Below are 522924 nucleotides of genomic sequence, written 5' to 3'. Positions count from 1 at the left end.
TGCTGGGCCTGCCGTCATGGGCGCCCTCCAGAGGAGCCTGGTTCCCTTCGGGCTGCTCACCCTTCAGGCCGCCCTCCTGCATGGCCCTGCCACCCTGGCCGCCCTCCTGCGTGGCCCTGCCACCCTGGCCGACCTCCGGAGAGGTCCGGCCAGCAGCCCACCTCCAGTCCTCCCACCTCCCTTCCCTTTTCGTTTGCGGACACTTTAGGACGTCTGGGATCCGTCCTTGAGGGGGGGGTACTGTCACAATCCGCATAGTCTCCTGTGTGACAGTTTTTGTGTTTCACATAGTTTGCCTTAGTTCCTGTTTGCATGCTTTTATTTTGTTGTATTTCCTGTGTTGGTCTGCCCTGTGCCCCGTCACTTTTACTTTCCCTTGTACGCGCACCTGTTTCGAATTTGAGTGTCTTATTTAGTTCAGCCGGGTGCGTTGCCTTTTGTTGGTTCATTGTATGTTTTTTGCTACGTGTTGGAAGACAGTGCTGATTTCGCCTGTTCAAAAAATAAAAGCAAAGCTTTTTCCTGCACCTTCCGCTTCATCTCCGCATCCTGGGGTCGCATCGCAACACCAGCAAGACGATATGTGACACATGATGTGCTATATATATCACTATATTGACACTTACTATGGTACCCATTATGGCATTGGATGCTCATATCACCGAGTACTTCGGTACAAGGTACATTATTTAAAAAAAAAAACTTAAATTATATTAGGAAAGCAGGAAGTGAACAAATGTAACAGTTAGTGATTGTAAAAGTACCAGATGGAGGGGTAGGATTTAATAAGCTTTGCTTCTTCCTACTCCTTTTGGACATGTGGAACTGGGAACTGATTATGGGATGCACTCAATTGTAATCTGATGCATGTTCAAATTAAATTAAACCATTACCATTACCATTGCCATTACCATTACCATTACCATTACCATTACCAATATTCTGCATCACCGCACCACAGCGTCCGCGCGGAGTCACACGGAGTCTGATGCTCACAGCAACAGCAGTGCAATTCCAACACCATATTCAGTGTATTTCTCCAACAAAAATAGGTAGAATTTGCTGCATTTAAGTATGCTCGGAAATCCCATGAAATTCACTGAAAACATCTGAATTCAAGTTAAATAATGTGATGTGTTTGATGCTACCCTGCATAGCTCAGAATAACACGGTAAATGTATGACTCAAATGTTCTGCTACTATTAAATGAACTCATTCATTCATTTTCTACTGCTTATCCTCACGAGGGTTACAGGGGTGCTGGAGCCTATCGTAGCTGTCTTTGGGCGAGAGGCGGGGTACACACTGGACTGGTGGCCAACCAATCACAGGGCACATATAGACAAACAACCATTCACACTCACATTCATACCTATGGACAATTTGGAGTGGCCAATTAACCTAACATGTTTTTGGAATGTGGGAGGAAAACAGAGTACCCGAAGAAAAAATGACTGAGTGTGAATGGTTGTTTGTCTATATGTGCCCTGTGATTGGCTGGCCACCAGTCCAGGGTGTACCCTGCCAGCTGGGATAGGCTCCAGCACCCCTGCGACCCTCGTGAGGATAAGCGGTAGAAAATGAATGAATGAACTTTTGTCGTTCTGCTAATTTGGAGCGACCAGAACAGAAGGGGATAGAAAAGAGGAAAGAAATAAAAAAAGAGGGGGGGGTGCATGGAGAGACAAGAGAGGGACAATACAAAGGGGCAGCGGAGAGGCAATCCCGACTAGAAACAGGGGGCCAGCAGGCTGAAGGAGAGCCAAGCCATGACACCGGCAAGAGACCACACCCCACAAAGGCAGAAGTGCACCGGGGGCCACACACCAGCAGGCTCGTAGACGCCCCCACCAGCTGGAAAGGAGTCCGCCCACGGTTGTTGTTTTTCCCCCCATGCTACCACACACCCCCAGGAAGCAAAGCCCTCACCGCCCCAGGCCACCCCACACCAGACATCCGACATAGGGATGTCCAGGGACAAAGGAGGCAAAACCCCCCCACCCCAATGGAGGCCCAGGCGGCAGAGATGGAACACCCTGTGCCCACCTCCACAGAGCTAACCCCCATTTACAGTCCACCTATTCCCCCAGGGGAAAGGGGGACCAAGGAATAAATTAAATAAATAATTAAAACAATAAATTAATTTTCAAACCCACACCCGAAAGCCGCATCGCGACATCCCGGGCAGGGCATCTGAGGGGCAATGGGGCAGTGGACCCAGGGGTCCCAGACCCACAATCCAGACCACTAGCCTCATAGAACGCGGGCTGCTAAGGAACAAGAAAACCCTCGGCCCCCACTCGGCCCCATCAGTGGGGCAGCCAAAACCTGCTGGGTAGAAAATCCCCTGAGCGGAAGTACCTCGGCCCCAAGCCGTGGGGAGGCCAAGCACCAGAGTTCAGAAGGCGAGACCAGTGGCAGACCATAGACTCCATCAGCCACCGGGAGCCCGACCACCCTCCTGCCCCCAGAACCAACGGCGCACCACGCACCCACCGGAGAAACACCCACGACAAGCCTGCAGACACACCAGGCAAAGGCAAAAAAGGAAAACACTGCGGTGGCAGGCACAGCCCCCCTACCCCTATCCTCTTCGCGCAGAAGTGCCCGTGAAAGCACTACAAACCGCACCCCTGGCTCAAGCCCCGGTATCAACTAGTCCCAGCGGTCCCCCGGGAAGGGCAGGCAAACCGAACAAAAAAAGCCCACACGCAGCCAGTGGGCAGGTCCACAACTGGTCCCGACCCCACAGGCGTAGGATAGGCAGGCGGTACCCTGGCCCAACCAAAGAGTGAAGTTGATGCCAATACGACAAATCTGAGAAGCCGTCTTAGCAAATCTACGCTTACTAACTTGTCTTTTGTGTGTGTTTTTGTGTAAAAAGTGGTTGTGTGCGGAGGACAGACAACAACCCTTCCAGACCTGACGACCCAGGCTTCAGGCTGGACTACGCCTGATCCGGCCTTTACTACCCAGGATCCAGACGCCACTACGCCCACGACAGGCTCACCTCCACCTTCTTCACCATCCACCAGCCTGCTTCCAAGCGACTCACCCACATCGGTTATCCAAACCACCGTAGGCGAAGACCCACCAGAAGGGCTTTCCCCGGGCGCCATAGCGGGTATTACCATTGGATCTATCGCTGGTGTGGCGGCCATCGGTAAGTGGGAACACGTCCTCCGTACGACCGATAGTTCAGTTGTACTGGCAAAGCTTCTAAGAAGTATTCTTGTTTCAGGTGGTGGTATTTTTGGTGTACTGCGGTACACGGGCAGGGTCTGAGTACAAAGGCTACCCTCATTTGGACGGCACGGCTGACAAGGAATACGTGTTTAGTATGACAACGCTACAACGGCCTATTAGCACTATCTGAGATATTGAGAATAAGGTCATAAATTTACGAGAATTAGGTCGGAAATTTACGAGAAGAGTCCTAGATTTTTAAGAGAAAAAAGACATTTACATTTACGAGAACAATTTATGAGAAAGAGGTTATGAATTTATGTGAAAGTCATACATTTTGATGAGAAAAAAAAAGAATTTACGAGAATAAAGTTGTTTTTCTCGTAAATTCATTTTTATTCTCCCGAGTTGTACGTGGCGCTAATAGAAAAAATAGAAAGCACTTTTTCATGGCTGTTATGTTTTTATTTGGCATGGAATATTTTGAATCTTTGAAAAGGGACTTATGGTCAAGGGCTGATGATGTATGATTCCAAAAATAATTTTCACAATGTTTTTAATTAATTTAATCAATAAGGGCTCTGAGCTTTTCCATGTGTTTCCTTGTGGTTCATGTTTTTTTTAAATAAATAATTGTTCTTTAAAAATATGTGTCATTTCTACCTAACAGGCAACATATTTACCTTCTGTTGTGCCAGAGGACCGTGTTGAACCAAAGGTGCTAGTTTTTATTGGCTCATTGCACATTCTAAAAATAGAATTTAACAAGAAAACTTAAAAAAAAACAACGACAACAGCAAAAATTCTATGAATTCTCCCCATGCTAGCTAGGTTAATTGGTGACTCCAAAGGGTAAGAATGTGAGTGTGAATGGTTGTTTGTCATTAGCCGAGCGATCTTTAAAATTGCTTGAGAAGAAGACAAACATTTCTCGTGTTTGTCTTTTAGCAACCTTTCTGTCTCCTAGTGAGCATCAGGTGAGGCGGTTGCCGGACAATTCACCTTTGGCTGTCTTAGCGGACTTTAGACCACATCAGGAGGCCACTTGTAGTCTTGTATGTTAGCGCAGGCCATTAGCCGCGTGTGTCAACACAGCTAACGCTTTAATGATTTATGTTTGGTTAGACTTGATTAAAAATATTATTTAGTGTTGTTCCCGCTTCCTCGGTTTTGTTTATTTAGGTACAGTTGCACATACAATCTAAAGAGAGTCAATACAAGATCCATTACAAAGATAATACCGGATTAATAATGCCCACATTTCATGTATTTTTAAACTGCCATCATTTTGCGTCAACTATAAAACACCGCCCTCTAGTGGCTGTCAATATGTTTACATGACAAATGGTGCATTCCCGGTCACTCGGATGTAGGAACATCGGACTGCGGCGCTTTTAGTGTCAGGACCTAAAATGAAACAAAAAAGCAACATTGTTGATGACGTCACAATGGGGTTCCATCTTCGCGCCAGTTAACAAGTAGAAAATGCTGACATCGGTGAGTGTCACGTCTTCAGTACGAGTGACGTGAAACTAATGTTAAGATAATCTCCTGATTGACGTTTATATTCAAGAGGCCGTCGCCATTACTAATTTGTGACGTCAGATTTTATTCCTTCTGATTTCCCAGTTGACTAGAAGGCAGCATTAATCCTCGCACAGGCTACAGGAAGTGGATCACCCGGTTTAGCCATTTAAATCCAATCTGGCCGTAATCTGCTCATTCAGGCTGTTCCTTTACACTTGATGACCCTCACCACGATGAAACTATGCTTTGAACATTTTTTTCATGTTAAGACAAAAACAGGAGTCTGCTGGATGACGCCCTCTTGTGACCGATATGGGTGTTGCAGATGTCATTCCATTTTTTTGACCTTGTGTCCCATGCAGGTGTTAAAGGGGATCTATGCTCATTTTTGCATTGAGTTGTGGACTCCTGTGGAGCAGTGGCACACGATAACCCATACAGAAAGCTTTCTAGATTTTCCAGAAACTGCACCTATTCCAGCTGTATTTCCTTGGCTTTCCAAAACGGTCTGTTATAATGTATTCCCCATGTGGCCTGCCTCCAGGCACGCCCACATCGCTGTGATTGGTCACACTCCAGAGTGTTCCCAAAGACCTCCGGACTACTGCCGAACCACACCTTCTAATTTAGTGTGTATCGGAGCTAATAACTGAATAATCCATTTTGAGAGCTACTTGAAAAGCGGGTAGGAGCTACTAGCTAGAGACCCCTAGCTTAGCGTGTATGAAGAATGGTAACGGAGGTCCACGTTTACCAAGTGCTTGACATCGGGAGCGGAATGTGCTCATTTGTGGCTCTCACTGTGGTGTGCTGGAGTCCCAAAGCTTTTAGAATGCCCCCAACACATTTTATAATTTTTTTGTACATTCATCAGGGAATACTTTATCGAAGTGTACATGTTTTTGTTGGACAACCCCCCCAAAATGTATAAATACATTATGTATTAATATTAATTATGACTAATCCCTTTGCGGTTTTGAAGCATCCCACCTTACCTGTTCAAATGAAACAAAAGCAAGGAAAGTTTGAACTGACTTTTAATCATAAACACACACACGCACACACGCGCGCGCGCACACACACACACTGTGTTGTCGCTGCTTTGGTGTTCCTGGCTCTGCTGCATGTGCCGTACAAAAATAAAGCCCATACTGGTGGTGCATCACAGTTGTTGTTCTTTTTTGCCCCTATTCTTTCCTATGCCTAACAGAATAAATTATAAATTGCAGTAGTCCTCAATAGTCCATGTTAGTCCAGTGCATACAAAAAACCCCGAAAGAGAAATCCTGGAAAAGACTAAGAAAAATATAAATTCAGGTCCGGGATGGGACAGCAGTAAAACAGTTCATACTGTCCTGACCCGGCCTTGTCCCACCCTCTCAAATAACAGCAGTCACAGTCTGCTCTCTCCACAAGGGGGAGCTATCACCCTGCAGGCGTTGCAACAGTGTCCTGTTGTCAGGGCGCCTAAAGGTGACACGTCTGACTTTTGCCGTGCGGCGAGGCGGCGAGCTCGTAGAAGAGGATGTAGGCGTTGCTGCTGCGAACCTGGCTGGAGGACATGGGGCTCACCCTGCACAACAACAACAACAACAAAGTCACAACCGTGACAAAAAACATGCAAATGTGTGCCGTCATCGCAAATACAAACTAATAGCATTCATCTTTATTGTAGTCGTGTATAACGAGGAACTAAAAGTCTAATTGATCAGTAGCAATATACTTTATATATTTGATTCATTGCATATTCTAATATAGAATTTTCATTCTATATTTATACTGTTTTTTTGTGTTTGGAGAAACACCCCTTAAAAAAAAGCATGCATCTTTAAAACATTTAAAACATTGTCTGAATGAAAAAAATGCCAAAAAGTGGATTTCTTTATTTTATTTTTTTATTACGTTGTTCACAAAATTTGGAAAACAAACAAAAATTACAGACTCTTAGGGTTTTTTGGGATTAAGTTGCTTCCAAGATTTGAAGATACCTGCTTAAAAAATGTTTAAATTAATTTAAAATGAAAAGCAACATGTAAAAAAATATTACTATTATTATTATTTTATTATTATAAATATTATTAAAAATATAATTATTGTGTGTGTGTGTTTTTTTTTTTTTACGTTTTTCTCAAACATGGCAGGTCCTGCTTATATTATGTTATATTATAAAAGAGTATGTTAATGAAAAATATGTGTCTACAAAACGTTTTTTGTTCTTTTTTCATTTTTTTTCCAATTTTTTATTTTGGATTAAGTTACTCTCTAGATTAGAAGATACCTGCTTAAATTTTTAAAAAGATGAAAAGCACGTATCTCCAGATGTTTGATTTTTTTGGTCTGAATGAAAAAAATGTGCAAAAAGAGCTTCCTTGTTTGTTGTTATGAGGTTGCTCACAAACTTGGGAGCAAAGTAACATGTCAATGATAAAGCATGAATCTCCCAAATATTGTTTTTATTTGACAAAAATACCAAAAAGGTATTTATTCCCTTTGGTTTTCTTTGGCTCAACTGCTCACAACATTTGCAGAAAAAGTCAAAATGTTTGACTTTATTATATTTATTATAAATATTATTATTATTATATTCATTCATTTTCTTATTTTATTTATTATATTTACTATACAGGAAAACATGTAAAAAATACTTTATTATTATTATTATTAATGAAATATAATTTCATTCACATTTATTATGATTATTTCTTATTTATTTATTATTATGATTAATATTTTCTCAAACATGGCAGGTCCTGCTGATATTATGTTATATTATAAAACAACAGTATGTTAATAATGAAAAGCATGCATCTACAAAATGACAAAAAGTGTTTTTTTTTTTCTTTTTCTTTTAACGAAAATAACAGACTCTTGGGGTTTTTTGGGATTAAGTTGCTCATAAAATTTGAAGACACCTGCCAAAATATTCCTGTGTTTTTCAACAATGTACAGTCAAATCTACCCAAACCAATGAAAGCCTTTTGAAGCCTGGGCCTACCTGCAGTCGTTGTAGCTGTACCACTCCCCCACCGTGGCGTTCTTACAGTAGGCCGTGTAATGACCCCCCAACGTGTTCCCCCAGTGGTTGGATACCGCATAGAGGTTATACACGGCCCGCTCTGTGGGGGGTGGAGGGACACACGCACACACACACACACATAGAGTGAGGCTTAGCCAAACTGCAGTAAAAGAAAAAGGCGACAACAACGGCGAATACGTACCGCCGCCCTCGGACGCAAACTCCCGCAGGTCGAGCTCCTTGAGGGGGAAGTTGACGTACGTGGACAGCTTGCTGGCTCGGACGTTGGAGTCAGAGAAACGCTTCAGGTCTGAGAGGGGTCAGGGGAGTCAAGGAGGACAGAAGAAGGAAGCGGGGGCCGTGAGGAGGCCATGTTTGTTATGATGTAGAATAATGCAGACGCTTCAGGCTCTGTTTAACTCGTCTTTCCTCCATGACAGCAGCCATTGAAGGTCATACAAAACAAAAAGGATACGAAGCACAAGAATCTGAGGGAACTTCTGAATGCTGAATCTTTTGGTGCATTTTCGCCTGGTTTTGCATCTGTTGCAAGTCTGCAGATGGAAGCACAAAGGAGGTGAAGCAACGTTTTGACGGCTGAAATGTTAGCGTCTTACCGGCCTCTCGTCTCCATCCAGCACATCCTCCTTGGCGAAGACCCTCAGGCAATCTCTGAGCGTCACCTCGCCAGACATCCTCTGTGGAAGAAACACACTCGTGTCAGACTGCACACACCGTACCACTGAGACTTTTTTTGGGGGGGTGATGGGGGCGGGCTCTGACCAGTGGGATGGGTATGGAGAGATCCCAGAAGGGCTCGAAGACCGTGGAGCGGAAGCCGCAGACGGTGCACGTCAGCGAGCTCTTCAGTTGCCCGACGAACAAATCTACCAGAGGAGGGACTGTTAATGATTCACGTCATGATTTGGGGATGCTAGCTGTGCCGCTGGACGCTAAACAGAGCGACGCTTACCGACGACTTTGCTGTCCTCCCGCTCCAAATACAAGCTCCATGTTCGTTTGGCTTTTTCATCCTCCCTGTGAAGGCAGCATTTGGACAAAGTCAATTCAAACAATCTGCTCATGTCTCGGAAAAACACAAACAGGATTCATTCTTGGGGAGTCCAGATGATGAGGACCAGTCAAATGGTGGCCGGATGGATGACGGAGTTATGTAACAGCATCAATGATAGAACCGACAATCCAAGCGATGCCGTCATTCCTATTTTTCCAAGGTTTTTGTGCAGTTTCCCAAAGAAAACCACGACTGGTTGGGAATCTTTATGTACCGTTTATGGTCTGAAGAGCCACTAATTACCATCACTTCCAATATTTCTAGCAAATAAGACAATAATTGCGATTGACCAATGATCAATTCAGTAACAGTTTATGGCAGGGTGGGCAAACTTTTTGACAATGGGGCCGCATTGATTTAACAAAATTGGGGCGGAGGGGGGTCGGACTATAAAATAAATAGATAGATAAATAGTAAATAGATAGATAGATAATTTATTCGTCTCCAACAGAAATTCACAGTAAAAATTCACAGTGTTTTACATTTAACAGTCCATTTTTACACGTACATTTTTACACATATTTTACAAAGTGTCATGCAATCTGCTACATGTGCACTTTGAGATCATTTATTTGGTGCGTTATAAATTTAATTACTTAATACTTAATTAACTATTATTTAAATTAATTTGAATAATAATAAATTATAAATATTATAATTATAAAATAAATTATAATATAATATAATATTTATATTATTTAGTATAATAATAATAATATTGAAAAAGGGACACAAGCACACAATAATAATAATAATTATTATTATATATCATTATATTATATAATAATAATAAATAATAAAAATTATTATTATTATTATTACTACTCTGTGATTGGCTGGCGACCAGTCCAGGGTGTACCTCACCTCTCGCCCGAAGACAGCTGGGATAGGCTCCAGCACCCCCCCGTCCCTCGTGAGGATAAGCGGTACAAAATGAATGAATGAATTATTACTACTATTATTATTGTGTGCTTGTGTCCCTTTTTTCAGGAGCACTTTGTAAACGACAGACCACATAAAATAACATAATTGAAAACAGCTACTTCAACCATCAAAAGGTTGGTTCAAATGAAATACTTCGGAAAGAAGGGGCGGGCCGTATGTGGCCCCCGGGCCGTAGTTTGCCCACACCTGGTTTATGGTCTCATGAATTACGCGTTGTCATAACATCCTTTCCTTGAAGCGGATAAGATAAGTTGGACGACCTCCTCGATGTCAGAACTGCCTTGTTTTTGTGCTTTAAAGAGATGAAGCTGATTAGTCAGGAGTTTGATCTCCGGTTTATGGACTGAAAGGTTACTAGTTGCCTTTCAGTCCCTCCACGGAACCAATGATTCGTGCAATCAGTTGGCCGACCCCGACGGCGACAGAACAGCCTTGTTTTTGTGTGCTTGAGAAAAAGCGTCACGGTTCATCCAGTTTTATCTCCCTTGTATGGCGCAAAGACCTGCTAAACGTCCTGTCAGCATATAAGATGGCAATTTAACCGTTGATTCGTGCAAGCGGTTGCATAACTTTGCACTGACAATACGAGCGGCACACAGAAAAAGTCTGCTTCATTGTTGCTACCTGAGACGATTCCTTCCAAATATGGCCGCCAAGGCTTTTTGCCGAGGTGGCAGGCAGCAAATCCCACTGAGGCGACATTTTATGGCCACCGGGTGACTTATTGGGAGCGGAGGTGACGACGGCGATGATGCGGTGACTTACGAGAGGTGGTCAAAGTCCTCGTTGGGCAGCCTTGTGGACGTCGTCACCCTGTTCACCTCATTGTGGAGGCCGTCCAGCAGGAAGCGCAGGAACTCCTGGGCGTCCTGCTGACTGCAAAAGGCACCGGTGTCAGAAACAACGGCATACATTCGGAGGACTTGAGTCAAAGACAAAAAGATGTTGTCATCTTACTTGCACCCTGCAAATTTGGGAGCGTACAGCTGGACCTGGTTCCTGAAATCGGAGGGAGTCACAGTCTCGTTGAAGGACGTCCACAAGCTCCGAGTCAGCTTGGCAAACTCTTTGGGAGAAACGGGGGGGGGGGGGGATCATTCCTTGACAAAGAACCTATTTGCCGTTGTAACTAACAAAAGATGGTCAACATGAACTCTTTTCTAGTTCCGTTTCTTCCCAAAGAGAAACAAAGCGGTGACCTACTGTACCTATGCGTCATAAAGTGACTCAACGTTATTATGCAACCAACCGTTTATATGCTAGCTCGACAAAATAGCGTGCCTGCGTGTATCTTATCTTTTCTGTACGAAAACAGGAGACTGCAGAGCCAATTGTCATTGATAAGTGAGGTCACCTGCGTAACAAATTTGTGGACTGTTTTCCGACAACTGCCTCTGTGTCAGTCATGGTTGTGGTCCTTGCGGGACGCCTTCAGCAGCGACACGCAGACAACATAAAATCATTTCCACTAAAATGACCTCCTACCGTCAATGAGAGCGGAATTGGTCCTGCCGTTGTTCAGGTCGGTTCGATGGACGTCCCTCAGGCAGTAGTCCCTCAACTCGGGGGTGTTACTCAAACACTGAAGGATAGAGTTCATGAAACACTGCACACACACACAAACACACACAGCAATACATTAGACAAGAGGTTTTTTTTTTGGGGGGGGGGGGGGGGGTGAGGTGCATGCTGGTACACTCACAGTGTTTCCCAGGTTCTTCAGTCCCACCAGGCCTTGCGGACTCTGCTTCTGCTTGGAGAAAGATAGCAGAGTCAATCTTGGCTCCTTGCTGGGAATGAATTTTCCACGCATTCCTTGCTGGTAGTAGAACATCGACGGTACGGATGCCTACCGAAACTCTTCGTACGCACACCGAAGGGATGAAAGTCGTGCAACCTCAGCAGACATGGAGAGTCTGACATGTTATTTCAACACCGCCACCCCCGCCATGCCAACAGTTCCAACACTGTAGAGTCATCTCTCGTTTATTACGCTTAATTGGCTCCGGACTCGACTGTCAATTTCTGCAAAGGAATATTTTTGTACTCTGAGCATAGAAAATATGGTTTTCACACCTACAGTCACATTTACACTCTTATTACCCAACATGGTCGACATAATAAGAGAAAATAAGACGAGTCAGACAGACAGGAAGTGACGTTGGCTTTTCAGAGTTGAGTTTCAGCTTGGGTGGGTTACAGCCGCAACACTAGCCTGTGTTTGTTTCAAGATCACTGTGCCTGTTGTGAAATCATTAAACCTGCAATAGACTTAGACTATTGTTCCAGACCGTTCCAGAGTCCGTGATGGAAGTCTTTTATGAAAATTGCTGTCCGAAAGCCTATTTGTTTATTCCTTATGTCTGTTATAAATAGAACATTTGTAACATTGCTTACGGTTTTGAGCAACCAGCGGTTGTTGTGTAAATTTGTGAATGTGATTTCCAAGTGTCCATGAACACAGCAGCACAGCCCGAGGAGGTACGTGATGCACCTAAATGCACCTCAAAGAGCTAGCTGAGCGTCGGTAGCCGCCTTTGATGGTTTGAGCCTGCCTCCCACGTGGAGTAGGAAGTGTCCAGCCTCTGCGTGAGTTGTGTGACTCAACAAGACCACACACACACACGCACGCACACATTACCCCCCTGGACACTTAGAACTCATTGGACAAACCCACGCTTCTCTGGACAAACATTTATTGTTAATTAGCCCATCCACCTGCACAATAAAGATGATTAAATTATTCTCTTTCCATGGTGTTCCAACTCTAAAGGAACCACAACCCCCCCCCCCCCCCCCCTCCGCTGACATAATCATGATATCAGACCGATATCAATATCCATCAATAATTGGCACCAATTAATATGTCAACCATACCTACTCCTAATCCTACAGTCATTGAAGCTTTTGTTTTCTTTTAAAAAAATACATGTATAATGCCGTTTTTTGTTGGCCTAAAATTCCAAATACTTCTGAAAATATAGTTTTAATTCAAAAATATTTTTCTAAATATTTATTGTTTACAGCATTATTCCCTTCAAAGTGTAACAGTAGGACAAAAGAACAGTACTCCTGAGAACTAGCATGCTGAAAACATTTTTGATGGCTAAACAGTTTGGATAGTTCAAAGCAGAGCAATGAAAAGCCCATTTGGGGAAAAGGACACTAATTACGCACACGGTCCAGACGGCAGTGATAAAGAGATGATATATTTGACTTTTAACACCATATTTTTATTTTAATATTTGGCATTTTTTAAATTTTGAATCAAAAGGGAGAAACAGCGTACTTTTTGCGTAGCCAGGCTTTTTAGGCGAGACTCCAGAGTGGTACGGGAATAAAACAGGCGTGTTGGTGCTGTTATTATGTTATATTTACCTAGATTGTTACGATTATTAGCATTTTGTTGTTCTTTTTTTTTTTTTTTTAACATAATCCCTGTATCAGTCCACCGGCGTGACAAAGTGGAATGTCGTCGGTCACATTGCTGGCAGCCATCGTTCCGCATGCTTGCATGAATAAACAAAGCGGAGCTCTTGCTGCTACCGTGACATCACCAGACCATGTGATGCAGGCGCAACGAGGGAACATCGTGCGTTCTTCGGTCGCAGATTCTTTTTTTGCAAAGGGACATTAGCATCCCATAGTTGCTATTTTGTTTTTTGCTTGTCTTGTTGTTAGTAGTGATAATGATACCATAGCGCAGCACTTTTATTATTGCTTGATAAGATTAGCTCGCACTGCGTATCAGTTTCAGTTGGTGTCACACAGAGATTCCGACTGTAAACGTGTTGTTTTTCAAAGCAGAGACTTTGTGCTGCTCAAACAAGATAACAGCACGCTACGTTGGAGTCATTCTGCACCAGATGGTCATTGGCTCCCTCTGCTCAGCAGGTGATACCCTTCCCTAAAATTGCCCATCCGAGAACACGGAGCAAGCGGTGCGTCCAGGTAACGGTGCTTCTCTGCTTGTTTAGCATGTCTACAACATGAGGTCAAGTGTCATCAAGCGGCTACGTAACTGCTGGAGGCCGTGTCAACATAGACTCTCGGCGAGGCCACTAAACACAGGTCCAAGGTCCAAACGACACAAATACTTCTACAAATGCTTAAAAAATACTTGCACTTGTGCGCAGAAAACACATCACCTTAAACAAACATCTGGCAACAATTTAGTAGCCAGATGTAGTCTCTTATCTTTGATGTGTTAGCATGTTAGCAGACACTTCCACCAGTAACACTGCTAGCTAACACTGGTATAAAATGGTATAAATAAATGTGTTTGCAATAAGGCTACTAATTTGCTTTTTGGTCACTTAGGAGTGACAATGTCAGCCATTGGGAATGCTATTCAATTCCAGACATTCCATTGTTTTTAATCGGATCATCAAATGTGACAAATGTAACCTCCATGTGCTAGCTTGCTGGTATAATATTTGTGTACTAGTTTATTTTAACCCTGGGGTTCTCAATAACACTTTAAAAAACCTGATGTATGTTCAAATAAAATTAAACAATTCCCATATAGCAACAGAGTGTAAGTACAGCTAAATAAAAGCTTTTCAACAACTGCATTAGTCATTCTCAGGGCTGACGTCATTCAGTTTGCTAATATTGGAATAGTATTGATGTACAATGAAGTTAAATTCAAATGTCACTTACAATACCACCTTGTGTCTCTAGGGGCGATAATGAGTTGATTTGAGCATCATACTGAAGCAGTTAAAAAAGGTACATTTAACAGAACTCCATAAAATTATATTTCATATCAATATTATCGGTCTGAGTAGATAAAAACAGGCGCTTTGGTGGGCACTCACCTTGGCCTGGTTGATGATCAGCCCCATGAATGTGGACACCAGCATTGACCGGGACAAGGACGGACCCTTGCGCCGCAAATCTGGCTTGGCTGCGGGAAGAGCGGTGGTCGGTTCCTCCGGTGCTGTCACCGTGTAAGAGTGTCGCAGGGACGGCATGGTGGACGACGTCGAGGAAGGATTTCTAGAGGGTCGTAACGTGTGACGAGGACAGACTAGCGGGGTCCGAAGCGTCTCGCAGGAGGTTGCATAATGATCTTAGCCGCACAGACGCATACGTTCAACACCTCTTTGATGCCCGTTCTGTTGGAGGACTAACGGCAAACTGCCGCTTCCTGACTTTTTACTGCGGACGTGAACGCCCCCTCCCTTTCCACCATTAATAAACCGGCCGCCGAGGCTGCCTTCAGGTGCAGTGGGAAACGTCGCAAAGCTATTCATTAGACTAATCCTACTAACTACTTATTTAAATTTATTTAAGATGCAGTATATGTGCTGATGCGTTTTAATGTATGTAAAAGCTAAAACCAAAGCGAAAACAGTTATTGTTTGGATTAAAAAGTGAAACGTTTTACCATGCATATTAGGGATCTGCTTATTGGATGGTTTAGATTTCCGGTATTTCGCTCACTTTGAAATTCTAACCCCGTTTTTTTATTCATTTGGACTAATTGTTTTGATCAGTTATTGACCTCAATGACAATAATTCCACTTTGCACCTCATATCTACAAAATATTCCATATATTGTGTGCTAATATGGATTTTAATGACAAAAAACGATATATACTGGATTTGAATTTGAAAAGATTTGATGGTGACATTGGGGGAAAAAAAAGCATCACTTTTTTTGTCATAGAAATATTTTGGTTTATTTGTATAAAAAACTTCATATACATAATTTATATATAGTGTAAAATGATATGATCAAATTCAATGTATTTTTTAATTGAATAATATATAATATATTATATATAATATATGGCTTGCTTTACAACGTACGATTAATGTTGATACCTGAGCACCGTTTATATGCACGTTGCATAAAAGCGTCTGAGACTTTGTGGAATCCATAAATATGTGTTGTAAAATTAATTACCCTGAACTCTTACATAATACTGGATGTGTGTTTGCTGCTGTTGTCTCCGCATGTTGCAATGTTTCACGTTTGTTTCCTTTAGCAGCCGACTCTGTGTAAATCGTTTAATTAGATGGGTTTTTTTTCGTTGGCTGAAAACGGCTGTTTTCACTTCAGTTAACTAAACAGATGGCCAAGGATGTGGACGTCCTCAGTGCGCAGATTAGTGCTGATGCACAGCAACCATAAGCAAAAAATATATCATAGTTGCAAGATAAGAAAAAAAAATCCCTTGCGTGTGTTCCACATAAAAAAGGTTTCATCAGCTTTCCTTAGCGACTTTGTGACCTTTGCATTTTTGCACTGACTTTTCCCCGCGTGTTAACATCCAGACCAGTGCCTTGCTCAAAGACTTCGTGAAGGGAAGTATTTCAAGCATCATATTGTTAAGCACTTTTGAAATAGAGTAAGCTTATTAGTAGCGTCCGACCAGAGGCAGTTTAAACAGCAGTTAGTTTCGCGGCCATTTTGGGTTTACATGGCCCTCAGCCTTGTCTCTCAGGCAAGCTCGTTGAATGTAGTTATTGAGCTCCTGCACACACTCACACTCATTCATTTGCTACCGCTTTTTCCTCACGAGGGTCGCGGGGGTGCTGGAGCCTATCCCAGCTGTCTTGGGGCGAGAGGCGGGGTACACCCTGGACTGGTGGCCAGCCAATCACAGGGCACATATAGACAAACAACCATTCACACTCACATTCATACCTATGGACAATTTGGAGTGGCCAATTAACCTAGCATGTTTTTGGAATGTGGGAGGAAACCGGAGTACCCGGAGAAAACCCACGCATGCACGGGGAGAACATGCAAACTCCACACAGAGATGGCCGAGGGTGGAATTGAACCCTGGTCTCCTAGCTGTGAGGTCTGCGCGCTAACCACTCGTCCGCCGTGCCGCCCACTCGCGACCAATTATTGTATAAGAATGTAATTGAAATGTATGAAGTTTCAATAAAAGACGCAATCTGGACGAAGACGTTGCTGCTCCGAGTGCAATCCAATAAACATCATGGCAGGACGGGGGATCAAACCCGCAACCTACCGGTTGGGAGATGACCACTCTACCAACTGAACCACACCACCAAGGGTATGTACGTCAATATAAAAATATACCATATTTTCCTGACTATAAGTCGCACTTTTTTTTATAGGTGGGCTGTTCCTGCGACTTATACTCTAGTGTGACTTATGTATGTTTTTTTCTACCTAATTAGGCATTTTTGGCCTTGTGCGACTTACTCTGGAGTGACTTATAGTCCAGAAAATACTATTTAAATAAAATAAAAATAAAATGATGACAAATAAAAGTAAATAAAAGTAGTAAATAAATAAAAATGAAAAAAGTGTTTATGTTACATAAACACTGGACACCTTTTGTGTTCATGTTTATTTTTGGTGTAGCTGAATAAGCATTGTGTTAGCATATCTTACACCTATTCAGCCTGTTCTCTATTCTTTTATTGTTAGAACTTGCCTTCCAAGAGGACGTAATGTTTGTTTTGGTCAAGTAGTTTGGAAAATAAATTACCCGCAAAAAATGCGACTTATACTCTAGTGTGACTTATGTATGTTTTTTTCTACCTAATTATGCATTTTTGTGCGACTTATACTCCGGAGCGACTTATAGTCCAGAAAATACTATTTAAATAAAATAAAAATAAAATTAAGACAAATAAAAGTAAATAAAATACAAGTAGTAAATAAATAAAGTAAATGAAAATAGTGATGACTACAATTATTTTTTAATACGCATGCACATGCACAATTTACACATGCACATTAATGCGATGCCCCATGTCTATCTAACAATAATACATAAAATATTGTATATTATGTTATTTTTATTTATTTATTATTATATTTATTTATTATATACACGCAAATATAAAAAGTCATAAAATAATGAAAATAACATTAAAGACAATTAGTCCGTTTACATTTTTATTCCCGACAAAGCTTCCGCACTATATCTGTCTATCACAATTATATAATGTAGTTGGTCCACTAAGTGACCAAAGTGATATGCTTCCTTAAACACACACACACACCCACACACGCACACATACCCACACACAGTTATGTAAGCCGCCTACATACGTAACCGGCTCAACAATGGCCGACAGAGGGCAGGAAAGGAGGGCAAATAGGGCCTGCTGTGTGTTCCGTCGGCATGCCTGCACGTCAGCTGGCGACATTGGAGCATGCTAACAGCCCGCATGAGCGACATGTGACGCGGCAGTACAGAGTGGCTTGGCGTGCGTTGAAGTGTGGTGTGCTTACGTAAGAGGCTGCTTGTTGACTGACACACACACACACACACAGGCGATACAAAAGAACAGTTGATGGTTTGCGGTTGGATGAGTTTGGTGCGGAGGAGCATGTGCGCGGCTGATGAGAACGTCTTGGTTTATTAAAACATGTTGAGAACACACACAAACACGCACACAACAAAAACCACGATGGGAAAACACACATGTCACATGACCTACAGAGCAATATTAGGGCGGAACAGACAATATACACAAAAGATAACAATGTCATGTTTGGACAACCAACAGTCTGTGAGAATAAAAGTTGTCATTTTTTTCCAAGATTACAGAAAAGTCCTTTTTTTATATTTAAAGAGGCAGTGTCACTGTTTTATAAAATAACCTGTAACATGAAGTTAGGTTATTTTCGTAATGTACAACATTTTTTTTTGGCAATATTATGACATTACTCCTATAAAATAATGCCTGTTTTTGTACAAATTTCATTTTTTTGCACACAATTACAAAATTATTATTGTAAAATGACACCCCCGACGATTACAAATGTATTGTCGTAAGACTACGATTTCATTGTACTATTAAGACATTACTCATAAAATGATGCTTTTGTTGTTGTAAAAATTAATACCTATTTTTTGTTAATATTATGACTTTACACCCACTAAATTGTTTTTTAACATAAAATTACAGCTTTGTTCTCGGAGAATGTCAATATTGAAAGTCAATATTTGGATGTACCCAATAACTTTGTCATAAGATGATATAATTATATGACTTTACACCCATAAAGTTACACTTTTGTTCTCCTAAAATGGCTTTTTTTTTTAGGTCAACGTTTTCTTCATCATATTACACCACATTATTGTAATACTATGTCATTAATTATAATTATGCTTTTTCTGGTTTATTGTTGTAGAATCAAGTCATAATATTCTGACTTTAGTTTGATAATATTTCACATTATTCTCTTAAAGCCATGACTTTGCTGTCATGGGTGGTTTTTGTTGTGTGTCGCTCGAATATTGCTTTGCATCACATGACCATACATTTGTACATAAACAAAAATCTTAAATTTATTGCAAAATAAACATTGTGAGAACTTGGTGAATGAATGATAATCATAACTCGACTCATCGGCTATTTCCTTTCTAGGTTTTTCCATGTAGGAAGCCTGTGACCTTTCAAAATAAAACCCTAGTGTGATGGAAGAAGAGCACTTCAAGGGGAACAGGGCGGAAGACGAATGCCAGATGTCATTGCATGGCGTGTTTTGGCAACACAAGGAGCGATGCGTGACGGAATCTGAATGGGACACGCGACTCAAGATGAACCTATACACAAATCACATGCGAGTGACTCACTGCTGCCTCCTGAGGTACGATGTGGTATTACAGGACCCTCACACACAGAAATATGCATTTCAAAGGGCATAAATTATGTTTTTACAGCATTTCATTTGAAAAGAGGACATTGTGTGAAAATATCAGGAACAAAGTGAAGGAATAAAACAATAATAATCATTTTGTGGTGAGTGCAGCATGTGCAGCTGTACCTAATGAAGTGTCCACTGATGCTACAGACAACTCTGGGCCCTTAAGGATGTATTTTCTATGGCGCCCTCTAGTGGCGGTAATGGAAATCACACTGCCAGCATGAATAACATCATGAATAAAAATGGCATCGTTATTTCGGGGTTGGACAAAAGCAAAGCGACTGACTTGGTGAGACAAATTGTCATTGTGCTTCTTCCAGTCGTTGGGTTGCGTTGCAATTGTGCGTCAGTGAAGAGGAAGCAGATGGGAGAGCACAGCGGCACTTGGCAAAAGGAGCACAGGAGCGAGTCCGCAGCTGCAGCTCGCCGCTGCATTAAAAACAAAAAGAAATTATGATGGGAAATACTTGGTAATTTTGATTTATTTCTAGCTCTTACTCCGACAGCTCCTCCTGTCCGGTTGCAGCGTCCCAGTCACACAGCTACACACTGGACCAGTTGCCTTACTGGTGCACATCTGCTCACAGCCGCCGTTGTCCTCCTCGCACCAGTCTGACTCTGGCGGGGGGGAAACAAATAGACGCAAATAGACGACACGGCCAAAAACATTCCTGCACATGCAGATGTTTACTTTGAATATTACAATTTTATTCTTGGTTTTTTGTCATAATATGACAACTTTTTTCTAGGAGCGTTATGACTTCTGTATGCTAATATTTTCACTGCCAATTACTTTTTTCGGTGGTGGGGGTTAGTTTGGTAATGTGTTCCCCCCAATAATATTTGAGCTTTTTCAATAATATTTTGTTCCCCTGGAATATTGAATTTTTTATTATTTTCATAATATTATGGCTTTGTTCTTGTAAAATTAAGAATTTTGTGTCTTTGATTTTTCCAACAAAATTTTGTAGTTTTTCTTGTAAAGTTAATATTTTTGTGGGCTAGTAATATTTAAACTATTTTGACATATTGACATTTGTTTGTAATTTTAAATTTTCTTTTAGTAAATTAATGACTTTTTTGTCTGGTGATATTTAGACTTTTCTTCCTCACAATATTACAACTTTGCCATAAAGTTATGACTTTTTTTTTCTTTTTCCCCTCATATCCATAATATTTAAGATTTTTTTTCAGGAAAGGTGTAATTTTTCCCTCCAAAATAATCAAATTAATTTTTCTCCTTTATTAAATTTAGGACTTTTTTAGTCTGCTAATATTTGGATTTGTCTTTCTCACAATATTCCGACTTTTTTTTCCCATAGTATTTCAGCTTTGCTTGTAATTTCTCAGAATAATTTTACTGTTTGCTGAAATAAATATGACTTCAAGCCTTGCAAAATAGCACTGTTTTCAAAAGAAATATTATAACTTTATAATTGTAAAATGAACACTTTTTTCTCCTAAAAATACAGCGAGACTTAGTGCACTATTGTTGTAAAATGAGCTTTTTGGGTTGTTTGTAGAAGGGTGGCTTGGGGTCATTTCTCTTGCTGAGTTTCCTCCTGGGGATTTTTCAGTGCGGTTTCATGCTTGAATATACATTCAAATGTATATGATGTATATGAATATAAATTCAAAAATATATGAAAACCAATAGCTGTGCGGCCATTACCGAGTCTCTCCCAATGTGCGTCAATGTAGTATGTTCCTACCTCGTCGTCGAATAGGGCCGACACTCAGTATGTGCTCTTTCAGCAGCCTGGCATCCTGGGAGTACATTCTCCTCTTTGGCGGACAGTTCTGGACATCAACACAAACTTGAGCACACTTGTCGGGACGACGCCTCGGAGGTGGGCGCGTGGCATCCTCACCACTTTGCACGCGGTCTTGTCGGCGTCGCAGAGCGAAACGTCGCAGTGGAGGTGCACCTCGTCGTAATCGCCGATGAACTTGAAGACGGTGACGTGGAAGCGGCAGGTGAGCGACACACCGTTCTCCGCCATGCCGATGGTGTTGTCCTTCACGTTGGGGCACCTTTTACCCAGAGAGGACGTTGAAGAGATTGAAGCTGTCAACACGTCAAAAGGTTTTACCCTCGCTCGATGATGACGTAGCGCAGTCGGTCGCTGCTGTTGCGAGAGGGCGTGGCCCAGCACGTGTTGACCACCAGGTGGAGCTGGTTTTCGTCGGCCCCGTCCACAAAGACGCCCACGTAGAGGATGTCCCGCGTGCTGAGCACCACCTCCCCCTCCGTGTAGGGATGGCGGTACGCTGAGTTCTTGTAGAGCGCCATCTTGGTGATGAAGTTCCCTCCTTGAGTTGGGAGGGTGAGGTTGATCACGCTGTCAGAAGGCGGGAAAAAGGTACAGGCATATAGGCATGTTTTTTAATAAGTGGGTCATACTATAAAAGTGAAAAAATGGCATACAGTGCTTTTTCTTAGAAAAAGAATATTCACATATAAATATAAATATAAATATAAATATAAATATAAATATAAATATAAATATAAATATAAATATAAATATAAATATAAATATAAATATAAATATAAATATAAATATAAATATTACTGTCATAAAATGAAAATATTTTTTTTCATAATATTATGAAAAAAACAACTTATAAAAACATGACTTTTTTCCTCCAAAAAATTAAAAGACAAGAGAGAAGAACTTCTACTTTATTCTTTATTTAAAAAATTATTGCGATATTAAAACGTTTCTTGTGATATTACAAATTATTTATCTTGATTGTGGTAAAATTGCCACTTTTTTAAACCACATTTTTACATCAATAAAGTTAGGAATTTTTGCAGAATATTACAACTTTGTCATAAAATTACACATTTTAGTTTTACTATTACTTCAATGATATTACAGCTTTCTTCTTGTAAAGTTATGACTTTTTTCTCAAAAAAGAAAATTTATTTAATTTTATAATTTTTTTTATTTTTTAATTTAATTTATAATATTAAGATTAAAAATTTAATTTTTTTACATTAGCACATTTTATTTGATATGACTTTTTAAACAAATTGTAAAATTACCAACTTTTTTCAACTACATTTTTTGTTGAATATTATATTATGCCTTTTATCTGGCAGAATTACAACTTTACTGTCATAAAATTACATTCAATCCTTCATTCATTCATTCATTTTCTACCGCTTTTCCTCACGAGGGTCGCGGGGGTGCTGGAGCCTATCCCAGCTGTCTTCAGGCGAGAGGCGGGGTCACCCTGAACTGGTGGCCAGCCAATCACAGGGCACATATAGACAAACAACCATTCACACTCACATTCATACCTATGGACAATTTGGAGTGGGCAATTAACCTAGCATGTTTTTGGAATGTGGGAGGAAACCGGAGTATCCGGAGAAAACCCACGCATGCACAGGGAGAACATGCAAACTCCACACAGAGATGGAGTTTGGAGATATATATATATATATATACGTATATTAGGGCTGTCAATCGATTCAAAATATTCTTTGTACATAGTTAACTCACAATTAATCACATTGAATCACAGATGAATAAAGTTAGTAAGTAGGGATGCAATGTTTGATGGAAAGAGATGTCAATGTTGGAAATATCAATCAAGTATGTGCATCCTCAAAAAAACTTGAGACAATATTAAATATTGCAATTTGACATGGAAAATAGTAACATTTTTGGAGGTAAGGTTCCTCCATGATTCCTGATGAGGTACTAAATACCAAGAGCTGACCTGAGGATGGGTTTGAGGACGGTCTCCAGCGAGATCCTCAGGTCCAGCTCGTAAGCGCAGGCAAACTCCACGTTGATGGTTTTGTCTCGCGTGATGACGTTCCCCGTGTTGTTCACGCTCTCGATCCACACCGTGTTTTTGTACATGATGTGTGTGCCGTTGGACTGTTGGAACAAACACACGTACAGGTGAGATGGTCTTGTAATGCCATAGGAAGTCGCTCGACGGACATCTTTGGAGTTCCTTGACCTGCACCAAGGAGCCGCAGTGTCCTTTCGTGTTGTTGATGTGGAAGGAGATGTAGTCCTCGCCCTCCATGGCGGCGCAGTGCTCGTCGTTGATCCTGACGTCTCCGCGTTCGAAGCCCAGCTGGAAGAGCTTGCACTTGGAGATGGACACTTCCATCCGGGCGTGCTTGCAGCTCACCTCCGCCTGTATGATGTCATCGTCGCCTGACAAAACACACACGCGCCACCTTTTGAAGTCATGGCGGCACAGACGCAGAGTGCACTACTTGGTTGCAACCAGCAGAGGCGCTGTTGTTCTTTCAGTCACAACCAGCTTGCTTAGCTCCAGCCACGTGGTGGCACGTCTCATCCGAGCAGCGTCATTTCGCTACACATTAAACACTGGTATCGAAATAGGAGTGCAGAACATGCGGTTGAAAAAATATATACATATATTTAAAACAAAATTATTTGTTATTTAAAACAAATGAATGAACAATAGCATGTAAAAAAACATATTAAAAACATAAATTGTAATAATAATAATAATAATATTATATATATAATATATAATATTATATATATAATATAATAATAATTATAAATATAATAATGTGCTGGAGCCTATCCCAGCTGTCTTCGGGCGCGAGGCGGGGTACACCCTGGACTGGTGGCCAGCCAATCACAGGGCACATATAGACAAACTAAATATAATAATAAATAATAAAATAATCATAATTATAATTTAATAATAGAAAATATATAAAACTCAAATAATATTTAAAAATAGCTAAAAAGGAAGGAACTTGACATATAGTACATACCATGAATAAAAAAATAATAAATTACAATTGTAATAATAAGTAATAATAAGTAATAATAAGTAATAATAAGTAATAATAAGTAATAATAAGTAATAATATAATATAATATAATATAATATAATATAATATAATATAATATAATATAATATAATATAATATAATATAATATAATATAATATTATATTATATTATATTATATTATATTATATGTATAATAATAACAATAATAATAAATTATAAATATAATAATAAATAATTCAATAATTATAATTGTAATTTAATAATAGAATATAAAACTCAAATAATATTTAAAAAATAGCTAAAAAGGAAGGAACTTGACATATAGTACATACCATGAATCAAAAATAATAATAAATTAAAATAAATAAAACTTTGAAAATGCCCATAGAATAAATATGAAAAAGTGTACTCGTAAGCGCTCACCTGCAGGGCTGGTGGGTAATTCAGGACATCCGCACAGGTCGCTTCCATTCTCCTGCTCGCAGGTGAAGTTAGTGCAGGTCTCTGTTGCACAGGGGTCGTAAATCCATTCTGCTAAAGACATCGGTGCACACACAACGTTAGCTGCCACACACACTCTGTTGTGTGATGCCGTTGCCTTCAGGCAGCCTTACAGCAGTTTTCCTGAGTGATCCACTGGGTGGTGAGGGTGCCCATGGAGCGGCAGGCCTCGGCGTAGGCGGCCAGCGAGCCGCACACCTGAGCCCCGCGCTGGTTGTAGCAGCCGTCCAGGTAGCAGGACTGGTAGAAAGGCCTGGGGTCCAGCAGGCCGTGGCACGGCTGGAAGAAGCCCTTCAGCTCGGTCAGCTTCAGGCAAGCGTCTTCACGCTGCAGCGTCCGCACGGCCGTGTTGGTGCACGACTGGGCCAGGGACGCGTATTGGCTCACATCGCACCTACGGGGACACGGGATTGTGTTTGGGGTTTTTTTAAGCACTTTTGCTTCCATGGATGTGGTCCTTGCAATCACCAGATAGCACTACATACATGGCATGAGCCATGGATGAATTCATACATTTTTAAAAATACAAAAATAATACTAAATAATAAAATGAGCCATAAATAAAACATTTTAAAACATTTTTAATAGAAAGGAGTAATATTAGGCAAATAAAATTAGGCAAATACATACGATTAAAAAAACATTTTTAAAATAATAAATTAATTATTTTTCGAGGACAAAAAGCAGTAAAATTTTGCTGTGTACCATGCTGTGTTTCTGCCAATCACCACCAGATAGCGCCATAGAAAGACATTCCAGCGTTCATTCTCCTCTATATGCAGCGTGGAAGTCTTTCAGACGACCATCATGCTCGGTTTAAGAATGTGTGTTAATGTCAGCTATACAAAATATTATTAAAAGCTATATCAAATATGAAACAACATATTGTCAATGTCATGCATGTCTGTAGAACACCACAATGTAGCCCACATGAACATGCTCCTCCCTTACCTGTTCTGCATGCCGTTGGTCTTCCAGCTCTGGGCCAGCTCCAGTGCGCTGACGGCCGCCTTGCCCGTGGAGGTGATGTAGTCGTCGGCGGGGACGCCGTTGAAGTTGCCACACAGGCCGCACAGCTTGTCCTGCATCCGCTGGCCCATGGTGATGCTGAGCGTGTTGAAGCGGTTGTAGCGTACGTGGATGTCCTGCGGTGAGTCGATGTCCACGAAGCCCTCGGATGTGGACAGTCGGGTCATTAGGCCGGTGACGAACGGCACGGATACCGGCGTGCCGTTCACCTGCGGGTGACAAGGACATACAGTATGATATTTAGGAAAAATCAATAAATTATGTCACCCTCGGTGGGATCTCTGTGTGGAGTTTGCATGTTCTCCCCGTGCATGTGTGGGTTTTCTCCGGGTACTCTGGTTTCCTCCCACATTCCAAAAACATGCTAGGTTAATTGGCCACTCCAAATTGTCCATAGGTATGAATGTGAGTGTGAATGGTTGTTTGTCTATATGTGCCCTGTGATTGGCTGGCCACCAGTCCAGGGTGTACCCCGCCTCGCGCCCAAAGACAGCTGGGATAGGCTCCAGCCCCCCCCCCAACGCTCGTGAGGATAAGTGGTAGAAAATGAATGAATGAATTATTACAAACATTATGCAAATATAAATTACAAAAATAAGATTTATAATGTGACTAAAATCTTAATTATTTGTGGAAAAAACAGTAATATTGCTAAAATGTGAAAAAAAATTGTTGTTTTGTTTAAGAAAAAGTAATAGTAGGCAAATAAATAATATGATGACGCATGACGGTATCATTATAGCCCGCTAGTAGTTATTTGAGATTAGGTGTTCCTTTGTTCAGATGGACCAGGTATTGCTATCTTTATCATTAAGACAACTACTACAGCCAGGAATAATAACCATAATAATTAGGGATGTCGATATTGGGAGGCATCCATGCTATCCTGCCGTACGTCTACAGAGTTTGGCAGGGAGAAGCCACCCACCTAGGTGGGGAGATCAGCCGAAGGAGGACGTCGCCCGTTGCAGGAGGAGCAGCTGCCATGGCCAGCCAATGTACTTTTACACTCCTGACGCTCTCACTCGTCCTCCTCGTCCTCCCCATCTCCGCAAATGCAATGCTAATGCTAATCGGTTCTCACACAGGGAAAATCCTGATACCAAAATCAACAGATATGTGATTTTTAGGCTGATATCTGTGGCCGATAGTATCATTATGTCTAATAATAATAGCAATAATAAGAATAAAACTTTAAAGCCGATAAATTAATGGAGGTATAGCGTCCATTAGTTGAGGAAATATGGTAATGGTGGTCATCGTCTCTACCTTGACAGTGTTTCCAGAAATGAGTATGTTCTCCTCGTTGATGTAGAGGTAGACGTGGGAGATAGTGGTGAGGTTGGGCGTGCTGCCTTTGTCGAAGTTGGCGATGAGCTGGAAGGAGAGGTCGGGCAGCTTGTGGCAGTTGGTGGACAGGACAAAGGAGCATGAGGCCGCCAGGCGCAGCGAGGCGCCATCAAACGTCTTGAACACGCCGCCGCCCGACGCCACGCACTGGGTGGAGCGCCGGGCGAAGCAGCCACGCACGCCATGGCGCAAGGCACACTCCTCGTCCGCCTTGCAGCGCCGCGGGTCGCACTGGATCAGGTTGCGACCGATGCAGCGACATCGCTTGGAGCAGTCGGTGTTCCAGAACAGCTGTTTGGGCTGAGATGAAAACACACCTATTAGCATTAGCATATCAATACACGTAAATAGCTTGTTTATGTTTATATTATAAATGTACAGTATGAGTTCTACTAGTAATGCACTTCATTCAACACTTGTTTAAGCTTGTTGTTTTAGTTCTCAAGTCCAGTAATTCACTCGCCACTAAGCCATCGGCGTCTAAAGTGCGGCCCACAGGGCATCGGCAGCCCAGAGCTCATTTTTTTTTAATTGGCCCGCTACTGTGTGCATTGTAGAAAAAAGTGTAGAATTAATTAAACATAAAAAAAACTAAAAATAGAGCAAAAAAGAACAATTTAAAAAGAAAAAGCTGGACTGTTAATACTAATGACTCAAAGCAACATACAGCTTTGTCTTTAAATATACCCATATATATTTACCCATATATATATATATATATATATATATACACACACACACGTATATAGGGATGTATATATATATATATATATATACGTATATAGGGATGTATATATATATATGTATATAAATGGATATATATTCATATATAAATATATATATATTCATTCATTCATTTTCTACCGCTTATCCTCATGAGGGTCGCGGGGGTGCTGGAGCCTATCCCAGCTGGTTTTGGGCGAGAGGCGGGGTACACCCTGGACTGGTGGCCAGCCAATCACAGGGCACATATAGACAAACAACCATTCACACTCACATTCATACCTATGGACAATTTGGAGGGGCCAATTAACCTAGCATGTTTTTGGAATGTGGGAACAGGGAGAACATGCAAACTCCACACAGAGATCCCACCGAGGGTGGGATTGAACTCGGGTCTCCTAGCTGTGAGGTCTGCGCGCTATCCACTGTGCGCTAACCACTAAACCAGCGTGCAGCCATGGGTATATATATGGGTATATATATATATATACGTATATATGTGTGTGTGTGAATATATATATACCCATATATACCCATATACAAATAAAATAAAAAAAATAAAAAATAAAAAAATAGAGAAAAAAAGAACAATTTGAAGAGAAAAAGCTGGACTGTTCATACTAATGACTCAAAACAACATGCAGCTTTGTCTTTAAATATACCCATATATATTTGAAATATATATATACATAAAAAAAATGCAAACGTAAAAATAACTTAAACATTTTTTGTATAACATTAAAGAAATAAAAACTGTTAATGTCACAAAAATGTCCCCAAAACTGCTGAATATATCAAATATTTGAATGCATTTTTTACCGCTTTGAGAATGTCACTAAAATTCGTGTGTGTGTGAGACTGACCTCATAGTACTTGCCGTCTGTGTAGCAGCCACAGTCTTGGGGCAGGATGCAGCTCTTGCCGTTGACCACATAGCCCTGGTCGCACTGGCAGCCTTCCACGCAATCGGGGAGGCTGCTGCTGCAGTCCCTCTGGCCACGGGTGGGGGCGCACTGGGGCGGGCAAGTCGGCATGCAGCTGGAATAGTGGCTGTTGGGAGGACACCTCTGGACTGGGGGCACAGAGACACTAAAAACTTTTTTCCATTTATTTTATTATTCCATTTATTTAAAATATTTTATTATTTATATTGATCCATATAAAATGTCAATGTCATATTTGAAATGTACTTAAACAATGGGAAATGTTATTTTAATAATAATAAAGTCACAATTCTGTATAAAAATAAGTCGTAAACCAAAAAGAATCACTGATAATCACGTTTAGGTCCCAACCTACCGCAGGGGGTGTCGCCCCGCCATCCAGTACCAGGCACGCCGTGGCTGTGACAGGTGCTGGCGTAGACCTGCAGCCAGTTACAAGCTGTCTCCAGAGCTCCCTCATCCAAGCAAGCGTCCTGCAGGCAGTTTTGGTAAAAGAACGCCGGCGTCACCTTGCTGTGGCAACGTGCAAACACGCCCTCCCGATCCGCGATCAGGCCGCACAGTGTCAGGACCTCAGGATCCATAAACACATAGAGTCCGTCTCCCAGGTGGAAGCGGATCCTTGCGCTGACGCCGTCATCGCTGTCCTCGTCGGTGTCCGTGCTGACAAGAGCTGCGTCACTTGTCATGCCTTCATCCCCCAGGCTGCAGCGTGGGCAGGAGTCCCCGCAGCCCACCTGGCAGAAAGCGTCCCTTTCGGCCCAGGCCACCCCCCAGTCGGTGTTGCTGAGTGTGGGCGGGGTTAAGGGCAGGCCCTGGCAGAGGCCGCAGGATGTGCCGTAGAGGTGACGAGGTAGAGTCAACAGCAGGAGAGTGTTCCAGTCGAAGGCCACCTTCAGGCCAAAGTCCGTCTCCAGGATGAGCAGCAGTCCTGAGGTGAAGATGCTGACCTTGCCTGGACCCAGTTTTAGGGGAACGGATAAACGCTCCTTATTCACCTAAATCAAAGTAAACATATCAATACATTGAAAGAAACTTTTAACTCAATGGATGCTACACCGGTTAATTGGCCACTCCAAATTGTCCATAGGTATGAATCTGAGTGTGAATGGTTGTTTGTCTATATGTGCCCTGTGATTGGCTGGCCACCAGTCCAGGGTGTACCCCGCCTCTCACCAGAAGACAGCTGGGATAGGCTCCAGCATACCTGCGACCCTCGTGAGGATAAGCGGTAGAAAATGGATGGATTAATTATCATATTGAATATTTTTAAAGCCCTTTTATTCAAACATAATGAATGAATTCATCATTGAGTGTTTAAGTTCCTATTCCCGCTAACTTGAAATCTGCCAAGCAGCAAAGTTGGGAAAAAAATCAGATCAACTCTGCTGCCATGAGGCTGGAATATGTAGAGAGGTGAGAAAGTGTTCCTCATTTCCTGATTTCCTATTTTTTACGTTTGTCGCCCTTAAATATTTCAGATCATCAAAGAAATTGAAATGTTAGTTACTGAAGGGAGAAAAAAATCCAAAGCTACATGTGTGTGAAAACCGTGTGTGAAAAAGTAATGGCCCACTAAAGCTAATAAGTGCTTGGGCCTCCCTTAGCAGCAACTGCAATCAAGCGTTTGTGATAACTTGCAATGAGTCTAATACAGCGCTGTGGAGGAAGGCCCACTCATCTTTGCAGAATTGTTGTCATTCAGACACATTGGAGGCTTTTCCAGCATGAAGCCTTTTTATGGGCATGCCACAGCATCTCAATAGGATTCAGGTCAGGACTGCTCCTCCGTGAATCACCACCTTATCGTGGTGGAGGGGTTTGAGTGCCCGAGTGATCCGAGGAGCTATGTTGTCCCTGGTAGGGTCTCCCAAGGCAAACAGGTCCGAGGTGACGGGACAGACCAAGAGTGATTCAGAAGACCCTTGTGACTAAAACAAATAGGAGGAACCGTACCTCGCCCGGATGTGGGATATCGGGGCCTCACCCTGGAGCCAGGCCTGGGGGAGGAGCTCGCAGGTGAGTGCCTGGTGGCCGGGCCCAGCCCGAAAAAGCCACACAGGATCTCCCCCTCGTAGACCCACCACCTACGGGGGCAAGCATTGTGTGTTGGGTGGCGGTCAAGGGCGGGTGCCTGGGTGACCTGGTCTTTGGCGGCCAAATCTGGCTTTTGGGACACCCCTTTACATTGAGAGGAGTCAGTTGAGTTGGCTCGGGCATCCCTGGTGAGGTGTTCCGGGCATGCCCAGCCGGGAAAAGGCCCCGGGGCAGACCTAGGACACGCTGGAGGGATTATGTCTCACAGCTGACTTGGGAACGCCTCCTGGTGGAGCTGGAGGTGGTGGCCGGGGACCGGGAAGTCTGGGCTTCCCTACTGAGACTGCTGACCCTGCGACCCGGACTCGAATAAAATGGATGGAAGAAAATGGATGGCTGGAAGGTCAGGACTTTGACTAGGCCACTCCAAAGTCTTCAGTTGGTTTTTCTTCAGCCATCCATAGGTGGACTTGCTGGTGTGTTTTGGATCATTGTCCTGCTGCAGAACCCAAGTTGGTTTCAGCTTGAGGTCACCAACAGATTCTCAGACAGACATTCTCCTTCAGGATTGTTTGGTGGACAGCAGAATTCATGCTTCCATTTATCACAGCAAGTCTTTCGGGTCCTTAAGCAGCAAAACAGCCCCAGACCATCACACTACCACCACCACATTTTACCGTTGCTATGATGTTCTTTTTCTGAAATGTGGTGTTACTTTTACGCCAGATGTAATGGGACACAAACCTTCGAAAAAGTTCAACTTTTGTCTGGTCAGACCACAGAGTATTTTCACAAAGGTCTTGGGGATTATCAAGACGTTTTCTGGCAAAATTGAAAAGTTTTAATATTGTTTTTGTTCAGCAGTGGTTTTGGTCTTGGAACTCTTCCATGCAGGCCGTTTTTGCCCAGTGTGTTTCTTATGGTGGGGTCATGAACACTGACCTTAACTGAGGCAAGTGAGGCCTGCAGTTCATTGGCTGTTGTTGCGGGGTCTTTTGTGACCTCTTGAATGAGTCGTCACTGCGCTCTTGGGGTCATTTTGTTTGTTCCATTTTTGTCAGGCAGGTCCCATTTGAGTGATTTCTTAATTGAGAACAGGTGTGGCAGTCGTCAGGTGTGGGTGGGGCTAGTTAAATTAAACACAGTTAAGTTATGTTTCAACGGAGGGGTCATCACTCAGGCTTGGATTTTTTCTTTCCTTTGATAATAAAAAGTTTAATTGAAAAAGTGCATTTTATGTTCAGTTTACTGCCTGTAAATGTGTTGATGATATGAAACAGGAAGAGGGCAAACACTACTATATCATACCACTATATATTTATGTTGTTAAAAATGGCACATTATAATGATGATAATGTTTAGATTGTTGTTTACTCACCATGGCGGTGTTCTTGTAGCTTTGAGTCACCTCAATCTTAAAGTCATAGACCTCCAGGATGAAGCCCCTCACCCAAACAACCAGTCCCGTGTCCCTCTCCTCATTAAGAGCTGCCAATTTAAATTGAGGCAAGCTTCCTGTCATGGCGGCGCGGTCGCTGCTTCCTCTCTCACAGTTGCTGGTGGCCATAATGAGACTACAAGAGCTCTGCAGCTCAAATGGAACGCCACCAAATAGCAGGAAGTGTCCATAACCAGCTGCTACACACAGGGCTTCGGTGCGAGGCCGACAGTAGTACAGGCCATCCTCCTCTTGGCAGTACTCCTCAGGGTGGCATGGTGCCGGCAGGCAGTACACGCTGTTGTCGGAACCGTTGCAATAACAGCGCTCCTGGCACTCCCAGTCAGTCCAAAAAGTGTGGTTGGTGGCCAGCTGGTGGCCGTGGCTGACACAGCCGCACTCGCTGCGGGGCACGCACTGGGCGTCCCGCAGGGCGAAGCCGTCCTCGCAACGGCAGCCCTCACGGCAAGGCAGACGGCAAGGCTCTTCGGGTTCATCCAAGCTGGAGCAGGTCTGCGGGCAGGCGCTGGTACACTCGTCAAAGTGGCTGTTGTCTGGACACGGGAGTGCTGGAAAAAAGGGATGGTTGTTGTGGGAAGGCTGAGGGACTAGCATGATGCATTAAACTTATGACGCAAAATTGACACATTTTAATGACCTATTAGTAATATGGGCTGCACGGTCAAGGTGGTTAGCACGCCACAAAACTTGGAGACCCAAGTTCGATTCCTCGGGCATCTCTCCCACATTCCAAAAAAAACATGCTAGGTTAATTAGCGATCCAAATTGTCCATAGGTATGAATGTGAGTGTGAATGGTTGTTTGTCTATATGTGCCCTGTGATTGGCTGGCCACCAGTCCAGGGTGTACCCCGCCTCTCACCTGAAAACAGCTGGGATAGGCTCCAGCACACCTGCAACCCTTGTGAGGATAAGCGGTAGAAAATTAATGAATGAATGTCAGTAATATGTGTAACTAGAGTCTGTTTATGAGCAAAAATGACGCTCACTTTTTCCTGGCAAAACATGCATGGGTGTCCAAAGTGTAGTTTTGGAACATGGCTCATTGTAGAAATTAAAAAAAAAAAAAACTGCAAAAGTGAAAAGCAAAAATGCATAATGTAACTAGAAAAGGTTAAAATGTTGACACTAATAACTAATAACACACAAAGATTTGTTTAAATGTAGACACATGTATATGAAGATGTTGTTTTTAATATATATGTATATACGTATATATATATATATATATATATATATATGTGTATGTATATTTTTTTGGACAGCCCTGCTGTATTGACAAAGTAGATAAGAAAAAAACAGTGAGCTGTATTATTATAATTTGGGATTATTATTATTACACAGTATATGATCAGAAGAGTGGTTTATTTGGCCTCAATGGCTACAATAATATAGTTGAATGTCAATTTGTGGGACAATATTTCAAAACACAACATTTCAAAACACCTGCACCTGCATTATTTGGTAACTCGGTTAAACAAAAAAAGTAAATTTGCCCAGTCATATTTTTCATTGTACTTCTCTCTAAATTGTTTCTTAAAGAGGAGAGAAGAGGTATTATGCTCATTTTTCGTCCTTTCGTATTGAGTTGTGGACTCCTATAGAGCAGCTACACACTATAACCAGCATACAAAGCTTTATGGTTCTTCCAGAATCTGCACCCAATCAGCTGTATTTCTTTGGATTTTCCTGTTCCGGTTCCTGTGAAAATTTTTGTTTTGATGTATTCCACCCATGGCCCACCTCCAGGCACACCCACTCCGCCGTGGTTGGTCACACTAGCGAGTGCTTAAAGGAGTTCCAGTTTGTGCCGCTTGCTGCGAACGGTATAGGAGTTGATAATAAACGGCAATGTATTTTTAAAATGTCGGCTTTTAACAAACATAAATATGTGTTGAATCCCAAATCCGATCCAGAAGTAGAGACTGGACAGTCGGAAGTTTCTCAATAAAAGAGGTTCCTTCAAGACGTCTCTCAATGGTAAGCAGCTTTAGCGTTTTAGCGTTTTTCTACAGCATCAGTAAACGAGTGCGGCCACTAATTGTGGGAAACAGCTATTAGCAACCCCACTAATCTGGTAACCAGGTAAGCTGACCAGGTAACATTGGAAAGACCTCGGCTAGTCCAGCTGCCTACTGGCCCATGTTCACAAAACAGACCGGTATGAAATGCCGTTGACAGATTAAAATCCATTTATTTCATCAGGAAATCCAACCACTTGGGCCTGATGGAGGCGTTATTAGGAAATGTGGCTTTGCTGGCAAGTAAACAGAGGAGCAGCGCTTGGGCAAGGGCGGAGGAAGTTGAGCTCGGGAGAGGGGCAGAAAGTTTCAATATTAGGAATAATATAATATTAAAGTTAATATTTATATTAAAGATTTTTTTTAATTAAAAATGTAAAACTTAAAATTAAAAATATTAAAGTCAATAATATAAAGTAATATTATATATATATATATATATAATATATCAGGAAGTCCACCCTTGTGTGACATCACAAAGGGGCAGTTTTACAACGCCTTTTGAAACTGAGTGTTTTGAACCATCCCAAACTTCTTCCAGGGCTCACTTCCAAATGTACAAACGTATTTATCTGAAACTTTTGGCATCTTTCAACACAAGAATAGAGCATTCTCACTACCTTCATAGGTCAGAATAGTGGAAAAAGTATAATAGGTCCCCTCTCGTCTCATCTTGTTTTCGTGGACACATTGTTTGTTTGTTTTCTTTCGGCTTTTTCCTGATGATGGAGTCGCATTGTGTCCCCTAATCGCTGTGTAAAAAGACAATATAGGACCTTACTAACCAACGTTTACTTACGGCAGTTGGTGGCTGTCCTCCAGGAAGCGACGAGGAGCTGAGCATCCTGGCAAGCAGTGGCATAGGCCTGCAGTGAAGAGCAGAGCGCAGAGCGGTTCCCGTCCTTCACGCACATGTTGTATAAGCAGTTCCGGAAAAACGGCGATGGGTTGACAGCCGCGTGACACGCCAGAAAAGAGCTGTTCCCCGGGTCATTAATGTTTCCACACATCCACGAGCTCTGGTAGAGGCGCAGGTCCGTGCACGTCCGGTACAGTTCGTCGCAGTCACCATTACATGTGATGTCATCGGCGATGGAGGAGCGCCAGCCTTCCACGAACTGCTCAGCAGACTCGGCCAAGCGTCCGTTTGGGAGGCGGAAGTCATCATTGGCGTCGCTGTTGAAGACGCCGCACAGGCCGCAAGTGATGTTGTAAAATATGGTGGAGAGGGAGATGTTGATGAATCCCTGCTCCGTATATAGGACGCGCAGGCGACCACGGGACTCCACCACTGTGGCGTTACCTGGCGCTCTGTAGACGGCTAAAGTCTCCAAAGGATGGACGTATGGAAGGGTGGTCAGATCACCATTGACCTTGGACACAAAGAAGGTTCATAGTGAGATACTCGTCAAGCGTAGAAGTACCTCAGCAGTACAATTCGGTTCAGTTCAGTACGTTGGTGTTTAGTTACATTTTGGTTATTATGCTTGGCTGAGGTAACAGTCCCTGTTGGATGGTACAACTAGCTTGTGGTAGGGTGGCGTGTCGCGTTTATTTCTGTTGCTGAATCCACCTCACCAACAACCAAGCTTCGATGGAAACTGATTTACAATGAACTGAACTGTGCCGTAACACCAGGTTAAGAAGTACTAACCTTGACCGCTTCCAAATCCATCCCTCCCACTTGAACCTCCAGGCTAGCAACTGAAACTACCACAGGTCTTTTCCAAGCAGGACCTTTGTTGACCAGCCGTCTGCCTATCTTCACCTCCACCATTGAGCCGTTAGCTGGCGCAGCACCGCACAGCCTCAGCAGGTAGTAGGAGCTGTCATCTGGGAACAGCAGGAAGGCGCCGTCAAAGGATGATGTCACAGCGTTCTGAGCCATTGAACACACCCCCTCCCTGCGAGGGTAGCAACCCAACTTGCCCACCTCCGCCCCACACACCTCGCCCTCCTTGCAAGAGTCGTTGAAGCAAGAGACTTCGCCTGCGTTGCCGCAGGTGCAACGGAGGCTGCATTCGGCCCCGGACCAAAAAGTGTCATTTAGAGGGTAATAGAGGCTGTTGTGCTCGCAGCCACAATCCTCGTGCTGCACACAATGGTTGCCGCTGAGGACGTAGCCCGGGTCGCACTGGCAACCCTCCGTGCAAGGGTGGGCGCAATACAAGGGGGCAGTGACGTCCGAGCAGGAGGCTGGACAGGCGTTGGTGCACACTTCGTAGTGGCTGAACGGTGGACATGTCAGAGCTGACCAAGAGAAAGGAAACTGGGTCATTTTAGAAAATAAAAAATGTCTGAGGAGAGTTAAAGTGAAACTCACTGCAGAAGGTGTGAGACCTCCACGGTCGGATGGTGACACCCAAGGCCTGACAAGCGAGAGCGTAAGCTTGTACAGCCTGGCACAGTGTGGTGATGTTGTCCTTGTTGCTGCACATGTCGTAAACACAACTAAACACAAAGGCCGTAGGGTCCACCACAGTTCTGCAGTCCCTGAAAGGTCCATCCGTTTTGTTGATCAGTCCACAGTAGTCGGCGCTAAAGTAGAACACTTCCGTTAGTGGGTCGCATACGGTGCAGTTGTCCACGCAACCGTCTGTACACCGCCAGTCGGCATCCTGTGCCCGCCAGCCTCCCCCAAGCTCCGCCACGCTTTCCGCAAGGGTGCCATCAGGAAGAACAGGATCATCTGCGGGGTCATCGTTGTAGTTGCCGCAAAGGCCGCATGTGTTGTTGAAGTAGGAGCTAGGTAGGGAGATGGAGGCGTAGTGCTGGCCGTCGTAGGTTATGAGGAGTCCGAAGTCTGTCTCTAGAGCAACTGCCATCCCGGACTGGTAGACTCTAATTGCGCCAAGCTGAAGCTGGACCGGTAAAGTCTTCACCAAACCATCCACCTACAGAGAAGACAAGAGTGAAGATTCACAGTCTTCTAGGTCTACTGGATTTTGCCTTGTAGTTGACTCCAAAAAGTTCAGTTGAGTCGGCTCATGAGGAACCAGGAGCTCACCTGAACAGTTCCCAGATTTCCTTTAGGCAATGTGACCCTGTGACTGTACACCTCCACGGTCACATCTCGAAGCCAGGACACATCAGCCACGCCACGGTCCTCGTTTTTGGCCTCGACACTAAAGAATGGTAGCCCTGGTACTTCCCAGCAAGGTCTAGCCAGCAGATAGGTGCAGGTGCCTTGAAAGTGGTAGAGCAGGCCGTCAAAGGTGTGGTAATGTGGGTCTCCGAACACCACGCAGGTGCTGGTGCGAGAAGGCTGGCAGTAGAAGGCCCCCTCCTGATGCTCGCAGGTCTCCAGCTGCCCACACGGAGATTCCTGGCAAAGAACCTCATTGTCGATGTCGAGACACCGACACCGTTGAGAACACCGGTCAGACAGCCAGAAGACCTCTCCTCGTCTGTAAAAACGACCTAAAAAGTTGTAGGAAAGAGATAATTTAAAAGAACACCTTTCCCCAGACTTAAACATTTGTTGAGTGGTAAGAGGTAATCCAGATCCAGCATTTGGTCTAGATCCAACGGTACCAAGGGCTAATTGTACATAAAAGGTGCACGGACCTCTTGAAATTGCTTCTTTGTATGAGTCCATCAACTATATTGGCTTTTAGGAGAATTTAACATACTCAAAAACTCTCCAAACATGCTCCAAAGTTGCTAACTTTTATGATTCATCATTATGTAGACGGACACCAACATTAAAATGAACATTCTCGACAGGAAGTTTCACACAAACAGGACAGGTAAAAAAGACTGAACTTACCATTGTAACTGCAGCCATTGGCAGGGTCGACAAACTCCAGATCAACACGGAAGAACCAGCGCCCGGGAATGTTCACATTAGTCGTCTGATCAACGTTCACTACTTCGTTGGACCGCGATCCCGGCAGGTTGAAGAAGTGTCCGATTTCTCCGCCGTTAAAACCTAACTGAAATATGGAACGTTGTGAAGCGAATTTCATTGTACAGTTGCGTATCGCCTCGGAATACAGCAGTACCTGAGCTGTGGTCCCCCCGAGTCCAGTCAGAGGGTCTCCGCCACTGGCTGTGCCTGTGCTCCAGGTGATTTCCTGGTAGTTGAACATGGCGAAGGACATGGCACCATCTGAGATTAGCACAGTTTGGAATGTGTTCACCTTTTAATTAAACAAGAGAATTGAAACAGTTTTACAAAAGAGCAAAAACAAGAAATAAAATGGTGTCCAATCACAAGATTTGCTCGCAGACGACTGCTCTACAAAATTACCGGGGTGGTCTGGCTGCCGCCATAGAAGGTCACTTGATACCACGTGACGATGAAGGCCCAGGTGGCTGTGAAGTTGGGCGCGCTTTTGAAATGCCTGCGGACGTCCTGTGTTGCCCTTTCCAGTATTTCTACTTGGGTAGACTCTCTGTAATAGACGTCACCGCGGATCCCATTGTGCACGTCCGCCCACAGGGGGGCGACGAACGATCTGCTGTCGCTCAGGGGGAACGCCTCAGGCGTGAACTGGCTGACCTGCTCATTGAAAGATATCACTCCGTTGTTGTTGACCTGGGAAGAGAAGTTGCATGAGTGTCAGATGTATTTTGTACAATCTTGTTCCGGCTGGGAAAGAAGGTGGCGTGGCGATAATGAAGAACAAACTTGACTGCTACTCGTTGAACACAGAGACCTTTATGAAACTATGCAGCAAGCCTAAAGCATCCTTTGAGAAGGTTAGGTCAGATCTGAAGCACTTCTGAGCTGAGTCTTAACAACAGTCAGACTTTTTTGCAAACTAACAATCAAGCTGGGTGTCCAAACTATACCCCAGGTGCCCGTATGTGGGTCCAAGGCAATTTCTTTATCGGCCATGGGCCAACGTTCCCTCCAAGCCCCCCCAACAAGTAGACCACATCTGGAAAGAATCCAATCAGTTTTCAATCAGGTTTTATTGCACCTGATTTAGTGTCATATCCAGGAAGTCTAATACACGACTGTTTACGGCAGGGGTGCTCACACTTTTTCAGCATGCGAGCTACTTTTAAAATGACAGAGTCAAAATGATCTACCCACTACAAAAATGCAAAACATCTATTTATTTTCAAATGTATTGAGTATTATTTCTATGTACAATGTATGTTGATGTACCTTACATAACCAAATGAGCCAATATTGCAAAACACACATAATTAACTATTAACATTTTTTGTAATTACCTGAGTTTACTTTGATGACTTGCACTGAATTGAATCAGCCAGGGATGCATAGTCCGGACAGTAGCTGCTGATAGCCAGGTTAGCCAGGCAAACGCACTTCGAAAAAGACATTGTGAAAAAAAAGTCCACCTCCCATTCCGTATGGAAGTGATATGTTTTTGCCTTTTAACTTGGTCCAGCTACTTCACTCATTTTAGTGACCATAAACTTTAGCGAGGGCTTAAAATCTGACGCAATTCGCCGACTAGCTTAGCACTTTGCATCGTTGTTTACGCATGAGCGGTGACCTAAAGGTCAAAATTCAGTTGTCATCTGATTGGTTGTCCTGTATGTCAATCAAGTAACGGGGATGGATGATAGGCTGACATCGTAAGTTCTGCTGCACTTAGAGGCGTTGTTTGATTTGATTGGTCAACCGAAGGGCAACATTCAGTTGTCATCTGAATGGCTGCCCTGTATATCAATCAAGTGACGGCATTGATGCTAGGATGATATTTTTTTAATGTCACGCCACGATCGACCAGCGATCGACCAGCGATCGACCAGCGATCGGCCAGCGATCGGCCAGCGATCGACCAGCGATCGACCAGCGATCGACCAGCGATCGACCAGCGATCGACCAGCGATCGACCAGCGATCGACCAGTACCACCTCCGCGATCGACCGGTAGATCGCGATCGACTTAATAAGCACCCCTGGTTTACGGCTAGGCTGCTTGTGGAACCCCCGTCAGTAGAGCACATTGCTGCATCTATACGATACACGTCAGATAATACATTAAAGTAGTGGATATTATTAGTTGGTCAGCATCCAGCAGTTTTATTTACTTCTGCATGCCCTTTAAAATGTTGCTACTCAGCTGCTTTTTTTCACTAAACCCCTCAACTCATCAGCGGCATTACAACATACAAATGACACTTTCTCCAAACCAGATAACTACAATTTGGACAAGGGAGTCAAAACTTAAAATTGAGGTGCACACAGTTTTTTTTGAGTGTCCAATCACCGCCACATCATAATGATAACAGTTGCGATGATTGGAGTCAGACACCACATGAGTTTTGGCTCCACAACTACTACTTAACAGAAGGCGTGCAAGGCCCTTCCAGCGCATGATGGCGGCGGACACGAAAAGTAGCAATTGTTATTGGATTTCCAATACTTGCAGTACTTGGTCGGTATTATCTGTGTTTTTGCTAACAGCACATCAAAAATGGCTTCCACTGCTAGTCATTTTACTGTACTAATAACACTTCATAGCAGAACCACTCAATAAAACCATGATATTTTTGGCAGGTTTTTGTGTCCCTATCTTTTTTCCCCCCAATATCCAGGATTAATCATCAATCAATCATCAATCAAGAAAACTCATTTAATCATCACTATTTCTCACTAGTGTAAAAATCATCTACGTACCAGTAACTATATCTCAATATAATAAAATAGAAGATCCTTGTAAAGATTTCTGCAGGTTGTGTCATATATACAGTATATAAATAGCAGTCGCTCTCCAGTTATTACTCGCTTAAAGTCAATGGCTAACTTCTTTTTTTTACCTCCACCAAGCGCAGTGGAAAGCGCAAGCAGGTTATGTTTGTTTGTTTCTGTTCAAAATAACTTTTTTGGTTTGATTTTGGGTAAGGGGATATGCAAGTGATACAATTTTGGGGGGTGATCCAAAATTCAGAATTTTCCCAATATTCACCATTTTCCCTAAAACGAATTACCTGCTACTACTACCACATTTTTCAACTATTCAGATCCAGTTCAGATTTAGTTCCAACTTCCAACTTCTCAACGCATTCGGCACACTTAGCCTTTCTGGTGCTATCATGCTAGGTGTTTTAGTTAGCATTGCTAGCAAGCTAACATTAGCATACTAGCATAACTACATTAATTTTTTGGCGTAATTAACACAAAAACAAACACACCTCTAGTCCATTCGTCATTGCAACACTTCCTCACTAGCCAAATCGCGAGATGCTTTCACTGACATCCCGAACATCCCATCCACCTGCGAGCTGCATCTCATTTTTTTCATTACATGAAAACTGGAAATTACAATATTTGTACAAATATTTGTACAAAAGACCGGTTTATTACTGTCCATTCTCTTTTGCTGCTTTAAGTGAATATGATTAAACGCAACTCCCATTTACGACACGAGATGGAAATCTGAAGGCACCAGGGCAGCCGAGCAGGTTTCAGAGTTGTTGCAACGAACAGTGTGGCTTATAAACGTGAGTAACCTGGTTATTTGTCATCCCTTCAATGCTAGACGCTGTTTGCACCGTCATATCGGACTGTGTTGGGATTCAGCCGCCAAGCTGGCCGCTAACTGCTGAACTAAGTTAGCCATTGCTGCTATGATATTGTTAGCATGCTATTTCAATGTGTTTAGTGTACTGCTTATAGCTGAGATGTTATGTTGCTGTGCATTTCTTTATGTTACTAACTGCTAGCGTTATAAGCAACGCAGTAGGGTAGATGAATATCATGAATGATTCACAATAACATATACTAGCTATTTGAGAAGTGTGTATCAAACTGGTAGCCCTTAGCATTCATCAGGACCCAAGAAGTAACTGTTTCAAAAAGGTTGGTGACCCCGGTCTAAAATAGCAAAGCAAATAAAACAATAAAAGTGGATATTCTTGTCACTCACTTTGTAACGCTTAACATTTTATTGCATTTAATGATTCACAGGGGTATGCTGGAACCTATCCTGGCTGACTTCAGGCGAGAATTAAAGAAAGCAGTGTTAGGTAAATTGATTTTCAGACTTGTGTGCCATCTCTTCATTTGATTTAAATTTTGCTGCTGTTAATACATACAAATATATATAATCCTGCCCTAGTATAATTTGTCTTTCTTTCAATAAAAATATGGGAATGTTTCAGACATAGTGAGACATGATTAATTTGAAAACCATGATGAATCTGATGAAAAATTTTAATCATTTGACAGCCCTATATGAGAGACTTATTTTGACTATCATGCTAGGTGGTAGAATGCATGTTAGCATGTTAGCATTATTAGCATTTTCATGAGTAGAGACGTACTGTATATAAACACTTGGAACACTTGGTATGTGGAATCAAACTATGGAATGGATTGAGTAAGGAAATCAAACAATGCACAACGATGAGCCAATTCAAGAAACAATACAAGCAGTTGATGTTTGCTAAATACAAGGATGAAGAGTCTTGAACCAGTCATGATGTGCTATATATATCACTATATTGACACTTACTATGGTACACATTATGGCATTGGATGCTCATATCACCGAGTACTTCGGTACGAGGTACATTATTAAACCTAAACCTTAAACTGTATTATGGAAAGCAGGAAGTGAACAAATGTAACAGTTACTGATTGTAAAAGTACCAGATGGAGGGGTAGTATTCAATAAGCTTTGCTTCTTCCTACTCCTTTTGGACATGTGGAACTGGGAACTGATTATGGGATGCACTCAATTGTAATCTGATGCATGTTCAAATGAAATAAAACCATTACCATAACCAAAAATGTTTTCATATATTACTGTACATTATACAGCTACAGTACGCTGATAGTTATTAAGTATTAAGTATTCTGATTGCCCACATGAACATAACCGTCTTGTGTTTGACCAAACAACTAGTTTATATATTAATTATATTAAGCTACGTTCACACTGACACCGAATCGATGGCGAATTAAATCGGCGAGCAAAGCGGCGGCAAAGCTTAATGAAAGCGTAATACAGACCGTAATACAGCGTAAGAAAGGTTTGAGCAATTCGGGACATTCGGCAAGAGCGTCAAAAATCTTTTAACTGTTTAAAAATTTGAGGCGATCTGTCACGAATTGCGTAAAGCGGGGAGAGCGTATTAAAGCTTATCAAAGCGTCACAAAGCTTATCAGAGTTTTGCTCAAAGCGTAGGAAAGCTTAACAGAGCTTGGTTCAAAGGATCAATGGATCTGCTGCGTCTTTATATATTGTAGCGTCGTTGCCGACGCTATGGAAATTACACGACTGCGATCGCTGACAAGCTTTTTATTGCACAACAATAATACTGGCTACTGTCGGCCGTAACCACGCCGTTGCAACCACCGCCAGCAACACGACAGTACTTCCTCCACCAGACACGCCCCCACCCCCTGGTGCATTCACAGTCACCCGGAACAGTCGGACACCCAAGAGCACAACGTCAACATGAATACGGGGTCGCTACAATATGCTCTGGATCAGAGGCGGGATGCAGTCGGGATCTCGAAATTTTCCATTGCGTAACAGAGCTTAAACATATCTGAGGAGATCGTGAGATTTTTTGAAAAATGACGCCGAATTCGTCGCCGATTCAAAGCGCGACATTCTGCGTCGGTGTGATACGTAGCTTTAGGAAAGCAGGAAGTGAACAAAAAAAAAGTACCAGATGGAGGGGGAGGATTTAATAAGCTTTGCTTCTTCCTACTCCTTTGGGACATGTGGAACTGGGAACTGATTATGGGATGCACTCAATTGTAATCTGATGCATGTTCAAATGAAATTAAACCATTACCATTACCACTTTTATTATGCCGCTATTATGCTAGGTTTTAGCATTGCTAGCATGTTAACATCAGTCATCTAAATATGTAGATAAAATAAATGTAGGTAAATCACAATGGAGGAACTTTGGTGCTTGTGAAAAATAAAAACATGTGACGGCTCAGTTCTTACGTAGATGGTGCGGTAGGGGATGCTGAAGAAGATGAACGGGATCAGCAAAGGAATTTCAGCAGAACTCCCATCGTCCATCTTGGGGGTCACCAGATCCATGTGGGCAGGACCATATGGATACAGGATGTCCTGAGCACTAACTAAAAAGAGAATTTTAAAATATATTTGAAAAACATAGCACGGTCATGTGAAAAAAAATGCTTTATTAAACCTCATAAGTCACATTGGCTTGACATGTCTTACAGAACCCAAGGAAGGGGAACCAATTTTTCACACCACTGTACATGTGTTGCTTTACTAAATATCAATGTGACAACACTCTCACTGTAAAACATTAGGACACCTCTGAATGTGCGTGCTGGTGTACCGAACATGATGACATGCGTGTGCATGTGCTGTAAAAGTGTCATACCTCCGGTGAGAGCAAAGATGCTGCCGATAAAGAGCAGAATGACTGGATAGACTGGCCTCACCATTCTAAATAAAAAACACAGGAAGAAAAGAATGATAAGGGAGATCACGTTGTGTTCTCGTTGTTTCTTTACCACAGCGTCTCCTACTACATGAAGGACGCTTTAAACTAATGTCATGCTCCTTCTTCTTTAAGATCAGGCTCCCAGGTCTCCCCCGAGGAGTCCTGAAAAGACCCCATTATGCGTGTCAAGACAATGTGTCAGGATCACATTAGCCTTTCCAGTCCCCGGTGAGGAGGCAGCAGTGGATTACAGCCTGTTCTCCGCTGACGACTGCGCTGCCACAAGGCCGCCTTAGACCACATAAGGGATGAAGGGGGCAATGAGGGGCACTAATGGCTTGGAGTGAGTGGCTTCGACTTGCCAAGGTCAGTGCCGTGGCAACAACTTGGCAAAGGCAAACACCCTTTTACACTAAACTAGTTGTTTGGTCAAACACAAGACGGTTATGTTCATGTGGGCAATCAGAATACTTAATACTTAATAACTATCAGCGTACTGTAGCTGTATAATGTACAGTAATATATGAAAACATTTTTGGTTATGGTAATGGTTTTATTTCATTTGAACATGCATCAGATTACAATTGAGTGCATCCCATAATCAGTTCCCAGTTCCACATGTCCAAAAGGAGTAGGAAGAAGCAAAGCTTATTGAATACTACCCCTCCATCTGGTACTTTTACAATCAGTAACTGTTACATTTGTTCACTTCCTGCTTTCCATAATACAGTTTAAGGTTTAGGTTTAATAATGTACCTCGTACCGAAGTACTCGGTGATATGAGCATCCAATGCCATAATGTGTACCATAGTAAGTGTCAATATAGTGATATACGTATATAGCACATCATGACTGGTTCAAGACTCTTCATCCTTGTATTTAGCAAACATCAACTGCTTGTATTGTTTCTTGAATTGGCTCATCGTTGTGCATTGTTTGATTTCCTTACTCAATCCATTCCATAGTTTGATTCCACATACTGAAATGCTATGGCTAGCATAACGTAGTCCTAGCATAGAAGTGTTTCAAATGTACTTCTTCCCTGAGATCATATTTCTCCTCTCTTGTAGAGAAGTATTGGATGACATTTTTAGCTCATTGGTTGTTTTTAGCCTTATGCATTATTTTAGCTGTTTGAAGATGAACTATATCAGCAAGTTGAAGTATTTGTGATTTTACAAATAAATATGTTCTCTGTAGGCGGCATTATGAATTATCCTTACTGACCTTTTTTGCCGTACATTTAGCGAGTGAAGATTTAGTTATTTTTATCATTAGAATATCTTGGTTAGTCCGCCTTATCCACCAAGGGTGATCAACTATGGAATATGTGGCCATGACAGGTCCAATGAATCCCAGAAAGCAACAAAGGTTAAATCTTGGGTGAAGGGAAAACAGAGTGGCACACATAAACTGTGCATGACCCCACCCGGTGACCCTACTTGAAGGAGTTCTCTTGCATTATGTGCAGTAACATCAGTTTCAACTCTGTGAAATTGTAATCTAGTCTAGTAATCTAATCTAGTCTACTTATAATAAAACTGATTTCTAGCTGCGATTAAACGCAATTAATTCTGAGTTAACTATGGACAATATGTGATTAATCACGATCGAATATTTTAATCAATTGACAGCCCTACATACATACATCTATATACATACATATATATACATACGTATATATATATATATATATATATATATATATATATATATATATATATTACCAGTGTAATACCTTTAGAATTTGATTAATACTGTATTTCTTTATATTGTTTTTTTTCAAATATCACAAGTATTTCAATAAAAAATACTGAAGTCTTAATGTCCTTTTGTGAAGGAGTGGTATTACAGGTCAGACTGTCAGACTAAACAAGCTGACAAAAAATGCTCAAAAAATCCTGCGCATTCACTGTGCAATAAACCATGAAATAAAAGGTGCAATAATCATAATTTTGCCGCTATATTTCTGGAATGATCTTTTCATATATTTCATGTAACTTCATGTTTGTTTGGGATTTGTCATGATATACGATCACATTTCTTTTTTCCCTTTACCTTATTGTGTTTTTATCTTAATGATGTACTCGTAGAAAACAAGTTTCCATCCATCCATCCATCCATCTATCCATCCCTTTTCTATGCCACTTACCCTCGCTCCAAACAATTAAGATTTAATAAAAGACGACATATACGACAGCACATTATTGATGATGTACCCACCTGCCTTCACCAGACGGACGTGTAGCACCTGGCAACCTCCACGTAGAACAGCCCCATCCAGGGTGGGGCCACCATCCACCAGGTGAGTCAGGTGAGCTGATCAAGACTCAAGCCGGGACCTGGATGTTCTTGACTGCTCTAATTCCAGCTCCAGTCACCAAAACCAAAACCAGTCCATCCAGCCGGGTCCTTCCAATGAGGTCTGTCTTGTTGGAAGTGCAAACTCTGGCAGGATTAGCTTCAACTTCATAGGAGATGGTAAAAGGGGTGTGGAGGGGAGGAAAAAGGGGGCTGGTGTGTTGTCGCTGAGGGGAGGGGCTGTGTTGGAATGTCAGGAAGCCAGGTACTGGCTCCATGGTCAGTGATGGACACAAGATTTCCAACAGGGAGATCGTGATGGAACAGGACTGGCAGTTGCAGAGATTTGCTAGTTTGATTCTCAGGCAATCCCAAAGTGCCTTTGGGCATGGCTCACTATGAGTATGCTTCATTCATTCATTCTTTTTCTATGCCGCTTGTCCTCGCCGGGGTTGCGGGGGTATGCTGGAGCCTATCCTAACCTTTCACACTCACTTTCATCCCGATGGACAATTTAGGAAGAGGATGTTTTATATATATATATGTATATATTATAAGTTATATTACAGCTATAAAGTCAAAATATTATGAGAATAAAGTCATGATTATGATCATCATAATTATTATTTATGAAGACAGTTAAACGGTTATAAATAAAAAACGACTATGATTTTACGAGAATTAAGTCAAAATATTAAGAGAAAGACATATTCTCGTAAAAATTATGGCTGTAATTCACAATAATAAAATCAAAATAGTATGAGAAAAAGTTGTATTCTAATGAGGAAAATGTCGCTTTTGATGAGGAAAAGTAATTTTAGTAGCATAAAGTTGAAACATAAATAAAAAAATAACATAATTTGAAAAAAGTCATAATGGGAAACAAATAACACAATGAATAAAGTTGTCGTTTTTGGAAAAAGTTTGGTTGGCGAAAATGTCAAAATATATATATTATCTATATTTCATGTTGAAATATTTGGGGCGGGGAAGCAAAAGTGGGGAATGAAGAGCAAAGAGTGAAGTTGATACTAATAATTTCATTTTTCACCGATATTGCAAAGCTGAGATGCAGTCTCTTATTGAAATAAACAAATATATAACGTCTTCACATGTCCCTTGACAAATACTGTATCAAAGTCGTATCCTTTCATTTTTCACGATGTGGCCCCTCGCCGGACACCCCTGACGTATGAATGGAGATATTTAAACGGTGGACATTCATTTCCCAGAAAAAAAGGCCTTCCTGCTAAATCATTAATATAATCGCACCCCCTGACTAAGTGTAGTTTGTGTACACCTGAGCGGAGGAAAAAAAGAATTGTACAGTTGTTCAGCATTTTGTCCTTCAAAGCTCCCCGAGGAGGTCGAGTTACAGAATTAACATGAGCGGACATTTGGACATTCTGTCTCTCCTGCTTTTTAATTAGGAGGAGCCTCATTTAGGAGTTACACAAGACACAGAGATGCTGGCCAGATAGGGGTGGGGGGGACTCTCAGGTGGATGCGCACTGATAGGGTCTGGGAAGGAAGGGGTGGGGGGTGCAGTGATTCGGGGCTTTGTTGCAGGAGGACAGAGAGAGTAACTGGAGAGCAGGTGGGGGGGGGGGGCGACAAGATGCGTGAAAGGCCAGGAGCCTCACTTCCATTAAGAAGAAGCACAAGGCTGAGGAGTCTCTAATACCCCCCCCCCACCCACACTTCCCCAACCCAGCTAAAGACTCAGCATCAATGGACACACCCTCTGAACCTGGCTGTGATGAAACCAAATCAGCCAAAAACAACAATAACACCCACCGGCTGGCTGAGGAGGGGTTTGTGTTTTGAGGAAATAAGATGGACAGGAAGGACATTGGATACTTTTTTTTACTTCTTGGGTAGTTCACAGCATCAGCGAGTGACTGCTTGCTATATTTCTTGCGGTCCAAGCAGAAGCTGTAGCAATTCTATATTTGATCAATTTTACTTAAAATTTGTCAGATCAACATCCGGAGATGCTCGGACTTGACTGCACTCTTAACTCATTCAATACCGGATTTTTTCACGTTCTTTAGTCATCAGCAGTAGGACATTTTAGGACAAATTTCAATTTTCAGAATATATCAGTCCCCGACTAGAAAAGGGTGAAAACCAGCTTTTTGTGAAAGCATAACTTTCACTTTGACACAAATATTATTTTTTTAATTATCTAAAAGGTTTTACTTATGTTCTAGATTATTAAAAAACGGAAAAAGTATATACCATGTCTACATGAGATAGTGGTGGGCAAAACCCGATCATTCCGGTTCATTCAGTAAAGAGATCCGTTCATTTCGGTCAATTGGAAGTGAGCCTGTGATCGCCCCCTGTGAATAGACCCGGTCAGCCGTTCACTCATGTTCACGTTCGTACCGACTCAACAGCGTGATGACTCGTGGTGTGTCGGTCATGAACGAACAGATCAAAAGAAGTTCTTTTTTTGAATGGAATAAACGAAGTCACCAACAGTGTCGGCCAATCTCTCGGTCTCAGTCTTTCAGTCAGCCAACCCCACCCACCCACAGAGTGAGGCGTGACGATAGGATGAGACAGGCAAGCCCGCAGATGGTCCCACCCTGCAAAAAGGAACGGTGAACCAACTCTCCAGCCAATCAAAAAAAAGCATTTGCTAACCCTAACCCGAACCTAACCCCTGATCCCCTAACCCCCTAACCCCTAACCTTACCCCTAACCCTACCCTAACCCGTAACCCCCCTAACCCCCAACCCCCTAACCCCTAAACCTAACCCCCTAACCCTAACCCCCCTAACCTTACCCTAACCCCTAACCCCCCTACCCTAACCCAAACCCCTAACCCCCCCAAACCTAACCCCTAACCCCCCAACCCCAACCCCTAACCCCCCTACCCTAACCCTAACCCCCCCAACCCTAACCCTAACCCCCCTAACCCAACCCTAACCCTAACCCTGCAAAAAGGAACAGTGAACCGATTCTCCAGCCAATCCAAAAAAAGCATTTGCCAACCCTAACCCTAGCCTAACCCCTAACCCCCCCCAACCCTAACCCCTAACCTTACCCCTAACCCTACCCTAACCCCAACCCCTAAACCCCCCAACCCCTAAACCCCTAACCCCTACCCTAACCTAACCCAAAACCCTAACCCAACCCTAACCCCCTAACCCTAACCCTAACCGTAACCCCTAACCTTAACCCGCCCTGCAAAAAGGAACGGTGAACCGACTCTCCAGCCAATCAAAAAAAGCATTTGCTAACCCTAACCTAACCCCTAACCCTCTAACCCTAACCCCCCTAACCCTAACCTTACCCCTAACCCTAACAATAATAATAATAATACATTTTATTTAAAAGCGCCTTTCAGGACACCCAAGGTCGCTGTACAGGAGATAAAAAACACTAATATAAAATACAAGATAAAAGACAACAAACAATAAATAAGAGCATACAATAAATCGGGAGAGGGGGGACCATGTGAAGCAGTTAAAGGGAATAGGCAAGTTTAAACAGATGAGTTTTGAGTTTGGATTGGAAGATGGGAAGGGTGGCAGAGTTACGGAGGTCTGGTGGCAAAGAGACGATTAATGGAGCGCAGATGGCAGTAAGCTGACTTGGTGACGTTATTGATGTGGGATTGAAAAGATAGTGTGCTGTCGAGGATGACACCCAGGTTCTTGACCTGAGGGGAGGGGGAGACTAAGGAGCTGTCGATGGAGAGAGGGAAGGAGTCAACTTTAGATAGGGTGGATTTGGTGCCAATGAGTAAGAATTCAGTTTTATTGCTATTAAGTTTCAGAAAGTTGGAGGTGAACCATGATTTGATTTCAGAGAGACAAGAGGTGAGGGAGGGGGGTGGGAGTGTAGAGGAAGGTTTGGAAGAGAGGTAGAGCTGGGTGTCATCCGCAAAGCAGTGGAAGTGAATGTTAAATTTACGGAAGATATGGCCGAGGGGGAGAAGGTAGGTTATGAAAAGAAGGGGCCCCAGAACAGAGCCCCGGGGCACACCTGTGGTGACTGGGGAGGGGTCGGAGGAGAAAGACTTAAGCTGTATGAACTGAGTGCGGTCTGTGAGATAGGAGTGGAACCAGTGGAGGGGGGTGTGGGTGATGCCAATTGCGGAGAGTCTACTGAGGAGGATGGGGTGTGAGATGGTGTCAAAGGAGGTCAAGGAGGATGAGAATAGAAAGTGAACCGGTGTCAGCTGCAGTGAGGAGATCGTTAGTGATTTTGATGAGTGCAGTTTCGGTGCTGTGACGGGCGACGGAAGCCGGACTGGAAGGGTTCATAGAGATTGTTAAGGGTGAGATGTGCGTGAAGTTGAGAGAAATTTTTTCAAGAATTTTGGAAATGAAAGGTAAGTTGGAGATAGGGCGGAGGTTATTGAAGTTGTTGGGATCTGAACCAGGTTTTCTCAGGATTGGGGTGACAGCAGCAGTTTTGAAGGCTGGGGGGACAGTACCGGTAGACAGTGAAGAGTGGATAATGGTAGAAATGAAAGGAAGCAGAGAGGAGAGGCAGGATTTGACAGGATTGTGGGGATGGGGTCCAGCTGGCATGTGGAGGGCTTGGATTTGTGGATGAGGTCAGATATTTCAGAGGCATTGGGGAGTTGAAAGGAGGAAAAAGGCTGACTGTAAAGAAAGGGTTCGGGTGTGGGGAGAGGAGGCGGTTGTGAGCAGAGGTGCTGATGAATAGAGTTGATTTTGTCATTGAAGAATACCATCAGTGAGTTACAGGTGTCAATTGAGTAAAAATGGGGGGGTAAGGAGTGGGGAGGCTGGAGGATCTTGTTAAGTAATGAGAAAAGTGGAAGCGTTAGCATTAGCCGTCCTAACCGGGCGAGCTAATGCACTGCTATCCGCTACCCTGTCGGAGTTTCTGGGAGGATGACGAGTGGTAGACCAGATGGATTTTATTGCTGTGGAGGAGTTGTCGTGATTGAAATTCCTGCGAGACCCACGATGGATGTATTTCCAACGAGGGAGGATAGCGATGTCCGGGTGGTGGTAAAGTACCGGCGGTGGCGGTGAGGGCACGGGCAGATGCCAGCGTATCCAGCGAAGCTCTGCAGCTGTGTACCGGATCGGTTCTGCCATTGGGTGGTGGCAGAACGAGAGGAAGACCAGAAAAGAGCAGACCAGGTGAGAAGCTTGTTGGTCCACAACGTGTCTGTGGCCAGGTGCTAACTTCCAACAGGTAGGCGAGAAGTTGGCAAGCAGGCACATAAAAACACAGGCGCAGTGGTTGGATTGGTAAACGTACGCAGGAAAACACTTCAGTGCTAACAAAATAGTCCATTCAGTCCATATTGATGCAATAAAAACCAAAAAAAACACTTGAAAGTTACGGGAGAGTAGCGGCAGCCAGTCGCGCCAGCGTTCACTCCACTAACCCTAACCTAACCCCTAACCTCTAACCCTAACCCCCTAACCCTAACCCCCCTAACCCTAACCCTAACCCTAAACTTAACCCCTAACCCCCTAACCCTAATCCCCCTAACCCAACCCTAGCCATGAACCGACTCTCCAGCCAAAAAAAAGTATTTGCTAACCCTAACCACCTAACCCCCTAACTCCGAACCCCTAACCCTACCCCCCTAACCCCTAACCCTAACCCCCCCAACCCTAACCCCTAACCCATCATCAGCAAAAAATGGCAGTACTTTTGAAAAATGGCTGGGATTTGTACGTTAACCAGAAAATGTATGCAAACTGGAGGAGGCGTTCAAAACTCTTGAGGTTTTTACTGAAACGGGACTGGCAGACATTTGTCTCTGTTAACTCGTTCACTTACCTTGGGGCTGCTAGCTAAATTAACTCATTCAGTCCCAGTCCTTTTTCAAAAGACCACTCGTTCACTACCGGACATTTTATATTATTTTTTTCAAGCTTTTTATTGTCATTTTTATTTAATATGAATTACTTATTTACACTTTTAAGTCATTTTTTCTTTGCTTTTTCATTAAAAATATTATTTTGATATAATATTTAGTATTTTTTAGAATTCATTTATTTTTATGATTTTTATTTAAGTCATTTTATGACTATTTTTGTACTTACCTTTTATTTAAGCCATTCTTATTACTTTTTGTGCTTTCAAGCATTTTACGTCATGTGCTTTTTAAATTTTATTTTATTACACTTATTTTTTTGTTGTATTTATTTATGCCTTTATATTTCGTATCTTTTGAAACATGAATCGACATACTTACATGTCCAAAGTGCATTTTAGAGAAGTTTACTACAGCATTTTGTCAAGGAAATGAGGAGAAAGATGACTAAAATATTCCTCAATTTTACTTCAAAATAATTCAAGACATTAATCGGACATTACCGTATTTTCTGGAAGGTCGCATTTTTTTCATGGTTGGGCTGGTCCTGTGACTTACACTCCGGAGCAACTTTTTTCCACACTTCACATCCACCAGAGGGTGCTCTAGGCTTGAGTGCCAGGATCTGCTACTCCTGTCCAACTCAACATTTACAATATATCATCATTGTAAAGACGAAGAGATAGATGGACCACAAACGCCCCCCAAATAAAATCATATTCTGCGGATTACAAGCTGAACGTAAACTAATTATGCTATGCGTTTCGGACATAGCTTGGGGATTGGGATACAGCAGACTGCACACTCTGGAACAACTTGTAGTCCGGACAATACGGTTCATTTAATTTTTGACTTTCTGTCTGCGACCCACCTCAAATGGATCGGCAACCCACTTTGGGGTTCGGCCCACAAGTTGAGAACTCAAGGCAACACTGAAATGTATTGTTTCTTTATATATTTATTTCCTATGAAAAATGAGGAATAAATGATCCTAAATGTGCAACAAGACAGAGTTAGACCAAAGAAGGTTAGGCTACCCTGCTATCTCCTAACCCTCGTTTAGAGACGGTATTGGGCAATCATTCCGGACTGGGTGATCCATTTCTCACTCAGCAAAGGCTACAGCTTGCCTCTCACGGTTTGTATAGACGACATCCATCCAAGCACCCATGGGGTCTTTTTTTTCAAACAAAACACGCTTACCTGGTTACCTGATGCAGTTGGTCAAGGTATACAACAGCATGGTGACTTCTGGAGAACCCATCAAGCCTGACCTTCACAAAGAACGGATCCCCACCAGTGTCACCCAATCCAAGCTGCACCATCCAGCTCTTATTCACCCCTGATCCCGGCCGTCGCCTCTTAACCTCCCACATTCACGACTGGTGAAACCTTCCAGAAACCCAAACCTTCTTAGACCGATGACTCCTTCATCTCCGTGCACAATAAGCTCTTCTTCTACCTCATAAGAGCATGAGCACAGTCTCTTGGAATATTGCATTGTTTGTGAAATGAAGGCACACCCAAATGCTGCATTTGGGAGATCACAAGGTCCAAAGTTGAACATAAAAACATGTCTAATGGCTGTGATAAGCTCATCATTTTTGGGGGCCACTTAAAGAGCTTTGGGCAGGCATTTTGCTGATGTGAATGTAAAGTATTACTCTTTTGAACGTTCTGAGAACCCAAAGTCTTTACTTAAGTGGCCCCACCACAGGACGAAGTGGGGTCACGGTTGATGCACTACACTGCACTGCTGCTGCTGATGATGTCATACAACTTGATATCCCAACTATGCCTTTAATTACTCCATCAGCCATATACCATTTATAATATCTGTGATTGAAACCTGTTGTTTGTTTAAAAGTTGTTTGGACTAAGACACCAGGGCAATAATATGATAATTTAATTCTTTAACACAATAAGCAAAAGCAAAAACATTATGCATACAGTACAGCTGTGAATATGGCATCGTTATGATGACCAGAATTTAAAAAAAAATCACCGCCAACAATATAAATCCAAAAGATATAAATTAATGCACCAGGCAAACCATGACGCTTCCTGATAGTGAGGATGCAACATGAACATTGTACTTAAAGCAATAGATTTCATTCAACAACATATCCTTCTCCCAAATGTACGTTTTATCATCATTTCAAAGTGTTAAGATGATATTTCCCCATCACTGGGGGAAAAAACCCAAATTATGTAAATTTTCTATAAATCATAGCACATCGTTTTGTGTGGAATCTTACCGAATTCTTATATAAGACACCAAATGTCCATAAAACATTCTTATGAATATGCACACCAACACCATATGGCAACATTACCGCCTTCCCATGTCAGCAATCACCAAATAACCAAATCACCAAAAAAAAAATTCCAGTTTTGAGGTAAACAAACCAAGGACACATTCCTCAGTGTGTCCTCAACCTCAACGGTAAACTGAACTCTTTCCTCGTGAGTAGCTTTTCCTGAACAAATACACCCAAAACACCAATCCCTGCTCCTTTCTGCAATCATAGCTCCTAGTAAAGGTTGAAAGGTCATACCTAAAAGACTTTAATCTGCATCGCTTGTGATAGTTGAAGCAGTGATGGCGGTTACGGAAGTACCCAGGATTAACACACGACAGGTAAAATGGACAATTGGATTTGGGCTCATCCATTTCTACTCATTTTCATTTGAGTAACTTCGTAAAGAAGTCACTCATCCTACCAGTCAGAAAAGGACTAACTGGAGGGTATCTTTGGAATAATCCACTTGACAGTGCCGGCTATGGTTGGGGCAGCCCATCGGCGAAAACCAAGGGGCATCAGTCGGAATGAGACACTAACAAGTAACAGAGGAAAATGGAAGTTGTTGACGATGGCAAGGTTTATCCATGAGAATCATGTCAGTGGGAAACCAGAGTGCTGCAGTAAAGTGGAGACTGTGGAGTCTGACAAAGCAGCGTCAAAAGAGTTGTGGCGTTGGTATGGTTGGAAACTTGGCCAACAAAGGTTTTGCGGAGTTGTGGAAAAGGGGCTAAATGAAGGTTTTTGACAAATCCAGCTCAAGAGAAGGGAGAAGACGAGTAATTCTACCTCCATGGTGGTGAATTTGTGAAAACCAAGGGGCATCAGTCAGAAGGAGGTGGCTGGTAAGGGCAAGGAGTGGAGACTTCAGTTATGGTAGGGCTGGACGATATGGACCAAAACATCCAAATATTCATTCATTTTCTACCGCTTATCCTCACGAGGGTCGCGGGGGGTGCTGGAGCCTATCCTAGCTGTCTTCGGGTGAGAGGCGGGGTACACCCTGGATCAATCACAGGGCACATATAGACAAACAACCATTCACACTCGCATTCATACCTATGGACAATTTGGAGTGGCCAATTAACCTAGCATGTTTTTGGAATGTGGGAGGAAACCGGAGTACCCGGAGAAAACCCACGCATGCACGGGGAGAACATGCAAACTGGGATTGGGACCTGGGATTGATCTAGGGTCTCCTAGCTGTGAGGTCTGCGCGCTAACCATTCGACCGTCGTGCAGCCCACATCCTGATATATTCATGCAAAATATGGATGTACGATATATATCCTCATATTGAGTCAAATATGCAGACAAAGTTGTTTCATCAAAATAAAACATATATGTATATATTTTGGAAAAATATATAGTCCAAAAATAAAATAGTCCAATCAGAACTTCACCAAAAAGTGAGTAAAAAAAAACGTAATTATGTTTGCAACTACAAATAAACTTTATTAATCACACATAGTTCTCCCAGCAAGAAAGTGGCCATGTCCGAATGAGGCTTGAGTGTAATTACTCATATTTAAAGGCAGCTTAAAAAACATTATGTTTTAGATCGTAAGTGTATTTTGTGGAAAAGGAAATAGACATTTTAATAATATCGACATATCGACGTTGGCTGCACGGCGGTCGTGTGGTTAGCGCGCAGACATCACAGCAAGGAGACCCGAGTTTGATTCCACCCTCGGCCATCTCTGTGTGGAGTTTGCATGTTCTCCCCGTGCATGCGTGGGTTTTCTCCGGGTACTCCGGTTTCCTCCCACATTCCAAAAACATGCTAGGTTAATTGGCCACTCCAAATTGTCCATAGGTATGAATGTGAGTGTGAATGGTTGTTTGTCTATATGTGCCCTGTGATTGGCTGGCCACCAGTCCAGGGTGTACCCCGCCTCTCGCCCAAAGACAGCTGGGATAGGCTCCAGCACCCCCGCGACCCTCGTGAGGATAAGCGATAGAAAATGAATGAACGAGATATCGGCCAGCCCTAAGTTATGGTTTTGGCATTTTTGCTATTTCTGGTTTTGCCAGGTTGCGTGGGCATTATTCTTTGGGATAATGCCACTTTTATACTGCATGGTACCAACCCAGCTCGACAAGTTTTCTGGGGGTCAACAGGCCAAAATCCTCAGTTGAAACCCCATGCACCAACAAGTGCAGAACGAAGGTGGCCGTTTTCATGAGTGGAAAACGAATGAATCCACTGTCCCCAGGATCTGGACAATGCAGATCAAAAAAAGTCTTGATGTTTTTTTCGAGCAATTGGGAACTCATTTCCTCCCTGTAAAGGAATCCTTGATTGGGGGGGCATGGCGGTGTGAGCCAGTGGGAGAGGTCAGGACCTTGCAACCTGTGAAAGAGCAGACACTTGAGGTGTCAGGTTTGTGAGGGCTGATGTAAGAAGCATTCAGATTCATTGGCAAGGGTGGGGTGTGGTGGGTGGTCCCTCCTTCTTGGTGAGCCAGGCTCGTAGATAGAGAGGAAGTGACCCGACACTGCAGCAGGTGTTGGGTTACCATACCGTCTGGATAGATGCAGGGAGGCGGGGAAAAAAAAAAAAAACCTTGGCATTCTGGCTCGGGACTTTTGACTTTTCAGTCAATCTCGATGTTGTTTTTGAACGTCAGCATAATGGAGGCCTTTCAATCCGAAGCTGCAAGCTTTCAAGACAAAAAGTTCATATTTTGCAGTCAACGGGCATCTGGAATTTCTGTCCTCAAACGCCAATCGTCATCAATCAGGGTTTGCATCAGTCCAGAATTACTCACAGACTTTACAGATCCTGCATGGCTTTTCATGGAATCTCTTTGCTGTCTGTGAACTGGATCCGCACAAATGTCCCCTTGTTGGATGAATAAGGATAAGGATGAATCTCTCAGACAGTCCAAGAACCCTCACTGACGGTAGCAGGGACTTCTGTCCTGACGTAAACCTGACCCAGAGTGACACTTATTGCATAATGTGACAAATTCAAGATAAAACCAGTCCAGTAAGTGTTCAGGAACTACCCCCAGATCAAAGATCCGAGGAGCTGCAGCGGCTTTTCACTTTGGGCACCACAAGTATCTCGTCCCCATCCCGGATGCTGTATGAATGGAGAGCCCGGCAGCCGCACTTCAGCTCCTCAGGCCCGAACATAGAGCACATTTCCCGGTTGATGTAGAAGAGACGGATGCTGTTGGCGGGCAGCTGCAGCAGCGCCCTCAGCTGCTTCTTCAGGTCGCCCACCGTCTGCTCCAGGCGGAGGCTCACCGCCTCCACCCTGTCACCCCAGCGCACGTCCACCATGGTGCAGCGGGGGCTCAGGTCCACGTCGGCCAACGGGGCCAGCTGACCGTATTTGGACACCAGCTCGTGGTACCTGGGGAGAGAGTGGCTGGAAATGAAATGAGATCATGGGAGCATCCATGAATAAGATGGGTTATCTTATTCCGCTTATCCGGAGTAAACTCAGTAGGAAATTTCAGACTTCCGGTCCTCCAGTTCCCAGGCCAGCTGTCATACATAATCCCTCTCGAGACATAATCCTTGTAGCGTGACCTTAGGTCTGCCCCCAGGCGTCCAGGCGGCATCCAGAATAAGATGCATGAGCCATCTCAACTGGTTCCTGTCAACGGGAAGAAGCTCTGCTCTGATCTCCTCATGGATGACCATGCCTTCACCCTCACTCTTAGCCAGCCACACTAGTGGCTGGATCCAGTAATGCGGAATGGTTTGCTACAAAACCTGTTTATGACCGCATATATGCTTTTTAACATTATTAGAGCCCTCTATACATGAAATAACACCCCTAAATCACCCCACTATTTGAGAAGCACTGATGTCAAATTACTGACACCTAGTAGAATACTACATATCACAGCTTGTTTTTCCAATGCTTTTTCTGAATGCGTTATGTTTGTATTTTACTTCATTTAGCCATAAATGCTTTATTTCAGCAAAAAATACACAGTATCTGCTTAAGTTTATGACTAATAGTTGGCAGTATCCAACCACTAAACAGGCAATGATTTATTATTATATTTTTTAAAAATGCACTAGAGCAGGGCTGCATGGTGGTCGGGCGGTTAGTGCGCAGACCTCACAGCTAGGAGACCAGGGTTCAATTCCACCCTTGGCCATCTCTGTGTGTAGTTTGCATGTTGTCGTTGTGCATGCGTGGGTTTTCTCCGGGTACTCCGGTTTCCTCCCACATTCCAAAAACATGCTAGGTTAATTGGCCACTCCAAATTGTCCATAGGTATGAATGTGAGTGTGAATGGTTGTTTGTCTATATGTGCCCTGTGATTGGCTGGCCACCAGTCCAGGGTGTACCCCGCCTCTCACCCAAAGACAGCTGGGATAGGCTCCAGCACCCCCGCGACCCTCGTGAGGATAAGCGGTAGAAAATGAATGAATGAATGCAATAGACCGACGGTGCAAAATTTGAAGCGCGATATGGCAAGGAAGGACTGTATAAGGCATTCAAAGACGTATTCAAAGATACAATATGAAGTATTCTACATTGGCCACTCACAGTGTCAGTCATGTTACATTGATGAGACAATAGCCAACACAGGACTTACTGTTCAAAACAATCACAGGGAACCCTCCCAACGCTTATTATGTCTTATTTCCTGTTATATCGACTATATTGGGTAATGGAGGAGTGTAAATGTGACTGTAGGGGTGTTATTTCATTTCTCACAGTCTCTATGTTAAAAAGTGTATTTAGTAAACAGGTTGAGTCTGGAAACAATTAACTGCAATACAAGAAAGATGATGTATCACTTCACAGTACTGACGACGGAGTACAACCATCAGTTTTTCTCTTTTATATTGAGATTCCACTATTTCATTCCATACTCCAATGGGGCATGACTACACAACCTTCAGTGCCTCAAATATTTATAGCTTTGGTCCTGTCCAAAAACAAATCATCACCTCACTTAAGGATTTATACCTTGACGACAAAGTCTGTGCATGCATTAAAAAAAAAAATCAACCTGCTACCTCGTGTATCACTTTTCCCAATCAGAGAATTCCCAGCACAAAGGAGTCATTGAGGTGGGAGAGAGTGGTGGCATTGTCCCCCAAAGGTTAGTGCCCCACCAGCCGCCCCCACAGTTTGGGGACTACACATTCTGCACAGGTTAAGTGGAATGCCGGCGTATGTGATCATGTGATCAGTGTCTGTGTCATAGTTCATATACACCATAAGGAAAGAATTGCTTTTAGTCAGTATAGTTACTCCAGACCCCATTCACTGTACAATATCTGATAAACCTCCATGTGCAATATTAAGGGCTCTAAATGCAATATACTAAGTTCTATGTGAAGTATTTCCATAATGCCTCATATTAACTCTCTAACAGGATCTCAGTGTATAGACTGGTCATATATCTCATCTTGTTTCATATTATCTACATACTGTATTGTATATAACTCTGGGAAAAACTGATGATTTTGTTAATACTTGGGTTGTTTATATTGTTTATTTTTCTATATTGTGTATTTTTGTACTGCTTAACTGACTCTGTACTCTTGCTGCTGTGCAATACAAATTTCCCCACTGAGGGACGAATAAAGGCATATCTTAATCTTAATCTTAATCTTAATGAAGTAATGGGACACCAACAGTGACAATATCGGTGGAACTCATGGTTACTTGTAGACAGGAAAAGCAAACATTACAAAATATATACATTACACTACTTAGTTTGATTTGATTTTAATTATTTTGTTAACTAATTCTGTAGAAGTTGTTGTCCGGTTTCTAGTCAAGCATATTTCTTGAATAAAAACACGATTATCACCGTTAATGCGCAATAGCATCGCCTTTTGCATTTTTAATTGTCTGAATTGTTTTTTTTTTAATTGTCAAAAATGCAACTGAAATGTTGCATTTTTTATTTTCTGAATTGATTTTTCTTTCTTTTTTCCCTTATTTTATATTGTTAATTTTACTACACAGTCATCCTTTGCCACTTTGTGTTTGAAATTTCATGGTTTCACTCTATCACAGTTTGTCAAAAATACACTAGTTCAGGGGTGGGCAAACTTTTTGACTGGCGGGCCGCATTGATTTAACAAAATTGGCGGGGGGGCCAGACTCGATATTTTACACAAAACAGTCCAGCTGGAATTATTGTATCTGTAAAAGTGTCATGCAATCTTCTTTATGGGCACTTTGAGATCATTTATTTCATCTAAAGTAAGTTATAAATTTATAATAATACATTGATTATTATTTGTTATTATTATTATTTGTTATTATTATTATATGCTTGTGTCCCTTTTTTCAGGAGCACTTTGTAAACAACAGACCACATCAAATAACGAAATTATTAAATCTGTAAAAGTGTCATGCAATCTGCTATATGTGCACTTTGAGATCATTTATTTGATGTAAAGTGTGTTATAAATTTATAATAAGAATATATTTTTTATTATGTTATATTATTATTATTTGTTATTAGTATTATTATTATTATTATTATGTGCCTGTGTCCCTTTTTTCAGGAGCACTTTGTAAATAACAGACCGCATCAAATAACGAAATTATTAAATCTGTGTTATGTAATCTGCTATGTGTGCACTTTAAGATAATTTATTTGATGTAAAGTACGTTATAAATTTATAATAATTAGAATAAATGTATTATTATTTGATATTATTTGTTATTATTATTTGATATTATTTTTATTATTTTAATTATTATTATTATGTAAAGTGTGTTATAAATTTATAAGAAGAAGAATAAATTTAGTATTATTTTATATTATTTGTTATTATTATTTTATATTATTATTATTTGTTATTATTATTATGTGCCTGTGTCCCTTTTTTCAGGAGCACTTTGTAAACAACAAACCGCATCAAATAACGAAATTATTGTATCTGTAAAAGTGTCATGCAACCTGCTATATGTGCACTTTAAGATCATTTATTTCATGTAAAGTATGTTATACATTTATAATAATTAGAATAAATGTATTATTATTTGATATTACTTGTTATTATTATTTTATATTAATTTATTATTATTATGATGTAAAGTGCGTTATAAATGTATAATAAGAAGAAGAAATTTAGTATTATTTTATATTATTTGTTATTATTATTTTATATTATTATTTGTTATTATTATTATTATTATTATGTGCCTGTGTCCCTTTTTTCAGGAGCACTTTGTAAACAACAGACCGCATGAAATAACAAAATTATTGTATCTGTAAAAGGGTTATGCAATCTGCTATATGTGCACTTTGATATCATTTATTTGATGTAAAGTGCGTTATAAATTTATAATAATAAGAATACATTTATTATTTAATATTATTATTATGTGCTTGTGTCCCTTTTTTCACTTTGTAAACAACAGACCGCATCAAATAACGAAATTGATAAAACCGCCAAACCATGAAAATGTCGGCTCACGCCATGATGCCAGCTTGTATGTTGACTTTAAATGAAATACTTTGGAAAGAACGGGCGGGCCGTATTCAAACACTTGGCGGGCCGGATGTGGCCCCCGGGCCGTAGTTTGCCCACCCCTGCACTAGTTAGTAAATTATGTTGTTTTGTGGTTTAATATGTTATTAAAACAAAATATGCATATTCTGCATAAATGTTGTGTACGTTTTGCCAAAGGCAAATGAACTAATTTGAGACATTGAAAAGCTGCATTCAAAGACATTGATGAAATGTAATAGTCACTGGTCACTAAGTATCAGTAATATTAATGTAATGTTGGGTAAGATTTGAACAATAATCCCGAATAAAAACACAGACTACTTTTGCGTCCATTAACCAACATAAACTGACCCCTCGACGTCACTTCCTGTCCACTTCCTGTTCCCTGTCCCCCAGGGAACACATTTATAGCAACAGACAGGCGCATGAATCTTATTTATGTCTTATTTTCTCTTATTATGTCTACTATATTGGGTAATAGGATTGTAAAGTTGACTATAGGGCTCTAATAATGTTAAAAAAAATACATTTAGAAGGTCGTAAACAGGCTCTAGTTGCCAAAATATTGAATTCATAAATATGATTGTAGAAATTCACTTATCACAGTGGAGTCTAGAACCAATTAACCGTGATAAACGAGGGATTATTGTATTTTATGTTCTTCTCACTGAAATTGTTCAAGTGCACCTAGCCTTTAGTGAGCGTATGATTCCGTACCTCTCCGGACGTTCCTGTTCCGGACAATCCTGATAGTATCTGATGAAGAACCTCTCGGCGTCTTCCCTCTCGCTATCGGACACCGCGCCTCCGTTGAGCACCAAGACATTTGGCAGCCTGCAAGTGGGAAAAAAGTAACAGAATCTCAACAATTTGAATTCATTATATTTTCCGGAGATAATAGTGAATCTGAGCAAAACTAAAGTCCTGTTTCTGAGTGTCCGCTGACCGTGTGTTTGGCCTTACTGTGCTAAAAGGAGGCTACGTCGCTCTTGTGTGGTGTAAGGCTGCAACAGTGGGAGCCCCTTCACTTTGAGTTCTTGCAGCTTGGGGAGGAAATTCAGCCTCTCGATGTCCTCCCACTTACTCAGCCCTGCTCAACAAAAACATCCTTTAGACAACATCTGATGATGGGATGCACCAAGGTGCTGCTCTCAGACCTGAGTTGTTGAGGTTGATGCTGCGCAGGTTGGGGAAGAGGCGCTGCAGTGCTTCCCGGGTGTCGCCCACACGCTCCACGCTGTTGTTGGCCAGCACCAGGGTGCTGAGGCTGGGGTACATCAGGCCAAACTTGCGCACCTCCGCCCAGTCACGCAGGTGGTTGTCGGTTATCTGCAGCAGCCGCAGGGACGGGCAGGCCGTGCGTGACTGGGACACAGCATCGTAGTCGTTCAGGCACAGGAAGAGCTCCACCAGCCTGGAGACGGTGATGGTCATGGTTTATTTGCGATGCTCCCCAAGGCCTGCCGTGATGCTCTTGAGCAAGGCACTCTCAAAACCCACAAACTGTTTACTTTGGGAAAGAGTCACTCCTTTTATACTTTGCACAATGACTACAGCTGTTTGTCGCGCTGCAACAATTAATTGATTATCCAATTAATCAACAACTATTTGCAACAGCAAAAATTGAACAAATCAGCAGTAATTTTACAAAATAAAGTTAAAATATTAAGATAAAAACGTTGTAATTTTACAAGAAAAATACAAAGTACTAAAAAATGATGGTGGTAAATGCAGTCGTTGTTTTAGTAGCATAAAGTTGAAACAGTTAAGAAAAAATGTTTTAAGAAATGTAATTTCCATAAAAGTTGTCATGTTATGACAAACAAAACTGTAGAATGAGGTTGTGGGAAAGGTTATAATATTACTAAAACAAAGTAAAAATATGATGGGAATTATAATTAAAGTCATCATTACAAGAAAAAACATAAAAAAAAAAGAAAAAAACAGCAGATATACAACACCAGCTGTAATTTTCTTAGAATACTGGAAAAATATTAATATTTAAAAAAAAATGGTATTCTAACAAGAAAAAAAAATCACACTTTTACGAGAATAAAGTGGTAATATTATCTGTGGACGTTCCAGACATTAGCCTGGTCATCCAACCAATTATCCGATTGACGTATGGTTTCCTGTGTGAAAGGTACATGCGAATTAATGCCGTTGCTGTGGTTACGGAGGCTCCACTTACTCCGGTGTGTTCCGGGTGAGCGTGTGCACGGTGTCCCAGCTGACGTGCGTGTTGATGAGGACGAGGCGACGCACCCGGGTGAAAACCTCGGCCATGCAGGGCTCCAGTTCCACGCCGCTCAGGGGGTTCATGCTCAGGTTGAGGAAGTCCAGGTGAGGGATGTTGGACACGATGGTGCAGATCTGGCAACCCATGTAATAATTACGTATGAGCAATAGTAAATGTTTCCAAATATGCCAATGCTTCTTCAGCGCTTACATGGCATTTTCAATGTAAATTAGCATCGAGTTGGCACAATTGTTGAAATGCATTTCATTTTTTTTATGTCGCAGAGACTCTACAAATAGAACACAATGTGGGTCAATGCTTGTCATTCAGCGGTGGTCTGAACCAATTCCGATACAGATTTATAGTACAATAATTAACGGAACACTCGGCTGTAAGCAGCTTGGATGAGAATCAGCATATCCAAATCCAAGTCCATGGTTCTCATCCGGGTCAAAATTGAGATTTTACCCCAAGTGGAGGAGTTTAAAGGAAAAGTGCACTTTTTTATTTTGCCCATCATTCACATGTGAGACAGGAACACATATTTCCCTCTGGTGTGTGTTCTAAAAAGAGAAGACGAACTAGCATGAGCAAGCTAACAGTGCACGTCAAGGGAGGTACCTATTTCGACTATGAAGCCCTCTAAAAATCCTTGGGATTTGACGCAGCCCGCTGGAGCTACTTCCATCAACAACATCAACATAGAAACAGCAATAACACTTACAATGGCTGCTCTCCTCTCACTGGGATGGCTGTGTCTTCCAGCACAAAACTGTCCATACGTGAAAAAAATGACGAGTATCCAGTCTTCTTCAGAAATTAAGTAGTATCCACTCTGGCCCGTTGCAGTGGCTTGAGACTAGTGAGTAGTCGTATTACTCTACCAGATAAAATATTGTTTTTTGTATTGGCTGCTACAATAACAATATCGCTGTAGCTTGGTTAATTGCCGTTTTTGCAGGGGTTTTTTAGGGCTCTATTGTCAAAGCTTTAGCTGTTAAAATGTTAGCTGGCTCATGCTAACTCGTTTTCTCTCGTTACAACATCCAGAAAAGAGAAACAAATACAATGCATCCGGAAAGTATTCACAGCGCTTCACTTTTTCCACATTTTGTCATGTTACAGCCTCATTCCAAATTGTATTAATTTAATCTCTTACCTCAAAATTCTACACAAAATATTCCATTATGACAATGTGAAAATTATTTTTTTTGACTTTTTTTTGAATTTATTAAAAATAGAAAACTAAGAAATCACATTTACATAAGTATTCACAGCCTTTGCCATGAAGCTCAAAATTGAGCTCAGGTGCATCTTTTTTCCACTGATCATCCTTGAGATCTTTCTACAGCTTAATTGGAGTCCACCTGCAGTAAATTCAGTTGATTGGACATGATTTGGAAATATAATAACTGTCTATATAAGGTCCCACAGTTGACTGTGCATGTCAGAGCACAAACACCAAGCATGAAGTCAAAAGAACTGTCTGTAGACCTGCGAGACAGGATTGTCTTGAGGCACAAATCTGGGGAAGGATACAGAAAAATGTCTGCTGCTTTGAAGGTCCCAATGAGCACAGTGGCCTCCATTATTCATAAATGGAAGACGTTTGGAACCACCAGGACTCTTCCTAGAGCTGGCCGGCCTTCTAAACTGAGCGATCGGGGAAGAAGGGCCTTAGTCAGGGAGGTGACCAAGGCCCCGATGGTCACTCTGTCAGAGCTCCAGCGTTCCTCTGTGGAGAGAGGAGAGCCTTCCAGAAGGACAACCATCTCTGCAGCAATCCACCAATCAGGCCTGTATGGTAGAGTGGCCAGACGAAAGCCACTCCTTAGTAAAAGGAACATGGCAGCCCGTCTGGAATTTGCCAAAAAGCACCTGAATGACTCTCAGACCATGAGAAACAAAATTCTCTGGTCTGATGAGACAAAGATTGAACTCTTTGGTGTGAATGCCAGGCGCCATGTTTGGAGGAAACCAGGCACTGCTCATCACCAGGCCAATACCATCCCTACAGTGAAGCATGGTGGTGGCAGCATCATGCTGTGGGGATGTTTTTCAGCAGCAGGAACTGGCAGACTAGTCAGGATAGAAGGAAAAATGAATGCAGCAATATATAGAGATATCCTGGATGAAAACCTGCTCCAGAGCGCTCTTGACCTCAGGCTGGGGCGAAGGTTCATTTTTCAGCAGCGACCGAAGCACACAGCCAAGATCTCAAAAGATTGGCTTCAGAACCACTCTGTGAAAGTCATGGAGTGGCCCAGAGTCCAGACTTGAATCCGAACGAACATCTCTGGAGAGATCTGAAAATGGCTGTGCACAGACGTCTCCCATCCAACCTGATGGAGCTTGAGACTTATTGCAAAGAAGAATGGGCAAAACTGCCTAAAGATGGGTGTGCTAAACTTGTGGGATCATATTCAAAAAGACTTGAGGCTGTAATTGCTGCCAAAGGTGGATCAACAAAGTATTAAGCAAAGGCTGTGAATACTTATGTAAATGTGATTTTTTTGTTTTCTATTTTTAATAAATTCAAAACATGTAAAAAAAAACCTTTTTTCACATTGTCATAATGGAGTATTTTGTGTAGAATTTTGAAGTAAGAGATTAATTTAATTCAGTTTGGAATGAGGCTGTAACATGACAAAATGTAGAAAAAGTGAAGCGCTGTGAATACTTTCCGGATGCACTGTATGTGTTCATTCATTTTCTACCGCTTATCCTCAAGAGGGTCGCAGGCGTGCTGGAGCCTATCCCAGCTGTCTTGGGGCAAGAGGCGGGGTACACGCTGGACTGGTGGCCAGCCAATCACAGGGCACATATAGACAAACAACCATTCACACTCACATTCATACCTATGGACAATTTGGAGTGGCCAATTAACCTAGCCGAAAGGCAAAGCTCCCAATGGATCAGTCGTCCTATGTTCCTACCCTCACCTGCGGTCATGAGCTTTGGGTAGTGACTGTAAGGACAATTGGTCGAAATGACTTTTAATTGTAGAGTGACTGGGCTCTCCGTTAGGGATAAGGTGAGAAAAACTGTCATGCGGGAAAAACTCAAGGTAGAATCGCTCCTCCTCCTCATTGAGAGGAGCTGGTTGAGGCGGCTCGGGCATCTGGTCAGGATGCCACCGGACTCCGCCCTGAGGAGGTGTTAGGGCACGCCTCAGACGAGGACCGAGGACATGAAGAGACTATCTCTATCAACTGGGATCGCCCCGGGATTCACTGGGGGAAGCTGGACAAACTCGTTGGAGAGAGGGATGTCTGGGATTCCCTGCCTCGGCTGTTGCCCCTGCGAACCAACCTCGGATAAGCCGAAGAAGATCGATGGATGAATGGAATTAACAACATTAAAAGCTTCCTTGGAAAACAAAAACTATGTTTAAATCTCAAGAAGAGGCATAATCTCTGTGATGGAGGTAAGAATAGCAATGTTTTCCAGGGGTCTGACCTCTGCCCAGTCGTGAAGCTCATTGTAGGACAGGTCCAGTTCGATGACATGAGCGCAGAAAGTTGCAATGTCAGACCTGTTGCCTGCTTTTTTGATGCCGCACTCATTCAAGACCAGCACACTGGGCAAAAACAGACGATCTGCGGCAGGAAAAAGAAGCGTTATGGATGTTGTGTTCCTGACAAATATTGCACCCTGGAAATCAGAGCTCACCTTTAACAGGAGACCCAGGGGGGGAGGGCAGAACCACGACACCAATGCCTTGGCCGTAGGGGAAGTTCTCAGTGTTGTACTTGTCACTGAGGACCTGCACAAACGTGCGAGGTTCCTCTTCATCGGAGGACTGATCCATTATCTCAGCCCTCTGCAGGCACAAAGAAAGGTACGATTAGTTTAGGGAGTTTGACTAAAACCTTTGGGAAAACACACAAAAAACACCTGGACATCAACTCTCCATGGTTTTCTTTGGCTTTTTTCAACACGTACTCCAAAAGGACCAGCCTCAAACAAGAACCCCAAGAAGAGAATACACATGAAGTTGGCAGGTTTATCACTTTTTCACATGATAGAAAACGGTCCGACTATATGTATTTCTTCGTCAAAACAAATGCTGTTATGTTTCCGACAAAAACACCACACGGTTGACGCTGTTACTAAAACCCGTAAGTCTGATTGACGTGGAACTTCTCACACAGCTGGATGCGCTGCTCTACAAACGCCCACTTGCTGAATCCCTGCCAAACTGGGTACACACCATCAGGGAATGGGCAAGCATAATTGGTTGATAAACGTGGCTGCCATTAAGCAAAAGGGCTTAGCGACTGATTGGCCATTCGTCAATGAGCGTTTGTCTAAGGATTTTACAAAGGTCAGATATTCACACTGTCATGATCTCTTGATGGCGAAGGCAAAATATGCAAAAGCGTAGCGTGCCATTGTTGCTGAGGTTGGACACACTCAGAGAGACATTTGATCTTCTTCAAAGACCCTAAGGGTTACGGAAAAAAAAACCACCCAAAAAATGTAATTGGCTACGAGTCGAAGGATCTGATTGGCCATCTGTCAAGACACGGGACCATCCTCTGCCGAAACGAAGGTCGTTACTGGTGCCGATGGCAGTCCAATAACCATTACACTACATCAGCGAGAGAAGGCTTTTCAGAAGAAAAAAATACTTTGAAGACCTCGTCTTCTTTAATGGAACAAAATTCCCTGTTGGGAATTTACAGGAGAGCACCAAAGTCGGGACATCGCAAGATGGAAGAAAGTTTATTCTCTCACTTTTATGGACCATCCTGCATGTTCTCCTGATATAAATCCAACTGAGAACTGGTAGTTTGGGAAGTTTACAATTTTTTATTTTTTATTTTTTAGCTCCGGTGATTTGAAATAAATCGCTTACTACCTTTTTGCCTTAATAACGGCTCTTTTTTTTTTTTTTTGTATTTTGAAGTTCTACTTAAGACCTCATTAAGATCCAACAGTGCTAAATGTACATTTTTGTGATTTTTCAACTGGTGTTAAAATTCTGATCAGGAGTGTATGTATTACACGTATGCTAGCACCCCGTGGGGTGTACAATAGTTAAGAATGTTCCAATGCTTTAATGGTGGTGGCATGTTCACTCTGGAACAGATGATTTCTATTTCCATTGTCTCCTGGGGGAAAGCCCGTCTTGAAATGCAAACAAAGGTAGACCAGGATCCCAGGACAGATCCGCAGAGGTTTTTTCCGCCACGTTCGTCACGTGAGCTCATATTCCTTCGGGGTGATGTGAGGGGGGGGAGGGGGGGGGGCTGCACGTGGAGTCGTCACACGTGCTAAAAATAACCCGGCGGCGTGATCACATCTGTGACAAGTCGCCAAAACGTGAGGCAAAGGCAGACGAGGCACTGATGCCGGCAGCTGCGTATTGAACCACCTGTCTGAGGTCCACTTTCAGACTTCCCCTCCAAAACAGGCCTTTTCCAACTCCGAGTGCATTAATCAGAGAGGAGTTGTCTGGCAAGGTACTATGGTACATAACATGACTTGTGGACTTCTATTGAATGCCGAAGTAGGAATGGGCAATATAAACCATATGTGATGGAAACAATACAAATTTGGCCTACGGTACAGATTTTAATCCAGTTGCAACAAGCACCCTAGCCGTGCATGTAACGTAGCGCTCTGTAGCTAGCGTTCGTAAAATTTGACAACTGTTCCTCTAACCTACTAATCCTCGGCCCCAGGGCGTCAAATAAACTGCATTTCTTACTGGAGGACAAGGAATAGCTCAGCATGCGATGCACAGAGGAGAGGAGCACGAGAGGAGACAGAGAAGCTATGCTAACCACTAAGCTAGTTTGAACGTCAAGTATCAAAACAACAGGAGAACAATTGGCATAATTTGAAAATGTTCACACTGCAGGGTATAATGCCCATTTTTTTACCACATCACATGCATTTCTCTGTGTTCAAAATAAAAAAAAATGTGAATTGATGCAGTGTGACCATAGCCTTTAACCTACGGTAAGTCAACGTGGAACAGTGTTCACCGTTCAGACTGTACATACGTATGTACATATAATAGATAATCCCTTGTCTATCACGGTTAATTAGTTCCAAACCTGATGGTGATAAGTGTATTTCCACATAAATAGGACTCCTTCTTTATAGATGGAACATTTGCTAAGTTAGAGCATAGAAAACGTGCTTCTAACTTCCTAAAATATGTTTTCTAACATTATTAGAGCCATCAAAACATAAAATAGCACCCCTATAGTCACCTTTACACTCCTATTACCCAATATAGTCAAGTAAATAAGCCATTTAAGACTCACGCTTGTTGTGAAATCATTCAAACCTCACAATGGAAGCCTGTTGTTTCAGCCATCAAGTCTGGTGCTTGTGTGTCTCACCCAAGATTACAGTAAGATTACTGACACCCAGTGACCAGTGTAGAGTACTGCATTTAATCTTTGAATGCCATATATTTGTATTTAAGTTCTTTCAGCTATTTCTACGCTTGAAAATGCTTAATTTATACAAAAAATACAAAACATTTCTTAAAAATGCACTTTCTCCTCACCCTCAAAACAGCTTCATTGATTAATATAATAATAATAATAATAATAATAATAATAATAATAATAATAATAATAATAATAATAATAATAATAATAATAATAATAATAATAATAATAATATAAAATACATATTTTATTGTTGTTGTTTTTTAATTGTAAGTTATATATATTGAAATTTGAAGTTTAGGCCATATTACCCTTCCTAATTAGGAAGTAATATTTACACATTAAAGCTAACTAATATTTTGAGGGGTCAAGTGGTTAGCGTGCAGACCTCACAGCTAGGAGACCAGGGTTCAATTCCACCCTCGGCCATCTCTGTGTGGAGTTTGCATGTTCTCCCTGTGCATGCGTGGGTTTTCTCCGGGTACTCCGGTTTCCTCCCACATTCCAAAAACATGCTAGGTTAATTGGCCACTCCAAATTGTCCATAGGTATGAATGTGAGTGTGAATGGTTGTTTGTCTATATGTGCCCTGTGATTGGCTGGCGACCAGTCCAGGGTGTACCCTGCCTCTCGCCCCAAGACAGCTGGGATAGGCTCCAGCACCCCCGCGACCCTCGTGAGGATAAGCTGTAGAAAATGAATGAATGAATGAATAATATTTTGAGGATGCATCTTTGTAATGACTTTTTTAAACTACCGAAACTGTTCCATAAAAGTATGTTAGTAACTGTGGTTGTAGTTTATAGTGGTACACTTGCATGATACTGAGAGTGGTTTGTAGTATCTTGACCCTCTAGTGCAGGGGTCGGGAACCTTTATGGCGAAGAGAGCCATGAAGGCCAAATATTTTAAAATGTGTATCTGTAAGAGCCATATACATTTTTTTAAACATTGAATGCAATAAAATGTGTGCATTTTTATGTAAGACCAACAGTTTTAGATAATGGGCTCTAATTACGTAGACCAGGCACACTACCCCACGCCAATGGGGTGTGGCCAGCACACTTTCGTGAGCAGCGCAGTGTCTAATAATAAATCAAATACTTGTTGCCATTAATACAACTTCTGCTGCTGCATAGTTTTGCACCGTACTCCGTAGATGTATTTCATTCTTTTGGCCATCTTCGTCAGAAGGCTTGGTTCTGCAGCTTTAGCTATTTGACTAAAGGAGGAAAGTTTACATTTACATGTTTTTTTGACATCTCAATGACCGAGGTAGACTACAGCATTACCCAGTAATAATCAAGTTTTGGTGTTTGACCTGGAAAATATCATCAGGAAAGATGGATATGGTTGGCCGTATTGCAGCAGAATATAGATGGACGAATTAAAATGCATAAGAAAGTTGTTGATTTTGAATATTATTTTTAACAGTCATTTCTGTGATGGTTTACTTTAAAATGTTAGCAAAAATACATTTTTATTGTGGTAAGAAATGCTTGAGAGCCAGATACAGTCAACATAGGTTCCCTACCTCTGCTCTAGTGTAGATATTCAATCTAAAGAGTGCATCATTATCTTTGTAAAGGTTACATTTTGCAGGTGTACCTAATATTGTAGCTGGTGAGGCTACCAAGCACAAGAAACCAACAGCTGATGGTCCAAATTTAAAACTTGCTACGGACCCAGCAGTAAAAATAGTCCATGAAGTAAAAATAAGAGGGTTGTCCTTTTTGGAGCTCCCAACAAACTAAATTCACTGAGCTCTCACAGTCCTCCTCTTCTCAGCACTATCAATTTCACACAAATCATCATCAACGAGGCCCATTGAGCTTCTGTCTGAAGCTAAAAGTTTCTCACAGATCACCCGATTGTCCCAGTCTTCTTACCTTTGATGTGGCGAGTGGAGCAAAGCTAAGCCGCTTTTCAACAGCAGCACATCCGATCACATTCTTCTTCCCCCCTCCTGAGAAAACACGTCAAAAGAGGGAAAAAAATAAACTCACAAAATGAGCAGAAAACGGCCAAAAATATCAAATTCCCTCAAAAGGTAGCCCCAACTCAAATAAAGGCCTTGCCTCGGTTAAATTCATAAATAGTGACTTGGAGGTGTGTAGTGCTCCGAAATGGACCCAAGAATGCCCCATGGTACTTAATATGGACGGTACACCAAAGAAATATTCACATTAGGACACAATAACGTAACCAAATCTCATCTTTATGCATTCCCACATAGTATCAACAATCCGGACCAGATATATGGGTGAAAGAAAATAGGATTAATACAGTACAGTTGTCTATCTCTGCAGCGTGGGAGAAAGTTAGATGATGCGTTCAAAGACCATCAAACAAAGTTGGATACATCACCACTTGCATAAAACATGCAAAAACTCAAATTTTCAAATTTAATATACCTTTACAAAGTTATGATGTAGATGTATTTTCTTACAAATTTTATTTATTTATTTATTTTATTTTTTTTCGCTCCTGTGTCCAGGTGGTTGTAGAACCCTGCCTTGCAGCAGGTATGGCGATATGATGTGCTCTCTAACACACCAGAAAATACTGTAAGAAATTAATCTTTCAATTAATGAGTTAACTATATGCAAATTGCAATTAAGTATTGCAATCGACCAACAGCCTTAATTTAAATACATGTAAATATTTATACATTTTTGTAAATTATGTACCTCACCGGCTGCACGGCGGAGAGTGGTTAGTGTGCAGGTCACAGGGTTTAATTCCACCCACGGCTATCTCTGTGTGGCATTTGCATGTTCTCCCCGAGTGGGTTTTCTCCTTCCAAAAACATGCTAGGTTATGAGCATAGGTTACTCCAAATTGTCCATAGGTATGAATGTGAGTGTGAATGGTTGTTTGTCTATATGTGCCCTGTGATTGGCTGGCCACCAGTCCAGGGTGTACCCCGCCTCTCGCCCGAAGACAGCTGGGATAGGCTCCAGCACCCCGTGACCCTCGTGAGGATAAGCGGTAGAAAATGAATGAATGAAAAACTTAAATTATATTAGGAAAGCAGGAAGTGAACAAACGTAAACAGTTACTGATTGTAAAAGTACCAGATGGAGGGGTAGGATTTAATAAGCTTTGCTTCTTCCTACTCCTTTTGGACATGTGGAACTGGGAACTGATTATGGGATGCACTCAATTGTAATCTGATGCATGTTCAAATGAAATTAAACCATTACCATTACCATAAATGTCCTTGAGTGATGCGATGTCAGCTACTTTCTGCAGTTGAGTAAATGAATGGCCAACGCCACAACACGAGGAAAGGTGATATTGTGCATGAATGGAAGACAGACACACACGAGAGCCGTTGTTAAAACCTGCATTGTGTTGCAGACAATAGAGCAAGGTAGAAGGCCCTTTTATGCCCGATGAACATATGTCACACATGTGATCTCCTTCTATACGCCCACCGAGCACTCACCCACATGTCCTCACCCACCTGCTTTTAAAAAAATCATAATAGTATTTTTAGTGCATTTTATTGTCATGCAAGGTTCGACTTCACAACTTTATCCCTACTGCCCCCAGTGGTCAGCCGAGGGAGCAGCACAATGCCGTGCATCGTTTAAAACAATATAACTAGTATTTATGCTGAATTAAAGTAACAATCCTGTAGTTTGACAGAAAAACACTCGAGCCGTCGAAAATACTTACAAATGATCAAGGTCACAGTAAAAAACAAACATATATTTGAGAAGAATTCGGGCACACCAGCACAGGAGAAGCACACTTAGGACTGAGCGATAAGACAACACCGAGGCCTGTGTAGTGTTTATAAATATGAATAATAGAGATAATAACAGCATGTAGTAAAATGCTTCAATTGTCAAGTGTTTCCTGGCCAGAAAAAGACATTGTTTGCAGGGTTTGGGGCTACCTTCAGGACACGAGCATTTCATCCAGCTTTACAGTCATAAAACACGGCGACATAACTTCATCCTTCTGCAATCGAGTCGCGCTAAGGTGCAATATTTTTTAAATGTCTACTTTTAAAATGACACGGTGTATTTTTGTCCTTCGGACAACACACTCACCGTCCCCACCGGAAGCTGCTGCTCGTATATTTGTGTTTGTTTATCTTCGAAGAAGTGTCAGTTTAAGGCCCGCCTACTGTACCGGAAATTACGTACTTGAAGTTAACATCTTGAGTCTTCTCGCTTTCGTCAAAATGTAGTTATTCGACATACAGTGACATACAGAAATGTATGTGTGATGATATAACAACAGGATAAAATCTCGTCAGATGTCCAACATTTGTGCATCATTACCATTATAACATTATAGCGATAGTGTGTTAATGGGGTGATAGTTTAAGCCCCGCCCACTAGACAGGACGTGACGTAATTTAAACATCTTCAGTCTACGCCTTGCTTTCTTCAAAACAAAACAAACGAGTTGTTCCTCCGCCTCCATAAACTGTACACTATATAATAATAGGATACAATTCAATACATATATTTAAATGTGTGCATTTTTATAACAAGATGTATGATAAGTAAACTACGCCTAATATACTGCATGCTACTGGATGTGAGGGTTATCCATGTTAGGTTATATATACAGTACGATACAGTATATTTCCACACAACTGGCACAAGAAATCCCCCTTAACCCTTGTACAGCATTGTGAAAAAGTGTTTGATTCTTCCTGATTCTTTATTTTTTGCAAGTTTGTCACACTTAAATGTTTCAGATCACTAAACAATTAAACAACTGCAATTATTGAAATATTATTATTGAAATATTAGTCAACAACAAGTGAACACAAAATGCGGTTCACACTTAACTGAGATTAGTTGGGATCTATCAGTGTGGAATGACGCCATTTCTAAAGCTTTGGGACTCCAGCAAACCACAGTGAGAGCCATTATTATTCATAAATGGCAAAAACATGGCACAGTGGTGACTTTTTCCACACCATTGTAACCATTGTAATGAGATAGATGAAATATTTGGAACATTTATTTTAAAAAAATCAAAAAAAGTGGGGAGAAAAGAGAGGAAAACCCAAAGTTGATACTAGTAATAGGCTTTTTCACCCATATCACAATGATGAGATGCTTTTTATTAGCATATAGTTACAAAATATCAAATTGGCTCTTTAATTTTTCAGCATTTTTTTGTTCTGGAAAAATTCTGGACACCCCCGGTGTACATCATGTTGCGTCTAGGAACACTCATATAACCAACCTGCACTGATTGTTTAATCCTCCCCAGATTATGTCACATTTTGGACTCATTAGTGACAATGTAGTCTATGCTGAGTTAAAAAAAAGTGATTACGGTGAAAAGGGCACAATGCTAATTGGGTTGATGAGAAGGTGATACTATAATGATATAATAACAATAAAAGGGGATGTGAAGGGCAGGAGAGGTGGGGTGTGTCTGAACGCCTAATCCAGAATTATCCTCTGACTCAGACCTGACTAGGGAAAGAATAATCTGGGAGGCAGAGAATAAACAGGCTGTGTCCGTATACAAACCGTTGGATTGTAACCTTACAATATTTGGAACCATGGCACTCATGAGGTCAGGCTGGCTTTGGAGGCAGAGTAAGTAGCACGCCATTGCAAAATAAAGCTTTTATTGATCACTTTTATGATCGGCTGTCGTGTCTGCTGACTAGCATCCGTGCTGAAGCGCTGGAAGTTAAACTGGTGTGACCTGTGGATAGACGGGAGTCTCTGCTTTTACAAGAGCGACAGCCGGCGAGAGTTGGAGCACCGCGTCAACCTCAAGTTCACGTGCATAGACGTGCGGAGCGGCCTGGAATGTCGAGGTACAGGTTGACGGGTTGTGTTGTGCAATTCGTTCTTATTGCTTCATTTGAAATCAGGGGTGGCACCAGTCACCTAACTCACGAGACGAGGCCATGCACGAGATTGAATCCGTGGGAACGAGATGAGATTTTAACATTAAATTAAAAAGAAATGCATGATGAAAAATAGGGCCGGACAAACAAACTTTTGGATTTTTTTTTGAGGTGTCAAAGATATTACTGACAACATTCTTTGAGAGCAAAATGCCGCCTACAGAGAACATACTAAGTCCATATTTCTAAAATCACAAATACTTCAACTTGCTGATATAGTTAATCTTCAAACAGCTAAAATAATGCATAAGGCTAAAAATAAGCAATTAGCTAAAAATGTCATCTAATACTTCTCTACAAGAGAGGAGAAATATGATCTCAGGGAAGAAGTACATTTGAAACACTTCTATGCTAGGACTACGTTATGCTAGCCATAGCATTTCAGTATGTGGAATCAAACTATGGAATGGATTGAGTAAGGAAATCAAACAATGCACAACGATGAGCCAATTCAAGAAACAATACAAGCAGTTGATGTTTGCTAAATACAAGGATGAAGAGTCTTGAACCAGTCATGATGTGCTATATATATCACTATATTGACACTTACTATGGTACCCATTATGGCATTGGATGCTCATATCACCTCCTACTTCGGTATGTGACAAAAAAACCCCATTAAAAATAAATAAATAAATAAAATGAAAATTAATAAAATACAGTAAAAAATAAAAAAACTTAAATTATATTTGTAGAGCAGGAAGTGAACAAATGTAGCAGTTACAAAAGTAACAGTGCAACGAACAGTTGCACGATATCAGGTTTCCTCGTGTTGCGGCGTTGGCCATTTATTTACTCAACTGCAGAAAGTAGCTGACATTTCTGTCACGCCCTGTGTGAGTTCCTGTGTGACAGTTTGTCTGAGTTTCCTGTCTGGGCTTTGGTTTACTTTTTGGGACACTCTTATTTTTTATTGGACTTCCTGTTTTTGCCCTGTCTTCCTTCGTTGTCCCAATCATCCACACCTGTCCCTAATTTGTGTCTATTTAGTTCAGGTGTGTGCATCTCTCTGGGTTGGATCATTGTCGTTTGTCCGTTTGCTACCTGAGTTGCTTTTTCTTCTGCTGCTGTTGCACAGAATAAATATTATTTACCTGCACTTGGTCCTGTTCTCTGCATCCTGGGGTCGAACCGTAAAGCTCTCAAGCCGAACCGTGACAATTTCATCATTCAAGGACATTTATGGTAATGGTAATGGTAATGGTTTAATTTCATTTGAACATGCATCAGATTACAATTGAGTGCATCCCATAATCAGTTCCCAGTTCCACATGTCCAAAAGGAGTAGGAAGAAGCAAAGCTTATTAAATCCTACCCCTCCATCTGGTACTTTTACAATCACTAACTGTTACATTTGTTCACTTCCTGCTTTCCTAATATAATTTAAGTTTTTGTTTTTGTTTTTAAATAATGTACCTTGTACCAAAGTACTCGGTGATATGAGCATCCAATGCCATAATGGGTACCATAGTAAGTGTCAATATAGTGATATATATAGCACATCATGACTGGTTCAAGACTCTTCATCCTTGTATTTAGCAAACATCAACTGCTTGTATTGTTTCTTGAATTGGCTCATCGTTGTGCATTGTTTGATTTCCTTACTCAATCCATTCCATAGTTTGATTCCACATACTGAAATGCTATAGCTAGCATAACGTAGTCCTAGCATAGAAGTGTTTCAAGTGTACTTCTTCCCTGAGATCATATTTCTCCTCTCTTGTAGAGAAGTATTGGATGACATTTTTAGGTAATTGCTTATTTTTAGCCTTATGCATTATTTTAGCTGTTTGAAGATGAACTATATCAGCAAGTTGAAGTATTTGTGATTTTAGAAATAAGGAGTTAGTATGTTCTCTGTAGGTGGCATTATGATTTATCCTTACTGACCTTTTTTGCAGTACATTTAGCGAGTGAAGATTCCTTTTATAGTTATTAGCCCATATTTCCACACAATAAATAAGATATGGTAGAACCAGAGAGCAATAAAGAGTGTGGAGTGATTTCTGATTGAGAACAAATTTTGCTTTGTTCAATATTGAAATTAAATATTGAGTTAAAAACCTTATTATACATACTGTACATTTAACAACAAATCTGTGTTTTTTAGTAATTAGTTTCAACATTTTAGCTTTTTGTAGTTTTTTTATCAAATTTTCACCTTTATTTTATTTTGCAATGAGCCACGCTCCACAGATGGCCCCTGTGCCACAGTTTGGACACCCATGTTTTTTCAGGAAGGGGAGTGCCTTCTTACTGATGTTACTCAGGAGCGTATCTGGACAATTTGGAGTCGCCAATCAAGCTAACGTGCATGTTTTTGGAATGTGGGAGGAAAACCGGAGTACCCGGAAAAAAACATATGAACGGGGAGAACATCCAATCTCCACACAAGGATGCTCGAAGCGGAGAATCGAACCCGGGTCTTCCTGATCTCCTGACTGTGTGGCCACCGCCCAGCATCTGACAAATCATGAAGTACAATGGCTCCAATGTGGAAGTACTACAGCTACTGCCTGGGCATACAGCTTTTCTCCTCACGTTTTAAATTTAGAGACCCTTAATTCAAATGATTTTTAATTGATTGTAGGCGTGGCTCCTCCTGAGACCAACCCCCAGGACAATGTCATTGTGGTCCAGTTCAAGGACGGCTCAACGATGAACCTGTGTGCCAACAACGAGGACGAGTCCATGTGGGTGTACTTACACAGACTACACTCAGTTCAATCATTTCTTCATCACTAGAATGCTTCATTCTAGACTTTCTTCAGCATGTCTCAAGGTTGCCTCAATAGTGTATTGCAAGCATGCCCAAAAATTAACTCAAGACAGTTTAAAATGGCTTTTTACTTTGAGATCACACTAATTCACTAGCATTCCCTGATGAAAATCTCTATAAGAGATATAGATTTAAAACCGAGAGAATACACTCTATTTACTTACTTTTCATCGTACACCAGGAAAATAAATGCAAGATGAAATATACGTGTTTTCAGACATATTTCCCAGCAGTCCTCAGCCTGTTAAGTCTTCTCATATTACAATATTTGCTGCAATAAGCACTATGAGGGATCAATCAACTGGAAGAAAATACCTACAACAACGCTGTCATCTAGTGGTCACAACCACATGCAGCATTTAGCAGTAAAATATGACAACAAAAACATATTTCAAAGATGAAATAACAGTTCATTCATTCATTTTCTACCGCTTATCCTCACAAGGGTTGCGGGGGTGCTGGAGCCTATCCCAGCTGTCTTCGGGCGAGAGGCGGGGTACACCCTGGACTGGTGGCCAGCCAATCACAGGGCACATATAGACAAACAACCATTCACACTCACATTCATACCTATGGACAATTTGGAGTGGCCAATTAACCTAGCATCCTTCCAAGTGGAAGAAAATGAATAAATGAATGAATTTGAATGCATAATTGTCAATATGCTTAAGCTGTGCAATGTTGACTGCTGATAACTAAACATATTAGTAGGGTATATTAGTATAATTACTGTTAACTTATGTATTTCCATGCATAGCTTTATTCTGCCCTCATTCTATTGGTGGTGATAGGATTGCTTTTGGAAGTAACAATATTTTCACACTCATAATACTCCATAATAATTACCTGCTCATCTTGTGTAAATTACGCCGTCTGGATTCTGGCTGGCTTCGCTTTTGTCAAGCGCACTGAGCACGAAGCCGAGAACTGATTGGGGGACTTTAGGTTTTGTTGAGTTGCATCTGGTCCAAGAAGCACTGCTATTCTTCAGCAGCGGCCACATACTGAAAAATGAAAGGATGCAACTTTGCATCTTTGATATTTTTGTAAAGCAACACAGCACTGTTAGTATGCTAAGAAGTTACATATATTTCTAGAAAGCTCAGCTTTGTCATAAAGGTGAAAAAGGCTATTATAAATATCAACTTTGTTCTTTTTTACTGGTCTTTTTAAAATTATTTTTGTAATTATTTTATTATTATTTAAATTTGTAAATTTATTCCCATAATATATATATTTTTTGTACTTTTAGAAGCATAAATTCAAAATATTAAAGACAAAATAAATGATTTTTTTAAAGTCATAGTATTATGAGAAACAAACAAAACTTAGTTGTCATTTTTGGAGGTTGGGGAAAAGTATAAAATATTACAGGAATAAAGTCATAACAGTCACACATATCTACGTGTTGCTTTACAAAACATCAAAGTGGCAAAGTTGCATGCTTTAATTTTCACTATGTGGCCACTATTGCAGCTAGAGCATCACTAAAAACTCCATTTTAGCAGTCCAACCTGAGATTTGCTTTTGTTCCTGTGCCTTTTCCCCAGAGCCTGGAAACTGACCATGCTAGAAACCAGGAGGAACCCGGTGAGCGGTCCACCTTCCCGTGATTGTTTGTTTTTAAATATGGCTTCTGGAGACTGTTGTCTTCCTCAGGTGTTCACGTATGACCCGTACAACGACTCCTATGAGGCCGTACCCCTCGGCCACTACCACACCTTCTACATGACGCCTGGAGCAGGACCAGGTATACTTCATAGTCAGCCATGTTTACCTTTAACGGGGCTTACGGTCGGCCATGTTGTTTCCTCCTATGGAAGGCACCCACCAGGTGATAGTTCACAGGGACCCCTTCGATGGCGTGTTTGACCACCTGGCGCTAGGATTACTGGCAGGTATGGCGGCAGGAGCGGCCATGCGATCCTTCCTCTGGGCGCCCATCTTCTTTTGCTGAGATGAACGAATGACGCAACCCTACAGAGCACCTTTAGCTTGTCTATTTGTACAAAACACCAGTGAAACAAGCGGACGTAGGTAGGCTCCTTTTGTTCGCCTTTTCTTCCCCGTGTGCAATCATTTTGCTTATTAAACAAAATGTAACTGCTGCTGTGTTAAGGCCATCCATGCATTTCCTATGCTGCTTATCCTCACACGGAAGAACCATGCACGAAAAACCAGTGCATGTTTTTGGAACACACAGAATCGAACCCGGGTCTTTCCGATCTCCCGTGTGGGCAACATGAAAACCACTGTCCACCGTGCGGCCTGTGTTAAGTCATATTGGCTTATTGGGGTGGTGTAGTGGTTGTCTCCCAACCTCAGGGTTGCTGGTTCGATCTCCACTGATGATAGAAAGGCATTACACAACAGTCCACTGACCATTTCCAGTACATTTTAAACATTTGGGCTAAAGTGTATCGTTTTATGGCTATGTCAAAAAAAGGCTGTTAAGAATGTGAATACAAACGTCTTAGGTCCCACTAAGTCAGGGGGGGTCCAAAGTGCGGCCCGGGGGCTATTTGCGCCACATTCTAATAAAATAATAAAACAATAAATCCAAAACAAGCAAAATTGGAAAAATCAGCAGTAATTCTACAACAATAAAGTGGAAATATGAAGAGAAAAAAGTTGCATTCTAAGGAACAAAAAAGTTACAATTTTACCAGAATACACTCTTAATTTATGAGGAAAAATAATATCATTTTAGTACCATAGAGTTGAAATATTAAAGAATTTTTTTTTTTTACAAAAATTATTTAAGAAGGAAGTTGAAATATTTGGAAAAAAACAGAAAAATGGGGGGGGGGCATTCTAACAAACCAAAAAGTTAAAATTTTACCAGAATGCACTTGTAATTTATGAGGAAAAATAAAAGGGTCATAAAACTGTCTTTTATGAAAATGTTCTTCACCAGTCCTAATCATGCCAGTGTGAATGCGAAGCGAACCGCACCAAAATGCGCATCATGCATCTTGTTATTTTTAGCCAGGACCAAATGTGAACACGGCCTTAAAGAACAACGAAGACTTGGAAGAATTCAGCTACACATTTTGTGTCCATGTTCGCTTTCTCGTCTCCGAATAGGAGCTATTTGGACACTTATGGTGAGATTCGGAAATGCCAAGTTTTCCTTGTGGAATTTCCCAACTGCTATTTGGCAAATAGAAGAACCCAAACTATTCTGAATTGGGCCGTCTTTAAAATTACATTTCCCAACGGTTACACAACCGTTACTCCTCTTTGCACGTCGCACTTCGCAGTCCCTTCGCTAACTTCCCGTCTGCTTGAAGCTTGCGGATCAGGTCACGCGGCCCCTTCCCCATCAGCGCCGACGGGTGGCGGTAGGAGCCCCCCAGGCGGTCCCACAGCGTGAAGTACTGGCCATAGTTGTAGTCGAAGAAGAGATGGTGGTCGGTGTGGTGCGCCGAGCCATTGATGACTCCCGTCATAGCACTCGGGACCCGGTAGTCGCCGTCGTGGATGGAGATGGTCCAAATGTTGACGAAGACGTACAGGACCAAGTAGAGCACCTTTTGGAGCGGGAAGAGGAAGGGGTAGATGTGGTACGGGAGCCCCTGCATGAAGCCGTCCACCGGGTGGAAGGCGTGACTGGCGAACGGCGTGGGGATCTTCCACACGTGGTGCGGTTTGTGGAAAAGCTGCATTTGGGGCAAGATGGCAAAGGGATTTCAGCAAACGTCCTCAACCGACGCACATTTAAACTAAGCCTTCTGCTTATCAGAAGTCGGGCTGTGGGGACGGGAGCCTTAGCAATGAAGCCCAGACTTCCGTCTCTGGCTACTTCATACATCTCTCAGTAGATCCAAGGTATTGCACGGCCAGCTAAGAGACATTGTGCTCTAATTTCGTGGCGCAGCGCAAGGTGGCGCACCCCATGCAGCCAATTTAGTACACTGAGCTGCACTGAGATGGGTGTGGCGGCGCACCTGTGGAAGTTGTCCACATTTTCAGCTTGTCGCAGTGACAATTTTGTGACAAAACATCGCGCCAGCCCAGACATGGTCTGTTCTTGGCGCAGGCGAAGCGCACCCTGCGCAGTGGTGAATTGGCTGACAGGTGCACAGTGCAGACACGCCACCAAAACCTCACAAGCGGGTTTTTTGGAGTGTCAGGCACATTTCAATGCAACCAGCAACCACTATTTCATGTAAGCGTCTGAACCAGCATAAAACACAAGACAGATCTACTCATCGTTCATCTTCTTGGCTGTGCTGGACGCCTGGTCTACCAAATTAGAGCCCTGGGTTTCTCCCGGGTAACAGTGCTGATCACCTTATCTCTAAGGGAGAGCCCAGGTACCCTGCGGAGAAAACTCTTTTCGGCTGTGATCTTATGATTTTGGTCACGACCCGAGGGTCATGACCAAAGGTGAAGGTCGGAACGTCGATGGGCCGGTCCATTGGGAGCTTTCCCTTTCGGCTCAGCTCTGGGCTAAAATAGCTTGAAGACTCGGGCTTACTTGGCAACATACGACTGTACTCACCTTGTAAATAAGTTTATGATGCAGGAAGCGGTGAATCCAATAAATGCACATGTCGGTGAAAAACAGGAAGGAGATCATACTCAGGAAAAGTCCGGTCCAACCTGCAAGCGTTCCAGATCGGTTAGCAAACAAGGAGCAAATCCAAGGATTTGAAAGCGAAAAGAACAGAAGCCACCACAAGCGAGCGATGTCGTACCCAAGGGTGAGTCGTGGACGTTGTCGTACAATTTGCTGTATCCTCGGACTTCGGCGAAGAACAGCGCAACGGTGGGAATGCTGATCCAGGGAAGCGAGGTCAGCGCATACTTGATCTCCCGCCAAACTTGATTCTGTGGGATGAAAGTGTTTGCTTTAAGGACAACAGGAAAAGTCTGTGGCGGGAATCGCACATGATGGTCAGTGTATGCGCTGCTACCACTACAGCAATTTCCCAGAATTTATAACTTTATTTTCTTTTGTTTGTTTCTCATAAATTATTACTTTACCTTTTCTTATACATTTAGACTCTATGCCACTAAAAGAACATTACACTTCTTCATATTTTACAATTGTATTCTCATAGAATTGCAACTTTTTTTTCTCCTTAGAATACGACTTTATTGTCATAAAATGCTTTTTTCATTTCTGCTGTTTTTTTTAAATACCATGTACCTTCTCCCTGTAAATTTTATTTTCATAAGTATGATTTCATTCCCCTATTTTGACTTCTCTGAGCAACTTTTCCACAACCTAAATTTCCTCAAAATTACAACTTTACTTCTTGCTTTAAAAAACGACTTTAAAAACATTTTTCCGTTAACTTTATGCTGCTAAAATGACATTATTTTTTTCTCTTAATGTTTTAATAATATACTCTCGCAAAATGTATACAAATTTTGCTATATTTCATTAAATTACATTTTTAGAATGTGCTGCATAAAAAACAACTTTAAAAACTTTTTCTGTTAATATTTCAACTTTATGCTGCTAAAATGACATTATTTTTTTCTCTTAATATTTTGACTATATTCTCGCAAAATGTATACAAATTTTGCTATATTTTATTAAATTACATTTTTAGAATGTGCTGCATAAAAAAAACACTTTGGACATCCTTGTCCTACTGTATCACAAACAGGAGTACTTTTACTTTTCTTGCCTATTAGTACTACATACAGTATGGCCAAGGGGCGGCCCAAGTATCCTGACGTGTAAACCGCAGGGTATTAAACAATTACCTCTAAGAAGTGGGGGTGTTTCATGAGGTCATGGTCAAAGATGAAGTAGTAGCTGATGGCTCCCAGACTCAGGTAGAGCGCCGTCGCTCCAAGGTTGGTCACCACTAGTAGGCTGAGGATCTGCCGCAGGGTACCGTCCTCTGCCCACGACGCTGGGTACACGTAAGGCGTGAACACGTAGTGGTCGGCGACGTTCAGGACAAGATCCATGGTGGCTGAAATGAAGATACCAAGGCACCAGGCAAAAGTGTAATAAGAAGTTAATTACTGTTGATTATTAAGTGGCAAAACAATACAACACTTAACTTACCTTTCATAAAAAGTCATTTTGTAAACATCCTGTACTAAAGTATTGGACACCATCAGTCTTGAGGTTTTGTATGATTTTACACTGATGGCTTATCAACCTGAAATGGAACGCGAGTCCCCTTCAAAATGGAAGTAACAAATATTTTTGCAACCGATTCCTTAAAAACAGTGCTCCTATCATATAGAGCTACTTTGTTATTTGGTAAAGCAACACATGTAGACATGTTAAAACGCTTATTATTTATATTAACCTCACTCTTTGCTCTTTTTTCCCTGTTTTGATCTTTTTCCTTTTTAATTGTACAAATATTTCCACTTTCTTCTGAAACAATGTTCATACATTTTTTTCTTCTTGAAATTATTATGACTTTATTCCCAGAATATTTTTACTTATCCCCCAAACTATTTGGTTTTGTTTCTGATAATATCACAACTTAAAAAAATCATATTTAATTTCCATGCCACTAAAATGACATATTTCTCTTCATAATATTACACATTAAATCTTTAAAAAAATTGCACCTTATTTTCTTATCAGAATACATTTTTTCCTTCCTATTTTGACTTTATTGACAGCTGTTTTTTTTTCATTTCTGCTGTTTTCCAACTAATTTAACTTTCTTCTTCTCAAAATTATAACTTCATTGCTATATTCTCACACTTAATTTATAACTTTTTCCAACTTTATTGTTTATGTTTTTTCATAGTACTCTGACTTTAAAAAAATCAAAATTAATTCATCTTTATGTTTTCTCCGGGTACTGCGGTTTCCTCCCACATTCCAAAAACATACTAGGTTGATTGGCGACTGCAAATTGTCCATAGGTATGAATGTGAGTGTGAATGGTTGTTTGTCTATATGTGCCCTGTGATTGGCTGGCCACCAGTCCAGGGTGTACCCCACCTCTGGCCCGAAGACAGCTGGGATAGGTTCCAGCACCCCCACAACCCTTGTGAGGAAAAAGCGGTAGAAAATGAATGAATGAATGAACGTTATCTAATTCTGACATGCAGATATTTCCAGTTCCAGTGTCAAAAATACGTTAACAGGGCAGGTTATAAACATTGTGGAACCTTCAGCAGTGCTTTTGATAAGATTTAGGTGAATGTAGTGTATCTACTTGAATTCTGACCCTGTGTATGCACTGAATTTTTGTATGTTCTATTGCCATTCCTGAGAAAATAGCAGTTCAAATAAAGGGTGGCAAATTATTAAGACAACCCACTCTGTGACCCCAACTCTTTTCCAGTTTACACATAACAAATTGGTGACTCATATGGTAGAAAAGACAAATTTTCTTCAAAATTGAAAGCTGAAACGGCCATGTTAGACATATTTATGTTAATTGAACTGACACTGCTTTGTTTTATATTGGAGTCTCTGAAGAGCTTTGTGGCGGAAGAGTGATGCCACATTCACATCTCCCGATGAAGACTTTTGTTCTCCTTCAAATTTGAACTACTGGCTTGTCAACAAACTGTGCCGTGACTGACAGCAGGCAGAGGCAACAAGCTCTCCCCGCCTCTCACCCAAAGACAGCCGGGATAGGCTCCAGCACGCCCCGCGACCCTCGTGAGGAAAAAGCGGTAGAAAATGAATGAATGAATGAATTCATCTTTATGCTAATCAAAAGGTGTTAATATAGAGATTCTTCGACCAGCTTTTTTTGCACTGTGCCCTTAAAATCAGCTGAGCGCCCCTGCCACATACAGGTAGGATCTTTAAGGACCTTAAAGAATCTTAAAGGATCTTGGCAATAGGTTCTTAAAAACAGCAGTGCCCTGAGAAAGATGTATTTTCTAACTTTGGACAGAACTTAAGTACTGTACAACAAAACCGAAATACCAACATTTAAAATGCCATGAATGACATCTCGCAGTCTTTATAGACATGTTAAAATATATTTGTTGTTGGCGTATGACCCAATTCTGCAACAACGCAAAGCTCACCTGATGTTGGTTACTGTGTTCCGGAACACAGCACAGTTAGGTACAGCGCTTAAACTAAAGGCCGACAGTAGCCAATCACTAAAGAGCTTCCAGTGAAGTCACATAACATTCATCCAATGAGCGCGCAGCTTCTGGTCACATCAGCTTTGCCGTCAGCCGCCATTGGCCAATAGGGCGATCTGCTCATAGCACAAGGCTCGGTTAAAGGTCCTAGCTGGAAGAGGAGCTCAAACGTCGTCATAATGTTGCTCCAAAACAACTATAACGTGCCTGTATTTGAAGTAGACCCATGCAGGTACAATAAGACCCCTTTTATGGACCACTACCAACCCCTCAGAGGCGGAAAAAACGCTCCATACTCTACAAACACGCACATTCAAACTTGGCTTGGTTTTAAAACCCAAATATGACAAATGTAAACATCTTTTCATGGAGATATCCATCCATTTGTATCACCCCCTTAATTCGGCGTTGTTTAATGCAACCTTATAGTTATTATTGCGCCTCGACATTTGTACAACAGCTCTCTCTGCAAAAGAGTAAATAAGGGTAGTCTAAAAACTAACTCTGAATATGCCAAACCTCCCTGAAATGAAATACTAAAATAGGGGAAAAATATCATCTTTTAGTGACAATTGTAACAGGCACACAAATGGATACATATTTGACCACAAGGTGTCGCCATTGGTCCTGGTAAAAACATTACCATGCGTTGGCTCCATGTTGCTGTGCGTCATTAAAAAAACAAAAACAGGTCACATGACCATGAGGTGAAGCCATTGTGCTTTGTGATGATGTCACCGCGATGACATCATCACAAAGCACCACCAGCCACATTGGACGGTGAGGTAGTACCATACCCCTTTTGTTGATGTCATCATGGCCAAACATGACTATGGGGTAGAGCTCGTTAGCTTTGGCAATATTATTATCACTAATCATCATCGTCACAAGACCCGCAACCCCCGGGACATACGAGCTAGCTCGCTAGCTGCCTCTGTGGCACAATGGAGAATAAAATGCATCACATGCAGGGAAATGACTCCCTAAATCAAAATGTTCAACTCCTACAGTTTCAAACTGAGAAGTTCAGACAACTGTGGACTAAAGGCAAACAGTGTTTTGAAGAGCTTAAGCATTACTACATTCAGCTCAATGAGGAGTGGCAAACCCAGTGGCTTCTACGGGAGGAAACCATAGGATCCTACCAGCGGCACCTCGAGGTGGACTACATCAAGCTGTTAGAGGAATACGCCAAACTGTACAACACACGGGAGGCAAATGAGAGGATTCTCCTGAAAACCAATGCTGCACTGCAAAAATGTAACTTGGAGCTCAAGCAATACCACATTCAGCTCAACGAAGTGTGGCACAGCCGGTGGATGAAGCGGGAGAAAAGCATCGCCTCCCAGCTGAGATTTCTTGAGGCGGACAACAGAACGCTTGTGATGGAAAACGCCGAGCGGTCTCACACAATGAAGGTCAATGACAAGATGTTTCTGAAGACCAAGACCGAACTCTACAAAACCAGTTTAGAGCTGGAGAAATTAAAAGCCGCCAAAGATTACCTCTCGCTAGAAATGATGGAAAAGGAGGAGAGATGGAAACGGGAGAGAGAGCAGCTCCTCAAAGAAAGACAGGACTTGCTGGAGGACGTGAAGCTGTGCGAGAACCTGATCCGGCGTGTGGTACGTGTACCTTTACGAGTTTTTTAAGTCTCACTATGCATGGGTACAGAGATGAAGTCGAAGTCGGATTCAGTTGGAGTTGAATTGATTGTTGATTCTGATTATGTTGATTATATGAAATCCCCTAGTTGATGCCAGTCCAGAGTACTCACAACCACTGTTACAGATGTCAATCATAAAATGAAATCCTGGGGATAAATGATGGACCCCCCGAGGGGTACTTGAGATGGAAATAATACTGTATATCCATATATCTTAGGGGTGTAACGATAAGGTTCGGTACATACCTCAGTTTTAAGGTTGCGGTTCTGTTCACTTTTGGTACAGTAAGAAGTTTTCATAATTAAAAACAATGAAACATAAAAACTGTTGGCAGGTAATTCCACAACAAAAACTATTCTCAAGTACATATAGTTGTCCCTAGTTTATTGCGATTAATTGGTTCCAGACCCGAATGCAATAACCACATTGTAGGATTCAATATTAATGAATAGAGGGGATAAACCTGTGTATGACTTGTTAAATATGGGTCCTAATATTATGAGCGTCCTGTAGATATGAATTAACACTCAAATAGTCTTTTACTTCCAAGCTTAAAGTGTTTCAAATAAAAGAGGAAGAAGAACAAAGAAGCCAAAAGCTTACCACTTCCACACGGAATGAGAGGAGAACCTCTCCTTTTGTTTGGATCAATGTCGATTCCAGCCATCCCATCCCATCCAATCCCATCCTCGGTTCATCTCTAGCAAACTTTTTTACACTTTTCAAATGCCTTGGCGATAGAACGAAGCTCTGAGGTGTCGTAACGTTTCAGGTGTGATGTGTTGAATGTCAGGTTTTCTTTTTCCTTACATTCCCTTACATTTCCTTTGCAGAACATTTGGCTAAATGTTTTTCTCTGAAACAGTAACAAATCCCACACAAATGACACCATGTTTGTTTACAAGTCAGCTCATGGGAACTTGCGACTGGCCGTTTGCAGCATGTCACAGAAAAGGAGTGCTTGATTTGCTCACCTTCGCCCACCTACAGCACAGTATGGGCGATCTTACCTCATTGGAGCGTTTAATATTTAACCATTATTGGAGTTCAGCCCAATAACTATCACACAGTTATAGTATAGTTCCAGCCTTTACCCCCATTCTCCATCTCAACTGAACATACTTCCTTACGTTTCACTCGGACCAAGTGACAAAAATAGGTGACAGAAGAGGCTTTTCAAGCTCAGGCTTCTTTTTGGCATTGTTGGTGTCCATGACACCCTGAGCGGACGGCTGGGCAGCACTGTGTTCCTGCCAACCTCTTCCTGTCATGTTTACCGTAATACATACGCCTTTGTATCAAGTCTCAAGTTCTGCTCTAAAAATTCAGGTTCCGAATACATCTACCGTTACCCCTCTAATATATATCAAATAAAGTTTATCGTCTATCTGATAAAGGATTTCTCAGGGGTACTTCAATAAAAAACCCACTGGCTGTATGATTGGCTGTGTCCTTTTTTTGTTGTTTAGGAGATTGCCGTCAAAATGATGGAGGACAGGAAGGTGCTGAAAAAGAGGAACAACAGAAGCAAAGCCAAGAAAAAAGAGTGTGTCGACCAGAAGGAGGAGGAGAAAGTGGAAGGAGGTGTCGAGGAGCTTGTGAGGAACACTGAGGAGAAAGAGGAAGGAGGTGTCGAGGAGCTTGTGAGGAACATTGAGGAGAAAGGGGAAGGTGTTGAGGAGAAAGAGGAAAACGTAGTCAAGGAGGTAGTGAGTGGCTCAGAGAGAGTGAAAGGGAGTGATGAGGGAAGAAGGAGAAAAGAGGAGAAAGAGAAAGATGATGGGATCTGTCCAGACATCAATGGCGAGTGGGAAGACTGTGACGATGACAAGTGGGAAGATTGTGATAAGGAGGAGCAAGGAGAAGAGGATGAAGAAGCGGGAGAAGGAAGGGGAGAGGATGACAAAGAGGAACAGGAAACGTGTGACCAAGAGGAAATGGATTTCCAAGATGAAGAGGAAGTTGACGAAGTGGAAGAAGGTGACCGAATCAAAGAAGAAGAGGATGTTGAGGACGAGGGAAAAGAAGATACCGGGAAAGGAGAAGAGAATTATTTGGAGGGAGGCCAAGAAGACGACAGCGACAAAGAGGAAGTGGATTTCCAAGAGGAAAAAGGTGACGAAGAGGAAAGCCGAGAAGAAGAGGAAGGAGTTGACACAGAAGAATCGGAAGAAGAGGACCAAGACAAAGTTGGAAAAGATGATGAGGAAGGTGATCATGATCAATGGGGAGATTATGAGCAAGTGGGAAGCCCAGAGGAAGGGGAGGAGGAATGCCAAGAAGAAGAGGAGGAAGGCGACCGAGACGAAGTGGATTACCAAGACGAAGATGAAGAGGATGAAGACGACCAAGATGAAGGAGCTGATTATGAGCAAGAGAGGGGCCAAGAAGGAGAGGAACATGACCAGGAATTTGAGGATTGGTGGCAGGACATTGTAAACAAAACACACAATGATGAACATGATCAGGAATTTGAGGACTGGTGGCAGGGCATCATGAGCAAAACAGAACAAGCAAGTGACCTGGAGGGGGAAGACTATGAGGAAGAGGAAGGCCGAGAGGAAGGGGAACAGGATGACCAAGAAGATGAGGAAGAAGGTGACCAAGAGAGAAAAGATTATGAGCAAGAGGAAAGCCAAGAGGAAGGGAAAGAGCACGGCCAAGAAGAAGAGGAAGAAAGTGACCAAGAGGGCGGAGATTATTTGTCAGTGGAAGGGGAAGAGGAAAAGGAGGATGGTGACCAAGAGGAGAAGAAAGAGGGTGACCAAAAAGGTCAAGAAGAAGAGGAATAATAATAAGATAAATAAATAAGAGGGTGATCAAGCGGGGGAAAAGGATGACCAAAAGGAAGTGGAAGAAGGTGACCAAGAGTAGGAGGATTATGAGAAAGAGGAAATTGATGAGGAACAGAAGAGGATGGCGAAGAGGAAGGCCAAATGGACCAAGACAACAGTGATGACAAAAGCGGGGAAGAGAATAATAAGGTGGAAGGGGAATAAAAGTGTGCCAAAGAGGAGGTAAAAGAGTGACAAGGAGGAGCGTTCCAATAAAGAAGGGGAGGAAGAGTGTGTCAAGATGGACAATGGCGTGGGGAAGATGGGCGTGTCCATCCATCCAGCTAACCATCCATCCAACCAACCAAACAACCAACCATCCATCTAACCAACCAACCAACCATCCATCCATCTAACCAACTATCCATTCATCCAACCATCCATCCATCCAACCATCTAACCAACCATCCATCCATCCAACTAACCAACCATCCATCCATCCATCCATCCATCCAACCATCTAACCAACCAACCAACCATCCACCCATCTAACCAACTATCCTTCCATCCAACCAACCATCCAGTCAACCATCCATCCAACCAACCAACCAACCATCCCTCCATCCATCCATCCAACAAACAACCAACCAACCATCTAACCAACCATCCATCCATCTAACCAACTATCCTTCCATGCAACCAACCATCCATCTATCCAACCAACCAACCGTCCGTCGATCCATCCATCCATCCATCCATTTTCTTTACCGCTTGTTCTGACAAGGTCGTACGTATGATGAAGCCTCTGTCAGATGACTTATGGCAAGAGGCGGAGTACACAGCGGACTGGTAACCAGCCAATCACAGAGCACATATAGACAAACAACCATTCACACTCACATACCGATGCACAACAAATAGTCTCCAATGAACCTGACAAGCATATTTTTGCAATACATGGAGCAAACCCACCCACACCCGTGTGGAAACATGCAAGTGCCCCACAGTGATGCTCAAACGGAGATACAGCTCCAGACTGTATGGCCGACATGCTTAACAGGAATAAAGTGAAGAAGGGAGAGAGACTACCAGGTTGGAGAAAGACTGACACAAGAAAACAAAGAGCGAGGCGGAAGAAGGGAGTGAGGTAGAAGAAGGGAGTGAGGCGGAAGAAGGGAGTGAGGCGGAAGAAGGCAGTGTCATGACTGTTGGGAAAGAAAGAGGAGGGGGGTGTCATAGTCCGGAAGGAGTGATGTGGTGGAGGTTGAGGATTACAGTGTGTCTAATGAAGACAGGAATATCACAGACATGAAAGAGGGAGGTGGAGGATGAAAGTGTCAACATAAAACAGGAGGGCGTTACAGAGGGGAAAGAGGTGAAGAAGACATTGTGGACGATGAGAGTGCCAAGAAGGAGGAGGGAGAGAATATTAGTGGAAAGGAGTTCCAAGGTGGAGGAGATTGGCAAAGTAGAGGAAGACGCAAAAGGGAGTGCCAAAGTAGATGAGAAGGAGTGTTAGTGAAAACAGTGAAGGAGACACAGGGAGGGAGCATGGTAAATGACAACAGAGTGTCATTGTCGATTAGCTTCACTTTATCTTCTTACTGAGTATATGTTTGGTTTCTTATATTCAGTTTCTTCAGCTTTGTGAGATGTTGTTTCACCATGACATATCTCCACAGGCGTCTGCCGTCAGCTGTACTTCCTGTGGCCATCCTGATAGACCTGACAGATTGACTCAGTTGGCCAACAACACATCAAGAATGTTCCCCCTATCTTAGATACCTCCTTCAGATACACATTTTGCCTGTCATTGTGTCACTCTCCTACCATTTACTCTGCAAAAAGTTGTGGGCTTCTTGAGTTTAGATCTGTAATCACTTTCCAATCTGCCTGGAGGAGAAAGAGAAATCTAATTTGACAATGAGGTAATGAACCCGTGAAACCATTATTTTCGATAACCCATTTCAAAGACTGGTTGAAGCACTGATGGAAATTCTATTAAACATAGCTGGCTGATTTCTCTATTTGGTGGCAGAAAGACACTTTCAAGCCTTGACAATTTACTGGGTTGCAAGTGATCATTATTCCGAGGAGCGTCAACACTCAAGCGTTACCTAATGATTGAAAGGCAACAAGCCCAGACTTTCTGCTAATGACCCCTCATAGACTAAAAACACAGCGATGGCCACTATCTCTGTCTCAATGGATTATTACCATGACTCCTATCACTGATGGTTTGAGTTTATGCACGGCAGTGGACTCGGGTCTGTGGGTGTCTGGGCCAAAAAGTTTCGTTATCTGTGCTTTACTTAACTTGGCTCCAAGAGCCAATCCCGTTCACTTTGTCACTTTTTAAATGGTATTTTTTTGGTATCTCCACATTCAAGATCCCATTCCTGTTGATAACCAAACTGGTTGGGCCTCAACTAAGAACCAATTTCATAAAGACTGGGAACCAGTTTCCTCTCACAGGCACACTGCAGGGGTTTGTGCTTGGCCCCAATCTTTACCTCTGCTTTCCCAGTATCATCATGGGCGCTCAGGTTTGCAGATGGTAATTCACATGCCACTTTCAGGTTTCTGGACTACAGACTATCATGGACCCGTAATAGATCAACCACACTGAAGAGCACTTAGCACTTTCCATAAAGGGTACCTTTTAACCATTGCATACTATGGCACTTGCATCAAAGTACCCAATTTCCATCGACCTACCAGCTATTCAATGGACCATTCATATTTGTATATTGCATAAATTTACTGAATTCAAATTTGTAATTGAGTCTTCGGAGTTGCAGTTGTATCACTGCAAACAAAAAGTGCACAAGCAAAAAGACCTCGTCACGTGGCCACAGAACCTGAAATTATCCACCTTGGCTTGAGGCTCCAAACACATGAATCTTCAAATTATGAAATGCTGAAATGTGACACCATGTGTGTGCTTCTCCATGTGATATTTATCAGCCTGCTGAATGCGTGTCGGCCATTATTTGTTCTGCGCCTCTTTGTGTATTCATGTCATGAATAATGCCTGCTGATGCTAATCAGATGGCGGACCCGAGAGCGGTCTCAAAAGCATCCTCCTGGAAAACCAATCATCCGCGTGGCCTTATAGCGACATTGCACTTGAGTGCACCGTCTCCCATTTTGCATAGCATTGGACTAACCACAGGCACTGATTAGCACCATCCTCCCCACTGATAAAAACAGTTGTGTCTTGATTTTAATGAACTGCTTCACATTAGTGAGGCCCTTCTTTCCTCCCTGTACACTTGCCTCCACTTGCCCTCTCGCAGTCTGGGGAAAAAACGGGGCTCTGGTTGGGGATTACATAAATAAATAAATAAATCGGTCAACACTTCAGTGTACTCACTATCAGTAAGCAGCCCGGCCAGGCGCACTCCAGAGCCAAGACAAAAATATTGACAAAATGTCTGCTGCTCATCTTATTATCTTGCCCAGGGTTGCTTTTGCCAAAATAGCCCATGCTGGAGGCAAGCGATGGTGGCAGCCTCTGTGAGTGCATTCTGCAGGGACATAGATGTTTGCAAAGCTCGCCACAAGTGAGCTCTGAGTGCCGCACCATCATTCCCCATCTGAATGCTTCTGGATGAAGCAGCAGAAGTTTGCTGATGAGTGATTTGCTTACCGCCAACCAGTTGCTCGGCACAGGGAGTGACCCCAAGTATTGCACAAAACGGGCAGAATGTTATAAGAGGAAATTGATGAACTGAAGAGGATGGTGAAGAGGAAGGCCAAAAGGACCGAGACAACAGTGATGACAAAAGCGGGGAAGAGAATAAGGTGGAAGGGGAATAAAAGTGTGCCAACCATCCATCCATCTAACTAACTATCCATCCATCCATCCATCCATCCATCCATCCAACCATCCATCAATCCAACCAACCATCTAACCAACCATCCATCCATCTAACCAACTATCCATCCATCCAACCATCCATATATCCAACCATCCATCCATCCAACCAACCATCTAACCAACCATCCATCCATCTAACCAACTATCCATCCATCCAACCATCCATCTATCCAACCATCCATCCATCCATCCAACCATCCATCCATCTATCCAACCATCCATCCATCCAACCAACCAACCATCTAACCAACCATCCATCCATCCATCCATCCAACCAACCATCCATCCAACCAACCAACCCTCTAACCAACCATCCATCCATCCATCTAACCAACTATCCATTCATCCAACCATCCATCCATCCATTCATCCATCCATCCATCCATCTAACCAACTATCCAACCATCCATCCAACCAACCAACCAACCAACCAACCAACCAACCTCCTCTTAAGAGAACAGACCAGAGAATTAGGCTTGATGCTGCAGATATTGCCATGTGAAGCGGGTCCTTGCTCTGTGCCGGCGTTGACAAATGTGAGCGTCAAAAATGACTAAATATACCAGATGACAACTACAGATAGCGAGCAAGTCGACTGCGTGAACACCGGGAAGTAGATGGCATAAATCAGCCCACATAAACGGGCAAGTGTCATATCATCCAACCTCCCCCCTCCAGGCTTGACTGATAAAATGCATTAATACATAATAATGATACATAAGAGGTGAGAAAAGTACATGCATCAACTTTGCAGCTGTCATTTAGAGAGAAGATGGCTTCCTACTAAAAAGGTGCAAAATGCTACTATGTTCAAAAAGAAGCCTGGACACCAGTCCCACAGTGGATAGGGAATTGGCGGCATGTGTAGTATGAGCAGTGGTGAATGTGTAGGGGCAGTGCCCCACTAAATGGTGCTGTTTTCCTATTCAAATCCATAGTGATTTGATAGTGACATGGATACGTTAATCTTCTACCGCTTATCCTCATGAGGGCTGTTGAGGAGGTGCTGGAGCCTATCCCAGCTGTCTTTGGGCGTTAGGCGGGGTACACCCTGGACTGGTGGCCAGACAATCACAGGGCACATATAGACAAACAACCATTCACACTCACATTCATACCTATGGACAATTTGGAGTGGCCAATTAACCTAGCATGTTTTTGGAATGTGGGAGGAAACCGGAGTACCCGGAGAAAACCCACGCATGCACGGGGAGAACATGCAAACTCCACACAGAGATGGCCGAGGGTGGAATTGAACCTTGGTCTCCTAGCTGTGAGGGCTGCGCGCTAACCACTAGACCGCCGTGCCACCCCCACATGATACATGTAATCACAAAATTAATTTATAAAAATAAACTGGTCTCATCATTTTGGTGCTGTTTTTGGAGAAATCCTATTCATTTTCATCTTTTGCACTGATTACAAAATCAACACATTTATATAAACCATATATAAATACAAATTTCTATCTGTTGTCTCTGGACAGGTTGATGTTAAGCACCTTAAGACACAGTTAAAACACATGAAGACACAATACACACAATAAAACACACAATAAGACATTACATGAGACCCTCCCAACTCAACACCCAACCCAAGACCAGAACTAGTTCAAATGATGAAAGTGCTGAAACGCTTAGTCCAGAATCAAATCAAATCGAGTACACGATCATGATCACACAACTTGCTGGACACAATCCACTTGATGTTTGAAGGCAGCTAAAGCAAAACTAGAGGAATCTCTTAACTTAACCGGCAGTGTTCCAACAGGTACTGCCTTTGAAGGAGAGGACATTTTGTCCAAAAGTACTTTTTCTCTGTGGTACGTGACAATCACCTCTGGATACGGCCCTTGTAGACCGGGATAGTCGGGTTTTGATCAAATCAAAAACAGGTCCTGAGGGAGTGGGGGAGGAGTCATTTCTAAATATCACAAGATTTTCAAAGCAAGTACTTTGTACTTTGATGGTTAAGTTCTGGGCTTTTTGTCTAATACTTCCAGGGCTCTTTTACCATGTGTACTGTATACTGACTGCATGTCTTTCAGTAGCCACGTAGACATGGACCCAACTATTCCAATGGCATTCGGTTTATTTGCTCTATTTCTGTTGTTTATTGGTGGTTGGCAAACAGCTTTCGTGTGCATTCCCGCCATCTGTGGAACACAATCTAAACACCTCTATACGCCATTCACAAGTCCACTTTTATTAAAAAAGAAAAATATGTATATATCTATATAAAACATGTCCTGAGTTTAATTATAAAATATTAGCAAGATTGAATTTGATTTTTTCCTGTTTTATCCCGGGGGCATTCTTTCAGCGCATGCTCAGATATGACGTAACACGCAGCTCCAGACGTTCTGCGGTTTTAAAAATGGAGGCCAGCAATCGGCACTGGACTGCTAAGCAAAGTTTGTTAAATTTCAAGACTGGACGAACTTAAAAGTGGCAATACAGAGTTATTCCAACAAGTGAAAGAAAAACTCGGGGAAGTCGGTATCACGTGATGTTGATGTTTACGCTTTACTGGCTACTTTACGTGGCTAATGTCTTTCAGTAACACCAACTAGTCATACAGTAACTTATTCATTCATTCATTCATTTTCTACCGCTTATCCTCACGAGGGTCACGGGGGTGCTGGAGCCTATCCCAGCTTTCTTTGGGCGAGAGGACTGGTGGCCAGCCAATCACAGGGCACATATAGACAAACAACCATTCACTCTCACATTCATACCATTGGACAATTTGGAGTGGCCAATTAACCTAGCATGTTTTTGGAATGTGGGAGGAAACCGGAGTACCCGGAGAAAACCCACGCATGCACGGGGAGAACATGCAAACTCCACACAGAGATGGCCGAGGGTGGGACACTTTCCGTGTCGCCGACAGTAACTTATATGTGAAAAGAATCATACTGTGAAAAAACATCATAGCAGCTTCATTAGGAGTCACTGATCTCCTTATTTGCTCAAAATGGTGTTATGTTTAACCGTCTCAGAAACCATTTTAACATGACCTTTGAATGAGAGTGTTGAATCCAATATTACATTTAAGTATTTAATCTCACTAACTATAGTATATATATTTTAGTTGTATGTATATTCTTTTCAAAAGAGGCAACTAATGGGTTAAAAAGAACATACATCCTGTTTTTTGTTTTTATCAGATTTAGTAAGAGGGAAGATTTTGCGAGCCAGTAGTGTGTATGTTCAAAAATGTCGGAGAGTACAATAGCTTATGGCTTTTTTGCCACTTGTCAGAATCAGTGCATCATCAGCATATAATTGGATGTCCACTTGCTTGCAGATTTCGGGAAGGTCATGGATAACGTCATTTTAGTGGCATAATGTTAAAAAAAAATCACAGCAATTCTTGTTATTATCCTTTGCCTGTTGGATAGCATACAATGTCATCTTTTTAATATGAGTATAGGAGTACTGTACTTTTTCTATATACAGTAGTCCCAGTTCAATTATCCCTCCCTCACTATATCACAGTGTTTCAGGAATTACTCTAATTAATTAATGGCAATGTCAATATTCGTGAAAAATACGCATATTTAAGCATAGTTGATATATTCTTGGCCTAAATAAAGCATCAAAATGTTATTTTATTCTTTCATATAAACTTGTTTATGTCTAATTTCTGTCATATTTCCCATTACAGTATACTTCAGTATACTATAAAAGCAATCTTCACTTGCTAAATGTACTGCAAAAAAGGGTAGTAAGGATAATTCATAATGCCGCCTACAGAGAACATACTAACTCTACTAACTAACTCTTATATTCTAAAATCACAAATACTTCAACTTGCTGATATAGTTCATCTTCAAACAGCTAAAATAATGCATAAGGCTAAAAATAAGCAATTAGCTAAAAATGTCATCCAATACTTCTCTACAAGAGAGGAGAAATATGATCTCAGGGAAGAAGTACATTTGAAACACTTCTATGCTAGGACTACGTTATGCTAGCCATAGCATTTCAGTATGTGGAATCAAACTATGGAATGGATTGAGTAAGGAAATCAAACAATGCACAACGATGAGCCAATTCAAGAAACAATACAAGCAGTTGATGTTTGCTAAATACAAGGATGAAGAGTCTTGAACCAGTCATGATGTGCTATATATATCACTATATTGACACTTACTATGGTACCCATTATGGCATTGGATGCTCATATCACCGAGTACTTTGGTACAAGGTACATTATTAAAAAAAAACTGTATTATGGAAAGCAGGAAGTGAACTGATTGTAAAAGTACCAGATGGAGGGGTAGGATTTAATAAGCTTTGCTTCTTCCTACTCCTTTTGGACATGTGGAACTGGGAACTGATTATGGGATGCACTCAATTGTAATCTGATGCATGTTCAAATGAAATTAAACCATTACCATTACCATTACAGTATAGTATTGTGTTTACTACATTTGCCAATATGAGGCTCTACAGGGCTCTAATAATGTTAAAACGTTTTAATTTTAAACAGGTCCCATAAGCTATATGCTGCGAGTGCAAATAGTTTTGGAACCTATTGACAGTGATAAAAGAGGGATTACTGTAATTGGTTGACACCCAATGAAAACAACATGAACAGAGATGACGTAACACTGGCCAGAGGTCAGGAACGCTACATGACTAACCGTGGAGTCGAGCCGGTGGCCAGTTGAGCTGAGAGCTGCGTTATTGCACTTCACGTCTTTTCAGCGACTGCCTGCGACCGCTCGTCGCCGCAGTACCCAGGCTGCACTCTTATCACAGCAGCACAGTCGGCAGCGGCAGCTCGCTGTAAAAACAACACAAAAAACTCAAGGCCTTTACAAAGCAAGCCCGTCAGGCAGGTCTCAAATGAGCTTACACATCTTCCCATTTTAGCAAAGAAAGCACCGCCGATGTAGCAACTGTCAACAATGGACAAAAGTATTGGGACAAGGGACCATTTTGGAAGAAAATACGGCATGCTATAACAGCGTGCGTGGTCTGAGGTTCCCAAGTAGGCTCACCATGGGCTGGAGATACTATTGACAACTTGTTACATATGGCATCACATAACGTGACCACTCTGAGGAAGATGGCAAGTGGGCAGTCGAAACATGTGTTTAACGTTTATTTAGCTATTAACGTCAGCTGTTATTGAATGTTCAGCATTTTGTGTGATTTTATTGGCCTGCAGCACATTATGAATAGATACTTTAACAAGAAACTGAAGAAAATTGATGATAGGAAAGACGAAGTAGTTAATAGTTAATAAAACAACAGCAAAAATTGAAAAATGTACGGTAATTTTAGAAAAATTAAGTAAAAATATAAAGAAAAAAGTGATAAGGAAAAAGGAGAAAAACTTGAACCAGTCATGATGTGCTATATATATCACTATATCGACACTTACTATGGTACCCATTATGGCATTGGATGCTCATATCACCTCCTACTTCAGTACGTGACAAAAATAAAATTAAAAAAACCAAAAAAATTTAAACAAACAAAAAAAATTACAAATAAACAAAACTTAAATGATATTAGGAAAGCAGGAAGTGAACAAATGTAACAGTCAGTGATTTTAAAAGTACCAGATGGAGGAGTAGGATTTAATAAGCTTTGCTTCTTCCTACTCCTTTTGGACATGTGGAACTGGGAACTGATTATGGGATGCACTCAATTGTAATCTGATGCATGTTCAAGTGAAATTAAACCATAATCATAACCAATTTTAAGGGAATTATGGCATATTATTAAGGGTAATAAAGTGGTTTTAGTGGCATGAAGTTGAAATATTTTATTATATTTGTAATATGAGAAACAAACAAAAAATTTGATTTTTGGAAAATTACGTTCTTAAATATATTACGTATGTATATTATCGGAATAAAGTCATAATTATGAGGAGAAAATTCACAACAGGAGAGTTGAAATGTTATATTATGTAATATGTAATATTCTTGTGTTATATGATGCTAAAGTTTCTGATAATGAGGTTTGTGCATTTGATCGTGAGCCCTGAAAGAATGGCTCAAAAGTCTCTCCCTCTGGGTCGGATTCGGGATCAAACACATATTAAAAACAGACATTTTAAAAAGGTAACTCACATTCATTATCAACTCCTGTATCGTTTATCAACTCCTACAAAGTCGTGTTCGCAGCTAGCGGCACAACCCCGGATGCCCTTTTAAGCACTTGGGAGTGTGACCAACCACAGCAGAGTGGGCGTGCCTGGAGGCGGGCCGTGGGTGGAATAATAACAAACGCTTTTCACAGGAAACATGAAATCCAAGAAAATACGACTGAATAGGTGCCAATTCTTGAAGAACTAGAAAACTTTCTGTGCTTGTTATTGTGTGTAGCTGCTCTACAGGAGTCTACAACTCAATACAAAGAACTGAAAAATGAGCATAATAGGTCCCCTTTAGAGTCAAAATACAGTGTTGCCTTGGTTAACATTATTAATCTGTCCCAGTAGGTCCAACTCACACCAAAACAGACTCTAACCAAAGCAAATTTTACTATAGAAAATAATGCAAATCCAATGAATCCGTTCCAGACGTCCAAACACAAACACATTTTATAGAGAATGCTTATAGTTTTGCATGACAATCCAGGTGTATGCTAAGAGTATGTGGATTATTCTGCAGGTACCATAAGAAAACTTAATGCATAAGAAAACTAGTTTAATCAGCCACAGTAAAATGACACACGACCTCAGTCTGTTTCCTGCACCTGCCAGAATGTCTATCCCTCCTCAGGTACCTACTTGTCGAAAACACATGCTTCCTAGTGATGGGCGTATCGATTTTTTGGTATCAATATTTCTGCAGGGCTTTCATGCAGAAAAAAAGGCTGCAATTTTTCATGATGGACACGCGGTACTGTACGGCACGCCAACCAACCAACCTGGCTGTCTGCCGCGCATCGCGTGGAGTCTTTTCTATTGAAAGTATGATTGCTTGGCAGAGAAATGTCATCATCATATTTGGTAGAAAATGAATGAATGGATGGTGTTTTTAAAAAATCCCAAACTTTATTATTTAATCTTTATACAACTAAAATGACAAGGCATGTAAATCTCTTTGTGTCACGATGTGGGCGTCAGGTGTGTGCTCTTTCTTTTGTGGCTTCATTGTCATTTGTTTGGTTGTTTGGTCAGTTGCCGCCTGTTTGCTTGCTGCATAGCATCATTAAAAGTATCATTAAAAGACACTTTTTTATTTGCATTTTGGTCCTGGGGTCTCAACGCAATGCTGACTTACCTGATCGTGACACTCGATTTTGTCTTTTGCGATACCTGGTGCATGTCTCCACAATCTAAATCCAAACATCTAAATATTTATGGCTGATTCTTATTCATACAGGAAACTGCAAACCGGATATCCGGTCACATTGTTTTATTGTTCACAACCCTAAAAATGATGTTATTTTTCCCAGTTTTTCCTCAGAAAATTATGACCTTTTCCTGTTTATATGTCACCTTTTTTTCCTCTTAATATTTCTACTGGGGCTACACGACGGACAAGTGGTTACTGCGCCCAGACCTCACAGCTAGGAGACCAAGGTTCAATTCCACACTCGGCCATCTCTGTGTGGAGTTTGCATGTTCTCCCCGTGCATGCGTGGGTTTTCTCCGGGTACTCCGGTTTCCTCCCACATTCCAAAAACATGCTAGGTTAATTGGCCACTCCAAATTGTCCATAGGTATGAATGTGAGTGTGAATGGTTGTTTGTCTATATGAGCCCTGTGATTGGCTGGCCACCAGTCCAGGGTGTACCCCACCTCTTGCCCAAAGACAGCTGGGATAGGCTCCAGCACCCCTCGCGACCCTCGTGAGGATAAGCGGTAGAAAATGAATGAATGAATATTTTAACTCAGCACAACCCATGGGCCGCAAATGGACCCCAGACTGCAGTTTGGACACTCCTGTTCCCGCATGTTATTTCAAAGCGGCCTTCAACAAAGTTTATGTTAAAGTTGTTATGTTTGTGAAGGACATGTTGTTACTGTAAACTGTTTATCTTTACTTTTGCATGATAACCTTGAAGTGAAAACATCCAAGCTGTTTTTTTAGTGAAAAAAAAGCGTGCCCTCACACAAGAACCTCAAACACAAGAACCTCTAAGAGCAGGTGCTGCAACACTGAAAGAAGAAAAAACAACCTTCCTGGACCCAAATGTGAGAGGTCATTCTTTAACCAAAGCTGTTGGAATATTTTTCCTCCTCGGTATTTCCTGCGTTGCTTTCAGCGGCATTGAAATGGAGGCCAGGAGAGGTCGCATCAGCATCCCAACAACGAGAGCGTGAGGTGCTGGGAGGTCAGTAGCACCCGGAGATGATTGAAAGGTGTATGTTATTCAGCGGTGACCGTGGGCGCTTTGCTGAGAACCCTCACAAAGAAGCTGTGAAGAATGCCGGGAGAAGGTGGCAATGCGGTTCAAGGGCTGTTCACGCAGCCGAGGCATCAAAACCCCAGGATGAAATGCAAATAAAAGCCCCATAATGTCCTCGGATACTTCCCCCCGTTTGTCTTCGATACTTCAGGTTTTTTTTGGCTGCTTATTGGATGAGATTTGACCTGCACTTTAAAGGAAGACCTTCCTTTTCGCATCAGTGCACCTGTCAGTCTGTGTTGCACTCCATCAGTCCAAATCTGGTGCTCAAGGACGCCATGATTTGGGTTGCTTTGCTCACACCGCGGGTTCTTCTTCTCTAAACAGCCACAAAAAGCCAAGGAAGAAGCGCGACACAAAAGTTAGTCATTCCAAGCTAACAAAACAAGAGTGTCTGTCCATCTGTCCTAATCTGGCGCTCAAGGACGCTGACATTTCCACTTGTTTTGCTCACAGCAAAAGCTCCTCTGAGGCTGCATGTTCTTCTCCAGGTCTTAAAGGAAAAGTGCACTTTTTGGAATTTTGCCCATCATCCACAATCTTTGTGTGAGACATGAACACACGCATCTTTGTCTTTTCTGTGCCTTCCAAATATAGAAAAACACCTTCTGAAAAAACCCTCATATTAACATAATGTGATTTTAATCAATGCATTTTAATCAAGCTACATTCTTATGGCGAAGAACTACTTTACTGGCGTAGGGACACCACCACGCCACACCGGCCAGCGACTAGCCCGTGAGTATATAGCTTCACCACAAACTCGCTCCCTGCATTCCCGACATGTCGGACCACGGCCAAAAAAATTGGCGCTGTCGCCACGGCTGTGTGTGCTGTGTTTTTGAGTTTGGAAAATGAAACACTCGTTCCTTTCTATGTTGGTATGTAAAATCCATGCGCCCAGGAACTCAAATCCTAACCAACTAAATCCTAAAAGGACCAAAATAGTGCAAAAAATTGAACGTGAACTCGTTGAGATAACAGCTCCACTTTGGGTCCAGCTATCACCTGACGACAGATACAATATTGCATAAGCTAAAAAGCACAAAACACTTATAAACTATATTAAATACTATATAAACTATATAAACTATATTCAATATTGTTGTAGTTTAAAAACAAAGTCAGTCTTTCATTCTCACTTTTCACCCCAAAAAAATGAACTGAACTGAACTTTGAACGAGTTAAAAATTGAAATGGTGAACTATTCATATTTGTTCTGTGGGAAATTACCTTTGAACTACTTCATGAGAACACTGGACTTAACATTTCATGTACTCAGCGTTCAGGACTCTTTTTCCTTGTACTTTGTAACCATGAACTGCTTGTACAGTTTCTTGGCATCTCTCACTGTGGTACATTGAGTTCTTTACTCAATCTGTTCCGTAGTTTGATTCCACATAATTCCACAATGATTCCAATAACAAAATAACATGCTAACACCTAGCATAATAGTGTTTACATATGTGTCTACCTATGAAAATAGCTAGAAATGCTGCTATGCTAATGTTATGATGCTAGAAATGTCAACATAATCAATTGTTTCTTATTTTTACCCGTGTCAGGCTTTTTAATGAAAATTTCATTTCATTTTATAGTAACTTTATCAATGTGAATCACTTTGAGCTTCACTTTTTGTATGACAGATGCTATATGTGTTATATGTGATCAAGTTCCAAGTGCAATATTCTTAATGCTTCATATTTCATATTTAATTCACTAGCAAGATCCCATAGTGTATATCCTGGTCAATAATCTCATTCATATTTCATATCATCTTGTAAACTGTATTGTATATAATCCTGGGTAAAACTGTTTATTACTTTAGGCTGTTTATATTGTTTATTTTTATATTGTCTCTGTTTTTTAGCGTTTAACTGGTTCTGTCCCCTTTGCTACTGTGCAATGTAAATTTCCCCACTGAGGGACGAATAAAGGTATTTCTAATCTAATCTAATCTAATCTAATCTAATCTAATCTAATCTAATCTAATCTAATCTAATCTAATCTAATCTAATCTAATCTAATCTAATCTAATCTAATCTAATCTAATCTAATACAAATAAAGATTATCATTATTATTAGAGCATGCTAACACCTAGCATAGTAGTGTAAATGTTAATATGTGTCTCAATATGAAAATGACTAAAATTCTACCATGCTAATGTTAGCCTGGTAACACCATATGTTGGTATGATGGTACTAAATGTTTCTATTTGTGTCTACCCATGAAAATAGCTGAAAATGCTTGTATGCTAACATTAGCATGCTAGCAATTAACATGCATTAACATGTTAGCATGCTAGAACCTAGCATGATAGGCCAAATGTCCCAAATGAGTTGGAAATTTTGACTTTTTAATGATCTGAATGGATTGAGAATTGTGGGAGTAGAAGTCGTTTTTAAAGAACTCTTTTGACCAAAGTTATTTTGCATTCCAAGAAATTTGAATGTCAAGAAAAGTGGGAATTCTCGGAACGGCTGAATCGTTGATAAATATGGCAGAAAAAAATATTGCAGATAATTATTCATTTATTTTCTACCGCTTTTCCTCATAAGGGTTGCGGGGGTGCTGGAGCCTATCTTCAGGCAAGAGGCGGCGTACACCCTGGACTGGTGGCCAGCCAATCACAGGGCACATATAGACAAACAACCATTCACACTCACATTCATACCTATGGACAATTTGGAGTGGCCAATTAACCTAGCATGTTTTTGGAATGTGGGAGGAAACCGGAGTACCCGGAGAAAACCCACGCATGCACGGGGAGAACATGCAAACTCCACACAGAGATGGCCGAGGGTGGGCTTGAACCCAGGCTCTTAGTTGTGAGGTCTGGGCGCTAACCACTCAACCGTCGTGTAGCCTAGCAGATAATTAGTTTTTGAGAAAAGGGTGAATTTTGGGAACATTTTGAATGCGTATCACCCCCAAAATGGATTCAGTTTTTCCATATCCCATTCCCGACAGTTCTTAAAAATTTCAAATCCATTCAGAACTTTATTTTGAACACAACCAGATAAACGCCGACTACGCTTGCACTTTGCGGAGGTAAATGTACATTTCTTACAAGTAATAGGCCTTATTCAACTATGAAAGAGCACTCATTTATTAATTAATGTCATTTGAGCTGCTTTTTTTTCATCTCCTTGCACCTCACATTGTGAAGCCTGCGCTACTAAAAGAGCTCAGCAACAAGTTGAAGACGATCAAATTTGGCAGACGTGGGTGACGGTAGTCTTCTTTGTTGAGACGACAGTACAGCAAGAATAAAAGTGTAGCATGAATTGGACACGCTGTGAAAATGTGAAGGGGATGAATGGACCTCGATCCCCCCCCTCCCCCCCATCTCTTTCCATTTGCTGCTGTTGTGGAGGATATGCTTCTCATTATTAATCAGCAAGACAAATGAATTCCCACCCGCATGAGTGCAAGGAGAAAAGAAAGAAAGGGGGCGGGGCCTATAAATCTAGTCGGATTTGATTAATTCACCTTGCGATGGAGGACATGGTTAATGGGCTCTATCAGTTGGATATTTGGGATTCTCCCCGCGTTGGCCCGCCAACTGTCAATAACGCAGCCGCTTCATTCGCAAAATGCTAATTAAAGGCCAGGGATATTTTTTACACGGAGTCATATCAATTAGTGATGCTCCACTCAAAAGTCCAGTGCCTAATTAGTGGCCGGGGGCGTATTTTGGCATCTGGGGGCCCAAGGCAAACCCAGTCATTGGGGCCCCTCACACCCATGTACTGCACTGTCAAAAGTGGTTTATTTATTTGTATAACATTTTTACAAAAGGTGAATTTAAGCCACCCTGTTTGTCATCATCTTCAGTTGCGAGTTACATACCCTAAATGCCACAATGATAACATTTCCTGTGAAGTGAACCGGCTTCTACTGTGATTGATTTAACATAGTTTAGCACTTTGAGATGAAAAGCATCTTTCTTAGCGTCATCCCGAAAAATCCTGCATTCTCCTGGCTGTCTGCCGTCGGTCGTTTTTAATAAAATCGCCTTTTCCCTCTTCTCCACTCCAGTGGGGTAACTCTGCATCGGATTTCTCCAAATTGCGCCAAGTTTGTTTTGCTCCAGTATTGAATAGTAACACGGAATAGTCCATTGCATGAGAAGGAAAGGGGGATCAGTTGAAACGATCAGCATTGACTGTGCATTTTGATGTAGTTTTAAGCATGTGAATGAAAACTAAAAGAGTAATATGTACTTTCAATCTCATAAGAGCCCCAGGCAATTGTTTACCTAATGGTAAGTCCGCCCCAGTTCAGTGGCACTAATAAACTGCATATTTGAAGATGCTTCGTGAGATGAAATATTAATTATATAACATAAATAATACATATCGTGCTAATATTCATATAGAAAATGTTTCTCGCCCTAATTATTTAAAACATGACCTTTTGTAGTACATTACCGTGCCATAAGAGGGCACTGTAGTATTTCCTTATTGGTCCGGAGGCCATCCACTGTCTGGAACTGACGTCTATTTTTGTTAACTTCCTTTGCCATCCATCCCCAAATGTTCTCACTTGGATTTAGATCAGGAGAACACACAGAACGGTCCAAAAGAGTGAGCTAATCCCTCTTGAAGAAGTTCTTCATCAGGCAGGCATTGTGAAGTGCAGCGTTGTCCCGTTGGAGAAGCCAGTCCTTACCACAGTCTTCAGTCATGAGCAATGATCCCTGCAACATCTCCACATGGGTCTACCGTTTGACGCCCCTGCACAACCTGAAGCGCCATGATGGCGCCCCTTCGCTGTGTGGAAAACATCTCAGTTGGGATCTCTTTGTCATACCGATAACGTGGGACACCATCAGGACAGTCAACGTTACGTTTACATGAAAGGGGACCTATCATGCTCACTTTCCGACCCTTTGTATTGAGTTGTGGTCTCCTATTGAGCAGCTAACACAATAACCCACACAGAAAACAGTAATTTTTAATTTATTCCACCCATGGCCCCCCTCCGGGCATGCCTGCTCCCAAAGTGCTTCCAAACTATGAACCATATAAGGAAGTCCGCCCCTCTGTGACATCACAGCCTTTTGATACTGAGCGTTTTGTGCCAACCTAAACTTCTTTCGGGGCTCACTTCCAAATGTGCAACTTTGAACTTTGAAACATGTTTTAACACAAGAATACAACATTCTAACTACATTTATTGGTCAAGTGGAAAAAGTATAATAGAAAGCTACTTACCATTGAGAAACATCTTGGAAGTAAGTTCTTTTCTTGAGAAACTTCGGACTGTCCAGTCTCTACTTCCGGATCGGATTCGGGATCCAACATATATGGCTGTATGTTAAGCTGTATGCTTTTGCTTCAGCCTACTCCTTTTGGGCTTGTGATCAGATAGTTGAATACAAATGTAAATAATGGAAAGTTATATTTTGATTGATGTAAAAAATGCACTGTAATGTTTCATATATTTGGCCCCCCCCCAAAAAAAACCTCCTATAAGTTGGGTTCGGCAGCTGTCCAGAAGTCCTCCTGAGCAATTGGGTGTGACCCACCACAGCGGCGTGGACGTGGGTGGAATAAATTGAAACAGACCGTTTTCGTGGGAGTACGAAATCCAAACAAATAAAGATGGAATAGGTGTATCTCCAAAGTATTTTGTTTTTTGAAACATGATTTTGTCTGTCCAAAATTCAAAGGTTGTGGGAACTGAACGGAAGAAGCAGGGAATAACCCAAAGAAAGTAACAACTTGCAAAGAAAAATGATGACGATGACTTTTGCAGAAATAAAGTAGTTTATTAGAATGTACCAGAATGAATAACAAAGGCTGCATCTACATAATGGCACCACATCAAATATGAATTTGTGCATCCAGCATGCTTTGGTGTGGTTCAACGAAAGGCCACTCATAAATCTTGGGTCGGCCGGATAGTTAGAGTTGTCCTTTTTAAATATGAATGACTTGTTAAAGGGGACCCATGAGGCCTTTTCCACTATTCTGACTTATAAATGTAGTTCAATGTTGTATTCACTTACTAAAACATGCCAAAGTTTCAGATAATGAGGTTTGTGCATTTGGAAGTGAGCCCTAAAAAGTTTGGGATGGCTTGAAACGCTCGGTTTCAAAAGGCGTGGTAAAACTGTCTTTTTGTGATGTCACAGAGGGACGGACTTCCTTATATGGGTGGGCTGTGGTGGAATAAATGAAAACAGACCGTTTTCATTTATTTTCATTTTCATTTTCATTTTCATTTTCATTTTCATTTTCATTTTCATTTTCATTTTCATTTTCATTTTCATTTTCATTTTCATTTTCATTTTCAAAGCACAAATCCAAGGAAATCCAGCCAGAATAGGTCCCCGTCAATGCAGCTTATGATCTCCGAATGTTATTATTATTATATATTATATACATATAATTTGGTGCTGCCTTGGCGGAGGTCTGCTATTGTGTACTAGTGTTATTTCAAAGCTGTTGTGATCGCAATCACTGCAACGCTAGAGCTATAGCGGTTTAAAAAATGGTACGTAAGTTTTTTTGACCATTATGTGAAATATTATTTATTAAGCGTGATGTTTTATTTGATTTCAAACTCCATGGCGAAAGTTGCTTGTGGCCTGCAGGGTCGTAGGATTTACAGGCACGCAGATTTATTTACGCCACGGGCTACAGATGGCTAAAACGCGGCCAAGCAGGCCTTGAATGTCACCCAGACAGACGCTGGATGATTGATGGCAGCCTCGCTGACCGCCGCCCTTTTGTTTTATTTACGCTCTTTGGGCTCTGCAGCTCATCTAAAATGTATTTCATCTAAAAATGCAAATGATCTTTCATTTCATATAAAATGGAATACACATTTCTCCAAATGTTTCAATCTCCAAGAAACATGCTTCTTCATATTTTTGTTTTCTTCTTTACCTCACATACATGTAAAAAAAATCTTTCTCCAAATGTTGTATATTTTGAAGCATGTATTGCCCAAATCTGAAAAAAAAGCAAAAAATTGCAAACATGGCTGCCGTGTGGAACTTACCTGCCAACAAATGCCATGAAAAACATCCTGCCGTGGGGGGGGGGGGGGGGGGGGGGGGTGCATGTTTTAAATCTGCACGCAGGCTGCACGGTGGTCGAGTGGTTAGCACGCAGACTCGAGTTCAATCCCACCCTCGGCCATCTCTGTGTGGAGTTTGTTCTCCCCGTGCATGCGTGGGTTTTCTCCGGGTACTCCGGTTTCCTCCCACATTCCAAAAACATGCTAGGTTAATTGGCCACTCCAAATTGTCCATAGGTATGAATGTGAGTGTGAATGGTTGTTTGTCTATATGTGCCCTGTGATTGGCTGGCCACCAGTCCAGGGTGTACCCCGCCTCTGGCCTGAAGACAGCTGGGATAGGCTCCAGCACCCCCAATTATTATTATTATTATTATTATTATTATTATTATTATATTATTATATTATTATTATTATTATTATTATTATTATTATTATTATTATTATTATTATTATTATTATTATTATTATCATCACTGAGACGGGGGATCTTGGAAATGTCCTGGAAAATGAAAATGAAAATGAAAATGAAAATGAAAATGAAAATGAAAATGAAAATGAAAATGAAAATGAAAATGAAAATGAAAATAAATGAAAACGGTCTGTTTTCATTTATTCCACCACAGCCCACCCATATAAGGAAGTCCATCCCTCTGTGACATCACAAAAAGACAGTTTTACCACGCCTTTTGAAACCGAGCGTTTCAAGCCATCCCAAACTTTTTAGGGCTCACTTCCAAATGCACAAACCTCATTATCTGAAACTTTGGCATGTTTTAGTAAGTGAATAATAATAATAATAATAATAATAATAATTATTATTATTATTATTATTATTATCATCACTGAGACGGGGGATCTTGGAAATGTCCTGACCTTTCCACCTTACACTGGCCAATATCACTCATCATAAAATACCGATCATGGACGATCGGTATCGGAATCGGCAGCAACAATGAGCACCCAGCATAGACAGTACAGCATACGTATGCTGCGTTATGAAATAATAAGATTGTGCTTAGAAGTGAATCGGTTGCAAGGTGAGCGCTTGCATGAAAACAATGAGAGTAAACAACACTGTGGCCATAAGTGCGTCACTTTTCCCTTCCAGAAGCAATTAACAAGTGCAGCCAATGGGATTTCCATCAGTGCTGTTTGAGGATATTGAGTAATGGGTCTTTAAGAGAGCAACCGGCTTGCACATTAAACATGCGCTCACAAGTTCATTTTCTATGACTGATAGCTCGCCCCCGGCTCTCACTTTCTAATCAATAGCAGTATCACCTTTACTTATTTAAGATGTTGGCTCATTACACTAGCAGCACTCGTGCTATAAGGAGAGCCCGAGGTGAAAATGTAATTAAAAAGATAATATCTTGCTCTGCGTCACACCACTGCAGCATACTGAACATCACTGAGACTGACGTCGGGGTGTTAAGTTACAGTGGCGGGACATGCGTTTACAGCAGGTAAAACTCCTCATCGCCACCCAATCAATAACTGGAATCTATTTATTCAAGTCGTTACTGAAATAGTCTCCTCTCACCAAGAAATTGCTCTTCACAAGGTAGAAGTTATTGATTTACACCAAACTTTCCTTCACAAACATACATTACGTAATACATATTCATCTCCAAATATTTAAGAAAAAAAGACAAACATTTATCTCAACAGAAAAAATATTTTGGCTTTTCTTCTTTATATCCCCCAAAATTTAAATTATATACAAATATTTCTAAAATATTGTTTAAAAAACACACCTAAATAACAAATACAATGTACTTACAAATGTATTCATGCATATTCAAATTGGTCATTTTTACTTTTACTTTCACTTTTTATCATCTGACGGAAAGGACGTGTACAGTGGTTTGAAAAAGTGTTTTCACACGTCCTGATTTATTTTGCATGTTTGTCACACTTAAATCTTTCCGATCATCAAACAAATGTAAATATTAGTTAATGACAACACAACAACAACAACACTGAGTTCAACTTCTGTAGGCAATCAAGAAATCACTTAAATAGGACCTAGAACAGTGGTGGACCTTCCCAGGAGCGGCCGGCCAACCAAAATGACCCCAAGAGCGCAGCAACGACTCATCCAAGAGGTCACAAAAGACCCCACAACAACATCCAAAGAACTGCAGGCCTCACTTGCTTCAGTTAAGGTCAGTGTTCATGACCCCACCATAAGAAAGACACTGGGCAAAAACGGCCTGCAAAAACAACATTAAGGCTGTCAGAAAACTTCTTGATAATCCCCAAAACCTAAAAAAACCAACAACACACACATTTAAAGATGCATGGTTTTGTCATGAAAATCCACTCCCAAAGTTGGAGATAAAGCTTGTGAATGGATGGAGACAACAAGCATGTACGTATATTATATTGTGGCGTTCAAGGGTCTTGCTTTGCAGAGAACAACTTTTTATTGAGAGTGAGACAGAGAAAAGCTTGCTTTTAACTGCTATGCATAGCAACTAAAGTCATGGTGTTACGACAGGCTATGCCAACAACATCACATAACAACACAAGCACAGACAAACAAAAGCACTCCCACTGGTTGGACAGAACAAGGATGCAGATAAGATATGCCTTTATTCCTCCCTCAGTGGGGAAATTTGCAATATAAAGATATGCAGCTCAAACTACAAACGGATGAACCATCCACATCGGCAGCACCGCAGAGCACGCTGGGAACAAGGAAGTGCCACCAGTGACGCCACACAGCAGGTTAGCTGTCCTCAGCAACCGCAGCGTCCAGGATGTAGTCCCACAGATGGCGGGGAAGTCGGCGGTGCCCTGCTGCCCTTGGCCTGCTCCTGTAGTCTGGCCTCTCCCTCTAGTGATGCCTGGGCCAGCACCAATCGAGCCATGGACGAGCCGGAGCACTTTCATCCTCATGTTGGAGAACATTGCGGGTGCCCGCCGGATCCTTCCAGCGACGGTAGAGAAGCTGGTCATGGCTGACGAGGGTGGGCCACTGCGAGTGAAGTGCCTTGGTCTCCTGGTTCAACATGGAAATGGTTGCCCATGCTGGTCTTTGACTGGCCTCCAGCCATCCTTGGACATTACTGAGGACACTGTCTTCTTTCTGAGCAAGCTAGAGTTGTGCCAGGTTGAATTCTGCCATGAACAATTTGCTGTCTTTGCTGGATCGGTGCCAACCCCCGCTGCACTGATGACGTGCCCCAAAAACAAGGTCTCCCGCTGGAACAAGTGGCGCTTTTTGGGGTTGAGACGAAGGCCGGCTCGGCGGACGGCATGGAACACTTCCTGCAGGTGGCCCAGCGCATTTTGGAAGCTTGCTGCATGAACCAAGAGGTCGTCCAAGTGGACGACGCAGCGGCTCCGCGGGATACCGTCCAGAACTCTCTCCATCAAACGTTCAAAGGTGGCTGGGGCGTTGCAAAGTCCGAATGGCATTACTCGAAACTGCCACAGTTTACTTAAAGGTGAGGAGAACAGGGAAAATGCGGTCTTTGGTCGCACCTCTGGGGCCAGCTCCATCTGCCAATACCCACTCCGCAGGTCGAGGGAGCTGAACCAGCAGGAGCCAGCAATGTAGTTGAGTGCGTCATCAATACGGGGTAGGGGGTAGGAGTCCTTGTGGGTGACTTGGTTGAGCCGACGGTAATCCACACAGAAGCGCCAAGTACCATCCTTTCTTCTTGACAAGGACCGGAGCTGCCCAGGGGCTGGACGACGGCTCTATCACTCCTGTTTCCAGCATCTCCTGGATTTGCCTCTCCGCCGTGGTGCGCTTGGCAAGGGGAAGTCGACGAGGGCGGAGGCGGATAGGGGCTGTGTTCCCGTTGTCGATCTCATGCTGGACCAGACTGGTGTGCGTGCAATCTCTGTCTTGGGCAGCGAAGATGTCAGCAAATAGCTCGAGTAGCTCCTGCAACTGGTGCCTTTGGTCTTGGTCCAGCCCTTCACAGCTCTGCCGGTACAGCTCCTCCATGGCTTGTTCGGTCTCTGTAAATGGTGGCTGGGAGTGAGGCCCGCATCTTGGTGGTGGCTCGCTCCTCTGACTGGGCGGTGGCTATGGTTCCTGTGGGGTGGTCTTCACTGCAACACACCCTTTTGTCAATGGGGGCAGGGGAGTGCGTCGTAGTCCCCTACCCCCAGCTTTTTGAAGGGCCACCACCACAGAGCCCAGGTGCAGCGTGGCTCTGGTTATGTCCACCACCGCTTCCCATTTGGACAGCAGATCCAGCCAGATGATGCAGGCGTCCTGAATCTCAGCCAACCAGAACTGGTGGTCCACCTGCTGTCCAGCCACGGTCACAGTGAGGGTCTTCCTACCCCGCGTCCTGGCCCGCTCTCCTGTAACGGTGGTGCTGTGGGGTGTGGTGCTTCTCCATCCTGAGGGTTGAGGGCTCGCAGTGCCAGGCAGGGTGCCAGGGGAAATAAGGGAGATAGTCGACCCCGTGTCCACTAAGGCTTTGCACTGGGTCCCATTGATGTCACAGTGCAGGTATAGGCCGTGTTCTTGCCCCAGGTGACCCAGTTGCAGTCGCAAGTCTGTGTGGGAGGAGTCGGTGGCAGTTCTCCCGCTGTGCCACCCCATTCTAGTTTGATGGATGGGGACCAGAACTTTTTGATGCCGGAGCTGGGCAGTAATGTGCGATGTGCCCCGGCTCCCCACAACGGTAGCATCCCTCGATGGCCCACCCGCTGGCCTCCCCACTGCGGCGCCGCCTCGGCTGATGTGGGGTGCAGTGGTGGCTTGACAGACTGCGTCTTCCTCGTTGTCATCCTTAAGGTCTGTGCGGCGGGCCCGCTGTGTCAGGCTGTGATCGGCTCCATTCCCACACAAGATGTGTTTGACTCAGCGCGCCCGACAAGGTCTTTGGGGCATGTAGCCAAACGGTTGAGCTGTTCTGGTTGAAGGCCCCGGATGAATGCTTGCAGGGACAGTTCTTCTGGTAGCTGTGGATCACCTCCTCACAGGACTCTTGGCGGCTGGGTTCTCTTGGCGCCCCCTCCATGCGCGCTCTCCTCAGTGCCCGTCGATCTTGGGGGCGGAGCTCGCTCATTCCATTTGGGCCGTCTTGCCTTCGTGGCCTTGTGTCTCCTTCTTTAACCTGCAGACTTGAGATTAATTCTTCAATCTCGCGGATTGTGGTTACCATCCTGCTATCCCATTTCTGACACCAATGTGGCACTCAAGGGTCTTGCTTTGCAGAGAACAACTTTTTATTGAGAGTGAGACAGAGAAAAGCTTGCTTTTAACTGCTATGCATAGCAACTAAAGCCATGGTGTTACGACAGGCTATGCCAACAACATCACATAACAACACAAGCACAGACAAACAAAAGCACTCCCACTGGTTGGACAGAACAAGGATGCAGATAAGATATGCCTTTATTCCTCCCTCAGTGGGGAAATTTGCAATATAAAGATATGCAGCTCAAATTACAAACGGATGAACCGTCTACATCGGCAGCACCGCAAAGCATGCTGGGAACAAGGAAGTGCCCCCAGTGACGCCACAATATTATCTTATATTATATTATGTTATATGTTAATATTTGGGAGTATATCAGTATTGGACAGAATAAAACAGCTTCTCAAACTCTTATCTTACAATCTGAGAAAATAATACTTTTGCAATGTATATAAGGGATGTCTGATAATTATAAATTATAAAAAATTGAAAAAAAATCGCGGGCTGCATGGTGGTCGAGGGGTTAGCGCGCAGACCTCACAGCTAGGAGACCAGGGTTCAATTCCACCCTCGGCCATCTCTGTGTGGAGTTTGCATGTTCTCCCCGTGCATGCGTGGGTTTTCTCCGGGTACTCCGGTTTCCTCCCACATTCCAAAAACATGCTAGGTTAATTGGCCACTCCAAATTGTTCATAGGTATGAATGTGAGTGTGAATGGTTGTTTGTCTATATGTGCCCTGTGATTGGCTGGCCACCAGTCTGGGGTAGAAAATGAATTAATATTTTATTTTATTTTATTTTATTTTATTTTATTTTATTTTATTTTATTTTATTTTATTTTATTTTATTTTATTTTATAAATTCATTGCATTGCATTGCATTATATTATATCCACTGGTCTACAACGTTTTGAAATAAAAAGTGGCTAAATTTGTATGAATGTATTCAAGATTATTTAATGATATTGCTTTGCATCACAATTGCATTTCTTTATACATTTTTGCTTAAAATAATATTTTAAAATTGGAAATATTTAAGTTCTTCACTTCTTTATCCGTGAAGAAACAAACAAGAAATGTCTTAAGACATCAGGTAGTGGAATATCTTAGCTAAAGTACAGTTTACAACAGTACAGTAGACAACCAAGTTCCCTGAAGGATCAATTCCCTTTCAGCAGCAGAGTCATCCCTGAACACATTCCAACAAGCATGGATGGATTCCACTTTCCCTGATATCATTTCTCCATAGCTGCATTGTCCTGGTGGAATCCTTCCCTGGAAAGAAATCTAGATGGGAATGCACAGTGATATATTGCAGCCAAGGGCTTTGTAGGACTTCATGAGGTTTGCCACCAGCTGCTTATAATGATCTGCCTTGTCATTTACAAGAAACTCTGATGCAGGTGTCAATTTGTACGAACCGTTCATGAAATTTCTCGACATGCATGCATTTTATCCACCACAAATAAAAACATTGATGTCAAAACTCTCAACATATTAAAATTAATGGAACCAAGAAAAATATCACTACTTTTGAACATTTTGCTCGTAGACCATTGTGATTGGATATTATTATTATTATTATTATTTTTATAATAATAATAATAATAATTATTATTATTATTACTATTATTCTCATATAATAATAATCCCATAATAATAATGACACATAATAATAATGACATTTAGTGCAGTATCCAATCACACTGTAATAATACTTTGTTATATTAATAATATATTATTTTATTAGTTCTATTAATAACATTATATTATTATTAATAATAATAATTATTGGGAATATTATAATTATTAATAAATATTATTATGGCAATATGGTAAATAACAATAACAACAACAATAATACTAATAATTATTATTATATTAATAATATTATATTATATTATTATTATAATAATATAATACGATAATAATAATAGTAATTGTTTTTATTATGATTATTGTGATTATTATTATTATTATTATTAACCAAGACAAAATAGTTGCTAGGGCAGACATACAGTATGACTGTGAAATCAGCAATAACAACACTTGTTTTTTTGGACATTGATATCAATACTTTTTTATTAAGACAAGAACTCTTTATTGTTTTTTTGTAAAAATGTCTATTTATGAACCAATACAAAATGTGTATGGGAATGTGGCGCTCCTCTCCTCCTTTAATACACGTGAACATTTCCCAGGAACAGCAAAAGACAAAATAACAGTTCTAAAAAAAGAAGATGAATAAAATCAAAATGAATGACTGGAGTGACACATTTGAAACTTTTTGGGAGCTTCCAAGGCGGCGGTGTGTGACAGTAGTAGTAGCAGTAGTAGTAGTAGTAGTAGTAGTAGGAGGAGGAGGAGCAGTAGTAGTAGCACGACAACTTTTCAGATCCTGGTACAATTGATGTCAACACAAAGCAGTACTTGTACATCGTATTACAGTGCACCAAATATTAGTTAATAAAATACAGAAAAGCATGTCCAACATACAGTAGATGCTCGATGTTTGCTGTTTGGGTGTAAAATGACAACGCTAGCCATTTGGATTGCTTTTACGTCACACATGAACCTCAGGGCGTTATCGTAGAAAAATGTAATACCATTTTTAAACCCACATTCATGGAATTTATGGAACGTTTTTCATGATTTAATCCTGAATAATTCTCACAGAGATACACCAAATGACCTGCTTTGTCATTTAATACTGTGAATGATAATAATTTGGAATATTTATTTCGGAAAAAGGTCTGGTTGGCTTCCACAATTGATCGTAAATTACTTTTTGTCGTACATTTCTTGAGGGAAAAACAAAAATGAATGCATGCAAATAACATCCTAATTCATCAGTATTGGGGGAATGGATGCTTTTGATTGATGGATTCCTTAATTCAAGATGTCAAGATGTCAGGGTTCTAATGGAAGCTGTCATGTGTGCTCACGCTCAAGGACAAATCGTGCATTGTGATTCCGATAAAGCAACATTACAAACTCAGCTCATAATATTATTTCTTCGATCAGACCAAAACCAAAAAAATCCACATCAAATCTGTACCCAAATCTGTAGACCTACCAAGCACGTAACAAACACAAAAACAGTGTCGTCATCAGTGTACAGTGTCAAAAGTGCACCACTCAACAAACTAGAAACTCCAGGGTGTCGTGGCGGCGTGACGATGGTATTAAAGCTGTCATACGTACTCAGGACGGTTTGCAAGCATGGCTGCGCTGTCTAGAATTCCCAAATTTCCCTAGAAATCCCGAACACGGCAGTGAAGTGCTAAGCGGCCAATGTGTCCACATGGGCAGCAAGACGTCGTAGTTTTTCCCGACGGTAAACGCAAATAGGAGTCATTATTTTGTATTGTGAGATTTAAAAAAAATTGTACAATTGTTTTTGAAAGACGTGACAAAAAAGTGCAAGTATGGTGCAAAGTTTTGGCCAGTTTTGAATCAAATGTCATCTTTTGCAAATTTTACTGCTTCAGTTTTCACATTCACATTGCATATTTTGTCGATATTGTTGACTTTTATTAGAGATTTGATTTGGTTTCCAATATGCACTCAAAAGCAAATAAATAAAAATTGTGATTTTGGTCCGGCCTGTTAACACATATCTGTAAATGTAGAATTTTTCCCAAATTTTGTTTTACAGACACAAATTGTATTATTTCTCTTCAAAGAAAACGTTTCAAAATTAAGATTTACAAGTTTAAGTACCAAATTAGAATTTCTCTCCCCAAAAACTAATTTGGTGTATATTTTCATGCAATTTTGTTTTTATTACAAATTTTGTGTTAGCACCACAATTTTCTTTGTTCTGTTTTTGGTCTTTTTATTGGGAAAAAATCAGAATATTTTGATGCAATTTTTGCATTTTACAAAATTATGTATTACTGCCACAATTTTTGTATTTTTCATCTGAAACACTTTTCTTTGTTTTCTTTTGTTGTGACTTTCACTCAATTATTTTTGGGGAGGTTTTTGTACCTTTTTAAAAAATCAGAAATATGACATTTATCCCCGAATTTTGGTCGTACTTTTGTCATTTTATCCAACAAAATAAATAAATACAAAGTGCCTATAATATTTACAAACATGTACCGCCAAAACTTTCCACATTTTTTTGTTTTGGACTTCTCGGGATTCTAAATTAGGTCAATATTTTTTTACACATTTCCTGGCTTTTCTTGAGCCAAACTTGCCACATTTTAACATTTGAGAATGTGATTGTGGTTTGCAATGTTTGGATTTTTTTTTCACCAAAAAATAATTATTTTATAAAAAAAAAAAAGCACAAAAAAGGAGAACATTTAGCGAGACGCTGTATGTGGAACAGCTGCAATACGTGAAAGTGCAGCTAAGAGGAAATTACGGTCGAATGTGATTTTGCTTCCGTTGATTAAACAACAACAACAATAAGGAGAGCTATTTTGATCTTAACGACTCGCTCGGGATGCTGCTTTCCCCGTGAACACATGTGACAAATCCTTAACAGGCTAGCGCCTTCATGCGTACTAAAGTTCGGTTAATAAATAGTTCATGACTTTTGGCGTTCTGCAGAAAAAAAAGAAGCAATTTTGCTTTGGCAGGAATACGTAAAGCAAGGAATGAAGCACTCATATTCATGCATGCAAAAATTGGAACCATTAAAAAAAAACTGCACTTTAAAAAAAAGTTCCAACCCTTTTCTATGTGAGACAACGTCCGGCTTCCCCAGATTCCTTTTTCTGTGTTCCACTGAACATAGCCGCCTCATGTTGGCATGGGAATTCCATTCCCGCAGTCCACCTATGAAGGACTCCATCCATAAACGGCCAACAAGGTTTTCCACTATGTAGTGTAGGAGCACACATTCATCAGAACGTTGAATACGCGTCATTTTAAGCCAATGATTGAATGTTATAATAAAAAACAAAGAATAAAGTCAAAATGTTATATGAATGAAGGCATCATTATGAGACTGGAAGAAATTAAAAAAACAGCTGTAATTTTATGAGAATAAACTCAAAATATGAAGAGGAAAAAATTCCTATTTTAGTGAGAAAAAAGTATAATAACATAAATATTATGAGGAAAATTTAGCAGCATAGAGTTAAAATTTTGAAAAACATCATAAAAAATATATAATATTATGACAATAAGCAAAAAATAAATGTCATTTTTTTAATTAGTGGTGGGGAAAAAGTGAGAATGGAATGGGAATAAAAATAGAATAATAATATTCCCATTATGAGTATAATATTCCATGTTATCATGAACGTGACAGCTTGTAAAACGTTGTTGGCGGATTATGGATTGTTTTTTTTTAAAAAGCTTTAAGGGCGGACGATGTGAATCGCCATCCCAGCATGAGGCGGCTATGGAGACCACGGAGAAAGTGGAAAGACGTGTGTGTTCTCGTCTCACATCAGGATCGCGGATGATGGGCACAATTCCAAAAAAAGTTCTGTTTTTGATGGGAGCAAAAGCGGACAATAATAATAATAAGAATTATAACAACCACAGTCATTGTATTTCTAGTCGTCTGTAAAAAATAGTTTGTAGTAAGGATTCGTGTATAGTACAGTGTTTTGTTATTTACTTTGTATGACTTGTGAGATGACAATAGGGCATTGATTTTTTTAAACAAAAAACGAACATTAACCCCCCCAGAATGCCGGCCCCGGACTCTGCAGAGTATAAATTGAGCATGGTGGTCGTCCTTTAAAGATAGGATGAATTTTAAAACCGATAGAAAGATAATTGACCGTGGTTTTTTGATGTCGCTCTAAAAGGGTGGTGCTGGGCGGGGAGAAAGGGGGCGGGGCATCTACGAGTCCATGACTTCTTCATTGTTATGTACACTAATGGTAAAGCATTCCATGCATTTGTCATCACAGTATACTGGAGTCTTGTTATGCAGGCGACACATTTAGGGAGGAATCCGAAGAGGGGGCTTTGTCATTGTGTCACTTCAAAGCCCTCGTGAGAGAAACACGACAACGGGAGGGGGCGGGGCGATGCAAATGAGCGTCTCACACACGACAACAACAAAAAACCCGAACAAGGCACAGAATTTTCTGCAAAAATGGTTGGACTCGACAACAGCGGGGCGGGGAAGGGGGGGGTGTGTTTAAGAGGGAGTATGGTGAAGAAGATCTCTACAGTGATTTCTGGCACCTGACCCCCCCCCTCTTGGTCTGCTTCCTAAAAACTCTTCCTTTTTGTTTTTTTTGTTTGAAACACACAAAAACATTCCACCTACATCTGCGGACTAGACTAGACAAAAGAAGCGTGTCTTTCTTCCCATCTCGGATCGCCTCTCAAAACCTTAACCCCCCACCCCCCCCCAGAAACAAGAGTGTCCCATAAAGAGGACACAAAAAGATGCGGGGTCCTGCTTTGATTAGATGTAGTACTCCTTCTTTTCGTCAGAGTTGGTGTGACCCCCCTCAGCGTTGATGATGGCTGTGTCTGCGTCGGCGGCGTCGTCCGCCCCTTTGGCTTCGTGCGTGAAGTAGGTACCTGAGGACGAGGGAGGACCATGAACCCGCTGCTCAGGTGACACACAAAAAGATGCCACGGTGCCCGAAAGCAGCTGATTATGTAAACATTGATTCATGCGGCCCGCTAACACTAACCTACGTCGTCGTATTTTCTGTTCGTGTGACCTTGTTGGACGCCACCTCAACGCTAATCGTGGAGATTGACTCTCGTTCCGTCTGGTCCTCCTTCCGATGAAGAGTGCTGTGGTTTAAGCTTCTGATGCCACTCTTTGTGACTGCTTAGGGTTGACTGGATACACTTTCATACTGTTGATGGTTCTATTCCCATCGTTACATGCACACTCTGCCCTCCACAGCCCCCCCGGGTTATCACTGGGTTGGAGCAACCTTTGAATGTTCTGGTTAATCAGGAATTAACTAGTTAACAAGCGAATTTCTGTGATGCAGGATTCCTTATTTGTAAATAAAATATTTTCATCGTTAGAGCATAAAAAAACTGTTTACGACCTTCTAAATACGTTTTTTTTTAAAATTGTATTAGAGTCCTCTTGGTATGAAATAACACCCCTATAGTCACCTTACACCCATTCAAGTAAGCATAATAAGAACTGAAATAGACTACATGGTGGTAGAGTGGTTAGCGTGCAGGCCACAAAGCTTGGAGAGCCACAAAGTTTGGAGACCCGGGTTTGATTCCTCGCTCGCACATCTGCATGTGCGTGGATTTTCTCCAGGTACTCTGATCTCATTCCACAAACATTCATGCTAGTTTAATTGGCGACTCCAAATTGTCCAAAGGTATGAATGTCACCAGTCTCTCGCCAGCTGGGATAGACTCCAGCATAACCGCAACCCGAATGAGGATACGCACCATAGAAATATAATATAGACTCACACACGTTAGCATTGGGAGAGATCCTTGTTGTTGCTTTTTTTCGATGACGGATCTGACCAACGGCTGCAACTGTACGTTATAACCCGGCACGTAGACCGACCGGTGACGACATGAGCGATTGAAGCGACCCGTCTAAGGTACCTTTGTGCCTTGCAAAGTAGCGTCCCAAGACAATGAGTAGACAGAGCATGGCGAAGACCACCACGGCTACGACCCCCCCGATCACCGCATGGTCCACTGTTCTAGGGGCTCCTTCCCCGGCTCGAGAATCTGCAAGAAAAAAAGATTTCATTGCATTCAGGCCATCTTTCATGCAGGAAGGACAGTTATGAAGATGAGACACGATGGAAAGCAGATTAGATTTGATGTAAGGCAGATTATGGAAGGCATCTGTCAAGAAAGGACAATAATGACCGTGCGCTAAAAGGGCTCTACCGCCATCCTACATCGCAGACGCGTACTCGACTTCATCAGCAAAGCTAATATACTCTTTATCAATGGAAATAATACAACCTCCGTATCCTCGCTCTTAATGGCAACTCATGGTAGAAACCAAATGTTCCAGATGAGTCATTTGGGCCTACTTGTTAATCACTGTGTGCTGTAGCGTTGCTGGAGAAACAAATCTGCTGATCTGATAATTACTTCCCATCTAATCCACATCCAACCCCATCTAATCATCCAGCATCGCCGTAGCCGCCTAGCGGAACCAACGAGCACTTTGGACACCCCCGCTTACAGATTTTTCCAGCGAGGGCCGCATCGTGAAAAATGAAAGGATGCAACTCTGCCGCTTTTAAAATTGCATGAATGTACATTTTGCACTGTTCCTTCTTTCATTAGCAACGTATACATGGACCCAAATATTCCGATTGCATTCGGTTTATTTGCTCACACAGAAAGAATCATTCCCAAAGAAAAGTGCCAATCCGAACATATAATCGCATTCCCAGGGGTGAAATATTCATTTCCCCAATCCAATGGAGGTATCTTGTACCCACTCAAACGGAAAGTTGTCAGGGTGCCTTCTTCTTCTTCTGTTGTTTATTGGCGGTTGGCAAGCAGCTTTGGTGTGCATTAGCGCCATCCGTGGAACAGAATCTAAACCCTTCTATACGCCATTCACAAGTCCACTTTTATTAAAAAGAAAATATATACGTATCTATATAAAACATGTCCCGAGTTTAATTAGAAAATATTAGCAAGATTGAATTTAATCTTTTCCTGTATAAATTTATCCCGGGTGCGTTCTTTCAGCGCATGCTCAGATATGACGTAACACGCAGATCCAGACATTCTTCGGTTTTAAAAATGGAGGCCAGCAATCGGCACTGGACTGCTGCGTTTCTTTTTGGTTCAAACTACATTTCAAGACTGGACAAACGTAAAACTGGCAATACGGAGTTATTCCGACACGTGGAAGAAAAACTGTTTATGTTTTACTGGGCATGCCCCGTTGACTATTCTGTTTGATTCTAGCGGCGCATGGAGACAAGAGATTGGAATATTCCTTTCCATGTATACCATTGTTTTCGGAAAGAGGAAAACTCCTCATGTAAACGTGGCTAGTGTCTTACTGTTCAAACCACAGCCTTGAAAGGACAAAATCTAAGCAAAAATTTGGATTCAATGTCATTTTCTGTCAGGTACGCACACTGTCAAGATCTTTTGATGGCAAAGCCAAAAGAGCTTTCTGTCTTTGCACACGATGGCATTGTTGAGGTGCATAAGCAACACCTCTTGCAGCGTCCCATTGCTGCTGAGGTTGGACGTGGGAAGACCATCCATTGAAACGTATTCAAACATGCCGAGGCTTATGGACCAAAAAGACCCAAAAAATGTCACTGGCCCTGAACCGGAGGATCCCATTGTTACTGTTGTTTAGCTTCTTCAGAACCTTGACGGTGGTCCATTTGGAATTTGCAGGAGAGCACCAAAAATGGGACATTTGATGGTGGAAGAAAGTTTTTTTTCTATGACATGACAAGGAGATCCACGGCACCATCATGATCCTTCAATGGAAGAAAGGACCTTCGGGTTGTGTAGGGGCATCAAACGTCTGCCTGAAGGCCCTCGTCTGTGTGCTGAATGCATCTCTTCATGAATCCTTTTCTAACATTCCACACTCCAAAATAAGCCATAGCAGTATTTGCTATGTATCAGTGGACCAATATCAGTATCAGCTGATATCCAAGGCTGCAATATCTTTGGATATTAACCCTTGGAGTTGCTGACAGACGCTGATCAAGGGTTGGATCCGGAGACTTTAGTGGGATATGGTGGCCCCGTCTTTTATTATTGGTCTTTTCCAAGAGTGGACCAGTAACCTGTTGCGTTCCTGGCACATTCTGTTTCTTTTATCTCGTACATTTAAACCATTTCTAAGGACTTGGGTAGAAATTCTAGTAAAAGCAAGAACGTGCGTTGGGCGTTCTCAGCAATCTGTTCACGTACGGAGTGGCACATCATACATTAGCTGTCGTAGCTGAAAAACACCCTCCATTCTCCAGCCTGGAGTGGGAGGTGGAGGGGAGTCCAGCGGGACACATTTTACTAATGAATCCCATAAGGGAAAACAGGAAAAAAAATGATAGCATTAGCCGTCACCCGCTTCGAAACCAGAAGAGCAGCCCTGCCTGTCAAAGTAGACGGAATGCTCCCCGTGAAAAATCCAAAAGCGTTCAATTAAAGTGAGAAGACATTCAATTGCTTTCAGGCAGATACACTTGAACATTGTTTCCTATTACGATGTTAATGTGGACTTTGGCCTAAAGGGAAATAGCTGGGACACAAGAAGTAGAAAAGGTCAGTTTATGTTCCAAATTTGCCATGTTTCTTACTCCAAGTTGCTTGTCTGCCGCTCCAAAAATGAAAAATTCCAAATGTAACCAGATTTTAAAGAAAGTTCAACATGTGATGACAAAAATCCCAGGCTAGCAGTGGTGTCATGGACGATGTGATGTGTGCTGATTGGCCACTCAGTCGTCATGCATGACATCAGGCAAACACGCTGCATACTGTATCTCGCAAGATCTTGGTCAAATCTCATGAGATGTCAGCTCAATGAGCATCTCAAGCTGGGGCGCGGTGTCCCACAGGGAAGAATGTCATGACTTCAATCACATAAATCCACAGATGACACAGATTTTAACCAAATTTGGCAAAAATCAGAGACCACACATTTCAGCCAAGTATTGCACCATACGTTGTGTTTTATGATGCAGGAGTATTGTGGTGAATGTAATGTATGTTTGGCTCTTTCTTATACAGCAATCCCTCACCACGATACATTTTTAATTATGTGGTTTATGAATTATGCATCGTTTTCAACAATCGTTTTTCAACAACTCACTAAATGTACTGCAAAAAAGGTAAGGATAATTCATAATGCCGCCTACAGAGAACATACTAACTGCTTATTTCTAAAATCACAAATACTTCAACTTGCTGATATAGTTCATCTTCAAACAGCTAAAATAATGCATAAGGCTAAAAATAAGCAATTAGCTAAAAATGTCATCCAATACTTCTCTACAAGAGAGGAGAAATATGATCTCAGGGAAGAAGTACATTTGAAACACTTCTATGCTAGGACTACGTTATGCTAGCCATAGCATTTCAGTATGTGGAATCAAACTATGGAATGGATTGAGTAAGGAAATCAAACAATGCACAACGATGAGCCAATTCAAGAAACAATACAAGCAGTTGATGTTTGCTAAATACAAGGATGAAGAGTCTTGAACCAGTCATGATGTGCTATATATATCACTATATTGACACTTACTATGGTACCCATTATGGCATTGGATGCTCATATCACCTCCTACTTTGGTACGAGGTACATTATTAAAAAAATAAAAATAAAATAAAAATTAATAAAAAAATAAAAATTTATTAAAAAAAAGTACTTAAATGATATTAGGAAAGCAGGAAGTGAACAAATGTAACAGTTAGTGATTGTAAAAGTACCAGATGGAGGGGTAGGATTTAATAAGCTTTGCTTCTTCCTACTCCTTTCGGACATGTGGAACTGGGAACTGATTATGGGATGCACTCAATTGTAATCTGATGCATGTTCAAATTAAACCATTACCATTACCATTACAATATAATCATAAATACTGTATTAGTATCACTCTTTTGCGGTTGGACACAACCCATTTATTAGACTAAAATACATATGTCAAACTCCGACAAACGCTGTGGAACTGGTTGAAAAATAGCATTCAGTTGGCCCGCCGTGAAGACCTTATGAAAGAAAGTGCTGACAGCGCTCTCCATTATGAAGCAATTCCTCCTGTAATAACATGTGACAACCATTCTTAATAAAAGTGCCAAATTCAGACCCAAAGTCCAAATATTTTAACTCTACATGACTACATAACCATTACACGCTGTCTGTACAAAATAACACAAGATGGTCAAAAGCCATCATTTTGACTATAGCAAAGCATGCTGGGAAATGCGTCATCTGCCAATCTTCCGGGTTACACATCTCATGGAATGCGATGTGTTTACCCGGACGTTGAGAGATTCAACAATCCCTTTATTGAAAGCAACAACTACACCAAAATAACCACAATATATCCACAGAAAGGAACGTCGAAATTTAAAGCAAGAACGAATGGACACAAAACCCACTCCGATGTAAAAATGAGGGTGGGAGGTCATGTTTTGGCCCCCTCTGCAATCAAGTTAGACACCGCGGTCTAAAATATGCATATGATGCTCAGTACACATATAAGGCGCATCGTCAATTTTTGAGGAAATGAAAGGCTTTTAAGTGCATATATGGTATTTAACATCTTAGCATATCCAAATGTGTTGCATCCTTTCATTTTTTACTAAGTGGCCCTTGCTGGGAAAATATTTGGACACCCGACTGACTTTTGTGAGTGAGTTTACCCTGAAATGGATTCATTCCCATTATGTCCTACTGGAACGGGAAATGAATCTAAATCCCACAGGTGGTCACGGGTGGATCAGTATTGTGCAGTTGTGAACATAAGCAGGTATTTTCAAGTTGAGTTTTCGGTCTGAGAAGAGAGACAATTCGGTGGGTAAAATGGAAAGTTTGCGTGAATGTCCTATCTGAATACTGCTGTTTAATAACTACCCGCCATGGCAGATGGAAAACATCTGCTGTCATTTCCTGAAAGCACTCACAGATATTTGCCACTGAAACCATAGAAAGCAATTTGCATGTCATATCAGCAACATCACTTTCCATGCAATTACTGCTGCCCAGTCAAATACAGTACATTTGTGTTATTTGCTTACAAACTGCTGGATTGATGCCATACGTTTAAGGAGATCATTTAGACATTGCTGTTCCCTAAATGTCTTTTTTTTCCCTGCTGCATGGTTCCCACTTGGCTTGCTACGATGCCACTGATGCATTTCCTGTGGCAAAACCTCAAGAGTCTCAAGGACAGTTTACAATTGAATTGAAACAGGAGTAGACACAAACAATTGCAATGCCAGCGCCAAAGAGAGACCGATTAGCGGCCATCGGAAGTTTAGTGAAGTCGAAGTGATGTGGGTGTTCCGAGTTCAGTTTTAGCTTGGTGGGGGTACTGTCGTAGCCCGTGTTAGGGATTATCGAGCCTGTGGTGAGATCATTCAAACCAGCAATAAAAGCCAGTTGTTCTCGTGATCAAGTCTGGTGCTTGTGTGTCTCACCCACCCAAGCCACCAGTGTCAATGACCTCGTGACCAGTGAACAACCCCTGGTGTAGATTCTCAGTCATCAAGATCACGGTTGAATGGAGGGAATTGGACTCTTGTTGCTGGTTGAAAATATTTCACTCTTCATTCCAAAGGCTTCTCTCCACTAACCGAGACATGCCCAGAAGTAAATACAGGAGACCTTCTTCTTGTCCGGTTCTTAGCATGCCCCATTCCATGCATCACTTGGTATTTACAGTTCATCTTGTTGTTTGCAGATATGCAAACCAACACATCACCATCTCAAACCTGACACACCGTGTAACCTCCTTCCATTTTAAAATGTGCCTGAAGGACCGGTGATTAAGCAGGAGTGGTCTTCAAATGAGGTGTCCACGGGGATAAACAAGACGCCAACACGAAGGTGCACTTTCTCATTTTCATAGCACGTGTTGACAGCGAGGACAGGCGCAGATCTCCTAATTGGATCTTCTAATCTGCTAATTAAGCATTAGTCATTTTGCCGGTGTGCCCGCGCTGCCGTTTCAGATAGAGGGGCAATCAGAGGGGGCGAGTGGGCGGGGTGTCATAAGAGCACATTGCCTTGTCAAGATCCACTTCCATGGCGACTCGCCGCCCGCTCTTGCCTTGAAGAGTAAATGTAATTAAAGTCCTCACCAACTTCTTCATTGAACCTATTTAAAACTGTCAGCTGGACCGCCTCTCCTTGTCAGGTAGTCGCGGCGTCACGTAAGACCCACTTGGGCGACCACAGCTTATGGAGACTTTTTCCAAGATGTCAGAAAGTGCTTTCATTTGAAAAAATAAAATAAAATAAGACAAGAGTGCTGTTAAAACACTGACAGGAGGGAATAGAGGTTAACTAAAGTAGAGAATCAGACTATTGGTGTAACATTTGGACTTTTAGTACATCCAATTTTCTCAATTTCTTATTCACTTGAACACCCGGCAAAAGTATTGGTACATACCCAGGTGTGGCCTATTACATTGCTTAAATACTCAATAAATAGCACTGAACGTCTACTCTCAGTTTCAGACTGGGCAGGACAGGTTTTGCTGCGGCAAGTGCATTTAGAGGTGAAAACAACATGAAAACCCAAGAGCTGTCTATGGGTGAAAAACAAGGAAAGATGCAAAATAAACCGAACCATCGCACAAGAAACCTGTCCTGAAGGAGAACGAAAACGAAACCACTGGTGTACGAAGTAATAGGTGTCCAACAGGCAGCACAAGGAGAACATCAGCGGTTGATGACAGAGACATTGCGAGAGATTTTTTTTGCAAACAAATTTGAATGCGGGGCTGCATGACGGACAAGTGGTTAGCGTGCAGACCCCACAGCTAGGAGACCCGGGTTCAATTCCACCCTCGGCCATCTCTGTGTGGAGTTTGCATGTTCTCCCCGTGCATGCGTGGGTTTTCTCTGGGTACTCCGGTTTCCTCCCACATTCCAAAAACATGCTAGGTTAATTGGCCACTCCAAATTGTCCATAGGTATGAATATGAGTGTGAATGGTTGTTTGTCTATATGTGCCCTGTGATTGGCTGGCAACCAGTCCAGGGTGTACCCCGCCTCTCGCCCGAAGACAGCTGGGATAGGCTCCGGCACCCCTGTGACCCTTGTGAGGAAAAAGCAGTAAAAAATGAAAGAATGAATGAATTTGAATGCAGTACACTTCTATACTACTAAGTATAATTGTCCCAATAAAAATAAATATCCATCCTTGAATTTTCTGTGTTTTTTTTCATTCAAGTAATGATGAAAACATGTTTTAAAAACAGATTTTCACATTTTTTACTTTTGCCAGAGTGGTTGTGCAAACCGTAGGAACAATAACGACGCAGTTGATGATGTGATCGTAAGAATAAGAAGAAATGATCTGACTGGCTGTAAACTTCAATCTTCGGCCTTACAAGGAGGCAAGCAAACATCCAAAGTCGTTCCAGGAATAAACCAACAACACACAAGCTCTCGAGGAGCCGTGTACCTTTTTCCCTAATGGAGCCGTTCATCACTTATCTAATCAGGGCCGGTTTTCATCCAAAATGTAATATAATTATGGGCTGTAAGCGTTCTCTGGATATTACTGCTGTATCTAGGCCAGGGCTAGCTGGATAAACACCTTCTAATAATGGCTTTTAGTGGTCTCAGGAGTGACTTATTCCAACACATGGAGGACTCTCAGTGGCTCCCGAGGCCAAATGAGTTTGCGGCTTGTTGCAGAGATGCACATCAGTCCTGTTAATGGGAAAGGGGGACGTTGTTTTCTCTCTTGGGCGTGATTACGAAGCAAATACCCCAACCCCCCCAAAATCAGTCTCCCACTTCTATCCCGCCGCTGCCGAGCTGCTTCCAGCTTTTGAACAGCGGCAGGAAAAACTCCCCAGAATAAGAAAATGTCTGGATGAAAGACTGTTTCATAAGGTAAATGTCATGACTCCAATGTACTCATCATGACAAGACAAGAGAGTAAATAAGGTGGTTATAAAGTGGGGAATCTCATGAAGGTCAAAGCGAAAGTAAGGCAGCAGAGGACGTCCTAAATGAAGTCCCGCCACTGTTCTCTGCATATTGATAGTAACGGCAGGAGGCCGCGTGTTTATTCTGGTGCCGCTGAAATGACGTTAGGGGCTTTGCGTGCCCATCCCCGGATGGAGTAAGTGTGCCAACCTAAATCAAACGAACTAATCCTGGGGAAAAGAAGGCCCCAAGACAAAGTCCACTATTTGAATGTGTGAGGTAAACAGCCCGTGGCAAAGAGTGTGCGGTCAACCGCTCCCCATCAGCTTTTCCACCTCCGTCACCTTATCTGCACGAACAGGTTAGCTCCAACCTTTAGCCATAATGAGTCAGTTGTGCTCAATTCATTAACACGGGCAAGTCATTTTGCAAGAAATAAGTGCAAATATTAAGAGAAAAAAGTTGTAATTAATGAGAAAGAGTTATAGTAAGTAAAGTTGAAATACTGATAAAAATATGATGAAAAACAAAGACGACAACAAATAAAGTCTTTTGGAAAACTAGGTTGCAGAAAATGTAAAATGCTATGAAAATGAAGTCCATATGTTATGGGAATAAAGTCATAATTAGGAGAAGAAAATTTACAAGACGATATTTGACAAAAAAAATAACAAATAAACGAATAAAGCTTTATATACTAAATAAATAAATATATATTAAATACATTTTTGGAAAATTAGGTCACGGAAAATAAGTAAAGTCACAATTATGAGGTAAAAAAGTCGTTGGAAAATAAAGAAAACAACAGAAAAAAACCACCTGGAATTTTATGATAATAAAGTCCGAATATTAAAAATATAAACAGGCAAATTCTGAAGAGAAAAAAAAGTTGCACTTTTACGAGAATAAACTTGTAATATTATGAGGCAAAAAAAAAAATTTTAGTAGTAGAAAATGTTTTTAAATATTATGTGAGCCAAGCAAAGCAATAACATTAGCAAGGATGCTAACCGCGTGGGATCAAGCTGTGGTTGTCAAGCTGTGGTTGTCAAGCTGTGGTCATCCAGCTACCCTGCCACAGTACACCAGACTCGGACTTTTCAACCAAAACCAAAAATGTTGAATAATGCAGTTGGCGAAAGGGTTGGCAGAGACGAGAGAACCATCAACATCGTTGAAGACGAGGGGCTTCGGGATCCCACATAGATAGCCACAGGTGAGCCATTATACGGCATCGAACACCTTGAAAGGGAACTGTCATCACAAGAATTTATGAACTGTATGGAAATGAAAAGGCAACGTGGTCGGAGCAGCTGGCCAAAGCTACGTTTGATGTACTGGCAGGAGGCCGCTGGACAGCAGTAAGCAACCATAACGACCTCCAGGTAACGGCACTTCTGATCAATAATAGCTAGCGGCTGCACTCATTTACACCAGGAGTAGGGAAATCGGAGGAAAGACATTCCGGGGAAGCATGTGATGTTCCTAAGGAGTGGATAATACACAAGGTTACCATTGCAGGGACTGATACAAATTGTAGTACTTTACAATAGAGGCTGCACGGTGGACGAGTGGTTGGCACGCATGCCTCACAGCTAGGACACCCGATTTTGATTCCATCCTCAGTCATCTCTGTGTGGAGTTTGCATGTCCCCCCCGCGACCCTCGTGAGGATAAGCGGTAGAAAATGAATGAATGTACTTCAATATATAGTCTACTTAATGAAGCCAAAGGTTCGGTAAATGTGTGATTAATTATGATTAATCACAGGGTAGACAAGTGATTAAACTGATTACTGATCACTTGACAGCACTATCATAAAGTCACAATGCTACGGGCTGAAAATTTATGAACATTTTTTTAGAAGAAATTTACGATGGCCAATCGACCCCCCCCCCCCCCCCATTCATCCAATCAGGGCAGCATATCACACACTATCTTCAACAACAACTATTTCTGTGAAATTTGCCCAACTTTTATCAATGCCTTTCTTCAGTTGTATGCAGATTTGTGTAAATTTGGGGTTCTTGTTTTACCTTCTTTAGATCTGTGGGGCAGCATATCATGCAGTGTCTTCAATAAATGCTAATTTATGTAGCACGTATGTGTGGTGCTTTATTGGAACTGCTTTCCTTCTCCCTGGCTTCAACCAAGCAGGAGGACACCGAAGTACGTCTGGTGTGACTTTTACCTTTCCCTTCCGGAGTTTCATCATGTGACCGCCAAGCTGTGATTTTTGTTGTCGCTGGGTTGAACCAGGAAGAGCAGCATACTCTACACTGTCTTCAACACAAATCTTCCTTATGCGACAGCGATGTCAAAGTACATCTATTCTAGCGTGTAGCCACGCTTCTCATAGTTTAATCACCTGATGGCGCCTCTAATTGTCTGCAGATTTTTGCAAATTTTGAGTCCAGTGACGCCCGCAGGCTGAGTTGATGATAAATGAGCTTCTTTATTTGCACATGGACACCAGCTCCAAGCAATTTCCACGGTAATACGGCTTACTAGAGCATCACACGCCACCTGAGATGAGGCGCGTCCGAAGAAATTAGGCTTGAGGAAGTCCATGCAAATAAGAAGACTTAAGACAGGAGATCTTCTCGTCGTTAATAAATAGTAAGAAAAGCTTCAAAAATGAAACAATTTTTGCCTTCTTTTTTCAGGTTAAAAAACATTATTATTTATTATATTATTTACAAAATGTAAAAAATATATATTTTAAATATAGACACACTCATAGGCCACACTTCTGCAATAAAATAACAGCCTACACAATATTGGTATGACAAATTGATGTAAAAATGAGCATTATCATCTTCCCAAAAAGGCTAATGTTCTTATAAAAATCTTGTATTGGATCTTACTGAACAGCTGCTGCGCTTATTTTACATGCTATCATACGCCGGAATGACTCGGCACGATCCTCCACAAGTGCTAATGCCCTAACAGTTGGCGAGTGGCTGCAGGTGTCTCGTTTCCAGCAGGTAGCAGAAGCGGCTGACAGATGGAGATGATTGACAGCCTGCGATTGATGGCAAATTGTCTCAAGAGCATCTGGTCCACAAACAGTTGTGCAACATGCGAGGAGAAAATAACATTTACTGGATGTATGCACGGCGCATGGGCGACACGGTATTAAATCCATATTGCGAAGGTTATTGCTGCTTCTTACGACAGCGATAAAAGTCAGAATATTGCTGCTGACGTGTGCGGTAATTTACTGCGTCATTTTCAGTTTTCGAATTACAGTAATCTTAGCGGTTCAATATTCGTGCGTCAGTTTTTCAAAAACATATGAATTAATAAATCATTCTGTTTTGTGGTTGAATACAAATTATTACTTGTCAAAAAGATACACATTTAAGCTAATGTTACCTATGTTTGCTTAAATTAAGCACTTACAAGCATAAAAATGGCCAAATGAAATAAAAAACAAATATAATACATTCAGATGATGCATTCAAATGTATTGCGAAGATATGTAGTATTCCACACTGGTCACTAGGTGGCAGTAATGTTACACCACGGAAGGAAGTCTCCCAATGCTAACGTGCAAGTCTATATTATGTTGACGAAACTGAGTAATAGGAGTGTAAATGTGATTATAGGGGTGTTATTTTATGTCTTGAGGGCTCTGATGTAAAAAAAAAACATATTTAGAAGGCAGGTTTGCTATGCTTCCACTATGGAAACTCAACTAGAAACAGGAGTTGCACAATTAGCAACAAACTTCACTTTCCTGCCCGGTCAATATCCAATGGCGTTATTATCGACATGAATGTGATATTAATATTGTAAATTTCATCATTCCTGTCAAACACGCAGCAACAGGAAATCCATAACACCACTTGTGGTTGTGTGGTGGTCATTATCCACTTGGTGTTCCTGTCATTTCATTTCTGTTGCGGTCCAAATGTTAAACTTTGGTGGTCCACCTGTCATAGTCCCACTGCGAGCATAGCGGCTATTATAGCGCACTCTCTGTTCTTTCACTCCTGTCTTGGATATCGGAGCGCCGCTCAATTATCCCACTCCTTTCTCCCGCTTGCTGACAGCCATGTTGGCAGGTGCAGCCCCCAACCCCCCCACCCCCGCCCCTCTTTTCCAGATGTGCTCACCTCACCACAAAGGAAATTAGTCCGTGCAGCTCGCTGTCAGCTAGCAGCAGCAGCTGACATCTTCCACTAACATGGCCTTTCATTAAGAGCCCAAAGATCGATGCCTCCAACTTCCAAGGTGAAGAGAACGCTTTGATGGCGAGCATCTGGATTGGCTCCAAGCAAGGCGTTAGAGCAGGGCTCGTCAACTCTGCCATATAGGATCGTTGACTAGCGTTTTGGCAACAGCTTCTCAAAAACAGCACAGTGTTGATTGGCGGTTTTTGGCAATAAGTTCCCAAAAACAGCAGAGTGCTCCTGTCATATCGGGGATCTTTGACTCAAATTTAAGTATATACTTAAAAACAGCAGAGCGCTTGTCATGAAGAGGATCTTTGACTAACATTTTTGGCAACAGGTTCTCAAAAATACAGGATCTTTGATTTGTGTTTTTGGCAGCAGGTTCTCAAAAACAGCATAGTCCTCCTACACGGTCCTAAAGAGGTACTTAAAAACACCACAGCACCACTGTGTCATCCAGAGGATCTTTGACTGGCGTTTTTTGGCAATAAGTTCCCAAAAACAGCAGAGAGCTCCTGTTGCTTTGAAGATCTTTGACTGACATGATTGCTGTAGAAACTTATAAACAGCAGGGCGCTTGTCATATACTGTAGAGGATCTTTGACTCACATTTTGATGAAAAAAACTGTTTATTATCAAGAGTTTTATGTTATTGCTGCTATGCCACACACGTTGTGCTAGAGACACTGTAGCCAGCTGGCAAGCCCGTGGGAGGTGGGGGTTGGGGGGCGCTGTGACACACAGTTTCATAAAGACGCTGCAGATGCAGGATGAAAAAAAATGAATACAGGAAATAATACACAGAGACAAAAAAGAGACAAAAAGAGAAAAGTAGAGATACCAACCATGAGCTGCAGGTTCAGTGCTGGGCGTAGTGTCTGAGCGAGCACACAGGGAGAGGACATGGCGGTAGTGGAGGAGGAGGAAGAGGAGAAGGGAGGTGGAGCAGGAGAAACGACATGCAAATAAAGGAGAAGGACGGGAAGGAGGGAAGGAGGGAAGGAGGGAAGGAGGGAAGGAGGGAAGGAGGGAAGGGCAAAGGGGAGAAAACAAATAACACCCATAAGCAAGCTTTCAAGAACATACGACAAAAGACAACAAGGCTAAAGGGAAATCAATGGCTGTGCAGAGATACGCGCACACACACACACACACACACACACACACGTATAATCCTGCATCTGGACTAGGCATTCCCATCAGAGGGCACAGTGAGCGACAATTACTTGAGGAAAACCTATTATCCAAGGCAGCTGTGGAGGGAAAAGGAATATTTGTCTTACCCTGCAAGTTTTTAAAGCAATTATGACGACTTTTAGCATTGGACAGATTGGTAAAATGACAGCAATCAAGTGTGGAAATGGCTCCGGAAGGATGAGATGATGGGTTAGCAAACACGGAATGGTTAATTCAAGGCTCCTTAATTGACTCTCGGGTGTACCGCGCCTCAATAGAGAATAGAGACGTCCAAATATGAGCTAACAGGTCTTTCATATTTTATACATATTTTTCATTTTCAGGGTAGGATGTTGGTCTATTATCCATCCAGATGTGAACAGGCTGAGCTTAACACGTTACTTCAAGCCAGATACATTTGATTTCAACACTGTAAATGCCAACATACTAATTAATTAAGATGAGTAGACCAAACTCAGTTTTCATCACACAAATTTAAAATAAACATTTAGTAATTTGGGGTTGGAAAACATGCTCAAGTTGATTTATAGCAGCAAAATAATGTATTGTATCGAGTGTGCTTTTGGCGTTTTTTTGCATTGCAGGCAGATGTCTGCTACTTTAGTTGGTCTGCATTTTCTTCATGAAATTCTTCAAGATATCAGCTAAATGTATAATAATGAATTGAGAGTCATGATGTAATGTTAAATAAGCGCGGTGAGCTTATTTCCCCGCTCCAATTTAGTCTTTTATTTGAATTTGAGTGGGAACTGTGAAGTTGTTTGTTGGCTCAGTGGCACTGCTAATATACTTTATTTTCCGGACTATAAGTCACTTTTGTTATAGGTTGGCTGTTCCTGCGACTGAAACTCCAGAGTGACTTATAAATGAAAAAAAAAATATATATATATGTATATATACACACATATATATATATATATATATATATATATATATACATATATATATACATATATATATATATATATAAATATTATTCCCCAGACAGCCACAAGAGGGCACTCTAGACTTTCGCACCGATATCTCCTATATATAGTAGTGAAATTACAAGTAGTGAAATTAGCAACTGAAAACAGTAGTCGAGCAGCAGAGAGAATGTTTGGAGTAAGCCAGAAACTTGTTATGGACTAGCGTACAGCGGAGGCTAATCTTACTACGATTATGAAAATAAAACAGCTACTGTACTAAAACGTGTTTGTTATGTTACATAAACACTGGACACCTTTTCTGATCATGTTTATTTTTCGTGTAGAACTTGCCTTCCAAGATGACCTAATGTCTGTTTAGGTCAAGTAGTTTGTAAAATAAATTACCCACAAAAAATGCGACTTGTGTATGGTTTTTTTTCTACCTAATTATGCATTTTTGGCCTTGTGCGACTTGTGCGACTTGGTCTCCGGAGCAACTTATAGTCCAAAAAATACAGATCCTTTGGTCTTCTGTTTGAATGGGTTTACTATCTAACCACTTCATTACACTGAATGATAACTGCAATGTAGTGTTAGTGGAATTTTTAACTGCTTCGAGAATCGTAAACAGTAGCATCAAAACAGGAAAACAATGCAATACACAATGTTAATCTACTTGTGGCGCTCTTAACATACACATGACCACGTCATGACAAGAAGAAGAAAGAATGTATAAATGTAAATATATGAATAAATCATATATAAATATATAATATCAAAATCAGTCGTCTGATTTGTTTAGACTGGTGACAAAGTGGATTTTTGTCATTTTGTAGTAAAAGACAAGGAAATACCAGGAGAATGTCGACTGGGGTTTGTCATGTCAGTCAAAATATTCAGCAGAGCGCTTTTTGGCAACAGGTTCTCAAAAACAGCACAGCGTTTCTGTCAAAAACGTACAAAACTACTCTATGTCACATTACATAATATCCCACAGTACACCAATGTTTGACTATACGTCAAGTCTAGTCGGTTTCATCTCTGCAGAAGTCAATTCACAACGTTGAACATTGAACTTTGATGGTGGAAAACTCCATTTAAGAAAGAAACCTCAAACATTACACTCAGAATGTCACCAACGCCATCCATAGGTCAGCCCACAGGCTCAAGTCAGCAGCACAAAATGAAACAAGCTCAGAGAAACACTGAGACAAATATAAATGCTGCAAAATTCAAAGGGAGTGCTATACAGTCGTCCCTCGCCGCTACGCGGTTCGAACATCCTGCCCTCGCTCTATCAGCTTTTTTTCCAAATTTGTTAATTAAAAAAATGGTGTCTGTTTTGTGGTTGAGTGCTGCCTGTTATTATAAAAAAATTGCATATCTAAGCAAACTTTTTGTCCTAAATTAAGCATTTTAAAGCATAAAAAAGGATAAAGAAACTAAAGTACAAAAAATAAACTGACCACTAGGTGTCAGTAGTAACACAAGCACCGGACTTGATTGCCAGAACAGCAGGCTTTCATTGCAGGTTTGAATGATCTCACAACAGGCACAATAATAACCCACTCAAGGTTCCAATTTTGCGGTTTCAAAATGTTTCAAAGACAAATCAATAAATTATTGTTGTTTCGCGATTGACTACTGCCTACTACTAGTAAAATGATAGTAAAAAAGGCATTTTTAAGCTAATTGTATGTATTTTTGGCCTGAATTAAGCCTAAACAAACAAAAATACAAACATAAGGTATTCAGAAAACGCATGCAAAGATGTGAGATGTAGTATTTTAAACAGACCACTAGGCATCAGTAATGTTACATTGTTGAGACAGCTACCAGAAAAAAAACAAGAAACAATGTTCCTCTCGATGCTAACATGTGCAGGTCAATATTATGTCTTATTTGTGCCAATTTGCTCTTATTGTGTCAACTATATTGGCTGATTGGGGTGAAAAGGTGACCATAGGGGTGTTATTTAATGTCGAGAGGGCTTTGATTGGGCTCTAATAATAAAACAAAAATTTAAAAGGTCATAAATAGGTTTTTTATGCTGTAAGTACAAAAATATTCCATTAAACAAGGAATCCTGTTTTGTGGAAATTCAATTATCAGTTCAATTAAACAATTAAACTAATTAAATGAGCCATTATTATCATAATGGTAATCACAATCCTAATCAGAACCACAACCATAATCATAACACAGCCTATTCTTTTGAACCCCAGGCTACACTTCCTGTCCACACGTCTGCAAGATATTTATTGCAACACAAGTCTTACTTATGTCTTAAATGCCTTATTTTTTCTGAGTATGTCTGCTATATTGGGTAATGGAAGTCTAAAGGTGATTATAAGGGTATTATTTCACATTAAGAGGATTCTAATATCATTAAAAAGCGTATTTAAAAGATCGCAAACAGGTTTCCAATGCTCTAAATACAAAAAAGTTAACCGCGCTAATGGAGGGATGACTGTACAGGCTGTCCTTGAATTAAAACAATACTGTATAAAATAAATCCAGTCTGCTTACTCTTACGCATCACACAGGCCTACTAGACTCTGACAGTTCATCCCACGTTTAGAAAAAGTGTGTAAGAAAGTCAAATAAAGGAGAATGAACAATCTGTGCAGGCACTAAAAGCGTCCCTCATGAGGGGGAATCCAAGATGTGTACCTGATAAAAGCAAAGCTTCCGTCTGCGAACGCCAAACTCATTTACTCTTCCTGCCAGATGTCCTGTCCTACTATTGCCACTGCTGCTGCTGCTACTGCTACTACTACTACTACTACTACTACTACTACTACCAAGGGCATTGTGTTATTGTTATGGTTGTGTGTGTACATGGATTGAAGGCAGCAGCGGGCTCATATGGCCGTAATGCACTCTTGCCAGTTGATTTCATTTAGCCACGGTGGGCCTCGCAGATTGGAGGCTGCCAAATCAGCACTATTGAGTTTTTTTTTTTTCATCAGTATCCCATTAGACTGACAGAATGGCGCACTTTAAAAATCTATAGCGCACCAACACTTGGCCCCCTAAGTGCATGTGTGTGTGAGGGGGTAAAAACATTGGGAAATGTCAAAATGATTATTTTTCATGTTTTATGGCCATAGTCCGTGGAGTCCATAGATCCTGCAATTAAAATGCGACTGTGATTTCCATTTACACCTTGCAAGACCTGACATTTGTGCTTAGACGGCTCTAATTTCCTCTCGGCTTGTCCATAGTCTTTTACTGTCCAGTTTTTCCCACAGGACTGTAATCTATTTGCGGGGGGGCTCTAATTGGCATGACTGGCCATGACATATTAGTATAAAAACATGAACAGCAAAAATAACATCTTCAGACCTGTGAGTGCTTTTAGGGGGGGGCACAGCAGCACCCGTTGCAGTACAGTAATCGGCCCCAGACCCGACCATGGTGAATTAATTTCCTCCAAATTAAATTCCTTAATTAAACATAACATTTTCATAGTGAGAGCATAGAAAACCAGTTTATGACCCTCCAAATACAGTTTTTGATATTATTAGAGCCCTCCAGGCATCAATTAGCACCCCTATAGTCACCTTTACACTCCAATTACATAATATAATGGGGAAATAAACAATACATAAATAATAAGAAAATAAGATATAAAAAAGGCATAACAGATTTGCTAACTGATTGCTAACAAATTTTGCTGTATGTTTTGGACGTACATATGTCATTAATTATTCTTAATTATTATAAGTCATTTTTGCGTACATATGATTGTGTACTATTTATGATAATTTATTTATTTTTTTGCGTATTTTTATCGGCGAACGGATCCTTCATCGCATGCATCCACCATGTGACAGCAGCTAACTCGCAACCTCACCTTCCCCGACCAGCCGTTGCAACAATATGACAAATCATCGCCTTATTTAGCCGCCCGCCAGGCCGACAATGGTGGGTTTAATTGCCACCGTGTGAAGAAAATAGATTATAAATGTGTATCCCATGCAAATCACACAATCTGGAGGCGAGCTAGCGTTGCTTCTAATTGATGGAAGAGCCTCGAATGAGTGCTGATGAACCAATTGGCCACACACCGCAGTCAGGAACTCGACAAATAAATATCTATTGCTTTTGTCAGAGTCTTTCAATTGCATAAACACCATCTGGTGATGGGGGGAGGTGGTGGTAGTTCACTCTCTCCCCAGCGACAATAATGTGAAGTATTATCCTCTCGACTCTCGGTTCAAACCCCCCGCAACGCCACCATCTATTTTGAAATTGGAGCCAGCCAGCTCTAACTAATTTGATTAAGGTCAATTATGACGCCCCCCCCCAACATGGTGTCATGTAGCGCAGGGGAACCTGAGAAAGGCAGCGGCAATATCATATCGTAGCACCGGCTACGTAATGGAGAGCACTTGTTTAGAGGTCAACACATCATCTCAGTGTGGAATTATACCATCTTCTCTAGCTATTGATGTTTTGCAAGGGAGGAGCACAAGCAGAGGTGCTAGCTAGCGCATCAAAATCAGTGAAAAATACCTACAGGAATGATTACATTACATTATTTGTAGTTTTACAGAAGGCATGTTTGAAAACCATGCACTTATTGCATTAGATGAATTCATAGCATTGCTGTTTGGTGGTTGATGATGGCCTATTATTACTTAAAAATCTTGAGGGGTCGCTCAGTGTCAGTAATGTTACATTGCCACTGCAGGAAGTACTGTACAGAAACAGTAAGAAATCCTTATAATACTACCACATGTAAGTCTATGGCTGGGTTCCAAAGCGCATACTTACCTACTACTCATACTAACTCTTTGAGTATGCAGTGTATCTACTAGCAGTAGGTCATGTTTGAGTATGTGAGAAGTTCCCGAATGCATACTGTATTTGCCAGAAATGTTGCGTATGTATCATCAAATTACCCAGGATGCAACGCGACGTGCGCAAAAAAAAACAAAACATTGGCTGACACTGAGCAGCAAGATGGACCAAACGGCGGTGTCAAGCAGGATATATTGCGAGTTGGATCAGTTCGTATGAGAAAAATAAGGGGGTGTTTTATTTTGTGAAAATAACCTGAAGTGCGTTGGTCACTTCGGCTAGCTTAAATTTTGACGAAATTTTGACGGTTGGTATTTGGACAAATAAATGGCACACTCTGGATCTAAACGGCATCTTTCTTGCCTGATTTAAAAAAATCTCAATAAAGTGATTTTTAGTGATATTTAAAAGAGTTTAGCGCTGAAGTGAAATCAGCTGCATCATGCATTGTGGGTTATCATGTAGTACGCTGTAGTGTAAACGCTTTGCATACTGTCTGATGGATTGGGTATGCAGTATGGAGTGTAGATAGCATGGGCATGGAAGTATGTAGTAGTAAGTATGCGGTTTCAAACACAGCCTCAAATATTTCTTATTTATGTCTTATATTGCTCATTTTCTCTTATTATCTCTTATTAACACCTTTTAAAATTAATTTTCACATGAGAAGAACTTTTGCCTACATGGGTGAGCACCTTTATCCAAGTTTTGCACGGTAACCCAAACCTTGCCATGACTGCTTCCATTTGTGAGTACCTTTAATGTCTCGGTCAGCACGTCGTTCCACACCCCCCGATGACGTATCAATGCGACCTGACCGTTTGTACTGCAGTCGCATCACATATATATCGGATTCTGTTCACATAACATGGAAAAATCTGATGCAAGTCACATAAAAGCAAAGAAAATTTGGAATTGTTTGTGTTTCCTTCGTATTGATTTGGTCTGTCTAGGGTCATATTTTGGTTTTAATTTAAAAAAGCAAAATTTTTTCTGATTGCATTCATTTTCGATGCCACTTAATCCTCATTAGGGTTGTGGGGGCACAGTATGCTGGAGCCTATCCCAGCTGACTTTGGGCAAAAGGCAGAGTACACCTTGGAAGGGTCGCCAGCCAATTGTTTTCTTTTGTACTTTTTCCTCTATTGCGCACGCCTTTTGTTACTATTGTTACTTTGTTACTATCATTTTCTTACGGGGTACACCCTGGACTGGTGGCCAGCCAATCACAGGGCACATATAGACAAACAACCATTCACACTCACATTCATACCTATGGACAATTTGGAGTGGCCAATTAACCTAGCATGTTTTTGGAATGTGGGAGGAAACCGGAGTACCCGGAGAAAACCCACGCATGCACGGGGAGAACATGCAAACTCCACACAGAGATGGCTGAGGGTGGGATTGAACTCGGGTCTCCTAGCTGTGAGGTCTGCGTGCTAACCACTTGTCCGCCATGCAGACCCAGATGTTTTCTTTGTTTCTGATATTATGACTTTTTTTTGTTTGTTTTAGAAATCAAAAACAATCCAAAGTTGCCGTCCCACTTACAACTTATAATTGGCTGTACTGTTAAAGGTTTTATGTGAGTGGCAGTTCCAAGCCAAATATTTTCAAATCGGAATACATGGGAGTTGACTATTGTCTCAGATGGAGCCAATCCCATCCCGGTAAGAGAGCAAACTCCAGGTCATTAAGCGTGCAAACCCTCACATGGAAAATATCACTTTTCTTTCTTTATTTCCTTCAGCGTCGACTCGGGAATCAGTCCGAGCTTGCGGAGCAATCAAAGCTTCTCTGACAGCTCGCTGGATTGGAACAAATCTCACGAGGCCGACGGGAATCACGGCCATTGTGCTTGATTATGCCATCTGATTGGATTAAAAGCAATGCCTGTGTGAGAAGAAGTGCGCTGATTGCCCCCGCACGTGGCGTCGGACTGATCTGCAAGCGAGATTTGCAAATGATTGCACTCGTGTCTAATGAGCGCACTGAGGAATAATTGAGCCGCAGGATCGGAAGGAATATAAAAAAATGGTCAAATATCCAAAGGTTAAACTGTGTTGCTTTAATAAAGAACTACAACTTGAGAAACAGTGGCAGATGTTTGGTTTGCAGCATTTTGCTTTTTGATATGCAAGGATATTTACACAGATTCATGCATCGCAACACGCTTGCATTTTTGAGGCGTTTTGAGGAATGCTTGGCCATCAATTCCCATCCAAACATGCTGAGCTATCAAAGTGAGGCAGACAGAGACATCATTCACTTTCCAATTTCACCAGGAGGACAACATCTTGGCAAGCCGAGCCTTTTCTTGTACATTTTGGAACTTTTGGGGCTTTATATGCATTGGATGCGTTTAGCACCATGCGATGATTAGCGTCATGAATCCCTTCCGGATGGGCAGACTCTGACCCAGGGGTTCGACTGGTCACATCCTGGGACCAGCAAGTGGTGACTGACGATGTGTGGTGAGGCCCTGACTCTTGTGGAGGTTGATATGTTAACACGGGTTCCTCATTAACTTGGAAAAATACATTTTGAATACAGTTCAATGGGTAAGTATTATTTCTTTTACGTCATCATTTTTCATTGTTTTCATTGTAACAGACAAGGCTCTGCCTCCCCTGACTGATGGTGACCCATTTTATATACGGATTTAAATCTATCATTCCGTGTGGAAGTGGTACGTTTTAGGCTTCTTCATTTGTTCTTCCTTCCCTCTCTATTTGCAACACAACTTTGGAAAGTTAAGAAAAAGTAAATTGGCAAACCTAACAAGTTAGCTTGGTATGCTGGAACTATGAAAATATGTATTAGTATTAGATCCTACTTTGTGGAAATTCATTTATTGACATCCAACGGTGGTCTGGTGGTTAGCATCACACAATCAGAAGATTGGGAAGATCTGGGTTCAAATCTCCATTTGAGCATCTCTGTGTGGCATGCCTGGGTTTTCTCTGGTTTCCTCCCACATTCCAAAAATATGCATGTTATGTTCATGAATGGTTGTTTGTCTATATGTGCCCTGTGATTGGCTGGCCACCAGTCCAGGGTGTACCCCGCCTCCCGCCCATAGTCAACTGGGATAGGCTCCAGCATACTCTGCGACCGTAACAAGGCCAACAGGCCAATGGGCCAAATAATTGATATTTGTATTTAAAAATTTAAACATCCATAAGCAAGGATTTAGGGGGCTCGCTCCAAGAGGCCAAAGAAAAAGTTAGCAATTTGATGTTGACTGAACTGAAGTCAGCATATTTCCAACAAATTGTGGTTCTTTTTTCAGTGCTTCTTGATTTGCTAATATCCTGCCGAAACATAAGCTCCAGTTGGCATCCTTGCGACAAAGTCGTTCCTCAAGGATCCCTTTGGGGGTGATAAACCTGATGCCACTCCTCACGCTCTCTGCCAACTTTGTTATTCATCCGGTTTCCCCACAAATTGCTCCAGCGGTAAAGAAGGTTTCTTTTGAGAGGCGCCGGCGTCACGTTTGTTTTTGTGTCTTTGGATTAACGCAACTTGTCCGTACCAACAACACACAGAGAGTGGCGGCATTCAAAGCTACGTGAGGCTGATACTGTACCTTGACTGGCTGCAGGGTGGTGGGAGGAGGAGGAGGTGATGGAGGTGGTGGTGGTGGTGGCTGTGGTGGGTGGAGGGGTAGTGGTGGGAGCATCTGGATGAGAAGACAAATACAGGACAAACTCACGGTGGGGGATACGAATGAGTGCAACAACAAAAAAGATGGTATGATATCACTATTTGGTGATACATGACCGTGCGCGTGTGAAGCCTACAGCAGCGAAGCAATCAAAGCAAAGTGTCTGTTGCCAAAGACACCACGTGGCAGCAAGATGGACACGGAAACCACCTTCTTGTTTTGCCATGAATTATGCTTCAAATTCAGCTGTGTTTCTCACCTCAAGTTTAATCAGCTACTCACAACGGAGCCTCTGCACCAGCATTTTGGTAAAAAAGGTGAGAAGAAACACGAATGAATAAAAAAAATAGCGCACAGTGTCTTTGGCGAGAAACGTGTTTTTCAGTTTTCATTCCTTTATAAACATTAGAATTGTTTATATATGTAAAACTACAACTGTAAAACGAGAACCATAAAAACATGTTTTTATGGTTAACTGTTAATACAGTTAGTTTTCTAACTAATGTTAGAAAAGAACTACTAGAACTACAAGTCGACTACTGATGACATCACAGACGAGCGACACCGCTGACTTTTGCTTCCTGTTTCCACCTACTAACAAGGATATCCTGTGATAAAAATACATGCAGTGTATTAATAAGACAACAGAAAGTGCAGTAATCAGAAAATGTCAGCACACGTAGGCAAAATCCTGGCATAAATCAACGGAAAAACATGCAAACTGGGGCGTACACTAACAGAGGTTCCATTGTATGTGCACTCGCACTCACATATACGAAAACCTTTCAAAACCACTAAAACTGTGTCCCCCCCCATTTGTGATAAGAGAGAAAATGGATCTCCAGGGCGTCCTTTGTCCTGTCCTGTGTTAGTCCTTGCAGTCCAAACTGGGATTCGATGTGCTGCCGAAAGCCATTGGCTGCTTTGTTAGCATTGAGCGGCGGTAGTAAGGCTGCGCTGTCGTCGGTCGGCGAGGGTCATGACCCGCTTATTATCCGCTAAAAAACAAGCATCACCGACTTAAATGTCTCAGCTCCTAACTACAATCACATGACCCGGAAATGGAATTTGGGGAAATGTGCGACCTGACACGATGAAATAACTAAACATTGCATTTTTTTCTCCTTTCAATAAAGATATATATATTTTTTTAGAGCTGTAATTACAATACTGTCAACAGCAGTACACAATTTACTGTATGCCATCCATCCTCACTAGGACAGCGGGTATGCTGGAGCCTATCCCAGCTGTCTTCGGGCAAGAGGCTGTTAATGTATGTATCTCTCCAATTCACACGGCTCGAGTCCATTCATTTTCATCTGTGAAATATTGGACACTTCCTCATTCTCCTTACAAAAGCGCCTAACGCTTGAATGTGTATACAGTATATATACAATATAAATGTAAATATATATAAATATTATATAATATATATTATAATATATATAATATAAATATAAAATATATATATATATATATAGTATATATATATATGCTGCCAATACCAATCCCCATGAGTGGAATCATCCGATACCAATGCCTACATTTTTGCCAAATGTATTGTCATAGCTAACTTCAAGCCAATATGCTTGTTTTACCAGAACATGAATAAAATGCTGGTATCCATAACTCATGTTTTGTATTTCACAATACATTGATTTCTAGTCTTGTCACATTATTAACTGAAAACATCAATGAAAAGCAGGTTTGCCCGCCCCTGTTGGGCTCCTCCAGCAATTTGGATGAAATGTTTTATGACTATTGCCGTGTTTTAGGTATTTTCATTTGTACATTTCATGCATTGAGGCACTTTTTAAATAATAATTATTTCTGAATGTTCCTAAATAGGCTTTTTTACTCACAGACATTTAGAAACATTTAAAAAAACATTTATGATACATTTAAAACCAGTATCATAAACAAACAAATCTTATTTTGAGCTGACACAAATAAACAAAAATATGTTAGTGTGAGAGGTCTCACTCGCTCACATTTTGTATTTGCTGAAAGTTTGTGGGGGGAGTTTAAGAGGTAATATGCTAATAATAAAGAAAAATAGTAATACAATATTATGCTCTCTGACTGTATTTTTTAAAACAATGGCCCCAAGTTCACAAATTGATATCCTGTTACATAAAATTTGATGTAATTATCATACTTATTATAGATAAAAACTTACTTCCATCGGCAATTAAATGCTGATTAATTGTGAGTTAATTGTGGACAAAATGTGATTAATCATGATCAAATATTTTAATCGATGAACAGCCCTAATATACATGTGTGTATATATACGTATATACACATATATATATACATACATACATACACACACTATTATATATATATATATATACATACATATACACACACACACACACACATATATATATATATATACATATACATACATACATATACACACACACACACACACACACACACACATATATATATATATATATATATATATATATATATATATATACACACACATACATACATACATATGTATGTAACAAGGAACTCGGTACGCCTCTGTATCATGCCACATGTACCATTACTTTGCTGTGGTGACACTGCTTGGGAGCTCGTTAAAGCAATTAAACGTCTTAATGAGCAACATGTGCTGTCATTGCGATGCAGCAGGGCCCTGTTGACAAGCAAACGTGTCGGCGCATACTAGTTGCTGTTGTCGTCCCTCAGGAAAGTGCAAGTTGGTGAAGGGGAGCCTGCCCAAGTAACACAGCAAACACTGTAACTGCTTCTTCCTACTCTCTTTCAGAAACAAATAAACCATAGCAGACCATAATGTGATAGAACAGAAGATCCTGACAGAATGAGTGATATTGCGGTATGTTTATACCGGTATAACAGGCATAAACATGCTCACGCTCACTCAGAAAACACTAAACATGGTTGCTAATAGCTAACAACATGCGGCACCATTCATTAATCATTGACCTTTATCTACTTCTACACGCGCTTCCAGTCAACTGTTGCTACTCAAAGAGAGATATGGCTTCCCTTTCCACTCGCTCATGCACTCCTAAAAACGTTGGTCCATATCAGGGGTGTCCAGACTGTTGCCCATGGCTCTTTTTCTATTGACCCGTGGGAACTAAAAATATCATTTAATAAGAAAAGTAATCAAACAGCAGAAATGGAAAGATCTGCAGTCATTTTACAAGATGTGTAATCTAACAAGAAAAAGTCAACACTTTAGAAGACTAATGGCATAATATTATGAAGAAAAATAACATCATAATCATAATTAATAAGTCATAATTTCGAGAAGTGGCACTTGCTGTTGTTTTTTTTTGTTTCCTGTCAAATTTGATTTTCAAATGTGCCAATATGGCCCAATAAAAGAAACTCTGGACACCCCTGCCCGAGACGGACTAAATCAATATGATGTATATCAATATCGTGGTTTGGTCCGAAAAGAAAAGAGACAAATATGGCAATCACTGTTTTCCAAACGGTGGGCTGCACGGCAGTCGTGTGTTAGCACGCCTCACAGCGAGGAGACCCGGGTTCAATTCCACACTCGGCCATCTCTGTGTGGAGTTTGCATGTTCTCCCCGTGGATGCGTGGGTTTTCTCCGGGTACTCCGGTTTCCTCCCACATTCCAAAAACATGCTAGGTTAATTGGCCACTCCAAATTGTCCATAGGTATGAATGTGAGTGTGAATGGTTGTTTGTCTATATGTGCCCTGTGATTGGCTGGCCACCAGTCCAGGGTGTACCCCGCCTCTCGCCCGATGACAGCTGGGATAGGCTCCAGCACCCCCTCGACCCTCGTGAGGATAAGCGGTAGAAAATGAATGAATGAACTAATCATTGATTAATTGTTGCAACTCTACAATCTGGTACTTTTAAACAGCTACGTCTTTTTGGGGATTGCGGGATTACATGCAGTACATGTTATTTACTTGAGTGATTCTAAATGATCCCAACATTATTTTGACTGCCAGCGTGGGGCAAATTGAAAAATAATGACCTTCCAAAAGTTACACAAAGGAAGTAATAAAGGTAATAAAGGTTAAAATGCCGTGGGTGAATGTCTGCAACGAGCATGTTCAGCTTGTTTTTCATGTAAAAGTGGCTTTGCCCGAAGGCTGTTATGCTTCATGGTGACGGCATAGTTGTTAGTGTTTAACAACAAGCACTTGAGCTGCAAGTGAATGGAGTCATTCAAATAGAAGGCAGAGACCCTGAGTGGAAGACTGCCTGGAGCCAATGTACGATAATGAACAAATGAAGACCTTCAGGCGATCTGGACCGCTGCTGGTGTACAACGTGTTTTTAATTCATCGGCCATCAGTTGTGTCTTTTAAAAAAACAACCTTGACAAAACAAAAAGATTTGCGGACAAAAGGCAGGAAAGATTGATCCGCTGGGGAAGCGGGGCTGGGCCGACCAAAGAGGCGCTCAGGGGCGGTGCTTGCCTCATTGGTTTCTTTCCCGTCTTGGAGCGCAAAAAGCTGGTTGGCCATCATCAGTGTCAAAGTGATGCAGGGAGATATAACATTTAAAGACATCGCCGTCACCTGAGGTCTGAGCGCGTCTTGCAGCTCACTGACTTTGAAATGGGACGCTTTTTATTATGATGTTATTTTTCTTTATAATATTATGCCACCTGCCGAGTTCCAAAACAGTTTGACAAGAATAAAAATAGGAAATTCGACATTACCTTTCTTAATGTAGGTTTGGTCGTATCAACTCGTTTCAGGATATTCTCCTGACTGGTTATCAGTTCATAGTTTATGATTATTTTGAAAATTGTTTTTAAATTCTTACCTCAACCATCAAATAGGGAGTTTTTTTTGAGCTTATGTAACGTTAAAAATTTAAACAACTCCTAGTGTTACATCTCCATGAATATCCATCGATACATCTCTTAACCACATAACTTAACCAGGGAAAGATAACCATTACAAAGTGGACAATTCATTTTTCTATGTTCATTCATTCATTCATTCATTTTCTACCGCTTTTTCCTCACGAGGGTCGCGGGGGTGCTGGAGCCTTTCCCACTGTCTTCGGGCGAGAGGCGGGGTACACCCTGGACTGGTGGCCAGCCAATCACAGGGCACATATAGACAAACAACCATTCACACTCACATTCATACCTATGGACAATTTGGAGTGGCCAATTAACCTAGCATGTTTTTGGAATGTGGGAGGAAACCGGAGTACCCGGAGAAAACCCACGCATGCACGGGGAGAACATGCAAACTCCACACAGAGATGGCCGAGGGTGGAATTGAACCCTGGTCTCTGAGCTGTGAGGTCTGTGCGCTAACCACCGCCGCCCTTTTCTCTATGTATAAACCAATTATCCATTAAAAATGTTATAAATTCCCTCTGATTAAGTAAAAATGACTTCTCTTCGAAATATTTAAAATTTTGCATTTTTTCCCATTTTTTTCCCCCCATTTTTCCCAGAGTGGGGGAATATTTTTTCCCTGATCCGACATTTTTCCTAATTCTATCATACAACATTGGGTGTTTGAACTCAATCCAATCATAAAGTGATCCTCAATTAACCTGTCCGCTTCATTGGGTGTCATCTTATTACAAAATGATAGTTTAGATACAACTTTGCTGATTTTTGCATCATGTGTTTTGATCAGTGTGTAGTCTTTCTGTTGGATTTCCTTCCACTCTAATAGGTTGAGTGAAAGACCCCTAATGCTAGCTTGAAAATAGTTAGCACTTTGGTTCCTCACTAGGGTCGCAGCTGACTTTGGACGAGAGGCGGGGTACACCCTGGAGTGGTCGTCAGCCAATCACAGGGCACATGTAAACAAACAACATTCGTGTTTTTGGATTGTTGGGAGGAAAATCGAGAAAACCCATGAACACATGGAACATGCAAACTCCACGCAGACACACCCAAGCAGAGATTCAAACACAATCTCCTGACCGTGTGGCCAACATGGTAACCACTCGTCCACCGTGCGGCCATTACTGTAACGTATGGGAGTAAAAAGCGGTTTGCATACCAATGATTGTATGTTTTTTATAGCAGATTCAGTAGCTCATCTTTGAAATGTGTTTTGGGAGTAATGATTGACCTGTACTTCAACCCGGCAATCCGACATCCGCTGGGGCGTATAATTTTTGCAAACAAACAGCGATTGTGCCTCCACAGAATACGCATTAAGGGCCTGCTGTGACTTGCGCCGCAACTCCCTAGTGTTGTAAACGGAGCAGGAATGTAAAGCAGGAGAATAACTAAGACGTCCGTGAGCGGCGAGGTCAGTGAAAAGGCTGCCCATGTGAAATAAATGAGCGGATAAGGTGGAGGAGAGAAACTCAGTTATTGGCTGCCTGTAAACAAGCCGAGACCCCTTTGGCTCTGGCTGGCACTCGACCACGAGAGGGAAAAGCCTAATGGTTGTGTTTTCTTAGCCTGTGAAGTAGGGGCCATTCCCCGAGACCTCCAGCAATAGCATTCTTTTTCACCCGTTAACGTTGTTAGTGTCAGGCGGTCTCACTGTGCTCTCAATCACACGCGGGTCACAATAGGCCGGAATGTGAGGTATTAGAGGGGGAAGACGGCCGAGGCTTGCATTTGTTCTGGCTGGCTTGGGGTGTGAGGGGGTGACTCGTATACTTCATCATTGAGTTACACAGACATACGTAGTACACAGTACATAGTACGCTTGGTATTCATATAGCTCCTATAAACTATGAACAGACACTATGGAAGGGATGTAAAACACCTTACACTTGGATGTGCTTCACTCTGCTAATTTGCTCATTATAAAGCTGTACAGTTGGGTTCAGCTTAGTACAGTAGACCGTTTTTTCTAGCTCCAAATAACCAGTCCGTACCGCAACACCAAACAGGACAGTTCATTACAATTTGGTACACCTCAAAAAGGTACACAATCTTTAGTAGCTTCAGTGCCATATGCCATATGCCATATAACAGACTCAGGGACAGCTTGTTTCCCAAAGCCATCACTGCAATGAACAATCATAAATGAACATTACTTACTTTTGCACCACTAAAACACACACCTCACTGTTATGTACAATAAGCTTCAAAATTGTGCAATACTAGACTTACGTGCAATAATATTCCCTCATTCAAGTCAAACTCAGGTACAATATGTGCAATACTACATTTTGTTTACTGAAATTCCACATTTTGGTTACTGCAATTCTACATCCTGTTCCTGTATAGGTTATTGCTTTTGATACGTATATTTACACTTATTTTGAACAGCACCTGACACTTTTATATTTATATATTTATCCTTTTCTTATTCTTATTTTTGCTTTCTACAAAATGCACCTTGGAGTTGCAATAAAATTTTGTTGTATGCAATACAATGACAATAAAGGTGATTCTGATATGTACTGAAAGTTACTCAAATAACCAGTATCAGTACCACACCTCCAAACAGTACTGCCCAGTACAGTTTGGTTCATCTTAAAATAGTCATAGCCAACAACCGGTCCGTACTGCGCCAACAAGTGGTACAGTTAAGTCAACTTTGGTTCGTCTTCCTCACTTATCACAGTCGGTCCGGAACAAATCAACTGAAAAAAACTGTATTACCTTTTTGTTTTTAGCCTTTTGCTAAGCTTTTCTCGTGGATATCATCTGTGGACTACATCCTTTACTACTGTCTTTGTATTTTCGGTGCTTAGACGAGAAATTTGAACCTTTTTTCAGTGAGCACCACATAGTGAAAAATGAAACAATGCCACTGTGACATCACAAAGAAACAGTTTTGCAACGCCCTCTGAAACCAAGCATTTTGAGCCGTCTCAAACTTCTTTCACGGCTCACTTCAGAATGTGCAAACTTCATTATCTGAAACTTTAGCATCATTTAACACGAGAATACAACATTCTAACTACATTTATAGTGGAAAAAGCATATAGGCCCCCTTTAATATTTCAGCTCTATGCTAGTAAAATGACATCATTTTTCCTCATATTACCATTTATTATTATTATGATTATTATTACTGTTTATTCATGCAAAATTGACGCTTTTTTGGCATTACTATACAACACTTTTTTCAACTTGACTTGTAGTTTTTTACGTTTTCCAATTATATCAATTTGCTTGTAAATTTTCTTCTCGTAATCATAATAATATTTGGACTTTATTCTCGCAACATTCTAACTATTTCCACAACCTAATGTTCCAAAAAATATAATTTATAATATGTGTATATTATGACTTAAGTATTTGTCTTCAAAATACTTATTTTCTTAGATTTTACAACTTTTAATTTTAATAGATCTTTCCATTTTCGTGTTTTTTTCAGTTTGCTTGTTAAATAATGTTTGTACAATGTGCTGTGGGCCCATAAAAAAAACAAAGCAGGCCACAAAATGCCCCTGGGCCACACTTTGAACACAGCTGATGTAAACAAACTGCTAAAGACACAGTTTGTTTTCTGTTTTTTGTTTAAAACTGACCTTCGTAGGACATCCACGATGTTGGAGCCATGACAATTTTGCAGCAGTAATTTGTGGGATAACTTCAAAGTAAACGGTTAATTAGACCAACTCTTTGCATGTGGACTGATGCATCTTTGATACAGGCTGGCGTTTGTTTTTTTGAGATGAAACAATCCGATATGTTGCCCCGTGTTTGGCTATAGACTGAGCACACAACGCAGCTTTTGACAACTCTGCCGTGACATCCCGTCTTTCCATTATCACAGCCAAGGCTGGCCGTGATTTCCCCATTGGATTTCAGGCGATATCAGCTGATGGTAGTGGACGCATCAAAAGACTATCTCTAAAAGCACTGAGGCCTTTTAAAAAAAATATGTATGTATTTTTCTTTCCCATGTGTTGCATTACTCTGTTAGCCTTTTCACACTGCAAGGGGGGAGGCGGGGGTGGCGTGTGGGTGGATAAGAGGCGACGACTCACAGCTTTTTCGCCATGGGGTTTTGTTGTTTAAGCTCAGGGATGGATGTGGACAAAAAGCCTGATGGCAAATGGCTGGAAAAACTTGTGGATGGTAACTGCTTTGTCAGGTTCAACAGCCGTTAATAAGTCCAGCTAAAACTAAGACTTGTCGTTTGCATATTTTGGTATCTACTATTGTTGTCATGGCGCCAACGGCTGCACAGTAAAAAATATATGTATAAAGTAAGGATTTGATTGGTCGGCGTTTCTGACATATTAAGTGACCTAACTCAAATATAGAAAACCAAAATGCCGTCTCCTGAGTTGAATGCGTAGGTTGCTTCTTATATTAAAATGCACTCCTGATCAGAATTTTAAGACCAGTTGAAAATTTTGAAAAGCTTACATTTTGCACTGGAGCTTGTGGAGGTTCTAAGGTTCTAACTTCCAAATGCAATTTTGAATTTAAAAGCCAAACTCTTGGCCAGTATTCACACTGTCATCGTCTCTTGATGGCAAAGGCAAAAAAGCTTTCTCTCTTTTTCAAAGATCCTGAAGTTTATGGAACAAAAAAGTGGTAGACCCCCAAAAAATGTCAGCAGGAGGATCCCAAAGTTGTCCATCAAGACACTGGACCATCCTCGGCCCAAATGAAGGTTGTTACTGGTGCCGAGTGCAGTCCAATAACCATCAGACGACATCAGAAAAACATCTTCAAAATTGCCGGTTTGGAATTTCCAGGAGAGCATCAAACACGGCACATTCAAAGGTGGAAGAAAGTTAATCTTGACGGTCTAAACAGCTTTCAACATTAGCATGACAAGCATATCTTTCGAGATGTTTTCTACAAGGCACATGGAGGGGGCGCCATCATGATAGAACAACAGAACAATGGAGCTTCAAGTTGCGCAGGGGCGTCAAATGGTAGCTGGTTATGTGAAGATGTGTGGTAACGACTGGACGACGCTACACAATGCCCGCATGACAAAGCACTTGTTCCTTTGGACCATCCTGTGTTTCCCCTGATCTAAATCCAATTGAGAAAATTTGGGGATGGATGGCAAGTGAAGTTTACAGATTAGTTCCACACAGTGGATGCCCCCCGTGAAGCCATCTTCACCACCTGGAGCAACATTCCCACTAGCATCCTGGAGACACTGTCATCGAGCATGCCCAAACCAATGTTTTGGACATTTACTGACTTTTTTTCAACATTTTATTTCTGTTTTAGATTGGATTTTGTTTTTCATTTTGGATATGGTCATTTTGAATCTCTACTTAGAAGCACCTAAATGTAAATTCTTTCAACTGGTCTTCAAATTTGGATCGTGAGTGTATATTTTTGAAGAGCACACAGAGTGAGAGAGCAGAGCAACACCTCCAACACATTTTCTTGTACATATTTGTCATTTCTGCATGCTCTTTGTGGTCATTGCAACCGAATGCACCAAACGGCAACACAATGCAACGTCATTATCTGTTGTTTTATTGAGCTTCTCATTAGCTGTAAACAAAGCCTATTCAGCAGGCATCCATTGAGCGTCTCCTTACTCTCATCTAGCAAGAAAACAATATTTCTCTTCACTCTTTTAATTCTACGCAACAAGAGACAGCAAATGATTCATCTGTGGACTATGGAAGGTGAGATTGAAGTCATTAAGCCCTGGAAGAGCACATTAGAGCACAATGCCATGTTGCTACTGCTTGTAACGGTACCAAACAATGCGGTAATGTGGCAATGAGGATGGAGGAACTGCATGGAGAAGAATCAGGTAATCACATGAATCAATGGAGGTTAATTAAGAGGTTGACCTTGTTAAGATGCTAGCGAGCAAGAATGCTCAAGTCTTGGGGGGAAAAAAGAAATCTAATCAAACTATTTTGAACATGCAGGGTGAAATTTCATAGATTTGCCACATTGATTAATATACCTGAACTCTCTGACTCAGGGCTATTCAACTGGAGACCGTGGAACAAACCCGAGCAATGAAGGACATCAGACCGGCCCGAGAGTTCAGTGACTAACATTTTTTACAGGACGTTCCAAAAAATATAAGTTCATAGAGAGGATCATTAACGCGCATTTTTTGGCAGTAGGTTCTGAAACGCATCCAAGTCCTCCTGTTGTACAACGGATCTTTAACTCCATTCATTCATCTTCCTCTGCTAATACAGGATTGGGTCTGGGGGAAGCATGCTAAGCAGAGAAACCCAGATTTCCCTCTCCCGGTTACTTTGTTGAGCTCTTCCCGGGGATCCTGAAATGGTTCCCAGGCCAGTTGAGAGAAATGTATTGTCTCCGATGTATCCTGGGTCTTCCCCAAGGCCTCTTACTTTCCTGCTGCGTAGCCTGAAAACCTCCAGAGGGAGGTGTCCAAGATGCATCCTGACAAGATGCCTGAGCCACCTCACCTCGAGCCTCTCAATGCGGAGGAGCAGGGGCTCTACTCAAAGTTCTTCTCGGATGACGGAGATCTCACCCTATGTCTGAGTGAGAACCCAGCCACTCATTACCCGAAGCTCATAACCATAAGTGAGGGTCAGAAGGTAGCTTGACGAGTAAATTGAAAGCCTTTCGGTTCAGCTCCCTCTTCACCACAATGGTCCAATACAGTGTCTGCATCATTGTAGATGCTGCACCAATTTGCCCATGAATCTTGTGATCCATCTAAGGCAGGGGTGCTCACACTTTTTCAGCATGCGAGCTACTTTTAAAATGACCGAGTCAAAATGATCTACCCACTACAAAAATGCAAAACATCTATTTATTTTCAAATGTATTGAGGATTATTTGTACGTACAATGTATGTTGATGTACCTTACATAACCAAATGAGCCAATATTGCAAAACACACATAATTAACTATTAACATTTTTTGTAATTACCTGAGTTTACTTTGATGACTTGCACTGAATTGAATCAGCCAGGGATGCATAGTCCGGACAGTAGCTGCTGATAGCCAGGTTAGCCAGGCAAACGCACTTCGAAAAAGACATTGTGAAAAAAAAGTCCACCTCCCATTCCGTATGGAAGTGATATGTTTGTGCCTTTTTACTTGGTCCAGCTCCTTCACTCATTTTAGTGACCATAAACTTTAGCGAGGGCTTAAAATCTGACGCAATTCGCAGACTAGCTTAGCACTTTGCATCGTTGTTTACGCATGAGCGGTGACCTAAAGGTCAAAATTCAGTTGTCATCTGACTGGTTGTCCTGTATGTCAATCAAGTAACGGGGATGGGTGATAGGCTGACATCGTAAGTTCTGCTGCACTTAGAGGCGTTGTTTGATTTGATTGGTCACCCGAAGGGCAACATTCAGTTGTCATCTGAATGGCTGCCCTGTATATCAATCAAGTGACGGCATTGATGCTAGGATGATATTTTTTTAATGTCACGCCGCGATCGACCAGCGATCGACCAGTACCACCTCCGCGATCGACCGGTAGATCGCGATCGACTTAATGAGCACCCCTGGTCTAAGGTATGTGATCTCCTCCACTTGGGGCAGGATCTCAGCCTCGACCCAAACATGGCATTTCGCCCTTTTCCAGGCGAGAACCACGACCTCAGACCAAGGCCGTGGCAGATTTGGCTGTGAACAGAACCAGAGGAAACTGATGGCCATGGCCCGATAACGCCAGTAGGACCACCACGTCTATAAAAAGCGGAGACCCAATCCTGCAGCCACAAACGGAATCCCCTCATCTTAGAAATGGTGTATTTTGTCCACCAAAGCCGTAGCGGAGTCCAACCCTCAAAGATTTTGAAGTCGCATAATTTCATTTATGACTTGATTATTCTAACCATTTGCTGTAGTCCCATCCGCCTAACAAGCCAGTTGAATAGCCCTGAACTCAGCTATGAAAAAGGTCTTTGACTCAGGCATGAAGATTTAGAACAAATGTTAGGTATTGAGAAAAGTCGGCATACCATAGACGTAGAGGATGTACTCGTCAAAAGACTCCCCCAGTGAGTTGGCTGCCACACAGCGGTAGGTTCCGTTGTAGGATTTGTTGAGGTTTTCGATGTAAAGATCAGCGCCAGTGATGACGGCGTGGGATGGCACGTCATCGTCCACTTTCACCCAGTTGACTCGCTGGGGCCTAAAACGCAAACGGGAGAGGGTTAGCTTTTGTGAGAATGGAGAGACCACGCATATTCAGGCATCAGGAAATGATAATATACGTACATGCAGTAATATATGAAGTAAAAAAATAAGAAGGGTTTAGAAAGTAATTGGTTCCAGACCCGCCTGTAAAAACACAATTCCTGCAAAGTAGTATTCCTTATTTATTAGTGGAATGTTTTCGTAGCACACCTGTATAGTCCCTTTACCTTCATATCATCCAATATAGCTGACATGATATATGACATGATACACTTGACATAATAACGGAAAATACGCATCATGCACAATAGAATATGATACAAGTTTCTGGAAAAACGCACCTCCGAAGTCCTACAAATGCCAACAAACTCAGTAAAGATCTCTCAGCTTAATTCCACAAGTGTTTTAAACATAAGAAAGGGTCTGGCAACCAATAAAACATCTATAATAACAAGAGCCAGTATACTTGCTTTATTATGGGCCTGCCTGCAGAGCAATATTAGCCTCTATTATATTAGGCCAAATGATTAGGTACAGGGTTCCACTCCAGCATCATGAAGTACCTGGCCAGCAGCACTGATTAAGCAAACACTTCTCGAGGATCTCCAGCAGGACAACTTAATCTTCAGGATATTTGCTGACTGATTACTCGCTCTTCTAAAGATGACAGCCCTGCCCGAAAACACATTTTACCACCATTTTCCTTCATTGGAATCTTGTTCGGTCAACGAGAAACACAAAGCGGGCTAATCAAAGAGAGCCAGCACATAAACAAGAAATATTAAAATGACGTGCGCTGCCAAAAAACCCCAAACAGTGTCGGTGTAGCAAACTGGCTTTGTTTGCAAATTGCAGGCTTTTCAGGCATACGGTACTTGTGAGAGTGGGTGGGCTCCTCGTGAGCGTCTGTCTTTATTTCTCTACCTTGACAGAGGTTTACAGCAGCATGGCAGATTCAATTTTTATGACAATGAGCTCAGAGGCAGCGAAGGCGCCGGGGAAAACAACAAAAACAGACAAAACGCCCCTTTTTCCCAGTTTTTCCCCGACTTCCCACGGCCAAACTGCTACTGTTATTTCCCCTGAGCCAGCGCTGATGAGCTCTCACGGTGTGGCGCTTTAAGTCCTTTGCCGTCCCCCCTTTTGAAAACATATGGCGTGGAAGGAGATAGATGAGGTGAAACAAAAAAACAATCATGCAGCCGGAGCTCAATAGCCAAAACAAGCCACAGGAGTGTTTAACGGATCTTTGCAAAGCCGTTTCCGTGTGAAATACACTAAACAAACATGAGATGGACCGGCATGACGACGGGGAAATAGTTTGTATTTCTGTACGGGATGTTGACAGAGGATGCGGGTTGCAAGGGGAGAGCAAGGGCGGGCATCTTGAATACAAATGGCTGCCTGCAGCCTCCACTAGAGCCCCCCCCCCCTCCACTCCTGGGCTGGTAATGACTACACAATTCTCAGCTGCTCTAATGAAAATGACTTCCAATTCCTGTCTCATTGTATTGATTGTGTTTTCATCTTTATGAAATGAAAGCAGAGTATCGAGCATGTCTCCGTGCCAAGTGGGAGGCCGGGAAGAAGGCGGGGCTGTGGGTGTTTGAAGCCTTCAGAGAAACCACAAAGAATCCTATGTGCATCTTATTCTTGCTTGACCAGGTCAGAGTTAAGGTTCTCTAGTCTAAAGACCACTTTGGTCATTTTCCCAATGTTGTGACTGCTGGTTGAGCCAAACAGCTCTGTCAACCAAATGTTTTTATGCAGCTAGAGAGACACGACCAGCTGCAGTCACTCATGATCACAAACAAACAGCTAACAGGACAAAATAAACAGACCATATTACACCACCGTGCAGTTTGATTCTTCCCCTTGCAGTATTCAGCGTTTTCAAGGTGCATTGTCAAAATAACTGTTGGATTGGTTCATCTTGTTAATTATTACAGTGTTTTCTTTTTTTTATAGATCCATTGCGCCAAAAAGTAGTGAAAAGAACCGACATAATCAGTCTGTACTGCAACACCAAGCAGTACACGTAACAAAACTACATTTTGGTTCATGGTGTTATGGTATGCTAATTTTCCCAGTTCCAGTGAAAGGTACCCAACACCAAACATGTCATCCACGTCATTGTACGATCTGACAACTTGAACTGTTCAGGTTGTCTTAAAAGATGTTTCACCCTTCATCCAAGGAGGCGTCATCAGTTCATGCTAAATGACTAGGTAGGACTACCCTAGCGTGAGGAGTTGGTGCGGGATCCAAACAATTACCCTGTAAAGGTGGACGCATGTCCAGACAGGAAGGCTTTGGCTGTGTTGTGGCAATTGTTCAGATACAGTGGAGGCGATGGAGGAGTGGTTTATTGCGCTCGTTAGTGTTCCATTCAGATGTAATCATGGTCATGGACACGCCTGAAACCGAAGTAGCTGCGTTGTGTTTATTTGTTTTTTTATTTTTGTTTTTGGCGAAATGATTTAATCTTTTAGGAAGGAACAGCATCGTATGTTGGCGAGAGATGGAGTCGCAGCCCTCCCCCTCTGGTTAGATGGTTTCTCAACTTTAAGGTTTTTAACTTTATCTAAGGGCGGCACGGCGGTCAAGTGGATAGCGCACAGACCTCACAGCTCGGAGACCAGGGTTGAATTCCACCCTTGGCCATCTCTGTGTGGAGTTTGCATGTTCTCCCCGTGCATGCGTGGGTTTTCTCCGGGTACTCCGGTTTCCTCCCACATTCCAAAAACATGCTAGGTTAATTGGCCACTCCAAATTGTCCATAGGTATGAATGTGAGTGTGAATGGTTGTTTGTCTATATGTGCCCTTTGATTGGCTGGCCACCAGTCCAGGGTGTACCCCGCCTCTCGCCCGAAGACAGCTGGGATAGGCTACAGCACCCCCGCGACCCTTGTGATAAAAAAAGCGGTAGAAAATGAATGAATGAATGAACGTTATCTAATTCTGACATGCAGGTATTTCCAGCTCCATTATCAAAAATACGTTAACAGGGCAGGTTAGAAACATTGTGGAACCTTCAGCAGTGCTTTTGATAAGATTTAGGTGAATGTAGTGTATCTACTTGAATTCTGACCCTGTGTATGCACTGAATTTTTGTATGTTCTATTGTCATTCCTGAGAAAATAGCAGTTCAAATAAAGGGTGGCATATTATTAAGACAACCCACCCTGTGACCCCAACTCTTTTCCAGTTTACACATAACAAATTGGTGACTCAAATGGTAGAAAAGACAAATTTTCTTCAAAATTGAAAGCTGAAACGGCCACGTTAGACATATTTATGTTAATTGAACTGACACTGCTTTGTTTTATATTGGAGTCTCTGAAGAGCTTTGTGGCGGAAGAGTGATGCCACATTCACATCTCCCGATGAAGACTTTTGTTCTCTTTCAAATTTGAACTACTGGCTTGTCAACAAACTGTGCCGTGACTGACAGCAGGCAGAGGCAACAAGCTGTCTTGATGTTTGAGGAGTTGTTTTGTCAGGTTCCCCCAACACCCACCGCCATCTTCTGGCCCTTAATAGCTTCATTTGCACTACATTACGCCTCCGAATGCAAACATACCCAAACCCTGCAAATGCATGATAACTTGGTTAACGGGTAATACTTGCAGAATCACTGTCCCAATGAGGAACAGACACTCTAAAAATGACAGTATATATATTTGATAGGGTTTGGTGGGGTGACATCACTTACATGACTTTAGGGCAAAATACTGACGCCCATGAGTGCCGCCCTTGTGAGGCCTTCCAGGTATGGCTTCCCAGGAAGGAAACACATTAAACCCACACCACTTTGCACTCAAAATCACTTTCAAATGATTATTTTGTGTTATGTTTTGTGTCATGTACAAAATATGTGAATACATGTAGTTATTTTGACACCAAAATCTTCTTTTCCTGTGTTGTTTTTGTTGTTTCATAGCAGTAAACAAGTGTTAAAATGTTTGAGGTGTTATTAAAACTAAATTATATGGACAGTCACTGTTTTGCTTGAATTTGCTTTTCTGCAGAAAAAGCAAATTTCTCTGTTTTTTGGTCAAAATCAGGTGTTTTTACTGAAACCATGCTATGTCCTACTGCTGATTTATAAAGACCCCAAAAGGCTAGAAACAAACTCTTTACAAAGTTTCTTTACATAGTTTCAATGTTTATGTGGTCTTAAAACTCAATATTCTGTGAGTCTTCATCAAATATGCCCCATAAATTCTGAATGCAGTATGGGGGTCTCTTCTGAAAATGGCTGTCAGTGAATGCATTAATTAACAAATCACAGCTGTTTCGTGGGAACAATTGAATCCGATATATCCGAGGTTTACTGTATTAGCATATCTACATGGGTTTACCAAATGTAAAAGTTTGAAGTGTTCCATCCATTCTTTGTTTTCCGGCTGTGGCCCTCAATGGAAAAAGTTTGGACACCCTTACTTTAAAGTCAAATGACCTCACAATTTGGTATGCAAACAAAATGTTTGCCTCTAAATTGGCCAAACGTTCCACTTTGTCTCCACAAGACAAAACTGTCTGGCCTGTGTTTTGCTTATTCTTTGGATTTTTTTTGTTTTTGTCATTTATGTTTGTATTTCACGAATGGCTCATGAATAATTCAGTTTCAGTGAACTCCACTAATGACCCTGAACAAATAATAGTTATATTGTATTTGCAATACAATATGTATGTGTGTGTGTGTGTGTGTGTGTGTCGTACTGAGGTTTGCCTTTGGCTTGACACGTCAGTTCCAGGTTCTCTCCTTCCCTCGTCAAACCCTGAGGAAACCCCACCATGATCTTAACCTCGGGTTTGTCTGGAAGAGGGGAAAAAAAAGTGTGTGAACATAACGATCACATATGATCTTCATCCTGCATCTTGAATCATTTCACAGGGGTGGTCCTGATGCGGGCCGGATTGGACACCTGAAACATCTCATCAACACGTCGTTAAAGGAGTATCTCTGGGATGTGTCATCCAAAAGCAATGCCATCCGTTCTATTCACTCTATCACGGCGCCATGAACTTGACTGATGGTTGAAGCCTCTTCAGCACAAACGCAACATCAGCTCTGAATTAAAAGCCGTCGTGTGGGTTGACAAGTACACTTACGGTCAAAATTATTACTTTCCTTGATGAAATCAAATAAAGACAGAATTTTCAATGAAATGGGTCATAACCCAATGTGTTTATGAAGTGAGTAAAACCCACAGAGTTTTGCACATTTAAAAAAAAAAATCTTTGCAAGAGACAACACTAAGGAAATGACACTTTAATACAATGTAAAGTAGTGAGTGTACAGTCATTGCCAAGAGTTTTGAGAATGACAAATATTCATTTTCACAAGGTTTACCACCTCAGTTTTTATCATGGCAATTTGCATATACTCCACAATGTTATCAAGAGTGATAAGATGAATGGCAATTACAAAGGAACCCAAAACTTTTTGAACCCAAAACTTCACTTTAGTCACAAACTACCCATATGGAAAACAAATACAAAAAAAATCAGGAGGGATTATGTCTCTGAGCTGGCCTGGGAACACCTTGGTCCGTGGACCGGGAAGTCTGGGCTTCCTCACTGAGACTCCTGTCCCCGAAACCTGGACTCGGACAAGCGGAGGAAAATGGATGGCTGGAGGGAAGCCTTCAGTTTAGGTTACGTATATCGAGTATCATGGGATTTACTCTTGGAAGTGGCCACTTTTCAATTTTTTTCATACAAGATCATAAAATATATTTCACAAGAATGACGTAAAACTATGTACGTATGTGGTATATAAGAAAGTCACATGTCAACATACAATACCATATGTAACCCCACTCTGGTGTCTGTTCTTTGAAGGCAGTGACAATATTTCACTGAGAGCTGCACACATAAACCACCTTGCCAGTTTGAAGTAATGGTAATGGTAATGGTTTTATTTCATTTGAACATGCATCAGATTACAATTGAGTGCATCCCATAATCAGTTCCCAGTTCCACATGTCCAAAAGGAGTAGGAAGAAGCAAAGCTTATTAAATCCTACCCCTCCGTCTGGTACTTTTTCAATCAGTAACTGTTATATTTGTTCACTACCTGCTTTCATAATATCATTTAAGTTTGTTTTTTTTAAACTTTATTTTATTTTATTTGCCACGTACCGAAGTACGAGGTCATATGAACATACAATATGTAATATATTGTACAATATACAATAAGTAGATACGACTATAAGTTGCTCCAGAGTATAAGTCACACAAAGCCAAAGTCGCACTGGAGTATAAGTCGCATTTTTTGCAGGTAATTTATTTACCAAACTACTTGAGCAAAACAGACATTACGTCCTCTTGGAAGGCAAGTTGTAACAATAAAAGAATAGAGAACAGGCTGAATAGGCGTAAGGTATGCTAACACAATGCTTATTCAGCTACACAAAAAATAAACATGAGCAGAAAAGGTGTCTAGTTTATGTAACATATACAGTTTTTTCATTTATAATTCGCTCTGGAAAAAAAAAAATATATATATAAGTATATATAGATATATTTATCACATACTACAGTATTAATTGGCCCTGTACCCTAGAAACCGCCCATGAATAATACGGGAAAAGGCCGAAATGATACTGTGTCAAAGCCCAGGGCAGTGATACTGATAAACTATAGAGTTTAACCATGTCCAGTATCAGCCCCCGTAGCTGTCCACTCCGAGCGCGCTGCTCTAGTATCGTGCCTGTGAAACAACCAATCAGAGAACGATTGCTTAGTGCCTAGTGCTTCTCCAGTCACCAAAAAACCCAAACTTGATTCATGGAACTTTAATTGTCAGACATTGATAAGATAAGACTGTTGATAAAATATTATTGTTGAAATATTTTTGCAATTGTTGTGTTTACACTGTTTACTGAAACTGACACTTGAGGGCATGATACCTGGCCTGATACCAGATAAACCATGTGATAACCTATAAATATAAACATATAGTCATATATATACATACACATATACATGTGTGTACATATATATATATATACACACGCACACACACATATATATATATATATATATATATATATATATGAAACATGTATGGAACATATGTTGACCTGTGATTTCCTCATATCATATCACAATCATAGTTTTCACATGATTCTTATGAAATGTATTCTTGGATCTTGTATGAAAATATGCTGCCACTTTCATTCACCACATATGTAACATAGTGACTGGAAGTTTACATTTTTAAATAATTTTTTAAATTTTATTTTACATATGGGTAGGGATGCTCGATCGATTGGCCACCAATCAGTATCGGACAATTTCCATGAAAAAGCATGTGATCGGCATATGCTGATAAATGCCTCTCAGCAGGGTTATAAGGTTCTCTCCCTTATGCAGTACACCTGGCCAGTAGCGCTCATCATAAATACATTGAAAAAACCATGGATTATCAGTATCAGAATCATCAGCGTACATAAAAGTCTGATCGGAGCGTCTCTACTCAAAACATTTCCACTGCTTTTCAGCCCTGCCACAAAGGGACCTGCTGACATCATATTAGTGATTCTTTGGTTAACAGAGATTCAAGTGTTGACCAGGACGACTCTGCCATCCTCTCTCATCTCCCAACCATCTAAGAAGGGATCAGTGGCAAAAAAGTGGCTTTTCCAAAGGAAAAGATGATAGCTAAGTGGCTTGGGGAACAACAGAGTGACATCTGACAAAAGATCTAAAATAAATTGAAGCAGGAAAGTTTGTAAAAACCAACACTTGTGTCATTCTCAAAACTATTGGCCGTGACTGTGCAGCTTGGATATCAGTATACATTTGCTGTTCATGATGCCTATAATACTTGTAATTAAGTAGACCATTTACAGCTGTTTTTTTCATTCTAAAAATATAAATTAATTAGAAAAAACAACAACAAACATGGAGAAGTAACGTTACAATAAAGCCAAAATTTTAAGAGAAAAAATACATTTATGAGAATGATGTCGTAATAATGAGAATAATGTCATTTTAACAGCATAAATGGTAAAAGTTGTAATATTATAAAAAACAAACAAAATATGTATTTTTTTGTAAAATAAGGTGTTATGTTATTTACGTCTTAAACGGCTTAATAACTTGTATGTGTTCTATGTTAATATAAAAAATAAAAAAACAAAAAAGTAAAAATTATTAAAATAACAAAAACCTAAATTATATTAGGAAAGCAGGAAGTGAACAAATGTAACAGTTAGTGATTGTAAAAGTACCAGATGGAAAGGTAGGATTTAATAAGCTTTGCTTCTTCCTACTCCTTTTGGACATGTGGAACTGTGAACTGATTATGGGATGCACTCAATTGTAATCTGATGCATGTTCAAATGAAATGAAACCATTACCATTACCATTACCATTACCATTACCATATTGGTAATATGAGTGTAAAGGTGACGATAATGGTGTTATTACATGTCTAAAGAGCTCCACCAAGCGTACTAAAAAGGTTGTTAACAGGTTTTCTCTGACTGCCAAAATATTCCTTTTATAAATTCACTGATGACAGTCCGGTCTGGAATCAATTAACCGTGATAAATGAGGGATTAGTGTATATATCGTCTTAGCTACGATATATAACTGCTGGGGCTTTTTTTCCAAACAGTTATTGAGTATGCAGCCCTCGTTGAAAAAAGCTTGGACACCCCTGAACTAAACCATTACCGTGACTGTGACGAGTGCAGGTAAACTGGAAAGAAAAACAAAGGTTTGCTCGTCTTCATTCAGGCATTTTGCCCACGCAAGCACAAGATTTGGCTTTTGGCCCGTCGACTGTCCATCATGCAGACGGGACAGGGAGAGCCGGTCGCTGACAGGCTGTGATTTAGACAGATGGATGGCCAGACGGGCTGTTTGTTGCCAACAAGGTCGAACGTCAGCCGTGTTGAACTTAAATGCTCATCTTTGCAAGCCGCCACATGTGCGCTGTGGCTGGAAAACTGGCAAATTAGCAGATTATTGGGTTTATTTGTGGACACCCAGGAGGGTGTGGAAGTCAGAATTCAGTCAAGAGTGGAACTTTTGGATTGTTTCTATTTGTGGTTTTTCTGGGAGACTGACTTTAAGGAGAACATTTGAAGTTTAAAACAATGAGAGGCGTAGAGGAAAAAACAGATTTAAAGCACATGAAACTCTGTAATAACGAGTCACATGACCCTGGCGAGAAAAACTCGGGCCTATATTATTCAAGTTTAACACCGGGGTACCCAAACTTTATCCATAGTGAAAAATGAAAGAGGGCGGCACTGCGGTTGAGTGGTTAGCACGCAGACCTCACACCTAGGAGGACCAGGGATCAATTCCACCCTCGGCCATCTGTGTGTGGAGTTTGCATGTTCTCCCCGTGCATGCGTGGGTTTTCCGGGTACTCCGGTGTCCTCCCACATTCCAAAAACATGCTAGGTTAATTGGCCACTCCAAATTGTCCATAGGTATGATTGGCTGGCCACCAGTCCAGGGTGTATCCCGCCTCTCGCCCCAAGACAGCTGGGATAGGCTCCAGCACCCTCCGCGACCCTTGTGATAAGTGGTAAAAAATGAATGAATGAATGAATGAAAAATGAAAGGGTGCGAGGGCCATTTTAATATTTAAAGCAATAAATGAAGATACAGTAAAGTCTCGTTATATCAATATCGGTTATAACGAATTACTACTTATTACGATACTATTTTCATTTCCCGGCAAATTTCTAGTTTTTTATGATATAATTAGTTCCGTTAGTACGATACCCGGTTATTATGATAATCCGGTTACTACGATGCCCTTTTCATCTCCCGCTAGCCAATTTGGTCTGCTTATATCGATACAAAAGCAGCTTAAATCAATCTTTGCAACAGAAGAACCAACTGACATAGCATACGCACCTATTCCAACGAAGACACAAGCGTACAAGTACATGTATTTAATTGTGTTGTATAGATATCTTTTTATCGCTTGCAATAATCGCTGTTTTTCATATGTACATGCTGGCGTTCGTGGAGAGAAACCACAAATGCAGTTGGTTCTTCTGTTGCAGGCATGTGTTTGGCCAGCTATGTGGGGCGGGTTGAGCATGACCTGTGAACCAGGAAGTGCGGGAATCGGTGTGTGTGCTGTGCTCTGGTGGTGGAAGTGTGAAAAATAAAGTTGACTGGAAGCAGCCGTTCGCCGTGTTCTTTTTTGGTATTGAAATCCTTAAGCAAAGATTGATTTAAGCTGCTCGACATTGTTCTATACTATAGAACAATGTATGTTCGGCGCAGAATCGGATATATGGATAGTCCGGTTATATCGGTATTTTTTCCGACTCCCGAGAATATCGATATAACGAGACTTTACTGTAAGACCTTATATACATTGCAGCTTTGTGATATTGGTGAAAATGCCTATTATTGCGGAATAATGCTCCATTTTGAAGTACATCAACATGTCTGAAAAGGAGTAAGAAGCAGAAGAAATTTACCAGAAATCACTGCTAGCACCTAATTCTTGTGTTTAACGTTCTCTCAGGGGGAAAGCAAACAGATGACGTGTAATAGTAGCTAGTAGACGTGACCTTGTTGTTTCATGGAGGCCTCTACGGCGTCCTGAGGGTTATTCTGATAGCCTCCAGTAGTTACGGCTGCACTATGTGTCTCCGCTTGATGAAGAAATATGCACTGTGCAGCGAGACCCCCACGTACCGCTGCTACGTGAGGAAATGAAATTGCGCATATTGCATGCAAGGGGGCCGTTATCGTTATGCTAACTGAATTATTTGCTTTATTGTACGGGCACTCGAGACGGCGCTATCCATCTCGGCACAGCCGGCTGACCTTAAGGGAGAAAACAAGCAAGCATGCTTTGATTTGCTTACACATAGAAGACGCATTACGTGGCGGAAAAAAACACAACCCCCCAACACAATGAGCTTTTCTTGCCGCACGCCACACAGAGGACTGGCGATGTGCTCACGCAGGCAAGTCATTCAAATGCAAATCACTTTGTGAAGTAATCAGTGATCAGCGATTAAACACACATGTTTCCGCGTGGTGACGGCTTTGGAAATGGGTTAGTTTGACAACATTTAAAACTGCTTTTTTCCTTTTTTATTTTTTTTAAACTGGCATAGTTTCCAAATCCAAAGCATACAACAACGAGGATATACAGTGAAGAAAATAAGTATTTGAACACCCTGCTATTTTGCTATTTCTCCCACTTAGAAATCATGGAGGGGTCTGAAATTTTCATCGTAGGTGCATGTCCACTGTGAGAGAGATAAACTAAAAAGAAAAATCCAGAAATCACAATGCATGATTTTTTAACAATTTATTTGTGTGATACAGCTGCTAATAAGTATTTGAACACCTGTGTATCATCTAGAATTCTGACCCTGAAAGACCTGTTAGTCTGCCCATTAGAAGTCCACCTGCACTCCATGTATCATCCTGAATCAGATGCACCTGTTTGAGGTCGTTAGCTGCATAAAGACACCTGTCCACCCCATACAATCAGTAAGACTTTAACTTGTAACATGGCGAAGACCAAAGAGCTGTCCAAAGACACCAGAGACAAAATTGTACACCTCCACAAGGCTGGAAAGGGCTACGGAGCAATTACCAAGCAGCTTGGTGAAAAAAGGTCCACTGTTGGAGCTATCATTAGAAAATGGAAGAAGCTAAACATGACGGTCAATCTCAATCGGAGTGGAGCCCCATGCAAGATATCACCTCGTGGGGTCTCAATGATTCTAAGAAAGGTGAGGAATCAGCCCAGAACTACACGACAGGACTTGGTCAATGACCTGAAAAGAGCTGGGACCACCGTTTCCAAGGTTACTGTAGGTAATACACTAAGACGTCATGATGTGAAATCATGCATGGCACGAAAGGTTCCCCTGCTTAAACCAGCACATGTCAAGGCCCGTCTTAAGTTTGCATATGACCATTTGGATGATACAGAGGAGTCATGGGAGAAAGTTTTATGGTCAGATGAGACCAAAATAGAACTTTTTGGTCATAATTCCAATAAGCGTGTTTGGAGGAAGAAGAATGAAGAGTACAATCCGAAGAACACCATCCCTACTGTGAAGCATGGGGGTGGTAGCATCATGCTTTGGGGGTGTTTTTCTGCACATGGGACAGGACGAGTGCACTGCATTAAAGAGAGGATGACTGGGGCCGTGTATTGTGAGATTTTGGGGAACAACCTCCTTCCCTCTGTCAGAGCATTGAAGATGGGTCGTGGCTGGGTCTTCCAACACGACAACGACCCGAAGCACACAGCCAGGAAAACCAAGGAGTGGCTCCGTAAGAAGCATATCAAGGTTCTAGCATGGCCCAGCCAGTCTCCAGACCTGAACCCAATCGAAAATCTTTGGAGGGAGCTCAAACTCCGTGTTTCTCAGCGACAGCCCAGAAACCTGACTGATCTAGAGAAGATCTGTGTGGAGGAGTGGGCCAAGATCCCTCCTGCAGTGTGTGCAAACCTGGTGAAAAACTACAGGAAACGTTTGACCTCTGTAATAGCAAACAAAGGCTACTGTACCAAATATTAACATTCATTTTCTCAGGTGTTCAAATACTTATTAGCAGCTGTATCACACAAATAAATTGTTAAAAAATCATGCATTGTGATTTCTGGATTCTTCTTTTTAGTTTATCTCTCTCACAGTGGACATGCACCTACGATGAAAATTTCAGACCCCTCCATGATTTCTAAGTGGGAGAAATAGCAAAATAGCAGGGTGTTCAAATACTTATTTTCTTCACTGTATGACGTAACAATCGACAAAAATGCTGCAGTTGTCAGTCAATTCAAACGCATCTGAGGGTTTTCCAGTAATGTTAAGGGTCCCAAAATGTGTCCCAACTATTGACATGAGAGTGGAACCCCGGCTTGTCTTTATATATTTATTATTTTATATTCATTCATTCATTTTCTACCGCTTTTTGCTCACGAGGGTCGCGGGGGGCTGGAGCCTATCCCAACTGTCTTCAGATGAGAGGCGGGGTACACCCTGGACTGGTGGCCAGCCAATCACAGGGCACATATAAACAAACAACCATTCACACTCACATTCATACCTATGGACAATTTGGAGTGGCTAATTAACCTAGCATGTTTTTGGAATGTGGGAGGAAACCGGAGTAGCCGGAGAAAACCCACGCATGCACGGGGAGAACATGCAAACTCCACACAGACATAAACATAGACTTTCTTTATTGTCATTGCACAATAACACAGCAGTGAAATTGCCAAGGAAATGTCGTTGCCTGGCTCCTGTGTAATAATAAATAATAATGTGTAGAATTAATAGATTACATCAAATATGAACAATGTACAGCGTAAACACAACCACTCGACCGCCGTGCCGCCCATTATTTTAGATATTATATATATTATATATTATAATATATTATATATTCATATATTTTATATAAAAAATCTACTCAAAAATGTTATCAGTGTGAGTGAGTCAAACTGTGTTCCTAACTTTGTTTTTTTTAATCACAAAACGTCCCTGGTAGCAGCCTAGTAGCTTGGGAACCGGAAGTCATTCCACATAGCTCTGTCATTGGTGTCATGAGTGTGCAAAGTGCGACTGGTGGCTGATTTTATTGGCCTGCAGCACATTCTTAAAATATATTTTACATTTTAACAAAACTGAATTAAAAAAAAATCAATAACTGGGATTTTTTGTTTCAACTCCTTGTATTTTTTCTTCTCGCAATTGTGAATGTAGTCTTGTCACGTCATAACTTTGTCCACAAAAATTACAACTTTATTTGTAGTTTTATTTGTTTTTCACAATATTACAACTTAAACATTTTTTGTCATTAATGTTTCAACTTGATGAAATAATGTTATGATATTTTTCCTCATTACATTATTCTCCTTTTATTGGCCTGCAGCACATCTTTAAAATATATTTTATATTTTAACAAGAACTGAATTAAAAAAATCAATAACAGCAAAAATTGAAAAATTTGTCATAATTTTACAAGATTAAAATCAAAGTATTGACAGAAAAAAAGTTGTAATCTAATGAGAAAAAGTTGTAATGTTAAGAGAATAATATCATGGTATTATGAGAAACAAACAAACAAAAACAATACATCAAGCTGTAATTTTTGGAAAATTAAGTAGTGGAAAAAGTAACAATATTACGCAAATAGAGTGAAAATATTATTGGAATAGTCATAATTTTGAGAAGAACATTTACAAGAAGAAAGCTGAATTAGTTGGAAATGAAAAAAAACTGTAAATTTACAAAAAAATAAAATAAAAAAATGGGAAAATAGAGAAAAAAATTGTAAATTTGTGAAAATAACATTGCAACATCATGTGGAAAATTAATGTAAAAGAAATATGAAGGAAGAAAGAGAGGGTTTAAAAAACTCAACGTGAGGAAAAAACAAGTGCGGTTGTAATTTTTAGAAAATTAGGTTACGAAAAATGTCAACATGTGGGAATAAAGTATTTTTTTTCTCATAAAAAATTATGAGAAAAAAAATAAAAGAAACATGAGAATAAACAGCTGTAATTTTCCAACAGTAAAGTGAAAGCATTAAGAGAAAAAGGTCTCCGTTTTACAAGAATAAGCTCCTAATATTGTTTGTTTTCCTTCAGACATGAGCGTATGATTTCAAATGAAAGAGCCCAACTTACACTGCACCTCCAGGTATTTCTGTGCTTGGAAGTCCTTGACCGCAGGGTGGTCAACAATGCAAACCACTGGCACGCCGTCATCCTCCTTGTTGACAGTGAACGTGAGCCGGCTCGTCACTGTGTACATTCTATCGTACGTTAGCTCCACTTTGGGCTTCCCTGTAAAAGCAGGACAAGACAAAAGTGTATTTGAGTTTCAAACTCAAAGAAGAAGAAACCACGCATCCATCCAAGGAAAGAAATAGATGTGGATGACATGCTGAAGATGACGACTGAAAGCACTGGAAGAAAGCAAGTTTGCCAATGAAGTGTCACAAGATGAAGGACAAAAAAATCTTAATATGAACAGCTGCAGCCATCAGTTGTAAGGAGTTCACCAACACCCCCCACCCCCACCCCCAACGCTCCTCTGCTACTGTCACCTCAGTGACAGCTGCCTCTTTGGATGCCGGGAGGGCAAACCTGTGTGATGTGCCGGCTGTAAAGGGAGAGCTTCTAATGAATACGAGCCTCTGGAGGCTTCACAGACGTGCAAGCACCTGACACGGAGTCCTGAAGTTGACTGCTCAGTGTCTTTGAAAGTGTGTTGCAGAGGAGCTCCCTTCTCCAATGTCATGGTTTGCAGGAGTTGATTGTAGATCATAAACACTTATTTCACTGCAAATGTTTTACTTGCTTTCAAGTGTCTTGATCCGAGCACGTATTCCAAAGAATCCATGTGAAACCACGGCCAAATTCTTGCATGGTGTCCTACAGGGCAGGCTTCTAGAGCCCCTACACTATGGACTAATTATAGGGGCTACACAATTGAATTATAGTGTCGCACCAGACAGCAGGTCAGAATTCTAGAACCCTGATAATACAGTACTCTATCACAGTTTTTCAAAAATATACTGCTGTTGAAAGGGAACTGTTTTTTTGGAATTTTACCCATCATTCAAAATCCTTGAACACATATTTCTCTCCCTTTTCTGTGCATTAGAACATGAGAAAACAAGTTAATATGAGCTAGTTAAAAAGGCTGTAATTGGGACACATCTATTTAGACTATAAAGCCGTCTAAAAAAACCTCTACCAACGTTGCATGGTTTGATACGTACACTGATGATGACATGTAATAGTTGCAGTATTTTGTATTTTGATGATGATGAAAAAACTACCCAAAATTCTTCCCTAGGCGCATTGATACACATACTTATACTAGTTCTGTCAACAACAGCAGCATACATACAGCGACAACACTTAATGTCTGCTCTCCTTAGGATGGCTGTGTCTGCCAGCACAAGACGTGCGCTCCAGTCCTCAGGGAAGAAATGTTGACGGAAAACGAGCAACTTGTTGAGTCTTTGTAGCAAAATTGAGAGCTAGCTATCCACTGTTCCGTCTGTGAATACCGCTGAGATGAGCGATTAGCGAGGCGTTGTGTTAGTCCGCCAAATAAATGTAGTTTTTCATGTTACGTATGCGCTATAATATCACTGTAGCTTGGTTCACAGTCAGTTATCTAAGTAGAGCACTATTCCGTTTTTTTTTTTCAAAATAGCTATTTCCCATGATGTCCGTTCTTAGCTAGCTCATATTAACTTGTTCTCTGGAGCTAGAATGCGCAGAAAAGGGAAAGAAATATGTGTTCATGTTTCATATAAGGATTGTGAACAGAACCAATTAACCACGATACACAAGGGCTTACTGTGACACCATTTCACTACCGAGTGAGCTGAATAAGCAAATGATATGGTTTCCCCCAGGCCAGAGTTCCAGACCTCCAATATTATTTTGTAGCATAGGACCTCCACCATACAGCAGTTTGGCTTTGCCATCCATGTATTCTTTGGTGGGACACATTTGTCAATCACAGGAATGATTGGATCCTATTTTTAAACTCTGTTCTCTGCGATACCATACGACAGTTTGGTTGTGGCATCCCACAGGGCAGAGTTCCCGAGCACCTATATTATTCTCTTAATACAGGGTAATACAGGTGTACAAAACCTTTTCCAGAGAAGGCCACATGACAAAAAACGAAAGGATGCGACTTTCGTCGCTTTGATATTTTGTAAAGCAACACATGTTGCATTATATGCTAGGAAGTTATCAAGACAAGACTGCATCTCACCTTTGTGATGGAGGTGAAAAAGGTCTTTTCCCTTTCTCCCATTTTTGTTGTTGTTTTTTTCCAAATATTTAAACTTCCTCCTTTGATCATTTTTGTACATTATTATTGTTATTCCCATGTTATCTTCCCATAATATTTTGACTTTATCCCATAATATACCAATTGAACTACCCTACTGAATTTGTCAAAAATTACAACATTATTTTTTTTGTCAGTATTACTTAAAAAATGTATGTTAGTATTTAGATTTTTAAAAATATTTCAGCTCTGTGCTACTGAAATGACATTATTTTTCTTCATTCTGAATGGGACTTTTTGTTTCAACTTTGTTCTTGTAAATCGTCTTCTCGTAATTATGAATTTATTATTATGCCTTTAGTCTCGTAATGTTATCACTTTTTTCCACAAAGTACTCTTACAAAAATGTTATTAAATATTACAACTTAAACATTTTTGTCATTAATATTTCAACTTGATGTTGAATGAAATGATGTTATATTTTTCCTCATTACATTATCCTCCCAATATTCTCAAATGTCTTTTTTTCTCTTCATATTTTGACTTTATTCTCCTAAAACCACTTTAGATTTTCCCTTTTTGCTGTTGTTTTGTATCAATATCAGAGGTGGAATATTCTCTCTCAGCTCGGAAGAAGACTGATGGCGTTTGGCCAGAGGCACAAATGCAACAGCAACAGTTCATGAGAAGTCACGGAGTATGACCAAAGCTGTTTAATACCACGACAAGATGGAGGGTTAAATTAAACCTTTAAAATCCACTTTTTGAAGTTATTCTTTTCTGCCTCGTACGCTGTTGGCTGTCATCCATTAAGGCAAAGTCTCGCAGAGAAGAAAAGGTTTGCTTGAATTAAAAAAATATATCTCTGTCGCTTCACTTTGCCTAAATATTCTTTCATCCCTGTGCCGGTTTTGAGCTGACTAATTGAAACCAGCCTGTGGTTGTCTCCTCAGACGGAAGGCTAATGGCTGCTCTGGTCCCTGTCACTCAATGAAACGGCCCCCTGGTGGCTTTTTCCTTTTATTCCTGTCTTTCCTTTGTACGAGAGCAGAAAATAATGACCCGCATTGTTTGATCCCGCGCTGCTGGGGCTTCCGCTGCCGTGTCAGCTTAAGAGAGATGGTGATATCAGTGGTGAGCACATGTTAATAAATCACTAAACAAGCTGGATAAGAGGGAGAGGAAAGGCAAGGTGGGGAGATAATGAGACATATTCAGAAAGATGCTCGCATTTGTGGTGGCAAGCTCTGCTGCTGCAACCTTTAGCTCAGCGGGTATCGACCTTTATGTCCTCACAACAACCAAAAATTCATGCGCAATATAAGCAGATATCTAATTCAAGTGTGACTGTAATCATCTGAACCCCGTGCGCATCATACAAGCGGACCAAATGGGCCACGGTACGCTTGCAAGTGAACTCTGGTGCGCTTCTGTTCATTCATTCATTCATTTTCTCCCGCTTCTCCCCACGAGGGTCGCGGGCGTGCTGGAGCCTATCTGCCCTGTGGGATGCTGTCTTCAGGTGAGAGGCGGGGTACACCCTGGACTGGTGGCCAGCCAATCACAGGGCACATATAGACAAAAAAACATTCCCACCCACATTCATACCTATGGACAATTTGGAGTCGCCACCTAGCATCACCTAGCATGTTTTTGGAATGTGGGAGGGAATCGGAGTACCCAGAGAAAACCCACGCATGCACAGGGAGAACATGCAAACTCCACACAGAGATGGCTGAGGGTGGAATCGAATTCGGGTGTGGCCTGCATGCTAACCACTCACACACCGTGCAGCCCGGTTCGGTTCACTTGAGCTCAAATAGGCTTAATGAACACGACATGGACTAAAGTGAAAACATGACACCAAAAAGCATGTGTGACAATGACCCACTTTAAGAATAGTGGAACCTTGGTTAGCGTTATGATTATAGTTACATGCAAAAAACCTTGAAATGTATATAAATGATGACTGAAAGTGATTCAGGTTTCACATTTCAGGTTACTTTTACCTTCATTGAAGACGTGATTGTTGATAAAGACCAGTTGTGGCAGCGAGATCAACACAGATCAACACCTTTCTATTTTGCCCTGAGTTATTTCTCACCTCAAATCTCTTCTTTTCTCTGCAAAATAAACCCCAAATGAAGCGGAACGGAAGTGCCAGCATTTCAATAAAGATAGCGAGAAACAATACTGAATTGAAGAAGTAACTCATGGCAAAACCGGAAGGTGGTGTCCATGTTGATCTTGATGTCACAGCTCACATTTTCAATGAAAGTAAAATATTAAATGCTCATATATGACTTTCATTCATCATTTACAGTACATGCATTTGGAATTCTGTCATAGATAAACTATAATTGTAAAACTATAGAAACCTGTTTTGTGTTAACTTTTCTGAGAGTCAACTGCTGATAACACTTTGGACAGAGACGTAGCTGACATCCGTTTGCAGATGTCATTTTATTTGCAAGGTAAGGATGCTCGCAGAAATACGTTAAGAACATAGTTGGACTTAAGAACATGGTTAAGAGCCGTATTGTCCGCTTAACCATAAATTATAGGCAAATGGACGCAATATTTTGGCATAGACTTTCTATGCTAACCGAAAAACACCTGAACTGGGATGAACACAGCATGTGTATTGAAAACAGTTTTACCATAACCTTCCACTGTATAAAAATAACCTAAGCATTGTAAAACCTATTTCTTTTTCATATCCAATCAACAACCTCACAACTTAAAAAGTTTTCCAACTGTAGTCAAGAAATTGCAGCATAATATTTGATACTGTGTTCTACTCTGAGCACTATTGAGGCAGCTAGAGGAGAGAATGACTGACAGAATGAATGTACTGACAAGTCGCCACACTCGTCTACAAAGTGAAACTTATGCCTGTGTGCCTGGAAAGTGAAAGCCAAGTCTGTGTGAAAGTGAGAGTCAAGGCAGTGTGAGTGAGAACAATGGATCTGTTTTGTGTATAAATTTCCAGTCTTGGGCAACTTTGATTGTGCTCGGTGAGTGTGTATGTGTGTCCTGAAGGCCCCTATGAGAAATTACTGGACTGACAATGCACTGAAGCATTGGACTGTATAATATCTAACAATATTCAACCAAGCTGAGAGCATATTGGTTGAGAATATTTGAGCTACGGTGACGGTGATGGTGACCAATCAAGTCCGTTTGTCACATGACAGAAATATCAGTGTGAACGCAAAGGCGACTCACCAAAATTTGCAAGTATTTTATATTGCAAGTTTTTTGATTTGTTTGGTCTGAAAAAAAGTCGAACCACAAGTATAAACTCTGGTTACAATTCTTTGTTAAAATTTTTGCTTCTTTTTTTTTAATCCAATTTTTCATTTCCTTGCATTGGTTTGTGGGCTTCAGCAGAGCAATATCACTTTCCATTCAGGTCAAACAAAAGCAGAGCTACTCAACCCCATCAAGAGACAACATAGAGAGCTAGCGTCTGTCGCTAAAAGCGTGCCAATGTCAATGAGGAGTTGTATTTGCTTGAAAAAAAAAAAACAACAAAAAAGCATGATGGCTTTGAGTTTGTTTCAGGAAGGTCTAGCATTTTTTTGTCCAGCAGTGGCAACAATAGATGAGAACAGAGCGAGTGGGAAGAGGTGTGCGTTTAAGTGCCACTGGGTGTTATTGTGTTGTGGTGAGAAATGGCAATTTGTACAAAGAGCGCAGAGTGCTGCTGCCTATTCTGTCGATGACAATCCATTTCCCCCAGACAAGAGTGAGGATGCACACAAAAGCAGAAAAAAGAGGAGGGTCGAGGAGCATTTAGCTAGTTAGTCACTTTGTGAAAGTAAATGAGTTTTGTTTGAAGAGATGGAGCATAAAAAAACAAGACTGAACACATACAGTAAAGCGCACAAAAACACACTTATATATTGTGTGAGCCTTTGGTGCACACTCAAAGTATATCTTTTCCAGAATAAAAGGATAATTAAATAATAATCCATCCAAAAATACAAATAAACCATATCATATAAAAAGAGAAACTCTGGAACTTTCTCATTCAGCAGTTGGATTATGTTGTCCCACAGGGCAGTGTTCCAGGCCCCCGTACACTCCTGACCAAACTTTGAAAAACGGATATTTTTTTCCAGTAATTTTTTTCAGTTCATATATATATATATATATATATATATATATGTATGTATATATATGTATATCCATGTATAACCGTCCATGTATATATATGTATATATATATATGTATATACAGTGCATCCGGAAAGTATTCACAGCGCTTCACTTTTTCTACATTTTGTCATGTTACAGCCTCATTCCAAACTGAATTAAATTAATCTCTTACCTCAAAATTCTACACAAAATACTCCATTATGACAATGTGAAAAAATGATTTTTTGACATGTTTTGAATTTATTAAAAATAGAAAACAAAAAAATCACATTTACATAAGTATTCACAGCCTTTGCCATGAAGCTCAAAATTGAGCTCAGGTGCATCTTTTTTCCACTGATCATCCTTGAGATCTTTCTACAGCTTAATTGGAGTCCACCTGCAGTAAATTCAGTTGATTGGACATGATTTGGAAATATAATAACTGTCTATATAAGGTCCCACAGTTGACTGTGCATGTCAGAGCACAAACACCAAGCATGAAGTCAAAAGAACTGTCTGTAGACCTGCGAGACAGGATTGTCTTGAGGCACAAATCTGGGGAAGGATACAGAAACATTTCTGCTGCTTTGAAGGTCCCAATGAGCACAGTGGCCTCCATTATTCGTAAATGGAAGACGTTTGGAACCACCAGGTCTCTTCCTAGAGCTGGCCGGCCTTCTAAACTGAGCGATCGGGGAAGAAGGGCCTTAGTCAGGGAGGTGACCAAGGCCCCGATGGTCACTCTGTCAGAGCTCCAGCGTTCCTCTGTGGTGAGAGGAGAGCCTTCCAGAAGGGCAACCATCTCTGCAGCAACCCACTAATCAGCCCTGTATGGTAGAGTGGCCAGACGAAAGCCACTCCTTAGTAAAAGGAACATGGCAGCCCGTCTGGAATTTGCCAAAAAGCACCTGAATGACTCTCAGACCATGAGAAACAAAATTCTCTGGTCTGATGGCTTTCGTCTGGCCACTCTACCATACAGGCCTGATATATATATGTATATCCATGTATAACCGTCCATGTATATATATGTATATATATATATGTATATATATATATATATATATATATATATATATATATACAATAAAAACATGGGGCGGCACGGCAATCTAGTGGTTAGCGCGCATACCTCACAACTAAGAGACCAGGGTTCAATTCCACCCTCGGCCATCTCTGTGTGGAGTTTGCATGTTCTCCCCGTGCATGCGTGGGTTTCCTCCCACATTCCAAAAACATGCTAGGTTAATTGGCCACTCCAAATTGTCCATAGGTATGAATGTGAGTGTGAATGGTTGTTTGTCTATATGTGATTGGCTGACCACCAGTCCAGGGTGTACCCCGCCTCTCGCCCGAAGACAGCTGGGATAGGCTCCAGCACCCCCGCGACCCTCGTGAAAAAAAAAAAAAAGCGGCAGAAAATAAATGACTGAATGAAAAGGCCGGTCATTACCACACAGATGAGGGATATCAAGGTCATGACAGTGTGAATACTGTCCAGAAAGCCAAAAAATGACATTAAATCCACTCTTTTGCCAATATTTTGTTTTTCAAATGCTGTGGTCCAAAACCTTTGATCAACTGATAAACAGCCTGTTTCACTTTGGTGCTTTTTTGGAACAATTGGTTAATCATGTTCACTCCCATTTCTTCTTTTTGCATTTTGAAGCTCTGAACCTCAAGTGCCTGAGCGCAAGGTGTCCATCCATTCATCCATCCATCCATTCATCCATCCATCCATCCAACCAACCGTCCGTCCGTCCATCCATCCATCCATCCATCCATCCATCCATCCATCCATCTTTTGCGCCACTTATCCTGACTAGGTAGTATATGAGCCGGAGTAACATGCAAATTCCATACAGGGAAGTGCAAAATGTGAATTCTTGCAATGGTCTTAACCAGTGATGGGAATAACGGCGTTTAAAATAACGGCATTACTAACGCCGCTACTTTTTTCAGTAAAGGGTAATCTGACTAATTACTTTTACTGTCAGCATAACCCCATTACCATTTTCGACAGCCCGTTACTGAAGCCGCCTAAAAATATATCATCAACTTCATAACTAATCTGCAGCGCAGTGAGAGTGTTGCAGAGGGACAAGGGAGGGGGTGAGATAACCACATATTGGCTCAGATTTGAGTAAAATGGCGTTTTCAGCCAATCAGAGAACTTGAGTGGGCGGGTGTTTAGATCACATAAGCAATGAGGATTGGCTAAGGTTTACTAAGATTGTGTCTTCGGCCAATCAGAGAACTTGAGTGGGCGGGTGTTTAGAGCACATAAGCAATGAGGATTAGCTAAGGTTTCAGTAAAATTGCGTCTTCAGCCAATCAGAGAACTTGGGTGGGCGGGTGTTTAGAGCATGATACAGCATAGCGAGAGATGGCGAGTGAGGAGGACTGTAGTGGGAAGACAGCGTTTGCCAAATGGAAGTACAGACACTACTTTAACCTCGTTGATGTCAAAGGTAAAATGTTCATTATGTCCCCGAAAAAAAAAAAAAAACCTTCGAGGTGGAGTAACTCAGTTACTTTTTTTGAGAAGTAACTAGTAACTATAACTAATTACTTTTTTTAAGTGCCCAACACTGATCTTAACATTTTGATGAGGAGCTAGCTGGAAATATTGTTTTAGCCTTCCTTTTACATGTTTACTTTTATGTTTTCATGTCCAGTGTGTCGCCATAAGGGAACTGTTGTGTATTGCCCCACAGGGCACAATTCCAGAGGCTCTTTATTGTTTGAATGACGAGAAGCATTTGTCCATTTCAAATTCTGCCGTTTTTAGTCTGCAAAAATCCAATAGACAGGTGGCTCCTCTACTGGAGACTCACTTCATTTATTGCTGGAAAATCATTTGATATTTTCCATTACTGTCCCGCTTGTTCTACAGCAGAGGTGAGCAAACTTTTTGACTCGCTGGCCGCATTGATATAAGAAAATTGACGGGGAGCCAGACTATATATTTTATACATAATTCTAACAGTCCACTTGGAATGATTGTATCTGTAAAAGAGTCATGCAACCTGCTACATGTGCTTGTGTCCCTTTTTTCAGGAGCACTTTGTAATCAGCAGACCACATTAAATAACCAAATTGATAAAAAAGCCACCTAAACCATCAAAAGGTTGGCTCAAGCCATGATGCCAGGTTGTATGTTAAGCTTCAAATACTTGAAATGAAATACTTTGGAAAGAATGGGCGGGCTGTAGTTAAACACTTGGCGGGCCGAATGTGGCCCCTGGGCCGTGGCTTGCTCACCCGTGTTCTACAGGGTGGCATGGCTCTAGTGGTAGAGAGGTGGTGATGGTTGCTGGTTCAATCCTCGGTTTCTGAATATCTCTGTGATATTCCCAAATTCATTCTCCATTTCAGGTCAGCTTCAGCATTTCAGCGTTCCTATGGAATTACTACTGAAATTGTTGATGTGATGCTATTTTCTGGGACAACTGTTTGAAGTAACATAAGAAGGCAAGAATTGTATATCGTACAGGACATCTTCTGGAGGTTTTTTTTTTCACAAGACAAATCACATTTGGGGATTTTTGGCCCGTTTTCCAACATTTTGACCACACAAGATACTGTCCAGTGACTCCCGAATGGATACAACTCCAAACCCATTAAGAAAGAAGCATAATGGGATTGTGTAGGACGTTAAAAAATGGGATGCTTTACAACCCGCTACAGGCTACAAATGACCTTGCAACGCTGCAATATTCAAAAGATAAGCGCAGAGTGCGTGTGTGTGTGTGGGGGGGGGGGCAGCCAGCTCAGGGCCTTTCCAAGCCAGATTTAAAAAAAAAAATTTATTAGGACCTTTGTTTCAAAGTCCTGACAAAACTGGCTTGGATGTCTGGGCCTCCGAGGTGGGAAGTGCCTGGCACAGAGCCCGCTCGCCCACCCCCCGGAGTTCCAACTTCTCAGGCTTGGCTCGGCTTTGATGAGGCTGGGAACATTGTCACGGGGCCAATATGAGCATTGAACACAAAGAAACAGCTAAAGGAGGAGAACATCCAGCACTCTTTTTTTGGATCATCATTAGTGTGATCAAAGTACACGTCATCAGATTGTTTTCCCGTACGTGGCATTGGGTATGGTAAAACGGCTACTCCATAGACGAATACAGCAATAGTACCAAAGAGAATACAGCGCTTGAAAACCCTCTTCCATCACTGGTCTCCTAATTCCTCCACGTGGTCTTCCCGGTGAAAGATGTAAAAACCAGGGGTCCAAACGTTTTTAAGTTGAAAAATGAAACATGAATTGATGCATGATGCAACATGATGCAACTGATATTTTGTAAAGTATGCTAAGAAGTTCAATATATTTCAAGAAAAAACTGCATCTCAGCTTTGTGATATCGGTGAAAAATGTATCAACTTCACTCATTGCTGTTTTGGTCCACCATTTTTGCTGTTTTTTATTTTTATTTTTTAATTTCCAGATATCTCAACTTTCTTCTTCATAAAATCTTTGTGAATTATGGTCTGGTAATATAATGATTTTATTCCGACAAGATTTTGACTTTTTGACACTCCCATAATATAAACTTTTTCACAAACCTGATTTTCAAAAATGACACCTTTATTTTGTTTCTTTCTCAAAATATTAACACTTAATGAACGTTTATTAAAACGTAACACTCTTACTTAATACTAATGTAGTTCAAATCTCTGCTACTAAAATGATATACCGTATTTTCTGGACTATAAGTCGCTCCGGAGCATAAGTCGCACAAGGCCAAAAATGCATAATTAGGTAGAAAAAAACAAAAGTCGCACTGGAGTATAATTACATTTTTGCGGGTAATTTATTTTACTACTTGACCAAAACAAACATTACGGCTAAACAGGCTGAAAAGGTGTAAGATATGCTAACACAATAGTTATTCAGACACACAAAAAAAATAAACATGAACAGAAAAGGTGTCCAGTCTTTATGTAACATAACAAACAATTTTAAGTACAGTAGCTGTTTTATTTTCATAATCGTAGTAAGAGTAGCGTCCGCTGTACGCTAATCCCTAACAAGTTTCTCGCTTACTCCAAACTCTCTGCTGCTCGATTACTGTTTTCAGCTGCTAATTTCATTTTTCATTTATAAGTCGCTCTGGAGTATAAGTCGCAGGCACAGCCAACCTATGTGACCTAGTGTGACTTATAGTCCGGAAAATACGGTAATTTGTCTTCATAATACGTACAACAAGTATTGTCGTAAAATTGTTTTTTCTTGTTCAAATACAACTTTTTTCTCTTAATATTTAGACTTTGCTCTCATAACATCAGAACTTTCTCCCCAACGTAATTTTCCAAAAATTACTACTTTATTCTTAGTTTTGTTTGCTTCAATATTATGACTTAAAAATTTGTTTTTCCTTTTATATTGCTCATAAAATGACAGTATTTTTAAACTCAGAATATTAAAGTTTTTTACTTTTTGAACCATCACTTTAAAACCAACGTACACTACCGCTCAAAAGTTTGGGATCACTTGGAAATTTTTTGGGCCAGTCTGGGATATGGCTTTTTCTTGGCAATCCTGCCATGAAGTCCAGCATCCTGAAGTCGCCGCTTCACTGTTGATACTGACACTGGTGTTTGACTGGTACTATTTAGTGCAGCTGCCAGGTGACGACCTGTGAGGCGTCTTTGTCTTAAACTACACACTCTCAGATATTTGTCTTCTTGCACAGTTGTGCAGCGTTTTTCTGTCCTTGTTAGACCCAGTTTGTGCTGCTCTCTGAAGGGAGCAGTTAACAGCATGGTAAGAGATTTTTAAAATGGGTTTTCTAATAATCTATTAGCCTTATAAAATGATTAACTTGGATTAGCAGCCATACCAGGAGATTGATGAAGAGGACTGACGGTTGTTGATAGTAGGCCTTTATGCAAAAATGTACATCCTTCTTTGAAAATCATCTCATTCATTTTAATTGTTTGTGAAATGGATCAAAATGTTTGTGAAATGCATGAAATTTTTTTTTTCTTTGGAAAACAAAGAAATTTGCAAGTGATCCCAAACTTTTGAGCGGTATTGTATGTACTGAGCCGTGTTGATGGTGTACCGTGGAAACTGAGCTTTACAGATGCCATGTCTTGTCATGTGTGTTGTGACAAAGGCAAATTTTTTTTTTTTTTGTCCAACTTGAAGAAAGTTCTAACAAAGACCTCAAAAGTGAGCTTAAAAGTGTTGGAACCACTTTGATGGCTTGAGTCCGCTGGCTTGTTTTAAATAAAAGAAATGCTTCAGAACCTAAGCCAAACACCTCCATGATGAACTGTGATCTAAAACCTGACAAAAAAAAGCATTCATTTCAAACCAAAAAAAGGACAAGGAACAATGGAAGACTGTGAAAGGAATCCACCAACCTGGCAGCTCCTTATCGCCCTTCATCCATCTGATGCTTGCGGCAGGCTTACTGCTCATGGCGGTGCAGGTCATCTCCGTCTCGTTGCCCTCGCTCAGAACCTCATCACGGACGTCGATGATGGGGTTACCTGGAGGAACTACAGCGGGGAAAAATACAAAGCTATTTTAGGAACGAATCTTTGCCCTCATGTGATGAATGTGATTGGCTACACTACCTTTGAAAAATGACTTCTCATTCATGCCAATCAACATCGAGGAAATTGAATTATGACGGTTATTAGTGGAAGTGGTATATTCTGACTAGTTAAAAAATGGGTTTTAATTGTATTTTTATTTTTTTTACTTTTAATGAAGTCTAACTTTAGTTGGAATTTTTATTATCATTCAATCATTCATTTTCTACTGCTTATCCTCAGGAGGGTCGCGGGGGTGCTGGAGCCTATCCCAGCTGTCTTTGGGTGAGAAGCGGGGTACACCCTGGACTGGTTGCCAGCCAGGGCACATATAGACAAACAATTGAATTATGAATTGAACAGTATTATTATCATTATCAAATATAGAAAATTGAAGCTTCTTTCAATCCGAGCAAAATTTGTTTGTTTGAAATCGGGGTACTCTGAGAAAACATGCAAATTCCACACAGAGATGCCCAAGAGGAGATTGGAACCCAAGTCTTCACTGGGGTTATATAAGAATAATAATTATTAGAAGAATCAATTCATTCATTCATTCATTTTCTACCGCTTATCCTCACGAGCGTCACGGGGGGTGCTGGAGCCTATCCCAGCTGTCTTTGGGCGAGAGGACTGGTGGCCAGCCAATCACAGGGCACATATAGACAAACAACCATTCACACTCACATTCATACCTATGGACAATTTGGAGTGGCCAATTAACCTAGCATGTTTTTGGAATGTGGGAGGAAACCGGAGTACCCGGAGAAAACCCACGCATGCACGGGGAGAACATGCAAACTCCACACAGAGATGGCCGAGGGTGGAATTGAACCCTGGTCTCCTGGCTGTGAGGTCTGCGCGCTCAAATATAAATATATAAATGTGTTTTTCATATTGACATAGCAGTTAAAAAAAAAAAATACAAAAGCTTTTTTAATTCTTACAAAATCAAACTCTAATTTCAAATAAATGTTGGTTCCCAGGTGAGAACTCTGCAGCAGATCGGTGGAAAATAACTGCGGGGGGGGGGGGGTTCATGCTGCGTCATGGACTGTTCCACATGTCCTGTGGTCTCTCTCACCCAGCACGGTGATGTCGGCATAGGCCTCCTGCGGCGGGTCGGTGTAGAGCTGACACACGTACCGCCCCTCGTCCGACAGCGACACGTTGGACAGCGACACCCGCAGTTCGTTGTCGGAGAAGTTGACCAGCTGGAAGCGGGCGTCTTTCAGAGCTGAGGATGGAAAAAAAGGGAGTTTAGTTTAACAAGCATGCATAATAAAAGCCAGACATTTTCATTATATTCTTTCATCAGATGAGGAATATTGGTGTTTTTTTTTTTCTTTTTTGGTAATGGGATCTCTCACTCTGACTTAATAGCACAGATAAGGCTGACTGCAGTCCTCATTTGAATACGCTGGTGTCGCATGCTTCTCACTTAATGACTTTAGTGCTCGCCTCAAGCTCTCTGAAGCATAAATATATTATCAAACTTATTTTTGTGTAAATCACATTTTAAGTCTGATATCCTCAAATAACCCTCTGATTGAGACTTCCAATTACGTATGCCCTGGATCTTTACTATTCTTAATACTGTGTTTGAAACATTCTTCTGTATTATGTATTAGTCATTTTTACTGTATAAAAATAAAAACTATATTACTATTACTATAACTATATTTATAAAAATATAAACATTTTTGCATGTATTCTTATAATTATACTTGAATTGAATCCATGTATGCATTTGTATAGCACTTTTGCATCCTATTGAATGATAGATAGCGTGTCTCGATGCTAAATTACACTGAAAATCCCAAACAATTAGCATTAGCAATTTAAAATGCCAATTTCCACCACCAACTCCAAATATGACAATTAAATAGACAATTTTGATTCATACGGAAAACACAGGACGTTTCAAAGAGCACTAAAGTGTTGTCACCCCCTTAAGAAGAAATACATTAACAAATGCATTACCAAATTCCTCCTTAGAATAAAAACACAACATTCATTTTTCATTAGATAATTCCTGCTCCATATGTTAATTAGTGGTCTAACATCATTTATCTGCATTTATCTGCCGCAGTTGGTCTGCAGGCTCAAAGTTGTAGGCAGTGGAGGCATTTTAAATGTCGCATAAGAAAATATGAATTTTGTGTGTGTTTTGAATGAAAAGTGGATCCTATAGCTCTATAGGACCCGATGGGCCGTACACGCGCGGCTTTCTGTCTTGCTCAGAAGGAACATTTGACAGGTTTAATGCCGGCAGTCTTTCATTCAAGAGCGTGTCAAAAATGCTTCAAAGGAGCGAACGGGGAATACAAATGCATCAACCCAGCAAACCAACAAGGAGTGATGGCTGATGTAACGGGGTGCAGCAACGGCAAACAAACGGTAAAGACACTTGCTAGTCCAAACATCTAACTGAGTAAAACAGCAGTAATCTGCAAGCCCACGACAAGTTTGAACATGTTCTACCCATCCTTTCATCCTCAACCTTGTTTGCTCACTGACCTGAGCGCGCTCAGTGATGCACAATGACACGGCGTGGTCAAGATGAAAGCCCACCCATCTGAGAAATTCAGCCCTGATTGACAGCAACGCTCACTCTTCAGCAACAGAGGATCTGTCATAACGAGAATGGCCCTTAGTGGAGTGCAGGCCTTCAACCAGTCTGGAAAACCTGAATTTAAAACATATGGCCCAGACAAATATCTTAGATCTGAACCTTTATCTTGAGGTGGACCATATTTCCAAGTGTTCCTTCACAATTTTGTGCGAACAAACAATTAAACGGACTAGCATGGCATCAGGAGAGAGCACAGATGTACGTTACCGATTCTCAACACAGCTGAACTCGACTCAAATGTTCAGAAGCTCTACCTTGGTCGATGTGGCATCCCTACTCGTGCCGTGGGCATCGTTGGAATTGGAACAATGACGGTTCTCATTCCCTTGGTTACATTAGCGTGAGGCAGATGCCTGATTAGAGGAAGTCCGATGTAGCGCATCAAAGAGGAGGTATGAACACTATACTGGAATAGTTGTACAAAGGCACTTTTTGTAATATTTTTTTTTAAATAAAACTGATTTTGGGAGGAACATTTTTCACAAGTAAATGACCATATCCAAATAAAAAAAATATTAAACTAAAATAAATGAATTAATAAATATTAACATTATAATAAAATATGCTCAACTTATATTTTTATATTGAATTTATATTTATGAAATAACTTATTTTGTATTTTGTTAATTTTAATGCTTCAGTAGCTATTTAAAGTGGACGCCCATTCACTTTACAGCTGTCCCACTTCCCCGTGTTCACTACTTGACCATTAAAATTCTATGGTTGCTACCCCTGGAGCAATGGGACATATCCATTAATATTTGACGGAAATATTTGGTCCTTGCCAATCAGATTTAATCCATTTGACAAAGGCATTTCTCCCAAATCTCCTAATCCTCTTATGTGTCACTTCTAAATGAGGCATTGTGGTGGAAGCATGAACAGAATAAACACACCAAAAGAAAGAAATTGAGGCTGTATTGCTCGGAAAAAGGTTGGCAGGGACACAACGCATCGCAAAAATCCTGGAGTCAAGTCAAAGATATCCAAGGACATGATGATGGTCCCCCAGCAGGTTTGGACATTGCGGTGACACGGAAGGTGAGCGCCCGGCAACAAGGCGGACATTTCCATTACGGATGTGTCACTGTAGCACACATCACTCCTCTTTTTGAGGATTTGCGACTTTCAAAAAGTAGGGCGACCTTTAGTCCCGTGCTATTTTTTACTCCGTCTTAGCGCCAGGAGGACACTGAGGGCGCCTCATAAAGTGTTTTGATAAGAGACATCTGTCCAAACTGGTGAAGGCTCTAATTTATTTGATGTGCTGGGGGTTGTTTTTGTTTTTGAGAGCTGATGAAGGCGAAAATGAAAATGAAAATGTAAAAATACAGATGACTGACACACACTTTGCGTCCTTCTATTGTGTGTTTAGTAAACACAATACCAGTTAAAACCTGCATGTATTTAAAAAAATGCATCCACCCAATCCTCCATTGCCTTCATCCATCCACTAGTGTTATTATCTATCTATGATATGATATCAAACAATCCATCCAAGGACCAATCAGTCTATCCGTCCATACAGAACATGTATAAACCATTGAAGCAACCAGCCAGAAACCCATCCACGAATGAATCCATCCAGCCACTTATACAGCATAAGGCCGCGGGGGCAGCAGCCGAAGCAGAGAAGCTCAGATGCCCCACTCCTTGGCTGCTTCTTCCAGCTCCTCCCGAGGCGTTCTCAGGTCAGTTGAGAGACATAACGCCTCCAACATCTTGTCTGAGGCCTCCTGTCGGAGCCACTCCTCTCAAGACTCCTCTTTTGACCCTGAGATCCTCCTGGATACCACAGTGCTTCTCACCAGTAAACACCACTAAACAATCCATCCGTAGAACCAACACTCCACGCATCCATCCAATGAATATCCCGTCTGTCCATCCGACACAATATCATCATCATTTGCCCACCTTTTCATATCATCCATCAATGATGCATCAGTTGTCATCCATACATCAATTCATCCTAAATCCATCAACAGTGACTGGGATGGAGTAAGTGGGAGGCCAACCCTCCACTTTTCGGATGACCGCCGCCATCTCCAGTATATTACTTAATGAAGTAAAAATCAGTGAAGCAAAAATTAAGTAAATGCATTAACTATTGCACTGTTTTGCACTTTTTACTGTCCATGGCATGGTACTGTAGGAAAGAAACTTTTGTTTTTGTCCCGTCCAGCCATTGGGGCAGATGGGGCAGATAGTATTATTATTATTATTGATCCAAATGCCCTTGCATGGTAAACAGATTACTGGGCATAAGTGTAAGCTACACCTTCTCTGTTATAAGGAGGATTATTTGCCTTTAATTGATGTTTTGTTATTATGCAAATTTGGAGCGGCCTGCCCGGATCAGGAGGGGATAGAAAAGAAAAAAAAAACAGAGGGGGGAGTGCAGGGACAAGAGGGGAACAATATAAAGACAAAAACAACAGAACAACAAAAAAAATAGGACTACATCAGCAAATGTCAATGATGGTTATAAAGGAAATATTTTCTTTAGTATTGAGGGAACCAATCCTCTCAATGAACTTTATGTGTTATAACAATGCATCCATCAGAGTCGCTGGGAGCTGTGGGGATGTACGGGGATGCGGAAGGTGGCGGTGGGTTACATGCTTCATTGAGGTCATCACGCGGGCACCCTCCTCCATTGGTATTTCGTAACATCTCTAGAGGCCTCATCGGCAACACTTGACGTCCCAGTTGTACCTCGCACTGCTTTTGACACTTCCATGCCACTGGTGTTACTACGCGGCCCTGGAGATGTCACCTCTCCAGCTTCTTCTGCTGTGCCTGAGAGAGCTATGGTGGTTGGGTATTCGGCTTGGCCTCCAATTCCCAAGTCTTTAAGCAGCCTGATGGTGGACTTGCCGGTAAAGTGCCGTCAGGAGAAAGTTCTCCTCTCAACTCCTTCCTATCTCATCCACTGTCCTTGATTGTCTTGTGAGACAGCCTTACTCCTTGCCCTTGCCGCATGTCATCGCCGACCAGATGTTGGCGCTAAATTGTCGCTGCCCTCTTCCAGGACGGCCTTAGGCCATAGGCCAAGAACTCCTGTACCTTGTTGAACAAGGCCAAACATTTATCTGTGCCCGAGATCTGACTTTGCCTGCTCTATGGCTGCAGTTGGGGTTAATTTCTTTCCGGTCACCAGGGTAGGGGTCACAGGGTCGGTGTCAATCCCAACTCTGGAAGGCTGGAGGCTGTAAGCTCCAGGACGCCTCTTCTATACAGCCCAACATTGCTGAGGTATCTGAGGAATCCCAACAACTGTTAGACAAACGAGCTGAACAACCAACCTCTTTAGTTTTGCAACCTTTGAAACCTGATAAAAGTCAAGGAACCACATCAGCATGGGCAGCGCCCCAAACTGAGGACTTCTTGATACTCTCCAGTCCACTGAGGGTGTCCTGCTTAGGCATGTCCACTTGTTCTGAAACCATGATGGTGGCCCAAGATTGGTGGCCCAAGATTCTTGACTGTTTTCTCTGATAATGTAGATATGGGTTTCTTACCAAAGTAGAACCGCAGACCTAACAGGTTCCCAATGAAGACTGAAATACTGGATACACGATACTGGATACACGATGAAGCTGTCCAGCCAATGCTAAACATAGAAAATGAGCACATTCGTAGACCAAACACCACAAAATGGAAGTTGGGTTACTTCACGTTGTCAGGTTTTGGACAGGTTTGATACGACTTCGTGCACATTCGATGGCAGTCACAGAGGTCTAAGGAATGCTAAAGTTGTTTGTATGGATGCTCAGACACTTGAAAAATTTGGCGGAACATTGCCCAAAGCGCTCCTCGGTCACACATTGGCAACATCTGTAGTCGCAGCTGCCCTTGGGTAGACTGGCAACCAATTTGCGGCCACGGCCTCTCTGACCGCCACCAAACATTCACTGACATTCAAGACACCGGTACGGGCAGCACTGGAGACAAGGTGGGTTTCTGTATGACCTTCTCTACCACCCGAGTCACTGTCACCCTATTTTTATTCAGATTTTCTTTATTCCGAGAATTCATTGATTTATTGGAAAAAAATACACCCACCCTCACCCCCCTGCATGTCCCTGCAAACATGAATAGGCTCGTTGTACACTCCCAACCTCCTGTTCACTACATTACATTACATTACATGTCAGCAAAACGGTAAATAGGAAATTGATTGAATGTACAGGCGCGTGACAGAGTGCTCTCATTTCCCACAAACACACTTAATCACGCCAAAGGTGGCCGGGCTGTCACACTGCTGCCGAAAATAGCTTGCGCGAATGGTGGTTATCATCATCCCCGCTGAAATGTTGCTGACAGTCATGGTCAAATTATAAAGGAGGAGAAGTGGAAAAAAAGAAAAAAAAAATTAAAAAAAATTATATATATATATATTTTAGGGCTGCCAATGTATTAAAATATTTGATCACGATTAATCACATTTTGTCCATAGTTAACTCACAATTAATCACATTTAATTGCAGTTTTAACTATAACAAGTAGGGGAAATATCTTTGTGGTAAACGATTCAATGTGCAACTACAACAATATTTATGTCAAATCTTATGTAAAGGGATATCAATTTGGGAACTTTGGGCCATTTTTAAAAAAAAATACAGCCAGCAAGCACATTTTTGTATTAGTATTTTTCCTTATTATTAGCACATTAGCTCTTAAACTCGCCCACAAACGTTCAGAAAATACAAAATGTGAGTGAGTGAGACCTTTCACACTAACATGTTTTTTTACATATATATATATATATGTGTGTGTATATATTATATATATATGTATGTGTATATACATATATATATATATATTTATATATATATATACATTTGAATATTAGTTCAAATAAATAATATTAGGTCAACACAACCGACCCAATCTCCTCACTGTGTGGCCAACACGCAAGCCCACCCGGCTCCACTGCAAGCCACATTTGGATCAATAAACCTCCTTTTAGGCTAACAGCTACTATGGCTTATATTCTGCTTTATCGCCGTCTTCGTTGCGGCTGAGGCGATGCCTGCCCTCCCTTTCAGCGAGAGCGTCTAAGTGGCTGCAATCAATTGTGATTAGCAGGCTGCCACTACTTTTTGAGAGGAGCACATCAGAGTTTTATTATGGGCTGTCAAGAGAGGGGCGAGTCAGGGCGGGGTAGGGCTCATTACCTTCTTACCGCCATCCGCCCGTCAAGCAGCATCTCGCTGCAGCCATTAAAGCTTATTTTGCAACTCTTCAGTCCCCCCCATTGAAGAGGTTGTGCTTTTCTTCGTATTTTATTTGGCTTTTGTGTTCCACATTTGCAAATACAGGCAGTGGAATTCATTCAGAAAGTGCAAATGTAGTACTCCTGGTTGTGGTAATACATATAAACTATAAAAGATGTACTCATTACAATGTTGCATGCACAATACAGCATACACACCCCCATTAACCGCAGAGGCTACCATCGCTGCCGTGTGCGTGGTCTGCATATGCAAATAACCAACACCCCGTTGGTTATTTGCCTAATTCACCTTATTCACACAAAGTAAAAAAAAAACAAAAAAACAAAACATTGACGCCAACAACCATGGTGGTAGGCAACCTTTGTTCACCTCTACCACAGAGCTGAGATGCATTTTTTTCTTGAAATATATATACAATACACATCAAAGTGTCCCTTTTCATTTTTTACCAGGTGGCCCACGCTGGAAAACGTTAGGACAGAAAAACAAAAGTCACTACATTTGGACATCTACAAAATGGAGCTGATCGCTCCGTGAACCACTTTATCCTCACAAAGCTGAAGCTGCAATTCATTCTGAAGCCTTGAATCAATTAAAAAAGAAGGCAAAGCAAACAGAGAAAGAGAGAGGCGAGCATGCTCGGCGTGTCAAGCTGATCAGCGCTAATAAGAGAGCTGTGACACCATAATTGGGCGGGATAAGAATAAACAGAACAGGTCATTAAATGTTTAGGGGATATGAGCTGGCTTCTATTACAAGCGGACGCGCCGGAACAGAAACTTGTTTGGTGGATTGCATTAACCTCATTCCGTGTTAATCCCGCCACCGACATGTGGGTCAAACTTAATGCAAGTGAAAGCAACACGAGAGCATATTAATTAACGACGTGCAACATAACTGCTGCCTGCAAAGTGACTCCACTGCACATTATGTGCTTGTGTTCATTTGCAGGCCTTTCTTTCACCTTTGGCCTGCCTACTTTTAAGACGTTGTGTCAGTGCAACAGCCAATTTTAACTCCAATGTAACAGCAAACAAACACTGCCTCATAATTGGAAGAGCGAATGTGGAAGCAGCGGCTCGCTCAGCTGATTGAAGTTTGTTTATTTCCACGAGTGCAACTCACATTCGCAAAATGGCCTTTTTTTTCCTTCCCTGCCGTTTAATTAAAACCCAAATGAGAATGGCGGAAAAGTTCCCCAGCTCGGGGCGCTACTCACGCCGCATGTCTCTGAAGTAGATGGTCTGTCTGTTGGGGTTGAGGAGCTGGATGACCGAGTCGTCGTTGTTCTTCACCCGACAACTGATGATGGCCATCTCGCCCTCCACCACCGACACGTTGTCCGTCACAAGGTTCTGACTCACCACTGCAGGTAAGAGAAAACACAACCGTCGGCAACTCAGTTCAGGCAAATTATGCACAAATAAAGAAAAGACTGGATGGTTTGCAGGGTTGAAGGCGTGACCAATGAAAAATGACAAGCTCGTATTGAATAAACGAACTCCGGTAGACACGTGTCGGTTTCCGCTACTCAGCTTTCAGGTGTGAGACTCTTCCATGTTACACAGTGTTGACGTGCTACAAGTGACGTGTTGGTGTTTACAAGCCACTCTTACCCAGGGTGACTGTATTTTCATAACCAAAAACCAGGACACAAAGTGAAATACAAACACAGGCAGTCAGAAGACACACTTAAAGATGTGCTGAGATGTAGTATTCCACACTGGCCACAAAGCGTTAGTCATGTTACTGCAATGTTTGATGAGACACACAGGCACCAGACTTGATTGCCAAAACAACAGGCTTTTACGCAGGTTTGAATAATCCCCAATAAAAAGATGCGCCCACACCCATGTTAAGAAGTCTGAACCCCCATGTCTACCATATTGGGTAAGACAAGTGTAAAGTTGACTGTAGGGGTGTTATTTCATATCCATATTGCTCTAATAATGCTAAAAAGGCCTATGGAAAACTATGAAAATATTCATTCATAAATAAATCCTACTACAGAAATTCAGTTTTTCCGATGGGGTCTGGAACCAATTAACCCCAAGTGATTACTGCATATGCGCCAACTGTACCCCCAAAAACAATGAACTGAAACATCAACTTATGTTTCAGTTTCAGAGAGACAACCAAGACTGAACACAAAGAAAATGTTGGCGTAATTGGTCAGAAGCAACCCAGAGGAAGCACAATTCAGTGGATTCAGTACTGTGGGATGAGATCAGGAGCTTGGTGAAACATTTTAGTAGCATAAAGTAAGTGAATTTTTTTAAAGAAATGAAACAAACAAGACAACATAAAGTTGTCATTTTTGGAAAATTAGCTAGGTAAAAGTTTACAATATTAATGGGAATAAAGTCAAAATATTATGGGAATAAAAATACATATAAAGATTTACAAAGGTGATGTAAAATGAAAGCTAATTATTCTGGAAAAAAACAACAAAACAACACCAGTAAAATTGGGAGAAAAAAGACAAACATTAATACAAATTATGTGCTTTTTCATGAATAACACAAAGCTGAGTTTTAGCAGTTGTATCTAAATATATGCAGTATATACTGTACAACTTCTTAGCATATTGACATATTGATATTCTAATATGATATTCTGATATGATATTCTGATATGGACATTTTTGTTTTTTACCGACCCAAAGTAAGTATTGTATTCAATTTATTGGAGAGCATACGTAACCTCGGACCACCGTAGACCGAGGCCCACCTGTATATCCAAGCTATAATACCGTTCCTCGAGAAGAACACTACTATGAATGCTAACAAGGTTCAAATCGTCAAGCGTCAATTAGCATTCGTTGGTCGCCGAGTACGTCTGAGCATCTCTTCTGTTTGGGAGACGAGGGGGCGAGGGCGAGGGAAGGAAAGGAGCAATTGCATCCTCTGATGCTGACAGATAAGGATAGACAGCTTAACAAACGAGATTCAAATCAGTGTCCCTCAGCGGGCCAAACACAGCGCTAAATAAATGAGCCTGGCTGCTCTTTAATATTCAGCACTTGGAAGTCATTCTTCCACAAGGAGGTGGGCGGCAGGGTGGGCATCTGGTTATGATAATATGCTAATAAACTACAAAATGCTTTTCAAAGCTGAAGGTTGCCGCTGGGTGTCTGCTACCGTTAAGCGTGTCGTGATGGTTGCAAAAAAAACCTCATAAACAACGGTGACAGGACCAAGGCAGTGTGCGGACGCTAATTAATGGTCAACAACGGTGTGCCCGGCCCCCCCTCCCCTGCCACCGCCGCCGCCGAAGACGCTGTCAGGAGACGACACAGCCTCAGCATCAGCTCGTATTTTTGACACAGAGGTGGCAAATTGGGAAGCCTGGCGGGCTTTTTTTGCTGTTAGTGTAAGCATATTGGACAAGCTGTCAATGGCAGCTAAAGTGATTTAGCAGAGCTGCAGCATCCCGCACGTTCAGGAGTGCATCACTTTGGCTTTTTGTAAGTCGCTTTAGTCACAGCCTGTTAGCCCAACTGCCACTTTACCTCCGTCCATTAGAAGACAGGCGAAACCTTGTCACGCAGACAGGTAAAAATGGAACACGGGAACGCCAAACTACTTATTTTAACCCCAAATTTTTACTCGTGGCATCCTTTTATTGCTCCAATAATGCTTATGTTCAAGCGGTGCACAAGGTTCAAAACAGTCTGACAAGGTTTTACCGCACATTGTACAAGAAACACACTTCCTGGAAAGGTGGATTAGTAGCAAAATAAAGACAAAAGCAGGACCTTGTAAATAATACTTAATACACAGTGAATCCGGAAATTATTCAAAGCATTTTGTGATATAACAAATATTGAACAAATTCATTGTTTTCCACAAAAGTCTACACATAACGCCTTATAATGAAAACACTATAATATGCAAATATATATGGAGATAAGTAGTGCGAATCTCCGCTTGGGCATCCCTGTGTAGAGTTTGCATGTTGTTCCTGTGCGTGTATGGGTTCTCTCCGGGTACTCCTCCCACATTCCAACAACATACAGTACAAGTTCGGCTCATTGGCGACTCTTAGCTGTCCATAAGTACGAATGTAAGTGTGAATGGTTGCTTGTTCATAGCCGCCCTGCGATTGGCTGACAACCTGCCCAGGGTGTCCACGACCTCGTGCCAAAAAGACAGCTGGGATAGGCTCCAGCATAGTCCCATGACCCTGGTGATGATAAGCGGCAGAGAAAATGGATGGATGGATTTACCTACTTAAACATTCACAGCTAAGGTAGAGTCTTATGATAACAGAATCCTGAAATTGACCAATGAAAACAGAATCTACTGTTGAATGATGAATCTTGCAGAAATTGACAGAATGAACGAAAGGACGGAAAGGAACGTTAGTGTAGGGAATGGCATGTCCTCACAAACACGAACCAACCACCCTCCTGAACTACTAAACATGTCGAGGCAGCAACTGGAAACACCGTCAAAAAAACGTTTAAAATTCTTTCTCGTCAGCGAGTGTGAGTTTGCATGCAGCAATCGGCGGTTCAGAAGGCAGCGGATGCGGCTGGATGGGCCTAGCAGAGGAGGGCAAACCTTCTCTTCATTCAGGTTTTCGGTTAATAATGTGAGAAGAATAGAAGTAAATGCATTGTGAAATCCAAAATGTTGTGGATACCAACATTTTGTTCATGTTCTGATAAAACAAGCATACTCACTTGGCTTAATATGCTATGAAAATAAATGTTACAAAAATGAGTCGCCTTGGTGACCCCTAATATAGCCAGCAGTACAGTTCAACATTTACACTTCACCTATGTGATCGGTATTAGTATCGGTATGGGCCGATTTCACTCATATCTGATCGGGATCGGTATCGGCAGCATAAAACCATGATCCCCTAATACATATATATGTATATAATATATACTGCTGACTGCCCCCAGTTATTTTCCTCCTTGCAAGGATAAACAACGCTGACTATCAAACATTTGACGGTGTGATGAATACAAAAAGATCCAGTTCAAACTGCGTGCCCTTTGAAGAGTTTATCCAGTAGCTACTGCTCCTCTGACATTTCAGTTGCCCCTCCCCCAAAAAGGCCAGTAAAAATCTGACCTGAGGCGCTGAAGAGGGTCAAAGACGTCAGCCCGCTGGCCTGCCTGTGTCGAAAAGTCAAAGCGAACCAAAACAAAACCAAAGTCGAGGAGTCGACGAGTTGTGTGCGGCGCTTCGCCCGAGGCGCCAATTTAACAAGATTGCGCCGCCATGTTCTATAACAGCTGCATGCTCGGGTGTCGCTCCTTGAGGAGAGCGCACATATTCACTTAAGCCACACAGATGGTCGCCATGACAGCGAGGAAGACACTTGTTAGGAAATTAAAGGCACAGTGTCAGTGGCCTCAAACTGCTTTTGGCAAGCCATCCCGGCTGGGAGGAGGCTAGTTTGCGTTACACATAACAAACCACTTGTACCGCGGATTGAAGGATGAAAGACCTGCTGGAAATAGCAAACTAATCCTTGTGTCAGTCTGTCAGTCTTTGTTTTTTTACTCTTGGCAGTAGAAAAACAACACTTTACATTTTTATTTATCCAATCGCCTTGCAGCCGTTCACGCCTCACCCTAATTAGACATGCTGTTACTCTAATCCACATTTATTGTCATGCCGCTTCCTCTGTTTACATGCTATTAAAGTTCCTCGCTTGACATTTTAAAGTAACATGTTGCTTAAGCGCAGGAATGCACAGAAAATAATTGTCTTGCTTTTTTCCCGCCGGCGTCATCAACTTGTGTGATTGTTTGCCTGGTTGTTGCCATCTGAAAGAAAGGAACTCACTTATTTTTGTGTTTTACCCATTTGTCCGCATTTAAACGGTAATCAGATCAAAAAGAACGGAATTTTTAGCGCAGATAAAAACTTCATAAACAATTTCAATGACAAAAAAATCTCATGTTTGGGTGTTTTGTGTTACCTACTAACGTGAAAAAATTTGATTTGATTTGTGTTTTCATCATTCAATATATGCATCGCTTATTTTTGTGTTTTCCATATTTGTTCACATGTAAACGTTTTTCAGTTCAAAGAGAACGAAATTATTACCAGAGATGAAAACTTTCCATACAATTAGAACCAAAAAAAAAAAAAAAACGGTGCATGGGTTATTTTCCTCATTCGGACATATGTAAACGGTATTCGGATCAAACAACATACTGTACTTGAACATAACATACTATTTTTTTTTCCTCCTCGTATGAAAACATTTGAATTTAGATAGCAAACCCTTCATTCTCCCACTGTATAGTTAATCATCCCAATGATGTACAGTAGGCGCCGCGGGGGGACGGCGTGCAGTCTCTGAATTAGCATTAAATATGTCAGCTTTCATTTATTGATCAAGCCACGGGGATGCTGTTGGGACAGAACTCTCGAAGGCATGGATTATTACTGTGTGCTGCTTTCATCTCATCTTCAGATGCTGGTAGGATGAAGCCACTGGTGAAGCTGTTGCGTTGAGGAATGAAAAATAAATTGAAACGTTTCTGATTTCTCACCATTTGTTGGCATACACAACTCAAACGTTGGCTTTTTGTCACCGTGTACTGCAATACACAATGACATAAACCTTAAACTGTATTATGGAAAGCAGGAAGTGAACAAATGTAACAGTTAGTGATTGTAAAAGTACCAGATGGAGGGGTAGGATTTAATAAGCTTTGCTTCTTCCTACTCCTTTTGGACATGTGGAACTGAGAACTGATTATGGGATGCACTCAATTGTAATCTGATGCATGTTCAAATGAAATTAAACCATTACCATCACATATCCAATTATACAGACCTGATGAAAATCTTGTTGAAAAATTGCTATTAAATTAAAATTAAATAATAAAAATAATTAAAGAAAATTATAAAAAATAATAATAATATGTTGTTTTTCAGCTGATCAAAAGGCATAAAAGCCAAAATCTGCAGACCTTGACCTAAATGAAGGCTCTTACTTAGCACAATAACCATCAGATGACATCTGCGGGGAAAAAAGGGCTTCAAAAACAAAAAACTAATTCAAAGACCTCGCCTCCTTCAACGCCACAAAACTGTTTGAACTTTGCCAGGGAGAATCAAACATGGGACACTGAAAGGTGGAGAAAAGGTGGGGATGGATCGTAAGGGAGGTTTATGAACAAGGCCATCAGTTCCAAACAGTTGATGCCCTTGGTGAAGCCATCTTCACCACTTGGAGCAATGTTCCAATGTTCCTCCTGGAAACACTTGCATTAAGCATGTCCAATACAAGTATTGAAGTGATTAACAAGAACGATGGTGCTACTCATTACTGAGTACCACTGAGCAGTTTTTAGTAATTTTTTGAGCGATGGTCTTAAACTTTTGATCAGTCAATAAAACGCTTTAATTGTTGTTTTCAATTACTTTTTCAAAGTGCTTTTTATCTCACGCCCCCTTCCTGCGTTTGCATATTGTAGTTCTACTTAAAAACTCATTAAGATCCAATAGTGGAAAATGTAAATTCTAGGTATTTTTCAACTGGGCTTTAGTTAGTTTAGTTTTTTTTAATCCAGGCTCTGTGTAGGTTCCAATAAAAATGTGACCCATTTTGGGTCTGGAACGTTAGTTTGGGAAATGCTGCTCTTGGATATCCAATACAGGAGCTGTTAGAGGTATTACCTAATTATATATTCCAATTAACAATTAACAATTAACAATTAACAATATTATATATTTATATAATATTTTCAACCTGGCAATGTTTTACTCCTTTTTTTATTATTACAACATTTAAATGCATATTTTCCCCCATATTCCATATATCCCTTTCATGTTTAAAAATGTAACATAATGCTTTTTTTCCGTATTTTCTCAAAATTATTTTCTCAACATAAGGTCCAGGACACCTCCCTAAGGAGCTGCTCAGGGAATGTCTGACCGACTACGTTGCGTCAACATGTTGTGGCCAACGCACTTTGCAAATTTTGTAAGCAGCGCAGTCTGGCGCAGCGTCGCGCACCCACGTCTTCATCCCTCCCACTGGCGCAAGCCGCAAAGAGGTGTATTGGCGGTATCTCCTCATCCACCTTGAGAAAAAATAAATCTGATGTGACATCAGATGTGATGGGACAATAATCCAAAAATGTACATGCTGGTTCAGACGGTTACATTAAATATTGAAAGCTGTCATTGTTTTTTCTATTGAAATGTGCCTGTGAGGTTTTGGTGATGTGTCAGCACCGTGCTCCTGTCAACCAATTTACCACTGCGTGGGCTGCGCTTCACCTGCGCCAAGACTAGACCAGGTCGGAGCTGGCGAGCTTTCCGTGTACCTTTGGCACGCTGTTTTGTCATGTAATTGTCACTGGTCCAAGTTACCAAAATTGGCAGCGCACGGTGGTGTGCTGGACCAAATTACCACTGTGTGGGCTGCGCCACGCTCCGCCACCCTTCGCCACCTTATGTCGCGCCATGAAATTAGAGCCCTGTGTCTCTTAAGTGGACTGGGAACACTTTGGGATCGGCTGGGAGGACTTGAACAAAGATGCCGGGGAGAGGGAAGTCTGGGCTTCCCAGCTTAGGCTGCTGCCCCCATGACACCACCTGGGGTATGCAGTAGAAGATGGACGACGTAGATCCCATGAAGATGGGATGTATGGATGTATAGGCAAATACAATATGATTCACCCCAATTACAATATTGAGAGATATGCGGATTACATTCATCATTCATTCATTTTCTACCGCTTTTTCCTCACAAGGGTCGCGGGGGGGGGGGTACACCCTGGACAGGTTGCCAGCCAATCACAGGGCACATCGCCAAATGGAGTGGCCAATTAACCTAGCATGTTTTTGGAATGTGGGAGGAAACCGGAGTACCCGGAGAAAACCCACGCATGCACAGGGAGAACATGCAAACTCCACACAGAGATGGCTGAGTGTGGAATTGAACTCTGGTCCCCTAGCTGTGAGGTCTGCGCGCTAACCACTTGACCGGATTACATTTCCCCATAATCCATATTTAACACTTACACTTACTTAATTAGGAACCCAGCCATGCTGATAGTAATGATAATAGTAATAATTAGGGATGTCTGATAATTATCGGTCAGTATAAAAAATTGATATCTGTATTGGATTTTTCCATATAATAAAAAAAGTTTTTTTAGATGTTGTATACAACACATACGTATGTGTTGATTCTACAACAGGAGATATGTCATATACATTAATATATACGTACATATCATATTGGCTGATATTGGCATTGGAAATTGAGAGTTGGACAATATTGGCAAATCGTTTTGCAGCAAAAAAAAAAGCCAATTGGACATTCGAGTATTAATACAGTACTAATGTTAAATGTTAAAATAATAACAATTTATGACTAATAGTATGTGCTGCCCTCTTCCTGTTTTGAGCACGACAACGACACCTTAAGTAGCAAACAGTTGCAGTCAGCTAATGACGGCGAAGCTTCGCTACTAACGTTAGCTATCATTGAATGTAGAATCTATGTTAACAATTTTTATGAAGACATGTTTTATGCAATGTATTTTTTCAATATTTTTGTTGGTAACATATACTCGCTGGTGGTGGTGGACTACTACTGCAGTAAGTTTATCTATGAAGGTGTACAAATTAGTATTGTTTGGCCTTGCTGTGCTCCACTGAGTATAGATCGAGTTTATTTTTCCACAAAAAAACAGAATTATTGATATAGAACTCTGGTATTGGACCTCATTAGAGTGTACGCAGGGACCGACCGGGATAATTGGTGTAGCTAATAAATGGATGGATGGAGCTGGAGCTCCTCCAGGATACATGCGATCCACACCATTCCAAATACATGTGAAGCACGGCAGCGCTACACTTTCTCCATTCGCTGCCTGCCATTCCTAACTTCAAAAACCCCCACACACAAAAAAAGCAGCCTTTGGCCTGAGATGCTCGCTGCGCCTACGCCGTGTTACAGCGAGCTGGCTGGCTGACTTGACTGACAGCTGGAGGCGGGTGAGGAAGAAGGTCAAGATCCTTGTAAGGCCCCCCAACACTTCAAACGGCCTCTCAGTGAGGATTTGAGGAGGCCGGGTCAGCTAATCTGTATGTAGCCTACGACGTTTGGCAGGGAAGCTCAAAGAAAACACAACCCGCGAGGGAGCCGCTGCTGCCGCCATACATCGGCTCGCTAATCTGACTTTGTGCAGTATTTGCGCTGGAGACGAAGCGCTACATTAGCAGTGCAGTCAGCACGGTGCTAATAGAATTTTGCAGATCTGTGATGATTTTTCTTTGTTGTTGTTTCTTTTCCAAAAATATGTAAAAACTGTTAATATTCTTGATTTTGATGATTTTTTTGTCACTTACTATACACTCCCGTTACAATCCAATACAATTCGATTCACTCAAAATACTATCCCATGCAATGTGATTCACTCAAATTATGAAGCGATACAATATGATTCACTACCATTACGATTCAACGTGTTACGATTCATTCATTCATTTTCTACCGCTTATCCTCACGAGGGTTGCGGGGGGTGCCTTCGGGCGAGAGGCGGGGTACACCCTGGACTGGTGGCCAGCCAATCACAGGGCACATACAGACAAACAACCATTCACACTCATATTCATACCTATGGACAATTAACCTAGTATGTGTACCCTGAGAAAACATCATGGCCGAGGGTGGGATTCAACTCTCGTCTCCTAGCTGAGTGAGCTCTTTGTGAGGTCTGTGCACTAACCCCTCGACCACCGTGCAGCCCCATGTTACAATTCACTCACCACAATATGATGAAATACGATTCACTCAAATTCTGATACAATACAGTATGATTTAGTCCAATATGACGCATAGAGTATGATTCACTCCGATATGGTACAATTTACTCAAATTATGATGTGTTATGATGACTTTATGACATTATGATTCGCTCCAATAAAACAGATTTACGATGTGATTCTGTCCCATTTACTCTGCTTAAGATGCAATACAGTAACATTCACATTAATAATGATATGATTCGCTACGATTCAATCTAATTACGACTCAATACAAAATGATTCACTTGGAATACGATGCAATAAACTACAGGTGCAATTACGATTTGACACAATGCGATTTAATGCAATTACGATGCAATACTGTATGATTCACTACAATTCGGATTTTGATACAGCCGATTCACTGTAATTACCCTGCAATACAAAACAATTTACTCCAATTACGATGCAATACTGTACGATTCACTACAATTCTGATGTGATACTAGGTGATTTACTGTGATACCCCGCGACATGAAACAATTCACAGTAATTAAGATGCAATACAGTATGATTCACTCCGATATGGTACAATTTACTCAAATTATGATGTGTTATGATGACATTATGACATTATGATTCACTCCAATTAAACAAAACATAAAATGAAAAACATAAAAAACATAAAACAATAAAACAAAACATTTATGATGTGATCCAGTCCCATTTACTCTGCTTAAGATGCAATACAGTAACATTCACACTAATAATGATATGATTCGCTACAATTCAATCTAATTATGACTCAATACAAAATGATTCACTTGGAATACGATGCAATACACTACAGGCCCGATTACGATTTGACACAATGCGATTTACTGCGATTTTGATACAGCCGATTCACTGTAATTGCACTGCAATATAAAACAATTACCTGTAATTACGATGTGATCTGGTATGATTCACTCCAATCACAATGCGATACTGTACGATTCACTACAATTCTGATGCGATACAGGGTGATTTACTGTGATACCCTTGCGACATAAAACAATTCACTGTAATTAAGATGCGGTACGGTATGATTCACTCCGCCTACGATGTAATACAATATGACTCACTCGATTATGGTGCAATACAAAATGATTCATTCAAACTACGATGTTGATCATGATAAATTGCATCTTATTGCCTCTGAATCGGAGTGACTTGTATGAATGGCATCATAAACAAAATACATCGTAGTGTATCACATTGGAATCAAAGTAAATCGTCACACAGGATTTTGGTGGAGGAACTTGTATGTAATTGAAAAAGTAGTATTGCATGCAATCATCGAGGTTGAAACATTTCCGAATAAACATGTCATTGTACAATAAACATGTAATTCCAGAATAAACATGTTGACATTAGCACAAAATGTCAATAAAAAGGTCAGATAACGACTCTTAAACGTTAACATTTACAGCTTACCCTTTGTCATTGGCATCAAAAGTGATTCATTATGCCCAAATGAAAGAAGGTTACAGAGGTATGCAATCATATCATTTGGGCCAATCAACCTCAGGCTGATATTTACAGTACGGGGTACTGCTATTAAATATTCAGTCTCTGCTAATCTCATTTCAAAACATGTAATTCCTCAATGGAGGGAGGTATGCTTCATCATTTTTGGGATGATTAAATAATGTTATGTCCTAATTAAGTTAGCAGGGAGTGATAAATGGTGCTGTGTCGGCATCGGTGCTGGGTTAGATACCAGGGGTTATTTTATTTTAATACAATATAGCCTATTTTAGCACTTCAACGTTCTCTTTTAAAATGTATTTTCCCAATGAAATTAATTACAATTAATTAATTATTAATTAATTATATTGAGAATAGGTTCAAACTGTCGTCATCAAAATGCATTTACTAACTTTAACTTTGCTTAACATGAACTGTAAAATGAGAATATTATTATGTTAATGACAGTAACTAAAACCAATGACATTTTCTGTGCAGTGCATTGAATATGGAAGCGTAATGGTTGATGTCAAGGGAGCTTAACATACGTATAGTACAAGTGGTAATCTTGGTTGAAATTGTAATACACTCAACAAAACAAACACAACACTTGTTTTTGTTCCACAAATTGCACACAAAGATATAAAATGTTTTCTATCCACCACATAGGGGTGCCATATCGAGATATCTGGAAGTCTGGCCACAATGAGAAAGGACCTCAAACAATGCACAACGATGAGCCAATTCAAGAAACAATACAAGCAGTTGATGTTTGCTAAATACAAGGATGAAGAGTCTTGAACCAGTCATGATGTGCTATATATATCACTATATTGACACTTACTATGGTACCCATTATGTCACAGCACCTCGTACTTCGGTACGTGACCAAAAATAAAAATAAAAATAAAAATAAAAATAAAAATAAAAATAAAAATAAAAATAAAAATAAAAATAAAAATAAAAATAAAAATAAAAATAAACACTTAAATTATATGCAGGAAGTGAACAAATGTAACAGTTACTGATTGTAAAAGTACCAGAAGGAAAAGTAATAATAAAATAATAATCAAATAATCTCATACCAAGTTTATTATGAGAAATCTTCAGGACTAGTTTTAATGTGTATCCTAGTATTTATATCCAAGTAATTCCGTATTTTCTGGACTATAAGTCGTTCCGGAGTATAAGTCGCACAAGGCCAAAAATGCATAATTATGTAGAAAAAAAACATACATAAGTCGCACTGGAGTATAAATCACATTTTTTGCGGGTAATTTATTTATTTTTCATTATAAAATAAATTAAAGAAACAAAAAAAATATTATATTAGGAAAGCAGGAAGTGAACAAATGTAACAGTTACTGATTGTAAAAGTACCAGAAGTACTCCTTTTGGACATGTGGAACTGGGAACTGATTATGGGATGCACTCAATGGTAATCTGATGCATGTTCAAATGAAATTAAACCATTACCATTACCATTACAATAAAAGGCCACTCCAACATGTGGTGCAATCACTACTTGCCTCACAGAGGGCAACTCATCTCCTTGGCATAGAATTGACCGGGTTGTTGTGGATTGTTGGTCCACTCCTCCTGCAGTTGCTACATCATGTCCGGAAGCGAAACACGCCGCCGTATACGCCGGTCCACAGCATGCCAGACATGCTCAATGCGTGACATGTTTGGTGAGTATGCTGGCCTGTAAGAACTTTCAGCTTCCAGGAATTATGTACAGATCCGTGCAACGTGGGGCTGTGCATTATCCTGCTGCAATATGAGGTGATGGTCAAGAAGTGTTTTATTCCCATTGGCTACAAAGTGTATTATTGCACTTAAGCATGTCCTGCTTTATTCATCAGGCCAGAAAGTGAAGACGCATGCTTCAAGGAGACTCCCCGTGGCGCTTTGCAATGATAAGAGGACCAAAAGATGCTGCAGTGTCCTCCAGCTGCCTCCCTCATTCTTCCACACGCGTACTTTTGTTTAGCCCCGCCTCCCTCTCGGCTGAGATATGTCCACTTTGAGCGTGCTCATGCGGACCGCAGCTGCTTCTCTAAGGTATTCATCACTTTCATGCCTGGTGTGCACGCGTGCACCTGACGCCCACGAGCGTGGAGGCTTATGGCATAAACACGTGTCAACACGCATGACTCAAGCGCGGTGATTGAAAAAAAAAAAAAAGACAGAAAGAGAAAGGTTGGCAGTCGGGCTGATGCACACATCCACCCACTGCTTAAGTGATCTTGACTCTTGGTGGTGCAAACTGACTCACTCTCACGGTCTTGACCCTCCCATTTTCCTTGTCATTAGCAACGCTCGCCTCCCTGTACCCCCTCCCTCTCACTCTCCGTCCACCGTCGCTTTAAGACGCTTTTATGTTGCTGAGGCTGGGATTCTTATGTTGGCTATTCCGTATAAACGTTACTATTCCACATTGAGACATAAGAGAGCTGGTACATTATGCAACAGTACATGGCAGCTTGCATGGTAACGCTGCGAGTGAATCATATTATAGCTTATTAGAGTTGTACTGAATCGTATTGTATTACATTGAAAGCAAAGTAAGTCGTACTGAACGGGTCTTTGTGGGACTAAACCGCATCGTAATGGCAGTTAATCATATCGTAGCTTATCATAGTTGAAGTGAATAATATTGCATCGCATTGAGTCGTACTGAACGGCTCATCATGGGAGTGAATTGGAGTGTATCGCATTGTAAGGGTGGCACTGAAGCCCGTGCTTCAAGTGAATCATAATGCATCACTGTGTTACTAGAGCGACTCGTGGGGTAACCAATCATCATCAGAGTGAACAGTTACATATTCGTAACGGAACTAAATCAATCAGTATTAACACAGTGAATCATTTTGTATCATATCAGGATTGTAGTAAATCGTACTGTATTGCATTGTAATTGAAGTGAATCGTACTTATCATAGAATGCAGCATATTGCATCAGAATGCATCACACTGCACCACACTGTAATTGAAGTGACTTGTATTATATTGCACTGTGTTTCAAGTGAATCGTTTTGTATCACACCATCATTTGAGTGAATTGTTTTGAGTCAGTCAGACAGTATCGCATCTTAATTAGAGCAAATCCCTTTGTACCGCCTGTTAATAACAGCAAATGGCCTCAAATCACATCGGGATTGTACAGAATCATACTTCATTGCATTGTATTTCATACGTTATTGCATTGTATTCAGAGTGAATCCGATTAGATGCATCCTTTTGTGTTACACTATAATCAAGTGAATTGTAGTGAATCACATCAGGATTGGGGTCATTCTTATTGTATCACATCTTAATCGGAGTGAATCATGGTGAAGTGAATGGTAATTTCAGCAAATTGCTTTATATTGCATTGTAATTGGAGTGAATGGTAGTGACATCATGATGACATCATTATCAGTGGAGTGAATGGGTCTGAATGGGACTCCAATTGACAGACATTGGGGGGGATGCCATAAATGATGCCATGCAATACGACTCACTCCAGTTCCGATGTGGTGCAACACAAATGACTAGATGACGATGCAATCCAGTACGATTCACTTGTATTGGGATCACACAATACTACATTCTTCATGATTTGAATGCAACACAGCACAAATCCCAGCTTGATTACAAACTCGATTACAACAGGATCCACTACGATTCACTCTGATGGTGATACAAAAATGTGATCACGGTTAATAATTCTGGACCCGACTGTGTTAAGTGAATTCCGCAGCATTTATAAATGTAATATTTTTGTAGTTAGAGCATAGAAACCGTGTTTCTGTTGTAGTTTCTTCACCAAGAGCTCCTGAAGTGACAAATATATATTCTAATGGATTGTACCGGAGGACTACTGACATTGCACAGGCAGAGACACATCCTGGTGCAATTGTCTTGTCGGTGACCTTGCTGAATACTTATTGCAAGGGAGAAGCTGATAGGGCGGCTCGGGAACCCGAAAAAGGGAAAGGACGACAAGCAAACACTGTACGCGTGTGATTGATTTCGCCATTAATCTACACTAGGAGCGTGCGTGTGTCGCGCATGTGTTTGTGTGTTTACAGAGGCGCCCTGTGCACACATGGATAAGGGTCCTTCCTCTCGGTGTCCTCCCTTTTATTGATCAGCATACAGAGCAAACAGGACTGCTGTTGTCTCCCGTGACAGGCAAACTCAGGAACGTCTTTTTAGGAACATTTGTTAGAAATGCATTCATACTGGGGCCATTGCACAATCTTTACAACCAATAAGCTTTCATCCACTCGTACAGCGATGCTACATTTGGGTTACATTTGGTACATTTCATACATTGGTTCATTGTTTTTTGGTGCTTAAGTGAGAAGATATTTTGAGCCACAATTTCAGAAGCACTAAAAATGCAATATAAACAAATTGCACTGATTTGCGTGCCTTGTTAAAGATGTTCATCTTGGTCAACAACGGTTGCTGTCAAGTGGCACAATTGCGATTTTTTTCATTCATTCATTTTCTACCGCTTATCCTCACGAGGGTCGCGGGGGTGCTGGAGCCTATCCTAGCTGTCTTTGGGCGAGAGGCGGGGTACACCCTGGACTGGTCTCCAGCCAATCACAGGGCACATATAGACAAACAACCATTCACACTCACATTCATACCTATGGACAATTTGGAGTGGCCAATTAACCTAGCATGTTTTTGGAATGTGGGAGGAAACCGGAGTACCCGGAGAAAACCCACGCATGCACGGGGAGAACACACAGAGATGGCCGAGGGTGGAAAAGAACCCTGGTCTCCTAGCTGTGAGGTCTGTGCGCTAACCACACGTCCACCGCGCAGCCCGCGATTTTTTTCAATTTTTCATAATTTATAATTATCGGACATCCCTTATATACACTGCAAAAGTATTATTTTCTCAGATTGAAAGATAAGTGTTTGAGAAGCTGTTTTATTCTGTCCAATACTGATTACTCCCAAATATTGTCATTGAGAGCATTTATTTGCAGAAAATGAAACATGGTCAACAAACCAGTATTTAATTTGTTGAAATTAATTCATTCTCTACTGCTTATCCTCGCAAGGGTTGCGGGCATGCTGGAGCCTATTACAGCTGTCTTCGGGCGAGGGGCAGGGCACATATAGACAAACAACCATTCACACTCACATTCATACCTATGGACTATTTGGAGTGGCCAATTAACCTAGCTTGTTTTTGGAATGTGGGAGGAAAGCGGAGAACCCGGTGAAAACCCATGCATGCACAGGGAGAACAGAGATGCCCGAGGGTGGAATTGAACTCGGGTCTCCTAGCTAACCACTAGGTCACCGTGCAGCCCAATTTGGTGAAATAACCCTGATATGTAATCCCATCTTTTTCATGTGTTGGCATGCTTTCTTTCCGCCAGTCAAAATTTGAGATGGTGTCTTGGATGTTTCCAGAGCTGTATACATCCTGTTTTAGTTTCTAGTGACCCTGCAACACAGTTAGTACTTGGAATAAAGCACAAACCACATCAGAAAGCAATACTAAACAGACTAAATGTTGCTTTGGACATAGAGTAACCTCATTAAAAGTGAGGTGAGGTTCAGACGTGAAAAAAGACGGAAGATGAAAAGCTCAAGTTTGATGAAAGAATGTAAAAGGAGGAGAAGTAAAGTAAAAATGGGTTTGACCTACCTGGAATCTGTGCAGTTCCTGCGTGCAGAAGGAGGAGGATGTTGTCATTGTCGAGGAGGGAAAGGAGAGGGGGAAAAAAATGGGAAAAAATAGGTTAGCATTCAGAGATTTACCGTAATTTGCATTGTGGCTCATGCTGGCAAAGTATAAATAAAAAATAACATAAATGCAGGGTCTCCATGCTGTTTGGCTACTAAAAAAGTAATGTTTCATCATTAAAGCTTATTAGAGTATCCGGGTGGTTGCTGAACGTTTAATGTTGTGATGATTGCCTATAAATCCAAAGTGAATCACCACACTATTTCATCACAACTTGAACTCTTAATTACAGCTGGAAGGAGACACTGTGTTGTGAATTGCTTCCGTTTGGCTCCCGCAATGCAGAAACAGAGGCAAATTGGGTTTATTATAACTCACACAAAGCAACGGGTTTAAAAAAAAAACATACAATGGTGAAAGTGCGGGATACCACAAAGCACTGTGGGACAAGATGTGTAGCGAAGCCTGTTTTACATCACTTTATGTATGATCAATAAAAGACACAAAACCCTTAAAGTACCTCACAAGTCTTTGACTATACCAGTGGTTTTCAAACTGAAGGGGCCATCCCCTAGTGGGACCCGGCGTTATGACAGTGGGGATGTGGGTCACCATGAGCATGTTTCATTATTAAACCTTTTTTCAAGATATTAAATGTTAATACAGTATTACGATTTCAAAAGGTTGTAGCTTGAAAATGGTAATAGATAAAATCATCAAATATATGACTCAAAGTTTGTGATAAGGGTAAATTCACTCATCTAACCAGCATTATGATGTCACCAGGCTCAGAAATGGTCAGCGCCATCAAAGCTCATCAAAATGATCCAAATTTCATACTCTTCCTCCCCTCCTACACAAACACAGGCATCATCATTATCATTTACCGTGGGATACTGAACACCACCGCTATTAGAACACTATGAGAAGTGTAATTCCTTCACTTCCTCACTGGTTGTGGCTTCTTCCATGTTTTTTTACATTCTTGCCACCCCCCCAAAAAAGAAAAAAAAAACCCTACACACACTATTGCGGTTTTTCTTGCTTGTACCTAAATATTTGGAATCTTTTAACACCAAATAACGCTTAGGTCGTACAATTTGGAAATTAGCCAAAATGTTCAGAAATCTACTCTGTTCAAGTTATTCATAACTTCAAATCTCCATCACGAATGAGGTCAAATGTTAGCAACACTAGCATAGCAATGTGAGCTACATTGCTAACATTACACACATTTGAACAGAAACATCATAAGAGTTTAGTCTATCCGTTGAGGACAAACAACATGAGCAAACCTGTAGCTCCCATGTTTAACTGACAGTCACATTTTCCATTTGGTGAAAAAACTCCATCCTGACCAAACTTACAGCAGAGAAGCCATAAGCTAGCGAACAAAAGATGACGGTTCATAACAGGGTAAAACAAGGCACGGCGGAACAACTGCTGCTACTAACAAATGAAACACAAACATTAGCAACACTAGGATAGCTACGTGAGCTAAAGTGCAACATTATAGTCACATTTTAACTTTTAATGCAACATCATGCTAGGTTAGCGTTGTTCTCAATTATTTTTTGTCACGCCCCCACTGGAGGGCAGAAATGTTTGTACGCCCCCCCTAATTTGAAACACTATTGAGAAACTGATAATAGCTATTTATTTATCTGTACTCTACACTCTGAACTCGAAACTTAAACCAGCAAATTGCAACAAAATGGAGAGCTGTGAAGCATACAAACGTATTCAAGAGTCAACTTACATGTTGAGTACTACAAATTTGTACAAGTTGGCAGGTCTGCCCAAACCTACAATGTATTCCCTGTCTCTAACGCCCCCCCGACAGTTCGCGGTTCATGGTTGGCAGAGCTCTGGACTCTATTTTAATATGCGTAGCGAAGCCTCAACATGTCACAAGACTTCAGCAATACCAAATTTGCTTGCTCGTAAATAAACACAGTTGGAATCTAACGTCAAAAAATGCTAATGTGGTACAATGTGGAATTCAGACAGAATGTTTGTAATCTAATAGTGATGTGATGTGAGCTACAGTGCTCACATTACAGTCACACTTTGATGCAAAGTTAGCCAATTTGCTGAAGAACAACAACACGATCAAACTGACAGCTTTCACATCAGGAGGTGACTGACGGACAGTGGCGTCATTAGGCCTATTTTCGGGGGGCCTCATTCCCCCTAAAATGTTCTTAAGCCCCCCCCAAATAATTTGATATTTTTTATTGATTTTTTTTTACAAAAAAAATCTGACAAATTCTATATAATAGGGCAAAAGCAGGCTAATAGGCAAGCCAATAAGCAGGCTAATACTAGCCTACTACTAATCAGAAGAAGAAGAATGATGATAGTAATAATAATAGGTAAATTAATAATATAATAACAATTATTATATGGTTGATCACTGTCCACTGGACAGAATGGTTGTATAGCTTGAGCAGAGGTTGTGCGGTGTTGATTGTACTTTAAATTTAATGGTTTAAATGTATTAAATTCATTAAATGAAAATTAAATGGTGGCTCGCTACTAAATCTGTCCAAAATGGGAAAGTTATATCCCGGTTCTTGTTTGTTATTTTTTATTTTTATGTTTTTTGGGATTTTTTTGAATGTCTACTACATTCATTCATATGCTGTGCATCTCCAGGAGGCTAAGCCCCCCGTGTCCTCAGAACCTAGTGACGCCCCTGCTGACGGATACGTGGCAGAGCTCTGGACTTAATTTTACGATGTGTAGTAAAGCCTTTATCATGTTTTTCCCCAAAACTGTCCATCTAAAAACGACGACAACAAACATCAGACAACAGAATGTCCCCCAAGTGTATTCATGTCCTAAGCAAGGACATCAATGATGTAACGTCATGACACCTATCAGCTTTATCTTTACGCTAACGGCCTGGAACACAAATCCCGTGTCTATCAAAGGAGGTCGTCGCTGGGATGGATGCTGACAACCGCAACAGGCGTGTTCTCCACCGCCCATCCTTCCCTGAGTAGGTTTAAGTATAGCCAGCATTAAGGCGTTGATTAAATCTGCCATCAGCTGCCTAAGGGCCATGAAATTGGACATGATGAGTGTGGCACATTAAAAACTAATTATCAATAGCACCGATCCAATTGTCTTTCCCTTAAACTAGTCACGGCACTAAATCAAGTGTGGAGAATGGAACACAATGTATCACAATCAGCTGCGGGTTAACAACCCTACCTGTATTCCGCTGACTGCCAACGCATTACCATAATGTCGTTTCATTACCCAGCCATGGTGTTGCCGCTTCCTGCTACAAAACAAAAACAAGCAACACCTATTTTCCTCGGCTGTATGGACATAGAACTGAAAATAATATTGCATCCCCGTGTCTAACCAAGGGGCGAAGGATGAGAGGGGGGCAATTTTTGTTCAAAACCCTGCAAGCCCTCTTGTTGATAATTTTGTTATTTTAATATAATAAGCTCCCGGCATGTAGTGTTGAAACTATGTACTTAACAATAGGGGTGTTCCCATCAGGGGTTTATGATGCTGATACCGATCCATATCGTCCATGAGTGAAATAGGCCGATACCGATACCAATACTGAGCAAATATATGCAGTGTAAATGTTTAAATGTGCTAATGGGTTTTTTTAGGGGTCACCAAAGTTTTTTTTCCTGTGAGAGCTACATTTATTCAAACGAAAATAGCCAAGAACATTTATTTTCATAGCTTATTTCAAGCCAAACAAAGCCAATATTCCAGTTTTACCAGAACATGAACACAATGCTGGTATCCACAACCTTTGACCAGGCCACTCCAAAGTCTTCATTTGGTTTTTCTTCGGCCATTCAGAGCTGGACTTGCTGGTGTGTTTTGGACCAACAGATGGTAGACAGCAGAATTCATGCTTCCATTTACCACACAAGTCTTTTGGGTCATTTTGTTATTAATCAGCAAATATATAGTAACATAGCATGGTGACCCTGTAAAATGTGACTACAATGTTAACACTGTAGCTCACATGTATGCTCCTGTTGTTAAAGTTTGACTTCAACAATATCTGAAACTACGATAGACTTTAGGGGCCATTTTCACATTTTCACAAGCATACAAACCGTACGAGGGGGGGAGGGGGTTAAGACATCAACTTACGCTTTTTTGAAAACCAGAAAATGTTGATGTCTGTATGTTCGAACCGCGGGACGCAGTCAAATTTCAGCGCGAATAGACTGGTCCCCTGTCGTCGTATGCTAGCGCGATACTCCACGTAGTGCTTTGCATTCCAACACAACAATCAGACAATGGCCGACCCGGGGATTTCGATGACCTATTTTCGTTCATCAAAAAGAGAATTACTGCCATTCATCGCTCACCGAGCAATGCATACGAACAATACATCAATTTTTGTGCGTTCGGAAAGAAAGCGGAAGGACGCTGTCGCGGCTGGCCAGGCGGCTTGGAAAGGTTCCAAATCGAAGGAATCGAGCAGGGCAGATTTGTTCCGAAGTGCCATTGCGAAAATGGAGAAGATCAAAACTAAACCGACCATCCTGAATCTATTCGCCAGCTCTGTGTTTATTTTCTATATTTGGGCATGGACCTGGCTGTGATTGCCATTTTCTGAATGACTCTGTGGTGGTGAATTTGACTTTGTGGACAGTGCAGTAACAATCAATGTGATTTTCACTTCCTGTGACACACTGACTAGACTATAGGTGTGATTGTTAAGCCTTTTCAAAACAGTTGTGGCATCTTTATTGCATACTTCGCATTGAGTTGAGTTCAAGGGTTGTGTCCATCATTTCAAAGAAGATTTTATCTCCTCAGGCTTTTGGAAACCAGGGGCAACTCTTCTGCTCCTTGAGTAATCATGTGTGTATACAAGAAGTATTCCCTTGTTTAAAAAAGGTGGACATTTCAAAACATCTCGACTGAATTCTGAATTGTCCCATGTTAGCGTTGTATTTTAACATGATATATCTTATATGTAATAAGTTACGTGTACTGTGATATGCAAGGTTATGTTTGGATTGCGGTTGACTTTTTCCCAAATTACTTGTGCACAAAACCAAAAGGGTGCTGCACAGGCCAAGGTTGTTTTTTTCTTTTTTTTACTCACTTTTGTGAACATTTTTCACAATTTTCTATGATATCTCCTTGGGTAATTCATGAATCTCAATGAAACTAATATATTCCATGGAGTTCTATGAAGACGTATTTAGTGGGCGGCCTTGGTAGACGTCTGCACTCCATTCATTCGCATTCCAGTTCAATCTGCCCCATTTGTAAAGTGTCAGGATGTTGCATGAGGAAGGACTTAGCACAATGCTATCTATGAAGCAAAAGGTCAGCGATAACACCGGCAGGTTTTAGAATACAAATTAATTAAGTGACCTGACTCTCACTTCTTTTCCCTAGAATGCTTCCAAGATGGCGGCATGTACCGAACGGTCACGGACAGACTTGCTTGTGGGCTGTACTGTACTGTACATTAACCCACCCTTCTCAATAAAAGGATTTGGGCTCAGTTATGCACTGAGCTGTAAAGCGACTGTCACTTGATGTAACCTAAGAGGTATAAACATAACCGCCGCCCCCCCCCCCCACACACACACACCATGTCCCCATCCCTTGCTCTGTCGCCTCATTTTTTTCCCCTCCTGCTGGATGCTGTTCGCCCATCCACGCCCGCGGCTGTCTCTGGTACACAGCGATTAGGACGCTAGGGGTCTGTCCGGCTGATAAGGCTGAGAAACCAGCTTTCCAACAACCAACAGCGACTTTAAACATCGCCTTGACCAGAAGTCGGGGGAAAAAAACCCAAGCAGGCCATTCCATCCCTGCTTGTGACAATAAAATATTATGCATCAAGCTGCTCAGTGCTAATATTTAGCATGCTCGAGAGTGTTTACACCGCCAGCTGGTAAATCGTTTACATTTAGCAATTAAAATGTTGCACAAATGATAGCGGACAGAACCCACTTTGTATTTTCTGCTATCTAAATGAATGTAACGTAATAAACTACAAAAAAGGTTCAATATTGTCCTATTTTCACCAATTTTGCCACATATCACATACAACAGCACATTAACTCATTCAATCAAATTTGACTGATTTTTCAAGGCAAGGTGGTGTAGGGCAGTGGAATATAGGTGAGTTTCAGCAAATATTAACAAAAAATAAAACATTCTCAACAAAAAAGGGAGAAAGATACATTTCAAAGCATAACTTTCACTTTGACACAAATCAAGCCATATATTGAGCCAAAATGTCCAACAATGCCACAACATACACAACACAAAAATGTTTTTCTTACATTTAAATTAAAAAAAAAATCACATTTGCTACTGCTTTACTGATTTTCAATGTGTAACCTCCTTTACACAAAACATCTTTTCACTTCTTGGTTGCTTTCAATGGCAGAAAATACAGGCTAATGTTTATAGGTTATAAAATGTACTTCTACACACCTTGTGGTAAAACTGGACCAATACCTGAGTGCAGGGAATCTAGGGCCCATGTAAGGAAGTCCAGCTTACATTGACATCAGTAGAACTCCGTGCAAAGCCATCCAAAAACTTCTTCCAGGACTTACTTCCGAATGCACAAACCTCATTATCTGACGCTTTGGCATGAGAATACAACATTTAACAACATTTACAGGTCAGTGGAAAAAGCATAATAGATCCCCTTTAAATTTGCCTCTAAGGTTGGCCAAAACCACCACTACAAAACACGTCATGCAAAATCTTGACCAAACTTACAGCTATCGCATGTATAGCCGACTTATAGGATGACTTGAAATGTCTAGTGAAGCAGTCAACAGTGGATTTCCGCAAAGTTTAATTCACTATTAATATTAATACATTTAATATTTTTGCAGGTAGGGCATAGAAAACCTGTTTACAACCTTCTACAGAGGGTTTATTAGAGCCCTCTAGACATGAAACAGTTTTACACTCATATTGACCAATATAGTAGATATAATGAAATAAATGGAAATAAGTAATTTCAGACATAAGAAAACAGGCTTGTGATTGTTTCATAATTTTTTGCGGGACATACACTACCGCTCAAAAGTTTGGGATCACTTGGAAATTTTTTTGGCCAGTCTGAGATCTGGCTTTTTCTTGGCAATCCTGCCATGAAGTCCAGTATCCTGAAGTCACCGCTTCACTGTTGATACTGACACTGGTTGTGCATCGTTTTTCTGTCCTTGTTAGACCCAGTTTGTGCTGCTCTCTGAAGGGAGTAGTTAACAGCATGGTAAAAGATTTTTAGATGGGTTTTCTAATAATCTATTAGCCTCATAAAATGATGAACTTGGATAAGCAGCCATACCAGGAGATTGATGCAGAGGACTGACAGTTGTTGATAGTGGGCCTCCAAGCAAAAATGTGCATCCTTCTTTGAAAATCATCTGATTCATTTTCATTGTTTGTGAAATGGATAAAAATGTTTGTGAAATGCATGAAAACAAAGAAATTTTCAAGTGATCCCAAACTTTTGAGCGGTAGTGTAAATTCAATGTTCATGAGGCGCCTTTCAGGTCAGCCAGTTTTGAAGATACATTTTGCTAACCTGTAAGTAAAAACATTTTAGAACCTCTACAGCTGCTAATACTGTCATACAATTTGGATTTCCACCAAAATCTTAGCAAATATACGTATGCATGTTAAGTGTAACGTCAAATCCCCATCAGGTATGAAGCGTTGGGCTTTATTTTAACATGTGTAGCGAAGCCTGATTTTTTTTCTCCCCCAAATAGCCTATTTTTCCAAATATGTAACTCAATGACTGCTTCATAATAAGTGAAGGATATGTTTTGGAGCTCAAAAACTCACATTGTAAAAATGTTCTATAACAGAGTAGTGTCTTTTTACAAAACAATATCCAATTAAATATTACAAATTTTGCATGTTTTCCATCAAGGAAATTAGATCACATGCTGAACATATTAACAAATGTCCCAAGATGATCATCAAAATCCATTGCATCAATCCAGAATATGTGCCCGATGACATTTCAGGACATTTTCATCTGAGACTCTGGGAATAAAGCTCAATCAACGATGTATTGAAGTTCAAATCTACGTAAATAACAGCGTACATACATTGATAGGTCGTGGAGTGTGGACAGTCTAATCCTTGAGGTGTTTTAAGAGGAAAAAGATGACTTGGCCCTGGCTTATCTCAGGGGTCAGGGGAAGGTCCACAACCATTAATTTTAAATGAGCGCAATGGATTTGTGGTAATGGAAACCCAATGGCTCCAGACAGCATTGGGACTCGCTGGTGTGAAGACTCCGTAACTGCATTGCGATAGCCAGACCACTCAACTGTGCCAAGTGTCAAGATTTGGGTTCTCACAATGAAAGCCATGAGAAATCTATTCTGAGGGTGCTCATGTATAGCCGAAGAGGGAGCAAGCTCTCCCTTTAGGTCCTAATAATTGAAGAATTGCATCCAATTTAAAATTCACCCAACAACACCCCAGCAAGTTGCCATACCCCTTAAGCCAGTGACCTTGGAGGGTGGAGGAGAGGTACTACGGGAAAGATGCTCACCCGATCAAAATTGACATTTTGTAGAGCTTCAAAATGAAAAACAAGAAATGGGAATGAGACAAAAAATGTTTAGGGTAAGCAAATTATTGCAAAAAAGGACTCATGTAGCGGAAAGATGGGCGCAATGTTGTTTTCTAGCATGCGTACTTTATGTATTATGTAATGTTATTTGATTGGTTGGACAGTCAATCAAGTGGAGTGCTTACCAAAGTAGCACAACAACATTTTTACAGATTGTGGAACAGATTGTGGCACACATTATGTGCACCAGATTATATGATTTTTTAAAATAAAAATTAAAGACTATTAAGTGCCCCTTATAGTGCTTTTTTCCGACAGCATTTGGAAATGATGTAAATTAGACAACGGCCTCATCCAGCAACAGCCAATAGCTACTTTTCTTACTGAAAAGTTAGCAGCAGGGACGGCATCTACTGTCTGGAACTGAACTATTTTTATAAACTTCCCTTGCAACAAATCTCCAAATGTTGAATTTAGGGGAATCTGAATTTAGAACGGGGGCAAGAAGGACAGTCTGAGGTTATTTCATTCATTCATTCATTCATTTTCAGTACTTATCCTGACAAGGTGCTGGAGCCTATCCCAGCTGTCGGGTGAGAGGCGGGGTACACCCTGGACTGGTGGCCAGCCAATCACAGGGCACATATAGACAAACAACCATTCACACTCACATTCATACCTATGGATAATTTGGAGTGGCCAATTAACCTAGCATGTTTTTGGAATGTGGGAGGAAACCGGAGTACCCGGAGAAAAGCCACGCATGCACGGGGAGAACATGCAAACTCCACACAGAGATGGCCGAGGGTGGAATTAAAGCCTGGTCTCCTATCTGTGAGGTCTGTGCGCTAACCACACAACCGCCGTGCAGCCCCCTCCACATAGTCAGCTCTGTGTGATGCCCCTGCACAACCAGAAGCTCCATCGTTCCACTGAAGGAAAAGCAGCCCATTTTATGACGAGGCCCCCTCCACTGTGCCATGTGGAAAACATCTCAGGTGGGATCTCCTTGTCATGTCGGTAACATCATAACCCATCAGGACCGTCTAAGTTATATTTTTCTCATCAGATAGTACAACTTTCTTCCACTGTTCAATGTCCCATGTTTGGTGTGCTCATGCAAATTACAAACGGACACTTTGAGTGAGGCCTGTGAAGGCGTTTTTTCCTTTCTGGACTGGACTGCACTCAGCACCAGTAACAGTGTTCGTCTGGGTGAGGGATGGTCCTGTGTCTTAACAAACAGCTGTGAGAGGCCTTACTTTTACAGCTCAACAATCCTGCCCAGTCAAAGAGAGAATGCTTTTTGCCTTTGCCATTATGATATCATGACAGTGTGAACCTGATAGAGAATAACACTGAGTCCACATACTTGCCAATATTTTGGCTTTGGCTGTGGTCGGAGACTTTGGATGAGGTCAAGAACAACTGATTTCAGTTAAATGCTTGTTTGTAATAAATTACTTATTGAAAAAAATGTATTTGTTTCACTCCCATTTCTTCTTTTTGCATTCTGAAACTCAACTTAGAACCTCCTTAAGATCCAAATTTGCAATTTAAAGTTTTGATCAGGAGTATATCAGCGTGGAGGGGATGGAAAAGTAACCACTTCTAAGTGTTAAAATGTTCACAACAGTCCCAGTTTGCACTTCACTTCCTGTTCCGCTCGTTCACACACTGCGAACTGTAAGCAGAAGGGGAAAACAGCCACAGAAAAACATGTTTACATGATTTCTCACACCATCCATCCAAGCGTTTTCTATGGCGCTTATCCTCATTGGAGTCGTGGGTATGTTGGAGCCTATCCCCGCTGTCTTCAGGCGAGAGGCGGGGCTAATTAACCTAGCATGTTTTTGGAATGTGGGAGGAAACCGGAGTGCCCGGAGAAAACCCACGCATGCACGGGGAGAACATGAAAACTCCCCAGAGATGCCCAAGTGGAAAATCAAACCGGAAAATCTCTTTAAAGACAGTATGTTAACACCCAGGTCAGTCTAGGGGGAAAACAATCTTCCCCTGACCAAATTTGGAGTTGTGAATGCAAGCTTTATTACGCAACCACAACATAAGCATGGCTGTGTGTTAGTGTTTTCAATGGCTCGCCAATCAATGCTGCTGTATGAGCTGTAGATACAGAGTCTCTCAACAAACAGTCAATGACCTATGGTTAATTAGTTTTGCTGGATGGCAGCCATGTTTTTCAACCGATGTTGCTCAACCTTTACACCTTTAGTGTGTGCCAAATTTTGTGGCAATTCGGCTAAACAGCCTTAAATTACGGTGTGGGTTTTTTGGGAGAGAAGGGGGTTGACCTCCATCAATGCATCAAGCAGGGAAGCCCAGACTTCCCTTTCTCTGGCTACTCCATCCAGCTCCTCCTAGAGGATCCCGAGATGACTCTCAGCCGGCCTGGGTATTCTTCAAGGTCTCTTACTGGTTGGACGTGCCCTGAACACATCCCCCTGGAGGTGTCCGGGAGGCATCCTGACCAAATGCCTGTACCACCTCATCTGCCGCCTCTCAATGCAGAAGATTAGTTTCTTCTATTACTTTGGGAGAGCCCCTCCACCCTACAGAGGAAACTCACTATGGCCGCTTGTCCTTTTCGGTCACTACCCAAAGCTCATGATCATAGGTGAGGGTAGGAACGTAGCTCGACCGGTAAATTAAGAGCTCAACTTTTGGGGGTTTAATTAAAGTGCCATCATGTGGTGAATTTGTCAGAAGAAAAAAAGATATTCCCGTTTTTTTGTGCGTCCATTCAGAAGTGAGTGATATTACACTAACTAATACCCACTGTACAGGTATGTCATTTGGACATGCGTCATATTGTACGCTAACAGGGAAACACCTGTGAACTCTACATTTGTACGCAAACCCGCTCTGGGGTCTGACTGCCGGGTCCGGTTTCCATGCCAATAGGGGCATTTTGTGATAAAAAAATATGTTCAGTAGGACTCACGCTATTTATAAAAGAATGTGTGCTTAAGTATGTCAACAAAGAAATGTACGCAAACTGAGGCAACATTTTGATGTACAAGTTTGCTAACCAAAGAGAACTGAGCTTCCATAATACTTAGTGTAGCTAGTATTTTCACAATTAAATATTGTGGTTAATTTCACAGTTGAAGTCAAACGTTTGGACGTACAGAAATCTCGTGTTTTTCGTGGTTCCCGGTCTGATCGTGATAAGTCAGTATCCGCAGTTAATACAACTATTTACGACGGCCGCACAGTGGATGAGTGGTTACATGCAGGCCACACAGTCAGGAGATGAAGAAGACCTGAGTTAGAATCTCCATGTGGAGTTTGCATGTTCTCCCTGTGTGTTTGTGGGTTTTGTCTGGGTACTCCGGCTTCTTCCCACATTCTAAAAACATGCTAGGTTATTTGGCGATTCCAAATGTGAGTGTGAATGGTTGTTTGTCCATAACTGCCCTGTGATTGGCTGGTGACCAGTCCAGGGAGTACATCGCCTCTTGCCTGAAGTCACCTGGGATAGGCTCCAGGCCAGGATAATGAGGTTAAGCGGCATAGAAAATGGATGGATGGATTAAATTCAATTTTTACAGTTCTAAGAGCCCACAGTGGCGAGGTTATATTGTATATTGTCCAATTGGTGAAGTGAAACAGTGAAGGTATGAGAGCCTTGCATTTATAAACCAAGAGCTTTGTGAAAATGTGCCCCGCAGAACAATTTTACTGAATTACCCTGGCGTAGCAAAAAGAAAAAAAAAATGAACAGGTGGAGAAAAGAGGGGCTTGAGGTCATAGATAAGAGACAGAAGGGCGGGAAAGCTAAAGAGGGGGAATCTGGATGGGGGATAAATTAGAGAGGGGAATAGGAGCAGTCCCTTGAGTCGTATATTTATGTAAGGGGGAAATCAGCTCACTAGAGTGTACACTATAATGCCCCCTCCCTCTGTATAATAATGGGTGCTGCACGCACCTCCCCATAAGAGGATTAGCTTGCCTGAGCTGGCCACAAATAATGTATGTCCACTTCAGCCTGACACAGCAGAAAACATGTCGGGAAGTAAGAATGCCGCAGCAGCGTCTCCATTGCGTCCAATTGGACATGCAGCAGCGCATGAACGGGTGGCACGAGCACGCAGGAAAGGCCGCACCCTGGCAAGGCAGCATGGAAATGAAGTGCCGCATTTATTTCCTCCTTTGTACATGGAGCGGCGCGGTGCGATGACTCCCCGTTATTTGGGCTACACGGCAAAAATTGCCTCTTGTTATTGTAGCTTTTGATCAGGCAGTGATAGGTCAAGACGACCGCTCCGGCAGGAGGAGTGTTCCCCAGCTAATGTCTTGCACTATAGTGCAAGCTCCCCTTTTGTGTGCGCTCGCCATCGACGGGATTAAACCATCCATCTCACCCAACCCCCCCCTGGCTTCAACCCTTAATGGTATTAGGAAAAGGCTGGATAGCTTTCTGTTAAGGAATATCTGATATGGACAGCCGGCTGATTCAATTAAGTAAAGAGCGAGGTGGGTGGGTTGGAGCGCGTTGAGTAGTAGCCGCCAAGACGCCAGCTCAAAGCGAGGACTTTCAATCTCTATGAATTGCATAGGACTGAGCTCCACATGAAAAAAACAAACAAACAAATTATACTCTCATGACTTAATGGGACCGTTTGCACAACTCTCCATTTTATGAAACCAAATAAACACGACTCGCATGTGTTGCCAATAAAAACTGATTGTACAAAAATGTATTTATTTTTCGCAATTACAAATGAAATATATATATACACCGTAAATATATATGTACACACATATCCTCAACAAAAATAAAGTTAACACATTTGTTTTTGCTGTTGCCAAAATCTGTTTTGCTGAGATAATCCATCCCACCTCACTAGTGTGCCATATCAACCATGTACCTTGGACTGTCCACAATAATTTTGCTTTATTGGGGGTCTGGGGACTCAGAACCATTCAGTATCTGGTGTGACCACCATTCGCCTCATGCAGTGCAACACATCTACTTTGCATAGAGTTTATCAGATTGTCAATTATAGCCTGTGGAATGTTGGTCCACTCCTCTTCAACGGATGCCATCGAATGTAAGCCCACTCAAGTCTGTTACGGCGACAATCTGGGGGTTGTGGAAGTTCTCAGGTTAAGACCCTGATGAGGACGACGAGCATGTAGTTGAGCTTCCCTGAGACGGTTTCTAACAGTTTGTGCAGAAAAAACTTTGGTTATGCAAACCAATTGTTTCAGCAGTTGTCTGAGTGGCTGGTCTCAGACCATCTTGGAGGTGAACCTGCTGGATGAGGAGGTCCTGGGCTGGTGTGGATACACGTGGTCTGCGGTTGTGAGGCCGGTTGAATGTACTGCCATATTCTCGAAAACGCCTTTGGAGACGGCTTATGGTGGCGAAATGAACACACAAGCAACGCAATTGCACGCTCCCTCAATGCTCGCAACATTTTGCTGTGAGACAAAACTACACATTTCAGGGTGGCCTTTTATTGTGGAGAGTCTAAGGTACACCTGTGCACTAATCCTGATGTCAGATCAGCACCTTGATGTGGCACAGCGGTAAGGTGGGATGGATTATCTCAGCAAAGCAGAAGTGCTTAGGCACCTTAGCCCAAGCTCCACTCACCCGGCACTTCACCATCAAACATTACGGTTCTCTTGCATCCTTGTCGAAGTCTGTCATCGTTAGATAGTCCGTTCAATGTATGGTGTGTAACACGCCCGGCGCTTCCTCCTGTGTTCACGTCAATTTTGCCATCAAACATGCCGGTTCTCTCATTATTGTGGGAGTCTCTTATCATCTAGGTAGTCCGTGGTCGCCGGGTGCAGTGCCACTTTGAACTGTTGGTAACCCTCCTAGCATGCTAGCAAACTCTCAATTCACTTGGATTTCACAGGATAGATAGGAGGGGTGTTGTTGGACCGGCCCTGAGGCGTGGCAGGACTGTGTGTACTGTGTGTATTACATGTAGTTCTCTGATTGTTTGAGCACTGGAAGCATGTACTGTATGTAATGCGTTCTTTGATTGGTTTATCACTTTAGTTTAGTATTACGTCCCTGTGTCAGGTCTACGGTCTACCCTTACCCAAGCAGAACAACAATTTTACACATAAGGTGCACCACATTAAAAGGCAATAGCCAATAAGTGGAAGCTAGCTCCGTTAGCACAGGTCGCTTTGCGGCTTGTTCTTCCATATCGGCACTCAGGCATCGTATATTGCATGTTCTCCTTCTGGTTCCAGGAGTGGCGGGGAAATCATAAAGGGGCACACAGCTCACATATAGGTTGTTGATCCATGCAGGTATGTCATTGTTGCACCAACTGTACATTTTGTTTTGAAAAAGACTGCATGTTGTGTACCACCTGCTCGCCCCGGTCCACTCATGCTGCCGATGTGGACGAAGAGAGACGGGAACTCACAAAGGGGTGCACAGCTCACATGTATATTGTTGTTTCATGCAGAATAAACCCTGTGAAAGATCCTGCAGACTCCTTCTTTTATACACATCACCAGAACACAACACAAGGAAAGAAAGGCGGGTTACACACGCTGAGGTGTCAGTGATGGCTAAAGATGCGGCCAAGCGCCCCCACTTTGTTGTAGTGATCTATAAATACCATCCAATTTTATTGAGCGCATGCTTTCACAGCATGCTACCATTTCTCAATTACCGAACGTGGTAGCCGTACCTCCTGGAAAAGCCAGCATGGTGTTGAAAGGGTCCACTAATAGACCCTTGACCCTGTTTATAAGCAGCGAGATGCAGGAGCGTTCATGAATATCTCCACTGGGCAATACAAGGCACGTACGTATGTACAGGAAAATAAAAGGTTTCTTGAGGTATTATTCAGCGCAGACACCAGCAGATGATGGACCATAAATACTTGATAAATAGCAATTACCTCCAAAAGCAGGCAGGAAGAAAAGAGCCGCTATTTCAGTCAATTATGAGTCTTCTCCCTCAAAGGGCGGAGAAATATGACTCTTCCCTTTCAAGCCTGCCGCCGAATAAAGAAAGAAGAAGAGGGTAGCTCTACCATGTTGTGGAGCCTCAATAATGTTTCCCTCCACCTTCATGTCAGGGATGAAAGACCCCAAATGTCCTTTGAGTAAAACCCCCCCGAGGACTTGATGTGCATCAATAAGACTTCCATGGCTGAAGATTCACACATAATCTTCACTCCAGCTTCAGGCCCGACTAAGTTCCTCTCCACAGCCCTTCCTCGCCATGCAGTCGCCCCTCGTTTACAGTGGTTAATTGGTTCCAGACACAATGAATAAATGATGAAATAAATGAAATCTATAATAAATGAATTCCTGTGATTTTGTAATAATTTATAATATTTTTATAGTTAGCTACCATTACACTCATGTTATTCATTGTTTACAATGAAGTCCAACTCTTATGCTGAAGGGACTTGAGGCGGCATATTCTTACTCATATCCCGTGCCTCCATTGCTGAGGCAGCTGATCGGAGCTGCGGCTGCAAGGTGGTCGATGTCTACACCGGACTCCTGAAGCAGATGACAGGTACTGTCAGGCCAAACGGTACGCAGCTTTGGCGGTTGTCGAGGCAAAACCTCGGGTGTGGGAGGAATTCTGTGAGGCCATGGAGCACGACTTTCAGTCGGCCTCAAAGAGGTTCTGGCAAACCGTCCAGCGCCTCAAAAAAGGGAAGCCGTGCCCGGTCCACACTGTTTACAGTGGGGACGGGGGCCTGCTGATTTTGACCCCTTCTCAATCCCACTGACATACCTTCCATAGAGGAAACAGAGTCCGAGGACACATACGTGGACAGCTCTATCCCCGTGGCTGAGGTATCTGGGGTGGTCAAAATGCTTCTGAGTGGCAAAGCTCCGGGGGTGGATGAGTTCCAGCCAGAATTCCTCAAGGATGTTGAGGGACTGTCTTGGTTGACAAGTCTCTTCAACATTGCGTGGAAGTCGGCGGGTCGTGGTCCTCCTCTTTAAGAAGGGTGACTGGAGGGTGTGTTCAAACGATAGGGGGATCACACTCTGTCTCCCTGGGAAAGTCTATTCCTGGGTGCTGGACAGAAGGGTACGACCGTTGATCGAACCTTTGCTACAAGAGGCCCAATGCTGTTTTCGTCCTGGTGGACCAGCTCTACACCCTCACGAGGGTGCTGGAGGGTGCATGGGAGTTTGCCCAACCGGTCTACATGTGCTTTGTGGCATTTGACCGTGCCCCTTGCGGCGTCCTTTGGGGAGTGCTCCGGGAGTACGGGATTGGCGGCACACTACTAGGTGCCATCCGGTCCTTGTACAAACGGGGCAGGAGTCTGGTTCGCATTGCCAGTAGTAAGTCGAGCCTGTTTCCGGTGAATGTTGGCCTCCGCCAAGGCTGCCCTTTGTCAACGATTCTGTTCACAATTTTCATGGACAGAATTTCTAGGCGCAGCCAAGGTGTTGAGGGAGTCTGGTTCAGGGGCCCTAGGATCTCATCTCTGCTATTTGCAGATGATGTGGTGCTGATGGCCTCTTCGGGTTGCGACCTTCAGCTGCAGTAATGTGGTCGCTGTACCGGACCGTTGTGGTGAAAAGAGAGCTGAGCCGGAGGGCAAAGACCTATGTTCATGATCTTTGGGTCATGACCGAAAGAATGAGATGGCGGATACAGGCGGCTGAAATGGGTTTCCTTCGTAGGGTAGCTGGACTCACCCTAAGAGATAGGGTGAGGAGCGCAGTCATCAAACTAGGAGGGGGTGGCTTCCCTACTGAGACTGCTGCCCCCTCGACCCAGACCCAGATAAGCGTGGAAAATAGATGGATGACTGGATGGATGGATGGATGGACACTATTCTGTGTGCTTGAAAAATCTGTCATAATCATCAAAAATGGCCAGTACTGAGAGCGGACAATTTGAAAAATGTCTGTGATTGAATGAGCTAAGAAAGGGTTTCTAACGGAGTGGGGAAGAAACCCAAAGTAAGAAGCAAAAAAATGTACAATTTCCACACGGAATGGGAGGAGAACCTTTTTTTCCACAACATCCATTTATTTTCTATGCCGCTTATCCTCACTAGGCAGGAATTTGCTGGTGTCTAACAGTCTTTCAGCGAGAGGCGGGGTACACCCTGATCGGGTGACCAGCCAATCACAGGGCACATATAGACAAACAACCATTCACACTCACATTCATACCTATGGACAATTTGGAAATTTGGAGTCACAAATTAACCTAACATGCATGTTTTTGGAATGTGGGAGGAAATCGGAGTACCCGGAGAAAACCCACGCATGCACGGGGAGAACATGCAAACTCCACACAGAGATGCCCAAGCGGAGAATGAACCCAGGTCTTCCCAATATCCTGACTGTGTGCCCTACATGCAAACCAATCAACCACGATTAACGAGGGATTACCGTAGATATGTTTAAAAAAATTATAGCGCTGTGCATCAGTGCACACTATATAATATAATACTAAATATAATACAGTATATTGTATGTATATAATACTCACTTTCCATGAAGATGTTTATAATATTATACCAGATAGTAGTCAGGTTGTCTAAACATTGTACTTCCTGTAAAATGGCGGATGACTCTTAAGTACAGTGTTGCTGTAGGCGTCATTAAGATGAAGCACATTGGAGAGCGATCATGGCATCTTCAAAGATTGTTTTTCTAGAAGAAAGATAAACTGAATCATAAATAGAATATTTACTGATTTTGGAATAACTAAATAAAAATAATACTTAAATATAATATATATATTCATTCATTCATTCATTTTCTACCGCTTTTTCCTCACAAGGGTCACAGGGGGTGCTGGAGCCTATCCCAGCTGTCTTTGGGCGAGAGGCGGGGTACACCCTGGACTGGTGGCCAGCCAATCACAGGGCACATATAGACAAACAACCATTCACACTCACATTCATACCTATGGACAATTTGGAGTGGCCAATTAACCTAGCATGTTTTTGGAATGTGGGAGGAAACCGGAGTACCCGGAGAAAACCCACGCATGCACGGGGAGAACATGCAAACTCCACACAGAGATGGCCGAGGGTGGGGTTGAACCCTGGTCTTCTAGCTGTGAGGTATAATATATATATGATATATAATGTAATACATATTATATAATATATATTATCTTATAATATATATAACAAATATACTTTTTAATGTTTAATTTGTTGGCAGTTTAAACACATTTTTACCCACACTATTTCCTTAATCCTGCTTTAAAATCCTCATATTTTCCATGTAAAAAGCAGAGAATACGTGTAGTATGTGTTCATAATAGCAATGAGCGTCAACACGTGCAGCTTCATTGCTCACACTCAGGATGTATTCATATAAAAATAATCATTTTAATCAAACAGCCAACGTGACACGACGAGCATCGCCTCCCTTCACTCCAACAATGGGGGTGAGTGAGCGCTGACATGTTGAGTAAGTTATCAGTGATTAATTACATTTATCATGCATGCCACATAGCAGCAGCTGTAGCGGCAAAACAGCAGCACTAAATCACCATTGCAAAGCCGGATAAAGAAGGAAAAAAAATAAAAATAAACCCATCAAAGCAAATGTCTGAGCTGATATGGGGGGGGGGGTGCTTATTAAACCTCCTTTTTAACTCAACACACTCAAGCCCGACGGTGTTGGGATGCACGCAGTCACAAATCCATATTAATCCAACATCCGACAGTGGGAAACTCTCCTTGATCAATACCGCTGATTGATTGTTGTCCAACTTGCAGTGCCACAGAGGCAGTCTTCTCGTGCTAAAAAAGACCACCACTAAATCCAAAAGCATTTAGTCGAATCTTCTTTTTAAAATGTCAATGAAAAATCAATTTTATTACACTTTTATGGAAAAAAATTGCTACATGCTGCAAGTGAGTGTTGTGAGGAATAACAAGCAAGCAAATGAAAATGGCTGATTCTCCTGGAAGGGGTCTTGACCAATGAGAATATTCACAGTGCTGCAGTTACTTCCAGGGTCACGATGTACACATCACAGTGATTTGAAGCTGTAGCCATGGAAAAATATACTGCAAACAGAAAGAATAAATTATTCCGAATTGCTTCTTTGTGCCTGTTGTGTGTAAAACACGATCCAATGTCAATTTCAGCCCTTTTGCGCATATTTTACAACATGAAAAAGTGACAAAGACAATGAAATAAGCAATTCAACATGGTAGAACACTTCAGTTCATTTGTCAATCATTTGTGATTTGAGAAGCTCTCTCCGAATGGTCTGACGCTTAAAATGGAATGGAGAGTCCCTTTGATGGTTGCCCGCCAAGTAGTGCCTTCCATTTTTGCAGAACTCCAAACTCCAAACTACTTCCCTCCCTTACTCTTAATGAAAACATAAACATTTTTTATTTAATACCATTTTAAATAACTTAAAAAACTGTGGTGATCCGAATATAGCTCGATTATTCCTGACCTTTCTTGAATCTTTTTTGGAATACAGTACACGGTCTATATGCCAAAATAAAGTTCTCTTAACTTATTGACGACCAGACATATCAAAAGATATCCCCGCCACTATCGACCATTTTAGATTTAGAACGCTTCAGTTGCTGTGATTCCCGAGATATAAGACCTCATTGTGAACCAAACACAGGAAAACCAAAATGTACTTTGACCAAACGTTATGCTTCATTAAATGTCAACAGTGGATTCTACACCCAGTCAGTCAAGGGAGTGGTTATGCAAATGAGCTGACGTTTGCATAACTTTAACTGACACACAACTTTATTTACTTAAGAGCTCTTGACATTCCAATTCCAATGTTCGAGACTCTTTAGGAATTCAAGTTGCTTGCTTTTGATACAGTGTGTTGGCATTTTTATGCCATACATTATCATTACTTTCATGAAAAAATTGATACTATCGATAATATTGTTTATCGGCAATAATTTGTAGGACATTTATCGCCCAGCAAACTGTGTTATCGTGACAGGCCTAGTTAAAACCATGACAGGTAGCGAGGGTGACACACATGACACACACTCCCATTGAGCTAGCCTCTCCGTGGTCCTTCCTGACACCTGTCAAGTTGCCGGCGCCTCCCTGGGTGCGCTGATAAGCAGTAGGCATCACAATTGTCATCTCGCACTTTCCCCAATTTCTATCCGTTCCGATGTACTGTACGTTACGCAAGACTTAAGTGCGTACTCAATCACACGCGCGTGTGGAGCGCGATCCCCCGCTCGCTATCAAAGCTATCAATCAGCCGTGGCTCGGGGCGAGGATGGGAGCCTGTTCTGATGGCTACATTTGCTACATCCTCTTTTCAATTTGTTTGGCAGCTCGGCGGAGTCGTCCGCCTCCATTGGAGTGGCGAGGCAGGCGATGATGACAGGCGAGGCTGTTAGGGGAGCCGTCTGTCTGCAGACGACACTGACAGGCCCAAATCACCAACGGGTGCCATCAGCAGGTTTGCATCTTTACATGCTGTATAATCATCGACGGTGCGTCTGAAAACCTGAACTGTGAAACCAAAAGGAGGATAATCAGCGCCTTGTGGAAGAAGATAGAGCTGCAATTTGTGCCTTTTTGCAGATTCACAATACGAAGGATCCGGTTGTAGAAGCACCTTCATTGGGAACCAACAACAACAATGCAGGACTTCATCTACAGTCTGGAGACTGTGTTTATTTGTGTCATTTCTGGCTATCCGGTATCCTTCAAAAATGGTAAAAAAAAAACAATGTTTTGTTTCGGATGAAAGATGAGAGTCACACGAGAGTGCTCCAGTCCTCAGGTAAAAAGTGCTGACGGCAAACGAGCATCTTGTTGAGTCGTTTTAGCAAAAGTAAGAGCTAGGTACCCGCAAATGAGGCGTTGTGATTAGTCCGCCAAATAAAAAAAGTTTTTAATGTTAGCTGCTAATTATAATAATTAATAATTTTTAATATAATTATATTAATAATTAATATAATTATGTAATTATTTAAATTATATTATTATATTATTATATTATTATATTATTATATTATTATATTATTATATTATTATATTATTATATTATTATATTATTATATTATTATATTATTATTATCTATATAATTATATATTACAGTATGTCACTGTATTTTCGTTTATACAAGTTGTTTTTTTAGGTTTTTGTGAGGGCTATAGCGTCAAAATTTCCCATGACGTCTCTTGTTAGCTAGCACATATTAACTTGTTTTCACATGCTAGAAAGCACAGAAAAAGGTAATAAATATGTGTTCGTGTTTCACATAATGATAGTGAATGAGGGGTAAAATTCCTCAAAACGTGCAGTTCCCCTTTCAGGACGTCTTGACCAGAATGAGCACGAGTGGTTACCAATACCTCAAAGCAAGAAAATTGTCAGTTTCTTTATTTTTATTTTACTTAGTTTTTCTTTAACTTCCCAAAGTTTTGACCAATTTAAATGCATTGAAACGGGTCAACGGGTCTGGCTTTAGCTTTTTTGGTTTGGACTTATTGATCGGAGAGTTGGAATGGCAACCAAACATTAGTTTTATTTAACGATGCATTAAAAACGGCCATCTGCGGCAGCGTAACGTCTGTGAAGATAGATTCTATCAAAGGGATGAGAAATAATAACGAGTATGAATAAGTCATAAGCCATTCTTCTCCAGCACAGAGTGCAGCACTTTAACAACCTTTGAAATAATGAGGCCTGTAGGTTAATTCATTAGTTATTTTCAAGCCAAGCCGCGAAGTGAACAGCACCTCCAATAAATCAGTAATACGTTGACGAGAGAGGGGGTGGGGGAGTGGGGGGGGGCAGTCAAGCTAATTCACCTGGTTAAATAAAGACATCAGACTACTTTGTCTTAAGACCGGGTCCTCCAAGACTTCCCGCATCGGCTCAGTCAAGAAACAGTTTTTCTCCATTACGTGGTCTCTCTGTGGAGCCGGGGTTTTACAATTTCAGCTCACCCTTTTGACCCGGACAGGACACCAGCATGCCCTCCAATTTGTCAGGATAGTGTTTGCTTTGCAGAAACGTTCGCTTTGCTAACTTTCAACACATGCAGCCTACTGTAGAAAAACATCAATATTGTCCCTATCTTTGTACCTTGATAGGCCATGATAAGGTGAATCCACGATCATTTGGGATTTGAGAAGCTCTCTAAGAATGGTCTGACGCTTAAAATGGAATGGAGAGTCCCTTTGATGGTTGCCCGCCAAGTAGTGCCTTCCATTTTCGCAGAACTCCAAACTACTTCCCTCCATTATTCTTGATGAAGACAAACATTTTTAATTTAATACCATTTTAAATAACTTAAAAAACTGTGGTGATCCCATTGAGATCGATTATCCCTGATCTTTCTTGAATCTTTTTTTGGAATACAGTACACAGTCTAGATGCCAAAATAAAGTTCTCTTAACTTATTGATGACCAGATATTCTTCAAAAGATATCCCCGCCACTATAGGCCATTTTAGAGGATTTTAATTGATCTTTCAAGGCAAAAAAATATGATGTTCTAGAGCTATTTATACATGGAACATGCCTAGGCCTGTCATGATAATAGATATGTTGATTTATCAAAAGATAAAAATAAACAGGTCGGTAATTATGAGCCCTTAATAAATTGACATACACTGTAAATGTATGTGTTAGTCTCTCTGTGCTACACAGGCTGGATGACAACAGGGTTCACGCTGCACGTGTCTGTGCACATTGGCTCTTTATGAAAGGAACACAGAAGAGAGTGAGCATCTTCTCAGCTATGGAGCCTCTTTGCACAGCAGTTAGCAAGCAGACACAAATATGAATAAAGGCACAAAGGCGACAGTTTGGAAGCCGAATGCCCCAGTTCCAGTGTGGCTGTGCAGCGCAGTTTCGTCCTGACAGTCAAAAGTTACTGAGGCTTTTGATCAGCTGAGTAAATATTAAACAAAACAGCGCAAAATGGCGTATGTCCACAGTGTCGGGCGCTGTGGTCCAGCTTGTAATGTCAAGAAGCGGCCATGTGCAGTGTTTGATATAATGTTTAATAATACACTACATTGCTGCGTGCGTATATAGGTTTTTATTGAAATGTTTTTTTTGACAGAGACGATCTATATCGTGGAGCGTTGCTGGGAGTGCTTTGATGTTTAGTTTTTGTTAAAAAAGGCTGGAATATCACATGGTCAGAGCTCACAGTAGTTGGTAATATTCTGCACTATACGTTGGTAGTGTATTGTCTGTTTTTATGCTGTGTGTGTATTTTCTTTTACACCGGGAGTATGAATTGTTTGTGACGACATGGCATAGATGTTATGCCTCACCGGGTAAACTACACTTAAGTACCATTTAGTACAGTGGTGGGCAAACTACGGCCCGGGGGCCACATCCGGCCTGCCAAGTGTTTGAAGACGGCCCGCTTGTTCTTTCCAAAGTATTTAATTTAAACTTAACATCTAACCTGGCATCATGGCTTGAGCCAACCTTTTGATGGTTTAAGTAGCAGTTTTATCAATTTGGTTATTTGATGTGGTCTGCTGTTTACAAAGTGCTCCTGAAAAAAAGGGACACATGACACACACTTTTACAGATACAATACTTCCAGGTGGACTGTTTTGTGTAAAATATATAGTCTGCCCCCCCCATAAATTTTGTTAAAGCAATGCGATCCGTGAGTCAAAACATTTGCCCAACCGTGATCTGGTTGCTCAAACGGGACATGACACAATGATGACATAACACAAAAATCTTGATGATAATTTTCTCCAAATTGATTTTTTTATCGCACAATTATTGAGAAGAAAAATTTGTTATCGTGACAGGCCTCAACATATCAAAAGAAAACTTTCATCTTTCATCAGAATCTACTTTTTCTGTTCTTGAAAAAAAACTGCCACAAGTTTGGCAGTAATTTTTTGATAAAAGGATGGTGTGCGGGCGGCACGGTGGTCTAGGGGTTAGCGCGCAGACCTCACAGCTAGGAGACCAGGGTTCAATTCCACCCTCGGGCATCTCTGTGTGGAGTACTCCGGGTACTCCGGTTTCCTCTCACATTCCAAAAACATGCTAGGTTAATTGGCCACTCCAAATTGTCCATAGGCATGAATGTGAGTGTGAATGGTTGTTTGTCTATAGTATGTGCCCTGTGATTGGCTAGCGACCAGTCTAGGGTGTACCCCGCCTTACGCCCGAAGACAGCTGGGATAGGCTCCAGCACCCCCAGCGACCCTCGTGAGAAAAAGCGGTAGAAAATGAATGAAAGGATGGTGTGCATCTTTCCCATTGATACCCATGGTCTGCAGCAACCAGGAAGTGAAAAGGCATCTTCCCATGTTGTGCAAAGGTTCCAAATGTGAAAATTATAAATAGTTCATGGTGTTATATATGTCAATAAATTGTTATTTTTATGTAATGAAAACTTATTTCGAAACAACAGATTAAAGTCCAATATTTTGGTATATACCATGTGTATATATATATATATGTATATATATGTATATATGTGTATATAATCCTAGAACACAATATTCTGGGTGCCGCAAAAATGATCAAAAATGGCCGGTACAAAAAACCCCATAAACAAATCCGTCTTTGGGTGTTGGGTGCAAGCGTTCAGGGTAAAATTTTCCATGTTTTGTGCAACTTCAGAGGCGCATTTTCTTGAAATTCCATATTGTACAACCTCAGGGGACATCAAAGATTCCGCCATATTGGATTTTCCAAAGGTGACGACAAATATTTGGTCACAGCCCATGCGGGGCTCAGACTCCAACCAGTGAAGACCATTAAAAGGAGTCAGGCCTCTGGAATAAGGCAACGTTTGACATAAATCAAATGAGTCTGAGAAAAAAAAAAAAAAAAAACAGACTGGGAGGCTGGTGGGGGGTATTCATCAAATGACTTTCCCAAACCTGCCGGAGAAATCTCAGCACGCAATCGAATGCGGAAAGAACCTGGCATTACTTCCCGCCTGCCGTGGTGGGGTCTAATTAAAACGACGACCCCTAAGGTTTCCCTTCCTCCCTCTGCCAAGGGGGGACCAACCTTGCGTGTGCAAAGACAAACAGACTTATTAAACCAAACAAGCCTGCTGCCTGCCATAAATGACAACAGCAAGAAGCAGGGGAAAGGGGAGGGATTTTAATGGCGGAATGGAAGGAGGGAAATGTTTATGTGTCGGTGTCTTCATTCGGATCGGCTTCCTGATGGACGGGAAATCACCACAACAATGGCACAATTGCCAGAACAGCATATTTACAGCAGAACCGCACCCTGTTAGCATATTTTGGTGTTTATGTTGAAAATGTTACCAAGAATGATGGCTCGTCACGAGTACATTTCCCAGTTCATGTACATTATTAACTATTGGTATGTTTGCAGCACAACGTTGCAAGTGCCAGCCCTTGTTTTTTATTTCTTTCATTATTTGCCAGGACATTTTCAACCGCTACAGAGACCAGTTATAACGTCATATAAAGCCAACCAGGCGACACTTTTCAACTTGCAGTCACCTGCTTTGCCTCTGGACGTGAAGTCCTTCGTGGGGTCTGAAAGGTCACTAAATCTAGTGACAATGTTAAATGAAAGCACCGGGTTGCAGATGTGCTATGAACAGATGCGCACGTTAATTTGATACATAGCGTCACAGCGCGCCATGCTGTTTAAAAGCAGAAAAGTGCTGCGCCTTAAAGGAAAATTGCACTTTTGGGGGAATTTTGCTCATCATCCACAATCCGTAAGACATAGACACAGGTGTCTGTCTCTTTCTGTGTGTTCTAAATATATACAAACAGAAAAAAACAGAGAACTCATTACTGCATGTGTATTACAATACAGTACCTCCAAAACCATCCAGGTTTTATGGGTTTATATCCATGTATGTGACCATGTAGTAAGAGGCACATTCATGACAACATGTAATACTCACAGTATTTTGCCTATTTTGGTCATTTCAAGCATTACCCAAACTTCCTTCCTGAGTGCATTCAGTTCACATAGCAACCGACCAGTCGTGAGCCGTGTCACTACACCAGTGAAGTAGTTTTTCATCATAACAATGTTCATAATAATAATAATAACAATGTAAATGGAGTTTGGAGTTTTTTTCCAGAAGGTTTTATAGGCGGAATATTTTTTTTAGCTGTTTTAATATCTTTAGAAGGCACAACAAAAATGCCTTTTCAGTTGAAGAGAAAAAATCATTTTAGGACAATAAACCTGCAATATTATCAGTAAAATGTAATATGTCATATAAGTAGCATAGAAATGATAAAAGACATTCTTTTAGTCCAATTTTCCAATTTTTGGTAAAATTAGGTTGAGAGAAAATATATAATATTACGGTAATAAATATCAAAATATTATGAGAGTAAGAGTAATGAGACTATTTCCCAAGATTATTTAAGAAGAAAGTTGAAATATTTGATGAGTTTAAAAAAACAACAGCAAAAATTGAGAAAAAAATAGAAAAAGCAAAGTTCATATAAATAATAAACTTTTTTTTAATAACTTGTATCACCAACCTGTGATCTCTTCTTGAAATATATACTGTATAACTTCTTAGCATTCACTATGTGGTATTCAAAGGAAAAAGTCTGGACACCCTTATTGTAAGGTACAGTCATGGTCAAAAACACACGTGACATGCCAATATTTCTGACTATGACTGTACATGATATATTTTCTGTAAAATAAAAATGTTTGGTAAATGGCAGAGAAATTAAGGAATAATTCCAGATTAAAACTGGCGTCTTTACCGAGATTAAGTCACTGCATTGAACTGAGCCTACATCGTGTTTGGCCGTTTTAGAAGCTAAGATGCCAAAGACTTGGGTGACAAGTTTGGATCGGTCCTGTTCGACGTGACACCGTTGTTGTCCATTGGAGTCTATCCAAATCCTGGTATTTGCGTGACTCCCCCCAAATCAAAAGTAGAAATCAGGCTTTCAACAGGTTTGTTCAAACTGTGTTTTAGGATTCCCTCTCCCTCTCCGTGGTCCTGCTTTTCCTTGCTTTGACATGGACATTCGTCTCCACAAAGTTCAATCAGTCATTCCAGCAGCTTCCTGGTGACAAGCCAAAGAGAACAACATGGCCACAAATCAAAGGTGAGCAGAGAGCCCTACCGACGTGCGTGGGGGGAAGGGGTGTAGATGCATTGCCAGGGGGCTTTGAAATGCAAAGCAGGAAGAGGAGGGATGTGTTTACATGACTGCTTTGTGCATGTTGATCCATCAAAAAGTGATTGCGGAGCAGCCGCAACTTTGGGGACAGTGCATGACTGACACCCACAACGAGGTCCCGCTAGCGACAATCAAATTTGGTCGTCTTTGTCTGGCTCCTTGTCATCTTGTCCTCAGTCAAAAGGCAACGACACTGGCGACACAAAGACAAGTGGCGGATCTCGCCCGCTCCTTTCAGCGTTCTATTCTCAGCATACTAATGAAGGGGGCGCGGGGGGTATTGAAAAGAAAACATCCCAGCATGAATGTTTAACTAGTGTTCAATACATTGCATGGGGAGAGAGAACACCTATCCAATTCATCCCTGCAAATGACGGAAGATTAGGAAAAGGCCAGTGAAATATCAAGAGGATTTACTCCACAATAACGTACGGCGCCATGTGGCCGATGATATGCAAATACGGACTGCGGGTCTCTGAAGCTCATATTAGTCATGACTCATTGAACAGAAGGATGGACAAGCTGCACGAAGACGCATCAATCTATGGCAATCATCCTGTTATTGATGAGCGACATACGGTGACACGAGCGATGCATATTGTCTCACTTCTAAGTAATATCGATTTGTTCGATATGATGGGGCAGTTTTGCAACAACATCAAAGAAAATAAAAAGACAATAGAACAGGGATTAATACCTCGGGTACCGGGAAAGTGGAAAGTCGTGCATTTGTCACAGTGTGGTTGTACCATGGTAAACTTTCCGAACCTTAAGATCCGTGCTGGGTGTCTGGGCTTTTAGCTCGATGCAGAGTGCTCTGGAGTCTCATTCCGATGGACCTTGGACAAGATGCCTGAGCCCCCTCAACTGAAAACAAGCACTGTCTCGACCCCTCCCAGATGACCGAGCCACAGTACAGGGGAAACTCATTTCGGCCACGAGTATCCACATTCTCATTTTTGGGTGAGGGCAGGAACGTAGATTGACCAGTAAACTGAGAGCTTGTCTTCTGGCTCAGCACTCACTCACAACAGTCCGCTACAGCCAACACATTGCTGCAGAACTATGCCGATCCACCTGTCAATCTCACACTCCGGGCTTCCGTCACTCGTGAGCAAAACTCCCAGATACTTAAACTCCTCAACTTGGGGTTTTTAATGTTTATTGTTTTTACGGGACAAGACCATCACTAGTTGTAAGGGTGGTAAGCTCCTTTTTCGAGGATACATGATTACGTGGACAAAACAAAAACCAAAATGTGGAGTCTGCCGAAACTGACTTTGTTTACCCAAAACAGGTTGTCCTTAAGAAAAACACAATCGCAATCATTTAGAAACCAAACATCCCGGCCTCCCACGATGCCACGCGTTGGCAAGCCACGGACCGCGGCGCCGGGCTAAATATAGGCACCTTTTGTAGAGTCGACGTGTCGCATCGTTCATGCAAACACATCGCTATAACGTGCTTTTACAGCAGGCTAATATGCGCTGCTATGCTTGTTAAGCACACTCTTACATCAAAAGGGACCACCCCCCCTTCAGCCCAGATGGGAGCTTATGTGCATGCATGTAAATACCCAATGCTGAAATCCTTCCCGCTGCTCCACCAGAAAAAAGTAGGCTAAATCTCATTCTCCTGCATCATACAATGTTCATTTTTTGCTTGGATTCTCCACTACCATTCACAGCTGATTGTACACATTCTCTGTGGTAAGCTAATTAGTGGCGCTGTTTGCGTTGTCGGAAACCTACAACGACAATCCCTTTATTTAGGGCCCGGCAGTGCTGAGTAGATTCAAACAATGGTGTCAGGTGATTATTGGCATTTTATGCCCAGAGAGTGCTGAGGGAAACAAGGGGAGGTAAAGAGCTGATTGGCTTGGTGGAACACTTGTCCCAAATATTTCAATAAAGTAAACCACAATTTCATAACTAAACCTGGAGTGTGGGAAGACACCAGTGTATCCCAGAGAAACGCACGGGGAGAACATGCACACGGAGATCTTCCACATCTCCTGACTGTGTGGCCAACAAACGAAAAGTAGTTAAATTAGGTTAATTCCCTACTCCAAATTGTCCATAGGTATGAATGTGAATGGTTGTTTGTCTATATGTGCCCTGTGATTGGCTGGCCATCAGTCCAGGGTCACCCGGAATCATCTGGGATAGGCTCCTGCATACCTCGGAATCTACAGATTCAACGGTATAGAATATGGGATGGATGAAACCTTAAATTTCATTTAATCAAAATAAAATACCGTATTTTCCAGACTATAAGTCACACTTTTTTCATAGGTTGGCTGTTCCTGTGACTTATACTCCAGAGCGACTTATAAATGAAAAAAAGTGTTTATGTTACATAAACACTGGACACCTTTTGTGTTCATGTTTATTTATTGTGTAGCTGAATAAGCATTGTGTTAGCATATCTTACACCTATTCAGCCTGTTCTCTATTCTTTTATTAATGTTACAACTTGCCTTCCAAGAGGACGTAATGTCTGTTTTGGTCAAGTAGTTATGGTAATGGTTTCATTTCATTTGAACATGCATCAATGCATGCATCAACAATTGAGTGCATCCCATAATCAGTTCACAGTTCCACATGTCCAAAAGGAGTAGGAAGAAGCAAAGCTTATTAAATCCTACCCCCCCATCTGGTACTTTTACAATCACTAACTGTTAGATTTGTTCACTTCCTGCTTTCCTAATATCATAAATTTTTTTCATTGATTCATTCATTCATTTTCTACCGCTTTTTCCTCACGAGGGTCGCGGGAGTGCTGGAGCCTATCCCAGCTGTCTTCGGGCGAGAGGCGGGGTACACCCTGGACTGGTGGCCAGCCAATCACAGGGCACATATAGACAAACAACCATTCACACTCACATTCATACCTATGGACAATTTGGAGTGGCCAATTAACCTAGCATGTTTTTGGAATGTGGGAGGAAACCGGAGTACCCGGAGAAAACCCACGCATGCACGGGTAGAACATGCAAACTCCACACAGAGATGGCCGAGGGTGGAATTTAACCCGGGTCTTCTAGCTGTGAGGTCTGCACCCTAACCACTCGACCACCGTGCCGCCCAATTAAACTTTTTAGTTTCTTTAATTTATTTTATTAATTTTTTTTTCATGTAAAATAAATTACCTGCAAAAAATGCGACTTATACTCCAGTGCGACTTATGCATGTTTTTTTTCTACCTAATTATGCATTTTTGGCCTTGTGCGACTTATAGTCCGGATGGGCTTATAGTCCAGAAAATACGGTAATTACTTGGATATAAATACTAGGATACACATTAAAACTAGTAATGTCCAGAAGATTTCTCATAATAATCTTGGTATGAGATTTCTGCCAATAATGGTATCATCAATTGATCAATAGCCATGTGTCATGGGTTCATTCATTACAGGAGACGTCACCTGACATCGGTTTGAGGAAAGAGCTGCTGTCGATAACGGTATGAGTAATGACATTACGTTAAGTTGTATCAAAGTTCTATCAAACTATACCGGTGAATTACAGATACGAGCACCTCCCCCAAATACGAACCCAAACTCTTGTCATCATTTCTTCATGCACACATCTGAAGTCGACCATACTCGAAGTTTGTCTCGCTTGCCAAGGATGGAGCCTGTCGATGTTTTCGGAGAGGGACAGGTGAGTCTTTCTATACCATGACTAATTACTAAGTAGTACTAAGTACTGAGTACTACATAAGTACTGAGCTCCACATTCGTATTTCATGACATCAGGAGATCTCGTTGGTCAACTGCCATTTTAGTTTTGATCCACTCCGACTTGTCAGATAAATCAAAATGGTGTGCTCCCCCACCCCAAAGGTTTGCACATCAGTGCGGACATTTTTTTTTTTGAAAGATGAGCCGTGATGAATTTGGCATTTGTGCGATGGCGACAAAACCCGCAGCGAGCTCGCCATCTGGGTAATCAGCAGTCAGCATGACCTCCTCGCTCTCACACATCTGACCATTATCATCACCATCACACTTCACATGTGCCAGCATTGCACACACTCATCAGGACCTCCCGGTGACCCGGTCCAACACACACACACTTGCGAGAGACGACACTTTATGAGAAATTAAAAATCCATTGTTGATCAGATGGGAGCAGCCAAGAGAACCGAAGTGTTGAGGTTGAGCAGCTTTTACGACGAACACGGTGCACTATGTATCATCTTATGCTATGTGCACAAACAGGATCATTGATTAGAGAGGCTGGGATAAAATATCAATACTTGGATCTCAGTCACAGTATCAGCATGCCACATCCCAAATCAATATCATCACCGTTGCGCAATGACAACTTCACGTTTTTAAAATGATCTCAGAATCTGTTAAGAATGGACCAGGGTGTTGTTTTGTTTGACTACAATAAGAACACAAACCAAATGTCATGGTGGCAAGAAACATTTCAATATTGAACAAAGCTAAATTTGTTCTCAATCAGAAATCACTCCACACTCTTTATTGCTCTCTGGTTCTACCATCTTACTTATTGTGTGGAAATATGGGCTAATAACTATAAAAGCAATCTTCACTCACTAAATGTACTGCAAAAAAGGTCAGTAAGGATAATTCATAATGCCGCCTACAGAGAACATACTAACTCCTTATTTCTAAAATCACAAATACTTCAACTTGCTGATATAGTTCATCTTTAAACAGCTAAAATAATGCATAAGGCTAAAAATAAGCAATTAGCTAAAAATGTCATCCAATACTTCTCTACAAGAGAGGAGAAATATGATCTCAGGGAAGAAGTACATTTGAAACACTTCTATGCTAGGACTACGTTATGCTAGCCATAGCATTTCAGTATGTGGAATCAAACTATGGAATGGATTGAGTAAGGAAATCAAACAATGCACAACGATGAGCCAATTCAAGAAACAATACAAGCAGTTGATGTTTGCTAAATACAAGGATGAAGAGTCTTGAACCAGTCATGATGTGCTATATATATCACTATATTGACACTTACTATGGTACCCATTATGGCATTGGATGCTCATATCACCGAGTACTTCGGTACATGACAAAAAATAAAAAAAAAAAAAATTAAAACATTTAAAAAAATAATACAATTATAAAAAAAATAAAAATAAACATATATAAAATACAAAAAATTAAATGATATTAGGAAAGCAGGAAGTGAACAAATGTAACAGTTATTGATTGTAAAAGTACCAGATGGAGGGGTAGGATTTAATAAGCTTTGCTTCTTCCTACTCTTTTTGGACATGTGGAACTGGGAACTGATTATGGGATGCACTCAATTGTAATCTGATGCATGTTCAAATTATATATATAAATATAAATATCCAACATTGAAGGAACACTGCAATTTATATATTTTTATTTTGCCCATCATGTCTTTCACACATGTTTCCCTGTTCTGTGCATCCAAGGTAGCTGGCATTTTTTCACTAAGAATGCACGTAATGGGCAGTCACCTATTTGGCCTACAACACCTTCTAGAATAAAACCCATTAAAAACCACCAACAACGGTCCATTTACCATAAGCACAGCAACGAGAAAGACATGGGTGTTCATGTCTCACCTGAGGATTGTGGATGATGGGAAGAATTCGTATAGATCATATAGGACAGGGGTGGGCAAACTTTTTGACTCGCCGGCTGCATTGATTTAACAAAACTGACGGGGTGCCAGACTACCTTATTTTCTGTACTAGAAGTTGCACTGGAGTATAATACATAGTAGAGGTACATAGAGTAAAAATACATAATTGGGTAGAAAAAAACATACATAAGTCGCACTGGAGTATAAGTCACATTTTTTGCGGGTAATTCCACATCCCATATTCTATACCGTTGAATCCCGAGATTCCGGGGTATGTAGGAGCCTATCCCAAATGATTCCGGGTGACCCTGGACTGGTGGCCAGCCAATCACAGGGCACATATAGACAAACAACCATTCACACTCACATTCATACCTTTGGACAATTTGGAGTAGGGAATTAACCTAATTTAACTACTTTTCGTTTGTTGGCGACACAGTCAGGAGATGTGGAAGATCTCCGTGTGCATGTTCTCCCCGTGCGTTTCTCCAGGATACACTGGTTTCTTCCCACACTCCAGGTTTAGTTATGAAATTGTGGTTTACTTTATTGAAATATTTGGGACAATAAAAGAATGGAGAACAGGCTGAATAGGTGTAAGATATGCTAACACAATGCTTATTCAGCTACACAAAAAATAAACATGAACAGAAAAGGTGTCCAGTATTTATGTACCATAAACACTCTTTTCATTTATAAGTCGCTCTGGAGTATAAGTCACAGGAACAGCCAACTTATGAAAAAAGTGGGACTTATAGTCCGGAAAATACAGTATATAGGTTACACATATAATTATATATATATATAATAACAGTCCACCTGGAATTATTATATCTGTAAAAGTGTCATGCAACCTTTTTTCAGGAACACTTTGTAAACAAAACTAAACCAAACCAAAACCAAATTGATATAAAAAGCTACCTAAAGCATCAAAAAGGTTGGCTCAAGGCATGATGCCAGGTTGTATTTTAAGTTTCAATGAAATACTTTGGAAAAAATGGTCGGTCGTATTTAAACACTTGGCGGGCCGGATGTCGCCCCAGGCCCGATATAGAACAAAGCCACGTACGTTGCATAGAATATAAGGATATCAAACCTTGGCTGATGAGGTGTGATGGAGCAAAGCATCGCAAACGACTTTGGACTTATCGCACCGCCAGAGTACGCCATCGCTAGATACAATATGGCTGACTTCTGAGACCTGAAAAGGTAGAACCAGATAGCATTGATTTTGTCCCTTTTTCTGACTGTGGAGGCCGCATCATTCCGCGTTCCCTGAAACGAATTGCCTTTTCGGCATTTTCATTGACATAAGTGGCGAAGAAAACATCATGAACCTCGTAACTGATACTGAAGGCGTTACTGATCAGCAACTCAAAGGCTTGTGAGGGCCGTACCACCACTGGATTCCCAGTGATGACCGCAGCAGGCCAGGCGGGCGTTCCAGACTCCTTAGGTGGTGGGAAAATGAGGTTTACCGTCCCCGGTGGTTGTCCAGCGGCCCAAATGCCTGAGATGGATGATTGAGAGTAGAGTACATCACAAACGGCGATGGTGACATCATTTAAAGAATGGAAGCTGCTTGGTTTAAAACCCAGTAAGACCAGAACTTTCCAGTGACAGCCGGTTCAATCAATCATTGTTTTTTCTTTTGTCGCACACCTTCAGACAGTTTGGGTCGTTAGCGACGAGGTCAATGCTAAAAATACGAATGCTGGCAGGAAGTTAATCATGGTAGATGACAGCAGGAAAGATGGCCATCGTGGAAGAACAAGATAAGGTCGTATGCCTGACCCAGTTCTGCTTCATGCGTTAGGATTTATGAACAAAAAAGCGACTTCTGTCCGAGCAGGAAGTCACAGACAGAAGGATCATCCTATTCTTAATCGACTTAGACGCAGACAAAACATGTAATTCATTACTAAAATGATCAATAAGCAATTAGAAAGCCACATTGCTGCTGCTGGTTTCCTAAAATTGGTTTTACATCTGAAAACAAAATCATGTTCAATAGTCCACTCAATGCTTACAGACTCTGGGGGGGTAGGGGGTCCTGGTTTTGAAGCTGCAGGAGTGCTGCTGGTCGCAGGGGAAATACCAACATGAACTGCAGCATTGTGAAGCCTCCCTCTTCACCTTGACTTTTATGCAGCATATCATGCATTGTCTTCCGCACGCATTTAGTTGCCCGATCCTGGACACTTCATTGTCAATTTGTCAATAGCAGCCATGCTGTGCCCACTGTCAAGTAGTGGGTGGTAAGGCTTCATGACGCTACAGTGTCACAGCACCAGCGTCAGCCATGCTGGTCCACCCCCCCCCCCCCCAAACCTTATTTAAATTAGGATTTTGTGTGCAGTCACGGCTGTCACCGTGGAGAGTGGCCGTAAAGGAAAAATGTCCTGTTTTACACTCTAACATGTGGTGACATATATGTGTTTTATGCTAGTGACTCAGTAATACCAAAGACGTATTTGTACGTCCCGAATGCTCCAATACATGTTTTGCATGAAAGGCAAAAAGAGGTGTTGACGCAATTGCACAATTCAAGAGGTGACTTTTCATTCATTCATTCATTTTCTACCGCTTTTCTACCGGGGGTGCTTGAGCCTATCCTAGCTGTCTTGGGGAAACCGGAGTACCCGGAGAAAACCCACGCATGCACGGGGAGAACATGCAAACTCCACACAGAGATGGCCGAGGGTGGAATTGAACCCTGGGCTCCTAGCTGTGAGGTCTGCGCGCTAACCACACGACCGCCGTGCCGCCCGAGGTGACTTTTCAAGCAGTTTAAAGCCATAAAAACAGTTACAAGGTGGCAAAGGTGCATTTAATAAGAGCTTGGCATGGCTCTTTTTGCATACATTAAAGCGCTCCACAGCAAGCAGGAAGTAGAAAATCATGACGGAGTGTAGCAGGGCAAAGTTTATGCATCAATAGTAGAAAATTGTATATAAGCACAACAGGCTTTAAAGATGTGTTTTAAGCACTTTTAATGATAAAGATGTTAAAGTCGTGTACCAGTTTAATTGGGGTAATGGTGACCGTTACACTCCAGCTGGTTGGAGCCAACATGTTCTCTCCAAAGAGCAACTTTGTGAGTTTTTGTCCTGTAAAAAGTGATTTTAGATCAGATGCTACATTCGACTCAGTCTGCCTGGGATGTCATTGCCATGCTTTATACTGGAGTCATACTTATATACAGTGAAGAAAATAAGTATTTGAACACCCTGCTATTTTGCTATTTCTCCCACTTAGAAATCATGGAGGGGTCTGAAATTTTCATCGTAGGTGCATGTCCACTGTGAGAGAGATAAACTAAAAAGAAAAATCCAGAAATCACAATGCATGATTTTTTAACAATTTATTTGTGTGATACAGCTGCAAATAAGTATTTGAACACCTGTGTATCATCTAGAATTCTGACCCTGAAAGACCTGTTAGTCTGCCCATTAGAAGTCCACCTGCACTCCATGTATCATCTGAATCAGATGCACCTGTTTGAGGTCGTTAGCTGCATAAAGACACCTGTCCACCCCATACAATCAGTAAGACTTTAACTTGTAACATGGCGAAGACCAAAGAGCTGTCCAAAGACACCAGAGACAAAATTGTACACCTCCACAAGGCTGGAAAGGGCTACGGAGCAATTACCAAGCAGCTTGGTGAAAAAAGGTCCACTGTTGGAGCTATCATTAGAAAATGGAAGAAGCTAAACATGACGGTCAATCTCAATCGGAGTGGAGCCCCATGCAAGATATCACCTCGTGGGGTCTCAATGATTCTAAGAAAGGTGAGGAATCAGCCCAGAACTACACGACAGGACTTGGTCAATGACCTGAAAAGAGCTGGGACCACCGTTTCCAAGGTTACTGTAGGTAATACACTAAGACGTCATGATGTGAAATCATGCATGGCACGAAAGGTTCCCCTGCTTAAACCAGCACATGTCAAGGCCCGTCTTAAGTTTGCATATGACCATTTGGATGATACAGAGGAGTCATGGGAGAAAGTTTTATGGTCAGATGAGACCAAAATAGAACTTTTTGGTCATAATTCCAATAAGCGTGTTTGGAGGAAGAAGAATGAAGAGTACAATCCGAAGAACACCATCCCTACTGTGAAGCATGGGGGTGGTAGCATCATGCTTTGGGGGTGTTTTTCTGCACATGGGACAGGACGAGTGCACTGCATTAAAGAGAGGATGACTGGGGCCGTGTATTGTGAGATTTTGGGGAACAACCTCCTTCCCTCTGTCAGAGCATTGAAGATGGGTCGTGGCTGGGTCTTCCAACACGACAACGACCCGAAGCACACAGCCAGGAAAACCAAGGAGTGGCTCCGTAAGAAGCATATCAAGGTTCTAGCATGGCCCAGCCAGTCTCCAGACCTGAACCCAATCGAAAATCTTTGGAGGGAGCTCAAACTCCGTGTTTCTCAGCGACAGCCCAGAAACCTGACTGATCTAGAGAAGATCTGTGTGGAGGAGTGGGCCAAGATCCCTCCTGCAGTGTGTGCAAACCTGGTGAAAAACTACAGGAAACGTTTGACCTCTGTAATAGCAAACAAAGGCTACTGTACCAAATATTAACATTCATTTTCTCAGGTGTTCAAATACTTATTTGCAGCTGTATCACACAAATAAATTGTTAAAAAATCATGCATTGTGATTTCTGGATTTTTCTTTTTAGTTTATCTCTCTCACAGTGGACATGCACCTACGATGAAAATTTCAGACCCCTCCATGATTTCTAAGTGGGAGAAATAGCAAAATAGCAGGGTGTTCAAATACTTATTTTCTTCACTGTACTTTATATTTATATAGTGTTGGCCCACATTGAGTCACATTGAAGGTTAAATAGAACTTTAAGCCTTTCAAACTCGTGCATCAGAGCTTCGGGACAAGATAAAAGGTATGTAGGACATAAATTCACTTTACTAGCTATCCGCAAATGACATTTCGTTACAATCTGATGGTGCCAAATATGTTAATTTCGCCCCGGAATTACTGTGTACATGCAATTTGTAGTGTGGTGTGTGTAGTGAAATGACACATGATTTTTTTTTTGCCATGGACTTTTTGATGATGAAAAAAATGTAAATGGGTAATCTGCTGACTTTTAAAACAAATGTCACAGCCCAAGTTAGGATATATTTTGTACTTGCCAAAGTCTGTGGGTCGAACCCAGCTTTTGTCTTGGCTCCATGTTACAGCAATGGGAACCAAAGGCGCTGTTTCCCACTATGAAATTTGCTTTAACTTATTTAATACTGGGGGTAGAGAAGTGAATGAGGTATCAAATTAAAGTCCAAGTCATGTAGATCAAATAGAATTAATCACAGACTTGGTTTAATTCAATCGGTTTGTTCATTATTAATTCACCCTGAAGTGCTGGTTGCACTCAAATAAAATGTGAATCATTTGCCAGTAATGGTTGTTTACTTGTTTGTTTTATATCCCGCATTAATTGAGGAATGCCCCAACCAAGTCTCCTTTCACTTGTGGGGCAAAACGACAGTCATTAAGATGCAGCGGAGTGAGACCTCTGTCTGCAAACAGGAGTCGTTTGGGTGGAATGCAACCAAACCACTGCAACAACAAACTGCTGCATACCGTATGCATTTCCTGTCAAAAGTGACAGAACACATTTTTGATGTGCTGTTATTTCCAAAACACAATATGGCGGGGAGAATCTTGTCCCCAGGCCTGCAGTTTGACACCTGTACTTCAGTGGATCAGACCCATAGTTTATTTTCCGCTTTAACTAGATCTGATGTTTACAAAGTGAAAGGTTTAATTTATGGGAGAATGTACATCGTCAGAACGCCATAAACAAGTCACTTCACTACTACATAGGAAGCTAAATAGCTAACCAACGAGAGATGTGGTTGCTGACTACCATGAAAATGCTACACTTGCTGTTTTGGCAGAGAATTGCATTTAACACGCTAATTTCCTGCCAGGAGCTATAACAGGATCACAACGCCATCAGAAGATGTGGAGTAGCTTTACGTTGTAGCGGAATGAAGTGCGTCATGTCATGCGTGTTGCCGGCCACCGGTGAGCAGTGGTTCAATGCGGGAAAGATGAATTCCAACATACGTATATAAAACTGTACTTTTTTCACGACTCTGGCAGGACATGGCGTTGACCTCACATCGACGCCAATGACTTTTTAATGCTAGTAGTTCATTAACTACTTTCTGCATTCAAGGCCAGGACAAAGTGTCAGCATTTGACGACCTGGAATGAGAAGGAGCTGCTCAGACATAATTAACTCTGCAGTGCCGAACATTAGCCGCACACACACACACGCACACACACACACACACACACACACACACACACACACACACATCTTCCCAGCCTCCCAACTAGCCTTTAAGTGTTTACTTATCATTTCCTTGTGATTAGCTTCAGTGAGCCCTGGATGGCATGGATTTTGTGCCACCCGTGGACCTATTCTGGCACACCTTCTTTTTCTTTTCTATTCTTTTCCCTCCACTTGTCCTTAATTTTCCGCTTTGTTAGCAAAAACACAGACTCAACATGCAAGCTTACATGTCAACCCTAACCATGACCCCACCATGTCAACCCTAACCACGACCCCAACATGTCAACCCTAACCACGACCCCAACATGTCAACCCCAACCACGACCCCAACATGTCAACCCCAACCACGACCCCAACATGTCAACCCCAACCACGACCCCAACATGTCAACCCTAACCACGACCCCACCATTTAAACCCTAACCACGACCCCAACATGTCAACCCTAACCACGACCCCAACATGTCAACCCTAACCACGACCCCAACATGTCAACCCCAACCACGACCCCAACATGTCAACCCCAACCACGACCCCAACATGTCAACCCCAACCACGACCCCAACATGTCAACCCCAACCACGACCCCAACATGTCAACCCTAACCACGACCCCACCATTTAAACCCTAACCACGACCCCAACATGTCAACCCTAACCACGACCCCAACATGTCAACCCTAACCACGACCCCAACATGTCAACCCTAACCACGACCCCAACATGTCAACCCCAACCACGACCCCAACATGTCAACCCCAACCACGACCCCAACATGTCAACCCCAACCATGACCCCAACATGTCAACCCCAACCACGACCCCAACATGTCAACCCTAACCACGACCCCAACATGTCAACCCTAACCACGACCCCAACATGTCAACCCTAACCACGACCCCAACATGTCAACCCTAACCACGACCCCAACATGTCAACCCTAACCACGACCCCAACATGTCAACCCTAACCACGACCCCAACATGTCAACCCTAACCATGACCCCAACATGTCAACCCTAACCACGACCCCAACATGTCAACCCTAACCACGACTCCAGATTATCTTTGGTTTGTAGAACGCAAAGTCACTAATGATGCCAAAAACAACTCTCCCGATTAATGGAGGTGAAAATCAATAAAATGTCTAAAGTTACCTACCGATGTCTTTCAGATCTAAACACTTTATGCACAGCTGTGATGACACCGACACGGTAAAAGGTGTTGAATGTGGACTGTATGTTGGAGACAATACGGGCAAGCATTCGAGTTGCCAACACTCCCAATTCCCAAGTTCCTCAAGACCTAACAGTATTCTGAAGATTACTGGCTCTTCAGGTCGGGATGAGTACACCACTATCTGTATCCGCATCCGCATCCGCATCCGCATCCGCATCCGCATCCGTTCTGACTGATCAGAAGTTGGTATATTTATTGTTTATTGTTGTAGTGTATTATTATTCATCTATATGTGTATGTATGTAAGTGATCCTTGACACTTTATTCTTTAATTATTTATATATAAATAATTATTATATATACCATATTTCATATACCGTATTTTCTGTACTATAAGTCACTCCGGAGTATAAGTCGCATAAGGCCAAAAATGCATAATTAGGTAGAAAAAAACATACATAAGTCGCACTGGAGTATAAGTGGCAATTTTGCGGGTAATTTATTTTACAAACTACTTGACCAAAACAGACATTACGTCCTCTTGGAAGGCAAGTTCTAACAATAAAAGAATAGAGAACAGGCTGAATAGGTGTACGATATGCTAACACAATGCTTATTCAGCTACACAAAAAATAAACATGAACAGAAAAGGTGTCCAGTGTTTATGTAACATAAACACTTTTTTCATTTATAAGTCGCTCTGGAGTATAAGTCGCAGGAACAGCCAACCTATGAAAAAAAGTGTGACTAATAGTCTGGAAAATACGGTGTATGAGCTGTGTGAAGTTGGTGATTAAGGCAAACATGGCAATAAACATAACAACAATGTGTCAGCCTTGCTGAATGTATTTTTCTCAAAATCATTGCGTTCAGTACTACAAGCAGTTTTCCAAATGGCTTTATATCACCTTATATATCACTTTATATCACTTTATATATTTACATCACCAGCCAAAGCACCGTAAACAAAGAGACACCATCAGTGACTGATGCACGATGGTGCCTGCTGCCGATGCACCGTGTAGTTACGAAACAGGTGTAAGATTTCAAGGTGCATACTGCAACATCTTGAGAGAGGAGTAATATTTGATGTACGTATGGCTCATGTCAGCCGTACGCGCTCTTGTGTTCCTGGGCAAGTGTACCTAATCTTGTGGCCAGTCAATGCAGGTCATATGTATTGAGTTGCAGCGCTGTGCACCATGCAATCGCACATGTTACAGAACAAGTAACTTTAGATACAAACGAAAAATGAGGCGAGCTGAAGAACCATTTTCTTTCAACACAAATATAGCTTATGCCGAAATGTACTCATTTCATACTCGTATCTGGCAAAAATGCATTATCCGTAACGGATACTCATTTAAAACATCTCTACTTTCAGGTTCCCAATTGTTTAGTGTCTAATGACACTAACTACCTGTTAAAAACAAACGTGAAAGTGTTGCATAAAGAAGACAATTTGTACAAATATTCAAGATGCTTAACAATTTCCTGGAATGTGCGATAAGACATTACCGCCGTCTAAAAGGTCCATTTGATCCCCGGAATTGTTTTGCCGATTACACACACACATACACACACACACACACACACGTAATGACACTAATTACTTAAAAACAGCACGATTAAAAGTGTTAAGTACTATGTTGAGGATTCCCCAGAAGGCCAAATAGTTGGAAATCCATACAATTCGATGCAAAGCCTGAATGATTAAAAATGTGCATAGCGGATTTTCGATTTAGTGCTCAATGCACTGGTGTAAAAAAAAGTAATAATTAACAACAAGGCAATGAAAATTCAGTCCCTGAAAAAAAATCACTGCTAGAGATAGCTCTCACCGCTTACTAATAGTTCTCACCTAGGTCTGTCATGATAATCAATCAATCAATCAATTAACCGCATGGTAAATAAAAATAATTTGATCATTTTGCCGGCCTTGATAAATTGAGATGCACATGCATGTTTGTTGCCGCGACCTCGTGCTCACACCGAACCGTTGCGGTTCTGGTCGTGATAACTAGCCTTGTTGTACTGGAGGTTCTTGTCAACGATAGACGTATTTTTTTGTTTTTTTCGTGGTTATTATTAGTATTATGAAGTTGAATGACTTCATATTGTTGTTTGTTTTTTGAGGGTTCCACGTTGATAGATATTGTCTACATTGTGATGATGATGATGATGATGTGACTTGAGGGTGTTCGGTCGTCTAAAAAGTTAGACCCCAAACTTATTTTTTCCATTGAGCTATACGGCCGACACATCTCAATCTTGCGGAATGCTTCCGGGGGCCGCAACGGAGCCGCAACAGATTCAGTGCGTTTCCTTTCTCGTAATATTCTGAATTTATTTTTTCCATGTTTGCTGTTCTTTTGTGTTCTTTTGAAATGTGATTTTTCGAAAGGGTAATAAAAACCGTGGATGGCCCCCAGACGACACTTTGGAACCCCCTGCACGGTGTTCTCAATATCGGTCGCACTTGTCTCAATCACTTGACTGCCGTGACCATCATGGTCGTGTTTTGGTCTGTGTGGTTTTTATCGGACGATGTGTGTGCTTCATAGTGTTACATCTGTGGCTTGGGGGGGGCATAAATGGACAAAGATGAAAGTTGAGGAGAAGGCGGGGGAAGGGAAGGACAAAGAGAGGGGAAAACGGATTGATGGCGGCTTGAAGGAACGGGGAGGCGGTGGCGTGGGGGAGGGGTGGCTTTGCTGCGGGGAGGTAAGAAACATATTGCTATCGATCCACGGGCGGGCCCATCAACGAGGGGGTGACATTTATGGTGCCGCTGACTGAGCGGGTCTGCCCTCAGCAGCGGGCGAGGGAAGCTGTGACATTGTCGGCCGTGCTGGGAAAAGTGTCGCTGCCTTGGACTGCTGCTGAGTTGCCAGATATTCTTTCCATAGATCCTCAAGTGCAGTTGTTCACTTGCAAACATAAAAACGCAGCCACTTTTATTGGCGCTTGGGTACATTTCCTAACGCTTCCTTCAATAGCACAGCAACACGTGGAATAACACCTGGTGGATTTTAATCAAGCACATCTCCCGTGTTTATAAATCTGTTTGTCAGGTTGACTCTGCAGGCGTCATGTGATTCTCGCAGCTTGGTTGTCATCAATGTTCAGGCGAGCGTTCAAACACATCTAGCTTTTTTTTGTGTGATTGTACCGTCAGGGCTATTGTATCTCTTTAGCCTTCTTCCTGCTTTGTTGCTATTGGGCAAATAGGTAATGACACATCTTAAATCAAACATGTCCAAAGTGCAGTCCGGTGGCCATTTGCAGCCCATGGCTGTTTTTATTTTAAAGTGGTCCATGGCACAAAACAACAGTTAAAAGAGTAAAAATCAAATCAATAACTTAAATAGTACAAAGTAAAATGTTCAGCAAAAAAAGTTAAATGTAAAATCTAACAGGGAAAAGTTATAATTTTACAAGATTCTTTTTCTCCATATTATGAGACAAAATAAATAAATTTCAGTAGCTTAAAGTTAGAATATAAAAAAAAAACAAGCAAACAAAATAACTAATGAAGTTGTCATTTTGGATATTTTGGTTGTGGAAAAAGTTATACTGTTACCTGAATAAAGTCAAAATATTATGGCAATAAAAATCATAATTACATGAAAATTATAAGATTAAGTATTTGGAAAATTTTGTGAAAAACAAATAAAGTGAATAAATATAAAAAATTTGCAATTTTAACCAGCATGATTTTAACCAGCATGAACTCGTCATGTTAATAGTAAAACAAAAAAATAAAAAGACAAAATCTGGTTGTAATTTTTGGAAAATGACCTTAGGGAAAAAGTCATAATATTTTTCCATCTTCTATGCCACTTATCCTCACGAGGGTCGCATAATATGCTGGAGCCTATCCCAGCTGACTCCGGGCAAGAGGCAGGGTACACCCTAGTAGACTGGTGGCCAGCCAGTCACAGAGCACATATAAACAAACAACCATTCACACTCACATTCATACCTATGGACAATTTGGAGTGGCCAATTAACCTAGCATGTTTTTGGAATGTGGGAGGAAACCGGAGTACCTGGAGAAAAGGAATGGGAAGAACATGCAAACTCCACACAGAGAAGCGGAGATTCGAACCCGGGTCTTTCCAACCTTCTGACTGTGTGGCCACCATGCTAGCCACTCGTACACCATACGGCCAAGTCATAATATTATCGGTATAAATTCAAAATATTCAGAAAATTTAAAAATCGGAAAGTTCCCAAAAAGTTGACAAATAAAAAAAAGAAACAGCAAAAATGAGATGAATATAGCAGTTGATAGTACCGTATTTTCTGGACTATAAGTCACAATTTTTTTCATAAGTTGGCTGTTCCTGCGACTTATACTCCAGAGCGACTTATAAATGAAAAAAACTGTTTATGTTACATAAACACTGGACACCTTTTCTGGTCATGTTTATTTTTTGTGTAGCTGAATAAGCATTGTGTTAGCATATCTTACACCTATTCAGCCTGTTCTCTATTCTTTTATTGGTAGAAGTTTATAGTTTATAAATAAATTACGTATTATTAATTATGAATTATTATGTATGCTTTTTTCTACCTGATTATGTATTTCTGGCCTTGTGCGACTAATACTCCGGAGCGACTTATAGTCCAGAAAATTGTCTTTTCCACCTAGTATATGACAAAGCCAAGATGCATTTTTTTTCTTGAAATATGCAAATGACATCTTAGCATACAATATCTACATGGATACACATGTATGGATCTACATGGCTTTACAACAAATTTGCATCCTTACTTTATTCACGTGTGGTCCTTGCTGAAAAATTGTGTACACGCGTGACGTATGCTCTATCAAGAGGGGGGGGGGTGAGTTGTGTGGTGTGCGGTGGGATATTTAAGTTGGAAACCACGTAAAAACAAGTCCCTGTAGTGTGACATCAATTACAATATGCAAACATGTCATCCTCACTCGTAAAAGACTCATGTCACGTGCAAGCCAGCTGAAGCAGCCCATAGCAGCGTATCCTGGTGGGTTGTCATGGTTACAGTAATGATGGCAACTAGGATGTGTGTTAGCAAGACAGGCCTCCCATTTACACGTTAACACCAGCACATCTTCTATAAGTTGTACATATATATTTATATATATATACACATGTCAACAGATTTAGCATCACACTAAAGTTCAACAGGCTCATCAGGCATTTGGCGCCGCCTGCTAAATATCACAATGCCCATACAACAAACCTGTGCCGTGAGCTTTTTAGCTGCAGAATAAGTGGAAAAGCTGCAAATGGAAAAAGAATAGTGCTGTCATCGGCACAATATAGACAATAATTACTGTATTTTCCAGACAATAAATAACACGTTTTTCATAGTGCTGCCATGTGGTGGGCTTTTCTGGCAACACCTATAGCGGCCACAGTAATTCACAGAGTTGATCTTGTGACTCAGTTCGGCACACACCGAGGGTACTGAAGCGTACTTTTTTGTGACAAAATACATCCAAGTACACGTCCATCTGTAAGCTGTGTGCAATTATAAATATATAAGAAATGTGCTATTTTGGACAGCAATGATGTTTAATCAGGACACTAATTAAATCTAATTCATTCATTTACGCTTTTTTCATCCTTCGTTTTTCAGTACGTGGCCCTCGCTGGAAAAAGTGCGGACACCCGTGCCATTGGCAATCATGTAAATCCAATTTATCTCCAAAATATGAACAAAAAATTCATTCTATAGAAAATAATTGCAATTTAGCATGCAGAAAGAGAACGATGTGGGTTAATTACAAATGACTTGTTTACGCAGACTTCCCGTACATCTTGGCCACATGGAATTCATGACTATTTCTCTCCTTTATCACATTGCTGGCACTGGCAACTTGATTTGGCCCCGAGAGGCGGGTTATTTCCCAGGGGGTCAATGCTGGGGCCAAAACTGTTCAACTTGTACACCAATGACATCTCCAAATTCACGAAAGACTTAAAGCTAGTATTATTTGCGGATGATACCACTGCTTTTTGTTCTGGAGGGAGTACAGAAGAAAATATTAGAAAGGTCAGAGAAGAAATGGTCACACTAAAAAGAAGTTTGATGATAATAGATTATCCTTGAACCTAAGTAAAACTAAAATCATGCTGTTTGGTAACAGCAGAAAGGACACGTACCAGCAAATACAAATAGACGGTGTGGACATTGAAAGGGTGAAGGAAAATAGATTTCTGGGGATCACAATAGATGAAAATATGAGATGGAAACCTCATATTGCAAATATACAACGTAAGGTGGCCAGAAATATTTCAATATTGAACAAAGCAAAACTTGTTCTCAATCAGAAATCACTCCACACTCTTTATTGCTCTCTGGTTCTACCATATCTTACTTATTGTGTGGAAATATGGGCTAATAACTATAAAAACAATTTTCATTCCCTAAATGTACTGCAAAAAAGGTCTGTAAGGATAATTCATAATGCCGCCCACAGAGAACAAAAAATCACAAATACTTCAAATACTTCAACTTGCTGATATACTTCATCTTCAAACAGCTAAAATAATGCATAAGGCTAAAAATGAGCAATTAGCTAAAAATGTCATCCAATACTTCTCTACAAGAGAGGAGAAATATGATCTCAGGGAAGAAGTACATTTGAAACACTTCTATGCTAGGACTACGTTATGCTAGCCATAGCATTTCAGTATGTGGAATCAAACTATGGAATGGATTGAGTAAGGAAATCAAACAATGCACAACGATGAGCCAATTCAAGAAACAATACAAGCAGTTGATGTTTGCTAAATACAAGGATGAAGAGTCTTGAACCAGTCATGATGTGCTATATATATCACTATATTGACACTTACTATGGTACACATTATGGCATTGGATGCTCATATCACCGAGTACTTTGGTACAAGGTACATTATTAAAAAACAACAACCTTAAACTGTATTCTGGAAAGCAGGAAGTGAACAAATGTAACAGTTAGTGATTGTAAAAGTACCAGATGGAGGGGTAGGATTTAATAAGCTTTGCTTCTTCCTACTCCTTTTGGACATGTGGAACTGGGAACTTATTATGGGATGCACTCAATTGGAATCTGATGCATGTTCAAATGAAATTAAACCATTACCATTACCATTTAGCAGCCATATGATAAAAAATACAGATGAGATAAAAGTGATGAGTCAGCGTCGTGTAGCGTGCTTTGTTTGGTCACTCGATTGTGCGGAATGATACAGTACAGAGCAAACTGCAATACTGCACAGTATACGCACAGTAAAGTATACAAATTAACATATGGATATGGAGTTAAAAACTCATCAATAATTGATGCTGTTTGGCCCTGGTGCTAATTTGGTCTTCCCGACGATGGACCCTGCAACTATAGAAGACTCTGTTTAATTAAATAGAGGAGCTAATTGGGGACATAAGACATAGTAGTAGGTATATTCATAATATACTGTATGGGTTCAGAGTTGAGTTTTAGTTTGCCGTGGGTTAGCGCCACAACAGCCGTCTGCGTTAGCAATGCCTGTTTTGAGATCGTTCCAACTTGCAATAAAAGCCTATCTGGTGCTTGTGTGTCTCACCCAACATTGACATGACCAGTGACCAGTGTAGATTACATATTTTGAATGCATCTTCTGAAACAGACTCAGGGACAGCTTCTTTCCCAAAGCCATCACTGCAATGAACAATCATAAATGAACATTACTTACTTTTGCACCACTAAAACACACACCTCACTGTTATGTACAATAAGATTCAAATTGTGCAATACTGGATTTATATGCAATAATATTCACTCATTCAAGTGAAACTCAGGTACAATATGTGCAATACTACATTTTGTTTACTGAAATTCCACATCTTGTTACTGCATAGGTTATTGTTTTTGATGTGCATATATTTACACTTTTTTGGAACAGCACCTGCCACTTTTATATTCATATTGTTATTCTTTGTTTTATTTTTTATCCTTTTCCTGAATCTTATTTTTATTTTTGACAAAATGCACCATGGAGTTGCACTCAAATTTCGGTTATGCAATACAATGACAATAAAGGCGATTCTGATTCTGAATGTGTTATATTTTGCTTCATTTAGCCATTTTTATACTGAAAAATGGAAGTAAAATTTACTTTAATATGCATTTTTTTTTACTATTGTTAATATTTTACTATTTTTTACTGCATATTTTTTTACTACATTGTGTTTATTAATTAATGAACTTTTTTTGCAAAACTGTGATAGCGTGAAGCCACAAATTTCAAAGCAGAAATTGGCGAGGAAGGACTAGATTTTTTTTCTGCTGAAAAAAAAATGTGTCGTCTGCTGGAGGAGTGAGTGAGACTTCTTCCTCTGGCGCAAAGATGACTTGATTAACTTTCACAATGGATCCACTTCCATATTCAACATACTGGCAGTGACGCGTCCTGGACTCCATTCCATGTTCCACGTCCTGTATTAGCCAACTTCATTAATATAAAAAGGCGTTAGATGGGAGCAAAGAGGTGTCGGGTATGACTGTGTGTGTGTGGATCCCAGCTTGCTTCAAAGACAGCTTTCTTGGACATGATCAGCAGTGCGACCCGCTTCCAAGCCTATCAACAGGCTCTAAGGCTGGCAGATTTTTAGGGGGAGCAGAGACGAGCCTTTAATCTGGGAAGGATGGGAGGAATAAACAGCGGCAGATGCGCGGAGGAAGAGAGAGAGAGGACAAGAGACGGGGATTGGCATGTGAATTGAGGTTGTTTTTTTTTTTTAAGGTATCCTGATGACGCAACCTGGCTGAAATATTCCCAACCAAACAGTCAATAGCAGCCCATGTAATCTGATTTTCCCACCATGGAGTATGCAATATGTTATGGAGTTCCGCATGGTACACATTAAGTGAGGGCAGGAAGTGCAAATGCCTCTGAAGGTGATCATGCGTCTACTTTGTCAACAACAGAGTAGCTAGCAGTCCAGCTACTAGCTCGCAATACTGCCAAGCATAAACCAAAGTGAAGACCACCAAGCTGCAGAACTTTCATTTCCTAAAAATAAAATCATCATCCGGACGGCATAAATTGGCAGTTACTGCAAATAACTGGCAGGAGGAACAATCATATTGATTGCATGATCGGTCCATGTTGGACACTGCATGAGGTCGTACAGCTCACAGGGTCACCAACCGGACCAGATCAGAGAGCTCACACTTGTCAAAAAGTGCCCGAGCCTGGAATAAATCGCTAAATGCGAGCGTGGACGAAGATTAAGGCCACTAGAGAGGTCAAAGGGCATAACAGTAAGGAGTTTCTGAAGGGCCTGTGAGCATGGGAACATTTTCAGATGGAAACGTGGTTCAGATTATTATGCTAATTGTATTTTTCTCTGGGCGGCACGGCGGTCGTGTGGTTAGTGCGCAGACCTCACAGCTAGGAGAGCCAGGTTCAATTCCACCCTCGGCCATCTCTGTGTGGAATTTGCATGTTCTCCCCGTGCATGCGTGGGTTTTCTCCGTGTACTCCGGTTTCCTCCCACATTCCAAAACCATGCTAGGTTAATTGGCCACTCCAAATTGTCCATAGGTATGAATGTGAGTGTGAATGGTTGTTTGTCTATATGTGCCCTGTGATTGGCTGGCCACCAGTCTAGGGTGTACCCCGCCTCTCGCCCGAAGACAGCTGGGATAGGCTCCAGCGTGAGGATAAGCGGTAGAAAATGAATTAATATTTTTCTCTGATTTTGCTAAATAGGCAAAACAAATTACAGTCATCATCATTTTCAAGTCATCAACCTTTAGAGCAGGGGTCTAAAGGGGGTCTAAAGGGGGTCTAAAGGGATTTGGGTCAGGGACCGGTACCAGTCGGTGGTGCAAAAAAGGTTGGGGACCCTTGCTTTAGAGTACAATTTGAATGTTATTCAACAAACCTCATAAGCAGAACATTTTTTTAAAGTTACATGTTGACATCAAATCATGACTTTGAGATAGAGGAACCTTCACAATTCTTACATTGAACATCGAACGTCCGGTGACGGAGGGGTTATTTGCATCATGGGATGGTCCATTGTCATGCATGAAGGTCATTTTGCAAGCTACGGTTCTTCATATTGTACCACCGAGTGTACAACGGAAAAAGTGCTCAGTCAGAAAGTGTGCATACTCTGCTGAGGTCATTTTCACACCTTCAATGAACAGAAAGGGCCTACCAGCTCTCTCCCAGTGATTCCGATCCAAAACCTGACTCAGCCGACTCCCTGCTGACATCACAGCCTTGTTGCGATATGCTGGCCATACTCTACTTCATCCATCCGGACCACCCGAGGATGCACGGACCCTCATCAGCAAACCCGATTATTTGAGAATGAATGTCTGTATTTGTTGAGCCGCCACATCCGTTTCCGCTTGTGAGTATTGGTTGGGGGTGGCCAAATAGTAGGTTGATGCACAACTGCAAGTCTCAGGAGGATCCTACCCCTTGGCGTTCACGGGACTTCAGAGGCACCAGCAGCTTCAAACTCCTGTTTGCTATTTGTCATGGCTTTTTAGCAGGTGCGCTCCTGATTCCACACGTTTGTTCGGCAGAAACCTTTCTCATGATGCCTTCATCATGCCTCCAATGTCGGGCGGCTGTCATCTCAATCGGCCACACGTTTCCGTTCAAGAGTTTTTGTGATTATTGAATGTTTTCAAGCCTTGTCCATTGAAATATTTGCAGAGTGATGCTTTCTCTTTCCCGTATTGCTTGGAATCTGTGGCATGCTTAATAATGTAAGTAATTTGTTTTAATTGGCAAACTAATTAGGACATTTATTCGAGATCGAAATCAGTAATCCAAAGAGCCCCAGGACACAATGCTATCCATGAATTTCATTGAAAAACAAACAAAACATGTTTATGATACTAAAATAAAATCATCTGGAACACAGCATATTTTATTCAGCCTTTCCTGTATTTGGCAATGCCATTTGGGGTGCCCTGAAACAGCTTCTGGAAACTCAGTTAAAGCTCTGATAACGCCGCCACATGGCAACTAGCGCCGCAATAATTAATCGATAAATTGGTGATTGATCGATTAGCCAATGTATTGGCAACTATTTTGGTACTGCATCGGTTTTTAATCAGATTTCAGCCTCTCAACTGTGAATACTTCCTTAGTCATCCGTGAAAGCAGACCTATTATCTTTGTGTTACATATTCACACTCATCAGCTTTCACTTTGGAAACAGTAATCACCATTTTTGTTGCGGACTAAACCACTAAACTACATAATGGTTTGGTCCATCTGGGAAAATTTGGTTGGGAGAAAAAGTTGTAATATTACAGGAACAAAGTCAAGCTTATGGGAAAAAAGTCATAATTACGAAAATACAATTTACAACAAGTCATAAATAATGACCACTTTATTCTCAGTTTTTTTTTGCTTAAATAATACATTCAAAAGTATTTTTTTTTCTTTAATATTTAAACTCTGTGATACTAAAATGATATTATTTGTAATTTAATATAATGTTCATTCATTCTTGGAAAATCACTTATTTTCCATTTCTGCTGTCTTTTTTGAAATGTTCCAACTATTTCAACTTTTTTTTTAAATTTTATTGCAGTGATTCTGAATTTTTTTACTTTAAAAACTTTTTCTGCAATTTAATTTTCCAAACAATTTTGTTGTTTCTCAAATGAATACAACTTTAATATTTGAACTTGATGCTACTAAAATGTACATTAATTCTCCTTACGGGGATTGACAAGTGAATTGAGATTACGATGTTACTCTCGTAAAATTGCAACTTTTCTCTGAATGCTAATGTAAATTTTCTTTCCATTGCTTTTTTATTTTTTGTTTTTCATGTTCAATGATATTTTTAGAATGTGCTGTGGGTCAGTAAAAACAGCTGCGGGTGGCACTTTGGACAACCATCTTGGGCAGGGGTGGGCAAACTGCAGCTGGGGGGCGACATTTGGAGTGTCAGGTGTTCAAATCCGATATTTCATTGAAACTTTTCACATAGAAGTGGAAGACCTTGTGTTGGTTCTTCTGTAGTTTGGGTGTGTCACATGGTTATCTGTCACGTGGTGTCTGTCTTCAGCGCCACCTGTAGGTGTAGCGCCACCTTTTCCCACGTGGATGTGACGATATACTGATTAGATTTTCTCCCATGGACAGGGTCACAAACTACCGGCACCAAGTCGTCATAATACTTCAAAGTGCCGGGTGCGAGTGCCTCCGACAGCGCACGCATGAATATTCATCGGCCAAATTATCGATGTTTTGACAGCAGCAATTCACGGGTGCTCAAAGTGTAACCAACCTTGAAAGGTCTCATTAGTCAAGGCTTGAAGGGCGAGTGGAGCCTCGTTAGGATGCACAAATACCGATGGGTGGAGTCAGGAAGGGTCGTTTTGTTGAGAAGAATCAACGTTGTCGGCAAAGGTAATGCCACTTTCAACGCTATCCTAGCATGAAACAGACCATCGTACCGTACATGTGATATTATGTTCTGCTAGGATATGAAGGTAGGAGAAGTCAGTGAGAGATAAGAATGAAAGGACGACAAGAGCCCTTTTGGAAAGTGTTGAAGCGAGGAGGAGGAGGAAGTAGAGGAAACAACGGCGCGTGTGTGGGTTCAAGAGTTTTATGACAAAACAAAAATAGAGATAAAGCTACAAGCCTCCTTTGCCTCAGCAGTCGTGACTCACATCACAGTGGATGTGTACGCAACGCTCCATGTATCTGCTGCCAATCGGCGCTAACGACCGCATGTTGAAAGGTCTAATATCAAGTACGCCAAGTCATCTTTAGCAATTACGAGTAATGGGTGGTAATAGCGCCGACTCAGAGAGAAGCAAAATGAGTCACCAAAAATATGCGAGATTGTTCTTTTTTCTGATTCGTCAGCAGTGGAGGAAAGCAAGAATGTAACAGAGGACGTTACGGTTAGTCAATAAGTCGACAGTCTCTGAGCTGAGGTTACCACATCATTATGCAAACCGAAGTACTTTTACCGCTGCTACCACATTTCAGAGATTTGCCATGTGTTGCTTCAGAAAAATGTCATTTCAAAAACTCTTCTACGACCAAACTGCTGCATAGAAGAAGGTGGCAATTGTATTATTTTTCAGAAAAATGCACCTCATGATGGAAGCACATCAGTTGGACTGACTTCAAACTTCCAAAACCCAATGAGATGCTTGAATCTTACTCAAAGTTTATTCAAACATCATTTCAAGCAGGGACCCCAAACTCAATTTACCTGGGGGCCACTGGAACTATTTATTAAAAACACCTGCTATACCCTCCACTTTTTCAGTGCTTTGGTTCCGGTTTTCCACAAGAAAAGCTCTGATAAAACATTCCACTGTTCTCAAATATCTTAATTTGTATTTTTCTACACAACATATGATGAAAAGAGAAATAAACAAATCAAGAATAAAGAAAATAAATCAATCAGTAGTAGTAGTTGGTGGGTAGAAAAATATATATTTTTCAGATTCAAAAAAATCCAAATATCAAAAAAAACCTTTAATTAAGAAAGGCTCAATTAAGAAAGCAGGAAATGGACAAATGTAACAGTTACTAATTGTAAAAGAACCAGATGGAGGATTTAATAAGCTTTGCTTCTTCCTACTCCTTTTGGACATGTGGAACTGGGAACTGATTATGGGATGCACTCAATTGTAATCTGATGCATGTTCAAATGAAATTAAACCATTACCATTACCATTACCATTACCATTACCATTACCAAATGAATAGTATTAACAGTTATTTAACCTTTAACATCAATGAAACTTCATCATTTCACACAATTAGCAAGTTAGCATCGTACTCACTTCGATCTGGGAGCAGCGTCGTAACTGTAACCACATGTTTGAAGAGCTGCTTTATCTTCTGACTTGTATTTACAGTTTTATTACAAATTATTTCCTGCATTTATTTGTACCAGCATCATAAGCCTGTAGTTGGTTTCCTGCCTGGAAATCCAGACGCTAACCGCTAACCCGAGCTAGCAGGTTCTCGAACTGAGCCTGAAGTACCGCTGGAGGCCGCGTGGACCAGGCGGAGCTTTGTTAAGAAGCGTTGGAACCAGCCAAGCCTTGTGCGCCTCCAGAGGGTATCATGTACCCAGAAATGACAGCAGCTTTATGAATTATCCTTACTGACCTCTTTTTTCCCCTTGTTTACATTTAACGAGTGAAGATTGCTTTTATAGTTATTAGCCCATATTTCCACACAATAAGTAAGATATGGTAGAACCAGAGAGCAATAAAGAGTGTGGAGTGATTTCTGATTGAGAACCAATTTTGCTTTGTTCAATATTGAAATATTTCTGGCCAACTTATGTTGTATATTTGTAATATGAGGTTTCCAGCTCATATTTTCATCTATTGTGATCCCCAGAAATGTATTTTCCTTCACCCTTTCAATGTCTACACCATCTATTTGTATTTGCTGGTACGTGTCCTTTCTGCTGTTACCAAACAGCATGATTTTAGTTTTACTTAGGTTCAAGGATAATCTATTATCATCAAACCATCTTTTTAGTGTGACCATTTCTTCTCTGACCTTTCTAATGATTTCGTCTGTACTCTCTCCAGAACAAAAAGCAGTGGTATTATCCGCAAATAATACAAGCTTTAAGTCTTCTGTGACTTTGGAGATATCATTGATGTACAAGTTGAACAGTTTTGGCCCCAGTATTGACCCCTGGGGTACTCCGCACATAATATATGAACTTGCAGATGTGTATTCTCCTAGCTTTACGTATTGCTTTCTGTCAGCTAAGTAGCTTTTGACCCAGTTCAGAACTAATCCTCTTATTCCGTACCTTTCTAATTTAGTTATTAGAATGTCATGATCGATTGTATCAAAGGCTTTTGTCAGATCCATGAATACTGCATTACAGAAACAATAAGCAATACTGCATTTAAAGTATGCCTTTCGTTCAAATGGACAATTGTTTTATAGTCAAACATCGGTTTTCATACACCCGAGTTATGATTCAGTTTTCTAGAAACCTTTAGCTAAAATGTTGCTGTTTTTCACTTGGAACATTTAAAAAAATAATAATAATAATCTCACACATCCTTTGAAGGCCTTGTCAATCCCACTGACATATCATCCACAGATGAAGTAGTCTTACAACACAGATGCATAGAGATCCATCACCATGGCCAGAATGTCAGACTATGATTACTCTCGAGAAATTGGGGCGTCTGGGATGGATTCATTGGATTTCTACGATTTCCTATAGGATTTTTTTAAATGACATTTTCCTACCTTTGGTAGGAAAATACAACAAAATACTTCCTTCAACCAAACACAAACATGCTGGCATGTCTTCTAACAGTCAACGCAACATTCACCAGTCAGTACCCACAAGGGTCGTTGAGTCTTTTTGTAGTGTTTCTGTTCAGGAAGGTGGCAATAAATTGCTATTTCCCTCCAAGGCGGTGCAGAAAGAAGACAGAAAGCAGGGGCAGCAGCCTTCCACTCATCATCCCAGGGCCAGAGATCTCGATTCAAGTGTTGAAAGAGGCGCACGCCGCCTGATCTATCTTTGATGTGCATGTGGACCATCTTGGGGCATCGCTGCAGGGTCTGAGGTCTGAGGATGTGTCACGTCAAAACCACAGGCCACTGAACCAGCCTCGGGAGCCAGGGCTTTCGAACATTGTGACCGTGAGAAGCAGCTCTGTTGGAAATATTTATGAAATGGGATGCACGGTGGTCGAGTGGTTTGCACGTTGGCCACACAGTCCCAAGATCGGGAAGACCCGGGTTTGATTGTGTGGAGTTTGCATGTTCTCCCCGTGCATGCGTGGGTTTTCTCCGGGTACTCCGGTTTCCTCCCACATTCCAAAAACATGCTAGGTTAATTGGCCACTCCAAATTGTCCATAGGTATGAATGTGAGTGAGACAGCCTATCCCAGCTGTCTTCGGGCGAGAGGCGGGTTTTTGGAATGTGTGAGGAAACCAAAGTTACTAATAATGTTTTGTGAAAATACACTTTTACAAAATATAAAATGTCAAAATTGCCGTTCTTTGATTTTTTAGTGTGTGGCCCTTGGTGGAAAACGTTTGGGCAGCCCTGAACTGTCCGCTTTACACATGATTGGCTGGCAAGGAGAGACAATCAATTGATTCAGCCACAATTAAAAAAAAAAAAAAATCCACTGAATTTAAAAAAACTGACAGTTTTCAATCTTTATTTTAATAAACTGAATTTCAAAACCCATGCAGTTTGCTTACATTCATTCATTCATTTTTTACCGCTTAGCCTCACAAGGGTTGCAAGGGTGCTGGAGCCTATTCCAGCTGTCTTGGGGCGAGAGGCGGGGTACACCCTGGACTGGTGGCCAGCCAATCACAGGGCACATATAGACAAACAACCATTCACACTCACATTCATACCTATGGACAATTTGGAGTGGCCAATTAACCTAGCATGTTTTTGGAATGTGGGAGGAAACCGGAGTACCCGGAGAAAACCCACGCATGCACGGGGAGAACATGCAAACTCCACACAGAGATGGCCGAAGGTGGAATTAAACTCGGGTCTCCTAGCTGTGACACCTGCATGCAAACCACTCGTCCGCCGTGCAGCCCTGCTTGAAAATTTACGCTTATGAAATGTATCCCTTTTTTCTCTTTTTTTTTGTTGAGAACTGATATTTTGCTGAAACTTGCCGATTACTAAAGAACAGAAAAATGTAGACACATTTTTTTCTGATGAAAGACAAGAGTCTAATCTTTCTTTTGGTATACAGTAAAGTCTCGTTATATCGATATTCTCGGGAGTCAGAAAAAATACCGATATAACCAGACTATCCATATATCCGATCCTGCGCCGAACTGCATTAAAAGTGGGCAATAATGCAGCTTAAATCAATCTTTGCTTAAGGATTTCAATACCAAAAAAGAACACGGCGAACGGAACAGAAGAACCAACTGCGTTCGTGGTTTCTCTCGTGTGTATACGTAGATTCTATACAGGCATGTGTTTGGCCAGCTATGTGGGGCGGGTTGAGCATGACCTGTGAACCAGGAAGTGCGGGAATCGGTGTGTGTGCTGTGCTCTGGTGGTGGAAGTGTGAAAAATAAAGTTGACTGGAAGCAGCCGGTATTGAAATCCTTAAGCAAAGATTGATTTAAGCTGCTTTTGTATCGATATAAGCAGACCAAATTGGCTGGCGGGAGATGAAAAGGGCATCGTAGTAACCGGATTATCATAATAACCGGGTATCGTACTAACGGAACTAATTATAGCATAAAAGACTAGAAATTTGCCGGGAAATGAAAATAGTATCGTAATAAGTAGTAATTCGTTATAACCGATATCGATATAACGAGACTTTACTGTATATCATATCTAAATAGCCCGATCAATGATTCATTTAACCAAAGTAGGCTAGTTCACTGTTGTTAGTTCTTAATAGTTCTAATCAAAATGCAGTTACGCCTCGGTTGTCCTCAATCCGTTCAAGGTGTGACTCCAAAACTCTAATTTTTCCAATTAGAAACAATGTACATCCGATAATTCTATTCCAGAAAGCCAAACGAACTTTTACACACATGTACTATAATCCTTGTCGATTTTGTTTGTTTCTCATAATATTATGACTTAGCATTCTTCCTTTATTTTTGTTATTTTTTTATGACGCTCCTCTCAGTTTGCATCTTCATAAATCAGCATTTGTTCATTTCTTTCAGCTTGATATCCAAAACTAAACACTCAATGAACCGCCTGTTTTGGACAAATCAAACCAGCTAAATGTTTCGGTTGGTGTCAATCATCCAGAAAAGCTTCGGTTCATGATCCAACACTGTCAGCAGTTGCCTTATGAACACCGCACAACATGGACTCTTTTTAATCATGCTGCGGCGATCTGCAACCTTTGTATGAACCGTCGCTGAGCCGTCAAAAAGCAGAGTTGTCAAAAAGTCCAAATTCAGTTTCATTTGATCAAGTAAAGAAAGAAAATGCAATTGAATGCTTTGACACGTCGTGACTAATAAGATTTTGGGATTGTAATTCAGAAGAGTTGAATTATATTTCTTCTTGCCTATTCTGTCCTGCAACAGATTCAATCTAATCCCGGCTAATCTTTCCTAAAGCCATGTTAACCCCATGTTGAATGGGCCCGATTCGTCGTTTAACACAACACTGTGGGTGCTGCAACGCATATCTGTACAAATAATCACAATAATAAACTGTTAGGATTAGTACTTATTCAAAGAAAAAAAACACTATGATTTTTGGACTGCAATGAACTAAAATCAATTTGAGTGCGTATTGAAAATAAATAAATGTGGTCTAGGCTCATGGCGATGGATAGAAAGTTAATCAAAGCAATTCTGTCATCAGAGGCCGACTCTGTAGTTCTTCAAACTAAACGCCACAAGTTACTGTTTTTCCTTTTGACCGCGGCTGCAAAATAAGCCACAATGGAGCCAAAGAAAGTTGCAAGTGGCAGCATGATGATAATAAGGTGAGAAACACGATTGGATTGAATAAATAAGTTGCTAAACACCAAGGAGGTATCTGTGTGGATCTTGCTGCATATTGGTGTCTTTACTGAAGGTAAAAGTGAGGTTAAAACTTCATCTACCTCTTCCATTCATCATTTATATGTATTTATATGCATGTTTATGCATGGAAAACTATAACTGTAGAACTATAAAGACATGTTTTTGTTAACATTTTTGGCTTAAAGCATTCATTGGCTTTACATTATTTTTACTGGAAAAATTATTTACGTTTCAGTTTGAGTAAGACTGTTTTTTGTGAGATATTACACACAATAAAAATATATTTTTTATATTTTCTCAGTCATCCATGAAAACAGACCTGCCATCTTTGTTGCCTGTTTTCAGATATGTTGCTTACCAAGCTGTTTGCATTTCTTCATATTGGTTGCCATTTCATGAAAATGAAGGATGCAAAAGCCACTTTTGGATTTTGTTAAGATATGCAAATAATTTATTAATATTGCAAAGTTGTTATTTTTGTAAAATTAGGTTGGGGGAAAGTTATAACAGGAATAAAGTAAAAAAATATATACATAAAGTCAAAATACACGGGCCAGAACATGGGCCACTACACAGCTGGACTAGCCGACAAACTTGCTGAAGCCCTACGCCTTTCCAATGTTACTTGGTCGTGTGGAAGAGTCAGAAGAGCTAGCCGTAAGTAAAAATGTATCAGTGTATATTTTGTGTAAGTCATGGAGCAAAATCGCTTGTCAGTGTAGCATTATAGAGTGTGCTTACAGGGAGAGGGGTTGCTCCCCACAATTAGTGGTAGTCCAGCAAAAAACATCAGATGTTACAGATGAAAACTTAACGCTAAAATGCTAAAGCTACTCATCATTGAGAGACGTCTTGAAGTAACCTCTTTTCTTGAGAAACTTCGGACTGTGCAGACTCTACTTCCGGATCAGATTTGTGATCCAACTCATATGGCTGTATGTTGAAAGCGGACATTTTACAAAGATAAATCCGCATTTATCATCAACTCCTATATAGTTTATCAACGTCTATAAAGTTGGGTTGCCAGCTAGCAGCACAAACCGGAAATCCTTCTAAGCATTCGGGTGTGTGACCTGGAGGCAAGCCGTGGGTGGAATAAATTAAAACAGACCGGGAAGCACAGAATCCCCCAAAAATACAGCTGGAATAGGTGCAGATTCTGGAAGATCTGGAAAGCTTTCTGTGCAATACAAAGGCCCAAAAATTAGAATAATAGAGAAAGATAAAGAGAAAAAAAAAAACACTTAAAAAAATGTGGAAATCCAACCTCCTGACACGCCTCATTTGGCAAGTGGACATCTCCTTTGTAAAGGGAATTACTATTCCTGTTTCCTAGGGATCCATGCTCAACGTTGTTACCTCTGTGCTGTTGTTTCGCTCACGTCGAACTCCAGCAATTGCCAAAAATTGGAGGACATTTTCCTGCAGAGAAGCTTCTACGGCCGTCTCTCAAACAGCGCTCCCTCTGGTCGCCCCATTTAAGGGGGTTCACTGATGGCGGTGATAACTACAACGATCCCTAAATGGAACCACAGTGAAGAAAGTCACACTCGCACTCTCCAAATTTCAACAGCCACTTAGAAGATAATTAATCAGAATGTGGGGTTCTCATCCAAGCAGCACTTTGTGGGAAGCCCACACGTGGAAAACGATTCTTCAAAGAGAAGGTCTTGAAGGAGCACGTTTGGACATTTTCAGGCGACATTTCCGACCCCTATGTGAGCTTATTGACTGATAAAAAAAAGTTCAAACTTTATCTGCCCAGTGCCCTCACCTCATTTGCTTTCTACCAGCATGTGTGCTAGGAATTTTTTTTCTAGTTCAAAATGGTCACGTACAAAACGAAAGAAGACAAAACAAACACATTTTCATGATTATTGGACGGTCCGTTTATGCTGCCTGGTTTATTACCTAATCTGCAGTGAGGACGGGGGCGTTGACTACATAGCACAAATGCAAACTAAAAATGATTCTGAGTGCATTAGAAAGTGCAACAAAAAAAGGTAAAATCAATCCCAGGCCCAACCGTGGGAAGTACATTTTCAGATAAATATATAAATCAATAAATGTAAATAAATAAATATAAATAATTAAAACAATGTCAATAAAAATATATAAATATATTTTAGTTTGGAGCATAGAAATCCTGTTTATTGCCCTCTCAATGCACTTTTGTACTAGAGCCCTCTAGACATGAAATATATATATATATTCATTTTCTACCGCTTATCCTCACGAGGGTCGCGGGGGTGCTGGAGCCTATCCCAGCTGTCTTGCGGCGAGAGGCGGGGTACACCCTGGACTGGTGGCCAGCCAATCACAGGGCACATATAGACAAATAACCATGCACACTCACATTCATACCTATGGACAATTTGGAGTGGCCAATTAACCTAGCATGTTTTTGGAATGTGGGAGGAAACCGGAGTACCCGGAGAAAACCCACGCATGCACGGGGAGAACATGCAAACTCCACACAGAGATGGCCGAGGGTGGAATATATATATATATATATACACACACACATATATTAAATATACATTGTTTTCTTTTCTAAAAATAAGCCGCAGTCAACCACAAAACGCCAATGATATTTGGAAAGTGTGATACAGAGAGGCGAAGAAGATTTGAAGTATAAAATTGCAAGTGATTACTGAATTGCAGCATTGCTAGCGTTGATGAGTTGTAAGCATTGTAAGCAGCAATACGTGTAATAAGTGTACCAGGCATGACTTTCACACCAACAGCCAAGCAGTAACATTATAAAGCGCATACAGAGATGGCTCGTGATACCGCAAATGACAATCATAACATATGGTAAGTACATTGGCTTAAAGTTGGATGACACGAGTAATGGGGTGTTCAGTGTATTGGTCAAGGGTATGGCCACAGAGGGGGACACCAGCAACCATCACGTTGGGAGGGGGCCACTATACTGCTGGAGCCATGCTTCCCCAACAAATACATAAAAAACAAAAACTAAAACAAGGAGGGTCTCTACAGCCACAGATGATAACGCCAATGTTCTCTGACACGGTGCAAATTGGGGCCACCGGAGGTCATTTGTGTTTGTAGAGAAACGTAGCAAGTGATAGCATGTGAGGTCAAAGGCTCTTTGATGTTTTTTGAAAGTGGACCCAACGCTTGCTTCATCGCGTCTCCCACTTTGATGCAAATCGATTATTTTCTTAAAGATGACTACCTTGAAAAGAAGAATAAGACCATTCTTTGGTTGGCAATTTGGATTGAGATTGGATTGAATTTGATCATATTCACACTCGACAAGGTCCTTCATTAGCCCCAACGCAGCTCGGCCTTGGCTGATGAAGAGCCCACTCATCCAAAACACTCCAACCTCTCCAAGCAGAGTTCGTTTGGGCTGACGAGTTCAAGGAATGATGAGCCTTTCATCTCCACGTTGGGCAAATTGGGAGCTCCTGCTGTAATTCCGCATGAAGGAGAGGCGAGTCCTTCGAAAACTTGTTTTGCATCCTCCGTCCATCCATTAAAAAAAAAGAAAAAAAACGCCTCCGATGAATTATCTCTAACTGTGATGGAATAAATCTTTAATGGCTGTAATGAACTTTAGAGTATGGATTCAGAAAGCCATTTTGCTGATAAATGACCCGCGGAGGGCTGTGATACCAGGATAAATCAAAAAGGCTGCGCTGTTCGCTTTTTATTTTCCCATCCAAGATCTGCCGATTTGAATAATTGACTCCATAGTGCAGCTCAGAACGCCACGGTTGATACGCACCAACAATAAGCTTATTGGTCCTTGCAGCGATTAAACCTTATTATGTCCGAAAAAGGCTATTATGACAAAAACAATCACCATTTTCAATATTATTGTTCGTCTGTTATGAACATTTGCCAGAAGAATATGTATAGCATTGCAAGTGCCATTGTGCTTATAGGCAAAGGGGACAATCTTCTCAGTAGACACCATGAGGGATGGAGAGGTGTGGTTAAAAAATAATCATTCAAAAAAGGATTTAAAACAAAAGTAAAGTTTTGCAAACACAAACAAGCGGATGGGAAATGCTTTCGTTATTGTAGGATGCTGTGATACTCATGGCATATCGATTCTACTCTAAAATTGATATAAAATATTGATACTTTGTTATTTATCTTAAACAATGCACAACGATGAGCCAATTCAAGAAACAATACAAGCAGTTGATGTTTGCTGAATACAAGGATGAAGAGTCTTGAACCAGTCATGATGTGCTATATATATCACTATATTGACACTTACTATGGTACCCATTATGGCATTGGATGCTCATATCACCTCCTACGAGGTACGAGGTACATTATTAAAAAAAAACAACCTTAAACTGTATTATGGAAAGCAGGAAGTGAACAAATGTAACAGTTAGTGATTGTAAAAGTACCAGATGGAGGGGTAGGATTTAATAAGCTTTGCTTCTTCCTACTCCTTTTGGACATGTGGAACTGGGAACTGATTATGGGATGCACTCAATTGTAATCTCATGCATGTTCAAATGAAATTAAACCATTACCAATACCATTACCATATTTCTTTTTTAGTATTGTTTAAAACACAATTTTCACATATTTTATCAATATTCCTAAATATTGGACGTGCACTATGATTGCACGAGATCGATATTGCCGACACTCGCTTGAAATTGTCATATTGGGAAGGAAATCAGTGATATCGCATATTTTTTGTGATATTTTTTGCATGAGAGGCGAAAAAAAGGTAATGACACAAGTGAACAATACAAGAGATCATGTTTGGTACAGTTTTAAGCCGTAAAAACAGCAGAAGTGCATGTTATAAGCTATTTAGGCTATGGCAGAATGTGGGGGGTGTCTGTTCAAAACCCAGAGGTGCTAGGACATTGCCGTGACACTTTAAAAAAATATATTTTCTGAGTTCTTCCCGACATCAGTAAGTACTGCAAAACACACCTTTCCATGACTTATGCATATATATGACCTGACCATTCGGACTGCAGTAGCATTGCATACATGTCGGATTTTTATCTATACAACCGAGGCTGTGAAGAAATTGGAATTGTGTTCACAGTGCCATGAAAAAATCAGATCAAGGTGACATATGATAAAAAAAAAAAACCTGGATTGAATGTAGCCTATGTGACATGAGCAAGCACTGATTGTAAACGACCTCATTGCCGATGACATTGACATTGGTGACACAAGATGAAGCTGAAATCTGTTGACAAAAACATAACATATATCGACTAGAAGCACTGCAGCTACGAAATGAATACACTCGTAAACTCGTATTCGTACGTCGCCTTGTGTCGTTTCGTTTTCCAAAGTGACACCTCATGTCAAACGCATCACTTTAATTCTGGTTCTGATTACGATGAACTGAGAATTGATCAGGTTGTAAGACCAAGCTCCGAACCTGGGGAGACAGAGCCTTCTCCATCGCTGCCCCCACCCTCTGGAACTCTTTGCCCCATTCACTCCGTGCTTGTCCTGACCTTCCCAGTTTTAAAAAAAACAACTAAAAAGCCACCTCTTTAAATCTGTTTTTAATGTCTAACTTTTTATATCTGACTGCTGTGCCACGCCCCGCTTTTTCTCATGATTTAACTGTGTATTAATCAATGAATGTTGTATTTTAATGTATCTTTTACTCTGTTTACTTGTTTTTTATTCAACTCCATTCTTCTGTAAAGTGTCTTTGAGTATTTTGAAAAGCGCTATACAAATAAAATGTATTATTATTATTATTATCAATGGTCAATCAATAGCTCGTCGCTATTTTAAAGTTCTTCTGCTTAGCTCCAATGTCAACCATTTCATCTTGGCAAAAGCACGTCGGGTTTAATTCCAGCATCCATTAATTAATAGCATCCGTCACCATCTTTTCAATGCACATGCTAAAAAACACAAAATACTACCTTCATATTCCTGCCGACGCCAGCAGTTTTGTGCTTGTGCGCACATTTAGAGGCAAGCTCATATTTCAGCGGGGAACTTTTACCTGTATATATTATGCATGGCATTGTGATTTATGACTTTGACAAAAGCTTGCATCCGGCAGCAGGTGAACAAGGGATCGGACCAGGGATCCCGCGTACCCCCACCCCATCTGGAGCCATTTTGCAACACGGCAATATGCTACAAAATGGGACTACAAGAGTATTAGCGTACACCGCAGACTAAGCTGCTTTTGTTTCTGGGTGCACGTGGACATGTGTTCCATGCAGCCACAGAAGCAGATACGGCTTTGTAGTCAAAATGGCCTGCTCACCTAAAATGGCTTTGATGGAACAGATGCAGAATACTGTGGAACCTCGGAATCCTTTGTTTGTCGCGGTTACTTGGTTCCAGACGATGAGTACATTTCTGCTAAGTAGGATTCCGTAATTCTAAATGGAATATTTTAGTACTTCAAGCATAGAAAACCTGTGCACCGCTTTCCAAATATGGTTTATGAAATAACAGTCCTATAGTCACATCTACACTCCTATTACCCAATATAGTGGATATAATAAGACAAAATAAGACATTCATTCATTCATTTTCTACCGCTTATCCTCACGAGGGTGACAGGGGTGCTGGAGCCTATCCCAACTGGCGGGGTACACCCTGGACTGGTGGCCAGCCAATCACAGGGCACATACAGACAAACAACCATTCACACTCACATTCATACCTATGGACAATTTGGAGTGGCCAATTAACCTAGCATGTTTTTGGAATGTGGGAGGAAACCGGAGTACCCGGAGAAAACCCACGCATGCAACTCCACACAGAGATGGCCGAGGGTGGGATTGAACTCTGGGTCCCTAACCCAGCGACGCTAACCACTCGACTGCCGTGCAGCCCAAAATAACACATATTATACATGAATAAAACACAATTTAGACTCCCACGATAGCATTGAGAGAGTTTCTTATTATTGCTTCTTATTACTGACAACTAGTGACCAGTGTTGAATACTGCATATTGTAACATGTCTGAATGTGTTTTCTGAATGCCTTACATGTGCATTTCATTTAGGCCAACATATGTAAAATGTGCTTACATAGTGTATACATATTTTTCTGACTCATAATAGGTCATATTAACCACAAAACAAAGCAACAATTATTCATATATTTTTAAAAAACCTTGATGGAACAAAGTTGCAAAATTACTATTAAAATAGTGTCCAGTTGGAAATAAAATAAACAGTCAAAAAAAACATAACAAACAAAAAATATGTGCTTTTGTCCTTTGCTGCTATGATTCATCCAAACTGAATTTATTTGACTTGGTAAAATCAGTCAGGTTTTATTTGGCTTTTATTTTTATTTTAAGAACACATTTTCCTACCGGTAGCCATACATTTTGAGAAACTGTTATGAATGATACAACTTGCAAAAAATTTTACTTTTCAGAACCACTTTTGTCTTTTTTGTAGTCTTATCAGGTTTTAATTTGAATAGGTCCAGGTCCCCAATTCCATTCTATTCTTACTGTTTATGGGCACCAAATCTATGGGCACGCTCACTTGGGTGCTTCGCTTTTGACAGGAAAGGAGCGCAAAAGCCTCACTTTTGAAATTCCGCGATTTTCACAAAGGCATCATGAAAAAAAAAAAAAAAAAAAAAACTCCTTTCATGATGCCGCCTCTGACCTGCCCCTAGAAACAGGGAGGACAAGGAGTGCAACTACAAACAGGCTTCACCACAGTCTTAAAATAAAGCCCGGAGCTCTGCTCCAGACATGACAGCTGTAAGTTTGATCATTTGGTTTTCCTTCTGCCAACCTGATGGCGCTCTTAGAATGTGAGCGTAGCGTTACGTTATTTCCAGCAAGCACTGGAGCGAGTGAGGGACGAAGAGTAATTAGTGGTCTTGATAAAGGCCAACGAGGGTTTGCCAATAATCTGGCTTAACTGCTGCATGCCAAAGTGCTGCTCCTTCTAGGACTGGGTGGCACACATGGTGATGGTGGCAGGTTTTGCCAGGATTTTGTCCCTGCTGCTGTGAGCTTTTAATGAGCAGTGAAGTGTGGGCATGATGCAGAAAAAATGACACAATCTGCAGTTCCTCACTAAGACTGTTTTAGCTAAATGGGTAAATACAGTGAAGAAAATAAGTATTTGAACACCCTGCTATTTTGCTATTTCTCCCACTTAGAAATCATGGAGGGGTCTGAAATTTTCATCGTAGGTGCATGTCCACTGTGAGAGAGATAAACTAAAAAGAAAAATCCAGAAATCACAATGCATGATTTTTTAACAATTTATTTGTGTGATACAGCTGCAAATAAGTATTTGAACACCTGTGTATCATCTAGAATTCTGACCCTGAAAGACCTGTTAGTCTGCCCATTAGAAGTCCACCTGCACTCCATGTATCATCCTGAATCAGATGCACCTGTTTGAGGTCGTTAGCTGCATAAAGACACCTGTCCACCCCATACAATCAGTAAGACTTTAACTTGTAACATGGCGAAGACCAAAGAGCTGTCCAAAGACACCAGAGACAAAATTGTACACCTCCACAAGGCTGGAAAGGGCTACGGAGCAATTACCAAGCAGCTTGGTGAAAAAAGGTCCACTGTTGGAGCTATCATTAGAAAATGGAAGAAGCTAAACATGACGGTCAATCTCAATCGGAGTGGAGCCCCATGCAAGATATCACCTCGTGGGGTCTCAATGATTCTAAGAAAGGTGAGGAATCAGCCCAGAACTACACGACAGGACTTGGTCAATGACCTGAAAAGAGCTGGGACCACCGTTTCCAAGGTTACTGTAGGTAATACACTAAGACGTCATGATGTGAAATCATGCATGGCACGAAAGGTTCCCCTGCTTAAACCAGCACATGTCAAGGCCCGTCTTAAGTTTGCATATGACCATTTGGATGATACAGAGGAGTCATGGGAGAAAGTTTTATGGTCAGATGAGACCAAAATAGAACTTTTTGGTCATAATTCCAATAAGCGTGTTTGGAGGAAGAAGAATGAAGAGTACAATCCGAAGAACACCATCCCTACTGTGAAGCATGGGGGTGGTAGCATCATGCTTTGGGGGTGTTTTTCTGCACATGGGACAGGACGAGTGCACTGCATTAAAGAGAGGATGACTGGGGCCGTGTATTGTGAGATTTTGGGGAACAACCTCCTTCCCTCTGTCAGAGCATTGAAGATGGGTCGTGGCTGGGTCTTCCAACACGACAACGACCCGAAGCACACAGCCAGGAAAACCAAGGAGTGGCTCCGTAAGAAGCATATCAAGGTTCTAGCATGGCCCAGCCAGTCTCCAGACCTGAACCCAATCGAAAATCTTTGGAGGGAGCTCAAACTCCGTGTTTCTCAGCGACAGCCCAGAAACCTGACTGATCTAGAGAAGATCTGTGTGGAGGAGTGGGCCAAGATCCCTCCTGCAGTGTGTGCAAACCTGGTGAAAAACTACAGGAAACGTTTGACCTCTGTAATAGCAAACAAAGGCTACTGTACCAAATATTAACATTCATTTTCTCAGGTGTTCAAATACTTATTTGCAGCTGTATCACACAAATAAATTGTTAAAAAATCATGCATTGTGATTTCTGGATTTTTCTTTTTAGTTTATCTCTCTCACAGTGGACATGCACCTACGATGAAAATTTCAGACCCCTCCATGATTTCTAAGTGGGAGAAATAGCAAAATAGCAGGGTGTTCAAATACTTATTTTCTTCACTGTATATGCAGGATTTTCTTGTTTCAGTGCCATGAAATGTCGAAAAATATGACTGGAGCATCTTGTCAGGTTAGCCTTCAGGAAAAGCTGTTAGCCTGCCAAAGTCTAGTCATTTTATCAGCACAAGACCATATTAATAAAACACTACTCTTTCATGGAAATGAATACAGGAAAAAAGGTTGGAAAAAATTGCATTAAAAAGTTCATCCATTCATTTTCTACTGCTTATCCTCACGAGGGTCGCAGGGGGCGCTGGAGCCTATCCCAGCTGTCTTACACTCTGGACTGGTGGCCAGCCAATCACAGGGTACATATACACAAACAGCCATTCACACTCACATTCATACCTATGGACAATTTGGAGTGGCCAATTAACCTAGCATGTTTTTGGAATGTGGGAGGAAACCGGAGTACCCGGAGAAAACCCACGCATGCACGGGGAGAACATGCAAACTCCACACAGAGATGGCAGAGGGTGGGATTGAACTCTGGGTCGTCTAGCTGTGCGCTAACCACTCGAACGCCGTGCAGCACAAAATAAGACATATTACACATAAATAACACAATAACACAATTTAGACTCCCACGATAGCATTGAGTTTCTTATTATTGCTTCTTATTACTGACACCTAGTGACCAGTGTAGAATACTGCATATTGTGTGGGAGAAAACCCACGCATGCACGGGGAGAACATGCAAACTCCACACAGACATGGCAGAGGGTGGAGTCGAACTCGGGTTTCCTAGCTGTGAGGCCTTCACGCTCACCACTCATCTGCCGTTCAGCCGCATTAAAAAGTTAATAAATAAAATGATTTGAAATAAAACCAATGACATGAAAAACAAACAAGAAATTGCTTGAAATATTTTTTTTAGCAGCTGGTCCACAAGCCAAAATCCACTTCATACCAACACAATACTTCAAACCAAATGTAATGTAATGACATAAATAAGACAAAAGGCATAATATAGGCTCATAAATGCACCTAGGCTATGATTTGTTTCATTTGATACATTTACTACACACACATATAGTAATATTATATCCGGTACAGTACATTCCAATTACATAGACAATTCCTACAGAAAACCAATAAAAATTGTGAAAATACTGCAATTTGTTCAAATGTGATGATGTTGAGAGAAAAAAAATAAATAAATAACCAGCTCTCTGAAAACAAATCTAAAGCAACAGGAAATTGTTAGAAAGATCAAACTATAACATAGACCAGATTCGGATTAATTGCCAAAGTCACTACAAATATTACAGTAAAACGGATAAGAAGAACAATAACCAATGTGATTAACCAGGTTGCGTTAAAGGCATCATAATCAACTGTGCATATTAAGAGCTGGGGTGAATACCCAACCGACTAACAAAGACAAAGCTGTCCCAATTACAGCCGTCAAGTCGGGTCCCTCTGAAAGCAATCAGCCATCAACGTCACGATGAACACCTCTGCCGGGCCGGGCGACAAAAAGACCAAAGCCCCTCTGTCAGCCAGTCGTGACATTTCACTTTTATCTCCGCCACACAAAACCAGAGTTGTCAGCGAGTGAGACCACCAAGCAACTCCAACCCATCTTTGATCAAAATCACAGAAACCCAGCACCCACACAGAGACAAAGAAACCACAGAACAAATTGTTTGGGGGTTTTGTCCAAACCTGATAGCAGAACCATGGAAAGGAGCGGAATAATCCTCAAGTCTGACACTTACCTAGAAGAGACAAGAGAGAGAAATATGAAATAATGGAAGATAATTACTGTTAATGTTCCGGGGACGCCTCCACTAAAAACATTTGACTCCAGAACCAACAATTTACCAGAAGGCGCTAATGCGAGGCGGACCAAGACATGCATCAATTTCAAGCTGTCGTCTACGATGTTCATGTCGCTCTTTTTTAAAACCTCGGAAACACTGATCGGGAAATAAGGATGAATAATGGAGCAGTACGGTTTTGTTTTGTTTTTTTGTCTGCCATCATACTCATTAAAGTTGATGTGGAAGCACGCCACGTTTGTCACTTAGACGGATGGTTGCGCCGCCATGTTTATCATTTAGCGGCCCTCACGGCAAATGTTGACAGAGTGCTTGCAGACGCCGTCATTCATCTCTCTTCTTCTTCTTTAGTATTCCATCACGTTTTTTTAAAACCCTTGCCAAGTCAATATTAGCACGCATGGATATTCTAGAGCAGCCACTCTTTTGTAGCTTTGTAGAATTTATGTAAGTGCATTTTTTGAAACAGATTTTTTAAGGATTTTATGGTGAAATTTGAATTGGATAAAACATGTAAGCAAACTGAGGGCTGCACTGCTAAGAGACCTGAGTTCAATTCCACCCTCGGCCATCTCTGTGTGGAGTTTGCATGTTCTCCCCGTGCATGCGTGGGTTTTCTCCGGGTACTCCGGTTTCCTCCCACATTCCAAAAACATGCTAGGTTAATTGGCCACTCCAAATTGTCCATAGGTATGAATGTGAGTGTGAATGGTTGTTTGTCTATATGTGCCCTGTGATTGGCTGGCCACCAGTCCAGGGTGTACCCCGCCTCTCGCCCCAAGACAGCTGGGATAGGCTCCAACACCCCTCGTAACCCTCATGAGGATAAGTGGTAGACATTGAATGAATGAATGAATGAATGAATGAATATTATTATTAGTAGTATATAACTTTTTCTCAAAAACCCGCAATAAACCTCCCATTATAACCAGCAGGCAGTTTAAAGACTGACTGATGCCGGGCACTCTGTCTTTGTTGCCTTCTCCGCGCATGTGAAGGTTGAAGCGTGACAACGATACTGACAGTTTCATGGGGCGACAGCGTTACGGCAAAGAGACATCCGGAGGAATTGAGAAAGCTACTCGTGCGGTGGGCACATGTCGCAATCTGGAGTTGAGGCGAGTGTCTTACAAGCTTGTACGAGAATGGGAACAGATGTCAATCAGGATGTATTCAGGATTTTCACAAACAACCAGTAGGAATGGGCCATCTAAATATGTTTTTTAGCATAATTAGAGTCCTTTTGACATGTAATAACACCCCTATGGTCACCTTTACACTCCCACTATCCAATACAGTAGACATTGTGTGTTGCTGTAAATGTGTTCAATGTCGGGGAGCAGTGTTGGGGGCGAACAGGAAGTGAATTTTAGCTTGGAGTGGGCTACGGCTACAACAGACGCCCATGTGAGGGATACGCCTTTTGTGAGAGAGTAAAAAAGTCAAAAGTAAAAAAAAAAAAAAGTGATCAAGTCTGGTGCTTGTGTGTCTCACCCAACTGGAGAGTGACACCGATTGATCAGTGTACAATACAACATATCATCGAAACATCGACTGAATGCCTTATATCTGTATTTTATTTCATGAGTGCACTTTTATGCTTGAAAATGCTACATTTATTGATTTCAACTCAACTAGGTTTTTTGCATGGCTCAAAAAGACAGACACTCTTGCACTTGAACTTGAACTAACCAAATGCAGCACCTAGAAATGGGAGTCTCTATCCAAAAAATACATCAAGATCAAATGCCTGTGCTGCGCTACGCCCGTCCTGTTCCTGCACAGTCGAAGCACTTTAATTGAATGAGAAGGCAGATCTCAGCGGCATGACTGACTGCCTCCTTCCTTTCCTCCTCCTTTCTTTCTTTGACAGCTCAAGGCAGTCTTGGAAAACCCTCTTGTGATTCACATCCTATGCCAGGCTGCTGAATTGCCTTTGCCACTTGCCAGGTTGCTCTTGTGTCTTTATTTTCAGGGCATGGGGGTGGGGGTTGGAAGAGAGACAAAGTTGTATCATATGAGGCTTACGTAGCAGGGAGAGGGAAGGTGCACCCAAAAAAAAAAAAAAAAAATGGTGACTGCTTGCATGCATCTCCATGCACCGACTTCCTGAATGTGAGCATTCTGAGCCCAAAAATGGGATTAGCCCATGTCTTGGCAACACTTGCAAGAAAGACTTTGCAGGGAAGGAAGCGCGAGTTCAAGTTCCTGCGGTGGGGAAACGTCGTGTTACGCCGTCGCATTTCCACTCATTTTTTATGCTGCTCCAGGCTAATAAAAAACCTAGCCTATTTTCCCTATTGGACCAACCACTTATATTAGTGTTAGGGCAGCGTCCCCAACCACCAGGCTGCACCCTGGCACCGCATGGTGGATGAGTGGCTAGCATGTTGGCCACACAGTCAGGAGATCGGGAAGATCTGGGTTTGAATCAATCGCTCGGGGATCCCTGGTTCTCCCCGTGCATGCGTGGGTTTTCTCCGGGTACTCCCACATTTCCTCCCACATTCCAAAAACATGCTAGGTTAATTGGCCACTCCAAATTGTCCATAGGTATGAATGTGCGTGTGAATGGTTGTTTGTCTATATGTGCCCTGTGATTATAATACATAAGACACATTCGATCGCTGTAATTTTGGCCCCCCATTTTCCCTTCATTTTGACTGTTGTTTTTTTTAAATTACAGATGTTTCAACTTTCTTCTTACATAATCGTAAATATTTTCTTCGTTGTATTCTGACTTTATTCCCATCATCATATTCCAAAAATTCCAATTAGAATATATTTTTGTTTCTCATAAGATGAAAAAAAACAATATTTCGACTCTAAGATCCGCTGTGGCGACTCCGTAATCGGGAAAAAGCCAAAAGAAACAAACCAAATGCTACTAAAATGACTTCTCATAATATTATGACATTTTTCTCATAAAATTGCTACTTTTTCTCTTAATATTTTGATATCAAACTTGTAAAATTGCAGCTGCTTCGCAGTCCCCCCCCCAATATTCCCATAATAATTGAACACTTTTCCCCAACCTAATTTTCCAAAAGTTACAATTTAACGTTTTTATGTTTGTTATATCACAACACATAAAAGATAATATATTTCCTTCCTTTAATATTTTAACTTACTACTAAAATGACATTATTTGTTCTCATAACATTAAAACTAATTCTCGAAAAATTGCATTTTTTTTGTTAGACTCTCTTTGTATTTTATCTTTATTTTCGGAACATTACTGCTGATTTTTAAATTGTTGCTGGTTTTTTTTATTCTTGTTAAATTATATCTTTAGAATGTGCCCTAGCCAAATAATAATAATAAAAAAAAAGGTGAATAGTCCCTGGGCTGCACTTTGGACACACCTGATTTAAATGATGCACGTTTAAAATGATACAAATGTCGACTGTCGATATGCTACCAAAAATGGCATTTGTATTTGTGTGCTGTGATGTAGCATCCAGGCTCTGAGACATTCTTATTTTTCTGATGTCATCTGTACCAAAATGTTTATGGACCCCAGCGGATACTGGCTTTTGTCAACTCTGCACCCACTGACTATTAGAAACTTTTTTTTTTTTTTTTTGCTGTGATGTAGCATCCAGGCGAATAACTAATAGTTAACTTTCCAAAGTCATCTGTAAAAAAAAAAAAAAAAAAAAAAAAAAAAAAAAAAAGCTATCAAGAGCCCCTTTAAACGCACGGCTCGTTTAATATTATTTTCTGAGGCACGGCTCTTGGTTCTCTTCAATGCCCTCTTGCCTGCCGCCTTCTTAGCGCATCGGGCGTCTTGCACGCATGCTAATGAAGATATTAATTAGCTGCCTTGAGATTAGCCCTGATGTATGCATGTATGCACGCAGAGGGCGCGGGCCTTAGACGCTAACACGTGTCAGGACGCTGGAGTCATGTCTGACCTCTCCAAAAGAAGCCGGCGAGTGGCTGAAAAGGTTTCCATGTAAATTATATTTTATCTTTCCTGTATGGAGACGTAAACCTGCCTTGGGATGAGGACTTACGCTTACGCTTCATATGGTAATATTCCAATATATTGTTGGAGCATTATGGCTTTGTCCTCGTAAAAGTTCGACTTCTTTATTAAAGTAAGAAGATTGCAACATTTCTCAGAATATTACAACTTTTTTTTTCTTGTAAAATTCAAACTTTAGTGCTGTCACATTATGACATTTTCTCAAAATAATAAGACTTTTTCTTGAGAGATAATCTTTTTATAAAATTCTGGCTTTACTTATGTAATGTGACTTTTTTCTTGCAGTAAAACAACTTACATTGCTTTATTATTTTATTTATTATTATTATTATTATACTTTATTTTCGTAACGTTACCACTTTTTCGTGTAATATCGTGAGCCATAAAATGACAGCATTATTATTATAATATTGCACCACTATTGGAGAAATACCACAACTTATTCTTGCAAGATTATGACTTGCAATGCAGTGGAACCTTGGCTAGCGTGTTCCAGTTAATGTTGAAAATGTATGCTAACATTTTGCCTTGGTTTGTGTACATTTTCCATTAAATAGTGCAGTCGTCTTTTTGTGTTCCGAATAAATTTTCCAGTTGCCACGAGTCCAACTGTGTTGTTTATGTCATTTTATCACAAAACGTTCTTGTTAGCAGCCTATAAACGTGCTAATACATAAAATGATGTCATCAGCGGTTGAGTGTAGCTTTTTGCTAACTAGCAAAGCATCATAGACGGGCGATGGACGACTACTGCTTCCGTTTCCACATATTATCAAGCTGACAGGCAGGTAACGAGGACGTTTTGAGGCAAAAATACATCTACAAGACAAGACACATGCCATTTAGTACACTAACTGGAGCAATGTACGCAAACCGAGGCAACATTTTGGCACACATTTTTATATTGTATTAATACCATTACTATTCTTGAAACACAACCTTCAAAGATGTCTACTTTGAGACCTGAATGAGCAAATGAAACATATTTCGAGCTATGTTCCGTGTTTGCCCCGCCTCTCCTCTTCAACTCAACCAGGATGGACTTCGCCAGCTCACGAGCATCTCCGAGTTCTTCCATTCCGAGTCGGTGCTACTGTGATCACATGTCCTTTTGCACTCTCGTGCAACAACAGACTACATCGCCTCCCGCCGCTCCCCTCACTCGGCAACAGCATCAAATCCCGGCCCGCCATCGGCCGGTGATTGGACACACTGCCCCCCTTCCTCTTGTCCTCCACGCTTCTGACCTGGTTGACAGCTTTTGTGTTCAGGATCAAGTGTGAGGCTGATGACTGTGTCTGCGAGGCTAACTATGATGTAGCACCACACTGTCAAAACATATTGAAGAGCGTGTTTTCAGCACGCCCTGCCAGGGGTAATTGGCCATCGGCTTCGTAGGTGTGCCATTTAAGTCGAAGCGGGCCTCGTTTGTCAGAGACTTTGCTGTCATGTTTGTGCATGCGGCGGTGTTAATATATGCAACAAAGTCATTAGCTTTCCACGGGATGGAGATAGCATAGTTAGCCTAAATGTGTGATGAATTCACCTGGGAACGCCTATAGCTGCCGGGGAATGGAATCAGAAGAATCATTTTTTGCCTTTTGTGCCACTAGCAAAATGGAGACAGATCTGGGAAGCACAAATCACGGGCTTTAATTTGAGGTGTGACTCGATATACTTTGTTGCAAGTGGTGATTGATTCAGGTTACTCTTCAAACTTGACAACTAAAAAAACCATCAGACTAGCATACCAACTACTGCATATGTCCACCAAGTTTTGGAAAAAATACAGATTTTTTTTGTTGTTTTTGACATATTTGATAAAAAAAATATTGTTATTGGTCACAATACATTACAATACCCCAACAGCTGCTACTGTTGCTGATGGATTGCTTTAAATGCAATATCACAACACATGTAAACAAACACTGAAAATGTGTTTTATACAAATAATATAAACCAGGCAAGCTTGGACAAAACCGTAATGTGTGTATCTTATCTCAATACAGACCACAAGCTTAATTTATGTAACTGAATGGTTGGCATTTCAGCAGTAAACTGATTTTTTTTAACGTCAAATTTTGCTGAAAATTTCACTGAATACAAATTCATACACAAAATGCATATGATTAAATTTATTTATATATTTCAGGGTAAAACAAAATCTATTTCTATATAATCTAAATAATTTCACTGTTTCAAAAACTCATACACACATGTCACGTGACTATTTATATTTTTATTTTTTATTAGTTTATATATATATCTTTCTAAAATTAATTTGACAATTATTTTTTATTAATTTTACATGTACATTTTGAAACACCAAATTCATTTGCAGTGATTTTTTTGGCACTGAATTTACAACACCATATTCAGCATACACATTTAAGCTTTGCATTATTATTAACATTTTTTAACTCTGTACAATTTTTTACCATATATTTTATCTCTGTATTTCTTTTTTTTTCTGTATTTTTAAACGACTTATTTTATAAACTGACTTCTTAAAAACAGTTCACGAAATGCAAACACAAAAAAATCACTTCAAGATTAACTTCATTGTCTCACTGAGATCAATTTGTTTTGGGTCACCCCCCCCAATATTGATTTTGGACACCAAATCCAACAAAAAGGGTTGTAACCATTCATCTATGCATCAATGTATTCCTATTCCTATTATCCAACTCCATCGATCTGTGTTCGGCATGTTGCTATTCCGGACATTCCAGATATATGGATCTACCGTAGTTTCAAAGGTAATCAATCGATTGCATCAATACTAGGAAATCAAGCATTTGATTGAAGCATGGCAAGCTTTCCATGGATGGAAAGCAGACGACAAAACAAAGCTTGGTGGTTGACAGAGGACCATCAATGAAGGCACCATTGCGTTCCAGTGTGTGGAAACACTTTGGCTTGTGTAAAGAGGGAGATGTTCTAAATAAATCGCTCGCTGTATGTAGGATATACAGGCTGTGTTCAAAACCGCATACTTACTACTTCATACTTCCATGCCCATACTATCTACACTCCATACTGCATACCCAATCCATCAGACAGTATGCAAAGCGTTTACACTACAGCGTACTACATGATAACCCACAATGCATTGCGCTCCTACCCGAGCCGAAATCGACAGGCCGAAGCTGATTTCACTTTAGCTCTAAACTCTTTTAAATGTCACTAAAAATCACTTTGAGATTTTTTCTTAAATCAGGCGAGCGAGACGGCGTTTAGATCCAGAGTGTGCCATTTATTAGTCCAAATATCAACCATTTACAATTTCGTTCGGACGAATTCGGCAAAATTTAAGCTAGTCAAAGTGAGCAATGCATTTCAGGTTATTTTCACAAAATAAAACACCCCCTTACTTTTCTCATACAAAAAACCATAGTGATAAATCACTGCTTTTACTTTGAAAACAAGAAGCGAACCAACTCGCAATATATCCTGCTTGACACCGCCGTTTGGTCCATCTTGCTGCTCAATGTTCAGCCAATGTTTTTTTGGGTTTTTTTTCCGCAGCGACGTCACGTCACGTTGCATCCTGGGTAATTTGATGATACATACTCAACATTTCTGGCAAATGCAGTATGCATTCGGGAACTTCTCGCATACTCAAAAATGGCATACTGCAACTGTAGACACATTGCATACTCAAAGAGTTAGTATGAGTAGTAGGTAAGTATGTGGTTTCAAACACAGCCACACACTTTGCATTGCATGTACGTACAGCTACTGTTGAAATGTTGGTTGGACTTACTGTCGTGAAAATGTATTGAATATTGAAAGCAGGAAAGGTTAACCTCAACCAACCTGCAGTGTTGGTTGCACTTAAATTAAATTAAATTAAATTAAATTAAATTAAATGTGAATGAAATTTCCATTACTTGTTAATTAATGAATTAACCTGCACTGTGAAGAATACAGGTATTCACAGTCACACTGGTTAAATTTTTAGCTAAAAAGTATCGGCTCATATCATTCTAAATAACGAATATCGTCCTTGAATTGTATCAGCAACCCCAAAACGAATCATTATTACAACAAATGGTCATATGCCTACGATGCGATCACATTTTTGTTGTTGTTTTGATCCAAACAAAAAGTTGCCCATGGTTAAACTATGTTTTATTAATCACTTCTTTCACGTATTTAAACTGTAAAACATGCAGAACAACTTTTTTCTGCATTTTTGGATGATATATTGATCAACGTTGTAGGAGTTACTTTCTTAGTCGATTAATCTGAAGCTTGTTGTTTGACTGAGTGATCGGTTAGGCCCTAATAGGGTCCAGCTAATAGCGTCCAGCATACCCCGTCCATACCCCATACCCATCCAATGGATGGATGGGCCCAAGACGGACCAAATTACGGACAATTAGTGAATTGGTCTGCAACAATGTCCATCACTGTTTTTCAAAGTAGTTGATCTGATATGCGAAGAATCATTGACTAATTTTTACAGCTCCAGAACGTAACATCCTTGGTAAAATACTGCGATAAGAACCCATCACGAGTGACTCAGTCTATACTGATGCAACACAAGCAACGACACAACACTTCAGTCCAAAGTACGGCCATTTTTCTTTATTCATATCATCATTTACGAGTCTACAAACCATAATGTTGACGCATGGATTCGCGCAAGCAGGACTGAAGGTTCTAGGCCAATGATGCATAATGTGACGGCAAAATAAAAAAAATGAGGCCCGGCAAATGTTTACAATTCAAAGCAGAAGCGCATTCATAAATCCTCTCCGTCACTCCGACGCATTCCGGGAGGAGAAATGACGGAGAAATGAATGAAAAATGATTCCAGCCTTGTCTCACTTCACAGGCCCCATTTTCACAGCACACTGAGCCGTACGTCTGCATGCCAATGGCCGACGGGGGCTGACGCTGGCTTTTCCAGGCATCAGACGCCCGAGCCGCTGACCCATCCCGGCTCGCAGGTCTTCCATCCAATCTACCTGTCACATGTGCCAATGACAAGACACGCGGAAATGGATCCCCAAACGCTGCCGCATATTGACACTGGCAGCTGGAATTCGGCAGCCATGAGAGGCTTATCTCCCGCCAGCAGATTCCAATTTTCACACGCGAGAAAGAGAGCTTGCATTCTGTTTTTGTGTGACCAGTCTCAATAAAAAGTATATTTGCTGACTATTAATGGACTCTTGCAATACATAAAAAGGTATATCTTAGTGTCTTTCAGCCTACGAGAAAATATGAAACAGCTAAATCTCTGCTTTGACAAGTTTATCGGAAAGTAGCCGCCTCCGAGTTTAAATGTCAGCCAAAATTAAATGGCATATTTTCTTATCTGAGGCTCTTCCCCACTGGCAGTCGGTGACAATTCTTTACCTGTCACTGACGGGGGGGGGAATCGATGACATACACATTTAATTATGGTGTACCTCGGGGATCCTTCTTCAATACACTTCTTTTTTCATTGCGTGTTATCACCAGAGATCAACATCATGCAGCTGTGGATTCGTTTGGATTCAAAATCAGTGATGGGCATTTCACAATATTACTACTTACTACCATTATAACTCATTATAACAGTTTGCAGCATTTACCATATTCTGGACTATAAATGGCATTTCATCCGTCCCGTGGAACTGTTTCGAAAATAGCATTGAATTGGCAAGTAAAGTGCAATAATCTGCGTTATCAGATCATTTTCTGGTATGAACTACTCCTCTCCTCAACAAGATTAAAAGTCTTATACAGTATATAGCACAATTTGCACAACCACTCTTACTAAATAGCAACAAATATAGGAACAAATATACACATGTATTTCTCCTTTTGGTGCATTCTAAAGATATAAAAACAGCTAAAAAGAGACACCTCATTACTGATATTCATGGGGCACACCAATTGCAGCTATGAAAAAATCTCCAATAAGATGCTAGTTTTATATAGATTATGTGATCGTGCAGTCACAGGTACATTTATGATAACATGTAATGCTTGTAATGCAGTATTTTTCCATATTTTTCCATTTAATCATTACAGGAATTTTCCTTCCTTGAGCATTGATTTCACATCGTGTAGCAACATAGAAAGGAACACCTACAGCCAGCACGGACTCCAAATAAAAACACAGCAGCAGTGGCGGGAGTTCCAACATGTAGCATTGCCTTTTTGGTAGTGGCCCGAGGCATTTTGAGCAAGTGTGTGATGAAGCTAGTCACTAGCCAGCTAGTAGCTAGCCAAAATTGGTGTGGCAAGGTGTCAATATGCCAGTAATGTAATTCAATCGGTGTAACAAATATTATAGGGGACTTTTTTCCACTTTTCTGACCTATAGATGTAGTTGGAATGTTGCATTTGCATGTAAAATGATGCCATTTGCACATTTGGAAGTGAGCCCTGAAAGAAGTTTGGGATGTCTCCAAAAGCTTGGTTTCAGAAGGCGTGGTAAAACTGTCTCTTTGTGATGTCACAGAGGAGCAGACTTCCTTATATGGGCGTATGATGAAGCTATCTTCCCTCCTCCAAGCTCTGCTTCCCCCACCCTCCCTCAAGCTGTCCTTCTCTGTCTACTTGGTAGCAACGGCTTGAAATGGAAAGCTGGATTTGTTTACAAATCGTAAAGGCACAAGTTGGAGTTCCTGATTCCCTAGCAGCAAAAGAAATGCATTTTAATCTGTCAACGGCATTTCACACTGAACTGTTTTGTGAACATGCGGCAGTATGCAGATGGACTAGCCAAAAAGCTGAAGCCCGGCGTTTTTCCAATGTTACTTGGTCATGTGAAAGAGTCAGAAGAGCAAGCAGTAAGTAACAATTCATTAGTGTCCTAACTGTGCTTACATTGTGTAAGTAATGGAGCGAAAGTGCTTGTCTGTGTAGCTTTATAGAGTGTGCATACAAGAAACGCGGTTGCAAATAGCCTTTTCCCACCACAGTTAAGGGCTCCACCTTTTTTACATGCCGGTAGTCCCGCAAAACACATTGGATGTGCTAAAATGCTAACGTGACTTACCATTGAGAGATGTCCTGAAGTAACCTTATTTCTTGAGAAACTTTGGACTGCCCAGTCTCTACTTCCTGATCGGATTTGTGATCCAACACATATGGCTGCATGTTAAAAGCGGACATTTTAAAAAGATAAATTGTCGTTTATTATCAACACCTATACCGTTTATCAGCGCCTACAAAGTTAGCGGAGTGAGCATAAATGAGCATAATAGTTCCCCTTTAAATATGATTAACTCAGTCGCTAGCAAAGACACGTTTATATATATATATATATTTTTTTTTTTTGCGTGAGAGGCAAAAAGCAGCCAAGAATGAAATGGCTTTGAGGCATTGAAGGGAAATTTTAATTTTTGCACACGTACACACATGTACATGTGCACGCAAAAACATGTACACAGTTTCAAACGTGAAAATTCTAAATAGTTAATGCTGTTATATTTGGAAAAATATATGGTTATTTTCATGTAAAACTAAACATTTTTGTGTTGTTCATATTGTGGCATAGTTTAGATATTTTGGCTAAATATATATGGCTAAATTTGTCTCAGAGTGAAAGTTATGCTTAAATTGTATATTTTCACAAAAAGTCTTTTTTCTCACTTTTTTTGTTGAGAACTGATATTTTTGCTGAAATTGACCCCTGTTCTACTGCTGATTACTCAAGAACGGAAAAAGGCAGAAACAAACATATTTTCTGATGAAAGATTAGAGTCTAATCTTTCTTTTGATATATTGCATGCCAATATAGCCGTAGAACACAATCTGTGCGTATTGAAAATCAATCCAAAACATCAAAAAGGGACAGAGGGAGAGGGGCACTTTTGAAAAATGGCTGGGATTGAATGAGTTAATAATAATAATAACAATGTTGCTGTTGCTTGGTTAATATGCACATCACATTACGTGTAAATGGAGCATTGTTGGCGCTTTTTGAAGTTTTTCCTGAAGGATTTATGGGGAGAATAAATGTTTCCCATTATTAAAATATTTCTTTTTATCTGTTTGTATATCTTTAGAAGGCACAGAAAAAAGAAAGACATATGTTTTCGTGCCTCACTTAAGAATTGTGGATGATGGGCAAAATTCTCTTCAAAAGTGCAGTTTTTCTTGAACAAGGCAAAAGACAGCCGGAAGCATGCTGAGAAACACGTAATCTGCCCATCACACAGTTGCAAACTGCGTTACAGATCTTGCAGATTGTGGTGTTTTTGTAGTGTAAAATACCGGACATTGGGAGAATGACGAGAAGGAGGTCGATCAACAATCACTTGATTGAAAAAAGCAACCACGGCAAAACAAGTATGGTCATATATGCAGATGTCTCCATAGGGCGGGTGGGGGGTTGTGTACCTGTTGGGCCCACAATCTAAAGTCAGCTTTGAGTTTTGGACCCCTGTGTAATTGAGTTTGACACTCCCGTCCTAATAGATGAACAATAATACGCAGGGAGACAAATTATGTATCGGGTCTAAAGTGAAAGAAATGTCTTTAATACAGCGACCTGATTCATCGAGCTAACACAGCGACAAGATCAGCTCTCTATTTGAAAAAGATAAATAAATATCTCCCTCGAATTAATTCGTCCCCTGCCTATTCCTCACAGAGGGAGGCTAATCCTCGCCCGTTCGATATCTCCATGTTGAAATGGCAACCTTGATCGATGCGCCATCTCGCTCCATATTCCTCACCCACCGCCCTCCCCCAAGCCGCCGCTGACAAATTGCTCACAGTTCCACTGCATTAGCGGGCCGCGTGTCATCTCAGCGATATACACCCTCGGACGGCGGTATTAGCTAGCCATTTATTTATTAATATTTCTTAAGCTGAGATAAAAAAAAAAAAGGAGCGTGGCATTCAAGCAAATATGGCAGCATTAAGCCGACACCCCACCCCCATGCCTTCCAGTTGCATAATGCAGCGAGGTGGAGTTATTTGTTTTCTCTCTAGGGATAATCATATTATCTGCTATGGGTTGCATGCGCCTGCCAAGGTTGTGCTCTCAGCTAAATTCAACAATTGATCTTTCCTCCTTTGCTGCCCCTGCCTTTCTTCCTCCAGCCTTTTCTTCTTCCTTTCCCCCCGCATCACTCAGCACTGTGGCCAGCAGAGTGGGAAGGCAGCATATTTAATCAACAAAGTTAGCTCCATTGCTTCCAAACAAGCGGTGATCAGCGCAGGGAGGTGGGGGTGTTAGGGCTATTGATCACATCACTGCTCCACTCCGCCTAATGAGGCCAATCCGCATATTTAAGAACTTTTAGGGTGAAAGTTGGTGGATACGGGTTGAGCTAATTAAAAAGAAGGGGTGAATAAAGAGTGTCCTCATTTTTTTTTCTTTTTTTGAAATCCTATTTTGATGTCACAGAGGCCCCGGTCTGGCTTCAGGGAGAAAACAGCTTCAGCCAGATGAGTTCCACTTTGGACCAATTTAGCTGAGACAACTGTGAGGTTAATTGTTCAGAGGGAGGGGGGCTCCACTTTCTGTGCTAAACTCCAAAAAGAAAACAAAAAAGATGTATCCACCCACCGATGATATTCCTACCAAGTTTGAAGGTGTTTTTTTGGCACACGACTCAGTATCGACACACCAAACACCCGGTACGGATACAGGAGTTCCATACTATTTAACGTTCTGTTGACTAGGACGGAACAATTTTAACAAATACGGCCATCCCTCTCCAGTACATGGTTTGAATTTTGTGGCTTCACCTTGTTACGTTTTTCAAAAATGTATTCATAATTACTGCTATGGCTGAGTACAGCTAATTAATCTTAAATTATTTGCATATTTAAGCAAATGTTTTTTGTCTAAATGGCTAAAAAACAAATATAAGGCATCCGGAAGGCACATTTAAAGACACCATGATATGTAGTACTGGTCATTAGGTGTCAGTCATTTTACTGTAATGTTCAGTGAGACACACAAGCACTAAACTAAATAAAATGGCTAATAAAAAACACAGGCTACCGTTGCTGCAATCAGCCACACCAAGTGATGCTTCCCTAGGGAACATATTTAGAGCAACACACACCAGCATGAGTCTTATTTAGGTCTTAAATGGCTTATTTACTCATATTTTCTTCTAATATACCAGGAAATGTAAGTGTAAACGTGACTATGGGGGTTTTATTTCATGTCTAGAGGGCTCTAATAATGTTAAAAAAATACACACAGGTTTACTAGGGTTTAACTATCTTAAATTTATATGAAAATAATCCTACTTTGTGGAAATTCACTTGTCACCGTTGAGTCTGGAACAATTAACTGCGATAAACAAGCGATTACTGTAATCTAATTGTGATTTTTTGTTTTTGTTTCTCCTGAATGTGTGGCCTCCATGCTTACCACTCGGTGTGATGGGACAATTAATACTAAAATCTACACGTTGATTCAGACGGTTACATTAAATAGTGGTTGCTGGTTGCATTCAAATGTGCCTGACACTCTAAAAATCCTGCCTGTGAGGTTTTGGTCACGTGTCTGCACTGTCAGCCAATTTACCACTGCGCAGGGTCCGCTTCGCCTGCACCAAGCATTGGCCAGGTTGGAGCTGGCGAGTTTTGTCACAAAATTGTCACTGTGCCAAGCTGAAAATGTGGACACCTCCCCCGGTGCACCGCCACGCTTATCTTGACACAGTCCAGTCTACCAAACTGGACCTAACTACCACTTCACACGCTCCGGCACCCTGCACCAGCTTGCGCTGCACCATGCAATTATTTGATTACAGTGGAACCTTGCTGGATTGTTACTTTGTTCTAATAAACTACAGTCTGTATCTTGACACTTTGGATAAATGGTAAATTGACGACGGTGCTTTTCTTCTACGGTGCTGATGGCTCAGTACCTTCAGTGGAGGATCGAGGGATCGAACCAACAACCTTCTGATTGACCAAATCACCCTTCAACTAAATAAAATAATAAAATAATAAAATAATAAAATAATAAAATAATAAAATAATAAAATAATAAAATAATAAAATAATAAAATAATAAAATAATAAAATATAGTTCCATTTTAGAGCAATTTAGCTGCGACATTTGTGAGGGCCAATTATACGGTGGAGGCGATAAAAAAAAAAAACAAGTTTCTGCACTTTACATCATACCAAACTAATCCGCAGCAGTGTGTGACAGTTCGGAAGGGAATCTTGATCTTTCAGCAGCATTCCTTGCTGAAGCTAAAGGAGCGCTCCAAAAATGAAAAAAAATGCCCCAAAAAAGATGTCAGGACTTTGCGGTGGCAGGACCAAGAAAGCAAAGGCGAAAGCAATTGGCTCCCTTGCTAATTGTCACTTCAAAGAGATATATTTTAATGCCGTGTCAAACTGCACTTTTCTGTTTTTCTGAGGCCTCAGATGTCTCCCCAATCCGCCAAGATCAAATGACATGACATCGCTTTGAGACACGAGCAGAGCTGCAACCTCAGCCTGTATATCAAACACGAAAACTGGATTTAAAAAAAAAAAAGAAAGAAAAACGCAGACGGGGGGCTTTCATCTTTAAAGAAACTTACTGAAGGGGGAAGCACCACGGTTAGCGGAATGGTTCCTTCTGTCAGTCAGAGCAGCTACTCCCTCCATCATTCCAACTGTCACCCATCCCCCTAATCCCATCCCGCCCTTGCCGTGTTAGAAAATGACAAAAGGCACAGACCCTAAGCCAAGGCAAATAGTTTCCGCTGCAACGCCGCGCAGTGACAAGGCAAAACTAATGTCTTTATCTGTCGCAGATGAAGAGAAGATGAGTTTGGCGGAGCTAGTCAGTCATGTAAACTTTGCCTTTTGTCGCCGGAACAAGCTCAGCACAGCTCAAAGTATTCCGGACTAGCGGGCGTTACATCTATCACTCGAGGGGATCTTTGAGGAGTCTATCATGGCGGTCATGCACTGACTGTTGTACTGCAAGTTCCTCGACAGAGGAACACAATCATGGGGTGCCAATCAATTATCTGAATTCAAACCAATTAAAGAAATGATCAGTATTGTGTGTCATCAGGTATGGTCCACCAAAAAGTACCACGACAGCAGAGATGGGGTATCCCGGGACACTTTACATTCAAAACCAACCACACTGAACCACACTAATTGAGGCATGTGAATCACGATACATGCACGCTTTCTTACAAAGGTCCAAACGTTGTCAAGCGAGGGCCACATTGTGAAAAATGAAATGCCACTTTGATATTTTGTAAAGCAACACATACTGTAGTTATGCTAAGATGTTCTATATATTTCAAGAACAAACCACATATCAGCTTTGTCATGTAGGTCCAAAAGTCTATCATGAGTATGAAATGTGTTATTTGCTATTTTTGCTGTTGTTTGTAACAATTTCTAAATATTTAATTTTAATTTTTTAAAATAATCTTTGAAAATTTCTTGTTGTAATATTATTACTTTTCCCCAAACTAATATTCCAAAAAGGACAACTTTAATTAGTTTTGTTTGCTTTTCACAGAAACTTTATGAAATATTGTATTTTTCTATATTATTAATGTATATGAATAATAATATTTAACTTACAACTTAGCTTAATATTTAACTACAACTTTGTCTCGAGATTAGAACTTTCTTCTCTTAATATTTTATCCTTAGAAAATTAGTGATGATCTGTTCAATTTTTGCTGTTGCTTTTTCATGTCCTTTTAGAATGCTATTTTTAGAATGTGCCAGGGGCCAACTTACTCACGTACGAAACCCAAAACAAGTGAAGTTGGCATGTTATGTAAGTTGTAGGTAAAAACAGAACCCAATTTGCAAATGCTTTTCAAATTATATTCAATTGAACACACTGCAAAGACAAGATGTTTAATATCCAAACTGACAAACTTTATTTTCATTTGTAAATAATCATTAACTTAAAAATTGAAAGGCAGCAACACCATGCCAAAAAGTTGGCACAGGGGCCTTTTTACCACTGTGTAACATCGCCTTTCCTTTTAACGACACTCAGTAAACGTTTGGGAACTGAGGAGACCAGTTTTTGAAGCTTTTCCGGTTGAACTCTTTCCCATTCTTGCTTGATGTTGAAAGTATTTGCTCATATTTTGGCTGGCTAACAATAAAGTTAAAATCAAGCACATAATTTATGAAGATGTTATAAGCGATGTAGCGTATCGCTTAAACAAAGTTAGATACAAACACATAGTTTCATAAGTACTGACAAGCTTAGTGTGACCCTTGTCACCACACACACACACACACACACACACAAACACAAGAGAACTAGAGTGATGACCAAAGCAGGAGATATCTGGTATGGACGATATAGCTTGTTTCCAGCACAAGAAATGGCAGAACGTTCCAGACGTCCTGGCATTGTCCTTGCTGACAAGGGCCGGTGATGCTGAAACCAGGGCGACGGCGCGTGCTGATTGGTCCACGTCTTGCACAATCTTGAAATGTTTAAAACGCCAGGCAGCGAAACAAAGGGTGCTTTTTGCAGCTGCACTGTACTACGAGCCGCTTACTGTTGGCATACAGGGAATGCAATTAAGCCCTGACATCTGTATTAGATATTGTTTGTATCAGGAATAAATACTCTGGAATTCATATACTGGTTTGGTTATTTAGTCTTCCCATATTCTCAATTCGACACCCACATAGGAATCTTAAAAGGAGAGTCCCTTCAATGTACAGCTTACAGTGCATTCGGAAAGTATTCACAGCGCTTCACTTTTTCTACATTTTGTCATGTTACAGCCTCATTCCAAACTGTATTAAATTAATCTCTTACCTCAAAATTCTACACAAAATACTCCATTATGACAATGTGAAAAAATATTTTTTTGACATGTTTTGAATTTATTAAAAATAGAAAACAAAAAAAATCACATTTACATAAGTATTCACAGCCTTTGCTTAATACTTTGTTGATCCACCTTTGGCAGCAATTACAGCCTCAAGTCTTTTTGAATATGATCCCACAAGTTTAGCACACCTATCTTTAGGCAGTTTTGCCCATTCTTCTTTGCAATAAGTCTCAAGCTCCATCAGGTTGGATGGGAGACGTCTGTGTACAACCATTTTCAGATCTCTCCAGAGATGTTCGATCGGATTCAAGTCTGGACTCTGGCTGGGCCACTCCAGGACATTCACGGAGTGGTTCTGAAGCCAATCTTTTGAGATCTTGGCTGTGTGCTTCGGGTCGTTGTCCTGCTGAAAAATGAACCTTCACCCCAGCCTGAGGTCAAGAGCGCTCTGGAGCAGGTTTTCATCCAGGATATCTCTATATATTGCTGCATTCATTTTTCCTTCTATCCTGACTAGTCTGCCAGTTCCTGCTGCTGAAAAACATCCCCACAGCATGATGCTGCCACCACCATGCTTCACTGTAGGGATGGTATTGGCCTGGTGATGAGCAGTGCCTGGTTTCCTCCAAACATGGCGCCTGGCATTCACACCAAAGAGTTCAATCTTTGTCTCATCAGACCAGAGAATTTTGTTTCTCATGGTCTGAGAGTCATTCAGGTGCTTTTTGGCAAATTCCAGACGGGCTGCCATGTTCCTTTTACTAAGGAGTGGCTTTCGTCTGGCCACTCTACCATACAGGCCTGATTGGTGGATTGCTGCAGAGATGGTTGTCCTTCTGGAAGGCTCTCCTCTCTCCACAGAGGAACGCTGGAGCTCTGACAGAGTGACCATCGGGGCCTTGGTCACCTCCCTGACTAAGGCCCTTCTTCCCCGATCGCTCAGTTTAGAGTCCTGGTGGTTCCAAACGCCTTCCATTTACAAATAATGGAGGCCACTGTGCTCATTGGGACCTTCAAAGCAGCAGAAATGTTTCTGTATCCTTCCCCAGATTTGTGCCTCAAGACAATCCTGTCTCGCAGGTCTACAGACAGTTCTTTTGACTTCATGCTTGGTGTTTGTGCTCTGACATGCACAGTCAACTGTGGGACCTTATATAGACAGTTATTATATTTCCAAATCATGTCCAATCAACTGAATTTACTGCAGGTGGACTCCAATTAAGCTGTAGAAAGATCTCAAGGATGATCAGTGGAAAAAAGATGCACCTGAGCTCAATTTTGAGCTTCATGGCAAAGGCTGTGAATACTTATGTAAATGTGATTTCTTAGTTTTCTATTTTTAATAAATTCAAAAAAAGTCAAAAAAACACTTTTTCACATTGTCATAATGGAGTATTTTGTGTAGAATTAAATTAATACAATTTGGAATGAGGCTGTAACATGACAAAATGTGGAAAAAGTGAAGCGCTGTGAATACTTTCCGGATGCACTGTAAGTTGTTGTCGTATTTTACTTCATTTACTTTATTTCAATGGGAGACAGGTCTGGACTACAGACAGGCCAGTCTAGTACCCGCACTCTTGTCTTGCTGAAATATGAAAGATATTGATTAGATTGCAACATATGTTGCTCCAAAACCTTTCTGTACCTTTCAGCATTACGGGTGCCTACACAAATGTGTAAGTTGCCCATGCCTTGGGCACTAATACATCGGACTTTTCAACTTCGCGCCTATAACAGTCCGGATAGTTCTTTTCCTCTCTGGTCCACAGGACACGACATTCACAGTTTCCAAAAACAATTTGAAATGTGGACTCGTCAGACCACAAAACACTTTTCCACTTGCATCAGTCCATCTTAGATGAACTCAGGCACAGGGAAGCTGGCGGCGTTTCTGGGTGCTGTTGATAGATGGCTTTCGGTTTGCATTGTACAGTTCTAACTTGCACTTGTTGATGTCGCGGCCAACTGTAGTTACTGACAGTGGTTTTCTGAAGTGTTCCTGAGCCCATGTGGTGATGTCCTTTACACACTGATGTTGGTTTTTGATGCAGGACCGCCTTAGGGATCGAAGGTCACGGGCATTCAATGTTGATTTTCAGCTTTGTCACTTCCGGGCAGATTCTCTGAACCGTTTGCTGATACTATGGATGGTAGATGATGAAATCCCTACATTTCTTGCAATAGCTCGTCAAGGAATGTTCTTAAATGTTCTTAAACTATTCCACAATCAGCTCAAACATTTGGTGACCCTCACCGCATCCTTTTTTGTGAATGACTGAGCATTTCAGGGAAGCTGCTTTTATACCCAATCATGGCACCCAACAGTTCCCCATTAGCCTGTTCAGCTGTGGAATGTTCCAAATAAATGTTTGATGAGCATTCCTCAACTTTTTTGCCATTGTGTCAGCTTTTTTGAAACATGTTGCAGACATCAAATTCCAAACAAGCTAATATTTGTAAAAAATTACAAAGTTTACCTGTTTAAACATTAAACACCTTGTCTTTGCAGTGTATTCAAATGAATATAAGTTAAACAGGATTTGCAAATCATTGTATTCTGTTTTTATTTACGATTTACATAACGTGCCGACCTGTGATTGGCTGGCGACCAGTCCAGGGTGTACCCCGCCTCTCGCCCAAAGAGAGCTGGGATAGGCTCCAGCACCCCTGCGACCATCATGAGGATAAGCGGTAAAAAATGAACAAACGGATAATGTGCCGACTTCACTGGCTTTGGGTTTTGTACTTACTTACTGACCAATAAGACAATAGGTCCATTTCGTGTTGTTTTGGTGTTTGGACCCAAATGGAAACCTGGGGAAGTAAGTGACTCGGGCTAGGTCTAGTCTAGGTATTGAGTTTAGATATTTGTCTATATCAGGCTGAGTCAACTGAGGTACTGGGGGCTCAATCTGGCCCGTAAATGATGTTCCGAAAAACACTAGAGCATTCCTGTCGCATGCAGGATTTCTGACAAGCCAAAGGTCCGAAAAAACAAAAGAAGGCTCATGTCACACATGGAGGATCATTGAATCATCTGAATTCATTTGAAGTTTCTAATAACATCAGTATTTGTTTCACACAGCAAAGAGGACATACATTTTTTGCAGTGGGTCCTTCAAAACCCCTGTCACTTCTTTGGATGTGAAATCGAGAAATTGGCGGGTTCCAAGTGAGTGGCTGAGGGACTGGTCACCTCGTTCATTGAACTGGATTAGATTTATTTTTCGGGTTATTTGTTTTAGCCTTCTGACTGTCAGGCACATACGGGCAAGTGATGTACAGCGTTTTGGCTACACCGTGAGCCTCAAAAACTCACCATACGTCAAGTGTTCTTGTAGTTTCGTAGTTACCTTCAAGGTACTCAAAGTGCTTTGATACTCCTCCCAAATGTACCTTAACACTGAAGCAAGAACAGTATCTTGTCCAAGGATACTTTGACATAGACATGCAATGATGGAGGATCAAACCAGCAACCTTCACCTGAGTCATGCCGCCCCACGATAATTAAAGACTAGTGCCTCCATCATAGGACGATTAGTTTTTGGTGTCTTGTTACCGTCAACCACCCAGCAACATCATTACAGATCCCTAATGAATATAAAGTTCCCCCACATGAGGAAACAAACACGAGCAGGCTATAGTGATATTATATTTGCAGCACAGCACTTTCTAAATCCCATATTGGATTATAAGAACTACAATTTTCTTGATGCTCCAAATGTAACTTATCATATCAAACGCACTTTTTCATGAATGCATCAAAGCACCGGGGGAGGAGAAGCAGCAGAGAGCAGACATGATTATTTAACTACATGTTAAAAAAAAAAAAAAACATGGGGGGATGACTCCCGGTTCTTCCAAGAGCAGTAAGACCTCGGGGGATTACCCAATCCACATCATTTGCGTAACCCTCAAACCTCATGCTCTCCTGATCACATAAAGGATTACATGGCTTTGCAAGAACACACTGAAGCATTAACTCCCCACAAAGCATAAAAACTCTCTGGGACAAATTAAACATCTGCTTCTTCACCTTTGAAGTTCTGCGCTAGGACATATATAAAATATATATAAGGTATAATACATATATTTTGGGATCAGGTTCTTTTGCTATGACAGGAACTTGTAGTAACAACAAACTGGTAAGGGTGAGATAAATGTCCCACACTTCTTGCCAAGTTGCAGTCGCTGTTCTTTTTTTCATGTAGCACTGTCTGCCAAAAACCACGTACGGCCCATTTCCGAGCAAGAGAAAACAGTTTTATGACAAAGTATGGCCCAAAAAATGATGATTAGATTTGGACGTAGTGTAAATCAGTGGTCTCTAATGTTATTTCGACTACTCTAACAACATGAAAATGGTCATGGCAAAACAGGAAGGTGGTGTTGGAGATGTTGACCAAGCTACCACATCGTGTCCTTAGGAATCCTCACATCAAGAATCATATATTCAATGATATTTGCGTGAGAGGCAAAAAGAGGTAATGATGCAACTGCACAATAGGGGAGATCATGTATGGTGCAGTTTTAAGCCATAAAAACGGGCACTGGGTGGCAGAGTTGTTTATGCTGTGGCATAGTTGTTTAGATATTTTGGCTTAATATATATGGCTAAATTTGTGTCAAACTTTGAAATATATAATTTCACAAAAAGCTGTTTTTTCCCGTTTTGTTGAAAACGTAAATGTTGCTAAAAATTACTTATGTTCTCGTGCTGATTACTTGAAACTTGAAAATATTTGTCAAATATATTTGGCATAATTGTCAAAAATGTCCGAATGAGTTAATATTTCAATGTTATGCTACTAAAACAGCATTATTTTTCCATGTAATATTATGACTTTATTCCCATAAAATTATTTTTCTTGGTTTAATATTTTGACTTTACTTTTGCAAAATTTAATAAAAACCTTAAGCCTTTTAAAAGATAATATATTTTGTTTTATAATATATTTGTATGAGATATTTATTATATTATCATTTTTATTTTTAATATAATCTATTTTTCTAACTTATGCTTTGTAAAAGTTTTTTTTATTATTCTTGCAAAACTACTAGCGATTTCTCCGTTTGTTCTTAATATTTTTGGATTGTACCCCAGGGTGAATTAAAATAAATAAATAAATAAATAAACAGCCGGGCGCTGTAAATTGCCCCTGCAGTGCACTTTGAACACCTCTGTATGAAAGCAACTTAATCGTCAAATAGTGGACATGTCACCAAAAAGTGATGCCCCCTTGCCCAGGGGTGCAGGACTTCATCATGAAGGAACATGCTGGAGTCCTATTATCTCCGCACGTTTTCCTTGTTTACCATTTCGGGAGTCTAGCAGTTGTGACATCTAACTTGCGGCTCTGATTTGGAATCACTCCAGGGGGTCTCCACGTTTGTTTGGGGTTTTTTGCAGCCTTTCCGCCGTCTGGTGTGTGCATGAAAGCGAAGGCCCCCACTGAGGTTGGGGCATAGATGCAAACTCTCTAAGTCAGTACAGAAAACACTCAAGGGATGTCTTCCACATGAATTGCATGCCACCGACTGAAATAACATGAAACGTCACCGTGCCTCAACACTAGCTCATCTATGATGCGCTACATAGCAAATATGCTAACACAATTAGCACCCTCATATCCTCTCATGCCCTCCTTAATTGACATGGTTCATTTGAATGGGGGAGGGATGGTGGGGGTACAAAACTACATCTGTCACTCTGCTGTTTTTGGCCTGATTAGCGTGTGCTAATCAACTAATGCTAATCACACCCTCAGGTGAGCCAAGTGGAGAGACGGCGAATGCTGAGAGGCCTTGCACACCGGGAGGGAAAGAGGTGGAGGACGTTGGAGGAACATAGCGAGCTAAGAAATTACGCAAACAGCTGGTGCAGCCCTTTTATCGAGGAGGCCCGGGAGAGACATCCCGTGGGGTGCAGCTTGGCTGCTGGAAGACAACGGAGTTTGAACTCAGAGACTGCTTATCAAAGTACTTCGCTACTCTGGAGTTTGACGTTGCTTGATTCCGATTTAGTGCCAGAGGCTGCAATTTTTTGCGTGTATTTTCACATGACCCACATGAATTTTACATTGAATTTTACACTCAAAAATGCTTTAATTCCTAAACATGCTAGCTGTTTTCACTGTTCAACGGGGACAGCGAGGCTTAGGTGGTCGAGTGATAGTCTGCCAGCCTGGAGGTTGCTCGTTAAATCCTGTGTCCTCCTATGACCACATCTTGCATTTTGACGCAAACTAATGAATAACGACGGAACAACGTAAACTCAGATTATTTATGTTAAATTGTTGATGGTAGTATTTAAAAATGAAGACAATAATTGTACTGTGACAATCCAAGCCAACGCTCGGAATTTAGCAATACAAGTATAATAGCATTTTAATTGTAACAAAAGGTAACAAGAAAGTTGGTAATAATAATAAAACAAGAGGTGTCCTGACCCGATCTTCAGGATCGGGATTGGCGACTGATTTGCTGTATTGGGCCCATCCAGTTGGGGTATCATAACAAAGGTCTACAATCCAACAAGCTAGGTGCGGTAATGCACCTCAAAGCTGGTTGTCACCCGCATGAAGAAGAAAACGTAACACGACCATGCAGGCATGTCCCCGGGGTACCGTCACATTGGATATTAGGCTCCATAGGTACAGCGGTAGTTCCCCCTCACTGTGTCCCAACTGCTGTGTCATGTTGGAGGTTCCACTCTAACCGCTGTTAAGTTGTTTAAGTTACCCTCCTTTGGGAACCTACAGTAGTTTGTAGAAGATTGTTGTCATTCATAATAAAGACGGGAGTGCAATGCGGATGTCCAAGCCGACACATGGAATTTTGAAAGGCAACAACAACAGGAATTTCATTGGGACAAAAAGGCGTAAGAAAGTAGCCCATCATAATAAAACCCCATTGTTAGCATATACTTTATACGGTTTATTCTATGACTTCCTGCATTTCATAAAATACAAATGACGGGACGACCTATAACTGTTGACTTTCAGCATTACACACATTAATGCAACACATCATTATCAAGTTCTCTTGTTGCGAGAACAAGCAGCAGTGTCACACTTCCTCCACAGTATTACGTAGAAAATCTGTTCAATGAGTCACTGCTCAGTCCGACACGTCCATGCAAAAGATCAAAATATAACACATTTGCCATTTGTATCTCGCCGGTGCTCGTTTCTACACCACTCTTTCCTCTTTCTCGAATATTCTGGCATCCAAGAAGGATTCCCTTCCCGAGGGGGGCACGAGGGAATTGTTCCAACTCCTCCATAAAGCAAAGTTTTCTTCCTTTACAGGGTGTCTCTGGGTGCACTTCTTTCTGAGATCGCTCATCCAAGCACATAAACACACCTACAGGCAAAGTCGCTTAATGAAATGTTTTCCAGGATTTCCAAAAACGCAAGGGGGGGATTACTCGTTCCGTGCCGGCTGCCAACATCTTGAGTCCAAAAAAAGGAAAAAACCTAAATGAATCTCGTGTTTCGTTTTTATTCAACATAACCAGATTGGCATCAGTGAGAGGCTTTACAGATGGCGCTCCAGCTTACTTTTGGGAGCAGCGGGAGTCTCTCTTGCTGCATGAAATAAACATGCGCTTCCCACAAAAATAGCATTCTCATCCAGGATAAAAATGCTATTCCGTAGAAGAAGGCTTGAAAATACTGGCTTTTGGAGGACAAAGCTAACTTAATTGGCAGAGACAAAAAAACACAGTATTTGAAACAATCTTTAACCATGATTCAGGGCAAAAATCGAAATCAACTGACCAAGGTGTCCACGAAAAACACACCTCTTACATCGTACAATAGCTCAGACATTATTTCAGCAAGCAACAAAGGTTTACTCTGCATATGTTTGGCTTTATCGTATGGTAAAGTCCAGATTGTGTTGTCTGTCATCTGATAACACGTGCTGTGAGTTAGCTAGCTTACCGACATAATGCGCAACGTCGCAATGCCACACAAAATCGCCAACCGTGTACATTGTTATGCTTTTTCTTTGACTTCTCTAATGTCAAAGTCCATAAGAGAGTTGAGCTTTGTTCAGCATGTTCATTGCACAAACTACCAAAGGTCTGGAAATGGCTCCCAAAATCTTGAGCTGACTAAGGTTTCAGCCCTTATGTTGTACAAAGCTTGGACAACAATGGTTTAGTGAGGAAAAAAGGTTTAACCAGCAAGCAACTCTGACCTTTCCTTTGTCTTTTTCTTGTGGTAAAGAGCAGATTCTGTCTTTCACAAACAATATTAGCTGCTCACACTTGCTGCGCGTTAGCTAGCTTGCCAACATAGCTTCAAAAACATGACTTTTACAAGGCCTTAGTTATCTGTCAGGAAAGTTAACAAGTGCTTTGGCAATGTAATAGTACATTGGTTAAATTATGGTGGCTATTTATATTTCTTAAGGGGAAAAGGCTTAAAAATCTAAACAAATCAAAGCTCTTAGAGGTTCCACTTGGTTAACCTATGCCGGGTTAGCGTATTTTTCGTTCCAGAATTTGACCTCAGTTTGTGTACATTTTCTTGTTAGCATAGACTGTCGTGTCATTAATGCACTGCGCGAGTCCAATTCTGCTTGTGTTTTCCATTACAAAACATCCTTGTCAGACATGTGTTAGCATGGAAACCAGTAGCGGCCCCCACCACCACCCCCGGCCCCATCTTTGTCCCTCTTCTATGATGTCATCAGTGTTTCATTGTGTAGTTCTTTGCTAGCTAACACAATTAGGCCACACGTCTCTGCTTTTCTTATTGTCAAGGCTGCCAAATCAACCACATTAGAGCCAAAGCGCTTTACCGGAACGGCTTCATGGCGCTTACTGAGGTTCGACTGTATTTGACGCACTATATCAAAGTAGTATCTCTAAAACATCAATAGTTTGGCAAGGCCTGACTTCCTAGACTTCACTGACATGAAGTAGAGTGTTGAGCGATTCTTGCTTCCACCTGACACGAGCCAGCAGTCAAGCCAGGGCAGCAAGAACAGGCGGCGTAGGCAGGAACAGTGCCGGTGTAGTGAGCCTGCAGCTGGTAAAGAGGAAAGAGGAGGTGCAGGCGTGCGGGGGGTGGCGCAGAGGATTTTGGTCGGTCGGGATGGGGCGGGAGTGTGTGGGGATCGGGGGGGGGGCACAGCTGGGAATTGAAAGTTCGGCGAAGTGCGAAACAGGGGCCAGGCAGTGGCATCATGTGAGGATTTCCATTATACTCCACTAGTTAAACTTGATCCAGCCGGGCATGGAGGAGCATCTGGATGGTTCCTGGTCAGTTCCGGCTCACTTGGATTTCTTCCCAGCTGCACACTGACACTGCAATCGCTACATTCACTTTCATATAGCCTGCTTTTTTACTCACAGTATCCATAACGTACTGTGCAAAATGACCTCTTCCTCAGCAGTAACTATACTGGTACCATTTACTGCAGGATGACTTGAGAAATACCCAACCTATTTTCACCAAACGTTGTACAGGGTTGGCGGACGCATGGCGAAAGATGACATAAAATTTTGGTCCATTTAAAAGTGCAGACGCAGGAATGTACTTGTTATTACTAGGATCAATGATAACTGCCACAATTAAGAAAGAAATTATAATGCACCAATCCACATTTTTCACTTTTGATTTTTTCAGGTAATGATGCTATTCTGATACCAGAGCTAAAACAGATAAATGTCTGTCGTAGCCACACCAAAATAATGCAATAAAAATGCAAAAAAAAAGACTTGCCCATGGGCAATCCCTATCCCTAAGGTGAGAACTACTTGCCCGAAATTGTCCCATGTAAAATGAAAAAACTGCCATAATGATATCATCTCATTTTTGTGGCATCACATGAGAATCTCAAATAAAGATGAAATGATTATCATTTCTTGTGGTTGTTTTCCTACATAGATCATGACGTTGCATGGAAATCTGGATTGTCAAGAGACCACAATGAAACCTTATTGAATAGACATTAATCCAGAAAAAAATGCTCAATGGTCAAACAATAATTTGTGAAGCAAGAGTGAAAAATCCACAGAGAAATGGAAGCGCTAGATTTTGTAGCTTGTGCAAAATCAGCACTTGGTATTGGATCTAATTGGTGGTGTTTCATTGTGACCACTTCAAATTGTCACAGCAATGTGATTCACTCACTTGTGCCATCATTTGATTTGCTGCCGCTAATAAAATACTTGTTTAGGAGGCACTGGTTCATCACTTTTTGCTGTTTTCTTTCACAAGTTGTTGAAGAATTAGACCATGTTGGCAGGGACGCCATGATAGATGTTTTCGTAGTCAAACCATCGCTGATTGGTTGATCGCCAACAAGAAAGGGTGTGGGTAAAACGCGGACTGTGGACTACGGACCGAGGTCTAAATAAACGATTCTGATTGATCCATTTCAAGATTTGCAAGGATTGGTTTGCCAATTACCACCGGAATTACGCAGTCCGTGTTTTACCAACACCCAACACCTTACCACACCTTTAAAATAAACTCTTAGCAGTATGGCATGCCAAAGTGCACTTGCCCGACGGGAATATCACTGATTGGATTTACTTGCCCCAATTTTGTTTTAACTTGCCCCAGGCCATCGGTACATCGTTATTGTCGAGCCCTGGAATATCAGCAAATGTAGCTACTATAAGAATATCAACCAACATTGTTGTCTCAGTCGGACAACACGGAACTCGCACTAACTGCCTAACGATCATTATTGTTGATTTGATATGAGGCTGTAATAAACTCATATTTACAGGGAAGTATGACGTAGCAATCCTAAAGTTTTCAGTACTGTTAAAGAGTTTGTGATGCCCAACTGTTTTGTGTGGTGGTGACGGCTGCAGTGTACGTGTTGTGACAGCTACGTTTGCCGATATTCCGATAGATAGATTTGCTGATACTCTTCTGGCTACGTTTACTGAAATTCTTGTAAATACATTTGCTGATACTCTCTTGCCTACATTTGCTGATGTTCTTCTACCTACGTATGTTTGCTGATAGTCTTTGGGCTCCTTCCAACTACGTCTCTGCTGATACACTTTTGGCTGGGTTTACTGATAAGTTTGTGGCCAGATTGCTGCTACTCTACTGGCTGCTTTTGCCGATATTCTTCTGGATATGTTGATAGACATTCTAGTTACATTTTCTGATATTATCCTTGTTACATTCCTAAAACTTCCGTACTCCCTTAAGCCTTAAATGTTTGAAATATTTAAAGCAAATAACTTAATTGCCTGAAGAATCCATAGCCTTTGTTGTATCGTATTCCTCGGGAGACAATGCCAATTATGTAAAACCACCAGGAAACAAATCCACGAGATATCCAACTATATACATATGATGATGGTGCCATTGAAGACAATTGTCTGATACATTGCATGTAGGCAGCAGTCAAAGCATAAAATGCTCCTTCTCAGTCAGTCTGGTGCAGACCAAGATATTAATAAAACATACACACACCAAGCTTGCATGCGCGTGTGTGTGGGAGGCAGTTGGGAAGAAGTCATCATTAAGTAAACTATCTCTCTCCGCCTTTTCAGAGCGTTCCAATACATTTGTGGGACGGAAGAGCTAAAATAAGCATCTTTTGGCAAGAAATCCAAAAAGTTGTGGTTGGAATATCTGAAAGGCTTCGTTATAAAGTAACCGCAAAGAAGGCAGGTTTGTTTACGCTCACTTTCTTTTTAGATGGGAGTAAAGCCCTCACATTTAAGCAAGCATTCTAGAAATTAAACTTGAACGTACTCCAGCGCAGTGGTCCTCAAGGGGTCGTGGATTCAGTCCAGGTGGGTTGCAGACAGTGAGTCTAAAATAGGTGATATACAACCAATGTCTGAATTATATGTATATATATATTTAAATTTTGAAGTAATAAAAATAAATTTTAATGTATGGTTTTCTTTAAAATGTGCTTAAAATTAAAACAACTTGAAATTAAATGAATAAATACATGTCAAAAAACAAATGTAAAAAAGTGTCTTAAAGCAATGTGTAAAAAAAATAGAATAAATAAAAATACATCTTAAAAACCATTAGAAAATGTGGGTCCCAGGTTAAGACCATTTGAGAGCCCCTGCTCTAGAGTAGTCAGTGTAGTGCTGGCATAGCAGTATGTACTGTATTTACTATCTACACATTGCTGTTATTGTCAACACAAGTGAGTATCAAGACTCTAATCAAACTCTATAGCTTGGTGGTGGTAGTGCCATAGTCTGGAGAACGTTGCATGGCAGTTTTTGCCACGATAATGTGATTAGAATTAAACTGTCTGCGGACGCTGAGTGTTACATTTCAATACATCTCAGAGGCGGTCTCCCCAGTAAGTACCAGTAGGGGGTCCTGGAAACATCTGTTGACACCAAAGTGTTACCTTCTGTTGCTATGGACAGAAGGGCATCGGTGAAGGGATTCCTTTGTTTAACAATGTAATATGTAATGCTAGCATTCAAGGGGATGCAATCAGGAAGTCTCCCTTTGATGCAAGTTCCTTTACCCCTGGAGTGGCATCAAGGATGTGTCCTTTCTCTTGTAATGTAATTCATTTGCATGCTATGGAGTATAAGAGTTCCCGCCAAGAGGCCACTCTTGGCCAGACCACCATGCATACATTTTTTTGCAAAGGTGATAAAAACTGCCAAAGTTCAGTACTTATTTCAGGCATTCTTTATCCTACTTAGAATGATACAAATTGTACCCACAACAATAACAAGCCCAAACACACATCCAAGTATCAAGGAACTCGCTGAGGTAGAGGACTGCATGGTGTTTAACATCCACAAGTGATGTCATCACAGAGGAGTGGAAGAGGTCAATTTCATGCCCAAGACAATTAAGGCAGTGCTAGATAGCAATGGTGCTCACCCTAAATATTCACAACCAGGGCACAGCTGTACACTGACTACTCTAAATGACATCCTTTTCTATAGTACTGCCAACATTGTAGGACATGGAGCAAGTGGTGTGATGTTCCACTGCTAATTAGCATCTGAGTTCATCCATTGTTCATTTGCTACAGCGGGGCAAGGTGACAACAACTATTTGTCGTGCCGAGCCCGGGGCAGAGGCTAAAGACAATGTACGGGTGGGAGGAAAAAAGTGGGAGAAGCAGATGGGGCGGTGTCAGTAAGTCGAATGTACCATCATCCATCACGGCGTGGGGGCATGATGAAATAAAAAAACACAACACAGCAGGGGCCGTCCCAGGCAAATTATAGGAACAGACAGTGTTGGTGTGAACTGACTGCTTGGCACACATGCTAACACGTAGGATCAAAATGAAAAAGGAAATTGTGTGATTTTTAATAGCATACATACTCCATCCCATCCCAGATTCCTAGCAAGATTATCAAGATACCTACAAAGATAATCAAGGTTCCTAAAAAAATCATCAGGATACGAACAAAGATAATCAAGATACCTTCCAAAATAATCATAATGCATTCAAAGTTAATCATGGTTAATTGAAATATCATCAAGATACCTATTATTGTAACTATATACCTACAAAGATCTTCAAGATACCCACCAAGATAAGATCATCAGGATCCCTACCAAAATATTCATAATACATTCAAAGTTAATCATGGTTAATTGCAATATCATCAAGATACCTATTGTAACTAAAATACCTACAAAGATCATCAACATACCCACCAAGATCATCAGGATCCTACCAAAATAATCATGATACATTCAAATTTAAGATACTTATTATTGTAACTAAGATACCTCCAAAGATCATCAACATACCTATCACAATCATTGAGACACCAATGAAAATAACCCAGATCCCTACAAAACTATCAACTTACCTTCAAAGATAATCACGATAATATCAATAAAAGGATAATCACAATTACGACCAAAATAATCAAGATTCTTACAAAGATAATTAAAGATATTCATTATATACTGGAAAAAAGCAATGAAAACTTGACCTCTACATTTGCTGTCTTTGAACACAAGGCTATGGGAAGTTCTTCTTTTGTTTTTGCGTGACGGTGAGAAGAATAAAACTCAATCCTGCATAGGAAGCAGAGATGCAAACATCAAGGGAGTCCCACTAGCTTTTTCTTTTGTTGGGTTTTCCAATGAATCCCCTACTGGGGATGATGAGGATTAGGGAGGGAAAAACTGCCCTAGAATAACAAAACATTGAAGACAATGACGAGAGGCTAAACTAAGCAGCTCGGCAACTATAGAACTTGTTCATCAAGGTTGTAAAAAGTCTTAAAAAGTCCTTGACAGAAAGCCATTCAAAAGCTTAAAAAAAGTCATGAAACTAACTTGTGCTTGTTTTCCTTCTTTGTGACACAAAAGTAATATCATTTCCATGCAATCCACTGGTCGAGCGTCTTGAAAAGAAAGCAGGAGCCTTGAAGAAAATTAGGTGCATAATGCGGTAATTCTCTTCTCATTCCACCCCACCCCCCAACCGAATATATCAGTGGGGCGAGGTCGACAGAATCGTAATCGACTTGATGTCAACCGTTCATTTGTTATTTATTCATGGGAAAATGAGCAGGCCTTTGCAACCTAATGTTTAGATGGTTGGCCCCATCTGTGTCGTGCTATTCCGATTCAAGCCTTACTTTTGTGCTGGGAAAAATTCCCTTCCTTGGTTGCTACAAATATGGACAGTCGTGGAAGAAAAAGAGATCATGTTGTGAGACATTCAGTGAGTAAAAATAAACATGTAAAGTAACTATATTTACAAATACAACTGGAGTTGCTTCTTTGTGTCTTTATTTTAATGTCACAAACAAAATAGAGCAGCGGAGGCGCCTACAGCAGCACCTGCTAGTAAATGCTACTAAAATGACATAATGTTTACCCATAATAACAATAAAAATGTTTCTTTTTCTTTTAATATTATATTTCATATTTAATTTAATATTTGATGATTTTATTATTTGTCAGTCTTATTATGTATTATTATTATGTAATGATATTATGACTTTGTTCCCATAATATTTTGACTTTATACTCAAAGTATTATAACGTATGACCATTGTAATTTTCCAGAAACAATTACAACTTTATTCACTGTTTTGTTTGCCTATTGTAAAGTTGAAGAATCTTAAAAAATATATTTATTCATTTATATTTCAACTTGATGCTACTAAAATGTTAATTTTCCCCATAATGTTACAAGTTTATTATGGTACATTTAAATTTTTTTTCTTATTAAAATAAACATTTTGTTTGACATCCAAATTTTTACGGTTTTTAGCATTTACCATTATTGTTTTTATGAAAAATATTGTTGTTGTTGTTGTTGTTGTCCTACAATTTCAAATTCATTCGGTTTATTTCTCATAATATTATAACTTAAAAATATTTCTCCTTTATGCTGCTAAAATGACATTTTGCCTCATAATATTGTGACATTTTTTTCTTGTTAAGATTGCCTTTTTCTTTTACTATTTTTACTTTGTTCTTGACAATTGACTTTTATTGTTTTCTGAACTTGTCGTGGGCAGTAAATGGCCCTCAGGCCGCGCTTTGAACACTCCTGCATACTACACTGTAATATATTTATGAGCGGGCAAACAACTCTGTGGCAGTTCAAATTTATTAATAATTAATTTAATAAATGAATGTCTGACAACACTGAACTGAACTAATGAAAGCCAAAACCCACCATCTTGGAGGAGAAAACACAACTAAAGGAGAGATATGACATTCTAGTAGCTTCCGATCTTAACAATAAGAGGTGAAAAATGTGTTTCATCGTGACTCGGATCATTCATCTTAGATGCAGGGATGAAGCACTTCAGTCAAAGATCAGACCTCCCATGGCTAACACTCAATAGAAGGACATCATTCTGTCATTTGGCAACAGTAAGGAAGCATGACTGTGTGTCCCCCAACACCCCAACACCCCAGCCCGACCCGACCCAACCTTCTTTCTTCCCTATCAGATCCTCAGTGTTTACTTAACCTTTAGGAAGTCCTCATTAGCCAGCTCACTCCTGAGAGCCTATTGGCTTGTCAGGAGGGAGATAAATTAACAGAGGGGGCATCGATTTGACTTTGCCTAAAGCCAGGATCACGTAGGCCCAGCTTGCTACCACAACACACACACACAAAGACATGAATAAGAGCAACAATAATAACAATAGATAGGGCTTGCTTAGAGTTGGCCAGAAAAAGTCATAACACAAGTATCATCAACTACTGGCCTTTTCATTTACTACTAAGCGACAACGTGTATTTAACCTAAAAGGATCTTTAAGGGCTGTGAGTGCATTGGAAATCTATCGCAATATATTAAGTATATTATATATACACCCCCCGCGACCCTCGTGAGGAAAAAGCGGTGGAAAATGAATGAATGAATATTTTTTGCTATGAAAACAAAATTCAAAAAATTCTAGCAGCTAATGCAGCCCTCTTGTTCAAAGGCTGAGCCTATGGACCGTCACTGTTCTCACTGCCAACCAACATGATCAACACATAATAACCAATAACCAAGATTCTGGCAAAGGTAATCAGGATACGTGCAAAGATAATCAATGCCCTTGCAAGATCCTCTCCAAGATCATCAAGCTATTTCCATAGATAACCATGACACCTACAAAGACAATCACAATTCCTGCACATATAATCCATATTTCTACCAAAATAATCAGGAAACCTACAAAGATAATCAAGATTCCCAGCAAGATCATCAAGACGCAGAACTGACCTGTAGATAAACCTGGTGCAGTGTAACAGTAACGGGCCCAGTCCAAAACAATGCAATAGGACACCAATCTGTACTGATGAGGAAACAAGAATATAGCATAAGCATGTGAACGACGGCCACTCTAAGGGTAGTAACGTGAGTAACGCCAGTGTGTCTATATGTGTCCTGGGATAGTCAGGTGACCAGTCCAGGATGTGCTCGGTCTCTCACCCAAATTTACCTATATACCTAGTTATACCTATAGATATTCTCCAGCAAACCATGTGACCCAGTGAGGACAAGTGGCATAGAAAATGAATGGAAATTAACAAAAAAAATTTTTTTTGGTTGTAAGCCAATTACAAATGAAAGTAAAGTACATGAGTGAGGCATCTTGGAATTTAATTTAAGTGTATTAACTTGGTTTTTTATTGATTTTACCTAACTTTTTTGTATCAGCAAGTATTAGCCTTACCATTAGCCTTGCTAGCTGAGCTACAACAAGTAAACAGTAAACACAACAATTTTCTACCGCTTATAATGACGATGGTTGCGGGGGTTGCTGGAGCCTATTCCAGCTGTCTTTGGGCGAGAGGCGGGGTACACCCTGGACTGGTGGCCAGCCAATCACAGGGCACATATAGACAAACAACCATTCACACTCACATTCATACCTATGGACAATTTGGAGTGGCCAATTAACCTAGCATGTTTTTGGAATGTGGGAGGAAACCAGAGTCCCCAGAGAAAATCCATGCATGCACGGGGAGAACTTCGCACAGAGATGGCAGAGGGTGGAATTGAACTTGGGTCTCCGAGCTGTGAGGCCTGCATGCTAACCACTCGTCCGCCATGAAGCCTGTACTATCTTAATGTGAATATTTACTGTTTGTCCCTGAGATTGCATTTCGATACGGTGAACACATTTACCTACTGATGACATGGCTTCGGAAGCAACTGGGGGTTTGGCATCTTGCCCAAGGTTATTTCAACATGGCCACAGGAGGACGTAGGATGGACCCAGTGACCGTCAGATTTGAAAAGTCTCCTGCTAATGTTAATGCAGAAAAACAAACATTTTACCATGCTCATTTTGAACAGCAGAAGAAATGATTCCTCAAATTTCCATTTGTCAACTAACTCAGCCGTCTAATTTGAGGTCTAAGCCTCTGGTCCATCTGCTAGGTTCTCAGACATCCATCCATGAACGGAACCTCATTACCGCAGTCCTAGGTGTCCAAGGTAGACCTAACAAGGGCCTTCATGGTTTCAGGCCTTTGCGCTGAGACAAGACAGCGAGGAACAGGGCGTCAAGAGTAGAGGAAGGCGAGACATCAACTCTATAGTAGGAGAAGACATGTTGTCAGAGCGCAAAAGGACAAGGAAAATAAGGCAGGGGTAGACGAGAAACGGGAAAATAGGAAAATCAATCCTTAGATGAATGAGCGAGAACGAGAGAGGAAAATCTGCAGTGTAAATGAATCTCAACCTTTCCTTGAACACATTCAGCCATTCGTTTTAATTGGCCAGCTTTAATTGCCTTGCAAAGACGCGTCGTCAAAGCTGACACTGGTGGCTATTTTTCCCCTGCACCTCTGAGAAGCTGGATGGCAGCTGCCGAGGAAAAACAAGAGCTGTGGCGTCCCTCCCTGGAGGACACCTCCAGGAGTGCAGAGCAATGACCCTGGCTTTCAGTCAAGCCGACTAAGAATACTCACCACTGCGTGACAAAAACCCATAAAGCTCAGACAATATACAGTCTAATGGTGAGAAAAGGATGTGAGTGCCTGCAACTGACTGAGCATATGGAATTATGAAGCTACCAGGAGGCCAAGGCTGAGACATTGAGTCTTACACCTTTTAAAAAAGCTGCCATAGTCCCCCTAATCTCTGCATGAGAGGCACCCATTATACCAATTATTCTCCAGAAAGCAGAACCCCAGTTCATCTCCTCAAAAAGATGACACACTCCTGGGGATTTTCCGTAGGGACTTGGTACTGGAGGTACTAACACTTGGTGGTCATTTATTAACAAATACGGTCCTTTAAAAAGAATTGTTTTTCAAAAATATAAATTTGTTGTTTTGTGGTTGACTACAGTCTATTATTAGTTTTATTGTGTATTTTTGGCTTGAATTAAGCATTTTCAAGCATAAAAATAAAAAACAAAAATCTAAGGCATTGAGAAGACGCACTCTAAGACACTGTGTCAATATGTCGTTTCCCACACTGGCCACTTGGTGTCAGCAATCTCACATTGATGAGACAACAGCCACTGCAAGTAGTACTGTACAGAACAGGAAGGAACTGTCCCAATGCTAACAATTGTAAGTCTATATTATGTCTTATTTTTGTCCACTATATTGGGTAATATGTGTGTAAAGGTGACTGTAGGGGTGTTATTTAATGTCTAGAGGCCTAATTGTGTAAAAAAAAAAAAAAAGATTTAGAAGGTAGCAACAATTTTTCTATGTAAAACCTATGAAAATATTCCATTCATAAAAAAGGAATAAGGAATCCTACTACTTGACTTTCCACAGGGGATGACTATCCATTCCAGAAGGTCTGACTTAAACTGAAACATATTCGAACTGATTTTTTTTTTAATCCAATTAATTGGTTCCGCATTGATAAGAAGAGCACAGTTGGACTCACACAGTGTATTATTAACACGACAAGATGGCCGCCCTAACGCCAATGAAATGCATGCTGGTATAAGCAACCAAAATGAGTTTTCTCCTTAGAGTGATCGGGCTCTCCTTTTGAGGTAAGGTGAGAAGCACTGTCATCTGGGAGAAACTCAAGATAGAACCACTCCTCAAACATCTGGTCAGGAGACCTCCCTGGGAGGTGTTCAAGGCACGCCAGACCCATAGGAGGCCTTGTGAAAGACCCAAGACACGCTGGAGAGACTATGTCTCTCAACTGGCTGGGGAACGCCTCAGGGTCTGTCGGGAAGAGGGAAATCTGGCCATCCCTGCTTAGGCTGCTGCCCCCACAACCTCAACCTTGGTCAAATGAAAGATGATGGATGGACGGATGGATGGATCAAAAACAGCCGCTATGATTAGATTTTCACAGGCAAGTATTTTTTTTTTCATTTTTACGGACCCAATCAAAGAACGACGAGGGAAAATAAATAAATAAATCATAATTATTTCATACTAACGGACTAACCATGATGCCCTTGTCTCCTTTGAGAAGCCTTATGCTCATTCGATTTAGTCTGACACTTTGACAGTTTGAGGATGCACAGCCAAATACAGCAGCAGAAGAAGAAGCGCAGCCCGGGGGCGAATGCTTCACCCTGTCAATCAATGCAAAGTTCTCACACCAGCAGCGACCAGGATGCTAATATACGCATCTCTTTTTATCGCAGAAAAGCAAAATGGCTTTCATCATTTCTGCTTGTTTGATGAGGACGGCGTGGCATGTGTTGTTTTTACACTTGTAAGACAACAAAGAACGATAAAAAAAAATCCGTGAGGCACATTTGCAAATGGGAATCCACTTCAGGGGTCGGGAACCTTTTTGGCTAAGAGAGCCATGAAGGCCAGATATTTTAAAATGTGTATCTGTGAGAGCCATATACATTTTTTTAAACATTGAATGCAATAAAATGTGTGCATTTTTATGTAAGACCAACAGTTTTAGATATAATGGGCTCTAATTGTGTAGACCAGGCACACTACCGCACGCCAATGGGGTGTGGCCAGCACACTTTCGTGAGCAGCGCAGTGTCTAATAATAAATCAAATACTTGTTGCCATTAATACAACTTCTGCTGCTGCATAATTTTGCACCATACTCAGTATATTTCATTCTTTTGGCCATCTTTGCCAGAAGGCTTGGTTCTGCAGCTTTAGCTAGGTGACTATTTGACTAAAGGAGGAAAGTCTACATTTACATGTTGACATGTCAATGACCGAGGTAGACTACCGCATTACCCAGTAATAATCGAGTTTTGGTGTTTGACCTGGAAAATATCTTCAAGAAAGATGGATATGGTCGGCCGTATTGCAGTAGAAAATAGATGGACGAATTAAAATGCATAAAAAAGTTGTTGATTTTTAATATTATTTAATTTAATATTATTTCTGTGATGTTTACTTTAAAATGTTAGCAAAAATAAATTTTTATTGTGGTAAGAAATGCTTGAGAGCCAGATACAGTCATCAAAAGAGCCCTACCTGGCTCCCGAGCCATAGGTTCCCTACCTCTGCCCTAAGTGAATGAATACAAAGGATTGTCCAAGTGACAATACAGCTGAAGTCAAGACGACATATGAGAAACGCTGAGCAGTTGGTGAAATTATTATTTTTTTCCCGGGCCAGCCAAAGCTGTCAACGGTCCTGGATATATATATATATATATATATATATATATATATCAATTCATAATATCAATTTGGCTGGCATTTCATTTTTTTCGATTGAACATAAAAATGTGTTCTGCAAAGTTTTGAGGAAATCCATTGAGATTTAGGGGTGCCACCTCAGATATTAACTTTTGTAAAATTTTGGAAAATGTGCAATTTCTAGTCTAATTGCCAAAACGTTGACCTGGAAATGTTGAGTACAATGAACTTCTATACAATATCATTTTCTATAGGGTTATCAAAGTAAATATATTTGTTTTCTCTTTGGGCAGATTGGGTATTTCTCAGAATTCAACTTTCAAGATTCTCCATTCATTTGTCCTATTGACAAAATGAATGGCAGTAAATGGGACATGTTCACATGGCCTTACCCTGATGGATATTTGACATACATATAAAGTTTAAACACTTTTATTTGTATTTTACTGTAAACACAAGGGGCAATAGTAACATATTTAAATAACAATTCATGGCGACCATTGAGCACTGTTCACCACCATGTATAGGAAAAATATTTTGTATGTGTTAGTGTGTTTCTAAATATATTGGAACACTTTTAGTACTCAGCCATATCAAAATTCAATAATTGTGTTTTTTGATGCACCTATATATATATGTCTCACCACCATAAATCACATTATTACATGAAGTTGATACCTCGTTTCAAGCGAGTCTTGTTTTTAACATCATTATGGACTTTCTTTTTTTTGGATCGAACCGTGACATTAAAATCTCGAAGCGAACCATACATTTTCTGTATCATTGCACCTCCATTACTACAAGTACTATAACATGGAGGCAAGGATCACAGAAACGCAGATAATGTACATAAAATGACACTATCAAAATCGAAAACCTTGTCTGAGCAGACTTTGTTGCACAACAGACGCTTGATGTTGTCGTGTTTTTCTCGCAGTAGCAGCAGGTGACTTTTATACGGCCAATGAAAAGGGCAATGATTCCTGGGAGAATGTGTCGTTCATTCTGATTACACAACATAGAGAAGCCGTGCAGGGTTCATTTTATAGAATCATACTTCAGTTGGAGGAGAGAGGAAGAAAGGAAAAGAACAACCATGAGATCAATTGTTGAACAGCGATTGGATCTAAGCGGGTTTAATAAAAGTGTATTATCGCCGTCGTACAGTCAATCTACGCCTAATTGTCTGGGACACCTATGAGCCAATTATGATCAGGGAGCTGATTACCTGATGATTCCAAATCTGTTTTGGTTAGCATAATTAGCCGCTTGTGCTCGCGCTAATAGGTTTCATGAAAGAATTAGTTAAAAAGGGACAGACAGTGCCTTAATTGATACTTTTAGAAGATATATACCATTGTTCCCAGTGAGGGACATTGCCGATAAAACCTTCAACACAAAACCATGCGGATGCAAATCTACAGTGGGGATAGCTGAACCTGACGGGAATTACAAGGCCTCATTATATCCACCATAAAGCAGTAAGTAAACAAGGAAGGAAGCTAATTGCTATTCTATGGGGTCGAGGGAGAGCATCGCTCCAAATTTCTATTGAGAACAATTAATGAAACCACTTGAATGAAACCACCAACAAAGACTGATTCTGGAGCGCTGTCAGGAGCGGCAGATTGATCGATATCCCACCATGCACTAGAAGACGAGACATTGGGAATGTTATTAAGAGGCTGTGGATAAACAAGAACCCTGCTAGCAAACGTGACCTGTTGTCATGCGTATGTTGGGCAATACAGTGGAGCAGAACAGTGGAGTGAAACCTGATCACTGACCGGAAAAAATAACCGCAAACACCAATGAAGAGGCCGGCGAGCACTAGCGAAGAAGAAGCGTTCGGAAAGTTTGGTTTAACTTCATTAAAATGAACAGTCTGCTACATTTGCAACAGAATCATATCATGAAACAGAGGGTGCAAAACAATAAGTAAGTACCAGAATCAGAGAAGTCAAACAATGAAGGACGTCTGTTTCATGCCAATGTTTCAGGATGCTAGCTGATGTGGAAGTTTGGTGGGAATAAAAGACGGGAGCTACAGCTATGTCTAGTCAGGTTTATTCCTCTTATACCTCTTGACAACAGACAAGGGACCTTCTCAACCCACATGTCTGGCTTTCAAAATAAGAGCGCTTTGCACTATATCCTGATACACCAACATATAGCACACTACTTCTCAAATGTAAACATCTTGGGACTGTGGTTAGCACCTGTATTTAAAACATGCAAACTTTTATGACCCTGCCGTTTAAAAGCATCAGTATCGCTCCTCAGTATCTACTCTCTCTACTGCCCCCCCCCCCCCCCCCAACCCAGTTTTTCTTCTTCTTTTCTGTGTTTCTTCTTGCTCTGGTCCGGTCGCTCCAAATGCACATAACATAAACATAAAATAATGGCAAATAAAATTTTCATGGTACAGGGAACACAACACCTTTCCTGACACAGAGCAAATCTGTTTAGCATGTAAGGGCATTTAGATCAACAATACTATATGCCCCAATGGCTGGACGGGACAAAGAATAATACAAAAATAAATAGATAAATAAAAAAATAAAAATAAAATACATAAAAAATAAAAAATAAAAGCATCAGTATCGAGAATCGTTAGGAACTGGAATTGAAACGAAGAACCGGAATCAGAACCGGAAACGATGCCTGACCGTACAGTCAGCGTAACTATAGGGAATGAGTCTCACTCGCATTTTCGACCAGATTTGCATTCTAAAATCTTTCTATCAGTCCCTCCCTTATATTTGTCGCAAATGTGTGCAGCAAGCCGGGAGCCGCTCTCTCCTTTTGTGTTACATTCTGTTCTCGCTCGCGAGTTAATACGGGAGATTACTGATATTACAGGCATGAGAAAACAATTTAATTTGGAGCGAGGACAAGGCCCGCTGATGCGCGACGCCAAGCAACGACGAACAAGCGAGGGCGCCGAAAGTTGAATTTCATTTTCAGATTTAGAGACAAGGCGAGCAGAGATGTCTTTTTGGCAGGGGAAAATCCTCCCTTTGATTAGCTTTTAAATGTTGGCTAATACCCTCCATTGCACGCAACACAATGTGTGTTTTTTACTTTTTTTAAGAATCAGTTCAGGTCGGAAAATGACAGATAAGTGAAGAAGGTCAGTAACTCTATTAGCATGCCTTCTAAGTAAGGACATAATAAGAGTGAAAGAGATGAAAATGGAAAGCCCACATGGAGTCTTAAATAAAAGTCATTCTCAAAACTGGCCTATAGCGTATGCACTAGGGGTGTGAATCGCCGCACTGAGGACGATTCGATACACAGCTCGATGCACTGCCAGCGATACCATACTTTAACAATACATGGAATTTTCTGGCAATGCGATACGATACGATAATCATTTAGTTCAAATCAATTCAATGCGATATGATATGGTGCAATTTCTTGCGATATGATGCAATTCAACATGGTGCAAATAAGCAAAGGGAAATGGAATTCAGTATGGTCCGACAAAAAGGATTTGGCTTTATTCCTTCTAGGCACTTGGCAGTAAATTCAACTAAAGTGCTGTTTGTCTTTTTTACTATGCACCACTTCTTCATCATTCTTTTTGCCATCTTAAAACAGCAACAACTTTTCAAAAACAACTTTCCTCCCACTTTCACATGGGCTATGCAATTCCAATAGCAGTGGTTCAGTGGTGGAGTCAAACAATTCAACAATAATTACTGCTGTAAAAAATACAGTACAGCAACAACAAAGTTAAAGTGACACTTTCAACAGTGCAATCAATGTTTGTTTATATTCCTGTCTGCAAAACATACTGCTAATATGAATGAGCTAGCAGCTAGGCTAATACAGTAGTGAGGAGCAGAAAGTGGAAAACAACTTCTACCCTTTTTAAATTGTTTAAAAAATCAGGAAGAAGCCAACTGCTCTGCTGTTCTAATGTCACCTGCTGTGCTGAACACTCGTTCGGGGGGGGAGGGGGTGGGGACTTGTAGCAGGGACAGACAAATAGCTCCTGGACAATTTGGAAAGCAGCGGAAGATCCACTTGTTCTGACCTGGTTTGCTTGGTTCTTCTCCGGTGTCCGACGAGGAACTAGACGGGGAGGCGGCGGTAGACTTGTCCGTGTTGTGGTGTCCCCTTTTTACGGCTTCTTAACGCTGCATTCTTTGCAAATGAGGGATGTTTTGTCGAGCTTTGAGAACTCGTAGTGTTTCCAAACTTCCTCGCTGCTGCTTGCTACGACCGTCCATGCTGTTTTACTAGTAGTTGTATGTATGTGCCTCACGGCTTCCGTCCGTATTCAATACAAAACACCAAATAATGATGGTGCATTCATTGCACCTGGGGAACAGCGCTTGCATCGGATTTTACCAATACCCACAAACGCATCACGATTAATCTAGATTTCACTCGTCAATTGCATCCATACCCAGTGAATGAGCCGATGCACTCATATCGCGCGCATGCGCATTGATGTATCGATTAATATCGATTATTTTCCACACCCTGAGTATGCACGATCCAGTTTCATATGAAAAGCCAACATCATCATTACCTTTTACAGTGGAATGAACTACAGGGGGGTATCACACACACAATGCACTTTGCAAGTGTTCACCGTAAGACCAAAGCATATTTCTGGTCTTTGGCTAGCTATTAATGGATTTTTTTTTAACAACAAGTTGACTCAGTAGTCATCAGAGTACTTTGGTTAGAGTACACCCTGTTTTGCGGTGTTTTGCTTTGCCTCGGTTTGTGCACACCGAACAGCTAGCGTACAACCTTGCGGTGTTATTAATACACTGCATGAGTCCAATAAACCATTTTACTGCCATAACTGGAAGGTTACTTGGCAGCGACACAGTCAATTGAAAAAAATAAATAAATAAATTACATCATCACACACGCCACAGGATGGCTGGTGACTGAACTGCTTTACTGTGACTTTGGTCGTGTTTCTTTGTGGGAATTTTGTGGGAAATTTTTACACCTCAAACAATATTACCGTCATAACTGGATTTTTCACAGCAGTAATGCAGTCAGTTGAAAAAATATGGCTGCCACACACTCCACAGGACTATTACTTAAGTTACTGCATTACACTGACGTCGCCCATGTTTCTTTGTGGGATTTTAGTAGAAAATTGTAAACTCCAAACTCCACTATTTTACTGCCATAACTGGATGTTTTCGCAGCAACAACCCAGTTAGTTGAAAAAAAAAAAAAAAAAAAAACACGGCCGCAATAAACGCCATGCACATGGTGGACAAAATGAAAAGTTAAGATTTTTACACATAAATATACAAATTTGACATATTTCATCTGACATATGACATTTTCGTAGTAAGTTCTATGTCTTCACGCATCTCGAATCTAGCCAAGTCTGATCAACCATCAACAATTTTACACACTTGAATATATTGTAGCTCGTATCTGCTGAAGGTCAGGCAATTTAAAAAACAGTGTGGAAGGCTTCCAGCACTGGAGCTCCAACTGTGATTATGGTCTAGCATTTACTGCAAGACTTTTACTATTTCACTCTGTCTCATCTCCAATCTATAAACTCCCCCGCCGTATCACAAACACACCTAAACATCTCACCTACGCAATTCCACGGGAAATCCACTTCTGAGGTGCTGTCCACCACGTCTCGGTCAGGACATTACATTCGTCTGACTGTCACCACCGCCCCGAGGAAGGAAGGCGAAAAACTCTGCGTTTTTCTTTTGATGGGTTTTCTCTGCAGACAGATGAGCCAAATTGGATGGAATCACAAGAGTCGCACTCGGATGCAGCTCTTGTTATCTGTTTCTGCCACAGGCGCTTAAAAAGAACACGTTAACTTGAAGCCACTGCTGCGGTAGAAACAGGGGAAGCTGTCTCATGAATTTAGATGTTACCTACTTCACAGAAGAAATCTTAGCTACTTGAGGAATTGTTGCGGTTTTTCAGGAACCTCACTTCCTTGTTGTAGTCACCCATGTAACCTCAGGCAGCACACACTTGCATTTAGCCTATTTGAACTAGACAGGTGAGCGGGTCGACCTTAAATCAACTTTTTCTTACAGGAGGTTGCCTATTGTGCAAAAGTGACATTTCAATGATCTTCTAACAGTAACGTGTCCCAAGAGCTTATGTATGATCATTTCCCTCACAAGCTTCGCAACACATCTTAAAAGGGACCACTTTGTGGACCATTTTTCCACTTTTCTGACCTATAAAGGTAGTTAGAATGTTGTATACTCGTTGTATACACGATGCCAAAGTTTCAGATAATAAGGCATGCACGTTTGGGAGTGATCCCTGAAAGAAGTTTGGGATGGCTCAAAACGCTCAGTTTCAAAAGGCGTGGTAAAACTTTCCATTTGTGATGTCACAGAGGGGCCTTATATGGTTAACTGTATATGGATCACGGTTAGGAAGCACTTTGGGCGTAACTTTAGGTGTAACAGCACAGGAAATTTCAAAGGAAATACAGTTGGAATAGGTACAGATTCTGCAAAATCTAAAAGGTTTTCTGTGAGGGTTATTGTGTCTAGCTGCTCTATAGGAGACCACAACTCAATACAATCGGTCAAAAAATGAGCATAATAGGTCCCCTTTAAAATAAGGCCGGGAAAATGTGGCTTAACACTGTGACCACAATGGCAGTCCTTTTGTTCTGATTCACCGCTATGCGGCAACAATGAAATCCCAGCGTGAAAGCAACCACTGGTTGAGGATAAAAACTGTGCTGTAAGATACACAGACCTTTCACGTCGTATTTGAAGCCGCTATCTTGTGTAGGTTGTGTAGAAAAGTTACTTGTTTCTTTGCGGCCATCGCGCCATGAACTCCATTGCAAAAGTGTTTTTTTTTTTTTGTTTGTTTGTTTTTCTCATTTACTTGTTTGTTCATTTATTATTCAGTCACCTTGATCCTTGATTTTGGCTGTTATTTGCTTTTAAATAATAGTCTCTTTTTATTTTAACTTCATAGATTGCTAAACTCATTGCTAACTAGTAGTAGAACCTGCACTGTGTATCATGGATGTGTGAATTATTCACAACATGTGTACCGGTAAACCTTTTGACAATATTAAATATTTATGCATGTTTTCTGGCCTTTACATGTCTTTTTTTGCAGAGCTTGGTTTTGCACCCAAAGTGAGCATTTTTTTTTTGTTTCCTTTTTTTTAGTTTCTTCTTTTACCCATCAACTTAATAGCTGTGGTTTTCTGTTTGTTAATACATTGTTTTTTGACTGTTTGTTATATTGCTATATTTTGTTCCACTTTTGCAAAATATTTTGAATATACCTTTGCATCCATCCATTTTCTATGCCACTTAGCCTCACTAATTGCTGGAGCATAGCCCAGCTGTCTTTGGGCGAGAGACGGGGTGCACCCTAGTACATATAGATAAACAACCATTCCCACTCACATTCATACCTATGGACAATTTGGAGTGGCCAATTAACCTAGCATGTTTTTGGAATGTGGGAGGAAACCGGAGTACCCGGAGAAAACCCACGCACGCACAGGGAAAACATGCAAACTCCACACAGAGATGTCCAAGTGGAGAATCGAACCCAGGTCTTCCCCATCTGACTGTGTGGCCTACATGCTAACCACCTCAACACCGTGCAGCCCACATAGCTTTACATTTATTTATTGCTCTTTAACCAAGCAAAAATATGTTTGTTTGTTTTTTTTTACAAAAAGTCAGTAGAATACTGGATTACTAAAAATGGTATACCTGCAGCCCTAATTGCAGCTACGCCGGTGTTGCGCATGTTTGACTTTATTCTTGATGGTCATGTGAAGTTATCATCAACTTTTGACATGTGCATTTCAGAAAATTTTGATGAAATTGCAAATTTTACCACCTCGGTGAACTCACCTCTGACACTAGAGGTTCTGACTGTGTTTACTGGTTACTATTCAATGCTTGCTAAACTGATAAACTGGTGTGATGTTTGTAATTTTGTGCAACCTTAGAGGTTTATTTAAGGGTAATGTATACAATGATGTATAGCAGGCTTCAATATGCATCTTAAAATGAAGCTCAGTCAATCGGCAATGCTGTAGGAGCTGTACGTTTGATCAAGTTTGTTTAGCTTCAGCAACTAGGCTCACCTAGCTCAATGCTGCTTAAAAAAAACTCATATAGATATGCGAGGGTTGCTCGCGTTTGCGTTTGATTTAATTCATGATGGTGATTTGAAGCTATAGTAGACTTTAGAGGCATACAATCCTAATAAGTTTAGGAATTAGGAATTTTACGATATCTACGGTATTTGATTGATTATGCATGAACATTATGTAGCTTTGAAGACATGTGACATGCACTGAGGTCTAGCGTGACATCTTTCGTGATGTAAAATAGGCTTCGCTACATCTTGAAAAAAAAAGCTATGCCGACTGTCAGTCAGCTACAGACATGGAAGCTGTGAGTATGATCTGTTTGTTTCTCTTCACAGAACAGGCTCACCTTCCATGATGCTGCTCTTAAAATTTGAGTGTGATGTTAGCATTTTAGCATGACATAGCTATGCTAGCGTTGGTATAGTTTGTTTCCTCCTGCCCTAGTCCTTAAAGCTATGTTATTTTACAGTATATGATACACAGGATCTATTTCGTTGGACAAGAGTTACAAAAAGCTTCTTGTAGATGTACACTTAGTTGGAGACAGGCATTGATCCCTGGAGCCAGTTTATGAGCCCCAAACCTGAGAAATATACAGGATATTATCAAACATATAATCTCTCTCACTTAATTGTGTGACAATTTATCCATTTGTCTTTAGCAAATAGGCTTACTTAGAATAATGTTAGTGTTAAAATGTGACCACAATGACATCGCTGCTGCTCACATGGCTATGTTAGCATTGCTAACATTCAACTCAATTTACAAAAGGGGTAATTGATCGGTGGCTTACTTTTGGCTGAATTCCAAATTGTACGACGCCAGCGGTATTTAATGCTTCCAACTCTTTTTGTTTCCAAGCTAGCAACATTTTGTAGGCTGTCCTTGACCTGAAGACTTGTTATGTATGTTGAGGTCCAAAGCAGACATCTTGTGTCACTTTAATATGTAAAATAATAACTTAATAATTCATTTTATAATGTACGTATATAATGACATAAAGCAACTATCCATCAGCACTGTATGTTTGCTCATGTTGTTTGTCTTCCACAAACAGGCTAACCTATAGTGTGAGGTTACTGTTACAATGTAATATCAGCATTTTAGCATCACATAACTATGCTAGTGCTGCTAATGTTTGTGTCCTCCTGCCCTAGTCCTGAATGTAACGTTGCTGTATGTGATATGCGGCATCTATTACCCTGGACAAGAGTGTAAGAAGTGGATAAAATACACTGTAGCATTTCTTGGAGATACTGTACTCTTTATCTGAGATAAACATAGATCATTAGCATTAAAGCCACACACACACACACACACACACACACACACACACACAACACACTTGCAATAAACTATTGTTGGACCTCAGAGACTAATTAAAATTGGTGGAAAATACCATAATATGGAATCTTTCATTTGCGTAGGGCCAGCAGGAGCATATCCCTGGCATTGCGGTCACTCAATGGCGAAAAAAGATCACTGGATGTTGAGAATGTTAAACCAAAAAATGAAACAACAGCTGAAATGTCTTCCCTCTGTCTCCTCTTAGCGCTCACTCCCACTCATAAATTAAACTGATTCCGAGGCAATTTCACATGATTTGAAAACTCTCGCATTTTTTTTTCCTCAAGCCTCGACAGAAGAGTACATAGAGTACTCCGTGCTTGAAAATAAGCCTTCCGTACATCAATAATTAAATCTTTGTTTGTCCTGTCTCAGGGGAAGTTAACAAGCCACCTCGTGAAAGGCTTCAGTTAGGAAAAAGCCACAATGCAATTTGGACCACCGTGTGAACACATTGTTTTTGATGTGACACCTGAATTATTTGTTTTAAGCTGTAGTTGCCGAGAACAATCAATTGTATTTCTCAAGGTACATTTATCTTATCAGGGAGCATTGTCTCTGGGCCAGAAACTGAGTTGGATGGACAGGGGGGTGGGAGCACAGATGCCCCGGAGTGTTGAGATAATAACTCAAGAAAACAATGTGTGATATTTCCGGATTGAAAAAAACGATAATTAAAGCCTTATCTCGGGAAAACAAGATTTAAAATGAAGTGAGGACCTTGCTGAGATAATTAAGAGATTACAAGATAACAACTTGACATCTGCAGACAACAAGTAAATTATTTTTTTCAGATCTTTCGATAAAAAACATACACGCCTACAATATTTACACCTCCGAATTTGTGGCGCCACCTATGGGTTGTGATGAAAATGGTTTGGAATACCTGCTCGCCTACATATAATACACAGTTGTTCTCGCCACTTTGCAATTACTCTAATCACAGTTTTTTTTATGTATTCATTAAAGGAATCATTGTGGTTTTGCGGTTGGCTGCGGTCTATTATTAGTAGATAATAGGCCGATACCCAAGCCCAAGCATCCACAATCCATTCACATATGGTGGCGTAACCTGCCCGGCGCTGCCTTCCATTCTTAGTAAAGCTGTGTTTGTGGTCTTTCAGCCATCGTTCTCACGCTGCTCGCAACTTCACTTTGAATGCCTTGTTTACACCAATGTCCAGTGGTTGGAGTTATTTTGTTATTCCTCATGCAATGATGGTAAGCTGGATCGGTGGAAGGAATACTTCAAAGACCTTCTCAATCCCATCAACATGTCAAAGCAGTGCTGTGGGGACTCCACAGTGGGCTTTTCTATCTCCGGTCTGAGGTTGCTGAGGTTGAGCTCCTTGGTGGCAGGGCCCCGGGGGTGGATGGGATCTGCCCGAAGTTCCTTAAGGCCCTCGATAATGTGGGCTTGTCTTGGTTGACATGGCTCTGCAATATCGGATGGACATCGGGGGCAGTACCTCTGGATTGGCGGACCAGAGTTTTGATGCCCTTTTTTAAGAAGGGGGACCAAAGGGTGTGTTGCAACTACCGTGGAATCAAACTCCTCAGCCTCCCTGGCAAGGTCTATTCAGGGGTTCTGGAGAGGAAGATCCGTTGGATAGCTGAATCTTGGATTCAGGAGGAACAGTGTGGTTTTTGTCCTGGTCGTAGAACTATGGACCAGCTCTATACACTCTCTGCCGGATCCTTGAAGGTTCATGGGAGTTTGCCCAATCAGGCAACAGGCATTTTGTGGACTTGAAGAAGCCATTTGACCGTGTTCCTCTGGGAATTCTGTGGTGAGTACTGCGGGAATAGTGGTTTAGGACCAGCTAATTCATGCTGGAGATGCGAAGTAGATGCGAATCAACTATATTTCACAGGTCCACTACAACTCCCATAACCATCATGTATCACAGACACAGACTGAATGTCTTTATCAGCTTTTATCATTACAAGAGCTAAAAACAAGAGCTAAAAAGCCCACATAAAAAGCCCACTATATAAAGCCTGTGCTTAAATTCAATGCTTTATTTACTAGGATTGATTCACTCGATTGATTACAATGTTAGATGGATACATATATGCCGTACAGAATGTAACATTTCTTGGTTGCACCACCACTGACACCTCAAATCGGGGCAGTGGTTACTTCCACAAACACACTACCTGGGTCATTGTGATTTGTGCACGCCCACAAACTACATGATGTGATCACATTTCAACAGAAAAATCTGAACAGGGCATCATACCTTGCAGTGTGAATGTAACCTAGTATTGGCCACTTGTCCCAATACTTTTGTTGGTCTATGCAGGAAGAAAGTCATTTTATTGTCACTGATCCTCACTCGACAGCGCAGCCATTTCCAATTGAACTCAAGGCGTTCAGGGAGCATTATTGGTAGTCTCCATCCATTCTTCTGCACCTTGGCGGTACTGTGAAAAGAGCTTCCACCTCCCCCCGTGGACTGCCAAATTTCCTCAGGAAGTTTCCTTGGTAACAAAGCTGTTGAGCCCCGAGCTCTGGCAGTACATTCCCATTTGCACTTTGTAAAAGGTGAGGCGATGGGATTGGGCTTGACAGTGCGTAGTCACTGGGGGAAATCGGGCAATCAAGCAATTCTGACAGATCAGCAGGTGAGCCATAAAAGGGAAGTGTGTCGATCTCACTTCATAAAGCAAGAAGACGGCAGAAAGCGACAGCGTCTTCTTGCCTCTCGGTGGAACAGCACCCCGTGTTGATGTTCATGCTCAAGCTACAAATCAAAGCAAAGCATGGTTTTTGATTGAGCTATGAAATGCATACACTGTGACACCTGACAAATACTCAGTCAATATACAGATGTCCTCATACATCATGTTCACATTTTACGTTTGGGTGTCTTTTCCTCCTAAGAGACACACTGCAAATCAAGGATATTTGAAGCCAGATTTCGAGTTATTCGACTGAATTTGGTCCATCAGTTCATCTTCTTACACTCATCCGAAGTCAAGTTGCAAGGATAGCAGCCTAATACAAGTCCAGACTTCCTTCACCCCGGCATCTTCATCCAGCTCCTCACGTCAGATGTTGAGGTCGTTCCAGGCCAGCTGAGAGACATAGTCTCGCCGACGTGCCCTGGGTCTTTCCCAAGGCCAACTACCAGTCAAATGCGCCCTGGACACCTCCTCAGAGAAGCGTTGAGGGATACCTCAGCCACCCCGTGTGGCTCCTCTAAAAAATGACCATCTTAAAAAATTACCACAGCGTCTATCAGTTATTTGCTCCGACTGTAAAATTTCCTCCAGACATTTAGCAACAAAGACCACTCCCATGTCGCGTTCATGAGTGCTAATACAAATAGACGATGTAGACATTGAAAGGGTGAAGGAAAATACATTTCTGGGGTTCACAATAGATGAAAATATGAGCTGGAAGCCTCATATTACAAATATACAACGTAAGGTAGCAAGAAACATTTCAATATTGAACAAAGCAAAATTTGTTCTCAATCAGAAATCACTCCACACTCTTTATTGCTCTCTGGTTCTACCATATCTTACTTATTGTGTGGAAATATGGGCTAATAACTATAAAAGCAATCTTCACTCACTAAATGTACTGCAAAAAAGGTCAGTAAGGATAATTCATAATGCCGCCTACAGAGAACATACTAACGCCTTATTTCTAAAATCACAAATACTTCAACTTGCTGATATAGTTCATCTTCAAACAGCTAAAATAATACACAAGGCTAAAAATAAGCAATTAGCTAAAAATGTCATCCAATACTTCTCTACAAGAGAGGAGAAATATGATCTCAGGGAAGAAGTACATTTGAAACACTTCTATGCTAGGACTACGTTATGCTAGCCATAGCATTTCAGTATGTGGAATCAAACTATGGAATGGATTGAGTAAGGAAATCAAACAATGCACAACGATGAGCCAATTCAAGAAACAATACAAGCAGTTGATGTTTGCTAAATACAAGGATGAAGAGTCTTGAACCAGTCATGATGTGCTATATATATCACTATATTGACACTTACTATGGTACCCATTATGGCATTGGATGCTCATAGCACCTCATATTTCAGTACGTGACAAAAAATTCAAAATTTATAAAAAAATATAAAAATTATTAAAATAAAGTAAAAAAAAAAACTATATTAGGAAAGCAGAAAGTGAACAAATGTAACAGTTATGATTGTAAAAGTACCAGATGGAGGGGTAGGCTTTAATAAGCTTTGCTTCTTTGATTATGGGATGCACTCAATTGTAATCTGATGCATGTTCAAATGAAATGAAACCATTACCATTACCATTACCATTACCATTACCATTACCATTACCATTACCATTACCATTACCATTACCATTACCATTACCATTACCATTACCATTACCATTACCAATCACAACCACATACGTTAAGCCTTCTTCCTGTCAATGCTTTTGCACACAATACAAAGAGCGATGGTTTGCTGCTTTAGTCTGTTTGAATTTGCAACCGTGTGAAAAGTTCACAAATCCTTCGAGAGCTACACCAGCATTATAATCGTCCGTGGCAGGCAATTCATTTGTGCAATTCTTCCAAGACTGTAGACCGGCTTTAAAAAGAGATTGATCAGAGGATGGAGTGGCCCTTGGTGCATAAGAGTACAATGCATCTGCAAGCATTCACTAAGTTGTAGATAAGGATGAGCTCTAGCAACTTAAAAAAAGAGTCTTGTTGATGTAGCACTATTACCCAACTACCTTACAGCGTAAAGACACAATATTCTCAATATTCTCTCTGCTCTTGAGCATCTTTGATGGTTTTCATTTTGCTATGGCACGGAGCAGAGAACCTCAAATCCGAGGGAGACGTATGTTGTCTTTGCTAATCAAGACATTTGAGGAAAAGGGGCGAGCAACTGTGTGAAAATGAAGCCGTCTTGTGTCGCACCCTCGGGACACACAACGTAAGCCGAGCGTGGAGGAAACCACAAGACTGCAAATTAATGAAAAAGGCAGGCCCGATGACACGATGGTGCTGTGGCATAAACAGAAGCCGGAGCGCTTGATGAGGCTGCAGGTGATGCACTTTCTTTCTTGTCTTTACTGGAACACCTGACCCATAGACCCCTGAGATTGGCTGGCAACCAGTCCAGGGTGCACCCTGCCTCTCGCCCAACGACAGTTGGGATAGGCTCCAGCATACCTGCAAATTTGGAATCGACAATTAACCTAGCATGTTTTTGGAATGTGAGAGGAAAAAGGAGTACCCGGAGAAACTCACGCATGGGGAGAACATGCCAACTCCACACAGAGATGCCTGAGCAGGGAATTGAACCCGAGCTCTGTGGCCTGCACGCTAACCACCCGTCACCGTACAGCCTACCAAAGTCATAAAAATGAGTAAAACTAATAAATAATTGATAATTTTGAATGACAAATATGCATTTTTTTAAAGTTTCCTATACGTGTTTTGGATGAAAAAACATAAAAATCTGAATAATAGTAGCATCTAGAACCAAAACCCACATGGTAAAGACTGCAGAGTCCCTATAACTACTTGTACACCGTGCTATCCCTGGCTTTATCCACCCATATATATATATATATATATATATATATATATATATATATATATATATATATATATATATATATATATATATATATATATATATATATATATATATATATATATATATATATATATATATATATACTACTGCTGAAAAAGTTATTATTTTGGGCCAGTCTGAGATACGACTTTTTACTGGCAATCCTGCCATGAAGTCCAGCATCCTGAAGTCGCCGCTTCACTGTTGATACTGACACTGGTGTTTGACGGATACTATTTAGTGCAGCTGCCAGGTGACGACCTGTGAGGCGTCTTTGTCTTAAACTACACACTCTCAGATATTTGTCTTCTTGCACAGTTGTGCATCGTTTTTCTGTCCTTGTTAGACCCCGTTTGTACTGCTCTCTGAAGGGAGTAGCTGACAGCATGGTAAGAGATTTTAGTTTTAGTTTAGATTTTCACATGGGTTTTCTAATAATCTATTAGCCTTATAAAATGATTACCTTGGATTAGCAGCCATACCAGGAGATTGATGCAGAGGCCTGATAGGCCTTGATAGTAGGCCTCTATGCAAAAATGTACATCCTTCTTTGAAAATCATCTCATTAATTTTAATGTACACATATATATATACACATATATATGTGTGTGTGTGTGTGTGTGTGTGTATACGTATATATATATATATATACACACACACACACATATATATATATATGTATGAGCTATATATATATATATATTTATATACATATACACATACCATATACATATATACATACATAGTACATACATATGTACATACATATACACATACCATATACATATATACATACATAGTACATACATATGTACATACATATATGCATTTAAAAACTGGGAGGTTTTTAGAGTCGATAGTTTCAATACAACATAGATGCAAAAAAGGAATCTAAAATTACATTGATTTATTATATTGTAATGAAAATAAGTAATACATTTGTGAAAAGTCAAGAAAAAAAAGCCCTGTATCTGATATTTAATGATTAGTTTGGATAATGCAGTAGCCTATAAAGAGTTCATTTCTCTATGAATTGAGAATACCCAAAAGACAAGATGAGGTCTGGAATGTGTGTTCATGTGACCAGCAGTGATTTTCCGCAGCCAAGGTGGCATTTTTGTAGGACAGCATGTGTTGAGCGATGGGAAACGGGGCTAACGGAACGTACATGCAAGCACAGCGGGGGAAAGTAGCTGTGAATCTGGGTCAGGGATTTGACACCTATCCTGCTCCCTTTAATGGGTGATGCGGACGGCGTGGGAGGACGGCGTGACATCCTAATTCCCTCTTCTCCACGTTGGCGAGATAACCAAATGTGAGAATACATCGACATGTTGGAAGGGAAGACCTTTTTCTAAATAAGGTCACTTTGTTTTGTTATTTGAATTGAAATGATTGCATTCTGGTTGGCAGCACTTCTGTCAACAGTGGGAAGATACTCCGCTACACCAATCTCATGTAGGCTTAATCTGGATGAGCAAAATGAATCATGAATTTTACATGTCCGTATGTAGGGCTAAATCTAGACGCCAAACGTGGGAAGTTCAGCTAAAAGCTTTTTTTCATAACTGTTTTTGTTTTTTTGTGTCATTTATTCCACAAAATAAGGAGCAGTCTCAACAAGGGCTGTTAAGGCATGGAAGTCATGAGAAGATCTGTTTATTGCACAACACAACCAAGGCTGTGATAGCGGGAAGCAGAAAACTCCTCAGCCAGCACTAATAAACAGTGGCTGTAATACGCTTGAGTTTAACCTCAACAGCTGAGTGGCAACATTTTAAAGCACACATAGAGGTAGATAAAGTTTCTGGTTAACCACAGCTGTTAAAAGCTGTGTTTATCAACCCAGCGCTAATAGGAGACGTAATCATCTGGATATGGTCTATGGTATGGAGCAACGGTGTCCCAAGCTTTTTCCAGTCAGGGCCACATTGTGAAAAATGAAAGGATGCAACTTTGCCACTTAGGGATTTTGTTAAGCAACATACGTAGATATGCAAAGAAGAAAGAAAATGCATCTCAGCTTTGTGACATAGGTAGAAAAGCTTATATTTAGTCGTTTTTATTCTTTTCTTTTCCAAATATTTAAACTTTCTTCTTACATTTTCTTCTCGTAATATCTCATAAATCTTCATTCCTACATTATAACATTTTCCCCGACTTCATTTTCCAAACATTATTTTGTTTTGTTTCATAATTATGGAAGCCTGTTTCTGCCACTGAAAAAAAATATCCCAATAGTAAATCGAAATTACGAGATAAAAAGTCAAAATTTCGAGATCAGAAAGTCGAAATTATGAGATACTTTTAATGTCATTATTATGACTTTCCATCTCATAATTTTGACTTTTTTATCTCAAAATTTCGACTTTTTATCTTGTAATTTTGACTTTCTATTTCATTATTTTGACTTTTTATTTAATCATTTCGACTTACCATTGGGATAATTCTTTTTTTTTTTCACTGGCGGAAATGGGCTTCCATATACAATACTATTAAGACCTTTTTTCTCTTAATATTTTGACTTCTCAAACATTAGATCTTTTCCCCCAATCTCATGTTCCAAGAAATAAAGCTAGATTTTTTTTTCATTGTGAAATTATGACTTTAAAAGTTAACATACTTATTCAGATATTATTTTTCCCCATATTTTTCTCATAAGAGTATGACTTTTTTCTGTTGATATTTTATTTTATTTTCGGAAATGTACAGCAACTATTTCAACTTCCTTCATGTAAACTGTTTTTTTTTTTTGTTAATATGACTTGAATCCCATTTTGAGTTTCTGGTAACATGCCTTTTCCCACAACCATACAACAGTATGACGTTCATTCATTCATTCATTTTCTATCGCTTATCCTCATCAGGGTCGCGGGCGTGCTGGAGCCTATCCCAGCTGTCTTCAGACTGGACTGGTGGCCAGCCAATCACAGGGCACATATAGACAAACAACCATTCACACTCACATTCATACCTATGGACAATTTGGAGTGGCCAATTAACCTAGCATGTTTTTGGAATGTGGGAGGAAGCGGGAGTACCCGGAGAAAACCCACGCATGCAACATGCAAACTCCACACAGAGATGGCAGAGGGTGGAATCAAACTCGGGTCTTCTAGCTGCTCAGCCCAGTATTCCCGTTATTCACGTAAAAATAAGGACGTATTGTCATGATTGCCTCATGTGCATGCCTGAAGCTATTTCAGAGCCTGTCAAAGACCCAGAAAGGTTAATTATTTGGAGCATGATCTGTTTATTTACACCAAAGCTCTTTATCTATTCCGTCGCAGCAACAAGAAAAGTGGGCTGAATCCTAATAAAACCTGCGCTCCCCCGTGCCACTCGGTAATATAAGCAGTGCAGCAGGCTGGGGAGGGCTGGGAGGTGGTTGAGATATTAACACTTGACAATCCTCTGACACGGTACGGAAGTTTACCCGGAAGATTGGATCGCCCTGCAACCACTCAGGAATGGAGAATATTTCATGGATGTAAATTCATCTGCGGATTCAAATTTGTCTTATGAGATGATAGGTATTATTCAAACATAGAAAATTGAATTTGGTCCATGGCTAATATTCCAAAAACGGACATGATATGTCGAAAACTATATTGAAGGTTTGCTGGACTGGCTAGCTACTGTACGTGCTGCGATTTTACCTTTAACAAAACAATGATCGGTGATAGTTCATGAGATACGAGAGGCAGATCAGGTTAACTTCTTTTTACACTTTAAATCACGTAACGCATTGCAAATCTGAAAAGTGACATGTAGCTAACTGAATTATAATAACACATATAGTAACTTAGCTGACACTGAATATACATGAATATATACTGCATATACGTACACCGTCCCTTACAACACTGCTGTTGGAACATCACGTTGTTTTTGTTTGTTAAGTTTGTTTGTTAAGTCACTGTGTGACATGTGTGATAAAGGATGCTAGCATGAATTAACCTGAGGTTGTACATATGCACACTAGAATTCTTACCATTGTGAATTCTCACATTGCATCAGCATTTGAGACCAAATATGAGGTGGAAAAAAAAATACAGTATAGTTATCAGCATGGGATGAAGTTTCAGTAGTGCCAGCACAACGGTGCATTCAAGGGCCGACAAACAGAATGGGACAGGTTACCACTCACAACATACATTACATGCAAAAACAGTGCAGAGGTTATTGTGATTTTGCCTGTGTTTATCTGTTTGTGTTCAAAATTATTTTCCTTAAAAATAGCATAGCATTGTCTGTAGGCTCTTTAAAACAGCTCAATGCCTCTATATAGAGGATCTTTGAGTGGCATTTTTGTAGTAGATCCTTAAAAAATGCACAGCATTCCTGTTATATAGAAGATCTATCCAGGGTTCGCCCATCATATAAATTATCTTTGATTTTTGCAGTAAGTCCTTAACAGCACATTGCTCCTGTCATATAGAGGATCTTTGACAGGCATTTTTGCAAATGTCTTCAAATATAGCATTGTGCTCCTGTCATATAGAGGATCTTTGACAGGCATTTTTGCAAAAGGTCTTTAAATATAGCATCGTGCTTCTGTCATATAGAGGATCTTTGACCACTGTTTTTGCACTAGGGGTGCTCCTGTCAATGGTCATTTTACAGTCAGTTCTTAAAAACAGCCAAACACTCCTGTCAATTAGATGATCTTTGACTGGCCTTTTTGCATTAGGTGCTTAAAAACAGCAGAGCTCCCCTGCTATAAAAATGATCATTTTTGTCGTAGGTTCCTAACTGCAGCATAGCACTCTTGTCATACTGAGCATCTTTGTCTGGCAAGTCTGAAGTAAATCCTTAAAAATAGCCCAGTGCTACTGTTATATACAGGATCTTGTCGTTGAAAACATCATTGCACTCCCGTTATGTAGACAATCTTTGAACAAGTGTTTTTTTTTCAGCAGGGACTATAAAGAGCAAGAAAAGTTGGTCAGCATGCAAGCTGCAATACACAGCACATAATAAATCCTATTGGCTTGAAAAAGTAAAGCATCTTGTCCTCCTTCATCTCTATTCCCAAAGCTCTCGCCTGCGGCGACTTCACTTCCAATTGTGGGACGGACCCTGCAGCAAAGCACTTGTTGCCTCTGGAGATCACGCTTGTTGCAGCCGAGTAAAGCCTTAACGACATCTCTGATGATATCATTACGATACCACACTAGTAGGGGTGTAACGGAACATCCTCATCGCACGGTACGGAACATTCGGTACAGTACAGTGGCGTTCCCACACGGCACACATTGGAGAGGGACAGGAAGTGTAACATCTTCCCATCCTGGCATTCATCATGCAATCAGCCACTGCTCACAATTACTTTTTTTTATGCTAATCTCCAACTTTGATTGCCTTTGAGAATGTCTGAATCGAGGGGGGGGGGGGGGGGGGGGTTCATTTGGAGTTCATGCTTTATCTTTTTCCCCTTTAAACATCTATTCAGGGAGTGTGGGGTGCGGAATTCAAAGCAGAAGCAGTGACAGTGGAATGATAACGGACCTTGAATGCTCGGCACCGAGTCAACGTCATGGCGGACGACAACAGATATTTGCGAAAAAATGAGCAACAGGCATTTCTTTCTATACAAAGATGGAGAAAGTTAGACAGGCTCCAGCATACCTGCGACCCTGGTGACAACAATTGGTATAGAAAATGGATGAATAGATTAAGTTAGACATAAAAAAAAAAAGTTACACGTCTTCAGGTGTTATTACACTTAACTGTAACCTACTAGAAACCTTTTCATTCTAAGCAATAAATTATTTCATTTTATTCAATTATTAATTTTGTAAAATTATATGGTTCCATATTGGAGCCAGGCCATATTTTGTTCAATCTCCACTCCTACAAAGAAAACTAAAAATGCAGCAAGTGTAAAAATAAGCTAACCAGCGGAAAATGTAAAAAAAGTAAAACGTTAACTACCTTAAATGTGACTTTTACAAGTGCAAAAATAAGTGCAGAAAACACTCCAGGATTGGGATTTGCTGGCTCTGATGATCACTTGGGGTCCTTTTCTTGCATTGTTTGATTGTTTGAAGCAGAGGTCCGACTCGGCACGGCTCATCGAGCTTTACAAGTTACCTCCGACATTGTTTACATCTGCACTTTACACAGCGTGCACAACAGGAGCTAAATGAACTCTCCCGGGAGATTTCAAGGCTAACTACATAGACTACTAAATGCTAAATAAAATGATTATGGCCTTGTATTTTATGGGTGGACAGATGGGGGTGGGGGTCGGGGGCTGGGGGGGTTTGCATGGCTTACAGCTTCTCAGCGCAGGCAGATTAGCCCGCTGACGGCCATTTCTTTAAAACGTCTATCATGCACCTTTTGACCCGGCCACGGGTAGAAGGGCATGGGAAAGCTGCGCTGCGTATTTGCTCCAGTAATGAAAAGAAGGAAAGTGCACTTTTCTGTGCCAGGTACCTGGATGGCGAATATGTAAAGTCATCAACTTTTTTTATTTTATTTATTTATTTAAGTTTTTTTTGGGGGGGGGGGGCATTCTGTTTTGCAGCACAATGATGCATATTGTACTTAGGGTAATTAGCTCCACCCCGACCAAGGATACATCAGATATGATGCTGCATATTTCTTCCAAGAGACAACACTTGACGCAACAAGGCATCTGCTGCCTGAAGAAGCGGCGTAGCGAAATTGTGCAACCAAGTCAAGTCAAGTTTATTTATATAGCCTCAAACCACAACATTAGCGATATCTCTCAGAATGATGTCGTGAAGTACTAAACAAATACGACAACCGCGTCAAAGAGGACAACTTTGGGGAAAAAACAAACAAAAAAAAGACCATAAAAAACAGGCTTCACTAAACATCTTAAAATAAAGCTCCATCATCTTTCAGCTGCAGATGTGGGAACTGTGAGTTTGATCATGTTTTATCTGTCTCTATTGTGGTTTATGTCGAAAGTTAATTGGTAAACTTGTTCCATAACACGCTGTGCAGCGCTGTGCAGACCTGCATTAACTAGCCACAACATTACGTACACTTGATGCCGTTCGGCATGTATGGCTAAAATATGTCTAAAATATCAATACGTTGCAGTGTGCACCTTGCAATCTTAAACTTTCACAAAACACAGTGTTTTTAGCAGGACAGCGGGAACGATCGTGCATCAGTCAATGACAGTGTTTTTTTGTTCCATCTGCTTGCTTGCTGGTGATATAAAGTCAGTTGGAAAACTGCTTGTAGTATTGAATGTGGTGCTTTTGAGTCAAATAAATTCAACAAGGCCACATTTGCATAAATCACCAACTTCACAATAATTATAATATATATATAAATAATTAAATAATAAAGTCTCAAGGACCACTTACACATAGAAACTGATTAATTAACAATACCGTAAAACGGGGTTATTGGGACAATTTCCGGGGAAATAAGGGACAATTTTCGGGAAAAAGACAGCTGGGATAGGCTCCAGCTCCAGTTTTAAATCTAATTCTTCCTTTTCATGTTAAACAGGAAGCTGCTTTCTGTTGTTTATTTTCAAAGAAGCATATATTCTTGAACATATTTTCCCGAAAATTGTCCCTTATTACCCCGCCGTCCCTTATAACCCCGTTTTACGTTACATATAGCAACTTCTGATCAATCTCAATCAATTTCAGACTTAAAATAATGTACAGCTTTAAGCTCTGGCCATTTCCGGTTAAACCACACCCACTTCTGATTTATGTCCCGCCCACTCTGAGTACAGATACGAATACAGATCATTTAGATGGGTGAATAGATACAGATACAGATGCAGATAGCGGTGTACTCGCTCATCCCAAAATAGGTAACTCCCATGATGTCCATTGTTAGCTAGCCTAGAAAAACTGCTTGTTTTCTCTCATTAGAGCGCAGAGAAAAGTACACATAAAGACTGTGAATGATGGGAATTCCAGTGGCGTATGTTGAGGTTTTGCATGACGTCTGTCACGCTGGTTTGAACTTTGATGTTTGGTGACACTTTCAGGGCAAATAATGTCAGCAATGCCATATGGCAGGCTTTGCTACACATCTTCAAATCAAGCTTTGCTAACGATCTGTCAGTCGTACTGACGTGGGAGCTGTAAGATTGGTTATGTTGTTTTTCTTCAGCGGATACGCTAACCTAGCATGATGTTGCCTTTAAAATGTGAGTACAATGTCAGCACTTTAGCATCACATGCGGTGGCTATGCTTGTATTGCTTCCCTCTTTACCTAATGTTGTGACCAAATGAACGCTCATAAACAGAAAGCATAACGGCTAGAACCCCATTGTTAAAATCTATTAAACACATGGAGGGGGGGGCACACATTTGCATTTACATTAAATGGCAATAAAACGTCTGAAACGATGCGGGATGGGGGAGCAGAATGGAGACCATTGTGTTTGCTGCAGCCGCCACTGCTGTTGCTGACTCGACCATTCGTGTTATGGGCACAGCGGCTCAGTGCTTCACCTTAATCACGCTCGCCTCGCATTTTAGCCGCATGAAACCTTCGCCAGGGCTGACGGCAACAGGATGCACGCTTGGCCAATCCTCCTCCATCACCACTACCAACACAGAGGAAGGAAAAGTGCTTACCTAGGAGAAAACAAAGAAAAATTAAAACTGCAAGCAGTGATGAGCGGGCTCGAGCACCCCGACGCGCTCAGGGGTACGCGCGGGTCGGGGGTACGCGCGGGTCGGGGTCGAAAAAATTAGGGGCCGATCCGACCGTGCGTAAGGAAGTTACGGCAGATATACATTCCCACCAGTTGGTGGCGCTATAGCGTATGTACACACACTGTCATAGACCAGAGGGTACCCCAGACCACCAGAAAAAATTTGGGCCTGATCCGACCATGTGGAAGGAAGTTACGGCTATATACATTTCCACCAGTTGGTGGCGCTATACAGTCTATGTACACACATAGTCATAGACCAGAGGGTACCCCAAACCACCAGAAAAAATTTGGGCTTGATCCGACCATGTGGAAGGAAGTTACGGCTATATACATTTCCACCAGTTGGTGGCGCTATAGAGTCTATGTACACACACAGTCATAGACCAGAGGGTACCCCAGACCACCAGAAAAATTTGTGGCCTGATCCGACCATGTGGAAGGAAGTTACGGCTATATACATTTCCACCAGTTGGTGGCGCTATACAGTGTATGTACACACACAGTCATAGACCAGAGGGTACCCCAAACCACCAGAAAAAATTTGGGCTTGATCCGACCATGTGGAAGGAAGTTACGGCTATATACATTTCCACCAGTTGGTGGCGCTATACTGTCTATGTACACACACAGACATAGACCAGAGGGTACCCCAGACCACCAGAAAAATTTGTGGCCTGATCCGACCATGTGGAAGGAAGTTACGGCTATATACATTTCCACCAGTTGGTGGCGCTATACAGTCTATGTACACACACAGTCATAGACCAGAGGGTACCCCAAACCACCAGAAAAAATTTGGGCTTGATCCGACCATGTGGAAGGAAGTTACGGCTATATACATTTCCACCAGTTGGTGGCGCTATACAGTCTATGTACACACACAGTCATAGACCAGAGGGTACCCCAAACCACCAGAAAAAATTTGGGCTTGATCCGACCATGTGGAAGGAAGTTACGGCTATATACATTTCCACCAGTTGGTGGCGCTATAGAGTCTATGTACACACACAGTCATAGACCAGAGGGTACCCCAGACCACCAGAAAAAATTTGGGCTTGATCCGACCATGTGGAAGGAAGTTACGGCTATATACATTTCCACCAGTTGGTGGCGCTATAGAGTCTATGTACACACAGTATAACAAACCAGAGATTGACCCAACACACCAAAAAAAATTTCAAGACAATCTGACCATGAATCAGGAAGTTACGGCAGATATACATTTCCACCAGTTGGTGGCGCTGTGTTTTGAACATGGCTTCTGGAGCGTTAAGTGCGTCCTGTCTTGATAGACGTCTCCACCGAAAATCATAGTGATACGTGTAACGGGTGGCGAGGGATAATGAATTGAAACTTCTAGGTGGCGCTAGTGTGTCAATTTAGATTGGTGTCACATGGGAGCACCACCAGGGCGCTCAGGCCTGGATTAAGGCCTCACGTTTAAGATTTCAGCAGCCTGTGACCTTCTGCAGGCAAATGATGACCTTTTGATGGTCAATGGCGAAGGCTGACCATTCGCCGTGGCCACGCCCCCCACATGTGCTTTACACACATCATAGTCCATCAACTGACTTCATCAGTCTGTCAGTCAAACTGTGTATTGACTTTGATGTACATTGCTTCAAGGCAAGGCCAGACACCAGGCAGGGCCAGATATGAAATGGTCAAAGTTTGGTGGCGTGCCACGCCCACATCCTATGGAGCAGCCCAAAATCCTTCGCAATTTAACGTGGGCCATCCGTCTAGTGTCCGTTGATGCAACAACGGACTCATTCAGTCAAACCCCCTAGGAGGAGTTCGTCGAGATACGACCCATACATCCGCCCCCAAATGGCCGCCGCCACCTAAAATGGCCGACTTCCTGTTGGTTTTAGAACATGGGTTATTGAGACTTTTTTGTGCGTCCTGTCACGAGTGATGTCTCCTCCGAAAATCATGCCGATACGTGCAACGGGAGGCGAGGGATAATTATTTTAAAACTTCTAGGTGGCGCTAGTGAGTCAATTTGGCTTGGTTTCATATGGGGGCCACACCAGGCCGCTCAGGCCTGGATTCTGACCCCCCCTATGAGTTTTCAAGCCCATGCGACCTTTTGCGGGCGAATGATGACCTTTTCTATGTAAATGGCGAGGCCTGAGCATTCGCCGCCAGGCCACGCCCACCACGTGCGCTTTTCCTGCATCATGGTCCATCAACAGGCTTCACCAGGCTGTCAGGCAGTGACCTTGTGACCCCGATGTTCATCTGATGAATCTCCTGGCAGAAAAGGCCTCATGTAGATGACACGCCTTTAGCCTGTCGCCAATAGGTGGCGCTGCGACGAAATCAGGAAGTGACCTACGGGGACCTTCGGGGCGGGGCCATGATCACATGTACCAAGTATGATGAAGATCTGACCACGTGGAGCCAAGTTATTCACGTCTACAGTTACGCTCAGCGTGCAAGGCCCGGACATATGAAAATGGGCAAAATTTGGGGGCGTGCCACGCCCACATCGTATGGAATATCCCAAAATCCTTCGCAATTTAACGTCGGCCATCCGTCTAGTGTCCGTTGATGCAACAACGGACTCATTTGGTCAAACCCCCTAGGAGGAGTTCGTCGAGATACGACCCCAACTTCTGGCACGAAAAAGGCCGCCGCCATCCAAAATGGCCGACTTCCTGTTCGTTTTCCAATATGGGTTCTTGAGACTTTTTGGTCCGTCCTGTCACGATAGACGTCTCCACCAAGTTTCGTGACGATAGGTGAAACTGGTGGCGGGGGCCAATTTTTTCAAAAATTAAAGGTGGCGCTAGAGAGTCAATTTTGGAACATTGTTTTCGGGACCCCCACCAGATCGACATTTTCGCCAGACCTGATGCGCTTGCAAAATTTGGTGAGTTTTCGGGCATGTTAAGGCCCTCAAAATGGCCGTCCTTTCGTCAGAATAAAAAACGGAACGATTACAATAGGGCTTTCGCACTGGTCAGTGCTCGAGCCCTAATAAGGCGGAAGGTTAGTAAGTTATCACCATTGTAGGATATTACATTTTTCACTGTATATACACGTTGTGTGTATGTGTGTATGTAAATGTGTACATATGTATGTGTGTATATATGTACAGTATATGTGTATACATGTACAGTATATGTGTATATATGTACAGTATATGTGTGTATATACGTATGTGTGTATATATATTGTATAATAAACACATACACATCATGGCAAGCCACTGCTGAGATGTGTGCCATCTCTTAACAGTTCTACATGTCCAATTATTTATTTCATTTATCCTTATTTCATCCATTTCACTTCAATTGCAATACATTTGTTCACTTCCTGTATTCCAATTGTACTATTTACTAGCTTAAAATACGTAAGAAAATGATAAGGTAATATGGTAAGGTGACATACTAAGGTAGCATTGTGTGACATGGTGATTAATCATGAGTAATTAATTTGAAAGCTGTAATTAATCAAAGAAAAAATTGCAAATTATAATGTATTATGATATCATGTTAAGGTAATATAAGGTTTCATAGCGTGACATGGTGATTAATCATGATTGATTAATTTGAAAACTGCAATTAATCACATTCATCCATCCATTTTCTATACCGCTTATCCTCACGAGGGTCGCGGGGGTGCTGGTGCCTATCCCAGCTGTCATCGGGCGAGACACCCTGGACTGGTGGCCAGCCAATCACAGGGCACATATAGACAAACAACCATTCACACTCACATTCATACCTATGGACAATTTGGAGTGGCCAATTAACCTAGCATGTTTTTGGAATGTGGGAGGAAACCGGAGTACCCGGAGAAAACCCACGCATGCACGGGGAGAACATGCAAACTCCACACAGAGATGGCCGAGGGTGGAATTGAACTCGGGTCTTCAAGCTGTGAGGCCTGTGTCCGCCGTGTAGCCTCTATTGTAATAATGTAGTTAATATCTAATATTGTTTAAAACTGACCTTACTTTACAATGAAATAGTTGACGTATTGCTACATTTTAATTATCTGATAATGTTGCATGTATAATGACAGCCCGCCGTGGTGTAGTGGTTAGCGTCCTGGATGCCTCGGTTCGAATCTCCACTAGTAAGCATTATGTGGCAACTCAGTGAGGAAAAAGCTGAAAAAAACAAACGTTGTATGTACGCATAATGAAGAAGTGGTGATTACATTTTAACTAGCAACAGCACCTCTGCAGTCTGCAGCCGATTAGTACACTCCCATTTGCCTCAATCGATCCGAGACACATTATTCCATAACCATCATTTAATCCACCCATCAATTATGAGCACCTGCTGGTATTTCTATGTCATATGTAAACACAAAGATCTGAAATGATCTTGAATAAATGTTAATAGGGGCCGACGTCAGGATAGCATTATAGGCAGAGATCTTAGATGGCGTACTCTGTGGATTTCAACTTGTGGAGGCTGAGATATTTGCAGAAAAAAAAAAAAACTTTTGATTTCCCTGAGGCTGAGGTGATCAAAGCTAGGAGACGACTTCAAAGCTGGAGCAAAGAGCGATGGCCTCCCAAAAACTCTGCTAACAAACTTTTTAGCTGCGATAAACTCGGGCAAAAACTTTGACTACATGCAAAGTGTGGCTGGGGTTTAAAGCCTCAGGTAAGAGATGATGTAAAAGGATCATCAAAATGTCAGGCAATAAAGTCGGCTTCATCAATAATGTCAATGTTTCACACTGAAACCCCAAAATGAGTTGAGGGTCAATTCTTCTTGGCTCGTTTGGGTGGTTGGTTTATTTCTGCAAATAAATGAATGTCTTCCTTGATCGTTGTCATTAGATTGGGCTGTATTGACTGATTTACATAACAATATGCATAATGTATTTTGGTCGGTTTGGTAAGGGGGAGGAGCTAAATTACCAGGTTATTAGGATAATCAACATGTCAATCAGGGTTTATTCCCTTGCTGTGACGTCATCTACAAAAAATAATGTTTATCAGTGAAAAAAATGGAAACGCATTGAAAATACACAGTGGAGTTCTGCAAACTGTGGGTCGGGACCCACACTGGGTTGAGGGTCAATTTTTCTTAGTTTGCAGATTTACTACACAACATCACTTATTACTTTACATACAGTGTCCATTGATTTCATAGCAATACCTGATTTATTTTGGTAAATTTGGTACAAAAAAGACCTCAAATTGCCAAGTTGTCGGGATAATTGACATGTCAATCAATAAGACTTTATTTCCTTGTTGTCACATCTATAACGCTAAAACAAAAACAGAATGCAGTGAAATGTCTAAATAATTGATTAATCTGATGTACTGAAATGGAAATGGAATACTGAAATGATTTCATGAAAGGAGGGTTATCCAAACTGTGGAATGAGACCCCAAAATAATCTAGGGTCATTTTTTCTTGTCCTAAATTGAAGATATCATTTGGATTTTTTGACATGAAGTTGTATGACATCAGCAGTGTAGCACATCAACTGTGACTTTTCCAACAATTTGTCTCGTGAGCTGAATTCTGAATCGTTGTGGACGAAAGCAGTTCCAACTAGTTGGTGGGGTCTCTCCACCCTTTAATCGCCAGAGTGGCAAAACTGCGGCAAGCAACATTGCTGAATATAGGAACCCATTTCAGCAAATATGGAGCTGACAATATTGAATATTTTACTGAATGAATGAATGGACTTTATACCAGGAGATGGCGGACATCTGTAACTTAAAAAAGTCCAAACTACGTTTTCATTTATTCATTCATTTTCCATCGCTTATCCTCACAAGAGCTGGAGCCTATCCCAGCTGTCTTGGGGCGAGAGGCGGGGTACACCCTGGACTGGTGGCCAGCCAATCACAGGGCACATATAGACAAACAACCATTCATACCTATGGACAATTTGGAGTGGCCAATTAACCTAGCATGTTTTTGGAATGTGGGAGGAAACCGGAGTACCTGGAGAAAACCCACGCATGCACGGGGAGAACACGCAAACTCCACACAGAGATGGCAGAGGGTGGAATCGAACTCGGGTCTCCTAGCTGTGTGGCCTGCATGCTAACCACTCGACCGCCATTCAGCCCAAACAACATTTAATTTGTTCTAAATCGATTTTAAATCGATTTGATTTCATGGTAATACAAGATGTATTTTGGTAAGTTTGATACAGAAAATTATTGATATATACTTGACTTATTTTACCCAGTTATAAGGGAAATTGATGTGTCACATTATCTCCAAAGCTAATGTTTATCAGTGAAGAAGCACGATGCTAAAGGTAATGGTAAAGGAAGAAAGAAAGGTAAAAGAAGTGAAATGTCGGAAGCACGGTTCTCCAAACTGTAGGTCAGGAAACAAATGTGGACTACTTGAATTGGGTAGCAGATGTGTGTCGTACTAACTGAATGTTTCCTAATATTTTCTTCATTAGTTCAAATACTGTACAGTATTTATCTATTGTCTATTTATCTAAACGTTTGAAAGTAGGGGTCACCAAAATGTGGGTCAGGACCCAAAACTGGTTGAGGGTCAGTTGTTCTTGTTTGCAGATTTTTTGTACCGAAGTAATGTATTCTATGATGTTTTCTATTATTTACATACGGTATTTATTAATTTCATGGTGATACACAATGTATTTTGGTTGATTTGGTATGGGGGGAGGAACTAAATAAGCAATAATTCTACAGTAGAGAACACTTGTATTGCTACTTTGGATGTGATATATTTGATCTTTATCTCTTTCATGATTGGCTGCTAATAACCTGCCATATTTCACCAAGAACGCTAACACAGAATGATCTCTTGAATCTTATCGAATCACAGGTGGATCTCAGGAAAGGATTAGTCTCCTTCCAGCCACGCTGGAGGGGGATGGGTGAATAAGATTGCCTTCAGTGGGGGGCAAATATGAAAATGTCAGGCTGGATGCTCTCACGGAAACAATCATCCCGGGATTACGGTGACAGAACACCGCTCCTGATTAGACCTGACGGGGAAGCCGGCCAATTAAATATCACTTCCCCCTCGCCAAGAGAGACCCTGTTAGTGAAGAAAAAAAGACGAGAGAGGGGAGAGGAGAGGAGGTTTCTTTTCCAAATCTCTGCCCTGATGTTAATTCGGCCAACAGGCTGCACATGATGCGGAAACATGGCGCCCACCTTCCACCTGTCATGAATAATTCATGCTATCGACTGGCGAGGCGACGGCACTTTCACGCGGCGCGGCCCGCCACACGCACCCACACCAACTGTGCAGCGTCGGCGGTTAGCAAGCCATCAAGGATATGCAATATTTTCCACAACTGGGGTGCAAAGGTGACTATTTAGGATAAGATCATTACAGCCTTTATCAAAATCAGTCCTGAGGGTAAAGAGTGTAGACATACTATATGCAAGTATACACCCAGGAGGCCTTCGGGAATAGAGACATTTGAAATGGTTTCTTATCATTACCCTTAAAACTGAATGACATATCTCGAATAAGAACAAGAAAAATGTTTGGTCCTTGCTCTACGTGACAAGACTGTTTTTAGGGACCTAGTCCAAAAAATAAAAAATACAGCATAGTGATGTAATGTGTCGTATTTATTATGACAGTACCAACATCCAGTTAAACACACAAAATGAACACGGGCCCACCATCCACCAGTACCAGCCTGGAGTTTGTTTTTCAGAGACAAGATTATACGGTCATAATTGATGTGTGTTGTAAAAGGCAGCGTGCTAGCCTGAATTAACTTGAGGTTGTGCACGTCCAAATATGCACACGAGCACTCAGTAATGTCGTCATATCTTGCCAAATCTGAGGTGAAACAAACATGACAACAATCCAGTATTGTCGTCTATCTGTGCCAAGGTACATACATCCATCCATTCATTTTCTATGCCACTTATCCACGCTAGGGTCCCCAGGTTATGCTGGAGCCTATCCCAGCTGACTCATGTCATCGTACATCAATTTTATTTATTTATTTTTAAATAATGGCTCATATTTATAAAAAGATGCAGACATTTGGATGCATTTATATCAAATTTGCTCAAGTTATTTAGAGCATTGATAGATGTATTTAAAGCTTAAAACGGTACCAGTTCGTGGGTGGGGCCCAGTTCATCCTCCTTGCTCTATGTGACAGGATTGCTTGACTCTTTCTAGGGACGTAGTGCAAAAAAAAAAAAATGCTTGTCAAAGATCCTCTTATTGTCAGGACTGTTTTTAGGAACCCAGTCCAAAACTATTAACGCTAGTCAAAGATCCTCTACATGACCAAGAGTTCCACTGATTTTAGGGACCTATTACAAAAATAATGCAAATGTCCTCCAAATCACAGTAATGTTTTACTGTTATTAAGGACTTTGTGCAAAAAAATAAAGTCAGTCAAAGATCCTACCGATATGAGTGCTTGACTGTTTTTATCAAGTGCAAAAAACACGAGCCAAAGATTCTCTATATGACAGGATTGCAAAGTTATTGCCAAAACACTTGTAAAGATCCTTTACATTATGGGTTCTCAACTACTGGACAACTTTAAGTTTAAATATTAATAAAATTGTATTTACATGCACACCAACCTTTGAATGAAGGGTGACAATTTTATTCAGAAAATAATATTCAGTTAAAAATCCCAAGGTTTTCCAGGTTTATGTCGGCGACCCTTCCCACTTTGTTGGATGGTCCTTGAACGCACCGAAACAGACTTGTGTTGTCTTGTCATGTCCTGTCCTGTTGTCCCCGATGCCGAGTTAAGCTTTGATCACGCTATGTCAGGTTTGAGTGCATATTTGTTGCGTGAACAATTAATTCATGCTCGGGCACTGTTGTCATCCACATGCCGAACAACTTCACGTTATAATCTCTCTGGGAAAAAAAAACCCTCCAGGCTCGTACCAATGCTGACTCTTTATTCATGTTATGCTTTTAATTTGACGTCTGTGCGAGAATACATTGTAAACCTCACTTCCTGACGCCTTAAAAGTGGCACTAAGTTGACAGCTCGGGCTTTTAGCTTGACGGCCATTACTGTCGACACTCACTCGGTGGACCTTGGTTCCACCCATCGGCGTGTGCAGGGAGTCACTAGACACGTTACATGTGCTTTATACACAACACAGTACATAATAAATAGCATTGCATCATGATAATGCTCCCCCACCCGCCGTGCTCTAAAGGATTATTCATGCTCCAAAGCATTGCATTCCGCTGGGAACATTAAATATACATTATGTGTGAGTGCTGCTCAGTCTGACCCACTTTGCAGAAGCAGCTATTGCTCCAAAAGACAGAGAAGACCCCTCCTTTGATTAACCTTTCCCAAAGACCACCAACATCGTCCTTGATTTCTTTTTCTCTTGCAATGCCGGTAAAAATAGACTTTACAAGTGCGCCGACGATGGCACAGACTTCTTAACAAGTTCTGCTGGAGCCAAATGGCGACTGTCATGAAGGAGGTGTGATGCAGCTTGGAAAAGGAGGCCCGTCACAAACAGCCGAGAAAGATGAGACAAAAAGGAGACTCTGTCCTCTTGAAAAGGATGTTGAAAATAGCTGAGCTGAAGATGAAGATGAAAGAATCGAGTGTTTGCCAGTTACAAAATAACGTCAACGCACAGTGGAAGGTTTGATTGAAAAATAAAGCTTCGAATGTCCAGAGAAACCAGTTCAGCGAGTACAATGTAATGTTTTGCTTTATCTTTCCCTTGTTTGCAACTCTTATAAGGAAAGCATAGCTTCAACATGCAGTGTTAAGAGAAGACAAATGCAAGAAGTTGTTTCTTTTTTTGTTTAATATCAAGTTGGGATTTATCGATAAACAGCAAGAACATTTCCAACAGTTATCAAACCCTTTAAATATGGAATTATTCAGCGCAGGTCACAGCTGATTCGGTTGGCTGGGCCATGTCTTGGTCAGGTCTTGGCCAGGTCATGGCCAGGTCACCACTGCCGCAGGCTAAGCCAACCCAACCATCTAAGCGGAGCACTCTCCAAATCCACCCACGGTCAGTTTGCGGGGGCAGCAGACACCCTTCTTCCCTCCTGGGGGATCCTGAGGTATTCCCAGGTGTTCCAGAAGACTGCTGTTCAATCCATCATCTGAAATTGGAATGAGTATGGGACAGCTGCAACCCTACCAAGACACCTTAAGATGTTTCGCCTCTCATCCGAGCAGGCTTCACGAGTCCATCCTCAATAGGACAGCTCAAGTCAATCAGGTCATTCCGGACTGTATATGGCAGTCAGTAGTCAAGCAGGATCCGTCCCTGCAGGATATTTCCTGGCTGTGCTTATCACACCACCCGCCACACTTGAACCTGCTTCCATCACAAAGAGGCCAAAGGTGAACAAAAGAAAAAACCTTCTTCACTCCAATACTTTGAAAACCGTCCCGAGTGTCACACTGGGCTAAATCAAAGTCAAGTGGACATTTCCCCCGATGTGACAAAGGGGTCATCAGGATTAGATGCCATCTCTCCACGGGTTTCCCTCCTCTTTCCGATCGCGTGGCCCGGCGCGGCAATCGAGGAAATTCGAGTATTTGTCGAAGGAGGTTTGGTCTTGCCTCATGTTCTCCTCCATCTATCATGTCAAATGGCAGGCTGAGCTGATGGAGGTCCACTTGAAGAAGCGACAGAGGGCAGCTGGGGGTGGAGAGAACACACCCGCCGCATACACCCGCCACTCACACTGGCTGTCTCTCGACCCACCCTCCAACCTCAGGAGGAGGCAGAGGACAAGGAGAGAGTGAGAAGACGGCCAAAGACAAATCCCCTGTGTCGTTGAGAACGAGTCTCCCAGCCCCAACACGGAGGAACGGCCAGTCGATGAGGCTAATGAAAAACAACTGAAGCAGAGAAAGAAACAGTCTTTTTTTTTTGGAATGCGGCTAATGTTATGCCCTCCACATGCGCTCCTGTCACCATGGCACCGGAATATGTGTTTCTGAAGTACACAAAAAGACAACCAATCTATATTAGCAATGTGATGAGTGTGCTTTTCCCTTCACGAGGAACGCAACAGGAGTGGGGCAGACATCGCACACATTCCTCAAATTGGAGTTTGTACAAAATTTTACGGCAGTGGAAATTATTATTATTATTTTAATGTTGTTACTGCTTATTCCTTGCTGACTTCTTCCACCGCAGTTAGCTTAGCCTGTTAGCTTCAACTGAGCCTCCAGGCTTCCTGCACGCAAATCCATTCTATATCGATATCAATGATTGGTTGGTCTTGTGCTTATTTTAAAAATATGGATATATCTCCCAGTCCTACAAGCGACCATGGAGTACAACGCCTCTGCCCCCCCGGATAATAAATATTATTCATTTTTTGTGACTTTGGTGGAGGTCCTGCCTCAGAACCTTCCACAGAAGCTGCACCTGAATGACCCTTCTAGGCTAATTGTGATGTAAATGTCATCTGACTGGACCGTCGCCAATAAGATTATTTACCCAAGCCTCCATCACACATGATTGCTTTCTCCTCATTCGCTAAATATGACAATCTGAAAGTGGCTACTTTCATTAGTGGGGGAAAAGATGCTGCTGACCAAAATGCATACTTGTGAGGGGAGCATAAAGTGTCGCTTGTAAACAAAGCATTCTGATTGGTTTAAATCTCTCACTTATTATTATTATTTCCAAGTTTCCAGAAGAGAAATTGTCCATTGGTGTGAATGAATTTGACCTGTGATAGACTAACAGTTGCAATTAACCAATATGATATCTACAATGGCAAACAAATGATATGCCTTCCGCCATTAGGCTATAGCCGTGGTATTTTCTTTCATGTAAAATGTATTGCTCTTTTGAATGCATATCGTTTTGAGAATGTTTCACATAAGTAACCAAGCTACTAACCAGAACTACATTTCCCATCACCAAAATCCGACCAGATTGGTGATCAAGTGCGGGGTAAATCCTCAATGATGGACTACACACGTTTTGTTGTTTTCATTTTTTAATTTTCTCAATACTTTTGTCTTAAATAATATTCATAATTTTTCGTATTCCCCATAACTTCACTTGATTTTATTCCCATAATATTATAACTTTTTTTAAACCTAAAATGGCATTATTTTTCCTCCTAATATCACAAGTTTATTATCAGGAAATTTTAATTTTTCTCTTTTAATCCTTCTTATAATACTTTTCATATAACAGTTTTCCATGTTTACTGTTTTGTTTTTCTACACCTTTCTCAAAAAATACCCTTTTTTCCAATTCTGCTCTTTATGCAACTATTTAAACTTTTTTTTAAACTTAAATGTTATTCTTGTGATTATTATTTCATTCCAATAATATTTTCAGGTTTTTTTTAAGATTTTTTGTTTGTTTGTTTTTTTTAATTCCGACTTTACAATAGTCTAGTTAACTTTAACTAAGTGAACTTTATGCTACAAAAATGATATATTTCCTCATAATGTTACATTATCTCTGTCAAATATTTTTACCACACTGTTATAAAATTAATTTTAAAGGAATGTTTTCCAATGTTGCTGTTGTTTTTCTTGTTAAATTATGGCAAATGGGCCCCACGCTGTACTTTGGAAACTCATGGTTTAACCTGTGATGAATGGTATTCGATGATCTAAGAATAATAACAGACATCCATCCATCCATCCATTTTCCTCCGCTTATCCGGGTCCGGGTCGCGGGGGCAGCAGTCTCAGTAGGGAAGCCCAGACTTCCCGATCCCCGGCCATCTCCTCCAGCTCCACCGGGAGGACACCAAGGCGTTCCCAGGCCAGCTGTGAGACATAGTCCCTCCAGCGTGTCCTAGGTCTGCCCCGGGGCCTTTTCCCGGCTGGGCATGCCCGGAACACCTCACCAGGGAGGCGTCCGGGAGGCATCCGGACTAGATGCCCGAGCCACCTCAACTGACTCCTCTCGATGTGAAGGAGAAGCGGCTCTACTCTGAGCCCCTCCCGGATGGCTGAGCTCCTCACCCTATCTCTTAGGGTGAGTCCAGCTACCCTACGGAGGAAACTCATTTCAGCTGCATGTATCCGCGATCTCACCCTTTCGGTCATGACCCAAAGCTCATGACCATAGGTGAGGGTGGGAACATAGATCGACCGGTAAATTGAGAGCTTTGCCCTCCGGCTCAGCTCTCTTTTCACCACGACGGTCCGGTACAGCGACCGCATTACTGCCGAGGCTGCACCGATCCGTCTGTCAACCTCACGCTCCCACTTTCCCTCACTCGTGAACAAGACCCCAAGATACTTAAACTCCTCCACCTGGGGCAGGACCTCATTCCCAACCCGGAGGGAGCACTCCACCCTTTTCCGACTGAGAACCATGGCCTCTGATTTGGAGGTACTGAGTCTCATCCCAGCCGCTTCACACTCAAATGCAAACCATCCCAGTAAACGCTGAAGGTCGCAGCCCGAAGAAGCCATAAGAACCACATCATCTGCAAATAGCAGAGATGAGATTCTAAGGCCCCCGAACTGGACTCCCTCAACGCCTTGGCTGCGCCTAGAAATTCTGTCCATGAAAATTGTGAACAGAATCGGTGACAAAGGGCAGCCTTGGCGGAGGCCAACGTTTACCGGAAACAGGCTCGACTTACTACTGGCAATGCGAACCAGACTCCTGCCCCGTTTGTACAAGGACCGGATAGCACGTAGTAGCGCGCCACCAATCCCATACTCCCGGAGCACCCCCCAAAGGACGCCACGAGGGACACGGTCGAATGACTTTTCCAGATCCACAAAGCACATGTAGACTGGTTGGGCAAACTCCCATGCACCCTCAAGCACCCTCATGAGGGTGTAGAGCTGGTCCAGTGTTCCACGACCAGGACGGAAACCGCATTGGACCTCTTGTATCAGAGGTTCTACCAACGGTCATACCCTTCTCTCCAGCACCCTGGAATAGACTTTCCCAGGGAGGCTGAGAAGTGTGATTCCCCTGTAGTTGGAACACACCCTCCGGTCACCCTTCTTGAAAAGGGGGACCACCGCCCCGGTCTGCCAATCCAAAGGTACTGTTCCCGACTTCCACGCAATGTTGAAGAGACGTGTCAGCCAAGACAGTCCCTCAACATCCAGAGCCTTGAGGAATTCTGGGCGGAACTCGTCCACCCCCGGAGCTTTGCCACTGGGGAGCATCTTAACCACCCCAGATACCTCAGCCACGTTGATGGCACTGTCCATGTACGTGTCCTCAGACTCTGCTTCCTCTATGGAAGGTATGTCAGTGGGATTGAGAAGGGCCTCAAAGTATTCCTTCCACCGTCCGACTACATCCCCAGTCGAGGTCAGCAGGCCCCCGTCTCCACTGTAAACAGTGTGGACTGGGCACTGCTTCCCTTTTCTGAGGCGCCGGATGGTTTGCCAGAACCTCTTTGAGGCCGACCGAAAGTCGTGCTCCATGGCCTCACCGAATTCCTCCCACACCCGAGTTTTTGCCTCGACAACTACCGAAGCCGTGAACCGTTTGGCCTGCCGGTACCTGTAGCTGCTTCCGAAGTCCTACAAGTCATCAAAGCTCGATAGGACTCCTTCTTCAGCTTGACGGCAGCCCTGACCTCTGGTGTCCACCATCGGGTTCGGGGCCTGCCGCCGCGACTGGCACCGACCACCTTGCGGCCGCAGCTCCGGTCATCTGCCTCAGCAATGGAGGCACAGAATATGGCCCATTCGGACTCAATATCCCGGTCCTCCCCCGGGATGCAGGTGAAGCTCTGCCGGAGGTGAGAGTTGAAGACTCGACGAACGAGACGAAGCCAGACGTTCCCAGCACACCCTCACTACTCGTTTGGGTCTACCAGGTCTGTCCAGCATCCTCCCCCGCCATCTAATCCAACTCATCACCAGGTGGTGATCAGTTGACAGCTCAGCCCCTCTCTTCACCCGTGTGTCCAGAACATGCGGACGCAGGTCTGATGATACGACTACAAAGTCGATCATAGACCTGCAGCCTAGGGTGTCCTGGTGCCAAGTTCACTTATGGACATCCTTATGTTCGAACATGGTGTTAGTTATGGACAAACTGTGGTTCGCACAGAAGTCCAATAACATCACACCGCACGAGTTCAGATCAGGGAGGCCGTTCCTCCCAATCACGCCCCTCCAGGTCACACTGTCATTGCCCACATGGGCGTTGAAGTCTCCCAGTAGAACGACAGAGTCACCAGCTGGGGTGCTCTCCAGCACCCCCCTGATGGACTCCAAGAAGGCCGGGTACTCCGAACTGCCATTTGGCGCGTATGCACAAATGACAGTCAGGACCCTTTCCCCAGCCCGAAGGCGTAGGGAAATGACCCTCTCGTTCACCGGGGCTGACTCCAACACAGAGGCACCAAGCCGGGGGGCTATTAATAAGCCCACACCAGCTCGCCGCCTCTCCCCTGCAGCAACTTCAGAGTAGAACAAGGTCCAGCCCCTCTCGAGGAGTTTGGTTCCGGAACCCAAACTGTGGGTCGAGGTGAGTCCGACTATGTCTAGTCGGAATATCTCAACCTCTTGCACAAGTTCAGGTTCCTTCCCCACCAGCGAAGTGACATTCCATGTCCCAAGAACCAGATTTGGCCGCCGAAGGTCACCAGGTCACCTACGCACCCGCCCTTGACCGCCACCCAACACACAATGCACCGGACCCTTATGCTTGCCCCCGTAGGTGGTGGGTCTGCGAGGGGGAGATCCCGTGTGGCTTCTTCGGCTGGGCCCGGCCAGGCTCCACGGGTGAAGGCCCGACCACCAGGCGCTCGCCTGCGAGCCCCTCCCCCGGGCTTGGCTCCAGGGTGAGGCCCCGGTATCCCAAATCTGGGCGAGGTACAGTTCCTCTTCTTGTTATAATTCATATGGGTCTTCTGAATCACTCTTGGTCTGTCCCGTCACCTCGGACCTGTTTGCCTTGGGAGACCCTACCAGGGGCATATAGCCCCAGACAACATAGCTCCTCAGATCACTCGGGCACTCAAACCCCTCCACCACGGTAAGGTGGTGAATAACAGACAATTTAGTCAAATGGTGTTTGACCTGTCACCCATTAAAAAACAATGGCGTCCTCACAGCTAAAACTTATTCCCCAGACGTGTGAACACCGCTGAGAATAAAACACTAATAAAACATTTGAAAATGTGTGTGCTTTTAAGGGTCTGACTTCATAAATGGCAAACATGAGGTAGGGAGAAGTGGGCTGAGGCTAATTCCTGTGGGATGCAAAGCAAAGATAAAGAAGTGCAATCTGCCGTCGAAGACAGTGGAGGAAAAAAAAGGTGAAGAAAGCTTTCAGCACAAGCAGCAGTTGGTGACGCTTCAAAAGGGAACCTGTGTGAAGACGCCAAAACTGACAGCCAGCGGCGTGATTGCAGGAGATACGTTTCAAATGCCGTGGTTATGTAATGCAGAAATGTCGCAGGGCAGTCTGTGTATTTTCGTACTGTGATTGATTTACTTTGAATGTTGATGGGGGAGCTTTGAGAAACTTACACAATACACCCTGATCTTGCAAGATTTACCTTCCACTGAGTGAAGTCAATAAAAAAAGGCCTTACACAAAAAGGCCCTACACACTTGTGTAGTAATTGCCGTTAAGGTATTTGTGCAAAAATCTTCAATTTGCAACGTTTTAGAGAGTTTCCACTGCCTTTAACCAACGATCACCAAAGCTTTTCAGTGTTTTGATTTGATTGTATTTTTAGTTTTTGTTAACAAATCCCAAGTTAAGGTACTGCCAACACTGTGTCGGGTTGTGTTCCGCCCAAAACAAAAGCATCTGTGGAATTAAAGTGGCCTCGTTGTAGCAGCTAATTTGTTCGTCCTTGAGGAATGAAAGAAGTCTGAATAATGTACAAAGAAAAACAACAAAAAAACAGGGTTAAAATCCTCAGCCTCAGTGAGCATGTCATGAGACATCCTGTCATGAGACATCCTGTCATGAGACATCCTGTCATGAGACATCCTGTCATGAGACATCCTGTCATGAGACATTTGCGTGCGAAGAGAAGTGAACTTTCTATGCCCGTTCAACTTCAATCTTGGCATATTCTGGACAATTTAGGCATTTGGGCATTACCTTCTGACCCATTCAATCTCCTATTCTCATTTCCGGCCCTTTCCATTGAGTTGTGGACTCCTACAGAGCAGATACACACGATAACCTGCACAGAAAGCTTTATACTGTAGATCTTCCAGAATCTGCACCTATTCCAGCTTATTCACTTGGGTTTCCAAAACTGTTTTAATCTCTTGAAGTTGTCCGTTTTAATGTATTCCACCCACAGCCCACCTCCGGGCCCGGTCACTCTGCTGTGACCTGACTCATGGCAAAACAGGCAGGTGGTGTCAGTGTTGATCTTAGTGCCACCCCCATCTTGTCTTGTCAAACATGTCCTTAATGAAGGCGCAAGTAATGTTTGTGTATCCCTTTCAGTCTCAAATTATATGCATTTCAATTTCTTTGCATATGAAACCATAAAATGGGTTTTGTTAAACGGATTAACTGGATTAACAAACATGTGGCCCGCGGGCCAAATGTGGCCCGCAGGACACTAGTTTGAGGCCCCCGCCTTACGGTCAAGCCAACATCCTATTTCACAGTAACCTTTCCTGTGCTCGTATCCCTGTGACCAATTGAATCCAACTTCAGGGATATTCATTTCCGAAAACACTGAGCGTGAAGTCTTCCATGCACTAAATGGCCCGGTCCATTTCAGGCAGTCTTTGCCTAATGTGCTGCACACACAAGGATGCGGCAACTTGGCAATTTCTTTGCCACCGAGTGTTCCAAGTCAGTACCCGAGACACAGCGAGGGTCCCGAAGAAGCTCCATTTGCTCACAGCGGGACAGTGGAGGACAGACGACCAGAGGTCCATCAGACACAAATGGCGGATCCGCACGATCGCATCAAATGAAGGTCGGACCCTCATTCGCATCTCTTCTTTTTGTAGTCGATAAAGAAACCCGAGGAGGCATTTCCTGCACAAGTCACACGGATGTTTTGTTTTTTTGGTCTGTACCCAATTTGTGCGAACAAATGCAGCAGGGGGACAACAACAAAAACCCTTTCATCTACCGCTTGACATCTTTTGAATATAATCAGTGCACTAATGAATCCCAGCAAAGTAATAGCCCCTCCATTTACTTTAACTCGGTCCGTGAAACTTTTAAAAGGAAGAATTTCAGCCCCCAAGGGATCATTTCAGTCTGTCCATACATGGAATGGAACAACTCTTTTCTTCTTATTCACAACTGTACACATTCATGAACTTATTTTCTAATCTGCGTCTACTTTGAGGGTAAGAACGTAGATCGTTTCACACATTTTAGAGTTGACGAAAATCTTGAGGTGGAATTGCCTAGAGCAGTGATTCCCAACGTGTGGGCCGCGGCCCCCAGGTGGGCCGTGGTGGTACTGCAGGTGGGCCATGACGGGTCATTAAAAATATGATTCATTTTTGCAAATATTATTTTTTACATTATTTTTATTGTAAAATATTAATTGCACGATTACAAAAATATTTATAGATAATAATATATAGTATATATATATATAGTAATAACCTATTGACCTGTCACAATATTTTAGGAACCTTATACAGTTTATGATTGGAACGTAGCTCTCTGGTCATCATGCCAGTCTTGAATGCAGTTATGAAAAGTATGAAAATTAATTATGTCTTGTGTGTACACCACAGATTAAAAGTTTGCTTTCATTTCAATCCTGAATCTTAATAACAATAACAATAACAATAACAATAACAATAACAATAACAATAACAAATCATAAAAATACAAATTAAAATTATATTAACTATATTATTAATAATAATAATATTGACAATAATTAATATTAATATTATACTACTACCTCCCTTAGCCATCTCTGTGTGGAGTTTGCAGTTCTTCCCGTGCATGCGTGGGTTTTCTCCGGGTACTCCGGTTTCCTCCCACATTCCAAAAACATGCTAGGTTAATTGGCCACTCCAAATTGTCCATAGGTATGAATGTGAGTGTGAATGGTTGTTTGTCTATATGTGCCCTGTGATTGGCTGGTCACCAGTCCAGGGTGTACCCCTCCTCTCACCCAAAGACAGCTGGGAAAGGCTCAAGCACCCCCTTGTGAGGATAAGCGGTAGAAAATGAATGAATGAATGAATTATACTACTATTAATAATAATAATAACATCATTATTATTAAAATTCACCAATAATAATAATAATAATAACAACATTATACATGTTATGCATTTCTAGCTGCATATATACTGTAGATATTTTGATTACACTTTTTTTTTTTGCCTACACAGACGGCAAACAGCGCTCTATGTTGAAGGCCGGTAGTGTCCCCTCTGTGTGGAGTGTCTGTACGAGTTGCACACAAGGAAAAGGTCCGTTTCCAGCGGATAGCCATGATACCAGAGCCTGTCTGATATAACGTCTGGGTTTTGAGAAGAAAAACAACAGTCCACATGACCATGACAGCCCTAGTTAGAAGTCACCATGAAAAATGTTCAACAGGAAAACAAAAATCAAAAGTTTGGAATGGCTTTGGAAAAAGCCATATGGGGATACCATATGTTCTTTTAGACATTTGAAAATAATATATGTCACTTTTATATAATTGGCTTCCTAATGCTATAATATAAAAATATCTCCACTGACATGTCCTCTTTGCGGCCTTCCATCCATCCATCTTCTACCACTGATACAAGCAAGGTCTGGTCGCAGAGACCGTGTTCCCAGGCCAGTTGAGAGACAGTCTCTCCAATGTGTCCTGGGTTTTCCTTGAGGACTCTTACTGGTCGGACATGCCCTTAACCAGATCAGATGCCCAAGCCACCTCGCCTGACTCCTCTCAATGCAGATGAGTAGCGGTTCTGTTCAGAGTTTCTCCTGGGTGACAGTGCTTCACATTATCTCTAAGGCTCTCTTTGTGGCCTACAATGACAGCATCTATGGTATTCTGGCATCAGAAAAGAAATCAACAATGAAAGTCTAAACGAATGCCAATAGCTTGTTGGCTTACTGCTCATGTGTATGATTGTAGGTATAGTCGCCAGTCAATAGTAGATTGCCCTCGAAAGCATTGGGAGGATCATTGGAATGCAGCAGATTGGCTGCAGGTATCGGGCAGCCGGTCTGTCCCATTTGGCGAACCCTGAGAAAAGTCCCGCTGCTAATCCGGAAACCTTGTGATCAAATTAAAACATGAGAAAATCTGCAAATCTAGGGATCATTTCCAGTCTTGGCGTATCGAATGATATCACGCCAGGAGAATGTAAATCTGGCCTTTCCTTTGCAGGGAAAATCCTTGGATTTGTGCACGGGTTGAATGGAATTGAATTAGACAGTCGTAGCAGGGATGTCTGGCTCATGTTGTCGTGGTAAAGACGGGACTATTCTATTCGTGAAATAATGTCTTCTGTCAAGGATTGTGATGTCAGTCTCATTTGTCTTTTGAATTTCTCTTAACCCTCAAGTGCATCAATTGCATGATGGATTGTGTTCCCAAACTAACAATTTGACTCAGCCTTCAGCCCAAATTGGCACATTTATGAACACAATCAGAGAAAGGACTCTTCCTGACACAGCGCGTGAAAAATAAAACCAAGCCAAACGGTGTGCTGCCAACTGAACCAGGTGACGAGCATGCCCACCTCCAAATGTATTGCACCGGCGTCCTCCAGTACTATCTGACATACGAGCGTCCAAAGCAGCAAAGCAAAGGAAGTCTGCTGGGCAACAAATAAGAGTTAAACAAATCCTCTTGTGTTGCGGATTTAGTCCGAGCTTCTCTTGCAGACTGTGAAATTAGCTGAGACAAATGAATGCCATGAAGGCGGAACGAGAACTGCAGAATAAAACACTGCCGCCTCGGTCAAAAGACGCTTGGCCGGCCACAGTCTTGGCACTTTTTCCCTCAGAGCCCTACTGAGGGCTGCAGAAATGCTAGCCAAAGATCCTCTACATGGAAGTAGCATTCTACCTCATGTGATCAACAGGACGGTCAAAAGTTTGGGAACATGTTTTCGAGGATCTACTGCAAAAATGTCCCTCAAAAGTCCTTTATGTAAAATGGGTGCTCTATTTTTGAGGACCAACTACACAAATACTCGTCATAGGTCATCTATGCAACATGAGTGTCCTGCTCTTGGGGACCAAATACACAATTACGAATCAAAGATCATCTATTTAAGAGGACTGTTCTGCTGTTTTTAAGGATGAACCACACAAATACTAGTTAAACATCTATCAGTATCATCAGGGCTCTGCTGCTGTTGTAGACAACTATAGAATTACTAGTCAAAGATTATTTATCTGACAGGACCTCTCTGCTGTTTTTGAGGACCAACCACACAAATATTTGTCAAAGATCATCCACGTGGCGGGAATCTTCTGCTGTTTTTGTTGACCTACAGCAAAAACTCTCATCAAAATCATGAATTTGATGCCTTGATCGTGTTTGTTCTTCTCCTCTCTTGCTACCAAACACAATGAAGAGGGTTTACTCTGGGCATCTGTCTCAACACCTGGGCGTGTTGGTTTTGTAGCAGAATGAACAGAGTGAGTGAACCCTCCTGTCAGTTACTAAGTCTCTTTTTTCCATTGGGTGGAGGCGGGGCTGTTCGCAAGTACACACACACAGCGTGGGTGAAGAGGACAGTGGTGTTTACACTTGCATGTGTTTTGCCTCCACATTGTCCAGCAATTCGCAGTGGCAATGTGTGAACCGAAAACTGTCACAAACTTATTTACACCTTGTCAAGTACGCTTACGTCTAGTGCATGACAAAAGTATGTGTGATGTACAGAGTTCCCGCATGGGTATGCATTGTCATCACCACTTGAGGCAGTCCCGCTACAGCGTCATTCATCTGCATTCCTGTACAAAAATAATACCCAATGTTCATGATTTATTGAAGTGCAATTTTGTTGCCAGACCTGACACTCCGTTTTGTTGTTTTTAATGAAGACAATATAGTTTATCGGCAATCATTTATAGGACAAATGTCAAAATTTGATATCGTAACATCTATGCAACACAAGCCCTCTGCTGTTTCTAAGGACCTATTGCCAAGATAATCAAAGATCCTCTATAGTCAATATATTTCTGCAAGGTAATGATTTGTTTTTGATGACAAACAATGGATTCAGATGTAGGTATTTGTCTGCATCGTAAGTGAAGATGTGTGGACCTGCAATTGCAGCACTTCCTGTAACCTCCAGTAAGTACGCATTCCATATCTGCTGACCTTTAAGAATCCTCCACAAATGAGTTGGCCGGCGGTTATTCCATATCGGCATGGAAGCGCAATGCCCTCGATCTCTCGTCTCTCTCTACAACGCTGAAGACTCCCCGCCGGGGGCATCTACCAGGCGTTTTCGAATCTCCCGGGTCGCGTTTCATAAGCCCACAGCGTGTGCGCCTCATCTCGCTTATCTTGCGAATGAAGATCAGGATGCTGGGAAAGTCGCTCAGGTACAGAGTTAGTCGCAGTTCAGGAGAGTAAGAGCAGACAAATAATGAATATACTAACACCAGGATAAAGTAGTGAGAAATTATCAATGATTCATTCTTTTTTTCATTATGACACCTCATTGAATGTTCTGAACTCCTGTTTGCACGCAGAGAGTGGATGCAGCTCAACTTCGTTCGCCAAGTGAAAAGAGTATTTGTCTGATTCCCGGGTCTGCACCTTTATACAGATCTGCACCACGCCCTGCATTAACTCATTTAATACCAATTGTATATATATATATATGTGTATATATATATATAATTTATTCATTCATTCTCTACCGCTTTTTCGTCACGAGGGTCGCGGGAGTGCTGGAGTCTATCCCAGCTGAGAGGCAGGGTACACTCTGGACTGGTGGCCAGCCAATCACAGGGCACATATAGACAAACAACCATTCACACTCACATTCATACCTATGGACAATTTGGAGTGGCCAATTAACCTAGCATGTTTTTGGAATGCGGGAGGAAACCGGAGTACCCGGAGAAAACCCACGCATGCACGGGGAGAACATGCAAACTCCACACAGAGATGGCCGAGGGTGGGATTGAACTCTGGTCTCCTAGCTGTGAGGTCTGCGCGCTAACCACTTGACCGCCGTGCCGCCTCTTTATTTATTTATTTATTTATTTACCTACCCAAACACTTGCACCCAAAGACGCATAGTACATCTTTTACGTTTTTTGGCCCGAGAGGCAAAAAGATGTGATGATGCAACTGCACACTAGTAGAAGTCACTGCCACTGCAGTTTTAAGCGCCATACAAATGGCCATAGGTTAGCAAGAAGAGTTGTGCCTGCATGTTATTTACTCTACACACTCAACAGCAAGCAATACCTGGAAGAGCATGAAGGAGTGTAGCGTGTAGAAGGTTATGCATTGTGAGGAAACTAACATATGCACACGTGTGCACAGACATGATTTAGTGCCAACTGATGAAATATGAGTCAAATCTTTCTTTTGGTAGATTTATGGTATGAAAAAGTTATTTTCAAGATTTTCCGTTATAAATCACTGTTTGTTGGGATCAGAAATGTGAGTTAAATATAGCCTATAGCGGACAAACACAGTGATATATGAGAAGGAACACAATTGTGATTAATCGAGAATAATCATCAACCAATTATACACTAATGGATTATTGTGATAACTTCAAGTATGTTCAAAACATTTTTAATGGTGTCAAAAATGCATTCAAATGAATACTCGCAATGTTTGTATTTTATAAATCGGGTCAGGTTCATCTGCTTTTGTGAATATTTGTATGGAACACAGGAAGTGAGCACATGTCGTCATGACTGCTGTGGATAAAAATAACCCTGACTTACTAATTTTGGCCATTATGTGAATTATGCTACTGTTAAACACACGATTTCAAGACATTCCTCCCTCCCGTGTTGGTAATTGGCTAGTTTCCGCAAAACGCAATTAGAATGTAACAAAGAGAAAAAAAAAATGCCCGCAATGACAATTTGATAGTCGTATGCATTTAGGGGCGTGTCTTATGGAGTGACACAAGGTGAGAAGAATGCATAAATCATGTAGATTATAATGGAAGTCATAGAAAATTTCCATGCAAAAATGCAGAGTCTACAAATCAATGGTTTCTGCATCGATGCCACCTTTCGAGCTTGTGACACGTTTGCCAAAGAAGTCATCAAATGTGTACTTCAACCAAAATGTCTTGGGGAAAAATGCCTTAGAAGTTGAAAAAAAATTATATATTTGTCCATTTTGGGGAATGGCAAAACAAAGCAGTGCAGGTCTCAGCCTGGGCTGCTCAGTACAATATGGCTGAATTGACAATAATAATAGTACAACAGCAGAAGTTGAATTTTTTGTCGAGGTGCTCATCAATTTTAATGCTTGACAGTGTTTAACTTCTATTATTTCATTATTTCAGATTGGCTGTCCGAGTGGTTAGAATGTTGGCCACAGCGGGGAGATCTAGGTTTGAATTTCCACATGGGTTTCTTCAAGGTACTCCGGTTTCCTCCCACATTCCAAAAACATGCTAGGTTAATTGGTGACTCCAAATTGTCCATAGGTATGAATGTGAGTGTGAATGGTTGTTTGTCTATATGTGCCCTGTGATTGGCTGGCCCACCTCGTCCCTCGCCCAAAGACAACTGGCATAGGATCCGGCATATCCGCGACCCAAGTGAGGGTAAGCAGCATAGAAAATGGATGGATGGATGGATGTGTCAAAGGGAAAGTTATGCTTGAAATGAAAAAAAACCCTTTTTTGGTTACCTATGTTCTACTGCTGATTATTAAAGAACATAAAAAGGTAGAAACAAACTCTTTTTTCGGATGACAGATGAGAGTCTAATCATTCTTTTGGTAAAACCATGTCTATATAGACCGGGAATATTCTGTGTGCCTTGAAAATCTGCCAAAAAAAGGTCATTACCAAGGGATAGCTTTAGAGAAATGGCTGGGATTGAATGAGTTGATCATGGTCTTTCCCACCTACGTATATAAGTGCAAGGCAGCGTTCGAAACCGCATACTAACTACTACATACTTCCTTGCCAATACTATGTACACTCCATACTGCATACCCAATCCATCAGACAGTATGCAAAGCGTTTACACTACAGAGTACTACATGATAACCCACAATGCATTGCGCTCCTACCCGAGCCGGAATCGACAGGCTGAAGCTGATTTCACTTTAGCTCTAAACTCTTTAAATACATCACTTTATTGATGTATTTTTTAAATCAGGCGAGAAAGTGGCCGTTTAGATCCAGAGTGTGCCATTTATTTGTCCAAATACCAACCGTTTACAAAAGTTCGGACAAATTCGGCAAAATTTAAGCTAGCCGAAGTGACCAACGCACTTCAGGTTATTTTCACAAAATAAAACACCCCCTTATTTTCCTCATACAAAAAACCATAGTGATAAATCACTGCTTTTACTTTGAAAACAAGAAGTAAACCAACTCGCAATATATCCTGCTTGACACCGCCGTTTGGTCCATCCTGCTGATCAATGTTCGGCCAATGATGTTTTTTTTTGTTTGTTTGTTTTTTTCGTGGTGACGTCACATTGCGTTGCATCCTGGGTAATTTGATTATATATACTCAACATTTCTGGCGAATAGAGTATGCATCCGGGAACTTCTCGCATACTCAAAAATGGCATACTGCCAGTGTAGACACACTGCATACTCAAAGAGTTAGTATGAGTAGTAGGTAAGTATGCACTTTGGAACACAGCCCAAATCTTAAAATATATATTAAAATAAATAAAATATGGATGTGACAAAGTTACATCCTTTCATTTTTCACAATATGGCCCAATCTAGTAAAACCATTGAGACACTTCTGACCTAAATGTTTCCACTTGAAAGATATATTTGTATTCAAGAAGAACACTATCTAATATATGCAATATTATTTTCGGATTCATATAGAATATTTTGATTTCATTTGCATTCCTTATTGAAATAATTATTGGACAGTTACATTTTTTCCGCATTCCAATTTCTTGTAGCGATCTAAGCAATGACAAAAAATAAAGTTCGTTTTTTATGGATTTTTCCGCAGCACTCGGTTGGCACAGTGAAGGGGAAAAAAATGGCAGAAACATTTAGAGGGCTGGCAATTTACAAAAGACCCTCTTCTTGCTGTGAGAGAGCAGCACACACACTCGCCTCAAATGAGTTCTCAGACAGCCAAGTTTAATCGTGAACGAGAGTAGCAGTGGTGTTGGTGAAAAATGGCTCGGGGGCTGCACTTAAAGGGAAAAAAATGGCAATATTTCTTTGTGAAACATGGAAAGCTCAACATGTCCAACAAGCTTCTTGCTTTAAATCCCTGCTCAGCATGAGAGATAAGCAGGCGGCCGCTTTTGAGAGATGACAGTGAAAAGTAGTAGAACGCTTTCACAAGACAGAGACTGCCGTCTATTCATTTGCTACCACATTTCCTCCGCCTGCTTGCCGTATATTGTCGAAACGTCACTGTTTTATGTCAGCCTGGAATGAGAGGTAGATGTACTTTTTTTCAAATTCAAAGTATAATGTAGAATGCAGCTGCAACACAATCAATGTTGTCATAGCGGGAAGGTGCAAAGTGTTCAGTCAGCATTGATAGCGCCAATGAGGTCATTGACAACAATAGTGTAACATGCCAGTTGGAGTTCCTCACCAAAAGTTGTTTAGCGACTGACATAATAGGCACACCTGTTCTACAGGGTGAGAGAGAGAATCTGCCGACCCAATGGTTGCTGGGCCAATCCTCTGTCCTCCTGCTTACTCCCATATTTCTCAACTGCTTCAATCCTTTCCTAAATCGACATTTTCAGCTAATTCACGACATGTAGGCTATCTATTAGAACTTTTCGGAAATTAATTTAAAGTCAAAATATTAAGCGAAAAAATGTCAGAATTTTAACATCTTAATATCATGAGGAGAAGCATTTTAGTAGCCTGAACTTGGAAACATGAAAGAAAAAAATATTTTTGAAGTCATTATATTATATAACAAACAAAACAACAAATAAGGTTGTATTTTTTGGTCAGAAATCAGGCTGCTAAAAAAGTTAAAATGTCACAAGAATCATTTAAAAATATTATCAGAACAAGCCATAGAAGATAATTTAATCAAAGTACTTCAAATAGTTGGGGGGTGGGAAAAAAACAACACAATTTTACTAGAAAAATATGAATAGAAAAAAAACCCTGTATTCTAACAAAAAAGCCAAAATTTTCAGATAATAAACCCATAAAAATATGACGAAAATGAATGCAATTTCAGTAGCAAAGACTTGAAAAAATGTCTTATTGTTTTCAAACAAACAAAACAAAATAAGGTTGTGATTGTTGGAAATTAGGGTTGGTTAGTAACAAACAAAACAACAAATAAGGTTGTATTTTTTGGTCAGAAATCAGGCTGCTAAAAAAGTTAAAATGTCACAAGAATCATTTAAAAATATTATCAGAACAAGCCATAGAAGATAATTTAATCAAAGTACTTCAAATAGTTGGGGGGTGGGAAAAAAAACAACACAATTTTACCAGAAAAATATGAATAGAAAAAAAACCCTGTATTCTAACAAAAAAGCCAAAATTTTCAGATAATAAACCCATAAAAATATGACGAAAATGAATGCAATTTCAGTAGCAAAGACTTGAAAAAATGTCTTATTGTTTTCAAACAAACAAAACAAAATAAGGTTGTGATTGTTGGAAATTAGGGTTGGTTAGTTACAATATTATGAGAATAAAGTCAAACTATTATGGGAATAAAGTTATTTTAAAAATACTAAAAAAATAAATAAACGCAGAATAAAAAAATAACAACACATTTTTACCAGAAAAATATGAATAGAAAAAAACCCTGTATTCTAACAAAAAAAGCCACAATTTTCAGATAATAAACTCATAACAATATGAGTTTTTTTCAAACAAACAAAATAAAATAAGGTTGTGATTGTTGGAAATTAAAGTTGGTATTTGTGGTTACAATATTATGAGAATAAAGTCAAAATATTTAAAAAATACTAAATATAAAAATAAAGTCAAGTAATAAAAATAAAATTATTATAAAAATAATAATTTAAAAATATAAATAATATAAAAATAATAATTTAAATAGAAAAAAGAGCACAGTTGATACTAATAATGGTTTTTTTCACCCATGAAAATGATGCATCTTTTATTAAAATAGCTATTTCTTATTAAAATAGCAAATAGCTTCTACAAAATCTCAAAGTGGCAAATTTGTGGCATCGTTTCATTTTTCACTGAGGCCCTCGCTGGAAAAAGTTTGGACACCCCCGTTGCAAGCCAAATAGCATCCACGGTGATATCAGTGAAGCTTCTAGCTGAAACTGCACTTCATCTTGAAACTGAACTCGTCGTTTAGCTTGCTGTAGGACAAAATAATGGCAAACATTGCAACCCATGTCTTTGCAAGGCCATTAAGTAGTTTTGGAGCCGTAATGGCAAATGAAGTGTCAACGCTGTGCAAATCTCCACTGAGGTGTGATGATGACCCAAGTGTGCACCCTTGTACCTAAGAGCCTAATGTTTTGGAAACACGACTTTCATGGCTTATAGCCAAAGTGATCAATGGATCTGTGCGCTAAAAGGTGGAAGAAGTGTGAAAATTGTTCTTTCTCAAAGCCTGATTTTCCACATCTCCCACAGACTGGCAGCTGTCTCCTGGGCCGCTTACAGGGGGAGAAATGTGCCTGAGACCTATTTACTCTGCCATAATCCTATCAATAATGAATCAGCCCTGACATCTTTGCTTTTGAGATGAGAGCTTTTTCGTGTAAGAACCTCAACCTCTGAAAAGGGGATGTGCACCAAACTCTGTATCATAATGGCGAAAAAATAAGTGGTTCATTTCAATGCCGACTCAACAAGTCCTTGAAGGTGATATTGTGCAGGTAACATCTAGTAAGCCATGAAAGGTTCTGAAGAAGGAACACGGAGTCTGACGCTCTTTTTAAACTTTAATGCCAGACCTTAAGATGCCAACAGCGGTGCTCACATTCAATACGGTCAACTTGCACGTTGAGGTCGTTATCCACGCCAGCATGCAGTACTTGCTCATTATGGAGGTGCATTCACTCACATTCTGAACATCAACATGACAACACAAGCAGGTGGCCAATTCTTTGGTTCAGGTACATTTCAAAAGTACTTATTTGGCACAGGCATCGGATCATGTGTAAAAGATACCGACCTGACCTTTCGACCGTCCCCCCAACATTTACTTCTCTCTCTTAGCCCCTCGCTGATGCTTGTTTTAAAAGACTGTTTTTTTATTTGGTAATGGTAATGGTTTAATTTCATTTGAACATGCATCAGATTACAATTGAATGCATCCCATAATCAGTTCCCAGTTCCACATTTCCAAAAGGAGTAGGAAGAAGCAAAGCTTATTAAATCCTACCCCTCCATCTGGTACTTTTACAATCACTAACTGTTACATTTGTTCACTTCCTGCTTTCCATAATACAGTTTAAGGTTGTTTTTTTTTTTTTTAATAATGCACCTCGTACCGAAGTAGGAGGTGATATGAGCATCCAATGCCATAATGGGTACCATAGTAAGTGTCAATATAGTGATATATATAGCACATCATGACTGGTTCAAGACTCTTCATCCTTGTATTTAGCAAACATCAACTGCTTGTATTGTTTCTTGAATTGGCTCATTGTTGTGCATTGTTTGATTTCCTTACTCAATCCATTCCATAGTTTGATTCCACATACTGAAATGCTATGGCTAGCATAACGTAGTCCTAGCATAATTTTACGAGAATAATGTAACATGAAGACAAATAATATCATTTTATGAGCATAATCTTAAATATTAAAGACAAAAGATGTGTTTTCAAGTCATAATGTTATTAGAAACACAAAACAACAAATTAAGTTGTACATTTTGGAAAAGTAGGTTGGGAGAAAATGATAATATTATGGGAACAAAGTCAAAATATTATCGGAGTAAACGGAGTAAACAATTCAAGGATGAATTAAGAAGAAAGTTTATAACGGGCTTTTCTACATCAGCTGGGGTGCAATCCAGTTTATTTTTTTTTCCAGTTTGGTCCCCCTGATATACAGTGAATCCGGAAAGTATTCACAGCGCTTCACTTTTTCTACATTTTGTCATGTTACAGCCTCATTCCAAACTGAATTAAATTAATCTCTTACCTCAAAATGCTACACAAAATACTCCATTATGACAATGTGAAAAAAGGTTTTTTTGACATGTTTTGAATTTATTAAAAATAGAAAACAAAAAAATCACATTTACATAAGTATTCACAGCCTTTGCCATGAAGCTCAAAATTGAGCTCAGGTGCATCTTTTTTCCACTGATCATCCTTGAGATCTTTCTACAGCTTAATTGGAGTCCACCTGCAGTAAATTCAGTTGATTGGACATGATTTGGAAATATATTAACTGTCTATATAAGGTCCCACAGTTGACTGTGCATGTCAGAGCACAAACACCAAGCAGGAAGTCAAAAGAACTGTCTGTAGACCTGCGAGACACAAATCTGGGGAAGGATACAGAAACATTTCTGCTGCTTTGAAGGTCCCAATGAGCACAGTGGCCTCCATTATTCGTAAATGGAAGACGTTTGGAACCACCAGGACTCTTCCTAGAGCTGGCCGGCCTTCTAAACTGAGCGATCGGGGAAGAAGGGCCTTAGTCAGGGAGGTGACCAAGGCCCCGATGGTCACTCTGTCAGAGCTCCAGCGTTCCTCTGTGGAGAGAGGAGAGCCTTCTCTGCAGCAATCCACCAATCAGGCCTGTATGGTAGAGTGGCCGGACGAAAGCCACTCCTTAGTAAAAGGAACATGGCAGCCCGTCTGGAATTTGCCAAAAAGCACCTGAATGACTCTCAGACCATGAGAAACAAAATTCTCTGGTCTGATGAGACAAAGATTGAACTCTTTGGTGTGAATGCCAGGCGCCATGTTTGGAGGAAACCAGGCACTGCTCATCACCAGGCCAATACCATCCCTACAGTGAAGCATGGTGGTGGCAGCATCATGCTGTGGGGATGTTTTTCAGCAGCAGGAACTGGCAGACTAGTCAGGATAGAAGGAAAAATGAATGCAGCAATATATAGAGATATCCTGGATGAAAACCTGCTCCAGAGCGCTCTTGACCTCAGTAGACTGGTCATGTACCTTGACCATATAGACAGTAGACATTAGCACACAGCCAAGATCTCAAAAGATTGGCTTCAGAACCACTCCGTGAATGTCCTGGAGTGGCCCAGCCAGAGTCCAGACTTGAATCCGATCGAACATCTCTGGAGAGATCTGAAAATGGTTGTACACAGACGTCTCCCATCCAACCTGATGGAGCTTGAGACTTATTGCAAAGAAGAATGGGCAAAACTGCCTAAAGATGGGTGTGCTAAACTTGTGGGATCATATTCAAAAAGACTTGAGGCTGTAATTGCTGCCAAAGGTGGATCAACAAAGTATTAAGCAAAGGCTGTGAATACTTATGTAAATGTGATTTTTTTGTTTTCTATTTTTAATAAATTCAAAACATGTCAAAAAAACCTTTTTTCACATTGTCATAATGGAGTATTTTGTGTAGAATTTTGAGGTAAGAGATTAATTTAATACAGTTTGGAATGAGGCTGTAACATGACAAAATGTAGAAAAAGTGAAGCACTGTGAATACTTTCCGGATGCACTGTACGTATGTATATATGAAATGAGAGACAGCAAGTGTAACTGCTGCAGGACAGTCAGGTATGGACTTGGACTACCAAGCATTAAAAACTCTTCCTTCATTTAAGAACACAAATCATTCAAATAGTTTGCAAAAAAAAGGTAAGCAGTTTTCTGTACCCAATGCCCCAAAGGATCCCAGCCGTGACCTTAAAATCGAGGTACCCACCAAAGCGTGATGATGGCGTGCCGACACAGCATGGAGATGATGGAAATAACAAAATCAGGATTTGCACGAATGTCACAGCAGCTTCTCCTCCTTTAAAAATCAGATTTGTGTAGCGTTTTACTTTGACACAGATTGCCATTTTTTTCCCAGGCTGCCTTGGTGACTGAGCGCTCGTCACGTTCGCGGTGACTGAGCTTTCAAAATGTCCCAACGCGCTTGGGAACGAAGAGGTAATGTCTGTTTTCCAGGTGAAAGCGGATCCATCAAACCTTTAGATGAAGAATAAGCTCGGGGGGGCCGCTCTTTTGGGGACATGATGACATCATAACCTTTAACCAATCACCAACAAGGAATGCTAAATATTGCCTTCCATTTGTATTATTTATTATTCTATGACTCAACATAATGGAAACGTCACAACACTAGAAAATATTTTAAAATCCTGTAATGTTAATGACTACAAAAAAATCCTGAATTTATATTATAATATTAATTTATGTAGAATCAGATATCTATTAGAATGACCATTATTTATATTATTACATGCCGATATAATACAAAATATGAATATGATATTACTACATCATAAGAACAATTACATCAAATTGAATTTTTAAAAAATCTGATTATAAATCGACTACTAAAAAAGAAATATTGATTTTACAATTGCTTTCATTTGGAATAGTTTATCATTTAGTATTTAGCTATTTATTATTTACATGATCTACATAAGCAAATATATTGTTTTATTTATTATTATACTAATATATTATTTGTAATGTAACAAATACTGTATTTAAAATTAAAATTTTTAGTATTATTAAATCTGAATTAAAATTGTGGTAGTAGTAGTCTTTTTCTTTTTTTTTTTTTTTTAGCATATTTTATATATAACGAGTGTCCCGTTTGCTGGTACGGGATCACTTGACATGATCCTGTACCAGCTCGAAACATGATCTTGTTATGGGATACTGGATCTGCATTGAAACTAAAATCTTACATCTATACTTTGTATGTTTCATTTATTTATTATTATTATTATTATGGAAAGTCCTATCAGAAAGAAGGGATGGTGTAATTCAACAGCAAACGGTGCAGAATGACATAACACAAGTTTTGTAGTTTAGCTGTGATTGGCCTTTCTCTCCATTAAAGGTTGACGTCTTTGTTTGAATGACCCAACATCACGGTGAGACCCCAACCGCACCATTACCAAGCTTCCGCTCAGAAAACCCACAGTGGGCCCCGTAAAAAGAAGTGTCGCCATTACTTTTCATCAATCGGCTTCAACGGCGTCTGGAAGCCTGGAGGTTGTGATGAATGAGCGCTCCCTGACGACTGGAAGCTCTCTATCGAGCGCTGGGAAAACTAGTCTAAGTGGGAGCTTAGTCACTGGGCTGCCTTGACTGCCGCCGCCACCGCCGTTTAACGCCGACAATCCGGCCTGTGTTTAGGCTCAGCTAGACAGGCCGTCAATACTACAAAACCAGCGCTAATGACGATGGCCACCATGACACAGCTCATGACAACAATGCTAAACTGGTGATTACATGATGTGTAACTGGGAGCTTTGACTCCATTGATGCACGCATGCCGTCACACAAATGTAAAACCATCTTAACCACTGCTGCTAAAATGTGTCAAGCTGATTTGTGTCGTGTCATGTCTGATATTTCACTATTAGTCATGGTTGTGTAAGCGTAAAAAGAAGTTATACTGCTAAGTATGCTTTTACTGTAATTGAAATATTTGTTGTTATGTAAGAATTTAACCACTATGCAGTATGTTATGTCAATTTGATTTGTTTCGCAAAAACATGTCACATTTTCATTTTTTGATATTCTTTAATGCTATGCAAGTGAAAAAATAAGCTAACCAAACTGTCAAAACAATGAAGTATTTAGTGCTACGTTTAATGACACCCAAAAGTTGAATGGCCGTGTGGTTCTGGTCACTTTTTGACATTTCTTATTGTCACACAAGCGTAGAAAGCCAACACAAACTATGCTTTACGTCGCTAATGTGGCAGTTGAAAGGAACATGCAGTTTTGGCCTCAGGCGGGACTTTAGTCGTCATCATAAAAACAATAGAATATTCTGTCTCAACTTTCAAAAGCATCACGCCAAGGTGATTTGTTTTGTAAATAAATGTGTGTCACGCATATCGTTTTTCATTTATTCTTTATTGTTTCGGAAGAGTAAAAATAAGCTAACCACTGTTGATTGTCAAAACAACAAGATATTTATTTAGTACTACAAAAAAAAAACAGTGGCTCGCGTCGGCAGTAATGTGGCAGTTGAGAGGAACATGGTTTCAAGGTCTCAAGCAGGACTTTATGGTCAAGGTAGGAAGGTCCTATTTGCACCCAAATCATAGCCCACCCAGCAGCTTAATGGGTGAGAGGTATGCCCTCTAGTGTACGCCACAATGTAAACAGGACACAAAAAGCTGAATAAAAAGCGGAAAACATGGCCTGAATATACCCTTTTGCTGAGCTGAGATCTTGCAAGATGTTTTCAGGACTACGAGGCAAAGCATCAAATTCAGGGGCGTTCGACTTCAGGGTTTTCAGTTTGTACACTGAAGCACTAAGTCATCAACATCAAAGGCAGGATGTCAAGTGCAAAAAAACCCGAGGAATTCTGATGAAAAAAAAAAGAGAAACATCAAAGCCATTTGTCGTCAGTGAGCAGGAAAGAGATATGTGACAGCTCCAGCACCGAGCGAATCAACCTTATAATCACTGAGCAAACAGCGGGCAGCTTACCCAGGCCAAACCATTGTGTGCTTGTATTTGTTGTGGGGGAGTCTCCACTAAAAGAAATCTACTTCTTCCTTCAATAGTCTCATTTGGCGCACATCAGATATCCTGTCCACCTTCACTCGGGGTAAACAAAAGCCAGGAGATAGAGCCGGGCCACTCCACTCCCTGGTGACTCGTGCGGTTCGGCCGAGGTATAAAAGTTTAATCAAGGCTCACAAGGCGGGAGTTGGTCTCTGGTGGCGAGTCCAGCGACTGACAGGCAAGCGCCATGACACCTCATCATTTAAAAGTCATTACCGCTGCTAATAAAAGAGATGAGGTTTGCTTTTCACGAAAGGAAATGAAATGTTCCTTCGTCAATTGAGGGAGAAGCCACCAAAGAGAGGCTAAAGGCCCTGATGGTCATTTATGTACATCAGCGTCTTCCTCATAAGATCTGGCATAATGAAAGATAAACAATAGGGAGGCCTGGTTGCAATGATATTTATTAACGCCAGACTTTCTTCCCGCGTCTGTCCTCCATCGGCGGACCTCGTGTGTCAATACGGTCGTTTAATCTGAAGTGATAACGCAAATCAGAAAGATTAAAAGCGGCTGATTGTTCCCCGTCTTAACAGCAGGATAAAATTGATGCTTCAGGAAAGACAACATTGTTTTTTTTTTTTTTTTAAGGCAGAATAGTGATCTTGCAAGGTCAGCTGTGATCTCGTCTTTGCCTGTCCATCGCGGATCCTTCATTTCACGGCGTATCAATACAGCTACCAAGGGGGTATGGAAATTTACGACACTCGCTGCTGGCATAACGGGCGACGTAGCAAAGACAAACGGCTAATTTAGCAAAGGTGACTTTCCAAAGTCACATGACCAGGAAGGTTGAAATGACAGTAGATCTGACCATCACAAACTCTCAGACTGCTTTGTTTGTGGTTCACACAAATAAGAGCCTTGAATGTCTGTAAATGCTGTAAATGCTGTAAATGCTGTAAACGGAACCTCTCTGACAGAAAATAAGTAAGTAGGATTCTTTATAAATGAAATATTTCCGTAGCTGGATAATGGAAAAACTGTGCTCCACCTACTGACTCCACTTTGGCATTATTAGAGCCCTCTTGACATGAAATAACACCCCTATAGTCACCTTTACACTTCTATTACCCAATATCGCAGACATAAAAGGGGCGATGAGCTCAGGCATCGGAGAGGGGCTCAGAGCAGAGGCGAGGCTCCTTCACATCGAGAGGAGCCAATTGAGGTGGCCCGGGCGTCTCCAGGCCAGACCCAGGACACGCTGGAGGGATCATGTCTCACAGCTAACCTGGGAACTCCTTGGTGTCCTCCCGATAGAGGAGGTGGCTGGGGACCGGGAAGTCTGGGCTTCCCTACTGAGACCGCTGCCCCTGCGACCCGGACCCAGACAGTCGGATGAAAATGGATGGATGTAGACATTCCTTAGTTCCTTTGTACAGTATTTCCTGCGGTCTATTGTCTCATCTATGCATAGTTGACTGAGAAAGTATGATCTTGAAACGTTGAGTCAAATTTGTCATTTTGAAAAATCATTCAAATATTTTGTGTCAAAGGATGTTAACTAATAATAACAGCGATAACTTTTATTATTCTTCCACATCTTTGTCTGCTTACTCAACCGATACTCAAATCAATGCAACGTCAAAATGTTCAGCTCATGTTTCCCATTTCCCATAGTTCAGTTGACATTTAAACTTTCCAATGTTGGAATTTCGGCGAACAAATTCAATGTCCCCTACAAGTGAAAAAACATTTTCCATTTCCCATCACTGTAACATTCCATTTACTGTGACGCCACAGTTAGCCCGAGTGCTAAGTTGTATTGGGTGAAGCTGGACTATACAAAGATGGACTCTCTGCCAAACAATAGCTGATGTCCAATGACTTTTCAACGTTATTTGGTCATCTGGAAAAGTCAAGTAACGTGCAATGACCACACTGATATTACTGATAGAAAAACTTGGAAAATCTATGTTACCACTCTTTCAGTTAATACACGAAAAGTGAAGGGTCCCCAGCCAGTAGATCACAAGCTACCAAGCTCTTAACTGCTTTTCAAGTAGCTCTCCACAGGCTTTATTCCATTATTATCAACTCCTACACTGACCACATTACAAAGTGGGTATCGGCAGTAGTCCAGACGTCTGAGAAAGCTTGGGAGTGTGACCAATGACAGCGGAGTGGGCGTGCCTGGAGGCGAGCTATGGGTGGAATAAATGAAAAACAGACCGTTTTGGAAAGTCAAGGAAATACAGCTGGAATAGGTGTAGATTCTCGAAGATCTAGAAGGTTTTCTGTGTGTGTCACTGCTCGGAGTACACAACTCAATACAAAGGTTGAAAAAATTGTATTATAGGTCCCCATTAAAATAAATTAGAAAATTCCCACAACAATTTTGATGGGCATGCAACCTGTGCTGTGAACCTCTGGCCCGGTGTCTGCTATGCCACGCCGCCGAGCATTGCCATGCGTACATTACATGAGGAATTTCGCAAAAAAAGCTGCCATGCTAACTGTTAGTATGCTAGCATCTAGTGAGATGGAACTCTATAGCGAAAGCGTCAAGGTGGTTCTACAATATCCCTGCATCATGTCATGTCTATATTAGCCTTTAGACTTGAGGAATACAGCTAAAAATTTAACATGCTAACAGTTAGCATACTAGCACCAAAAGTGCAGAGAAAGTATTCCTACATCATATATATATATATATATAATATAGGCTTTTAAACAGTAGTAAAATAGCCAAAATTTCAACATGCTAACAGTTAGCTTGGTGACACCTAGCAAGATAGCACTAAGTGGCGAAAGTGCCAAGACAGATCCATATAATAATAATTAATAATATAATTAATAGCTAAACATTTTCTGGGAGGAATAATAAAATGGGCTGCTCTGCACTGCAGCCCCCATTGACTGGTCATTGGAGGCCTGCATTGCAGTGCATGCCCATAAAAATGCCAAACTAGTCACTAAATCTGAATTCGGACCCATCGCAACCAAATTCTCCACCACCATTTTCCCAAGGATTAATGCAAGTAGGTCCATTTTTAAAAATTTGTCTGATCGTTCCTGCCTAATTTCATTAACTAAAGTAGACAATATGACCTCGTTAATACAGCGAAAAAAGTGAGAAAGTTCCGGAACTTTGAATGCACCATGACACTAATTCCCCAAAAAATGCTGGAAGCCGGAGCAACGACAGGGCTTTCAGTACAAAGTGATGGATGATGCAATCGTGAATTGACCTCATTTGTTAAATAGTCCCTGATCGCTCATGTGTTATTTAATTAAAAAAGTTTCTTCCAATGTGAACGTTAAAGACGACATCATCGCCATTAGAGCCTGAAGGACATCAAAAAAATGGTGTGTAATTAGTTTGTCAAAATATTCCACGGACCCCCACCCCCCATCATGTTTAAAGCTTGGATTATCCTCACATAATCACATGATTTACATAAACTGAATCATTATCGGCTGAGATAAATTCCCCCTGGAGACAAACAGTACATACTTATGGCCTATATCGGATACATACAAGGTGCTCTATCTCGTTAGCCTCCTACTACCAGCTAATTAAAGATGATGCTAATTGTGAAATCCTAGCTTTTTCAACTTCTATATAATAATTCAATGAAAAGCGGCAAACAAAAATACCAAATATGCTAATTGGGAATCCAGAAAAAAACATCATGGGAAGTGCTTCCACTTGATTTCCTAGTGGCAGCTAATATGGGTGTCCAAAGTGCGGCCTGGGGCCATTTGTGGCTCGCTGCTTTTTTCTTTCTTTTTTTTTTCTTTTTACTGGCCCATGCCTCATTCCAACAATATGCAGCAGCAAAAACAGAAAAAAATCAGTACTCATTTTATATAAAAATGAAGACAAAATCTTAAAAGAAATAAGCTGTAATCTAACAAAATGAATAACGTCACAATTTTATCGGATAAAATTTCAATATTTTTAAAAAGCCATTTTTTATATTATGAGAGACAAACAAACTAATAAAACTACATATTTTTTAATTAGCTTGTATAAAAGGTTATGCTAGCATGACAATAAAGTCAAAATATTATGGGTTAAATGTGATAATTATGAAATATAAGAAAATGTAAAAGAAGAGAGTTGGAATAAATTAAAAAAAAAACAACAATTTACCAGAAAGAAATTCCAACAATATTTTATTATTATTATAATATATTTTTTCTCAGAATAAAGTTGTAATATTATGAGGAAAGCAAACGTTGTTTTGGTAGCATAGAGGTGAAATATGAAAGAAAAAAAAGTATTAAAAGTCATAGTATGAACCCCCCCCCAAAAAAAAACAAAAAAAAACCATAAAAATAAAAAATTGGGTTGGGAGACAAGGTATAATATGGGGCAATTCCAAGTTCTATTTAAGACGATAGTTCATCCATCCATCCATCCATTTTCAATGTCGCTTAACCTCACTAGGGTCGGCTGGAGCCTATCCCAGCTGTCTTCGGGCGAGAGGCGGGGTACACCCTGGACTGGTGGCCAGCCAATCACAGGGCACATATAGACAAACAACCATTCACACTCATACCACCGTGCAGCCCAAGACAATATTTATTTGGATTTTTGTTTAAATAAATAAATAAATAAAAAGTAAAGTTGATAGTACATCATGAGGCTGAAACATATGAAGAAAAGACACCTTTACAAAATATCAAAGTGTCAAAGTTGCATTCTTTCATCTTTTCCCATGTGGCCCTGGTTGGAAAACGTTTGAGACCCCTGATCTCATGACTGATATCGTGTTCTGGTTTAAAGGCGAGGCTGATCCTTGTACTGGTGTTTATATTTTCTGTTCCACCTGTGATGAATTTGACAGTAGCTGTGTTGTGAGCGAGCAGAGAAACGGAACGAAGAAATGTGTCCAAACCGAGCCATGCGGTCAAATCTTGAACCGCGACATGACAGCTTCCATGTAAGGTCTTGGTGGTGCGTCAACAGACAATATGGAGTCTGGTATAGGCCTTTTATTGTTGCCATAACACCTGCAATCAACTGTTGTCATTTGAAGGCAGATGGTGAACTGTTCAATGTGCTCCTGTTTTGTTTTGTTTTTGTTTGTTTTTTTTAAGAAAAAGGCGACAAGCCAACACAATAACCCGGCGGTTTTCAAACTGGGGCGCACATTAAAGTACTGTCAAATAAAGTGGGACAAAACACTGCTCAAATTAAACATGCAAAAACTGTGGGAATTCTAATTGTGTATTATTTTTTAATAAAAGAACCGCCCATATTTCCATGACATAAAATTTTGTGTAGTTATCGTAGTAGTTGTGTATCAAATCGTTCACCGCACAGAGATTTACATCCTTACTTATTTTCGATAAAACCATTTTTCAGCTTTGATTAATTATTAACTACGGACTAAGTGCGATAAATATTTTCACTGATTAATTATTAACAATGGGCTAAGTGCGATAAATATTTTTATCGATTGACAGCCCTAGTATTAACACAAGAGGTTCATAAATCCATTGTGGTGAAAAGAAAGCTGAGCAGAGAAGCAATGCTCTCAGTTTAGCGCTCGATCAGCGTTCCTACCTTCACCTTTGTTTCATGCGATTTGGGCTTGATGGCGACATCGAAGGTACAAATGGCCCAAATGAGTTTCCTCTGTAGGGTGGCTCTCCCTTCCAGATAAGGTGAGAAGCGCTGTATGCCTCCCTTGGGGAGGCGTTCAGGTACACGCTGGAGAGACTATGTCTCTCAACTGACATCTTTGTACAATGAAAATTAAGCTATAATGGTTATAAAGATTGTAACATACATGGCAAAAGAACAGTTTAAGATTTTCTGATGGTAAGAACGATGATGTAATATTACGGCAAAATTGGAGGCTGACCGTAACAATAAACTGAAATTGTACCCCCAGAAGCTCCGGTCAGCACAAACCACCATGCACTAGTTGTTTATGTGTAAGGGATGCTAGCTTTCTCCACCATAACATCTCCAACATAAATTTTACACCTCATTCTCGTCCCACACATTGCAACATACGATCCACTTAGCTGTAAAGTTCATGGTTATGCCTCTGAGAGCCAAAAGCAACGTCCTCGCCCGGTGGAGCTTGAAGATAATAACAACACAGGTGGCTGGAACAGCATGGGAGGCCTGAATCTCTATTATCGGCCTGAAGGGAGAGGCGAGTGCAATATGGTGAGTTTAGTTTCACCTGGCCTCACAGTTTGACCTCTGGACCGTGTGTCCACTTGCCCAGAAGTGCTGGAAAATAATTAAGGGGCAAGAAAAGTATCTTGGAATAGGTGATAAGTGACCTGGACACTATTAAGGAGCACTCAATGCAAAACCTTGTTAAATGCTGTGACCACACCTGTTATCACACAAACAAACTATCCGACGTATGTGATAAATGGAGTGTTTTTTCAAGAAAAGCTCAACAAAAACAGCAGGAAGCTTTTAGTGGCTTGCCAACAAATCATATCAAGACCCATACAGGCTGTCAATATAACGTGGTTAAGTAAGATAATGCACTTTTTAAACAAGCTGTCATGTGTGTCTACTCCTGAACTGCTGCACTGAAAAGAATCACATCAGCATCAGGCCATCAATTTTCTATGCCGCTTATCCTCACTAGGGGATTAGGTGGACGAGGGGACCAGGGTAGCGGGTATGCTGGAGCCCATCCCAGCTGTCTTTGGGCAAGAGGCGGGGTACACTCTGGACTTGTCGGCAGCCAATCGCATTCACCACCTTCATACCAATTTACATTCATTCATTCATTTTCTACCACTTTTTCCTCACGAGGGTCGCGGAGCAAACAACCATTCACACTCACATTCATACCTATGGACAATTTGGAGTGGCCAATTAACCTGGCATGTTTTTGGAATGTGGGAGGAAACCAGAGTAAACTGAGAAAACATGCAAACTCCACACAGAGATGGCCGAGGGTGGAATTGAACCCAGTTCTCCTAGGTGTGAGAGCCGCGCGCTAACCACTCGACTGCCGTGCCGCCCCACCAATTTACATAACATGTATATTTTTGGAATGTGGGAGAAAACCCACAGGCAAACTCCACACAGAGACACTGATCTCCTGACTGTGTGGCCTACATGCCAACCACTCCTCCACCGTGCAGCATGTGTGTAAAATCTGAGTAAGATTGGGTGAAAAACATGGCCGCCATCAAGCAAAAGCAAAAAGATATAGAAGCAAATCCATGAGTCATTGACCATTTGTCTAAGGATTATAAAAGTTTGCCCTTATGCGTATTCAGTGCATTCTAGCATGTCGTCCAAAGCATTTTGACCACAAATGATGAGGCGCTATACTATAAATGTCCTTCATAACAAGCCAGCTGTCACGAGATCTCGCAAAATTTAAAGGGGACCGACTATGTTATTTTTTTGCCTGTTTGTATTGAGTTGTGAACTACAGAGCAGCTGCACATGATAACCAGCACAGAAATCTTACTAGATCTTCCAGAATCTGCACCTATTCGAGCTGTATTTCTTTGGATTTTCCGGGTAGCTGCCAAATATTATTATTCTGCTGTGGTCTCAAAACACAAGTCCAGAACAGTCGGCCAGACCATGCGCCACACTTTTAATAGTAAGACTATTGTCTGACAATGAATCAAACTGATAAAGGAATTCAGTGCCCATCCCTACACTGTACCTACACGATCACACAAGGTGACAAGCATCCTGGTCCCTTGTTGTGCATGTTTAGCAGTTTCCACATATGCTGCTGGGACAGTCTCACTTTGCGTGCCAGGTGTTAGCGGAAGGTGAACCATAGGTAATGCTCAGCAGCTTCCTCTCTTGCAAGGACGTCCACTGTTTGCCGCTGAGACCAGACTGGATACGATGGATACGGAGTGTGTAGTGCAAACATTGGATATCAACATCACAGTAAAGGCTGTGCAAGGTCGGAAAACGCTTAGTTTTTTTTTTGTCTCTTATGCTAATTAGATAAGTGGTTGGATCCGGCCTGTAAGGTGCAAAGCAACAATAAGTATTGCCATTTTTTTATGATTATCTTCAATGTATTTTGTGCTGCACATGCTACCGTGATACCTGCAGTTAATATAGGTGGCACATTGATTGTGAAAATATGGATGGATCCCAATTCCACCCGTTAACATTACATTTTGCACATTCACAAGACTCAAGTGGTGCCCAAATTCTCCTTTTATGAAAGGGTAAAGGGTAAGGGCTAAAGGGTGGACATCCCAGGAAACCAAGAGTGGTCCCTGACCACACATTCACACTTGTTATTTCTATGTCATATGCACATTTTATACATTTCCCTTTTTTTTTTACGTTTTCTGAGGCAAGCTATATAACAACGAAATCCTTCACACTGCAGAGGCGTGCCAAACCCCAGACAAACATGCCTGCCTGCTGTTTGTGAGTGTGATCGGCTTTGGTATCGGCCTGTTTCACTCATTGGTGATCAGAGAAACCCGAACATTTTTTTATGTTTCATAACCGCATAGGACCAACTTAGCCCCCAAAACTTTTTTTTTTTTTTACTTGTGAGTTACTTGTACTTTAGAACCTTGGGTAGTGTAATTCCCGTGTTCCAGAAGTGTTCCAAAGTGTACTCTAACCAAAAAATTTTTTCCCAATTTTTACTAATGTAAATCCAATGAATCCGTTCCAGAAAATGTTAACACAAAACAAGTTTCCCATGCAGAAAATATTACATGCTTATAAGTCAAACATGATTATAGAGTTGTCATCACAAGTAACAACATACAACGCATTAGCAGCTATCTATGCATACACTAGATATTATCAACTTTAAACCAAAGCCCTATCATTCCTTTTGCACCTTTATAGCAAATGAAGGAACAGAAAGACATGAGGAGTAAAGTCGAGATTCAAAGAGGAGGGAGTCGGGTCGGGCGAATGTTTCCTTTTCCTGCTGACCTGCGTCCTCTGCCCGCTCACCTTCCACGCCCCCCTTCCTTCCCCTCTGGGCAGCCAGGTGGCCGAGCTGGAGACAGACGGCCCTCCTTCCCATCGCCATGCTGGCCCTGCTGGCCCTCCAAAAAACACGAAGGAGCAGCAGCGTTGGTGGTGGGACGACATACACCGGCCAGGCGCGCTACAAAGGGAGGACGGTCACGCCGCATTTGAAGCTTTTTGGCACAACGCTCACTTGCCACATGGACACCCAGATCAGAGGACGGCATGAGGGAAATTCTCCTGGAAGATTCTAAAGTATGTGCGAGACATGCCGTGAATGTGGCAAGACATGAAAAAGTGTTTACCCCCTTCCTGCTTTCTTTTTTATATTTTGAAGTCTTTTTTTCTTTTTTTATACTTGAGCTCATCAAAGAAATTTTAATATTGGTCAATGACAACACAACTGACAAGTGAACACAAAATGCAGTTTTTAAATGAAACTTTTTATTTTTAGGGTGAAAAAAAATCCAATTCTACACTTCCCCTCAACCTAATAACTGGTCCGGCCACCCTTAGCAGCAACAACTGCAAACAAGCGTTAAATTGCAATGAGTCTCCTACAGCGCTGTGGAGGATTTTTTTTGCAGAATTGTTGTCATTCAAATGGGAAAACCTCATCATCTGAAACTTGGGCATCATTAAACACGAGAATTCCACATTCTAACTTCATTTATAGGTCAGAAAAGTGGAAAAAGCACAATAGGTCCCCTTTAAAATCGCGTGTTCTGTGTTCAGTCATTTTAAGTTCTATAGTATTGTTCCATGACACAATACACAGAGGGTCTGGAACCTATGGCTTGTGAGCCATTTGTTGCTCTTTTGACGTCTGCATCTGGCACTGTCACAGTTCTTTAAAAAAATATATAGTGTTAAGTTTCTTTTTTCCCGGCTGACATTTTAAAGTAAAACAATAAGGAAATCAGTGACTATGCCAAAACAGACTATAATTGGATAATGCGGTAGCCTCCATAGACATTGCCATGTCAAGATGTAAACATCCCGCCTTTAGTCAGTCAGCTAGCTAATTCTGTTGAACAAACTTTTGACAAAGACGATCTCAAACAGAAATAAAGTACAAATGGACAGAGAGCAGGTGTGGCGGCGTATCTGACAGGCAGTGATAAAATTTCATCAAAGAAACGGTCAAACACAAAGCTGCACTTCGCCACGCGCCACGCTACATTTGCATGTAAATATCCAGCGGGGGGAAGTCGGAAGAAGGAATGCTAAGAGCTACTGTCTAGAGTGCAAACTAGTCAGCAGCAACTTTGTGCATGGAGCCGACAAGCTGACCGTTCCGTGCCAGTGTTGCAATAGTGAGGAACAGAAAGCCATTCACACTTGGCGAATATGCCAAAATATTCATGCTTGATGTGGCGAATGAACTTTTTGACAACCTTTCGGATAAATGGTAATGGTAATGGTTTTATTTCATTTGAACATGCATCAGATTACAATTGAGTGCATCCCATAATCAGTTCACGGTCCCACATGTCCAAAAGGAGTAGGAAGAAGCAAAGCTTATTAAATCCTACCCCTCCATCTGGTACTTGTACAATCAGTAACTGTTACATTTGTTCACTTCCTGCTTTCCATAATACAGTTTGGGTTTTTTTGTTTTTTTTTTATAATGTACCTCGTACCGAAGTACTCGGTGATATGAGCACCCAATGCCATAATGGGTACCATAGTAAGTGTCAATATAGTGATATATATAGCACATCATGACTGGTTCAAGACTCTTCATCCTTGTATTTAGCAAACATCAACTGCTTGTATTGTTTCTTGAATTGGCTCATCGTTGTGCATTGTTTGATTTCCTTACTCAATCCATTCCATAGTTTGATTCCACATACTGAAATGCTATGGCTAGCATAACGTAGTCCTAGCATAGAAGTGTTTCAAATGTACTTCTTCCCTGAGATCATATTTCTCCTCTCTTGTAGAGAAGTATTGGATGACATTTTTAGCTAATTGCTTATTTTTAGCCTTATGCATTATTTTAGCTGTTTGTAGATGAACTATATCAGCAAGTTGAAGTATTTGTGATTTTAGAAATAAGGAGTTAGTATGTTCTCTGTAGGCGGCATTATGAATTATCCTTACTGACCTTTTTTGCAGTACATTTAGCGAGTGAAGATTGCTTTTATAGTTATTAGCCCATATTTCCACACAATAAGTGATGTGGAGAATGAACTTTTTGACAACCTTTCGGATAAAGACAAGATAATCGAATAAAAGACATGCCTCTGTCAACAAGAACTGTCCACAATCGCGCCATGAAGGAGAAACAAGGGGAGGAAACTCAAATGAAGCATTCAGAAGCATTTGTATTTATTATTGATTAGCTTCAGTCTAGCAACATTAGTAAAAACAATGAATGCAGAGACTACCATGTTTGGTCTTTTCTAAAATTGCATGCATTTAGTTGTTTTCATTCTTTTATTTTCGACCGCTTATCCTCACGAGGGTTGCGGGGGTGCTGGAGCCTATCCCAGGCAAGAGGCGGGGTACACCCTGGACTGGTGGCCAGCCAATCACAGGGCACATATAGACAAACAACCATTCACACTCACATTCATACCTATGCAGGGCTCTACATTAAAAACAAAAATGACTTGCCCATGGGGAATCCTTAAGGTGAGAACTACTTGCCCGAACTACTTGCCCATGTAAAATGAAAAGACTGCCATAATGATATCATGTAATTTTTTGTGGCATCACATGAGAATCTCAAATAAAGATGAAATGAGAGTACTACCATAATACCTTACACATGGTCATAGTAAGCAGTGGTATTTAGAAGTTGTGCACCACAATGGAACATTATTGAATAGACACATTTGTGTACTAGTAATGTGTTTTGAATCCAGAAAAAAATGCTCAATGGTCAAACAATAATTTGTGAAGCAAAGGTGAGAAAAATCCACCGAGAAATGGAAGCGCTAGATTTTGTAGCTTGTGCAAAATCAGCACTCGGTATTGGATCTAATCGGTGGTGTTTCATTGTGACCACTTCAAATTGTCACAACAATGTGGTTCACTCACCTGTGCCATCATTTGATTTGCTGCCGCTAATAAAATACTTGTTTAGGAGGCACTGGTTCATCACTTTTTGCTGTTTCCTTCAGAATTAGACGATGTTGGCAGGGACGCCATGATGGATGTTTTCGTAGTCAAACGATCGCTGATTGGTTGATCGCCAACAACGGGTGTGGGTAAAACGCGGAATGTGGATTACGGACCGCGGTCTAAATAAACGATTCTGATTGGTCCATTGCAAGGATTGCTTTGCAAATTACCACCGAAATTACGCAGTCCGTGTTTTACCAACACCCAACAAGAACCGCTTTAAAAAAAACTCTTGGCAGTATGGCATGCCAAAGTGCACTTGCCCCACGAGAATATCACTGATTGGATTTACTTGCCCCAATATTGTTTTAACTTGCCCCGGGCCATCGGTACGTCGTTATTGTCGAGCCCTGCTGTGGACAATTTGGAGTCACCAATTAACCCAGCATGTTTTTGGAATGGGGGAGGAAACCGGAGTACCCCGACTGTGTGACCTACATGCTAACCACTGGTTCCACCGTGCAGCCCAAGACGATATTTATTTGAAAATTATTTAGAAAATTAGGTTGGGGGACAATGTATAATATTATGGGACAATTTTATTTAAGACGATAGTTCATCCATCCATCCACCCATCTTCAATGTCGCTTAACCTCACTAGGGTCGCAGGTAGGCTGGAGCCTATCCCAGCTGTCTTGAGGCGAGAGGTGGGGTACACCCTGGGCTGGTGGCCAGCCAATCACAGGGCACATATAGACAAACAACCATTCACACTCACATTCATACCTATGGACAATTTGGAGTGGCCAATTAACCTAGCATGTTTTTGGAATGTGGGAGGAAACCGGAGTACCCGGAGAAAACCAGAGGGTGGAATCGAACTTGGGTGTCCTAGCTGTGAGGGCTGCACGCTAACCCCTTTCCACCGTGCAGTCCTAGTTGTTTTCAGTGTTAAAAAAAATATGATATGGCTCTCATGGAAATAGATTTTAAAAGACGTTAGCTAAAGAGCTCCCTGACCCCTGTGATACGCTGTCATAAAAATGTTTTCTGAAATGTGACAGGTGTGTTGGCTTTAGCAAGATGCCATCCACGGAGTGGCAATCAATCCGCCAACAACCTGAGGACGACCGCGGGGAAACGTCTCGCTCAATACAGCTTACTTAGTTTGTAAATTGTTCAGCTTCAGCAGGCTACGGCAGACCCCAGGCTAGCAGCTGGGCTTCCACGGCAGATGTCTCGGCCACTCCATCAAATGAGAGTCCTCGGAGCCCTTCAGGGATGTTCTGTCTCCGGATCAGAGCGAACACAGTGAGAACCCAACTAAATATGAACGAACAAAGCGCTATTCAGCCCAAAGATATGAAGAGTAGTTTTGTTGGCCGCCAGGAATGATGAGTAACGCCAGTGGACATTGTTTCACACAGGGACATGAATGGGCTGTGATGTGGACAGCTGTCATGGACAAGAAGGAATGGGGCCAGAGCGTTGTTGCCTGTAGCGTCATTTAACCTTCTGCGGGTTAATTTGTGGTGCCTCAATCTCCCATTAACCCCCGTCCGCCTCCTCATTTGCAGCAGACAATAAGTATCTGAGAAAGTACTGTTAAAAAAAAAAAAAAAAAAAAACACACAATTGCAGCCTCATTGCATCAGACCGCCAAGACCGCGGGGGCATTGCCGGAAAAATGCATCATCCCCGAAGCCAACGAGGTCTTGAAAAGTTAAAAGCCAAAAACAGCGCTCTATGAAGTGACTGAACTTTGTCACACTCACACACACACACACACACACACATATATATATATATTATTACGTCGCGCCATTTAGCTTCTTCCTCCTCGACGACTTTAAAACACATTTGACTGGATTAATCTGGGCCGCCTGGAAGGTGAAGATAAAACGGGGGCGACCCAATATCATCACGAAGGACAAGGAGGAGGGGATAATCACACGGAGGAAAACTGCATCAGAGACATTGCCATGATAATTATTTATCGGCAAGGTCAAGATTCTATAGGAGCTTTTAAATCCTTAATAGCTGCTTCAAAAATGTGACCAGAAATGCAAAAAAATGTCAGTTTCCCAAAAACTGATTTAAAAATATGGAGGTTCAAAAAAAAACCTCACACTAAATATGTCATTTTCCCCCCAAAAATACCATATTTTCCAGACTATAAGTCACACTTTTTTTTTTCATAGGTTGGCTGTTCCTGCGACTTATACTCCAGAGGGACTTATACATAAAAAAACTGTTTGTTACATAAACAGTGGACACCTTTTCTGTTCATGTTTATTATTTGTGTAGCTGAATAAGCATTGTGTTAGCATATCTTACACCTATTCAGCCTGTTCTCTATTCTTTTATTAATGTCAGTACTTGCCTTGCCGTAATGTCTGTTTTGGTCAAGTAGTTTGTATAACAAATTACCCGCAAAAAATACTCCAGTGCGACTTATGTTTTTTTCTACCTAATTGTGCATTTTTGGCCTTGTGCGACTTATACTCCGGAGCGACTTGTGTATGTTTGGCACAACGCCTCCGGGGCACTGTGCTAAAAAAAAGACAATTTTCTGTAAATGTCAGTGAGTGCTATTCAGGACTGAATAAAGATACTGACTGAATAAGATATGAGACATTGCGATAATGTGAGATTATATGCCCAAAGGATGCCCATTTACAAGAGATGCACTTTGTCCCTTATTACCGTGATGATGAAAAACAGTTACTAAGTTGACGACAGCTCAGCGATGTTAGCAAGCCTGATCACCCACGTATTTCATCAACATTTCTGTCATCTTTGTTTACACATTTTGCCTGGCTCTGACTTTCTTCTGCCTCTCCCTAGTGGCATCTACTAGCACTGCATCTAGCTAGCTAAAGTTATCCGTCTTACCTATGGTTCACCATTTTGTCTTTAAAACAAACAAGCGTTACGGTACGTTCAGAGCTCGTTTACGTTACACAAGGAGGCTACAAAAGACTAACAATAGAAAATAAAGATACCTCCTCTTTTAGCCGGGAAACACTAGCGTTTTAGATCTGGCTATGTAAAACAGGGCGAGCTCCACCCCCGCACCATCATGGCACCATCATGGCAAGGACGCTGCCAGCTTGTGACTGTCTTTGGGCAGGGCGGACCTGTCAACAGAATCCGCTGAACACAAAATCCAGAATATGTGCTTTCACTTTTGGGTCCGCAAACAACGGCAGAAAATGTTGCTACATATAGACAAACAACCATTCACACTCACATTCATACCTATGGACAATTTGGAGTGGCCAATTAACCTAGCATGTTTTTGGAATGTGGGAGGAAACCGGAGTACCCGGAGAAAACCCACGCATGCACGGGGAGAACATGCAAACTCCACACAGAGATGGCCGAGGGTGGAATTGAACTCGGGTCTGGATTCAATAATAATAAATGAAATATTTTCACAGTTAGAGCACAGAAAACCTGTGTATGCCTTACTAGTCTTGCCTGTTAGCATTGGGAAAGTTCCGTGTTGTTGTCGTATCTCCAACGTGTTGCGGCATTGAATTGATTTGATTGATCTACAAGGCAGCCTGTCTGACATGCATGTGGCATATATGCACGTACTTTTGTGAAACAGTAGACACTGATGCATTACTGCTCGCTTTTTTGATCAAATCTTGAGACGGTCACTACTTTCCACCATGGTCACCACAATTTCAGAATCAAGGCACTAAGAACAGTAAGCAGTTCTGCATGCTTTGAATCTTATAGAAAAATAATGAGAAAAAATAAATAAAAAAGCAGTAGTCCAAACTGAAATATTATCATAAAGGATTGCATTAGTTGATATTTTTAGATTAGTAAACTGGAGCAAATGTGTTACTTTTTTTTCTCTACTTTTTTTTAGCCAGATCTATGGAATATCGATGATTATTTTAGAATGAAAATGATGAGCATCAGCTGACAAATTTGACCAATATTCATTCATTCATTCATTCATTCATTCAGAGCCAGCAATGTCCTCAAAATCTAAAACCGAATGGCACAAATTGTCCCTGCAGGATCTGTTTAGGGTTAAAGAGCCTTCAATATTCAAACAAAAATCAGGACAGGAGTCTTCTAATAGTAGACAAAGAAAGGACAAGGTCAGGACACAACTTTTTTGTCAATGCCCCAAATGAATAAAGGTCTAGATAAAGAACAATGATTAATTGCTTGCACGCGTCGATGCCAGGCAAGGACAAAGCGACAAGACAGCTCCCAACCAATGTTGTCCTTCAGCCTGCATCTGTTCACCCAATCCCCACGCGTCCCTGTTGCTGGAAAACCATTCAAAAGCCCGCTTGTCACATTTCCCACCAACCTGAGCGCATACTCCACATGAGGCAGCGGGTCAGCGGGCATTAAAATGACATTCTTACACATCCACCGCCTCCTCCATCATCTTCTCCATTTTTGTTTAGGGAGTGTGGCTTCATTTGAAGGAAAGGGAGGAGGCGGAGGAGGAATATTTTTAACCGACACCGATGAATCATGTTGGCGCCCGCTATCTCCGGGGGCCACGCTGTGATGGGCAGGCAGGGTTGAGAGGTGATGCTTTCAGAACGAAGGAAGATGGGAAAAACCAAGCCGCTGACTTACCTGCAGAAAGACACAAAGACAGACAGAGGGTGAGATTGGACATTAAACAAAACCATGACATTTGTGATGTATTATTATAGTATGGACATATTGTACATAAACTAATCATGATGTCACACAGAGTCAGGGGGAAATCTGCTGCTAACGCCAAGGCTATTTGCATCAGGTGATAAGCATGTGGAGGACTACAAAAAATATCAGAAAACCAGCACTGATCATTAAAAATAGGTTACAATCGGGGATCCAATTAAAAATGGGTCCTGACCCACAGCCTGGGGAACCCAGTCTGTCTTATGCTGTCCTTTTTAAACTTATTATTCTCCATTAAAAATTTTATTTTTCCACACGCTGCTGCATCGCCACAAAACTTCAGAACATTCACAAAATCTAGCATCACATGAATTATTATGAACATAAATTTAATGCAAAAAGCTAATAGTAAACAGAAAAAAATATGTTAAACAAATGAAATAAAATTGAAAAAAAACATCAGTAAAACATACACTAAAAAAACAGTTATATGTTGCCATCATTGTGTTAAACGATAACAGAAATAGCTCATAAGAGTTTCATTTAAGAGACGATATCTAGCCACTTCCACGGCTTTCTTGGTTTTTCACTGAAATTCTTACATACTAATAATATGATATGATATAATATGATATGATATAATATGATATGATATGATATGATATGATATGATATGATATGATATGATATGATATGATATGATATGATATGATATGATATGATATATAATATAATATAATATAATATAATATAATATAATATAATATAATATAATGACGGGCGGCACGGTGGTCTAGTGGTTAGCGCACAGACCTCACAGCTAGGAGGATCAGGGTTCAATTCCCACCCTCTGCCATCTCTGTGTGGAGCTTGCATGTTCTCCCCGTGCATGCGTGGGTTTTCTCCGGGTACTTCGGCTTCCTCCCACATTCCAAAAACATGTTAGGTTAATTTGCCACTCCAAATTGTCCATAGGTATGTGAGTGTGAATGGTTGTTTGTCTATATGTGCCCTGTGATTGGCTGGCGACCAGTCCAGGGTGTACCCCGCCTCTCGCCCGAAGACAGCTGGGATAGGCTCCAGCACCCCCGCGACCCTCGTGAGGAAAAGGCGGTAGAGAATGAATAATATAATGACTTTTTACATAACCAAAAATTAATTTTTATGTGTTGTTTTGTTTTGTTAATATTTCTCATCATAAAATCACAATGTTATTCTCATAAAAGTATGACTTTTTCTCATTAGATTACTTTTTTATTCTTATTATTTTGTTTTTATTCATGTAAAATTGTTCCCTTTTTTTCATTTTCTTGATATTTTTAGTATGTACCATGGGCCAATTAAAAAAAAAGTTAAATATCCCCACCGTCGTGTATTTTGCACTGGATATTCCAAAATAAATTAAAGCCATTAACAAAAGCAAACAACAACAACATATCAAAATAAATAATATACTAAGTAAAGCAAAATGAAAACAAAAATAAATAAATGGTCCATCCCACAAGAGTGCATGCAGCCATTGTGTACAGCTCTGAGAAGAGAAATATCTATGTCGGTGGAAAAACAGAAAAACTCCAGACTAAAATAACCCGCCACTTGTCGTGTTGCATTGGTTCCTGTTTTGTATTTTCATACTTCCACTTCCATTGAAACATTTCCACGCCGAGCATTTCACAGACGTTGCCGCCGCTAGGAAAATGTTTGCAAACGTGAGTGTGATTGTCACGCAGTCATGAGCTACAACTACAGGAAGGAACGGGTGTTAGCGAGCGAGAGAATGGGGGAGGCAGAATAGGAACAGACTAGAAGGAAAAAAAAAAACAGAACAGAACATTCCAATCCTACGGTGGCTTTTTTGACACAAATACTGCTCGATTCCAGGAAAGCATAAAATATGATTAAGGCCGTCTAGCTCACTGGTAGAGGAGCAAAAGACGACTAAACAAAGGCTTTGTTTCAATCAAATCAAAGCCAGGAGAAGACACGTCACTCCAGACCGAACATGCATTGTTAAATTGCTGAAATTGCTTCACATGCACATAAAAACCCTGTAGGATTTGGTAGGGCACTATACTACGTGGCCCCAAAGCAAGCAGACTGTAACAGCTGAAAAACGATGAATTATCATTTATTAGGCACCTAATTTACCCCAAGTTTTGTGAAAATGTCTTGTGATTTTGATAAAATACATAAATACATACATTAGGTTAATAAAATGAATTCAATGCATACACTTAAAAAGTAATACCTCTAATTTAAAAATATTAATTCAAATTTATAATACATTAAATATATAATAAAATATTGTATTCAATGAGAAATTAAATTGAAAAAACAAATTAAAACATAGCTATTTTAAATAAATAAAAATTTATATTTCTATAATAACATGTATAAAATATAATTATATTGATAAAAATGCAATGAACAGCAACAATGCATGCTGTGGAATATTTTATCAGTTCATAAAATGCACACTAAGCCCTTGTTTATCCTGGTTAATTGCTTCCAGAGCCCACCATATAGAAATCTAGAAAAACAACCTTTCAAATCAAATTTTTAACATTATCAGAGCCCTCCAAAGATGAAATAGCACCCCTATAGTCACATTTACACTCCTACAATGCAATATAGTAGAAATTAGATAAAAATAGTGACCCGTATAGAATACTACACATGATCACAATGTCTTTGAATGAGTCTTCTAAAAGCCTTCATTTGCACTTGTCTTAATGTAGCAATTTTTCTGCTTGAAAATGCTTAATTTGGAAAGACGTAGAGGACGTAAAATTATCTTAAAATGAATATTATTGACTATTAATTTGTTGTTTTCATTTATTGTAAAAAGCTGTGATCGAGTGTACCCTAGTAAATATTTTCTTCTGTAGGCCGGTCCCTAACACTCCCCTGACGTACAGCAGTCTACGCTGTAGGGGGTGGGGTTTGGGGGGGGGGTGCCCATATGAATGCACATATGGCCCAAAATACAATCTGCTAAAAAGGTGATAGCACAGTTTAAATAAAGCAGATTGGGTAAAGGACAAATGGAAGGATGGAAGGAATCGTTAAGCAGCACCCCCTGCAGGTATGCAGCCGCTCCTTATTTATTTATTTACTTCGCTTGAGCTCCATACTCCCGACCATACTGCCCAAAAGTCAGTTGGGTGGCAAATGACTGCAGCGCTCTTATTTTCTTAACAGATGGGAGGATGGATACCCTTGCCAAAGTTTGCAGAAGTGACACACTGGGTGAACTCTCACAACACCCCAAGAGGGAGACTGCTCTCTCTTTTCAGGGTCATGACAGGGTTTTTTGCAGTACAACTTATACTCTACAGCATGTTGAAGAAATGTGGCGTAGCTCAATGGGACATCATGCAGAAGAAGTGTTTGGGGAAAACACACCCGTGAAGTCAAGAAAAAAAAGGTCCCAAACGAATGACACTTCCTGACGATGTCACTTTTTCTTTGATGTTTCTGTGTTTAAATTATTGTGACACTGATGTTCAATTGTGTTTTTTTTTTTTTTTTAAAGAAGATTAAGATTTTTAAAAGGTGAATGGAAGTTTTTCCTTCTGTTACCAAAGTCCCTGCTCATGTGGGGTTGAAGTTGTGTTTTGTTGTGGTTTTTAACAATATAATAAAACAATGACTGAAATAGTCACACAGCTTGCAATGCATTGTTCAAAAGCATGATATAATACAAAGACAATGATTAAAAAAATACAAATATTGTATTAAATAAGCCAGAAATTACAATAAAAACTGTCAATTGTCAAATTTCCCTGTGTACATTGCATAGTACAAAATAATAAAAATAAAATGAACCTGTTTTTCATTTTCTGAAATAAATATATAAATTGAAAACACTATGAATAATAATGTAATATAAATACAATATAAGACAATTCATAGCAAAACATACCATCTTCTGTGGTAAGGTTTCATTCTTTTAATGCCAGAAGTTAATCCTTTTTAAACTAATTGCCCTCGGAGAATGCACTGACGGACAGCCAGCTAATCAAATTGAAGCCAAACAAGGAGTGCGCTGGGCGAGGCCAGCCTGACTGAGACAAAAACGCCGCCAGCGTCTTCCAAGTTTTATTGATTAGATCTTTTATCCCCCAAAGTTTCCAAGGTGCCATGGAACATCTGCTATAGCGGCAGAGAAACAATATATATGCGGGGCAGTTTGCAGTTCTCAACAACTCATAAAAGCCCAAGAGGCTGGGATAAAAACGCTGATTAATAGCCTGTCCAAATTAAAAGTGTATCTGGGTTTCAGAGCCCTGACTGTGTCACCTGGGCTCCAGCGTGTACGCCAGTATTTAAATACAAACAACACTGCAAAGTTATTTCAACATACCCAAAAAGGTAGGAGTCGTGTTCACGTCCTACGTTTAACATGCACTAGGTTACCTTCAAATGCAAAAATGCAAATACTGTATAGGTAGAAGGGCACATAAGGAAGCCCGGAGCCTATAAAACAAGCCTAGCAGGGCATTTCTTTATGTTTTTACTGGAGGACATTATTTAGGCATGAACAGTAATACCCTCCATTAAATTTTATGAACCCAATTACATCGAGAAGGCTGACTGGTCGTGGTGACACCAGTCGCACCCCTGCAGATCTACCAGATTCCATGACATTGCGTATCGAGGTGTTTTGGGCCGTGGTTCAGAATCTGGAATGAATACCAACAATTCAAAACAGATACTCCGAGCACACTTCAGTGTGTTTTGCTTGGTTTTTTTGTCATAGGAACATACGTATGCATAAAGCAGACAAATCTAAAAGGCCTGGGGGCAGGATTGGAATTATTATTAGAAACAAAACAACAAAGTTAGAAGTGGTTGGAAAATTAGGTTGTGGGAAAAGTTCTAATGTACAAGAATAAAGTCAGAATATTACAGCAATAAAGTCAGAATTATGAGAAATGCGGCCCTCGCTGGAAAAAGTTAGGACACCCCAGGCTTTCAGGATTTGGATGCTAGCATTCAACTTGACTAAACAACACGTAGCATTATGCAAGAAGGACCGTGTTGGACTGATGTAATAAACAATAAACACTTGCTTGAAAGAGATTCAACACTACTTCCCTGACTGTTCCAAGTAAAAAACACAGTACGTGGCAGATAAATGCCTCGGTATGAATCCCGCCGAGACCTGGATTGCCCTTGACAGTGAGAATCAACTGAGTTTTGAGTATAGGGCCTATACAGCATCAAAAAGACGTCACCACTTTTACCACCAGCTGCGGTTCAGGAAGCCCGCATGAAACACGGCCTGCCTGAGGCGTGGATGGAGGACTCGAGGGGCCGGTAAAAAAAAAAAAGGCAAAAAGCGGTAGTCACCCCCGAGAGAATCCACCCAGGACCAGCGGAGGGTGGGACGTGGGAAGGAGGAAAGGTGGCGAGATTGAAAACAAAGCGGCTCCGATGATAAGACACAGAAGAAGAATTTCCAATCGCAATCCACGGGGAGTAAATCAAAGTGTGTTTAATTCGTCACGTGCTCGTCTTGCCGAGGCAGGGAATCAAAAGTGGTTACTTTGCAGGCATTGTCGTCACTGACAATGGCACTGCTTTCGTTTGTCTGCCATTTTGGTCGTGGGTGTGGATGCTCGACTGTGGAAAACGTGTGATCGCCATATGCCGTAATTGCCTTTCAAATCTGATCACAAAAAACGATGGCCATGTGGCAGCAACATGGCGGATCATGTCATGACAACACAAACATGACATGAATTAGCATTTGTCCCGTAGGGTTGCAAAAACCCGTAATGAGCTGACAAGGGACGCATTGTGGCCATATTATCGCAAGAATAAACAATTCTGTAAAACCTCAATGGTTTGAGTTTGACAGCATGATACTGGCTATGCTTATCGATGCCAGCATGTTCGATCACTCCCTTATAAAACAGATTGGTTTTCGACTATTCTTCCATCTTTTTTTTTTTTTTTTACACATTTTGCCTAGCGGTCACTGGGGGCAGCGAGTTAGCTAAAGTTTTTTCGGATTTCAAACGTGACGTTTTACCACAATGACATGGCGTACACAAACAGGCAATGCGGTTAGTATGGAGCTTGTTTTTGTCCCACCATGAAGTGGATATCATCTTTATGGGGTACGTATTTACTTTTTCAAGTGTCACTCAATGATTTTGCTCTCATGTTGTCATTATACTAACTATGTAAACGTTATTGTGTGTAGTTATTTCATTTAAATATAAGATGCATTCAGTCTTATAATGCTGATACTATCACAGGGGTCTCCTATCTCCCCAGCTGATTTTGAACAGCTCACAAAGGCTCAAAAATGATGGGCACACTGAGTGGAGATGTGCTTGGTACTGTAAATGAAGTTTGATTGGCGCATCCCTAGTCATAAATAATTTGACACTTGACAGAACGAGGCAACCATACAACAGTTATTGTCAGTGGAAGCTCTCCAAGCAAACAACCCCCAAAAAAATCACATGGTTGGACATCCACCTCCCCATTTGCCTGATTTCTGGTCCCCATTAGTCTAATTCAGTCCTTGTTGAGAGATTATGTTTCTTCAGCGAATCCATCCGTGGCCTGAAGCCCCCACTCCGCCATGTCCCGCTGTTTAATCTCAGTGCTGATAGGTCAACTTGACTGACACTAGACCAATTGGTCCAAGCGGCACGTCTGCGAGAAACCCGCCAGGCAACAAACGGGCCGACCTCACGCTGGGCAGGCGCCTGAGCTCCAAGCTGGCATGCGAAGAGAAAGAAGGCAGCTTAAGTCCTTATTAGACAGGGTATTGCGTCCAAACACAGACAAACCACTTATTAAGACAACACTATCTGGGGGAACTAAACAGGAGATTAAAGGTGCATTCCATTAAACCGTCGGTCACTGAGGGCTCCTCCACACCCTTTTCCAATCCAATCACCCGTACTGATAACTGCTAAGCAGTGTAAAAACATGTTTTCTCCTCTTATCATGGAGGCTTTTTCCACCTCAAAGGGCTTAAAATGGCAAATGTAGTCAGTTAACCACCTTACGTTCCAGTATGCCAGGGGTGTGAAAACTTTTTTTCAGCGAGGGCCATATATCGTATTTTCCAGACAAGTCGATCCTGGGTATAAGTTGCACCAGCCAAAAATGACAAAAATAGCCTAAACAACATAAGATGAGTAGGTTACTTCTGCAGAATATTGTTGACTTTGTGGGGCCTTTTGTGTTAAGTTGATGTTTACATTGTAAATGGTAAAAAAAAATAAAAACATATATAAGTTGCTCCCGAGTATAAGACGCCCCAGGCAAGCCATGCAAAATGTGTGACTTATAGTCCAGAAAATACAGTACTGGAAAATGTAATAGCAAGCGATGCAACTTTGCCACTTTGTGCAGCAACACATGAAAGCTAAGAAGTTATGTGTATTTTAATAGAACAATACATATTAGGTTTGTGATATAGGTGAAAAATTATCATCTTCAAATATTTCAAAAATCTTCTCATAATCTTCATGCATTTGCTTATCTTATCATTTTATTCTCACAACATGATACATTTTTCCAGAACCTAATCTTCCAAAAATGACAACGTTGTTTGGTCTTTATAATTTTGTCCCCACCTTCGGCTGCCACCCGGCTCACTCTGCATCCGCCCCCTCCCAAAAGTGGTGAGCTCATCCTGGGGAGGTGCTCAGGGTATGTCTGACCAGTAGAAGGCCTTGGGAAAGACCCAGGACACTAGCCGGGGAATGCCTCGGGATCTGCCGGGAGGAGCTGGACAAAGTGGCCGAGGAGAGGGAAGTCTGGAAGTCTGGAAGTCTGACTTTTCGGCAGTGTTGACAGCAAAAACATGGTTCTGCATACATGCAAACGTGCCCATGTTGTGATGTCACAATACCAAACATCAATATGCTCTGCAGAGTGGTTGGCATTGCGGGAATATGAAACCCTAGAACGTATTGGGGGCAACCTTAAATTGTTTTCAAAAAGCTCTGCTTGTCTTCCTAATGCACCTAAAACTGAATTAACCTACATTGTCTGTAATGGCTAATCCCCTCGCTTGCTTGGTGTATAAGAGCATCAACAACTGCTGACTATACAGCAAAAGAGATCAGCTTCTATTGCCAGCAATTACAACCTGGGCCATTTAGCCCAATCTGCACAGATCAATTCATGTGAATTCATACCCTTGGGAGGTTGATGTTCATTCTAAAGAACCTCCTGCCGGATAGGGGTAAAACTAAATAAATTAAAAAGAACAAGGCCATTACTGCACCTCGGTGTTATGCAGCGACAGGTAAATGTTGTCTCAGAAGAAAAGGTCCCATGATGACAACGTTCACTGCGGGAATTACTATTATCCCTGATTCATCATTCTCAAATACCGCCGCGGTTTGCGAATTTCTTGCCTGCAGCTTATCAGCGGCAGACATTCTCTCTCCACTTTCTCTCTGCTGCCTTTCTTTCTCACACTGTCCTGCCTCAGCAAATCCCACAAGCCAACTGTTTTAGCCCAGAAATCCAATGCAAAAGATCCGCCTTCCGTTTAACAGAAGGCAGGGCAGTGGTAGTGATGTGGTTATTATGCTAAACAGAAAGAAAAGGTGCTTTGTCTTAACTGTTTGGTCACTACAGCTGCACAGAAATGAAGATTTCCTCGTAATATGAGGAAAATAAAAATAAATAAGGTTTCAATTTAAATTTTTGGAAAATTAAATTGGAGAAAAAGTTGTGCCATGAGAATAAGTCCAATATTGTGGGAATAAAGCCATAATTTACAAGAAGGATGCTGTAATAGTTAGAAAATTTAAAAATAAGCAGCAGAAATGAAAAAAATAGCTTCAAAGCCAAAAAGAGAAAAAACAATTGTAAAGAATTTTTTCAAGAATAAACTGAAAAAGTGAAGTGATTTATTATATACATCCCTTACCCACAGACTGATATATTTCAAATGATAATTTATTTACATTTTGACAATACAGTAAGTGAAAACTAATGCAAATCCCAAATTCAGTATCTCGGAAAATTTGAATATTACTTATGAAATGTTGGCCAACTGGGTTGGGGCTCCTTTGCCTGAAATATTGCAGCGACACGGCATGGCATGGAGTTGACCAGTTGGTGGCCCTGCTCAGGTGTTATGAGAGCCCAGGTTGCTCTGATAGTGGCCTTCAGACAAGTCTCTATGGGGTTGAGGTCAGGTGAGTTTGCTTGCCAATTAAAGACAGGGATACCATGGCCAACTTCTGCAAAAATAAATAAGGGACACAGCTTGATAGTTTTGTAGGGGGTGGCCTTTAATTGTGTGGAAAACATATTGTACTATTTAACACAAACTCGAATTTAATTTGATGTCTGCTTCTAATACATGGGAAATTTATTGTTCAAAAAATATTGTTTTGTTAAAAATAACACAATTACAATAAAAGAATAAATTATATCAGTCCAGATGAATGATAGTGCAGGTCAATTGTACTTTATTTACAAAGCACATCTACACGTCTTTGTGCTAGTACATTTGTGATCGTGCTCATTCGTCATTAAACAAAGCCGTCATGTCTGAACTGATGAGTTACTGTTTAGTTACTACAATGATTAAAAAGTGACTAGCAACAAATGTAGCAACATTTTCTGCCGTTGTTTGCGGACCCAAAAGTGAAAGCACATATTCTGGATTTTGTGTTCAGTGGATGCGGATGACAGTCACAAGCTGGCAGCGTCCTCGCCATGATGGTGCCATGATGGTGCCATGATGGTGCCATGATGCTGCCATGATGGTGCCATGATGGTGCCATGATGGTGCCATGATGGTGCCATGATGGTGCGGGGGTGGAGCTCGACCTGTTCTACATAGCCAGATCTAAAACGCTAGTGTTTCCCGGCTAAAAGAGGAGGTATGTTTATATTCCATTGTTAGTCTTTTGCTAGCTTTTGTAACATACCCCATGAACGTGACAGCCACTTGTAGCCTCCTTGTGTAACGTAAACGAGCTCTGAACGTACCGTATCGCTTGTTTGTTTTAAAGACAAAATGGTGAACCATAGGTAAGACGGATAACTTTAGCTAGCTAGATGCAGTGCTAGTAGATGCCACTAGGGAGAGGCAGAAGAAAGTCAGAGCCAGGCAAAATGTGTAAACAAAGATGACAGAAATGTTGATGAAATACGTGGGTGATCAGTGTTTAAGCTACGTTCACACCGACGCCGAATGTCGCGCTTTGAATCGGCGACAAATTCGGCGTCATTTTTCAAAAAATCTCACGATCTCCTCAGATATGTTTAAGCTCTGTTAAGCTCTGTTACGCAATGGAAAATTTCAAGATCCCAACTGCAACCCGCCTCTGATCCAGAGCATATTGTAGCGACCCTGACGTATTCATGTTGACGTTGTGGTCTTGGGTGTCCGACTGTTCCGGGTGACTGTGAATGCACCGGGGGTGGGGGCGTGTCTGGTGGAGGAAGTACTGTCGTGTTGCTGGCGGTGGTTGCAACGGCGTGGTTACGGCCGACAGTAGCCAGTATTATTGTTGTGCAATAAAAAGCTTGTCAGCGATCGCAGTCGTGTAATTTCCATAGTGTCGGCAACGACGCTACAATATATAAAGACGCAGCAGATCCATTGATCCTTTGAACCAAGCTCTGTTAAGCTTTCCTACGCTTTGAGCAAAACTCTGATAAGCTTTGTGACGCTTTGATAAGCTTTAATACGCTCTCCCTGCTTTACGCAATTCGTGACAGATCGCCTCAAATTTTTAAACAGTTTAAAAATTGTTGGCGCTCTTGCCGAATGTCCCGAATTGCTCAAACCTTTCTTACGCTGTATTACGGTCTTTACGCTTTCATTAAGCTTTGTTACGCTTTGCCGCCGCTTTGCTCGCCGATTTAATTCGCCATCGATTCGGCGTCGGTGTGAACGTAGCTTTATGTAACATAAACAGTTGTTTCATTCATAAGTCCCTCTGGAGTATAAATTGCAAGAACAGCCAACCTATGAAAAAACGTGTGACTTACTATAATCCAGAAAATACGGTATACGTATATATTCATTTGTACCGTACAGACTTAACTTAAAAATGAAACCAGGAAAATGCAACAAAAGGGAGAGCATACAAGCACATTCAAGAGTCAAATTGCATGTTGAGTACTATAAATTTGTACATGTTGGTAGGTCTGCATTGAAAGGAAAGCTCCCGTGACAGTTCCCCGCGATCCCCCAGGGGGGCCTGCCCCACCATTTGAGAAGCATTGTTGTCGCGTATATAGTACATTGTTGTGTTGAGATATTTGATTGTGCTTCCGCTCAATAATAAGGCCATGAATGCCTGGGGGATTTTCTATAAATACAGCCTAACATGCTACCCACTTGCTTGTAGTAAAAACGAAATAATACACAAATAAATAAAATGTTAACAAAAACACGATGTGTGTTTCAGCTGTGATCTTCGAGCGAATGTTTGCACATTCGAAGTAGGGGAAGTCAGTGTTGTTTTTGTCAACGATTGCAATGACCTTTGCGTGGATGGCCCTTTTCTCATGATGGTAACATCACTTTAATCAGATTTTGGTGGTTATTTGTTTTTTTTGGACCACACACTGGTGACTACAGGAGACTTCATTGACTCGAGGCATTAATTGGTGAATTTTCAGTAGCGATACAGATCCCTTTTTACCAACCGTGAACAATAACAGTGAATGTCACTGAAATTAATGTAAAATGTTGCTCCATATGTCCGGTATTAGCTAAATACCAAACAAAGCCTTTGCTGGCACATAATCACAGCTCTCCAATAATTTAATTACACATTCCCAGTTGAGTATATATTCCATCCACCATATTCTATCAAGTTTGACTGTGCTTCAGTCGGATTTAGAGCATGAGAAAATGATTAAAACATATAATTCTACAGCCTTCCTTCCTTGTCCTCATATTTCACAGGCATTCAGGAGAAATATGACGCCCAAACAACATACATGCTCTCAGACCAATGGAAATAGCCTGCAGATTTTTTTCAACATGACCTCAGTTCAGTACTGCATTATTTCTGAAGATGTTGCAAGTAGCATGAAGAGGTCTTAGAATTGCGCGTTTGATTGAGTTCTTCAAAGCGCAGCAGCCTCTGACACAAACAGTCTCAAAGGACTATAGCATGAATACTGAGTGCTGACTCCCCCGTCAAGACTTTTGGCTTCACTTTTGACTAGGTTTAGTACATTGGAGACAAAACCAATATGCCCATGTGCACTGTTCATCGGTGCATGTGTCCTTAATCAGATGTTTAGGTCTGGCACATTTGGTACAACCGCCTTGTAATATCAGTCAATCGGTTAGAACATAGACAACATGTTTACAACCTTAGAAATATGTATTTTTTTTTACATATTTTGTGTCTACATAAAATAATCAAATACATAAAATAAAAGTATAAAATAAGACATCTATAGTCACATGTACACTCCCACTGCCCAAAATAGTAGACAACACTTCAACTAATAAGGAACCTTTGTTGTTGTTTTTCTTTCATGTTTTTCCCCAGCGCATGACAATTTGGCTTACCTTTTACGCAGGATGCCCAGTCTGACAGGAATTGAATTTATGCCCCCGCCACGGAAGGCAGCAGCATGTACCATTACACTCGATATGGGACTTTCCTTTCGGAAAAATAAAATAAAATTCATTAAAGTTTACACAAAAGCTGCTCTGCATTTTGTTCCCCAACTGTACCCAACAAGAGCTACACTGTGACCTTAAAACTGAGTTACCTAATATAAAAAATATTACTTCTCTTGAGCACCTTTGGACTGCGTTGATATCAGAGAAGTACTCAGTGATCACACAATTTAGAAGGTTTTTAAACTGTATTAAAAAATAAGATCTATAACTATGATTGTGCTATGTGAGTGTGTGTCAAGAAGGCCTTCTGTGAGAAGCTATTAGACTAAATCCCTAGGTGTAATAACAGTAACAAACCGTGATTATGACGTACTGTTGCACCCCTAATACTATACAACCAGCATATGGCCAAGTCGAGTTATGTTCATGCAGTGGATGGCATAAACTGAGTGAACCAATGAGAGGAGTTCTCATGTGAGCAGAAAATATAAGTTCATGAATTTTTGATGATTCTTGGCACCCGAACAGCATTCTACAAATAGCACCTTAGCTGCGTGCCTCCTCACACACACAGAATACTGCTAAAGTATTCTTAATTGTTAACTCCCTCCAGCTAGTTTACACGGACACAACCTTTACTCTTTTCTTAGTCGACGTGATGCCGGGAAACTAGCTTTTCTGCTGGACTTACTTGTTAAGTCTCTCCAGACAGAAGTGTTTAGCCTATTTACTGGCCTGGCAAAACCCACACACTTTGCCTGATATCCTGACAGTCACATGAAATAGAGGAGCAATTTTGGGGTGGCCAAGCGAATCACTCGGGGAACAACAGCTTGTTTATTGGTCCGAACTGGAACTACAACCCGAATCGAGTCGCTATATAGATTTAATTAAAAACTGCAGGGGGAAAGAAGCCAAGTCACAAACTGATGGAGAGTTTCAATGTGGAAGCAAAAGATTTGTTATGCTAATTCTTGCAACCTAAGTTGGTAGCGAGGAAACATAAGACATGAGAATTGCAATGTTTGTCGATGGGGACGAGACTGGACAAAAATGTTGAAAATTCTAACCTTTCTGCTTATTGTGTGTGCAATGTCAAAAACAAATCTTTTACATAACAAAGGAACCTTAGTTAGCGTCCGTTATTCAGTTAACATCAATTCATTTTCTAAACATAAGATGATAATTCGTGTTAACTCTTTTGTAGCTTTCTGGAACAAATCAATTGGATTTACATAATTTCTTGTGGGAAAGTTACGTTATGGTTAACGTTAGAGTTACACCTTCTAGAATGGATTAATGACAATAACCAAGGTTCCACTGTACTGTTACTTCACAGTTAGCTTTAATGGCAAGTGTAATAAGCACAGTAAGTGTTCCACATAACTCCTTGTGCAAAAGGGGTGTTAGCTTTGTTGTGCTAATGTCATTTCATTAGCTTATGCTAATGTTTAAGTGATTTGTCTGAAACATGGAGGGAGATTGCACATAGTGTTTTAGCCATTGCTCGTCTAAAAGACTAAAACAAAGAACAAAAAAACAACAACACTGATATGTTCTTTATTTTGCTGTTGTGTAACATTCCAGATACAAGCTAAGGAAGTCGGGCTTGTTTTCCATGCTAACAAACAGCAACAGTGGAGGAGAACAAGGATGTCCTGTATTATGAAAAGGAGACCAACTTTATCCTAAAGGAGACTGTGGGCAGTAAGAAACTGAAGGCAGCCAGCAGGGTTCCATGTCCCATTTTGACCAGATACCAGAAATAGTGTTTTCCTGACTCCACACCAAGCTAGCAAACAACAACTGAGAGGAATGGCAGTCTCTTGTATTTCCAGGTAAGAAGTCCAATTTGATCCGAGAAGAGAATAAGGGCAGCGGCAAAGTGGATACGTCATGCAAGTCCTTCTGGCACCCGGTGTTGCCAAAGGTGGAGCCATCTCTAGCCGGTACCATTGAGTGGAAAAGGTTCCATAAAGGCTAGTAAACTGCATAAAACTGTAAGACACCTCCACGGACAGTGTTAGCAAGCTAGAGTAGCAATCAATATTGTTAAAAGTCGCAATTTCGTCAAACAATGATGCAGCTGCCTTAGCACTACGGCACAAAACCACTTCTCTACCACTAATATTAACTCTTCCGTCATTGGATTGCAAAAGAGGCTTGACATTGAGACGCCTTTTACGGAATACAAAGCAAACAGAGAGCGATGAATTGTTTTGCCTTTTAGACGGCAGTGTTGCTTAATTGTGCTCGACTACGCTGAGAGAGAGAGAGAGCGAGAGAAACGGGCAACTAGCTGCTTGTTCATTATCTTTCTTCCATGACAGCCATAGACTTCGGCAAAACAGACTGAAAAGAGCCAAGCCGTCACCGTACGCTCTTCACTCAATGAAAACACTTGTCATTAGTAGTCTTCCGTCACATTAGCTCCATCATTGTTGTAAGTCACACACACTTAAGTTGTCTTTTTTTCTCTTTTTTTTGTCGGATGTCCTTGAAGAAGCAATTAAAAGCAATGTGAATGATATCGCCTGATACCACTTTACAGGCCATCTGGCTGCATGGATTACTTTCTAAGAATGTGAGGGAGAAATGAGGTATAATCTTCCTGCTATTACCAAAGCCATTAGTCTTTACGTCGTGTTGTGTAATCTCCGCTCGGTAAAAAGCAGCAGTTTGTGGTAATTGCAACTAGGTGAGTAATACTGCAATATTGTCACGGTTTGGTATGTACCTCGGTTTTAAGGTCACTCTGTAGTCGAGCCCAACCGATATAGGATTTTTGAGGCCAATGCAGATATTGGGAACTGGAATATGAAAACAGATAGCTGATCTATGAGAATTAAAATGTTTATTTAGTAACACTGTCAACAAAAGTTATTGCCTCTTTGTGATTTACTTTTAAGTGTTGCCACAAAATGATGTGTTGTTTGCTGGTGCTGGAGCTCTGCCCAACTTGCCAACCAAGTCCTAATAAGATATCAGAACTTTGGTTAGCGTTCGCCCCGGTTAGGATGTTGTTCGGTTAACGTCAATTTATTTTCTACACTTTATGCTATAATTTGTGTTCACATTTTTGGCTTCCTGGAAGAAATCAATTGGATTTACATAATATTGTACGGGAAAGTTAAGTTATGGTTAATGTTTTGGTTAGAATAAGACCTTCTGGAACGGATTAATGACACTAACCGAGGTTCCACTGTAAAGAGTTACTTCACAGTCGGCTTTCATGGTAAGATAGCATAAGAAGCGCGGTAGGTTTTCCACATAACTCCTGGCGCAAATGGGTTGTTAGCTTTGTTGTGCTAATGTCAGTTCATTAGCTTATGATTTACTGTTAGACCGGGGTTTATCTCACAAAAATGCAACTTACACGACATAAAACACTAAACCTGCTTGAAAAAAAAGTAATGTTCTTTTTGACGAGCCCTGACGCCGTGGAACTAAAGTGTAGCGTCACATAAAGTCAACCTTAAAATAACCTGTAAAATAAAAAAAAAAAACATTTGTTTTGCTGCTTCTCTCCTGCAGCAGAGTGAGTGAGACTGGTAGAGTGGGCCCTCGCTGCTCTGCTGTGTCTTTGTGGGACGGGCCAGGTACTTGGGATAAATCAGTCAGGCTACTCTGTACCGTGAAGCTGATTGTGAATGCATGTCTCGTTAGACCCTTAGCTATTATCAAAGCCAATAATGGCTAGTACGCGCCTCAGTTTTAAGGTGATGGAAACTCGATGTTCTGAACCAAAATATCAGATTCTGAATAAATGTACTTTTACACACTTAGCTCTTACCCAAACCATGAGGTTTTATGTTGTGTTGTGCAATCTCCATTCTTTAAAAAGCAATGTTGTTCTCTACTGGGTGCGTATGAGGTACGCCATTGCCCCGATTTGGTATGTACCTCAATTTTAAGGTTTTAAATCTAATTCTTTGTAATCTCAATTTCATAAAAGGCAACAGTTTATGTTAATCGCTGTGTGCCGCCGCAATCGCCCCCCTTTCCCAAAATTACATTTACCCAATGCATTAGCCATTGAGAAATTCAATTTGGTCATCTTGGAAGTTTGAAATAGGCAAACGCATCTGTAGGGCTGTGGAGCATTACGACAAGCGGATGACGGATTAGGGTCCCATTACTCGCCATTTGTTATTCAATAAATCATTAATGGGGCTCCGTGAATAGCAAGAGGTGGATGGACTCGAGCTGTGCGCACGGAAAAGCACACAAGTCTCGGTGTTGCTGATGCATCAAAAATCTGCGGGAGAATGGGCGCAGGCAGCCGTGTGTGTGCGGCGCTCCCCGACGCGATGCATTATGTATAGCTTTTTGGGTGTTGACGTGCCGCTGCTTCTGCTGCTGCAGCTGCTGCATCATGGCTTTATGACAGTTTTGCAAGCTTAGAAACCTCCCAGTCTACTTTGGTCTACTTGTATTTCTTTCATACATGGCGGTGAAATAAAGGAGCATCGCATACTTACATAGTACATAATAGGAAATAAAACATTGGATTTAAGCACGGCAGGTTTTATATGAATGTGTGGAGGTTTTTTTTAGCACATTTAATGATTAAGGCATTCAACTCGTCCAACAGTTTGATTATTTATGCCTGTTTCGTGGGGCACAGGGATGACGTTGTGTAAAGGCGACTGTTACCAAGGGTCACCAATGTGGTTGGTTGGCGCCGACATGTCCCCTCCAAAGAGCGCAAGTTTGTGGCTTTTTGTCCTGTAAGGGATGACTTTCGACATCCTACTCCTCGGCTTTACAATGGACTTCTATACTTTATATAGTAAGTATATATTCATATACTGTTGGACCGCAATGAGTCACATCAAAAGTTAAATACAACTTTAAGCCTTTGAAACTCATGGATTGGAACTTCAGGACCAGATAAACAGTATGTCGGAAAAAAAAATCATTTTAATATTTATCTGCAGAGGAAATTTCTGTTAATTTAGTTAATTTTTTGTTAATTTTCCCCTGGAATTATTGCGTATATGCGATCTGCAGTGTGGCGTGTGTAGTGAGGCCTACATGAAATGACACTTGATTTTTTTTTCCCTGGAGTTTTTCATAATCGAGAAAATGCAAATGGATAATCTGTTGATTTTTAAAACAAATGTCACAGCATAAGTTAGTATGTATTTTGCAGTATGGTTGTAGTACAATATAACAATATTGCTTTACAAAATATCAAAGTGTCCCTGGCATCCTTTCATTTTTCAGCATGCGGCCCTCAGTGGAAAAAGATTGGACACCCTTCATCTAGCAAATCCAATTTCTGCAGAAAAATTAGCAAACAGAGACTTAGCCAAATAATAGCGCTGTTGTAGCTTAGCCTGCTTGTCAACGGTCGTCATTGTCGGCTCGTGTACGGATCAATACAACCAGACACCAAAGAGCAAAATATTGACGTCTACAGACAGACACGTCTTACTTTTGATGAAAAATGAATAAAATCTGCCGCCGTTGCACAACGCCTCCCTCCGACCTTCCATCACTCCCACTTTTGGGCTTGATGATGCATCGCTGTGGGAGTCTGCGCTTGTCACCGAGGCAACAAGCATCGTAGTCCAAACAACCTCAGGCAGGGAGCCCAGCAGTGACTCCCCCCCCCCCCCCACCAACACCACCATCACTCAAATCTACTAGTTTAAAGCCAGAGATGCATTATGGGATGTCGCTATGTCTAGGAAAAGAGCCATCAGCAGCATCTGCCAGTGTTAAGGCACAAGATGATGGACACACTGACGAGCATGGTAAGCATCCTGGCAACCATATGTCCTGAGTGCGTGTTTATTTAGACATTTTTTTTTTACAACAGTCAGCATGTACGGTATTTTGCGGAGGTAGATGTTTGGCAAGTAAATCTGAATGCTTTCAAGATGGGAAACAGACTGAAATATACAGGCAAAAACTTGGAGGTCTAAGTGTCATCAGAGCTACTTTTAAGGACAGGAAAGCATCCAGTACTAGCGTCCTTCAAAGTTTATAGGCCAACATTTTCCTTCAGTCTGGACACATCGGGGCTGTAAACCTACACCTCCAACATGCACGATTCTACAACATCTGTCTAGGAGCAGCGACAGCATTTGGCCACAAATTCAAATAACTGGACACTGTGTGAGATTAGAGGGTGGGGGGGAGATAGCGGAACATTTGGTCCAGTACTACTCTACTCTACCAGCAGCTCTATACAGTCATGCGCCTATATAAAACGTAACCAAAATCAGCCATCACCAAAACATTAGCATCTGTGTTTTTGGCCATGACTATACAGTTTTTCGGTTTTTAAAAATGCATTCATTAATTGGCCGAGTGGTTAGCACGTAGGCCACACAGTGAGGAAATCAGGAAGACCTGGGTTTGATTCTCCACTTGTCTCTGTGTGGAGTTTGCATGTTCTCCCTGCGTGGGTTTTCCGAGTACTCCGGGTTCCTCCCACATTCCAAAAACATGAAGTTATGAATGTGGGTGTGAATGGTTGCTTGTCTATATGTGCCCTGCCATTGGCTGGCCACCAGTCCAGGGTGTACCTCGCCCGAAGACCAGCGACCCTAGTGAGGATAAGCGGCATAGAAAATCCATATGGATGGATGTTTTGTGGCTCAATAAGGTCTTTTACTAGTCAACAAATATTCATTCATTCATTCATTTTCTACCGCTTTTTCCTCACGAGGGTCGCCAGGGTGCTGGAGCCTATCCCAGCTGTCTTTGGGCGAGAGGCGGGGTACACCCTGGACTGGTGGCCAGCCAATCACAGGGCACATATAGACAAACAACCATTCACACTCACATTCATACCTATGGACAATTTGGAGTGGCCAATTAACCTAGCATGTTTTTGGAATGTGGGAGGAAACCGGAGTACCCGGAGAAAACCCACGCATGCACGGGGAGAACATGCAAACTCCACACAGAGATGGCCGAGGGTGGAATTGAACCGTGGTCTCCTAGCTGTCAACAAATATCAATATCAAAAATATAATTTGATCTATTTTGGCCTTAATAAGAATGTTCAAGCATAAAACTTGCTAAATGAAATACAATACAAATTAAAGGCATTCAGAAGACACATTCAAAGACATATTGTGATGATATGTAGAATTCTACACTGGTCACTTGATTTCTGTAATCAAATAAAATAATAAAAAGAAAGTGCTTTCCAGAAAGAGGAACAAGACGGAACTCTCCCAAAGGTAACATTTGTGATTCTATATTATTAGGTCTTATTTTCTCTAATTCTGCCAACTATTATGTTTGTTTCTTTCGGCTTTTTCCCTACTATATTGGGTAACAAAGTGCAACGGTGACATTTCATGTTTAGCGGGCTCTAATAATGTAAAACAAAATAATAATAAATCAGGTTTTCAGGTTAGGCTTACTAAAATATTCAATTTAAGAATAAGGAAACCTGCTTAGCAGAAATTCTCAAGTGTGGATGACTGCACCTCCATGGCAATATTTGTTTACGTTTGCTAGCTCATCTACTCCTGAACCAGCGTATGCAAAAGGGTGAAAATGTGTCACAACATGCACCACTGCTGTGTTGCCTGTGCTATTATTTTTCCAGCAAATAAACCACATGGTGGTGCTGTTATTAAACCCCATAAGTCGGATTGACTTGAAATTTCTCACACACGCACTACAAACACACAGTTCAATTTCCATATTCATTAAACAGTTTTCCCTAGTCATGCAGTCATGTGCTCAATGATGGGGTTTGTGGAATTTAGGGGCAAGTCAAGTATCTTTCACTCCATGCTGGCGTCACATCGCACCTTCAGCCTTTGTATGAAATTCCTTTGCAGCAGCAGCAAGCACACTATCCTCCCCTCCAATCCCCCTTTTCCCCTGCAGCCTTCCAGACAGATAAATGGGACGGAGTCAGACTGAATGAGGTTTTCTCCAATGATCCTACTTGCACACCAGCAAACCAATTACCATGACTAAGATAAACCCCTCCAGCACACCTTCCCCTTAACCTGCACTGGCGCACACACCTTTTCCAGTCAGCTATTGTTACAATAGTGTGTATCTCTGCCAGGGTCGTGAATAAAGTCAGAAGTCATCCTATAGCTACTTTACTGCTTTACATGATGGAGACAGAGTGGAAGGGGAGGGTGTGGGGCACGTCCTGGGAAAAATGACATTTCCTCCTTCATTAGCATTTCTTCCTTGTATCGTACAACAGAGAAATGTCACAGGCGTGCCTGTGGGCAATAAGTCGCAGCGCATGATAAGTGGCTCTTGTTTTGGTGCCAAACTTGGGGGCAGCGACCAAAGCAGCCTCTGATCTAGCCCCTCCCGCCATACTTCTACTATAAGTTGTGATTCATGGCGCCGCCAAAAAAAAGGTATGCTTCTGCCTCAACCTGCCGAGTGTTACCAATGCACAGACGCTCCACAGACACAAGTGTGTTACAGCTAATCCTTTAATTCAATCATGCCCACTGTCTCAACATCAAACAGATGGATTGAGGAAGTGTGCCGCCCAATTCAAAACCTCAAATATTCTGCACCAAAAAAAAACCCAAGGTATATTTGTCAGGATGAGGTTCCCTTGAGGCCCATATAACATATGGCCACTTTGTACTGCATAGCTCAGTTCTACTGTACCAGGCTCGGTTTGGGCCCTTGGGTTTGCCATGTCCAAATAGTACAGTAATGATTGTTGCTTGGATTTACTTCTTTTTATTCAAGAAGCGACTGAAGACAGTAAGAAAACAGAGCACTGTAGATAAGTAGAGTCGTGAACGAGGGGCTCTCGTAATTGCTTCTTAATTTTATCCAAAAGGAGACTGAGGACACCGGGAAAGTGGAGAACCACAGCAAAGTGGCATCCATGAATGAGAGTTGTGTGGATTTAGGTGTTCATTTGCAAACTCTGCAGCAAAGTGGAGTCTCTGAACGAGTGTCCCATCTATTTGCTTCCCAGTTTTACCCTTGAGGAGACTGAGGACAGCACGAAAATGGACCATTTCAGTGAAGTCCATGAGGGTTGTCTGTATTTACTTGTTCATTTCCAGAGACAGAGAGACAGGAAGAAAACAGAGCGCTGCAGACAAGTGGAGTATGTGAACAAAGGCTGCCTGGATTTACTTGTTGTTACTTGATTTAATCTGAGAAGAGACTGAGGGCAGCAGGAAAACTGAGTGCTGCAGACAAGTCTAGGGTCTATGAATGACTGTCTATTGTATTTGGGGCTGCAGCTATCGAACTGTTTAGTCAAGTATTCCACTGAAAATGTTTAGATTAATCAAATAATCAGAATTTTTTTTTTGCATGGTTAATGAGCAATTTAAAATACACAAAAGAAAACAAAAAAAATTGTCTAAAAATGATCAATGACCAATTGGTTTAATTTTCAACCTCCTGACTCTGTGGTGGTCATGTCAGTCACAAACCTGCTTTTCATTCAGGTTTTCAGTTTATAATGTGAGAATACTAGAACTAAATGCATTGTTAAATCCAAAACGTGCGTTGTGGATACCGACATGTTCATGTTCTGCTAAAACAAGCAAATTAGCTTTGTTTGGCTTGAAATAAGATGTGAAAATGTTACAAAAATTAATCGAGCAGCTCTCACAAGAAAAAACCTTGGTGACCCCTGATATAGCCAGTAGGACATACTACATCTGTGTGATCAGTATTGGCATCAGTATCTCATTGGTATCGTCTGATTTCACTCATGGATTAACGGGATCAGTATCAGCAACAATGTACGTTTCCGTGTACATTGCACATATATTTAAATATATACAGTGCATCCGGAAAGTATTCACAGCGCTTCACTTTTTCAACATTTTGTCATGTTACAGCCTCATTCCAAACTGAATTAAATTAATCTCTTACCTCACAAAATACAACCATTATGACAATGTGAAAAAAGTTTTTTTTTACATGTTTTGAAGAAACAGACGAAAGCCATCAGACCAGAGAATTTTGTTTCTCATGGTCTGAGAGTCATTCATGTGCTTTTTGGCAAATTCCAGACGGGCTGCCATGTTCCTTTTACTAAGGAGTGGCTTTCGTCTGGCCACTCTACCATACAGGCCTGATTGGTGGATTGCTGCAGAGATGGTTGTCCTTCTGGAAGGCTCTCCTCTCTCCACAGAGGAACGCTGGAGCTCTGACAGAGTGACCATCGGGGCCTTGGTCACCTCCCTGACTAAGGCCCTTCTTCCCCGATCGCTCAGTTTAGAAGGCCGGCCAGCTCTAGGAAGAGTCCTGGTGGTTCCAAACGTCTTCCATTTACGAATAATGGAGGCCACTGTGCTCATTGGGACCTTCAAAGCAGCAGAAATGTTTCTGTATCCTTCCCCAGATTTGTGCCTCAAGACAATCCTGTCTCGCAGGTCTACAGACAGTTCTTTTGACTTCATGCTTGGTGTTTGTGCTCTGACATGCACAGTCAACTGTGGGACCTTATATAGACAGTTATTATATTTCCAAATCATGTCCAATCAACTGAATTTACTGCAGGTGGACTCCAATTAAGCTGTAGAAAGATCTCAAGGATGATCAGTGGAAAAAAGATGCACCTGAGCTCAATTTTGAGCTTCATGGCAAAGGCTGTGAATACTTATGTAAATGTGATTTTTTTGTTTTCTATTTTTAATAAATTCAAAACATGTCAAAAAAACCTTTTTTCACATTGTCATAATGGAGTATTTTGTGTAGAATTGTGAGGTAAGAGATGAATTTAATTCAGTTTGGAATGAGGCTGTAACATGACAAAATGTAGAAAAAGTGAAGCGCTGTGAATACTTTCCGGATGCACTGTATATTCTACTTTGTGGATCTGGAGATGGTGGTTAAGTGGTTGAGGGGCTGCGCTACAACAGTCAGTCCTAACGAGCAGTGTTTCTTAGAGGCACATATCTACAGAGTTATATTTGTGCCTTCATTTTCAGGTAGCCAAGGCACATTTTGAGCCACATTAATGTGCAATAATTACTATTGCTGAGCAGATACATCGCTGCGCTCTGTCACTCTCTCGCTCCCTGTCGCTGAAATAAACCGTGTATAAAGACAAATTACCATCGTAATAAACTGTGACACATTCAACAGTAGTCATAATTAACTCATTTAATCCCAGCCGTCCCTCTCGGTATTGGCCATTTTTGATGATTTTGACTGATATTTCTAGGCAAAAAGAATATTGTATTCTTGGGCTATACATGGTATTACAAAACTGTAGTGAGACCAGCCATGTTGTTAGGCCTAGAGACAGTGCCACTGAAAAAAAGCCAGGAAGCAGAACTGAGGATGAGGATGCTGAGGTTCTCATTGGGAGTGACCAGGATGGATAGGATCAGGAACGAGTACATCATAGGGACATTACATGTTAGAGGCCTTGGAGATAAAGTCAGAGAGGCCAGACTGAGATGGGTTGGACATGTCCAGAGGACAGATAGTGAATATATTGGTAGAAGGATGCTGCCAGGTAAGAGGCGTAGAGGAAGACCAAGGAGGAGGTTTATGGATGTAGTGAAGGAGGACATGACGGTAGTTGGTGTCAGAGAGACAAGCTGCAGAAGACAGGGTTGGATGGAGCAGATTGATTTGCTGTGGCGACCCCTGAAGGGAAAAGCCGAAAGAGAAAGATATAGTATATACCATGCCTATTTTTGATATACCATATACCAAAAGAAACTCTCTGCAAAAAGACACTAATTTTCCATCAGAAAAAAAATTACAAATATGCTACAACAAGTACAAATACAAATATAACACCATAAACTATTTACAGTTTTCACATTTGGCAAAACAACTGTGTGCACACATGTGCATGCGATAAAATTTCCCCAAAGTGTAACCTCCGTTGTGTAACACAGTGAGATGCCTTTTCACTTCCTGGTTGCTGTGCAGCGTGTATTTCAATGTGAGAGGTGCACCGAGTTCTTATAAAATGCATGTCTGCCATGCTATGCTCTCTTTGAGTGTACAGTTGCATTATCACATCTTTGTGTCTCTCACGCAAAAAAATGTAGACATCTTTGGAAGCCAGCATTCGGGTTGAAATAATAAATACATATTTAGTAGCAAATGCGTTGAGAGAAACGTTATGTTTGTAAGATACATTAAGATTAATCTCACTGATTTGCTCTACGTTAATGTTACCTTGTCTTGGCTCTTCCACTCGGGAGGAGATGATGCAACATAGAGTGGAAGACATGCTGTTGTATGTACTGTAAGTACCGCATTACAACGGATACACGTCACAGGGTTCAACTGAGATGTGGCCACGTTTTCTGTCTGTTTTATGCATTTTCAATGCAATCATCATCCTATGCGTGGGTGATGTGAGCATGTCGGGGATGTAAGCGATTCCTTGAGGCAGAAAAAAAAGAATCGAGGAATCGCTGCACCCCTACTTGTATTTGCTTCTTAATTTCATCCAACGGGCAACTGTGGGCAGCAGGAAAATGAAGCGTATGGATAGCAATACGGAGTCTATGGAGTTCAATACAGCAGCATACAGAACACAAACACACCAGGGGTAAGATAACATTAAAATGTGTGTTTATGTTTGTCATTTCCATCAAGTTTTTCAAGCAATAGAGATAAGTCTAGAGCCCCCCCCCCAAAAAAAATATCCAAGAAACCTGAAGGCACAGTTCAATGAAATAAAAGGATGATGGATGACGTGTCACAGGACAAACAACGACACCATATTTGGCGTGGCTGTAGGACATGTGCCTTAAAACGAATGCCGCCTCCAGCCTTGGAAATAAAAATGTATTAACACGATTTACCTTCCTCTCTTGAACAAAAAGACCTTTTCCATGGCCCCCACAGCCGAGGTCACTTTCATTTAGGATGTACCCAGCAAGGCATGTTTATCGTAGCGCAGCGAGCCAACCGTTGCCCCTTGGCGGGCAGCCGTCCCCCTTGCTCAAGGTTAAACTCACCTACAGACTCAATGGGGTGGGGGTGTGTGTGTGTGTGTGTGTGTGTGTGTGTGTGGGTGGGGGGGGGGGTGTTAGCAAAACATGAGCCCTGATAAATGGACTCATCCATCTTTGTTGAACAACCGGGTGGCAAATAACGGATGCGGCGAGAACAACAGTGATTATGATGTAAGGCAGATGACGGGTTGGAGTCATGCCTTAGGGAAGCCTGCTAAAGAGAGATTGATCCAAAAATCACAGGCCTTTGAAGGAGAACTTCAACCCACGCATGCATAATATGTAAGACACATTAACAGGCCAGCATACGGCAAAAACGAGGCGCTTTGATGGGTTCGGCAAAGTAACTATATGACTCAAAAAGCTACTAAAAATGCAACAGGCCTACTAATGACAACAGAAATGAAATTTTATTTGCCGTTATTTGATGTTTTTGTTATGCCATTTGGAGCGACTGGACCGGAGCAAGAAGAAGAACAGAAAAGAAGAGGAGAGAAGAGAAAGGTGGGGTCGGGAGGGGGGGGCAGTAGAGGGAGAGACAAAAACAGCAGCAACAAGAATTTCCAAAACAACAACAGTGACAAACAGAACAGTTGAATGTCAATGATGGCTAAGGAGATGATATCAGTGAAATGAAACAGTCCAACTTACCAGTAGCAATAGTAACGGTGAAGACATGACCCATGATAGTAAACACAATTGGAACCATACGGTTACAGTAATTAAAATCTCACTGCTTGACATCATTATTACTGTAATAATAGCATACAAATACTATATAAACATCAGGGATAAGATAGTAGATTGTATAGAGAAGCACCCATGTGCTGTGAGTGCCCATATGGAGGTGTGTTGTGTATGTGAATGCGAGTGTGTGAATGTGTAATTGTCACTGAGAATGACAAAAGGAGAGAGACTGCCTTCTACCACCCAGCAAACCCCGCCCCGCGCAGTCAGGTCAAGCCCCAACCGCCAGATATCCTCCGGCCCCATGGGTGCGGGCAAAGCCAGGGCCGACTCCCCAAGACCCGCCCCCGAAGCAACCCCCTGAAGAGACCAGCAAGAGGCCATGGAGGAGCAATCCCAACCGGCAACAGGGCGCCAGCAGGCCGGAGGAGAGCCGCACCCCCGAGACCAGCAGGAGACCATACCCCACTAGGGCAGAAGGGCATCGAAGGCCACACACCCGTGGGCACAGGGGCGCCCCCGCCGGCCGGAAGGTAGCCCGTCCACGGCCGGAGGCACCGCCTCCCGCCCCCCACACACCCCCAGGAAGCAGAACCAGGCCCGCCCCAGGTAACCCCAGGCCTGACCACCGACATAGGACTGCCCTGGCCAGGACGGTAGAGATGGAACGCCCTACGCCAGACCCCCGCAGAGCCCTCCCCCGTATATCTATATGGCCATATACCCACATACACACCCACGTATACATATATATATATATATATATATATATATATATATATATATATATATATATATATATATATATATATATATATAATTATAATAAAACTAATCATTATTTATCTAAGTATTTAAAACAATAAATACATAAAATAAACTCAAACACACGCACACCCCATCCACTCAATACACACACATGCAAGCACATGCTGTGGACGGAAGGTAACTCAACTTAAGGTAACTTAACTTACCTCTAACTTAACTGTCCATTCATCATTTATAAGCATTTTAAATCATTATGCATGTTAAAAACAAAAACATGTTTTGTGCTAATATTTTTGACGACATCAACGTAGCTCACTTCTGGTTCCAGTAGACATTAAGCAAGCTAGCTAGCGAACAACGTTTTGGGTGTACATTTTTTATTGAAACTGACAAAACACACTAACAGTGTGAGTTGCTAAGCAGCGATCCACTCTAAATTATACGTTAAATTCAGCAAAACTATCCGATTCTACGGGCTGCACGGTGCTGGAGTGGTTAGCGCACAGACCTCACTGCTAGGAGACCACGGTTCAATTCCACCCTCGGCCATCTCTGTGTGGAGTTTGCATGTTCTCCCCGTGCATGCGTGGGTTTTCTCCGGGTACTCCGGTTTCCTCCCACATTCCAAAAACATGCTAGGTTAATTGGCCACTCCAAATTGTCCATAGGTATGAATGTGAGTGTGAATGGTTGTTTGTCTATATGTGCCCTGTGATTGGCTGGCCACCAGTTCAGGGTGTACCCCGCCTCTCGCCCGAAGACAGCTGGGATAGGCTTTTGGTGAGTTCTTTTACTGGCCACACCCTGATTTGCCTGACTTGTCAAATTAAAAAATCTCCTTGCAGCCAGTCTACCTGTCACATGCATGCATTTATTGCAGGTTTTTTTTTGCACAAAGACCGGTCACTAGATGTGACTTTGTCTTAAAGAATGGCAGGACTCACTTGCCTCAGTTAAGGGGGACCTATTATGCAAATTTTTAACACTTTGCATTGAGTTGTGGACTCCTATAGAGCAGCTACACACAACCAGCACACAAAACTTTATAGTTCTTACAGAATCTGCTTCAATTCAGCTGTATTTCTTTGGATTTCGTGTTTCCCGCAAAAACGGTCTGTTTTAATTTATTCCACCCACGGCCCACAAGCCGGCACGGCCACTCCGCCATGGTCGGTCACACTCGCCGCGAGCTGCGATCGGTATAAGAGTTGATAATGAATCTTTGGATCTTTTTTTTTAACATACAGTATGTGTTGGATTCTGAATCCGATCCGAACTGGACAGTTTGACATTTCCCAAGATGTATCTTAATCGTAAGTAGCTTTAGCATTTTAGCGTTTTTCTACAGCATCTACCGTGGCCAGTAATTGTGGTGGTAAATGGCCATTAGCAACCCCACTCCCTGTATGCAAACGCTTTTGTTCCAGGACTTACACAAAATAAACAAACTTAGGACTCTGATAAATTGTTACTTAGTGCTTGCTCTTCTGTATCTTCCGCACGACCAAGCATCGTTGGATAGTTTGTCGGCAAAGTCCAGTCGCAAACTGGCCCAGTCCAGTGTGAAATGCAGTGGATGGATTAAAATGCATTTATTTTGCTGGTAGGGAATCAGGAACTCCCATACGAGCCATTGCTAGCAAGTAAACAAAGGGGCAGAGCTTGGGGAAAGGACGGGGGAAGCAGAGCTTGGGGGAGGGAACAGAGCTTCGCTGGCATACAGCCACGCCCATATAAGGAAGTCTGCCCCTCTGTGACATCACAAAGGGACAGTTTTACCACGCCCTTTGAAACCAAGCATTTTGATCCATCCCAAACTTATTTTAGGACACACTTCCAAAAGGCGCAAACCTCACTGCTCTCTACCAAGAACTTGTGAAGGACAATGTCTGCCCATCAGTTTGTCACCTCAGTCTCAAGCAAACCTGGACTCTGCAGCAGGACAATGATCCAAAGCACACCTCTGAATGTCAGAGATCTTAACCCTTAGATGCATAAGTAGGTCAAAAATGATCCAGTCAGGTTATTTTCTTGAAATATCTTTGTAATGAAATTTTTTTATAATTTAATTTTCCAGGTATTCCTCAAAAAACATGTTTTTGATATCACGCCATTCACATTTTTAGCTTACCTTTTATACATCTTAAGAAATTTTGTTTTGTTTTTGTGTTACTACCCCAACCTTCCATAAGTGGATCAAAAATGACCTGCATGCATTTTCTATGGAATCCAATAGGAACCTTTGATTCTTATCAACTTTGGCCGTCAGGAATAAATTAGCTGTAGACCACACAGACTATATCAGAAGTGTCACCCCTCAGGAAGATTATTTTATACATAAAGTGCTAATACAACAAGTATTATCTTCATATGATATTGTGTGTGTGTCCTTCATGACTGTTAGTATTATGAACAAACGAGCCTACTTTATAACTAGCTGACACTAGCTGGCTAACATTACTATATGTATTGTTGGCCATTACTCTTTTGTTTCCTCATCCATGCCTTGGCTGCTAGATACACAGCTGAAATGGTCCTACAGATGCTGGATGATGGAGAGGCAGTAACGGGGTTGGACTCCGAGTCAGAAATGTCTGATGACCCAAACAGGTGGCAAGCCAAGTATGGCCTAAAGATCTTCTGGGTGTGTGATGCATGCATCCCCTATGCAACACACAATGGATGCTCACGGGGTTCATTTTCTTTTTCAAACATATAAAAAAAGAGAAAAATGAAGATGTTTCTAACATGAAATCATTCTTGTGTGGTCCTAAATATAATACAGGTGATTATTCCTAACCAAAATGGCAAAATTGGCATATAGTATGGGTAATTTTTGACCCACTTATGGAAGAGTGTAGGGTCCAGTCACTCGGGCATCTAAGGGTTAAAAAATAAATGACTGAATGATGTTTTGGGGTGGCCTCATCAAAGTCCGGACTTGAACCCATTGAGACTCGATGCCATGACATTCAAAGCGGGTTCATGCTCACAAACCCTCCAAAAATAATTCTGCAAAAAAGAATGGGCCATAATTCCTACACAGTAACCTGAAACTCACAAACGTCATCACAAACGTTTGATTCTAGTTTTTGTTACGCTGTGTGGCACAAGCAAAAACGTACAATGACAGAAAGCTGGCGTAAACGTAAAGGCTTCCATTTCGAGAAGTGGAGTGAGACCTTTAAAAAAAAAAAAGCCACAAATGACGATCGTTTTGCATGCATACGTTGAAAATCACACCAACTCCTCCAATCTGTAAGAAAAAAAAAAAATCCAGCACCACTACTCACACTACCCTACCTCCTATTTCTGAGAGTAATGTATCCCATCAATCCCTGTCAGGCGCAAATGCACAGTAATACATTCGGTAATGGATGTGGTCACTCGATTAGCCTCCCTCAGCTTTTACATAACCCGGCCATGAAGCGTCGTGTCGGGCCAGACATGCATGAGCGGCCGTTTCAAGCATGATTTCTGGACACAAAGACAAGCTGGAATAATAATCCTGTATTGGATGACCCCTCTTCTTACAAATGATTTTGCATGAAAATCTCTATCATCAGTCAAATTTACATTGTCTCCATCGCATATCCCTTCTATCACGCATCATTCCTCAATATATTTCCAAGAAAGCCCTAAGTACCTTGTTCCTTTTGTGCTTTTATTTATTTTCCTTCCATTGTGCATCGCAGGTCTGCACAAGAAAGATGTCAACGCTGCCTAAGGGAACATTAGGCATCCAAAAATGTGCTCTAAATGCTTTGATAACAGCATTTCAAGAGATTTAAAATGTCAGACACACTCAGTAATAACTTATTTTTCCACTTCTCATCCATTGAAAGCTCTTTTAGGTAAAGACTGCATTTGAGAATAATAAAAGGCTACTTGATCACAATTGACAGGTAATAAAAGGCTGACCTACTCCTAAAATTGCATACAAAATGCACCTAAAATCCAGTCTTACGGATCATTTCTAAAGGCATGTTAAAAACATGTATTACTTCAGTCAATACAACCGCAGAAAAACCTTTGAAAACAAGCAAAACACAGTTGTAGGTGACTACAATCCAAGCAATGGCAACCATTTTTATTCCTTTAAATTTTTGTAAAGATTAATCACACTTTCACTGTTCTGAACTCCTGTTTTAATGCTGTCAGAAGCATTGCACTAGAACTGCTGTAGTGAAATCAACGGTGCCTCTGCTGGTCGCAGCAAGTAGTGCGGTCCATCCATCCATCAATGGCACCAGCAGGCTGAGTTTGCAACACATCAGGTTGTTATTTTGCCCCCTTGTGGACGGAATAAAAGGGCGTTGTCTGGCATCGTTGCTCAAAATGTCCTTGACATTGATACTTTTGCATTTGGAGGGAAAAAAATCACTGCCCCATTATCTTGCTTGTCTTTTTGCAATTTTGCAGCACTCCATTACTTTTTTTCCCTTCTTCTTCTTTAACCGGCTCATTGTTTGCCAAAGTGCTGATCTGCACTGAATTTGAGCACTTCATCTATTGTTGCTGTGCTGCTTCAATGATAATGCATACAGCCCATTATGCATATACAGTTGTGCTTTCTCCTTGCCGCTCACATTCACACTTGTGATGGAAAGATACAACATCTCCGCCTTTTTTCATACTAAAATAATCTTTGTTTATGTTAACTTGCATTCTCCACATTTTAAGCATTTTACCCAAAGACAGTTTCAGCCAAGCAAAAGCTGGAAGATAGGAATTTCTGAAAAAGGCACAACAAAAAAGTTTCCTCCCTCAGCACTTTTTACTTTTGCAGAATTTGCAGCTTCACTCCATCAGTTTTGTCAAAAGTTGATTATTGAATAAATCATACCGTTTAGTTGTTGAATACAGCCTGGTATTAATCCAAACATATGTACAGTATATCTAAGCAAATTTTATGTACTTTTTTTAACCTAAAATTAGCATTGTGAAGCATAAAAATGTTGTGATGAACTAAAATACAATATAAGGCATTCAGAAGATGCATTCAAAGACATGATGATATGCAGTATTCTATATTGGTCATTGGTGTCTGTAATGTTACTGTACTGTACTTTTACCGCAGGTTTGAATGATCTCACATCAAGTACAATAATCCCTGATAAAAATGTGGTCTACTGCCAAGCTAAAACTCAACCCTGAACCCCCGTCATCGCTTCCAGTCTGGCCCCCACTTGCTCGACTCCCCGTAGCACCGGAAAACATTCACAGCAATACACACAAGCGCAATGTAGTCAATGTACCTTAAATTTCAGAAATCCGGACTCCTCCCTTGGCTATGGGCAAAGGTTCTCCTGCTTGCATGCAGAAAATTATTTGCATCCCAACCGTCTTCCTACGAGCTTTGCATGCTGTCTGCAGGTTTGGAAATCTGTGCCAGATTGTGATTTTCCGATTTTCTGGATGTCAATTTCAGAGCCGTTTTAAGCCTTAAAAAATGGCCACATGGTGGAAGAAGTGTATTTAATAAGAGCATGCCATGGGAATTTCAATAGAACAAACATATATATGACAGCATGGAGTAAGTGGGGGGAGTGGAAGAGTGTAGCGTGCAGAGGAATAGCATCAAATTATTACTTAATTAGACGGATCGCAATTGTTGGTTCAACTACTGGTCTTTCCAGTTTTCGCTCATATCGATGGTAATGGTTTCATTTTATTTCAACTTGATCACAATTCACAATGGAATGCTTCATAGTACAATACACAGTTGTCCAACATGAGTAAGAAGCAACTATACAATGCAACGTTTTCCACAATCATAATAAATAGTAAATGCTCCTCATGATAGGATAATAAATATGTACAATAAACATAAGAGAACTCTTTCTATTTTGTAAACATCAAGTGCTGGTATTTTTCAATCTTTCAATCTTGGTGCCTCGCTGGGGGTTCTGTACATAATCCGTTAAGTAATTTGATTCCACATATTGAAAGAATGTGAGCTTTAACGTTGTTCTTGCATTTAAGTGTTTTAAATTTCCTTTTTCCCTGAGATCATATTTCTCCTCTCTTAAAATAAATATTTCATGACCTTTTTAGGTAACAGGTTATTGCTTGCTTTATGCATTTTAGCTGAAAACTGACTAAATAAGCACATTTTAATATTTGGGATTTTACAAATAGAGGCTTGTATGTTGTCGATATGCGGCATTATGGATTATCTTTACTGATCTTTTTTCCTATACATTTAACGCGATTGCTTTTCTAGTTATTACCCCATATCTCCACACAATAAGTCAGACATGTTAATATGAGAGAGCAATCAGCAATAATGCCAAATTGAGTGATTTTTGGTCCGGAACAAATTTAGCTTTTAATATTGAGGATGTTTGCTATCTTTTGTTGTATATTTTTGATATGAACATCTTTTATGATCCCCAAATATGTATTTTCATTCACCCTCTTTTAAAGTCCACGCCGTCAATTTGTGTTTTTGCTTGTGTATTCTTTCTGCTGTTTCCAAATAGCATTATTTTATTTTTACTTAAGTTTCAGGGAAAATCTATTTTCATCAAATCATCCTTTTAGTCTAGCCAGTTCATGTGTGACTCTCTCGATTAGCTCTTGTGTGCTTTCTCCAGAACAAAAGGTGGTAGTATCATCTGATCATCAGATAATATTAGCTTTAAATATTTGATCTCTTTACAGATGTCATAGCTAATGTAGTATTTAGACTTAAGGATGTGTATTTTCTGCCCTTCTATCCTCCTTGAATCCTTCCCTGCTTCCTCAGATCACATGCTTTCTTGGCGGAACAACTTATTGCTCCGTAGAAGCAACATCCATTTTGTCTGGTTCATCCTTATTCCCGACTGGTCGGCGTCGCAGAGAACCAGACTTCCTTATATGGGCGTGACCGGGTACAAGATGAGTGGGACCAATTACAGCGTAGTGGGTGTACACGGAGGCGGGCCGTGGGTGGAATAAATTAAAACTGAGCGTCATATAATGCATGTCACAATTACACCACGTAGGTATCAAACACGTTAATTTAGTATCACATTTGAAATACAGTAAAGTCTCGTTATATCGATATTGTCGGGAGTCGGAAAAAATATCGATATAACTGGACTGTCGATATATCCGATCCTGCGCCGAACTGCATTAAAAGTGGGCAAAAATGCACTCGATATTGTTCTATAGTATAGAACAGGGGTGCTCACACTTTTTCAGCATGCGAGCTACTTTTAAAATGACCGAGTCAAAATGATCTACCCACTACAAAAATGCAAAACATCTATTTATTTTCAAATGTATTGAGGATTATTTGTACGTACAATGTATGTTGATGTACCTTACATAACCAAGTGAGCCAATATTGCAAAACACACATAATTAACTATTAACATTTTTTGTAATTACCTGAGTTTACTTTGATGACTTGCACTGAATTGAATCAGCCAGGGATGCATAGTCCGGACAGTAGCTGCTGATAGCCAGGTTAGCCAGGCAAACGCACTTCGAAAAAGACATTGTGGAAAAAAAAAGTCCACCTCCCATTCCGTATGGAAGTGATATGTTTTTGCCTTTTTACTTGGTCCAGCTCCTTCACTCATTTTAGTGACCATAAACTTTAGCGAGGGCTTAAAATCTGACGCAATTCGCCGACTAGCTTAGCACTTTGCATCGTTGTTTACGCATGAGCGGTGACCTAAAGGTCAAAATTCAGTTGTCATCTGATTGGTTGTCCTGTATGTCAATCAAGTAACAGGGATGGATGATAGGCTGACATTGTAAGTTCTGCTGCACTTAAAGACGTTGTTTGATTTGATTGGTCACCCGAAGGGCAACATTCAGTTGTCATCTGAATGGCTGCCCTGTATATCAATCAAGTGACGGCATTGATGCTAGGATGATATTTTTTTAATGTCACGCCGCGATCGACCAGCGATCGACCAGTACCACCTCCGCGATCGACCGGTAGATCGCGATCGACTTAATGAGCACCCCTGGTATAGAACAATGTCGAGCAGCTTAAATCAATCTTTGCTTAAGGATTTCAACACCAAAAAAGAACACAGCGAACGGCTGCTTCCAGGCGGGTTGAGCATGACCTGTGAACCAGGAAGTGCGGGAATCGGTGTGTGTGCTGCGCTCTGGTGGTGGAAGTGTGAAAAATAAAGTTGACTGGAAGCAGCCGTTCGCCGTGTTCTTTTTTGGTATTGAAATCCTTAAGCAAAGATTGATTTAAGCTACTTTTGTATCGATATAAGCAGACCAAATTGGCTGGCGGGAGATGAAAAGGGCATCCTAGTATTCGGATTATCATAATAACCGGGTATCGTACTAATGGAACTAATTATATCATAAAAAAATAGAAATTTGCCGGGAAATGAAAATAGTATCGTAATAAGCAGTAATTCGTTATAACCGATATTGATATAACAAGACTTTACTGAACATGCATTCTCAAAACATCATAATTGTCATAAGAAATGCCAGACTCTTTAATGAATACACATAAAGTTATGTACAGTCATGCGATGCCCATTTGTAACAATATATTCTCCAAAAAAACACAGTCAGATTTCTATATCTTAATGATTCACCAATGTTTTTTTTCAAGCATTTTTATGGGTGTCTAAATTACTCTTGGTTCTGTGTTGTGCCATAGTTGCTGTGAGTTTGAGTGGCCTGCTTCCAATCAGTGCCCTGTTACGTACAGTGAAGAAAATAAGTATTTGAACACCCTGCTATTTTGCTATTTCTCCCACTTAGAAATCATGGAGGGGTCTGAAATTTTCATCGTAGGTGCATGTCCACTGTGAGAGAGATAAACTAAAAAGAAAAATCCAGAAATCACAATGCATGATTTTTTAACAATTTATTTGTGTGATACAGCTGCAAATAAGTATTTGAACACCTGTGTATCATCTAGAATTCTGACCCTGAAAGACCTGTTAGTCTGCCCATTAGAAGTCCACCTGCACTCCATGTATCATCCTGAATCAGATGCACCTGTTTGAGGTCGTTAGCTGCATAAAGACACCTGTCCACCCCATACAATCAGTAAGACTTTAACTTGTAACATGGCGAAGACCAAAGAGCTGTCCAAAGACACCAGAGACAAAATTGTACACCTCCACAAGGCTGGAAAGGGCTACGGAGCAATTACCAAGCAGCTTGGTGAAAAAAGGTCCACTGTTGGAGCTATCATTAGAAAATGGAAGAAGCTAAACATGACGGTCAATCTCAATCGGAGTGGAGCCCCATGCAAGATATCACCTCGTGGGGTCTCAATGATTCTAAGAAAGGTGAGGAATCAGCCCAGAACTACACGACAGGACTTGGTCAATGACCTGAAAAGAGCTGGGACCACCGTTTCCAAGGTTACTGTAGGTAATACACTAAGACGTCATGATGTGAAATCATGCATGGCACGAAAGGTTCCCCTGCTTAAACCAGCACATGTCAAGGCCCGTCTTAAGTTTGCATATGACCATTTGGATGATACAGAGGAGTCATGGGAGAAAGTTTTATGGTCAGATGAGACCAAAATAGAACTTTTTGGTCATAATTCCAATAAGCGTGTTTGGAGGAAGAAGAATGAAGAGTACAATCCGAAGAACACCATCCCTACTGTGAAGCATGGGGGTGGTAGCATCATGCTTTGGGGGTGTTTTTCTGCACATGGGACAGGACGAGTGCACTGCATTAAAGAGAGGATGACTGGGGCCGTGTATTGTGAGATTTTGGGGAACAACCTCCTTCCCTCTGTCAGAGCATTGAAGATGGGTCGTGGCTGGGTCTTCCAACACGACAACGACCCGAAGCACACAGCCAGGAAAACCAAGGAGTGGCTCCGTAAGAAGCATATCAAGGTTCTAGCATGGCCCAGCCAGTCTCCAGACCTGAACCCAATCGAAAATCTTTGGAGGGAGCTCAAACTCCGTGTTTCTCAGCGACAGCCCAGAAACCTGACTGATCTAGAGAAGATCTGTGTGGAGGAGTGGGCCAAGATCCCTCCTGCAGTGTGTGCAAACCTGGTGAAAAACTACAGGAAACGTTTGACCTCTGTAATAGCAAACAAAGGCTACTGTACCAAATATTAACATTCATTTTCTCAGGTGTTCAAATACTTATTAGCAGCTGTATCACACAAATAAATTGTTAAAAAATCATGCATTGTGATTTCTGGATTTTTCTTTTTAGTTTATCTCTCTCACAGTGGACATGCACCTACGATGAAAATTTCAGACCCCTCCATGATTTCTAAGTGGGAGAAATAGCAAAATAGCAGGGTGTTCAAATACTTATTTTCTTCACTGTATATCAAAGTGAGTTGGTATTCTGCTATCTAGTGGACAGAAATCAGATGAAGAAGAAAGGGAATTCAGAAAAAAAATGCAGATTTTCCAAACCAGGACAGAAAAACCGGACTGAGTTAAAAAAAAAAAAAAAAAAAAAAAAAGTCTCATTTCCAGTGACCTAAAACAAATCCCTAAAACGTGTTTGGGTTATCAACTTATTCATTGATTTTGCACAACTTCTGCAAGACCTTCAGAATAAAGACAGGGAAAGAGTTGAACATCAGGTTCTTTAGAGATTCCCACCGTTCTAAAACCAGGCATGCTCGGCATCCTTAATATAGTGTTGGAAAAAAAAAACTAAAAGAGCTGAGTGACACTGCGATGTCGTTCCAACAACAAAGCAATAAGAACAATCTGTTTGAGCGTCTCGTCATGCCAACAATGCCACAGTCACCAGCTGACTAATTCTTGTTCTCCGCTTCAATCTGCACCGCTGCGGCATTATGGTGCAGTATTATTGCAATATAATGGCCTCTGCTGGCGATGAAGAAGGGGGAAAAGGCATTGCCCCCCTCTCTCGAGATGTTCATCTTCATAATGTGCTACCTTTAAAAAAAAAAACTTGCAACGGGAACTACTAATTAAATGAATTTGCCTTTCATATTCTTTTTAGATGCATATTATGCTTGCAAAATAGAACTGCAGGGTTAGAAGTATACGATGGTGTCCTGCTCGAACACCACATGGACACGCCCCTCTCATTGGACAGAGGATCATTCAATAAAAAAAGAAGGAAAAAAAACCCAACAAAAACATCCATAAATTAAATTTGGTTCACAACTTTAGTGGATTGACAAGCACACGTGCGTAAAAGTTGAGCAAGCTTGGTTGAAAAACATGGCCGCTATCGAGCAAAAGAGGCGGACTTAGCACCTAATTGTTCTTACGTGATTGAGCATTTATTTAAGGAGGTGCATTTCATGATCAATCATCATCCAGGAGGGTACAACGCTTGTCACTCCTGGTTGGGCTTCATTTGCTGTCCTTGAAATGCAAGGAAATGTTTAATTATTTGTTGAAGAGGATGAATAAATCTCTGCAGCAGTTTTTTTTTGAAAAAGAAATCAAACCCACGATGTCATGAAGTAATTTTAATGCTAATTTTATGCTGCACTGCTTAAAAATAATTGCTGTCCAAAAAAAACCCCAAGGAAGTCACAACAATTTAGGTAAATGAAGCTTTGTAACGCACCGCTACCTCTGTATGGAATTCCACTAACTGGCACCGAGCCTTACGGACACACTTAGGAAACATCACAACGCTCCTGTCTGATTCAGGATCTTTGATTCTGCAGTAGATCCTGGAAAAAAAAAGAGATCTTTAACCGTAAAGAAGATCTTTGACTTAAAATCCACGGTATTCCTGTCTTATTGTGGATCTTTGACGTGCATCACAACGCTCCTGTCTGATTGAGGATCTTTGATTCTGCAGTAGATCCTGAAAAAAAACTGGGATCTTTAACCGTAAAGAAGATCTTTGACTTAAAATCCACGGTATTCCTGTCTTATTGTGGATCTTTGACGCGCATCACAACGCTCCTGTCTGATTGAGGATCTTTGATTCTGCAGTCGATCCTGAAAAAAACTGGGATCTTTAACCGTAAAGATCTTTGACTTAAAATCCACCGTATTCCTGTTTTATTCAGGATCTTTGACGCGCATTTCTGCAGTAGATCGTTTAAGATGGTAAAGCACCCCTGTCATATTAAGAATCTCTGACAACATTTTTCCCATAGGTAATTCAAATCAGCAGTATTCCTGTCATAGAGAGGATCTTTGACTCGTGTTTTTGCAAGAGATCTTTAAAAACAGCAGCGGCAAGTGTTTTGCTGTTGACCCTTGATCAAACAGTAAAGCACTCCTGCAATATAGAGGATCTTTGGCAGTATGTTTACAGTACTGGCTTAAAAACAGCAGTTTTCCTGTCATCAATGAATCTTTATGGTGCATTTTTGTAGCAGATACTTAAAAACAGCAGAGCATGTTTATCATAGAAAAACTGACCCCCATTTTTGCATGTTCCTCGCACATACAGGAACTTTAACTAGCATTTTAGTTTCAGTAGCTCATTCAAGACGGTAAAGCAGTCCTGTCATATTAAGAATCCCTGACAACATTTTTACCATAGGTAATTCAAATCAGCAGTATTCCTGTCATACAGAGGATCTTTGATTCCTGTTTTTGCAAGAGATCTTTAAAAACAGCAGCACTTCTGCCATATTGGATCTTTGGCAAGTGTATCCTGTCATAGAGGAACTTTTTTGCAGTAGATCCTTAAAAACAAAAGTGTTTCTGTTATAGCGAGGCTCTTTGAATAGCATTTCTGCAATAGATTTTCAAAACCAGAAGAGCACTTCCGCCATAGAGATGATCTTTGACTTGCGTTTTTGCAATAGAGCTTTAAAAATAGTACAGCATTCCTGTCATATAGAGGATTGTTGCCATTTTTGTAGTATTTATAAAACAACTGATTCGCATTTTCGCAGTATAGTCTTAAAGACAACAGTAGTCCTGTCTATCTTTGACTGGATCTTTGACTTTAAAGACAGTCAATCTTTGACTGTCTTTAAAATCATACATACACAAACAGTATTCCTGTCAAAGTATAAAGTCTAGGTCCCAAAGTGGGATATGCTTATCTATTTATTATTATCCATATATTATCTTTTCATCACTCAAGTGAAACTATAAAAAGGTGACCATGCAAAATAAACATGTTTGACATTAATAAACCAAGTAATTATGTTTAATATTGCAAGTTAATTAAGATAAAAATATTTGTTTTTAAGTACACAGGAGTGAGTAGGGGATACATGGCTGGCCCTGGGATGAACTAATGCTAACTAATGTAGTGCTAACACATTAGCGTGGTGGTGGTGTAACACAGCAATAAACATGCCAATAAACGTTTTTTGCATTTCATCTTTCGGCAGTGGGAAGCCATTCCCAATGGGAATCCACATTATGGTCACAGCGCAACCCCCTCGGCCTGGGAACTACTTTTTCTTACACCTCCTCCATCTCTAACCGGGTCGTGTTTGGAGCTGAAAATAGAAATGCCGTGCCTCTTTCCGTGGCATTTATTTGGAAGCAGCATCTCCCAGCATGTTGCTGATGGCTACGAATGAAATATTAATTCCATGAATACCAACGTCGGCTCTTTTTTGGTTGTTTTTTTTTCCAGTGATGACAGTTTAATTCTGCGTCATCTTGAGGCGTTTTGCCGCAAAACACAGAAAGATTCCTGTGAGCTAACAATGTGAGAGGATGAAAGCAAAAACATGTTGAGTATTTTGCATGCTCGTTATTAAAAATGGTGATAAGAGGCGCTGGGTTTTTTTTGCTGTTCAAGAGGAAACGTAAGAAGCACTTATTTGATGAATCGGAAGTTAAGCATTGCTACAATATCCTAGAGGTGGATAAGATTAGCGATTATTAGATTGTAAAAAATTCCATTGATATTTTCTTGACGTCCAATTATTGAATTATTACAGTATTGATTATTTGAATTATCTTACACAATATATATATTTTTTTACTAGATGCTTACTTGCACCTGAAGGGAGGAGATGATGCCGATACAAGAGAAAAGTAAAGTAAAGTCATTTCATCTCCAAAAGGGGGGTCGCTGCAGAAAAAGTTTGGGAACCACATGGCTGAGGTATGTGCTTTAAGTTCTTTGGCGAAAGCCGGCATCATTGCTGAACAACCTGACAACGAGACTGACTCCAAAAAAGAGAGCAACGAGATTGATGGCGAAATTCCCCAGCTGTTCAATTCTGATACAGAAGATGAGGATGGATTTGTGGGAGAAGATTTATTAAAAAATACTGTGAGTGTATTTTTAAATGGAAAAGTAAAGTTCAACTAGACTCAGAGACCAACTAGACTCGATTCCACCCTCGGCCATCTCTGCGTGGAGTTTGCATGTTCCCCCCGTGCATCTCCCCGGGTTCTCTCCGGGTACTCCGGTTTCCTCCCCCATTCCAAAAACATGCTACGTTCATTGATGACTCAGAGGTGCCTGAGTACAAGCTGTGCAAGCTGAGTGGGACCAATCACAGCGGAGTGGGCAAGAGGCGGGTCGTGGGTGGGATAAATTAAATCCAAGGAAATCCAGCTGGGATAGATGTAGATTCTGGAAGATCGGAAAGCTTTCTGTGTGGGTTAGTGTGTGTAGCTGCTCTATAGGAGTCCACAACTCAATTAGTTCTGTCGCTGGTCTATAAGTTCTTTGCTAACTTTTGCTGTTTTACTTTGTTCTGTTTATTTTTAATATTGAACGTTTTTTTTTTTTTTTATATCACATTTTTACTATAAGATGCAACTTGATGCTATTGGTATTATTTTTCTTCATCATATTTATTCTTACCCAAGTTCGATTCCACCCTCGGCCATCTCTGTGTGGAGTTTGCATGTTCTCCCCGTGCATGCGTGGGTTTTCTCCAGGTACTCCGGTTTCCTCCCACATTCCAAAAACATGCTAGGTTAATTGGCCACTCCAAATTGTCCATAGGTATGAATGTGAGTGTGAATGGTTGTTTGTCTATATGTGCCCTGTGATTGGCTGGCCATCAGTCCAGGGTGTACCCCGCCTCTCGCCCGAAGAAAGCTGGGATAGGCTCCAGCACCCCGCGACCCTGGTGAGGATAAACGGTAGAAAATTAATGAATGAATGAACTAAACTGGCTGTTTTGTTTGCTTTGCTTTTTTTTTGTAGACCGTGTCGAGCTCAGGGGTTCATACATACCGTAATTCACCCTAGAACTATTGAAGTTGGAAGTGTTGCCACTCGAACAGTAGAAGTTCGGGTGGCAACAAAGAAGTTTTTTCGCGACAGTTAGTGAGTTCATGTAGAACAAGAAAATAAAATTGCTCTTGCATTCAACACTCCTAAGACCTAAGACTCCTGTGAAAATACAGTAACACCTAAATGTAGTAAAGTACAAATATAAGGTGTTCAGAAGATGCATTCAAATACAGTACAAACCAGCACTATACTGGTTACTAGGAGACAGTAAAGGTTCAGTGAAGACACAGGAGCCTCCGCAGGAAGTACTGTACAGAAACAAAAACAAGACACTCCCCAATGCTAGTTTAATGCAAGTTTATGTTTAATTTTGTCTACTACTGCATATAAGGTAATAGGAGTGTAAAGGCGACTGTGTGGGTGTTATATCATATCTAGAGACATCTAATAATGTTCAAAATGTATTGAAAAGGTTGGAGACAGATTTTCTACTGTCACTAGCCTACTATACAGAAATCCGCTTACCAAGGTGGAGTGTAGAAACCAATTAACTGTGATAAACGAGGGATTATTGAATATGGTGGGCAGCTCGGGCAGAATGGAACCAGAAAAAGAAGGAACAGCGTCTCTTCCTTGGCAAAATATGCTTTCATAAACACGAATGAGCGGCAACGAGGACGCTATTTTCCAGCGTCACTTCTCTTTACGACAAAACAAAATGCGTGACTTCTCATCTCAAGGTGCTGCGTCTTGATCCATCTTGTCATTCGCATTAACCCCCCCCCCCCCCCCCCCCCCTCCTTGGAGAACAACTTCCTGATCCCGGCTACCCCACTGCTTAGTGGACAAAGCCGCCAGTGTGAGGGTAATTTTAGGTCTTTTGGTCGGGCCTGTTTAGCATGGAGATCATAGCTTGGCCTCACTTTAACCGACTTAATTACCTCGACAGCCTCCAGTCCCCCTCAACCCTGAATTTATTATCTTGAACCAAGTCCGGAGAGTGCAACCAAAGCGAAAACATCACTCGGGCCAAACCAACAGGATTTGCATGTTCGTTCTGTAACATCATGGCGGGGAGAGAGAGAGAGAGAGAGAGCGAGAGAGTCCCAGTGATGTGACATTTCCTCGTCAAGGAGGGCAAAGGGAGGCAACTCTAATTGCCCCAGAATGTCACCACCGTGTTAAAAGGCCAAGAGCAGCAATTTATTAGTTCATCAACATAAGAGAGAAAGCTGTCAAATCACGCTGCAGCATCTTGACCATCCGTCGCCATCTTTGGATGAGCTGCTGTTCTTCCTAAAAAGTACAACATCATTACATCACTGACAGCAAATACCCACGTAGTAAAAATACTGCATAAAGAGGTTGCCTACAGCCACCACTGAAAGTGCCAATGTTTCTTGACCTGACACTTTTTAGAGCCCTCTGTGGTTAAATGAATGGAGGCATCAGTTGAAGCATTTACAGTCTACAGCAGGGGTTGGGAACCTTTTTGACGAAGAGAGCCATGAAGGCCAGATATTTTAAAATGTGTATCTGTGAGAGCCATATAAATTTTTTTAAACATTGAATGCAATAAAATGTGTGCATTTTTATGTAAGACCAACAGTTTTAGATAATGGGCTCTAATTACGTAGACCAGGCACACTACCCCACGCCAATGGGGTGTGGCCAGCACACTTTCGTGAGCAGCGCAGTGTCTAATAATAAATCAAATACTTGTTGCCATTAATACAACTTCTGCTGCTGCATAGTTTTGCACCATACTCTGTATATTTCATTGTTTTGGCCATCACCAAGGGCATCAAATGTCTGGAACTGATGGCCATTTTCATAAAATTCCTTTCCCATCCATGTGCTCTATGGGATTTAAATCAGAACAATACACATGGTCAACTGTCGTAAAAAATAAATAGGCAGTATTTTCAGCTTGGAGTATTAGCTGCAATACCAGGGGTCTCTTTTTTTCAACTCCGCGTGAATTCCCTTCCAAAAACACTCTCAGACCTCAAAATCTATACACGTCAGAAAATATTCAGATCTATACAAGCATGCGGTGCATGCTTGTACGCGGTCCTCTCATTATAGATCTCACCTACGGTGAACTGTGCGCACAAGACTTCCACCCGGTGTCATCCGGCGACTCCTCCCAGTGCCATCACGCCATCATCTAGAAATGGTCAATGCTAAATAGCTCATGAATATGGTGATGCTTTTAAGGCGCACGTGTTGGAATGCCAATGAGGGAAAGATGTAGACGGCAACTTCAAAGAAGACGACAAAATTTGCAGACTGTGAAATAGAGGTGCTCATTACAGAGGTCGGGCAACATAAAAACAGCTTATTGGGGAAGGCTTAGTAGCGGCATACCGAAACAAAACAACCACACCCAAAAAGACAATTGGAATGGGAATATTTGACCCATCAAGGTTATAGTGATAATTGTTGCTGAGATTTATATATGTACCATATAAGATACTTCAGTAGTGATAATAATAATTATACTACTACTACTACTACTACTACTACTACTAATAATAATAATAATAATAATAATGATGATGAATTAATTCATATGAGGCCCGAGCTATGAGCTATGAGACCCGAGTTTGATTCCACCCTTGGCCATCTCTGTGTGGAGTTTGCATGTTCTCCCCGTGCATGCGTGGGTTTTCTCCGGGTACTCCGCTTTCCTCCCACATTCCAAAAACATGCTAGGTTAATTGGCCACTCCAAATTGTCCATAGGTATGAATGTGAGTGTGAATGGTTGTTTGTCTATATGTGCCCTGTGATTGGCTGGCCACCAGTCCAGGATGTACCCCGCCAGTTGGGATAGGCTCCAGCACCCCTGCGACCCTTGTGAGGATAAGCGGTAGAAAATGAATGAATGAATGAATGAATGAATAATTCATATGAGATTAATATGTGACTAGACTCGTGCTAACAATCAACCAGTGTTTGACTCTGAATTATAACATGACTTTTGTTTCCAAAGTAGATATTTATCAGGAAGTAACCATCAATAGGAACCAGTCAAACTGCAGCCTGGGGGCCACTTGCGATCTGCGGCTGTTTATTTCGTGGCTCTTGGCACATTCTAAAAATATTACTTTACTTTTTTTTAATCCAAAATTTAACCTATATCACACAATTAAGTAGTTTTTCTTGAAATATAAATGAATAAGCATATCAACCGGTATACCTCTGCCATAAAGTAATACAACTACACCTTACCCCCCCCCCCATTCCCATTCTTTTCAGAGTTTGCAGGGGCTACTTTCCACAAAGCAACGCATAAAGAAATACATAATTATAAGTAAAGGTAATTTTCCCTGGTCACGCTCGGCTAACATCCTCAAACACATAAAACATCTGAATTATAAGTGAAGCAAATGCACCATTAAAATTCTCATTCCAAAGTAAACTCCCCAAACTAAGCATCCATCGCAAATGAACTATGTCTGGGAGGGGTGGGGGGGGAGAATACCTCCGCCAGTGACAAAATGTCATAGAAGAGCAGTCTATCCTGGTATTTTCTGGGCCAAACACAAAGCAGCTCAACATCAGTTATGGCACTGACCTTTCACTGTAATCGCGGCAAAGAAGAGCGAGCCGTTTCGTTCGGCGATATCAAAGCGGATGTTTATCTAGGACCGCTCGCATTTGTCAATGATGCCGCCTGTTTCTGTGAATGAAAAGGTCAGGGATGGATTTGTTTGTTATTTTTAAGTACTTCCACCGAGCTGATGATATCAGAGAGCAATCTACATGCTAATTAAGAACTAAAAAAAAGGATTTTCAGGTCCAAAAAGCACCACGGTTGACGGTGCTGGTATTACACTTTGCTTAATAGACAGAAAACATTCTCGGCTAAGATAGTGAAAAAGACATGCGGACCAAAGTGTATAACATTAAGGTGTCGGTTAATTTATGATGTTTTGCTTATAGTATCATGTTATTTATGAAATCCATGTCGGGGGGTCAGGAGTCTCAGGAGGGAAGTCCAGACTTCCAGACCTCTTCCACTTCCATCAGGAGAACAACCAGGCATCCCCAAGCCATATTCCCTCCAGCGTGTCTGAGGTATGCCCCAGGGCCTCCTGTCGGCATCCCCGGAACACCTCCGCAGGATGGCATCCAGGAGGTATCTGGAATAGATACCCGAGCCACCTCAAGCGGCTCCTCTGAACTCCTCCCGGCTGACCAAGCCCCGCCTGTCGATTTCACGCTCCAGCCTTCCTTCAATTGTGAACAAAATACTCAAACTCCTCCACCTGGTGCAAGATCTCACTCCCAACCAGAAGGGTGGAATCAACCCTTTTCTGACTGAGAACCATGACCTCAGATTCTGAGGTTTTGAATTTCATCCCAAAAGATTCACACTCAAACTCACAGTCACAGCCTGATAAGGCCATCAGGACTACATCATATGTCAATAGCAGAAATGAGATCCTCAGGCCCCCAAAGTGGACCCCCTCTAAGCCTTGGCTGCACCATCCAGAAAAATTAGGAACAGAATTGTGATGTTTGCCGGGTACAGGCTCGACTCAAACCAGGTTCCTGCTCCAGTTGTACCACGACCAAATGGCACGTACTCGCATGCCGCCTACCCCGTACTCCAGAACATCCCCCACGGGGCACCGCTTGGGACACGGTCAAAATCCTTTTTCCAAATTTGTAAAAAAAAGTTTGAGCAGAATGTATTCATTCTGCTCAAACTTCTGGTCATCATGCTCATCAAAGTCGGAAAACTGTCATCGTCTAAGGTAGCCAAAAAAACAAAAATAATGTCTAGGATTGCTGGGTGAATTTAGATTTACCTATAAAATAGTCTTCAATGACTCCAAAACTAAAACAGCCCTGGTTTAGTTTGGATCTGCGTGGACTGACATTGGACTATAAAAATAATCTTTAACGACTCAAAAAGAGCAAAAAAGACCATTTTGATGACCATTTTGATGGCATAATCCAGATGAATAGAACCCAGACACTAAAACGCAGTCCTGCATTCCAGCTAATGATGTCTGTTTAGACACAAGTTGTAAACTACTCTTCATTGTTTTTGGCAGCGTCAAACGTAAGTGTTTGCGTTGAAGAAAAAAAAAAAAAAAGATCAAACTGTATGGCTAAAACAAAGCCGCTGCTCTGCATCATAGCATCTGCTCCGTGTTGCCTGAAGGAAGTTATTTGAAAAGTTGCTAACAACAACAGTCATCGCTGGTGTCCTGGGAGCGCCAGCGCTGGTGCAAGAATTCCCCCACTGCGACGAGCCTCGGGGAGACAATGCGCCTCACCGGTCGCTCCCTCGCTATGCGGAACGTTGTGGATGCTGATGCTTCAGCGCAAAGATGGCGAAACGGGATGGAACACAAACTAAAAAGATAAAGTCAATTGATGGAGGTCATTTCACCAAAAGGTGTTAAGAGGACTGGATTATATTTCATTCACGTTATAAATGAACTCATAACTCTTACACGATTACGCTATTTTTAGACTCACTTCCTGCCTAGCAACAAGAAGACATGCAAATAGGTGCATGGAAAAATGATTGATACAGATGTTTCTCAGCGTCATCTGTCTGATCCCCAAGCCCATTCTGTGCTGGGTGAGGCAGCGGGGACTGAAGCAGGGGCGTCCCCGCTTTGTCCAGCGAATGTCTGCCACCTTGTGGACGTTTCAACAGCTTAAAACTGCACCAAACATGATCTCTTCTATTGTGCAGTTGCATCATCACGTTTTGCCGCTGGAGCAAAATAGGTTTCAATATGTCCTTGGGATTGGGCGTTCGGGTTGCAAAAAAACATATGAATGCATCTTTGGTCGTGAATGAGTTAACTAGGCTACTAAATTAGGCATTTCATCTTCATAATGTTACAAATTTATTATCATACAATTCAATTAGAATATGACTTCTATCTTGTAATATTTTGACTTTATTCTGGAAAAATTACAACTCTTCTTCTTAGTGGTTTTTTTCGTAATTATGACATTGTTTCCATATTTAGACTTTTGTCGTAATGTTATACAACCTAATATAATATATTAATTTTATTTTAATTATTATCTGTTTCTCAAAATATTACGACTTCAAAAAAAATACATATTTCTCTTTATTATTTTAACTATGCAATTAAATGTTATTTTTTTCCTCTTAAGATAACATTATTCTTGTAAAATTGAGACTTTAATAATTACTTTTTTCTCTTAATTTTTACCTTTTCTCATAAAATTACTGTTGACTTTTCAATTTTTGCTGTTGTTTTTCGAGTTCATTATATTTTTAGAATTTTCCGCCAGCCAGTAAAACACCTCTTTGCTGCAAATGGCCCCCGAGCTACACTTTGGACACCCCTGGCCGATGGAAACAGCATTGTTAGATTGACACAACAACAGCCAAGTCATTTACTCACAAAAGCCATTAATCATTCTCCAAATTTTCAACAATGTATTAATGGATGAACACATGACTAAGATGATTGTTACCGTCTCACCTAAACACTCAATGTTTTCATGTCCAAATGCATGACGCTTAAGGAATCTTTGATGGTGGCGTGTCAGAGGGGGCTTGCCGCCTGTTGCACAAGTACAGTCGAGCACTTTTTCCACTGGAAAGGCAGCGGTTGGGAAAAAGCGCTGACCCGTGAGTTCCCAGCAGTTCCCAGGAGCCAGTCTCCCATCCCCCACCGTCCCCCCTCCATGTGCTCTCGCTGTGACAAAGAGCCAGGATGACGGCTAGAAGTAGAGCATGCCAGGAAACAATGCACAAGCCCTGCTTCCATCTGAACTTTGACCTCCTTCTCGTTCCTCCCCAAGAGTTTTTTCCCGCCATCCTTTGACCCCCACTCCCACATTTAGCGTGACTGCACAGGCGGCATGAATGAAGCACATTATTACTCATTTTGCCTTTTATTATCAATATGCAGTAGTTTGTTTCACTGCAATATTAACCTCAATAAGTCTTACTTTTCTGATGGAAAAACATTTCCAGAGCATTCTTACTAATTAGGCCTGTCAATTGACATGCACACAAGCGAAAAAATATATATAGTGTGGTTAAAGGAAAACTCTATTAATGCGTTAACTTTGACAGCACCCAGTACTAATACTAGATTAATTACTTACTAGCTGACATGTATGGTATAATATCATTGCCCTTTCCCTTTAGCGCTAATTTAGCATTTTAATTATGAGGAAATGAAGGTAGTTGGAGGTCATGTAAATTAAACCCAGACCTTTACATCGCAAATCGGAATAGACTGTTTTTTTTTTTTTTAAATCAACAGTCCTAAAAGTGGTCAACTGAAGTAAAGACATCCTTCCTTTGTTGCAGTTCATTTGTTGCCAGACTAAATTGTTATCAGTGAAATTCCGCAAGTGGGCTTTTGAATCTCCGTTGGGCATCTCTGTGTGGAGTTGCATGTACTCCAGGTACTCCGGTTTCCTCCCACATGTCAAAAACATGCATGTCAGGTTGGTGACTTTAAATTAACCATAGGTATGAAATGTGAGTGTGAATGGTTTTTTTGTCTCTATGTCTGAGTGCACCCCCCCCCAAAGTTGGCTGGGATAAGCTCCACCATAGGCGACCCCAGCAAGGATTAAAAGGCATAGAAAATGAATGAATGAATGTTTTCATAGTCAGAGCACTGAAAACCTGCTTTACTACCTTCTAAAAATGGGCTTTTACATCATCAGAGCACTCCAGACATGAAATAACACCCCTATAGTCACCTTTACATTCCTATGACCCAACATAATAGACATTACAAGACAAAATATTACATTTAAACATAATATATAGACATACACTTTCCGGATTGTTCTTCCTGTGGTCTCATTAATGTAATGATACCCACGGAAGTACCTCTTCGGAAAAACACCACTTCCGCTAAATCTTCCGCAGGCTCGTTTGTGTGGACTGACAAGGAGGCAACAACTAATGTTAATGAAGAACAAGATGCAAGAAAACGGCTGCACGGGGTACCAGTGGTTAGCGCGCAGGCCACACAGCTAGGAGATCTGAGTTTGATTCCCCCTCGGCTATCTCTGTGTGAACTTTGCATGTTGACTCCAAATTGTGGTGAGAATGGTTGTTTGTCTATATGTGCCCTGTGATTGGCTGGCCACCAGTCCAGGGTGTACCCCGCCTCTCGCCTGCAGACAGCTGGGATAGGCTCCAGCACCCCCGCGACCCTTGTGAGGATAAGCGGTAGAAAATGAATGAATGAATGAATGTTACATAAACACTGGACGCCTTTTCTGTTCATGTATTTTTTATGTCGCTGAATAACCATTGTGTTAGCATATCTTACACCAAGAGGACGTAATGTCTGTTTCGGTCAAGTAAAATTTGTAAAATAAATTACCTGCAAAAAATGCGACTTATACTCCTATGCGACTTATGTATGTTTTTTTCTACCTAATTATGCATTTTTGGCTTTGTGCGACTTATAGTCCAGGAAATACGGTAATAGCCAGTATATACGCATCAAACCATTGAACCTGAACATAAATATTTAGACGACTCTTTATATACGTACCCATACACGTTCACAAATCATAAGTATTTTTAAAAAGTTAAGTTAAACAGGGGCCGTAAACCGTGAATCTGGGGGGGTTTAATCCTGTGAGTTGAGCACCCTTCTTTGCAACACTCCTCATTTTCTGAGCATTTTCAGCCAAACTCGCAGGTGACGACGTCGCACACTGTCCGTGGTTGAAATGGACAAACGCTAGTCGCCGCCTCTTTTTGTTTGATGTTATGCCGCTGGCCAATCACCAAACTTCGGCACCAGAAGTAAAAAAAAAAAGAATGATTTAGAGAGAATCTGAACTGGTTGGGCATTCTATTATATTCAAAAACAAGGCTTCTACGATGTTTACTCTTATCTTATTACTTATCGTACAATATCCTACTTAATTTTATAGCTCACTCCAAGAAACACAATAAAAACATGGCTAGACTGCAGTAAAAGCAAATAATGAATAATAAAAGAAAAAAAGGCCAAATGTATTCCTAAAAGAGGTTGTTTTATTTGTGTTGTGTGAATGCCGAGATCGCGTGTTGTTAATGATATCCACGGCTCTCTCTCGTCATTAAGATTGCGCCTCTAAAAGCTCTCTGAAGCCACGCGTCACCACACTAAACAAATGTCATTCTTGTCCCGCTTCCCTGAGGAACACGGTCTGAGAAGGGAGAGCGCACGGCCCCGTAAATTGCATCAATACCCAAAGTGCTGGAGGTAGTAGAACCTTGTCATAAAATCTTTTTGCATTTAAGTATGTTTTATGGCGGCTAAAATCTATCTTGTTTGCATGTCTGCTGAGGGACAGCCTATCCATCTCCAGACGGTCGGATGACAAAACTGCAATGGAAAAGGAAAATATAGTGCAGTGCAAAACATGTCAGCTTTCCCAAGCACTGTTCTAAATATATACTTTTCTTTTCAAACACACACACACACACACACACACACACACACACACTAGGGATGCTCAGATCAGGATTTTATGCTGCCGATACCGATATGGGAGCATGCAGACACAATGTATATGGAGGAGGAACCTTTTTTGTGTGCGGGGTTGCGTCGGACTGCGGATGATGTGTGACGCGTGATGAATGTGACGAGTGAGCATTTGCACACGCTTGAAACAGGCGTTGTGCACATTGATATCACACTGTTGGATCTCCTCTCCAGGCATAAGCAAGAGGGAGAAGGAGTCGGCTGCATCCGCGCATCATAAGGCAGTTGATGCGGCTGAACAGACCCAGCAGCGGTGGATAAACCTTCTTTTCATTCAGATTCTCAACTAATTTAATCAGATTCTCAACTAATCGCCATTTAGTTGCCATTAGATCATTTAGATCGCCATTTGCAAATGCGTTGTTAAGACACTCCGCCTGTTGCGGTAGACCCCATCACTATGGAACTACTCCATCGTCTCACGAAGACGGAAGGATGCCGAAGAAACTAAACTAAGTTGAAAAGTCACAAACATACATTCACTATTTTTACACTTATTCATGTCATTACAAACACACCTACAGTAGAATAAGGTGACATTTTTCTGCATGCTTTCAATGGGAAAAAGTAGCGCCATCTGGTGGACCAATATAGTAATAAACAATAAAAGATTGCATTAGTTTATGTCATGACCAGTGTTGGGCACGTTACTTTAAAAAAGTCATTAGTTATAGTTACTAGTTACTTCTCAAATAAAGTAACTGAGTTACACCAAAACAAAAGTAACTAGTTACCGGTAAAAGTAACTTTTGCCCCCCCACAACAAAGATGGTACCATTACAGAGGTTTGCATTTATTACAGTCGACAGATGTTTCTGTGGGTTTGAGTTGCTCACACAAGACGTGGACAAAGTTTTTTTTTTTTTCGGGGTCATAATGTACATTTTACCTTTGACATCAATGAGGTTAAAGTAGTGTCTGTACTTCCATTTGGCAAACGCTGTCTTCCCACTATGCTGTATCGCACTTTGGACGTGATCACCCAAGTTCCGCCCACCCAAGTTCTCTGATTGGCCGAAAAGGCAATCTTACTAAACCTTAGCTAATCCTCATTGCTTATGTGCTCTAAACACCCGCCCACTCAAGTTCTCTGATTGGCTGAAGATGCAATTTTACTGAAACCTGAGCCAATCCTCATTGCTTATGTGGTTATCTCATCCCCTGCCTTGTCCCTCTGCAACAGTCTCACTGCGCTGCAGATTAGCTATGAAGTCGATGATGTATTTTTGGGTGGCTTCAGTAACGTGCAGTAACGGGCTGTTGAAAATGGTAGTAAAAGTAATTAGTTAGATTACCCATTACTGAAATAAGTAACAACGTTACAAATGCTGTTATTTTAAACGCTGTTATTCCCATCGCTGGTTATGATTAATTTTGGCATTTTTTCCAGTGGTTTGTAATGGGGCATTTCTGCTTACAAGGAGATGCCTGCCATTTTAGGTTAATTTGAGACACAAAAGAATGTCCTTAGAATCTGGTTAATGGTTACAATGTTGGAGAAAACAGTTCTGGGTGTCATAAATCCTAAAAAAATTATTAACACAAACTTTATGAAATTCTTTGGAAACGACGATGGCTGTCTGTGTAAAAAAAAAAAAAAAAAGGCTTATTGAAATCAAAAACTTCGCCATCAAGTGCAACCCTTTCAAGATGCTGCAAATCCTAAATAAGCCACACAGTGTCGAGCCAAGATGTTCCGCAACAAAGACATCGCCTGGCAGAGGGCCCGCCGCTCAAAGCCTGCAGATTGTTTTATCATTGACTCCAGTGAGCAGCCCGTGGAATCAGCTCCAAAAGTTAGCAGCTGGAACAACTATCTTATGTGATAGAAGATATATATACATACATCTTTTTTTTGTGCTTAACTTTATTTTCAGTTTTCAGTCCATCAAACAGTATCATCAGCATCAGCATCAGCAGGTGCACAATGTTCTTTGTCACCTCACAGTTCTTCTCGCTTGCACTGTTTTTAATTTGTTTGCTGCCTTCATACAAGAAGCCCAGGAGTTGGTAAAATCCATTAGCGGGTCAACGGTAACAGACAGGCGTACGCAGGTTTTATTTTATTTATTCATTTTCTTGTTCAAGTGGCGCTGATGACATGCTGTGCTTTTCATTTTCATTGGAAAGAAGTAAATCTTTTTTCATCAAATGAATGAGCCTGACTACCGTGGGACCGCTGTGAACTGTGATAGCGACCATAGAACGGGAAATGAAAAAACACGTCAGTGTTCGCCTGTGACACATTCTAAAAAGAAAAAAAACAACTGCAAAAATGAACAATACAGCAGAATTTTTACAAGAATAAAGTCAAAATACCAGCAGAAAAAAATGTTTTACAAAAATAATATTGTGATCACAAATTACACAATTTTACTAGCACAACGTTGAAATACTGAGAGTTAAAAAAAAACAACAGACATGGAAAAAAGACCATCTGTAATTTTGTAACAGTTAAAAATATTAAGAGAAAAAAATTGCAACAACAAAAAAATTATGAGAATAAAAATATTTCAACTCCATCATACCCATATGATATTCATGTTAGAAATATTAAATATTTTTTACAATTTGTGATATTGTAAAAAACAAAATGTTACAATGTAACATATTACAAGTATTATGGGAATGAAGTCATGATTATGAAAAGAAAATGTACAAGAAATTTAAATAGTTGCAAAATAAATGAAATATAAAATAAAAACAACAACAAAAAAATGGGGGGAACCAAAAGTGAAGTGGATATTAACTCATTCACTACCAAAGACATGGATTAACGTCTTTTACTTTTTTTTGCAGGAGCTACAAACCAAAGTCTTATGCATCTTGTGTGGCTACTGTCTTGTCGGCAATGTATTTCTGGCCCAGCAGAAGGAAACAGTTCTGTTATCCTCCAATGGGCTTGGATATGAAGAAGAAAGAAGACATTTCCTTCTCTGCAGAAAAAGCAAATTTTCTGCATTTTTTTGGGGGGGTCAAAATCAGGTGTTTTTGCTGAAACCATGCTATGTTGCACTGCAGATTTATAAAGGCTAGAAAAAAACCTGTTTTTCCGAAAGAGGAGAGTCTAATGTTTATTTACATAATTTCAATTTTTATGTAGTCCTAAACGCCAATATTGGGTCTTGAAAGTTCAGCAAAAATGCCCCAAATCTCTGGCAGTATGGGGGTCTGGCTGGCAGTCAATGAGTTAATAATAGGCTTTTTCACATCCAGTATATCAAAGCTGAGATACAGCTTTTTCTTGAAATATACCTGCATGTAACATTGAAGAATATCTACACCTGTTGCTTAACCAAATATATTTTTCACTGTGTGGCTCTCACTGGAAAAATGGTTGGACGTCCCTGATCTTAAACCTTATTTCACCAAAACATCCCAGCTCGTATTTACGCAGCGAGGATATTTTCGGCAGGCCATACATCACCTCGTAACGTCAACACCAGCATCAGCAAATTGTATGTAATTGCTGGGGGGGTTGCTTTGCTTTTATTTGATGGACCAGTTTGTACACCGCTAAAACAGTGCAGGGAAGATGACTTTTGGAGAGCATTGTTTGGAGACAATAAAGCATAATTAGAGAGAAATATTGTCTGGCATTAGCGTATGTTTCACCAAGCAAATAATAGCCACAAATGACATTTCTGCTTGAGAAGCCTAGTGAAAAAGGGTAAATGTGTTGCAAAATTGTATTAGTATAGAAGGTCACTGGAGAAACGTATAATACATTGATTAAGAGTGGTTTTGTGCTCAGATTATCTAACCATGGCGTGGTAAACAGTAATGATAGTATGGAAGATCTATTCGGTGCCAGATCTGGACCATGACCAACACTCATCTATTATTACCTGACAAACCCTTATATTAACAACACCACTTTAGAGAGTACCTTTCATTGATACTGTGTGAATTTTTGAGTCGTTATGGTAGTAAATGCAATTCGTCTGCAGGATTCTCAGGTTTTTTAAAGTATAGCGACACCGTCTGTGAGCACGCACCACCCCGTGCTGCCACAACTTATACGAACATTCACTTTGCTGATCAAACCACCCAACAAGCACCAACAACGAAGGCCCTGCTGCAAATCCACACGTTTTTGCTTTTGCTTGCTAACTTGCAAACTGCTAGCACTCTGTCAACCCTCTTGTCATCCAGCCTTTCCTATTCCAATAATTGATTATCGATTATTAGGACATATATATGTAGTATTCTATGTTGGTCACTAGATGTCAGTAAATTACATTGACGAGACCATATTCACCGCTGGAAGTACTGTACAGAACAGGAAGTAAAAAAATAACATGTGTGAGTCGAGATTCTGTGTACTATATTGGGTAATAGCAGTTTAAAGGTGACTATGAGGGTGCTATTTCTTATCTGGAGGGCTCTAATAATGTTAAAAACCATGATCGTAAACACTGTCTTCTATGTTCTAACTACGAAAATACTCAATTTATAAATAAAGAATCCTACTTTTCGTACATTTGCATATCACCGTCAGGTCTGGAACCGACTAACCATGACAAACAAAGAATGGCTGTACAAGTTTTTATGTTCAAATTCTAACAAATGCGTAAATCATGATCATACATTAAGACAATGATAATAGAAAGTCTTTAAACTTCAAAGAAGACTTTAGCCGTTACAAATAAAGTCATTGCATTAAAAAAAAAAAACAATGGTCCGTCTTGGGGCTTTTACTGGGCACCCCCCCACCGCACATTCCACTTGAGTGGGTCGAGTGTTGGAAATGTTACATAAGAATACAAGTGGACAAATTAATCTCTTCCTGTTTTGGAAATGTTAATCCGTTCGCACGCTGTTGCTATGCGCTTTAATAAGAACGACTCTGACAGGCACGGTGCTCTTTCCACCTGTAGCTTTACTCGCGTTAAACAAGCTCAGTCAACACAAGAAACACATTTTGTTGTATTAAAGGACGGCAACCTTGCCATTAATTACTGCAGAACATATCTTTGCATTCAAGACAAGGACGGCTACGGACGGTCAGGACACACTGTTGTTGCGGGGGGGTGAGCGGTCATGTGTCGCCAAGATGGCGTTTCCGCCTTGACCCGCGCCACCATCCTTCCTCGCTTAACACTCGTGTGTTAAGTGCGTGAATGCAGCCTCTCAGTCGACAGTGAAAAGAAGCTTGAATGTGGTAAAAAGCAGAGTGGGACGAACGTGGCCAAGGTCCTCTTGAACCGGACTGGCGAGGAGCACCTCCGCCAACACAGCGGCACAAACACACAAATCCACCTCTGAAACCATCAAAGTCGTCAAAGAAAGCTGCCGCTGCCGCTCTGACCCTCAGGCTGCTTTTCAAGCGACTACACGACAACAAGACCCACGGAAAGTCCATTCATCCTGGCTAACAAAACCAAAGGACGCGACAAATACATTTGAACCATCTCATTTAGAAACACCCACACACACACATTCAGTATAAGTCCCACTTTTATTCATACCAAGCCCAAGAAAGACGGCTAGCCTTGGAAATGATTTCTTTGCCAGATCACATTCTGTATCTGGGTGGTGAATTGCCCAAAGTAAAAATACTGCCAGGAAACATTACTGGTGCAACAATGCAAAAAATGCAATTTTCAGTTCAACTATGGTGTCACGCTTTAATATTTTCATTCATTCATTCATTTTCTACCGCTTTTCCTCACGAGGGTCGCGGGGGGTGCTGGAGCCTATCCCAGCTGTCTTCTGGCGAGAGGCGGGGTACACCCTGGACTGGTGGCCAGCCAATCACAGGGCACATATAGACAAACAACCATTCACACTCACATTCATACCTATGGACAATTTGGAGTGGCCAATTAACCTAGCATGTTTTTGGAATGTGGGAAGAAACCGGAGTACCCGAAGAAAACCCACGCATGCACGGAGAGAACATGCAAACTCCACACAGAGATGGCCGAGGGTGGAAATTGAACCCTGGTCTCCTAGCTGTGAGGTCTGTGCGCTAACCACTAGACCACCTTGCCGCCCGCTTTAATATTTTTTACATTTAAAAACATACATTTTCTTGCCTTTTCTTCAAACTCTTTTTAACCTTTTTTAACCAACGTTTGTTTCAGGAAGCAGAACTGGAGGTAGCAGAGATGAAGGTTCTCATTGGGAGTGACCAGGATGGATAGGATCAGGAAGAAGTACATCAGAGGGACATTACATGTTAGAGACCTTGGAGATAAAGCCAGAGAGGCCAGACTGAGATGGTTGGACATGTCCAGAGGAGAGATAGTGAATATATTGGTAGAAGGATGCTGCCAGGTAAGAGGCGTAGAGGAAGACCAAAGAGGAGGTTTATGGATGTATTGATGGAGGAAATGACGGTAGTTGGTGTGAGAGAGACAGATGCGGAAGACAGGGTTGGATGGAGGAGATTGATTTGCTGTGGCGACCCCTGAAGGGAAAAGCCGAACAAGACAGAAGAAGAAGAAGAAGAACACAGACGTTTGTTTCAACCCAAAAGTCGTTTTTTTTTTGTTTTTTTTTATTAAACGAAATGCATGTGGTGCTGCTATACCTGCCTCATTTTTTGCTGCCCACACTTAGTGGGTAGAACCACCTAAAGCAAAAACATCACCTTGTCACAACAATATTAACCAAAAAAAATACATATTCACAATGCAATTCAACATGGCAGTAAAGATAATTTATCAAGAGCTGTGTTCATACAATATATTTGACAGTATTTCAATCAAGCTACGTAGCATTCATTATTTCCACAGTTCCTCCGGTTTGCTATAAACATTACAATTATGAAATGAACCAAAACAATTATCCAAATGATAATACACACGGAGTCAAGGCAACGCACAAAGAACTTCAACCATAATCATATTTTTTTCACTTAACCACAAATTAATACACACCCACCATAGGAGAAGAAAAACACCAAAATCTAAAGAAGAGCCACAAACTCTCATTTGCTACTCAAACTTCAGAGGAGAAGTAATTAATTGTTTGGAATCTGCCAATTAATTTGCATAATGAGAGGTAGCACAGTTATGACTTCTGCTACTCAAGCCCAAAAATTGTAATTAGAGATTAAGTCGGCATTACAGCAGAAAAAAACCTATTTGCTCGTGGGGTTCGGTTCCAAGAGGCGATTTAGCAAAAAATGGCACAAAATCAAATTAAAAGCAGTTTTCCTTTCACTGGAACCTGAAGGAAAGTCAGCGTTTGCCATACATTCTTTTATCTGTGGCGGTCTGCCATAAACACATTTGGACCACCACAGATACATTTATCACAAGATGTAAATCAAAATGTTTCATCCTTCTTTAGCCAGTAAACTATTTGAACCAAAACCATTTCAGATCCACTATATGACTTGATATTTGTTAGGGAGCTACTGCACAAAAACTCATCAAAGATCATCTAAACTGGGGTGTCCAAACGTTTGATACTTTGCAACGCATGTAGATATGTTAAGACGTAATATATATTTTAAGAAAAAAAATGCACCTCAGCTTTGTAACAGATGAAAATGTTTTGGGTTTTTTTCAAATACTTCAATTTTCTTCTTAAATAATATTTGTACATTTTACTTTCATTGAATTATAACTTCATTCACAATATTGTTGGTCAGCTGGATGACAGATAACTGGCAGTCCATCTGACGGCTTTACCTCCAATGGGTCAACATCTTACGCCACAAAAAGATAATGACTTAATTACCATTATGCTTAACTTTTTCCCAACCGAATTGATCAAAATAATTATGTCTTTACAAAACAACTTTTTTCTTTAATATTCCAACTCTATGCCACAAAAATGACATTTTTTCCTCATATTACAAGTTTATTTTTCGCTCATTCCCCCAACCAAATTTTCCCAAATCTTTTTGGTGTGTGTGTTCTCATGATACTACTAGCTTTTTTCTTTAATGTTTCAACATAATGCTACTTAAATGATGTCATTCTTCTTCATAATATTACTAAGCTGTTCTTGGAAAATTTAAATTTTTCCTTCTTCAATTGCAACTCTTTCTCTTAATATTTTGACTTTGTTTGTTCCATTCTGCTTTTCCCTGATTTCGGAGTCGCCACAGTATATTCCGGTTGCCCTTCCAGATGAATCTAGTGGAGATTCGAACCCAGGGCACTTGCTGCAAAGCCCAGAATGCTAACCACTACACCTCATAATATTCTGACTTTATTCTTGTGAAATATTTCTAGTTTTCTTGTTAAATTCTATATTTTTAAATGTGCCGAGGGCCCAAATGGCTCCAAGGACACACTTTGGACATCACGGATCTAATGTGACAGCAGTCAAAGATGCCCCACATGGCAGGAGAACTGCTGTTTTTCAGGATCGCCTACAAAAACGTGAGTCAGATGTCACATGATCTTTGCTGAAAAAAAGAGAACTGCCAGTTGAACAACCCCATTGTAACCTGTAAAGACTGCATCTTTCAGGGATCCCTGTCTCATTTATGTCAGCCAAGGACCTTGCTCTTATGCTTCTTGCTCTACATTTCATTTGCAAGAAAATCCATAACTTGAACAGAATGCATTGCTTCTGTAGAAAAAAAAACAAAAGGAGTGGAGCAAGAAGATGAAGGGTTGGATTATTGTGTCCATTTTGGCCTTCTGAGGTGTGCTTACTGAGCAGCGAGTGTCCAGGCAGAAAGAAGAGAAGAAAACAAGGCATTGCAAAGCATTAAATAAGGGAGGAAATGTCAACAGGAGTTGCAGGACGACGGAGATGGATGGCAGCTAATCATCCACTTTACTTTGCTATATAGGCTCAATTAAAAGCACAGCGGCAGAGGCGCTCCCCTTCTCGCTTGTTTTGCCAGATAAAAGTGCAGGGGAGTCTCGAGAGAGTCTAGACGGGCGTCTCCTCGAGCCTCCTTGTGAAACTGCTTTAATGCATAAACAAGCAGCCGTTCTCACCCTGGAATATGTTTATTATATACCGTATGTGTTTTCACACAGTCTATAAAATTCTATTCAATTCGGTCAATGTATTTAACTGCTGTTGCCGACATGGAAACAGGAGCTCAGGACATTCTCTGTGTTGCATTGAGCCCAAGAGCAGATGTAGCTGCTGTCAACTTCCCACAGTTGGCATTGTGTTGTTTGAGAATGACTCAATAGCACCACCTCTGCTGGTCCCAGACAAATAATGCACTTTTGAATCAACTAAATGAATCTTTCACATGCTACGTTACTTAGCATTCCACCAACGGTGCTATTCAATAAATTACATTTCTGTATTATGTATGTAATTCCGTTCTCTTGAATATGCCGGCACAACCTACACCTCAGCTCAGGTAATACATGGTGAGACACAAGACTTCACTTCCCGTGATCCAGTTGCGGATGCTGTCGGTTTTTGCACCAACAAGAACCACAACCATAAAGTCATAATTTGGGGCCCTCGCCATCATCTGCTACAGAAATATTCATGAAGTCGACATGTCAGCCAACAAAGAAGGCTGCCATGAAATGTGGTGACAGTCACTGAAGGCCCTAGGCTGCCGCTCCCACCCTAGCAGCAGGAGGAGGAGGTTTGCGGATGGGGGGTTGTGGAGCTGAATGCGCTGCAGACTTCTTTTGATGGCGCGTTAAGCGCGCGCTGAAAACAGCTGTTGTTACATAACAGCTCCTGTGCTTGCAGGGGAAGAAAGCTCTGGGAGGGAGAGAGAGAGGGAGAGAGAGAGAGAGAGAAAGCACGGAAGAGGAAATGCAGAAATGTCATATTTCATCCACTGCAGGCGGGGAGCCCAAATGTGTCCATTTAGAATAGATGCTGCTAATATCGAGCCAAGTGTGTCTGTTGTGTTCTTCCTTTGGTAATGACTCCAGTACACTGCAGGGCTTGACAATAATTCATTGGAGCGTCCTCCGAGCTCCTCATTCTTCTTCTTCACCTTCTCTAATGTCACATCCATAGGCCATTTTTGACAAAGTATCCTCCGAGAGGCTCCATAAAAGATGCATCATCTCCTGCACTAGTCTGGGCTCTTGATTAGGAATGGGCGTAAACATTGATCGGCCAATTGATTGCGTCTAAAGGAATTTGGTCGAGCGAGCTTTTAGTGGATTAAGACGGCTATGTTGCCCGCGTCTTGAGGCCGAGAGGCAAGATGGAAGAGAGCTGTGTGTTCAACTCATTTGCTGGCTAAATTGGGGGAACTTCTCACAAAGTTAGCATGTTGATCATCACAACTGTTGGACCTGCTGGACTGACTTGTCCTTGATGAGAACCAGCAGCTCGGAGGCCCTTTGTTAACGCACTAGGTCGTCTCTGCCATTTCTTTTCCATTTAAATTTATCCCAACAATCACATTTTGATAATGACGTTGGATATCGGTCCAATATCACACACACAAAAAAAAACAATATGGAATTATATTCTCCTGCATCTGAAATGTCCGATATTGGCACTCCGATACAAGCAGTCTGTTCCAGACTCCGGCCCAGTACTTCTGCCACATAAAGCCCAAGTGATGACAGCAACGGTGCATGATAAAGTGCTAAGAATAGGACTGATGTCGGCCATCAGGTAGGATTTTACGTCTGAAAAAGATATTGCAGCCCAGCGCAAAACTCGTCATGCACTTCACACATTTGAAGCAGCATCACCAAAATATAAAGAAGGGCATAAACTGTTTTTTTCAAGATTTAACTACAAAAATATTACATTTATTAATATTGAATCCGGGCGGCGCGGCAAGTGGTTAGCGCGCAGACTTCACAGCTAGGAGACCAGGGTTCAATTCCACCCTCGGTCATCTCTGTGTGGAGTTTGCATGTTCTCCCCGTGCATGCGTGGGTTTTCTCCGGGTACTCCGGTTTCCTCCCACATTCCAAAAACATGCTAGGTTAATTGGCCACTCCAAATTGTCCATAGGTATGAATGTGAGTGTGAATGGTTGTTTGTCTATATGTGCCCTGTGATTGGCTGGCCACCAGTCCAGGGTGAACCCCGCCTCTCGCCCAAAGACAGCTGGGATAGGCTCCAGCAACCCCCGCAACCCTTGTGAGGAAAAAGCGTGAGAAAATGAATGAATGAATGAATGAATGTTGATTCCTACATCACTGAAATTCAATTATCACAGTCGGGTTTGGAATCAATTAACCAGGACAAACAAGCAGCAACTGGAACAGAAAACAGCTCGCCTCTGTTGGTGGTGAGTAATGGAGACGCTGTGGATATACATCACTATGATTATATGTCACTATCACTAATATGACTTAATCAAGCATTTTCTACAAAATAAGTCATAAACACTACAAAATAAGTCATAAAAATATGTATGATTCATTTTCTTCACCATGTATGCACAGGAGAATCGGTTTCACGACTAAAAAAAGATCGGGTTTTGCCAACAATAGAGCCAAGGCATTGTCTCGTTTGGACATACAGTAAGACCCAGGAGCAGAAATAAATAAACCTGGTCTACATCTGGTCTACTAGGGCTAGCTTTAATCCCATTAGCACTGTTGGAATAAACCCTTATTGCGATGCACCTGATCCCCACACTTCTCTACGGCATACTGCCAGAATATTCAAATCCAGACATATCACCCCTTCCCTTTTTGACATTGTCAAAGGCAGCCCGCCCCAATAAAAATGCAAAACGAGTGGTCGTAATCTGTTCCTTCAGTCCGAATCAGCTCTTCCACTATTCAAAACAAACACAACCCAACAAAGTGGTCTACCTGAAAGGACAGAAGGAAGGAAAAGATGAATAAACACAAAAAAGGGTCTAATTTACCTCCCTGAATCAGGAAAACCTCCAAACTCTGAACAGAGAATCAACACTTTAATTGGTTTTGTTAGAGAGGCAGCAGGATGTGTGAGAAGCTAACGATCTACTTTGTGTTTGTCAAGGTCTGCTTGCTAATAATACAGGTTACAGGGAGAATTGTTACGTGTCAGTGCCGAAACAACTTAATCCATATCGCATTCCGTGCGTCCAGTCTTTGGGGTTTGTTTTCTAACAAGCCAAGCGCCGTCGTTACCGGCGAGGATAATTACCCGGGCAGTTACGAACTATGGCCGGAGATTTCCAACATAACACAAGCCTAATTTGTCCGGCCGCCATTTCCATTCTGGCTTCCTACAGAAGCTAACGAGATCATAGCAGTAAGCAATTAAATGCTGCTCAACCTTGGACGGATTACAGTGCAGAGTGTGACAGCCAATAAAGGAAACTTTATTTCCGATGGAAGCACAGGCAATAATGATACTTAATACTGCAAATGTATACAAGACAGTTCACAGCGAATTGCAGTGTAAACAGGGAGGTTGTACTCACATCATGTGGAATATTTGTTTAGTAAAACCAAGATGCCTGAATTGAAAATACTACTATTTACTTGGAACCTGACTGCATGTTGTAACCCCACCAATAGAAAGCTTTCAAAACTCCAGCTGCCTTTTCAAGAAGATGGATGCATTTGTATGAGCCAGGAGTATCCAAAGTGCAGCCCGGGGGCCATTTGTGACCCGTGGCTCAGCAGCAATTTTACAAGGATAAAGTGAGAATCCATTCATTCATCCATTTTTTATATACCGCTTATCCTCCCTAGGGTCGCGGAGGTATGCTGGAGTCTATAAAGTGAGAAGAGAAAAAAGTTGAAATTTGACTAACATTTTTTTTTTGGGGGGGGGGGGCAAATATATGAAACATTACAGTGGATTACATTAATCAAAATTTAACTTTACATTATTTACATTTGTATTCAACTATCTGATCACAAGCCCAAAAGCAGTAGGCTGAAGCAAAAGCTTATAAATGCCTACCCCTTTTTGCAAGATATAATCATGTTCATGCCACAGTCTTGTTTTCCCCTGTTATTATTATCATTGTAATATTATTATAGTTATTATCATTATAATTACTGTTATAATGTTTATCATTATAAATTATCATTAATATTACCATTTTCATCATTTTATAGTTGTACCAATATATAGTTGTAACAGTTGTAACAGGTTTTTTTTTATTATTTAATTTTACAGACATCATTGCTTTTTGTAGAATGCTGTATCAGTCCATCTGTTGTTTTCTGAAATCCGCAGTATTTGTGCTTTTATTGTCAATTTATTAGCCCACTTTTCCAACATTTACATATCATTTTCTGGATTGCATGTGTCTAATCTTGTGCATTAAAAAAACAAGAACATGAGACTGACATGAGAGGATTATAGCATGAAGATGAAATATTAAGAAATTAGTTTTTTTATTATTTTATCATGATGACAAACAACAATGAATAAAGTCTTTGGGAAATTCGGTTGCAGAAAAGGTTTAATCTTATGAGAATAAAGTCAAAATATTTGTGAAATCAAGTCATAATCATAACAAATACACCGCATTTTGGTGCTCTTGTTAAACCTGAAATTTCTCACTCAGCTCTAAAAAAAAATCACCATGAAATTTGATACGTCTTCAAGGGACTGAAGTTTTAGCATTTTAGCAAGATGGGTACACCAACATAGTTGGCAACAAGCAAAAGGGACGGGACTTAGCAACTCATTGTCTTGAAGTCACAGACTATTTGTCAAATGATGAAAAAACTTTGAGCATATCTGTATCGCACAGACCTCAAACAGCAAACATCATCCCAAAGACTAATGTTTAAGTATAACAACATCAACCAGCCACAAGAATACCTACCATGCAGATATTTCGATTGTGTTCCACACGGAATGTATCTTTTATGACTCAGAGCATCAGAGCAGTCGTAAGGAATCTAGGATGCAGCAAACAATGCAAGTTACTGTTTACTTTTTACTGTAATTGTGCTTTTCCTGCATCTACTTTCACCTGCTCTGGAAGTGTCTGCAGGCAGACAGTCACAAAAGTGGGCTTCATGTCTGCCTGACAGTCTGGAGCTCCACTTTTTTTTCTTGGACCCTGTTTCTCTTATCCCCGTTCCCTCTGAGACTGCGGTATGCTCTTCTAACACGCAAACGCTGTCCTGCACTTTCGTCTCTTTGCAAAGTTCTCACAACCGCAGCATACCCAACTGCGAATGCACCGATTCCTGTGATTCTTCTTAGTATGGATTTAAACGAGAGGGTTCAGGTGACCCACTTCAGATTAGCTTCTTCCTCCTATGTGGCCTAGTTTGGAAATGAGTGATAAGAAAAAACATCAGTGTGTCCTCAGTTTTTGAACTAGCATCGATCATACAATATAAAACAAATAAGATGACATACCAACAAATCAGCTCAACTATTAGTCACACTTTTTTTCATAGGTTGGCTGTTCCTGCGACTTATACTCCAGAGTGACTTATAAATGGAAAAAACTGTTTATGTTTCATAAACACTGAACACCTTTTCTGTGTTATGTTTATGTTGTTTATTACGTTTATTATTCTTGTAGCTGAGTGACCATTGTGTTAGCATATCTAACACCTACTCAGCCTATTCTTCTTTTATTAATGTTAGAACTTGCCTTCCAAGAGGACGCAATGTCTGTGTTGGTCAAGTAGTTTGTAAAATAAATTACCCGAAAAAAATGTGACTCCAGTGCGACTATGTATGTTTTTTTCTACCTAATTATGCATTTTTGGTCTGGTGCGACTTATACTGCAGAGCGACTACAGTAAATACTGACCAAAAGAAATATAAATAAATATAATATAAATAAAAACAATACAACAATAAACTTTACAGTTACCAATATGGACACATTTTTACCTTTCAGTATGCTCGTACGCTTCGCTGCCAAGGTATGCATTTTCTCTGGTTAGTCAGGTCTCTGAACCCTGGATAATGATCCTGTTTCGAGGTACCGCTGGCTCACCCCACCCCTCTTTGCAAGGACTGCCGAAACAAAGCTAACCTCGACCATAAAGCCTGTGATTGGTTGGCTTGTACAACATTGTTTCTGGTGTCTATGCGAATCATTCTGAGGGTTATATAGTCCATCGCAGGAAATTTTGCACCAACATTTGCAATAACAATGATGCATATCACATAAAACTTCCTTTCTCTCTTTAAAGAAGGGAAATTCAGCTCGTTTTAAAGAACTGGCTCTTTTGGCTCGGCTCCCTAAAAAGAGTCTGCTCTTTCGGCAACTTCTCAGATTCTTTGTAAGCTCATTTTGTACCAAAATATGTAGAAAATGAATTTCTAATGTAAACATTATGCCAAATAATTGTAATTATGTCAAATGTCAGTAAATATGTCAAATGTTTATTTTCTACCGCATATCCTCACGAGGGTCGTGGGGGTTCTGGAGTACTACTCCAGTCTTCGGGCGAGAGGCCGAGTACACCCTGGATTGGTGGTTAGCCAATCACAGGGCACATATAGACAAACAACCATTCACACTCACATTCATACCTATGGACAATTTGGAGTGGCCAATTAACCTAGCATGTTTTTGGAATGTGGGAGGAAACCGGAGTACCCGGAGAAAACCCACGGATGCACAGAAATGGCCGAGGGTGGAATTGAACTTGGGTCTTCTAGCTGTGTGGTCTGTGCGCTAACCACTCGCCGCCGTTCAGTAGCTGGCTTTATTTATATGCTTAACATTATTATGTTAGGATAATGAATGAGGTCACATGCAAGTCGTAGTAAAGTGTGAAAATAAACAGTATATATACATATATTGAAATTGGACTTGGTCATTGTGTGATTACAGTGGTTAGCTTAATGAAGTGTGGCTAATTAGAAGTTAAACGATTACAAGTAATTTGCAGGAAGTAGGAGCGTTAAGATCTCAGTGGCATCGAAACTCCAACTCCAACTCCAACCAAACCTTAATTACTGCTGTAAATATGCTGTTTTTCCATACCACCATTATCGCTTATGCAAAGCCATCTGAGGTGTATGATTGATAGTACAGGAATCATTTTTGCAATGATGCGACTATTTCCAGCGGTTCCCTCCGAATCTCCTTGGTCCTGTTGGGTGTGGATCAATGCAAGGTCAATTTTTTTGCTTAAGAGGATATATCGATTTGGTTACTCTGGCGTTTGCCGACCCCTCTAATCTCTTCAAATGGAGTGTTGGGAGTCACCGAACCCCGGCAGTATGATACATATCTTGAGCTAGCCTCCACAAGACGAGAGACTGCAGAGGATAATTGGATCTTCCATCTAATAATTCTCATGGGGATTTATTGTTATTGTATAAGAGCAAAGACGATAGCGCTGAGTAAAACCCTTAATTTGTTTTACAGACGAGGGATGGGCATAATCGATAAGAATCCCGCGGTTGTAAGGAATTGATTGTTGATTAATCTTGTTGTGAAGCAGTTGAGGCAAAATAGAGCACGCTACCTGCTGCAACCGGCAGAGGCTATTTGCTAAAGCCACTAGCTTGCTGTTTAAAGATGCAGTTTTTAGATTTTCATTAGTGCAAAGCATCATGCTGACCAATGGAACAGGACATTTTCTTGCTCGGTCTGTCCCCTGGGCATTGCTGTAGCCGGGAGGTACGGAGCTACTGACATTGACACGTGCAATGTGCCAGACCCGTCTCCTGTTGAGCCATAGAAAATGCCTCAAAGTATATTATGCTTAGGATGCTTCATCTGTTTAAGTGAAGTGTACATTAAAATTAAAAAACATGGTTGTTGTAAATCACTAATGCCAAATCACTTGAACGTTTATTAGAGTCCCAATGTAAATTAGCATTGAGCTAACACATCTGTTTTAATGTGTTTTGTTTAGGTGTGTTTATTGGCCATCACAGAGAAATGATTTGCATCATGTGTAAGTCAGTAATAGTCATGCTTTAATTTCGAGCTGACACTAGCAATTATTCTATTAGTCAATTAATTTGATGTCTGTTGTTTCAATTACAATCAATCACATTGGTCTACAAGCACAATGTAGAAGAGAATAGTCATTGCAGAAATGAAAGGAATGGTTGGAAAGGGTAAGTACAGAAAATGGATAATATTTGGTCTTTATACTTTATGTTATCGTAAAAATTTCAGCAATATGCTACTAAAACAACCATATTTTTTGCTCATAATATTACGAGTTTATTGTCGTAAAATTGTGCCTTTTTTCTTGTTAGAACAGAATACAACTCTTTGCTCTCGATATTGTTTATTTATCCATCCATCCATCCATTTTACCACTTATTTCTGGAAGCTGGAGTACCCCGACTGTAGTCAACATGCTAACCTCGGCCATTATTTTCATTTTCTAAATTTTCTTCTCATAATGTTGACTGTATTCCGATAATGTTTTGACATTATAATTTTTTGTGCAATCAAATTTTTCAAAAATTCTTTGTTTCATCTCCCATGCTATGGTGTTAAAAAAGGTCTTTTTTTCTTTAATTTTTCAAATAAAATTACATTATTTTCCCTTATTTTACAACATTACTGTTTTGTTCTTTTTGTTTTTTCTTATTAATATTGTGACTTTATTTTTGTCAAATTATTGAGGGTTTCTTAATTTTTGCTTTAACGTTTTTTTTTTTAGTTTTCTTCTTAAATTGTATTTTCTTCTTAATTGTATTGTGCTGCTGGTACTACTATCCGCCCCAATGGCTGGACGGGACACCAAAAAAACCACACAAAAAAAAGAATGTGCTGCTGGTAATAAAAAATAAAAAAAAAACAGCAGCGGGTCACAAATGGCCCCGGTTCCCATTTTGGATACCCCTGCCCCAGACAAGCTGATCTGTATGAATATTAATTGGATCATCTAGTCGGTGTTTTCAATTCTATTTACGTATGTCCAGTTTTCAAAGTAAAAGCTCTGAAATGGAAGTCTTCTTTCTTGAGAACCTTTAGTCTGCTGAGCTGAGCGGAGACCAAACGTTAGCGGCGGGAGAACAACACCAACTCCCCCCTGGAGAAGCTAATCTTTTTTTTTTTTTTTGTCCCGTCCAGCCATTGGGGCAGATAGTATTGTTGATCTAAATGCCCTTACATGCTAGACAGATTTGCTCTGTGTCAGGAAAGGTGTTGGCTACAACTTCCCTTTACCATGAAATTTTATTTGCCGTTATTTGATGTTTTTGTTATGCCATTTGGAGCGACTGGACCGGAGCAAGAAGAAGAACAGAAAAGAAGAGGAGAGAAGAGAAGAGAAAGGTGGGGTCGGGGGAGCCCAGGGAGGTACGGACCGCCAAGGCATAGCACCCCCAGACTCCCCTCGACCACGGCATCAGGGCTACGGCAGTGTGGCAGACAAAGGAGCGGGTGAGGGGAGGAGGCCCGCATATGAGCAAGCGGAGGGGGCGAGTGGTGAGGCGCTCCACTGGGCCGGCCGACACCCGCCGGGCAGCTCACCCCCGTGAGGGAGAGCCATAGCTCCAAGTCACGGGGAGGCCAAGCACCAGAGCCGAGGAGTTAAGACCAGCGCAAGGCCACCGACGGACCCCACCATCCACCGGGAGGGCCAGCCCCCCCCCGCCCCCAGAACCAGCAGCGCTCCACCCACGTACCGGAGAACCATCCCCGACGAGCCCTAAGGCAAGACTGGGGATGGGCAAAGACAGGGACAGCGATGCGGCAGAGCATAGGACCAGTGGCAGCAGACACCCAAACGCCCGGAAGAGCACCGCCCCCCCAGCAGGCCCCACCCCGAGGAGCATGCTCCCCATCCCCACACGCCACCCAGGCCCCCGTCCCCATGAGCAGGATCAGGCCCCCTCCCAACACACAGCCCGGTCCCCGCAGCAGCCACCACAGCGCAACAACCCCAAGCCACCACCGTAGACTTCCGGCTACCAGCAGCGCGGACCCCACCGCCTGGAGGCCGGTGAACGCCCCCCCAAGGGCACGTTGGCGCCCGCGACCCAGGACAGACCCAGGGAGGTAGCGCCAACCATGACACCAGGGCAAGCCCCGGCGTCAGCTGGTTCCAGCGGGACCCCCAGGAAGGCCAGGCAGACCAGACCAAAATATCCTGCAGCCCAGGGCACCCCGAGCGAGCCGCCAAGCCCCAGCAGCTAATCTTTTAGCTAGTTGACTCTTTTACTTAAATGTCAATAGTGAGTCCTCCCAGTCGTCATAAATCGAATTTCCCAAGTGATCCAACATCTCACTAATAACAAGATACTGTACGAATTAGCACTGCTTAGGATAAGTTTATCATAGTGTGACCGTAGCCAAACTGATGGAAATGATTAATATTTGATGAAGACTAAGTGCAGGGAAGCCAAAATAAATAAACAACCAAAAAAAACACAAGGTTCAGTTTGTTATTCAAGGACTGGAAGAAAAGGTCAGCTTTGTATGGTATCACTTGTAGGTCGACGTGCTTAATATTACCCATCGCTTTACTCACATCTCTGCAGTGATTATTAACTACAAAATCTGATTTTATTAGGCATTCGCTGACAAAGACTAAATGATACTTAGAGTCAATAAGAGATTGGTTGGTGAAAGTGAAGAAGCACACAATTTGCACAATTTGCAAACCAATAAGTCGCACATTAATGATGAGATGAGTAATATTTGGGAAGCTTTCTAGCCTGAAATATCTGCAGCATTATATTGGTAATATTCTAGAAACTCTGTCCAGAGAATTATTATACTCTACCTTTCGGCCCAATCCTGCAACACTAAATCCGAAAGACAATGCCGCTTCATTTCAGTTCATCATCACTAAAAATTGCCATCACAACCCTGTAAAGCTGTCATAATCGTCCCCACTTCCATCCAATCCAGGTCTTGAGTGTCCCCATTCGAGGACTCATCACATTTACGTGTGATCGCTGAAGAAAAACCTCGTTCCACTGACATTTCTCTGCTATCTAACATGTGCACTTTAGCCTCAAGCATGACATACTATTTTTTTTTAACACACAGCAAACTGTACAAGCAGCTTAATACCGCTATGAATACTGAAAAGGTTATTGCCGCCAGGTAGGCACCCGTATCCTAAATGTATATGCCTGGTTTTCCACTTTTAACGGAAGGGAGGAAAAATAACCTCTAAGCCCGGCCAGGCAGGACTCAAACTGTAATCAAACTGCATTTAATATACATATAACATTTTTGTTGTTATTATTTACATTTTGGGGTGCACTGGCAATAGAAGCAGTGATTCTCCGTTATTTTCTGTCCTGCCCCTCTGGGAGACAAAAGTGTTTTCGTGGCCCCCCGATTTGAAATACTATTAAGAAACATATCTATATATACATATATACCTATACATAAATGTAACATAACATAATATATTACCAAAATATTGCAGTATAACAATCATATATAATATTAGTACATACAGTGAAGAAAATAAGTATTTGAACACCCTGCTATTTTGCTATTTCTCCCACTTAGAAATCATGGAGGGGTCTGAAATTTTCATCGTAGGTGCATGTCCACTGTGAGAGAGATAAACTAAAAAGAAAAATCCAGAAATCACAATGCATGATTTTTTAACAATTTATTTGTGTGATACAGCTGCAAATAAGTATTTGAACACCTGAGAAAATGAATGTTAATATTTGGTACAGTAGCCTTTGTTTGCTATTACAGAGGTCAAACGTTTCCTGTAGTTTTTCACCAGGTTTGCACACACTGCAGGAGGGATCTTGGCCCACTCCTCCACACAGATCTTCTCTAGATCAGTCAGGTTTCTGGGCTGTCGCTGAGAAACACGGAGTTTGAGCTCCCTCCAAAGATTTTCGATTGGGTTCAGGTCTGGAGACTGGCTGGGCCATGCTAGAACCTTGATATGCTTCTTACGGAGCCACTCCTTGGTTTTCCTGGCTGTGTGCTTTGGGTCGTTGTCGTGTTGGAAGACCCAGCCACGACCCATCTTCAATGCTCTGACAGAGGGAAGGAGGTTGTTCCCCAAAATCTCACAATACACGGCCCCAGTCATCCTCTCTTTAATGCAGTGCACTCGTCCTGTCCCATGTGCAGAAAAACACCCCCAAAGCATGATGCTACCACCCCCATGCTTCACAGTAGGGATGGTGTTCTTCGGATTGTACTCTTCATTCTTCTTCCTCCAAACACGCTTATTGGAATTATGACCAAAAAGTTCTATTTTGGTCTCATCTGACCATAAAACTTTCTCCCATGACTCCTCTGTATCATCCAAATGGTCATATGCAAACTTAAGACGGGCCTTGACATGTGCTGGTTTAAGCAGGGGAACCTTTCGTGCCATGCATGATTTCACATCATGACGTCTTAGTGTATTACCTACAGTAACCTTGGAAACGGTGGTCCCAGCTCTTTTCAGGTCATTGACCAAGTCCTGTCGTGTAGTTCTGGGCTGATTCCTCACCTTTCTTAGAATCATTGAGACCCCACGAGGTGATATCTTGCATGGGGCTCCACTCCGATTGAGATTGACCGTCATGTTTAGCTTCTTCCATTTTCTAATGATAGCTCCAACAGTGGACCTTTTTTCACCAAGCTGCTTGGTAATTGCTCCGTAGCCCTTTCCAGCCTTGTGGAGGTGTACAATTTTGTCTCTGGTGTCTTTGGACAGCTCTTTGGTCTTCGCCATGTTACAAGTTAAAGTCTTACTGATTGTATGGGGTGGACAGGTGTCTTTATGCAGCTAACGACCTCAAACAGGTGCATCTGATTCAGGATGATACATGGAGTGCAGGTGGACTTCTAATGGGCAGACTAACAGGTCTTTCAGGGTCAGAATTCTAGATGATACACAGGTGTTCAAATACTTATTTGCAGCTGTATCACACAAATAAATTGTTAAAAAATCATGCATTGTGATTTCTGGATTTTTCTTTTTAGTTTATCTCTCTCACAGTGGACATGCACCTACGATGAAAATTTCAGACCCCTCCATGATTTCTAAGTGGGAGAAATAGCAAAATAGCAGGGTGTTCAAATACTTATTTTCTTCACTGTACATACATATACATACATATACATACATACATACATATATATATACATACATATATATATATACATACATATATATATGTATATACACAGTGCATCCGGAAAGTATTCACAGCGCTTCACTTTTTCTACATTTTGTCATGGTACAGCCTCATTCCAAATTGTATTAATTTAATCTCTTGCCTCAAAATTCTACACAAAATACTCCATTATGACAATGTGAAAAAGTTTTTTTTGACATGTTTTGAATTTATTAAAAATAGAAAACAAAAAAATCACATTTACATAAGTATTCACAGCCTTTGCCATGAAGCTCAAAATTGAGCTCAGGTGCATCTTTTTTCCACTGATCATCCTTGAGATCTTTCTACAGCTTAATTGGAGTCCACCTGCAGTAAATTCAGTTGATTGGACATGATTTGGAAATATAATAACTGTCTATATAAGGTCCCACAGTTGACTGTGCATGTCACAGCACAAACACCAAGCATGAAGTCAAAAGAACTGTCTGTAGACCTGCGAGACAGGATTGTCTTGAGGCACAAATCTGGGGAAGGATACAGAAACATTTCTGCTGCTTTGAAGGTCCCAATGAGCACAGTGGCCTCCATTATTTGACTAGTCAGGATAGAAGGAAAAATGAATGCAGCAATATTTTCATCCAGGATATAAGAGTTCAATCTTTGTCTCATCAGACCAGAGAATTTTGTTTCTCATGGTCTGAGAGTCATTCAGGTGCTTTTTGGCAAATTCCAGACGGGCTGCCATGTTCCTTTTACTAAGGAGTGGCTTTCGTCTGGCCACTCTACCATACAGGCCTGATTGGTGGATTGCTGCAGAGATGGTTGTCCTTCTGGAAGGCTCTCCTCTCTCCACAGAGGAACGCTGGAGCTCTGACAGAGTGACCATCGGGGCCTTGGTCACCTCCCTGACTAAGGCCCTTCTTCCCCGATCGCTCAGTTTAGAAGGCCGGCCAGCTCTAGGAAGAGTCCTGGTGGTTCCAAACGTCTTCCATTTACGAATAATGGAGGCCACTGTGTTCATTGGGACCTTCAAAGCAGCAGAAATTTTTCTGTATCCTTCCCCAGATTTGTGCCTCAAGACAATCCTGTCTCGCAGGTCTACAGACAGTTCTTTTGACTTCATGCTTGGTGTTTGTGCTCTGACATGCACAGTCAACTGTGGGACCTTATATAGACAGTTATTATATTTCCAAATCATGTCCAATCAACTGAATTTACTGCAGGTGGACTCCAATTAAGCTGTAGAAAGATCTCAAGGATGATCAGTGGAAAAAAGATGCACCTGAGCTCAATTTTGAGCTTCATGGCAAAGGCTGTGAATACTTATGTAAATGTGATTTTTTTTGTTTTCTATTTTTAATAAATTCAAAACATGTCAAAAAAAAACTTTTTTCACATTGTCGTAATGGAGTATTTTGTGTAGAATTTTGAGGTAAGAGATTAATTTAATTCAGTTTGGAATGAGGCTGTAACATGACAAAATGTAGAAAAAGTGAAGCGCTGTGAATACTTTCCGGATGCACTGTATACACATATATATATACACACACATATATATATACACATACATACACACACATACATATATATACACACACATATACACACATATATATATATATATATATACACACACATATATATATACACATACGTATATATATATATACACACACATATATATATATATATATATATATATATATATATATATATATATATATATATATATAAATAATTTATTCAGGTACGAATGCAAGCATGAATTTTTAGTATTCGAGATGTGCCCTCTGATTGGCAGGGGACCATGTCAGGGTGTAGCCCACCTTTTGCCGAAGTCAAATTATGAATAATACTTAATTTAAATAACCCTTTTCCAGTGAGCACAATACAAGACACTGGCAGGCAGTGAAAAGCACAGGGAAGCCTGACTGGTGCACCCTTTCATCCCCTATGCAGGAGCATCCACTGATGATGGCAGCAAGTAGTGGGGGAAATTACCAGAGCTCCTCTCTCTACAGACACCGACTGATTATTCTCAAACAGCAACCGCCGGATTCCGCCATCATCGCCCTTCTGATTCTGATGGAATCCTGATAGTACTGCTGTGGATGCAGGAACTTTAATAATACAAAACTTCACAGCATTGTTCAAGCCTTGCTGACTCTGCTGGCTGTGAATTATTTACTGGGGGTCTGGAACAAGAAATACTCGGGATGATTTCTCAATGTTCTGAACTCCTGTTTCAATGTCAGTGTTGCATTTGACCGAATAGTCTTGATATGTTGACAATGGCTTCCTATACCGGCCTTCTTTTGACCGCAAACTAGTTAAGAATCAAGAGTGTCTCTGCTGGTTGCATCCAATTACTTGCCTTGAAAGCAGTGCTAATGATTAATTGGTGAATTGATTATTATGCTCAGCTCTAATTGCAAGTGTAGGAGGACTAGTTGCCTTCTACTTGCTACCGCATTGCAAGTCCAGATGGTGTATTCACTTTTAAATAATAAATGCAACCCCCATATGAAGAAAGCACAATATGGCGCAGTGAGTAGCAGCGGCAGGCCTGCATTCGTACAATAACGTTGCCATTTCTCCCTCGGCAGTGACCCATAGTCTTTCTATTTTCTTTTGTGTGTGTGTGTGTGTGTGTGCGGCAAACTAGAAGGCAGGCTGACACGGCTGTCACACTCAGCCCCTTTGCTATCCCCCCCCCCACTGCAAGATGACCCACCCTTGTCATCTTTCAGCGCATTAGTGTGACAAAATAGAGAGCAGATTGAAGTGGCAACGTCTGCGGATGACAGAGAATGACAATGAATGGATTTTTTTTAGCTGCACCCTTTTTGCTCTTGGACTACTTTTTTGGAAATATATTTTTTTAACAATCACAAAATATGTTGGGAAGTTGCTTGTGCATTTATAATTCTGTGGTTGATGGCGTCTCGGAGCAATGGATTGCAATAACAATGAACCGTGCTAAAAATAGCAAACCATTTCAAAATTTTTAGTGTAATTACCACATTGACTGTGTTACCATTTAACAACTAAGATTCCGGTGCACAATTGAGCTGTTCAGTCGAAATCCAATGCAAATGTGTGTTACAGCATGACACCATCTCTTTTGCAAGCAAAAAAAAAACATGTTGGACAGAATATGAATTGGTCATGATCAAATATAGTGGAACATCTGTGTTCTTACTAAAAATACGGGCTACTGTTTGGGACCGCAAACCATGCCAATTTATTCAATTTTCTACAGGAAAATACGTATGTTTCACTTTTTGTCTGACCTTCTGGAACAGGTTAATGACGACCCCCAAGGCTCCACTTCATTTTTCCACAGGGGTCGGGTCATATTTTTATGACAAAATTCACTTGGACTTATTCATCCTATTTACAGTTTTTATCATGTTTAGCATCACAGAGTGAAACGTTGCGAGCAAACTACGTAACAAACCTAAGAAGAAGTCATCACATCGCATGTTTTATGGAATGAACTGATGATTAATTTAGCCAATAGTCGTTCAAGGAATTTAGTGAAACACCCAACCTGGCCCTGCATTTCGTCAAAGATCTAAACTGTATAGAATGTGTTGTGTACTAGAAACATCTGCTAAAGAGTTGATACTGCCTGATAGATTACCATGTATGTATGTACAGTACAGGTGATGTTTAGAAGTCTTTTAAGAAGCCTCCAAAGCTGCAATTATTGGCAAAGCATTCGGGTTGTGGGAGGTAATAAAAATGTGCCATCCCACACTAGCTAAGTGGGACGACTCAGAGATAAAATGTAGAGACCTACGGCGACTGGAATAAAGTAGGAGTAAGTAGGTGGTGCAATAGTATCTCCGGTTTCAATTTCATACAATAAAACGGTAAGAGTCAGGTATGTAAAATTTAAGGTGACTGATCGTCTGCAAAGACGAAACCAGTCCACTCGAGGCTTTGGCTGTGCCTAGAAACTCCATAAAAGTTAGTAGTAGCGTGCCACCATCATGTGAGGGACACTGTCAAATGCCTTTTCCAAGTGCACAAAGCAAATGTAGACCAGTTGGGCAAACTTCCATGTTCAGTAACCTTGCAAGGGTGGAGAGCTGGTCCAGTGTTCCACGACCAGGACAAAAGTCACATTGCACCTTCTGTAGCCAAGCTGTTTTGGAATTATTGTGTTTTATATGGCAGATGTCAAACTGATGTGCTTTTTTCTACAAATAAACCTCTTCATTTCAAATCCAGTACATGTTCATGACAGCACTCCATGTTGCCAGTGATTCAGGACACGATTATTCAACAATTCATTCCATGACAATTAATAACAATCCATTCAACTAATTGTGTAGGGCAGGGGTGACCTTTTTTTAAAAAAAAAAAAATTCATAAACTTTCTTTTTCAATAATCTTGTAATATTTTGACTCTCATATTACAACTTTTGCCCAACCTATATTTCCCAAAATTACAACTTTATTTAGTTTTGTTTGTTCCACATAATGTTAAGACTTGGAAAATATAAATTACCACTGATTTCTACAGTTTTGCTTTTGTTTTTTTGTTTGTTTGTTTTTTTTGCCTTAAATTATATTTTTTAAATCCAAACAACAGCTGCAGGACACCAACAACCCTTGGGCCGCACTTTGGATACCCCTGGTAAAGGGTGAGCAAATTTTCCAATTTTCCTATTTTCCGAGGACATGTGTTTCCTTGTCAAGTCCATGGGAGTTCTGTTTGTTTGTTTTATTTTTAAGAAAAAGAGATGTAAATGTCCTGCTATATATGTTAAAAGATGAATTTGCCAAAACGGCTAATATTATTTTATAATTATTTATTTGTCCAGCAACACTTATTTCAATCCAGTCATTCCAGATTTTACAGTTATTATAGATAACATGATTGTATTATATAATTATGAAATCAGAGAGTATTAATATTAATAGTTGTTATATTATATTATACGTATTATATATTCTATTATTACTACTATACTTCTAAGAAGTTGAATATGTCTTTGGTTATACGTAGATAGTATTTATCATAATAAAACAACTTTCCTTTTCTTACAAAGGACGTATAGTTTAAATGTTTTTAAATGATAAGTCATCTTTGAGGCACAATAGGCATAATATATTTCAGTGATATAAGTAATGTGGTTTTCAGTAACCCCATATGGTCACACTATAATTCTGAGTTATGATTTATATTCCCTGCCATCCACAACTAAAAACAAATTGATCCTGAACTATGAAGAAACATATTCAATATGACTACTGAAAAGACAGCTGTGTCAATATTGTTGTTTTTTTTTATAAAACCACATCCAAAGTGATACAAAATGAATTTCTTAGTGCTTATCATATGATATTGTTTCTATTTGTATGTGTTGCTGGAGATTTCAAAACCATGATCACTGGAAAGAACAAATAAAATGACTTTTTGTTCCAAAATCTGCAACATGAAGGAAATTAGAAGACCTTGTCACACAAGGTCAAAATCAACACACAAGACAAATTTGCAGCTTCTTATTCCAGGGAAAAAAAATAATAAATAAAATTCTTATGCGGATTAACTGCTCCTTCAACCATTTTCATTTCCAGTGGAGACGGTATTAATCTGACAGCCAAGTGAAGCCCAACAAATACTACACACTTCAAAGCTGTGGAAACCGATTTTGGAAGGGAAAAAAAAAAGGTCTGGTTCAAACATTTCTTTCTAATTCCAGGAGAAGACAGAGACCCTGGTGTGTTTTGAACCCTTCCATTAACACCCCCCCCCCCCCCAAAAAAAAAAGTATACAGCTGCTTCTTGAAGGTCTTTCTGTCATGGTTAGGTACAGCTATCCCCCATTCATTCCAGGTTCCAGACACAGCCGTGATAAGTGAATTTCTGCAAAGTAGAATCGTTTATTTATAAATGGAATATTTTCGTAGCGAAGAGTATTAAAAACCTGTTTACATTGCACAGTTTGAAGCAAGCACTGCCAAAGGTTGGCGGAACCTTGGAGCGTGAATGAAAGCTAGCAGGGTTATCTTGGTTTAGCATCCTAGTGGGGTTGCGTGCACGACTCGGGTTCGATGAGCATTTCTTCACTGCTTTCATGCAAGGACCGTTTTCCAATGCCTGAGGACGACGTGCAAGTTCTGAGTGAAGAAGGAAAACACGTTTATTCTTGAACCCCGCTCCTCGTAGAGACACACAGGGGACATACTACCGGTCTTCAAACTGTAAATAAGAGTGTCATAAAAATGTATTCCATATGCAATTGGAATTTCATGGGTGACCACATCTTCCTTAATCACAAGCACAGGCATTGCTGTTTGTTGAAGATTTAGTAGCAATGTGTCCAGACATTTTTGAGCTACTGTATTTGCTATTTGTAGCTTATTTTATTTTACTGTACTACTTTAAATAGTACAATTCCCTTATTTTCTTGAACCCTGCATGCCCCCGTGTTGCTGCTGGATCTGTGAATTTTTCTTGTAGATGAATAAAGTATCTGTCTATCTACCATTACTGACATCTGGTGACCAGTGTAGAATACTACACATGTCTTTCAGTGTGTCGTCTGAATGCCTTATAACTACATTTTACATACATTTTTATGCTTGACAATGCTTAATTAAGGTTCAAAATGTATGACATTGGCTTAAATTTGTTGACTATTTTTTAAAAACGGTAATAGAGTAAAGCTGCAAAGTGCAGAATAGCAAAGCACGACAGTCCTGCAACGGTGGTGCCAGAGTTCATACTCTATCCCGCACCTCGTTCCGGCTCAGACTGCTAATTGTCAAGAGCTTGTTTGAGACTGCGCGTATGTATGTGTGCCTCGGGTCTGCTCTTTGAAACCACGCTGATGAGCATATGCTTTCCGGTTGTGGTTTTCTTACATTTGGGTAGAAAACAAAAGTGTAATTCGCAGCAAAGGAGGGATAACACCTTTAATGCGCCAACAAGTCTGATTTGTTAGGGTGAAGGTAGCAGGTAAAACCATCAGACAGCACATAAGCACACCTCTTTGTTGTTACCATTGTCAGAGTAAATACTCAATCTGCTTTAATTATTTGCCAAAGATTCACCGCTTTTCAGTCTTCCACCTCCCACGCAGTGCAAAGTGTGTTTGGGCCGCACCGCGATTGCTTTTAAAAAGGCTGCTATTAGTAGATAATTAGAAGAAACGTACAACCACTACTTATGCAAGACTCAGGAATACTTGTGGAGAGAAAGCGATGCCCACACACGGCCTCGAAACAAAACTCATCATACAGTACATAGCTGGACGAAGGAATGGATGCATGCAGAAGCAGTATTAAAAAAGGTCCTTGACCTGCCAGAAGGCCCTCGGTTGTTTGTCCATTAAAGTTTTGCGGTGGCATGGAGTGCAGGCACTTTGCTGGAGAAAGGGCTTACTTATCCCTCCTGTAGGATGCATTCCCCAGATGCTCAATGAAATCTCGTGTGCCAAAAAGTCTACAAAAACAGGGCGCTTCATGGTAAACAAGGTAAGTGGACTCGAATATGTTGTGCAATAAAAGAAAACTATGCTGGCTGTTTCAAAAAGGCGAAAGAATAGAAAACATCTTGTCTGGTCTTAGTACCCAACACGGGGCGCTCCAGGGCACAGGAGAACTACTAAGTGACCCAAGAGGCTGCAGGCCCGACCCCACCTCAGGCACTTTTTCGATGTGTTTCCTCAAACACAGACCATCTCCTTCCTGGAAAACTATGGCCAATGTTTTTCAGCCCATTGCTGAATTTCTAAGTACTTTAGCTCCACCATCGGCATGCATTAGAGCCACTATGTATCCTGTATGCGTCCCAAATCTGCATTAAAAGTTAAAGACAGGAAGTGTCTGTCAAGCATTGATTTTCAAAAACAAATACAAGCGGTCATAAAAGGCAGCGTATCGGCCGTGGGAGCGGAGGTTCAGACATGCAGGGTACCCCCACAAGCCTGGGGACCGTGCATTACCATTGCTGTAAAAGGCGGTGTGTAAGCGTGCAGATCAACTCCACAAGTAAGGCCCTATGAAATCAGTTTGATTTTTTTCCCAATTGCATTTTTTTTTTTCAAATTCCATTGTATGCATTTCACACCAGCATAGCATGTATGCTTTTTCTGTTGAAAAAGTGAATAAAATGTCCGTTGATTAAATGTAAAAATCCTTATATTTATTGATGCAATACATCAATGGAATCAATTTTTCTCAGTAATCGAGAAATGGATGTTGCTTGGCTAACTTTTCTCATGAGATGTCAGCCTCTGCTTACATTGCTACAAAATCATAGGAAGGAAGACGTAGTCACAAATGCAACTCCGACTGCATATGTAAGATCATTTTATGACAGGCTTTTTTGGTTTACACAGACATGGGCCAAACGGCATTTTTGAGCTGCGTTCAAAAATAAGCATACTTCTTCTATTTTTTCACTATCCTTACATTAAAGCCATAAAACATAATGCGGTGAAAATATCCTAATCGCACAAACACACAAACCCCTAAGCTAACCTCTACTAACGTCCATTCACACTCTGTAAGAGGAGATTCCAAGTTTCGCCAGTGCTTATCGCCATTTCAACCCGTTTTGGTCAGGATGGGATGTTTGTAGTGTTTGTATCCGCCACGACTGAGCCATCCCCCCACACGAACCTTCCTTCTTTTCACGACGACAACATCCATTTACATTATGTCCATTTCCACAAGATGAGCGTGAAACAGTAAATTCCATGCATGTGGAAATCATAGGGCCCTACAAAAGCATAGAGGGAGTCATGACTGGCGATAATGCTAAGTGGAAGGGAGACACTCTTCTGTAGTTTGGCAACACTTACTTGACTGGTGAAATACGTAAACCGGGGAGATTTTGTTCAAATTGCAAACCTTGGACCTCTGCTACAACTCTGCTACTTGGACAAGTCATGCAATAACTTTGCAGTTGTGGGACATAGAAGTTTAGGTTGGACCTGAATTCTCTTATTTGTGAATTAAATGTCATCATAAATAAATGGCTGATTAATGGATGGGTGACCTATGCTTTCCAACCCATAGTCGACTTCAACTTTTTTTTCTATGCGACATGCATTCTAACCATGCTAAAATTTGTGTGCACGGGGATAGCTTGGCCAATATGACGGTGCCCTTAGACCTCAATTCTGTTCACATTGGAGACCTTGGACCTCCACAACAACTCAGAAGCATGCGACTTGTGAAAGCGATGTGACAAGTTTGCAGTTGTAAAAAGTAGCAGCAGAAAGTAGCTTGACCAGAATGACATGACTTTCCTGCATGAAGTGGCAAAGAAAAGGACCCTAGGTAATGCTTCAAAACCTACACGGTTCTGGATCAACTCCGTTTATGATTGCGGTACCAAAAAATACTGAAAACCACACTGATTCAATGCAGAACAAGACACATACCAGCAACCGACAATTTAGAAGGACTTGTCAGCATGTGGATAATGTAAACAGGAACATTTTGTCATTATTAACAGTGGTTCCCAAACTTTGACAGTCACGTACCCCTCCACACATCTAAGTTATCTCTTGGAAGGTTTGTATTCTGTTTGGTGGATTTGTGGTGTGATGTGTGATGGGTGCAAACTTCCCTTTCTAGATTACAATGGTCGCGTACCGAGAAACTGTGTTTGTGTGTGTACATACAAAGTCATCTTTTGGAAACTTTGTCTAAAACAGAGTGGAAAAAATTCCATTCCTATCAGACCACTGCAGCAAAGTTTAAAATCTATGGAGCATCATACTTCTGCGTCCAAAGCTAAAGGCACATGCAAAAGGTCAAATGCCAAGGTGACATTCAGGGCCAACCCCGATTTTACCCTCTTATCCATCGTCCACGTTTCCCTCTCTCCTGTAGTCGATTGACCTAAACATATTGGAGAGCGTATAGCAGCAGCAGCGTCCTCAAAGCCCATAACAAGCATTTAGGCCCTGTCCACACGTAGGCAAATATCTCATAAAACAAAATCATTTTCCCACGATTTGGCCCATCATCCACACAAGCCCGCACATATCTGGCACAAAAAAAACAAGGTTTTCAAACTATGTTGCAAACTGACTTTTACTCTGGTTTTTCATCATCATTGCCAATTTGGTCTTGTGTTAACACCCCCAACGACTTAGGGAAAAAAATATCAGTTATACACACACAGAAAGTACACTGCCCGTCAAAAATGTTAGTTTTATTGATAGAAATTCAAGTCATTTAAGTCCAATGAATAGCATGAAATGGTACAAAGGTAATTGGTCACATGCCAGACGTTAATAAAAATTTTCCCATCCATCCATTCACTATGCCGCTTATCCTCATCAGGGTCACCGGGGTATGCTGAAGCCTATCCCGGCTGACTTTGAGCGACAGGTAAGGTTACCCAAAACTAAAAAATAATGTGTCTTTCAGGATTATAGAAAAAGGTCTCTTTCAGGTACCACAAAATGTAAAGCTGTTCTGCAGAAATGAAGGTTGATCAAGCCTTGGCAGTTGGTGCAACTAATTCCTAATGTGTTACAAGTTCTGGATTACTCGATCTGGAGTACCTCCTCCGTACGCATAAAAGCAGTATTCAGAACACAACCAACATCATCAGTTGAACAGCATTGTACTGGAGAAATTGATTTGTTGCTCCAAAATTGTCAAGAAAAAAGTGAATTATCAATGGAAAAGACACAGACCATCTTAACACTTTCAAATGTAGTTTTTCCTCCAGAGAAATTGAAATGTTCTAAAACTTTTGAAATTTGTGAACAGGTTCTGGATTCTTCAGATTCTGGAGGTATTTTTTTCAGGTTATAGTCTGAAGTCAGTGTTTCAATATTAAGCTACAGGTTTTCGAGGTTGACATTGTTGAATGTTTAAGCGTCAGGAAGCCACACACAATAACGCAGAGAGAAGGACTGAGCACAACGGATAGATGTGATCCATTTATATGAGTAGACGGCGTAAGAGCCTGAAGGGACTCATCAGGAACAAATTTCCTGTGTCACATTAAAAAAAAAAAAGAACTAGGATGACTCAAGCCTACTGTGCGGCGATAGCGGTGGACACACTATTGTATTCTAAAAGACATTCATTTCCTTCGTCATAATTACAGCCAATAACCTCAGATATTTCGATGACAACGTAAATAATACAAGTTGATTCCTGATTGCATTGTTATTGCTGAGCTCATAATCATAGCTGTGAATATGAGGAACAAGGGCCCAATTACAGCCTCGGATGCCACTAAAGGTGGTGGCTAAAAGCTGATTAATGTGTTATATCAAGTTCTCTCAACTACAAAACTGAAAAACATGTGTGTGCTCCATCTCAATTCATATTGTTTGGTCGGGATTCTTTTGCCTGAGGCGACTCTGTGATGTTATTGCCAGTCCTTCAACTCATGCAAGGCCACCCTGTTTTTATCTTTTCTCATTTGGGGCGCAGCATGTGGATGTTTGACAATACGGCTTGTCCCTCCAAATTCAAAGAAAATCTAAAAGGTATTTCAACTTTCACTGATTTGAAATTACATTTCTCCGAGAGAAACCATCAAACATATTTGAAATGCTGTAAATGCGTAAACATTTTAGCATACCTTATTTCAACAAATTGCCCATAGCGGCACAATTAATCAACAAGTGCACTTGAATAAAAAAAGCCTCCTATACAATATACTGTAAATATAATTACAGCCGTCATTCGTTCATTGTGGGTAATCGTTCCAGACTAAACTGTGATAAGTGGATTTCCACAGTAGGATTGATTCCTTATGTAAAAATTTTATATTTTTGTAGTTCGAGCACAGAAAACATATTTACGAGCTTCTAAATATGGACATGAAATAACACCCCTATAGTCACCTTTACATCCCTGTTACTCCTATTAGTCCCTTGTTGTTCTGTACAGTACTTCCTTCAGGGACTATTATCTCATCAAAGTAACATTACTGACAGAGTGACCAGTGTAGAATGTGTAGAACACCTTTCTTCTGAAAGCTTTTTGTTTTTTTTGTTTTTTTTTAGTTCTTTTGCCATTTTTGTGCATCAAAAAGCACAATGTAAAAAAAAAAAAACATGAAAATGTTGCTTGAACATGTAAAGTAATAATAACCGCAAAACTACGCTATGACATTTTTTAATGAATATATTTGGAAATTAATATATTTCATCGAATGAAGCCAGTACAAGGTAATGCCCATGAAATATAAGGAGATCAGTAATATGGACATTGATATTGGGATAGGAATTAAATACCGGACCATATCGATATCACTTTTGAATTCAGAAATAGAAGGTTTGCATTTTCTCACATTCTCGCATATTCCAACCGTTCTTTTTTTCAATATATTTAGCGAGTAAAGTGTGCTTTTATAGTTCTTTCCCCATATTTCCACACATGTTAGATACAGTAATAAACAAATGACAAATTTAGCTTTATTCAAAATTTAAGTGTTTCTCGCCATCTTAGCTGTATATTTTTAATATGCTATTTCCAGCTCATATTTTCATCGATTTTGAAAATATTATTTTCATTCACCCTTTCGATGTCCACTCCATCAATTTGGCGTGCTATTACCAAATAAAATTATTTCATTTTTACTTAGGTTCAAGGCTGATCTACAGTATATCAGTAGATCTTTCTTCTATGGCCATCTGTGACTTTTTTATGTGCCGCCCCCAGAACAAAAGGCAGTCGCATCATCCGCAAGTAATACTAGCATTCTGTCTTTCATTGCTGTACAAATGTTTCACAATTTTGGTCCCAGTATTGACCCCTGTGGGACTTTAAATGTGACTATAGGTGTGTTCACTTCATATCTAGAGGGCTGTAGTAATGCTAAAAAGTGTATTGAGAAGGTCGTAAACAGGTTTTCTATGCTCTGTCGACAAAAGAAATGCATTTATAAAATAGGAATCCTACTTCACAGAGAAATTCGTGTCTGGAACAAATCATCAACCATCATAAACTAGGAATTACCGTACAGGTAAATTTTAAAACATTGATAGTTTTGCTTTCAGTGCTTACCAAAACACATATAATTCTAACTAGGAGACAGGACCATTTTAGGGCAGGGCGATAGGGACCAAAACTCATATCCCGATATATTTAGGTTGAGTATCGATATAGTATGATTTTTTTATTTGTTAAAGTAAATTGTGAAAGGGGAACTGCACTTTTTGGGGTATTTGGGTCCTAGTTTGGACCTAGTTTAGCGTGGGATATTTAGTCAAATATATATTGTATTGTATTTATAGATTGGATTGGATCTAATCTTTCCACAAGTGCAAGGTAACGTCAAACCATGCCGGTACAATGTTTTTCCAAAGGCCAGATTGCCATCCATGCCCACCCCCCGCCAACCCCAACACCTCCAGAGATTTGGAAGCGGAATATGCGTACTTGACATCCCATCAGCAGACGGCTCTCTGACAAGTAGGCCATAAAGGCTTTTTTTCGCTTTGATTACACGAAGTGCATGGAGGCCAGATGCGACCCAACCCAGTCATCTGTTGGCTTGCCAACACGGTCGCACGACTGGAGGAGGGAGGAGGAGGCAGTCGGGTGACTTGGGGTTCCTTCCCCCTGAGGAATAAAAGGCATTGTTCTTCATCACACTTAACAAGTCCATTTGTGCACCTGTTTTCCATCACGGGGAATACCTAGCAGTTGAATGGAAGGCCAAATTGCACTGCAGACAATTTACATTTTTGTGTGAAATAAAAGAGAAAAAGTCTTTCTACAGACAAGACGTGCACATAAATATGCAGGGGTAATCATCTAAAGCTACGGTCACACGGCAGGTCAATTCCGACTTTTTTGCTCATATGTGACCTGTCTTCTGATTTTTCCATGTGCATTACAATTCAGATTATTTTCAAATGCAACTCATGCCTCATTCATATGTAGATAAACTTACTCACCGATGTCAGCAAATGCTCTCCATGTCATCAAAATTTATTTTTAAAAACTGTCAGTGAAGAGGCTCACGACAAAGTGTCCCAGCACTGACATGTGAAGGTAGATGGCGCCGACATCCACCCACACACTCCTGGGAAGAGACGTCGCAGCAAGTTCTCCACAAACTGCCATTGGTTAAGGAAATCGTGCCTCCCTTGCCGAATTGAGCATACATAGCTCAGCGATTTTAACTTCCGTAAACACACAGCAATGTATTTCATTTCACATTTTTTAGGAACAGACTACATTAAAAGATTCTAATTGGGCATCATACCCTGCAGTGTGAACGTAGCCAAAAACAAGATTATTCTGAGTAATTGGGGCGGCATGGCTCAGGCGGTAGAGTGGTAGCTGGCTTGATTCTCTGTCCTCATCCAAGAAATACATATTTGGGAAAGATACTGAACCCACAGTTGTTCCAGATGCTGCATCATCAGTGGCTAACAGTCCTTAAAGGGGAACTGCACCTCTGGGGAATTTTGCCCGTCCGTCTCAATCCTTATGTGAAAAGTGAACACATATTTTTTCCCCTCTTCTGTGCATTATAACACGAGAAAATTAGTTAATATGAGCTAGCTCACAATGCACGTCATTGTGACCCAACCATTTCGACTATAAAGCCATCTAAAAAAAAACCTCTCTCTTTCCTAGGTGCATTAATTTCACATTGAGCATTTAGCTTAAGCTACTTCTGTCAATAATACCAGCATAGATACAGCGACGACACTTCCAATGTCCGCTCTCATTGGGATAGTTGTGTGCTCCAATCCTCAGGTAAAAACCACTGATGGCAAACAAGCATCTTGTTGAGTCTTCGTCACGAAATTGAGAGCTAGGTATCCACTCTAGCGAGGCGTCGTGCTAGGCCGCCGGATAAATAGTTTTTCATGTTATGTGCTACTGTAACTATATCGCTGTAGATTGGTTCGTATAAAAGTAAATGTGTATGTAAATGGAACATTGTTGCCATTTTTTGAGGCCTTCAATGGGCGTCCCATGACGCCCATTGTTACATAGATCATATTAACTTGTTTTCATGTGCTAGACTGCACAGAAAACAGAAAGAAATATAATAAAAATAAAAATAATTGAAGACTATGGAATGGACATTTGACTACAGTTCCTTCATTGACTCAGTGTTTCAACTGTATTTTCAAATTCCCGGACTCCAGGGTCAAAGTCAGGATTGTTCTGAGCTCCTTTTTTTCATACCACTGTTGCCAGTTGGTACACTTCTTTTGCATTTCTGTTTGTTTTTACAACAATATGATATCCTGGATCCAATGCATCAGGATGTCGTATATAGCTCACATGCCGTAGGTTATCACCGCCAAACTTCAAAATTAAAAATGACTTCTGAGGAGTGTTTTTGGATGCTAGCAAGTCACATCTCAGCCAATCCTCTAAGACTCAGCCAACCAGATAACTACAGTCCGTATTACTCCCACTGGGCATTTTGCACAGCTCTTTAAAATTTCAACAGCCAAATATTTAATTAAACACGACTTTCATCTTCAGTTCTCACCCCAGTTTGACCCCCTTAGGTACACTACTTCACAAACACGCATCATATTATCCACTGCAACAAAAAGTTGCTCTCTGATGGAGTTAATTAGTGCGCAGAAGAGGTTTCACGCTGCAGAGTTTACTGTTCACTCAATGTTATACTTTCAGGTTATAACTGTTAAATAGTTAGCTTGCCGTCACAATATAACAAATTATTCAACAATGTATCTAATCTCAGATCGGAACAGAGATAAATATATCGTCACTGTGCCGTGGCCAACGTTTAAAGAGAATTATTTCATAAAAACACAAAACAAACAACTGGTGTGAGCAAAATAAAGCACAAATTTTATTTTCTGGACTTTTCCAAAGTGTTCAAATGAGGACACATCATTTACAAAAATAAAGAAAATCTGCATAATTCGTAGTTTAATGGCTACTTTAGTGACCCGCGTTTGATTTGGTTCATCAGTGCATGTTTTGAAATGTTTAAGCAGACTTATCCAGAGTATGCAAACAAGATCGGAATGATGACTTCCAATGGTGAATGGACATTAAGTGTTTCCCAGTGTTTCCCAAATGGATGTAGTGTGGCTAACTTTTATAATGGGATATCTCTGCAAACATTGCTGAAAAAAATAGGTATGAATGTGAGTGTGAATGGTTGTTTGTCTATATGTGCCCTGTGATTGGCTGGTGACCGGTCCAGGGTGTACCCCGCCTCTCACCCAAAGACAGCTGGAATAGGCTCCAGCATACTCTAGCGTGACCCTAGTCAGAATAAGTGGCATAGAAAATTGATGGATGGATGGTGAAAACACACTCATCCAGCCCGAGTCACAGAAAACTAGGCTAACCCAGCTAGCTTCCATTCCCACTCAGTAAGAGAGGCGTTTTGAAGTTTTTCTACCAACTTTCGCCTGTGTTTTGGGCCACTGTTACAAGGTTCAAGGGGGGGTGGTTTGGTGTTTGTGATGAGATTCCACCAAGATTGAGCGATCTGCAAAATGCATATTAGGACTGCATCAAAGACAAGCAGCTTTAGCATACAATTTAGCAGCACGTTCTTTAGGCCAAGCATCGGACGGTCATGTGGATGAAGCACAGGAATACTTTTCAACTTCAATTTCTTGATATTGATATCAAACAGTCAAGAAGATGATAAAGACTGATCTGAACTATTTTGACCATATTTTAGCAAAGATTGATGCATTTTCACTAAAAAAATCTGCCCCAACTAACAAAAACAGGACAAAAACTTGTGGATTGGTACCAAAACATAATGGGCTCTTCCTTGGCCTGTGCCCCACCCTTGCACAAAGTTAAGACTCCTTGGCATAGGTAACAAAGACACCAACGAGTGAATCCGATCCAGAGGATGTTATCTCCCAAGCATGTTTGTATTGGCTTCGGTGCCAAAAATCCATGCTCTGAGAGAGCATCCAAGAAAAAAAAAACTCCTGCAATGCTTAAACACAGAGCAAGTCCACAGACAGCAGCGCTGGTTGGGGAGGGGGTAAATAATTAATACGCTTTGTGCAAACTTGCAATGAAGGTAAATCAGCACTCGCCGTGGTCCAGAAACAACACAGACGTGTTTGGCTTTGCCCTTTGTGCTTGTTCAACTGACAAAACACGATTACCGGGGTCCAGCGTTTTAACGGATATAAAAATATAGAAAAAAACAACATGATGGATTAAGCTGCTCGGATAATCCACATTGGGACAAACGCCTGCCGTCCTCCACCATCAAGACGCACAGTCAGCATAAAAAGGCTTTATAAAAGGAGGTGCAGCGTTAAGTTTCTTCCAAGCATGGAAGACCTGACTTGACATGAAGTAAGCTGGACTGGGTGACAAGACGGTTGCACAACAAAGCCACAGTTTACCAGTTGCGAGATTGTGTAAGCTGTGTGTTGCCAACGTGTGAGCATGGTGGAGGGGGGTGGTGATGCTGGTGCGTCGCCTGCTGTTATTCCATCACATCTCCATGGCAATGCGCAACGACGAACAACCTTAAAGCAAGCATGCTTCTTGGCGCAAAACACAACATGCCATACATCCAATATACTAATAGAAAGCCATGTTGCAGCTGCATCTGCAAAACATGCTGCATATCCACTACCCCGTGCCTATCTTGAACACCATTAGGAGTTCACGCACATTTAGATCAACCCCTTTCCCAGGCAGCACACGTGCGTCTGCTGTGGCATTCAGAGACATGATTCCACACTCTCACTTATGGCCTCCGATTCGTCTCAGTGAATACAGACAACACACCTCTACGGATGTGTTTGTTTCATTGCATGTGGAAACATGAGTCACTTTTGCTGAATCGTAAGAGCAGGGAGTCCCATGCTTAAATTGGTAGTGAATGGGAATTCTGCATTGCTGCACGCTTGGCTAAACCACTTCAACACACTGCTGGTTCTTTAGCTATGATGGATCTTAACCAAGCATGCAAAGAAAAAAAAATGCTACACACTAAAAATGTCATGTTGCTACTGAATCCAAATCAAACTCACCGGAATTGCTAAAAAAAAAAATGTGCCTGCTTATTATCCACATTTAATGTCCATCATGTACACCCTTGGGAATCCATGCACATTTACACCCACCCCTTTCCCAGCGAGCACACATGCATCTGTCACTGCAATCTACAGCATGACTCCATGCCTCCATATAACGCATTTAATTCGGCTAAGTTAGCAAGTCACTTAATGTGTTCGTTTAATTTGGGGAGTAGCTTTTGCCGAATACCAGAATTCTGCATTAGTGCACTCTTAAACACACCACCGGTTCGTTTTCTATCATGGATCGGAACCAACCCTCAACCAAGCACACAAATATATGATCAAAACTCTTCCAACACACCAATGGAAAGTCATGTAAAACCAGGATGGCTAAAAGGAAACTTTGATGCCCATAAGATGCTGCATATCCACAATCCGCCCGCCATGAACACGGTTCGGAATCCATGCGCACTTAGATCCACCCCTTTCCCAGGGAGCACACATGCATCTGTCACAGCATTGGACCACACTATTCCACATTCTTACATATCACCTCCAATTCGGCATACATCCAGAACGTCACCCCACGCGTGTTGGCTTTGAATTTAAACTTTTAAAAATACATTCGCAGCGTCTTCGAATACACTCTGGTGGATGCCCATCGGAATCGCCGGAGAACGAACGGTGGAAATGAGCTATAAAAATGAAGTAAATAGCTATAGAGAGTTGTTGCTACATGATATATAGAAAATATAGCTCTACTGGCGTGTTTGTTTAATTGGGAAAGCAAACACCATTCACTTTTGCTGAATCTGAAGAGTCGGAAGCCCCGTACTGAAATCAGTGCTGTTTTTATTGGGAATTCTGCATTGCAACGATCGCTTGAACGCACCGCTGGTTCTTTTCCCTTCTGTGATGATGTGCACCACACAGAGCAAAGTGGTTCCGAGCAAGTGGACGGGTCTCAAAGCAGCACTTCAAAGCGACATAGCAACTCCAATGCAATACAGCAAAAATCCATGCAATGCGACATTTAAAGAGTTCACGGCCAAGCTATTAATAACAACGAGGTGTCCAAAGTGCCCCGACAAAAAAGCAAATCAAAACAAAATATCCATTTAAAAAAACATTTGACAAAAATAAGCATGATCCAACTTTACGGACAGTTGCACAGTGCTGTACATCCGCCAGCCGCTTTGGTCACGAATCTCCCAAAAATGCTGATAAAGATGAAAAAAATCCACACGTATGAAGATGGAAAAGGAAGCGGAATACCCAGGCGCGTTGATTTAAAGCACCTACCTTGTAGAAGAGCCGCCTGAAAGACGAATAAAAAGAGAATAGTCGCCAGAGAGCTGCAGCCTGCGTTCGCCATGTTGGACACCTGCTTCAGTATGATGGCACCTACTGTGGAGATGCCCTGCTCGCTTCCTCGCCTCCTCGCCTCCTTGCTTCCTTGCCTCCTCGCCTCCTTCACTCACTCCTTCGCCCTCCTTCCTCTCTCCTTCCCACAGTAACCCTCCCCCCCTTCTTCTTCAAGGCTATAGGGGTGTCCAAAGTGTGGCCAAATATGTCCAGACAATAATTAATTATTAATACGATATATTAATATTTATTATAACACTCTTAAATATTGAAATATAATAAGATATATTATTAGATACTCAGTGCACCGGCACAGGTTCATTGTTGTGTCACTGGTATCGTTTTATATGTAAACAATACCCAACCCTACCAAGTCCAAAACCTTTCATTTTTCTTTATGGGAAAAAACATTAGATGCAAGACAAACACTTTACATTCTAGACCAGGGGGTGTCCAAAATGTGACCAGGGGGCCACTTGTGACCCATGACTTAACAAGAAAATGTAAAACAGCAAAAATGGAAAAATAAGCAGTGATTACAAAAAATAAAGTCTAAATAATCTAAACAATAAAAAGTTTAATCTTACCAGAATAATGTCAAAATATTCTGAATGGAAAAATAGCATAATTTTCATAGTATAAAGTAGAAATATTAAAGAAAATTTGTTTTTAAGTTTAATATTATGATAATAAATCCAAAAAAAGTTTTATTTTGGGAAATTAGGTTGGGGAAAAAGTAAAAAAATATTATGTAAATAAAGACATATATTAAAAGTAAATAAAGACATATATTAAAAGAAAACATTCTTTTTCAACTTTTGTCTCGATAAGAAGTACATGCACCCTATCATTCTCCAGGCACTCTGTTGTAAAAGTCTGAATAATCTGAATAATCCTCCATTTTAGCAGTCAAAGTGATTTCTTCATTTTACAGAAAAATACTAATCTATTTCTCATGCACGCCCCCATCCCCCTCAGGATGAGGAGAGTACTGCAGTGCCTCAGTGTATGGCCTTTCTTTGTATTTTCTGTTTGAGCAGCAAAATAATGATGTCACACTTACATCTAAGACATTACACAGGCAATAGAAAGCTATGGTGTATCATAAAGGTTTCTGCAAAATTGTATTATTGGCAACTATTGGAACTTTGAGCTGGAAGGATATGATGTAAACTACATCAGCAGGAATAATAAATTAACATTTTAATTAAATAAAATCTAATTTTTATACATTTATTTGTATTTGAAATATATTACACCATACCACACCCATCTATTTCTACCGCTTATCCTCACTCGTGGGAGTGCTGGAGCCTATCCCAGCTGACTTTGGGTGAGAGGCGGGGTACACCCTGACTGGTGGCCAGCCAATCACAGGGCACATATAGACAAACAACCATTCACACTCACATTCATACCTATGGACAATTTGCAGTGGCCAATTAACCTAGCATGTTTTTGGAATGTGGGAGGAAACCGGACGCATGCACGCGGAGAACATGCAAAGTCCACACAGAGATGCCCAACGGAGAGTCAAACCCAGATCAGATCTCCTGGCAGTATTATTTTATGTGATAATTGTCTGGTTGTTTTTTCAAAGGCTGCTGAAAATAGGAAGGCATAACATTATGTCTTGGAAAAAAGACGCCTTTTTCCTTTTTGTCATGTTCATTATCCTCATAAAATGACATTTTCTCAGCATCCAATTTTTCTCTCATGATATTTTGACTTTATTTGAATAAAATGACTGATGATTTTTGCATTTTGGGTGTTGCTGTTTTCTTGTTAAATGACCAATAGAAAACACGGACGGGCTGCAAATGGCTCTCGGGTCACACTTTGAACACCCCTGGTCTCAGACAAATGGACAGTAAAAAGTGGCTCCTGCACATAAACACTGCAATTATCATTATCTTTGTGGAAAACAGACTGCAGGCTCACACTGATGGTGAGTCAGGCTTCATTTACTGTGTTTTGTTCAGTATTTTCATTTGATATTGTGATTTTCCTAGTATTATACATCAGCACAGAACAATAGCATGAGGACAGGAGTGCACCTCTCTCAAAAAGACAGGTCAAAAACGGATTTTGAAAGCATCTACAATAAGGGGGTGGAAGGGGGGGGGGCGGTGCATCAAGCCCCTTCTGGACAAAGAGAGTTTGTTTGGGCAAAGCTGACCATCATGATGTGATCAACATTGCCATCTATTGGCCCTGACGCTCACTAGACTCAAGTCAAGCTGGAGCCCAAACATGGACCAGATGGTTGGCAGCAGAACTATAAATACTAAAAAGGTTTCAGGGAAATTTCTGGAAAAAAGTCGCCCTATGTGGTCGTGTAGATAATACCTGCAGGAAGTCCTACTGTACAATTCTATCAGTGAATAAAGAACTTTAATTGGCACATTAGGCCACAAGGGCGTCGATTTGATCCATTATAGGGAGCAATCTTTGTGCCTGACATGTCTAAATGTGGAAGCCGTGAGTGGTTCTACTCGTTCCATTCTTAAGTCATCATAAGCGTTGTCATTTATGACACACTGAAAGTCGACTCGGTACAAAGGCTGTCTGGAATGTTTGATGCTACACACAATAAGACTTGCGTTTTTTCCAATCAGTGCGTCTATATCAGTCACATTTGATGTTGATCTCAAATTTTAGCTCTTTTAGTTTCCAATATGGATGACATGCAGTTGTCCATTGCCACTTTGCAGGTTGCGGTTTCTCTCAATCACGGTTGTTTCCAAATATGTTCATTAAAAAAAATTACATTGCATTTCCTCACTGTTTTACAATTGACTACGGCCTATAATTAGAACAAATGTGTATATTTATGGAAATGTAACATGTTTTGGGCCTAAATTAAGCAGTTTCAAGCATAAAAAATACAGTATGTGGTGTATGTGGTGTACTGTAGTAAGCATATCAAATGCTGACCATTCATGATACTTCTCTGGCAGTAATGTTGTGGTGTTAACATCACTACATTTGGAGGTTGCCCACAGCCACAGTTCAATGTTTTTTTGTTTGTTTGTTTGTTTTTTACACAGCGCAAAACTCATAGACTTTTGTAGCACTGTGAAGTTATAGACGACTCTCTGGTTAACTGAATAGAGATAATCACATTTAATCCATTAAAAAATATATCTTAGGATGCCACACAGCCAGGAGACCCAAGTTCGATGCCACCCTCGGCATCTCTGTGTGGAGTTTGCATGTTCTCCCCGTGCATGCGTGGGTTTTCTCCAGGTACTCCAGTTTCCTCCCACATTCCAAAAACATGCTAGGTTAATTGGCCACTCCAAATTGCCCATAGGTATGAATGTGACTGTCTATGCAACCAATCCAGGGTGTACCCCGCCTCTCGTCCGAAGACAGCTGGGATAGGCTCCAGCACGCCCGTGACCCTCATGAGGATAAGCGGTAGAAAATAAGTTACTGAATGCAAGGATAAGGGCCGCACGGTGAATGAGTGGTTAGCATGTCGGTCACACAATCAGGAGATCGGGAAGAGCTGGGTTTGATTCTTCGCTCGGGCATCTCTGTGTGGAGTTTGTATGTTGGGTTTTTTGTATGGCTTCCTCCCACATTCCAAAAACGTGCACGTTAGGTCAATTGGCAGCTCCAAATTGTCATTAAGTTTATAGGATAAACGGCGTAGAAAACAGATGGATAGATAATAGGACAAGCAAACAAAGAATAAGAAAAGTTGCCATTTTTGTATAACTTTAGGTAAAAGTTATAATGTTACGAGAAAGAATTTACAATAGAGAGTTAAAATATTTGGAAATTTTAGAAAAACAACAGCAGAAATGGACAAAACAGCTGTAATTTTACAAAAATGAAGTCAAAATATCAAGAGAAAAATTATGTTTTTAAATTAAAAAAAATCATAATTTCTCAAAAGTTGTAATATTATGAAAAAATTGCTGTAAGTTGTGGAAAAAGGGAATCAAGTCAAAATATGATGGAAATAAAATCAGAATATTATGATAAGAAAACTTAAATACCTAAAGAAAGACTTAAAGATTATTTCAGAATTCATTTTCTACCGCTTTTCCTCACGAGGGTCACGGGGGTGCTGGAGCCTATCCCAGCTGTCTTCGGGCGAGAGGCGGGGTACACCCTGGACTGGTGGCCAGCCAATCACAGGGCACATATAGACAAACAACCATTCACACTCACATTCATACCTATGGACAATTTGGAGTGGTCAATTAACCTAGCATGTTTTTGGAATGTGGGAGGAAACCGGAGTACCTGGAGAAAACCCACGCATGCACGGGGAGAACATGCAAACTCCACACAGAGATGGCCAAGGGTGGAATTGAACCCTGGTCTCCTAGCTGTGAGGTCTACGTGCTAACCACTTGACCGAGTGCAGCCTTTTTTAGAATCAAGTTTGGAAAATCATTTTTTTTTTTAAAACTGCAAAAATGGGGCTAAAAGAGAAAAGAACGAATTTGACACTAATAATTGCCATGCGCCGCGATGACACTGACCGCCAAGCCACATGCTCTTCATGCTAATTTGCTGTTGGCCTTCCTGGGTGTCATCCAGTCCCGCCAGCGAGAGTCAGTGTTGCACGTCCTGTAGCTCCGCCTGGATGGTCTGGCCATTAGAGTAAACCTTCTCGTGCCCATTTTTCGCGGTGCTCTTTTGTTAGTTTGGCTGGCATTCTTTCCCGAAGAAACCATGAAAGACTATTTGTGCACTTCCCTCTGTCTTCTGTATCCTGGGATCCAAAAGCACATCCCATCACAATAAGAACCGTTTGCACCTATATCACAATGCTGAGATGTTTTTCCTTGGGAGATATGTTTATTTTATATTGTGATCTGCTCTGAACTATACAATAATGAACATTCTCTTTGACCTACACATTGTAATCACACTCAGGTTGCACAGATGGCCTCCATACATATACATATTTTTTTATTCGCAAATAACTAGGTTTGCACAAAAGGTTCTCACACAGCAACACCCGCACACAGCTGTCCCTTATTGTCAATTGTAGCCTGGTGCCGTCGTGATCAAAACAGCCGTCTCATGTGCCCGAAATTCTATTTTTAAGCGTCTGTTTTCACAGGCGGCGACATTCGCAAAGAAAGTTTGCGTTGCGAGCTACACGTGCGCTTTGGAGATAAGATAGCTATCACACACGTGTGGCGTCCTTTGAAGCGTCGATCCAGCGGCTGTACGTTTGCACATGAAAAAGGTGAAAGAGATAAAGCTATCTGGCTGGCATCTGACACAGGGAAGCAACGTTTACGGAATGGGATATTGGAGCACAGCTAATTGTTTGACACACAACACATGGCTAGTCAATACATGAAATACAGTTTGCATTAGTTTAATGGCGACAGTAGTGCTTGTGAGTTATTAGAATATTTAGAAAATAATAATATTATTTTAATTCTAATAAGTTGATACAGGCCAGGCTGCACAGAGGTCCAGTGGTTAGCACGCAGACCTCACAGCTAGGAGACCTGAGTTCAATTCCACCCTCGGCCATCTCTGTGTGGAGTTTGCATGTTCTCCCCGTGCATGCGTGGGTTTTCTCCGGGTACTCCGGTTTCCTCCCACATTCCAAAAACATGCTAGGTTAATTGGCCACTCCAAATTGTCCATAGGTATGAATGTGAGTGTGAATGGTTGTTTGTCTATATGTGCCCTGTGATTGGCTGGCCACCAGTCCAGGATGTACCCCGCCTCCCGACAGCTGGAATAGGCTCCAGCACCCCCGCAATCCTCGTGAGGATAAGCGGTAGAAAATGAATGAATGAATGATCTACGCCAGGGGTGCTCACACTTTTTCAGCATGCGAGTTACTTTTAAAATGACCGAGTCAAAATGATCTACCCACTACAAAAATGCAAAACATCTATTGTATAATATAATGTATTGAGGATTATTTGTACGTACAATGTATGTTGATGTACCTTACATAACCAAATGAGCCAATATTGCAAAACACACATAATTAACTATTAACATTTTTTGTAATTACCTGAGTTTACTTTGATGACTTGCACTGAATTGAATCAGCCAGGGATGCATAGTCCGGACAGTAGCTGCTGATAGCCAGGTTAGCCAGGCAAACGCACTTCGAAAAAGACATTGTGAAAAAAAAGTCCACCTCCCATTCCGTATGGAAGTGATATGTTTTTGCCTTTTTACTTGGTCCAGCTTCTTCATTCATTTTAGTGACCATAAACTTTAGCGAGGGCTTAAAATCTGACGCAATTCGCAGACTAGCTTAGCACTTTGCATCGTTGTTTACGCATGAGCGGTGACCTAAAGGTCAAAATTCAGCTGTCATCTGACTGGTTGTCCTGTATGTCAATCAAGTAACGGGGATGGATGATAGGCTGACATCGTAAGTTCTGCTGCACTTAGAGGCGTTGTTTGATTTGATTGGTCACCCGAAGGGCAACATTCAGTTGTCATCTGAATGGCTGCCCTGTATATCAATCAAGTGACGGCATTGATGCTAGGATGATATTTTTTTAATGTCACGCCACGATCGACCAGCGATCGACCAGTACCACCTCCGCGATCGACCGGTAGATCGCGATCGACTTAATGAGCACTCCTGATCTACGCCATCAACAACAACTATGATCACCTTCCATGGTTACGTTAAAGGGGGCCTACTAAGCTTTTTCCTATTCCTATGCCTGACCAATAAATGCAGTAAGAATGTTTTATTCTCGTATTAAACAATGCCAAAGTTTCAGATAATGATGTTTGCACATTTGGAAGTGAGCCCTGAAAGTAGTTTGGGATGGCTGAAAACGCTCAGTTTTGGAAGGTGTGGCAAAACTGCCCCTTTGTGATGTCACAAATTGTAGCTGGTCGACGTGTAGCAAATTGTAGACGTCCATTACGTAATACACAGGGTCAAAAAATGAGCACAATAAGTCCTCTTTAACACCTTTAGCCCTTTTTGCAAAATTAGCCTTCCTTCTTGGCCAGGATGGTAGTTGTCGTTGGTGTAACATTTTTATTTGAAATTGCCAAATTTAGAGCAGTGATTCCCAAACCCTTCAAACATTTGACCTGTACCCCCACTGCTCCCCACTTAAAACATATAAACCACAAAAAGCACTCGACGTGTTGTAGTAGCTGTTTTAAAACACATTATTTCTGACAAGTAGTGACAAGCTGTGGTAAGATGTGGTGAACTGTGATTTCCATGCTCTTTTGCTGTGGTCGGCAACAACATGGCATACAAAGAATATAATCAGCAGAGCAAAACAAATGTTAATGCCGTTTGTAATAGTTATTCACATACCATCCACAACATTTGGTACCACACTTTTTGAACCTGGGCCTTACCCCAGGGGTTGGGAACCTTCTGGCTAAGCCATGAAAGTCACATACATATCTTTAGATGTATTTCTTTGAGAGCCGTATAATTTTTTTAAACATTGAATACAACCAAATGTGTGATTTTTAAAGAAAGACCAACAATTTTAAATATAATAAGTCTCTGAGTGTATTTTTTATTAACACTGTTATAGTGAAGCTATCCAATAATAAATACAATACTTCTTACCATTAATTCTGGTGCTTCATGTTTTGCACCGTAATCCTTATTTTTCTTTCTTTTCACCATCTTTTTGTCAGAAGATTTGGTGCTGCAGAATTAGCTAGCTGACTATTTAATTAAAGGAGGGAAGTTTACATCTTGACCTTTCAATGACCCAGGTAGGCTACTGCATCAGTAACTGTTACATTTGTTCACTTCCTGCTTTCCATAATACAGTTTAAGGTTTTTTTTTTAATAATGTACCTGGTACCAAAGTACTCGGTGATATGAGCATCCAATGCCATAATGTGTACCATAGTAAGTGTCAATATAGTGATATATATAGCACATCATGACTGGTTCAAGACTCTTCATCCTTGTATTTAGCAAACATCAACTGCTTGTATTGTTTCTTGAATTGGCTCATCGTTGTGCATTGTTTGATTTCCTTACTCAATCCATTCCATAGTTTGATTCCACATACTGAAATGCTAGCATAGAAGTGCTAGCATTCCTAGCATAGAAGTGTTTCAAATGTACTTCTTCCCTGAGATCATATTTCTCCTCTCTTGTAGAGAAGTATTGGATGACATTTTTAGCTAATTGCTTATTTTTAGCCTTATGCATTATTTTAGCTGTTTGAAGATGAACTATATCAGCAAGTTGAAGTATTTGTGATTTTAGAAATAAGGAGTTAGTATGTTCTCTGTAGGCGGCATTATGAATTATCCTTACTGACCTTTTTTGCAGTACATTTAGTGAGTGAAGATTGCTTTTATAGTTATTAGCCCATATTTCCACACAATAAGTAAGATATGGTAGAACCAGAGAGCAATAAAGAGTGTGCAGTGATTTCTGATTGAGATACATAAATACATTTTAATGTGTTAGGAAATGTGCCAGATCTGGCTCCCGAGCCACAGGTTCCCAACCCTTGAGTACACTCTAAAAAGTAATTCAGAGTATCTGTTGACACCACTTGATTTAATACATAAATGCAATGTAAAAAATGTAATTAATTGATTTAGATACACTTTTTAAGTTGCTAACTTTATTTTTTAAGTTATGTTCAAATAATAATGTTGGCTATTACATGAACTTAATTTAGCATGTCATATGCACTGAAATTTTATTGTTGGTAAGCTTAAAACAAAATTCAAGTTGCCATGACTTAATAAAATTAGCTTGGTAACATAATATATATACACATATATACACATAAAGTTACTGCTACTTAAAAAGTTGTGTGCATTGTTATTATAATTAAGTAGACAACAAATTAAACTAATTTGATTAAAATGATTAAGTCAGTTAACTTAACATATTTCTTTGAGTTACAAACTTAAAAACTTGTCCCTTTTAATTATTACAATTATTCAGTAAGCATTACTTAAAATGAGCTTTGAGTGAAGAGGAAAAGCTAATTTGTGCAATGCAATATTGTTTGTTGGTTCAAAGCAATTTCAAATTAAGTTGTCATAACTAAGAAAAACGAATGGAAATTGTTGCGTTGATTTTTTTTTGTTGAGGCTAAACATTTATTTTTTGAGTGTATCATGTAAACCAAGTATGTGTTTTTAAGTGGCAGGGTCATAAAAGTTTTGCATGAAAATGGATGAAATGTCTGAACTTCTCCATGAACTCATTTGCAACTGCACAATACAAAAAGAGCATTTTTGACGGAGTTTTAAGCCGGACGTTTGTGTTTTTATGTTTTGGCATAGTTTTTTATATATTTCGGCAAAATATATATGTGGCCAAATGTGTGTCAAAAGAAGGTTATGCTTGAAATGCATATTTTCACAAAATGCTGTTTTTCTTCCTTCTTTTGTTGAGATGTATGTATCTATGTATGTTCTACTGCAGGGGTGGGCAAATACTTTCACTCGTGGGCCGCATTGAGGAAACAAAATTGTCCGGGGGGGCCAGAACATATATATATATATATATATATATATTTTTTTTTTTTTTTTTTAACACACACACTATTTTATACTTATAATTTTCCTTGAATTTTTTTTTGTCTAATTTTATCTGTAAGTGTTATATACTATCAGCTGTATGTTTTCATGTCCCTTTTTTCAGGAGCACTTTAAACATCACACCACATCTAACTACGTCATTTAATTTGACAGTTTTGTTGTTTTTTTTTTTACTAAATAAGACTTGCAAGTCATGTTGCCAGTTTGTATGTTAAAAGTTGAAATACTTAGAAAGCAACTGGCGGGCCGGATTCAAACGCTTGGTGGGCCGCATGTGGGATTTGTAGGGAGGGTAGGGAACAGGTGGAGGAGGTGGAGGAGATGCTAGAAGAATGGAGGTTTGCCCTGGAAAGGAGAGGAATGAAGATTGGCCGCAGCAAGACGGAGTATATGTGTGGGAATGGGAGGAACCCAAGTGGAAGAGTGAGGTTACAGGGAGAAGAGATACAGAAGGTGGCGTATTTTAAATACTTGGGGTCAACAATTCAGAACAACAGAGATTGTGAAAAGGAGGTGAAGAAGCGAACGAGTGGAGAAAAGTGCCAAGTGTGATGTGTGATAGAAGAGTTTCAGCTAAAATGAAAGCAAAGGTATACAAAACTGTGGGGAGACCAGCCATGTTGTTTGGTCTAGAGACAGTTCCACAGAGGAAAAGACAGGAAGCAGAACTGGAGGCAGCAGAGATGAGGATGCTGATGTTCACATTGGGAGTGACCAGGATGAATAGGATCAGGAATGGATCCATCAGAGGGACATTACATGTTAGAGGCCTTGGAGATAAAGTCCAAAATGAGATGGTTGGGACATGTCCAGAGGAGAGATAGTGAATATATTGGTAGAAAGATGCTGCCAGGTAGGAGGCGTAGAGGAAGACCAAAGAGGAGGTTTATGGATGTAGTGAAGGAGCACATGAGGGTAGTCGGTGTAAGAGACAGGGTTGGATGGAGGCGGTTGATTGGCTGTGGTGACCCCTGATGGGAAAAGCAGAAGAATGGTCAAATACAAAAATTTGTCACATGCTCTATTGTGCAATAACTGAGACAGTGTATGAGAACAGAGGTTAAAAAAAAAAAAGAAAGAAAACCGATGTTTGTTAAATACAGAAAGTCAACATGTTGAATTGTGCAACAAGTGATGTACTTCAGTGCAACTATGTTAAGCATCTTTGGAAATAAACAAAACCATTACCACCATTACCATTAGCGATTGTCCCGTGTGCTACTTTATGTTACCTCATTGACATTCTCTGCAGTTTATTGTCATTTCCTATTCAGGCCTTTGATGTGGTCCAGATTTAAAAATTCTGTTTGTGAACCGTCCATACCTTTGGTCTTTGGAGTGCTTGGCAGGATCGCAGGCTGACAAGCCAAGCGATGGCTACACACACACACACACACACACACACACCCCGCCCACCCGAAAAGAGCCAGAGGTAGCGAGAGGCTCAGGATGTTCAAAGACGCTCCCTCATCATAATGTGGGCTGTTGCCAGGCTGCTGATAAGAATAACAACACCACCATGTCTTTCCCAGTAATCATCGCCCAAAAAACATGGCAGGGATTGAAGTGGAATAAAAACGAAGAAAAAATATCACTTTTCTCTTTTTTCTGTGTGGTGATTTCACACGATTTCAAGTAATTGCATGATTACGAGCCAAAGTAGAAAGGACACGATTCCTGTGAAAATGTCAGGGGAGGTTCAAAGATGTGACACTTTGAAGATGTTTCTGACGACTTTGGGGAAGCATTTTCGTCTTTTTTTCGCACTGTGAAGACGAACAATTAGAAGTGCAGTCGTTTATCTTCACTTTTCATTTTACAAAAGCACAGTTTGAGAACCGTTTAAGCAAATGTTGCATTACATGTCCATCCATTACTATGTGGTGTTTGCATTACGTTGCAAGACTGTTATTATGGTATACATTACTGAAATTAAGGCACACTGGCTACATTTGTACAAAGTGTAGCCCATGAAAAATTCCAAAAGTATAATTTAACATGTAAAATAATTTAACATCATTTTGAAAAACAAACAAAACAACAACTAAAGTTGTAATTTTTTATAAAATGAGGTTGTGGAAAAAGTCATGATGTTATGTTATGAGAATAAAGTAAAAATATTATGGAAATAAAGGTATAATATTGTGAAAATAAAATGTACAAAAAACAATAAAAATAACCAAAATAATGTCAAAATATGAAAAGATAAAAATATAAAATATAAAAAGAATTGTAATCTATTGAGAGAAAGTCATAATTTTACACGAATAGTGTTGTAATATTGTGAGGAAAAACAACATTATTTTAGTAGCATGAAGTTGAAGAAAGACATTGAAATATGATGAAAAACTTAACAAGAACAACAATAACAAGAAGTGAAGTTGTCATTTTTGAACAGTTAGGCTGCAGCAAATATGAGAAACTTATCAGAATAAATATCAAAACATTATGGGAATAAATTCATACGTCATAATTCATACAAAATTTACAAGAAGAAAGTTGAAATATTTGAAATATAAAAAAAAACAAGAACAGGAAAAAAACAGATGTAATATTAAATTTTACTTTCAAATAAATGAATATTAAATGTTGTTGCATTTGTATTCTAACAAGAAAAGGCCCAATTTTACAAGAATAAATAGTAGCATAAAGTTTAAATATTAAAGAAAAAATACATAATTTCCAAATACATAGTATTATGTAATTATTTCCATAATATTGTAACTATTTAGCAAATATAAAGTCAAAATATTATGGGAATAAAATCATAATATTATGAGAAGAACATTTATGAAGAAAGAAAATATAAAAATATATCAAAAAATATTTTGAAAAAAACATAAAACATAAAGAAAAAAGAGCAAGGAGTGAATTTGATAATAATAATAGTCTTTTTCATTGATTTCCTAACAACTTTGTGGCGTACCTGCAGGTGTTACTTCACAAAATATGAAAGTGGCATCCTTTCATTTCTCACATTTTTTCTACAATTACTATCACTATTGGACACCATCTATTTTCTATGCCACTTATCCTCACTAGGGTCACGGGGGTATGCTGGAACCTATCCCAGCTGACTTTGCGCGAGAGGCGGGATTCACCCTGGAATCTGTCGCCAGCCAATTGCACGGTGTCTGGGACTTTATTCAGGTCAGAAGACATCAAACAGATGGGAACACTTTGGTTTTTTAGTAAGAACTTTTATTATATCCTTGAGTGGAGGATTTTGTATTGTTGGGTTTAATTGGCCCTGTGGCATGTATTTTATTTTACTCCAGCCTGTTCTCTATTTTCAGATCTTCTTGGGGTTGGTGTAGAGGGGGTGGGGCCAGGAGAGGCACCTGTTGCCAAATTTTTGGGCCTTCTTAAGCCTAACCCTAGTTCTCCTCTGTGTGGGTTGGCTTCAACGTAGGCTTCATGCTGTGTACCCCAGCCCTCGTTTCCTCGGCCAGGGCATAGCACAAGCTGAGCTCAAGCTCTTTTCGTTGCATCTCCTGGCGGCCGTGCCCCTGCTACAGCGGTAGTGAGTAACATTAGTTTTTTGTTCTCTTTTGGTGTGAATTGTGTGAGGCCTTTGGCCCGTACTTGGGTTTTTTTTTCCCCCTACGGGGCCCTTGCCTCTGTTTATACAAGCCATTGTTCTTTGCCTTTTGTTGCCCCTTTGCCCTGTTTTTGGAGAATAAAAGATCACTCTGCATCACATCTGCCTCTCCTGTGTGGGTTCCATCTACCTAACCACCCTAACAGCTTTGCTCCTTACCGTTGTTACAACATTGGTTCTGTTGCTGCAGCTGCTGTGATTAATGAGAGGAGAACACTGCATGGATCATGGAACACTTCAGTCTCTTGTGGTATGCAAAATAAATGAGGAAAGATGCAATCAGTGCCAAAAAAACCTAATCCAGATTAAAGAGAGTCCCAACAGGCGAGATCAGCAATGTACAACGTGACCTGAACCCTTAATATTGTTGTAAATGTGATGGACCTCAAGACCCAAGTGGATCAGAGCAGCTTTCTTAGGAAATCGCTCTTCACTTAATGAAATCAGTCTCTGATATCCTTTTATTTGCACTCTCCCTCATGCAGAGTTACATCAGTTCCATCAGTTGACAGGCTGCTAACAACAACCTTCTGGGACCTCTTAGTTTGAATGTCAGGTCTCTGGAGTTTAGGCAGGTGAGCTAAAAATGGAGACAAATGACATCCTGGGTTGCAGCTCCCCTCACAAACAACCAGCACAAAAACCTTCTCACTGGTCCCACAGTTGGGCTGCATGCAGCTTAAATGGCCAACAACATTGATTGAGCTGAAACAACAACATGAGAAACATTCCCGTTTCAGTCAATGTTTTAGTACTAAATATGTACAGCAATGAACAAAGAAAATACATACACACCACCACATTATGTTGAACAAAAAATGAAAAATATCATGTATAATAGCATAAAGTTAAAATAAATAAACAGAGGAAGCTTAGATAATGAATAAAATATATAATGAAATAAATACTAGTACATTAAATTGAATAAAAATACACAAACACAACAGCATTACAAAACAAATTTTGTAATAAAACAAATGTAATGTAAAACATTACATTGTAAAACAAACATTACAATGTAAAACAAAATTAAAAAAAATAAGATTAAATGATAAATGACAAATAAATTAATAAAACTACATTCAATTTATTGTATTATTTTAAAAATGCATTCATTTCAGAATTACATTAAATTACTTTTCAAAAATACTAAATAGGGATGTCCGATATTGGCTTTTTTGCTGATAACCGATATTTTCCAACCAATACCAATATGGTTCTCAGTATTATTTTGATTGATAACCTTCAAGTTCTCATTTTATATTCTTACTTTATTGCATTAAAAGTACTCATTAAATCTATGATATATACACAGACGCACATTTGTAAATATATATATATACCAGGCGTGCACCGAACGATCGGCCACAAATCATTATCGGCAGATATTAGCCAAAAATGACGATAACGACTTTGGCTAATACTTGCTTTAAAACCGTGATCCCCTCCACCGATCAGCTCCGTCCCAGCGACAGCATTCAGAGCAAACATGTCTACCATGTGTGGGACTTCCTGTCTTTGTGAGAGTGCTTTAAACATGCCTGAAATATGTCTCACCGGAGTGGCACTATGAATAGCTTTAGATTGGTGTGGCATTTGGGGCCGAGCGCTTGGCAGATCATCCGTCAGGCAGCTGCTCAAGCTCCGGTCCCAACACACTGTACTTGCGAGTGTGGGCAAAATTTGGGAATGAGTACCGTCTCAGTACAGATTTGGGATGTAGTCCGGGCACAGAAGAGGGAGTCTGCGGCATCTGCGCTTCAGAAGGCAGCGGATGCGTCTCTAAACCTGCTTTTCATCAATAATTAATTCCAGTTGTGCAATTATGTACTATTATTTAAACAAAAGTAGGCAGGTGCATAAATTTGGGCACCCCAACAAAAAATGACATCAATATTTAGTCGCTCCTTCTTTTGCCAAATAAATGCTTTCTATAGCTTCTAATGAGGGTCTGCATTCTGGTTGAAGGTTTTTTTGACCATTCCTCTTTACATCTCCAGTTGAGTCAGTTTGATAGTTTCCAAGCATGGACAAGCCCGCTTTAAATCACACCACACATTTTCAATTCAAATTAGGTCTGGGGACTGAGGTGGCCATTGCAGAACATTGTACTTATTCCTCTGCATGAATGCCTTAGAATTTGAGCAGTGACTGACTGGAATCCATGCGGCCTTCAACAATATCACCAGTACCTGCACTGGCCACCAGTCCCACAGCATGATGGAACCACAACCATATTTTACTGCGGGTGGCAAGTGTTTGTCTTGGAATGCTGTGTTCTTCATCCGGCATCCATATCGCCCCTTGTTATGTCCAATTAACTCAATTTTAGACAGTTGTTTTAAGGCTACCATGTAGAGAAGATTCAACTTGCTTCAATTTCAATTTCAACTTCAATTTGCCACCATATACTATTTCTCATGATTGGCTTCGAGCTTTTCAAACAAATGTTCTGTTCCAATAGTTAGTGTTAAAAGTATTCAAATCAATAAAACAACAGGGGTGCCCAAATTTATGCACCTGCCTACTTTTGTTTAAATCATACTTGTACTATATCTAATAATACTTACAATACTTTCTGTAAATCCTATGAATTTCACTTCATAGTCATACATCAGGGTTTGTCTGTTATATGATATACACTACCGTTCAAAAGTTTGGGATCACTTGGAAATTTTTTTGGCCAGTCTGAGATATGGCTTTTTCTTGGCAATCCTGCCATGAAGTCCTGAAGTGGCCGCTTCACTGTTGATACTGACACTGGTGTTTGACGGCTACTATTTAGTACAGCTGCCAGGTGACGACCTGTGAGGCGTCTTTGTCTTAAACTACACACTCTCAGATATTTGTCTTCTTGCACAGTTGTGCATCGTTTTTCTGTCCTTGTTAGACCCAGTTTGTGCTGCTCTCTGAAGGGAGTAGTTAACAGCATGGTAAGAGATTTTTAGATGGGTTTTTGAATAATCTATTAGCCTTATAAAATGATTAACTTGGATTAGCAGCCATACCAGGAGATTGAAGACCGACAGTTGTTGATAGTAGGCCTCTATGCAAAAATGTACATCCTTCTTTGAAAATCATCTCATTCATTTTAATTGTTTGTGAAATGGATAAAAATGTTTGTGTAATGCATGAAAAAGTTTTTATTTGGAAAACAAAACAAAACAAAAATATACATATATATATATATATATACATATATATATATATATATATACATATATATATATATATATATATATATATATATATAGGTTAGTGCGCAGACCTCACAGCTAGGAGACCAGGGTTCAATTCCACCCTTGGCCATCTCTGTGTGGAGTTTGGAGTATCATTCAAAAAGTTAGGGATATTATTAGTTATAAGTTAGTTATATATTATTAGTTAGGGAATTTCAGGACAAGCCTAAAATGCATTCAAACCTTTACAGGTGAACTTAATGTGACCTTCTCTAAGCTTTTGAATGCACATGTCCAACTGTTAAATGTTTCAGTAATTTTTGCACAAGTTTCTGTTACGGACGCATGGTGAAGGCCAGATGGTCATCACTGAGGCCGACAGAAGGTGAGGGTCTCGAAGGAGGGGAAGGCAGAGTGGTTAGTGCACAGGCAACACAGCTAGGAGACCCCGGTACGATTCCCTCCTCAGGCATCTCTGTGTGGAGTTTGCATGTTCTCCCCATGCATGCGTGGGTTTTCTCCGGGTACTCCGGTTTCCTCCCACATTCCAAAAACATGCTAGGTTAATTGGCCACTCCAAATTGTCCATAGGTATGAATGTGAGTGTGAATGGTTGTTTGTCTATATGTGCCCTGCTCCAGCGACCGTAGTGAGGATAAGCGGTACAGAAGATGGATGGATGGAAATACTGGGTGTACCCGTAAGGTGGGTGTCAACTTCAGCCTCGCTGCCTCACCAGGTACGAACAATCTTTTCAATGGCGTCTGGAATAAAAAAACACAGTTGCCACCTTTGATCTTCAGCCCTTTGGGGAAACACTGCTCCAACCTCCGTGTCCAAGGCGTCCACCTCGACAATGTGCTGTTTGGAAGGATCCTGTAGGGTCAGCATTGGGGCCGTGGTGTAGGCCACTTTGCCACCATCGTTATCTTCTCCTGGTCCACCTTGACACTGCCTTTTCCCAGAATGTAGCCCAGGAATGTCACTGTGTGGAAGAGACACTTCTCTGCTTTGACAAACAGAGCAGATGTGCTCGTCAATATCCTTTGAGTAGATCAAAATGTTGTAGAGGTACACAAAGACATATCTTCCCCAAAAGTCCCTCAGGAGATGATTTATCAGAGCCTGAAAAATGGCTGGGGCGTTGAAGAAGAAGAACGGATGCGACCTCTTTTGTGGAAAAGGGAACAGCTGATGTCTTCAGAGGCAGAATTGGCTTCAGCTGAGTATCTCCTCTCCCATCCAGTTAATCTGGTGGTTGTGCTGATTGAGCCATGAAAAACCCAGGATCTCAGGTTCCTTGAGGTTTCACCATACCAAAAAGGTATGGCATAAGAGCTATGGTTTCAGTCGGGGTGTGATTGTGGTCAGATAGTGACCATCCAGAGCCTTAGCAATGAAGCGAGGCCCATGTGGTTTGAGTGGCACTCCAAGATCAGCTGCCAGATCGGCATATATGGAATTACCCTCTGCCCCAGAGTCAACCAGTGCTGACATGGGTAGGGACTGATTACAAAACCGGAGTTAGGCAACCAACGTTAGCCGTTTAACGGGGACCTTCTTTGAGCTTGCTTGCTTCCTTCATAAGGGCTCCCACCTTTACATGTGGAGGTTTACGCTTAGGACAATCTCGTCGGAAATGGTCAGGACTGGAACAGTGCTAGCACTTCCCAGCCAGTAGTCTTGTGTCTTGTAGTCTTCTTCAGCGATTAGCCTTGCTCATCTGTATAGGAAAAGGTTCCTCTTGTGCATATTGATAGAAGATTGATCTGGACAGATCTGGGGGTTTGTGACACTCAGATTCTATTCCATTTCCGGAGTTGGGCGTAACGCTCTCAAAGAACCTGTAATTCTGTGATTTGAGCGAGCTTGGCTCGTTTGGACTGACTTAGACTTTGAAGGACATCTGAAGGACGTCCCAGCAGTCCCAAGACTTCCCGGGGGTCTGCAGAGTCCATGCTGTTTAACCAGATTGTTCTGTCAGATTTCTGTCAGGGTTGTGGGTTGAACTCCAAATTGGAGACACCTTGTGTGAGTTAAGAAGAAGGTTTATTAAAGCTCTGACTTCAAGGCTAGGAGAAGAGGAAATTCTCGGAGGGCTTGACAAGGACGGCAGGGCATCAAACACGGCGGCGGGCCAAAGATGTATTCCACTGCAAAAGTGCACAAAAAACAGGAGAGTCTCTCTTACCTGAACATTAAAATGAACCAGTGCTACCAAACAATCTGGTGAAGTGTGGACTTCCAAGGAATGCCGCCAAGAATGATGCGATGATTCCACCCCACCACGGATGATACAACAATGATTCCATGCCATCAAGGATGATGTATACCACAGGGTGCTGGCATAAAGGAATGAAAGGTAGAGAAGGGGAGGAGAGAAAGGAGGTGTCTGGGGGGGTCCTGACAGTACGGGGGTGAATGCATAATGCATGTAGCCTCGCCACATCCAATATGGTGGCAACGTTGATGTACATACACTCACAACTCAATGCAGAGTCTATGTATACGGTTATAATAATAATAAAATAACATAAAAACTAAACAAGAAAGATTAAATAATAACATAAATAAAACATTTATTGAAAATAAATGTTGAAAATATGAGCTGGAAACCTCATATTACAAATATACAACATAAGATGGCCAGAAATATTTCAATATTGAACAAAGCAAAATTTGTTCTCAATCAGAAATCACTCCACACTCTTTATTGCTCTCTGGTTCTACCATATCTTACTTATTGTGTGGAAATATGGGCTAATAACTATAAAAGCAATCTTCACTGGCTAAATGTACTGCAAAAAAGGTCAGGAAGGATAATTCATAATGCCGCCTACAGAGAACATACTAACTCCTTATTTCTAAAATCACAAATACTTCAACTTGCTGATATAGTTCATCTACAAACAGCTAAAATAATGCATAAGGCTAAAAACAACCAATTAGCTAAAAATGTCATCCAATACTTCTCTACAAGAGAGGAGAAATATGATCTCAGGGAAGAAGTACATTTGAAACACTTCTATGCTAGGACTACGTTATGCTAGCCATAGCATTTCAGTATGTGGAATCAAACTATGGAATGGATTGAGTAAGGAAATCAAACAATGCACAACGATGAGCCAATTCAAGAAACAATACAAGCAGTTGATGTTTGCTAAATACAAGGATGAAGAGTCTTGAACCAGTCATGATGTGCTATATATATCACTATATTGACACTTACTATGGTACCCATTATGGCATTGGATGCTCATATCACCTCCTACTTCGGTACAAGGTACATTATTAAAAAAAAAAAAAACCTTAAACCGTATTATGGAAAGCAGGAAGTGAACAAATGTAACAGTTAGTGAAAGTACCAGATGGAGGGGTAGGATTTAGTAAGCTTTGCTTCTTCCTACTCCTTTTGGACATGTGGAATTGGGAACTGATTATGGGATGTACTCAATTGTAATCTGATGCATGTTCAAATGAAATTAAACCATTACCATAAATTGAAAACAAATGAAGAATTACTACTTTTCCCCAAACAGTGCCTATAACGTCTTTTCACTTGTTATGACCTGTGACAATTTCTCCCAAAAAAATCCCTCTAAAAGGTAAAACAAACAAACAAACAAAAAAAATTGACCCTGGAACAAATTAAGTGGAATTCCTCAGACTACCTCCCACCCCTCACACCAATGGTTTTCCATTGCCGTGTACAGTAATTGGCTGTTTGGAGGTCATGGCAATCCACCACCAGTCATCAAGAGCTTCCTTTTGCGTGATCGATTGGTCATGTCTTCTTGAACCTCCTGAGTCTAGTTTCCTCTGTACTAACTTTGACACCCAAGGAGCCTTACATGAATTTCATTACAAGCTAGTAACTTGTTTATGAAAAACCTGGAATATTGGAGTAGTGCATTACAAGTCAGTGCATGCATGAGCGTTCCAAGTTTGTGGGACCAAAAAAAAAATCTCTTTATGATTCAATCGTGCTTCCTGTCCTTGAGATGACAGCCATGCCATCATTTAACCTGATTGCATATAAACTACTTTATGTTGCAAGACGTTGCCTCAGTTTTTTTGGTGGTGACCTTGCGTGTAAAGAGTTATTAAATGAGTACATGGATGCAGAAGCATGTGGGAAACTGTTAAAGATTGAATTTTGCATGTTGTGTGTGGAAGGAAAATGGGACATTCCAACATTACATTCCTGCGTTTACTGCATAGTTCTAGCAAATATTTGCTGTTTTTCCTGAACAACGGCAGACAGGTTACGGAGAGGTGAGTGTATTTGTTGCAGTATTTCCGAGCAACGGGAACGCACAAAGCTGCTAGCAACCAGGAGTTGCATCACTTCCAAAAGACAATTTGCATATCAAAAAGTCACCTGCACCTTAGAGAGACGCTGCTATTGCAAGTCGTTAGCTAAGATGTTTTTTATTTAACATTTTTTAACAAAACCTTTGGAATAGGAGACTCCCTTCAAGATTGATTAGATTGTTTAGTGCCTACATATGATCTGAACGTACAATGAAATAGCATTGTAGCATTGTAGCATATTAGCTTTAGCATCAAATGCTCATGTTAGCATATCAATTAATGTCATTGTCATACAAACATTTGGCCACTACTTTTGACAACTGATTAATTGAAATAAATTCGAAGGGTTTAGCAACTATTACATTGTTTTAACATTTCAAAAGACCTGTGTGTTGTGAACCCAGCTCAACCAAATAGAAAGGTGCCAACCCATGTAATGTTTTGTAGACAAGAAGCAGAACCTTGGAGTTGCATCTTAAATGAAGCCAGTGCAAGTTGGCTAGTACTGGAGAAATATGTATGGCTGAATTGACTCGTCATTGTGAGGAGTTGTGCTGCGGCGTTTTGTACTAACTGCAGGCTTTTCAAACTCGACTTTGGAAGACCAGAAAGCAACACATTACAGTATTCAAGGCGAGGCGTGACAAATACATGGACTAGGGTCTCTGCGTCAGTCGTGGATAGAATAGGCTGTATCTTAGCGATGATGCAAAGATGAAAAAATGCTGTTTTGGTAACATTCTTAATGTGCTTTTTAAAGGATAAAGTCAAATCGATTTTCACACTGGGTTTTTTTACCAAGTCACTTTAGGTGTCCTTCAACAGGCAACTCTGTTTAGCTGGGCCAATAATCAACATCACAATTTAACAGTAAAAAAGTGCAGGACATCCATAGTTTAATGTTTAAGACGCACCTCAAGATTAGAGCAGTCCCGTGGGTCAGTTAGCTTTAATGGTACTGGCACATACGGCTGAGTGTCGTCAGCATAACAGTGAAAGCTAATCTTATGTTTGCGAATTATCTTGTTGAGCGGCAACATGTAAATATTGAACAGGAGAGGTCTAAGCCAGGATCCTTGTTGGACTCCGTTTCCGACTGTGATATTGTTTAAACATAAATAATTGTTATCATCATAGCAAGTTAGCATAGGCATAAAATGCTATGGTTGGCATAGCAATTACCGTAATTCTATAATAAAAAGTTTGGGACTGGACACTACTTTTGATAACATGACAGGAAATAACACAAAGTATGGTTAGCATTTTAGCATTAGCATCAAACACTCATTCAGACTGAATTGAAAAAACAACTGATTCCTTTGAAATTATGTGGACTGGACGAAAATGGAAAGACGGGAAATGTTTCCGCTGTTATTTGTTGATCAGCCACGCAAAAAACACCAATTTTCACAAACCTTCAAAAAAGATATAATGTTTTGGTAAAGAGCCCAATAATGATAGCTATGTACTGTTTTTTAAAATCAGGTTTCAATCGCATGTAAAAATGATGGTTGCTGTGGAGACTGGGCTGTGTGTTGGGGTGGGGCCTGATGTCGCTCGTGGGGACTGGGAGCCTGGGTGGCGTGTGGGCTGCAGGGCATTTGGGTGTTTGCTACTACCGGCCTTTGTAGTTTGCTGCACTGCTTTCCTTGTCTTTGCCTGTCCCCGGTCTGTCTTTGAGCTCCTCGGGGATGGTTCTCCGGTACGTGGGTGGTGCGCTGTTGGTTCTAGGGGCAGGTGGCTGATGGGGTCCGTCGGTTGATCTACCGCTGGTCTTGACTTTTTGGCTCTGGTGCGTTCCATCTCTGCTGCCTGGGCTTCCACGGGGTAGTGGGACCTTGCCTCTTCTGTCCCAGGCGGGGCGGTCCTTTGTCCGTGGTCGGGTTTGGGGTTGCCTGGGGAAGGCTGGGCGCCGCTTCCTGGGGGTTGGTGTTGGTGCGGGGGCACGGACTCCCCAGCCGTGGGGCCGGTGGTTCTGGGTGGTGGGAGCCAGTCCCTCTCCTTTTGTACATTCTCAGTGACAATTACACAATCACACATACACATTCACACGGATGTGTATATGAAGAGCCAAAAGGCGCTAAATCCATTTTGACTGATTTCGAGAAAATCAATGATTTTTAACTACGCACATATCAATCTATTTGGTCATCAAGTCGATATTGCAAATGAAAGAGCTATCAATATAGGTCATAAAAATGCATGCTATAAAAATCCTGCACACACCATGTATTTAATATATTTTTTTTATTAATTTTTTTTCTCGGATTTAGCGCCTTTTGGCTGAAATAAATTTGAAGCCACCTTTAACTTCTTCAATGGCATTGTTGTAAAAGAATGTAAGGTGCTTTAATGTGCTATGCTAATAAAATAATTACAACACAGAAGCCATTCTCAACATACAATACAAAATAATTATTATTAATTAAATTAATGAAAATTTTATTAAAAGCAGTGCTCATATTTGACTGCACCATGAAGGTGACAGTGACAAAAATCATCTCATTACAAACTCTTTACATTGTATGTTTTTTAGTACAAGTAAAATAATGTTTCTCATGAAAGTTGGAGGTGTCAAGGTAGAGACATGCCTTTTATGGCGTAAAAAAAACTTCCATGTTACAGAATACTGTAAAAACACAATTTGTGTTCTCCTGAATTGCATAACATACTGTAACTATCATACGTGTACTTAATGTACACAAACAAAACAGGATGCGCACTGATACTGGCTTTCTGTATGTGCAGTGCCAATTGTATTCTTCTCTCTGATTGGTCAGATTATCAATAGATGGGAAACTTGGGCCAATCAGAATAAAGAATAAAGAAAGGGATTTAGCTCCTTTTGGTTGAAATCTGAAATGGAAATAGCGCCTTTTGGTTGAAAGCATAAATTTCACATCACTTTTTTTCATATTTTTTAAAATGATTTCAAGACCAAAATATGTGATTTGGATACACATGACAGAGGTCTATTAAACTCATGAAAAACATGAAACTTAGTGAAAATTGGATTTAGCGCCTTTTGGTTGCAAACTCTTCATATGTATGTACACACAACCAGAAATACACACATCCATACGCACACTCACAGCACGTGGGTGCTTCTCTGCACAACCCACTGACTTATCCATGATGTCTTTATGCTATTGGTATGCTATTATCACATTAATAATGATATCAAGCCATAAGAAGTAGTTATTGCAATTGTATTGCTGTAATTGTGTTTACGTTTAAGTTTGACTGTTTCATTTCAGTGATGTCATCTCCATTGTGACCCTTTGTAGCCATCATTGACATTTAACTGATGCAGTCCTGTTTGTCACTGTTGTTGTTATGGGAATTGTTGTTGCTGCCGTTTTTGTCTCTCCCTGTCTCTACTGCCCCCCCCCCCCTTCTTTTCTGTGTTGGCCGCTCCAAATTTGCATCACAAAAACATCAAATAAAGTCAAATAAAATTCTATAGAACAGGGAAGGTGTACAGGAAAGGTACACTTTTCCCTGGCAGAGCATGGAAGGGCATTTAGATCAACAATACTATCCGCCCCAATGGCTGGGCAGGACAACAAAGAAATAAAATGATGGCTAGAACTCCACCATTCAGTCAATGTGAGTGTAATGTTAGCACTCTTACATGCTAGCTTTGCTAACGGCAGTCAGGCTTACTAAAAGCACTTTTTGAATAAAGTATTGTGGGACCCCTCAGACGGTATAAAATTGGACCTTTAATACAGTCTAACTGATTTCCACACGTATGACTCCAACATGTGTGTGTGTGTCTTTTCTCGCGCCGCAATCCAGATGTCTTCTGCCACACATGCCTGATGGTGTGTGCAGAGCTTGTTAGTTGCTTGTTTATGAGGATTCATTCTCTCCTCTTGCTGCCAGCTTCCTTCCCTCTCGCCCTTCCCGGGGGGGCCAGATTGAGTCAGGCGCTTGGGTTATCTCGGATATGCACAGCTTTGACATAATTGCCCCCCTCATGAGCGCGCCGCTGCCGTTATTTTCACACGCTAAAACCTAATAAGCGCTGCATATGTTACCCGGGCATCCACCCCAACTTTGAACGGCGACGCCAATTAGCAGAATCTCGCTCCGACCTCTCCTGGTGACGCTTTTACCAGAGCGTCCTTGGAATTACCACTCATTAGCTAATTTGTTTACCCAAGAATCTTTTTTTTTTACTGGTTTCCTATTTGTTTTGTTTTGGTTTTTTGTTTGGAAGATGCTAGCATAAATGTCTTCAGTGCATGAGAGTGCTGTTTTTTTCTTCAAGTCGTTTGGTAGAATGTGCCTCCTGAGGCTGTTGCAAGAAGGCGCAGTTAAGGTGTTATCATGCTAAGCCAGGTAAAATTCTGACGCAATATTTTCATGCTCATGTAACAGTTTTTGCTCAGCTTTTCTCAACATCAAAATCTTGCGTCACACGCAGAAAATATTGCGACTTTCAACTTACCTTTATAGGAAAATCCCCTTAAATTCTACTTTTATACTTTAATTATATGTAGCTGCGCTTTTGCTACCTAAGAACCTCATTGTGTTTAACCAGATTGGGCGGAAAATAATACTAATTTAACAAATTTGTTGCCAAATAAAGTGGAACCCTGGTTAGCCTACACCCCAGTTAGCGTGTTTGTCCGTTAGCATTGAAAATTTCCACCAATATTTTGCCTTTCAAAATATGGTACAATAGTCAGGGCTCTACATTAAAAACCAAAATGACTTGCCCATGGGGAATCCTTAAGGTGAGAACTACTTGCCCGAAGTTGCCCCATGTAAAATGAAAAGACTGCCATAATGATATGTAATTTTTTGTGGCATCACATGAGAATCTCAAATAAATAAAATAATAAAATAAATAATACTGTAGTTTCATGCATGGACGCTGGGGGGCAGTCATGTTCAGCTCGCGGTCTTGGAGCGGGCGTTTTGGGACCAAAGAAGAGGAACGAGAGGGGAAAAAAGGAGAAGTTCGGTTACCGTGCGCCCAGCTAGTTAGTTAAGTCTGCAACAGGCCAGTAAGTTGTTTTTCATGCTGCCTTGGAAATAAAAACCATGCAACGATAGAGGTTCATCACTTTTTGCTGTTTCCTTCAGAATTAGACGATGTTGGCAGCGACGCCATGATGGATGTTTTCGTAGTCAAACGATTGCTGATTGGTTGATCGCGAACAACGGGTGTGGGTAAAACACGGACTGTGGATTACGGACCGCGGTCTAAATAAACGATTCTGATTGGTCCATTGCAAGGATTGCTTTGCAAATTACTACCGGAATTACGCAGTTCGTGTTTTACCAACACCCAACAAGAACCGCTTTAAAAAAACTCTTGGCAGTATGGCATGCCAAAGTGCACTTGCCCGACGGGAATATCACTGATTAGATTTACTTGCCCGAATTTTGTTTTAACTTGCCCCGGGCCATCGGTACATCGTTATTGTCGAGCCCACAATGGAGACAAGGAAATTTGCAAGTAGCAGCATTTTGATTAAAAAAAAAAGACGAGAAACAGTATTGAATTTAAAAAATAACAAAAACAGGAGCGTGTTTCCAAGTTGATCGGACAGCCACATCACATCCACATCAATAAAGGTAAAAGTAAACCTTAAATGTTCATTGGTGCCTTTCATTCATCATTTAGATGCATTTGAAATAGATTCATGCATGTAATACATGTTTTCTTTTAACATTTTTAAGAATTGTTGCGTAACTGTCTTAGTTAGGAAACAACCACCAAATTCAAATAAACTAATTCGCCAATGTCATAATACTAAGAACTGTAAAATAGTTGTAAGTGAAATTGAAAAATCTGCCGTTTTGGGGTACTTTTTCCAAAATACTCCCAAGTCCAAACTATGTATACTTAGGACATTAGACACTGGCAAAGATCCTAAAAAAAAAACCGAGAGAAGGATCACCCCAGGAAGATTATTACAGCTACAAAAAGAGCAAACACCAGTTTGACAAATGGCTGTACAAGTTGTCTACTAATGTGGAAGCGAGCGCCTTCACCTCCTCTGCTCCAGCGTACAATATGAGCTCCTCTGGGGAGTACGCGTCCTCCTTTAGCGCTCCGTGTAGTCCTTCGCTGACATCCCGATACTTTCTTGTCATTGATCATGGGCTGTGAGCGGGGACATTGCTCTGATTTCATCATGCTTGCTGCACTCGCTAAATTATGTGAGGTCATTATACTGTACGCCGAGGACACCGCTGACTTTTTAAGGCTACCGCTTGTACCTCGCAACATCTTGGAAACTTTCTTGTGGACAGCTAACGGCTAACTTTTCAGACTGCCTGGAAGTTAGAAATATGCTGTTCAAGAGCTTATGAATTCCAACCAGTCAAAGCTAAACAAAAAACATTTTTGTGGGACCGTCATCAGTTTTGGCAGCCTCGATAATATATACTCACAAGAAGTTATTGATATTGTCGATACAGAATTTCAGGATGAACCTAAATGTACTACTGTTAACCTTTACATCCATCCATCCATGCATTTTCTATGCCGCTTATCCCCATTAGGCTACATGTATATTACATGTGAACTTCATTTGAACTTTTCTCATTTTGAATGCGCGTCATGTCTATTATGCTTATTGCACATCACCGGCGCCATACAGCCAGTGACTTCCTATTGGCGCGCCCTACCTAGTACAAGCTGTTTGGAACCAGAGCCGAGTGGACGGTCCCGGAGGTGGGCTTTGGGTGGGATGAATGAAAACGGACCGAAATTGAAGGAAATACAGCTGGAATAGGTGCAGATTCTGCAGGGGTGAGAAAGCTTTTGTGCGGTTATTGTGTGCAGGAGTCCACAACTCAATACAAAGGGCTTAAAATGATCATAACAGGTACCCGAAAAAGAGGCAGAAGACAGTCAAAAGTCATCATTTTCACGACAACAAAGCATGCTGTACAGGGTTAGGTTTAGGTAGGGTTAGAGTTAGGGTTAGGGTTAGGGTTAGGGTTAGGGTTAGGGTTAGGGTTAGGGTTAGGGTTAGGGTTAGGGTTAGGGTTAGAGTTAGGTTAGGTTAGGTTAGGTTAGGGTTAACCCTGAAACGACAGATAGGTGTCAGCAAAGCAGCACGTACAGGACATCCGCACTGAGGGTGTTTTCACCATCCATCCATCTATTTTCTATGCCGCTGATCCTTATTAGGGTCACGGGTGTATGCTGGAGCCTATCATACAGGACATGACGGGGCCAACTCGATACTATTTTCCAAATAGTTCCACAGGCCGGATGACATTGCAGCATGGGCCTGAGTTGACACATATGTGTTAAGGACTAAGATGCTTTGTAAATAACTTTTAGCATATCTAATACTGATGTCACAAACAGCTACTTTTAGCCAAAGGATGCTTTGCCTCGTCAGGTGATATTTTGATGATTATAGTTCAGATTATTTAAGTTAAGTCTTAGGTCAAATCAGTGCAATTAAACATAAAAAGACAAAAAGAAAAAGAAAACCAAGGCTAACAAATGTGATATTATGAATATATATATGCAGTATATATGCAGTATATATGCAGTATATATGCAGTATATATGTCGTTTTGACAACAGACAACACAAAGTTGCAGCATAATTTGTTTGTGGAGCTTGCCAAGCTATTATGATTTATTTTGATTATTTGTTAAATCTCATGTCAAATCATTCCAATCAAACATGAAAAAACATAGTTTACAACAACAATAAGCTACGACAGCTGGGATAGGCTCCAGCACCCCCGCGACCCTCGTGAGGATAAGTGGTAGAAAATGAATGAATGAAGCACCGCTGACAACAAACTAAACCCAACTGCGTGATTATTAGGTTTTGCTGTTCATGATCATGGATCATCAGTTATTTGTTAAATCATACATCAAATCAATACAATCATACACCTGCGATAAGCAGTGTTGACGACAACCAACACACAATTGCACATTTATTCATTGTAGCTGTCCTGAAAGCCACACACAATTGTGTGATTATTCGGTTTCAACATCCGTGGCACTTACCAATCTTTACCGAGTCATGTCATATTTTGATGATCATTTCTGATTATTCATTAAAATTTGCACTCAAACATAAACAAAACAACTACAATAAGCTAATATAGCCGTTTACGCATCCTTGTTGACTTGTAACTCTCAGTCGTTGTAGCTTGGTTGGACTGATGGATAATGTCTTCTTTGTTCCTGCATGAGTTCATCTTTAGACTCTTATTTTGGCATGTCCATTTCCTGTGTGGCACGGAAGCTGCCCTCATGGTTGCATTGGCAGCCCACTTCAGGGGGCAAAGTGGTTAAGAAATGAAGTTCTTTTAGACGTTTTGTAGTAGGTCTAACAAAAACAGCAACATTTCATCAGCCGTCTTCATTTCATTTTGAAGTTGGAGGAGCACTGAAGCCTGTCTTAATAAAGTCATCTCTCATTCAGCACTATCAGGTCCCCTTCAGACCATGTATTATCACATTTCAATAATACCCTTTTATATTACATTTTTAAATCAATCTAGCACCTTTACCATCTGCTCATTTTACAGCGCCTTCATATGACTCTTCATATAAATGAAAGTTAATGGTAAGAAGTGCCTTTAATGCAACATAGTGATGCATATGGGCCGCCATTGTCTTGTTTCTACAGGTCATTACAGCATGTGAATATCAATTCAGCCACATATTAATATTAAAAGACCCATTCCTGGCCTGGCCTCACCTTTGGACACTTGCGTTATATTTTTATATTTAGACCATTTTGACTTTGAATAATTTTGACAGTCATGTAATGCTTGTACATACATTATAAGGCTGATATTAAAAAATGAACAACAAAAATGAATTAACAACAAATGTGAAAAGTGTGCACTCATTTGTATTGTAATAATAAATAGTAATAATAATACATTTTATTTGTATAGCGCTTTTCAAGATACTCAAAGACACTTTACAAAAGAATGAAGTTGAATAGAGCAAGTAAACAGAATAAAAGACACACCAAAATACAACATTCATTGGTTAATACACAGTTAAAACATGAGTAAAAGCGTATTGTGTCATTGATTGACGTGGTAATGAATTCACAACATCTGTTGTTTGTTAATGTACATGAGATGTAAAAATGGTGGCAATATGGGATGTATTTTACGAGGTTTTCATTCCAAAGGAAAGAAGCAGATTTAGATCCTGCCCTAAAGCATTTAACCCCCTTAGTGAACATGGCTACCTTCTTAACGATGTTTGCCCACAGGCGCTATGTGCTCGTCAAAGCTACACAGCCTCCAACCAAGTTGTTATTGACAGATGACAACGCTGTAAAAAATGCATCAAAGGAGGCATCGAGGGGCAGAAGCCCTTGTCATTCAATAAGTGCACAGTGCACGTAATATTTTGATGTGATATCTAAAACACAAGAAAATATAGTGCCCTTGACAGCTTTTGGCAAGAATTTTTTTTTGGGTACTTCAGGTCCTTTTTGGCGAGGACAAAGGTCTCTGAGGTTTAGGGTTCCATTTTGGTACACATGGTTTTGCTGGTGTCGCTTACCAGAATTTCCTTCATGATCTATGAAATATTCACCAAGCCTTCGCCAGTTAATTAACAGATCAAGTCAATTTCTGGGGGGCACGGCGTGGAGTGGTTAGTGCAGACCTCACAGCTAGGAGACCAGGGTTCAATTCCACCCTCGGCCATCTCTGTGTGGAATTTGCATGTTCTCCCCGTGCATGCGTAGGTTTTCTCCGGGTACTCCGGTTTCCTCCCACATTCCAAAAACATTGTCTCCAAACTTTTGACTTGTACTGCATACCCTGTCACCTTTGTGAATGTTATTTAGGGAAGAAGAATTATTACCATAGTCTATGGGTGCAGGGTCGACAAACACAAATTACCATTAAAGCCAAGGGGAAAAGCACTGGTATTAACAGCCGTGGCTGTGGGCAACCTGATGTCTGACAGTAGCTGTATTTGCATCTACATCTGCATGTTGCTACACTCAGCACGACTAACACCAACTGAGCAGTTTGCGTCCTACAATTATTACAACATTGGTTCCGTTGCTCTCTAATGAATGCTTTTTAACACGGTAAGAGTTTCATTGTGATTGTGTGGCATTAAAAGAATTTTATTTATTGACCTTGAACATGTACACAAGTCTTTGATTCCAACATCACATGAAATGGCGGTATTGCATTTTATTAAAATCCCTGTCATGTCTCGCTTGAGAACCAGAGCTGATTTATTGTCCTGCACGTTGCCAAGACCTCATGATTTGTTACGGCGGCTGGCTGGAAACATGAAGTGTCTACAAAGAATCCTCAGCGTTAACACGGCCGTGCGAGCACACCACTTCCAAGTCATTTCCCTCCCGTACGAGCCCGCCGAATGAGAGGCATTCATAAATATAAATGCTTATTTTATCAAACTAATGCATATCAAACTAGCGCCATTGTCGGAAGGGCAGTAACAAAAGAGGGGGCCGTCTTGTCCACCCAACATTTATGGACGACTCACTCTGACAGCCGGAATTAAAAATGAATTTGCGGCACAGATATGCTGCGCCTCTTTACAAGGCGCTGGGAACGGACCGTAAAAGTCAACTCGGAAAATACTTCTGTGAAGTTTACGAGGATGACAAGCTTCTCTTAGCCTTGCCTCGCATTACCTGCGGGGAATACTTACATTTAGCAAAAGACCAACAATAGTTAATGAATCCCACATTAATTGGTTCAAGACCTGACCATGATTTCCGCAAAGTAGAATTGCTTATTTATTAATGCAATAATTTCATAGAGCATAGAAAACCTGTTTACAATCTTCTAAATACTGTTTTTGACAATATCAGCCTCCAGACATGATATGACACCCCATCGTCACATTTCCGCTTCTATTACCCAGTATAGTAGACATAATAAGAGATAGATAGTCAGATATAAGAGCCGTGCTCGTGTGTGTTGCTGTAAATGTGTTCCAGTGCTAGAGGAGCTGGGTGTGGGGCAGACAGGAAGTTGAGTTGAGTTGTAGCTTGACGTGGGTTACGGCCGCAACAGTAGTAACCAATTATTGTGCCTCATTCAAACCTGCAATAAAAACCAGTTGTTCTGGCGATGAAGTCAGATTACTTTACAACTTTACAACTGATCCCATCTGATTGTACAAAGACACAAAACTTTAAGTAATTGGTATTGAAAAATATAGTAATGCACTTAAAGATTAAACAAGATTTAAAAAGAAAGGAAATTTTAAACCATTTACACATGTGCATATAAAATCTAAATTTAATCCCCACCTACAACTTGCAAACTAAGATGCACCGTCTGTAGCCAGGCTGATAGCACGGGACCAGTCCACTCCAACTCTGTCCAGTGCAGCAACGGCAGCATCATTGGCACCAACTCGAGAAACTCTTCAGTACCAGTCAATGTCTCATCAACTCCACGAGTAAATAAGGCCAGTTGTGCTACGTCTGTGATATCAGCGCTCTGGTCAATTGCAACTGAAAATGCAATAAATGACTTGGCTCTCTGCTTCAATTGGTCTAAATCTGCTGTTTGGTCCAAAATCCT

General features: G+C 41.0%; 7 protein-coding genes across 15 annotated transcripts; 2 read left to right on the top strand and 5 right to left on the bottom strand.

The window, feature by feature from the left end:
- Positions 1–5732: 5732 nt before the first annotated feature.
- LOC131132692 (ubiquitin carboxyl-terminal hydrolase 2-like) lies at positions 5733–14967 on the bottom strand. Of its 2 annotated transcripts, none has more exons than XM_058078545.2 (12): positions 14570–14967; positions 11452–11502; positions 11235–11355; positions 10707–10815; positions 10515–10625; positions 8703–8767; positions 8513–8616; positions 8347–8427; positions 8205–8283; positions 7932–8039; positions 7709–7829; positions 5733–6286 (listed from the first exon to the last, which is right to left on the bottom strand). In XM_058078545.2, the coding sequence occupies exons 1-12, from the start codon at positions 14723–14725 to the stop codon at positions 6181–6183; spliced, it is 1212 nt and encodes a 403-aa protein (XP_057934528.2). In that variant the 5' UTR covers positions 14726–14967; the 3' UTR covers positions 5733–6180. The 2 variants fall into 2 exon arrangements, with proteins under 2 accessions (XP_057934528.2, XP_057934529.2); XM_058078546.2 differs by having other exon boundaries at positions 11452–11499; positions 14570–14961.
- A 4485-nt stretch (positions 14968–19452) lies between these two features.
- Positions 19453–47452, bottom strand: tecta (tectorin alpha). Its single transcript, XM_058077727.2, has 24 exons — positions 46865–47452; positions 44579–44643; positions 44167–44306; positions 38524–38811; positions 38276–38413; positions 38041–38206; positions 37279–37691; positions 36595–37165; positions 35926–36521; positions 35071–35644; positions 32171–32799; positions 29111–29753; positions 28675–28883; positions 27008–27388; positions 25661–25947; positions 24823–25103; positions 24632–24742; positions 23386–23588; positions 23137–23300; positions 21498–21746; positions 21276–21438; positions 21117–21204; positions 19903–20022; positions 19453–19833 (listed from the first exon to the last, which is right to left on the bottom strand). The coding sequence occupies exons 2-24, from the start codon at positions 44640–44642 to the stop codon at positions 19751–19753; spliced, it is 6561 nt and encodes a 2186-aa protein (XP_057933710.2). The 5' UTR covers position 44643; positions 46865–47452; the 3' UTR covers positions 19453–19750.
- Positions 47453–56095: 8643 nt separating this feature from the next.
- LOC131132262 (tubulin-specific chaperone cofactor E-like protein) lies at positions 56096–75304 on the bottom strand. 4 transcript variants are annotated; one of them, XM_078791831.1, is made up of 9 exons: positions 75244–75304; positions 73069–73145; positions 68439–68589; positions 68226–68365; positions 64719–64900; positions 63685–63941; positions 63491–63617; positions 63245–63361; positions 56096–58448 (listed from the first exon to the last, which is right to left on the bottom strand). In XM_078791831.1, the coding sequence occupies exons 3-9, from the start codon at positions 68575–68577 to the stop codon at positions 58088–58090; spliced, it is 1323 nt and encodes a 440-aa protein (XP_078647957.1). In that variant the 5' UTR covers positions 68578–68589; positions 73069–73145; positions 75244–75304; the 3' UTR covers positions 56096–58087. The 4 variants fall into 4 exon arrangements, with proteins under 4 accessions (XP_078647957.1, XP_078647949.1, XP_057933711.2 ...); XM_078791823.1 differs by lacking the exon at positions 75244–75304 and adding an exon at positions 75087–75237; XM_058077728.2 differs by lacking the exon at positions 75244–75304 and adding an exon at positions 75087–75237 and having other exon boundaries at positions 56096–58433.
- Positions 75305–76605: 1301 nt separating this feature from the next.
- On the top strand, positions 76606–82645 carry plekhb1 (pleckstrin homology domain containing B1). Its single transcript, XM_058077734.2, has 6 exons — positions 76606–76761; positions 76836–76988; positions 79672–79774; positions 81411–81450; positions 81520–81610; positions 81684–82645. Exons 1-6 carry the CDS (start codon positions 76725–76727, stop codon positions 81815–81817), a joined length of 558 nt encoding a protein of 185 aa, XP_057933717.2. The 5' UTR covers positions 76606–76724; the 3' UTR covers positions 81818–82645.
- LOC131132403 (lathosterol oxidase-like) lies at positions 81848–87921 on the bottom strand. The gene is made up of 5 exons (XM_058077997.2): positions 87844–87921; positions 85585–85799; positions 84564–84696; positions 84368–84468; positions 81848–83522 (listed from the first exon to the last, which is right to left on the bottom strand). Exons 2-5 carry the CDS (start codon positions 85792–85794, stop codon positions 83094–83096), a joined length of 873 nt encoding a protein of 290 aa, XP_057933980.2. The 5' UTR covers positions 85795–85799; positions 87844–87921; the 3' UTR covers positions 81848–83093.
- A 644-nt stretch (positions 87922–88565) lies between these two features.
- On the top strand, positions 88566–92835 carry LOC131132402 (uncharacterized). The gene is made up of 2 exons (XM_058077995.2): positions 88566–89531; positions 91043–92835. The coding sequence occupies exons 1-2, from the start codon at positions 88851–88853 to the stop codon at positions 92363–92365; spliced, it is 2004 nt and encodes a 667-aa protein (XP_057933978.2). The 5' UTR covers positions 88566–88850; the 3' UTR covers positions 92366–92835.
- A 26058-nt stretch (positions 92836–118893) lies between these two features.
- On the bottom strand, positions 118894–490857 carry LOC131132813 (cell adhesion molecule 1). Of its 5 annotated transcripts, none has more exons than XM_078791837.1 (12): positions 490703–490857; positions 213406–213423; positions 196709–196855; positions 188699–188851; positions 187441–187578; positions 174791–174949; positions 164857–164953; positions 159953–160125; positions 147049–147141; positions 137388–137420; positions 124351–124479; positions 118894–123333 (listed from the first exon to the last, which is right to left on the bottom strand). In XM_078791837.1, the coding sequence occupies exons 1-12, from the start codon at positions 490773–490775 to the stop codon at positions 123215–123217; spliced, it is 1332 nt and encodes a 443-aa protein (XP_078647963.1). In that variant the 5' UTR covers positions 490776–490857; the 3' UTR covers positions 118894–123214. The 5 variants fall into 5 exon arrangements, with proteins under 5 accessions (XP_078647963.1, XP_078647971.1, XP_078647967.1 ...); XM_078791845.1 differs by lacking the exon at positions 490703–490857 and adding an exon at positions 284118–284148; XM_078791841.1 differs by lacking the exon at positions 137388–137420.
- Positions 490858–522924: the final 32067 nt, after the last annotated feature.

The sequence above is a fragment of the Doryrhamphus excisus genome, linkage group LG1 (assembly GCF_037039965.1).
Source record: "Doryrhamphus excisus strain RoL-2023G ecotype Guam linkage group LG1, RoL_Dexc_Guam_v1.1, whole genome shotgun sequence".
NCBI lineage: Eukaryota > Metazoa > Chordata > Actinopteri > Syngnathiformes > Syngnathidae > Doryrhamphus > Doryrhamphus excisus.
This window is presented reverse-complemented; position numbering and strand designations above follow the sequence as displayed.

What these genes read in the sequence shown, in the direction of transcription:
- LOC131132692 (XM_058078545.2), bottom strand. Translation starts at nt 14,725, where the DNA reads ATGCCGTCCCTGCGACACTCTTACACGGTGACAGCACCGGAGGAACCG. An exon ending in TCTCCATACCCATCCCACTG is followed by an intron (nt 8,428 to 8,512) that starts GTCAGAGCCCGC and finishes TTTCTTCCACAG; the next exon opens with AGGATGTCTGGCGAGGTGAC. An exon ending in GTTTGCGTCCGAGGGCGGCG is followed by an intron (nt 7,830 to 7,931) that starts GTACGTATTCGC and finishes CACCCCCCACAG; the next exon opens with AGCGGGCCGTGTATAACCTC.
- tecta (XM_058077727.2), bottom strand. Translation starts at nt 44,642, where the DNA reads ATGGTGAGGCCAGTCTATCCAGTCATTCTGCTCTTTATCGGCAGCATC. An exon ending in CATCTTTGCTCTCACCGGAG is followed by an intron (nt 44,307 to 44,578) that starts GTATGACACTTT and finishes TTCTCTTTTTAG; the next exon opens with TTAGTGCTCAGGACATCCTG. An exon ending in GAGGACAGCCACCAACTGCC is followed by an intron (nt 32,800 to 35,070) that starts GTAAGTAAACGT and finishes CCTTTTTTCCAG; the next exon opens with CACTCCCGTGTCCAGACAAC.
- LOC131132262 (XM_078791823.1), bottom strand. Translation starts at nt 75,108, where the DNA reads ATGAAATGCTCGTGTCCTGAAG. An exon ending in CATCAACCTCAACAACTCAG is followed by an intron (nt 63,618 to 63,684) that starts GTCTGAGAGCAG and finishes TTTGTTGAGCAG; the next exon opens with GGCTGAGTAAGTGGGAGGAC. An exon ending in GAACAGGAACGTCCGGAGAG is followed by an intron (nt 58,449 to 63,244) that starts GTACGGAATCAT and finishes TTTCATTTCCAG; the next exon opens with CCACTCTCTCCCCAGGTACC.
- plekhb1 (XM_058077734.2), top strand. Translation starts at nt 76,725, where the DNA reads ATGGCACTCATGAGGTCAGGCTGGCTTTGGAGGCAGA. An exon ending in AGGCTGGCTTTGGAGGCAGA is followed by an intron (nt 76,762 to 76,835) that starts GTAAGTAGCACG and finishes TCTGCTGACTAG; the next exon opens with CATCCGTGCTGAAGCGCTGG. An exon ending in GACGCCTGGAGCAGGACCAG is followed by an intron (nt 81,611 to 81,683) that starts GTATACTTCATA and finishes CTCCTATGGAAG; the next exon opens with GCACCCACCAGGTGATAGTT.
- LOC131132403 (XM_058077997.2), bottom strand. Translation starts at nt 85,794, where the DNA reads ATGGATCTTGTCCTGAACGTCGCCGACCACTACGTGTTCACGCCTTAC. An exon ending in CGTCCACGACTCACCCTTGG is followed by an intron (nt 84,469 to 84,563) that starts GTACGACATCGC and finishes GAACGCTTGCAG; the next exon opens with GTTGGACCGGACTTTTCCTG. An exon ending in ATCATAAACTTATTTACAAG is followed by an intron (nt 83,523 to 84,367) that starts GTGAGTACAGTC and finishes CCCCAAATGCAG; the next exon opens with CTTTTCCACAAACCGCACCA.
- LOC131132402 (XM_058077995.2), top strand. Translation starts at nt 88,851, where the DNA reads ATGGAGAATAAAATGCATCACATGCAGGGAAATGACTCCCTAAATCAA. An exon ending in AGAACCTGATCCGGCGTGTG is followed by an intron (nt 89,532 to 91,042) that starts GTACGTGTACCT and finishes TTTGTTGTTTAG; the next exon opens with GAGATTGCCGTCAAAATGAT.
- LOC131132813 (XM_078791837.1), bottom strand. Translation starts at nt 490,775, where the DNA reads ATGGCGAACGCAGGCTGCAGCTCTCTGGCGACTATTCTCTTTTTATTC. An exon ending in TGCCGACATCACCGTGCTGG is followed by an intron (nt 187,579 to 188,698) that starts GTGAGAGAGACC and finishes TCCCCGCTGTAG; the next exon opens with TTCCTCCAGGTAACCCCATC. An exon ending in GAAATACCTGGAGGTGCAGT is followed by an intron (nt 164,954 to 174,790) that starts GTAAGTTGGGCT and finishes CCCCTCTTCCAG; the next exon opens with ACAAACCCGAGGTTAAGATC.